Source organism: Scyliorhinus torazame, chromosome 17 (assembly GCF_047496885.1).
Source record: "Scyliorhinus torazame isolate Kashiwa2021f chromosome 17, sScyTor2.1, whole genome shotgun sequence".
NCBI classification, from domain to species: Eukaryota; Metazoa; Chordata; class Chondrichthyes; order Carcharhiniformes; family Scyliorhinidae; genus Scyliorhinus; species Scyliorhinus torazame.
Window position 1 is genome coordinate 134,010,214 of NC_092723.1, and position 576,716 is coordinate 134,586,929.

A 576,716-nucleotide genomic window follows, 5' to 3' on the forward strand; every position below is an offset into this window, starting at 1 on the left:
CAATACTCCAAATGCGGCCGTATCAGAGTTGTGTACAGCTGCAACATGACCTCCTGACTCCGGAACTCAATCCCTCTACCAATAAAGGTCAACACTCCATAGGCCTTCTTCACAACCCTATCAACCTGGGTGGCAACTTTCAGGGATCTATGTACATGGACACCTAGATCCCTCTGCTCATCCACACTTTCAAGAACTTTACCATTAGCCAAATATTCCGCATTCCTGTTATTCCTTACAAAGTGAATCACCTCACACTTCTCTACATTAAACTCCATTTGCCACCTCTCAGCCCAGCTCTGCAGCTTATCTATATCCCTCTGTAACCTGCTGCATCCTTCCACACTATCGACAACACCACCGACTTTAGTATCGTCTGCAAATTTACTCACCCACCCTTCTGCGCCTTCCTCTAGGTCATTGATAAAAATGACAAACAGCAACGGCCCCAGAACAGATCCTTGTGGTACTCCACTTGTGACTGTACTCCATTCTGAACATTTCCCATCAACCACCACCCTCTGTCTTCTTTCAGCTAGCCAATTTCTGATCCACATCTCTAAATCACCCTCAATCCCCAGCCTCCGTATTTTCTGCAATAGCCTACCGTGGGGAACCTTATCAAACGTTTGCTGAAATCCATATACACCACATCAACTGCTCTACCCTCATCTACCTGTTCAGTCACCTTCTCAAAGAACTCAATAAGGTTTGTGAGGCATGACCTACCCTTCAAAGCCATGCTGACTATCCCTGATCATATTATTCCTATCTAGATGATTATAAATCTTGTCTCTTATAATCCCCTCCAAGACTTTACCCACTACAGACGTGAGGCTCACCGGTCTATAGTTGCCGGGGTTGTCTCTGCTCCCCTTTTTGAACAAAGGGACCACATTTGCTGTCCTCCAGTCCTCTGGCACTATTCCTGTAGCCAATGATGACATAAAAATCAAAGCCAAAGGTCCAGCAATCTCTTCCCTGGCCTCCCAGAGAATCCTAGGATAAATCCCATCAGGTCCCGGGGACTTATCTATTTTCAGCCTGTCCAGAATTGCCAACACCTCTTCCCTACGTACCTCAATGCCATCTATTCTATTAGCCTGGGGCTCAGCATTCTCCTCCACAACATTATCTTTTTCCTGAGTGAATACTGATGAAAAATATTCATTTAGTATCTCGCCTATCTCTTCAGACTCCACACGCAATTTCCCATCCCTGTCCTTGACTGGTCCTACTCTTTCCCTAGTCATTCGCTTATTCCTGACATATGTATAGAAAGCTTTTGGGTTTTCCTTGATCCTTCCTGCCAAATACTTCTCATGTCCCCTCCTTGCTCATCTTAGCTCTCTCTTTAGATCTTTCCTCGCTACCTTGTAACTATCCATCGCCCCAACTGAAACTTCACACCTCATCTTCACATAGGCCTCCTTCTTCCTCTTAACAAGAGATTCCACTTCCTTGGTAAACCACGGTTCCCTCACTCGACGCCTTCCTCCCTGTCTGACCGGTACATACTTATCAAGAACACGCAGTAGCTGATACTTGAACAAGCCCCACTTATCCAGTGTGCCCAACACTTGCAGCCTACTTCTCCACCTTATCCCCCCCCCCCAAGTCACGTCTAATGGCATCATAATTGCCCTTCCCCCAGCTATAACTCTTGCCCTGCGGTGTATACTTATCCCTTTCCATCATTAACGTAAACATCACCGAATTGTGGTCACTGTCCCCAAAGTGCTCTCCTACCTCCAAATCCAACACCTGGCCTGGTTCATTACTCAAAACCAAATCCAACGTGGCCTCGCCTCTTGTTGGCCTGTCAACATATTGTTTCAGGAAACCCTCCTGCACACACTGTACAAAAAACGACCCATCTATTGTACTCGAACGATATCTTTTCCAGTCAATATTTGGAAAGTTAAAGTCTCCCATAATAACTACCCTGTTACTTTCGCTCTTATCCAGAATCATCTTCGCCATCCTTTCCTCTACATCCCTAGAACTATTAGGAGGCCTATAAAAAACTCCCAACAGGGTGACCTCTCCTTTCCTGTTTCTAACTTCAGCCCATACTACCTCGGAAGAAGAGTCCCCATCTAGCATCCTCTCCGCCACCGTAATACTGCTCTTGACTAGCAGCGCCACACCTCCCCCTCTTTTGCCTCCTTCTCTGAGCTTACTAAAACACCTAAACCCCGGAACCTGCAACATCCATTCCTGTCCCTGCTCTATCCATGTCTCCGAAATGGCCACAACATCGAAGTCCCAGGTACCAACCCATGCTGCCAATTCCCCTACCTTGTTTCGTATACTCCTGGCATTGAAGTAGACACACTTCAAAACACCTACCTGAACACTGGCCCCCTCCTGCGACGTCAAATCTGTGCTCCTGACCTCTCTACTCTCATTCTCCCTTACCCTAAAACTACAATTCAGGTTCCCATGCCCCTGCTGCATTAGTTTAAACCCCCCCCCAAAGAGCACTAACAAATCTCCCCCCCAGGATATTTGTGCCCCTCAGGTTCAGATGTAGACCATCCTGTCTGTAGAGGTCCCACCTTCCCCAGAAAGAGCCCCAGTTATCCAGACATCTGAATCCCTCCCGCCTGCACCATCCCTGTAGCCACGTGTTTAAATGCTCTCTCTCCCTATTCCTCATCTCACTATCACATGGCACGGGCAACAACCCAGAGATAACAACTCTGTTTGTTTTAGTTCTGAGCTTCCATCCTAGCTCCCTGAAAGCCTGCCTGACATCCTTGTCCCCTTTCCTACCTATGTCGTTAGTGCCAATGTGGACCACGACTTGGGGCTGCTCCCCCTCCCCCCTAAGGACCCGGAAAACACGATCCGAGACATCACGTACCCTTGCACCTGGGAGGCAACATACCAAACGTGAGTCTCTCATGCTCCCACAAAATCTCCTATCTGTGCCCCTGACTATAGAGGTGGCAATTTTGGGGGTCTCGGAAAACCCGGGGGTCCAGGAGGAGAGGGAGGCTGACGTCTTGGCCTTTGCTTCCCTGGTAGCCCGGCGACATATACTGCTGGCATGGAGGGATTCAAAGCTCCCAAAGACCGAAGCATGGCTCTTGGACATGTCGAGCTTTTTAGGGCTGGAAAAAATTAAGTTCGCCTTAAGAGGATCTGTATCAGGGTTCACACGAAGGTGGCAACCATTCATCGACTTCTTCACGGGGAATTAAACATCAGCGGGGGGGGGGGGGGGGGGGGGGGCGGGGGGGGGGGGGGGCGGGGGGGTAGATTAGAGTAGAATAGGAGGGATACTGTTTATGAGAGAGGAGTGGTCTTTTGCACTATGTTTCTGCTTTGTGTTGATATTTGCACATTACTGTACATTGTAACTGTTTACAATGCCAAAAATACCTCAATAAAATTGTTTATTAAAAAAAAAAGTCATGGGGATAAAAATAGGCAGGCACTGAAATACGAATAAAATCCTTGGGAGAACCGTCATCTTTATCGTCTGCATCCTCCCTGCCAGTGACAACGGGAGCGTATCCTACCTTCGGAAGTCCCCCTTCATCTGCTCCACTAACCCAGCCAAATTCAGCTTGTGTAGCTGCTCCCACTCCTGCGCCACCCGGATACCCAAATTCCTAAAGCTCCCTCCCACCACCTTGAACGGCATCCCACCCAACCTCCTCTCTTTCCCCCCGCCTGAATCGCAAAGACCTCACTCTTGCAAATATTCAATTTGTACCCTGAAAACTGGCCGAATTTCCCAAGGATCCCCATAATCACTCCTATCCCCCCAGCGGGCCAGAAATGCACAAAAGTTGGTCGTCCACATATAACGAGATCCTGTGCTCCACCCCCCACCGCCCCCCCCCCCCACCTGTACTATCCCCTGCCAGTCCTTTGACACTCTCAGCACTATCGTCAGTGGCTCTATAGCCAAGGCAAACAACAGTGAGGAGAGTGGACATCCCTTCCTCGTACCCCGGTGCAGCCTAAAATAATCCAAACTCATTTGGTTCGTCCGCACGCTCGCCATGGTTGCCTGGTATAGCAGCTGGACCCAGTCCACAAAGCCCTGCCCAAACCCAAACCGCCCCAGGACCTCCCACAGATACTCTCACTCCACTCGATCAAAGGCCTTCTCCGCATACGTGGTGACCACCACCTCAAACTCTCTTCCCTCGGAGGGCATCATGATCACATTTAGCAGCCTTCTAATGTTCGCCGTTAAATGCCTCCCCTTTACAAACCCCATCTGGTCCTCCCCTATCACTCCTGACACAAAATCCTCTATTGACGAGGCCAAGATCTTGGCCAACAGCTTGGCTTCTACATTTAGAAGGGAGACTGGCCTGTATGACCCGCATTGTTCCGGGTCCTAATCCTGCTTCAGGAGGAGAGAAATCGAGACCTGTGACACCGATGGGGAGAGCACCCCTTGCTCCCTAGCCTCGTTAAACAGCCTTACCAGCAAGGGCCCCAATAATCCTGAAAACATGTTATAAAACTCCACCGGGTAGCCGTCCGGCCCCGAGGCCTTTCCCCACTGCATCGCCTCCAGCCCCACCACCACTTCAAACAGCCTAATTGGGGCCCCAAGGCCCTCCACCAGCTCTCCTTCCATCCTCAGAAACTCCAGTCCCTCCAAAAACCACCTCATCCCCTCCACCCTGGCTGGGGGTTCCGCCTCGTATAGCCTACTATAAAAGTCCCTAAACACCCCGTTCACTCCCAACAGGTCCAAGATCGTATTCCCCCCTCTATCCTTCACTTCCCCAATCTCCCTAGCCACCTCCCGTTTCCGTAGCTGGTGTGCTAGCATCCTGCTAGCCTTCTCCCCATATTCATACACCGCCCCTCTCGCCTTTCTCAACTGCCCCATTGCCTTCCCTGTGGATAGCAACCCAAACTCTATCTGCAGCTTCTGCCGCTCCTTCAACAACCCTGTCTCCGGGGCAACCGAATACTTCCTGTCTACGTGGAGGATCTCCCTCACTAATTATCCATCTACGCCCACTCCGCCTTCTCCCTGTGTGCCTGTATTGAGATAAACTCCCCTCTCACAATTGCCTTTATCGCCTCCCATACCGTAGCTGCCGAGACCTCCCTTGTATCATTTATCTCCACATATCTCCGACTGGCCTCCCTCACCCGTACACACACCTCCTCCTCCAGGGAATTTCCGCTGCTCCCGGCACAGGGGATTCAGGACAGAGTGCTTTCGGGGGGGTGGGTCGGAGAGGGCAAGGTGTCAGAGATATACCGAGAGATGAGGGAAGAGGGGGAGGAGTTGGTGGGCGAATTAAAAGGAAAGTGGAAAGAAGAGCTAGGGAAAGAGATATAGGAGGGTATGTGGGCTGATGCCCTAAGCAGGGTAAATTCCTCTTCCTCGTGCGCCAGGCTTAGCCTGATTCAATTCAAGGTGCTACATAGAGCACACATAACGGGAGAAAGACTGAGCAGGTTCTTCGGAGTGGAGGACAAGTGTGGGAGGTGCGGCGGAAGCCCTGCAAACCACGCACATATGTTTTGGTCGTGCCCGGCACTGGAGGGGTATTGGAAGGGAGTGACGGGAGTGATTTCCAAGGTGGTGAAGGCCCGGGTCAAACCAGGCTGGGGGCTAGCTTTATTTGGAGTTGCGGATGAGCCGGGAGTGCAGGAGGCGAGAGAGGCCGACATTGTGGCCTTTGCGTCCCTAGTAGCCCGGCGTAGGTTTCTACTCATGTGGAAGGAGGCGAAACCCCCCGGACTGGAGGCCTGGGTAAACGATATGGCGGGGTTCATAAAACTGGAGCAGATAAAGTTTGCGCTGAGAGGATCGGCTCAAGGGTTCACCAAGCGGTGGCAGCCATTTCTCGACTACCTAGGGGAACGTTAGAGGGAAGACAGATGACCAGCAGCAGCAACCCAGGGGGGAGGGGGGGGGGGGGGGGGCGGGGTGGAAAGTTTTAGTTTATGTTAAATGATTAGATTACCATGTTGATTAGCCATTTGTTTATTGTTAAATTTTCTTTACTGTTATGTTTGATTTGTAAAGGGAAAAAATTGTGATCGAAAAAATTTTCAATAAAATATATTTTTTTTAAAAACACCTCCTCCTCCGCTAATAGTCCTACATCTAATCTCCAGTGCGGGCGATGGCCTCCCTCCTTACTCACCCGTAAGTCCACCCGGTGAGGGGCATGGTCCAACACTACTATTGCCGAGTACTCAACGTCCACCACCCCCGCCAACAGTGTCCTATCCATAACAGAAATGTCAATCCAGGAGTACACTTTGTGTAGATGGGAAAAAAATGAGTACTCCTTCTTTCTCAGCCGCCCAAACCTGCACGGATCTACCCCTCCCATCTGTTCCATGAACCCCTGACACCCTCCCAGTCCTCAAACTCGACCGATCCAGCCTTGGATCCATAACCGTATTGAAGTCCCCCCCCGCCCCATAATCAGCCGATGTGAGTCCAGATCCGGGATCTTCCCCAATATCCGCCTCATAAACTCTGCGTCGTCCCAGTTCGGTGCATAAATATTCATCAGCACCCCCTCCAACTTCCCGCTCACCATAAATATCTGCACCCCCTCTACCGATTCCGCCACGAGACTTCCCACTTCGAATGCCACCCACTTATTAATCAGAATCGCCACTCCCCTTGTTTGGAATCTAGGCCCGAATGGAATACCTGCCCTACCCACCACTTCCTCAGCCTAGTCTGATCCACCACCCTCAGGTGTGTCTCCTGTATCATTGCCACGTCCGCCTTTAAACTTTTCCGATGTGCGAACACACGGGCCCTCTTGACTGGCCCATTCAGCCATCTTACATTGCATGTGATCAGCCTGGTGGGGGAGCTAGTCTACCCCCCTCCCTCTCCCCACCCCATAACAAAATAACAACCCCAACCCCCATCAACACTTACCACCTGCTCACCCCCACTGCGCTTCCGTGAGCTAGCCTGCCCAGCTAGCCTGGCAGCCACCACCCATGGCGCCAGCATCCTACCCCCCACTGATCCCCCCGCCCCCGCTCAACCAACCTCCCAGTGCAAACTTTACAATCACCACCAAGCACAAAAAAAAAAACCACCATCCCCCATCAATCACAAACAAACCCAAAACAGAGAAAAGGCCCCAAGTACAATGCAAAAGTGGTTCATACAAACCAGACGAAAACCAAAATACAAGATGGGAACATCCTCTCCAGAGTTCAATTTCCTCATTCTCCTGCCAGTCCATTGGCTCTAATACATTCCATCACCTCCTCTGGCGACCCAAAGTAGAGTTCCCGGCCTTCATACGTTACCCCCAGACTTGCTGGTACAACATGCCGAATTTCACCCCTTTCTTAAAGAGGGCCGTATTCACCTTGTTGAATCTCGTCCTCCTTTTGGCCAGCTCCATGCCCAGGTCCTGATAGACATACAGCTCGCTGCCTTCCCATGTACAGCACCTCAGCTGCCTGGCCCACCTCAAAATCCGTTCCTTATCCAGGAACCGGTGCGATCACACCACCATCGCCCTCGGCGGCTCGTTTCCTTGCGGCTTCCTCATAAGCGCCCTGTGCGCCCGAACCACCTCCAAGGGCCGAGCAAATGCTCCTTCACCCAGCAGCTTCTCAAACGTCCGTGTCACAAATGCATCAGCGTTCGCTCCCTCACTGCTTTTTGGCAGGCCCATGATCCTCAAGTTCTGCCTGCGCGATCTATTCTCCAGGTCCTCCACCTTGTCCTGCAGCCTCCTCTGTTGATCTCTCATCAACCCCATCTCTGCAGCCATCGAGGCAAGCTGCTCCTCGTGCTTCCCCACCATCTCCTCCACTTTCCGGACTGCCTGGCCCTGGGCCTCTAACCTCATCTCCATGCGGTCGAACCCCGCCTTTATTCGGATCCACACATTGACCAGCACCCTGACCAGGTTCGCCGAGTTCTCCTTCCTCTGCTGGGCAAACTTCTCATGGAGGAAGCTCACTACCTGATCCGTCGACCATTGGGCCGGCAAGCCAGGACCCTGACCCTTCGCCACCTTCCCCTGTGTCGCAGTCTCCATGCCAGCTTTCAACAATTGTTCCCTCCTTTTTTGACCACTTCTGGTCCACAAATCGGTACACCCGTGGGATACTCTCTTCTTCCACCCCTCCTGCACCTTATACCATCACTCAGTTCTGCCGTTAGCCAGGGAAAAGGTCCAAAAAGCCCACCACGAGCGGGAGTCACCAAATGTGCGACCACTCACCCCACGGTCGCCTCCGGGCGTCTCTAGTTAAGATTTTTAATAAGCTTCTCATCAGTTTGGAGTTTTCTTACCTCAGGCAAAGGTGGAGGAGGCGGTGACACAGTGGTGAGCAAGTCAGGAAAGTTGGAACGCAGAAATAGGTACGATTAAAGAGGAAAGGCTCTGATATGATCCTCATTCATAAACAATCAATTGTACAGTGTCAGAATTATTTAGAACATCTCTTCACTCTGGACTAGGACATTTTGGGGCAGGGACAGCTTTGGAGGGTGGTTGGGTCTTTCAACATACAGGCCTGATGGGTTTATGAGAAGACTTCACATTCCAGTTGAAAGGAAGACCATAAGATAAAGACGGGGACAACAGGTGCGCAGAGGTGAGGAATAAGGATCAGGAAGGCAATGAAGGTGATACATTCACTGTAAGGTCTCCCATCAAAGGAGAAGCTACCTGGACAGGTGTTGGAGCATCAGTGCCACTGAAGGTTGCACCTGTCTAGATAGATAGTTGGTGATTTGTGTGGCCTCGTTGAGGGTCATCCAAGGGTTTGCAGGAATCATTGCCATGATTTAAATCACAGTGGCCTTGTACATTGTTGCGACAGGCTCCTTCCAAGGTGTGGCAGCAGACATTAGTGGCATCTCACTGGCAGCAACACATCATTGCACTATGGAGGTGACAAGTGCTCTGTTCATGTGCGCAGGGGATTATATTGAATTCAAGGTGTATAGCAAAATTCAAGTTTAAAGGGCAGCACAGAGTCTCACTCTATGCAGGTGACCTGCTCCTCTACATCTCGGACCCACAGAGCAGCATGGACGGAATCATCGCGCTCCTGAAAGAGTTTGGCACCTTCTCGGGCTACAAACTCAACATGAGCAAAAGCGAGATCTTCCCGGTACACCCACAAGTAGGTGGGGCAGCACTAACGGGGCTGCCGTTTAAACAAGCCCAACACAAATTCTGCTACCTGGGGATCCAAATAGCCCATGACTGGAAAGGGATCCACAAATGGAACCTCACCAGTCTGACAGAGGAAGTAAAAAAGGACCTGCAAAGATGGAACACACTCCCACTCTCCCTCGCGGGGAGAGTCCAGACGATCAAAATGAACGTGCTGCCCAGGTACCTCTTCCTATTCCGAGCCATCCCCAAGGCCTTTTTCAAAGCATTGGACAAACTAATCATGCCGTTTGTATGGGGGGGAGAAGAATGCTAGGATCACAAAGAAGGTCTTACAAAAAACAAAATCAAGGGGGGAGCTAGCCCTCCCAAACCTACAATTCTATCTCCGGGCGGCGACGGTCGAGCGAATAAGGGGATGGATCAAGGAGCCAGAAGCCGGGTGGGTGGTCACGGAAGAGGCCTCCTGCATGGGGATTTCCCTCCGGGCCCTCGCCATGGCGGCACTCCCATCCCCACCCAAAAAACACTCCAGCAGCCTGGTGGTTATAGCCTCTCTCCAGTCCTGGAACCAACTACGGCAGCAATTTGGCCTGACCAAAATGTCGGACAAAGCTCCCATCTGCAACAACCATAGGTTCACACCAGCACTGACTGACGCCACCTTCAAAAGGTGGAGACAGGCCAGGGGGACACTGACAGTCAGGGTCCTATACACCGACGGCAGGGTCGCAACACTGGACGAACTGACAGAGAAATTCCAGCTAGCCAGGGGGAACGAGCTAAGGTACCTGCAGCTCAAGAACTTCCCACGAAAGGAGACAAGGACTTCCCCACAACCGCCACGACAGACACTACTGGAAGAGTTACTGGACGCAAGCATATTAGAGAAAGGAAACTAGTGACATGTATGACCAACTGGTAGGAAGGGCTGACACCGTACTGAACGCAACAAGAATGAAATGGGAGGAAGACCTGGGGCGGGGACTCTGGAGCGATGCACTGCATAGGGTCAACTCCACCTCCACGTGCGCAAGGCTCAGCCTGACACAACTAAAAGTGTTACATAGAGCCCACTTAATAAGAACTCGTATGAGTAGGTTCTTCCCGGAGGTGGACAATAGATGTGAACAGTGCCAAGGAGGCCCGGCCAACCACGCCCACATGTTCTGGTCCTGCTCCAGACTTGTGGAGTACTGGACAGCCTTCTTCGAGGCAATGTCCAAGGTGGTGGGGGTGAGGGTGGAGCCATGCCCGAAAGTGGCGGTCTTCGGGGTATCAGACCTGCCAGATCTATTCCTGGGGAGGAGGGCGGGTGCCCTTGCCTTTGCCTCCCTGGTCGCCCGCTATAGAATCCTGTTTGGCTGGCGGTCAGCAGCACCACCCAAAGCTGCAGACTGGCTGTCCGACCTCTCGGAATCTCTCCAAATGGAGAAAATCAAATTCGCCATCCGAGGGTCAGAACGTGGGAGCCATTCACCCAATTTTCCAGGATTTGTTTGTGGCCAACAAACAAGCAGAAGAATAGCCAGGTAGCCAGGAACCAGGGGAAATTAGCCAAAGCATGAGAGGGAGAGATAGACCGGGAGAATGGGGGGGCGGGCAGCTCAATCTAAGAGGAAGGAAAGGCGAACCACAGGGCGGGGGGAGAGAGACAGAACAATAGAGGAGAGCCAGGGAGGTAGGTTGGGGGGGGAGGAGGGGGAGGCAGGGAAACGTTAACCAACTTGACAACGTTAACCAGCTTACTGTGCGGAGTCTGCACATCCTCCCCGTGTGTGCGTGGGTTTCCTCCGGGTGCTCCGGTTTCCTCCCACAGTCCAAAGATGTGCGGGTTAGGTGGATTGGCCATGCTAAATTGCCCATAGCGTCCAAAATTGCCCTTAGTGTTGGGTGGGGTTACTGGGTTATGGGGATAGGGTGGAGGTGTGGACCTTGAGTGGGGTGCTCTTTCCAAGAGCCGGTGCAGACTCGATGGGCCGAATGGCCTCCTTCTGCACTGTAAATTCTATGATTCTATGATCCACAGGAACAGAGAAAAAGGAGAATACAGGCGGAGGACGGGAGGTCCGGCTGAAGCGTCAGCGTGCACGAGAAGACAACGGCGGCGAAATCCGTCCGGGAGAAGCGAGGGGCAACACCGGCACCAGACCCACTCGAGGATTGCCCTCCGGAAGAGCCTCGCCGGCACAAACAGATGCCTACATATACCATATCCTGTGTACATAACGGCAAATATACTTTGTTCAAAAATCCAATAAAAAACATTTATTTTTTTAAAAAAGTTTAAAGGGCAGTGGGACTTGCTTGTTTGATGGTTTCTCCTTAGGTACAAGGGAACATTGGTTTCACCTACGTTGCCATCAAGGTACTGACTGACTAGCCAAGAAGATTTGTCGATAGGAAGGGATTTCTAGTACACCCCAATGGGTTTTTGCACATCATGGTGGTTTGCTGCACTTTCCATAACATAGCTCTCCAGAGAGTTGCGAACCATTAAAAGGGAGAAGCGCTGAATGACGCAGCTCCTCAGAGGAGAAAGAGAAGGAAGACCAGGAGGAGGCTGAAAGAAAACTGCAAAAAGTTTCACATGCTTTTCAGGGAAGTCACTATAATAGGCTCAGGAGGTGGAGCGTACCTCCACCCGTGGATTTCCCAGCAGTGTGAGGTGGCTTTAGTGGGAATTCCCATTGACCGTGGCGGGAGCAGAGAATCTGCTGCCAGCGAACAGCGTGCCGCCTCCTGCCGCAGAGAAACATGCGGCTGGGAAGCTGGAGAATCACGCCCACTGTAAATTTGCTATTGATTTTAATTACAGCAAGTAGATACACCCTTTACATTCAAATCGCATACTAAAGTATCTTTAAATGGTAGTTAAACACGGTGGGATAATTTCGATGAAGAAAGCACAATGCACTTGAGAGTGAAAGAATGGAAAGGATGTTTAACAATAATTTTGGTTCAGACTTTACAAAAGGCAATGAAAGGTGAACAGTAGGGGTACTTAAGGATGATATGGAATAGCAACTACTGAAGATAAATATTCAAAAGAAAATTATATTATAGAATCAGAGCGGGTCACACAAAGAAACAGACCATTTGATCTGCCAAATGTGTGCCAGTTTTTCCTATGAGCTACGTAGTTTCTTCTCAGTCCTTTGCTTTCTGCTCATATTCTTTGATTTTTCTTTTTTTTTTAAAATATTTTTATTACAAAAGAGATTTTTTTTGGACACCTGTAGATACCTAAAATTTAGACCTTGGGGGTTGGAATTTATCCACCAGCTCCTCAAATCGAACAAACCTGCCACCACAATCATATCCCTAAACCTCTCCAGCCCCTCCCTCCTCCAGGACCCAAACCGTGAGTCCCAATCCGCTGGCACAAAGTGGTGATTCACACAGAGAGGGGCTGACAACGACATGGAACTGAACCTAAAATGCTGCCTGAACTGTCTCCAAACCCTCACCGTTGCCATCATCACCGGGCTCAAGGTAAATTTCGCAGGAGAAAACGGAACAAGGTTAGTTACCAAGGCCCGCAAACTAGAACCATGACAAGATCCCGCCTCCATCTGCCCCCATATGGAATTTGGGTACTTAAACCACCCCAGCATCTTTTTAATATTTGCTGCTCAATAATAGAATCACAAATTAGGTAAGGCAAAGCCCTCCAACTGTGTCTCTCTCTTTCTGCAGAAACGCCCTGCGAATCCTCTGGGTTTTACAGGTCCAAATGAAAGAAGTAATCAACTTAGCAATTCTCGCAAAGAATGATTTGGGTAGAAAGATAGGGAGACAACGGAAAAGAAACAAACACCTTGGAAATAAGTTAATTTTAACCGTCTGAACCCTGTCCCTCCCCTCTCTATCCCCTTCCACTCCCTGGAAGACCTCAATGTCAAGGCAAACAGAAGCGGGGACAGTGGCAACCCTGCCTTGTACCCCTACCCAGTTGAAAGTAGCCTGAGCTCAAGCCATTTGTATCAACCCAAGTGATAGGAACCCTATACAGCAAACGGATCCAAGATATGAACTTAGGGTCGAGTGGAAGTACCTATTTGAAATGTCAGGGAGGTTCGGTTTCAGACTGGTCAAACGCTTTCGCAGTGTCCAATAAAACAATCACCTCCAGATTGGTCACTGGAGAAGGGACCAGATAATATTTAATGAACAACGTATATTGACTGATAGTTGCTAACACTTAACAAAACCCGTCTGTTTCTCCGATTTCACCCCGAGAAGGCAGGGTTCCAACCTGACTGCCAACACTCTCGCCAACAACTTAGTATCCACATTTAGCAAGGAAATCAGCTGATACGACCCCACACTCTGTCGGGTCCTTATCCTTCTTCAGAATCAAGGAGATGGATGCCTGTGCCAATGTAGCTGGCAAAGCCTCCCAGGCCAAGAAATCGTTTAACATGTCCAATATCAGTGGGGTCAACTGCCTCACAAGTTTCTTATAAAATTCATTTCATGCAGCACGGTAGCATTGTGGCTAACACAATTGCTTCACAGCTCCAGGGTCCCAGGTTCGATTCCGGTTTGGGTCACTGTCTGTGCGGAGTCTGCACATCCTCCCCGTGTCTGCGTGGGTTTCCTCCGGGTGCTCCGGTTTCCTCCCACAGTCCAAAGATGTGCAGGTTAGGTGGATTGGCCATGATAGATTGCCCTTAGTGTCCAAAATTGCCCTTAGTGTTGGGTGGGGTTACTGGGTTATGGGGATAGAGTGGAGGTGTTGACCTTGGGTAGGGTGCTCTTTCCAAGAGCCGGCGCAGACTCGATGGGCCAAATGGCCTCCTTCTGCACTGTAAATTCTATGATATTCCTTCATTAGGAAACCCATCCAGGCCCGGGGCTTTACCTGACCACATTGAACCAATACGATTCATAACCTCCTCAATACCCAATGGGTATTCCAATTCCTCCCTGCTCTCCCTCTCCACCTGTGAGAAGGACAACTCTTCCAAAAATTGCATCATGGGCATCTTCTCATCTAGGGGCTCCAATCTGTAGTCTTTGACAAAGCCCTTCAAACACTGCATTAACCTGCGTTGGGGTGGAGATTTCAGTCGCAACTGGGTGGTAAGTTTGTGGGTTCCTCGATAAGTACTGACTCCAAGTGGTGGTCCTAGTAGGTTTGATGTTGGAATTACAATTTCTTTGCAAGGAGTGAGATTTTCAATGTTCTTTCCTCCAGTCCTCATTATACAGATCTGTCTTTCCCTTGTGGGAACCATGCAGAAACTGAAGAAGGCCTTCGAGACATTCAAATCATTCCAGCAGCAACTGTCCAACAAGGAGCCGGGGCAAAAACACCCCTAGGTTACCATCTATTTGAGCAAGAACTCTGGAGATAAAACAGCGAGAGTTTAAGGAATAAAGCAAAAAGGCAGTCTGGGGACCCAGTCCCACCTGTGATAGAGACTGTCATTGGACTCCTTGTACATCTGAGAACTCAGGCGGGATTCACCGTCGAGCAACGGCGGAATCGCCAAACGCAATTGGGCGGAGAATCGCACCTCAGCCGAAAATAGAGTCCAGCGCCAGGCACCCAACAGAATGCCATGCTCCGGGGCCCCAACAGCATCATGAATGCATTCTACGCCACATGTACAGTAAATGCCGTTGGCATATTATTAATGGGCCCACCCCGGTATTCTCTGGTCCTCCCATGCTGCTCTGCCTCCGCCAGGAGGAATTAAAGACGGCGAGGTTCACTTGTAGTATTTGAAATCGAGAAACCGGCACCGTGGCTGCTGAGGGGGAGAGAGGAGGTAGGATATGTCCCCATAGCGCGTCAGTGGGCTGCCGGTCCTGCTGCTGGCAGGGCTGCCTAGGGGAGAGGTCTGACAGGGTCGGGGGGGAGTAGTGAGGGGGGGTGACCAGTGGGGTTGGGGTGTCTCCCGGGACCGGGGTGTCCAGACACAGACCGTCACTGCTGCGGCCTAAGAGGCAGACACCTTGCTGCGCATCCCACTGGCCGCCCACCGCGGCACATGGTTGTGCAGAGTGACACCGGCTGTCTGGGTGCCCTCACCACCCATAACCCGGCGCCACCCTGCCTGCAGGGTATGGCGTGGCCCACCCAAGCGGGACGCCCACAGTAGATCCTACAGGAGGGCGCCAGATGAGGGCCACAGAGCATTGGCATGAGTAGCGCCAGCCACCGGTACCCCTGTCAGCATGGACAGGTGCCAGAGCCCCTTGCGGTGTCAGACACCGACAGGACCAAGGGTGTGGTGCAGAGGGCAAAGTGCCAGGGGAACGGCAGGGGCTGCAGTACTGGCCCGGGCCACCATGTAGCCCGTTGGACCTGGTTGGGCACAGGGGTTCGCACCATGCTAACATGTCTGCTTTTCACCCCCTGCAGCCATATGGATTTCGGTATCCAACCAGGAATAGTTGGCATCTGTCTTGCTGCTGCAGCCTTGGGGATGCACTGAGGTTGTACGAGCAGGAGCTGCTCAGGAGGGCCCTGCAGCTTGCCCCAGAGGAACAGGGGCCAGCCAGTGAGGTGGAGAGCCGGCCAGCCAACAGGTCGAGGAGGAGGTAGAAAGGAGGTGCCGCAATAGGCCTCGTGTGTACCAGCAGCTCTGGTTATTTAAGGACCTGACAGACTGGGTGTGTCGTTGAATATTCTGTCTGACCAAGGTGGCCTTACGGCATATCTGCCGGATCATGGAGCACCTGGAACTGCAGGAGTATGAGGGAGGAACTTGCTTCTAATGGCCATCAAGGTCACCCTGAATGTTTTCATCACGGGGTCCTTCCTAGTGCATCTGCGCCGTCACGGAGGCCCTATATGCCCGGTGGGCACAATATATCAGCTTCAATGTGGACCAAGCCCACGAGGTTGCCCGGGCAGCGCGGTTCCCTGCCATCACTCCAGGTCCAGGGGTTGATTGACATGACATAAGTCCCCTTAAGAGCACCAGCGCATGAGGGGCTGGCCTTCACAAACCGAAAAGGGTAGACATAGTATTTACAGTGCAGAAGGAGGCCTTTCGGCCCATCGAATCTGCACCGGCCCTTGGATAGAGCATCCCACTTAAGCCGACACCTGTAAGCCAGCAGCCCCACCCAACCCCTTTGGACACTAAGGGCAATTTAGCATGGCCAATCCACCTAACCTGCAAATTTTTGGACTGTGGGAGGAAACCGGAGCACCCGGAGGAAACCCACGCAGGCACGGGGAGAACGTGCAGACTCCGCACAGACAGTGACCCAAGCCGGGAATTGACGTAGCTGGGTGCCACTCCATGAACGTGCAGCTGGTGTGTGACCACAAGATGCACATCATGCATGTCAGTGTCTGATACCCAGGCAGCATACACGATGCCTTCATCCTGGCACACTCGATGGTTCCCGACACCTTCGAGGCGCACCCCTGGATGAGGGATTGGCTCTTGGGCAACAGGGGTTATCTATTGCGATTGTGGCTGATGACTAAAGGGCCAACGGCGGCGCGGACATCCTTTCCCATCTCCACACCCAATTGTGTTGCGACTACCGATCAATTGGGGCTGGAATTGACCGTGCACTAGCCCAGGGTGTCTTAACAAGATAAAATACAACAGGAAGCGTCCTGTTGAGATTTTTAGGCTTTAATTAACCGGGTTTATGAAATATAGTGTTAAGTTAGTTGCTTTGTTTAATTCTTGCACAGTAAACGTTTTGTTAAGAAAATTAAATCCTGTGGCACGATTCTTTGAGTTAATAACTGGGTGCTCAAAGTTATTTTTCAAAGTTAATGGTCTCCCTAGAGATCATAACATTAGAAATTATAAAACTTTGTATACATGAAGGCAATGTCCAAACTATAGGGTAGATGCTGAGAGGGTGTTTTCCTGGTATACGGGGCGTGATTCTCCGCTCCCGCGCCGGTTGGGAGAATCGCCAGGGTCGCCAAATTTTCCCGCGATGCCGGTCCAACGCCCTCCCACGATTCTCCCAAGCGGCGAGAGCGGCCCCGTCGAGTTCCGCGGGCCGCAGGCCAGAGAATCGCCCGAGACACCCAAAATGGTGATTCTCCGGCACCCCCGCTATTCTCAGGCACGGATGGGCCGAGCAGCCAGCCCAAAATGTTGGGTTCCCCCCGGCGCCATCCACACCTGGTCGCTGCCGGCGAGAACGCTGGGGGGGCGGCCTGCGGGGGAGGGTGGGTCCTGCACCGGGGGGCGGACTCAAATGGGGTGTGACCCGCGATCGGTGCCCATCGATCATCGGGCCGCCCTCTCTGAAGGAGGACCTCCTTTCTTCCGCAGCCCCGCAAGATCCGTCTGACATCTTCTTGCGGGGCGGACTCGGAGAGGACGGCAACCACGCATGCGCGGGTTGACGCCGGCCAACCCGTGCATGCGTGGGTGACGCCAGTTATGCGGCACCGGGCGCGTCATGTATGCGGCGCTGCCTTGGCGCGGCGCCAAGGCCTGGCGCGCGTAAATGACGCGGCGTCGCTCCTAGCCCATCATCGGGCCCTGAATCGGTCGGGATAGGGGCCGTTTCGCGCCGTCGTGAACCTCGACGCCGTTCACGACGGCGCGAACACTCGGCCTCCATTTCAGAGAATCCCGCCCACGGTGTCTAGAAATAGGGGGTCACAGACTCAGCGTGAGGGGCCAGTATTTGGAACTGAAATGAGGACAAATGTTTTCACTGAAAGGATTATGAATCTTTGGAGATCATCAGAGAGTTGTTGTTCAATATGTTCAAGACAACAATGTATAGATTTTGGATATTTATAGAATCAAGAGGTGAAGTTTTAAAAAATAATTTAGAGTACCCAATCCATTTTTTTCCAATTAAGGGGCAATTTAGTGTGGCCAATCCACCTACCCTGCACATCTATGTGTTGTGGGGGCGAAACCCACACAAACATGGGGAGAATGTGCAAACTCCACACGGACAGTGACCCAGATCCGGGATCGAACCTGGGACCTTGGCGCCGTGAGGCTGCAGTGCTAACTCACTGCGCCACCGTGCTGCCCCTCAAGAGGTGAAGTTGAGGTGTAACTTACTGAATGGCAGAACGGGCTCAAAAAACTGAATGCTTGCTCCTATTTCTGAGGTTCTTATAGTCCGTAATGTTTCCTTGCAGGGTGATGTATGAAATTATCAGAGAGGCAAAACAGCCAATAAAAAACAAAGGAAGCGCACCACCTCCATTTATAAAACATCACAACCCCTTTATGAAAAGGCAGGATTCACTCAATGATTGAACTGAAAAACATGAAAGGATTAAAAACTCACCCAAGGCATACAGGTACATAGAGTACTCTAAGCATTCATAATAATGAAAATATTCATGTTATATTTAACCTTCTTTGCTTCTCACTATGTCATAGGTATATTACCACAGAACATTGAGTCAACAATTGATCTTCTGATTAAATTGGTCAACAATGATCAGTCTGTTTCATGCAGCTCAAAAATGTTGCCAAGCATACATTAATGATTCAGCAATAATTTCTATTTCCACATTTCCTCTTCCATCTGCTGCCTGTTTGTGTCGCACTGTACAATGATAATAGGACATGAATTATCCAGGAATATGAAATTACTCTTGAATGCCTCTCCCCTTTTCTGCAACTCTTACTACCACATTTTTTTGCAAATTGACTAATGATCTTCCTACAAATTGAGAGAACTCAATTTGTTTCCATGCATATTCTGTAATACATATGGCACAAACGAAACTGAATCAAGAAATACAGGAGGAACTGGTAATCACTGTTTCAACCTGACGCCAAACTGTCTCCAGCCCATCGTGAAAAAATAAGAAAGACTTGGGCCGTGATCTACTGGCCTTGTCATGCCTGACTCGGGTCGAGGCTAGTAAATGGCGCAAGGGGCCTTGAATATGCTCTCGCTGGAGTTACCCGAGTGGCGGGATCTAAATCCTGTGCCTTGGAGACCCCACTCTGCACAACAGGGGGAATGGAGAAGGGGTGGTGTCGGCTATTTATGGGAAGATTCTGGGGGACGTATCCTTGGAGGGGATTAAAGCCAAGTGGGACTAAGAGTTGGGGGAGGTTATGGAGGACAGTCTGTGGTGTGAGGTGCTCCGGAGGGTAAACACCTCAACCTCATGCGCAAGGCTGGGGCTGATACAGTTGAAGGTGGTTTATAGGGTGCACCTCACGAGGGCGAGGATGAGCTGACTCTTTGAGGGGGTGGAGGATGTGTGTGAGCACTGTGGGAGGGGCCCCGCAAACCATGGTCACATGTTTTGGTCCTGACAGAAACTGGAAGGGTTTTGGAGGGGAGGTTTTAAAGGTTATCTCAGGGGTGGTGCATCGAAGTTCGAACCCCTCACCCACCCCTCCGGTTCCTAGAAGCTATTTTTGGTTCGAACCCTAGAAGCCATTTTTGGGGGGTTGGACCAGCCCGGGCTCAGGCGGGTGTGGGGGTAGATGTCTTAGACTTTACCTCACTGATTGCCTGAATGTGGGCCCCGCTGGGTGACGGTTAGCTTCTCTGCCCTGTGCCTCAGATTGGCTGGGGGGCCTGCTGGAATTTTTGACGCTCGAGGTGAAGTTTGAGTTGAGGTGGAAGATGGAAGGATTCTACAATTCATGGGCATTGTTTATCTTGCACTTTCAAGAATTGGATGCCATCGAACATTAGCAGGAAGCTATCGGTGGGGTGGGGAGGAAGGGAACTGAGTATATTGTTACTATGTGTGGGATGACTGTGGATTCTCTTTTGCTCATGTTTTGTTTTTGCAATGTAGGGGTGATGTTTGGGTTTGTATGCTGTAGGGGATGCTGATTAGGGGGTTGTTGTTGTATTTGTTATTGGTTATCTTTTGTTTGTTGTATATTTGATGAAAAAGTGCAAAATGAGGAGAATAAAAATATTTTTTTAAAAAGATCATGGATAAATATTTAATTTAACGTCAGGTGATATGAATGTAGGAACAGGCCATTTAGGAATGATTGCCAAAGTAGCTATTCAGGAAAATAAACCCAATTTGTCCAAAAATAAACAATGCCCCACAAACTGTCATAATATCCACTCATGTATATAATGAGATGCAGACAGGCAGTGATTGACACACAGGATAACCACTGAACACACACGACACATAACAACCAATCACCAGACAGGACACCACCACTAGAAAGCACACAGGGCATTAAGACTCTCCCTCTCGCTACAGGACACAGCTACTGAGATAGTAAGAGTGCGCAAGCCAGTGAGCACTATCACCATGAGGTAGAGAGTTAGTCTGGTCAAGCCAGTCGGAGGTTATCAGTTAGATTGATAGAGTGTCAACTCACAGCAGACTATGTACAGCAATCAGGAAGTTCAATAAAACAGTGTTGGACTATCTCCTGTGTCAGAAGCCTGTTTCTAGTTTCACTGCATCCAGTTGCAGTCAACATTGAACCAACTTACTTAACACATCACAAACCACTCTGTATTATATTATAGATGGCTCATTAAGAGTGTAATTGTGATGAACGGTTACTGCCTTATCATCATGTAAGGTGATGTCCCCTTTAAGACCGGGCTTGGAACCCTGGGGACTCCGCCTCTGGCTCCGCCCATCTGGGAGCCATACATAAAGGCCTGCCTCATGGTCTGGATAGCAGTCAGCTCTCGTCCATAGCTGTAGCATAGTTATTAGTCTAATAAAGCCTTCTTTACAGTTTAATCTCTAAGCATCATTATTGAGGGTACCTCAATTTATTAGACTAAACTAGATTCAGGATGGACGCAGGCCTAAAACCAGAGAAGCTCAATCTGGAAGCACGAACGCCGGAGGCAAAGGAAATTTTTTAATACTGGCTGCAGTGCTTCGAGGCCTACCTGGACTCCGCAGAGATTCCCATCCTAGGGCCACGCAAGCTGCATCTACTCCACGCCCGGGTGAGTCACAGAATCTCCGCCACGCTCGAAAAGGCGACGACTTATGAGGAAGCGATTGAGTTGCTCCGCAAGCGGTTTGTCAAACCCGTCAATGAGGTGCACGCCCGGCATCTGCTCTCTACCTGCCGGCAGCGCTCGGGGGAATCGCTCGACGAGTTTGTTGAGAAACTCACCGCGCTTGCCAGGGACTGTGACCATCAGGATGTGACGGGGAAGTCCATATGAACCTGCACATCAGGGATGCTTTTGTGTCCGGAATCCGCTCGACCTACATCCGGCAGCGGCTGCTTGAAAACGGGGCAAAAGACCTCCAGGAGACGCTAACGCTCGCCTCCTCGCTGGAGGTGGCCCGACATAACTTGGGTACGTACCCCACGGACTCTGCCAGCCCCCCCGGACTTCCTCAGACTCACCCGTATTACAGGCCTGCGCCACGCGGCGACCCGCTCACCATGGGGGCACACCTTGCTACTTCTGCGGGCAGGGCCAGCACCCACGCCCACGCTGCCCAGCCCGCTCCGCGATCTGCAGCGACTGCGGGAAGAAAGGGCACTTTGCAAGGGTCTGCCTGGCCAGACCCAGGGGCCAGAAAAACAAAGAACAGCCGGCCCGAAAATCAGGCTCTCAGGCCCGCTGGCCTCGCAATGCTGCTGCGCACCGACCCGACACGCCCTCTTCTGACGCGTCATCAGCCTCGTGCGAATAATGGGAGCGGCCATCTGGTCGGCGGCCATCTTCTCGACCCGACACGTGTGACCGACGGCAGCGGCCATTTTACGAGTCCGACTCGGCTGACGACTCCGACTACCCGCGACTGGGTGCGATCACCCTCGATCAAACTCGGCCAAAACACCTGCAGAACTCCATGATGCAGGTCCAGGTCAACGGGCACGACACTGCATGCCTCTTCGACTCCGGGAGCACGGAGAGCTTTATCCACCCTGAAACGGTAAGGCGCTGCTCCCTACGCACCAATCCCGCATCCCAAACCATAGCCCTCGCATCTGGGTCCCACTTGGTACAAATCACGGGGTACTGTATTGCGGATCTCTCGATCCAGTGTGCCAAATACACCCGTTTCAAATTTTATATCCTCCCTCACCTCTGTGCCCCTCTGCTGCTCGGACTGGATTTCCAGTGCAGCCACCGAAGCCTGACACTGAAGTTCGGCGGACCCTTGCCCCCCCTCACGGTGTGCTGCCTTGCGACACTGAAAGTCGCACCCCCCTCACTATTCGCTAACCTCACTCCCGACTGTAAGCCCGTCGCCACCAGGAGCCGGCGCTACAGTGCCCAAGATATGGCTTTTATCAAGTCAGAGGTCCAGCGTTTACTGGGAGAGGTGGTCATCGAGGCTAGCAACAGCCCTTGGAGAGCGCAAGTGGTGGTAGTCCGGTCCGGGGAGAAGAAACGGATGGTCGTGGATTATAGCCAGACCATAAACCGATTCACGCAGCTTGTTGCGTACCCCCTTCCTCGCATCGCGGAAATGGTAAATTGGATCGCCCAATACCGAGTCTTTTCCACGGTCGACCTCAAATCTGCCTACCACCAGCTCCCCATCCAACCAAAAGACCGCCCCTATACTGCCTTCGAAGCAGCCGGCCGGCTCTTCCACTTCTCAGGGTCCCCTTTGGTGTCACAAATGGGGTCTCCGTCTTTCAAAGGGCGATGGACCAAATGGTGGACCAGTACGGTTTGCGGGCTACATACCCGTACTTGGACAATGTCACCATCTGCGGCCATGATCAGCAGGACCATGACGCTAACCTCAAAAAGTTCCTCCAGACCGCCCGAGCCCTTAACCTGACCTATAACGAGGGCAAATGCGTTTTCCACACCACCCGGCTGGCCATCCTCGGCTATGTCGTGGAAGATGGGGTCCTAGGTCCCGACCCCGACCGCATGTGCCCCCTTAAGGAACTCCCTCTCCCCCGCAGCCTCAAGGCCCTCAAACGGTGCTTGGGGCTTTTCTCCTATTACGCCCAGTGGGTCCCCAAGTATGCGGACAAAGCCCGCCCACTCCTAAAGACCACCACTTTTCCCCTCTCGGCTGAGGCTCAATTGGCCTTCAACCGCATCAAGGCCGACATCATCAAGGCCGCCATGCACGCGGTGGACAAAACCATCCCTTTCCAGGTAGAGAGCGATGCATCAGACATCGCCCTGGCTGCTACCCTCAATCAAGGAGGCAGACCAGTAGCGTTCTTTTCCCGAACCCTCACCGCCTCCGAGGTTCGACACTCTGCAGTCGAAAAGGAGGCACAAGCCATTGTGGAGGCTGTGCGGTGCTGGAGACACTACCTCGCCGGTAGGAGGTTTACCCTCGTCACCGACCAGCGGTCGGTCGCCTATATGTTCGATAACACGCAACGGGGCAAAATAAAAAACGATAACATTTTGAGATGGAGGATCGAACTCTCCACCTACTCGTACGATATCAAGTATCGTCCAGGGGAGATCAACGAGCCCCCAGATGCCCTGTCCCGCGGCACATGCGCCAACGCGCAGGAGGACCGCCTACAAGCCATCCACAATGACCTCTGCCACCCGGGGGTTACCCGGCTCGTCCATTTCATCAAGTCCCACAACCTACCTTACTCAACCAAGGAGGTCAAGGCCATGGTCAGGGCCTGCCAGGTCTGTGCGGAGTGCAAACCGCACTTCCATCGGCCAGACAAGGTTCGGCTCGTGAAGGCCTCAGGCCCCTTTGAGCGACTGAGCGTGGACTTCAAGGGGCCCCTCCCGTCCACCAACCGTTATGCCTATTTCCTCACCGTGATCGATGAGTTCTCCCGTTTCCCATTCACCATTCCCTGCACCGACATGACCTCAGCCACGGTGATTAAGGCACTGCACAGCATCTTCACCCTGTTCGGTTTCCCTGCTTATATCCACAGCGACCGGGGTACATCGTTCATGAGCGATGAACTGTGTCAGTATCTGCTCAGCAAAGGCATCGCCTCGAGCAGAATGACCAGTTATAACCCACGGGGAAACACACCCCGCCGGCGCCGGCTCCGCTACCCCCGGCCCTGCCTAGTTCCTCTGCCCCGACCCGACCGAAGCTCCGACCGCTGTGCTCCCGGATGTGCCCTCAACCGGGACGTCCGTGCCCGCCACACCACCGCCCGAATTGAGGAGGTCGAGGAGGACGATCCGGCCACCGAGACGGATGGACCTATGATGGCACTTCACCCCTGCTGGACTCCTTTTTAAACAGGGGTGAATGTGATGAACGGTTACTGCCTTATCATCATGTAAGGTGATGTCCCCTTTAAGACCGGGCTTGGAACCCTGGGGACTCCGCCTCTGGCTCCGCCCATCTGGGAGCCATACATAAAGGCCTGCCTCATGGTCTGTATAGCAGTCAGCTCTCGTCCATAGCTGTAGCATAGTTATTAGTCTAATAAAGCCTTCTTTACAGTTTAATCTCTAAGCATCATTATTGAGGGTACCTCAGTAATTCAATGTCATATCACTGATAAACTCTTCTCGTACATAATGGATCACTGGCTTGTAACACACTTTAATCTGCATAAATGTATTGTTTATGCAGTGAACACCTACATGTTCTTCATCAATTCCATGTGTTAACAAAATGCAACACCCAAATTCTTTGCATTTATCAATTGGTACTTTGAACCCAAGTTATACTGGTTGTTTTTCTGCAAACTGTTTTGCAACTTGTAAATCATTAATTTGAAGTGTCACTGTTATGCATCTGAGTTCAAGTATTTTCCTGGAATATAAAATCATTTGCTCAGTAAAAATTTAACTGAATTTACTAAATGCCTTTTAATAGCTGGAAACCAATTATACTTTTAATGTAGCTCAATAAATTCTTCAATCCTTGCCATGTTTTATCGCTCCTCATAACAGAGTAATTCTGTAGTAGGAATAAATTGAGCCAGTAAACTTCTCAAATGATTTTTCAGCAAGAGAGGACATGAATGGAGCTGTGTCCTCATAAAGATTGTTGACTAATGGTGAAGTGTCACCGTATAACATTTTTGAGGGAAGAGAAGAATCACAAATTTTAATTCCCTTTGCTGATAGTCACAGGTAATTGAGAGGGATGTTGTTCAAGTGATTCGTACATTTGTAGCAATCCCTCCACATTTGATTGCTCAAGTTATTTAACTGCTAGTTATGGATAACTGGCTTTCAACCCTACAAGAAGCTCCCTAAAGGTCATGGGCTGGATTCTCCGCAGCCCCGTGCCGCAATCACGTTTGGCGTGGGGGCGGAGAATCAAATTTCACGCCGAAATTGGACCCAGCGAGTCTCCAGGACCCGAGAATCGACGCGTTCGCGGAGTACTCTGCGCGGCTGGGGTATCATTGCCAGAGGCCCGCCCAGCGATCCTCTGCTCCTGACCGACCGAGTTCCTTCGCAACCACTGACACCCTCCCTGTCCTCAAACTCGACCGATCCAGCCTTGGATCCATAGTCATATTAAAGTACCCCCATAATCAGCCGATGTGAGTCCAGATCAGGGATCTTCCCCAACACCCACCTCATGAACTTTGCATCATCCCAATTTGGTACATAAATGTTCATCATCACCACCAGCATCCCCTCCAGCTTCCTGTTCATCATAGCTTATCTGCACCACTAACCCCCCCACCCCCCCCTTCCCCACCCCGAGTCCGCCACTATACTTGCCACTTCGAACGCCACCCGCTTATTAATCAAAATCGTCACCCCTGTTGTTTTGGAATCTAGGCCCGAATGGAATACCTGCCCTACCCACCCCTTCCTCAGCCTAGTCTGATCTACCACCCTCATGTGTGTCTCCTGTATCATTGCCACGTCCGCCTTTAAACTTTTCCGATGTGCGAACACCCTCTTGACTAGCCCATTCGGCCATCTCACATTGCATGTGAACAGCCTGGTCGGGGGTCACCCTGCAGGCCCCCCCCCCCCCCCCCCCCCCCCCACACACACACACACACACCGTTCAACCATAGCCCTTCCTGGGCCAGACTCCATCCCGCGCCCCGCCCTCAGGCGCCCACCATCAATGACCCTCACCATGTCCCCCTTCAGCTGTCCCTCCCCTGTCAGCACAACTCTACCCCCCTCCCTTCTCCCCCCACCCCATAACAAAATAACAATCCCTACCCCTATCCGCACACTTACTATTCACTCCCCCCCACTACGCTTCTGTTAGCTAGCCTGCCCAGCTAGCCTGGTAGCCCCTGCACATGGCACTTAGCATCCTACTCCCCGTTGATCCCCTCGTTGATTTCCCCCCCCCCTCAACCAGCTTTCCAGTGCAAACTTTACAATCCCCACCCAACCCATAGAAAAGAGCAACCCACAATCCCCATCAAGCAAACCCAAAACAGAGCAACGGCCCCAAGTACAGTGCAAAAGTGGTTCATACAAACCAGAAGAAAAAACAAGATACAAGATAGGAACAATGTCCTCATTCTCCTGCCAGTCCATTGTCTCTAACAAATTCCATCGTCTCCTCTGACGACCCAAAGTAGAGTTCCCGGCCTTCGTACGTTGCCCACAGACCCGCTGGGTATAACATGCCGAACTTCACCCCTTTCTTAAAGAGGGCCGTCTTCACTTTATCGAAGCTCGCCCTCCTTTTGGCCAGCTCTGGACCCAGCTCCTGATAGACACGCAGCTCGCTGCCTTCCCAAGTTCAGCACCTCGTCTGCCTGACCCTCCTCAAAATCCGTTCCTTATCCAGGAACCAGTGCAGTCGCACCACCACCGCCCTCGGCGGCTCATTTCCTTGCGGCTTCCTCATAAATGCTCTGTGCAACCGGTCCACCTCCAAGGGATGAGGAAACGCTCCTTCACCCAGCAGCTTCTCGAGCATCCGTGCCACATATGCACCGGCATCCGCTCCCTCGCTGCCCTCCGGTAGACCCACAATCCTCAAGTTCTGCCTGCGCGATCTATTCTCCAAGTCCTCCACATTGATCTCTGTTGATCTCTCCGCAGCCATCGAGCCAAGCTGCTCCTTGTGCTTCCCCATCGCCTCCTCCACCTTCTGGATCGCTTGGCCCTGGGCCTCTAACCTCATCTCCATTCGATCAATCCCCACCTTTATCGGATCCACCACCCTGGCCAAGTCCTCCAAGTTCTCCTACCCCTGCAGGGCAAACTTAGTATTGGGAGAAGTGACCATCACACAGTCCCTGAGGGGATCAAATCCTATCTTCACTGCCATTGTGCTAAATGGGATAGAACAAATTTAGAAGCTCAAAACTGGGCATCTATGAGGTGGTGTGGACCATTAACAGCAGAATTGTATTCATCCACAATATGTAACCTCATGGCTCAGTATATCTGTCACTCTACCATTATTAAGCCAGGGTACCAACTCTTGTTCAATGAGGAATTTAAGTGAACATGCCTGAAGCATCACCAGGCATACTTAAAAATGAAATGCCAACCTGATGAAGTTGCAATAAAGGATACCATGCATGCTAGACAACTGAAGCAACATATTATTGAGACAGCTAAGCGATCCCAAAACAATACATTACATCAAAGCTGTAATGCAGTCTGGAGCTGAGTAGTCCCTGGTGGAACTTATACAGATTTTCACTAGTTAGGTTGCTGCTCAGTAAGCGTTGCTTGATAGCACTGTTAGCGATACCTTCCATTAATTAGCTTCCAATTAAGGGTATGCAGATGAGGTGGTAATTGGATAGATTGGATTTGTCCTGCTTGCTATGGACAAGACATATGTGGGAAATTTTCCACATGGTCACATTGAAGAAATTTACAAGGATGTTGCCAGGGCTAGAGAATTTTCGTTATTAGAAAGATTTGGATAGGTTGGGGTTGCTTATTTGGAACAGGTGAGGCTGAGCAAACATTTAATTGAGGTGTAGAAATAGAGTGGATGTGGAGGACCTGTTTCGCTTGGCAGAAAGGTCAATAACCAGGAGGCATTACCTTAAAGTAATCGGCAGAAGCAGAAACCCTCAACAGATTTATAAAGAATTTGAATATGCGCTTGAATTGCAAGACTATGGAACAAGAATTGGAAAGTGGGATCTCTTTTTTAGCTGCACAGATGTGATGGACCTAATCGTCTCCTCCTGTGCCATTAATGTTAATTCTGTGATTTTTTACAGCGCAGGAGACTTATCATGTCTGTGCCATTTGAAAAAGCTACTGCTATCCAATTAGCTCCACTTCCCTGCTCTTTCCCATATGCCTGTAAATTTTTCCCCTTCAAGTATTTATCTAATTCTCTTTCGAACGTTATTTTGGAATCTGCTTCCGGGTAATGCATTCCAGGTCAGATTCCAAGCAGAGAATCTTGAAAGATTATTGGCCTGAAACATGATGGGCCGAAAGACATTCTTCAGCTCTGTAAATTCTATGATTTATATGAGGTGGGATTTTTCCCTCTGTGGATTAAGTGGGGTGGCAGGTGGGAAAATTTGCTTTTTCCCTGCAGACCACAACGGTGTGCTTTTGCACCAGATTGTCTACCTCACCCCATTAAGTGTGCATCAGCTTGAAGTATGCCATTTACCTGGCAGGAGGCCTGTGATTCACCTGCCCACCATGACCTCAATGGATCCTCGCTCCGAGTGCCATGTTTAAACTGCACCTGCACAGATCTAATGTCTACAGCCCAGGACTGCTCCAGGCGAAAGATGGTCTCCAAAAGAGGGAAGAATGCAGCCACCAGGTTTAGTGACACCCAAAGAACAAAGAACCAAGAAAAGTACAGCATAAGAACAGGCCCTTCGGCCCTACAAGCCTGTGCCGACCATGCTACCCATCTAAACTAAAATCTTCTACACTTCCGGGGTCCGTATCCGTCTATTCCCATCCTATTCATGTGTTTGTCAAGATGCCCCTTAAACGTCACTATTGTCCCTGCTTCCGCCACCTCCTCCAGTAGCGAGTTCCAGGCACCCACTACCCTCTGTGTAAAAAACCTGCCTCATACATGTCCTCTAAACCTTGCCCCTCGCACTTTAAACCTATGCCCCCTAGTAATTGACCCCTCTACCCTGGGAAAAAGTCTCTGACTATCCACCCTGTCTATGCCCCTCATAATTTTGTAGACTTCGTCTACCCTATGGGTCATCTTCGCAATGCTGACGAGGCCACAGTGACCTCCTCTATGTAGGTCCCAGACTGCTGGTGGGATGCCAGAGATCAAGGCCTTCACTCAGTTTCAGGAGTGTGAAGTACACCTGGCGGGAGAGGACCGGGATCATGCCTGCGGCGATGAGGAAATTGGTGCACATTCAAGTGAAGACCAGCTCATCCTTCAGACAGCAAAACTGTGAGTGCATTGTTATATCTTGGCATCTGTTGCCATGCAATAATTATCTGGGGATGGCCAGTGGAGGTCCAGCAGGGTCACCAATCTGGCTTGGGAGAACGCGTGTGTGGCAGTGAGCACCACCTCAGCCTGGAGGAGAACAGCAATACAGTGCTGCAAACGGATGAATGATCTCATTTACAGAGCCAGGGTTAGTTAACCTTCTCAGCTCATACTCTGACAAGTCTCTCACACATTTGCAGGATAAACAGTCCACAGGGATCTCACACACTACCAGCACAAGGAACATCATCACTCACTCTCCCACGCACACCCTGACATCTCCATCTAGGCTTACATTCTGTGTAGTTCACGTCCTCATCCTGCACACAGTTGCACTCAGCACCCACATAAGGCAGGCATCCTTATCATTTACTTTGGCATGCTTCCAGCTCAGACTCTCTCCATCTGTCTTCTTGTAGGCCAAGCTCACCCACAATAACTGGTACGGTTCCAGACTGCTGGTGGAATGCCAGAGATCAAGGCCTTCACTCAGTTTGAGAAGTACACCCGGCAGAAGACCAGGATCGTGCCTGCGGCGATGATGAAATTGGCACACATTCAAGTGAGGACCAGCTAATCCTCAGACAGCGAAACTGAGTGCATTGTTATATCTTGGCATCTGTAAACATGCAATAATTATCTCTACTCTCCTTCATAGACTCCACAGCCTAGCATCCCAGGGAAACTGGGAACCAACCCCTCATCTCCAACCCCGAAGACACCTTGGGTGAGGATTTTGAGGACCCACTTGTGGAAAACCCGTCAGCGCAGTCATCTATACCTCCCACCAGCGCAGAGACCCACACCACATTGGGGTCTAAATCTAGAGCAGGCTCAGTGTTGCAATCTGATGAGCCCAGCACAGATTCTGGTCCACAGCAGGCGGAAGCAGGGGCATCTAACGTCACTGACACTCGGGAGCACTGCTGGAGGCCAGGATTTTGCTGAACCATAATAAGATGACGAGCTTATGGACTGAATCTTACCACAGATGTTGGAGCAACAGCAACAGACTCCGGAAAACAGGGACGGTTGGCAGCTACTTTCCACAGATTGTAACATATGATGGAGGAGTCCATCCACATTCAGTCTGAGGTAATAACAGCAGGTCAGCGCATCGAGGTCAACACTAGTAGGATGGTGTCTGCCATGGAGACCTTGATCCAGGGCATAGCATCTATGTTGATGCAGGAGTTGCACTCCATTGCTGTCGGCATTGGTGGAATCCATCAGTGGCTATATGAGATGAGAGCCAGAGCAACTAAATCTCACTCCAGTTGCCCCGTCTCAAGGAAACAGCCAGGGGCCTTCGGGCACCCATAGCTATGAGAAAAAGCAGCTGGACAGCCTGGGGCCGCCCACCTAGGTGATTTGGGGAGTGTCCAACCGATCCCAATCCCCTCTGCCTGTGACCACATCACCTCCAGCTCCATAGGCTGAGGAGGATGCACAGGACCACAGGAGGAAGCCAAAAGCAGGCCGGGGCCCTCCAAGTCTCGGCTATCCAGAGGTTGCTCGCCAAAAATATCACAGACAGCAGGGCGTAGCAGTCAGAAAGCTACCTCCATCCTTGCTATGGATTTTGGGGATGCAGCTAAACATAGCAGTAGGATTAGGAAGATCAAGAAATATTCGGACACAATGGTGGCACTGCCATAGGTGTTCACCACATGCATATACTTTCCAACAATGTAAGTGGAATTGCACCCATTCCATGTATCTTGTGTATGGCCCCCCTGCAATCTAATGAGCTGTGTTCTCTCAGATATCACACTATGTCCTCTCTCCCCACTTATCGCATATTTCACATCATATACTTCTGGTTGATGTTGCATGTAGCCATCTCATCACAGCGTATATCCTTTCTCAATGATGTATCATCCTCAATGCAAAGTGTGCTTGTGCGAGGCATCTCCTCGCCATGCATTGCAGGTTCAAGTGATGTTCATTCTTGGCTGTGTAAGATGGAGGCTCATGTAATACCCTAACTCATCTGCATTGTGGAAAGATGAATGTGTATTGTAGGGGAGCTGTAGATGCGCATGGAGAAGGGTAATCTTTCCTTGAACTCCATGCTTTGTCATCCACAAAGGTTTGCAATCAATAAGCCCATACTCAGAGGTTGTGTGCGCTCCTGCCAGACTTGCATGTTGTCAACTCTACAAGTGTACATCTGCTCAGCTGGCCAATGTTTGCACCTTCCCACCTCAATGTGCCAGTGCTCTGTTTCTCACGGGCAGTTTTGTCTTGGTGCTCAAGGCTACAGCTTTTAAAAAAATTTAGAGTACCCAATTCATTTTGTTTCCCAATTAAGGGGCAATTTACATAGATACATAGAATTTACAGTGCAGAAGGAGGCCATTCGGCCCATCGAGTCTGCACCGGCTCTTGAAAAGAGCACCCTACCCAAGCCCACATCTCCACCTTATTCCCATAACCCAGTAACCCCACCCAACACTAAGGGCAACTTTGGACACTAAGGGCAATTTAGCATGGCCAATCCACCTAAACTGCACATCTTTGGACTGTGGGAGGAAACCGGAGCACCTGGAGGAAACCCACGCACACACGGGGAGGACGTGCAGACTCTGCACAGGCAGTGACCCAAGCCGGGAATTGAACCTGGGACCCTGGAGCTGTGAAGCAATTGTGCTAACCACTATGCTACCGTGCTGCCCTATTTAGCGTGGCCAATCCACCTACCCTGCACATATTTGGGTTGTGGGGGTGAGACGCATGTAGATATGGGGAAAGGCTACAGCTTTAACTGTTTTCCACATTGGAGTTGTCTGCATAATTCCAACAAGACTATCTGCTTAGCCTCATTAGCTCAGTGACGCTACATCCAGGTGGAGATGTGTTGAAGTCAATGAAGCCATTAAGCATAGTTTTGTTGCTCAGATGTTAGCTTGATGGGAAGACAATGCTCAGGGTAGAACTAGACTAGGAGCTAGGATGTAAAGCAGTGTGTGTGCTCTTTATTATCAATGAAGCAGAACTTTGAGGGCTCTGGGGTGTGTCTGCATTTCGAGGTCGCATGGGCTAGGGGCGAGCATTATGGGAAACTGATGGTGTCAAAAATTAAGCTTTTTCATGGCTACCAATGTTCCTGTGGTGGAATGAGCATCATTGCATCCTCTCTCAGCTGGCGTTTGTGGCTGTGGGGTGGACGTCATCAGCTACATCCTTTGTGAGTAGACATTGTCGAGGCGCCAATCCGGGATGAAGTGTGGTCCCTTGAAGATGTCTGTGACCTGTGATCTGTTCAAGATGTAGTAGTTGTGGCAGTTTCCTAGGTATCTTGCACAAACTTACATGATGTGTTTCTGGTGGTAGCAGACCAGCTGCACGATGAGTGAATGGAATTTTTTTCCTGTTGATGCATTGCATTGCCTGTTGCTAGGGAGCTCTTGTAGTCACATGAGGGCAGTTAATGGCACCCTGCACCCATGGAAGTCTGGAAATAGGAGTAAAGCCTGGATAGCTTGATCTTTACCAAAATGCACATAATTGTGGGCCTTGGAAAAGAGGGTGCCCTTACCTTTCTGTATGCACTTGTGGGAGAAGCTTGAGATTTCCCACAGAGGTCCCCAGTGGAACCCTGGGAAAAGTTACTCACGTAGAAGAGTGGTGCTGAACCACTGGCAGTGGATGTCCTTCCAGTCCCCGTGACATCATCTCATGGAGAATTTGGCATATGTGAGTCACCAGAGGGGGGATTCTCCTTCCCGCCGCACCAATTTTCTGGTACGCCGTGCCCCCGACGGCAGCAGGACCCTCCACCCAGCAGTCAGCCAATGGGGTTTCCCATTGTGGGCAACCTCACGCCATCGGGAAATCCACAGGCGTGAGTGATCTGTGATCTTTGGGTCCGGAGGGGGCCCTGCTGGCTTTTGCTCATCAGAGTGAAGCTCCTCCCTTCAGCAAACTTGATGCCGTCAGAACACGCTTCTCCTCCTTTACCCTGCCTGCATGCAATAATGCAGGCAACATTAAATGCACCCTCCAGCTTCCTGAAGATATCCTCTTTGCAGGAACATTGAAAAAAAGGCATGACAGAGCATCAGTCTCCAAAGGTTCTCTTTCCATCACTGACTCATGAGTGTCTGTAGCTTGAAAGGCTTGGCTACAATCTAGGCACCTTTTAGCCAATACAATCCTGGACATCACGATGACCATTTAGTGTCACAGTATGATTCCCACCCCTCTCAGACCCCATTTCAGTCAACTTACTACTATGAGCTGGATTTGGCCAGGCACTTGGATGTCCTGTGTTTATTCGAGGCAACAAATTACTCATCCAGTGGACTCTATGACTACATCCTTTGGAATACACGAGGGCACATGCTCTGTGAGGGGATGAGATTATTTTAGGTGGGCCTGGGACTTCTCATCTTTAAAACTAGCGGCTGCAAGGTTCTGAGGTGGGGATTCCAAGAGGCTTCTCCTGTTTGTCCAGGTACCCACTTGTTTCAGAATCATTATCACATTGGGGAATTACCACGATTAGTATAATGAGTTATTGCAGGGAAATCAATGATTGAAACAATCTATCAGAAACAATCAATCAACCATGCGCTATTATACTGAAGGTTCCAGGTTGCCTCTAACTGTTGAGATGTGCCTGACATGTCTCAGCTGTGCATTCCTTCTCATGTGGCAAAACAGATTGCAGATGGGTGCACCTTTAATTGACCCCCAATGCTGTGATCTAACCTCCCAGAAGCCAAAACAATCTTCCTCAGCACCGTTTTTTTAGTTTCACTTTCTGTGGTGCCATTGTTTGGAGCTTGCAAGTTGGAAATCCTCAGGTTTTATTTACAAACCAGCTTCGTCCCTCCTGTATGGCTGTAGAAATCTCTCCCATTGTCCTGGAGAAGCGGAATGTTCAGGTTTCCCTCCCTCTTATTACTCAGTCCTCCCCCTGTAATCCTTGATCCCATTGTAGTTGCTATTCCAGTGTTACGCCGAGTCATTTGAGGTGGATGAGCCTACTCCCTGATTTGTTGGGTGCTCTGCTACACAGACGAACCAACACGGTTGCGGATGGTACAACTCAGTTTTATTACTAACATATATTTACAGTGGTAAACTGGTTACTGTGGTTCGATCATAACCCTTAAATCTGTGGACCTATTCCTAACACTATCTTGGAGTGGCACTCAGCACATGGTGGATGTCTGAGTGGCTTGCTGTGAGCTCTGTGCCCTGAGCTGTCTCCTGCTGGAATGAGCGGGAAGTGTTGTGTTCCCCGTTTTATAGTGTGTATGCTCTTGCCTGTGATTGGCTGTGGTGTTGTGTGTGTATTGATTGGTCCGTTGATCTGTCCATCAGTATGTATGTATGTTTGCACCATGATGTTTACCTGAATATCATGACACTCCCATTGTAGACCTTATCTCTTCCCACCTTGAGGCCCACTGTACCGTCACATATAGGGACCCTGCCATGAGATTATCGAGTGCCCACCTTTACATCTAGAAATTCTCCAGACCTCTGGTAGGTGATAACTACGCCCTGTGCACACTATGCTGCCATGGCCGCCAGTGGACTTATGTGCCCACCTCCTCCCTGGACTGGGAAAAGGACTGTCTTTGGAAGCGCAGCAATTTAAGATGAAGTGCTTCTTCACTCTGCAACCCTCCTAATCTGGTCTGGAATTGCTGGTCCTGTCTCGTATTCCCTTCCCCCCAGCCCCAGCCCCTTTCCTGCCTTGTCATCAACCTCTGTGCCCCGCAGCACATTACAATCCACTCCTACCTTAATTCTGGTTTGGTACATAGAATCTTGCAAAGCCGGCACAGAATCTAAGGTGCTACGAGTGCTGAATGATGAAGTGCAGGCGAACAAACTTTTTCATAAAATCAATTTAGAGTACCCAATTCATTTTTTCCAATTAAGGGGCAATTTAGGGTGTCCAATCCACCTACCCTGCACATCTTTGGATTGTGGGGGCGAAACCCATGCAAACACAGGAGAATGTGCAAACTCCACACGGGCAGTGACCCAGAGACAGGATCGAACCTGGGACCTCGGCGCCGTGAGGCAGCATTGCTAACCACTGTAGGCGAACAAACCTCTAAGTCACGAGTGCAGAGCATGCCGCCAGATGCACATTGTTTAAATGTGATTGTGAATCACACTGGTCTAATTAGACACTGGTGTGTCCTTTTGATCCAACATGGGGCGTGATTGTAGCAAACTGCCTTGATAAAAAGCATTCACGATATTCTAATGTATTCAAATAGTGTTCCTGACACGGCGGTGCTGTGGTGAGCTTAAGTTTGAGTTCCTCCCATTCCTGCTGGCGTGTGTGTAGCCATTGGAACTCCGTGGACTTCTTGACAAGGTGGCGCAGAGCCGTCGTGTGGGAGGCAAGGTTGGGAATGAACTTCCCCAGGAAGTTGACCATGCCTAGAAAGCGCAGCACTGCTTTCTTGTCTGCCGGCTGCGGCATGGCTGTAATGGCGCTCACCTTGTCTGCATCCGGATGGACGCCTGACCGGGAAATGTGGTCCCCCAGGAACATCAGCTCGGTTTGGCCGAAAGAACACTTGGCTCGGTTGAGGCGCAGGCCGTTTTCGCGTATGCGCGCAAAGACGCGCTGGAGACGATAGATGTGCTCCTGTGGTGTGGTGGACCAGATGATAACGTCGTCCACGTAGACGCGCACCCCTTCAATACCTTCCATCATCTGCTCCATGAACCTATGAAAGACCTCGGATGCCGAGATGATGCCAAATGGCATTTGGTTATAGCAGAACCTGCCGAAAGGGGTGTTGAAGGTGCACAGCTTTCGGCTGGACGGATCCAGTTGGATCTGCCAAAAACCCTTTGAGGCATCCAGTTTCGTGAAGATTTTAGCCCGGGCCATTTCGCTCGTGATCTCTTCCCGTTTGGGTATGGGGTAGTGTTCATGTTGTTGTTGAGGTCTTTTGGATCAATGCAGATCCGGAGCTCGCCGGAGGGCTTCTTAACACACACCATGGAGCTGACCCATGGCGTGGGCTCTGTGACCCGGGATAGGACCCCTTGGTCCTGGAGATCGTGCAGCTGCTGCTTGAGGCGGTCTTTGAGTGGCGCTGGGACCCTGCGAGGTGCGTGAATGACCGGGGTGGCGTCCGGTTTGAGCCGAATTCTGTAGGTGTATGGCAGTGTTCCCATGCCCTCGCATTCCTCCTGGTTGTGGGCGAGGAGCGATTGGAGCTGTGCGCTGAACTCTGCATCCGGGAAGTCAGATGTGCCGTCTGGAGAGAGAGAGTGGACTCGTTGCACGAGGTGGAGAGCCTTGCATGCCTGTGCGCCTAGCAGGGAGTCCTTCGATGAGCCGACTATCTCGAATTAGAGTGTGGCCGTGTGTGTATTTTGTGTCACCTGGAGCTGGCAGGATCCCATAGCCGGGATAACGTTCCCGTTGTAGTTGACGATCCTGCAACGGGACAGCTGAATTGGTGGTCTGACCTTCATGGCGTAGAAGGCTGACGATGCTATGAGGTTGGCGGAGGCGCCAGTGTCCAGGCGGAACGTTATAGGTGATCGGTTGACCGTTAGGGTGGCACACCATTCATCACCCGGATTGATCGTGTTAACTTGCACCGGCTGGTGGGTCCTGGGTGGAGACATTCGGTTCCCATCAATGACCGCAACACGGAAAGCGTCCCGGTCGTCTGTGTCACTGGTCTGGACATCGTCTGGGCACGATTCGTAATAAGGAGGCTGAATGGTCCGCACGTCCCTGCGAGGTTGTCGGAGTTGGGGAACATTGACAGGTTGAGCTGCTTGACAGCAAGCAACGTAGTGGCCCACCTTGCTGCAGCGGAGGCATTGTCGGGTTCTTGCGGGACATTGCCGCTTTAAATGTGCGGCTCCACAGTTGCCGCACATCGTGACGTCATGGCGTTCGTTTCACCACTGCGCATGCGCGGTCCAGTCTTGCGTCAGGCGCGCCTGTGCATCACGTCCCTCAGTGTTGCCGTAGTTTTTTGGCGCGCACTGGCGCACACAAGCGCAAGAGGCCTCGAAAAGCGCGCAAAATGTCCGCCCTCGTCCGGGCCGCAGGCTGGGACGAACTCGATCGCCTGGACCCGTTCGGCCTCGTAGAGCGCCTGCCTTGCGATCCGGCCGCGTAGGACCCCTGCCGCGCCGATTCGGCCGCCTGAAATTGGGTATAACGGCTAGTTGCGTTTTCGTGCAGGACACAGGCTTCGATTGCGGAGGCTAAGGTGAGGCCTTTTATTTTTAAGAGCTGCTGGCATAGGGTGCCCGAGGTGACCCCAAAAACGATCTGGTCCCGAATCATGGAGTCGGAGGCGGTGTCGTAACCGCAGGACTGCGCGAGGATACGGAGGTGCGTAAGGAATGACTGAAAGGGCTCATCCTTACCTTGCAGGCGCTGCTGGAAGAGATACCCCTCGAAGCTCTCGTTGACCTCGACGTTGAAGTGTTGGTCGAGCTTGAGAAGGACCATCTTGTATTTGGTCTTGTCCTCGCCTTCCGCGAACACCAGGGAGTTGTAGACATGGATGACGTGTTGACCTGCCGTGGTGCGGAGGATGGCGGTCTTTCTGGTGTCCGAGGCGCTTTCCTTTTCGTTGGCTTCCAGAAAGAGCTGGAAGTGCTGTTTGAAGAGCTTCCAATTAACGCCGAGGTTTCCAGCGACTTGCAGCAGCTGCGGTGTGTTGACGGTGTCCATGGCGCAGGATGGCAGATTCCGGAGGATCTTTAGGTAGGTACCAAATTCACTCCTGGTACTATGAAGTGTTGGGTGCTCTGCCACACAGATGAACCAACACGGTTGTGAATGGTACAACGCAGTTTTATTTCAAACATCTATTTACATTGGTAAACTGTTTACTGAGGTTTGATCATGACCCTTGATTCTGTGGACCTATTCCTAATTCTATCTTGTAGTGGCACTCAGCACATGGTGGATGTCTGAGTGGCCTGCAATGAGCTCTGTGCCCTGAGCCGTCTCCTGCTTGAGTGCCCAGGAAGTGTTGTGTTTCCTGTTTTGTACTGTGTATGCTCTTGCCTGTGATTGGCTGTCGTGTTGTGTGTGTTCATTGGTCCGTTGATCTGTCCATCAGTATGCATGTATGTATGTGCTATGATGTTTACCTGAATATCATGACAGAATGTACGCAGAACATTACTTTTCACTGTACCTCTGTACACGTGACAATAAAACAAATCCAATTCCAATCCAGTGTGGTGAGCAGATCTGTCAGCAGTATTCTAGCCTAACACTGGCATAACTAGTGCTTTAAATAGTTCCTGCTACTTACAGGACATGTATTCAGAGGACACTTTGTTCCTTTACACATCTAAGTACCTACATTTATTGTATATTCCAATGTTTTTAGCCCTCTGTATTCCACATTTTTTGGGATTGAATTCCATTTACCACTTTTTCACCCACCTGACTAGTCCATTGGTATATTTTTTATTTTCCATTTCACCATCAATCAAATTACCAATTTCTGTACCATCCGCAAACTTCTTACTTAATCATGCTCCCTGCATTTAAGGCTACATCATTTATATATAGTCAAAAAGCAAGGGATTTTGTACTGAGCCGTGCAGAACCCTAATGGAAAGTCATCCAGTCTCAAAAATACCTTTTTAAAATTAATTTACTGGATACGGGTGCCACTGGTTAGGCCGCTGTTTAGCACAGGGCTAAATCGCTGGCTTTGAAGGCAGGCCAGCAGCACGGTTCAATTCCCGTACCAGCCTTCCCAAACAGGCGCCGGAATGTGTCGACTAGGGGCTTTTCACAGTAACTTCATTTGAAGCCTACTTGTGACAATAAGCAATTTTCATTTCATTTCATTTCATCATTTATTATCCATCCCAAATTGCCCTTGAGAAGGTGATGGCAAGCTGTCGTTTTGGGCCGATGCAGTCCCTGAGGAATAGGTACACCCACATTGCTGTTAGGGAGTGAATTCTAAGATTTTGACCCAGTGACGTGACAGTGAAGGAAAAGCAACATATTTCCAAGTCAGGATGGTGAATGACTTGGAGGGGAACCTTCAGGTGGTGTTGTTCCCAGGTATTTGCTACTCTTGTTCTTCTGATGGTAGCAGTCATACGTTTGGAAAGTACTGCCTAAGGAATCTTGGGGAATTTCTGCAGTGCATCTTGTAAATGGTACACGCTGCCACTGGTCGTCGGTGGTAGAGGGATTGAATGTTTGCGGAAGGGGAACCAATCAAGTATGCTGCTTTGTTCGGGATGGTGTCGAACTTCTTCAGTGTTGTTAAAACTGCACTCAATCAGGCAAGTGGAGAGTATTCCATCACACTACAGACATGTACATGGTGGGCAGGCTTTGGGGAGTCAGGAGGCGAGTTACTTGCTGCAGGATTCCTAACTTCTGACGTGCTCTTGTAGCCACAGTACTATAAGGCTAGTCCAGTACAGTTTTTGTTAAATGGTAACCTCCTTAATGTTGATAGTGGAGGGATTCAGCGATGGTAACACCATTGAATACCAAGGGGCGATGATTATATCCTCACACAGCTTGGCATCTTTTATAATGTCCATTAGGATTCTAAACTTGGGGCTAAGTTGACTGTCAGTCCTGCTGGATCTTCCAGTCATATCGATGATAAATTTAGTCATCAGCTTGAATGACTGCCTGGAAGTTGCCAGCAGCAGTGTGGGTTGCTGGAGAATGGGCAGCCACTCATTGTTTAGAGCTGGAGCATTTACATGGATTTAATGCAGTGGAGCATTTCTGTACATTCCGTCTGCTCCAAGGAGACAACGCCCACTGCCTCTTCAACTTTGAAGATGGTGGGCAGCACGGTGGCGCAGTGGGTTAGCCCTGCTGCCTCACGGCGCTGAGGTCCCAGGTTCGATCCCGGCTCTGGGTCACTGTCTGTGTGGAGTTTGCACATTCTCCCCGTGTTTGAGTGGGTTTTGCCCCCACAACCCAAAGATGTGCAGGCTAGGTGGATTGGCCACGCTAAATTGCCCCTTAATTGGAAAAACTGAATTGGGTGCACTAAATTATTAAAATAAACATTTTTTAAAAACAAAAAAACTTTGAAGATGGTGAAGTTGCCTCCCCACAGCAGAATATCCAGGCCAGAGGAATGGAAATAATTTCCCCCAACCAGATCAATGACCCATGGGGCCACCATTGTGACAACTGCCTGTCAATGCTGAGGTATCCCATACTGCTGTATGAGTAATAGATCAGCTTTGACTGTGGAAAGGTGGCTCAAGATTTTTTATTTTAAAAATAAATTTAGAGTACCCAATTCATTTTTACCAATTAAGGGGCTATTTAGCGTGGCCAATCCACCTACCCTATACATCTTTGGGTTGTGGGGGCGAAACCCACGCAAACATGGGAGAATATGCAAACTCCACACAGATGGTGACCCAGGGCCGGGATCGAACCTGGGACCTCGGCACCTTGCGGCAGCAGTGCTAACCACTGCATCACCGTGCTGCCCGAGGTATTTCAAGGTTGAGGCACATCGCATATCATCTTTACGCAATACACAATAAAGGAGGCAATCTCTAGACCAGTTAAAATTGTGAATTACTTACTAGTCCAGTTGCTTATGTTAGCCCCAGATCTTGGCTATCCATAACATACAGAAAATTGTTCAAGAAAACCATCTTGGACTCACAAAAGGGTTGTTCCGTCAGGATGATATTGGTTGGGGTCATGCAAGCAGGAAGGTTCAGGCTGTCCTCCGTTGATGCTGTCTTTTCCTCTGTTCCTCATCGAAAACATTGCTACTTCCAGCTTCCTGGAGCTGGGGCTCCTCGGGTGCTTCACTATCCCCAACTTCCATAAGTTGGGGTGGGCTGAGTGTCGAACTCCGCTCAGTGTTTGGTGTTGAGTGTGCCAAGTCCTTCAATGCTTCCAGTGTTTCAAAGCTGGTGGGTATTCTCTTAGAGCTCCTTTGTGTTTTGCCACTTCCTTTACAGGTGCTGCTTTTATTGCCTTTTCTCATCTGATGAGGAGCAGCTGCTGAGTTCCATTTCAGACATGAGCCACCTCTTGCAAAGGTTAGCTCCCATTTTGGATCCTCTTTGTGGTTTTCCTCTGATTCACTTGCAACTCACCTGGTTATACCCCTGCTGGTTCCTTTGCCATTGTTTCTGGCTGTGGAGAAGGAGGCTCGGGGGACAGTGTTGATGTTTGGCAGCTGTTGCAGCATGCTTTTTTTATCCTTCCCCCTCTCGTGTCCATTCTTCATCATGTTTTCCCCATTTGGGACTTTGTGGAAGCAGTGTTGCTGGTCTCCTTAACGACAGCCAGGCTCTCCGTTCCTTTCTGGTGCCCTTCCTTGATTCTTGCCGCGTATGCGTAATTGTGGCATCATTTTGGGAAGCTCTTGTAGAGGGGGTGGAGGATAGTTCCCATGGCATCCATCTTCAAGGTTGCCTTGACTTGTCACTTGCTTGTCCAAATCCTTGATCTCTGTGCGATTCTAGGATTCTTGAACCTGCCAACAAAAGTAAGCACATCCAGAACAGGGATAGCAGAAATGGATGGTCATAACAGGGTTCCACTGTGATGGCAGTGTAAACAGCAGGTCCGTGGTGAGGCTCAACAGCGGCACTTTGTGTTCTCTCTCCTTGAACATCTTCAGGCTTTCTCGTGATGGTTTAAAGGTCACGTTGAAGTATCCACGGCCAGTGGAAATTCTGCAGGCAGGTGTCCGCAGCTTGAAATCCTCAGTTTTCAAAAAGGACTTGCTTCACAAAGAATGTCCGGTCCATTAGTGCATCTCCTTCACTGTTTTTTACTGTCACCTTAATGGTGGGTGTTAGCTGAAGCCATTACTTTAAATCTTTATAGAACAGATACCAAGGTCTAAGCCAGCAACGGAATTAATAACCACAGGAGGGAACGTCTTCAACTAACAGGGTGAAAGGCTGAAACTTGCACTGAGAACAGTCTAACATAAGCTAAACCCAAAGATTCACAACTCATAGTCTTACAGGGAGAACCATTGTGGTCTCTCTCCCTGTTCCTCTGTACTTTCTAAGTTTTGTGCAAGATCGTCAGATTTTATAATAATAATCTTTCTCGTCACAAGAAGGCTTACATTAACACTGCAATGAAGTTACTGCGAAAAGCCCCGAGTCGCCACACTCCGGCGCCTGTTCGGGTACACGGAGGGAGAATTCAGAATGTCCAAATTACCTAACAGCAGGTCTTTCGGGATTTGTGGGAGGAAACCGGAGCACCCGGAGGAAACCCATGCAGACACAGGGAGAACGTGCAGACTCCACACAGACAGTGACCCAAGCCGGGAATCGAACCTGGAACCCTGGCACTGTAAAATAAGAGTGCTAACCACTGTGCTACCATGCTGCCCTAGAGTACTGTCCTGGCTTGAGACAATTCACACCTCTTTAACCTGTGATTATCCCTCTCTCCAGTCGCACTGCCTGGACCTGTAAAGACTTAATTACCTGCAAAGATTCGTATTCAACGTATCATCTTGCATCATTGGCTTTGTTTATATATATATATATATATATATATATGTTTTTGTAACCTACCTCTTCACTCGCCTGATGAAGGAGCTAAGCTCCAAAAGCTAGTAATTCCTAACAAACCTGTTTACTTCTTACTGTACTCTATAGTACGTATCATTGTCTAATTTCAGTTGCTCTGAGCACCAAATTGTCACAGTATCTATACACAAAGCTCCTCATATTTATCACCCAAAGTACTGTCTTCAACTTGCTCTCTAAGTTTCTGCATTGGTTTTCTTCAGTTGATGGTTTTGAATGTTATCAACGCTCCCACCATTTTCCAGCCTCCCGCGATTATTTTCAAAGGCTGTCGCTCGTGGACTCTGCTTCAATCGCAGCAACATGCCGTCTGCGCATGACTGACACGGCACCGCGGTGATATGCACATGCGTCGGATTTGACGCGGGTTTTTTTCTATCATTGGGCGAGAGACCCAGAATAAAGGGAGGCCGCAACAGAATGTGGAGAGATAAGTGCAGCCTCGCTGCTGTGGGCAAATCCTGAGAAGAAATATATAAACCATTTGAAGCGGTTACGAATTTGCTATTGTCTTACAGGTCACTCTATGGTGTCTCTCATGGTTTTCATCAAACATCCTATATAATCTCTAAACTGATGGCATAAAACTTGACCAGAGATAAATGAGTGACTGCACGGGGCAGCTTTTGCCATACAAGGATCTCACATGGAGAACATGTCCGGCAAGGTCTTTTTCCAAATGCTTTTTACCCCAAACTTCCAAATTCCTGTTGCCGAGATAGATTTTTATATATTACTTTGACATGAAGTCCAGGTATGGGGGCAAGTTTGGCCCATACAGGAGCTCCTGGCGATGCCTGTGCTGTTATATGCATGCTGATATGAAAGGCACTATGAGGATTGAAATTTTATTAAATGACTTAGATTTGACTTCAAAAATAGTTAAAATAACTGCACTCAGCTAAACTGAGTAAGTCATCAGGTCTTGTTAACATAACTTTTTTAAACTTTGGAACAAAATAAGTTATTTTGTATGTTAATACTAATTTCAAGATGAAGTAGTCTCTCCTTATTCGCTTGATTAAAACTATTTGTAATATGAAAACCTTTAAATTTCCTCTTATAACCTTCTGTCCCAATGGAAATAGTTCCAGTACTGTATCTCAAGTCTTTTCCTGTACCTACAGTTTTCCTTCCCTAAGATCCTTTTGGTGAATCAATACTGGATTCTTTCTATGGTGTCCGTGCCTTTTTTATAAAGGGGTGGCACAAACTGCACACAGTTCTCTAACTGACATAACCGATGTTTTGTACAAACTTACCATGACTCCTCTAAATTTGTACTCTGTGTCCCTGTTCATGAAATGTTAATGTTATTTGTATTTTATTCTTTCCAACTACATTTGGACTATTGAGCAATTAAATGAACCTATGGGTATCTCTAATTATCTTTACTTTGCAGACGCTTTCATGGAGTGTGTATTCCCAGAAGATACTGACCCGTAACTTCCTCGGAGTGGTAATCACCAGTGGACTGCCACTGCATAGTGATTTGCCTTCGTTGGAATTCTAAAGCATCTGACTTGACCAACCTTCTTCACTCAGGCCGGGTGAGACAGGAACAGTGAAGGGCTCCCGGGCTCTATCAGTGAGGTGTAAATATGACATAGTTTGCACATTCTCCCCGTGTCTGCGTGGGTTTCACCCCCACAACCCAAAGATGTGCAGGTTAGGTGGAATGGCCATGCTAAATTGCCCCTTAATTGGAAAAATTACTCTAAATTTATATTTTTTAAAAATAAATGGCAGAACCATCCAAAGTTAGCGATTTGAATCACTTTGCAGGACGGTTCCAGTCCAGCGCAATTGGCCATTAAAAGACAAACGGTGGCACAGTGGTTAGCACGACTACCTCACAGCTCCAGGGTCCCGGGTTCAATTTTGGCCTTGGGTGACTGTCTGTGTGGAGTTTGCACTTTCTCCCTGTGTCTGCATGGGTTTCCTCCGGATGCTGCAGTTTCCTCCCAAAGTCCAAAAATGTGCGGGCTAGGTGGATTGGCCATGCTAAATTGCCCCTTGGTGTCTTTTGTAAGGGCCACGAAGAATCCAGTACGAGTTTAAGGACTCAAAGTAATAACATTTATTTACAATAACATATATATATAACGGCAGCAGCAACTTCCCTTGCTGCACACTCCTTCCTGCTGGTTCCAAACTGGCCAGCTTTATTTATACATGGAGTTTACTAATGGTTTCTCCGCCCCCCCCTCATTGGGGAAGCTCATACTCCCACAGGCTTGTGGGATTGTCATTAGTCCCCAGCCAATGGTAAGCAGGCAGTTTATAACATCCCACCCCCCCCAAAGTCCAAGGAATCCACCGAAGACCCTGGCGAAGGAGGGCGTCGGACTCGTTTTGCCGCAGGCCGGACACCATTTGCACACGGCGCTGGATCAGGTGGCGTGTAACGAGACGGAGACCGGCGCTTCCGTGATGAACGGCGTAACAGTTGTACATCCACGGCCCGTGGACCCGAGGATTCCCCCTCTGATGCATCCGTGACTCCATCTCGGAGTCAGAGTCTGCTGCCTCCGTCATGTCAGCGTCTCTATCTCCATTCGGTTCTGTAACGACCTGCGCAGGCTTTGAGTGAGGCACCAGAGGAAGATGGTGAGGACTACCTTCCATTGTCTCTGGTCTCTGCGGCTATAGAAATGAGTTCCGGGGGCGGGGAATGTTTAGAGGGGATAGTCCTCTGGACCGAATGTGGTCTACATGTTTGCGCTGGAGACGACCCTGGGCTTGCACCTGGTAAGATATAGGGCCCGTTTGGCAAAAGATTACACCAGGAACCCACTGGGCACCACCAGCAAAATTCCGAATGAACACTGGGTCACCGGGCGCAAACTGCCGAATCGGCCGATGCCGAGAAAAGCCCTGTCCCTGCCGTTCTTGTGTGCGGCGTACTTTTGTGCCAATATCCGGGAAAACCATACTAAGGCGGGTGCGAAGTCTCCGGCCCATTAGGAGTTCTGTGGGAGCGACCCCAGTCACCACATGGGGGGTGGTCCTATACGTAAACAAAAAGCGAGCCAGTCTCGTGTCCATTGATCCGGAAGACTGCTTCTTTAGGCCTCTTTTGAATGTCTGCACTGCGCGCTCTGCCAACCCATTTGAAGCCAGGTGGTAAGGGGCAGTGCGGATATGGCGTATGCCGTTCATCTTTATGAACCTCGCAAACTCCTCACTCGTGAATGGAGTGCCGTTATCTGTGACCAGCACCTCGGGGAGGCCATGCGTACTAAAAGACAAACGCATCTTTTCAATTGTTGCGCAGGACGTTGTCCCCTGCATCTTATGCACCTCTAGCCATTTAGACTGGGCGTCGATTAATAGAAGGAACATGGATCCTTGAAAAGGGCCTGCGAAATCCGCATGCAAGCGCGCCCAAGGCCGCCCTGGCCATTGCCAGCGATGTAGGGGCGCGGCCGGCAAAAGCTTCTGATGCTCCTGGCAAATGGAGCAGTTTTGGGCCACCTTCTCAATGCCGGTGTCGAGGCCTGGCCACCAGACATAACTCCGGGCCAACAGTTTCATTTTGGTCACACCTGGATGCCCATTGTGCAAGTCTTTTAGTATCAGCTCCTGACCTTTTTCCGGGACAATCACACACGTCCCCCACAAGAGGATGCCGTCTTCCACGCTGAATTCTGACAGCTTGGAGGAAAATGCCCGCATCTCGCCTGGGAGCTGTCTATGCTGCCCACCATAGAGGACTATGTGCCGAACCTTTGACAGGACTGGCTCCGTCTGGGTCCACTGACGGATCTGTGATGCCGTGACAGGCAAGGTGTCCGTAACATTTAGGGTTGCAACCACCTCACCAGTCGTGGGGGTCGACATGGGGCCGGTCGATAAAGGCAATCGGCTCAGTGCGTCGGCATTTGCTATCTGCGTTCCTGGTTTGTGCTCCAGAGAATACTCGTATGCAGCAAAAAACAAAGCCCAGCGCTGGATCCGTGTGGAAGCAATGGGCGGTATTGGCTTATCCTCTCTGAAAAGTCCCAACAGAGGCTTATGATCAGTCACGATAGTGAAAGGGCGGCCATACATGTACTGGTGGAAGCGTTTCACCGCAAAAACCACTGCCAGGCCCTCCTTCTCGATCTGCGCGTACTTTTTCTCCTCTGCAGTCAATGTGCGGGAGGCGAAAGCTATCGGTCGCTCGGCCCCGTTCTCCATCTTCTGGGACAGGATGGCCCCAATACCATACGGGGATGCATCACATGTGACGAGCAAAGGCTTTCCAGGATCATAGTGGGTTAGTAACCCAGACGACGACAATTGTTGCTTTACCCGCCGGAAAGCGGTTTCTTGCGGCTGACCCCAAACCCAGGTGTGATTTTTCTTTAGCAGAAGGTGCAACGGGGCCAGCGTACTTCCCGTAATAGTTTACGAGACCGAGAAAAGAACGAAGATGCGAAGTGTCAGTCGGGGCGGGGGCCTGTTGAATCGCACGCACCTTCTCTGCAACGGGGTGCAAACCTTCGCGGTCCACCCGATAACCTAGGTAGACTACTTCCTTTGCCTGAAATACGCACTTTGTGCGACGTAAACGGACTCCAGCCTCCGAAAAGTGTCTAATGACAGCCTCCAGATTTTCCAAATGTTCCTGCTCCGACGTCCCTGTAATCAAAACGTCATCTAAGTAGACAGCGACACGTGGTAAACCTCTCAAAATGCCCTCCATAACACGTTGAAAAATAGCGCAGGCAGAGGATACTCCAAAGGGCAACCGTGTATATTCATACAGGCCCCGGTGTGTATTAATCGTTACATATGGTCGGGAGGCAAGGTCCAGCTCCAACTGTAGGTAGGCGTGACACATATCTAATTTTGTGAACGAGAGTCCGCCTGCAAGCTTCGCGTAGAGATCCTCAATGCGAGGCATTGGATATCGGTCGAGTCGAGTCAGTATTCAGTGTAAGTTTATAGTCGCCACACAAGCGAACTGTGGCATCTGGTTTCATTACAGGTACAATTGGTGCAGCCCAGTCAGCAAAACGGACGGGCCTGATAATACCCAAACTCTCCAAACGAGTGAGTTCCCCTTCTACCTTCTCGAGCAAGGTGTAAGGCACCGGGCGTGCCCGGAAATAGCGCGGCGTGGCTCCTGGTTCGACTTGGATACGGGCTACGGCCCCTTTTATTTTCCCCAAACCAGGCTGGAATATATCTGGGTATCGTCCTAGCACCTCAGTCAACCCTCCAGAAACTGTTTGGAGGATGTGCTGCCATTGCAACCGCAAATGGCACAACCAGTCCCGACCCAACAGGCTGGGCCCCTGGCCGCGCACCACGATAAGTGGGAAACACCCCTCCTGGCATCCATAAACAACAGGGGTCATTGTAGTTCCTGCAATGTCCAGTGGTTCCCCCGTGTAGGTGGCCAACCTGGCCTGTGAGTCGGTTAATGTAAGGGTCTGTATACCCTGCTTGATGCGGTCGAATGTCCTCTGGGCGATCACGGAGACCGCTGCGCCAGTGTCCAACTCCATCTCAAGCGGGTGACCATTGACCCGTACTGTCACCTTAATGGGGACCACACGGGGAGCTGCCACACAATGCAGCTGCAGGCAGTCATCCTCCGTCTCCATGTCCTCAGGAGTAGTCGCCGCAAGTTCATCCACATGGAAGGTACGGCCCCTGGGCTGGTCCCAGTTTCGGTCGGAACGACAGCGCCTCTGGCGCCCCCAGGACCAGTGTCCGCGACGGGGTCGGCGCCTACAAGTCTGACACGGACATGGCTCCTCATCCATTGGTTCTGGATAAGGCTCCCTTCAGGGAAGAATGTCCGGCGGCCACTGGCGTCGGTCCGGACGTCGCCTCGCCCAAGGTGTACCGCAGGAGTGAGGGGGACGTTTTCGGATGGAAGGGGTTGCGCCTCAAGGCATGCACTTCCATTCCCTGTAGCTCCTGCACTCCTCGTTCTGCGCTCTCTCGGGACAATACTATTTGAATGGTCTGTTGAAAAGTCAATGTTGGCTCAGCTAACAACTTTCTCTGGGTGGCCACATTGTTAATACTGCAAACCAAACGGTCGCGTAACATTTCTGGCAAGGTCTCACCATAGTCACAATACTCCACAACCCTGCGTAGCCTGGATAGAAAGTCGGCAAGGGATTCTCCAGGGGTCCTCTCAGCGGTATTAAACCGGTAACGCTGGACTATCGTGGACGGGGTTGTGTTAAAATGTTGCCCCACTATATTCACAAGTTCATCAGATGTTTTGGTGTCCGGTGCAGCTGGGTACGTAAGGCTCCTAATCACCCCAAATGTATGCGGGCCGCAGGCGGTGAGCAATATGACCACCTGGTGCTCGTTTTCGGTGATATTGTTTGCCCGGAAATAGTAACGCATCCGTTGTGCGTACTGGTTCCAGCTTTCCAGCGCAGCATCAAAACTATCCAAACGTCCGTACAGAGGCATGGTGTAATAGAAAACAACTTCCAACCTGTATCCAACAAAAACCCAGGGAGGTGGCTTCAACAGTGTAGACAGCTATTCACTTTAACCCTCATCGCCAGTTTTGTAAGGGCCACGAAGAATCCAGCACGAGTTTAAGGATACAAAGTAATAACATTTCTTTACAATAACATATATATATATATAACAGCAGAAGCAACTTCCCTTGCTGCACAGTTCCTCCTGCTGGTTCCAAACTGGCCAGCTTTATTTATACATGGAGTTTACTAATGGTTTCTCCGCCCCCCTCATTGGGGAAGCTCATACTCCCACAGGATTGTGGGATTGTCATTAGTCCCCAACCAATGGTAAGCAGGCAGGTTATAACAGTGTCCAAAGATTAGGTGGGGTTACTGGGTTACGGGGATAGATAAGCCTCTTTCAAGGGGCGGTGTAGACACGATAGAAGAATAGCCTCCTTCGGCACTATAAATTCTATGATTCTATGAAACATGAAATGCATGAATAAGTTGGCCCATACGGGGACTTCTGGTGACGCCACATGTGTTGAGGACTCTCACATCAAAGCCCCCACCAGGATCGTCCACCAGGACAAGGACTTCCCCAATTACCGAAGACATGCTGGCCAGCGTGCTAGCTCAAGACTTTGATGCCCACTTCAAGAAGCAGTAGAGGCGGGTGGAAGAAAGACTATGCAAGTTGTTTGAGGAAGCACTGGACGCTGTCCGGGTGAAATTAGAAAAAACTGTGGAGTTGGTTTAAAAACTTGGTGAGGGAATCGAAAGCATGGGGAAAGTGCTGACTTTCACAGGGAACAGCTTGCCTCACTAGAAGCTGAAATAGCAGTGCTGGCTGCTGTAAGCAGGAGGCTGAAGGTTAAAGTCGATGACCTTGAAAACCGAGCCACTTGCAAAGATATTCCACTTCAACTTTCAGTCAAAAGAACTGGTCTTGAAATGGGCCAGGGATCATTGGGATTGGAGGTGGGAAGGCAATTTTTTGCGGATATACCAGGATGTCAGAGTGATGGCCTTCAACAAGGCTAAAGCCGCCTTGTACAGGAAAGTAGTTTGCTTCAGGATGGTGTACCTGAGGCTGCTGGTCACTTATCAGTCAAAAGATTTCTACTTTGATACACCGGAGGAGGTAGATGCCATCATCAAGAAACATGGAATTGGTTCAAATTAATTATGTTTTATTTGGCCTTTGACTATTGTAGGTTGGGAGAAATATTGGGGTATCCTATCTTCAATTGTTGTTGTTTGAGGGTGAAATTCTTTTCTTTTTCTGTTTTCTCTTCTTTGGGGATGGTGGGAGGATATTTGCTTCACGCATGGTTTGATACTGGGGGGAGGTTGACTGCTATGAAAAGGATGGTCTCTTTTGTCTTTTGTTCCATAGTTGGAGTTATATTCCCCCCGATTGGGAACTTAGTCTAGTGAGGGTATTGGAATTGAGAGGCTTGTTTTATCCTTGGAGCGGACGATATGTATTTTCTTCTCTATCCTGGGGGAGGGGGTTCAACAAGCTTAGCTTCTGTAAATAGTTACCGTTTTAGGGGAGGGGGCCTTGCTTTACAGCACTCCTACAGCCAGAATATGCACCAACGCTTTGGGCTCGGGGTATTTCTCATTAAAGAGGGGTACTAGGCAAAGATGTCCTTTGTCGCCACTCCTGTTTGTACTGGTGATTGAACCATTGGCGAAAGCACTGAGTTCCTCGGATAGGTTGGAAAGGTTTACAACGGGGGGGGGGGGCATAGGGTGTTCCTATCTGCTGATGACCTGCTTCTATATATTACAAACTCAGTCTCCTCAATGGATGAAATAATGAAGCTACTCAGGAGCTTTGGTTCTCTTTCAGGATACAAACTGAACCTGCAAGAGAGTAAATGTTTTCCAGTTAACCCCCTTGGGAAGAGAATTAATCTGGGGGTACTACCTTTTCGTCTTGTCAGAGGTAGCTTTTGTTATCTGGGTATCCAGATGGCCTGCGACTGGCCATCGCTCCATAGATTGAACTACACTAACCTGGTGAGCAGAGTGAGGTTCGACTTGTAAAAGTGGGATAACCTCCCTCTGTCCCTGGAGAGCAGGATCTACACTATAAAAATGAATATTCTCCCACGGTTTATATTTACTTTTCAGAGCGTCCTAATCATTCTCCCTAAATCTTTTAAAGGTCTTAGGAGGGGAAGGGCCTTGGGAGTTTTAGGGATCTATTTGTTGAGGGATGGTTTGCTAGTTTGGAGGTATTATCAACAAGGTTTAAATTTCCGGGGATGAACGTGTTCCGTTACCTCCAGGTGTGTGATTTTGTTCGAAAGGCTTTCCCCACATGTCCCTCAGCTCTGCAACCCTCCTTCTTGAGTAGGATTCTATCGCTTGCAGGGTCTGGTGGGAGGAGAATTTCCAACATCTATGGGTAAATCTTGTCAGTGGAGGTAGCCCCGTTAGACGAAACGGGCAAAATGGGAGGTGTCATGTCAGAGTACCTTAAGAAATGGATGTTTAAGCAATGCACCTTTAAGGAATGGAGTTGATCATATTACTGAAGTGATGTCAGAGATTGGGGGGAGCTGAGCTCACTTCTGCTTTTGGTTTCAGTTTTGCTGAGAGCAGCTGAAAAGTGCCTGGCTGTTTTTGCTGTGAGCTGCTTAAAAGGAGAAAGCCAGTTTGAGACAGCAGCTTGAGAAGTTCTGGTTTGCTGTGAGCTGCTTGAAGGGAGAAAGCCAGGTTTGAAAAAGCAGCTTGGGCGTGTTTGTGTGTTTCCAGAGAGCTGCAGGAAGAAAAGCAAGGTGCTGGAGCTGAAGTTAACCAAGCTGATATATCTCTGCCATATAACAGAAAATATATATTAACTGTGACCTGGTGTGTTACTGTTTTGAAGGTTTGAAGCCTTTTGGATGTTTGAAGGAACATTTTGAGGGATTATTTAGTGTTGTATTATGTTCGGGGTTATCTTTGAAGTAAGGGGTGTTAAGAGATCCAATGTTTATTTAATAGGTTAATTTGAGTTCATGGAATAAACATTGTTATGTGTTAAAAACCACGTGTCCATAATTGTAATCTCACACCTGGGGAACAAGCCGTGTGCTGGAAAAGCAACAATCCATTAAAAGGGGGAGGTTGGTTGAACTCCATGATACATTTTGGGGTTCTGAAAACACCTCTCCCATAACAGAGGGAAAACTGGGACCTATTTTAGACAAAGATGTGTGGTATGAGACCCTTTGTAGGGTGAACTCCACGTCATCCTGTGCATGACTTAGTCTAATTCAGCTCAAGGTACTACATGGGGCTCACCTAACTAAAGCTAGGTTGAGCAGTTTATTTTCGGGAGTGGAAGGCAGGTGTGAGTTGTGTTCTTTGCAAGTTGCTAATCACACCCACATGTTTTGGTCATGTCCCAGGATGGTAAGCTTTTGGGTCTCCTTGTTTAACACCATGTCAGTGATTCTTAACATCGATCTGGAGCCTTGTCCTTTGGTTGCCATTTAAAAAAATTTTTTTTTAGAGTACCCAATTCTTTTTGTTCTAATTAAGGGGCAATTTAGTGTGGCCAATTCACCTACTCTGAACCTCTTTGGGTTGTGGGGGCAGACACGAGGAGAATGTGCAAACTCCACATGGACAGTGACCCAGGACTGGGATCGAACCCGGGCCCTCAGCGCCGTGAGGCAGCAGTGCTAACCACTGCGCCACCATGCCGCCTTGGTTGCCTTTTTCGGGGTATCTGACCTGCCTGGGTTGCAGACAGGGGTGAAGGCAGATGTTCTCACCTTTGCTTGCTGATAGCCCGGTGATGAGTTCTCCTGGGTTGGAGATTTGCTCCGCTCCATGCCTTGGTCTGGTTGGGTGACCGTATGGAATTTCTACATCTAGAGAAGGTCAAGTACACCGTCAGGGGACCATTCATTTCCTACTTTAAAGAGCTAATCACCATCAGCTGTTGGGGGGGGGGGGGGTAGTTCTAAGTTCTCTTTGTCGGGGGAAGGGTGGTTCTTTCCTGGGTGGATTTTATATAGTTGGTTCTGTGTTTTCTAATACTGTACTTTGTAATATTGGATTTGGGTTTATTGTCACTTGTACCAAGTTACAGTGAAAAGTATTGCTCAGCATGCAGTCCAGACAGATCGTTCCATTGGACACAAGATAAATACACATTTTTCCATGTTGTTATGGTGTATTTTGTTTGTTTGTCATAAATGAAAACTCTTCAATAAAAATATATTTTTAAAAGTTGGCTCAGTGTTTATTCATTGAATGAATAAGGAATCAAATCCTGTCACAATATACTACATATATGTGAAATTGTATATTGGCTAGGGTGCCACATTTGACCAGAGCTCATGGTTTAATTCTCCCCTGTGGGAACTATAAGGTTGATCTTTTTTCCTTCAAGTTATCCTGTTAGAAGAGACTAGAAACGGTTTATTTGTCCTTAAGTGGAGGTAAATGAGAAGGCATGTAAGCGTGTAAGACACCTTGTAGATTAGCACTGCTTTAAGTTAAACCTCAGTTGCTTGACATAGAGAAAATGTACATATTGGTAAAAGACAAGTTCAGGTCGATGTTCACAAACCCTGTTTAAAAGAAAAAGTGATCAAAGCTTAGAATTGGTATACTTTCTGGGTAGCTGAGAGGGAATGCAAAATCTGGGATGTTCAAAGGACAGTTGGATTGGAGTGTCCTACGTTTTTACCGGGGATGAGCAAAGTGGGCTCACTTGTCAACCTTGTCTTCACAATCCCCCCCACCCCAAGACAAACGTTCTCAGGTAAACTTCAACTGCTTAGAGCCATGGACCTTGCAGAGTGTAGTAAAATGGAGCTGTCCAGTCTCGGTGTTTGGGGGGGGGGGGCCTGATTGCGGTGTTCAGTTGTTGACCTTGTTCGCTGCTCTCTGTAGGACTGGATGTAAATAGTCTCGGGCGTTCTCAGTCACCTTTGTTTTGGGTTGGAGGTTAAGGGCTGTAGTACAGTGATTATCTTTCAGCCAGCGAGAGAGTTGTACGGGAAAGGTGGCTGTGGGGATGACGTGTACGTGGAAATGCGCAGGCGTTGCAGATTGCGGAGTTGGGTTGTGTTTGGGAGTTTTGGCTTCGGCGCTTCACCGGAGTGAGAGCGCAGGATACCAAGCCGCAGCTTTGGAGTGTTGGGAGTCATTGAAGTTGCAGCTGAGGCAAGGGGGCAGGGGAAACGGTGTGTGTGCGCCTGAGAGAGTGAACGAACGAGGCCAAGATCTCAACCAGACTGCTTCCTCACAAACCCCAAGCGAAGCTTCTCCCGGTCAGCTTCAGCGCGATGTGGCCGGGAACCGGGCACTGAGGCAAGTTATTGAGTGACTGAAGGGGAGAGCGAACCCTGGCCCCTTGCAGTCTCTCCAGGTCTGTCCCAATACCCATGGGAGTTCTCAAACTCGGGGCTTGTTTTACTGTTCCTCGGGACCATGTCTGCCAAAGAAAACGCGGCTTGTCGAAAATTCCAGGCGAATTTCTTCAACCAGAGCAAGTGTCAGAACTGTTTCAAATCCCGGGAATCGCATCTAACCTCCGATCAAGATTTGAACCAGGTGAGCAAAAAAAAAAAGCCTCCGAACTCTTCCCGGGTATGTTTGTAAATGGATTGGCTGCGTCGGCTCTTATTTTGTCTCAGTTCGTGTTTTAATAAGTTAAGCACAGTAACGTCCGCAACTGTACAGAATTAATGTGTGGAGGCACAAGAGTCTGTAGTTTATCTTGTATCAAGCTGGATTTGGACAGACTTATTTCTGTAACATTACTCGCCCCTTCCTTAATTGTCTTTTGTGAGCCTCCGTCTGGTCGTATTTGATGGAAGATAATTTGACTTGTGTAAATAACTATTAGTCACAAATCAACGGCGCCCATCGTGTTTACACTTCGCTCGGCTGCAGAGTGGATTGTGCATAGGCCACTCAATTCAATATTTCAATGTATTCACATCCCCTAACTTCACTCGCAAGCACTCGTGCAATTAACCCGTGCAATTTCGGGCTGAACACGTTGTACCCGAGATGTTTTTAGATTGGAGAGAGAGAGAGAGAAGACTCTTCGATGTTTGATATTAATGCAGCGACATAATCGCATCTTTCTCCCAGTTACTGTCCAGTTGGGATACTGCCCTTTGGTGCGGTGATTTGCGTGACCAGCGGGCCATTTCAATCCCTTGTTTACAAAATGCAGGAATAAAGCAGGAGCTTTGGGGTCGTGCCGGATACAAAACTCGAGTGTTCTTCCTCCTCCTTGAAAAGTTAAATGGATTGTCTCCTGAGACCATGTAATTTAATGTCATCAGACTCGAGAATGCAGTGTTTACATAATCGCTTTATTTATTGTGGGAATTGCTTCGTGTAATCCCAGACCTCAGAATGCGATCGGTAATCTGTATAATTAGATCTCGGTCCTGTACTTACTTTGATTTATATCATTGAACTAGCACAAGGTCAGGGTCACATTTTGCTGCTGTGGAGGTAAATACATTTCTGCCGAGGGATTTATCCATAGGAGGTCTCTCAGTCTCTAGCAGTGAATTTAAAACCTTGTACATCACCCAGTATGTGAATACATTTTATGCCAAGTCTTTGAAAGCTAACTGGATAGTAAATATATTTTTTTGAAAGGCAGGAAATTTCAATAAAAAGTCTGTACTATTGAAAAGGAGAGGCAGTTCTGATGAAGTCTCTCAACCAGGTAGCTTATTCTGTTTTTATCTTCTGTTTTTATTTCAGCTTTAAAGGGCTTGTAGTTCTTTTTAGGACTTGGAACAGAATTATCGTTTTGCTTTGAACCTTTGAGTAAGTTAGAGGATGCAAGAGTAAAGGGTTGGCCATATCCCAACAATTTCAGTGATTATCTTGGTAATCTATTTCATTTTGAATTTCCATTGATATCCCAGTAGTTCACTGCTCTTCAAACTCCAGTAAAATGTTAGTGATTATGTCTGAAATTCAAGCTTCGGTTAAGCATGTCACCATGCGGACTTCCGGTTGCGGCTATGCGTTGGTAGGTTGCATGGTTGGCAGTTCCCGCCGATAATGGACTTTTGGGCCCTTTTAAGGAGCTCCAGCGGCATTTGGACGAACGAGTCCCGGTGTGGGGAGGAAACAGTGAGGGTCCCCCAACACAGTATGGAGTGGACCAGGAGCGGAGCGGTCAAAAAAGTGGCTTCAGAGAAGAGAGGAGGACGGGTGTGAAAAACAAGGTGGCGGCGGGCGGTGATCAGGCAGCGTGGGCCCAGTGGTCTCGAGAGCAGCAGGAGGTTTTGAGAAGCTGCTTTGCGGACTTGAAGGCGGAGATGTTGGCACTTATGAAGGTGTCGATCGAAAGGTTGGTGGAGACCCAGAAGATGCAGAGGACGGCGATTAAGGAGGTGCAGCAGAAGGACTCTGAGAATGAGGACGAGATTCTGGGCCTGGCGGTCAGAGTGGAAGCGCACGAGGCGCTGCACAAAAAATGGCAGGAGAAGCTGGAGGACCTGGAGAATAGGTCGAGGAGGCAGAACCTGCGGATTCTGGGTCTCCCTGAGGCCTTGGAGGGGTCGGATGCTGGGGCGTATGTGGCCACGATGCTGAGTACGCTGATGGGCGGCGGGGCCTTCCCGAGGCTCCTGGAGATGGATGGGGTGCACAGAATCCTGGCCAGGAGGCCAAGGGCGAACGAGCCGTCGAGGGCTATGGTGGTAAGGTTCCACCGTTTCACCAACAGGGAGAGTGTCCTGCGATGGGCGAAGAAGGAGCGGAACAGCAGGTGGGAGAACACCGAGATCCGGATTTACCAGGACTGGAGTGCAGAGCTGGCCAAGAAGCGGGCAGGATTCATTCGGGCCAAGGCAGTCCTCCACGGAAAGAGGGTGAAGGCAGGATTGGAGGCAGGAGCGGCCGGGGTCAGCATGAGTCAGCTGGCTTCTGGGAGTGCAATTGGGTGGGGGTGGGTGTGGGGGGGGGGGGGGTAGCGGGGTTAAGCAGTTGCTTGGTTTGGGGGGGGGGCGGGTAGCGGGGTTAAGCAGTTGCTTGGTTGGGGGAGAGGGGGTTTGAGAGGCGGGGGGGGGGGGGGAGAAAGCCCCCCGATCCGGCTGATCCCGTGGAACGTGAGAGGCCTGAATGTGCCGGTCAAGAGGGCCCGGGTGTTCTCACACTTAAAGGGGCTGAAGGCAGATGTAGCCATGCTACAGGAAACACACCTGAAGATTGCGGATCAAACCAGGCTGAAGAAGGGATGGGTGGGGCAGGTTTTTCACTCTGGGCTGGATGCGAATCTTGGTGAATAAGCGGGTGGCATTTGAGGCGGTGGGTATTGTAGCGGAGAAGGGGGGTCGATATGTTATGGTGAGTGGCAGGCTGCAGGAGGCCCGGGTGGTGCTAGTGAATGTGTATGCTCCGAACTGGGACGATGCGGGGTTCATGAAGCGGATGCTGAGTCGGATTCCGGATCTGGAGTCATGTAGTTTGGTAATGGGGGAGGGACTTCAATACGGTCCTGGACCCGACTCTGGACCGGTCGAGGTCGGGTAAGCGGCCGGCAGCGGCCAAGGTCCTGAGGGGGTTCATGGACCAGATTGGGGGAGTGGATCTGTGGAGATTTGCCAGGCCAGGGGCGAGGGAGTTTTCCTCCTTCTCCCATGTACACAAGGCTTACTCGCGGATAGATTTTTTCGTGCTAAGCAGGGCGCTGATCTTGAGGGAGTATTCGGCTATTGTGATCTCGGACCATGCCCCGTACTGGGTGGAGCTAGGGGTGGGGGAGGAGAGAGGCCAACGCCCGCTGTGGCGAATGGACGTGGGACTACTGGCGGACGAGGAGGTCTGTGGGCGGGTCCGGAGGTGCATCCAAAGATATGTGGAGGCCAATGATAATGGGGAGGTGTCGGTGAGTGTGGTCTGGGAGGCGCTGAAGGCAGTAGTCGGGGGAGTTAATCTCAATCAGGGCCCACAGGGAAAAGAGGGAGAGGACGGAGAGGGAGAGATTGGTGGGGGAGATACTGAGGGTAGATAGGAGGTACGCGGAATCACCCGAGGAGGGGCTACTGAAGGAGCGCCGGAGCCTCCAAACGGAGTTTGACTTGCTAACCACGGTGTAGGCTGAGGCCCAGTTGAGGAAGGTACAGGGAGCAGTGTATGAGTATGGGGAGAAGGCAAGTCGGATGCTGGTACATCAGCTGCGGAAGAGGGAGGCGGCTAGGGAGATTGGGGGAATTAGAGATAGGGGGGGGAATACGGTGCGGAGTCCAGCTAAAATAAACGAGGTCTTTAAGGCCTTCTATGGTAAACTGTATGAGTCAGAACCCCCCGGAGGGTGGGGAGGGGATGAGGCAGTTCCTGGATCAACTGAGGTTCCCAAAGGTGGAGGAAGAGCGGATAGAGGGACTGGGGGCCCCGATTGGGATGGAGGAGCTAGTTAAGGGGTTGGGAGTATGCAGGCGGGCAAGGCCCCGGGGCCGGATGGGTTCCCCGTAAGAGTTCTATAGGAAATTCTCAGGCGTTGGGCCCGCTGTTGTTGAGAACTTTTAACGAGGCTAAGGAAAAGGGTATCCTTCCCCCGATGATGTCGTAGGCTCTGATCTCGCTTATCCTCAAGCGTGATAAGGATCCGCTGCAATGCGGCTCCTATAGGCCGATTTCACTCCTGAATGTGGATGCCAAGCTGTTGGCTAAGATCTTGGCCACTAGGATTGAGGATTGTGTCCCGGGAGTGATTCATGAGGATCAGATGGGGTTTGTGAAGGGCAGGCAGCTGAATAGGAATGTGCGGAGGCTCCTGAATGTGATCATGATGCCCTCGGAGGGTGGGGGTCACAGAAGTGGTAGTAGCAATGGACGCGGAGAAGGCCTTCGATCGGGTGGAGTGGGAGTACCTCTGGGAGGCGTTAGGCAGATTTGGATTTGCGGAGGACTTCATCGGGTGGGTCAAATTGTTGTACCAGGCCCCGGTAGCAAGTGTGTCGATGAACCGGCTGCGGTCAGGGTACTTTAGGTTATATCGTGGAACGAGGCAGGGGTGCCCTTTGTCCCCCCCTGCTGTTTGACTTGGCGATTGAGCTGCTGGCCATGGCGTTGAGGGAGTCCAGAAACTGGAGGGGGTTGGTTCGGGGGGGAGGGAGCACCGTGTGTCACTGTATGCAGATGACCTGCTTCTGTATTTTGCGGATCCGGTGGAGGGGTTGGGGGAGATCATGCAGGTTCTTAGGGATTTTGGAGACTTTTCGGGATACAAGCTAAACGTGGGAAAAAGCGAGCTTTTTGTGGTGCATGCGAGGGGCCAGGAAAAGAGATTGGAGGAGCTACCGCTCAAGATGGTGGAGAGGAGCTTTCGGTACTTGGGCATCCAGGTGGCCAAGAGCTGGGGGGTCTTGCACAAGCTCAACTTAGCGTGGCTCGTGGGTCAGATGGAGGAGGACATTCGGAGGTTGGATATGTTGCCACTCTCCCTGGCGGGCAGGGTGCAGTCCGTAAAGATGACGGTCCTCCCACATTCTTGTTCGTGTTCCATTGCCTGCCCATTCTCATCCCCAAGTCCTTTTTCAAGCGTGTAAATAGGAGTATTATGGGATTTGTGTGGGCAAATAAGACAACGCGGGTTAAGAGACTTTTTGGAGTACAGTGGGGGGGGGGGGGGGGGGGGGGGGGGGTTGGCGCTGCCGAACCTGTGCAGCTATTACTGGGCAGCGAATGTGTCGATGATTCGGAAATGTGGAATGAAGGGAGAGGGGGCGGCGCGGAAATGGTTGGAGGCGGCGTCCAGTATAGATACTAGTTTGTCGCTTCCGCCGAGGCGGTATACCACAAGCCCGGTGGTGGCGGTGACACTGAGGATTTGGGGGCAGTGGAGATGGCATGGGGGGAGGTAGGGGCCTCAGTTTGGACCCCGATACGGAACAACCACAGGTTCGTTCCAGGTAGGATAGACGGTGGGTTCCTAGGCTGGTACAGGGCGGGAATCAGAAGGATGGGGGATTTGTTTATCGATGGGACTTTTGCCAGCCTGAGGGCGCTGGAGGAGAAATTTGGGCTACGCCCGGGGAATACCTTTAGGTACATGCAGGTTCGGGCATTCGTGAAAAAACAGGTGGGGGAATTTCCGCTGCTGCCTGCCCGGAGGATACAGGACAGGGTGGTCTCGGGGGTGTGGGTGGGGGACGGCAAACTATCGGACATATACCAGGAGCTGCAGGAGGCGGAGGAGGCCTCGGTGGAAGAACTGAAGGTCAAATGGGAGGAGGAGCTGGATGAGGGCCTGTGGGCTGACGCACTGGGCAGGGTCAATTCCTCCTCATCTTGTGCCAGGCATAGTCTGATTCAATTTAAAGTGGTGCATCGGGTGCATATGACCAGGGTGAGAATGAGTAGGATTTTGGGGTTAGAGGACAGGTGCGTGAGGTGTTCAGGGAGCCCAGCAAACCATGCCCATATGTTCTGGACATGCCCGGCATTTACGGAATTTTGGAAGGGCTTTGCAAAGGCTATGTCCAAGGTCTTGGACACTCGGGTGAAACCGAGCTGGGGGATAGCAATATTTGGGGTATCGGACGATCTGGGAGTGCAGGTGTCGAAAGAGGCCGGAGTCCTGGCCTTTGCCTCCTTAGTAGCCCGGAGAAGGCTCTTGTTAATGTGGAGGGACGCGAAACCCCCAAGCGTGGAGGCTTGGGTCAATGACATGGCGGGGTTTCTCAGGTTGGAGATGATAAAGTTTGCCTTGCGAGGGTCTGTGTAGGGGTTCTCCAGGTGGTGGCAACCGTTCCTTGACTTTCACGCGGAGCGTTAGGTGGAGGTCAGCAGCAACCCGGGGGTGGGGGGGGGGGGGGTGATTTCATTTTATTTGTAAGGGGCAGATGCCCTACTTTGCTTTGTTTTTGTTTGTTAAATTCTTAGTTGGTTAGGGGGTTAAGTTGTGTTGTTGGCACAGTGTTTTGCCTTCTTTGCATTATATTTTCTATTGTAGTGTTTTGTAAAAAAATTATGGAAAAATCTTGAATAAAAACATTTTTTTTAAAAAGCATGTCACCATGCGTAGTTCTCTTGCAATGTCATGTTGATCTCACAATGCAAAATTTAGCCTGGAACAAAAAAACACTGCAACATATCATAACCACTGTAACATTCTATCCATAATATGGGGCTCGGTTAGGTGACTTTTGTTTGGTTCAGAATAACGCCAACCATGCAGGCTTTATTTCCCATTCTAACTAAGGTAGACTGGGACCTGCCTCCTTGCCCTGCCCCTAAGAATGGAAGGCAAAGGCAAACCACCACTGACGAGACAACTGCCAAGAAAACTGCATTGGTTGAAGGATCTGCAGACAATGAGCCAAGGGCTACCTGACTTTGGGCAGTGCATATGTGATGATAAATAGTATATTAAAAACCTGTTTATCCACACGCTTTTCCTGTGTCTATTTATCTCATTACAAATTCCTGTTAATGTTTATTTTTAATTTTTACAAATAAATTTAGAGTACCCAATTCTTTTTTCCCCAATTAAGAGGCAATTTACTGTGGCCAATTCATCAACCCTGCACATCTTGTTGGGTTGTGGGGATGAGACCCACAGACACGGGGAGAATGTGCTAACTCCTCATGGACAGTGACCTGGGACGGGGATCGAACCCTGGTCATCTGCACCGTGAGGCAGCAGTGCTAATCACTGCACCATTGTGCTGCCCGCAGTCTGTCCATGTTTATAATGTAAACTGTAGTTATATCCTTCCTTCCATAATGGCAATGCATTCCCTCAGGTTTGCATGTACCCGCTCCTTCGCCTAGACTATACCTAACTATGAAGCTTCTTAAATTGTCATCAGCTTTGTGAAATGTTTTTGTTAAAGTAGCAGCATATGACTTTAAAATGGGGATTGAATTACTCTAGCTTGCCATGACCCTTCAAGCTCTGACTTCCCCTGAAGATTTTGTATATAGTGACTCAGTTAAACTGTTTCCGACACCATTGTGTGTCCTGCACTGACACTCTAATTCTGTAGTCCCTTGCATCTGCCTTAATTTTTTTCTGTTTTCTACTTTTCGCTCCTAAATAGCAGATGGAATTTGAAGCCAGCCACTGGTGGGGTTTGCATGTAGCACGATCAGGAAATTATGGTTGCCTTGTTTGCTATTTACGTACAAACATACAAATTACGAGTAGGAGTCGGCTACTTGGCCACTCGACTCTGCTCTGCCATTCAATAAAATCACGGCTGATCTGATTGTAATCTCAATCCCACATTATTGCCTATCCTCAATAACCTCTCACCTTGTTAATCACAAATGTATCTAGCTGCACCTTAAAAATATTCTCCACTGACTTTTGAGGAAGCGTTTCAGAGACTTATGACCCTCTGAGAGAAAGTAATTAGCATCCACTGATATTAATGGGAGGAAAATTGCAGGCATTGCATCCAAACGGCACGGGAAAGTACAGTAGAGTCCATTACTTATGATTTTCCTTTCTTAGGGTAGTCAGCCATGACTCTGTAGCATTGTTGGTAGTTGGTAGCATTCTTGTCTCTGAGTCAGAAGGTTGTGGGTTCAAGTTCCACTTCAGGACATGAGCACAAAATTTAAGGCTGATTACGCCAGTGCGGTAATGAAGGAGTGCTATCTTGTTGGAGTGCTCTCACATTTCTGGTGCGTCTGGTGCTGCTCTTGACGTATCTTCCTGCACTCTTTATTGAACCAGGTTTGCTCCCCTGGCTTGGTAATAATGGTAGAGTGGGGAATATGCTGGGCCATGAGGTTACAGATTGTGGTTGAGTGTAATTGTGCTGCTGCTGCTGATGGCCCACAGCACCTTGGAGATGCCCAGTATTGAGTTGCCAGATCTGTCAAAATCTATCCCAATTGGCATGGCATAGTGCCACAGAACACAATGAAGGGTATCCTCAATGTGAAGATGGGACTTTGCGTCCACAAGGACTATCCGATGGTCTGTCCTACCAATACTGTCATGGACAGATGCATCTGCAGCAGGTAGATTAGATGAGGTCAAGTTTTTTTTTTTTTCTTCTTTATAAATTTAGAGTACCCAATTCATTTTTCGAATTAAGGGGCACTTTAATGTGGCTAATCCACCTACCTTGCACATTGTTGGATTGTAGGGGCGAAACTCACACCAACACGGGGAGAATGTGCAAACTCCAAACAGACAGTGATCCGGAGCCGGGATCGAACCTGGGACCTTGGCGCCATGAGGCAGCAATGCAAACCTCTGCCCACTGTGCTGCCCCTGGATGAGGTCAAGTTTATTGTTCCTTCTTGTTGGTTCCCTTAATACCTGCTGCCGACTCAGTCTAGCAGCTATGTAGTTTAGCATTGGATTAACTCAGTCAATAGTGGTGCTACCAAACCACTTTTGGTGATGGACATTAAAATCCCCCACCCAGAGTTCGTTCTGCACCCGTATCACCCTCACTGCTTTCTCCAACATGTCCAATATGGAGGAGTACTGATTCTTCAGCTTGAGGGAGTGCGATATGTCATAATCAGCAGGAGGTTTCCCATGTTTGACCTGATGTCATGAGACTCCATGGGTCATGTGGTCTGGAGCCAATGTTTCAGGGCAACTCCCTCCTTCCCACTGCACGATGGTGATGGTGGTGTCTGGGATATTGTCTATACGATATGATTTCATGAGTATGCTGTCATGTGAGAGTACCTTTAAGAAATGGATGTTTAAGCAATGCACCTTTAAGAAATGGAGCTGATCATATTCCTGAAGTGATGTCAGAGAGTGGGGGGATCTGAGCTCACTTCTTTGAGTTTCAGTTTGAGAACGCAGCTGGGAGTGTCTGTGTGTTTTGCTGTGAGCTGCATGAAGAAACACACAGCTGGTCTGTTGATTTCTGCAATCCAAAGACTATAAATATATTGAATGTAATCTACTGTGCTCCTATTTCTGAAGGTTTGAAGTCTTTTGGGTGTTTAAAGGAACAGTTTGAAGGATTATTTAGTGTTGTAGTCTTTTGGGGTTATCTTTGAAGTAATCATGGAATTTACAGCGCAGAAGGAGGCCATTCGGCCCATCGAGTCTGCACCGGCTCTTGGAAAGAGCACCCTACCCAAGGTCAACACCTCCACCCTATCCCCATAACCCAGTAATCCCACCCAACACTAAGGGCAATTTTGGATACTAAGGGCAATTTATCATGGCCAATCCACCTAACCTGCACATCTTTGGACTGTGGGAGGAAACCGGAGCACCCAGAGGAAACCCACGCAGACACTGGGAGAACGTGCAGACTCCTCACAGACAGTGACCCAGCGGGGAATCGAACCTGGGACCCTGGCCATGTGAAGCCACAGTGCTATCCACTTGTGCTACCGTGCTGCCCATGTGCTACCGTGCTGCCTGTTTCTTCACAGCCTTCCTCCTTCCTGTCTCCGTAACCTGCTACAACTGCCAACATCAAGATTGCTGTAATTTAGTTTGCCTAGGCTTCAGGCTAATAGAATTACCTTTTGTAAATCTCTTGTCTTACTCCCTCTCACCTTCCATTTGAGACCCTTCTTAAAGCTCATCTCTGACCTTAGTTTTGATCATCCCTCCTAATATTATTTTTGTACTTGGGGTAACATGCTGAATGATGTGGAGTGGCATGAGGCAGTGTGCTGACTGATGACATGGAATAGAATTTAGACATGTGCAGGTGGTTTTATAATGTCAGATAACATTAATCAGGTGAGGGTAAGTCTTTACAACTTTTATCACTTACAGCTGTAAATATTTTTGTGGTTTATAAATGGTAAGGGCTATAATTGGTAGTAACAAGGACACGGAAAGAAGGACCATAGAGAATTGGATTTTTAAATTTAAAAAAAGTTTTTATTCAAACTTTTTCAATAATTTTTACAAACCACTACAAAAAGAAAACAACAAAAAGCATAGTAATAATTAAGAAAACAACTTAACAAATTAGCAAAACAAGGTGGGGTATCTGCCCTTTACAAGTAAAATCTATCCCCCCCCCCCCCCCCCGGGTTTGCTGCTGCTGCTGACCTCCACTTAACGGTCCGCGAGAAAGTGAACGAACGGTTGCCACCGCCTGGAGAACCCCTGCAACGACCCTTGCAAGGCAAACTTTATCCTCTCCAACCTGAGAAATCCCGCCATGTCACTGACCCAAGCCTCTACGCTTGGGGGTTTTTCATCCCTCCACATTAACAAGAGCCACCGCTGGGCTGCCAAGGAGGTAAAGGCCAGAACTCCGGCCTCTTTTGACTCCTGAAATCCCGGATCGTCTGATACCCCAAATATCGCTATCCCCCAGCTCGGTTTTACCCGAGTATCCAAGACCTTGGACATAGCCTTTGCAAAGCCTTTCCAAAATCCTGTAAGTGCCGGGCATGCCCAGAACATATGGACATGATTTGCTGGGCTCCCTGAGCACCTCACACACCTGTCCTTCACCCCAAAGAACTTACTCATTCTCGCCACTGTCATATGCACCCGGTGCACCACCTTAAACTGAATCAGGCTAAGTCTGGCGCAAGATGAGGAGGAATTGACCCTGCCCAGGGCGTCAGCCCACAGGCCCTCATCCAGCTCCTCACCCAGCTCCTCCTCCCACTTGCGTTTCAGCTCCTCCACCGAGGCCGCCTCCGCCTCCTGCAGCTCCTGATATATTTCTGATATCTTGTCATCCCCCACCACACCCCCGAGACCACCCTGTCCTGTATCCTCCGGGCAGGCAACAGCGGGAATTCCACCACCTGCTTTTTCACGAACGCCCGAACCTGCATGTACCTAAAGGTATTCCCCGGGGTAGCCCAAATTTCTCCTCCAGCGCCCTCAGACTAGCAAAAGTCCCATCAATGAACAAGTCCCCCATCCTTTTGATACCCGCCCTGTGCCAACTTAGGACCCCCCCCCCCCCCCCCCCCGTCTATTCTACCCGGAACAAACCTGTGATTGTTCCGTATTGGGGCCCAGACTGAAGCCCTTGCCTCCCTCCTGTGCCGTCTCCACTGCCCCCAGATCCTCAATGTCGCAGCCACCACCGGGCTCGAGGTGTACCGTGTCGGTGGAAGCGGCAACGGTGCCGTTATCAGTGCCCCCAAGCTAGTATCTTTACAAGACGCCACTTCCAACCGTTTCCACGCTGCATCCTCTCCCTCCATTACCCATTTCCGAATCATGGATATATTCGCTGCCCGGTTATAGCTGCAAATGATCGGCAGTGCCAAACCCCACCCCCGACTGCGCTCCAAGAATAGTCTCTTAACACGCGGGGTCCTGTTTGGGTATATTGGCCTTCATAGTGAGAGGATTCGAGGAGAGGAGCAGGGATGTCTTACTGCAATGATATAGGACCTTGGTGAGGCCACACCTGGAATATTGTATGCAGTTTTGGTCTTCTTATCTGAGGTGGATGTTCTTGTTCTCGAGGGAGTACAGCGAAGGTACACCAGATTGATTCCTCGGGTGGCGGGGCTGACTTATGAGGAGAGATGGAATTGGTTAGGATTGTATTTGCTGGAGTTCAAAAGAATGAGGGGTGAACTTGTAGAAGCCTTCAAAATTCTAACAGAGCTAGATAGGGTGGATGCAGGAAGGATGTTCCCGATGGTGGGTGTGTCCAGAACCAGGGGTCACAGTCTGAGGACACGGGATAGAACTTTTTCGACAGAGAGTGGTGGGCCTGTAGAATTCATTACCACAGGAAGTAGTTGAGACCAAAACATTGTATATTTTCAAGAAACGGTTAGATATAGCACTTAGAGCGAAGGGAACAAAGGATATGGGTGGATAGCGGGATGAGGTTATTGCGTTGGATGATCAGCCATGATCATAATGAATGATTGTGGAGCAGGCTCAAAGGGCCGAATGGACTCCTCCTGCCCCTATGTTTCTATGTTAATTTCCAATATGGAGAGATGCAGTGGTAGAGCAATTGAGAATGAGAATGTGAAGGAAAGTGTGTGCCATGCTGAATGATATGAATGGGGTGGAGGAATGTGTTGAGCGATAATATGAAGCAGAGGTGCAGCAGTTTACTCAATGATATGGAGTATGGGTTGAGAAATCTGATGAATGACATGAAGCATAAGGTGGGGTAGTGTGCTGAATGATGGCAAAGAACATAAATGGTTAGATATGCTGAACTTAAGTATGTGGTTGCACTTGCACAATTCTCCACACTGACTCCTCAGGTTTAGCTGCATTGTAATGTATGGCATACGCAATAGTTGGGTACTTACAGGAGTGGGGAGAGTTGCCTTGAGCTGTTCTTGGCTATAGTACTGGATTTGACTAGATGTAGGAAAGTATTAAGACGGCCAATGGGCGTTTTCATTCTTTCGTGGGATGATTCACACCACATCCACCAGCTTCAGCTTGCACTCACACACTACACCACCGATGCACAATGGCAGTAGTGTGTGCCATCCACAACATGCATCGCAGCAACTCACCAAGACTCTTTCAACAGCATCTTCCAAACTTGGTAATACACTTTACTACAACTATTAAAAGATTACAATTATTAATAAATTACATGCATTTTGAAGATAATTGAGCAGAATATTCATCAACCAATCACTTATCTGTTTTCCTGTGATGTCGCATTTTGATTTCTCTCAGAACGTGGCCACAGACTGGACTGGATAGCTCTTTTAGGTGCTGGTTATTGTCTCGGTCCTCTCTTCACCCGTTCTAGGTGCTGCTGACAGCCCCCGGATCCTCTTTTAAGCAGCTCTTCCCAGGAAGTACTCAACGCCTACATTCTCAACATCCCCAAGTGCCACAGGTGTTGGAAGCACCTTCTTGATTTCAGGCTGGTTCGTTGCAGACAAAGGATACACCCAGCAGGCTTGGCTGAAGACACCTGTTTGCCATCTGCAAAGTGCCACCAGGGAACGTTACAATGCCACCCATGCCTCCACAAGGGTCACCATTGAACAGATAATGAGGTTTAGGTGTTTGGACTGCTCAGGTGGAGCACTCTAACATTTCCGTAGCGAGTGTCCTGGATCATCGTTGTCTGCAATCCAGAGAGGGTGTCTTTACAGCGGGCTACATGGAGGACCAAGATGTTTTCTCTGCCAATGAGGACTGGGAAGGTGATAATGATGACAAGGACCAGAATTTTGCAGAGGCACAGGGTGAGGCCATGGCAAGGTCTGTAACAAGCTAATAGCGAACAGATTCCAGACTGAGTAACTGCTGATAATTATGCTATACACTGTTGTTTTTAATACTCTGCTGGCTGGCAGGCTGCCACTCAAGGTTTGGGCCATGTGTCATGGTTTACTTTCATGGACCTTGATTTTTTTTTCTCTTGGCTCCACAAGTCCATAAACATGACACACTGAACGATGCATACAATCTTATCTTGGCAGGGATGCATTCAGGTCTCTTTGGCACTTGCTGCAAATGGGGAGGATGCCTTGCAAAAAACTCTTTTCAGGTGGACCTAGAGACGTTGGTGCATAGGAAAGAACAGCACGATAGACCATTTGTCCCCTCTAGATTGCTTTGCCGTTCACCTTGAGCAGGGCTGTTCTTGTAACTGGTTGCTATATCCCTCAATACTCCAAATTCCTTGACATCACCTTCAGCTAGAAATCTATCGATCGAATTGATAAGCAGACCCAATGACAGTGCCTCCACTGTCCAATGGAGTGTTAAGTTCCAACCATTCACCAACCTCTAATTGCAAAACATCCTACACATTTCAGTCCTAGATGATCTAACTATTGCTGTGAGACTGTGTTCCCTGATTCTGGACACCCCAGCCAGGTTAAACATCTTTCCTGCATCCACCCTGCAAGAGGTCTTTACGCTTCACAAATTCTCTCCGTCATCTGTACTGTTCAGCATGCAGGCCCTTACTGTTGCTGCATGGGATAATCGGCAGTCTCTGAATGATTCACCTTTATTGCAATTCCTTTACATGAGGTCTCATCCTTCCCTAGATAGGGAGATGAGCAGGACACACAATAATCCAGGTGAGGTCTCACCAAGACTATAGTCGATTGCACCCAAATTTTTAATTCTACACTCAATCCCTCTTGCGATCAAGGCTAACTTGTTGGTTGCCTCCTTACTATATCTCCATGTTAGCTGAAAATTGCATATGGACAAGAACAGCCAGGTTTATTTGAACATCCACACCATCCATTTTCTCAACATTTAGGAAAGTCTCTTTATTTTATTCTTCAGAACACCACAGGGAGCCTGCTGCCTTTCACGCTCATACTTCAACTTCGGTGTGCCTTGCCACTCTGCTTAACTGACCTTGTGGACTCTTTACATCCTCCTCACACTGGGACAAAATCAGCAGGCAATGCAGTGACTTAGCGATAGACATTGGACAGCTGGCATTCTATGAGCTTAAAACCTGCTGATGGATTGCATAATGCATGTCTATGCCGCATTTTAAAGATTGGCCGATGTGTAAGCATATTCAGTGATCACAATGCTGATACATTTGAGACAATTTACTCACATTAAGACATAATCTGAATCTGATGTGCGACCATGCACCACACCCATAAATGCCTACTCCAATTTAAGCAACTCGCAGCAAATTGAGAATCCAGAAAACTTCCAAACAGTGCCTGTAAACATGTATTTGCAAGTGTGAAAAATCTATCCAGTGGTTGGACACCTTCCCATATGCCTTCAAAGTTTTATTTGTTTCTTTTTCTGCCACTAGGCCTAGGTGCAGCCTCGACAGCCACAGCTAAGGAGGAGGCAGTTTGTTGACTGATATGCCCTGTTGACTGTGATGATTTGGGTGGGCGTCCTCTGGAAGGCTGAGGCCTAGAAGACCCCCTGTATGATGCAGGTGCATTCTCCTCAGCCTGACCTGCTAGAGCAATACTGTCACTGGCAGAGGGGATTTTGAGCGGCAGATTGCCCTTGATTGTCCTGGGATGAAGCTCCTGGGGTGTCTCTCTGGCACTCCTTCCTGTCGGCGTGTAACGGTATCTTCCAAACTCCTCTTGGACAAGTGGCACTTGAGGGAGGTTGAGATGCTCCATTTTCCTCTTGTTTAGCTACTGCTGCACTGCACCCCATAGCTAAAGCGATGGAGTGCAGGTTGAAGTGCATACTTGGCAACCACTGCATGTTCTGTGGATCAGAGTCGCCAAGCTGGCTGATGGCTTTTCCATAGTGTCAGCCAAGCGCTCGCATGCCAGAGCCATGGAGCAGACAGAACTTTGCCGGACTCTACCAGCCTTCATTCCAGTCTGTGCATGGCCTCTGGCATCTCTGCCTGATGTTCCCTTCATGTCTCTGCATCTTTGTTATGATCAAGTCCAGAGGCTCGTCGTCTGCATGTGGCTCTGCAGGGGCCTGATCTCCAGCACTTCTCCGAATCTCAGAGACATTTGCTGACACTTCCTCCATCAGCTGTGGACCAACGTCTGTTATGTGCCATCCAGATTGTGACCCCAAGCCTACTCCTGATCTTGGACCCACCGAGATTTATGTATAGGTGCTGGTGAAGAGTGCAGTTAAACGCCGTGATGGTGCATTCTCTGAAGATTCTGAGTCATCAATGGCAGAGGTGGAAGCGGGCTGTCTCCTCTTCTTGGCCTTTGCCTGTTTGCTGGTACCTGGAGTGATGAATTGAAAGATTTAGATGATGTTTATGCAAACCCTCTTATCTAAACAATGTCTCACTGTGTCGGCAGATCTGACAACTGCAGACTGTAGGACTCCTCACTGACATATTCTAAAATGTCTTGCCTCGCCATTGCCATAGATCCTGGTCCTTCCCAGCTAGTCCTGTGGACTCCTCCTTGAATAGGGTGATGATCTGAATATTCGGCTGTCTGCTGCCGGATGGCACCACTCCCGCTTGTTCAGCGTTTTTACTCCTGCAGACAGACCGAAGGATTGAGTGTCATCCCAATGGGTGCATGAGCAGTTTAGGAGTACGCACGCCTATGTCAGCTTCTGAGTCCTCTGCAGTAGATGATTAACAAGCAGAATGTTCTGCAACTGTTAGGAAATTGAAAGCATGAAATGGCAGCCACACAATCAGTGCACATGTACCATCTGCAACCCAAACTCATCTGACACCCATGTGCACTCGCACACTTACACTGCCCGATACCCTTGACTGTCACTTTGAATTAAGTAGACGGTGCCACTTTGGCACAACGCAGCTATTCATTCGTCTTATTTGGCATTTGAACTAACTTCTTTTGTGGGCCTCATAGGTGCTAACCTCTTGCGACCTACATTCAGGCCGCCTTGGTAGCATGGGAGGGCATCCTGTTGCTGTCCCTTGGAAACAGTACCTTCTTTTTTTCTGGATAGCTTAGAGGAGAATCTGCAGGAACACATCGCTGAACTGTTGGGCCACATGTCCGCTCTGTAAAATCACTGTTTCAAGCAGGGTGAAGTGACAACAGTTACAGTGAAACTGCTGCCTTGCAGTGAGTGAATGGCTGTCTGGGTGCCCGTTGCATTTAATGCCAGGACCTTTGATTCCCTGAGGTAAGGGCAGGTAGGAAGTTGACATCGCCATTCTCCTTGCACATGCATATATATCGAGCTGATCAGCACAAGATTGTGCATGACCACCCGTCTCATTCCTGGATGAAATACGTTCATTTCCGCTCCCACCTCCCAACTTAAACTCCAGAATGGATGATTCCTCCCAGAGCATTTTATTAAAGGAGGTAATTTATTTCCTCCTGAAATGAAATGAAAATCGCTTATTGTCACAAGTAGGCTTCAAATGAAGTTACTGTGAAAATCCCCTAGTCGCCACCCTTCCGGCGCCTGTTCGGGGAGGCTGGTACGGGAATTGAACCGTGCTGCTGGCCTGCCTTGGTCTGCTTTCAAAGCCAGCGATTTAACCCTGTGCTAAACCACCTTGTGGGTGCTGAATTGTGTAACTCATGCCAATTTTTATGCAGTCCTATTTTCCTGCTTTCTCCCCATTACCATTTATAACAATTAAGAAATGGGACCACGAGTAAACTATTTGGCCCTTCAAGCCTGCGGTGCTATTCAGTAATATTAGATCCACCTTCTATCTCGCATTATTATTTTATTTTCTTAGCATCTCAAAGTTTATTGATATATTCAGTGACTGGCGATCCATTGCTCTCTGGACTAGAGAATTCCAATGGTTCTCAAACCTTTGAGTGAAGAAATTTCTCTTCATCTCGGTCCTAAATGGCCAACCCCATATTTTGAAATCGTGATCCTTAGTTCTGGACTTCTCAGCCAGGGGAAACATTGTGATGAAGAAGTTATTATTTAAAAATATAGGGGCAGCGTGGTGGCTCAGTGGTTAGCACTGCTGCATCACGGCGCTGAGGACCCGAGTTCGACCTTGGCCCCGGGTCACTGTCTGTGTGGAGTTTGCACGTTCTCACGTCTCTGTGTGGTTCTCACCCCCACAACCCAAAAAGATGTGCAGGGTAGGTGAACTGGCCATGCTAAATTGGAAAAAAAGAATTGGGTACTCTAAATCTATTTTTAAAATTAAAGAAAATATATATTTGGGGTTTATTGTGCTATTCTGTGCAGCAGCCTTGCCTGTGATGTGCGGCTGTGTTTAATTCAGCTGGGGAATGATTATTTACATGGTTGAGGCAATGTGTGAAAGGCATGCACTTGCATGAAGTATGGGCAAGTTTAATTTTCCCAAAGTAAGTAAGCCATGGGTAGAAATTTGCATTAGGAGATAAAAAAAAGGTTTGCTGTTTTCAGTTGTTAGATTTCAAAGGGGAGTAAAAGGGGTTTAGAACTTGGCAAAGATCATAAATAAATAACAGTAAGAAGTCTTACAACACCAGGTTAAAGTCCAACAGGTTTGTTTCAAACACTAGCTTTCGGAGCACTGCTCCTTCCTCAGGTGACTAACCTGGTGTTGTAAGACTTCTTACTGTGCTGACCCCAGTCCAACGCCGGCATCTCCACATCATAAATAAATAAGGTAAGGTTATTCGATGTTAATTCACCCAAAAGTGGGGGGAAAAGGGAAGAACATGATGGATTTTGTTATTCTGGAAAAATGAGAAAAGCTAAGGATGATTAACTTGAGACGGGAGAACAAAAAGAATACTTGCGTAGAGGTTGGGAGTGGCCATGTGAGTCCCCCTGGTGTACTGCTCTGTGCTGGGAAGAGAACAGTGAAGAGGCAAAGTGAGGCAGCTTTTCAGCCAACCCAGAAAAGTGTCTTGTTTTTCAGATAACAGTTTTAAAGTTTCTTAAGTTATCACAGCACAGTGAGAAGCCCTGTGGCATACCTTTCCTGCAGCAACAGTGGGTTTGCCTTGTGGTAATATTATTGGAATTGTTATAATTCAGCATCTGTAAGGTATTGTTGCTTATCGAGTGTTTATTTGTGAGTCTAACCAACCATAAAGTCTTTTTGGGACCATGTTTTGTAAGATGAATTTTCACTGTGTAAATGTAATCTTGTGTGTTTAAGCTTTTGTTTCTTTTATTAATGAATGTTTTAATTTAATATTTAACATCCCCAAAGATGTTATTATAATTGGTGGCTTCTGAATTTCCTAAACCTATCTTGTCATCAAACCACAAAAAGAAAAGATACGTAGGTTAAGTTTCCCCTTGCGCCGCAATTAACATCTGATTTATAACAACATCTTCCCATTATCTACCCCTTAAGAACGTTATATTCCACAGAGATTTCTTATTTTTCTAAACTCCAGGGAATATGGGCATATCCTACTAAACCTGTCCTCATAGTACAATCCCTCTCTGCTCTGTGTGGTATCACCAAGGCCTTAAATGATTGCAGTGAGACTTCTTGACCCTTATACTCTAACCATTTTAAAGTAGTGGCTAACATACCATCTGCTAATTGCTAGCTGTATTTGCATATACACTTTGATTTGTGTACAAGAGCATCTAGTTGCCTCTGAATACCAGCATTTCCTAGTCTTTTGCTATTTAAAAAATATTCTACTTTTCTACGAGTTTCATGTTTCTCCATTATTATTCCATCTGCTATGTTCTTTCCCACTCACCTCACTTGTCAGTGTCCGTTTTCATCCTCCTCCCAGCTCACTTTCTCACCTAACTTTCTATCATCAGTGAACTTGGATACATTCCATTCAATCTCATAAACCTACTAATTACAGGATACTAGTCTCAAAATGATCAATTTATTCATATTCATAAGGCACCCTGAAGAAGAATCATATTGGATTTGAAATGTTACCTCTGTTTCTCTCTCTACAACTGCTACCAGACCTTCTGTGTTTTTCCAGTCCCTTTTGTATTTATTCCCCTTATTCATATGTTCTGCTTTCTGTCCAAATCAATCTTGGCATCATTCACCACAGATGACGAAGCATTCCACGTTCTGATAATTCTTTGCATAAAAACATTATTTTCTCCTCTTTTCATTTATGTATCTTATGATTGTGACCTTGTGATTTACCTATCAGTGGAAAGAATTTGGACTTTCTCGTTTGTTACTTTGAACACAAACACATTTCCTTCCATTCTTCTCCGTTCAGGAATCTTGAATCTCATCCATGCTATCATCTTGAAAAATCTGCATCTGCAGTGAACTTTTCCAGTGTTCTAATATCTTTACTGTGGTGAGTGCTTAAAATTGTAATTCTGTTCCAGAAAGGACCTGACTATTATTTTGCATCGTGTAACATTTACTTCCATCTGTTCAATTTCCTTTGATAACAAGGCCAAAGTTCTATTTTCCTTGACTGCGTCCACACACACACAACTTTCTTTTTTTTAGAAAATATATCATTGAAGCATTTGTAATTTTCACAGTTTACAGTTTCACACTTTAACATTCCTTAAACAACCGCGCGGGCCGACACACGCACAAAACCTAAAAACAATGTCCCCTACTACCCCCGCCCGATTTCCTAATTACCCACGTACTAAGTTCCCTGTCCTTGTCTTACACTACCATCCATGCCTCCCATCCCCCCCCCCCCTTACTGCTGACCACCTCTGGGTCGATCCTCTCAAGGCGAACTTAATCTTTTCCAGCCATGTCACTAACCCATGCTCCTGACTTTAGGGGTTTCGGGTCTCTCCATCCCAGCAAAATCCGTCTCCGGGCCACCGGGGAGGAGAAGGCCAGAACATTGGCCCCACCCGGCCCCCGGATCTTCCGATACCCCATATATTGACAATTCTGGACTCTGAGTCACCCTCCCTTCCAGGACCTCTGACATGACATCCGCAAATCCCTGCCAGAATCCCCTCCACTTCGGACACTCCCAGAACATGTATACATGATTCGCCGGGCTTCCCCCACAGCGTCCGCACCTATCCTCCACTTCCTCAAAAAACCTGTTCATTTGGGCGACCGTCATGTGGGCCCTATGAACCACCTTGAACTGGATCAGGCTAAGTCTGGCACAAGACGAGGATGAATTAACTCTCTTCAGAGCCTTTTCCCACAGTTCGATTTCCAGCTCCCCTCCGAACTCGTCCTCCCACTTCCTATTCACCTCGCTGATTGGAACCCCTTCCCACTCCATCAACTCCTTGTATATCTCCGAGACCCTCCCCATCCCATCCCCTGTTTTTGACATCACCTTATCCTGTAGTCCCCTCAGGGGGTGGCGAGGAAAGCTTGGAACCTGGCTCCGGACAAAGCCCCGTACCGATAGGTACCGGAACCCGTTCCCACCCGGCAACTCAAACTCCTCCTCGAAAGCCTCCAGGCTCGGGAAACCCTCCTGAATGAAGAGATCTCCAAATCTCTCAATCCCTGCCTGCTGCCACCTCCTAAAGCCCCCATCCAGCCCCCCCCCCGCGGAACAAAACGGTGATTGTCACAGATCGGTGACCGCACAGACGCCCCCTCCAAACTCATGTGCTGTCTTCATTGCACCCACACCCTCAGGGCTGCCATTACCATTGGGATTGTGGAGTGCTGAGCCGGCGAGAATGGCAGGGGCGCCGTCAATAAAGCCTCCAAACTCGTACCCTTACAGGATGTCCCCTCTATTCGCTCCCAAACCGACCCATTCCCCACTACCCACTTACTGACCATCGATATGTTGGCCGCCCTGTAATAATTAATAAAACTCGGGATGTAGGGAAGTTGTTTCCATTAGCAGGGGAGACTAGGACCTGGGGGCACAGCCTTAGAATAAAAGGGAGTCACTTTAGAACAGAGATTAGGAGAAATTTCTTCAGCCAGAGAGCGGTGGGTCTGTGGAATTCATTGCTACAGAGGGCGGTGGAGGCCGGGACGTTGAGTGTCTTTAAGACAGAAGTTGATAAATTCTTGATTTCTCAAGGAATTAAGGGCTATGGAGAGAGAGCGGGTAAATGGAGTTGATATCATCCATGATTGAATGGTGGAGTGGACTCGATGGGCCGAATAGCCTTACTTCCGCTCCTATGTCTTATGGTCTTAAGGCCAAGCCCCCCTCCCTGCGGCCCCATTCCAGGAGTGCCTTCTTCACTCTCGGGGTTTTACCAACCCACACAAAATCCGAGATCGCCGCATTCATTTTCCTAAAAAAAGGCCTTCGGGACAAAAATCAGGAGACATTGAAAAAAACTAGCAGTCTCGGGAGGACTGTCATCTTCACCATTTGCACCCTCCCCACCAGTGTCAGCGGGAGCATGTCCCACCTGCGGAAATCTCTTTTCATCTGATTGATCACTTTACCCAGATTTGACTTGTGGAGCTACCCCCAATCCTTAGCCACCTGAATCCCCAGATACCTCCCCACCACCTTAAAAGGTAACTCCATCCTTTCCTGCTCACGTGCCTGAATCGCAAACACCTCGTTCTTTCCCATGTTTAACTTGTAGCCTGAAAAGCAGCCAAATTCTTCCAGTGTCTCCATAATTCCAGCCCCCCCCCCCAAACAGGTCTATGATTATAAAGCAGTAAATCGTCCATGTAGAGAGAGACCCTGCGCTTCCTCCTCCCCCCCCCCCCCCCCCCCCACCTCCCCCAAACTATCCTCTGCCAGACATTTGATGACCTAAGGGCCATTGCCAAGGGCTCTATGGCCAGGGCAAGCAGTAGTGGGGAGAGCGGGCACCCCTGTCTTGTCCCCCTATTGAGATTAAAATATTCTGACCGGACCCGGTTGGTTCTTACATTCGCCACCGGAGCCTGGTATAGCACCCGGACCCAATCCACATATCCCTGCCCAAACCCGAACCTGCCTAAAATATCCCATAGGTACTTCCACTCCAAGGGGTCAAAGGCTTTTTCTGCATCCATAGCTACTACCACCTCAACCTCGCGCTCCTCCGCTGGCATCATTATAACATTCAGGAGCCGTCGAATGTTGTACGTCAGGTGCCTGCTCTTCACAAATCCCGTCTGGTCCTCCCCGCTTACCTCCGGGACACAATCCTCTATATGTGCGGCCAAGATCTTTGCCAGCAATTTAGCGTCTACGTTCAAAAGGGAAATCGGCCTGTACAATCCACAGCTCTCCGGGGTCTTTGCCCCGCTTCAAGATGAGAGAGATCGATGCCAGAGATAGCGTTGGGGGGAGTACTCCCAGCTCCTTGGACTCATTAAAGGCCTTAACCAGGAGCGGCCCAGTAACCCAGAAAACTTTTTATAAAACTCCACTGGGAATCCGTCAGGTCCCGGGCCTTACCCGTCTATCACCTCCCCGAGCCCAATTGGGCCCCCCAGGCATTCCACCAGCTCCTCATCTACCTTCGGGAACTCTAGCCTCTCCAAAAATTGCTTCATACCCTCCTCCCTGGCTGGGGGTTCCGATTCATAGAGTCGACTATAGAATTTGCGAAACACATCATTTATCGCTTACGGATTCACCACCTTCCCCTCATATCCTTTTACTTTCCCAATTTCCCTCGCCGCCTCCTGCTTCCTCAGTTGATGTGCTAACATCCTACTAGCTTTCTCCCCATATTCGTATATTGCCCCTCTCACCCTCCTCAACTGCCCTTCTGCCTTACCTGTGGACAGGAGCTCACACACAACTTTCTGTTGTTGCATTGACATTTAAGATAAATTTCCATTCTTTATTTTTGTTCCCTAAATATGTTCCATCACTTTTTACATATGAAGTATATCTGCTACTTATCTGCCAATTTCTTGTTTATGTCATCCTTCAGTTTATTTCCTGCATTCTTCCTGCCTTTCCGGTATTGGTGTCATTGGAAAGCTTTGATATTCATCACAAAATGTCAAAGTCTAGATTATTCTATACTCTAGTAAATTGCACATGGTGTTTCCCACAGTCAATTAATTGACAGTTATATTTTGTTCTTAATTTACAAGATGGTGATAGAGTTAGGGGGTGTGGGGTGGGGGCACTCGTGGCCAAAGCCAGTATTTTCTCCAGTGACATGTGTTAAACTAACAGGCCTCTAGTTTCCTGCTTTCTGTCTCCCTCGTTTCCAAAAAAAGGGGCATTACATTTGTGATTTTCCGATTTGTTGGGACCTTTCCAAGATTGCAACCTCGTGTTTTCCCACATCTGCCAAATGTTGGCCTCCTCGCTTAACCTATTTATATCCTTTTGCAGGCACTTTGTATCCTCAACTTGCTTTCTTGCTTTTCTTTGTAATTGCAGCAAATTTGGCTACAATATCCCTCTATTCCTTCATCTAAGAAATTAATTATAGCACCGTCCCCATGGCACCCCACTAGTTTGCCCATCCTGAAAATTACCCATTTAAATGCTACTACTTTAATAATCAATTTCAGCATTTTCCCCAATGACACACAAAACTAACTGGCCTATAGTTTGCTGTCTTCTGTCTCCCCTCTTTCTTGAATTAGGGCATTAGATTTGTGATTTTCTGATCTGTTGAGACCGTTCTAAGATTATAGCCAGTGCAGCCACTATCTCTGTTGACTTTTCTTTTCCCTGTGACCATCAGGTCCAGGGGACTTTCAGCCTTTAAACACGTTAGTTTTCCTGGTACTTTTTCTCTCATGATCATGATTCCTTTTTGACCCTTGATCCGATAGTATTCTTGGGAAAATTTTAGTGTCTTCTACTGTGAAGACAGATGCAAAATATTTGCTGAAAGTCTCTGTCCTTGCCTGGTTCCCATTATTAAGTTCCGCAGTCTCATCCTGTAAGGAATTTTTACTTTAACTACTCGCTTCCTTTTTATATACTTGAAGCTCTTACTGTCTGTTTTATATTTCTTGTTTTTAATAAATTATGAGTACCCAATTCATTTTTTCCAATGAAGGGGCAATTTAGCGTGGCCAATCCACCTATCTGCACATCTAAGGTTGTGGGGGCGAAACCCATGCAAATAGGGGGAGAATATGCAAACTCCACATGGACAGTGACCCAAAGCCGCGATCGAACCTGGAACCTCGGTGCTGTGAGGCAGCAGTGCTAACCACTGCACCATCGTGCTGCCCCTGTTTTATGTTTGTTGATAGTTTACTCATTCTAATGTCTCCCTCTTTTTTTTTAGTTATCCTTTGGTAGTTTCCAAAGTTTTTCCAATCTGCTGGTCGACCACTTATCTTCACAGCGTTGCTAAAGGTAGCTTTCCTTTCATTTCTCTGCTTTCAATATGCCAAATGCTCTTGAATATTCAGTTCCCAGATTTGTCATTGCAACCATGGGCAGAATTTTTGGATTGTGAAACCCTGCCACCCGAAGAGTTGGTGGGGACACATTCCTGCTGATCACAGCAGCCCCACAGACATTTAATGCTCCGGGGACAGGACATATGCCCCTCACTCAGGTAGGAGTTTCCCAGCAGCACCCGTGACAAGGACTTTGACGACAAGCACTCCACAAATTCTAGTCCCGGAGTTTAGGATTGGGTAGAGGGGAGATTGGGGGTGTCACGGTGTGGAGCGGAGGTGAAGCCCGGGGAGCATGGTGGGGATGTGGTTCTTGATGGAGAGGTTGGGGGGGGGGGGGTGGGGGGGGCTGATACCATGCCCATATGGAAAGGCACCTTAACCCCCCCCCAACCTGAACCCCAAGTAGGGTAACATTCCGGGCTTTCCCCTGTACTCCTGAATTTCTCCCACTAGCTTCAAAACTGAAAAGTGGCCCTAATTCAGCAGGAAGACCACCGACTGCGACACCGCCAGTGGAAACTCTAAAATTCCTTCTCATATCTTTATAATGTATTCAAATTACGTCCGATTGCGGCGATGCGGAGCTAAGCCGCACGTTTCGGCAGCTCCCGCGACAACGGACTTTCGGGCTCTCCAGAAGAGCCCCAACAGAATTTCTTTTGATTTGATCCCGTGTGGGAAGGTGCAGTAAGGTCCCCCTTTACGATATATGGCCGAGATCAGTGGTGGAGCGGCGAAAAAAGAGGCTCTGGAGCAGCGGCAACATGGAGGGGGAAAAAGCAAGATGGCGGAGAGCGAGCAGCATGGGGGCCGGACCAGCAGGAGTTCCTTAAGCAGTGTGTGGAGGAGGTGAAAAAGGAGATGCTGGCGCCAATGCTGTTGGCGATCGAGGGGCTGAAGGAGACCCAGAAGACCCAGGCAGTAGAGCTTTGTGAGGTGAAAGACAAAATGAATGACAACGAGGACAAGATCCTGGGCCTGGCGGTAAAAGTGGAGGCGCACGAGGCGGTGCACAGGAGGTGGGCCGAGAGTATTGAGGTCCTGGAGAACAGGTCGAGGAGGAAGAACCTCCGGATTCTGGGTCTTCCCAAAGGAGTGGAGGGAGCTGATGCCGGGACGTATGTGAGCACGATGCTCCATGCGCTGAGTTCGACCTGTTGACCACAGGGAAGGCAGAGTCACAGTGGAGGAAAGCACAGGGGGCGATATATGAATATGGGAGAAGGCGAGCCGGATGCTGGCACATCAGCTCTGTGAGAGGATGGCAGTGAGGGAAATAGGCGGAGTCAAAGATGGCAGGGGAACTACGGTGCGGAGTGCGGGGAAAGTGAATGAGGCTTTTAAGGCCTTTTACGAGGAATTGTATAGCTCCCATCCCCCAGGGGGAAAACAGGGGATGCGGTGATTCTTGGACCAATTGAGATTCCCAAGGGTGGAGGAGCAGGAGGTGGCTGGTTTGGGGGCGCCAATTGGGGTGGACGAGCTGGTTAAAAGACTGGGGAGCATGCAGGCAGGGAAGGCCCCGGGGCCGGATGGGTTCCCGGTGGAGTTTTATAGGAGGTATGTAGACCTGTTAGCCCCGTTGCTGGTAAGGACCTTCGATGAAGCAAGGGAGGGGGGTCCCTGCCCCCGACAATGTCGGAGGCGACGACCTCTTTGATCTTAAAGTGGGATAAGGACCCACTGCAATGTGGGTCGTATAGACCGATCTCGCTCCTTAATGTAGATGCGAAGTTGCTGGCAAAAATGTTGGCCACGAGGATTGAGGACTGTGTTCCAGGGGTGATTCACGAGGACCAGACGGGATTCGTAAAGGGTAGGCAGTTAAATACTAATGTGCGAAGGCTCTTGAATGTGATAATGATGCCATCGGTGGAGGGAGAAGCGGAGATAGTGGCAGCCATGTACGCGGAGAAAGCCTTTGATCGGGTAGAGTGGGAGTACCTCTGGGAAGTGTTGAGGAGGTTTGGGTTCGGGGGAGGGTTTATTAGTTGGGTTAAGCTCCTGTATAAAGCCCCGGTGGCGAGTGTGGTCACGAACCGGCGGAGGTCGGAGTATTTCTGGCTGTATCAAGGGACGAGGCAGGGTTGCCCCCTGTCCCCTCTGCTGTTTGCATTAGCAATATTGAACCTTTGACCATGGCGTTAAGGGAGTCGGGGAAATGGAAGGGGGTGGTTCGAGGGGGAGAGGAACATCGAGTGTCGCTGTACGCAGACGACCTGTTGCTGTATGTGGCGGATCCAGTGGAAGGGATGGTTGAGGTAATGCAGATCCTACGGGAGTTTGGAGACTTTTCGGACTATAAGCTCAATGTGGGAAAGAGTGAGCTCTTTGTGATCCATCCGGGGACCAGGGAAGAGGGATAGACGACCTACCGTTGAGGAGGGCGGAGAGGAGCTTTCGATACTTGGGGATTCAGGTAGCTAGGAGCTGGGGGGCACTGCACAAACTTAATTTGACTCGGTTGGTGGAACAGATGGAGGAGGATTTTAAAAGGTGGGACATGTTGCCACTCTCGCTGGCGGGCAGGGTACAGTCGATTAAAATGGTGGTCCTCCCGAGATTTCTTTTTGTATTCCAATGCCTCCCAATTGTGATTACGAAGGCCTTCTGTAAGAGGGTAAGCAGGAGCATTATGTGATTTGTGTGGGCGAGCAAGACCCCGCGGGTAAGGAGGGGGTTCTTGGAGTGGAGCAGAGATAGAGGAGGGTTGGCATTGCCGAATTTGGGTGGTTACTATTGGGCAGCCAACGTGGCAATGATCCGTAAGTGGGTGATGGAGGGAGAGGGGGCGGCGTGGAAGAGGCTGGAGATGGCGTCCTGCAAGGGAACGAGCCTGGGGGCGCTGGTGACGGCACCGCTGCCGCTCTTGCCGACAAGGTACACCACGAGCCCGGTGGTGGCGGCAACGCTAAAGATCTGGGGGCAGTAGAGACGGCACAGGGGTGCAACGGGAGCCTCGGTGTGGTCCCCGATCAGAGACAATCATCGGTTTGCCCCAGGAAGGATGGACAGGTGGTTTCAGAGCTGGCATCGGGCAGGGATTAGAAGAATGGGGGACCTGTTCATTGACGGGACATTTGCGAGCTTAGGGGCGCTGGAGGAGAAGTTTGGGCTACCCCCGGGAAACGCTTTTAGGTACATGCAAGAGAGGGCATTTATGAGGCGGCAGGTGAGGGAATTTCCGCCACTCCCGGCACAGGGGATTCAAGACAGGGTGATTTCATGCGTATGGGTCGGAGAGGGCAAGGTGTTGGCGATATACCAAGAGACGAAAGAAGAGGGGGAGGCTTTGGTAGAGAAGCTGAAGGGTAAATGGGAGGAGGAGTTGGGGGAGGAGATTGAGGAGGGGCTATGGGCTGATGCCCTAAGTAGGGTTAATTCCTCTTCCTCGTGTGCCAGGCTTAGCCTGATACAATTTAAGGTGGTTCATAGAGCGCATATGACGGGGGCGAGGCTGAGTAGGTTCTTTGGGGTGGAGGACAGATGTGGGAGGTGCTCAGGAAGTCCGGCGAACCATGTCCATATGTTTTGGTCATGCCCGGTACTGGAGGGGTTCTGGAGGGGTGTGGCGGGAACAGTATCTAAGGTGGTGAAAGTCCGGATCAAGCCAAGCTGGGGGCTAGCACTATTTGGAGTAGTGGACGAGCCGGGAGTGCAGGAGGCGAAAGAGGCCGGTATTCTGGCCTTTGCGCCCCTAGTAGCCCGGCGAAGGATCTTGCTAATGTGGAAGGAGGCGATGCCCCCCAGCGTGGAGGCCTGGATAAATGATATGACTGGGTTTATCAAGTTGGAAAGGATAAAGTTTGCCTTGAGAGGGTCTGCGCAGGGGTTCTACAGGCGGTGGCAACCGTTCCTAGACCATCTCGCGGAGCGTTGGATGAAGGTCGGACAGCAGCAACAGCAACCCAGGGGGTGGGGGGGGGGGCGGCATCGTCCGTGGGGCGCGTGGGGGAGGGGGGTTTCTCTGGGGTGCATTAGAGGAAGAAAACACTTGAATGATCCGGAAACTGACATGTACGGGAAGAATCCAATGTACAAAGTTCTGTATCTTATTGACTTGCCATGTTCATGTCTTGCCACACAAGCTTTCTTTCTTTTCTTTGTTACCGTGGGGGGGGGGGGGGGGGGGGGGGGTTGTTTGTAAGGTGGAAAAAAACTTGAAAAATTCTTAATAAAAACATATTTTAAAAAATATATATATAATGTATTCAAATAGAGGGCCTTTAATTCTGTCTTTTACCATTTTTACCTCCTCTCAACACAATTCTTTGATGCACTAATACATTCATATGCTTTGTCCCTTCCTGTTACACTGGTTATCATTATCCGTATTGCCATATCATTATAACATGGGCTTAATCTTTTCAACTACTTTTTAATGTGGCATTTTATCAAATGTTTTTGGGAAAGTCCATATATTGTACTCTTTTCTTTCAACCCCATCCCCCTTCTCATAATTTTTTTATTAGGTTAGTCATGTCTCATCCTTCACAAATCCTTATTGACTATTTCTGATTGGTTTGTGAACTTTTAAGTATTAATTTTTGATCTCTGATTATAGTCTCTAGTAAATTTTCTACTTCAGACTGAAAGCTAATTAGTTGACAGTTGCCTGTGTTATTTCCTTCTTTTGCTGGTGATATGAAACCTGATACTTGAATGAGGATCTATGTCTGTGCGAGAAAAAGGAGAATTTGCAGTTTGGTGCTCAATTTGGCAACATACGACTTCAACCAAAGTACAATTAAATTAATATTTTACAGCTTTGTATAAGAACATAGATTTGTCCTGAACTTAAGTGAGCATATTACACCGCAATGTAGTGTGTGTATTGACGGAAGCGACGAGTATAGAATACAATCCTCGGCAGAAGATTAGATGGGGTTGAATGAATGCCAGTCAACATAGCATCACCCCAAATTAATGCAGAAAGCACCCTGAAAGAGCCTATTTAAGTCATTAACTTTCAAAATGTTTTTATTGAAGTTTATTACATATTATACACTATACAAGCAGTAAGGGTACATTGATTACAATGTACTTATCAATTTCCTGTGTTTTTTTATAAATGTTTTTATTATGGATTTTTAAGCTATACAAGACAAAGGCAATTGTGAACCTACATTAAAAACAATAGAAGAAAAATTATATATCTATTGGTTGTCTTTTGTTATTTAGTTGAGGCTTCTTGTTTTGCGTTATCCAGTGGGTTATTCCCAGCCAGGACCCCCCACCATTTCTTCTCGATTCCCTTCCCCTTCCAGTCGCCTGGCGTGCCCGCTTGCCTCTCCAGCTCCTAGATATTGTTCCTGTACGATTGGTGTGATGCCGTGTATTTTGTTATTTGCTGATCTTGGCTGCGTTCCATGTTTCTTTGTTCCCTCCCTCCCCTCCCTCCCTCTCTCCTCCCTCCCCCTCATTGGCATTCGTTATTGTGTTGTGGCTTTCAGCTCCCTCTGGTTTACTGGCTGTTGGCTGCAAACAGGTCTTGGAACAACTGAGTGAATGGCTCGCACGTTTTGTGGAAACCTTCGGAGGCAAATTTGATTTTCTCCATCTGGAGAAATTCTGATAGGTCAGACAGCCAGTCTGTAGCTTTGGGCGGTGTTGCCGATTGCCAGCTGAGCAGGATTCTCCGGCGGGTGGTCAGGGAAGCAAAGACAAGGCGTCGGCCCTCCTCCCCATGAATAGATCTGGCTGTTCTGAGACCCCGAAGACTATCACCCTCGGGCACGGCTCCACCCTCATCCCCACCACCGTGGACATTGCCTCGAAGAAGGCTGTCCGGAACCCAACCAGTCTGGGGCAAGACCAGAACATGCGGGCGTGGTTGGCTGGCCTCCTTGGCACCATTCACATTTATCCTCCACCTCCGGGAAGAACCAGCTCATTTAGGTTCTAGTTACGTGGGCTCTGTGTATTACTTTTAGCTGCATTAGGCTTAGCCTTGTGCAGGTGGAGTTGATCATATGCAGTGCTTCTCCAGAGTCCCCACCCTGTTGTAAACACTAACTCTGTCTCCCATTTTTCGCTTGTCTTATACAGTTGTCTGTGCCCTTTCCAGTAGTCGCCCATGCAGATGGCCGCAATTCCCCTTCCCTAAGATGTCCACATCCAATAGGTTCTCTAACAACAACGGCTGCAGTGGTAGTGGGTATGTCCTCGTTTCCCTACATAGGAAGTTTTTGACCTGCATATATCTTAGTTCATTCCCCCTGTCAGCTGGAACTTCTCTGTTCTCGAGCGTTGTCAGTCTGTTGTCAGTGTGGAAGCCCCTAACTGTCAGCATCCCTCTGTCCTGTCTCCACCGTTTGAAGGTGGCGTCCATTGTCACCTATGGTTATTGTAGATGGGGGCTATAACAAACATTTTGGTTAGTCTGAAGTGCTGTCGAAGTTGGTTCTATGACCGGAGTGTTGCTATCACCACTGGGCTTGTTGAGTATTGGTTCGGTGGGATGGGAGCGAAGCCATGGCCAGGCTCCCCCTGCAGGAGCCCTCCTCCATAGGCACCTGCTCGGTTTCTGTCTCTTTTATCCACCCCTTTACCCTTTCCTCAGTTGCTGCCCAATGTTAATATTGCACGTTTGGGAGGGCAAGGGGGTTCTCGCTATCTGTCCCGCGCTCTCTCTCTCCCGCGCTCTCTCTCTCCCGCGCTCTCTCTCTCCCGCGCTCTCTCTCTCCCGCGCTCTCTCTCTCCCGCGCTCTCTCTCTCCCGCGCTCTCTCTCTCCCGCGCTCTCTCTCTCCCGCGCTCTCTCTCTCCCGCGCTCTCTCTCTCCCGCGCTCTCTCTCTCCCGCGCTCTCTCTCTCCCGCGCTCTCTCTCTCCCGCGCTCTCTCTCTCCCGCGCTCTCTCTCTCCCGCGCTCTCTCTCTCCCGCGCTCGCTCTCTCCCGCGCTCTCTCTCTCCCGCGCTCTCTCTCTCCCGCGCTCTCTCTCTCCCGCGCTCTCTCTCTCCCGCGCTCTCTCTCTCCCGCGCTCTCTCTCTCCCGCGCTCTCTCTCTCCCGCGCTCTCTCTCTCCCGCGCTCTCTCTCTCCCGCGCTCTCTCTCTCCCGCGCTCTCTCTCTCCCGCGCTCTCTCTCTCCCGCGCGCTCTCTCTCCCGCGCGCTCTCTCTCCCGCGCTCTCTCTCTCCCGCGCTCTCTCTCTCCCGCGCTCTCTCTCTCCCGCGCTCTCTCTCTCCCGCGCTCTCTCTCTCCCGCGCTCTCTCTCTCCCGCGCTCTCTCTCTCCCGCGCTCTCTCTCTCCCGCGCTCTCTCTCTCCCGCGCTCTCTCTCTCCCGCGCTCTCTCTCTCCCGCGCTCTCTCTCTCCCGCGCTCTCTCTCTCCCGCGCTCTCTCTCTCCCGCGCTCTCTCTCTCTCCCGCGCTCTCTCTCTCCCGCGCTCTCTCTCTCCCGCGCTCTCTCTCTCCCGCGCTCTCTCTCTCCCGCGCTCTCTCTCTCCCGCGCTCTCTCTCTCCCGCGCTCTCTCTCTCCAGCGCTCTCTCTCTCCCGCGCTCTCTCTCTCCCGCGCTCTCTCTCTCCCGCGCTCTCTCTCTCCCGCGCTCTCTCTCTCCCGCGCTCTCACTCTCCCGCGCGCTCTCTCTCTCCCGCGCGCGCTCTCTCTCTCTCTCCCACGCGCGCTCTCTCTCTCTCTCTCCCACGCGCGCTCTCTCTCTCTCTCTCCCACGCGCGCTCTCTCTCTCTCTCCCGCGCGCTCTCTCTCTCCCTCCCGCGCTCTCTCTCCCTCCCGCGCTCTCTCTCCCTCCCGCGCTCTCTCTCCCTCCCGCGCTCTCTCTCCCTCCCGCGCTCTCTCTCCCTCCCGCGCTCTCTCTCCCTCCCGCGCTCTCTCTCCCTCCCGCGCTCTCTCTCCCTCCCGCGCTCTCTCTCCCTCCCGCGCTCTCTCTCCCTCCCGCGCTCTCTCTCCCTCCCGCGCTCTCTCTCCCTCCCGCGCTCTCTCTCCCTCCCGCGCTCTCTCTCCCTCCCGCGCTCTCTCTCCCTCCCGCGCTCTCTCTCCCTCCCGCGCTCTCTCTCCCTCCCGCGCTCTCTCTCCCTCCCGCGCTCTCTCTCCCTCCCGCGCTCTCTCTCCCTCCCGCGCTCTCTCTCCCTCCCGCGCTCTCTCTCCCTCCCGCGCTCTCTCTCCCTCCCGCGCTCTCTCTCCCTCCCGCGCTCTCTCTCCCTCCCGCGCTCTCTCTCCCTCCCGCGCTCTCTCTCCCTCCCGCGCTCTCTCTCCCTCCCGCGCTCTCTCTCCCTCCCGCGCTCTCTCTCCCTCCCGCGCTCTCTCTCCCTCCCGCGCTCTCTCTCCCTCCCGCGCTCTCTCTCCCTCCCGCGCTCTCTCTCCCTCCCGCGCTCTCTCTCCCTCCCGCGCTCTCCCTCCCTCCCGCGCTCTCCCTCCCTCCCGCGCTCTCCCTCCCTCCCGCGCTCTCCCTCCCTCCCGCGCTCTCGCTCCCTCCCGCGCTCTCGCTCCCTCCCGCGCTCTCGCTCCCTCCCGCGCTCTCGCTCCCTCCCGCGCTCTCGCTCCCTCCCGCGCTCTCGCTCCCTCCCGCGCTCTCGCTCCCTCCCGCGCTCTCGCTCCCTCCCGCTCCCTCCCGCGCGCTCTCTCTCTCCCGTGCGCTCTCTCTCTCCCGCGCGCTCTCTCTCTCCCGCGCGCTCTACCTCTCCCGCGCGCGCTCTCCCTCTCCCGCGCTCTCTCTCTCTCCCGCGCTCTCTCTCTCCCTCCCGCGCTCTCTCTCTCCCTCCCGCGCTCTCTCTCTCCCTCCCGCGCTCTCTCTCTCCCTCCCGCGCGCTCTCCCTCCCCCGCGCGCTCTCCCTCCCCCGCGCGCTCTCCCTCCCCCGCGCGCTCTCCCTCCCGCGCGCGCTCTCCCTCCCGCGCGCGCTCTCCCTCCCGCGCTCTCTCTCCCTCCCGCGCTCTCTCTCCCTCCCGCGCTCTCTCTCCCTCCCGCGCTCTCTCTCCCTCCCGCGCTCTCTCTCCCTCCCGCGCTCTCTCTCCCTCCCGCGCTCTCTCTCCCTCCCGCGCTCTCTCTCCCTCCCGCGCTCTCTCTCCCTCCCGCGCTCTCTCTCCCTCCCGCGCTCTCCCTCCCTCCCGCGCTCTCCCTCCCTCCCGCGCTCTCCCTCCCTCCCGCGCTCTCCCTCCCTCCCGCGCTCTCGCTCCCTCCCGCGCTCTCGCTCCCTCCCGCGCTCTCGCTCCCTCCCGCGCTCTCGCTCCCTCCCGCGCTCTCGCTCCCTCCCGCGCTCTCGCTCCCTCCCGCGCTCTCGCTCCCTCCCGCGCTCTCGCTCCCTCCCGCGCTCTCGCTCCCTCCCGCGCTCTCGCTCCCTCCCGCGCTCTCGCTCCCTCCCGCTCCCTCCCGCGCGCTCTCTCTCTCCCGTGCGCTCTCTCTCTCCCGCGCGCTCTCTCTCTCCCGCGCGCTCTACCTCTCCCGCGCGCGCTCTCCCTCTCCCGCGCTCTCTCTCTCTCCCGCGCTCTCTCTCTCTCCCGCGCTCTCTCTCTCCCTCCCGCGCTCTCTCTCTCCCTCCCGCGCTCTCTCTCTCCCTCCCGCGCTCTCTCTCTCCCTCCCGCGCTCTCTCTCTCCCTCCCGCGCGCTCTCCCTCCCCCGCGCGCTCTCCCTCCCCCGCGCGCTCTCCCTCCCCCGCGCGCTCTCCCTCCCGCGCGCGCTCTCCCTCCCGCGCGCGCTCTCCCTCCCGCGCGCGCTCTCCCTCCCGCGCGCGCTCTCCCTCCCGCGCGCGCGCGCGCTCCCTCCCGCGCCCGCTCTCCCTCCCGCGCCCGCTCTCCCTCCCGCGCCCGCGCTCCCTCCCGCGCCCGCTCTCCCTCCCGCGCCCGCTCTCCCTCCCGCGCCCGCTCTCCCTCCCGCGCGCGCTCTCCCTCCCGCGCGCGCTCACTCTCTCTCTTTCCCCCCCCCCCCCCCCCACTTGGGGCTGTAGATCTGCCCCCTCCCTCCCTTTGTGGGTTCACCGGGAAGATCTCACGTTTGCCCAGGTTGAGTTTGTGGCCTGAGAAGGCTCCAAACTCTCTTGAGCGCCATGATTCCTTCCATGTTGCTTTGTGGATCCGAGATGTAGAGGAGCAGGTCATCCACATAGAGCAAGACTCTGTGCTCTCTGTCTCCTCTCCGTATCCCTTTCCAATTCTTTGCCCCCCTGAGTGCGATTGCCAGTGGCAAACAGCAGTAGGGACAGCGGACATCGCTGCCTTGTGCCTCTGTGCAGTTGGAAGTACTCAGAGCTGGTGGTCCTGGTCCGTTGATGCCTTTTCCAGCTCGTGTATCATACTGCCCTGGGCTTCCAGTTTCCTCCCCATGTCTTCAAGTAAATTCTGCATGGCATCTATCGCCTCGGCCACCTTGACAGTCACCTTTATCTTGGCCGTAATGTCGTCTTTCATTACATTTAGTTCCTTGGTTAGGAAATCACCCAGCCATCGCCTGACACCCCCCCCCCCCCCCCTTTCATTGACTCCCAGTCCTGTGCCCAGATATTGGATATATGAGCCTGCCAATCAAACCAGCTATTCCCACCTAGATGAAAGTTTCTTGGCAACTAATTCATGTTGAAGACCGATGAATAGAATTATTGCAATATACTCTATATGAATGTTTACAGGAATATCTTAAATAAGTCACTATTGTTTCAAGCATTCTTGATGAATGCCACATCTAAATTCAAATCTGTCCCCGGCACATGGCTGTTCTGTAGATGTCCCCGTCTAATTTTAACTTGATAGTAATACTTGTGAAGATTACACCAAAATTCGTCTGGGGCCAAGCATTCAAACATCTTGAAATGTGATATGTTAGTTGCTTGTGTCCTTCACAGAGATTTGGAAATTTTGTAAAAAAGATAACCAAAAGATGCTGATTATAGAGTTTATTTGTTGTCCTGTTTGTTGGACATTTCTATATTTTGCAGTGATGCTCTATGCAAGAGAAAAGTGAGGATTTTTGTCTATTAGGTTAGTGACGAGTTCCTGATTAGACAGATTATGACACGTGAAGTGGTTAAACACCCAAGTTCACTCATGAACAGTGCCAAACTCATTCAAAGTATCACTGCTCAGAATTTAAATGGGTTATCCACCTGGGCTTCATGGGACTTGCATATTCAATTAGCAATTTTGTGATGGATAGCTCAGTTCAAATAACCGTTTGATTGGCATGGTGACCTCTACGTATTTTTAAAAGTGTTTGGCCATTGATCTAATGTAGTTTTGAAAGCAATAATCTCTGACATGCCTTCACAGGGTCTTGAACAGGTTTTTCAAGGTTTCTGGCAATGATAAAAGAGTCAAACCTTCCTGAGGAGGTGATTCATGATTATTACTGTGTCTGAAATGAAAATTGGATGCATGCTTTTGCTGCTGTAAGGCCTAATCATTTTCTTACAGTTGCTTTAACAGAGCAGTCTGTTACTTGGGGCATTTGAGAGTGGTCTTACCTATGGCCTCTTGTGCCCATCTCTTCAATTATTTAGGCCAACAAAGAGACAATGTTAGATTTGGCATTGTAGTAGTGTTTCACCTTACAAAAAATGGTTGTTCGCAAAGATTAATGTTGTGATGAGAGCCCAGAAGGAGTATATTTGTTAAAATATTCCAAGGAGCATCCAAATTTGTTATCTACCGTGAATACACTGCCTTTTATGAATGTGTTCATAAACCTGATTTAATGTTAAATAAATTGTCTATTGTTTTATAGTCAGATCATTCATCTGATAGCATGTCTACTCTTCTATCTACTCAAGGCAAGAAAGTACATAGTGGTACAAGGTAGATAAAAGTAAGCCAGGATGTTATGGTAGTCATTTTCTGTTCAACATTTTAACCTAGATATTGTGCATGTAAAAATATATTCCTGTACCTAGAAGTTACAAAGTTTCCTTAAAGCAAACCAAAGTGGAATGTCTATTATGTAACTCTGAACTCAGACCGTCTGTTTTATAAACACAGGTAGACTTCCTCCATAAGAACATAAGAAATAAAAGTAGTGGCCATTCAGTCCTTCAAGCCTGCTCTGCCATTCAGCAAGATTATGGCTGATTTTCTACTAGTCCATCTTCCTGTGCTATCTCGTATCCTAAGGTGATAATAGGGCGCACAGGAGTGATAGGGGAATGGGCAATGTAAATAAGGACACGAGGAGCAGACATTTGGGTGACCTCAAGCTTAAGGAGAGTAGGAAATGGGAAACCAGTGAGGAGTGCTTTGGAATAGTTGAGTCTAGAGATTAATGAAAGCAGTTCTCATTCTTCCCTTGTGTACTTAATCTCTTCTCGTAGTACAAACCACTCATTCCAGTTGTTTCATTCTCTCTAATGCAAATATCATAACATTATTACAGTACAGGAGGCTGTTTAGCCTGCTGTGCTGAAGCTCGCTCTCTGCAAGAGGAGCTCACGTAATCTCACTCCACCACCTTATTCTGCAGCCCTGCAAATTCTCTCCTCAGGTAACCATCCAGTTCTCTTTTGATGGCCTCGATTGAATGTGCCTCCATCAGTGTGCAGTGCTTTCAGATCCTATTCAGATTCAAAATATTCAATTCACCTGACAGCACGTCTTTTGGGACTTGTGGGAGGAAACCGGAGCACCCGGAAGAAATCCACGCAGACACGGAGAACGTGCAGACTCCGCAGATACAGTGACCCGAGCCGGGAATCGAACCTGGGACCCTGGCGCTGTGACGTGACAGTGCTAGCCACTGTGCTGCCCATTGGACTGGCTGGGAGAATGTTTCATGTTTGGCTCATTGGAATTAATCTCTATTGCATTCATTTTATACATTTGGTTAATAGGCTGTGCATTTTCTGAATATTTATCCACAGACCTCTGTGATCTAGTGAGCCATCCCAAATTTAAACTCCAATCTGTGGACAATAATGAGGCACTCCAATTGGCCTCAACAGCTCTTGAGTTAAGAATTCCGAACAATCCGGTGCTATCACTTGAGTGGTATCTGCTGGAAGAACTCTGTGGAGTTTGAGAGAGAGAGTGAATGTTTGAGGTAGGGAAAGGGCTGGTGGTGGAAAGTGGCGGCATCAGGACAAGGGCGGAATAGGCCCTCCACTCGCTTTCTTGAAGATAAAATGTTGACTTAAATGAGGTACCCAATGGATGATATCCTAGCAAGGATAAGCACTTTCAAGAAAAGTAGAGAATAGGCGAGAAAACATTCTAATTTGTACACTCATCTCAGTTATTACTCTTATAGTTTTTTGTTAGTTGTTGAATTTGTCCTGCTTCCTATATTTCAGGCAAAACCTATCTATGGAGGCTGGTTATTATTGGCTCCTGAAGGAACTGACTTTGAAAATCCAGTGCAACGGTCGAGGGTAAGTTGAAGAGTGCATTTTTGTCAGTTAACCAACAGTTCTTAAGAATCAAACTTTGCATCCTGCATTTGATGTGTTTCAGATATCTGATGACTGTTGCTGGAATAGTAACTTGGATGAATAGTGATTATTATAAGCATATTTGCAGAGAAAGGTCTGCCACATTGGGCTCTCATTGCCTACTGTGATGGGACCTACTCCAGGTGGCATGTGCTTTAATTAAATGATGCCCGCTGCCACATAGGGCATGTGGAAACTATGGGCGGAATCTTCTGACAATTTGTCAGAGTGTCAGTCTCCAGCTGCATAACTGAGTTTTCGCTCCAGATTATCTGGCATTCTGTGTACAAAGAATCTGGGGACGATGGGGGATATTTGTGACCGTGTTTGAGGGGCTGTTCAGCGCGGGGGAGGGGGTGTGTGAAAAAGAGGAAAAATCTGTACAGACTGTATAGTTGATTGTTGGGAACTATGTTTCCTGGGGTGTTTATTCGTTGTAACCAGTTTTAATACATGTTTGTAATAAAACACATGTTAAAAAAAGAATACAATCTGGGCATGTGGATCCTCCATTACTCTGGTGGGGCAGGGTCTTACAGAGCTAGCAATACCAGCTCCACAGAGACTTAAATAGGGCGCCCTGACCTACGTTTGAGATGGAACCCCTTCCCTCCGGAGACATCCCACCACAAGCAACCCCCCCCCACACCACACAGGCATCTGCCAGACCCCAGGTTGGCACTGCCAGGGACAGCTTGGGCATGTCCCTCTTTTTCGGTCCTTACCTTTGCGCCCCTGGCAGGTACCGCTTGGCTGATTCAAGTTTTTAAGTACCGGTTGTAAACTTCGCCAATGTGATGTCACGTCGGCGAGGTATGACTATTCAGCAGGGGGGAGCATATTATGGGAAAGTCCTTGAAATATATTTCAATTTATTACAATTCACAGCGGGAACCTCGTTATGTCACTGGCAAAGGGCATGAAAAATCGGAACATTAGGTCTCCTAGGCAAGAATCTAGTTTTTTGACTCTTGTGAGATTTTGGGCTCACATTGCCATTTACGGCGATGGCTAACTCGGGCCCAAAATTACCCCCTATGTGTGAAAAATCCCCATCTTGAAACCGAGTCTTTCACACAAGGTAAATGGCATCTGCATGAATACAATACATACAGTATAAGTTATTGTGTTTTAATTTTGGCTCCTTTCACCTTTGGTCCCCTTCAGCTATGAAAGAGTTACATTCAGCACCACACCAAGCAGCTGATAGGTATTTCATACAGTTAGATTTAAAAATATATATTTTCCTTCTCAATCTTGCGTGTGTGCGGTGGGTGTGTCAGCATTTACATTTCCACTGAGGATGCCCTGAATTGCTGGTAAACTAGGTGGAGTTGTGGTATCACCCTGGGATTCAAAATCACAATTATCCAACATGAATCCAGAGATTATACCATCTCTAAACTCACAAGCTACCCTCTCAAAAGGAAAATGAGAAAGCCAGGTATAAGCTCCATGTTAGGCCATAGGATCTAGGCAGGTTGTTTTGTAAGCCTTAAGTCAGTAATGATGTGGAGATGCCGGCGTTGGACTGGGGTGAGCACAGTATGAAGTCTTACAACACCAGGTTAAAGTCCAACAGGTTTGTTTCGATGTCACTAGCTTTCGGAGCGCTGCTCCTTCCTCAGGTGAATGAAGAGGTCTGTTCCAGAAACACATATATAGACAAATTCAAAGATGCCAAACAATGCTAGGAATGCGAGCATTAGCAGGTGATTAAATCTTTACAGATCCAGAGATGGGGTAACCCCAGGTTAAAGAGGTGTGAATTGTCTTAAGCCAGGACAGTTGGTAGGATTTCGCAGGCCAGATGGTGGGGGATGAATGTAATGTGACATGAATCCCAGGTCCCGGTTGAGGCCGCACTCATGTGTGCGGAACTTGGCTATAAGTTTCTGGCTATAAGAAACTTTTAGCCAAGTTCCGCACACATGAGTGCGGCCTCAACCGGGACCTGGGATTCATGTCACATTACATTCATGAATGTTTGAAGTTACTTCAAGGTAGTTAATTTTGAACGTTAGCTGAGAAAAAACCTTCTTAATTTTGTCTTTCCGACTGTTTTCAAATCATTCTTCTCGTCTAATTAAAAATGTTTTGACTGAGATAAATAGATCCAAATTTTACATGAAGAATTGATTTTGATTTCTCGTCTTTCCACCTGATTTGACAATGAGCTGAGAGATTATTAAAACAGCCCGGTGTTATGTTCCATTATTGAATTGCAAAATACTTGATTGTCTTTCAATGCATCTTATCTAGACTTCGTTCCAAAATACTGCTAGATCTCACAATGTTTCATCCTGCTGCCCCTCCCAACTAATGCTTCTAAAGCCCACATTATATCGTCACTGCTTAACCAGGTTCTTCCTCCACAATGTTTCTAAACCAAAGAACCTACTATTCTTCCACCTAGCCTCCATAGTGTCAAACACCAGGGCATTCTTACTAATGCGCCTATAGATGGTCTGGGAGCTATGTTGCAGTTTTTGATATTTATCATTGTTTTACTGCACCTGAAACACACAATTTATGTATCCATCTTGATTAGCAAAGCAAAATTATTGAAATAATGCACCATATGACTGTCACAGAAATGATGACATGTGGCTATGAGACAGGAACGATAGCATAGTATTTTGTTACTTGACTAGTAAACTAAGGGCCCGGACTAATACTCTGGAGATTTGAGTTTAACTCCCATCTTTCCAGCTGGGAATTTAAATTTAATTAAATAAATCTGGAATGAAATGCTGGTCTCTGTGATGGTGACCATGAAACTGTTGAATTGCTGTAAAAATCTTCTTTCTGGAATGAAACCTGCTATTTTATCTTAGACTGGCGTACATGTGACTCCAAACCCATAGCAATGGAATGGTCTAATAAGCTACTCAGTAATATCAAACCACTACAAAAAAGTTGAGGAAGAATAAAACCACATCATCTGGCATCGATCTAGGCACCGGACATGACAGAAGCACACCCAGCCCAGTCAATCCGGCAAAGAGCTCTTCATAAACATTTGGGGACTTGTGCCAAAATTAGGAAAGCTGACGCCCAAGCTAACCTGACATAGGTATGATTCTGTGAGAATGACTTTCAGCCACTACCTCTGCTGCCATTCTTGCATTTCTCTTGTCCCACTGGCAGGACAGACACCAGAGGTGGTAGTGCAGTAATTATACAGTGGGGAGGGAGTGGTTGTGGGAGTGCTCAACACCCCAGACCTCATGAAGTCTCATGGCATCATGTGAAACATGAAACCTCCAGTTGAAAACCACCTACCATCCTCTTTCATCTGATGAATCCGTACTTCTCAGTGTTGAACACCACCGAGGAGAAGCACTGAAATGAAATTAAATGAAATGAAAGTCGCTTATTGTCACAAGTAGGCTTCAAATTAAGTTACTGTGAAAAGCCCCTAGTCGCCACATTCCGGCGCCTGTTCGGGGAGGCTGTTACGGGAATTGAACCGTACTGCTGGCCTGCCTTGGTCTGCTTTCAAAGCCAGCGATTTAGCCCTGTGCTAAACAGCCCCTGCTGAAGGCGGCAAAAGTACAGAATCTGGATGTGGGAGTTCAATGCCAATCACCAGGAGTGGCTCGGTAGTGCCATTACTAACCAGGCTTGTTAAACCCTGAAGAACATAACTGCCAGACTGGTCCAACACAGTTGGTCAGAGAAATAACACAAGGGAAAAAAGCCTGCTTGACCTCGTCATCATCAATCTATCTGTCGCAGAGGTATCTATCCATGACTGTATTGGCAGGAGTGACCATCACAAGAGTCCCGGTGGATACGGCAAAGGTGAACAGTCCAGATGCCATTCTGGCTGCAGTGCTGAAGATTTGTGCTCCAGAACTAGCAGTGCGTCTAGCCAAGATCTTCTCGCTACAAAACTGTGTTTACTTGACAAAGTTGTTCACAAAAAGGAGACAATCCAGATAATTACTGCACAATCAGTTCACTCACAACCATCAGCACACTGATGAATGGTGCCTGTGAAAGTGTTGTCAAGTGGCACTAGCAGTAACCTGCTTATTGATGCTCAGTTTTGGTTGACTAACAAGGGAATCAAAGGTAATTGTGCGGGGCGGGGTAGGATGTGTCTGATGATAGGGGGTGGGGTGTGTGTGATGATATACTCTGCAGTTGCCTGGATAAATGCTGCTCCACAATACCCAAGAAGCTTGACACTATCCAGGACAAAAAGCCCACTTGATTTGCACCCATTTCATCAATTTAAACATTCACTGCCTCAGGTGGATATTCAGCGAGACCTTGGTGTCGTCATGCATCAGTCGCTGAAAGTATGCGCACAGGTACGTACAGCAGCAGTAAAGAAGGTAAATGGTACGTTGGCCTTCATAGTAAGAGGATTTGAGTATAGAAATATAGGGATGTTTTACTGCAATTGGGCATTGGTGAGGCCACACCTGGAGTATCGTGTGCAGTTTTGGTGTCCTTATCTGAGGAAAGCTGTTTTTGCTATGGAGGGAGTGCAGCAAAGGTTTACCAGGCTGATTCTTGGGATGGCAAGACTGTCATATGAGGAGAGACTAAATTGGTTAGGATTATATTCATTGGAGTTTCCAAGAGTGAGAAGGGATCTCATAGAAACTTACAAAAATCTAACAAGATTAGACAGTGTGGATTCAAAAAGAATGTTTCTGATGGTGGGGGAGTCCAGAACTAGGGGTCATAGTTTGAGGATAAGGGGTAAACCTTTTAGGACTGAGGTGAGGAGAAATTTATTCATCCAGAGAGTGGTGAATCTGAAATTCACAACCAAAAAAAGTAGTTGTGGTGAAAATGTGTACATTCAAGAAAGAATTAGATATAGCTCTTGGGGCTAAAGGGATCAAGGGATATGGGGGGAAGGCATGATCAGGGTATTGAACTTGATGATCAATTATGATCAGAATGAATGGCGGAGCAGACTTGAAGGCCGAATGGCCACCGCCTGCTTCTATTTTCTAAGTATGTTTCTATGTATGTTTCATCACTGGGACACAGTAGTAGCAGTGTATACTATCTACAAGATCACTATAGCAACTCATCAAGGTTAATTCAACAGTACCTTCTAAACCTCTACCATCTAGAAGAACTCGTGCAGCAAGTGCATGGGAACACCACCACCTGAAAGCTCTCCAAATGATGCACCATCCTGACTTGGAAACATAGCACTGTTCTTCCATTGTTGCTAGATCAAAATCCTGGGGTAGTACTGTGGATGTACCTATACCATATGGACTCCAGTAGTTCAAAAAGGCGTCTAACCACCAAATCTCAAGGGATGGGCAATAAACACCGTTTTTTCCCGCGATGCCATTATCCCACGTATGAATGAGAAAAGTGTCTCAAGACAAAAGTATCTTATACCATACTGCTGCTGAAAGGTACGGATAAATTTAAAACATCTGCTTACCACTACTTAAAATTGTTTGAAATACAAGTCACTTTATTTTTTTACTTTTCAAAACCACTTATTCTAATTTTTTTCTTGCTCTGACTCCTGTGCCAGATTTGCAGTATTGTGAATCGTGGCATGTAAGTTGTTCTAGCGTTCATGATAGCCCAATTCCCCCCTCCCCCCGCCTCTTTCCCCCTCCCAACATATGTTTTTGCACATACTCTGCATATAAGTTGACCCCGACACCCCCTTTTCAGCCATGGCATGCCTCACTTTAGTAGTCAGCCTCACATTTTCACCCCACAGATGGATATTTCATTGACTGGTACCTTATAACTGATTACAAGGGACCAAGCAGGTGATTGGTGCCCTTGAGAAGATGGTGGTGAGCTGCCTTCTTGATCCACAGGAGTCCACATGGTGTAGGCACACTCACAGCTATTACGGAGTGCTCCAGAATTTTGATCTAGCAACGTCGAAGGAACAGTGTTGTGAAGATAGGTGGGAGTTTAAGACATGCCCACACTATGTGAATGACAAAGTGGACCACTATCCATACCTATGCTGACAATTTACTTTTATATACAGCGTATAAGTTGACCCCTGTATTCCGAGGAATTTCTCAAGGCTTCAAAGGTCAACTTGTACGCCAACATCTATGGAACATGTTTGGTGTTGTATTCTGCAAGGCCATGCTTTTGTTATTTGTTGCTTTCATGATTGTCAAATATTTAATTATTCTTTACCTTGTGTAACTGATTTGAATTTCTGCAGTAATGTAGCACTACCAAGTGAGATTTTCAATACTGTTCAGTTTCCAATGTCCAGATGACCATTTGTTATGATCTGGAACTGGCTTTCTGCTGTTCATTTTAACACTGTTATTGAATCTCAGAGAATCTCATCATCATCCACTTTGATCCCTGCACAAAAATTGGCATATGTTTAGCTGCATGCAATAACATGGTTACAGATTTTTGTTTATTGACTGAAACACCATGAAACATTGAAACAACAAAATCTATTTTTCAGAAATGGCAGAGAAGATTTTTTCTCTTGTATGAGCATGGTTTACTGCGTTATGCATTGGATGACTCGGTAAGTTCATTTGTTTATATCTAGTCTAGACTTGGGTGATTGGTATGTCGGTGTTATGAATCTTTGTGTGCCAGGTGATTTTTGGAAGTGTGTAATTACAGTTTGGTTCTTTCTTTTCCTAATCGTCACTCTCCTTTTTTACCCCGATCTTGTTTTTTTAATTTAAGATGCTGTAGCCATGCCTATATCTTGGTTTAATTGCAGTTCACCCTCCCTCTATTTTGCGATTTGTGCTGTTAACTTACAGTAAAACTTAAGTGTACCTTTATTTCTAATAGCATGAAAGACAAGTAGTGCCATTTGTGCCATGTGTAAATATATGGCAAGCTCTTAATGAGAATTTAGGACTGAAATAAATTAAGAGGAAGATAAATCATTGAGACTTTTCTAAGGGAGAGTTGGAGGGTGGAAAGATGAAACTTGTAGAAAGAAATATATTAGAAAATAGAAGCTTTTGGAAAATTTGGGTTTGATAAGTATAAATGCAAAATAAAGTAGCAAATGCTAAGTTTTGTGCAGAAAATATTACATTCTGTCGTCATTCTCTGTACGGATTCCTGTTAAAACTGGTCCTAACGAGGAATCTAGAGGAATTGTTCAGAAATATGGGCAGACATGGTTGTTTTAAATGAGACTGTTTGAAGATTATTCTAATTTGCAATTCCAGTGTGTTTACGGGGAGGAGACGATGTGTAAATGCCTCTGGATAGAGTGCTTTATAATTGTGTCTCTCATTTAGGGGCTCACAGTCTTTAATCTGCCTCTTTTGTGGACGATTTTTAAAAAGTTCTTGTGTGAAATTGATTTGTTATTTGCATGCATACCATGTTGCTGAGTTGTAGCACAATGTAGCAAATTCAGAAATATTGCCACTTGAATTTAATAATACCAAATTATGGAAGTCTCAGTCCAACGGCCCATGTTCAGCTGAATGGATTGTAGCCACTTCAAACAACAATTGAAAAATAAATAACATTGTCTACAATGTACTTCAATTTGTTTGTGAAGTATGGAATGGGGACAAAAGCACACACAAATTTACTTCAAAGATAGACTTAAACATCAAGCACACAAGAAAACAGCACTTCAATTGCTTTTCCGAGTGGAATGTAATGTTAGACAAACTTCCATTAAAACAAAAGAAGTTGCTAGCTTCACCTTGTAAAGAACTTGGTATAGGAGCCCTTCATTTTTCAATTGTTACCTGATAACCTACTTGCTTAGAAATGTGGCCTGTCTGGATACTGATGATTGGTGAGAATAGGATTAATGAGAAAGTAACCAAATGCTGTTTCAAGGATGTAATTGAAAACCACCAGCGATGGGAGCTGAAAAGTTTGTCTGTCAGACCTTAACTGCACATGCTACAGGATTGCTGTCTAATTAGAAACATGTTTTAATTGTAAAAGTAGGTTAGTGAAGACTCAGTCTCTTCAACACAATTGTCAACTGGCAGGATTATATTTATTTAGCACTTTTTTTTTCTCCATGGAAGTTTTCTCTGATTTTCTCGATCCCTGTTGGTAGTTCCTGAAAGGTAACTGAAGGCCCATTTCATCATTTTCATCTGGGTGATTTTAACCTGCTGCTGTGTAGTGTTGCTTACAGGGTACATACTTTTAGGGACAAGCAGCAACTGAGAATGGAGGTTCCGAAGCAATGAAGAGCGGAATTTGTGAGCCAGTGAATGCTTTAGTTTCTAGTGAAGCAGGAACTGGAATGTGGGAGTTGATGCCTGGCTAATTGTGACTACTGGTGCATAAAAGTACTTCTACCTGTGTTGTGGACAGCTGGGTAGCACTGTTGCTTCACAGCTCCAGGGTCCCAGGTTCGATTCCCGGCTTGGGTCACTGTCTGTGTGGGGTCTGCATGTTCTCCCTGTGTCTGCGTGGGTTTCCTCCGGGTGCTTCAGTTTCCTCCCACAAGTCCCGAAAGACGTGCTGTCAGGTGAATTGGATATTCTGAATTCTCCCTCTGTGTACCTGAACAAGGGGCTTATCACAGTACGTAGATACATAGAATTTACAGTGCAGAAGGAGGCCATTCGGCCCATCGAGTCTGCACCGGCTCTTGGAAAGAGCACCCTACCCAAGTCCACACCTCCACCCCATCCCCATAACCCAGAAACCCCACCCAGCACTAAGGGCAATTTTGGACACTAAGGGCAATTTAGCATAGCCAATCCACCTAACCTGCACATCTTTGGACTGTGGGAGGAAACCGGAGCACCCGGAGGAAACCCACGCAGACACGGGGAGAACGTGCAAACTCCGCACAGACAGTGACCCAGCGGGGAATCGAACCTGGGACCCTGGAGCTGTGAAGCAATTGTGCTAACCACCATGCTACCGTGCTGCCCTTCATTGCAGTGTTAATGAATGCCTACTTGTGACAATAAAGATTGTTAATAATGAAAGAACAGTCTGGTTCTGGCAGTGAATGAGGTGGGGGATGATCACTTGAGTAAAAATAATGAATGATCAGTTTTATGAGAATATTGAGTCAATTGGAACTTTTTACATACAAGTGAATTGGAATTTGTACAGTCTGGGAAGCCATCAAGGAGGACATCAAGTAATTGAGTGTGGAGGTAACTAAAGAATGTTTGAAGACAGACGAGTTGAGATCGAACCCGGGTCCTCAGCGATGTTTGGCAGCAGTGCTAACTACTGCGCCATTGTGCCGCCTGACAAGTTGAGATAGTAGTGATGTTGCAGAGGTAGAAAAACCTGTTTTTGATGCAAGTTAGATTGTGGTTACAGATATAAACTTTGCAAAAGAAATTTTAAGGAATGAGATAAATGAGAAGCCTGTGGTAGTTGAAAATTATGTTGAGGTGACTGTTCAAGTATAGTGTGACTTTCCATTTCAGTCAAATAATATGTGACTTATTAACTTCAGATAAAGATCTATTGGGACTCTGCCTTTCTAACTCTAGCCTAGAATGCAAAGAAATTCTGTGGTAATTCTGATATTAATAGCATTGCTTGATTATTTTCACGCATTAAAGTTGAGGGAAGATGCTTAGTGTTTCTTAGATTGCTGATCAAAAAGATTTGAGACATAACAATTTTGGGGCCTAGACGCTGAATATATTGGGTTGAATGATCTTCCTTTCAGACTTCGTTGTTAAACAAAGGACTACGTTATTAAAGCTGCATTTAGTTCTATTTTTCTGTAACTTGATTGAACCATATGTTATATGATTGCACAATTTTAATGTCTGTCTGCTCATATCTAATGTTTGATTATTTATGAAAAATGCTGTTATTGAATTAACTTTGTAACTTTAATCTACACCGTGTTTGTAGACTGAGCAGTTAAAAATATGTTTCTGTAGTATAATACCGGGACCACATGGTGGCATAATGGTTAGAACTGGTGCCTCACAGCTCCAGGGACCCGGGTTTAATTCTGGCCTTGGGTGACTGTGTGTAGTTTGCATATTCTCCCTCTGTCTACGTGGGTTTCCTCCGGATGCTCTGGTTTCCTCCCACAGTCCAAAGATGTGCAGATTAGGCAGATTGGTCATGTTAAATTGCCCCTTAGTGTCAAAAAGATTAGGTGGGGTTACGGGGTAGGGTGGGCTTAAGTAGGGTGCTCTTTCCGAGTACCGGTGCAGACTCGATACGCCGAATGGCCTTCTTCTGCACTGTAAATCCTATGATTCTATAATCTGAGCACATAGTTTAATCTATTTGCTCTAGCTGCTCCCAAGTTGTATACTGAGAGTGAGAATGCAATTTGAGGCTTGGGGAATGATTTTTAAAAATATCTGATTGCCATAAAATTTGTCAATAGCAATGTGACCCACAATTGACTAGAATAATTAGATACTGACCAGTTAGGTTAAGGACGGTTTTTCAAGAAATAATTAAAGAAAATTGCTTTGTCTGGAAATTAAATATTTTATCGGAGCTGAGTGGCACGTTGTGACAAACATTTCCATTTCTTTCATTCCTGTTCCCAAGATCACCCCAAACTAATGGGAATGAAAATCCTCTCCCCTTTCAATTGAAGGTCCCATGCAAAAAGTTTTTGGACAGTCTTAACTAGAAGTTATAGTTGTAAGTCCTCAAGGTAAATAGAACTATTTTGCTGGTAGAATCAGATTGGTGGCCAGAGGCAACACTGATAGAGAATAAATCTACTTTTGTTAGTTGCTGGATTCAACTGTTTTATTTTGTTTTTATTCGAGCTATATGTCTGAAAACAAATTGGACAATTTTCTGAGAGTGAATGTGATAGTTAATTTTGTTACAGAAAGAAAGATACTAATATCACCATGGGTCATTTTTGACACAGCAATTGTTTTTTCTGGCTATTGTTAGGCCAGTGAAGTAGTTTTTGTTTAACCCCAGTGGTGAAGATAAAATAACAGATCTATATATGGTGCATTATAATGTGACATACCTCATCATAGCACTTTAATTGCATGCATTGTGTTCACAAATTTGGTTCCAATTCCTTGCGAATGTAAATGGGTTAGTTGTGCAGTGAACTAGTAATTCCTCGTGGGATTGATTTTGCTAGTGCTAATGCTATAAATATGAATAGTGTGTGTTCCGTTAAAAAAAAAAATCAAGGAATGATAACTAGCATCAGTTTGGAAGAAATCAGAACCGTACTGGACGGAATAAAAAACAGCAAACCAGTAGGACCAGATGAAATGCCGGTTTGGGCCTACCTAAGGTGGTTAGGTGGATTGGCCATGATAAATTGCCCTTAGTGTCCAAAATTACCCTTAGTATTGGGTGGGGTTACTGGGTTCTGGGGAAAGGGTGGAGGTGTTGACCTTGGGTAGGGTGCTCTTTCCAAGAGCCGGCGCAGACTCGACGGGCCGAATGGCCTCTTTCTGCACTGTAAATTCTATAATAATCTATGTTAAGTGAATGGGGTCCAGGTCCTGACGAGCTACTCAATTGTGTAATGTTAAAAAGAAAATCTCAAGGGAATGGAGGAAAAGCATTTTGGTGACATTCAAAATTGCAGAAACTACTGTGGAATTAAACTCGTAACACATACCTTCAAAATATGGTTGACATCATAGACCAGAGATTGAGAAAAATAGTGGAAATTAATGCAGATCAGTTTGAATTTGTAACTAGTAGAAGCACCACAATGCCGTTTTTGCTTTGAAGCAAATGAAGGCCAACGCATTGTTTTTTTAAATATAAATTTAGTAAACCCAATTATTTTTTCCAATTAAGGGGCAATTTAGCGTGGCCAATCCACCGAGCCTGCACATCTTTGGATTGTGGGGGCGAAACCCACGCAGGCACGGGGAGAATGTGCAAACTCCACACGGACAGTGACCCAGAGCCGGGATCGAACCTGGGACCTCAGCGCCGTGAGGCTGCAGGGTTAACCCACTGCGCCACCGTGCTGCCCCACCAACGCATTGTTTCCTCATTGATCTAGAGGAGCTTTACAACTGGGTGCCGAGGGAGGAAGTCTCAAAGTGTGCTAGAATTCATGGAGTCCCTGAGAAGAGTGTATTGAGTATTATAGGATATGTGCAAGGAATGACAGACAAAAGTAAGATTCAGCATACAACATAGTTTGAGACTGACCTAGTTGCATAATGTGGAAACCTTGGGCAACATCAAGAAGAGAGGAAGAATAACTGAGATATGGATGCTGAGATGGATGTGTGGAGTGATGCAAAAGGACTATATCAGGCACCAGTACATTCGGGGGTCAGTAAGGATTGTGGGGCATCAATGAAATTAGCCAAGAGATTTAAATTGTATGGTCACCTGTTGTAGCGCGAGAGAGGAAATATGGTGGGCTCAGTGCTGTTGGGACTGCCAAGGAAACGGGGAAGACCTAAGACCAGATGGAAAGATGCGGTGGTGAGAGACTTAAACGCAATGGGATTGGAAGAAGAACGGGTGACTGAAAGAAGATAGAAAAGAGTGATCAACCAGTATTGTGGCAACCCCAAGTAAAATGGGAGAAGCTGATAAAAGAAGAATGTGTTTGTGTTTAGGAGTTTATTGCCTTGCACTTACAGATACAAAATGTATGTTAGTTGAACTTGTCTGCTGCAACTTGTGGTGGGATCTGTAGCAGCAGAGCTGCCACAACAGTGGGTGCACACTAAGTTTTATTGTGTTTTGTTTAATAAAGGGTTATATCTGCAGTTCATCCCACTGCAAACAAGTAATTTATGGTTCCCAAAGGCTGTACTTTAGTATGGGGGGAAATATATTCACTGAACAGGAACATTTTCTTCTGCCACCTGTTACTGCCCTTCCCCCACTCCTAGTTAGGACTATGATGTTTTGAGAGGCAAATGTGTTAACTCACCCTCATTTCCACCCATCCCCTCAACTTGAACATTTTCCATTGTGCTGTATGGCTATGTTGCTCAATGCCGAAGCTAAAAAGACATTCATTTGTAATGTGTTTTTATTCATAAGGAGCCTTGTGACTATAAATATACAATTGGCCGAGGGAGCCTTTCCGATGAGTAATTATGGACCAGTGTTGTGGACTGTTGTTTCCCTAGGCTTTGCGGGCTGCTGATATCCTCATTGACTTCCTACTCTAATGTGCTTCTTTTCCACTGCCATCTGGTACAGATGTTTGCACGTGTGTCATATGTTATGCTTGGCACTTCAAAATGCACTGTGCAAATTCTGTTTTTGGCAGAAGTTCTCAATGCCATAAAACCACAGACATTCAGTGCAATTCTGATTTGAGGAGATGCAGATTGTTTTATTTGTGAATTAGAACAAGAAACAATTAATGTTTATTTATGAATTAGAGCAAGGAATAATTAATAGTGTTCTTGTTCAATTGTTTCCTTGTCTCAAATATTCCGTGGTTCAATCAGTTTCCTTTTAGCAGAAGATTGACCTTCCTGACAAAATGCTTTTCGACTCACCCTGCTCATCATCAAAACAGAAATGCAGCACTCAGAAATTGTTGTTGCCATTGCTGAATAATAACTTCCATTTTCAGCCCAGTCCCTTAGGTTGCCTTTAGTTAAGAACTCGCTGCGGCTGAGATTGGATGTCTGATTTGTTTCAAGGTTCTGGTTTACTGGAGTTATTATTGTAGCGGTATGTCAATGATTCTTGATCCAGTTGTCTTAACAGCTTTGACCTTGTCCGTTAGTATCTTGACATACTTGTGTGGCTGAGCTCAGAAACTGTGTGAAGTTGAAATTGAAATATGATTTGTGTTGTGCTGTTTGCTCCAGCTTTGTCTGCATGTACATGGAGGGATAGTAATAACATGTTTGCAACTGATATTTGGGGTAAAGATAGTCGCAGGAATCCATGATGTCACCATTAATTTCATCTGTCTGCTGGAAAATATCGACTGTCATAATGTGGCACATTCTTATTGTGACCAACCAATAGATGCAGAGTTGGATATTTTTATTTATTAATTCTTGGGATGTGGGTGTCGCAGGAAATGTCAGCATGCATTCTTTACTCCAGTTTCCCTTGAGAAAGTAGTGGATCGATATGATCCCATGTGCTAAATTTGCTCCCATAGTGCTGTAAGGTTGGGAATTCCAGGTATGAACTTGCTCTACTGGCCTTTCCATCAAGAACCTTCATTCCCTCTGCAAAGCTCCCACACTTACCTTCTTCCTGGTTCGGGGGATTAGAATCTGTGGAGTGCTCCTAGTCGCTGTGGTGACCACCACTCCCGGTGACGCTGCTGGGACTGCTGAATTGCCGACCAATCAGATTGGCTGGCAGCTCTCTGTAGTGGGACTTCCTTCCGAGTGAGAGGTGGAAGTCTTACCTCAGCTAATTAGCGCAAACGGTTGTAGGGCAGCCAGCATGACTCTTCAGGTGGAGGTGTGGGAAACCCCACCGCTCAGTAAATTTTGCTCTACGTGTATATATTTATGACTGGGCCAAGGCTGCAAGTCTGAGGTTGGCTTTGAGGCTGTTTGCTGCATTAGTTTAGGCCCAGAGATTTTGCTGATGATGATGCTGCCAGGTATACACCAGTAGGTACAATACTTAAAAGATAGACCCTACAACCTTTGAACCAGTGTTCAAGTTAATTCTAGGCCTGTCTGAACTCCGAAGAAAACAGCAGCCTTGAAGCAGGATTTGATTTATGCTTTTCAGCCAAGTATTGATGACCAATTAAAATGAATCCCAGGCTGGCTGTTTTGTGAGGAATGACATAACACTGAAGGAGAGTTTGACAGTTTAAATCAAATTGATTCATAGCTCCAGCTTCAGTACCAGTTTAATGAGAGTAGCCTTGTTCAGTATTAGTCATCTGACTAATAGGTTCCTGTTCAGATTACCAAAAATCTATTCTTTCTCTCTCCCTTTCTCACTCATCTGAACCCCACCCCCTCCCCGCCACTGACCTCTCTCCTGAATTAAAAGTCTTATGTACTTTACGTAGTCATGCTTTTGCTCTCTCACTTGCTATTGATTTAGAGCCAAACAGCAATAAATTGGAATGAAGAGGCAGGGAACATATAAAACTGAGAAGGGAGCTGGAAAATAACCAGAAACTGCAAAGAATTTATGAATATAGCCAATGTTCACTGATCAGAACCTACATTTAGAAATAAATGAATCTGAATCACTCAAAATACTTTCAAAAAAATTCTGATAGCCCAAAGTGATTTTCTGAATCCTATATCTTCAGTTGTGAAAGCTTATTCGCCGCTCTGTATGTTTCTCTTTCTTTAGTTTGTAGTTGAAGTTGGCTGCAGTGACTGTAATAAATGGTTCTTCCTCTCTAATAATTCTAATTGTTAAGGCTTGAAAGGTGTTACTAAATATATTATGTCCAATCCCAAAATCCCTCAAATTGCTTGTTTGTCATTCAGAGGAACCGTCATATTAAATAATGTCACAGAGGAATTCCTTTGGAGCCTTAATTAGCCTGAGAAAGCTGAGAACGCAAGAGGTCCTATAGTGCAACAATTCAAACATAAACCTAAGGGAATTGGAGTGCTTACAGTCAAAGGATGCATGATGGATTTATCAACATTATCAGTTAGGGCCCCGAGCAGGGAACTGCCCTGGTGGGCATTTGTTGGGGGCGGAGGAAGACATTTTCTTTAAATATCAGGGTTATAAAGTATGGAGAGACTTTCAACAACAAAGGACAGAAAATGGAAGGAACAGGTTTGGAGGAAAATGCAACATGTTAAGGACAGACCTGAGTTAAGGTTACCAGAATGCTATGACAGCAGGTGATAGTTTCACAAATCAGTGCAAAAAGAGGGAAGGTACTGAAAGAGCATCCACCCTGAAATTCAGGAGTTAATCCCATCCATTACTATTAGAATTTTCAGTGTATACACATTCCAAAGTGTCTGCTTGAGATTGTTATGAATGGAATAAACTAATTAAAATAATGGAATGAATTGTACACAAATGAAATGTGTTTCCCACCCCCACTCTCAGGAAGAAAATCACAACATATTGTACATCGGATTTAATATATTCCCCCCCTATCCACAGAGTACAAATGCAAATGTTTGAAAATTTGTCATTTGTTGGTTTTCTCCAAGAACCACAGATATATATGGTATTGTGCTGTGGTAGATTACAGTGTCAGCAGCAGGAGGAGGTTGAGGCACCATCACCTTGTATGACTAAAGCATGCTTTTCATGCCGCACTTGTGTTTTCTATTTTAATTGGTGCAGAAGGTTCAATAACACAGAGCTGCAGTCTCCCTTTTTGGAAATAGCAGCATAGGTTGAATGTGGATTGAGTAACTTGTTTTATGAGATGCCAGTGGAAATTAATTCAAATTGCACACTGCCTGATTTCAATAATATATTTGGCCAGAGATATCCTGTTGTCTTGGCTCCTGTGCTTGCTCTTTTTTTAACTTCTTCTATGGGACAAACCCTAGGCTGAGTATTAAGGTCTGGTTGTGCCTGGCCCTCTGTCTTTGTTATTGTCACCATCTTGATGGCGTACCATCTTGATGGCGTAAGATGTTTGCCTGTTACAGTCTGGATCTGGAGAAGAGTTTCAACTGTGTTGTAAGAGATAGTCGATTGCCCTGAGCACTGGGGATCTCGGGATATTATTTTCTTCTTCTGTGATTTTGGTTTGTAGCTATAGTGAGATGTAGGTCTATAATGTTGCCTCTATCCTGGTGGGCTACAAATGGGTCACCTATCCGTGGTGGGAATAAGTTGGGGATTCTGACCCAGAGCTATCTGGCCTTATTCATTCTCAGTTATTGTTTTGTGCTGTATCTGTTGTACATTGACACCGTTATATTTTATTTGGATTTGTTCATTTGCTAGATGTGAACTTTTTTGTAAAGTTTGAAAATACTAATGAACAGACTTTAAAAAATAATACATTGGGCCTCAATCAATTAGATTGTTTCTTTCCAACCAATTTAATTATATCCCTGAAAGCTTTCCCATGAATCGTGTAAGACTGTGCCCAGACATCCATAGTGTAATATCTGTGAATTGTTGTGAGGGAGGTGAGAAGGATCAGTGCAAGAAATAATCAGAAATTCTCCACAAGAAGCTTCAGTAATGCTAAAGCAAATTTCCTCTGTCCACAGAATTCTTCCTCCCACCCTGCTCCCCACAGCATCCCTCCAATCCCAATCCCTTTCTTTACTAAAGGTGCTGATTAATAGCTGGGGTGTTATTGTACAAGGACTTGATATGTTTTAGTATCTCCAATAACAGGCAATACTTCGGGGATGGCATGATGGTGCAGTGGTTAGCACTGCTGCCTCACGGCGTCGAGGACCCGGGTCTGAGTGGAGTTTACACATTTTTCCTGTGTCTGCATGGGTCTCACCCCTACAACACAAAGGTGTGCAGGATAGGTAGATTGGCACGCAAGGCTGCCTCTTAATTGGAAAAAAAAAGTGGCAGTACTTTGTGTACAAGTGTAGATAGTAATTTGATTACAGGACATTTAGCCGAGCCTTTTATTCTGTTGTACTTGGTGTATCCACACACTTAATAAAAGCATAGATGCACCCCTTTGTGCTTGTGCCACTTTGAAAAAGCTGTCAATTAATCACACTCCAATTCACTTTCGCCACAAACCTGAAAATGTTTCCTTTCAAATATTTATCCCATTACCTTTTGAAAGTTATTATTTAATCATCATCTGCCACTTTTTCAATTGCTGCATTCAAATCATCATAGCATATTACATAACATATTTTCCCTTGTGTTGCCTCTGGTCCTTTTGTTAATTACCTTACATCTGTGTTCTCTGGCCCTTCTGTCATGGAAACAGTTTCTCCTTTTCTCCTGTATCGAAATTCTTCAAGATTTATCTCAATCAAATCGCCCCACATCTTTCTCTGCTCCAAGGAAAAAACTCAAGTTGCTCTTGTCTGCTCATGAAAATGAAGTCTTTCATTCCTGTTGCCAATTTAGCAAATCTCCTCTGCATACTTCGAAAGCCTTGCCATCCTACCTTAAACGAGGTGCTCAGAATTGGACACAATTGGTCTCCATTTGGGCCGCAACCAGCATCTTATACATTATTTAACACCATGGGCGGGATTCTCCGTTTCAGAAACTAAGTTTTGATGGCGGGACTGAATGGGTGGACTTCTACGACAACTAATTTGGCGCCGGATCATGATCTGTTAATGGGCTAGCACCAGTGCCACATGGCACAAGATCGATTCTAATGAAAAATGGTGTCCATTTCGCTGGGGTCGGGTTTACCAGTCGAGAGGCTGACGAACTGCAGCCGCATATTAGCACTCCACTCCCCACCCACACACACATCCCTGTCAACTGGACAGCAACATGGAGAGCGGCACCCCTGTTTGCAGACGCCGAGCTGGAAACCCTACTGCATGCCGTAGAGGCGAGGCGGGCCACGCTGTTCACCATTGAATTTGATATATTGTGCTGACCGGGCATATACGGCCTCCGGGTCGGCGTGGATGCGCCTGTGCGCCAAGGTCTGCGGGATCCCAGACAGGTCCCCTCGCGATGCCTGGAAGGACCCTGTGGCGTAAAGTTCAGGACGACCAACACCACCGAGAGTAGGTGTCCTCCCCCATACACCTGTGGTTCCAGACGCGCCTAGATCAGGTATATTTGCTGTATGGTCCTCCTGCTCAGCCGGAGTGTTCAATGGCATGTCCGGTCCAGCAGTTCCTCGAATGACGAGCACTGCTGGTACATGCAAGGCCTCATCCAGCGCCTCCTTCCCACTTCCTCCTCGGCCTGTTGGGCGGCCAGCTCTCCTTCCTCACTGGCTGGCTCCTGTTCCTCTGGGGCACTGCTGCAGGAACTTCGTCGTGCAGCCTCAGTGCATCCCCCAGGGCTGCGGCGGCCAGGATGAAGGACACCATTCCTGGTTGGATTCCGAAGTCCATTGTTTGTCGGGGGTGAAAGGCAGACATGTTAGCAGGGGCTGGTTCAGCACAGTGGGCTAAATAACTGGCTTGCAATGCAGAACAATGCTAACAGCGCGGGTACAATTCCCGTACCAGCCTCCCCGAATAGGTGCCGGAATGTGGCGACTAGGGGCTTTACACAGTAACGTCATTGAAGCCTACTTGTGACAATAAGTTGTTATTATTATGGTGCGTACCCCTGTGCCCAACCAGTTCCACCAGGCTACAAGGTGGCCCTGGCCTGCATTGCAGCCCCTGCCTCCGCATGTCCCCTTAAACCACCCCCCCACCCATGCCAGCAGTATGCTCTACGCTCCCTGTCCAGCACATTCCTGTAAGGGCTACTATGGACGTTATCCTGATGCCACGCCGGTGGGTGGCATCTGGTTGTGGGGATGAGTTGGTGGGGGTGGGGGCACCCGTACGGTCGGTGTCTCTCTCTACGCAACCATGGGCCACGGTGGGTGGTCAGTGGGTTACGCAGCAAGATGGCTACCTTGCAGGCTGTGGCAGTGGCGGTCCGTGCCTGGACACCCCGGTCCCGACCCCATGGCCCATCCTCCGCTACTTCCTCCAGCCAGCCATGCCAGCAGCGCACAATCCTACTTCCTCTCTCTCCTTCAGCAGCCACGACGCCCGTTTCCCGATTTTTAAAACCACAAGAGAACTTTGCCATCTATAATTTTGTCTGGCGGAGCATCATGGGTGCCCCAGAGAATACCGGATCGGGTCCATTAATAATATGCCAATGGCATTTACTGTACAAGTGGAATAGAATGCAGTCATTCTACTCCGCATTGGAGCATGGCATTCCGTTGGCACCCGGTGCCGGGCACGATTTTTGCTCAAGCGATTCTCCAACCAATCGTGTTTCGTGATTCCAGCATTGCTGGACGGAGAATCCGCCCCATGTCTCTGTTTTCGTCATTTATGCCTCAATTTCTAAATGTAAAGGAGGCAACCTATTGTGCCAACCCCAGCTCTCTCTGTTCCTGCCCCTGCTTTAAAAAATGTATCAAAAATGTATCAAACTGCTTGATGAGTCGTCCTGCCCCATGCCTCTCACTGATTCTGGAATTTAACACCGCTGATCTGACTGTTTTAAACAGCTGGGTGAGAAATTTGTTCCAAAACTGTACCTATCCATTCGCAGGATCTGTGATTAATTGGTGCTTAGACAGAACTCTTTGGCTGCTAGGATCTCAAGTGACCGGTTTACTCGCAGCCTTTTTCTCAGGGGACATTGGTCTGCAGTACAAACCTACTCTTCGATTTCTATGACATGATGTGACGAGCTGTGAGGCTCAGAAATCCTCATTTTGCAGAGTATGTATGTTTGCATGTGTGTCAGAGAGTCGAGAACAAAAATAACTGAAACCGAGCAAGGTGCTGGTGAATTGTCAGCCTGCCAGCCTGAACTCTCTCCAATTTATGAAGGGGATGAAAAACACATTCAGCGCAGTTGGCTAACTGAGTTGGCTGACTTGATGTTCAGTTCCACTGCTCAGTACTCTCATTTGAGTCAAGATTACAGCACAGTTCTAAGTGTTGTTATGGTGGTCACGTGTCTTGCTTTGTCACCACTGTATTTTGGTCTTTGGGAGCAAGATATCCTTTGAGTGGGGGGTCGCAGTGTACTGTCAGTGTCGCCCAACCAACGATAGGTGTTGACGGCATTGGAAGGCTAATGGGGGCCATTAAGATGTTTATGAGAGAATAATTTAAGTTACAAGAGCAGATACCTTAATGGAAGCTTGTGAAACTTGACGAGTTTTTAAAAAAATATATATTTTATTAAAGTTTTCGATCAAAAAGAATTTTCCATTTTTTACAACTTTGTAACAAAATGTACATTGACCGTTATTTAAACAATATATTAACTAACAACAAGTACAGAAAAAGAAATAGTAACATTGAAAAAATAAATATAATTATAAACAACTAGCATGGAAAAGAACAAAAAAACCCCAAGGACCCACATGTACCCCCCCCTCCCCCCCCCCTCCCCCCTGGGTTGCTGCTGCTGTCTTTCCTGTTTTCCCTTATCGCTCTGCGAGATAGTCAAGGAATGGTTGCCACCGCCTGGTGAACCCCTGAGCCGAACCTCTTAGTGCGTACTTTATTCGCTCCAATTTTATAAACCCTGCCATGTTGTTTATCCAGGCCTCCACGCCCGGGGGTTTAGCTTCTTTCCACATTAGTAGAATCCTTCACCGGGCTACCAGGGACGCAAAGGCCAAAACGTCGGCCTCTCTCGCCTCCTGCACTCCTGGCTCTTCTGCAACCCCAAATATAGCCAACCCCCAGCTTGGTTCGACCCGGACCCCCACCACCTTTGAGATCACTCTTGCCACACCCACCCAGAACCCATGCAATACCGGACATGACCAAAACATGTGGGTGTGGTTCGCCGGGCTTCCCGCGTACTTCCCACACCTATCCTCCACTCCAAAAAATCTACTCAGCCTTGCTCCCGTCATATGCGCCCTGTGTAGAACCTTGAATTGGATCAGGCTGAGCCTGGCACACGAGGACGAGTAATTTACCCTACTTAGGGCATCTGCCCACAGCCCCTCCTCAATCTCTTCCCCCAGCTCCTCCTCCCATTTACCCTTGAGCCCCTCTACCATCTTCTCCCCCTCATCTCTCATTTCCCTGTATATATTGGACACTTTACCATCACCGACCCATGCCCCCGAGATCACTCTGTCCTAGATCCCCTGCGCCGGGAGCCGTGGAAATTACCTCACCTGTTGCCTTGCAAATGCCCTCACTTGCATATATCGAAAGACATTCCCAGGTGGCAACTCGTATTTTTCTACCAGTGCTCCCAGACTCGCGAACGTCCCGTCCAAGAACAAGTCCTTCAATTTCACAATTCCTGCTCGTTGCCAAGATTGGAATCCCCATCTATCCTTCCCGGGACGAACCTGTGGTTGTTCCTTATCGGGGACCACACCGAGGCACCTGTCACCCCCCTATGTCGTCTCCACTGCCCCCAAATCTTCAAAGTCGCCACCACCACTGGGTTTGTGGTGTATATTTTCGGGGAAAATGGTAACGGCGCCGTCGCCAGTGCTTTTAAACTTGTTCCCCTACAGGACGCCATCTCCAGCCTTTTCCACGCCGCTCCTTCTTCTTCCCTCATCCACTTACATCATAGACACGTTGGCGGCCCAATAGTAATCACTCAGGCTCGGCAGTGCCAGTCCCCCTCTGTCCCTCCTACGCTGCAGGAACCCCCTCTTTACCCTTGGGGTCTTTCCTGCCCACACAAAGCTCATAATACTCCTATCCACTTTCTTGAAGAAGGCTTTTGTAATCAGTATGGGGAGGCACTGAAACACGAAAAGAAACCTCGGGAGGACCACCATTTTGACCGCCTGTACCCTACCCGCCAATGACAGGGGCACCATGTCCCACCTTTTAAAGTCCTCCTCCATCTGCTCTACCTGTCGTGTCAAGTTAAGTTTATGCAAGGTTCCCCAGTTCCTAGCCACCTGGATCCCTAGATATCGAAAGTCCCTTGCTACTCTCCTCAGCGGCAGATCGTCTATTCCCCTGCCCTGTTCCCCGGGGTGCATCACAAATAGTTCACTCTTTCCCATGTTCAATTTGTATCCCGAGAACTCTCCAAACTCCCTGAGTGTCTGCATTATCTCAGGCATCCCCTCCACTGGGTCCGCCACATATAGCAGCAGATCATCCGCATATAATGACACCCGATGTTCCTCTCCTCCTCTAAGCACCCCTCTCCACTTCCTAGAGCCCCTCAGCGCTATGGCCAATGGCTCGATTGCCAAGGCGAACAGTAACGGGGACAAGGGACACCCCTGTCTTGTGCCCCTATGTAATCGGAAATAGTCGGATCGTTGCCTGTTTGTAACCACGCTTGCCACCGGGGCCCCGTACAGGAACTGAACCCATCCGATGAACCCCTCTCCAAATCCAAATCTCTTCAGTACCTCCCACAGGTAGTCCCACTCCACTCTATCGAATGCCTTCTCTGCATCCATCGCCACCACTATCTCCGCCTCCCCCTCCGGTGGGGGCATCATCATTACTTTCAGCAACCTTCGTATGTTGGCATTCAATTGCCTCCCTTTAACAAACCCTGTCTGGTCGGCATGTACCACCCCTGGGACACAGTCCTCTATCCTAGTCGCCATCACCTTGGCCAGTAACTTGGCGTCTACATTTAGGAGGGAGATGGGCCTGTATGACCCGCACTGCAGCGGGTCTTTGTCTCGTTTCAGGATCAACGATATTGTCGCCTCCGACATCGTCGGGGGTAGTGTCCCCCTTTCCTTAGCCTCATTGAAGGTTCTCGCCAGGAGTGGGGCCAGTAGGTCCACATATTTCCTGTAAAATTCCACCGGGAACCCATCTGGTCCCGGGGCCTTTCCTGCCTGCATGTTCCCAATTCCTTTTACCACCTCCTCCACCTCAATCTGCGCTCCCAGACCTGTCACCTCCTGCTCCTCAACCCTCGGGAACTCCAACTGGTCCAAGAAGTGCATCATTCCCTCTTTCCCCTCCGGGGGTTGGGACTTATACAGCCTCTTATAGAATGACTTAAACACCCCGTTCACCCTCTGTTCCATCCTTCCCTCCCCGTCCTTAATTCCTCCGATCTCTCTCGCCGCCCCTCTCTTCCTAAGTTGTTGGGCCAGCAGTCGGCTCGCCTTTTCCCCATACTCGTATTGTATTCCCTGTGCCTTCCTCCACTGCGTCTCCGCCTTACCCGTGGTCAGCAGGTCAAACTCCGTCTGTAGTCTCCGTCTTTCCCTGTATAACCCTTCATCCGAGGCCTCCGCATATTGCCTATCCACCCTCAGAATCGCCCCGATCAGTCTCTCCCTTTCTTTACCCTCTTCTTTCCCCTTGTGGGCTCTTATGGAAATCAGCTCCCCCCTAACCACAGCTTTCAACGCCTCCCATACTACTCCCACCTGGACCTCTCCATCATCGTTGACCTCTAAATACCTTTCAATACATCCCCTCACCCTTCCACATACCCCCTCATCTGCCAACAGTCCCATGTCTAATCTCCAAAGTGGGCGCTGCTCCTTCTCCTCTCCTAGATCCAGATCCACCCAGTGTGGGGCGTGATCTGAAACGGCTATAGCCGAATATTCCATTCCTGCCACTTTCGGGATCAGCGCCCTTCCCAGGACAAAAAAGTCTATCCGGGAGTATACTTTATGGACTTGGGAGAAGAAGGAAAACTCCTTACTCCTCGGTCTAGCAAATCTCCAGGGATCTACTCCTCCCATCTGCTCCATAAACCCCTTAAGCACCTTGGCTGCTGCCGGCCTCCTCCCGGTCCTAGATCTGGACCCCCCCCCCCCCAATACCAAATTTCCCATCTCTAGGTCCGGGATGCACCCCAACATACGCTTCATAAAACCCGCGTCATCCCAGTTCGGGGCATATACGTTCACCAGCACCACCACCTCACCTTGCAATCTGCCACTCACCATCACGTACCTGCCCCCACTGTCCGCCACTATGGTCTTGGCCTTAAACAGTACCCGTTTCCCCACCAGTATTGCCACCCCTCTATTTTTCGCATCTAATCCTGAGTGGAAAACGTGTCCCACCCACCCTTTCCTTAATCTGACCTGATCCGCCACTTTCAGGTGCGTCTCTTGAAGCATAACCACATCCGCCTTCAGCCTCTTTGAAACTTGAAGAGTTAACTGTTGCTGCAGTGTTCGTCCCTTATCTAAAAGTTGCCCATCCTGCTTTAATTGTTTTGTTTATGTTGGCCACTTTCTTGTCCTTATCATCAAAGCTTCTGGGAAACCTCCAGGGAGAGGTTTCCAGTCTTAATTTTGATATCTACTACCCAGGTGTTTCAGAAGGAGTGCTATCACTGTTTAATAGTGTTATGGAGGGAGTGAAGTATAGATAGGTGTGGTTCCCTGTGGAGTGTACAGTTTGAAATGAGCTTCATTGGTTTCATGTATTGGGTGCACGCTTTCCAGTTATTCAAGGCTTAGAGATCACCCGATTATCAAATGTTCTAGTGAATTGCATACGTTTTTGTGATTAATAGGAACCAGCCTGAACATTTTCAGCAAAATCGGTGTCTTTTGTGAGAGTGTAAAGAGAAAATGCATGTAATAATGCTGTCGCTTTCACCAGTGAACCGCCTGCTGAATCTGGCATGAATGCATTATTAACATATTTCAACCGTGTAAACCTACCCTCGGCTACAGCAGCCAGACATCCCAGTTGTTTGCTTATCTTTAATAATACCCCTTATATGACTTCTGGTGATGGGGATGTGCTGAGCGGAAGGTGGCTCTCCTCATAGGAACCCGAATTTAGGCAATTCTACCTGAAATTAGCCCGCCAGATCCGGGGGATGAAAGCACCCCCTCATCACCCTCTTCAACTCACGAAGATCCAGGCCAACAATCGAAATGGCAAGCAGCAGCTGTACCAGAGACTGCAAAAAGGCAAGAGGCAACAGGAGCCTAGAGAAGCTAACGGGCGAGACAACAGACCCACGGTCATAGATGAGAGGTTAGCTGAAAAAGTGAAATGTATCCCAGTTACTGATAACACAACGGCTCACCGAATTTGTGAGATTTCTGAAAATTTAGAAGCCCAGCTTATTTCTCATTTAAAATCCGCACAGGAGTTCTGAATACAATTGGATGAAAGTGCAGATGTTTCAGATTGTCCAACCTTGCTAGTTTGCGTTAGGTATGTTTGGTCAAATGAATTTGTTGAGGATTTTCTGTGCTGCCTGACATACCAACCCACACGACTGGCACAGAGATTTATGAAACATTGCATAGTTACGTAATTGGAAAGTGTGGGCTCAACTGGGTTCATTGCTGAGGAATCGGAAACGATGGAGTTATAATGAGGATTAAGGAGGCAGCTGGTCAGGACATTGTTTGGAATCATTGTTTTATTCATCGTGAGGCACTGGCATCAAAAGGAATTCCATCTGATCTTGAAGTGGTGTTGAAAGGAATTGTGAAAGTTGTGAATGTCATTAAATGCAGCGCATTTAGTATTAGGCTTTTTGAAACTGTGTGTTCCGATATGGGGCCGAGCACACATGTTTGTTGTTCCACGCAGAAGTACGTTGGCTGTCAAGGGATCGGGTGCTAGTCCGAGTTTACGGACTGAGGTATCAAATCCATGCTTTCTTCCTTGAGAAATCGTCCCCTCTGGCTGATTCGTTTGCTGATAAAACTTGGATGCTAACTATGTCTTACCTTGCGGACAACTTTTCAATTCTAAATGAGCTGAACCTCAAATTGCAAGGGAAGGATGATGATTACTTTTGGCACTGTGAAGAAACAGATGCTTTCCAAAAGGCGTCGTAACTTTGGCAAGTGCGAGTGCAAAGCCAAAACTACTACATGTTCCCCACACTGCTACAACACAGCGAAGAAAACAGCGTTCGTAAGGGAGCCAATCAATAGACTGGCAAGACCTATTCAGTTGCATCTGGGTGTGCTGATGCAACCGTTTTTGTCGCTATTTCCCAGAGAAGAAGTTTCAGATTTTGAAAAAAGAGGTGGGTAAAAAATCCCATTGAGTTTGAGACCCAGAGTCTTTAACTAACTTGCAGTTGATTCCAAATGAAGAAACTGAACTTTTAAAAAAAAAAAAAAAATTTAGAGTACCCAATTCATTTTTTCCAATTAAGGGGCAATTTAGCATGTTCAATCCACTTATCTTGCACATCTTTGGACTGTGCGGGCGAAACCCATGCAAACACGGGGAGAATGTGCAAACTCCACACGGTCAGTGACCCAGAGCTGGGATAGAACCTGGGACCTCGACGCCATGAGACTGCAGTGCTGCCACTGCGCCACCCTAGAAACTGAACTTCTGTGCCTCACCTGTGACAGCCCATTACAAACACACCACAAGTCAATGCGGCTGTCAGCATTCTGCAGTAGCGCTTCTGAGAAGTATCCGGTGCTGAGTAAAACAAGCATTTTGTTGCTTTTGCCCTTCATAACGACCTACATGTGTGAGTTTGGATTTTCTGTCCTCACAAAGATGAAGATAGCTCAAAAGAACCGGCTGATCTCTTCACCCGATATGCGCATTGCCCTCCTCCTGTGAAAAACACTGGTATAGAGTACCCAGCATCCCCACTCTCTGCCATCTGCCACTCAACCAGTTTCCTAACCATGTCAATAATTTGCACTCGACTCCGTGGGCTTCCTTCCACCTTAGTTAACAGTCTTTTATGTGGGACTTTATCAAATGCCTTCTGGAAGACCAAATAAATAACATCCATAGACATTCCCCTTCCCACGATTTTAGTCACTCCTTCCAAAAATTTAGCGAGATTTGCCAGGCATGACCTTCCCTTCATGAATCCATACTGGTACTCCCTGTTAGACCAACATTTTTTGAGGTGCTCAATTACCCTATCCCTGATTATAGACTCTAGCAATTTCCTCACGACAGATGTTAGGCTAACCAGCCTGTAGTTACCTCATTTCCCCCTTTCGCCCTTCTTAAAAAGTGGAATGACATATGCAGTTTTCCAATCCAAAGGGACTACTCCTGAATCTAGGGAACTCTAAAAGATTATAGTTCGGGTATCTACAATGTGCTCCTCTACTTACTTTAACACCTTCAGTTGGAAACCGTCAAGTCCTGGGGATTTGTCACTCTTTAGTTCCATTAACTTTTTAGTTACTGATTGGCGGGTCGGGTGCAGGTGGTTAAAATGAATGTGCTGTCGCGATTCCTGTTTATTTTTCAATGCCTGCCGATTTTCCTGCCAAAGGCATTTTTGAGAGAGATTGAAGGGATGATTACCTCATTCATATGGGGAGGGAAGGTGGCCAGAATTAAGTTTAAAAAGATGCTACTACAGAGAGGAAGGTAGGCAGAGGGGTTTGGGCCTTCCGAACCTGATGTATTATTACTGGGCGGCGAATGTGGAGAAGGTGCGGAGCTGGGTCAGAGGGGTTGACTCCCAATGGGTCAGAATGGAAGAGTTTGGGTAGGGGGTCGGGATTGAAGGCGCCAGCAACAGCGCCGCTCCCGACGGCCCCGGGGAGATACTCAGGGAATCCGGTAGTAATAGCTTTGTTGAGAATTTGGAGGCAGTTTCGACAGCACTTCGGGTTGGGGGCAGGGTCAAGGGAAATGCTGATTCAGGGGAACTATAGATTTGAGCCAGGGAAGTGGGATGGAAATTTTTGGAGATGGGAGGAGAAAGGAATTAGGACACTAAAAGATTTATTTTTTGGAGGTCGTTTTGCGGGACTGAAGGAGCTGGGAGCGAAGTATGGGCTGGAGCAGGGGGAAATATTTAGATACATGCAGTTTCGAGACTTTGCCAGAAAGGAGATACAGAGCTTCCCAGTAGAGCCGGCTTCCACATTGCTGAAGGAAGTGCTGACGACAGGGGGACTGGAGAAGGGGGTAGTATTGTCGGTTTACGAGGCTATTTTGGAGGAGGAGAAGGCGTTGCTAGAAGGGATCAAGGCAAAGTGGGAGTAAGAGTTGGGAGAGGGTGTGGAGGAGGGGTTCTGGTATGAGGTGCTCCAGAGGGTGAACGCCTCCACCTCGTAAGCGAGGTTGGGGCTGATATAGCTGAAGGTGGTGTATAGAGCGCACCTTACAAGGGTGATGATGAGCTGGCTCTTTGAGGGGGTAGAAGCTGTGTGTGAACGTTACGGGGAAGGCCCCGCAAACCACGTTCATATGTTTTGGTCCTGTCCAAAGCTGGAGGATTACTGGAAGGAGGTGTTTAGGGTAATCTCTAAAGTGATGCACTTGAAACTGGACCGGAGCCCTCGGGAGGCCATATTCGGGTGTCGGACCAGCCGGGGTTGGAAACGGGCGCGGAGGCAGATGTTGTAGCCTTCGCCTCATTGATTGCCCGAAGGCGGATCCTGTTGGGATGGTGAGCAGCCTCTCCACCCTGTGCTCTGGCGTGGCGGGGGATCTGCTGGAATTCTTAACACTTGAAAAGGTCAAATTTGAACTGAGGGGAAGAATGGAGGGGTTCTACAATTCATGGGTGTTATTCATTATGCACTTTTGAGAATTGGATCACATCGAACATTAGGGGGTTTAGGGGCTGGGAAGGTTGCGGGGAGGGGGACATATGATGTCAATGGTGACTGTGGGTGATTCCTGATTCCTTTTTGTCTTTTGTTTATGTTAACATGCGGGCCAGTGTCTGGGGTTTGACGGGAAGATGGGATCGTTGTTATTGATATGGGGATTGACATTACATTTGTTACTGATTATTGTTCATTGTTGGGTGTAAATTTGGGAGAAAATGTGAAAAACGAGAATAAAAAAAATATTTTTTTTAACTTTCTAGTTACTGATGATGTACTTACTTTAATTTTTTCGTGACTTCCGGCAAGTTATCCTCCTCTTTAACTGTAAATCACTTCAAGTGTAGGGCTTCTTTTGTTGTATGGATAAGGTGTGGGACAGGGAAAGACTCACTTTCTGCCCAATTGTATGCAGCCCTCTTAGTGGGTTTGTCACATGCATCCAGCCAGCCAAACGTTGGGCATCCTACTTTTGAAAACTCACTTTTTTGTCTGAATATGTTTTAAAATTGTTTAATAATGAATAGCTAACAACAATCAGAAACAGTTAATCCATAAGATGTCAACCAACGTGCAACCAACAGGAGAAATTTAAAAACCTAGTATTATTGTGGAGAAGCGAAGTCTCAGGGGAGGTATTATTTCAGACTTTTTGGAAATTGCTAAATTGTACCCTAATGTTCAAGAATGTCACCAACCCTAGACCAGGAAACATAAGCTCAAGCTTGTCAGGTACACCAATGGGAAGGTGCAGAGATAGTTTCATTTCTTCATATGGAGGATGGTGAATGGAACAGACTGTGCAGGTGACATGGAGCAGGAATTGCAGAAAATTAGATATTTGGCAGAATGCGTGAAAATAATTTGCTTTTGAGGCTAGCCAAGAGTCTTTCTCTGTCCTCTAATTTTTTGTAACTCTGTCCAAAATTGCAGCATCATAAAACCCCACTAGATAATTCCTTTCGGAGACCAGATAAGTTTGCAAATCACAGCTTCGCTTTGTGGACATATTATTTAACAGAAGGTTCGCTAATTTTTCCATTACTTTTATACCCTGAAATCTGACCATTATCTTGAGTGTAGGAAGGAAGACCGAAGGATCTATAACAGAAAATGTTTGCCATTCTTTATTCTTGACTCATGAATTCTAAGGCCGGAATCTTCCGTTCTGGATCCTAAGATTGGTGGCGGTTGCAGACATGAGTGATTTCCACTGCGGGGGTGGGCGGAATCGCTGACCAAGTGCAATCTTGTACTGTTCAACTCATTACATATGCATCCACGAGGAGGTTGTGCATTCTTGCAGCAGGAGTGGGCAGGAAGTCACCGCCCATTTCCTTACCTCATGCAATCAAAGGTCTTGGCATCATATTTAAAGGACACCCAGATAGCTATTCACTCGCTGCCGGCCAGGAGCTCCAGACTTTCTACATCACAGGCAGTATGCACCAAAGCAGACCACCGCGGCCCTATAATTTAGTGGCCCTACAGGTTCTTCTCCAGGCCTTGCAGGAAAGGCGGCTGCTGCTTTCCAGGGATGGCTGCAGGAGGCCCTCCCGTCCACCATGATGGCCCGGACAGAGGTTGCAGCAGAAGTTAGTGTCCATGGGGCCCAGAGGAGAACTACCCAGCAGTGCAGGAAAATAATGAACAATCTGCTGTGTTCTGCCAGGCTGAGTGGCACCATCTACTCACTGCAAAGTGACGCTCCTAAGGGCATTAGGCAGCATAGTGCACATGGATGTCAGACAGAAGTGTGGATTGCAGGACTCAACAGCAGATGGAACGTGTGCACTAAATGTGTGCCAGCCACTTCATGCCCTCTATTCTATCAGTTGCAGGACATCCTGCTTGTTAATCACTTACTAGGAAGGGCTCATGAACTGGCATTAACCTGCATGCTCCTACACCGCTCATGCACCAAATGAGATGACAATCAATTCTTCTGTGTCTGTGGGACAACAATATGCACAACAGGAAGGAGCAGTCAAGACTGGGGACAACATCAGAATTCTCGCCCCTTTCGAGGAGGGGGCAGCCTATCTAGTCGGGAGGAACAGGACCTTGCCTATGCTGAAGGCAGGAAAGGACTCTCCCAGGAAGCCAATGAGGATGTCTTTGATCTGCACTTGTCAGATGCATCGCCAACTGAGTGAGATATTGTTTTAACAAGGGAGCCTGGTTTAACACCCACTAAATGTTTCTTTTCTCCATTCCAGGTGCCAGCAAGAAATGGGGGCGGCCTCGAGTGACCAGTCGCAGAACCAACCCCAACCCCACGTCTGAGGATGGTGCTTCAGACGCCTTAGAGAATGCACCATCACAGCGTTCACCTACACCCTTCACATTCACCTCGGTGGCTGCAGATTTTACAATAGGCTTGGAGTTGCAATCTGGTGTGCACCTCACAGGCATCGATCCATATCTGGCCGAGGTAGTGACAGCCAAAGTCCCTGGAGACCACGCTCATGCCAAGTCTCTGGCGTTGGCCATAAGAGACCAGATGGAGGTGCAGAGACAGGAAGTGGAATGTCAGACAGAGATGCCAGAGGTCAAGTGCAGACTGGACCAAACATTGCTGGTGTCTTGCCAATTTGTATCTGTTATCTGCTGCTGTGGCTCCAACATGCAATAACTTGGCTGCCTCCATGGAAATGGTGGTGGCTGCCTTGGAGACCCCCATATCTAGCTGCTTCACCCCCCATCACCTCCAGTCGTCCAGCCCAAGGATAGCACCTGCATCTGAGCAGGGACCTCTAGCCTCGGGCCACCAAATGGCCCACCAAAGTCATCATCATTGCACATACTTTTGGCACTTGTAAATGTTTACTTGTACTGTTGGGAAACGCCCTGGATTCTATCTCGCTGCTAGTTCCTTCAATGGTCACAGGCGTTTAAGGACATGGAATTTGGACGCCCATCAGAGTCTGATAGCGAACTCCTATAGATTCACTTCCCTCACGTTATCATGGTTGTGATTATTCAATATTCCCACATGTGCATGATATAGCACTGGCCCTCGCTTCTGAGTGTGCAACCTGGGCACACATCATGCAAGCTGTTAATTGCAGTTCATCATGTTCTGAGTTCTAAAAGTGATCTGTGCAAAGTGTTCAATGAGGTTGTTGCAGCTCTTTATGTTGCACTGATGTAAGATGTGGTTGGATGCATTGAGTACTCTAAGTTAAACATGCTTTGCGAGTGGCAAAGAACACTAGATGCAGTTTCATGGTTGAAGTAGACCTCGCATAAAGGATTTCCAAACAAAGTCAACTGTACCTCATTGTAGGACCCAGTCTTAATCCATGAGGTGAGAGAGAGTTGAATGAACCTGTTTCCTGGACTGTGCTGTGGGCTGTGAGATTATTCATGTGAAGCATCAGCAGCTCTAACAGGGCTGTGCAAGGTCAATGCAAGAAAGATGTTTACCTTGGCTGGAATGTCAAAAATGATGGATCATAGCACTGTACTAGTACAAAGGCCAACTAGGATAGAGATTTGTGGGAGTCCCTGAAATTAAAGGGTCCTGAGTGGTTGGTACTGAGCCCATAGTGCAGAGGAGACTCTCTCTCTCTCTCTCTCTCTCTGAGTGAACTCCAAAGAAACCTCCACATTTTGACATGACGATGTGAAGGGATATGGGTTTACTTGGGTGAGGGGTATCAGGAACAACACTATCTGCCCTGATCAATCTGCATGCTCTCAATGGCCAAAATGGTGCTCTCACGCCTCTCCTTGTGCACCCATATATCTGGTTCCACTGTTGGGAGCTGGTGTGATATGAGCATATTCCTAATGAGGTAAAATTTCATGTTGCTTCCAAGTTAGCATGCATATGGACTTGAGAAAATGGGAAAGATCTCATGTCCACTTATAGACGCCCGAGGATGCGGGAGAACCGAATGTTGTACAGGTTCTAATGTGCACATTTAGCCCCACAACTCTGTATCTCAGCACAGTTTGGTGTACGCAAAGGACCAAACCACCTGCAGGGCAAACATTAAGTAGTGCAATTTAATTCAGCTATCATAAATTAAGATGAATTAGAGAAGATGATCATGTCTGTAAACAAGGAACTGCAGCTTGCCAGCCGACAGAGGATAGAAAACCAAATCGTGAAGAAAATGCCTCAGCAGCTTACTCTGCCTGGACTCTGTTGACTATCAGATTGTCTTCTGCATATTCCCTTATAGTGGCCTCTGCATGTGACTCTGACATTCCCTTCACTTTCTGCATCGCCGGAGGAGACATCTTGCTCCTCCATGTCTCCCTCTGGTAAGACATCTCCCTTTGTAGCATGAAGTTTTGAAAGGGACAGCAAGCACTGATGATCAGGACACTCTCTGTGATGAGTGTTGGTGAGCCCCGCCTGAGCAGTCCAAGCATCTGAATCTGATCTTTAGAAAGGCTATTGTCTGCACAATTGCAAACCTAGTGTGACATTATAGCTTGCCTGAGGCAGCAAACCGGCATCATCAGCCAGTCTTCTGGGGTATCTTTGTCCACAAGAAGCCATCCTGCAATCGCCGAGGTTCCTCAAAAGCTTGTGGCACCTGGGAGCGGTACAGAATGGGGTATCATGAGATCTCCCTGGAGTCGAGCACAAACACACAGGATTTGTCTTCTGTGACCACACATCAGCTGCATGTTCAAAGAGTCAAATAGATGAATGTGACTTGCTGATGCCCGGGAGTTCTCAAGGCTTCATGTGTGCAGTCAATAGCCCCTTGAACTTGCAGGAAATCTCTGATTACTGCAAAATCCAACGCTCTTTCAACCCAGTTCACTTAGGAAGGCACTGAACACATCCAAGAGGTTTCGTTGGGAACATGCAGAGGTGACATCAAGGCATCAGAAAGTGCAACAAACCTCTAAACACTTCATCCGCCAAACTCTTCAAACACCACCTGCCCTGCATGTGGTAGAGGCTACACATCACACATTGGACTTATCAGCCATCTTGGAACCCTTCAAACTGGAGTTGAAGCAAGTCATCCTCGAATCCGAGGGACTGCCTAAGAAGAAGGATAAGAGTCTAGGGGTGGCCTTACTCAATAGTTCCAGATGTTGGGGGCTAGATGATGCAGTGGCCAAAAACAACAAGGCCTTGTGTTTGGAGTCTAATTTTGGATCCAGCCCAGGTTGGTGGAATTAAAGATCTAATGAAGGCACTTGGAGGGTGTTCGGCCATCGATCTGTTGAAAATTATTGAATAGAGGCTGAGACGCGGCAGCATTTTGAATCCGTTTATTACTAACGTAATGTGTGGGTTATAGGTCAGAAATATAACGCATTGAACAAACTGAGGTTCTATTAAATGTTGCCTTATTTTAGCAGCAAGTGTGTCAGTCTCAATAGTTCTTTCATGATTTGTTTTGTTTTTACCAATCTGAAAATTCTAATATTAAAATGAGACAATTATACAGTATAAACACAGACTGGAATCCGGACTGACATGAATAATGTTGGCATCCTGTCTATTGTGGTTAACATTACCCATGCCAAATAGCTCAGGCATTTTCAATCAGTAGCTCAAGGATCCCTTAGTCATCTGAAAACTAAACAATTATTTAAATTTAGCATGTTGTTTCAGACCTTGCCCATATTTCCCTGACTTGGTCGCAAGCCTGCTCAGTAGTTGACTGCTCCAATTGTTCTGGTTCTTAGTTTCTAGTCATATTGAAATAGATGGTAGAAGTCTCACCACTGGAAAAAGTTGTGGGTTCAAACTCTACTCACTGAGCACATAATGTGGACTGACTCTGCATTGTAGCACCACAGGAAGCTATGATTTGCCGAAGGTGCCATCTTTCAAAAGAAACTTTCAACTGAGAACTCAAAATGTATGTTTAGGTGGGTATAAAAGACCCAGACCATATCCAAAGGAGAACAGGGAGTTCGGCTACTCTGGGCAAAATTCCTCATTTGACCTGCACCAACAAAAAATATTAATTAGTCATTTATTTCAATTGCTGTTTGAAGGACAGTTTTATATGTGCAAATTGTCTTCCACGTTTGTCTACATAGCAAGTGTGACTGCAGTACAAAAAGTAATTAACTGATTTCAAAACACTTGTAGAGCGATCCTGAGATGTGCAGGCACTATATAAATGTAGGTTTGTTCCTCCCTATGTTACACTATCTTTGGACTGTTCTATCTCACTTGGTGCAATGTCCCTTTTTGTTTTCGGCTTACTCTGGTGCTGACCTAATTGCTTCTGGTGGCTCTCCACATTGTCTTTTGTGTTCTCAAGCTTTTAATTTCCAAAGTAGTATCAGCAAATCAGTTCTGAAGGTGAAATAAAGAATGGGCTGGATCATCCACTTTCTGAGCAGTTTGAAGAACTGCCACTACTCTGTTGGGGGAAAATATCAGTGAAACCATTCCCTGACCCAAAAACCTTTCAGCCAAACTTTCTAGCTCTGCTGTTTAACAATGCATTTTTTATGAGAAAAATACCTTTGACGACAGTGAGTTAACATTCTATCTCTACCCTGCTTTGAACTTGGATGTCGTGTAAGACTCTCTAGGATAATACTAGTGGTCGGAACTGATTTTGATGTGTTTGTATTTACTAGAATTGTCCTTTGTGCTTGTGTAATAGATTTTAAGGAAGTAAAAAGAGGCTTGAGGCAAAACTGAATTGCAAGCAGATGCTGAACTATAAAACTATTTCCAATCTGTGTGCGTTGCAGTGAGACTTAACAATGGAGTGAATGGCTCCAAGTTGCTCTTTCCCATGATCTCCTTTTCAGAATTTTTTAGGGAGCTGGTCACTGTCAGCTGTTCGGCGGGGGGGGGGGTCAGTCTATTAGGGTCTTCTTTGGGGTGGGGGGATTGCCTTGGTATAAAACTGGGTTGGGGTGGATTGTGTGGTGTTGGGATTATTTTTGTAATATTGAGAATTTTGATTCAATAAAATATTTTTAGAAGATACAGACAGCAGAGTTTTGGATGAGCTTGGGTTTATAGAGGTTAAAAGGTTGCAGGCCAGTGAGGTGAGCATTTGAATAATTGAGTCTCGAAGTAACACACATATGGCTGAAGATTTCAGCATCTGGTGAGGTGAGATGAGTGGAGTCAGGCAATGTTACAGAAGTGAAAGTTGCCAATCATGGTAACTGAGAGAATGTGGGATTGGAGGAAGGCTCAATGTTTTTCCATCTAGTTCTTCAAATTCACTGCCCTCCTATTCTCACTCAGTCTCACCCTTTTATATTCTCCCACAAGTATCTTTGAACATCCCACTACCGTCTCTCGTGTTTTTTCTGTACCTGAGGTCTTGATCCTCAAAGAGGCCAATTCCTCATAATGCTTAACCACCCATTTTAATCGACCTTTGGATGAGAGGCGGAGACCCTTTACCCAGCTTTGTCACAGAATTGCAATGAATTCCAAGTTCGCCCCAATTTGGTCTTCCATCTGTTATAATTCTTCTGGCATTGCTACCCTGATTAATTCAATCCTTGTTTTGTTTTCCATGCCTTTTATTAGGCAATCATAATGTTTCATATAACCTAATACAGCACCCACCTCTGCTAACGTCAGAGAGCTACAGATTTGATAATTTCTCGTGCAGCTGTCGGTTGGGGGAGAGGGGTGGTTAGGTTTACAGGTGTGTGGGATGCGGGTTAGTGCCAGGAGCACAGTGCTGTCTACTCTCCCTGGCTGCCCTGAGGAGGTTGTGCAGTTTCTCCGACACCACTGGTTGGTCAGGATGGTGTTACTGGTGGCGCTGACCGGCTCTGCCACCCAGGCACGATGAATGGCGAGAGCTGGCAGTATCCTTCCCGGGCCGTGGTACAGGGTCACCCTCCTCTCCTCCACGGCGTCAAGGAGGGTCTCCAGCTCACCATCGGTGAAATTGGGTGCGGCTCTCCTTGGAACCACCTTGTTGGCCGAGGTGGTGTGTGTGGGGATGGTGTGTATATGCGGCTGCAGCATGTCAGCTTTCTGAGTGTCCATCGTGGAACCGGCGAATCCGGCCCCGTTTCTCATTACAATCGATTGTGTTCCACGTGGCGCCGGTGCTAGCTCCTCAACAGTTGCAGAATCGGTCCAGGTGCCGCGCCAGTTTTGTTGTTGTGAAAGTGCACGTATTCTGCGCTGGCGTCAACACTTTGTCTCAGAAACGGAGAATGCCACTGTAGTTCTACAATATGATGCAAATGAATGGTGCAGGTATTTTTGTTATTGGTTCAAACCACAAAGAATGTTTAAACTGTAATCCATAAATAGGAAAGATTTTATTCACAGATCTAGTGCAAGGAGTTAACATAATTGAGAGTCCCTGTTCTTGATATCACATGACTGTTGTTAGAAAACACAGGCAGCTTGATGAGCGCAGAATTGGGCTCATATATGATTTTCCTTGCCGTTGGATTGCCTTTTAGTACTTGCTGCCTCAGCACATGCATGGAAAATTGCAATTTGGGTGAGGTACAGAGAATTGCTGGCAGCAAGAAACTAATACAGCAAGGAGTAGAACCTTCTGGAAAGAAGTAAATCAGTGGAGGATAAAGAAATATTTGAAGCAGTGTGTATTAGCTGGCACTGTAATCACTAACTTTCACATCATCCCTATTCTATATGCATGATCTGTGTACAGTAAACTCTGCGGCTGAAATCACTCTCACAGATTGTCCATATGAAAAATACTAACAGTTTGATGTTTTGCCCTATTTTGTAGATATGATCGTTATGATTATATATGAAGTGTTGGATATTTGAATCCCTGGTTTCTGAGCTCCAGCTTCGTTTTTTCCTCAGTCTCTACCGTGTTAAAATGGGGATGGGGGAAGGAGAAAGGGGTATTTAACTTTTAACAGTGAACAGTTTTGGGTGTGTTGATGTTGAATAATAAATTAAATGGACAGGACCAGCAGATGTTGTGATAGCTCAAATCTCTGGTTTTTGCAACACCCAATATCTTGGTATTGTTGTCAGTTGCGGCACTAACGTAGCCCTAGTAATGTATGGAGTGGTGTTAATGAGAGATTATGTTCATATAACCTGAACCAAGAGTGACTGTTACATTGGTGTATATTAGTCTTTGAGACCCAGTTACATTTCATTCTACTTGAAGTAGCTTATGGGATGTGGCCTCTGGCAGCCAATTTCTGCTTGTCCCTCTTATAATCAGGACTTCTGTGAAATTATAAAGATTTCTGACATTGAAATGTTGATAGCAGTGTTCCTCTAAGGTCTGGAACATCACCAACTTTCATCCTGTTTTTTTAAAAACGCATTTTATTCAAACTTGTATCACAGTAGGTTACACCCCGGGAAACAATCTTCCCAACAATCAACTATACAGTTTCTCCAGATTTCTCCTCCTCCTCCTCTTCTTTCCCCCCCCCCCCCCCCCACAGCTCCTCAAACACGGTCATAAACATCCCCCACCTTTTTTCAAACTCCCCTGCTGAGCCCCTTAACTCAAACTTTATCTTCTCTAACCGCAGTAGGTCATACAGGTCACCCAACCATGCTGCTGCTCCCGGTGGCGATCCCAACCGCCACTCCGGCAAAATTCGTTACCGTGCAATCAGAGAGGCGGAGGCCAAGACATCGGCCTTCCTCCTCTCCATGAGCTTCTCTGAAACACCAAATACCGCCACCAAAGGGTCCGGGTCCACTCCCTCCTCCACCATCCTGGCTAAGAACACGAATATTCCCGCCCAGAATCTTCCCAATTTTTCACAACTCCAAAATATGTGCGCATGATTCGCTGGCCCCCGCCCACACCTCGCACTCATCTGCTACCCCCTGAAAGAACTCACTCATTCTCGCCCGAGTCATATGCACCCTGTGCACCACCTTAAACTGTATCAGGCTCATCCTTGCACAAGAGGAGGTCCCGTTTACCCTTCGCAGTGCCTCACACCATACTCCCCAATTGATCTCCATTCCCAACTCTGCTTCAAATTTCTCCTTGATCTTCACCACCCGCTCGCCTCCCTGCTTCCCCAACCACTTGTATATATCCCCAATTCTTCCCTCCCCTTCCACATCCGGAAGCAGCACTCGCTCCAGCAGGGTGTATCCTGGCAATCTAGGGAACCCCTTCCAGATCTTTCGTGCAAATTCGCTAACCTGTAGATACCTGAACTCACTGCCCCTCGGCAGCTCTGCCGTCTCCCTTAGCTCCTCCAGACTGGTGAACCCTTCCTCCAAATACAAATTCCTCATCTTGACAAGCCCCACTTCCCTCCACCTCCTGTATACACTATCTTTCCCCCCCCCCCGGCTCAAACCCATGATTCTCGCACAGCGGCGTTAGCACCGACATCCCTTCCACCCTAAAATGCCTCCTCAGCTGATTCCATATGTTCACCGTGGACTGCACCACTGGGCTCCCTTAATACCTACTCGGAGCAATTGGCAATGCTGCTGTCACCATAGCCCTCAAACTAGACCCCTCACAAGCTTCCTCCTCCATCCTAACCCACTCTACCCCTTCTCCTTCCACCACCGCCGCACCTTGTCTACATTCGCCGCCCAATAATAATGAGGCAAGTTTGGCAACGCCAACCCCCCCTGCTGCCTCTGCCTCTGCAGCAGGGTCCTCCCCACCCTCAGCACCTTCCCCGCCCATACAAAGTCAGAGATGATTGTGTCCACTTTCCGAAAAAAGACCTTTGGTATAAATATCGGGAGAGCCTGAAAGATAAACAAGAACCTCGGCAGAATATTAATTTTCACCACTTGGACCCTCCCCACCAACGTTAAATGCAGTGTATCCCACCTCTTAAGATCCTCCCTGGCCTCCTCCACCAGCTTCATCAAGTTCCACTTATGGAGCCCCGTCCATTCCCTCGCTACCTGAATCCCCAAGTACCTAAACCTATCCCTCGCTACCGTAAATGGCATCCCCCCTAAATTAGCCCGCTGTGCCAGCTCATTCACCGGGAATACCTCGCTTTTCCCTACATTCAGCTTGTATCCCGAGAACCTTCCAAATCTCCCCACTAGGCCCATAATCCTTCCCATACTCTCCAACGGATCCAAAACTTACAGCAAGAGGTCATCGGCATAGAGCGACACCCGATGCTCCCTCTGTCCCCTCTTATCCCCTGCCACTCTGCCGACCCCCTGAGAGCCATCGCCAATGGCTCTATGGCCAGCGCAAACAGCAGCGGCAACAGCGGGCACCCCTGCCTCGTACCCCTGTGTAAGTCAAAGCTTTCTGAGCTCATATCATTCGTCCTCACCCTCTCTCTTGGCGCCACTTACAGCAACTGCACCCATGCCACAAATCTCGGCCCAAGCCCAAACCTTCCCAAAACTTCGAACAAGTACCACCACTCCACCCGGTCAAATGCTCTCTCCGCGTCCATGGAAACCACCACCTCCGGTACCAGAACTCTTGACGGATTCATCACCACATTCAACAGCCGTCTTATATTACTCGCAAGCTGCCTGCCCTTCACAAAGCCTGTTTGATCTTCTGTAACCATCCCCGGGACACAATCCTCCATCGTTCCCGCCAACAACTTAGCCAATACTTTCACATCCGTGTTCAATAGTAATATGGGTCTATACGACCCACGTTCCACCAGATCCTTCCCTTTTTTTGGGATTAGTGTGATTACTGCCTGCTTCATCGTCTCCAGCAACTCCCCCTTCTCCAGTGCTTCATTAAACAATCCCAACAGATGTGGTGCCAGGTCCGCCGCAAATTCCTTATAAAATTCTGCCGGGTACCCCTCCGGCCCAGGGGCCTTCCCTGGCTTCATACCCCTGATACTATCCAGCACCTCCCTCAGCCCCAGGCGCTCATCCAACGCCTGTCTCTTTGCTTCCTCCACCTGGGGAAATTCCAGCTCGCCCAGAAACCATCCCATGTCCCCCTCCTCTCCTCCTGAGTCTGCCTCATAAAATCCGTGGTAATACTCTCTAAATGCCTCCTTTATCTTCCCTGGCTCTGACACCACATCCCCAGCCCCAGTCCGGATGTTCAATATTTCCCTGGACGCAACCTGCGGCTCGCCTTCTCCCCATACTCGTACTGCACCCTCTTGCCCTATGCAGTTGCCCTACTGCCCTCCCCATTGTCAGCTTGTCAAATTGCCCCTGCAACTTTTTCCTCCTCGCCAATCCCTCCATGGGGGGGCACCCTTGAATATTCCCTGTCCACCTCCACTATCTCGCTCACGAGACGGCCATGTTCTGCCCTCTTTTCCTTATTCGCACGAACCGTAAATGAGAGAATTTCTCCCCGGACCACTACCTTCAGTGCTTCCCAAAAAATGCCCGCCGACACCTCCCCATTCTGATTGAACTCCACATAATCGTTAATCGCCAACCGCACCTTATCACAAAAACCTCCATCCGCTATCAACCCCGAGTCAAACCTCCACCCCGGCCTCTGCTCTCGTCCCGTACTGAACCGAATATCCAGCCATTGGGGTGCATGGTCCGAGATAACTACCCCGCATACTCTGCCCCCTCCACCCCACCAAAATCTCTCGACTCACTACAAAGTAATCAAACCTCGAATACACCTTATAGACGTGTGAGAAGAAGGAATAGTCCCTTACCCCTGGGTTCTGAAAGCGCATGGATCCACCATACCCATCCTGTCCATCAACCTCCCCAGCTCCCTTGCCATTCGTACCCTAATCATCGACCTGGGGCTCGATCTATCCACCCTCGGCTCCAGGACACAGTTAAAATCTCCTCCCATGATCAACTGGTATGTGGCCAAATCCGGGATTGCTGCCAGCAACCCCCTCATAAAACCCACATCATCCCAATTTGGGGCATACAAATTTACCAACACTACCGGTGCCCCTTCCAATACCCCACTCAAAATCACATATCTCCCACCTGGATCCCTCACCTCCTTCGCACTCACGAATCGCATTTTATTGCTCATTAAAATTGCGACACCCCTCAATTTCAAATCAAACCCCGAGTGAAAAACCTGCCCGACCCACCCCTTCCTTAACCTAACCTGGTCCTTCGCATGGAGGTGTGTCTCCTGCAAAAAGACAACCTCCGCTTTCAAGCTCCTGAGGTGCGCGAACACCCGCGACCTTTTAAACGGCCCATTCAGTCCCCGGACGTTCCATGTTACCAACCTTACCGGAGGCTTGCGCCTCCAATCCCCTCTACCGTCCGTCATCTTCCCCACTTAACACCTGCCCCTTTAATTCCACTCTGTACCTAGCCCATCCCAGATGGCCCCTTTCTTCGCCCTTGACCGTGTCATCTCTCACCCCCTGCTGCATCGCAGAAACACCCCCCCCCCCCCCCCCCCCCCAACAAAAGAAGGCGAAAATCCCCCTACCCACTTCAAACATGCTCCCGACCATTACAAAGTGCCAGCACCCCGGTTCCCAAGCATTGTCCACTCAGTTCTCCCCCAGTTTATGCTCCTTAATGAAGTCTTCGGCCGCTTCTGGGGCCTCGAAATAATGCTCCCAGCCTCCGAACGTCACCCATAATTTCGCTGGGTACAGCACCCAAACCTGATCTGTCGCCGGTACAGCACCGCCTTGGCCTTGTTGAAACCTGCCCGCTGTTTTGCCAACTCGGCTCCGATGTCCTGATAAATCCGGACGTTATTTCCCTCCCAGTCGCAGCTACGCTTCTCCCTGGCCCACCATAAAATATTCTCTTTCTCCGTAAATTTATGGAGTCTCACGATCACCGCCAACGGCGGCTCCAAGCTCTAGACTTTTGCCTCAGAGACCTATGCTCTTGGTCCACTTCAGGTGCCTTATCTAGCACCCCTTCTGCCACCAGTCCCGCCAACATCCTCGAGACGTACCTCGTGGCAGTCACATCTTCCACTCCTTCAGGCAGGCCCACTATTCGCAGGTTCTGTCTTCTCAAGGTATATTCCTCCTCCACCTTTGCCCTCAGCGTTTTACAAAGGTCTCCTCGGAGCCCCATCTCCGCCTCCAGAGCCACCACACGATCGCTGTGGTCCGAGATCACTCCTTCAATCTCCCGAATCTGTGACCCCTGCACCTCCAATCACCTCTCCATCCGCTCCAAAGTACTCTTCAGGGGTGCCACAGCTTCTGCAATGGACCTTTGCATGATCCTCATGCATTTCTTTCCTGTGTTTATGGAATTTCTCCTTGATAAAAGTCATCAGTTCCTGTATCTGGGGCCTTACAGCTTGCCCCTCCCCGCCTGCATGCTGGAAGAGACTGTCTATGAAGCAAAAGACTGTTTCAACTTTCCAGCCAAATCTCTCACTGTTTTCTGCCGGGTCCGGTTTATCATAGAATTTACAGAGCAGAAGGAGGCCATTCGGCCCATCGAGTCTGCACCGGCTCTTGGAAAGAGCACCCTACCCAAGGTCAACACCGCCACCCTATCCCCATAACACACTAACCCCACCCAACACTAAGGGCAATTTTGGACACTAAGGGCAATTTATCATGGCCAATCCACCTAACCCGCACATCTTTTGACTGTGGGAGGAAACCGGAGCACCCGGAGGAAACCCACGCACACACGGGGAGGATGTGCAGACTCCGCACAGACAGTGACCCAAGCCAGAATCGAACCTGGGACCCTGGAGCTGTGAAGCAATTGTGCTATCCACAAGGCTACCGTGCTGCCCGATCTATGATTAGAAGACATACTATTCCAGGGGTAAACTACTCCTCTAACATTCACCTACGCCTTTTCATCAAAATTCCACCCGGATCTGCGTGAAAAGAGCCCTTTTCTGTGACTTTGAACAGGAACAGCCCTTTATGTGACCAATCACTCCATGGTCACAAGCGGAAGTCACCAACTTTCATCCTCTGTGGCACCTTCAATATTCTAATACTATGAAGCTGCTCTCAATCCTCAGAGTATCTGAGAAGTGACTAGGATTTCTAAAACATTTCAAAAATATATATTCTTAACCCTTTAAGCTCTGCATTAGGATAAAATTGATTTGAAACTCAGCATCTTAACAAAATATTTGTATTCTTATTTTGTGCACAGTTGTGCTTCTTGCATTTTCCCTATCTTAGCTGGAGAATAATTGTAAGGTTCAGTACATGATACTCATTTTCAGAGTGTGTTGTGTGGTTTTAGTTCATCTGTATTTTACCTCTATTTTGATCTAGCTTGGTCTGTGAAGTTTCCCATTGCTGACTTTAAAGCTATGATGTGCCAGGTTCATAGAGTCATCAGTGCAGAAGGAGGCCGTTTGGCCCATTGAGTCTGCAACTGCCCTTGGAAAGAGCACCCTACTTTAGCCCAGGCCCACCCTATCTCCATAATCCAGTAACCCGACCTAACCGTTTGGATACTAAGGAGCAATTTATCATGTCCAATCCACCTAACATGCACATCTTTGGATTGTGGGAGGAAACCAGAGCACCCGGAGGAAACCCACGCACACACGGGGAGAACGTGCAAATTCCGCATAGTCACCCAAGGCCAGAATTGAATCTGGAAGCCTGGAGCTGTGAGGCAGCCGTGTTAACCACTGTGCCGACCGGTTAGGTGGGATTACTGGGTTATGGGGATAGGTTGGGGGCCTGGCCCTAGGTGGGGTGCCCATACAGAGGGTCGGTGCTGTTCTGTTTTGTAAAAAGATTCCATAGACACATGATTCCTTCAGATCTCATTAAAAAGACAAAAGCTGAACAGATTAATACACTGCTTTATTCAGTAGGTCCACGCGCCAATATAATAGACCAGGAACCCATGAATCCTCAGCAAAATTTGACAAAGTTTAAAATCATTTGACACATTTTAATTTGAGCAGTAACGAGACCCATGAAAGAGGAAAGTTTTTCACTCCACTATTGAGCTGGATGGACTGGCTGAAAGCTGCGACTGCAGTAACCTGAAATCAGAGCTAAGCAGGGACACAAATGTTACTGCAGTGACGGATGATGCACTCTCGCACATGCTTCAAGCTAAGAAGATTTGACCATTGAAAATGCCATTCAAAATGTCAAGCATTCTGAAATCCATTTACAGCACAGATCCACCTTAAGGGGCAAAAGGAAGAGCAACTGTCCATCTAGTAAAACAGCAGAGGAGCAGGAACACTCCAGGCCAAGGGAAGCAAAGCCATAACCGACCACTAGAGGATGGGCAACTATGCCAGCACTGTTTAGCCAAGCGATCCCACAGGTGCGACCAATATTCTGCAGTCTCAGCACAGTTTTTAAAATTGCAACTGTGTCGGACACGGCACTGCAGAGAGTATGCAAAGCTAAAGCAACCAGTTGCACAGGTGATGCCAAGACGATTCACACATTTGTGGTACACACCAAGAGGAAACACAGCCAGGCTTCTGAGAAGAGGTCACAGATTAGGGTCACTCAGCCCCTGACCTCATTTGAGCCTTGGCTCAAACATGGACCAAAGACCTGAATGCCAGAGGTGAGGCGAGAGTGACTGCCTTTGACATCAAGGCAGCCTTTGACTGAGTATGGCATCAAGGCGCCTTAACTAAACTGGAGTCAATGGGAATCCGGGGAAAACTTTCCGTTGCATGGAATCATATCTGGAACAAAGGAAGATGGTTGTGGTGGTTGGAGTTTGATGACCTCAGCTCCAGGACATCACTGCAGGAGTTCCTCAGGGTAGTGTCCTAGGCCCAACCATCTTCAGCTGCTTCATCGATGATCTCCATTCCATCATAAGGTCAGAAGTAAGGTTGTTTGCGGATGACTGCATAATGTTCAGCACCATTCGTGACGACTCAGATAATGAATTAGTCCATGTCTAAATGCAGAACGACCTGGACAATATCCAGGCTTGGGCTGACAAGTGGCATTTTGCATTTGCACCACATAAATGCCAGGCAATGACCATCTCTTACAAGATAGGATCTAAACGCTACCCCATGACATTCAATGGCATCACCATCGCTGAGTCCTCCACAATCAACATCCTGGGGGGTTACCATTGATCATAAACTGAACTGGACTAGTCACATTAATACTGTGGCCTCAAGAGCAGGTCAAAGGCTGGGAATCCTACGGTGAGTAACTCACCTCCTGACTCCCCAAAGTCTGTCCACCATCTACAAGGCACAAGTCAGGAGTGTAATGGAATATTCTCCACTTGCCTGGATGAATACAGCTTCAACAACACTCAAGAAGCTCGACACTGAGGGCAGCACGGTGGCGCAGTGGGTTAGCCCTGCAGCCTCACCACACCAAGGTCCCAGGTTCAATCCCGGCTCTGGGTCACTGTCCGTGTGGAGTTTGCACATTCTCCCCGTGTTTGCGTGGGTTTCGCCCCCACAACCCAAAGATGTGCAGGGTAGGTGGATTGGCCGCGCTAAATTGCCCCTTAATTAGAAGAAAATGAATTGGGTGCTCTAAATTTATTTTTAAAAAGTTGTGAAGAAAGGATGGGATGTGATACTGCACAATTACCAATCTGATATGCAAATGATCCAGGTGCTGTGCTGGTAACATTTCTAAAATTGTGGATGGCAATAGCACAGAATTTTACTGCACTTGTGTAAATCATTCAGCCTATTCTCCCTGTGTTCGCTGTAGATGCTAACCCTTTTTCTCCAACCCTTTTTATTTATTTCAATAATTATCCACTTTTTAAAGCAGGGATATTATTGAATGATTCCTTAAATGGTTGAAAATATATTTTTTGGATTTCTTCCTTGCTGTTTCAATATCCCAGTGAGGAGTTGAACCATACATACCAGAAAGGTTGCAAATTCAATCTGTGGTCTTTGATAAATTAATTAGTCTCGGGTATGGTGATATTGGTCACGAGGTAAAATTCAGCTGAGGTATTTTTCTATCACTATCCAATAACTTTTTTAAAAAAAAAAAAGTGTATGTGCGGACGTCAGTTAGGGACAGCATTGTGCTCAACTGTGATGCTATTTTTTGGGGATAGCCAAGTTATTCAGTTTGGTATACATTGGAGGTATTTCAGCACCCCTGTACCCCAGCAAGGAATGTCACCTCCTGGAGGTAAATTAGCGAGATAATGGGAAAAATACTTGAGTAGCTAGGCCGCAAAGTCCAAGGGAAAAATCATAGTGTAAATTAAATTTAAATGTATATGGTTAAAATTTAATTTTGTCAAAGTTAAAATCGCTGATAGATGTCAAAAAATATTCTCATAGTCAGAAAGCAAATGTAATGCTGTGCAGAATAAGAGTTTCAGTTCTTACATACAAAGTAGTTGTTTGCTTTCTCTTAGCTTGGTTTCTCAGTGTGCAAACTCCTGGCCTGGAACCCTTTCAGGTAGAATATTCCACAGCTCCTGGGAAGCCTTCAGCCTTGAGGCCCCCTGAGCTCTGCGGTTTTCTCAACTATACCCAAATTTGGCTTGTGACACTCGCTGTGACTGGATCACTGCCCAAATGAATCCTTATTTATTTCAACTTTTCTGTTCTGAAAAGAGAGCCAGGCACTCAGGAATCTGAGCCAATAATTTACATTTCATAAAGATGGAACATCAGATTTGTCAGGAGTTTGGGAAATGGGGCGTAAGGTTTTTTTGTTACATTGTCCATAGATCACCTATAAACTACTGGTTCATTGCTTATTTGCAAAAAGAGGGGAGTAAATGTGTTACTTTCAAATGTAGGATTACCAGCTGTTTAAATTGTTTCCAAAGGTTCACAACCCCTGCTGGATTGCTATGTTGTCGAAAACATATCTTCGCATCCATATACTGTTCTTTTTTACCCTTTGGAAAATAGTGGGGGAAGTGGTGTAAGGATTTCTAAGCAGATTATCAGCCCGTTGACTGCGTTGAACACTCCTTCCGTGGCCAGCATTCCTGGCCTTGGACTCAAACGTGGAGCTGCTGGTCCAATGGTAGGGCTGTTACCCACTGTGCCACATGGCCTCCACACTGGCTTGTTACGAATTGAATGGATGACCCATACAGCTAATACTGATGTCTTTATTTTTTTGGGTATTTCTCTCTTAATTTGTCTGCCTTCCTGAAATCCATTTCCCTCTCCTATCTCTCCCTTGCCTTCCCATTCCTTCAACTTCATCTCCCTTTCCCACTCTCTCCTCTTTCCTACTCTCTCCTCTTTCCTTCCCTCCTCCCACTTATTCCCTGTTCCCGCTTTCCTTGCCCGTCTCAACCTGTGGCTCTTTCCCCCACCTTGCTTATCCCTTCCCTCCTCTCACTTTCCCTGACCCGCCGCTTTAGTCCTTCTTCTTCCCCACTTTTTCTAACCTTTTCTCTTCTATCTCTTTATTAATCTATTTCTCTTTCTACACTCTTTCTAATAATAACAATAATAACCGCTTATTGTCACAAGTAGGCTTCAATGAAGTTACTGTGAAAAGCCCCTAGTCACCACATTCCGGTGCCTGTTCGGGGAGGCCTCTCTCACACTTGGCTCTCTCTCTCATGCATGCACGCACAGTCTCTCTCTCTCTCCCTCTCTAACATGTTTCTTTCTGCTCTTCCCCAAGTGATAGCCACACTGCTACGAATATACTGAAAGAAGCTGTTGGCAAATCTAATGACAATGAATCTCAACTTGAACAAAGTAATAGGTGTCCTAATTCTGAAATTCTTCATTGTCTGGTTTATGGTAGAAGGTATAAGATAAAAGGGAAGAGATGCACAAAAGCTCTCCATTATGTCGTTGTTATTTGAAACAAAGCAAATCTTGTGCTTACGTTAAACTTGAATACACGTGTTACTATGTCCTTGGTTAAAGCCATGAAAAGGTGATAATTGACCCAATTTTTATCTTTGTTTAATGCCACTGTAGAAACCTTTGTGCTTTCTGCACTGGTATACAGTCCAGTCATCTCAGAATTAGACCATTTAATAGATATGCAGTGTACAGATATAGTAGATATGCATGCAGTGCAACCTCCTTGGTTGTCTCATGAGTGTGGTGTTGACAGTAAAATTGTTACTCCGTGCCGACTAAGCCCCCAATCTACCCTACCCCCTCACTCTCATCCGTCACCTTAAATCTTCACCAACGTACCGGTCACCTACCCTCCCATCTTACCCCTCCTGCCTGGTAACTGCTACCCTATTCCCTGACCCACTGACACACTTGCCTTCTCTCTGTTGCTTTTCAAAGTGGCTTTAGGACTGTTAAACCTACCAGAATATGGTAGTTAGTGCCTGAAAAGGAGCATGACTTGGCTTCCCTCACCTATCCTGAGGATGGACTCGCAGAACAGGTATGCTTCGCATTTCTGAAGAGGACTTGATTGGAAGTTCTGGTAAGAAATATAGAGCTCCAGTGCAAGTTAATAAATACGAACAAAGTGGCAATCCGATGGTGATGGCTACTCCTTGGAAGACTCAGTACATTCAATCCACTTGCAGAGACTGTGAGCTGAGTAAGTCAGCTGATCACTCCTTTAGGGCTGCTGCATGGTACCAGGGCATACAGCAGGAAAGATACAAGTAGCATCGTCAACAGTTCAAAATCTATATTTTGTGAAACATTATGTTCAGCTGATGGACTCGTTTGTAGAAGGAACAAAATAGAATTCACAGGGAGTCACTTGGCAGTAACCAAATGAATAAGCCCAGAAATTAGTCCGAATAACTAACACCAGAGAATATAACAGAAAAGGAAAATTAGCTGCATTGGGATAGTGTGCTCCAGTGGTCGATTGTTGAGGTCTTTGGAATCATGTCAGATATTTCTCTTATGGGTAGTGTCACGAAACACATCTGTAAATGGGCATGTGAAAACAAGGGAGGCGGGGTGTGGAGGGGTGGTGGTTGCTGCAAATTCACACTCACCTTTTGGACTGCCCTGGAGCAGATAAGAAAACAGAAACTTGCATTCAGGCAAGTTTTTCTTTTAAGACTTACCTTTTTGGTGACTGCATTTTGATTTGGTTTTCCTGAATGCAGCAGGTCTTAAATTATTTGTGTTCAAAACAACCCAAATTTAAGAGGGGGTCCTGAAACAGTTGTTGGGCTCCAAGTTACATATTTACACTTTTTTACATCCGTTTTGTATCTGGACCTTGGGCCCATGGTTCGTACAGTCCACCATCAGCTGGTGAATCAGTCATCCTCCATGTTGAACTTCACTTGGAGGAAGGATTGAGGGTGGCAAGGGCGCAGAATATACTCTGGGTGGGGGACTTCAACAGCCATTATCAAGAATGGCTAGGTAGTACCACCACAGACCAAGCTGGCTGAGTCCTAAAGGACATAACTGCTAGACTGGGACTAGACTAGGTGATGAGGGAGCCACCAAGAGGGAAAAACATACTTGACCTCCTCCTCACCAATCTGCCTGATGCAGATGCATCTGTCCATGACAGTATTGGTAAGAGTGACCACCACACAGTCCTTGTGAAGACAAAGTTCCATCTTCACATTGAGGATACCCTACATCATGTTGTGTGGCACTACCACCGTGCTAAATGGGATAGACTTCGAACAGATCCAGCACCTCTAGACTGGGCACCCATGAGGTGCTGTGGGCCATCAGCAGTAGCAGAATTGTACCCAACCACAATCTGCAACCTCATGGCCTGTCATATCCCCCAATCTACCATTACCACCAAGCCCGGGATCGACCCTGGTTCAATGAAGAGTGCAGGAGAGCATGCCAGGAGCAACACCAGGCAGACCTAAAAATGAGGTGTCAACCTGGTGGAGCTACAACACAGGACCACCTATGTGCCAAACAGCATAAGCAGCAAGTAATAGGCAGAGCTGAGCAATTCCACAACAAATGCATCAGATCTAAGCTCTGCAGTTGCCATATCCAGCTGTGAATGGTGGGGGACAATTAAACAACTCACTGTAGGATGAGGCTCCACAATTATCCCCATCCTCAATGATGGAGGAGCCCAGCACTTCTGTGCAAAAAACTGAAGGCTGAATCAGTCACAACAATCTTCAGCCAGAGGTGCTGAGTGGATGCTCCATCTCGGTCCCTCCCGAGGTTCCCAGCATCCCAATATGATTCACTCCACATGGTATCAAGGAACGGCTGAAAGCACTGGATACTGCAACGGCTATGAGCCCTGACAATATTCCGGCAATCGTACTGAAGACTTGTGCTCCAGAATTTGCCACACACCTAGCCAAACTGTTCCAGTACAGCTAGAACACTGGCATTTATCTGGCAATGAGGAAATTGCTCTGGTGTGTCCTGTACACAAGAAACAGGACAAATGCAACCCAGCCAATTACTGCCCTATCCATCTACTCCCTACCATCAGCAAAGTGATGGAAGGAGTCATCAATACTGCTATCGAGCGGCACTTACTCGGCAATAACTTGCTAACATCGCTTAGTTTGGATTCTGCCAGGATCACTCAGCTCCTAACTTCATTACAGCCTTGATTCAAACATGGACCAAAGAGCTGAATACCAGAGGTGAGGTGAAAGTGACTGCCCTTGATATCAAGGCAGCATTTGACTGAGTTATGGCATCACTGAGTGCGAGCAAAACTGGAGCCTATGGAAATCTGGGGGGAAATTCTCCGCTGGGTGAAGTCATACCTGGCACAAAGGAAGATGGTTGTGGTGGTTGGAGGTCAATCATCTCAGGTCCAGGACATCACTGAAAGAGTTCCTCAGGACTGTCCTCGGCTCAACCATCTTTAGCTGTTTTATCAATGACTTCCCTTCCATCATATGATCAGAAGTGGGGATGTTCACAGATGACTGCACGTTGTTCAACACCATTTGCGACGACTCAGCTAACGAAGCAGTCCATGTTCAAATGCAGCAAGATCTGGACAAAATCCAGGCTTGGGCTGACAAGTGGCATGTTACATTTGCGCCACACAAGTGCCAAGCAGTGACCATCTTCTGCAAAAGAGGATCTAACCATCAATCTTTGATATTCAATGGCATTGCCATCACTGAATCCCCCACTATCAATGTCCTGGAGGTTATCATTGATCAGAAACTGAACTGGACTCTCCCTATTAACACTGAGGCTACCAGAGCAGGTCAAAGGGTAGGAATCCTACAGCGAGTAACTCACTCGTGACCCCCCCCCCCCCCCCAAAGCCTGTCCACCACCTACAAAGCACAAGGCAGGAGTGTAATGGAATAATCTCCACTTTCCTGGATGAGTGCAGCTCTAACAACACTCAAGAAGCTTGATATCATCCAGGACAAAGCTTGCTTGGTTGCTACCATTTCCACAAATATTCATTACCTCCACCACTGACGAACAGTGGCAGCCGTGAATACCATCTACAAGATGCACTGCAAGACCTTGCCAAGATCCTTCTGTAGCATCTTCCAAACCCACAACCACTACCATCTAGAAGGACAAGAGCAGCAGATATCTGGGGATCCCACCACCTGGAAGTTCCCCTTCAAGTTACTCACCATCCAACTTGGAAATATTTTGCCATTCCTTCATTGTCGCTGGGACAAAATCCTGGAACTCCGTCCCTAACAACACTGTGGATGTACCTACATCTCAAAGACCGTGGAGGTTCAAGAAGTCAACTCCCCACCACCTTCTGAAGATCGACTCGGGAGGGGTATAAATGCTGGCCTAACCAGCAACGCCAACATCCCATAAATGAATTTTAAAAAATTATAGTTTGGCATTGAACTGTCAGATTATATTCAATAAGAGATATTCTTTCATGGCATTCACTCTTGGTAACCTTTCATGGCTCAGAAATCTTGATTTCATAGATCTGCCTTGGGCTTCTGAATCAAAGGATGCTAAACACCCTAAAACACTATTTCTCCCACTCATTATTTGGGCGACACAGTGGCACCATGATTAGCACTGCTGCCTCACCATGCTTGGGACCCGGGTTCGTTTGCGACCTTGGGTTATTGTCTGTGTGGAGTTTGCATATTCCCCTGTATCTGCATGGGTTTCCTCTGGGTGCTCCGGTTTCATCTCACAGTCTAAAGACGTGTAGTTTAGGTGGATTGGCCATGATAAATTGCCCCTTTGTCCAAGGTTAGGTGGCGTTATGGGGGAGTGGGCCTTGGTGGGTTGCCCTTTTGGAGGGTCAGTGCAGGCTTGAGGGGCTGACTGGCTGCCATCTGCACTGTTGGGATTGTATGAAATAAGAATATTCTGCCTTCTGTACTGCGTGAGTTTTAAAAGCTTCCAGTGATCTCCATTTTCCCATTGGAATGGGATCAGAAGATTCCACCCATCATTCATATCAAATGTAAGTTTTTGCAACTTAGCATTCAACTTTTTGCAACCGTAATCCTGTTGGAGTAAAATTCCTCGTAGGATTTATTTTTGATCTTTGCTCTCCTTTCATGTTAATAGCTATTGCTAATTTCAAAATTACAAAGTTACAGCATTCAGGTACTGTCATCTCCCTGAACTGTTGGTGGGATAGCATCGTGGCCACTTTTTGGCAGCGTGGCAGTCAGGCTGTTCTAATTTGGGGTCTGTGCCTAAATTGTGCACCTTGAGGCTGACTTTGATGTGATTGCTCTTAAGAACGTTCTTCACTTCACCTGACTTCGAATGAGCCCGAGTACAATGAGGGGAGCAAGAGAGAAGAGGGCACCATTTAATGTAAATATTTTCCTCAAACAAATTTATAAGAAGCCCAATGCTGCATCCATGGAATGTTATTAATGGTACTGCATCCCTGGCAGAAAGATGAAGGGATTTTGGAAAGAGAGAGTCCCATTAAAGTAGAATTAAAGAAAGCATGGAGGCAGCCATTAAACTTTGCATATCAGAAAAACCTCCTTTTAATTTGACAAACACACAAGAAAACATAGGCTTGACATGATTTGAGTTCATGCACAAGGACAATAAAGTTGTGTGAGAGGAGAGATTGGGGGTCTTCTGAATAAATGAAAGAAATTTGGTGGAAAAGAGCAAAACAATTAGTTCTCATGTTCTTGCTTTCCTTTTGTAGTGTCTGACCACCTGGGGCTGTAGCACACGTTTGAGAAATGAGAATGATTAATGCCACTTATCTGACAGACATTCAACTTTGATATGCAAATTTTGAACAGACCCAGTCTGCCTTATTTGCAGCACAAAGGCTTCACACAATGTACTGTGTTGTTGGGTTCTTTGCATTTGCTGTACTGGTCTGATCTAGAGTGTGTTTCATTTACATCATAAATTAACAGTATCAGACACAAGTGGATTTTCAAAGTAATCCTTTGTGATTAGTGTCCTTTCGGTTTCCTGATAATTAAATATAGCAGATGTTCACCATTGTGTTAAGGTCTGGAAACGGCTGAACAGAAAGTTTGCATCACTGATTTGAAATACATTTTTATTTAATATGAATGTAGCTGAATAAGCAACAGAAGCTGGGATCAGGAGCCCATGAGGAACAAGGGTGAGCTGCATCTTGGAGCTCTTACTCGGAGTGCTTCCTGAATAAAAACGTTTATGTTTGACATTGGATTGGATTGTTTATGGTCACGTGTACCGAGGTACAGTGAAAAGTATTTTTCTGCGTGCAGCTCAAACAGATCATTTAGAACATGAAAGAAAATACGTAATACGGCAACACAAGGTACACAATGTAAATACATCGGCACAGGCATCGGGTGAAGCATACAGGAGTGTAGTATTAATCAGATCAATCCCTAAGAGGGCTGTTTAGGAGTCTGGTAACAGCAGGGAAGAAGCTGTTTTTGAATCGGTTTGTGCATGTTCTCAGACTTTTGTACCTCTTGCCCAATGGAAGAAGTGGGAAGAGTGAGTAAGTCGGGTGGGAGGGGCCTTAGATTATGTTGCCCGCTTCCCCAAGGCAGCAGGAGATGTGGATAGAGTCAATGGCTGGGAGGCGGGTTTGTGTGATGGACTGGGCAGTGTTCATGTCTCTCTGAAGTTTCTTGTGGCCTTGGGCCGAGCAGTTGCTATACCAGGCTGTGATTCAGCCAGATAGGTTGCTTTCCATGGTGCACCTGTAAAAGTTGTTAAGAGTCAATGTGGACATGCTGAATTTCCTTAGTTTCCTGAGGAAGAATAGGCGCTATTGTGCTTTCTTGGTCGTAGCGTTGACGTGGGTGGACCAGGATAAATTTTTGGTGATGTGCACACCTAGGAATTTGAAACTGTCAACCATCTCCACCTTTGCCCCGTTGATGCAGACGGGTGTGCACAATTCTTTGCTTCCTGAAGTCAATGACCAGCTCTTTAGTTTGCTGGCATTGAGGGATAGATTGTTGTCGTTGCGCCACTCCACTAGGTTCTCCAACTCCCTCCTGTGTTCTGACTCATCATTGTTTGAGATCCGACCCACTATGGTTGTATCGTCAGCAAATTTGTAGATGGAGTTGGTGTCATGGTATGCAGACACACACATAATGATATACAGACAAGCAGCTAATGGACACAGAGAACAGAACATGACCAATAAGCAGGCAGAACACTCGGGTGGGATCTGACTATAAAAGAAACGAGGCACTTGCACTCCACCACTTTCCACTAATGAACATCAAGAGAGTCAGTCAAGGGTGTTGTTACAATCTCACACCTCCACCACGTGGCTAAGAGCTAGTCTGGTTCAGTCAGACGGAGTAACCACACAAGTTAGCAGAGAGTTGAACTCACCGAGAACTGTGCTAACTGTGCTATTAGTTCAATAAACCTGATTGAACTAACTTCAAGGTCTGGAGTATCTTTCTGATCTAAACTGCATCCAGTTGCAGCCAGTGTTAGACCAGTGCACCTAACACGACAGTTGGAACCAAATTTTGCCACACAGTCGTGTGTGTGTATAGGGAGTATAGTAGGGTGCTAAGTATGCAGCCTTGCGGGGCCATGATTTTGAGGACTATCGTGGAGGAGGTGTGGTTTATTCTTACTGATGGTGGTCTATGGGCCAGAAAGTCTAGAATCGAGTTGCAGAGTGAGGAACCAAGTCCTAAATTTTGTAGCTTTGAGATGAGCTTGGCTGGGATTATGCTGTTTAAGGCAGAGCTGTAGTCAATAAATAGGAGTCTGATGTAGGAGCCCTTGTTGTCGAGATGCTCTAGGGATGAGTGTAGGGCAAGTGAGATGGCGTCCGCTGTGGAGCGGTTGCGATGGTATGCAAATTGCAGTGGATCAAGGCATTCTGGGAGTATGGAGTTGATGTGCCTCATGACCAACCTCTCGAAGCACTTCATTACGATCGAAGTCAGGCCCACCGGACGGTAGTTATTGTGGCACATTGCCTGGTTCTTCTTTGGCACCGGTATGATGGTGGTCTTCTTGAAGCAAGTGGGGACCTTGGAACGAAGTAGGGACAGGTTGAAGATGTCCGCGAATACATCTGCCATCTGGTCCACGCAGGGTCTGATTGCATGACCAGGGACCCCGTCCTGTCGCCTTCCGGTAGTTCAGTTTCAGGAAGGCCGATCTGACTTCGGAAACTGTGACGTTGGGTATGGGTGCGTCCAGGGCTGCTGGGGCAGTCTACAGTGGTTTGATGGTTTCCTGCTTGAGCCGAGCATAGAATGCATTGAATTCATCAGGGAGGGGTGCGCTGCTACCGGAAATTCTGCTTGGCTTCGCTTTGTAACCTGTTATGTTGTTTAGGCTTTGCCACAACCGAAGAGAGTCTGTACATTGTAAAGTATGCATGCATAGTGTATGTATGCTCTCAACAGGTAAGTGAGTATGCAATGTAGTGTATGCAGGAAAGAAAGAGGGAGGGGTGACAGTGTTGACTAAGGAGAATATTGCAGTGCTGGATGGTAATAGAGGATATTCAAAAGGGGCAAGGCCAGAATCTTTGGCCAGAGCTAAGGAACAAAAAAAGGTGCAATTACATTGCTTGCTGTAGTCTATAGGCTACCAACTTGTGAGAAAGATGGAGAGAATCAAATTTACAAGGAAGTTGCAGAGATATGCTAGAAATATGGACTACCTATGATGAGGTAGTCAGATCCTGCGCGGACCAGATGGCAGATGTATTCACGGACATCTTCAACCCCTCCTTACTCCGTTCCAAGTCCCCACTTGCTTCAAGAAGACCACCATCATACCGGTGCCAAAGAAGAACTAGGCAATGTGCCACAATGACTACCGTCTGGTGGGCCTGACTTCGATCGTAATGAAGTGGACTATGATAAGGACAATAATTATCCGAATATAGTACTGGAATGATATTAGTGTAAAGAACAGAGAATGGCAAGTGTTCCTAGATTGTGTTCAGGAAAACCTTCTACAGGGGTATGCTTTCAGCCCAGTAATAAAGGAGGCATTGATAGACCTGGTTATTGGGAATGAGGTGGGCCAAGTGGGTCAAGAATCAGTAAAAAAGCATTTAGAGGGCAGTGACCATTGTATCTTAAGGTTTCGGTTAGCCATAGAAAAAGACATGGAAGAATCCAGAGTAAGAATAATTAAATGGTGGGAAAGCCAACTTCAATGGATCTGACCCAGATAAATTGGAAAATAAGGTTGGCAGGTAAAACTGTCACTGAACAAAAGGCTGCCTTTAAAGAAGAGATAATTAGGCCACAGTCCAGGTATATTCCTGTGAAGGGGAAAGGTAGGGCAAACAAATCCATAACTTCCTGGATGACAAAAGAGATAGGAATTAAAATGAAGATGAAATAGAATGTTTTATGACAGGTGTCAAATAGGTAATGTAATTGAGAATCAGGCCAAATATAAAGAGTTGTAGGAGAATTGGAAAAGCAAAGAAAGGGTCTGAGAAGAGACTGGCTGCAAACATAAAATGAAATCCAAAAGCCTTCTATTGGCATACAAGTAGGAAAATGGTGGTAATGGGAATGAGTGAGGCTGATTAGGGACCAAAAAGGGGATTTACGCATGGAGGTATGGGGCATGGCTGGCATATTAAATGAATACTTTGCATCTGTCTTTATGAAGGAAGAAGGTACTGCTCAATTCATGGTGAAAGAGGAGGCAGTTCAGATACCAGAAGGGTTTAGAATTGATGAAGAGCAGATATTCCAGAGGCTCTTTCTGCTTAAAGTAGATGAGGCATCCGAACCAGTTGAGATGTATCAAAGAATCCGGAGGACAATGAGAATGGAAATTGCAGAGGCCTGGCTGTAATTTTCTAGTCTTCCTTCGCATTACAGATAGGGAGGAGAGGCTGAGCCCCTTTGCTTTTCTTGCGGTTTGTCTGTAAAAAGGAGGTATGTTAATGTTTTTAATAGGATATGGTGTGTTTCCCTAAACGCCTTGGTTTGTGAGGTCAATTTTTAAAGTGACTTGCAGCAAACTCTCTTTAGAGTTAAATCAGAAGTTTTGTTTATTCATACATTCAACCCAGGGGAATGGTTGCAACTTCATGCACACGCAAGCATACTAAGAAGACAGGAAAAAAAGAGCATGTACAACCATCAATAACTTTAAAGAAAAAGAACCACTGATGTGGATATCAGTTCACGTGATTGCTGGAGTCCAGAAAGTCAGAGTCCAGTGAGTGTTCCTTCAAGGAGGAGTTACAGTTCAGGTGGTTTCAGCCAACTGAAGCAGGAATTGTAGAATTCCTTTAACGTTGATGGTGATATAGAAACTTGGGTCTACTTGGCAGATGATGGCTGGAATCTTCCAGAAAAACTTTGATGAGACTTAGCCTTGATGCAAGCTGTTGGTCAACCTGGAGTCCTGCTGTAGTCTTCACAGGTTAGAGGGCAAACACCACACTGAGTTGAGAGTCTATAAATGGAATATTAAAATTTTCAAATGGCCATAAGCTTAGGTTGTGTGATGTTGTCCATTAGTGAGTAAGTTGCAAAATAACAAGCAGTTTCTATGCCTCTTGTCAAAATCTAATTTTTCACCTTGGGAGATAAATGGTGGCTGTTAGTACCTCTCCAGGTATAATGAATTTTGATGGCGTTTCCTTTATATAGAGCCAGGCCGGGGAGAGAGATCGTCCCCTGATACCTGGTTTTGTTGATTGTAGTCTGTCCTTGCAATGAGAGGTTTAAACAGTTGATGATCTTTTTCAAGTGCTGACATGATGCTTGGATTCAGAGGTGGTTCCAGAGCACTGGAGAATTGCAAATGTTAAACCCTAGTGGGGTATACAGATAAACCCAGCAAACTACAAGCCAATCCATTTGACCTCTGCAATGGTAAGCTTCGAGAGACGGTATTACAGGATAAAAGTCAGAGGATGGCACAAGGTGAATTGCTCCTTTGGAGAGTCAGCACAGACAGGACAGGCTGAATGCCTCCTGTAATGTAACCATTCTCTGATTATCTCCTGTAATCATAGAATTTACAGTGCAGAAGGAGGCCATTCGGCCCATCGAGTCTGCACCAGCTCTTGGAAAGAGCACCCTACCCAAGGTCAACACCTCCACCCTATCCCCATAACCCAGTAACCCCACTCAACACTAAGGGCAATGTTGGACACTTAAGGGCAATTTATCATGGCCAATCCACCTAACCTGCACATCTTTGGACTGTGGGAGGAAACCGGAGCACCCGGAGGAAACCCACGCACATACGGGGAGGATGTGCAGACTCCGCACAGACAGTGACCCAAGCCAGAATCGAACCTAGGACCCTGGAGCTATGAAGCAATTGTGCTATCCACAATGCTACCGTGCTGCCCCGAATGTAACCATTCTCTGATTATCTCCTGTAATGTAACCATTCTCTGATTATCTCCTGTAATGTAACCATTCTCTGATTATGTAAGTACTTGCATGGACAAATACGTTTAGGGCATGCGTGCAAATTAAGTACAGACATGGTAGGTAGGAGTAACTCAGAGTGCTTGTTTGTGGTTGGTATTTGAAAAGTAAGTTAATTAAAGATTTTAAAAAAACATACCTATTTTATTTTTGGAGATTTGTCCTTGCTTAAACATAGAATTATGTTTTCTCAATTGGGCAAAATGATACAGATGAACATTCTTGGGTCTGGAGGCATTGTTCGATCAGATTTACAGGAAGTCTCCAAAGTAGGGAGGGGTCATCTCTCTTTCCTCAACATCCAACAGCGATGGCCTGTTATATAGGCTATGTATACTAAACTTTCTCGATGATGCATATTGTGTATGGGCAAACACTGGTTTGTATTTAAAATGGAGGGGTGGAATTTTGGAGATGGTGGCTTTGTGTCCCCCAACATAGACAATCAAACTATTACAAGGAGGCAGGACTATCGCACATGCTGCTGGAACTCTTCAGCTGGTGCAAGAGAGGCACAGCTGGCATAATTTGGAGGTGGAAGGTTTATTCAGCATGAAGTCTGTTGCCAGTCTATCCTGCCAAGTGTTTCTTTGCTTGTCTTAAATCACCTAAATTGTGTGTGGGATATGGTGGAAACTAGTTGTGACCAGAACGTTTACGTTTGCAATGCCTCTTCTCTTGTATACTACAGTTATTGGAAAGTGAAAGAATTTGGTGTAGAAAAAATAAATGGATAGCTGGGTTCTGCTATAGTAACAATTTTTTTAAAATCCTGCTACTGAAGGGCATTTGTGGACATTGAGGACAGGATTAGGCCAGGCTGTAATTGTTCCCCTTTCTATCCCATCAATAGTTAAGAATATCTTGCTAACGTTCATTATCTAGAGTCATACATACAAAATGTGCCTTCAGCAAGGTAAGCAAGGGCAACTAACACCTGTTCAGCCATATCCCAGCAAGTGCTCACACTTGCAGGAGAGGAGGGGGGAAAAAGTTAAATATTAATGTTGGGAACTTTCACTTTTCGATCTGGTTGTGTGCTTTGTTATTTTTATTCATGAACTATTCCAAATATATACAATCTGTTTACATGTATCTATCTTCTGAGATGATCTCATATGAGATGAGAATAGTTGGCAGTGGCTGGTATTACTTTGCTTTGGCCAGTTTCTGTTTTATGGCTCTGGTTCAGGATTTGTTTTCATTGAACTGAAGTTAGCCTCTTTGGCACATTAAATCATTTGATGCAGGGTTTCTTTTGGCCACCCTGGCTGGTTTTCTGTGATGCACGGCTCTAGCTGACTCATGGATTGTTGCTGTTTGAAGCTTTGTGTGTGTGAAGCTCTGTTATTATTAAAGATATAATCATATAACCCCAGTCTATGAATGAGAGCAGTATGTCAGCATGGGTAGGTACTTCTGTATCAGTCTCTAAACCATTTCTGGGTTGGGTCCGTGATTTCAAATTCTTTACTGCGGCTGGAAATAGGAACAGGAGAACAGGAGTAGGCCATTTAGCCTTGTTGGCTGATCTATGACCTAACTCCATGGTCTGATTTTTTTTTTTTGTCTGGGTTTGGAGCTGGGTTTCAGTGCACAAATGACAATACTTTTTTTCAGAGGAAATATGATTTTCCTCAGCACTCCTGAACCAGCGGCACTTTGTTTGTCGCTTTTGCAGGGCGGGAATGCCTCCTGTGTGAAAAGCATATCTGCCCTTGCTGCCGTTGGATTCCCCTGATGTAAATTGTTTTTTAACAAATCCCACCCCACCGTTTTCATTGGCACCCGGTTAGTTTCCAATGAAATGTGTGTCGAGTCTGGAAAAATTTAACAGACCAGGAAAAGATGCTGAAGAAAGCACAAAGACTTGCCATCCTGCAACCTTGCAACCTTTGAAGCACCAGACACTGCCTGGCACAAAGCAAATGAGACATCAAGGGCACTTATAATTTGCTTCCATAAATTTCATGTTAAGGAGAAGGTCCTGAGTTGGGCGAAACAAAGGCGAGAGGTGAAATGGGAAGACATTGGTATTTGAATGTACCAAGGTTTGACTGTGGAACTGGAGAGAAGGTTGGCAGGCTTTGGTCTGTTGAAGGCGGCACTGTATAGCAACGGTGAGAGGTTTGGTGTGGTCTGTCCGGCGAAGTTGATGGTGATGCAAATTTGAAGGATTTCTACTTCAAGACATTGGAGGCGGTGGAGGTGTTCATGAAGGCCGAAGGACTGGGACTGAAATGAGAAATGGGACTGGGATTGGGACTTGGACTGAGAGGATGGGGCCTGTGCTTTGTCTTTCTCTTTCATTTTGTTTCTTGTTTTGTATTTGATGGGATGAACGCCTGGGCTTTTGGGTTGGTTGAACGGGTAGGGTAATTTATCTTTGGTTATAGTTGGGTTACAAGTATATTGGGCTTTGGATTATGGTAGTTTTCTGGGGTGCGGTATTGCACTGGTTTTGTTGTTTTTATGGGACTAGGTTATGGGGAGGGATTGGGAGGAGGAGGACTGGGCAAGCGAAGGTTGGCTCGTGAACGATAGTGTGGTAGGAGGGGGGCCGCGGTCGTTGGAATCTGGTCGAGCAGGTTTTGATGGGCCTGGGAGGTCTGAAAGGTGTGGGGAGGAGATCGATACTGGGAGAGGTGCTTGCAAGAGGAAGTGAATGGGGGAATTCTGGGAGGGAGGGGGGGGAAGAGGTTCGATGGTAGCAAAAAGATGGGGCGGTTCAGGCCTGAGAGGCAGGGCCCGGGATTATGATGATGGCGGATAGGAGGGGTGGGGGGTGTTGATGGGGGGAGGGTTCAGAATAGTGATTGAGGGTTTTTATTCATTTGAAGAGCTTAAAGGCTGACGTGGTGGTGCTGCAGGAGACCCATCTGAGGTTGAAGGATCTGGTGATGCTGAGGAAGGATTGGGTGAGTCGGATGTTTCACTCTAGGTTTCGTAGTAGGGCTCGTGGGGGGGGGGGGGGGGGCGCAAGAGGGTTAGGTGGTGGTGACGAATCAGGGGGGAAGGTCCGTGATAGTGACAGGGGCGCTAGAGGGGAGGTTGGTGGCACTGGCGAGCATATATGGCCCCAACTGGGAAGATGCGGGGTTTGTGAAGAGGGTGCTGGGTTCCACCCAAAATCTGGACACCCATGAGCTGATAGGAGGAGACTGGAACATGGTGGGGGGGGGGGGGGGTGGTGGGGGGGTGTGTGGTGGGGGGGGGGGGGTGTGGTGGGGGGGGGGGGTGGGGGGGGGGTGTGTGGGGGGGGGCGCAGGCGTTGGTTGGGGGGGGGTGGGGGGGGGGGGGTGGGGGGGGGGGGGGGGCGCAGGCGTTGGTTGGGGGGGGGGTGGGGGGGGCGCAGGCGTTGGTTGGGCTCATGAGGGAGATGGGAGGACTGGACCCGTGGAGGATCTTGCACCTGAGGGAACGGGAATTTTCGTTTTTCTCTCTGATACACAAGGTGTGCTTGAGGATAGAACTTTTCATGGTGGGGAAGGTGCTACTGGCTGGGGTTAGCAGGTCAGAGTACTCAGCAATCGTGATTTTGTATCATGCTCCACATTGGATGGATGTGGTTTATGGAGAAGGGCATAGCCCAGAGGCCGGGGCGTAAAATGGACATGTGGTTGTTAGTGGAATGGAGCTTCAGTGATAGGATAGGGAAGGTCATTGAGGAATATGTAGGATTTAATTGCACGCAGTCGATCGTCAGGGAGACTCTGAAGGCGGTTATTAGGTGGGAAGTAATCTCATTCAAGGCTGAGGTGGATAGGGACAAGAGGGAGGAATGACAAAAACTGATAGAGGAGATTTTGAAGGTGGATGGGATGTATGCGGGGTCCCGGACCGAGGTCTCCTGGCAAAGAGGAAGGAGCTGCAGGCAAGGTTTGACCAATTGTCCTCAGGGAAAGCGGTTTGTCAGTTGAGAAAGGTAAAAGGGGCTATCTACGAGCACGGGGAGAAGACGGGGCACATGCTGGCCGGCCAGCTCTGAAGGGAGGCAGCGGCGAGGGAGGTAGTTCAGATGCGGGATAGGACAGGGAAGGTGGTTGTGGCTCCAGAGCAGATTAATATAGTATTTGAGGAATTTTATAGGTCGGAGCCACCGGAGGATGAGCAGGGGATGAGGGAATTTATGAACGGGCTGGAGTATTCGAGGCTGGGAGAGGAGGATAGGACATGGTTTGAGGAACCTGTGGGGGAAGCAGGTGGGAAAGAGGCGTTTGGGAAGATGCAGGCAGGGAAGGCAGCGGGTCCCATTACGTTCCCAGTTGAATTTTATAAGAAATTTAAGGACAAGCTGGTAGCGTTGATGGTGGGAATGTTTTAGGATGCGATAGGTCTAATATTAACTGCTCTATGGTTGGTTCCAGACATGTTGCTCCAGGACACTGTCCTGAATGCATTCTATGAACTCCTCATCCAAGCTACTACTGCCAATCTGACTTTTCCAGTTTATATGTAGATTAAAATCACCCATGATTTTTGCTGTCCCTTTATGACAAACATCCAATATTTATCCTTGTATACTTTGTCCAACCTTGTGGTTACTGTTGTGGGGCCTTGTTATAACCCCAATGGAGGTCCCGGAATCAGGATTATACGATTTCCCATGATCTCCATGGAATATAAACTTCTCCTTTAAGGCAAGCAGGACTTCCCCTTTGAGGGGGTGTGGTTTCTCCTTTATAAGGAGAGCCCCACGTGTATAAATACTCCGGTCTAACTGCAGGTTGGGGAAGAAGACCCTTCGGGGAGTGGAGCAGTATTGTAACTGTATTGGAATAAACCTTGTTCTTTCATTTCTACCATTGGCTATGCCTTCTGCTTATCATGGATTCAGCACTGGCGATCAGGATTCCATGGAGCTGCTATTAACACCAGTTGCTACGCTCCCGGCCCGCCTCATCTGAGCTTTGGCAGGCCCCACCGCTAACCACTGAAATGCTACTCATAACGCTGGAACAGTTTAATGCAGGTACAGACGATTGGGGGCAATATGCGGAACACATGGACTATTTTCTTCGAACAAATGCGTTTACCGGTGATGCAATAAAACACTGTTACATTACTGATGCTTGCGGAGGGCCCACCTACAGTGTGGTAAAGAGCTTGACTCACCCGGACGCCCCAGATTCCCGACCGTTCCCCACCCTGTTGTCCCTGGTGGGGGAGCCTTTCGACCTGAAACCACCGCTCATCGTATGGCGTTTCCAGTTCCACGTGGCTGTTCAGGCCCAAGTCGAGTCGGTGAGTGACTTCCTGGCCCACCTCCGAAAGCTGGCAGAGACTTACGAATTCAGTGTGACGCTGAATGAGACACTCTGGGACCGTTTGTTTTGTGGACTTCGTGATGCAGACACGCACCGGAAATTACGAGCTGAGGCCCACCTGGACCTGCAATGCACAGTGGGGATAGCTATCTCCAGAACAAAGGGTCCAAGGACTCCAGGGACTGACAGTGCTCAGTCTGGGATGCCATAACAAATGGCAATTGCACTCTGCTAGACCTGCGGTTGCTGGCCCCCGACATTGGGATGCCTACTGGAGGAACACAGACCGCTGTATCAGGCTGTGGATGCCTCCGGACGCTCTCCCTCGACCAGGAAGAACAGGATTTTGACCACCAGCCAGCAGGGGCCACAACAGGACACAGAAACCAGAGAGACAGGAAGCCCCATGAGGATCTACCTGCGTGCCAGTACCTGTGGACCCCCCCCCCCCCCCCCCCCCCCGCAAACGTGACAGAGCTGACTACATGGAAGATGTTGACAACATCCACCAACAGTTGCACTGCATTGCTGTGCCAAGAGTACCGCTCATCAGAATTTCCCTTCAAATTAATTGACACCCAATCTGCATGGAACACCATGCTAGGGCAGCAGTGTCGGTAGTCAGTCGCTGTACTTCGATCGCATTCGGTCTGGCCTTCTATCGCTGACCCTGTCGGACACCAACGAGAGACTAGCCACTTGTACGGAGGGAACCACTGCCAATAGCGGGCACTTCCATAATTCCAGCCGAGTATGGTCAACAGTCTGCAAACCTTCCTCTGATGGTGGTCCACGGGAGCGGTCCAAGCTTATTGGGGTATGACTGATTGTGCCACTTGCGGTTAGATTGGCAGTGGGTGTGCCACATGCACCCACATGGTCCTGAAGGAGCTCTGACAAGGTTTCCAACGGTATTCCAGGATGGCTTGGGCGCCATAAAAGGCGCTGTGGCCCGACTAAGCATGGATCCAATGGCTCAACCGCGCTACTTCCACACCCGACCTGTCCCGTACGCCTTATGACCAAAAATGGACACTGAGTTGGACCGGATGAAGAATTTGAACGTCATACATCCGGTATCGTTCTCTGACTGGGTGGTGCCAGTCATGAAACCGGATGCAACAGTACACTTGTGTGGCGACAATAAAATAAAGGTCAACCGTGAGTCTCGACTGGACCGTTACCCAGTCCCTCGGATCGAGGAAATTTACGCGAGCTCAGCGGAGGGCGCATGTTTACGAAACCGACATGAGTCACGCTTACCTCCAGTTGGTCCTGTCCCCCGAGTCCAGATGCTTTGTAACTGTGAACACACGCAAGTGGCTATATGAATACACCCGCCTGGCCTTTGGGCTTTCCTCCGCGTGCACAATATTCCCGTGAGTAATGGAGAACATCCTGCAAGACCTACCCCGAGTGGCAGTCTATCTTGCCGAAATTCTGATCACGGGCTCATCCGACCAGCAGCACCTACAAAATCTGGCCGAGGTGCTGGGGCCTTTTGAGGATGCTGGCGCCCGCCTAAGGCGAGAGAAATATGTATTTAATGCCGCCAAAGTAACGTACCTCAGCTACCGCGTAGACTGCCATGGCTTGCACCCGGTGGAAGAGAAGGTAGAAGCAATTTGGCAGGCTCCTGTACCAGGTAACCCAACGGAGCTCCATTTGTTCCTGGGCATGGTAACTACTATGGCAAGTTCCTCCCAAACCTGGCCACTAATTTAGCCCCCCTCCACCGTCCGTTCAAGAAGGGGCAACACTGGGAGTGCGGCTGAGAACAGCAAGCGGCTTTCGTCGAGGTGTAACCATAACTCTCCTCATCACGATCCCTAACCCATTTTGACCCATCTGGGCCAATCCTGTTGACCTGCAACACTTCTCTGTATGGTGTCGGGGCCATGCTGGCCAGTGGCAGGCACACTAGAAGTTACCTCCTGCAGCCCTGTTCCACCTGTGGGGATGGCCGGATCGTCCATGGTTTCGCCTCCATATAGACTTTGCGGGTTCCTTTCAAGGGGCAATGTTCCTTGTTCTCGTTGATGCCCACTCCAAGTGGATGGAGGTCCTCAAAATACTGGCGACACAGCCCGGACCACCATAGAGAAACTGCAGCTTCGAATGGGGTGGCCGAGCGAGCAGTGCAAACGTTTGAAAAAACAAACATTTGGATCCTGGGAGACCCGCTTAGCAAGATTCTTATTCTGCTACCGGGACAACCCTACATGATACGATGGGCATCACAATGGCGGAGATGTTGATGGGTTACCACCTCCGCACATGTTTTGAGTCTTGTCCTTCCGGATATTGGCGGAAACGTCCGGCGCGCTCTGGACCGAACCGAGGCAGACTCAGATCACAGCAGGCTACTGCTCGTGTTTGCTTCGGGAGTTGCAGTACACGTCCAGAACTTTGCTTGGATCCTGGGAGTCGTGTTGATGAGAACAGGACCGGTTTCTTACCAAATACAGACACAGTGCCGCAAATCTAATTGCCACGTAGACCATCTCCGAATCCGCACGGCCGATACTCCTGCCGTACCAACCAATGATCCAGATGTTTCACAACTGCCCCGCCCACCCCTATTAGCACCCCTATAGACGCCGATTGTCGAGGATTCAGTGGTAACGTTTGAGGACAAATGGATGCCGGACGAAGAGTTGCCTAGCTCCGACTCTGAAACCGAGATGGACATTCTGTACCACCGGAGTTGCCCGTGCTGGCTCTCGTGGCCACGGCAGTGTTGCCCCACTGCCCAGACACTCGTCACGTAAACGCCACTCCCCGGTCCAATATATGCCTCCTGATGACGCAAGGTCTGCACCTGAACACCGTCTGCAGGCGGAATGGCCGAAAGGCTCCGGACCTTGGTGGGGGGGAGTATTATAACCCCAGTGGAGGTCCCGGGATCGGGACCATACGATTTCCCACGACTTTCCCGGAAAATGAACTTCCCCTTTAAGGCAGGCAGGACTTCAACTTTAAGGGGGCAAGGTTTCTCCATTACAAGGAGACCCCCAGTTGTACAAAAGCCCTGTCCTAGCTGCAGATTGAGGAAGGAAACCCTAAGGGAAGTGGAGGAGTATTGTAATTGTATTGGAATATAATTCTACCATCGTTTATGCGTTCTGTTTATCGTGCATTCAACAGGCCTGTAGACCACTCGTGACTTATTTCTCTCATCTCCACACAAACTGATTCATCATCCTGACCTGCTGAACCAAGGTCATCTTTAACTGTTGCACCAATGCCATCCTTGATCAATAGTGCTACCCCTCCCGTTACCTGGATGCCTATTCTTCTTGACCCCTCAATATTCAGGACGCAACCCCTGCAGCCAGGCTTTCATAATGGCTATCAGTTCATATATGGGTGGCACAATAGCACAGTGGTTAGCACTGTTGCTTCACAGCGCTAGAGACCCAGGTTCGATTCTTGGCTTGGGTCACTCTGTGCGGAGTCTGCACGTTCTCCCCGTGTTTGCGTGGGTTTTCTTCCGGTGCTCGGGTTTCCTCCCACAAGTCCCGAAAGATGTTCTTGTTAGGTGAATTGGTCATTCTGAATTCTCCCTCAGTATACCCGAACAGGCATGCAGTATGGCACTGATAAAGATTATTATTATTATATCTATTTACTTCAATGTGTGCAGTCAATTTATTTACTTTATTATGAATGCAATGTGCATTTAGATACAAGCCTTTAGTTTAGTCATTTTGCCATCTTTGTAACATCCACTCTTGATTCTTTGTGCATTCTTGGGTTGTTTCACACTGTCCCTTTCAGCCATTCTCCAACCCTCATTTCCCATAATATTATGTTGCTCTCTTGCCCTTTCTCTACTCTTTAATACACCACATCTTTCCCCATTTGATCCCCTACCCCCACTATTTAGTTTAAAAGCTTCTCTACTTCCCTAGTTATGTGGTCACAAGAACACTGGTCCTAGAATGGTTCAGTTGTAAACCATCCCAATGGTACAGCCCCTACTTTCCCCTATATTGGTGCCAGTGCCCCACAAACTGGAATCCACTTCTCCCACACTGGTCTTTCAGCCATGTTGATGAATGTAAGAAATTGTCACATAGCGGTAATGTTATAACCTGGGTTAATTTGCATACAGACCCAGTATGACTGCTATAGCTGTGAGTAAGATGTCATAAAAGTGAGGTAATAATTGATTTGCAGGTGAAGTGTTCTAATAAATCTAGAAAATTATTTACTTGTTTGCAGATAGCTAGCTAATGGAATATTGTTTACATTTGAAGGACACCTAAGGTGTAGATAATTCATGAGGTGTATTGTGTTTGGTCCTGGCTAAACAAGTCGAGGGATATTTGGTAAGAAGAGACAAAATAATGCTTTATGCTTGACGTTAATTTGAAGAGCCAGGTCTGTCTGAAAATTGTTAACTTTATTCTTGAGTGGTGTTTGAAATATGTTGGTTTGCTTAATTGGAATATAGTGGTAGGTTTAGGAAGTAAGTTCCAGTTTTCTCTTTGACTTAAGAACTGTTGTAACTGTTAACTGTAAAGCTAGTTATTTGTTGCTAAGGTGATGGATTCTGTGTTTAAATGAAAGTTTGTTTCAACATAAAAGATACTTATGGGTTACTGTTATAACCTGTGTGGTTGAGTAGCATTTCCTCAGTGTTACACATTGCAAACAGTTTGGTTCTCGTCCAGGATCCTAAAACACATTTTTTCTCTAATTTTATGTGCCCTCTGAGGTGAAAACTTTGAGGTTCTTCTTTTCAATTTATTGCTTAGCTCCTCATACTTTCTATGCAGAACAGCTTTCCTAATTTGACCTTTACCCTTGGTATCTACTTAGATATGGCAACTGGATCCTCCCTCTCCCACTGCAAGTTCCTCTCCAGCACTGAGCAGATGTCCTGAACCCTGGCACAGGGCAGGCAACACAACCATCAGGACTCTTGCTGTTTACTGCAGAGAACAGTGTCAATCCCTCTCACTATACTGTCCCTTAGATAGCTTCTTGATTAATAGGGGGAATCCGGGGTTACGGGGGGGAAGGCAGGAGAATGGGGATTAGAAACAGATCAGCCATGATTGAATGGCAGAGCAGACTCGATGGACCGAATGGCCTAATTCTTCTCCTATGCCATGGTTTGCTCATCTACCCTGCATGCCCAGTGCTCAAACTGAGAGAACCTCAAACGTATTGGACAATTGCAGAGGCTCACAGTCCTGCACTCCTGCTGGGTTCCTGAGCTGCCTCACTTGCAGTCATATTCCCCTGACCAAATCAGAAGAACCTATGCTAAGAGGTGTGACTGCCTCCTGGTACAAAGCAGCCAGGTAACTTTCCCCCTCCTTGATGTGTCACAGAGTCTGCAGCTCAGCGTCCAGCTCAATAACTTTGAGCCAAAGCTCCTTGAGCACTTACTGCAGATGTGTTTACCCTAGATCACAATGTTATCCAGGAGTGCCCACATGTTGCAGCATTGACACATCATTTGTCCTGCCACCCTTAATGTGTTTTAACTAATTATTAATTACATTATTCACTTAGTTATGTTGCATATTTATTTTTGTATCAACTTTATCTCCAATTTGTGTACTCTTAACCTGAGGGATAGAATAGAACTTACACACTTACCAGATATTCACCCAACAGCTAGCTCCTTTCCCTGTAGCAAAGTTAGAACCAATTCCTACAGGGTGAGAAAAATAGAAAAAGGAAACAAACACCACCTCCTCCCCCTACAACCGTTCACTAACCTCCCTCTCCTCACACCCTTCAAAGACATCCCCCCACTTCTCCTTATGCAGTACTTTTCTTTTACTGCTAATTACAGTCTAGATTAGATTGTAAGAGTAAAATTAAAAATTACCACTCACCAAACTCCAAGTCTGTACTCCGTTTCCTCAACTTCAGTCCATACCGTGGGCAGCATGGTCGCACAAGTGATTAGCACTGTGGCTTCACAGCGCCAGGGTCCCAGGTTCGATTCCCTGCTGGGTCACTGTCTGTGACGAGTCTGCACGGTCTCCCTGTGTGCGCGTGGGTTTCCTCCGGGTCCTCCTACAGTCCAAAGACGTGCAGGTTAGGTGGATTGGCCATGATAAATTGCCCTTGGTGACCAATAAAGGTTAGGAGGGGTTATTGGGATAGGGTAGAAGTGAGGACTTAAGTGGGTTGGTGCAGACTCGATGGGCCGAATGGCGTCCTTCTGCACTGTATGTTCAATATTGTTCTATGTTTATTTTGGATTACTGAGTCTACCATCAAGCATCAACTCAGACATACAACATCAGCTCTTCGACTGTGTCAGACAGAACACTACTGCACCAAACTGGTACAATTGCTCCAACAACCCGCAGCACGGAGCGTTCTTGGAACTTTAAGAATTCTTTCAATTACCAAATTGGACAGCATCAACAAAGGCCCGCCTCATAAGTGTTTTAATCTCGTCTTCTGAGATTTTGTTCTCCTGGATTCCCGAGTATGCACTTGAACACAAAACTATTGGCACAACGTCAGATCTTTGGCCATGCTGAACAGAACACTGCTACTCAAAGGAGTATCTATACCCCAATGGCCGCCTTCAATTACCAGGACTTCTCCTGAGCCCTCTTCACTTAAAGTATGCTTCCTGCAACCCTTTCTCTAACTTGGAGTTTGTTTTTCTGCTCCCCTCTTTTAACTGAATTTAACTGGAACCTGTTTCTTTCTCCTGTCCTCAACCTGGGACTTCCATTTGGTCCTCACCCTGTCCCCTCTCCCCTTTTTGTCATCTCTCCTTGTTCCCTCCTCCTGCCTTTGTCGGGGGCACTTGCTGGCTATGGTGCTCAGCATTGGTTCACTTGACCTGTCCTTTTGTACCCTTTTTTCCTCTCTATGTGCAGGTGTGCTGGGCCTATCCTGGGCAAATTGCAGAAGTTCACATGTGCAGGCCACCACTGGCCCGCCTGTATGCATAGAAAGTCCGAGGTCCATCACGAGTTGAAGTTCCTGACCTCAGAGCTCCACAGTGTAAATTTGCGTTTCAAAACAACATCTCTTGACGTGATATTCTGCTGTGTCCTAGTGTTTTCCTTTGATATTCTGATATATCCCTGGTGTCACTCGGAGCTCTTAAATGGGAACCTCTGAAATGGGCGGGTTCTTCGGTTTCCTCTGTCCTCGGCTTCTGCTTCCCTGTCCGTGATACCCCCCTTCCTTTCCCTTGGTTCGTTGCCCCTCTCCTTGGAACATGTCGCACAACAGCCACTTGTACAAGACCAACAACAGAAACATTCAATGGTAGGCGACCCAACCATTATGAGATAAATGCAACAGTAGCCAGAATCTAATTAAATGACAGGGCAGGCATGAGGGACTAAATGGTCTGATCCTATTCCTATATTCCACACATGTATTTCTGATTTTCAAAGTTTAGTCATATGTACCTGCTCATTATGTACATTAATTCCCATTCTCCCCAAACTGTGTTCTTGTGCTATACATTCGCGCTCTAGCCCCCAATAAGTGTAAGACACATCTTTAAAAAGCTGGCTCAAACCCCATCTCTTCAACTAAGCTTATGGCTACCTCTTTTTTTTTGTCCATTTGGTGTTTATTTTCTTCATGCCTATCTGGGAGTTACTTTTTTAACAGTCAAGGCAAGATGCTGTGCAATTATTAATAGATACCTTGCATTCTAATATTTGGATAGTGGAAATGATTGTGGGTGCTTTTCCTGTTTTGTATTGTAGTTTGGAAATTCCTTTGAGCCTGTTAATTACTTAACCATAGTAAATCGCAGTTCGTTTTGATACTGCTGTACATGAGCCCTTACAAGGTTATCTTTAGTATAATTGCAGGATCTTTTTGAAATGGCATTTCTACTAACTTAGACCCATTTTCCACATCTGTGAATTTGTTGTACGTCAGCATGTTCACCTTGTAGGATTTTGTTTTACCTCATTGGATGTACTCTGAAATGACCTTTCCCTAAATTTGATTTGATTTATTGTCAGGTGTACCGAGGTACTGTGAAAAGTATTGTTCTGCGTACACTCCAGACAGATCGATCCACGCATTTAAAAACATAGGACATACAATAAATACACAATGTAAATATATAGACCCAGACTGGAGTACAACTCAGTAGAGATGATGTGTGGAGAGATCAGTTCAGTCCATAAAGGATCATTCAGGAGTCTGGGAACAGGGGGAAGAAGCTGGTTTTGAACTCGTTGGAGCATGTTCTCAGACTTTTCTATCTCCTGCTCGATGGAAGACAGATTAACCTGGGTGGGAGGAGTCTTTGATTATGCTACCCGCTTTCCCAAGGCAACGAGAGGTGTAGACAGAGTCAATGGATGGGAGACGGTTTTGCATGATGGATGGAAATAATATATCTCAGATCCTGCTAGAACTGGGCACGTGTGCACATGATGTAAACAGAGAGCCAAGCTTAGGTAGGATTCTTCTCATAATTTTAGGCAAAGAGATTGCAGATTTAAAACAGAAATATGGAGGGATTATTTTTCTCAAAAGGGTTGTGTTTCTGTGGAATTCTCTGCCCCAGAGTGCAGTGGATGCTGGAACACTGAACAAATTTAAGGAGGAGATTGATAGGTGTTTAATTAGTGGCGGGATGAAGGGTTATGGGGAGTGGGCGGGAAAGTGGGGATGAGGTCGAGATCAGCCATGGTTGTATTGAATGACAGAGCAGGCTCGAGGCGCTGAATGGTCCACTCTGCTCCTCGTTCTTATGACACATGTTCCCATCATGCACAGCTCTATATCTTTTCATTAAAATAATTTAAATCTGCACAAACAACAACGCAGCAGAAGTTGGGGAGGGCATTTAGGCCAGTGCTGAAGCCTCATTTGGCTGGAATTATGTGACAGCATATTGGAGCTCATAGACTAGTGCTGTAAGACATGCTTCTTCGTGTGTGATATTCTTAATTCATTCCTTTAACTTAGCCCTCATTACAACTTACGCTGTCAGTGACCAACCAATATCTGCCAACACTGCACCAAAATCTCTTACTGGAATTGCTCTGTCCAGTTCCGAACCCAAGTTTGGACAGAAAAATCTAGAATGCCAGGTGCTTTTCAAATGGCCATGGTACAAATATTTCACCGTAATCATGTTCAGCTTTACTGAAATCACTTCCTCTGAATTATACCATTTGCTGTTCGTTTCCTTCAACTTGATTTAATTCCAGTAGCCAGAAGTAAATTTTCCAAGAAGGAATGACATTGTCCGCCTAAGGTGACAAAGTGGAAGTCCAGGATCTGACCCTTCACATCATAGCCTCTGTTATTTTCACCTAATATGGTTGATCAGATGCCTCTGCCACTTCCATCCCTCTCCATAGCCCACAGGATTCCAGACTTCCTCTGAAATTTCCCCAACCTAACCCTGAGTTCATGACGTTCTCTAGTTTCTCTACTATCTACCCTCCTGCATTCTCCTTGCCCATGACACACACCGCCTGATCCCTTGGCACTATTGCTACTAAACTAACCACTCAGCTTCCTGGTCCCAATGTTGGCTGATATTGTTAATGTTTCGCTCTCATAAGGTACTGTCCTCTCTCTTTCAAATCTCTCATCATCACCCCTCTCAAAAATGCCAACCCTTAACCTCACCACCCTTTCAAACTGAGCCCCATCTCCAATCTCCCAATATTTCCTAAAGTACTTGAAAGTATTGTCACTTCCGAATCCTTGTTCATTTTTTCTGGAACTCCATGTTTGAGTCAGGTTTCTGGGCCGCTCCTATTGAAATGGCTCTTAATCAAAGTCACAAATGAAATCATATATGATTGTGACAAAAATAAACCATTTCTTTACCGAGTAAGGGCAGAAGGTTTTTTTTTAGTTCGGGCATCATGATCGGCACAGGCTTGGAGGGCCGAAGGGCCTGTTCCTGTGCTGTACTGTTCTTTGTCTTTGTTCTTCCGTCCTTCTTGATTAGTCCGGAGCATTTAACAATTCAGCAGTACCTGTGAGCCCTACTTGTTCAAATAGCGACTTGCCATATCCATAGGAACGACTTCTGAAAGGTCAGCCAGAGGTTTGGCAAAGTCAAAGGAAATTGCTGAACTTTGTTAACCTTTGAGAAGAAGCTCAGTGGCTTGAATCAAACACTGGTTTTGGTTTCTTGACCCATGTCCACCCTTACTTTCATTAATGTTTTGATAGCTTAACAAAAGGAAATAAATCCAAGTCCCCATCAACTTTGAACACTCTAGCTTCCTCGGAAAGTTTTCTCCTAGATTAATCTCAGTTTCATTATTCGGTTTATTAGTATTTTTTTCTGAAATGCAGCTGGTTTTATTTCATTCTGCATTCTGACTGAAAATTAGAGAGAAATTACAACTTGTTTACAGTAATATCCTGCAGGGATCTGCGTTGAGACCTCAGCTGTTGACCATATTTATTAAGAACTTAGATAATGGGATAGAAAGTCACATATCCAAATTTGCTGATGACACAAACCTAGATGAGATTGTAAGCAGTATTGATGGAAGTGTTAAAATTGCAAAGAACTGCTGATAGAACCTTCACAATCTTTATTAGTATCACAAGTAGGCTTACATTAACACTGCAATGAAGTTACTGTGAAAATCCCTTTAAGATGAATCGAGAAAAAATAGCAATGTGACATCATCCACTTTGAATGTAAAATGATAGATCGTGAAAAGATGGAAGCATCAGAGGATCAAAGGGACTTGTTGGGGGCTGGGGCTGGATTTTATGAGTGTCATAACTGACTGACAAAACGTCGGTCAGGAGCCCGCCCATAAAAAAAGCCAACTGCCCCCAGCCATTTTATACTCAGGGCATCCATTGACACCGAGCGAGACTTCTGCCCTTTTTCTGGGGAGGAAGACCTGCCTTGGAGAGCTGCCTGCCATCTGACTGGCTGGCAGCCCTCTAGTCCCAGCAGCGCCAAGCTCAAGCAGTGACCACTGCTGAGACTACAGGCAGTTCCCGAAAAAGAGGTTATGGAAACTGGACTGGAGGCAAGTCTGGTGTATCAGTATCACTGACTGTCAGGTTTCCAGCGAGGGAACGGGGAGTTAGGTTGGAGAGGGTTGGGGGATTTGACCTTTGGTGGAGGAGGAGTTCTTCGGATGGGCACAGGCAAAGGGCCTCCCCTTCGTCCTACTCCAGCTCGACCAGTAAAATCTTCCAGGTTGCTTGCTTGGTGTGGGCCTCCCCTTCCCATGGATAAAATAGTGGCGGGGACAGGATGAAGCACTTAAAAAGGCCATTAATTGACCGTTTAAAGGCTTTATAGGTACAAACGCGCTTAACACGACTGCTGCCCCCTACTAAAATGAGAAATCGGAGACAGGTCACATTTCATTGCAAAATTTAAACCAGATGGATTCAGAAAGTTACGGGGTGATTTGATCATAGTTTCCAAAAAAAGGTTTGTATGCAGGTATAGCAAGTAATTACGATGGCTAATGGAATGTTATCCTTTATTATGAGAGGAATGGAACATAAAGTAAGGATATTATGCAGTGATTATGCAGGGCATTGATAAGACCACATCTCAAATACTGTGTGAGTTTAGGTCTCCTTATTTAAGGAAGGATGTAAATGCATTGGTGGCGGTTCCGAGAAAGTTAATGGCTGCAATGAGCGGGTTGTCTTATTATGATAGGTTGGAGAGCCTGGACTTGTTTCCTCTGGTGTTTGGAAGAATTAAGGGTGACTTGATTGAAGTATCTAAGATCCTGAGCGGTATTGACAACGTGAACTTGGATGGGATGTTTCCTCTTGTGGGTGAGTCCAGAACTAAGGGCCACTGTTTTATAATTAGCGGTTGCCCTTCTTGGGCAGAGATGAGGAGAAATCTTTTCTCTAAGGATTGTGCGACTTTGGAACTCTCTGTCTCAGAAGGCAGTGGAAGCGGGTTCACTGATTATTTTAAGGAGGAGGTAGATAGATTCCTATTACAGAAGAGAATCAAAGGATATTTAGGTTCAGATTTATTGTCACGTGTACTGAAGTACAGTGAAAAGTATTGTTTTGCGGACAGACCAGGCAGATTGTTCCATACATGAGAAACATAATGTGGAGATGCCAGCGTTGGACTGGGGTGAGCACAGTACGAAGTCTTACAACACCAGGTTAAAGTAAACACCTTTAACCTGGTGTTGTAAGACTTCGTACTGAGAAACATAAGACATACGATAAATACACAATGTAAATACATAGACATAGATATCGGATGAAGCATATGGAGCATAGTGCTATTCAATAGAGAAGATGCATGGAGAGATCAGTTCACTCTGTAAGAGGGTCATTTATGAGTCTGGTAACAGCAGGGAAGATGCTGTTTTTGAATCTGTTATTGCGTGTTCTCAAACTTTTCTACCTCCTGCCTGATGAAAGAGGTTCGAAGAGAGAATAACCTGGATGGCGAGATCTTTGATTATGGTACGCACTTTCCCACGGCAGCGGGAGGTGTGGACAGAGTCAATGGATGGGAGGCGGGTTTGCGTGATGGACTGGGCTGTGTTCACAACTCAGTGACCAGCTCCTTAGTTTTGCTGACATTGAGGGAGAGGTTGTTGTTGTTACACCACGCCACTAGGTTCTCTATCTCCCTCCTGTATTCGGACTCATTGTTGTTTGAGATCTGACCCACTATGGTTGTGTCATCAGCAAACTTGTAGATGGAGTTGGAGCCACATTTTGCCAAACAGTCGTTGTATATGGGAGTATAGTAGGGGCTAAGGACGCAGCCCGGTTTTGAGGACTATCGTTGAGGAGGTTTGTTGTTTATTCTTACAGATTGTTGTCTATGGGTCAGGAAGTCAATGAGCCGTTTGCAGAGGGAGGAGCCAAGTCCTCAGTTTTGGAGTTTTGATATGAACTTAGCTGGGATCATGGTGTTGAAGGCGGGGCTGCAGTCAATGGATAGGAAGCTGACATAGGAGTCCTTGTTGTCGAGATTCTCCCGGGATGAATGTAGGGCCAGGGAGATGGCGTTTGCTGTGAACTGTTTGTGGCGGTATGTGAATTGCAGTGGATCAAGGCATTCTGGGAGTATGGAATTGATGTGTTATGATCAACCTCTCGAAGCACTTCATAATGATAGATGTGAAGGCCATTGGATGGTAGTTGTTGAGGCACATTGCCTGGTTCTTCTTTGGCACCGATATGATGGTGGTCTTGAAGCTGATGGAAACCCCGGAATGGAGTAGGGAGAGGTTGAAGATGTCCACGAACACACCCGCCAGTTGGTCCGCGCAGGATCTGAATACACGACCAGTGACTCCGTCAGGACCCGTTGCTTTCCGAGGGTTCATTTTCAAGAAGGCTGATCTGACTTTGGAGGCTGTGATGAGTGTGTCTGAGGCTGCTGGGGCAGTTGGCAACGGTTTATTGGTTTCCTGCTCGAAACGAGCATAGAATGCATTTAGTTCATCGGGGAGGGATGCCCTGTTGCTAGAGATTCTACTCGGCTTTGCTTTGTAGTCCGTTATGTTGTTTAAGCCTTGCCACAACCGACGAAAGTACGTGTCATTAGTCTGTGACTCTAGCTTAGTCTGGTATTGGGGGGTCGGTGGGAATATGAAATTCAAAACACAAGCAGATCAGCTATGATCTTATTGAAAGGCGGAGCAGGCTCAAGGGGCCTTCTGTTCCTATTTCACATATTTGTATGTCCCAAGATAATAAGAGGAACAGATACGCAGAGAGGAACTATTTCTGCTGGTTGTGGAGCCCAGGACTAGGGGCCATAGTCTAAAAATCAGAGCCAAACCTTTCAGGAATGAAATTAGGAAGCACTTCCACACAGAGGGTACAAGAAGTTTGGAATGCAGTTCACACGTGAGAATTAATATTAGATCATTTGTACACTTGAAATTGCCAAATGTTTTTTAATCAAAATTATTATGGAATATGGAGCAAAGACTGGTTAACTGACTTGGTCGCAGATCAGCTGTGGTCATATTAAGAGGTGAAACGGGCTTGAGGGGCTCAATGACAATCTTGTTCCTAGATTCCTGAAGGTTATGAATTAAATTCATTGTGTGTGTGCTATGTATGTTTGTAGTCTATGGACCTTGTAACATTTATGGAAGAGGATATTCCAATGCTGTTACAGTGGTTAGTACCTAGTAACAAGGGTAAGGCCCACTGTGAGTGTGTTGACAGGCTCTCTGGGTCAGTGAAGAGCACTTCAAGAGTCAGTCAGAGAAGAGCTTTCCAGACAGCAACAGTGCTGTGTGCTATCTGTGCAGGTGGGACTCAAGAGAAGGCCCAGGAACAGTTTGGTGGCTCCATGCTGTGGAGTAGGTCAGGGTAAAAAGAAACTCTGGGAGCCAGTGATAGTTCAGTGCAGCTGAGAGTGGAGCCAATGAAGCTACAAGCAGTTTTTATTAGGGGCAGATGAGAAAAAATGAAGCTCAGAGAACACCAGGACCGTGTCAGCTTGTTGAAGCTTGCTGCTTGATTAAAAAAACTCACCAAAGCTCCTGCAACAGCACCATCCAAAACCCATGACCACTACCATCCGGAAGGACAGGGGAGGCAGATACATGGGAACATCACCAACTGGACGTTCCCTCCAAGCCACTCACCGTTCCGACTTGGAAATATAACGCTGTTCCTTCACTTGTCACTGGTTCAAAATCTTGGAACTCCCTCCTTAACACTCTGTGGGTGTAACTACACGACATGGACTGCAGCGGTTCAAGAAAGCAGCTCACCACCACCTTCTGAAGGGAAATTAGTGTTGGGCAATAATTGCTGGCATCACCCAGGGTGCCCAGATCCCACAAATGAATAAATTTTTAAAAAGCTTGGATTGTGCCAATAATTACGGGTGCGATTTGATGCTCTAAGAACAAAGTCCTGTTTTGGGTACGAATAGCAGGATGTTTCTCGGTGGCCTCGTCCGTGCAGGAACAGATCGGTGGCGTCCTGATCTCTCTATCCCCCTCCGACACCCCACCGTGGCCTCCAGACCCCCCCCCCCCCCCCCCAACACTCCGCCTTACCTCTTAGGGGGTTCTCGAGCCCCCTTCACCCCATCTCTTAAAGGCAGGGCACTTTGTCCTTCTATCGAAAGAAATTGCTACTGTTTCAGTTGCTGGTGATTCTTTTTTAAATACATTCTCTAAATATACTGTTTGTTTTTAATTTTGCTCTGTAAATAGACTTTCCCTTGTTGTTCAGTTGCAAGTTCAGTTGCAGTGTCTGGGAGTGTACCTTTAAAAAAAATGGGTGTTTATCAAATAGCTGCTGTGATGTCGTTTTGTGGGAGGAGCTGGGTTGTGTCTCTGGCTTTTACTTTCGTTTTGAGCTGGAGGCTGTTTGCGGCTTTCTGTTTTGCTTTCGTTTTAGGCAGTTAAAGGCTGCTTTCAGATAAGGAAGGTCCATTTTGTCTCTCTCTCTGTCTGTTAAAGGGTGTCCAGATCACTTGATAATTTAAAAGTGATAATCCCATGCATTATTCTGTGAAAAAACGTCTGGTTAGTGAGGAATCAAAGACTAATTCAAGAAAGGTTACTTTTGCTCCAAGTTTATTACTGCAGCGAACTTATATTTTCTGTGTAAATGTTTGCCTCTGGTAACCATGGATTGGCTGGTAATACAGAGAAGTAGGAATCTAAGGTTTATAGATGTTAATGTTTAAGCTTCGTCTCAGTGGGAGCACTGTTGCCTCTGAGTTAGAAAGTTGTAGGTTATATCTCAACTCCTGAACTTGAGCACAGAATCTGGGCTGATACTTCATGGCAGTACTGAGGAAGGTTTGCCTGGCACTGGTCATATCATTTGGATTAAGTGTTAAACCTGAAGATGTTTGACAGGAGTGTGCAGAGGGACGTTTATAAGATTGGCGGGGCTCTTGCCAAAAAGGCAGCTTCCACCAAGTGGTGGCACTGACACAGTTTTGCTGTCACCCGTTCACAAATGCTGCATATTGGTTGTGTTAATCCTTGCAGTCAGTGACTAGAGCACTTGGGCTCCTCAACCTTTTTGGGGAGATTTAGTAGGCTCGAAGGGCCGAATGGCCTATTCTTACTCCTAAGTTCCTTTGATGGTGGTAGTGGTTAACACTGATGCCTCGCAGAGCCAGGGATCCGGGTTCAATTCTGGCCTTGGGTGACCGTTTGGAGTCTGTACGTTCTCCCTGTGTCTGCATGGATTTCCTTTGGGTGCTCTGGTTTCCTCCCACAGTCCAAACATTTGCAGGTTAGGTCAGTGATTAGCACTGTGGCTTCACAGCGCCAGAGTCACAGATTTGATTCCCGGCTTGGGTCACTGTCTGTGCGGAGTCTGCACGTTCTCCCCGTGTCTGTGTGTGTTTCCTCCGGGTGCTCCGGTTTCCTCCCACAAGTCCCGAAAGATGTGCTGTTAGTTCATTTGGACATTCTGAATTCTCTCTCTGTGTACCTGAACAGGCGCTGGAATGTGGCGACTAGGGGATTTTCACAGTAACTTCATTGCAGTGATAATGTAAGCCGACTTGTGACAATAGTAAAGATTTAAAAAGAAGATTGGCCATGCTAATTTGCCTCTTAGTGTCCAAAGATATGCAGGTCAGGTGAATTTATTATGATCCAGAACCAGATCACAGCAGTTGCTAAGATAATGGACCAAAACCCCAATATTTCATTTCATTTGTAAGACTGTGAAGAAAAAGTACTTCGTTCCACGAATGATTCCATGCACAAATAGGGATATAATAATAATATTTTATTGTCACAAGTATGAAGTTACTGTGAAAAGCCCCTAGTCGCCACATTCCGGCACCTGTTCGGGTTCCACTAATGGAGCTGCGTCTGGATCCCAAGGTACCTGAACTTGTTTTGGGTCAGTTTGAACGGCAGAGTCTCCAGCTCTGTTCATCCCTCTTGGGGGTTTATCGGGATAATTTTGCTCTTGCTCAGGTTCAATTTGTATCCCAAGAAGGCTCCAAACTCCCCCTGGATTTTGGTTATTTTGCCCATGCTGGCCAGGGGTTCGACACGTAGAGCAGCAGGTGTGAATAGAGTGAAACTCTGTGCTCCCTGCCTTCCCTCTAAATGCCTGCCCACCACTTCGCTGATCTAAGAGCATTGGCCTCTACTCAATTGCCAGTGCAAACAGTGGGGAAAACTTGCACCTCTGCCTCATGCCTCTTTGCACCTGGAAATATTCAGAGCTAGTGGTGTTTGTATGCTCGTCATGGGAGCATTGTACAGAAGTTTCACCCACTAGGTGAATCCTGGCCCTAACCTTTCAAGCACCTCCATGAGGTACCTACTCGATCGAAGGCTTCCTCAGCATCCAGGCAGACGACCACTTCTGGTGTCTCCTCCCTAGGTGGGGTCATAATCACGTTCAGCAGACGCCTTATGTCCGCCGTTAGCTGTCTGTCCTTGACAAACCCGGTCTGATCTTCCATGATCACTTCTGGCAAGCGACTCTCCAGTCGCCTCACCAGAGATTTTGTCAGGACTTTGGCATCAGTGTTTAGAAGTCAAATGGGTCTGTGTGACCCACATTCATTTGGGTCTTTTTCTCTTTTGGGGATCAGCGAGATTGAGGCCTGTGCCAGTGGATTTGTATTTTTGGTTTATTGTCACGTGTACTGAGGTACAGTGAAAAGTATTTTTCTGTGAGCAGCTCAACAGATCATTAAGTACAGGAAAACAAAAGAAAATACATAATAGGGCAACACAAAGTACACAATGTAACTACATAACACTGGCATCAGGTGAAGCATACAGGGGTGTAGTGTTAATTAGGACAGTCCATAAGAGGGTCGTTTAGGAGTCTGCTAACAGCGGGGAAGAAGCTGTTTTTGAGTCTGTTCGTGCATGTTCTCAGACTTTTGTATCTCCTGCCCGATGGAAGAAGTTGGAAGAGTGAGTAAGCCGGGTGGGAGGGGTCTTTGATTATGCTGCCCGCTTTCCCCAGGCTGCAGCCAGTGTGGCTGGCAGGGACCATCTTGACAGCAAATCATTGAACACGTGCTGCAGGTGCGGGGCCAGTGCTACCGCAAATTTCTTATAATAGTCCACTGGGAATCCGTCCTTTCCCGCTGTCTTCCCTGACTGCATGAAATTAATGCATTCCATAATCTCTTCTAGTCCACGCGGTGCTTCCAACCAGTGCCTCTTGTTCTCCCCCACAACTGGTACGTCCAGTCCATCAGGGGAATTGTTTCATCCTCGAATCACCCTCCGGGGGCTTGGAGCTGCACAGTCCCCGGTAAACTAAGAGGATGGTGAAGGTCTAGAATGCACTGACTGGGAGGGTAGTAGAGTCGGGTTGCCTTGCATCCTTTAAAAATACCTGGATGAGCTTGTCATAACATTCAAGGCTGGGGGACAAGTGCTGGCTATTGGGATTAGATAGGAAGGTTGGGTATTTTTTTCATGCGTCGGTGTAGACTAGAAGGGCCGAAGGCCTCTTCTGCACTGTTATTCTGTGATTCAGTATTATATGAAAGTTTGCGAAGGCCCCGTTGATCTCATCTGGGGCCGTGACTATCCTATTGCTCCCATCCCTTACCTGCACTATCTCTCTTGAGGCAGCCTACTTCCTTAGCTGGTGTGCCAGAAGGCGGCTGGCCTTGTTTCCCAATTTCATGTCCATGTTGTGTGAAGCGTGGTCCGAGATTACTATCCACTCCTACTACACCTGGAAGCACCGATTTCTCCACTAAGAAGACGTCTACAATCGCTCACAGAGGAGTCATTAGAATGTGGTCAGGAGTAGGAAGCTGATCAATCGCCCCACTCTCTTACCCTCCAGACCATAACAATTCAAACCCCAATTACTGGTTTGGAGAAGCCAACAACCTTGGCACAGATGAGGTATGGAGCTTGCAGTTTTCTGGTATAGCTCAATACTACACTGGCTCTCTACTTATCAAATTAGCCTTGAGGAAACAGTTTTATCTCTTTTTAAGATTGTTAGTTTTGTTGCTCTGATTTTTGATTCCACACACAGTACTTGGCTGAAAGGAAGATTGAGTGATAAGCTTCCAGCCTGAGGGCTCTGTCATTGTTCTCTGCAAAGCAGCATAAATCTCTCCATCTTGTAGTTTAATGCCTGTAAATTGCAGCATTTCCAAGTGACCATTACTGTAGCATTGTAGCATTGGTGAATTAGCTGTAACCAGCCCAGTCCTTTCTAATCCTGCTTGATGAATGTTAGTGCCATGGAGCAGAAAAGCCATGATTTTGCCTTCTTTCTTTGAAAAGTCCTTGTCTTGGGTGACAATTTATACACTGGGATTGATTGATTTTGGAATGCTACTCTTAAGATTTCATCAAGATCACCATTTCTAACAGTTATTTATGGTTTGTAAGGCTGTTTGAACTGGATGCCTGAAGGACATGCAGAGGTGTGTGTAGTGATGACAGCTAGAGTTACTACAGCAACAGGAAGAAAACTTTTAATGTTTAAAGTATCTGTCAGTAATAGTAATGGGTTAATGATAGACCCTGCTGCAGGCAGGTGCAGATTCAGACATCCTGGGGAATTTGTCAAATCAAGGAGTGTAGTTCTTATATTAGGAATGTGGCAGCTTGGAAAGAGGAAATTGGTCATTCATTAGTGAGGTTACAGTGAGGTGACTGACTACAGGACATCTTACTGATTTCCTGCAATGTGCAGTGATGCTAGCATATTCTGATTTATTCTGGAAATGAACCAAATGTCAGATGGGCATTGAGGTGTGCAAGGAAGGAAAGGGCACCGAAAAATATTAATACACGGAGTCCTCACTAAAAGTGGTGGTTGCATTCCTAAGAATTACCAATTTATGTGAAACCCCTTTAAGTGAAGCATGGTTTCAATGTTAAATAGATTCCTGATGACATATTTGCTCAGAAAAAATCAATGTAAAAATTGAAACACTGCACCATACATAGGATCTGAAATACTGTACAGAATAGTGCAGTAAGTGACTTTAAAATTGCTACCTTGCCTGCAGGCTCCTTCGTTGCAGAGACCTCTTGAAAAACTACTCTAAAGGTGTCAAGGGTATGTGGAGGGCGTGGCATTGTGTGAGATGGAGGATCAGCCACAAGGAGGCACTTGAAAATGCAGCTAAAAAACCTGAATGTACATAAAGGACAAAATGGCGCCAATCATAAACCATACTTCACTCACAGAGGCACTGGGCCTGGTTGCGCGATGACATCATCACACACTGCTTGTACAGTTAAAATGGGGAATACAGCACTTTAAATGGAACCCAGACATAAAATATAAAGCCCTTTAAAACTAAACCGCTTTAAAAGGGGTCACTTAAACAGGGATTTTCTGTACTAAATGATTAATGGGAAGTCTTATTGATTAGTTTCACAGCTGGAATTTCTCATAATTTTTCCAGCGTTCACCTGCATTACAACTGTGACTGTGCTTTAAACATACTTCAGTGGCTGTGAGCAACTTTGTAATGACCTAACGTGTGAAAAGTACTATATGATAGAATATTTTCTTTTCTTCCATCCATATAACCTCTGTAAAGATGCGGTATGTCTCTAGATATGAATGTGGGAAAGCCTTAGCCTGGTGTGAGAGTTCCTAGGTGAGGATGAATGTCAGCATCGGTATAAGCTGGTTCCAGGTATGAGTGTACGAAAGCCCTTACGTCAAGTACCCATCCCTGTTTTTATGTAGCCTTGTGTACACAGAAGTTCCAGGAAATTATCTGTTCCCTGACTCGGCATCGCCCTTTCGTTTTGCTTGTAATCTTCTCATTGGAATAGTAAAAAATGACATCCTGGGGCAGCACGGTGGCGCAGTGGATAGCACTGCTGCTTCACGGCGCTGAGGTCCCATGTTCGATCCCGGCTCTGGGTCACTGTGTGGAGTTTGCACATTCTCCCCGTGTTTGTGTGGGTTTCGCCCCCACTACCAAAAGATGTGCAGGGGAGGTAAATTGCCCCTTAATTGGAATTTTATTTAAAGTGCATGGTGACATGATACAAGGCATGGAGGTGGCACTTTCAAGGCATAGCGACCAAATTGCCTCTCTGGAAGCGGAGATGACTCTTGATAGCTGTTGTGAATAAAGCGCTGAAGGGCAAAGTGAATGATTTGGAGAATTGTTCCAGGAGGCAAAATATCTGAATTGTGGGATTGGCACAGGGGGTGGAAGGCCCAACTCCCACAGAGTATTTTGCGAAGATAGTGTGGAGGATGGAATCACATCCCCTCTCGAGCTGGACCGAACACACCGGACTCGTCAGCAGAAGCCCCGTCCCAATGAACCTTCACGAGCAGTAATCGTGAACATTCACAGCTTCCAAGAAAAAGAGCAGGTCCTGAGATGGGAAAGGAGCATTGCAACTACAAATGGGAAGGCCTCACCATCAGGTTTTATCAGGATGTGAGAGCAGAGCTGGCAAAGAAGCTGCCATGTATAAAAGCAAAGTCCGATTTGTGGTGGTGTGCCTGGCGTGGCCAAGAGTGATATTTAAGGGAAAAGAAGACTATTTTTGATGCGCTGGAGGAGGCAGATTTCTTTGTAAAGAAGCATGGGTTGGGCGTGGATTGATTGAGGTTTTTGGATATTGGGGATGGGCATGTTAGTATGTGGAGTTTTTGGGGTTCCTTGTTCATGTTTGCATTCTTCTGTTCTTGTTTGCGTTGAATGTTTTGCACACTGGACTTGGGTAGGGGGTTTAACTTTGTGTGTTTTTGCTCTATTTGTTCTAACTTGTCAAAATATATAGCTCCCTGTTGGAGTACTGTGTTTTAAGTAGTCTTTATACTTTGTGTTGTTTTTCTGTAAGCATTTTTCTTTACTCTGGGGGGTGGGAGTCATTCTGCTAGCTGAAGAGTTAGCTAGCGGGATTGACTGCAGCTCATTATACTTAATGAGTTTAATGCTTTTTTTCTGTTTGGGGCCATTGGAAGTAGGTTTTAGTGGTTTATGTTGGTTGTACTGTTTTCTGTATGTATATTTGGTGTAGTAATGTCTGAAGGTGGGGAAGGGGGAGTGGGGGACAAGGGTAGTTTGCTGACTGACTGCAGATTTTTCTTTGCTAATCTTGTGAGTGGGTTTGGTGGCCATCTTGGGTGGGACTGGTTGTTGTACTTTCTATGTAACTGTTGGATAATCGCTCTTAGTGGAAATAGCGGATTCTGGATTAAGGGGTGGTGGGAGGCCACTAATTTGTTTGGCCACCTGGAATGTCAGGAGGTTGAATGGCCCAGTGATGAGGTCGAAGGCATTTGCTCACCTTAAAAGTTTAAATGCCGATGTGGTGTTTCTGCAAGAGACTCATTTGGGGTCAGAGAACAAACAATGTTGCGGATGGGGTGGGTGGGTCAAGTTTTTAATTTGTGCTTTGATGGTGGGCCCAGAGTGTGGCAATTTTAATAAATAAAAGGGTTCAGGTTTCTGCCACTAAGATCTGAGCTGCCCCCAATGGTAGACATATTATTGTCTGTGGGTCGCTGGCGGGCACCTCGGTGGTCCTGGTTAATGTCTGTGCTCAAAAATGGGACTATACGGGTTTTCTTTTCTTTCTTTTCTTTAAATAAATTTAGAGTACCCAATTATAAATATTTTTTCCAATTAAGGAGCAATTTAGCACGGCTAATCCACCTACCCTGCACATCTTTGGGTTGTGGGGGTGAAACCCATGCAGACATGGGGAGAATGTGCAAACTCCACACGGACAGTGACCCAGGGCCGGGATTCGAACCCGGGTCCTCAGCGCCGCAGTCTCAGTGCTATCCACATGCTGCCCGACGGGTTTTATTAATAAGCTGCCAGCCTCCATCCCTGATTTGGATTCACATCAGCTTGTTTTGGGATGACTTAAACTGTATTCTGGACCTCGGGATGGGTCGGTCCAGGCCCAAATCTCTGACTCCATCCATTTTTATGTCATCATTGGCTACAGGAATAGTTTTATGTCATCATTGGCTCCAGGAATAGTGCCAGAGAACCGGAGGATAGCAAATGTGGTCCCTTTGTTCAAAAAGGGGAGCAGAGACAACCCCGGCAACTATAGACCGGTGAGCCTCACGTCTGTAGTGGGTAAAGTCTTGGAGGGGATTATAAGGGACAAGATTTATAATCATCTAGATAGGAATAATATGATCAGGGATAGTCAGCATGGCTTTGTAAAGGGTAGATCATGCCTCACAAACCTTATCGAGTTCTTTGAGAAGGTGACTGAACAGGTAGACGAGGGTAGAGCAGTTGATGTGGTGTATATGGATTTCAGTAAAGCGTTTGATAATGTTCCCCACGGTAGGCTATTGCAGAAAATACGGAGGCTGGGGATTGAGGGTGATTTAGAGATGTGGATCAGAAATTGGCTAGCTGAAAGAAGACAGAGGGTGGTGGTTGATGGGAAATGTTCAGAATGGAATTCAGTTACAAGTGGCGTACCACAAGGATCTGTTCTGGGGCCGTTGCTGTTTGTCATTTTTATAAATGACTAGAGGAGGGCGCAGAAGGGTGGGTGAGTAAATTTGCAGACGACACTAAAGTCGGTGGTGTTGTCGACAGTGCGGAAGGATGTTGCAGGTTACAGAGGGACATAGATAAGCTGCAGAGCTGGGCTGAGAGGTGGCAAATGGAGTTTAATGTAGAGAAGTGTGAGGTGATTCACTTTGGAAGAAATAACAGGAATGCGGAATATTTGGCTAATGGTAAAATTCTTGGAAGTGTGGATGAGCAGAGGGATCTCGGTGTCCATGTACATCGATCCCTGAAAGTTGCCACCCAGGTTGATAGGGTTGCGAAGAAGGCCTATGGTGTGTTGGCCTTTATTGGTAGAGGGATTGAGTTCTGGAGTCATGAGGTCATGTTGCAGCTGTACAAAACTCTGGTACGGCCGCATTTGGAGTATTGCGTACAGTTCTGGTCACCTCATTATAGGAAGGACGTGGAAGCTTTGGAACGGGTGCAGAGGAGATTTACCAGGATGTTGCCTGGTAAAGAGGGAAAATCTTATGAGGAAAGGCTGATGGACTTGAGGTTGTTTTCGTTAGAGAGAAGAAGGTTAAGAGGAGACTTAATAGAGGCATACAAAATGATCAGGGGGTTAGATAGGGTGGACAGTGAGAGCCTTCTCCCGCGGATGGAAATGGCTGGCACGAGGGGACATAGCCTTAAACTGAGGGGTAATAGATATAGGACAGAGGTCAGAGGTAAGTTCTTTACGCAAAGAGTAGTGAGGCCGTGGAATGCCCTACCTGCAATAGTAGTGAACTCGCCAACATTGAGGGCATTTAAAAGTTTATTGGATAAGCATATGGATGATAATGGCATAGTGTAGGTTAGATGGCTTTTGTTTCGGTGCAACATCGTGGGCCGAAGGGCCTGTACTGCGCTGTATTGTTCTATGTTCTAAGTGGCCAAGGCATTGTTGGTTTTCAAGAAACAGATTTGGGGGTTGGGGGTGAGGGGGGGTGGTGTTGTGCAGATCTGTGATGTATTTTTACACCAGTGTGATAAAAGACTTTTCCTTATTCTCCCATTTCCACTAGGTATACTCGTGTCTCAATTTTTTTAAATGGATAGGTCTCCCTTCTTTTGGTGGAAGGGGCGGGTTACTCGGCGAATGTGATTTCAGACCAGGCCTCACATCTTGTTGACTTGGCACTAGAGTCCCAACATCCGTCATGGAGATTGGTTACGGCATTATTAGCAGACAAGGGATTTTGTGAATGCATGTACACTGCCATAGGGGAATATATTAAATTTAATAGAACTGTGTCCATCTCTCTTTCTACGTTGTGGGGAGTGCTTAAGGTGGTTAAAAGGGGGTAGAGGGGGAAAAGAAATTCCTCTAATGAGCACTTGGAAAAGATAGCGAGGGTCGAGTGGCAGAGGCTGGTAACTCCATTCTTGAGGTGGACCATCGGCACTCACTTGCCCCAACCTCTGAATTTCTGGAAAGTCGGAAAAAGCTGCAGGCACAATTTGAATTACTATCAATGGATAAGATGGGGCAGCACGGTGGCGCAGTAGTTAGCACCGCTGCCTCACGGCACTGAGGTCCCAGGTTCGATCCCGGCTCTGGGTCACTGTTCCTGTGGAGTTTGCACATTCTCCCCGTGTTTGCGTGGCTTTCGCCCCCACAACCCAAAGATGCGCAGGTTAGGTATATTGGCCAAGCTAAATTGCCCCTTAATTGGAAAAAATGAATTGGGTATTTTAAATTGTTTTTAAAAAAAAAAAATCAATGGATAAGATGGTGGGCCAGCTGCGCCGTTCAAGGGCTGCATTTTTATGAATGGGGAGAAGGGCAGTCGCCTTTTAGCTCACCAGCTGAGATGGCAGGTGGCTTTCCGGGGGATTATACAGACACAGGACCCAATTGGCAGCCTGGTTTCTGCTCCGTGTCAAGTCAATGCGACTTTTGAATCATTTTATTAGGATCGCTACAGATCGGAGCGCCCAGTGGCGAGTTCTGCCATGACGGATTTTTTGGATGGGTTATCCATCCCAGTGGTGGAGAAGGAGAGGTGGGAAGAATTGGAATCTCTGTTGGGCTCCGAGGAAATTAAGAAATTTTATCCCGGCCCTGATGGCTTCCCCATTGAGTGTTATAAGAAGTTTGTGGAACAATTGGTCCCTTTAATTTTAGATATGTTCAGTGACTCCTTGTCTCGGGGTTCGATGCCTGTTGTGCTTGCGCAGGCTTCTATTTCCCTGATCTTTGAAAAAGACGCGGACCCTACAGAATGTGGGTCGTACTGACTTTTTTCGCTTTTAAATGCGGACGCTAAGTTACCTGTAAAAGTGCTGACACTGCGGTTGGAATGCTGCCTCCTAGAGGTGATCTAAGAAGACCAGACTGCCGTTATCAAAGGTCGGCAATTGTCAGCCAATATACGTCGTCTATGAAATGTTGGCCTCTTCCCCTCTTCGGTGCCTGAACCGGAGGTGATTGCTTACCTACATGCTGAAAAGGCATTTGATAGGGTAGAGTGGGGATATCTCTGAGATCCTTGGGAGGTTTGAATTGGTACAAAAGTTTATATCGTGGATTTGTTTATTGTATATGGCCCCCAGTGCTAGTGTTCGTACAAGTGCTTCGAACTTAAATTTCTTTCCGCTGATTAGGGGCACGAGGGAGGGATGTTCATTGTCTCGGGTCCTGTTTGCGCTGGCAACAGAACCGCTTGCCATAGCACTTAGATCTTCCAGTAAATGGAGGGGGATAAATTGGGATGGGGGAACATAGGGTGTCCTTGGAAACGGACGACGTGCATCTTTATATTAAGGACCCATAATCCACTATGAATGAGATAATGAAGCTGCTTGGAAGCTTTGGCTCCTTCTCTGGGTAGAAATTGAATCTGGTTGGGCAGCACGGCGATGCAGTGGTTAGCACTGCTGCCTCACGCGCCGAGGTCCCAGGTTCGATCCCTGCTCTCGGTCACTGTCCGTGTGGAGTTTGCACATTCCCCCTGTGCTTGCGTGGGTCTGGCCCCCACAAACCAAAGATGTGCAGGGTAGGTGAATTGAACACGCTAAATTGCCCCTTAATTGGAAAAAATGAATTGGGTACTCTAAATTAAAAATAAATAAATAAGTTGAACCTGGTTAAGAGCAAATACTTCTCAATTAAACCCCCAGAGAAGTGAGCCCATCTGGGGATGTTACCTTTTCACCTTGCCAGATCTAGCTTTCGGTATCTGGGAATCTGGGTGGCCATGATTGGGCCTCGCTTCATAAATTCTACTCGTCTGGTTAGTGGGGTCAAATCCCAGAGAGAAGTGGGATTATCTCCCCCAGGCAATCAGGAGGCTTGACTTTACTCAATTTATTATTTTACTATTGGGCAGCCAATATTGAGAAGGTACTGGGATGGGATGGTGATCCGTGTTCCACATGGGGGCAAATGGAGGCAAGTTCCTGTAAGGGTCCTAGCCTTGATGCATTAGTAACCGCATCACTGGCGTTCTCTCCGGCAAGATTTTCCTTGAATCCAGTAGTGGTGTCTACCCTGAGAATCTGGAAGCAGTTCAGACAGCTGGGTTCTGCTTGGGTGGAGGTGTCCTACTCCGCCCAGAGCCTCGGCTTGATTGGGTGACCTCAAGTCACTCTTACATTTGAGAAGGTCAAGCACACCATTAGGGAGTGGGTAGAATGGTTCTACCTAAGATGGCAGCCATTCGTTTCCTTTTAGTTTAGTTTAATGTTGGTGGGGGAGGGGGGGTTGCTTTCATTTGTGCTTTTGATTGTTGTCATGTTCTTTGTCATTGTAGTTTGAATTAATAGTTTTGTATTTTGTTTATAATGAAAATTTTTCAATAAATCTTTTTTTCCAAAAAAGGTGCATTTTAATGAAGGAGAGATTTCCTGCTATTAGGATCTATATGTTAAAGGAAAGTTCACCAATAATTGGAAAACAAGAGTGTGGATCCATGTTTCCAGATATGAGGAACACCGAACTCCTGAAGGATTTTTTGGGTTGGAGTGGGTTTCAAGACGGGCTTGGTCAGAAAGGGATTTGACCACATGGCTGAGAATTATAAAATCATTAGTGGACGTGATGTAGGCAATCACGCCCAATAGGTGGTGCATGAGTGGGATTCGGTGTGGGTTAGGTTATGGGTAGTAGAGGTTTTGATGAGTGCTGAGGTGAGAGTATTTTTGAGCAAATTCATGTGAGGATATCACCCACATGCTGAAAATACACAGCAGGTCTGGCAGCAACTGTGGAGAGGAAAACAGAATTAATGTTTCAAATCCATGACCTTTCATCAGTTCTGATGAAACTTCATGTCCAAGTGAAACTTGATTTTAAAAAAGAGGCAATAGTTCCGGGTGAATATTGAATCTCAAACTTTCTATTAATCTAGCTGTTCCTCAATTTCCCTGGAATTTCACGCACCAAATAAATCAATTGCAGTTTAACCTTTAATGCTTGAATTTCTGGAGAAATACAAGTATGTGGTTAAGTTGATTGTTTTGAAATTGAGAATGATTAATTTCTAATTGCATTTTGATTTTGCTTTGAGTGATTTGTTTTTAAAATAGGATCATATGTGAGATTGTGGTGCGCTAAAAAGTTGAAATAAATCCACTCACCAAAATCTTCTCTTTACAGCCAAGCACTCTTCCGCAAGGCACCATCAACATGAATCTCTCCACTGACGTCAATGATGGTGAGAGCAAGACCGCTCAGAAGAACTCACTTTGCATTATAATGCCAGAGAAACAGCATTTCATTCGTGCAGAAAACAAAGACACCATCAATGGGTAAGTGTTGTTTCTGATATTATAAACCACTTGGTCCATGGAGCCATGATTGACCTCTGCATCTTTCTGAGCCAGTTTGGTTCCATTTCCTTTATACATTGATATTTCTTGATTAGTCAGTACCTCATTGCCTTTGAATTAACTAGATCTGTATTAATTACGTCACTCAATACGCATTACAAATAGCTATCCATCCATGATTAAACAAAGACAAATTTACATTTGTAAAGTGCCTTATCATATCGCTCAGAAACTTAGCGGGCAGCACGGTAGCACAAGTGGATAGCACTGTGGCTTCACAGCGCCAGGTTCGATTCTCCGCTGGGATACTGTCTGTGCGGAGTCTGCACATTCTCCCCGTGTCTGCGTGGGTTTCCTCCGGGTGCTCCGGTTTCCTCCCATAGTCCAAAGATGAGCAGGTTAGCTGGATTGGCCATGATAAATTGCCCTCAGTGACCAAAAAGGTTAGGAAGGGTTATTAGGTTACGGGGATAGGGTGGAAGTGAGGGCTTAAGTGGGTCGGAGCAGATTCGATGAGCCGAATGGCCGCCTTCTGCACTGTATGTTCTAAAGCATTTCACATTCAATTAATTACTTTGAAGAGCAATAATTGTTGTGTTATCTGTTGTTTTATGCTTGATGTGAGGATTCAAAGCCCTACTGCTGCTTATATTTTTAAGTACTTACTGTGGTACAATTTAATCGTAAAGATAAGAGTACAGGAACATTTATGGCTCAATACACCACTGATATCAGAAATATTAGTCATTTCATTCATAGAAACCTATAACCACTGCCCACCTCCCCTGGAATCACAGCCACAACTTCAATAATTTTATATTTTCCCTCCACTAACCTACTCTGAGATCATTCCAGGTCTTGATCAATGTTTGTGAGAAAAATCGTTTCCTGGCCGCAGTCTTGAACTTACATTTTAGTTCCGGTAAGATTAATTTGTAAACCTGAGATGTGAATGAATGAATCCAGCGGGGGGGAGATGTGTTAATCTCGGGGTTATTTTTTCATAGCTTTTAAGCTTTAAATTTTGTTGTATTAAATAAACTCCAGGGTAGACTTGTGGCACAGTCATTTTAGAGTTGGGTTGACTGGTGTTTATTCTATATGCTCACCCTGTCTTGGGATAAAAGTTAAATTCTGCCGTATTTGCCTGATATGCATACTGTGCCTTAGTTATGGTTGTTATGCTGAACCGTTGCCAGTTGTTGGGAATCTATGAATATAATAATGAGTTAGTAATTTCATTGAAGTCCTTATTCTGGACTTCAGATCAGTTTTTAAAAAACAGCTCCACAATTTAGCTGCAACAGATAACTGTTAAAGAGAGGTGGATTTTAACGAACTAACTAAAATCAAGCAAGTGAACAATACAATGTACAGGGAAACGTTCCATTGCCTCTCTATCTAGGAATACACTTTGGAGGCATTAGCTTTCTAGAATATCTGGAATCTACAGGGAAGAATTCTACATTTAAAAACATATCTACCTCTCCAGGTTCACATATCAGATTGCCAGATTTAACTTTGGAGTCATTTTGGAGGCAACCTGACTTCAGTGACACCTACTTACCTCCTTCCTCTCTCTATGAGAAGTGTCACCAGTTGGATGAATAACCAAGCCTTAAACAAAACCAGTAACAAATTTGAAGATGAAAGACCTCATGTTAGGGCTTGAAGTTGAGAAACTCCTACTGAGATTTAAGGATTGGACACATTATGCTGAGATTTCTAGGGTGGATATTTGTCATGCTAGAATTTAGTATGGGGGTGGGGGTGGGGGTGGGGACCAAAAAATTATACAAAGAGGGCAGAGAGATATAAGTAGTAGTAAAATTCAAAATTTGCTAAAGATTGCAGAGACCAGATTGAGGAAAATAACTAAAGTGAATAAAGGAGATATAAATTGAATGTATGTCAGTAGCCAAAGTGTAACTGACCAGATTGGTGAGCTGCAAATGTAAATTGCTCATGGGATTATGATGTGGTCACGTTAAAAGGGAGATGGTTCAAGCAAAGTATGTGTTCTTAACACCAGGTTTTCAGGAATGAAAGAGAAGGGAGCATGGTAGTTTTGATAATGGAAGTTGACAGTTCTAAATAGGAAGGATATACTAGATGATTCTAGGACTAAATCTATTTGACCTGAGTGGAGGATCTGAGGGGGAGCTGCTACATTGTTGGGAGGTTTTATTATAGGATGCCAAACTGGGAGATGGGATAGATGAGCAAATCTGACAGAAAAGTCCAAAGGTGTGTAACAAAAATATAGTAATATGAGACTGACCTCATTGCAGCTTTGGTTCAAATGTGGATAAAAGAGCTGAATTCATGTAGAATGAGGAAAATAGTGCTAACGGTAGGGAAGGAGAAGAATTATACTAATTTTTATTAGTGTCACAAGTAGACTTACATTGACACTGCAATGATGTTACAGTGAAAATCCTCTCGTTGCCACACTCCAGTACCTGTTCAGGTACACTGAGGGAGAATTCAGAATGTCCAATTCACCTAACAAACACGTCTTTTGGAACTTGTGGGAGGAAACAGGAATGCCCAGAGGAAACCCACACAGACACGGGGAGAACGTGCAAACTGCACAGACAGTGATCCAAGCCGGGAATTTCTAATATATGTATAGAAAACTTTCTTGGCCAATTAATATTCTCCATTCAATAAGGTAGGAAGCAGTATTGAATCTAGTTTTGGGTAATGAAGTTGGACAAGTGGAGTGTGTTTTAATAGGTGTAAACCAGGCATATTCCTTTGAAGGGAAAAGATAGAGGATCCAAAATTGATGTTCTCGGAATGACAAAGGAATTAAAAGTTAATATAAAACAGAAAAAGGAGGTTTATGACATCAGAAATAGGAACATTATGGAAAGCACAAGAGGTAATTGAAGAAGCAACAGAGCTAATGTTACATTGAACCTAAACACACAGGGAGAAATGTAATCTTTCAAAGTGAGCGGGTTTCCATTAAGGTAGCAGGTTAAAAGACTAAAAACTGCTGGTGTGGCAGGAATATAACAGAAACCCACCGGTTTGCACATGTAACACAGTTTGTTGGTATATGGGGACTCCCCTGTGGTGGGTTAGAGGTTTAAATATTAAATGACATTTAAGTGCAGTTTTAACCAGGATTCTGCCTATAGCTCCGAGTGCAGGAGTTTACTGAGCTTTCTGGAACTCATGAGGTAAATCAAGTTGAGAGGCCAATGGTAATTGATGAGGCTGAGTAACAGCCAAGAAAGAGTTTCAAATATGACACCTACATCCTTGCCACACTCGGCCAAATACTGCGTTGATGTGAAGGGCAATCACTCTCACTGTACTCTTTTACTCTGCTCTTGTCCACATTTGAACCAAGGCTCATTGAGGTCAGGAGCTAGCAACCCTGGCGAAACCCAAACTGAGCATCAGTGAGCAGGTATTGCTGAGTAACTGCCACTCAATAGTTTTGTTATTACTTCACTGATGGTCGAAAATAGGCTGATGGGGCGGTAATTGGCCAGGTTGGATTTGTTCTGCTTTTTGTGTACAGGACATATTGGGAAATTTTCCACATTGCTGGGTGGATGCCAGTGTTGTAGCTACACTGGAACAGCTTGGCTAGGGTTGCGGCAAGTTCTGGAGCATAAGTCTTCCGTATTATTGCTGGAATGTTGTGAAGGCTATGACGTTGGAGTTTTCAGTGACTTCAACTGTTTCTCGATATCGCATGGAGTGAATTGAATTGGCTGAAGACTGGTGTGATGCTGGGAACCTCCAGAGGAGGCTGAGATGGATTATCCACTTGGTACTTCTGGCTGAAGATTGTTGCAAATGCTTCAGCCTTGTATTTGGCTCTGGTGTGCTATGTTCCTCCATCAGTGAGAATGGGAATATTTGTGGAGCCTCCTCCTCGAGTGAGTTGTTTAACTGATCACCACTGGATATAGCAGGACTGATCCATTGGTCGTGGGATCGCTTAGCTCTGTCTATCACTTGCTGCTTATGCTGTTTGGCATGCAAGTTGTATTTTGTTGTAGCTTCACCAAGTTAACATCTCATTTTTAGATATGCCTGGTGTTGCTCTTGGAATGCCCTCCTGCACTCTTCATTGAACTAGGGTTGATCCACTGGTCTGACGGTAATGGTAGAGTGGGGGATATGCTGTGCCATGAGGTTACAAATTGTGGCTGAGTACAATTCTGCTGCTGATGGCCCACAATGCCTCATTGGATGCCCAGTCTTGAGTTGCCAGTATATGCCAGTAAGGTTTGTAGAGTGATAGTGGTCTATTGCACTTTGCACAACACAGTGTAGCTTCATGGACTGGAGCTCCAAGAAGAGGAAGGTAATGGGAACTCGGCATCTTTGGAGAAGGAGCCAGGTGTGGCAAGGAAACTTCAGCCGTACACTTAGATGCCTTGGATCAGACCAACTCAGGCATGCTTCCATTAATCTGAGGCAGCACAGCCATCTGAAAAAGGGTCAAGGGTCAGGATTAAATGGACTTTAAAGAGTCCCCACTTCCTCGTGCCCTTTGTTCATTTTCCCTCTCATGGGGCCATGCATTTACCTGATATCGGTACTCATGCAATTTACAATGTGGATTGCTGATAACAATCAATTTGAGTTTTTTATCTTCTCCATAGTCAGTGTATTTTTATTTTACACTATTTTAGATGAAAACCTACAATCAAAGTTTGAGAATTCTTGAATATATTGTGCTATATAAATTATTCCTTTTTCTATTGATAGGTTTAAGCTAATTAAACTTATGGGAAGTGAATAGCACTGACCCACTGGTGGGTCCTCAGTCACTACATTTGATACGACCCCTCTGGCATTATACCTACCCTGTTTCTGTACCGTGAGAGTGTTGCAAATCCGATTCAAAAAAAGGGGTAGCTCCGTATAAAAGATTCCGGAGTCTGTATATGGTTATCTTTGCACCACCTGTTCATTCTAACTTTGGAAACACTAAGATTCTTCCTCCTCCTCCCCTGAATAAATAATTAAATCATTAATATATCTATAACCCTTAACAACCCCACTGCTCAGATGTCAATGAGGTTCCTTTTTAAAGGTTAATATGGCTCACCTTCCTTCTTTCAGTACGAAGTCTTACAACACCAGGTTAAAGTCCAACAGGTTTGTTTCGATGTCACTAGCTTTCGGAGCGCTGCTCCTTCCTCAGGTGAATGAAGAGGTCTGTTCCAGAAACACATATATAGACAAATTCAAAGATGCCAAACAATGCTTGGAATGCGAGCATTAGCAGCTGATTAAATCTTTACAGATCCAGAGATGGGGTAACCCCAGGTTAAAGAGGTGTGAATTGTACCAAGCCAGGACAGTTGGTAGGATTTCGCAGGCCAGATAGTGGGGGATGAATGTAATGCGACATGAATCCCAGGTCCCGGTTGAGGCCGCACTCATGTGTGCGGAACTTGGCTATAAGTTTCTGCTCGGCGATTCTGCGTTGTCGCGGGTCCTGAAGGCCGCCTTGGAGAACGCTTACCGGAGATCAGAGGCTGAATGCCCTTGACTGACTGGAAGGGAACATTCCTGCCTGGTGATTGTTGCGTGATGTCCGTTCATTCGTTGTCGCAGCGTCTGCATGGTCTCGCCAATGTACCACGCTTCGGGACATCCTTTCCTGCAGCGTATGAGGTAGACAACGTTGGCCGAGTCGCACGAGTATGTACCGCGTACCTGGTGGGTGGTGTTCTCACGTGTAATGGTGGTATCCATGTCGATGATCTGGCACGTCTTGCAGAGATTGCCATGACAGGGTTGTGTGGTGTCGTGGTCGCTGTTCTGAAGACTGGGTAGTTTGCTGCAAACAATGGTTCTTTTGAGGTTGCGCGGTTGTTTGAAGGCAAGTAGTGGGGGTGTGGGGATGACCTTGGCAAGATGTTCATCGTCATCAATGACGTGTTGAAGGCTGTGAAGAAGATGACGTAGTTTCTCCGCTCCGGGGAAGTACTGGACGACGAAGGGTATTCTGTCGGTTGTGTCCCATGTTTGTCTTCTGAGGAGGTCGGTGCGGTTTTTCGCTGTGGCGCGTTGGAACTGTCGATCGATGAGTCGAGTGCCATATCCCGTTCGTACGAGGGCATCTTTCAACGTCTGTAGATGTCTGTTACGCTCCTCCTCGTCTGAGCAGATCCTGTGTATACGGAGTGCTTGTCCATAGGGGATGGCTTCTTTAGTGTGTTTAGGGTGGAAGCTGGAGAAGTGGAGCATCATGAGGTTATCCGTAGGTTTGCGGTAAAGCGAAGTGCTGAGGTGACCGTCCTTGATGGAGACCAGTGTGTCCAAGAATGCAACTGATTTTGGAGAGTAGTCCATGGTGAGACTGATGGTTGGATGGAACTTATTAATGTCATCGTGTAGTCGTTTCAGTGATTCTTCGCCGTGGGTCCAAAGGAAAAAAATGTCATCAATGTATCTGGTGTATAACATCGGTTGAAGGTCCTGTGCGGTGAGTAGGTCCTGTTCAAACTTGTGCATGAAGATGTTGGCGTATTGGGGTGCGAATTTGGTCCCCATGGCTGTTCCGTGCGTCTGGATGAAGAACTTGTTGTCGAAGGTGAAGACGTTGTGATCCAGAATGAAGCGGATGAGTTGCAGAATTGCGTCTGGAGATTGGCAGTTGTCGGTGTTGAGTACTGAGGCCGTTGCAGCAATGCCGTCGTCATGGGGGGTGCTGGTGTAGAGTGCCGAGACGTCCATTGTGACAAGGAATGTTCCTGGTTCAACTGGTCCATGGGTGCTGAGTTTCTGTAGGAAGTCCGTCGTGTCGCGACAGAAGCTGGGTGTACCTTGTACGATGGGTTTCAAGATGCCCTCTATGTAGCCAGAGAGGTTCTCACACAGGGTCCCATTGCCTGAAACGATAGGGCGGCCTGGTGTGTTGGCCTTATGTATTTTCGGGAGGCAGCAGAGATCTCCAATGCGGGGAGTACGTGGGATGAGAGCACGTAGGGTGCTCTGAAGATCTGGATCCAAGGTCTTGATCAGTCTGTTAAGTTGGCGGATGTGTTCCTTGGTCGGATCTGCGGGTAACTGTCTGTAGTGTTCTTGGTTGTTCAGTTGTCGGTATACTTCTTTGCAGTAGTCCGTACTGTTCTGTACGACAGTGCCCCCCCCCCTTTGTCTGCTGGTTTGATGACGATGCTGTGGTTGGTCTTGAGAGCGCGGATGGCATTGCGTTGTGCTTGGGTGACGTTCGGGGCTGTCTTGTGAATGCGACTGATGAATCTGGTATTGACGCGACTCCTAACTGCTTGAGCGTACATATCGAGTCTAAGGCAGCGGCCTTCCGGAGGGGTCCAATTCGATTCTTTCCTCTTCGGTTGCCGCACCGCAGATCTCTCGGTCTGCTGTTCCGGTTCATTGGTTTCCTTCTTGCTAATTCCTTCTTTCACTCTGTTTCACATATTCACTATTTGTTGTTTCTAATCACTAACCTGGCTCAAGGCTAGTAAATTTTCATTCTGAATAACTTACTGAGACTCCTGCTTATTTAGGAATTTTGTAAGTAGGCACATTATTTGCTCTGTTGAGCATGAAGGAGTTTTGCAAGGTTCTATGCCATCTCTGTTATATTTATATTTGTTAATAATATTTGAATCTTCTAGATCACTATACTTTGTGACTATCTTCACCAGCCCTGCAAAGATTCAAGGGTGCTCTCTTTGCAAGTGTAAATTGTTGGTTCATATTCACACTAAGTACGATTGTGATCTGTGCACTGTCATTTCACTGATGATGCCTTAGAGTGAACCTCCGTTTGTGGGAATATTGGGGTAAGTAGGGTTAAGAACAAAAGAACAAAAATGTACAGCACAGGAACAGGTCCTTCGGCCCTCCAAGCCCGTGCCGACCATGCCGCCCGACTAAACTACAATCTTCTACACTTCCTGGGTCCGTATCCCTCTATTCCCATCCTATTCATGTATTTGTCAAGATGCCCCTTAAATGTCACTATCGTCCCTGCTTCCACCACCTCCTCCGGTAGCGGGTTCCAGGCACCCACTACCCTCTGCGTAAAAAACTTGCCTCGTACATCTACTCTAAACCTTGCCCCTCTCACCTTAAACCTATGCCCCCGAGTAATTGACCCCTCTACCCCGGGGAAAAGCCTCTGACTATCCACTCTGTCTATGCCCCTCATAATTTTGTAGACCTCTATCAGGTCACCCCTCAACCTCCTTCGTTCCAGTGAGAACAAACCGAGTTTATTCAACCGCTCCTCATAGCTAATGCCCTCCATACCAGGCAACATTCTGGTAAATCTCTTCTGCACCCTCTCTAAAGCCTCCACATCCTTCTGGTAGTGTGGCGACCAGAATTGAACACTATACTCCAAGTGTGGCCTAACTAAGGTTCTATACAGCTGCAACATGACTTGCCAATTCCTATACTCAATGCCCCGGCCAATGAAGGCAAACATGCCGTATGCCTTCTTGACTACCTTCTCCACCTGTGTTGCCCCTTTCAGTGACCTGTGGACCTGTACTCCTAGATCTCTTTGACTTTCAATACTCTTGAGGGTTCTACTATTCACTTACCTGCATTAGACCTTCCAAAATGCATTACCTCACATTTGTCCGGATTAAACTCCATCTGCCATCTCTCCGCCCAAGTCTCCAAACAATCTAAATCCTGCTGTATGCTCTGACAGTCCTCATCGCTATCCGCAATTCCACCAACCTTTGTGTCGTCTGCAAACTTACTAATCAGACCAGTTACATTCTCCTCCAAATCATTTATATATATATATATACTACAAACCGCAAAGGTCCCAGCACTGATCCCTGTGGAACACCACTGGTCACAGCCCTCCAATCAGAATAGCATCCTTCCATTGCTACTCTCTGCCTTCTATGACCTAGCCAGTTCTGTATCCACCTTGCCAGCTCACCCTTGATCCCGTGTGACTTCACCTTTTGTACTAGTCTACCATGAGGGACCTTGTCAAAGGCCTTACTGAGGTCCATATAGACAACATCCACTGCCCTACCTGCATCAATCATCTTAGTGACCTAATCGAAAAACTCTATCAAGTTTGTGAGACATGACCTCCCCTTCACAAAACCATGCTGCCTCTCACTAATACATCCATTTGCTTCCAAGTGGGAGTAGATCCTGTCTCGAAGAATTCTCTCCAGTAATTTCCCTACCACTGAAGTAAGGCTCATCGGCCTGTAGTTCCCTGGATTATCCTTGCTACCTTTCTTAAACAGAGGAACAACATTGGCTATTCTCCAGTCCTCCGGGACATCCCCTGAAGACAGTGAGGATCCAAAGATTTCTGTCAAGGCCTCAGCAATTTCCTCTCCAGCCTCCTTCAGTATTCTGGGGTAGACCCCATCAGGCCCTGGGGATTTATCGACCTTAATATTTTTTAAGACCTCCAACACCTCGTCTTTTTGGATCTCAATGTGACCCAGGCTATCTACACACCCTTCTCCAGACTCAACATCTACCAATTTCTTCTCTTTGGTGAATACTGATGCAAAGTATTCATTTAGTACCTCGCCCATTTCCTCTGGCTCCACACATAGATTCCCTTGCCTGTCCTTCAGTGGGCCAACCCTTTCCCTGGCTACCCTCTTGCTTTTTATGTATGTGTAAAAAGCCTTGGGATTTTCCTTAACCCTATTTGCCAATGACTTTTCGTGACCCCTTCTAGCCCGCCTGACTCCTTGCTTAAGTTCCTTCCTACTTTCCTTATATTCCACACAGGCTTCGTTTGTTCCCAGCCTTTTAGCCCTGACAAATGCTTCCTTTTTCTTTTTGACGAGGCCTACAATATGTCTCGTTATCCAAGGTTCCCGAAAATTGCCGTATTTATCCTTCTTCCTCACAGGAACATGCCGGTCCTGAATTCCTTTCAACTGACACTTGAAAGCCTCCCACATGTCAGATGTTGATTTGCCCTCAAACATCCGCCCCCAATCTATGTTCTTCAGTTCCCGCCTAATATTGTTGTAATTAGCCTTCCCCCAATTTAGCACATTCATCCTAGGACCACTCTTATCCTTGTCCACCAGTACTTTAAAACCTACTGAATTGTGGTCACTGTTACCGAAATGCTCCCCTACTGAAATATCTACCACCTGGCCGGGCTCATTCCCCAATACCAGGTCCAGTACCGCCCCTTCCCCAGTTGGACTGTCTACATATTGTTTTAAGAAGCCCTCCTGGATGCTCCTTACAAACTCCGCCCCGTCTAAGCCCCTGGCACTAAGTGTGTCCCAGTCAATATTGGGGAACTTGAAGTCTCCCATCACCACAACTCTGTTGTTTTTACTCTTTTCCAAAATCTGTCTACCTATCTGCTCCTCTATCTCCCGCTGGCTGTTGGGAGGCCTGTAGTAAACCCCCAACATTGTGACTGCACCCTTCTTATTCCTGATCTCTACCCATATAGCCTCACTGCCCTCTGAGGTGTCCTCCCGCAGTACAGCTGTGATATTCTCCCTAACCAGTAGCGCAACTCCGCCTCCCCTTTTACATCCCCCTCTATCCCGCCTGAAACATCTCAATCCTGGAACATTTAGCTGCCAATCCTGCCCTTCCCTCAACCAGGTCTCTGTAATGGCAACAACATCATAGTTCCAAGTACTAATCCAAGCTCTAAGTTCATCTGCCTTACCCGTAATACTTCTTGCATTAAAACATATGCACTTCAGGCCACCAGACCCGCTGTGTTCAGCAACTTCTCCCTGTCTGCTCTGCCTCAGAGCCCCACTGTCCCTATACCCTAGCTCTCCCTCAATGCTCTCACCTTCTGACCTATTGCTCCCGTGCCCACCCCCCTGCCATACTAGTTTAAACCCTCCCGTGTGACACTAGCAAACCTCGCGGCCAGGATATTTATGCCTCTCTGGTTTAGATGCAACCCGTCCTTCTTATATCGGTCACACCTGCCCCGGAAGAGCTCCCAGTGGCCCAGATAACGGAAACCCTCCCTCCTACACCAGCTGTTTAGCCACGTGTTTAGCTGCTCTATCTTCCTATTTCTAGCCTCACTGGCACGTGGCACAGGGGGTAATCCCGAGATTACAACCCTAGAGGTTCTGTCTTTTAACTTTCTGCCTAGCTCCCTGAACTCCTGCTGCAGGACCTCATGCCCCTTCCTGCCTATGTCGTTCGTACCAATATGTACAACGACCTCTGCCTATTTGCCCTCCCCCTTCAGGATGCCCTCTACCCGTTCGGAGACATCCTGGACCCTGGCACCAGGGAGGCAACATACCATCCTGGAGTCTCTTTCACGTCCACAGAAGCGCCTATCTGTGCCCCTGACTATAGAGTCCCCTATTGCTATTGCTGCTCTTGTGGTCACTGTTACCGAAATGCTCTCCTACTGAAATATCTACCACCTGGCCGGGCTCATTCCGTGCTCAGCCGTGGTGCCACTGCTCTGGCTGCTGCTGTTTTCCCCTGATAGGCTATCCCCCCCCCGACAGTATCCAAAGGGGTATACCTGTTCGAGAGGGGGACAACCACAGGGGATTCCTGCACTGACTGCCTGCCCTTTCTGGTGGTCACCCATTTCTCTGCCTGCACCTTGGGTGTGACCACATTTATATAACTGCGATCTATGATGCTTTCCGCCACCTGCATGCTCCTAAGTGCATCCAATTGCTGCTCCAACCGAACCATGCGGTCTGTGAGGAGCTCCAGTTGGGTGCACTTTCTGCAGATTAAGCCATCCGGGACGCTGGAAGCCTCCCGGACCTGCCACATCTCACAGTCAGAGCACTGCACCCCTCTAACTGACATTGCGTCAATTAATTAAAATTAAAAATTTTAAAAAAATTTTAATTAAAAAATTTTTTTTTTTCAAAGTTACTGTTAACTATCTGTTTCCCAGCACTAGATTTCTACTAGAAATGCGAAAGCTAAATATAGTACTCTCCGATCTCTGGCTTAGATACCCCTCTAAATTATAATTATGTAATTATGTTTAATTAGTTACCAATGCTTAATTTTTAATTTAGTGTTGATTCCCAACCAGCCACTCAGGTCACAGCTTTTCTGTGATGTCACTTCAGTTTCCCCCCCGACACACACAATTTGAAAAAGGTCTAAAAGTAAAAATGAGTAAAAATCACTGACTTACCTTCTTACCTTCTGAATGTCTTAGATGTTCTCAGGTTCTCTCCCTGACACAGACTGCTCCTCCTCCTCTGAACGGCTCCCGAAACTAGGACGCGATCTTTTAAAATCTCCGCACTGACTCGCACCTCACGGGGTTTTTAAAATCTCCCGCGCTGTTTTTAATTTTATAAGGTTTTAACAAAGAAAATGAAACTCTCTCTGATTTGAAATCCAAAAGTACTTTTGGTGTAAGTATATAGTTAGTTCATAGCATTTTTGCCTCTGGGCTACAAGTTTGAGTCTCAAGTCCCAAATCAAAATTTAAACCTGTAATTTAGGACTTTAGATGAGATGCCAAACTATGTTAAGTGCTACATCAATGTAAACTATTTATCTACTCTGTTGGCTCGAGTGCCATTCAGCTGTGTTCCTATTATCAATTATTGTCTATTGCTTCTGTAGAGTCAGAGAGTTTTCACAGCACGAAAAGAAGCCCTTTGGCCCATTGAATCTGCGCCGGTCATCAAGCGCCTATATATTCTAATCCCATTTTCCAGCACTTGGCCCATAGCTTTGTATGCTCATAGCTTTGTATGCTATGGCATTTCAAGTGCTCATCTAAATACTTCTTAAATATTGCAAGGGTTCCTGTCTCTACCACCCTTTCAGGCAGTGAGTTCCAAATTCCCTTCACCCTCTGGATGAAAATATGTCTCCTCACATCAAGAATGACTAGGGTAAGAGTAGGGCCAGTCAAGGACAGGGATGGGAAGTTGTGCTTTAAGTCTGAAGAGATAGGCGAGATACTAAATGAATATTTTTCATCAGTATTCACTCAGGAAAAAGAGAATGTTGTGGAGGAGAATGCTGAGACCCAGGCTATTAGAATAGATGGCATTGAGGTACGTAGGGAAGAGGTGTTGGCAATTCTGGACAGGCTGAAAATAGATAAGTCCCCGGGGCCTGATGGGATTTATCCTAGGATTCTCTGGGAAGCCAGGGAAGAGATTGCTGAGCCTTTGGCTTTGATTTTTATGTCATCATTGGCTACAGGAATAGTGCCAGAGGACGAGGATAGCAAATGTGGTCCCTTTGTTCAAGAAGGGGAGTAGAGACAACCCCGGCAACTATAGACCGGTGAGCCTCACGTCTGTTGTGGGTAAAGTCTTGGAGGGGATTATAAGAGACAAGGTTTATAATCATCTAGATAGGAATAATATGATCAGGGATAGTTAGCATGGCTTTGTGAAGGGGAGGTCATGCCTCACAAACCTTATTGAGTTCTTTGAGAAGGTGACTGAACAGGTAGACGAGGGTAGAGCAGTTGATGTGGTGTATATGTATTTCAGTAAAGCGTTTGATAATGTTCCCCACGGTAGGCTATTGCAGAAAATACGGAGGCTGGGGATTGAGGGTGATTTAGAGATGTGGATCAGAAATTGGCTAGCTGAAAGAAGACAGAGGGTGGTGGTTGATGGGAAATGTTCAGAATGGAATTCAGTTACAAGTGGCGTACCACAAGGATCTGTTCTGGGGCCGTTGCTGTTTGTCATTTTTATAAATGACCTAGAGGAGGGCGCAGAAGGGTGGGTGAGTAAATTTGCAGACGACACTAAAGTCGGTGGTGTTGTCGACAGTGCGGAAGGATGTTGCAGGTTACAGAGGGATATAGATAAGCTGCAGAGCTGGGCTGAGAGGTGGCAAATGGAGTTTAATGTAGAGAAGTGTGAGGTGATTCACTTTGGAAGGAATAACAGGAATGCGGAATATTTGGCTAATGGTAAAATTCTTGGATGTGTGGATGAGCAGAGGGATCTCGGTGTCCATGTACATAGATCCCTGAAAGTTGCCACCCAGGTTGATAGGGTTGCGAAGAAGGCCTATGGTGTGTTGGCCTTTATTGGTAGAGGGATTGAGTTCTGGAGTCATGAGGTCATGTTGCAGCTGTACAAAACTCTGGTACGGCCGCATTTGGAGTATTGCGTACAGTTCTGGTCACCTCATTATAGGAAGGACGTGGAAGCTTTGGAACGGGTGCAGAGGAGATTTACCAGGATGTTGCCTGGTATGGAGGGAAAATCTTCTGAGGAAAGGCTGATGGACTTGAGGTTGTTTTCGTTAGAGAGAAGAAGGTTAAGAGGAGACTTAATAGAGGCATACAAAATGATCAGGGGGTTAGATAGGGTGGACAGTGAGAGCCTTCTCCCGCGGATGGAAATGGCTAGCACGAGGGGACATAGCCTTAAACTGAGGGGTAATAGATATAGGACAGAGGTCAGAGGTAAGTTCTTTACGCAAAGAGTGGTGAGTTTATTGGATAAGCATATGGATGATAATGGCATAGTGTAGGTTAGATGGCTTTTGTTTTTTGATTTCCCATGTCGGTGCAACATCGTGGGCCGAAGGGCCTGTACTGCGCTGTATCGTTCTATGTTCTATGTTCTATCCCCTCTAAACCTCCTCACCTTAAAACTCTGCCCTCTGGTTATTGACCCCTCTGCTAAGAGGAAAAGTTCCTTCCTATCCACCCTATCTATGCCCTTCATACTTTTATACACCTCAATCAGGTCCTCCCTCAGTCTTCTCTGCCCCAAGAAATCAACCCCAGCCTATCCAGTTTCTCTTGATAACTAAAACTCTCCAGCCCAGGCAACATCCTTGTGAATCTATTTTCAAGCTGTGCAGCTTAGGTGGATTGGCTATGCTAAATTGGGCCTAGATGGGGTCTGCTTTCAGAGGGTTGGTGCAGACTCAATGGGCCAAATGGCCTCCTTCTGCACTGTAGGGATTCTATTATTCTATGATATTTTCAAGTTAGGATGCTGCGTGACTTGGAGGAGAACTTGCAGGTGGTGATTTTCCCATCTGTTGTCCTTGTCCTACTAGGTGGTAGAGGTTTGTGAGTTTGGAAGATGCTGTCGGAGGAGCCTTGGTGAGTTTCTGTGGTAGATCCTGCAGACGTTGCTGCCAGTATGCATCGTTGGTGGAGAGACTGAATGTTCATGGTAGTGGGTGGAGCCCCTAGATCGTGTTGAGCACCTTGAGGGTTGTTGGAGCTGCACTCATCCAGGCAAGTAGGGAGTATTCCATCATACTTTTGACTTGTACCTTGCAGATGGTGGACAGGTTCAGGGAGTCAGGAGGTGAATTACTCTCCGCAGGATTCCCAGCCTCTGACTTGCTCTTGTAACCACAGCATTTATATGGCTCAGTTCAGCTGTTGGTGACCCTATGAATATTGAAAATGGAAGATTCAGCAATGGTAATACCATTGAATGTTATGGGCAGATGGTTAGATTCTTTCTTGGAGATGGTCATTGCTTGGCACTTGTGTGCTGCAAATGTTACTTGACACTTAAACCTTCCAAGCCTTTCTCCATAAGGACACAAACTGCTTCAGTTCTCCCATGCCACATTATCTCTTAAAACTTGATAGACCGACATTTTGGTCAATTAGATGAATTATAATTATTTTAACCCAATCACAGTCAGAAAGGGGACAGAGCCTAAAAAGATTATGATTTCCTTATGAGGCCAAGAGAGAACCTTTTTTGCTCTCTACAAAATCATCTTTCTCTCTCTCTCTCTCTCTGAATTCATCTTTACCCTAACCTTTGAAATCTATTCTCACTTGGATTAGCAAACAGCTATTTTCTTTTGTTTCATTTTTTAAATATAAATTTAGAGTACCCAATCAATTTTTTCCAATTAAGGGGCAATTTAGCATGGCCAATCCACCTAGCCTACACATCTTTGGGTTGTGGGGGTGAAACCCACGAAAATATGGGGAGAATGTTCAAACTCCACACTGACAGTGACCCAGAGCCGGGATCGAACCTGGGACCTCGGCGCCGTGAGGCACATTCTCCCCGTGTTTGCGTGGCTTTCGCCCCCACAATCCAAAGATGTGCAAGTCGATTGGCCGCGCTAAATTGCCCCTTAATTGGAAAAAATGAATTGGGCACTATAAATTTTAAAAAAAAAAACATCTGTATTTGCGTTGGACGAACAACTTTCTAGATTCTGTGTTCGCATAAAATTTGACTTGATCAGCAGACTTTAAAACTGACATAAATAAAGCTTTACTTGACTTCACCCAAGAAGCTCAGTCTCGAGTTTTGTAAGATTAATATATAGTGCGGTGACACATAAATATATTAACAAAGTACAGATCCATCAGGTGGTAATTGGTCGGATTGGATTTGTCTTGCTTTTTGTGGACAGACATGTCTGTGCAATTTTACTACATTGCTGAGTTGATGCCAGTGTTACAGCAGTACTGGAACAGCTTGGCTAGGGGCATGGCTAGGTCTGGAGCACAAGATTTCAGTACTATTGCCGGAACGTTGTCCGGGCGCATAATCTTCACAGTATCCAGTGCCTTCAATCTTTGCTTGAAATCATGTAGAGTGAATCGAATTTGGCAACTGTGATGATGGGAATCTCAGGGGGAGGCCAAGTTGGATCATCCACCTGGCACATGTGGCTGAAGATTGTTGCGAATGCTTCAGCCTTGTCTTTTGCATTGATGTGTTGGTCTCCCCCATCGTTGGCAATAGGGGATACTTGTGGAACCTCCTCCTCTTGTCAGTTGTTTAATTGTCCTCCGCCATTCAATTGTGACAGTGTCATTGATCTGAAATATTAACTCTGTTTCTCTCTTCACAGATGCTTTTGGAATATTTCCAGCATTTTCTGTTGTTATTTCCAATTTCTGACACCTGCTATATTTTATTCTTGAAAAAACTGCTGTCTGTTCTGAGTAAAGCTCCCAAAGATGGTGAACAGTGTTATTGCCACTTGGAGTTCTGATGTCTTTGTTTGCATGTCTCCTTTTCAGCTGGTTTGAAATGCTGATCATATATCCTCGCACCAACAAACAGAATCAGAAAAAGAAACGGAAAGTGGAACCTCCCACACCACAGGTAAAGTAAATATAGAAAGGCAATGGGCAAATAAAGAAGATAAATTAATGTGAGATATTCGTAGCATTTTGAGTTGAATTTAACCATATTGCCTGCGGCGCATATTGCCAGCTAATTAAGTATTAAAATGTTCTCCAATTACCCAAAAGATTCATTTTCAATAAGAATGATATTTATGTGGCTGAATTGCTGTAGGAAAAAAAGAACATGCATTTATATAAAACATGACCTCAGAATGTTCCAAAAATTTCACGGTCATTCTTTACATTTGAAATGTGGTCACTGCAAAGTGGGGAAAATATGACAAACCAATTTACGCTCAGCATGGTCCTACCAAAGGTCACAAGATAAAAGATCAATTGAATTATTAGTGTTGTTTGAGGTATAAATATTGGCCAAGATACTGTGAAAATTTTCCATTAGGGATAAGAGCCCCATGATCTGCAGGCCATATGGCGAAAGCATATCAGCAGGACTCATGATTTTTATATTTTCAGTTCCTATTTTCTCCCTGTCTCTCTTGAAGGCACTTGTCCTTTTCTGTGTATGATCCCGCTACAAACAGCCTTAATTCAAGTTATTATTCTTAACTTGTGAGACAAGACAGTGAGTGGCAATGTGCTATTTAACATGCACTTCACCAGGTAGCAACTAGGAGTCTGAGCTATAGCTAATTTTATCCTCCTCAAACCAGGGACGCTAAAGTCAATTTATAGCATTCCTACCACAATCCATGCTGAGATCATTTAACAGATCGCAGACCAGTGACTCAACCTAGGACCATTTGAACCTGTGTGCTTAAATATCTCAATCAGTTGTGCACGCCTTCTCTAGGCTAACGGGAGAGCTTCACATCTAATTTTCAATGAGACCATTTGTTTACTCCTTGTGCACTTTTTGTTGTTTGTGGTACCATTAATGCTCTGCTCTCTCTTGTGCAAATGAGATTTGTTTCCTGTTAAGTAACTCGTGTATCCTGTTCTCAAGTATAGTTTCTGGGTAGTAGGTGAGTACCTTGAATGAGGCTAAGCCAGGTTTGTGGTGCATATCACTGTATTTTTATCAACAAATACTGTTTAAAAAAAAAAAAAAAAAAAAAATCAGCATTAAGTTCCTGAAGATAACTTCAACCTGCTTGACCTTTATTGAACAAGCTGACATCTGAGAGACAGAACAGATTGAATTTCCATGAGGCAAAGTCTCCTTTGAGACCCGTGCACTGAATTTGGCTCTGACACTAGCAATAACGTTGCTGCACTGGGCCACTCCTACACTGGGAGAAGGGAAAATGCCGGAGGTGGGGGGTTGGGGGGAAGCAATGATGCTGGGAGACTATTTTTATATCGCAATGAAGATGCAAGTCTCACTTCAGAGTCTTGAGCACAAAAATCTAAGCTGAACTCCAGTACGGAGGGAGTGCTGCAATACTGGAGGGGCCATCTTTCAGACGAGATGTTAAACCATCCTGTAAAACACCCCAAGACATGATGGAATTCTCTCCTTGGCTGATCTGTATTATCGTTTGTGTAGCCTGCCTGTCCGTAAATTGCTGTATTTCATACTTTACAAAAGTGATTACACTTCAGGGTGGCACGGTGGCGCAGTGGTTAGCACTGTTGCCTCACGGCGCAAAGAACCCAGGTTCGATTCCAGCCCTGGGTCACTGTCTGTGTAGAGTCTGCACATTCTCCCCATGTCTGCGTGAGTCTCACCCCCACAAACCAGAACGATGTCATGAGAAGGTGGATTGGCCGTGCTAAATTGCCCCTTAATTGGGATAAAAATGAATTGGGTACTTAAATTTATTTTTAAAAAGTGATTACCCTTCAAAAGTACTTGATTGACTGTAAAACCCTTTTGGACATCCTGAGGTTAAGCAAGATGCTATATAACTGCAAGTTCTTTCTTTTAAATTAGATGACCTCGCCTATCCATTTTCTCCCAGTAATAGCTTCTGTTTCTCTTTGGCTGGATAGTCCTATTTTGTAGTTCTATCAGATGAATCTCTTGATCAGCAGCTATGTATTTCAAAGGCTAATCAGAAAAAAGGTAAGTTGAGAGATTCAGTTGCATAAATTGAATATCTCTTCACCTACAGTGCTAGTTGTGCCTGTGTGAGTCACTATTGTAGATACTGCCAATGCTAGTTAATATGGGTGTCTGTGCTCCCTGTACTGGTTGGTGTGGATGTGTCTGTGTTGACAGTGTTAGTTATTGTCATTTCTCTGCTTTGTTGATTTACATTAATGCTGATATGTCTCGTGGCAGTCTTTCTGTTGCCAACGTTGACAATGCAAATGTCTTTGCATTGCCAGTGCTGAATATTACAAATCTGCTTTGCCAATGATGCTGAGGGCTCTAGATCAAATGCAGTTCAGAACTAATAATCTATTCAGGCACATTGTGGCTTGTTACATTTTCAAACAAAAAGGAATTTAAGAATAATGATGGGATAGACGGCGCTCCACAGTCTGTTATCCTGCTGAAGCTTGTGAACTGGGCTCGTACATGAAGACTTGTTTGAGAGTCTTGCAGGGGAGGGGTGGGGGGTGGGGAAGCACAACATTAATAAGAGGAGGTGGGCTGGGCAGAGGAGAGGTTCAGAACATGTTAGGCATAATAACTGTAAATAGTGTTAAATGACACCACTGAAGTTTTATAAAGGATTTGGGGAGAAAATAGAATCACACAACAGCTATTGTTATAAAAAGCTGATATTCATCATTCTACATTTGGCAGCTAGGCAAAATCCTGTATAACCAATCCCCGTTGCATCTTTCTCCAGCATCCATGAGGCACTTTCCAGCAGGAACAGTGATCCAGACCAGAACAACTTCTTCGCCCAGGCTGCTGTGCCCACTTAAAGCGTATCTTCCCCAACTATGATCAGCTAACTTGCCACAGGTCAAGGGTGATAGTGGGATTTTCTTGTTTGCTTGATACAGTACCATATTTGGTAATGCCTTGCTGCAACATTTAAAAAAAAAAATTAGAGTGTCCAATTAATTTTTTCCAATTAAGGGGCAATTTAGCGTGGCCAATCCACCTAGCCTGCACATGTTTGGGTTGTGGGGGCGAAACCCACACAAACACGGGGAGAGTGTGCAAACTCCACACAAACAGTGACCCAGAGCCGGGATCGAACCTGGGACCTCGGCGCCGTGAGGCAGCTGTGCTACCCACTGCACCACCGTGCTGCCGCCTTGCTGCAACATATTACAGCTTGAAAAAGCCATTCCAATTTAAAATGTACTTCAGGATTTCAAATTTGAAATACTCTGTCCTGTGTGAGCTGTAGATACATAGATACATAGAAGATGGGAGCAGGAGGAGACCTTTTGGCCCTTCGAGCATGATCCGCCATTTATCACGATCATGGCTGATCATCCAACTCAACAGTACACAACAGTACTGTTGTGGGAATGTTACTTACTGCGCAATCCAGAGGCACTGACCAATGATCCCGAGGAATGGGATCAAATCCCACTATGCCAGCTGGCGGAATTTTATTTAAATTAATGAATAAGTCTAGAATGAAATACTAGTCTGATTTAATAATAATGATAAAACTATTGATTGTTATAAAACCCATCTGGTTCACTAATATTCTTCAGGGGAGGAAATATGCTGTCCTTACCTGGAGTTTCCTACTTATAACTCCAGACCCACAGCAATGTGGTTGACCTTTCCTTGCCTTCTGAAATGGCCTATCAGGCCACTCCGTTATATCAAACCACTACAGAAAAGTCAAAAAGGCATAAAATCGAAAAGACTGCCTGGCATTGGCCTAGGCAGCAGAAATGACAAAGACATATCCTGTCAAGTTGACCCTGAAAAGTCCTCCTCATTAACTTGTGAGGACTGACTTGCGCAAAAATTGGGGCAGACTAGTCAAACACCAGCCTGACATAGTCATACTCACCAAATCATACCTTGCAGATAATGTCACAGACTCCTCCATCACCATCCTTGGGTATGTCCTGTCTCACTGTCAGGACAGACCCACCAGAGGTGGCGTGGCACTGTGTGGTCTGGGAGTCCTCAACATTGATTCCAGACCCTATGAAATGAAATGTAAATCGCTTATTGTCACGAGTAGGCTTCAATGAAGTTACTGTGAAAAGCCCCTAGTCGCCACATTCCGGTGCCTGTTCGGGGAGGCTGGTACGGGAATTGAACCGTGCTGCTGGCCTGCCTTGGTCTGCTTTAAAAGCCAGCGATTTAGCCCAGTGAGCTAAACCAGAAGTCTCATGGCATCAGATCAGACATGGGCAAGAAGACCATCTGCTGATTACCACTTACTACCTGCCTGAGCTGATGAATCAGTGCTCCACCATGTTGAACAATTTAAAGAAATATTGAGGATAGCAAGGACATGGAATATAATCTGGATGGTGGATTTCACTGTCCATCACCAAGGGTGGCTCTGAGGCATCACTATGTCCTGAGCTTGCTAAATCCTGAAGGATATGTCTTGCCAGACTGGACCTGCAGCAGGTGGTGAGAGAACCAACCAAAGGGAAAAGGCTTCTTGAACTTATCCTCCCCAATCTACCTGTTGCAGATGCATCTGTTCATTTTGGTATCAATAGAAGTGACCACTACAAAGCAGTTGTGGAGACAAAGAACCGTTTTTTCATTGTGGATACCGTCCACTGTATTGTGTAGTACTACTATTGTGCTAAATGGGATAGATTCAGAATAGATCTAGAAGCTCAAAACTGGGTAACCATGAGACATTGTGAGTCATTAGTAGCAGCAGAATTGTATTTAACCACCATCTGTAAACTGATGGCTCGGCATATCCCACACTTAACCATTACCGTTGAGCTAGGGACAGAGCCTGCTTCAATGAATGTAGGGGAGTATGGCAGGGGCAATTTAAAAATGAGGTGCCAAGGGCAGCACGGTGGCGCAGTGGTTAACACTGCTGCCTCACGACATCGAAGTTCCCGGTTCGATCCCGGCTCTGGGTCACTGTCCGTGTGGAGTTTGCACATTCTGCCCGTGTTTGCGTGGGTTTTGCCCCCACAACCCAAAGATGTGCAGGGTAGGTGGACTGGCCACGCTAAATTGTCCCTTAATTAGAAAAAATGAATTGGGTACTATAAATTATTGAATAAAAAATGAGGTACCAACCTGGTGAAGCTACAACACAGAACCACATGTATGCTAAAAAAGCAGGGGCAGCATGCAATGGACAGAAATAAGCGATCCCACAACCAAGAAATCAAATCCAAGCTCTGCAGTCTTGCCACATCCTCTCGTAAATGGTGCTGGATAATTAAATTAATGAAGGAGGAATCTCTACAAACATCCCCATCCTCAATGAAGGGGGAGCCAGCACATCAGTGCAAAAGTCCAGATGAAAGATCATCCATCTTCAGTCAGAAATGCTGAGTGGTTGACCTGTTTTGGCCTTCTCCTGAGGTTCCCACTGTCATAGATGCCCGTCAATTCAATACATTCTACATGATGTCAAGAAATAGTTGAAAGCACTGGACATAAACAAGGATGTGGACCCTCTCAACATTGTAGCTGTAGTACTGGAGACTTGTGCTCCTGAACTAGTCATGATCCTTGGACATGCTGTTCCAACACAACAACAACGCTGACATTCACCTGACATGTAGAAAATTGCCCAGGTATGTTCTGTCCACAAAAAGCAGGACAAATCAAATCTGGCCAATACCGTCCCATCAATCTACTATCAATTATTAACAATGATGGAAGATGTTGTGCTATCATATGGCACCTCCGTAACAACAACCTGCTCACTGATACTCCGTTTGATTTCCATTTGGTCTACTTGGCTCCAGACCCCATTATAGCCTTAGTCCTTGCATGGACAGAAAAACTGAATTCAAGAGGTGTGTTCAAAATGACTGCCCTTAATAATTAAGGAAACATTTGACCCAATGTAGCATGAAGGAGTTCTAGCAAAATTAAAGTCAATGAGAGTCGGTGGAGAGGGGAACACACTTGTCACTAAGTGAAATCATACCGAGCGTAAAAAAGAGATGGGTGTAATTGTTGATGGTGCCTCAGCCCCAGGTCATCACTGCACATTGTCCTTGGGGTAGTGTCCTAGGCTGAAAAACCTTCATTCCAACATAAAGTCAGAAGTGGAATGTTTGCTGATAACTGCACAGTACTCAGTACCATTCACAACTCATCAAATAATGAAGCAGTCCATATCCAAATGCAGCAAGACCTGGGTAACATTCCTTGGCTGATAAATGGCAAAAGACATTCACTCCACACAAGTGCCAGACAATGACTATTTCCACATGAGAGAATCTAACTACCTCCCCATGACATTCAATGATACTACCATTGCTAAATCCCTCAAAATCAACCTCCTGTAGTGTACTAATTGAGCAGCACCTTAGCTGGCAAATACTGTAGATACAAGGGCAGGCCATAGCCTGGGAATTCTGCGTTAAGTATCAAACCCACCTTCTGACTCCCCAAAGTCCGCCCTACTTCTACAAAGCGCATGTCAAGTGTATGATGGAATACTCCCCACCAGTCTAGATGACTGTACCTCCAACAAAACTGAACCTCCAACAAAACTGAAGAAGCTCAACATCATCCAAAACAAACCAACCTGCAAAATGGACATCCCATTCACCATCGTAAACATTCATTCCATCCACTTCAGAGCACAGTGGCAGCAGTGTGTATCTAACAGATGCACCGCAGAAACGTGGCAATGTTCCTTTGACAGCATCTTCTAAACCCGTGGCCTCTGTCTTCTAGAAGAACAAGAGCAGCAGATGGATGAGAAAACCATCACCTGCAGGTTCCCTTCCAAATCGCTCACAATCCTGATTTTGAGCTGTTTCTCTGTTCCCTTGCTGCCACTGGATCTACATTCTGGCACTCCCTCCCTAACAACACCATGGCTATAGCTACACCACATGGACTGTTGTGGCTCAAGGATGTGGCGTACCATCATCATCTCGAGGGGAATTGGGGATCAACTTGCTGGTTTTGCCTTTAATGCTCACAGCCAAGAATTAATTTTTAAAAATTGAGTCATTGGCATTAACATCAGAAAAGGAAAATGATCAGGTGAAAGTGATTCAGAGAGAGTGCCAGCAGCGATCTGTGGGACTGCAGCGAGCCAGGAGAAATACTAATGTTCCTGCTAACTCCACATTCAGCTGAGTGTTTTTTAAATAAACATTAGCAGCATTCAGGCAATGGGTTTTTGCATAAGTAACTTCAAAGAGGCAGTTAGACCCCTTATTTGCAATTTGGAGTATGAATGCTAGCTCAGGACACCTTGGTTGTAATTTTTGACTCCATTGTTTCAGGCACGTCGGTGCTTTGGCTGCCGGTTTCATTAAAAATGACATTGGAGCAGCACGGTGGCGCAGTGGTAAGCGTTGCTGCCTCACGGCGCCGAGGTCCCGGGTTCGATCCCGGCTCTGGGTCACTGTCTGTGTGGAGTTTGCACATTCTCCCTGTGTTTGCGTGGGTTTTGCCTCCACAACCCAAAGATGTGCTGGCTAGGTGGATTGGCGACGCTAAATTGCCCCTTAATTGGAAAAAATGAATTGGATACTCTAAATTTTTTTTTTAATGACATTGGCATTTATTCAGTTACTTCTCGTGTGGGCCTCAATGGATGCCATCTTGATGAAGGAATCACTGCTTGCACTGGAAATACGCAAATAGTGCTATCAATCAGCATGAGGTTGATTTGATGCCAACCTATGTTAAGCATAACCAGCACCCTGCAACACAACTCCCCTTGCCACAGTACTAGTTAGAGATCATCAACAACTTGAAAGTTATATGCTGATTACATTCTACTGGCTCTGTTTGAGTTTGTGGAAGTGATTGTTGTTTGGAGGATTTGATAACAACAGTTGGTAAAGACTGCAATGGATAGTGCTGTACATAGGAAAGACATAGGGCTGGATTCTCCGTCCCAGGATGCCCGAAGCGCGTTTTCCAATTGGACGGAGAATTGGGATGATGAATCAGCGCCGGGTGCCATTCCGAACGCGATGCCGCGATCGAGGTTCACAACCATGGCCATTGGGAGAATGTAAATGAGTGGGTCATCCAATTAGCGGGTCCGGCACCAGAGTCTCCGGCCCTCCATGATTCACCAGTCCCCTGGGCGTGGAATCACGTTGGCGTTGATCACTTCTGGTATTTACCAGCATGGCCCTGACATGGTGGACCTCACAGTGGGCCAAGAGGGTAACCCCGGAGGGGAGATGCCCCCAAAGTCCATCTGAGGGCAACCCCATCCCCCTTCACAATGCACTACCTGCCCACCCCTCCTCTACCAGACAAACCCTCACCCCCGGGATCCCTTTAACAGGGAGATCCCCCCTCCCGACCTCCTTGATAGGGAGACCCCCCCCAGGGAATCCCTGAATAGAGAGACCCCTCCCCAGGGATCCCCTGAATAGGGAGACCTCCCGGGACCCCATGAATTAGAGCGACCCTCCCCCTACCCGGAACCCTCCCACAGAGACCCCCTAACTAGAGGCTTCCCCTTACTGAGACCCCTGAACTAAAGGAACTCCGTACTGGGAACCCTAACTGAAGGAACTCTCCCACAGGAACCCCCTGACAAGAGCCCACCCCTCAAGAAAAGAGACCCCTGGACCCCTGTCTAGAAGTTGGAGAGCAGTCCATTCAGGAGCAGTGAAATAAATTACAGCTGCAACACTTACCTGGAAGCTCCATGTGCCCATTCCTCCAAGGAGAACAGCTGTGACCTGTGTTTCAAACAAGCAGATCCGTTAGCTCCATGTCATTCATTCCTTTCTAGTAGTGGGCTGTGATTGACAGCTTTCACAAACCAGCTGCAACTTTGATTCATTCATCTCCCTTTATGGATGTGTGACTCGTAAATGCTGATTACATTCTACTGGCTCTGTTTGAGTTTGTGGAAGTGATTGTTGTTTGGATTACAATGATTACAAACAATGATTACAAACATCAACCACATTAAAGAGCGGTAAGTGCATTGCAATCACAACGCTTGAGGTATTGGAATGCACTTACCTCAATGCTGCCAATGGTCATGAAGGTATTGGGGCCCTCAATTTTTATGCAACCAGATCCGTCTAGACTGGAAAAGAGACATAGCCATAACTAACATCTCTATTTCCCTTGCATCAGAGGTGATGCAACCCAACTACATGTGGCCAGCATCATTATAATGAGAGCCATGTTTCATCGAATTTACAGTGCAGAAGGAGCCATTCGGCCCATCGAGTCTGCACGGCTCTTGGAAAGAGCACCCCACTTAAGCTCACACCTCCACCCTATCCCCGTAACCCAGTAACCCCACCTAACCTAAGGGCAATTTAGCATGGCCAATCCACCTAACCCTGCACATCTTTGGACTATGGGAGGAAACCGGAGCACCCGGAGTAAAACCCACGCAGACGGGGAGAATGTGCAGACTCCGCACAGACAGTGACCCAAGCCGGGAATCGAACCTGGCACCCTGGAGCTGTGAAGCAACTATGCTAACCACGATGCTACCGTGCTGCCCGAACATGAGGAAAATCCTCAAGCAGCTGATTGGCCGCTGATATAACAGTACTCATTGGAGTCACTGCCTTGATTCTTGATGGTCTGTTGCATCTGCTAAAGCCCGGCCATCGTGAGAGCATAGTCCTTGCTTCCAAGGATTCAGGGAGTACCGCAGGAGGAGGGAGGAGGCAGCCAGCCAGCACATACATATTCCAGATGGTTGCCTGCGATTGCGTTGTTCAACTCCAGTTCCTGTGAATAAAACTCCAGATTTCCCTTGTTTAACAATTAAAAAAAAAATTTTTTTTTTTTAAATTTAGAGTTCCTAATTTTTTTCCCCCCAATTAAGGGGCAATTTAGCGTGGCCAATCCACCTAACCTGCACATTTTTGGTTGTGGAGGTGAAACCCATGCAGGTATGGGGAGAATGTGCAAACTGCACATAGGCAGTGACCCGGAGCCCTGATCGAACTTGGGTCCACGGCGCCGTAGGCATCAGTGCTAACCACTGTGCCACCCTCCTTGTTCAACAATCCTGCAGCTTACCTTTTATAGATCATCAAAATATTCTTTTGCTCACAATCTTTGTTCACATTGCAAAACAGCCATTCCATTCTAATTTATCCAACAAAATATCCAAATACTCCATATAATATTTCACTAATCACTCTTATACACTTCCTTTTTGAAGAAGTGTATTTTATTACAAACATGTATCAAAACAGGTTACAGCAAATAAACACCGCGGGAAACATCCTTCCTAACAGTCAACTATACCGTCTGTACAGATTTTTTCCCTTTTTCACCCAACCATTCTCGCCCGCGTCATATGCACTTGATCTTTACCACCCGCTCGCCTCCCTGCTCCCCCAGCCACTTGTATATATCCCCAACTATCCTTGTAATTTGTTGGAGGTAGATTGCTGGATGACGAGACAATCTAAGCCCCTTTGAGCACTGGTATCCACAGCCATGGTGGCCACGGTCTGAGCCTGCATGGGACTCAATTGTGCTTGCATTGTAACATGCTGAGGTTTTGTGATCTTAGTCTGCACTCCCATTAAAGCACTCTGATGTGGGTGCTTTCTGCTTGTGTTGTATTGGAAGCTGACACATCAATCATCAGACATTGGATAATAGTTACCTGCAAGTGCTCTCGTGCAGTTTTGCCACATTTCTGCAATGAAAAGGATGGATTTCAAACAGTGCGTTAAGACCGATGCACACTTGGAGCCAAACTCCTCCATGACAGGGCTAGCAGGCTTTTTGGAAGATTGCTAATGCATCAAGCATTCTTGTCCATCTTTTCCCTTATGCCACCCCATCAAAATCATCTGCAACAGAGGAACCTGTGTTATCCCAGCACTTCCCATCTCCACCCAATCTGGCTGCCTGGATGCAGCCCGTTTGTGCCTGGTGACTCATTATATGTGCAGATCTCTTCTCTCTGCTGCCCTTTAAAGTTTATGCAGTGCCAGTATCTGAGCTGGTGACTGAGTGTCACACCAAGTGAGGGGATTTCTTCCTCCTCATTCTTCATCTAGGCATTAAGCCTCCTGCACCTCTGCCTGGTCAGGCATCAGTTTGAAAGTATTAGAAAGCTTAAAGTACAAAGACAGGATTGGGGTGAGGGAAGGGGAAGAAAACAAGAGCTGCATCATTACATAATCTATTTACATATTCTAAATCATACCAGGATGATGGTGCAGTGGGATTTGAGAAATCATAGATTCATAGTTCCATTAGGGCACAGGTCCGCCCTGTTTCCCTGCTCTTTGTTTGTTCTGTTGTTGCTCCTCCAGCTGCCTCTGATCCTGTCTGTTTTATTCCTCTGCTCTCTTTTTTTATTCTTTGCTGCCATCGTTGGTGTCTCTTATCAGGTTCCAAGGTGTATTTTAATGGAAACATACAGTCAGTCATTCGAGACGATTTCAGCCCTGTCACTGGCCACTGTCTCTGTCATAGTTGCCCAGTGATGGCCAGCACTGTTTCCTCGATGGAGAGAATGTGCAACTAAGTGTACCTCTCTGCCAGTTCACTGCTACTGCCTCTGATTACGGGCCTACTTGTACTGGAAGAGAAAGGGAAGTTTGTGTGAGTGAGTGTAGTGCAAAGCAATACGCCTGCCACGATTGAATAGCTGGCAGTGTGAGCAAGCAGTGAGATGTCAGAGTCTGGTATGCAGCAGTGTTAAATGTTTGAAGTTTGAGCTGCAGTTCACAACGATTGGTAGGCGAGTGAAAGAAAATGGAGCAGTGTGAGACTGGTGGGGAGTTTGATTTGGCATTCATTGGCCTTGATCACGTGTGTGAGGTCTTTATACTTCTTTCAGCACTCTAACCAGGTCCTCGAAGCTAGGGTGCTGGCATTACTTGCAATGACTACCTATTCCTACTGCCTTTTCTGTATCTGCCTGGCGGGCTCCTCCTCCTCTGCACCTCGGCCTTTAGCATGGCATCCGAGAAACATTTTTGTGTGTTTCTTCTGGTCATCAATTCTTCTTTAACCAGTTTCAGCACCTGATGCAACCATAAGGCACTTCCTCTTTCAGAGATGTAGCCTGGCTTTAAGTAGTGCAAGCTAGCTTTAAGTGATGGTAGCCTTGGACCACTTCTAACACATGCAGCCACTCAATATCACGTTCAGTACTGGTTGCATGTCACAAACATTACGGTTAGCATGCAACATAAAGTTTGTATGCTGCCTGCATCACGAAGAACTGGTATGAAATAATCGCACATTACAATCCCTGTGCTCAATTTCACTGGCTGTCCAATTTAGCTTTCCCTTTAGATTTTGACTCTGCAAGTATGGCAGGTAGCATATTTGCAGCTTGTAATGAACATGTGCTACCTGACCATCTAGTTAGGAGCTTTAGTACCCGTTGTGTGCCATATCCATTTTTCAGCTACTAATTAATTTCTAAGTCCAAGACTTGTATGCCAGGAAGCTTGTTTTAATGTGCTTATCCTGAAATACAGAAGTGATAGCCAACAGTGTGTGCTTAAACAATAGCAGGAGTGACCCCATCAGTTCTTGGTATTTTAAGAAAGTGAAGGCAGTAAGGCTTATGTCTTTTCCAGAGTAGTTTCCTCTGATTGTTACCTTGAAACGTCAGCAAGCTCATAATCTTAATTCATAATCTTTTATTGTCACAAGTAGGCTTATATTAACACTGTAAAAAGCCCCTAGTCGCCACATTCCGGCGCCTGTTTGGGAACACAGAGGGAGAATTCAGAATGTCCAATTGACCTATCAGCACGTCTTTCGGGACTTGTGGGAGGAAACCGGAGCACCCGGAGGAAACCCACGCAGACACAGGAAGAACGTGCAGACTCCGCACACAGTGACCCAAGCTGGGAATTGAACCTGAGACCATGGCGCTGTGAAGCAACAGTGCTAACCACTGTGCTACCGTGCATGGACATGTGGTCAGTGCGAGGGAGGACTATTTTGTTTGACATGAGCAGCTCACCTGGGAGACAGTGGATCATCACCTCTGCGGCGCAGTCCAACCTTGCTGTCAATGGCTCTTCTCCTCTTTAACCCCGTGATCTCCAGGGCCTATTCCTCACTGGGGGTGAGGACTCGCCTATAGGGAAAAGAGAGGGTAATGTGATTGTGCGTTTGATGGGCCGGTGGGTCTACAGCACGTAGCATGTGTGGGCACTGCACCTGGACATGGAGGTTCTGGTGGGTGCCAGGGAACAACCAGGAAGATCGGGTGTGGGGAGGATGCAAGGTGTCAGCTAGTGATTTGTGGGTAGGGCTTGGGAATTTGAGAGGCGGCAGATGGAACTAATGCCAGGAGAGAGGTGGTAACTTATCTTTAGGTGGGTTTACAGGGATAGGGTGGGGGAGTGGGCCTAGGTTGGGTGCTCTTTCAGAGGGTTAGTGCAGACTTGATGGGCCAAAGGGTGCCATGTCAAGGAGGATGCCTGTACGCCTTGGGCCTGTACACCTTGGCCATCGCTGGCGTCCCCCTCTGGGCTCCTCCTCTGCCTGATGGACGGCCGGGTCTTCAGGGTATGCGGCCTCGCCTGCCACCAGCACCATGAGGGCAGCCTCTACAGGCCTGCCAAAACCAGCCATATTGTTATATCTGTAAGGAATTGGAGAAGGAGAGAGACCGACAATCATTTCGGACTTCCATCCTGGGACCCTCAAATCCCCCAAGCCTCCCACACCCTTGCGTGTCCTGCCTTCTCTCAGAGTGCCAACCAGTGAGCCAGTTGTGCTGGAGAACCTCGCTCTGCACACACATCCCCGGCCAAAGCAGGGGCGCCTAGACCCCAGACCGTTGCTGGGAACATTAAGGAGGCTGTGCTGTGGTACCCGCCCCTGATCCATAAACTTACCTCTTAGTTGCAATGATCCCCACTGCTGGAACACAGCTCTTGAGTGTTTGACTATTGGCCGCTGCCTTTATGATGCTGATGCATCTAGAGGTCAGGCAAACTGTTTGGGCTTCAGAGTTTGATTGAAATCATCATCAGAGATATGGCATATGTACCCACGAGAAGCCACTTGAGAATATTTTGTTTATTAAACAGCCAACAGTACCTTTTTACGAAGAAATGACAACCAACTACTTAACAGTCCACAAATCACACTAACCATTAATCAACAAGGAAAAGACACCTGCCATTCACACTTGCACCTTTCTGCTACAGAATATTGGTACAAACACAAAGCTACAACAGTTCATCTGTACAAAGAAAACCAAACAGACAGTATCACCCCTCGCAGATTCTCAACAGAATGGAAGTTCCTTGTGGTGCGGTCGTTTTATGTATCAGTCTCTGCCAGTGTTCGTCCGTTGCACAGGTCGTCTTATACGGCCTAATTTCATGTGAACGAAAACTCGGTATCCATATGTTTCACTGGCGTTCAAGGTGCAGCCTCGACGTCCAGCATGTTTGACTCACAACAATGTGCTAGTCGACATGCGGCACTACCACACTCTCAAAATCACCAGTAATCTGCAAAAGCATTTCTTCAACACCTTCACAAAGTTGCTCATTCAGATCATTCGGCCTCTCACTCTGCCCCCTGCGTGTCCCAGCAGTAGATTCCCCAGCTGTGGAAAATCGCACTGAGCCAGTGCACGCCAGAAGAGAGCTCAGGTAGTAGGTCATCTTCCATCCTCCCTTTCCTTACTCCAGGCTACAGAAAATGAAGGACATAGTAGCAGCAACAACCTCCAGGCATTTGCAGCAACAACCTCCAGGCATTTGCAGCCACAAATCAACTATGTTACATTCCACTTACCACACTAATCATTAAACAACTAGGAAATGTAACTGTTCCGTATTGGTACCAATACAAAGCTATATCAGCTAATTTTCACAATAAAAACATCAAACACCATAAATGGAAGATAAGCCTGAGAATGTGTTATCATGTCCAGAGTTTTGTTGTGGAAATGATCTGTCCATCAATGTGTTACTTGTTCCACATATCAGTGCCATTCTCCATCCAGGAGCCGCAGATGGGCAGGCCCTTCCTCACCCCCAATCTCACTGGAACCAAATCCTGACATCCACATATTCCACTGGCACTCAAGGTGCAGTTGAACATCCTTGACTTCCAGCATGCTTAACCTGCAGTGACATGCCAGGTACATGCAACACGCACCACACCAGCAACAAAAGCATCAGCAATCTGCAAAAGCATTTCTTCAGCGGTATCATCAGGTGGCACATTTGGATCAATGTCATGCACCAGGTCCCTCAGCATTTTATTTCTTCAAACTGGATTGCCTTCTGGACCCGGTGTTCCAGGACCCAGATATCTTGGAAAGAATTGTCCTTTCTGGCTACAGAAAAGGAAGGAAACAGTAGCCTCCAGACATTGCAGCCACCAGCAGGAACAGCAACAAACACAACCTGCAGCTGTGAAGCCCTCTCACAAATAGCAAGGCAAATTCCTTATTAGCAACAGCCTTCAGCTGTGAAGCCAGAGGCTGCTCACAGTCAGAGGGAGTTAAAATGAGTTCAGCATATAACCAAGAATATGGTTCTGTCCTGCATGTTTTTGTTAGGACAGACAGCTGTAGTTGCCCCTATTTCCACAATATATAAAGATAGCTTGAAGGTTCCTCCTCCCACCCAACCTGGAATGCTTCAGACCCCCAACGAAGCTCAACACTGCTGAGAAGTGTTGTCATTGGGGCAGCAGCCCCAGTGCCCTTGAGCTGCATGCCGCCATATTTGGGCGTGATCTGAACTTGCCATCGGGAGCGGGCTGGTTAGATAGCAAACTGATTCAAACCCAGCGCAAATCTCGACTTTGGTCCTTCCCGCTATTTAACTGGTGCCCCAGATCCACACTGGGTGCAACACAATGGTTAAATCGTGCCCACCAATATTTAAAATTAAAATCTTGCTGGATTCCTTTATCTCTTGTATATTCTCAGCAATCTTGTATCCCCATCGGCAGCACTTTATCTGTCAGGAACTGTCACAGTACTTGTGTTTAAATTCTGACTGGATGTTGTCTGGAAGCATTTATACAATGTGTATGCGTTATTGTTTATACATGTCTTGAAATGTCTTTAATGTGCTTAGCATATGATGAATTATCACTGAAATTGTGATGATTGTAGTCCAATGTAACAGTCAGTTTGGATTCAACAAAATTGCATAAACAATCAGACAGTTGGAAAACACATTTTGTCCCCTCAACAGGTGGCTGGTACCTAAGTTTGTTTTCTCCTCTACAATGGGGTAGTGCAGCAATTCCTCGGTTTTGCATTGTAATGTGCTGAAGTCCTGAATCCACAATCTTCGGACTTGGAGATGAGAGTTTTGCCAACAAAGGCAAATTTATTTTGAGACTGTGAAATTGGTGTGCTCTGTATTGTGGGTGCACACCACTTATTTCCACAATATGACTATTGATAATCTGATTGCTTGATCAGTCCCTGGAACTCTGCTGAACTCACAGTAATCTACTTGTTGACTAACTGTCTCAGAAGGTGGAATTCTCCCATCTTGAACTAAGTCCTGTGACGGAAACTGGGAGCGTTTCCTGCTGCAGAGGCCGGTAGGAAACCACGCCATATCCTCTGGCCCCGACCTCATTAAATATGCACCTGGGGGCTAAGCGCTGTATCCCATGATGGGGCGGGCATGATAGCGCATCCTGTCATCATCTTGGGTGCCATAAAGAAGAAAAAGTGTGCTAATGACAGGAGTCAGGTTAAAAAATAGAATTGAGACCAAGAGGACTACAGAAGTTCAGAGGGGAGGTGAGAAAGCACATCAGAAAAGCGATGAGGGATTGTGAGAAAAAACTGGCAGCCAACATAAAGAGGATTCCCATAGTCTCCTATAAGCATATAAATAGTAGAAGGTTGGTAAAAGGAGTAGGGCCAATTAGGGACCGAGAAGGATGTTGTCACATGATTGATCTGTTTGTATTGAGTTTCATGATCTTATTGAATGGTGAAGATGGCTGGAGGGGTCAACTGGCCTACTTCTGATCCTATTTCATATGTTTGTATGGTTCAGGGGGCCTGGCTGAGATATTAAATTAATACTTTGCATCTGTCTTTACCAAGAGGTTGACGTCTCTCTAGGGGCTTTTCACAGTAACTTCATTTGAAGCCTACTTGTGACAATAAGCGATTTTCATTTCATTTAATTTCGTGCTACCCAGGCCATTGTGACAGATGTGGAAACTCTGTCCCTAGAAGGGGTCAAAATTGATGAGGAGGAAATGTTCAACAGACTATCGGTACTTAAAGTTACTTAAACACACCGGGACTGGATGAGCGGCCGAACCTAGCGCGGGTCCAGTTATTTTATGAATCACTTGTTGCAGAGACGATGCCGGAGCAGGCCCGGACTTTCAAAAGACATTTGATACAGTGCCACACAAAAGAGCGATGCAAAAAAATTGTAGCTCATGGAATAAAAGGGACAGTAGCAAAGTGATACAAAACTGGCTGAATGGTAAGAAGCAGAGAATAATGGTCAATTGATATATTTGGAGCTGGAGGAACACCTACAGTGAAATTGCCCAGTGGTCGGTCGGTACAGGGACTCTTGCTTTTCCTGATATATATTAATGATCTAGATCTTGGTGTGCCAGGGACAATTTCAATGTTTGCTGATTGTACAAAACTTGGAAGTATTTAAAGCTGTGCGGAGGTCAGTGTAGAACTTCTAAAGGACATAGACATGTTGGTGGCGTGGGAGTGGGCAGATATGTGCAGATGATGTTGAGTGTGGAGAAGTGTGAGGTGATACATTTTGGTAGGAAGAACATGGAGAGACGATATAAAATAAGGGTAAAATTCTTAAAGGGGTGCAGGAGAAGAAGGACCTGGGTGTATATGTTGTATATATTATTGAAGGTGGCAGGACAGGTGGAGAGAGCAGTTGGTAAAGCATATAGTGTCCTGTGCTTTATTAATAGGGACAATTACAAGAGCAATGTGGTTATACTGGTTAGGTCTCAGCTGGAGTTGTGTGTGGAGTTCTGGGCAGCACACTATAGGAAAAATGTGAATGCATTGGAGAGAGAACAGAAGAGGTTTACAATAATGGTTCCAGGAATGAGAAGCTTCAGTTCTGATGATAAATTAGAGAGGTTGCGACTGTTCTCCTTGGAGATTTAATGGAGATGATCAAAGGAGGCCGGACAAAATACAGAGAGAGAAACTGTTTCTGCTTGTAAAAGGATCAAGAACGAGAGGGCAGAGATTGAAAGTGATTTGCAAATGAAGCAAATGTGAGAAAAAACGTTTTCACACTGAGCAGTTCAGGTTTGGAATGCCCCGCCTGGAAGCGTAGTGGAGGCAGATTCAATCGAGACATTCAAGAGGATATTAGATGATTATTTGAATAGAAATAATCTGCAGGGGAATGGGGAAAAGGCAGGACTCTGACACTAAGTCATAATGCTATTTGAAGAGCCGGTGCAGACATGGGTCAAATGGTCTCCATCTGCACCATTATACTATTGTGATTCTGTGAATATCATTGACCCATCCATTGAAGAAAGAAGATGGACATCCTGAAAAGTAAGATGGATCTCCAGGAGCAGTCTGAGGCTTGAAGATGGTCCAGCCTCCTCGATGAAACTGAATCTGGAAGATCCACCTGTAGATGCTCCCCCCCTTTCACTGGTGTGGTAATCCAGGGTTGCTGGCTGCCTCCATTCCGAACCCTGGAGGAAGCCCCAGGCATTATTCAGATAAGTTTCAACTTCTGTATGCCATCTTGTTTCTGATATAGATTCATAGAATCCCTCCAGTGCAGAAGGAGACCATTTGGCCTGTTGACATAGGTTTAAGGTGTGGGACATAGGTTTAAAGTGCAAGGGGCAAAGTTTAGTGGAGATGTACTGGGCAGGACTTATACACGGAGGGTGGCGAGTGCCTGGAACTTGATGCTGGGGAACTTGGTGGAAGTAGGTACAATAGCGACGTTTAAGAGACATCTTGACAAATACATGAATAAGATGGGAATAGAGGGGTACGGACCCCGAAAGTGCAGAAGGATTTAGTTTAGACAGATATCGTGATCGGCGCAGATTTGGAGGGCCGATGGCATGTTTCTGTGCTGTATTTTTCTTTGTTCTTCTTTGAGTCTGCATCGACCCTCTGAAAGAGCACCATACCTAGGACCAATCACTTGCTCTATCCCGGTAACCCCACCAAACCTTTGGAACTAAGCGGCAATTTAGCATGGCCAATCCACGTAACCTACACATCTTTGGACCAGTGTGTTTTTCCACTGGCATCGTGAAGAATCGGATGTGTGTGGAAGGTTCTGGTCGGGCCTTCATCTGAATCCAATTAGTGGGATGCAAATCAGTTTAATGACGGCCTCCAGTGGGTTTCCCGATCTACCGTGGCCACCAGCGGAAGATCCAACAGAAAATCTGCATCTGCGTAAAACTGATTTTTAGACTGTTGCCTATCAGCAGAAAATGCAGAGTAATCAGCCTCCAATTGGAGGCCCTGCTAACTGTCAACTCTGGTCATGTCGAGCTGATGCTTACCGGGTCTGGTGGGGGGGCCCCCTCATTGGCCAGAGCCCTGTGTCAAGGCATGGTGTGTTTCATTGTAAATCAACCTCTTCCCCCTTGTATTCTGGAGTCTGCGTGTGCACCCCCCCCCCCCCCCTTATGTGTCTGCATTCTAGTCTTATGTGTTGGCTCCAGTTTCCCCACCCTTGGTCTCCCCTCCACCTGCCGTCGTTTGCACCCCCATTCTCTCCAACCATTGCCCATTGTCCCCCATGTCCCTGTCAGCCTTCCACTGCCCCCTGCCCCCTCAGCTGCATAGCTGGTCTCTATCTCGGACGCAGTCCTGACTCAAGTCCTGCAAAAGACACCGTCCCGGAGAACAGAGGAATCCAGTGAGCAGAGTAACCCAACAACTCCACCACCGAAGTGAATCACTAGCATGGGTCAATCTCCAAATTTTCCGCTCCCGTCTGCCACAAACACACTGCAAGCAGGACTGGAAAATTCCACCCGTAGGGTCCAAATTGCTGAATAATTTCTTCCCGGTTATTAGATGTTATGTTATGGAATACACTGCCCGAAAATGTGATGGAAGCAGTTTCAATAATAACTTCAAAAGGGAATTGAATAAATACTTAGCGGGGGAAAGTGTACAGAGCTATATCGAAAGGGACTATTTGGATAGCTCTTTGGAAGTTGTTACTCATATGAAAATTAGCCTGCAGGTTTAATACTTTAATGTTAACCAGTCTGATAATTTATTACTCTAACAATAATCAGTCTGTGGGTTTATTACTCTAATGGCACAGGCACAATCGGTCGAATGGCTTCCTTTAGTGTTATATCATTCCATGATTCAAAATCTGCTCTTCACCATGGACAAGCAATGAAAGGAGCCAGAAGAAAGTTCCTTGCTGAAGGGGAATGCATTCCATCACAACAGTTCACAGTTAATGCTCTAGAGGTGGGAAGGGGTGCCACATGTGGAAAAGGCCCTTGAGGGTGTCAAACCCACTTTCCACCTGAGACCCAAGCAGGGTGAGCTGCTGGGCTTACCCTTGGCCTGAACTCCTCCCACCAGGCTCAAAATTGAGGCCAGGCAAGAAGCAGTCTTAAGTGGCCAATGAGTGAATAATTTTAAACCCACTGTCAAGGAAGGCTGAATTGTACCACAGACTTGGTTCCCCGGGCGTGGGGTAAAAAGTGTATCCTGAGCCCCCAGTTGCTGGCAATGAAACAAGCTCGGTGATTTTACTGCAGGCAACCTCCTAATAGGCTATATAAGGGCTTAACATCCAATTAAGGACAACAAACAAGCTCCTCTTGATGCTGCCAGGCCAAAAAAGAGGGAAGCAGCTCAGGAGTCTCAGGATTACCCATGGGAGAGATGGGTGCTGCTGAGGTAGGGAGAAAACCTCTGGGCGACTCCAGGAAAATAAATTAAAAACAAAATATTCAGTGGCTCTAAAATCAAAGGGTAAATCCCTCCATGGGGATTATTGGAGTTACGGGGGCTGCCTTTCCTGCTTGTGGCCATTAAGCCTCTGCTCTTGATGAATCCTCGTGCTGCCACATCCAGGAAACTGGTAGCTTCCCAAAACTGCAGGTAGCTGACCAGCTGTCGGCAAATTGCTGATGGCCTCACAAAATGGCCCTTTTAAAATTCTTTTATGGGATTTGGATGTCGCTGACTAGGCCACCATTTTTATTATCCATTCCTAATTGCCCTTGAAAAGGTAGTGGTGAGCTGCCTTCTTGAACTGCTGCACCTATTTGTAGGGCCATGCAGTGCTTTTAGGGAAAAGAGCTGCAGGAATTTGACCAATTGACAGTCAAGGATCGGTGATATAGTTCCAGGTCAAGATGGTCTGTGACTTGGAGGGAAACTTGCAGTTGCTGCTGTTCCCATGCATCTGCTGCCCTTGTCCTTCTAGGTGGAGGTTGTGGGTTTCAAAGATGCTGTTGAAGGAGCCTTTGCTAAGTTGTTGCAGTTGATCTGGTAGGTGGTACACGCATTGAGTTTGTGGTGGAGGGAGTGAATGTTGGAGGTGCTGGATGGGGTGCCAATCAATTGGACTGCATTGTCCTGAGTGGTATTGGACTTCTTGAGTGTTGTTGGAGCTGCACTTCCAGGCAAGTCAGGGAATATTCCATCACACTCCTGACATGTGCCTAGTAGATGGAGGAGAGGGTATGGGAGTCAGGAGGTGAGTTACTTACTGCAGAATTCCTAGCCTCCATCTTGCTTTTGTAGCCACAATATTTACTTGGCTGGTCCAGTTCATTTTCTGGTCAATGGTACCTCTAGGATGCTGCCAGTGGGCAGGTCAATGTTGTAAATGCCATTGAATGTCATGGGAAGATGGTTGGATTCTCTTTTGCTGGGAATGGTCATTGCCTGGAATATATGTGGTGCAAATGTTACTTGTCATTTATCAACTCAAGCCTGAATGTTGTCCAGGTCTTGCTGCACTAGGCATGGACCTCTTCAAGATCAGAGGAATTGTGAATCATATTGAACATTGATCGATCATCAGAGAACATCCCCTCTGGCCTTATAATGGAGGGAAGGTCATTGATGAAGCAGCTAAGGATCGTTGAGCCAAGGACACTACTCTGAGGAGCTTTCTGCAGTGATGTCCTGGTGTTGAGATGATTGACCACAACCATCCTCCTTTGTGCTCGTTATGACTCCAACCAGTTAAGAGGTTTCCCCCTGATTCTCATTGACTCAAGGTTTGCTCGGGTTTCTTGATACCGCATTCGGTCAACTGAGGTCTTGATGTCAAGGGCTCTCACCTCACCTCTTGAGCTCAGTTCCTTTGTTCTTGTTTAAACTAAGGCTCTAATGAGGTTAACAGCTGAGTAGCTCTGGCAGAACCCAAACTGATCATCAGTGAGCAAATTGTTTATGATCAAGTGCTGCTTGATAGCACTTTTGTCCACCCCGTCCTTCATTTTGCTAATGATCAACAATGGACTAATAGGGTGATAATTGGCTGGATTAAATTTGTCCCGCTTTTTGTGCTCAGGACATACCTGGGCAATTCTCTCATGCTGGAGATGGTCATTGCCTGGAACTTGTGTGGTGCAAATGTCACTTGCCACTTGTTAGCCCAAGCCTGGATAGTGTCCAGGTCTTGCTGCATTTGGACATGGACTGCTTCATTATCTGAGGAGTTGTGAATGGTGCTGAACATTGTGCAGTCATCAGCGAACATCCCCACTTCAGACCTTATGATGGAAGGAAGATCATTGATGAAGTAGCTGAAGATGATTGGGCCTAGGACACGACCTTGAGAAACTCTTTCAGTGATGTCCTGGAACTGAGATGATTGACTTCCAACCCCCACAATGCTCTTCCTTTTCTGCGAGGTATGACTCCAATCAGTGAAGGGTTTTTTCCCAGGTCCCCAGTTTTACTTTGGTTCCTTGATGCCACACTAGGTCAAATATTGGGGGAATACTTTTGCCTTTATAATGGTTCAGTATAAGTTCCCTGTTTTATATTCATATTTCCTCTTTATGAAGTCCAAGATCATGTTTGTTTTGCCAACTATTCTCTCAATGTCTGGCCACCTTCAAAAACCTTGGCACATGAAGCCCTCTGTCCTTCCATACTCTTTAGAACTGTGCCATTACCCCTCCCTATCTCTATTGCGAATACGCATGCAGTGTATCACCATACTCTTCCCCATATTAAATTACATCTATTTTCTGTGCATTTTCTTAGCCGATCTATATTCTATTGCAGTCGATTGGTATCATCCTTACTGTTTGGCACACCTACCAAGTTTGATATCATTGGCAAATTTTGAAATTTAACAAAAATCCAGAGGTGGTTCCATCAATTTACAACTATGACCAATGAAATCTGTGGTAGTGGCACCGGGTGGGTGGGTAGTCTGCTTTTGGGTCCAATGTTATGAGATCTTGTTGAGGTGCAGCTACTTAGTACATGAGTAATTCTGCTCTTGAGACCGTGCTGCAGTTGGTGTTGATACAAACCACATTGTTTTATTTGTACAACATCTTTTTTATTGAGCTAACTGATTAATTATTGTGCTAGAGGCATGACAAGTTATTCTATGAATTATATCACCTTGGCCTTAAAGAAGCCAATAGAATCTGAGTAGATAAATGCAAATTACTGCAGATGCTGGAATCTGAAACCAAAGAGAAAATTCTGGAAAATCTCAGCAAGTCTGGCAGCATCTGTAGAGAGATAAAAGAGCGAATATTTCGAGTCCAGATGACTCCTTGTCAAAGAATCTGAGTCGATTTTGTTGAAGAATCACTGAGTAGGGCAGCACGGTGGCGCAAGTGGTTAGCACGGTTGCCTCACGGCGCCGAGGTCCCAGGTTCGATCCCGGCTCTGAGTCACTGTCCGTGTGGGGTTTGCACATTCTCCCCGTGTCTGCATGGGTTTCGCCCCCACAACCCAAAAAGATGTGCAAGGATAGGTGGATTGGCCACGCTAAAGTGTCCTTAATTGGAAAAAATGAATTGGATACTCTAAATTTATTTTAAAAAAGAATCACTGAATAATCAACCAGCAACTTCAAAGCTGCAAGTTAATTTAAAGGTTCAGCTGCTGCTCTCGTAAACCTGGGATTGTTTAGACTCCATTCGTCAGGTTATTTTCTGGTACCCATTATTATTTTATATATTTAACACAACAATAGTTTGTATTTTCTCATTTAATGTGAGTTTAATATTGAGTGGATAATTTGGAAGTATCAAATGACGCGTTCATTTCACTTGTGACAGGAGCCCGGACCTGCTAAAGTTGCAGTTACCAGTAGCAGCATGCCAACTGCTGAGAAGGTCCCGAGCACCCGATTAACACTTTGGCAAGAACAAAAACAGCTGAAAAATAAAGACCCTCATGCCATCAGCAACATGATGAAATGTCTTTCACAGAACCAGTCTTCTAATGGACCATCAACAGTGCCTAAAGGTTGGTGGAAATGATGGGAAATATGGGATGGGAGCACCATCAATGCCATTTTGGAATAGTAATATTTTAGATGTGTTAGTTCAAGCAGCCATACAGTACAATAGTTGCAGTTTTTACTTGTGGAGGGTCTTTTACTTTCCTTCATCTCCTGGAGCAGCAGTTTTTCGCTGTTGTGTGGTTCCATGAAGGTATGATTACAATCCCAGAAATAATTACTGGTGTTGGAAGATGCCCCACTGACTTAATGGTGAAATCTGAAGCTTTGTTTTATCCTAACCCACTGGCCATTGGCCGGAGTTAGCCTGTGGCCCTTGTTAAGAACACAACTGATGTTAAATGCTCAGATATTCCAAATCCCAGAAGGAAGCTTGAACTGCCTGCTCTAATTTGGTATAATGTGAGGAGAAGTTTGAAAACCAGGGGCGTTTTGTGTGATGATGAAATGTTTATTAAACAGTAAAACACAAAAAAGTAAACAAGAAATACACCGTAAGTACCTTAATGGCGATGGACAATGGGCGGGATTCTCCGTTAGCTGACACTGGACTCGGGAAACATGATTGGGCGGAGAATAGGTTCCGATGCCAAAATCGTGGCTGGCGGCGTTTTGACGTCAAATTGCAATTCTCCATCACCTCGACAGCTCAGTCAATGTGTTCCGGGACGCAAGTACAGTAAACACCGTTTGCATATCTTTAGCAGGGCCTGATCCAGCATTCTCTGGGGTTTCTGTGATTCTCTACCTCCGATGGGCCGAGTTCATGGGCCGATGACCAATGGCACAGTTCACTTGTGCTTTTAAAAATCGTGAAACCGGCACTGTGGCTGCAGAGAGAGAGAGAGAGGGGGTATGGAAAGTGCCTAACATTGCTGACAGTTGTGCCGCTGGCTGGGATGGGGATGGGCAGGAGGTGGGCTGTGGGGTCGGGGTGGACAGGCACGGAACACCATTGTCGCAGCTGGAAAGGCAGCCATGCAGCTGCGCACACTGCTGACAGCACACTGTGAACTTAGGGCCACAGGTCGTATACGTGTCTGCCCCAGGTCATTCCCCTATGTGCCCTCTGGCCCAACCGACCCATCAGCTGTATGGGCGTCCTCCAGTACAACCAGTGCAATCTTGTTGGCTGACATGAGTGTGTGTGGGGATTGTAATGTGTATATGTGGCTGCAGTGTGTCAGCCTCCCAAGTGCCAATCATGGACCCTGCAAATCCCGCACCGTTTTTCATTGGAATAGTAATCCGGTGTGTTGAGAGTGAGAAACAAGTGGAACCACGTAAGAACTTGTTATATTAAGTAAGAAGGCACCAGAGAATGGCTCTTGATCTAGCTCGATCTTACCTGGATGTATACAATGTAACCTTAGTACACTTGAAAAGTGTGCCTAAAACCAAATTGAGGGAATTGGCAGAACTGATGTTGAGGAGCAGAAAGTTAGAACTGTCAGTCAAGCCTGGGAACTGGCGAACGACTAAGTGCTGGTTCATAGATCAAACCCGTTCTTTAGACCCAATTTTAAATCAGAGAAAATCAGGTGGCACAGTGGTTAGCACTGCTGCCTCATAGCGCCAGGTACCCGGGTTCAATTCCGACCTTGGGTGACTGCCTATGTGGAGTTTGCACGTTCTCCCTGTGTCTACATGTATTACTTCCAGGTGCTCCGGTTTCCTCCCACAGTCCAAAGATGTGCAGCTTAAGTGGATTGACCATGGTAAATTACCCCTTAGTGTCCAAAGATGTGTAGGTTAGGTGGATTGGCCATGTTAAATTGACCCTCAGTGTCCAAAGATGTGCAGGTTAGGTGGGTTTATGAGGATAGTGTGGGGAGTGAACCTGGGTAAGGTGCTCTTTTGAAGGGTCAGTGCAGAATTGATGGGCTGAAAGGCCCCCTTCACTGTACAAATTCTTTGATTCTGAAGTTAGAACTTGGGAAAGTGCAAGAGGGGACAGGTCAGCCAGAAGAAGAGTGGTCGGAAACTCAAAGGAGTTCCACTTCAAAATACAACAGAATCTGTTGAAGGGATGAGACATACGAAAAAGGTTGGATGTTTTTATTGTAATAAACTGGGCCACACCAAATCACTATGCTGGAGATTAAATGGTTGGCCGCAGGGTGTTACAAATCTTAAAACTGGAAATGTGAAATTAGAGGCTGGAGAACAGGAAAAGCAAGTGGGATTTGTAGACACAGTAAAGGAACCGCCAATGTGAGGGAACATGTGTGGGGCAGGATAAAATTTTCCATGTGGACAGCAACAAAGGGGAAAAGATTTGAAAATGTTACGACATGCAGGGGCGTGTCAATCACTAATGTTGTGGGATAAAGACATTTGTTGTCCAGAAGGGATATTAAAAGAAACAGTGCTTATCACTAGCATTGTCGGAGAAAGGAAAGAAATTCTTTTAGTAAAAATAAGCTTCTAGAGTACCTTGAAGACGAGGGAAATAGTGGCAGGCATAGTAGAAACCTAGCCCATTGCAGCCATTCATTTCATTCTAGGGAATGGCATCACAGGATCCCAGATGGTAGTGATGCCTACTGTAGTCATACGGCCGTTAGAGAGTCCTACCATAGAGAAATTACAAAAGGACTAGTATTTCTGGGTTGCGTGGAGATGCAATCAGAGGCTCATAAACGAAGACAGAAGAGGCAGGAGTTGCGAGCCCAGGCTCAGGCCAGATCAGGTTATCTGATACAATTTTTAGACGGCTAAATGATAATGAGACAAACACAGAGGACAAGGCAAATGTACTCAATTCAATCAATTTTTAGACGGCTAAATGATAATGAGACAAACACAGAGGACAAGGCAAATGTACTCAATTCAATCAAGAGGTTGATTGAATTACAAGAGTGACTCAAAAGTAACATATTTAAAGACACCCCAGCAAGGAATAAAAGCCAGGGCTGATTCGAAGGCCCAGACTGAAGAGTTTTATAACTGGAGAGAGAAAGCTTGTGTTGTTAATTGTCAGGCACACCCCTGAAAGTTCGATTCAGTGGGCCATGGTGCATTGAAAGGAAAGTGAGCGAGAAAAACTATCTGGTGCTTCCCCCAGATACACGGAAATCACACATTAGTGTGTCAAATGAACTCCTCTTGGATTAGAGGAGATGAGAACAAGCAGGAGGTCTTGTTATTAATGAAGGAGGGGGAGGGGGTCAAATTCTGAACGTGATGTTCCTATAATTCATTTAGACAATGAGGAAGCGCTGAAACATTTAAACCAATGGTTAAGTCATCTCCCAGATAAGAGTCAGAGCAAACTGACGGTAACTCCACTCCTATAAACATATGGATGGAATAACCAAGGTTGAACGGGATTAATAATGCATGCAATCCATCTAGATTAAATCCAGCAAAGCTATCACAGGTACAGAAGGCAATTGAGTATCTGCTCAGGACTGACCTCATTGAATTGAGTTCCAGTGATTGGAGCTCCCCTATCACCATGGTGCCCGAACCAGATGGAACCCATAGACTGTGCGTGGGCTACAGACGGGAAAATGCTATAGTCCAGAGTGACTTGTTTCAAATTCCATGTTTGGAAGATGGTATCGAAAGTGTTGGATGGTCGCAATTCATCACCCACTTAACCTTGTTAAAGGGCTATGGGCAAGGACCTCTGACTGGGAAGGTAAAGGCGATCACCATTTGTGTGACTCCCCGAGGACCTTATCAATCCAAAGTTAAGGCTTTCAGGAGGAGGAACGTCCCATAACTTTCTGAGGCTCACTGACAGAGCAATTTGAGGATGCAGTCACTATGCTATATACAGTAATGACTTAGTGGTGTTCTGCCAGAAGGAGCACCTACACCACATAAAGGAAATGTCTGACCGCTGAGACAAAGCCAATCTTGAGGAATCGAGTGAAAAGCGAATTTGCTAAAGTCCAAACTTTCATATCTGGGGGACAGAGTCAAATTGCACTATGAGATGCAAAAATACAGGCCATCTGAGACTTCCTGGAACCCACCACCAGAAAAGAGACTTTAAACCTGGTGTTATAGCATTTCATGGTTTACATTGTCAGCAACCCAGCAGAGACAATTACTTATACGGACTACAACCACGTCACAATTTCGGGAGACATTTCAAGGTCGTTCGGTTAATCCGATGAGGGTTGCTATTGCAACCGTGTAACTTAAAAATATTTTATGCAGCTGGGAGAGAAGACGTCATTGCGGACACTTTATCCCGAGGATAAAATAAGAGTGGGGAGCTTTCTGTGGTATTTATCGCTGAAAATGCATGGTTTTGAATTTTATAATATTTTCATAGAATTTCATAGAATTTGCAGTGCAGAAGGAGGCCATTCGGCCCATCGAGTCTGCACCGGCTCTTGGAAAGAGCACCCTACCCTATCTCCACCCTATCCCCATAACCCAGTAACCCCACCCAACACTAAGGGCACTTTTGGACACTAAGGGCAATTTATCATAGCCATCCACCTAACCTGCACATCTTTGGACTGTGGGAGGAAACCGGAGCACCCGGAGGAAACCCACGCACACACGGGGAGGATGTGCAGACTCCGCACAGACAGTGACCCAAGCCGGAATCGAACCTGGGACGCTGGAGCTGTGAAGCAATTGTGCTATCAACAATGCTACCGTGCTGCCCGTCTGTATTCTCCTGTAATCAAAGGCTATTCTCACTATTTATGGTGGGGTATAATTTATATACAGTTAATAAGATGGAACTAAAAAGAGAAGGGTTGCAAAATTAAGCATCTCAAATTTTATTTTGAATTTGCGTGGAGACAGCAGTAGACAGTATTGAAAGTGCCTGAATTGGTATGCATCTCTCCTGGTAACCAGTTTAGAATGGCAGTTTAAGTAATCAAATGTGTATAATTTATGGAGGAGAAACAGATTATCAACGATCAGGATGGTCCCTGAGATATACATATGTTAATGTATAGCCAAGGAGGTTGATAGGGGCAGACAGTCGAAAAAACAGAAAGCATAATCAAAGAACAACAAAACTCAGAGTCATAGAATCATACAGCACAGGAAAGGCCCTTCAGTCCATCGCATCCGTGCTGGACAAACACAACCACCTAACCATTCTAATCCCATTTCCAGAAATTGGTCCATAGCCTTGGTATCGCAAGTGCACATCTAAATACTTCTTAAATGTTTTGAGGGTCTCCCTCCTGCCTCCACCACCCTTTCAGGCAGCGAATTACTCTTGGGCTAAAAAAGTTCTTGATTAATAAGGTGATCAGGCGTTATGGGGAGAAGGCAGGAGAATGGGGATGTGGATGAGAAACATATCAGCCATGATTGAATGGCGGAGCAGAATCAATCCTGTATTCCCTTGCCTTGTTTGTCCTGCCAGAATGCATCACCTCACACTTATCCGGTAGGAATTCCATTTGCCTCTGACCAGCCCGTCTGTATTCTCCAGTAATCAAAGGCTATTCTCACTATTTACCACCCCACCAATTGGTGGGGTATAATTTATATAATTGCCCTGACCCTGAAATTCTGCTAATTCTGCTCCTATGTCTTATGGTCTTGTGGTCCGCGCATTCCTTCTAAACCTCCTGCCCTTATTTTAAATCTATGCCCTGGTCATTAACCCCTCCAAGGGGAAAAGTTTGTTCCTATCTATCCATGCCCCTCATAACTTGATACATCTCAATCATGTCCCCATCCTGCTCCTCTGCTCCAAGGAAAACAATCCAAATCTATCCAATCTCTCTTCATAGCTAAAACTCTCCAGCCTAGGCAACATCCTGGTAAATCTTGTCTGCACTCTTTTCAGTGCTATTACATCCCTCCTATAATGTGGATTCCAGAACTGTCATCTGTTGCCAATTTAACCATTAATAAAACTTCAAGGGCAGCACGGTGGCTCAGTGGGTTAGCCCTGCTGTCTCATGGCACTGAGGTCCCAGGTTCGATCCCGGCTCTGGGTCACTGTCCATGTGGAGTTTGCACATTCTCCCCGTGTTTGCGTGGGTTTCGCCCCACAACCCAAAAGATGTGCAGGCTAGGTGGATTGGCCACACTAAATTGCCCCTTAATTGGAAAAAATGAATTGGGTACTCTAAATTTAAAATTTAAAAAAAAAATTAAACAAAACTATGCATCCCCATGAACTGGTGTTCCGAATTGGGATGCCCGCACAGATAACATTAGTGAGTGTTGTGACACCTTTTAGAATGTAATTGTGAAATTCATACCCAGCTTCTCCTTTAGAACGCTAGCATCTATACTTAAACTCTTGACATTCCATCTGTTTATACTTGGCCTAGGTAAACATCGGTTTAGAGTGTTGTTAGGCTTATAAACATTTCAAATTACTAGTTCCACCAACGCAACCAACCTATCTCTATTACAGTTTCCATTTTTAAACTAGAAAACATTCCCAATTACTGTATTTCTTTGCTTTTCATTTTATTACCATTTCCTAACAATTTGCATTATTGGGCCCAATTTCCCCATTAATGTTGTATCTTTGATGGTCAAGGACAGATTGATATGCGCACAGGTTAGAAAACCTTTAAATATGCATCAGAATGTTTCTGGTATTTAACCAGCCAGAATGGTTCAGCCTCGAGACAAAGACCACTTGCTTAAATTGCACAGCTGCAGTTAAACATTCTGGACTTAAAATAAATGAAGTTGCCTGAAATCCTCTGCTAATAATTCTAAAAATGTTTGAGAAAGTTAAGTACAGAAGTGATTTTATCGGGTATGGGAATAGACAATCAGGTTAATTTGTAAGCCATTTAATTATTAACAAAAGTAAGAGTAAAATATAAAAACAAGAGTTGATTGTTAGTCCCTGGAGTTCATTAAATCAAAAGCTGTAATAAACTATCTGGATTGTCCCCAGGCTGTGATAGAATTTCTGTCGACAGGTGTCTCTGTTCAAAATGAGTTTAGGAACCACTGGCCTCCTCTTTCATCCAGCTGAAACTGGCAGTGACTTACTGCAGTGACATCATTGAAATTCCAGGGCTTTGCTCTGATACAATCACGGATCTACTTTCAGACTTGAATAAAATACCCAGATATTATGGCCCTGTATTCTTATTCACACTCCATTGTTCAGTGCTATGCAATCACAAACGTTTTGCACAGGAACATTCAGTTTCTCATGCAACCTCTGCCAATATGTAATCTTTACGGCATGCAAGTAAAATGTATCAAGTCACAGGCTTGATTGATTAAACATGGGGCGCAGGAAGGTGTCTTAACATCATTTGCTATCAATGATGATGAAAGAGTTGAATGCTGCTGCTGCTTTTTACTGCAGTGCATTCAAAGTATATTATCTCTGCCACCATGATGGAGTTCTGTCGTATCTTTGCACTCTGATTGTAAAGACATTTTTGCTTCCTTCTGAACAGCAGCCCAGAATGTGGTTAATGGTAATGAGGTGGACAGCCATCAGAAGAAGCGTGTGGAAAGTGGCTATTTTTCCCTGGAGAAGCTGAAGTCTGACTCAAACCAGCTTGCCTCACCTCCTGGAAGCAACAACATCAGCAGGTACAGTTCCTCTGAGAGTAGCATGGTAATGCCATGCCACTCTAGCCTGTACAGCGATCCTTTCACTCCTACAGGTAACCTTCACAGCAGTGGTTCTTGTCTTAGCTCTTCCCAGAGCTCCTTGGACTCGGAGACTAGCGGTACCACATTGACGAGCATAACAAGTTCAAACAGCAGGGTTGGGGAAGGGCCATACCATTCCCCAGCTACACGGATCAATCTGGACTATGCCAGAATGGCAGATGTCCCCAAAGCCAGGAGGATCAGCAACACACAGGCGTTTCGAGTAGATGGGCACCAGGAGCAACGGTTTCGTTCCTGCAGTCCTGGCAAAATGGAGTTGGCACGCTTGTTTGGTTCTGAACGAAGGTAAGAAACTGAAGGTGGTGGAAACTCATTGTGGATGTTAAAATCTGACTTATTACATACCCATCCCTGTAGTGCAGCAGTTTCTGATGAAGCACAGGCACTAATCCACTGTTTCCTTTAATTTTAAGAATATACTTAATCTGAAAAGACTTGGCTACAAATTTCCTCAAGAAAATATGAGGATAAACGGGTATAAAATAAGTAATTTTCAAATATGGTGTTTCTACTTCCTGCATGTGAATCTTGCATGTGTTTTAGATTACTCCTCCTTGCAATTTCTGTAGCTTTTTTTTCAGATCTTCCTTTTGTGCATAATTCTCTTGTGGAAGAGTAGGTTGGAACTTGTTCCCATCTTCTGGTCCTGACTATATTGAATACTTTAGTATTATCCCTATAATTGTACTGTATTGTATGCCAGTGACTCCTATTTTTATCCTTTTTTAGTATGCGGAGTTCATTCACAACCATCTTGTGATAACTTAAGGCACTGATTGTTGTGTATGGTGTTCTGGTTCACAAACAAGCCAACAATGCTGGAAGTGGTGTAACGCTATTTTATTAACTGTACAACTATGCTAACATACTGTAAACGTGGGTATAAGCAATACTAGCTTAACTGTGGACCCTTTCCTATCACTAGCTATGGTGAGGCACTCAGCACATGGTGAATGTCTGTGATGCAGGCTGTGAGCTCTGTGCTCTGAGCTGGCTGATGCTAGAATGAGCGGGAACTCTCCTGTCCCCTTTCTTTATAGTGCTTGTGCTCTCACTGGTGATTGGCTGTGGTGTTATATGTGCTGGTTGGTCCTACTGCATGTCCATCAGTGTGTGTATGTGAGTGCACCATAATGTACTGATGTATATTATGACATCCCCCTTTTTTACAAAGAACATGTACCTATGTGAGAATAAATAACGTGTAATGAGTGTCTCTGACCATGTGTGTGCAGTATTTACATAACTATGTACATGAGGCTAGTCTATATACACGGGAAGGTGCTTGGTGCAGAGAAAAGAAAAACAAGGTGTTACACCAACAACAAAACTAATAACAAATGCTATAAACAAATTGGTGAAATGCTGAAACAGGATGAGAGAACAAAGCATTGAGTCCAACATTGTAAGGCTCATAAATCAAGTCTCTGAGGTGGGCGATGAATTCGGGTTGACCGTCAGGGTGGCACACCACTCGTCGTCCGGATCAATGCTGTGCACCAACAGCGGCTGGTGCTTTCGATTCGGGGACAGCCTGTTCTTGGTTATGACAGCGACTCGAAAAGGCTCCCTGTCCTCGGTGTCACTGGTCTGCATGAAGTCAGGATCGGACTCGGTGAAGGTGGGTTGGATTGCCCGAACATTGCTGCGAGGCTGGTTAAATCGTTGCGAGTCGGCAGGTTGGGCTGCTCGACAGCAGGCAGCATAGTGGCCAAGCCTGCCACAGCGTAGGCACTGTCGCGATTTTTCAGGGTATTGCCGCTTTAAGTGGGTGGAGCCACAGTCGCCGCACGTTAGTGCGTTCGTTGCGCCACCGCGCATGCGCGGTACGGTCTTGCATGGTGCGGGCCTGCGCATCGCATTCCTCCACGTCACCGTCCCCTTGTTTGGCGCGCACAGGCGCGGGAGGCCTCGGGGAGCGCGCGAAATGGCCGCCCTCCTCCAGACTGCGGCCCGGGAGGTGTTCGATCGTTTGGACCCTTTCCGCCTCATGGGGCCCTTGCTACGCCGTTTCAGCTGCCTGTATGTAGGAGTACCGGCTGGTGGCATTCTCATGCAGGACACGGGTCTCGATGGCAGTCGCCAGGGTTAGTTGCTTAACTTTAAGGAGCTGCTGACGCAGGGTGTCCGACATGACGCCAAAAACAATCTGGTCGCGTATCATGGAGTCGGAGGTGGGCCCGTAGCCGCAGGATTGCGCGAGGATGCGGAGGTGTGTTAAATAGGATTGGAAAGGCTCGTCCTTGCAAGTGCTGCTGGAACAGGTACCTTTCGAAGCTTTCGTTGACTTCAGCACTGAAGTGTGTGTCGAATTTGAGGAGCGCCGTCTTGTACTTGGTCTTGTCCTTGTCTTCCGCGAATGTCAGGGAGTTAAAGATGAGGATGGCGTGTTGCCCAGCCGTGGAGAGAAGAAGGGCTATCTTCCTGGTGTCCGATGCATTCTCCCTGTCCGTGGCCTCGTGGAAGCGCTGTTTAAATATCTTCCAATTTACCCCGAGATTGCCAGCGATGCGGAGCAGCGGCGGCGGGTTGATGTTCTCCATGCTTAGGATGCCGGAATGCTGAGAATTTGTAGGTAGGTCTCACAAGTGCTAGATTGCAGCCACTCCTTGTATCATGTCGTGTTGGGTGTTCTGGTTCACAAACAAGCCAACAATGCTGGAAGTGGTGTAACGCTATTTTATTAACTGTACAACTATGCTAACATACTGTAAACGTGGGTATAAGCAATACTAGCTTAACTGTGGACCCTTTCCTATCACTAGCTATGGTGAGGCACTCAGCACATGGTGAATGTCTGTGATGCAGGCTGTGAGCTCTGTGCTCTGAGCTGGCTGCTGCTAGAATGAGCGTGAACTCTCCTGTCCCCTGTCTTTATAGTGCTTGTGCTCTCACTGGTGATTGGCTGCGGTGTTATGTATGCTGGTTGGTCCTACTGCATGTCCATCAGTGTGTGTATGTGATTGCACCATAATGTACTGATGTATATTATGACACTGATATTCAGGAGCATTATCTGTGCTGACGCCATGATATGTAAAGGAGAACATTTTGTTCTTTAGCTCAGTCATTGCATGGAGAATCTTATTTCTTGGTATCAAATAAGCAGTTCTTGTTAAAAATTTTGCAAGTGTCATAAGAGACTCAGAAAAGTTGAAGTTATTCACTTATCTACCTCCATATTCTATTAGATGCTGCCATAAATGTTTTATACAGCAGATGGCATGGTAAGGCCAGTGATTTGCTGCCAGTCCATTAGTGGGCATGTACAGCATATTAAGCTGGTTCAGTACCTGTTACTGACTTGGATGATTTAAAAAAAAATTGTTGCAACTTTTAAAACTGAAAGTAAAGGTACTGTTCACTGCCTCCATGGTCCTGCCAGGTCTGTTGGAGGAGATTGACTTGAAGGAAAGACGTGCATTTATATGCCGCTTTTTAAGACCACCAGATGTCTTCTGGCTTTACGTCCAATTAGACATTTTATAAGGGGGGGGGGGTCGCCTGGTTAGCACTGCTGTCTCACGGCGCTGAGGACCCGGGATTGATTCAGGCCCGGGTCACTGTCCGTGTGGAGTTTTCACAAGCTTGCCGTGTCTGCGTGGGCCTCACCGCCACAACCCAAAGATGTGCCTGAGAGGTGGATTGACCACGCTAAATTGACTTTTAATTGGAAAAAAGAATTGGGTACTCTAAATTTATATAAAAATAAATAAATACTTAAGCGTAGTCATTGTGGCGATGTAGGAAACGTGGCAACTAATTTGGGAACAGCAAACTCTCACAAACAGCAATGTGACAACAACTAGATAATCTATTTTTTTGGTTTTGATTATGAAATAAATATTGTCCAAGACAGGGATAACTCCTCTGCTCTTCTTCAAAATGGCACCATGGGATCTTTTACATTCACCCAAGTAGGCAGGTGGGACCTTAGTTCAATTTCTCAACTGAAAGAGGACAGGCAGCACGGTGGTGCAGTGGTTAGTGCTGCTGCCTCACAGTGCCAAGGATCCGGGTTCGATCCCTGCCCTGGGTCACTGTCCTTGTGGAGTTTGCACATTCTCCCTGTTTCTGCATGGGTTTCACCCCCACAACCCAAAAAGATGTGCCGGGTAGGTGAATCGTCCATGCTAAATTGTCACTTAATTGGAAAATAATGAATTGGGTACTCCATATATATATTTTTTAAAATCAACTGAAAGAGAGCACCTTTGACAGTGCAGATCTCCATCAATACTGCAATGCAGTGTCGACCTTTATCTTTGTGCTCAAGGGGTGGCACAGTGGTAGCACTGCTGTCTGACAGCATCACGGACCCGGGTTCGATTATGACCTTGGGTGACATTCTCCCCCTGTCTGCGTAGGTTTCCTCCGGGTGCTCAAGTTTCCTCCCACAGTCCAAAAATGTGCAGGTTAAGTGGATTGGCCATGATAAATTGTCCCTTAGTGTCCAAAAGGTTAGGGGATAGGGTGGGGACTTGAGCCTAAGTAGGGTGCTCTTTCGAAGGGTCGGTGCAGACTTGATGGGCCAAATGGCTTCCTTCTGAACTGTATTGATTCTATGATCCTATGTGGGAATTGAGCCTGGAATTTTGTGACTTGGAGAAATGTGCAGGGAGAGAACGTCTAATCCTTGTTTCCTGAAACTGATTGTAATATACTGTAAGGGCTGGATTTTTCTGTGGGCCTTGGAAAACACGACATTGGCACTTTTGCACTTTCTGAAATACCCACTTGACCTGTATGTGACTTTGCCTGGGGTATTAAACTTTTCACACGAGCGTTGGGTTCGCAAGTTTTTGTGAGCTGTGATGGAATGTGTGATGAATGTCGATGTGGAGGCAGGCTGATTAGAACACACGCCTCAGCTCCCCAATGCAGCAGTCCAGCTTCTAACATTGTTCAAAGGTCCCCTAAACGTTACCCCTCAGCTCCTTACCCAGCACCTACCTACCTACCCCCTCCCTCCCCAAGCTCCTCCATGTCACCTCAGATCGCTCTGCGACCTCATGCCCCTCAGGTCACCCATATCACATTGTGCCACCCTCAGGTCCCCGATCGGACTCCATATTTCCCATAGCCACTTATCCAGTATGCAGTATGTACAGTCCTCAGGAGCCATACAACAGCAATGGGATCTTAAAAAAAAATAATAATTGGGGAAATTTATTAGTTTCAATTGTTTTTGACTCACTGACCACCTGCTGAGCTGAACCCATTATTCGCATTTGCAATCCAGCCGAGCATTCATAATGGCTGTAGTTATAACAAAAGTTCCAGCTACGTTGCCTGAAACTGATGGAATGGAGTGGTTTAGTGACCACAGAGGAGTCTACAATAGGGGCATAAAGAAAGTTGTTTTATTAATCAGCAAATATTTATACAATACAAGTCAGGTCCCAATCGGGACAACCCTGCTCGGCTCCCATTCGGGCCAAGCTTTTATTGCCAGAGTCCATTACTCCATTGATGGGCACCCGCCCCTTCAGCGGGGAAGCTCTTATTTCACGAGGCTTATGGGGAGGCTAATTGCGGGTTATAACCAATGGTATCCTATTTCCATTTCTGTCAGCCAATGGAGGGGAACTGGTGCTGAGATTTTTTCAACTTTGACAAGGAGGGTATTATTGTTAACAGCCAAAGCAACCAGTCAATTTAAATCACCACGCTAAAAATGACAGCAGATGTGGATAGGCTATTTATTTTACATTTTTAATGTTTTGTGGCACTTTTGCCATTGATAAAACTGCTGTAATACATAACAACAACATATGCAATTGTGGTCAATGGAAGGGTCAACTTACCTGTGCAGAACAGATCGCTATGATGAATCATTACATGAAAACACATTGCATTACAATGCGGCATCTAATAGTAGCTTTTGAAAGTGTCAGAACATTTTGTGCTTGCCTTTCAGAATGTTCTCGACACTGCAGCAGGCTTCCTCAAAAAAACTCTGCCCAGTGATTAATTTTTTTTAGGCGTTCCAAAATCTACATCAGAACATGGAAATTGTGTGCAGGAGAAAATAAAATTTTCAGTGACCGTTACAATGTGGACCCCAACCTCTGAAGAGGCATGTGTGCATTTTGCAACCAAGGCCTTCCCGGCCCACGTAAAATGGCACATGAAAATGATGTGGCGTTGGGAAGGCAGAGGAATTTAGCATTCTGTGACCCAATTCACACCTGTATTGGGAGACAATAATCTAACCCTAAGAATCCCACTGAATATTGGAGCTATTGGTAGCTTTGCTACCTGAAAACCTGGGTAAGCATTAAAAGGCCTCCGGCACTGTGCATATTGAGATCTCAGTCACATCATTTCTTTCTTACTTGTTGGGATAACCATCTACAGCCACTATTTAAAACATGCCCAACAAATTATATGCTGAGAGGTTGAAGCAAGGTTGGGTCACCAGCAATAACCAACAAGTTTCACTTTTTAAAAGATTATTTCATGGAATGTCGGTCTCACTGGCTAGACCAGTATATATTGCCCATTGCTAAATTTTCTTGAGAAGGTGCTGCTGAGCCACCTTCGTATACTGCGGCAGTCCATGTGGTGTACAAACATCCAGCTAAGAAGGGAGTTCCAGGATTTTGAACCAGTGAAGGTGAAGGAACGGTGATGAAGTTCCAAGTCAGGGTGATGTGTGTCTTGGATGCGAGCATGCAGGTAGTGGTCTTCCCATGCATCTGTTGCATTTGCGCTTCTTGATTGTAGAGGTTGTGGGTTTGAAGGTGCTGTAGAAGGAGTCTTGGTGAGTTGCTGCAATGCATCTGGCAGGTGGCACATGTTGCTGCCACTGAGTTGGTGGTGGAGGGAGTGGCTTTTGGAGGTGCTGGATGGTGTGCCATTAAGTGGGCTGCTTTGTCCTGGATGGTGTTGAGCTTCCTGAGTGTTGTTGGAGCTGATCTCATGCAGAAAAGTGGAGAGTATTCCATCACACTCTTGTCTTGTGCCTTGTAGATGGTGGACAGACTTTGGGGTGTCAGGAAGTGAGTGCTGTCGACAGATTTCCCAGTCTCTGATCTGTTTCTGTAGCCGCAGCATTTATATGACTGGTCCTGCACTGTACATACTGAGATTTCTGGTCAGCGGTAACCAGCAGGATATTGATAGTGTGGAATTCAGAGATGGCAATGCCATTGAACGAGATGGTTGAACTGTGTGTGCGTGGTGTAAAGAAATTATCACGGAAAGCAAGATGCAGACATTATTGTTGACAGTGCAGCTTGCCATTCTTTTATAGAGGGGTGTCACTTGCCAATGTTGTGTCTGTAAAACCTTAGATACTTTCGACCAGTTCACTTACTCAAAGGTTTTACGAGGAGAACAAACCACAAACTCAAATTCAACAATTTTTAAAAAAATAAATTTAGAGTACCCAATTATTTTTTTTCCAATCAAGGGGCAATTTAGCGTGGCCAATCCACCTAACCTGCACATCTTTGGGATCTGGGTGTGAAACCCACATAGACACGGGAGAATGTGCAAACTCCACACGGACAGTGACCCAGGGCCGGGATTCAAACACAGATCCTCAGCACTGTAGTCCCAGTGCTAACCATTGCGCCACTGTGCTGCCCTCAAATTCAACAATATTTATTAATACAATTAACCCTTAAATTATCCACACAATATACTAGAGGTACCCAAAATCAGTGTATACTTCCCGCAAAGATGACTATGTAGGACTATGGATTTGATCACTACGTTCCTCTGGCCCATCTTCACAAAGGTGGTTCTCGCTGGCAGTCTTTTCTTTCCTTCCTTCTTAGTCTGGTCTTCTCCTCTTCTCTGGCCTGGTCAAGGTCACCTTCCACGCCGAGTCTTCGTTGCCGAGGGATCTGGGGTGCCTACTTACCTTTGGCTTTGTGCCCTTTTCCCACTTTCTGTGATCTTTTGCCAGTGGGTTATCAAGAGGGGTTTTAGTGTCTAATGATTTGATTGACCAGTCACCTGGGCACGTCCCAGGTGTCCATCTCCAGTGGCATTATTTGCACATACATAAATAAGGTGACGGTGGGAACTCCAAGCGCCCGAGAGTCTGGGCTTGCAACAATAGATCGGTGCAAATCAATCGGATCGATTATCTCTTGATAGCCGATTGACAGGGCAGGTACAGACATGTCTTGGCAACCTGTCTGACCTTGAGTGTATTCGAACTTGGCCAGTTTGAATTTCCATGAGGCTGTGCTGGAGTGACTGTGGTTTGTTTTAAATTGCCCAATTCTTTCATTTAAAATGGCCACTTTTAATCGGGCCTAAGCGATACCAGGCCCTGGTAGGTCACCACAGTCCCTCCTCTTGATCCCGTGAGGGTCAGATCACACAATCCCAACCAAACCATCTAAGACGAGTAAGTATCCTGATCTTGGGTTTACAGTGTCATTCCGAGCCCACAATAGTGCAATAAACTTAATAAATAGTGCATTCAGCAACGCTATAAGAAAAATACAATAGAGTCAATAGTGATACACAGATATGCAGAGCAGGGAACTATTACCTTATTGCAACAAAAACAGTAATGACTGGAACAATGGAACTAAGTACACTGTGATACCGAATAGAGATGTCAAGGGCTTTCTTTGTATATTCTTTCCCGAAGTTGGAGAGCCATTTCCGAATCCAGGCATTGTATGAATTCTTTTTCCAATGGATTAATTTGAGTGTAAGGATGGTTAGGTACACCGCCATAAGCAGAATGCCTATTACGGTAATCTGTGACAAGTCGCAGACCCATGGGTGAATTTGAATATTTGAACCCCAATCCCAGAGGTCCTCCCACCATGTAGAGACATTAATCTCACTAATGTTTCTTTTTTTATTTCCCCTGTATGTTGCACTACTTTGACAAAGGTCTTGTGTGGTGTGATCAATTGCGTCCAAATTTATTGAAGTTTCTCGGGCAGAAGTGTTATCCCGGTGTCAAATTTTTCAAAAATACTCGGCCACATTTTGTCTTCGTTCCTTGCTAGGATTTATATTTTCTCCCTCTGGTGTATGTCTACCATCTCAATCAACCCTATCCCAGCAGGAATGTGTGGCCTAAAACAAAAGGAGGTGTTGTGAATGGTACATTTTGTTGCCTCGTATTGTTTTTTTGCTAGCAAGGTTGTGATGAAATATTCTCCCTCCCCCTGTAAGATACCTGGGTGACATCCCTTTCCAGATTTCTAATTTCCAGTGTACAATTTAGGTTGGTAGTTGTCCTGAACCCACACAGGGCATGTTCATTTTCATACACCAGTTCTGGGCACACAACTGATTTGTCTGTGTATTCATACTTGTCCAGACTGGTGCCTAGGAGTTTCCCTCCTTTCTCGTTCAGATACAGGAGAGTCCCTTGATATCCCATCCACATCCCTCCGTGAAGAACTCTATTTTCGGTTTCGAAGTGTCTCAACCCGACTTTGTCCTTATTACTGGGATCCCTAACTGAGTCCCCAGGACCCCCGATAGCTATCGTTAGACCTTCCATGGTCATTTGCCGCAATTGGCAGCTTGTTACATGAGGTTGTCTTTTTTCCCCAGTACAGATGTTCGATTTGTTCATCACTGATCCAGGACGGAATGTCCCCTCTGCTAACTTGGTCGAGGTTATCTCGCAGTGCTTGACAGTCCATTGGCCATAGATAGTGCACAGGGTTCTGTTACCTGGCATCATATTCCACACTCCCTCAGGCGATCTGATTGTTTGAGTGTGGCCTTCCAGCACAGTAACCATAAGGCTACTGCCACTATTCCCCACCAGATTTCCCTCGGCATCTTGCCGAGTGTCTTCGTTTAAGCTGTCCAAGGTCTGTTTAACTTGTCGAGTCAGGACTCTGAGCTTATTGTCCAAATCAGCCTAATCAAGCGCACTGATGATGGATGCCCCTGCCTCATATGCGGTCACCAGATCATTCAGGAATTCCCTTCTCTTGCATCCCCTTGGTTCTGGGCATTTCTTTCCCCTCATGTGTCCCAATCTTTGGGCTGAGTAATTGCTGGGTTAAGTGGAAGTACAATTTCCTAAGTGGGGAGGGACATCAGTCTGGTAATTGTATACTGGCCAGATACCACTACTAGTACCAATTTGTAGTGTGTGTTATCGAATACTAATTTTCCCGTGTGCTTTAATATCAATCCATTTATCCATTTTGGGGCCCTGGGGTGGTTTCAGGACAAGTGGGTAGGGGCATGCTCACTGCAGGTTTTAACCCATTCTAATTCCATAGTGGACGTATTTGTCTTGAATAAACTCACCGGGGCTCCTCTGCCCATTTTACGGGCCATGGACTAGGCAGGCTAGCTCCATGCATCCATGGTTAGTACATACCCACCAATCGTGAGTGAGGGTTGTCCTTGGGGAACAATAATCAGAGCTCCCATTATCCTTCCTGTACACCACTATTTAGTTATTGCATCCATAGGTGACACTCTTGTTCAGATATCAAAGAAGTGTGTAGTTCATTCTGGAGGGGATTTTAAGGTAGCACCCGTTATTCTTATCACTACCCGATTTCTCTTTCTCTCTCTCTCTCTCCCCCCCCCCCCCCCCCCCCCCCCCCCCCCCGGATATAAATGTAATAGTTCCTGCAGGATTTAGCAATCCGTGTTTAATGTTTTGCGGGTTAGGTGTTTCCTGGGGTGGGGATGAGTGCCACCCAAACCTGCTTCTTAGCCTGAGGACAATTCAATAACATGATTTCAGAAGCGTACAACCTGACTTTCAATTTGTTTACATTGTTGAGGAAAATTCATGTACAGCCAAGAAATCTTTGACTGTAACCTGCTGCTTTAATTAGGCCCCTTGAATATTAGTGATGACTGAATTGATACACACCAAAACAGTTTTTGGAGTGACTGACCTCAGCCTCTGGTCATTTAAAAAATCTCCTTGGCTTTATTCAACAAAAATAATTCTGTCTCATTGTTGTTTTTATTTAATTTTTCCATAGCAATATTTTCATCTGCAGAAAATTCTCTGCTTCCTCATCCAGGCATAGAATTAAAGTGGATAGTCAAGTGGGATATTTAATACTTTAGCAATCCTTTTCAAGTCATCATGATCAGACATTGGCATAAGTCAAATATTTTAATTAAAGATCCCTTGTTCATTGATGGTGTTGCGAGTCTGGAGTCGTATTATGTGTACATTAAGCTCCACAAGTAAATTGGTGCCACTCCTTATTATATTCAAATTTTTTAGACTAACTTCAAAGGGTTACAAAATCTAACTGACCGCACAGGTTGTTCCTTCTGCTGACACTGAATCAAACTATGCTGTTGTTGCATCTACAAGTGACAAGTCACTCCCATCTGACTTCTTTCAACATAGGGCTTTATTAATTAGGGGAGTGGAAAGAGAAAGTGCAGGATAAGTATAAAGGAAAACTAATGTATTCTTTTAATTTTGTCGAACTATCTTCAAAGGAGAATGCCAAACAATGAGGCCTAAGCTTTAAGCCAGAGCTCAACTGTTTGGGGATGATGTCCCGAAGTGCTCCTTTACAAAAGTGGAAATATTAGGAACTCTTCCTCTCCCTTCTCCCTAACCCCCTCCCACCCAAAATATTACAAGCTGATGAATGAAGTTGGGGGTCAGTTGAAAATTTCAACACCAAAATTGATTTTTTTGTCAGGAAAGGTATGATTGGTCCTGGAATAAAGGCAGGTAGATGGAGTTACAAACAAGGTATAATCCAACTTAATGGTGGAATAAACACAAGGGCTGAATTGCCTACTCCTGTTCCTTTGTCCCCGTGTATGGTTGGAGACTAGGGTCCAGATTTTTGCTCTCGAGTTGGGAAATTTCACGATTTGCCGAACCTGCCTCGGGAGAAACTGCCCTGAAGGGGGTGGACGGGTGCAAGAGGGAGGCGTGTCCACCAATCCTGGAAACAGTACAGATGCTGGGGCAGGTTCCGTGTGGCTAACACTTTCCGGGTACGGTAGAAAAGGTGAGCCTGTAAGGAGTTCCTGCTGTGAGGTAGAAAGTGGATGAAAGTGCTGCCGGCCCTTGGAAGAGACATCTATCAAGAGTCAATTGAGTACTAACTGCAGTAGTTGTCCAACTGGTTACTGACAAATCATGGACCTTTGATGAGAAAGTATAGACATTACTTTTGCATTTTCACATTGCAGTGCAAGGTTACGGCTGGAAAAGCTTCATAAGACACGACCTTCGAAATGGCTGCACCTTGGCAGCAACTGCTTCTTATGATATTCTGCACTGACTCAGATTACTATTATGCCTCAGGAGATAATTGATGGACACCATTTGCAGAACCTTTGCCCTTCCACCTATCCTCTTTCCAACCATCTCTCAGGGTGTGACCATGGTGTTGAGTCTTACACAAGACCCACACAGCTGCACACTATCATAGGAGAACATTCTGGCTCAGAGGGAGCAAGTCGAGAGGGAAGTTTGTATTTGGGAGCACAACATGTGACCGAGGAGCGACAGAAACAGATGCCAGGCCATCCTGCATTCATGCAGTACCAATGTCCCATTCTTCACCAGTGCCCATAGCAACATTAGGCAATTAGGTCTGTATATGTAAGCAGAGATTGTTAGGAAAGAGTTAATGTTCCCCAATGCTTAAGTCAGAATTGGCGCTTTAATTGTTTAATAGACCACATTGGTTGTTTGGTAGACTGCATAATATATATAAAGGTGGCACTGTGATGAGAAGTGATTGTAGAATTCAATAAAATTGGAATTGCTTTCTAGTTTGTACCACTGAGACACCATTGGAACTAAACAATGGCAGCAGAGGATGGTTTGTACAAGCAAGTTTAAAAAAAAAAGGATTGCAAACTAAGATTTCTTCAGATGAAAGACTGTGTCCTGAATTCCAGCCTTTAAACATGATTGGGATTAGCTTGGAAAACTTGGCTGAATCTAAGGGTAGAGGATTGGGGTATGACGATCCACCATTATTTTCTTTAAAAAAAAAAAAAATATTTATTCAAATTTTCAACAACCCCCCCCCCCCACCACCAAAAAGAAAGAAACAAGAACACAACAATCAGAAATTATACATTGGATTTCCCCCATATACAATAACCCCTCATATAACATTTAAAAACACAAATAGGGGAAAACCCCTATTCACCCAAACACCACCCCAAACCCCCCCCCCCCCCCCCCCCACCCCCCCTCCCCTCTTGGGCTGCTGCTGCTGCTGACCTCCTCCTAACGCTCCGCGAGACAGTCTAGGAACGGTTGCCACCGCCTGAGGAACCCTTGCACAGAGCCTCGCAAGGCAAACTTTATCCCCTCCAGCTTGATGAACCCTGCCATGTCATTGATCCAAGTTTCCACACTAGGGGGCTTTGCATCTTTCCATAGTAGCAAAATCCTCCGCTGGGCTACTAGGGACGCAAAGGCCAGAATACCGGCCTCTTTCGCCTCCTGCACTCCCGGCTCGTCCGATACCCCAAATAATGCCAATCCCCAGCTCGGCTTGACCCGGGCATTCACCACCTTGGACATAGTCCTCGCAAAACCCCTCCAAAACCCATCCAGCGCCGGGCACGACCAGAACATATGGACGTGATTTGCCGGGCTCCCACATCTGTCCTTCACCCCAAAGAACCTACTCAACCTCGCCCCTGTCATATGCGCTCTGTGAGTAACTTTGAACTGTATTAGGCTGAGCCTGGCGCAAGAGGAGGAAGAATTAACCCTACTCAGGGCATCAGCCCACAGACCCTCATCTATCTCCTCCCCCAGCTCCTCCTCCCACTTGCCATTTAACTCCTCCACCAAGGCCTCCTCCTCTTCCTTCAGCTCCTGGTAAATCGCCGAAACCTTGCCTTCTCCGACCCATACACCCAAAATCACCCTGTTCTGAATCCCACGTGCCGGAAGCAGTGGGAATTCCCTCACCTGCCGCCTCACAAACACCCTCACTTGCATGTACCTGAAAGCGTTTCCTGGGGGTAGCCAAAACTTCTCCTCCAGCGTCCCTAGGCTCACAAACGTCCCATCGATGAACAGGTCCCCCATTCTTCTAATCCCTGCCCGATGCCAGCTCCGAAACCCACCATCCATCCTTCCCGGGACGAACCGATGATTCTCCCGAATCGGGGACCACACCGAGGCTCCCACCTCGCCCCTATGTCGCCTCCACTGCCCCCAGATCTTCAGCGTCGCTGCCACCACCGGACTTGTGGTGTACCTTGTCGGCGAGAGCGGTAGCGGTGCCGTCACCAGTGCCCTCAGGCTTGTGCCCACACAGGATGCCATCTCTACCCTCTTCCACGCCGCCCCCTCTCCCTCCATTACTCACTTACGGATCATCGCCACATTGGCTGCCCAATAATAGCCACATAAATTTGGCAGCGCCAGCCCCCCCCCCCGTCCCTGCTACGCTCCAGAAACACACTCTTCACACTCGGGGTCTTATTCGCCCACACAAATCCCATGATACTCCTACTTACCCGTTTGAAAAAGGCCTTGGGGATCATAATGGGAAGGCACTGTAACACAAAGAGAAACCTCGGGAGGACCGTTATTTTGACCGACTGCACCCTACCCGCTAGTGAGAGTGGCAGCATATCCCATCTTTTAAAATCATCCTCCATCTGCTCCTCCAACCGTGTCAAATTGAGCTTGTGCAGGGCCCACCCAACTCCTTCCACCATCATTTTCTGAGCATCAACCCTATGACCAATGGAAGAATGAAGTTGCCATGTGGACAATGTTTACTTACTTGCTCAAGAAAAAACAAGGAATGGCCCTGGCACTTTCGCTAATGTAACAAAATCAAAATAAGATGCAAGGTATTCTCAGATTTGGATCTGGAGCATTTTAACTCAGATGAACGTTTGGATACATTGTTAACTTTCATGGATAGGATTTACAAAAAAGATGACTTATTAAGTGCTTATGAGGCCTGGTCAGATTTTGACGAATTAGCAAGAGGATACCTCCAAAGAAGAGTGTAAAGGAACACATTTGCAAAGAAATTACAAAAAGGTGCAAAAATTCTACAGTGCATATAATGGGGGACTTCTAACTGTCCAACTATAGACTGGTGTACTGGTAGTGTAATGGGTGGAGAGGAGCATGAGTTCCTAGTGTGGGTGGAGAGGAGCATGAGTTCCTAGTGTATGTTTAAGAATATTTTTTTCAGTATGTTTTCAGTCTAACAAGGAAGGAAGCACTGCAAGCCTTGGTTCTTGGAAATGAGTTGGGGATGTACATTCTCCCGTGTTTACGTGGGTTTCGCCCCCACAACCCAAAAATGTGCAGGCTAGGTGGATTGGCCACCTTAATTGGAAAAAATGAATTGGGTACTCTAAATTTATAAATACAAGGAAATGAGTTGGGCAGAGTAGATCAATTCTCAGTCGTGAACATTTAGAGCAGTGATCAATGTATCAGATCGTTTGGGCTGGCGATGGAAAAAGACAAAGAAAGGTCCAGAGCAAGAATAATGAACTGGGGGAAAGCCAACTTTAACGGGGTAAGAACTGATTCAGTTGAATAAATTGGAGTCAAAGATTGGCAGGAAAAACGGCAGCTGATCAATGGGCTACCATCAAAAAAGAGATGATTCGGACACAGTCCGAGTATTTTCCTTTGAAAGGGAAAGGTAGGGCAAACCTATTCAGAGCTCCCTGGATAACAAAGGAGATAGAAATTAAGATAAAAGATGAAAAAATATGCTTGAGGTGTCAAGGAGGAATTATGGTCGAAACACAAGCTGAATATAGAAACTTCAGAGTAGAGGTGAATAAGCAAAGGGAGAGTATGAAAAGAGACTGGTAACTAGCAATAAAAGGCAATGTCAAAATCTTCTATAGTCACATAAAAGGGTGCTAAGAAGAGGAATAGTGCCGATAGGGACCAAAAAGAGGACTTGCATGCGGAGGTAGAGGGCATAATTGTGGTACATCTTGTAAACTTTTTAAATGTGGTGAGGAGAGATGGCAATGATTAGCTTGTAGTAATCAATGAATACAGCATGGAGATACTGTGTAACACTGCTTCCAGCACATTGGTTTTCAAAAATGGATGAACAATAAAACTTATTTTCCATTTAAATCTAATTGAATTATTTGTGTGGGTCTATCTTTTTCTAGTTTGCATGTGTGGCCATGATTGTCTTTTCAGAACAAGGGGGCATAATGTTAAAATTAGAGTCAGGGCACTCAGCAGTGAAATCAGAAAACACTTCTCAACAAAACGGGTAGTAGAAATCTGGAACTCTCTCCTCCAAAGCCAGTTAATGTCGGGGGCTCAATTGAAACTTTCAAGACTGAGATGGAGAAATGTTTGTTCGTAAGGATAATGAAGGATATGGAGCAAACCTATTGCAGTTGAAATACAGATGAGCAATGAACTGAAAGGAGGATCAATGCTGAATGAACTGGTGCAGTTGCAATAATTGTGTGTTTGGCTCTATGTCTGCCAGTCTCTGGGTCATAAACCTGTGGATGTCTCCGACTTACTGCAGAGGTGTGTCATACAGTGTCTCAATTTTTACAAACCTGTGCATCTGGCTCTGTATATGTCACTTATTGCGTGCTCCAACACAAATGCCCTCATGGGTTTTCCTTGTTTATTCTTCCTACTCATGCCTGTGCCTGCTGCATAGGATGCAGGCATGGGGTGGTTGAAACTCCATAGTATTGGTGAAATTAATGGGAATTCTGAATTCTCCCTCAGTGTACCTGAACAGGCGCCGGATTGTGGCGACTAGGGAATTTTCACAGTAACTTCATTGCAGTGTTAATGTAAGCCTACTTGTGACACTAAGGGCAGCACGGTAGCATAGTGGTTAACACAGTTGCTTCACAGCTCCGGGGTCCCAGGTTCGATTCATGGCTTGGGTCACTGTCTGTGCGGAGTCTGCACATTCTCCCTGTGTATGCGTGGGTTTCCTCCGGGTGCTCCGGTTTCCTCCCACAGTCCAAAGATGTGCGGGTTAGGTGGATTGGCTATGCTAAATTGCCCGTGGTATCCAAAAAGGTTAAGTGGGGTTGCTCGGTTACGGGGATAGGGTGGAGGTGTGGGCTTGGTAGGGTGGGTGTTCTTTCCAAGGGCCAGTGCAGACTCGATGGGCTGAATAGCCTCCTTCAGCACTGTAAATTCTAGGGTCTATGATCTAATTTAAAGATTTTTTTTTTTAATAAACATTTTATTGAGGTAACAGAAGAAACAATGTACATGCAAATATAGACATCGTGCAAAAGCCGTCTTCCACCCTCACAGGTCCCACCTTTACTAACACCCTACTCTAAACTAAACTAAACCCCAATCCCCCTTCTGATGTCGGTTAATTTTCCCCAAAGAAGTTGACGAACGGCTGCCACCTCCGGCCGAATCCTAACATTGACCCTCTCAGGGCGAACTTGATTTTCTCCAAACAGAGAAAGCTAGCCATGTCTGATACCCAGGTCTCCGACTTCAGGGGCTTTGAGTCCCTCAAAGTTAATAGTATCCGTCTCCTGGCTACCAGAGAAGCAAAGGCCAGAACGTCTGCCTCTTTCTCCTCCTGGATTCCCGGGTCTTCCGAAACTCCAAAAATCGGCACCTCTGGACTCGGTGCCACCCTTGTTTTCAACACCTTGGACATGACATCTGCAAACCCCTGCCAGAATTCCCAAAGCTTCGGGCATGCCCAGAACATATGGACATGGTTCGCTGGCCCTCCCGCACACCTTGCGCACCTATCTTCTACCCCAAAGAACCTGCTCCTCCAGGCCACTGTCATGTGTGCCCGGTGAACGACTTTAAACTGTATCAGGCTGAGCCTGGCACATGATGGAATGCATTGACTCTACTCAACGCATCCGCCCAGAGAACATCCTCTATCTCTCCTCCGAACTCCTCTTCCCATTTGCGTTTCAACTCCTTGGTCTGTTTCTCCTCTGACCCCATGAGTTCCTTGTAAATGTCAAAAACCCTCCCTCCTCCCACCCATATTCTGGAAACTACCCTGTCCTGTATCCCCATTGGTGGTAGGAGTGGGAAGGTTGAGACCTGCCTACGTAGGAAGTCCCGCGCCTGCAGGTACCTAAACTCATTCCCTCTCGTCAATTCAAATTTCTCCTCCTCAGGCTGGAAAAGCTCCCCTCTATAAACATATCTCCCATCCTCTCAATCGCTGCTCTGTGCCATCTCCGGAATCCTCCATCCAGCCTCCCCAGGGCAAACCGGTGATTATTGCAGATTGGAGACCAGACCGATGCTCCCCCCGCTCCCACATGTCTCCTCCATTGCCCCCAGACTCTCAGGACCGCTACCACCACGGGGCTGATGGTGTACCGTGCTGGCAGGAACGGCAGAGGCGCCGTTACTAATGCCCCCAAACTAGTGCCCTTGCATGATGCCGCCTCCACTCGCTCCCACACCAAACCCCCCCCCCACACCCACTTCCTAATCATGGCTATATTCGCCGCCCAATAATAATTACTAAAGTTTGGCAGCGCCAGCCCACCCTCCCCCTGGCTCCGCTCCAGCATCCCCTTTTTTACTCGCGGGGTCTTACCCGCCCATACAAAGCCAGTAATGACCTTATTGACCCGTTTAAAGAAGGACCTTGGAATAAAGATGGGGAGACACTGAAACACAAACAGGAATCTCGGGAGGATCGTCATTTTCACTGTCTGCACCTTCCCAGCTAGTGACAACGGGAGCGCGTCCCACCTCCGAAAATCGTCCTTCATTTGGTCTACTAGTCGGGCCAGATTTAACTTGTGTAGCCGTTCCCATTCCCGCGCTACCTGGATGCCTAGGTACCGAAAGCTTCCCCCTACCACCCTAAACGGCAGCTCCCTCAATCGCCTCCCCTGCCCCCTTGCCTGGATCGCGAACATAGAACAGTACAGCACAGTACAGCCCTTCAACCCACGATGTTGTGCCGACCATTTATCCTAATCTAAGATCAACCTAACCTACACCCCTTCAATTTACTGCTGTCCATGTGCTTGTCTAAGAGTCCCTAATGACACTGACTCCACCACCTCCACTGGCAGTGCATTGCACACCCCCAACACTCTCTGTGTAAAGAACCTACCTCTGACATCTCCCCTATACCTCCTTCCAACCACCTTAAAATTATGCCCCCTCGTGACAGCCATTTCCACCCTGGGTAATGTCTCTGGCTATCCACTCTATCCATGCCTCTCATCACCTTGTACACCTAATCCTAGCTCCCTCAACCTTTCTTCCAGGCAGCATCCTGGTAAATCTCCTCTGTACCTCCAAAGCATTCTCATCCTTCCTATAATGAGGCGACCAGACCTGTACACAATATTCCAAGTGTGGTCTAACTAGGGTTTTATAAAGCTGCAGCAAAACCTCGCGGCTCTTAAACACAATCTCCCTGTTAATGAAAGCCAACACACCATACGCCTTCTTAACAACCCTATCAACCTGGGTGGCAACTTTGAGGGATCTATGTACGTGGACCCCAAGATCCCTCTGTTCCTCCACACTTCCAAGAATCCTGACTTTAACTCTGTATTCAGCATTCAAATCCGACCATCCACAATGAATCACTTCACATTTATCAAGGTTGAACTCCATCTGCCACTTCTCAGCCCAGCTCTGCATCTTGTCAATGTCCTGTTGTAACCTGCAACAACCCTCAACTCTATCTACAACTCCCCCAACCTTTGTGTCATCGGCAAACTTACTAACCCACCCTTCCACTTCCTCATCCAAGTCATTTATAAAAACCACAAAGAGCAGAGGTCCCAGAACAGATCCTTGCGGGACACCATTGGTCACCGACCTCCAGGCGGAATACTTTCCATCCACCACCACTCGCTGTCTTCTTTCGGCCAGCCAATTCTGTATCCAGACAGCCAAATTTCCCTGTATCCCATGCCCCCTAACTTCCTGAATGAGCCTACCATGGGGAACCTTATCAAATGCCTTACTGAAATCCATATACACCACATCCACTGCCCGACCTTCCATCAATGTGTCTCGTCACATCTTCAAAGAATTCAATGAGGCCTGTGAGGCATGACCTGCCACTCAAAGCCATGCTGACTATCTTTAACCAAACTATATTTTTCTAAGTAATCGTAAATCAAGGGGCGATTCTCCAATATGGAGCTCAAGTGTTCCTGCCGTCGTGAACTGAATGCCGTCGCGTTTCACGACGGTGTGAACCAGGTCCGGGTACGACCGATTCTGGCCCCCACCAGTTCATGCCGCTCCAGCCTCCTTTCCCGGTGCCAAATGGGCGCCGCGCCAACCTGCGCATGCGTGGGGGACTTCTTTAGCGCGCCGGCCCCGACTCAACATTGCGTCGGTGTTCAGGGGCCGGCCGCGCCAGAAAGTAGGCCGGGGGGGGGGCCCCACCGGCCGATCGGTGGGCTCTGATCGCGGGCCAGACCCCATCGGAGGCCCCCACCCCGGTGAAGGAGCCCCCCCCTCACAGGCCGCCTCCCGACTGTTCGCGCAGAGTTCCTGCCGGCAGCGACCAGAGGTGAACCCGCCGATTCCACTGGCCTGAAGCCGGCGCCGTGCCAAACCCGCCGGCACAAATGGCGCTGATTCTCCGCACCTCGGAGAATCGCACACTGGTGTCGTGGCGCGCGACGATTCTCCAGCTCGGCGCAGGGCTCGGAAAATTCACCCCCATATCTCTCAGAATCCTTTCCAATATTTTGCTCACCACAGACGTAAGACTGATGTGTCTGTAATTCCCAGGGATTTCCCTATTCCCCTTCTTGATCAGGGGAACAACGTTCACCTCCCTCCAATCATCCGGTACTACTCCAGTGGGGAGTGAGGATGCAAAGATCATCGCCAATGGCGCAGCAATCTTCTCCCTCGCTTCCCGTAGAAACCTTGGGTGTACCCTGTCAGGCCCAGGGGACTTATCTATCCTGATGCTTTTCAAAGTTTCCAGCACATCCTCCTTCTTAATATCAACCTGTTCGAGTCTATTAACCTGGTTCACACTGTTCTCATGAGCAACAAGGTCCCTCTCTCTAGTGAATACTGAGGCAAAATATTCATTTAGGGCCTCCCCTACTTCCTCAGACTCTAGGCACAAGTTTCCTCCACTATCCCTGATCGGCCCTACTCTTACTCTGATCATCCTCTTATTTCTCACATAAGTGTAGAACGCCTTGGGGTTTTCCCTAATCCTTCCCGCCAGGGCTTTTTCATGCCCCATCCTAGCTCTCCTCAGTCCACTTTTGAGTTCCTTCCTGGCTACCTTGTAACCCTCTAGAGCCGTGCCAGATCCTTGATTCCTCAACCTTACGTAAGCTTCCTTCTTCCTCTTGACTAGAAGCTCCACTTCCCTTGTCATCCAAGGCTTCTTCGCCTTACCATTCCTTCCTCGTCTCAGTGGGACAAAACTATCCAGCACTCGCAGCAAGTGCTCCTTAAACAACCCCCACAATACTATTGTGCATTTCCCCAAGAACATTATGCTCCTCAGCTCCTGTTTAATGGCAGTATAATTTCCCCTCCTCCAATTAAATACCTTCCCATACTGTCTGTCCCTATCCCTCTCCATGACGATGGTAAAGGTCAAGGAGTTGTGGTCACTGTCACCGAAATGCTCTCCCACCAAGACATCTGACACCTGGCCAAGTTCGTTGCCGAGCACCAAGTCCAATATGGCTTCCCCCCCCCCCCCTAGTCGGCCTATCTACATATTGAGTCAGGAATCCTTCCTGTACACACCTGACAAAATCTGCTCCATCCAAACCATTTGCACTAAGGAGGTTCTAGTCAATATTAGGGAAGTTGAAGTCACCCAATGACAACAATTCTATTAACTTCTGCACTTTTCCAAGATCTGCCGCCTAATCTGTTCCTCAAACATCTCACTTACCCCCCATGTTCAATTTATAACCTGAAAACCGGCCAAATTCCCTCATAATCCTCATAATTTCTTCCATCCCTTCTAGTGGGTCCGAAACATATAGGAGCAGGTCGTCTGCGTAGAGCGAGACTCTGTGTTCCACTCTTCCCCCACTTCCCGGACCAGCCCCTTGAGGCTTTCAATGCAATTGCCAGCGGCTCTATGGCCAGCGCAAACAGCAGTGGGGAGAGTCCCTGACTCGTGCCCTGGTGCAGCCTGAAATAGTCCGATGTTGACCAGTTTGTCCGTACGGGAGCCATGGGAGCCTGATAAAAGCAGTCTGACCCAGTCAATGAAACCCTGTCCAAACCCAAACCGCCCCAGTACCTCCCACAGATATTCCCATTCCACTCGATCAAATGCCTTCTCTGCGTCCATTGCGACCACTACCTTCACGTCCCTACCCTCTGGGGGCATCATGATCACATTCAGCAACCTTCTTAGTTGGCCGCCAACTCCCTACCCTTAACGAATCCCGTCTCTTCCTCCCCAATCACGTCCGAAATGCAGTCTTCAATCCTAGAGGACAAGATTTTGGCCAAGTTTGGCGTCCACATTCAATAGGGATATTGGCCGATAGTACCCACACAGCTCCGGGTCCTTGTCCTGCTTCAGGATCAATGATATTGTGGCCTGTGACATCGTCGGGGGAAGCACCCCAGGCTCCCTTGCCTCATTGAATGTCCTCATCAACAGCGGCCCCAATATCCCAGAGAACTTTTTATAAAACTCCACTGGGTACCCGTCCGGCCCCCGGCGCTTTACCCGACTGCATGGCCTTCAGCCCATCTGCTATTTCCTCCAACCCGATCAGGGCCCCCAGCTCTTCTACCAACCCCTCGTCCACCTTCGGGAACTTCAGCCCTCCTCAGAATTGCCTCATCCCCTCCGGCCCAGCTGGGGGTTCCGACTTGTACAACCTGCTGTAAAACTCCTTAAACGCCTTATTAACCCCTGCTGAATCTCTGACCGTCCCGTCCCCGTCCCTTACTTGCCCAATCTCCCTGGCTGCCTCCCTCTTCCTGAGCTGCTGAGCGAGCATTCTGCTGGCCTTCTCTCCGTATTCATAAATCGCCCCCCTCGCCTTCCTCAGCTGCTCCACCGCCTTCCCTGTAGTTAACAAGCCAAACTCCACCTGTAGTCTCCGTCGTTCCCATGGGAGCCCTGCCTCTGGGGCCTCTGCATACCTTCTGTCGACCTGCAGTATTTCCTTTATCAGTCAGTCCGTCTCTGCTCTGTCTGCCTTCTCCTTATGGGCACGTATCAAGGTCAGCTCCCCTCTAAACACTGCCTTCAATGCCTCCCAGACCACTGCCGCCGAAACTTCACCAGTGTCGTTAACTTCTAGGTAGTTCTGAATACATTTCCACAGCCGCCCAAACACCACCTCATTGCTAAAAGTCCCACGTCCAGTCTCCAGTGCAGGCGTTGGCCACCCTCCTTGCTAACCTGTGCGGGGCATGATCTGAGATTGTGATTGCTGAATACCCGGTGTCCACTACCCCCGTCAGTAGAGCCCTGTTCAGAATAAAAAAGTCAATCCGGGAGTACACTTTATGCACATGCAAGTAGGAGAACTCCTTCACTCTCGGCCGCACAAATCTCCATGGGTCCACCCCCCCCCCCCCCCCCAATTTGCTTCATAAACCCCTTTTGCTCCTTTGCCATTGCTGGCACCCTGCCTGCCCTTGAGCTTGACCGGTCTAACCCTGGGTCAATGACTGCGTCAAAGTTCTTCCCCCCCCCCCCCCCCCGCCCCATGACCAACTTGTGCGAATCCAGGTCTGGGATCTTCCCCAACATCCTCTTTATAAACTCCACATCATCCCAATTTGGTTAAAGATTATTTTTATTAAAAAGAAATCCTGTAAAAATTCAAATTAGATACCACTCACCAGTCTTCCACTTTGGTAGTTCCTTGGGTTTGGGGATGATTTGCTTCCATTCTAGCTCGATAGTTTAGGGAAATAGTTTACCTTTTCAGAGGTGCTTAGAGGGCATTCCTAAAGTATTTCAGTGGAGCTGTTTTTGAGTGATGTAAAGCCTTAAGACTGGGCATATTGGTTTGTGAGAAGTCCTGGCTGTAAGAAGTAGCCTAAGCATCCAGCCTCAGGACATTTTAAAACCTCCAATTTCACTGCTAGGCTAATGGCTTTTCTTTCTTTGCAGCAGCAGAGAGAGACACAGCCAGCACTACAGGGCATTTTACGCTCATGTTTAAAAGTGATTTAAAGTCACCCAAGGCAAAACTCCAAATCTTAATTAACTCTTGCTTTGGATGCTTTTGAAAAGATTGATAGTGTCTTAAATATCACACTATGAACAATGGTGCTGGCCCAACAGGACCCAGTGTTGCATGAAGGAAGTCGATGTGTATTGCACGATGACATGCAAAATGCAATGTTGCAAGAAAAATCACTGGAAATCAGGATTTATATCAAAGAAACAAACACCACTTTATAGCGAATCGACTTAAATTGGGGTGACTTAAAATGAGTACTTACTGTATACTTATAGAGAAGTAGAAAAAAAAAAGCATCTTCAGCATTCCATCCCACCATACAGTAGATGCAGTTGTCCATGATGCTTCTAACTTTATCCTACTCCCTTGTTTAAATCTCATTGTTGCTTTCATTTGCCCCATCAAAATCCTAATACCGGTGCCTCTCGAACCTGTGTCTTAAGGTTGTTGTCCCTTTATGCTATAATAGCAGAAATGAACAGAAGATAAATAAATACGATGTGGAGATGCCGGCGTTGGACTGGGGTGAGCACAGTAAGAAGTCTTACAACACCAGGTTAAAGTCCAACAGGTTTGTTTCGATGTCACTAGCTTTCGGAGCGCTGCTCCTTCCTCAGGTGAATGAAGAGGTATGTTCCAGAAACATATATATATATAGACAGATGCAAAGATGCCAGACAATGCTTGGAATGCGAGCATTTGCAGGTGATTAAATCTTTACAGATCCAGAGACCCCATCTCTGGATCTGTAAAGATTTAATCACCTGCAAATGCTCGCATTCCAAGCATTGTCTGGCATCTTTGAATCTGTCTATATATATATATATATATATATATATGTTTCTGGAACATACCTCTTCATTCACCTGAGGAAGGAGCAGCGCTCCGAAAGCTAGTGACATCGAAACAAACCTGTTGGACTTTAACCTGGTGTTGTAAGACTTCTTACTATAAATAAATACAGAAGAGAAAGGTAAAGAGGTGTGAGCGCTTGAGGGACAAGAAGACATAGAGAGGAAGATGTATATAAATGAAGAAGAGCAGGGTAGTTGAAGAATAAATAGAGTGAAGGAGTAGATACAGACAAAAGTCCAGGAAGAGAAGGACGGAGAGGAATATGCAGTGGAGAGAAAGGACAAGTGTAAGTGGAGCAAAAACTTCACAGCTGAGTGAAATGGGTGTCAGGACTTCCTGCCTGATGCACGTTTTGACGCCTTTGAGAACATTACATGTGAAGTTGATAGTGATGTAGTTTATTTACTTTCTGGCTATGTTCCACATTTAGTTTTTGTTTAATCAGAATGAGTTGACAGGCAATCTCTCAGTCCCACAATACTTCCCACAGACTGGAGATTTACAGATGATGTTGAATGACCTCAAATGGGGAAGTTAATTATTTGTTTTTTTTGGTTCACTTCTAATTGTCCAGTGCTTTCTTCCAGGTGTTGCTGTTAATCTGCTCTTAGCTGTGTTCCCAGCGTTGTCGCCTGCTCTCTGCCACGCATCCATTTTATTGCTGATTCTAGAGGACTGATTCTGATTGCTACCTGTCAAAGAAATCAAATCTTCATTTTACAATGCATGATTTTGCTTTGTTTTCAAATTGCTAAAACTCACCAGTTAAGACTAGTCCACTGTGAAGTTCTTTCCAGCCAGTCAGTCTGTATCGCATCCGTGGAGAGTTTGACAACTTTCAGTTGCTGTGCATTTTGTAATAATAAAATCTCGCTTGTGTCACCAGGGCAAGTAATCATTTCTCACCTCTCCTGTCAATCTATTTAAAAAGTGGCAGATGGAGGCAAGTCAATGCATCCTCGTAGTGTGCCAGGCTAAGCTTGATACAATTTAAGGTGGTCCACAGGGCGCATGTGACGGTCGCCTGGATGAGCAGGTTCTTTGAGCGGGTAGAGGATAGGTGTGGGCGCTGTGTGGGGGTCCTGATAACCATGTCCATATGTTTTGGGCAAGTCCGAGGCTGAGGGATTTCTGGCAGGGGTTTGCTGACGTCATGTCAGAAGTATTGGAAGTGAGGGTGGTAGTCCAGAGGTGGCGATCTTTGGCGTGTCAGAAGATCCGGGAGGCCAGAGGGTGAGAGAGGCCGACGTCCTGCCCTTTGCCTCCCTGGTGGCCCGGAGATGTATCCTGCTAGGAAGGAGGGACTTGGGACCCCCGAAGTCAGGGGTATGGGTTAGTGACATGGCGGGGTTTCTCAGACTCGAGAAAATTAAATTCGCCTTGAGGGGATCGCTGCAGGGGTTTGCCCGGAGGAGGCAACAACCATTCATTGACTTCTTCGAGAAAAATTAAGCTGTCAGCAGGGGGGTGGGGGGAGGCATGGGAGTCGAGTAAGATCAAGAAAACCAGTGGAAAGGGGACTGGGGAAGGAAATCCTGTTTGTGTAAGCCATGTTGGCTGGGGTTTGTTAATGGGGGTGTGTGTTGGTTATCTTGTTTTGATCTTGTTGAAATCTGATGTTTAAAATTGTTAAAATTATAAATGCCTTAATAAAATATTTTCTTAAAAAAAGTGGCAAGTGAACTGTCTCCAGAAACAGTTACATTTAATTTTTGTTATTGTTCCACAGAGTACTTTGCTACAATCTTACTTTCAAATCAGAATTGTTCTTATCTTTCAAACAGGGGGCTAGCATTTTTGACAATGTAACTGAAAGGCCCAGAGCAAAGTAATGAGCACTATTGTAAGTGTCTCAGAATCGAGGGATAAGGGGAATGAATGAGTGGGAAAGTGGGGTTGAAGTCTAAGATCGACCATGCTTATATTGAATGGCAGAGCAGGCTCAATGGCTGTCAGGTCTTCTTTTGTTCCTATTTCTTAAGTTCTTAAGCTTATGTGCAGGTCATGTGACTAAATTGCAACAGCAGACTTATGATACTGATTAGATATTAGAATTTCAGTCAGTGATGGCCTATTAGCATGTAAATACATTATTTCCATATAACACAGGTAATCAGTAAGAGGTACAGTCAGATTTAAAGTCTCAGATCATGCATAGAAAATAGGAGTAGGCCATTCGGCCCTTCGAGTCTGCTCCGCCATTCGATATGATCATGGCTGATTCTCTATCTCAACATCATCCACCCATGCTCTCCTACTACCCTGTGACACTTCTACAGTCTAGACATCTATTTAATTCCTTCTTAAAGATATTCAGTGAAATGGCCTCCACAGCCTTCTTTGGCAGAGAATTCCACAAGTTCACCACGTGTACTTGGATGAGCCATAACATTCAAGTGCTGAAGTGGGATCAGTGTAGGTTTAGAGTATTTTTTGTTGGTGTAGGCTTGATGGATTGAAGGGCCTCTTCTATACTGTATGATTCCATGACCCCCCTCTGAGTGAAAACATTTCTCCTCATCTCAGTGTTAAATGGCCTACCCCTTATCCTGAGATTGTGACCCCTTGCAATATTGGATAAAGTCCCTTAAAAAGATATTGCTAATTTAGAATAGCCACCAAAAGAATGAAGGAAAAAGTTAGGAAAATCTTCACATAGATGATTGCTAGGATATGAAATGCCTTACAACAAATATCACTGGAAACAAATCCTCAACAGCTTTTGAAAGAAAAGTAAGTAATTGAGAAAGAAAAATGTAACATTTAGCCGGGGGGGGAGGACAGGATGGGTGTGACTAAATAACTGTCTCTTTCAGGAGGTCAGCGCTAGCGCAATGGGTTATTATTTTTCTGCAATGTAAAATTCAGTCATACAAGTTGATGGAGCTGCAAGCACAAAATAAAACTGCCTCATGAGATTCACTAAACTCTATTTTAATTATTTTCCCAAAAATCTCAAAACTATGTAATTCCTTACTTCCCTAGGTTTTCCTTTCCTCACACAATCTAGTCTTTTAAAACAATGTGTCAATTAATAACGGTTTCCTGATCTCAAGCTCTTTCCAATTTAGAAATATCTGAGTTTTAGACTTTCATCAGTTTCTCACTAATAAAGTAACCCATTTATTTATCTAATACACTGCAAGCATTTTCTTTGTTACCTCCAGACTTGACTACCTCAATGCTCTTCTGGAGTCTCCCATCTCACTCTATATAAACTTGTACTCATTCAAAACTCTGTTGCACATGTCTTAATTCACTTCAAATTTCATTCTTCCATCATGCTTATGCTTGCTGACCGACACTAGCTCCCCATCCAACAACACTTCAATTTTAAAATCTTCGTCCTTGATTTCAAATTTTTCCATGGCCTTGTACCTTCCTCTCTGGATTTTCCTCCAGCCCTAAAAGTCTTTGAGATCACTACTTTTCTCCAATTCTGGTCTCTTGTCCATCACATTTTAATCACTGCACCATTGGTGGCCATGTTTTCAGCTGCCTTAGCCCTAAGCTCTGCAGTTTCCTTTCTAAACCTCTCACCTCCATTAAGATGTTCCTTAAATTCTACCTCTTTGATCAAGTGATTGGTCTTTTGTCCTAATTTTTCCTTCATGGGTTTGTTTGCAAATAACGTCGGAAATGTTTTCATTGGTATCGCTCTTGTTAAGCGCATTGGGATGCTTAACTATGTTAAATGCACTGATAAATGTATATTGTTATTGATATGAATCTGCATTGAATCACCATGTTGCAGAATTTGGCAGTAAATTTAGGAATAAATCAAATTTCTGACTGGCTGAGTGAACAGTGTATTACTCTTAACTGTACAATATGGTGATGTTTAACATGCTCAGAAATCAACTATGTTTAATGCTGTCTTTTCCATAATGCTGTCTATTTCATTGTAAATCACATTTAAAATCAGATAATTGAAAGCATTACGTTCTGATAATTAATAATTGAAGATGAATCATATATTAGAATAACAAAACTTTATGTTACCTAATGCATCAGTGAGTTCCATTGTAGCCAGGTTAAGGATACAGTTAATATATATCATGAACTCAGTTCTTGTGTTGCTAACAGGTTAGATTTTTTAAAAACCAGCTTTATTTATTTATTTATGGATATATTTCCATGTCCCATTTTCTGAAACTATCCATATAAAATATGGCTCAATCATGTGCTTTATTCTGGATGCATCATTTGTCTAATTTGTTTTAATATTAAGTATATTAATTCTGTGTGATCAGACATGCAGCAAATTAATATTAAAAAAATTGTTTATCCCTCCAAAAATAAAAGATTGGAAATAAAAACATAACATTATAGTTGACCAGCGGTGGATTACTAAACTCTAGATAACAGAATTCTGACTAATAGTATTTTCATAGATTTCAAATTTCATCAGACTTGACTTAGTGCATCTTTTAAAGAAAATAGGTTTCCTTAAATATATGCAACATAGATTAAGCTATTAATATTGTTGTCTTCCCAATACTTCAAATACTTCCTAGCCCCACCCCTTAAATTGCCAATTGCTATTATTGGATCTGTAGACAAGTTGAATGATTTGAAGGTTGTACTAACTTCATCACTTAAAATATGAGGATACCTGACTGCTTACTATAGATGTTTCATGTGACCAGACATCCCATGTTTTCTTATAGGAAGTCACAGGTTATTGAACAGTTTGAGGCCCTGGAGATTGAACAAGCCCAGCAGATGGCATCTAGTTATTCTTCTGAGTCTAACATTAACAACAAAAGGTGTCGAGGTCGAAATGAGAAGAGGTCCTATCCAAGGAAAAGAGTAAGCTTATGTAGCGACAGTTTCTAGTCCATGTCTCTGTATTACCTATTTGTCATCTACAAGAAACAATCGTTCATGAGTTACCATCTCAAATCTTTCATTATTTTAAATCTATTTACTAATCATCCTTTTTTAAAATAATATTTTTATTCCAAACCAAAGTATACAAAATATACACAATCTCTCCAAAAACATATCACAATGCACAGTTTGACATATTTTCCCCCTTTTTCTCCCCTTAACAACACCCCACCCACATCTTCCATCACAAAGAACCCCCTTACAGTATCCGACCACTCAATGCCCTGAGCACAATGGCCAAAGGTTCGATAGCCAGCGCAAACAGCAGTGGAGACAGTGGGCACCTCTGCCTCATGCCACTATATAACTGAAAATCTCCAGAGTTTGTCCTTACACAAGCCTTGGAGGCAGCAAACAGTAACCACACCCAGGAGATAAATGTAGGTCCGAACCCAAACCTCCCTAGGACCTCTAACAAATACTTCCCTATCAAATGCCTTCTCTGCGTTCATCGACACGATAACCTTCAGCACCTTACCCTTTGATAAAATCATAACCACGTTCAACAAGTGCCTAATATTGCTCAACAGCTGCTGCCTTTTTCACAGAACCCATCTGACCCTCCGAGACCACCTCTGGCACACATCCCTTCAGTCGCTTAGCCAACATCTTCACATTTGTTTTTAAAAGGGAGTTGGGCCTGTATGACCCACCCTCCATCAGGTCATTGTCCTTCTTGGGGATTAAAGAAATTGACGCCTGAGCCAATGTGACCAGCAGATCCCGTCCCTGCCAGCGAATCATTAAACATCCCCAAAAGATGCAGGGCCAACTCCGCCACAAACTATTTGTAGAAAATGAACCAGGAATCCATCCGGCCCTGGTGCCTTCCCCGACTGCATCAAACGTTATCTCCTGTAACCCCAGTGGCACCTCCAGTCCCTATCCCTACCCCCTCTCTACCTCCAGGAGTACCAGTCATCCAAAAAAATGCCCCATCTTCACCTCCCCTTGGGGCTCCCCCCTGTAAAAGGTCTCAAATGCCTCAATAATTTTCTCCGGCGCCATCACCAACTCTCCCCCTACATCCCTCACCTGCACTATCTCCTGCGGGGTCGCTTGTCATCTCAGCTGATGTGCCAACAGGCTGCTGGCCTTTCGTACTCGTAGTGAACCCCCTTGGTCACCGCAGTTGGCACACCACCTTTCCCATCATCAAACGATCAAATTCCCCATGCAACTTCTTCCATTCTGTCAAAAGCTCCCTGGTCGGGGCCCCTGAATACCGCCGGTCCACATCCAAAATTGACCCCCCCCCCCCCCGCCACAAACAATCTTTGTCTCTCTGCCCTCACTATCTTATCTCTATGGAACTTGTACAGTATCATTTCCCCCCGCACCACTGCCTTCAACGCCTCCCAAAACAGGAGGGTGCGACCTCCCCATTTTGGTTAAACTCCACATACTCCGTTATCACCAAAATCACTTTTCCATAAAACTATCTGCCAGCAACACCAAATCCATCCTCCACGAGGGCCTGTGCCTGGCCTGTACCAAGCCTTCTATATGGTCCGAGGCCAGAATCGGCGCACATTCTTCCCCCATTATCCCCGGGAGCACTGATTTACCTACCAAGATAAAACCTTTATGGAAATATACCCCATGCACATGCACACCACCTCCCCAAAATACCTGACCGCCCCACGCCCCCTCTCTGGCTACCCGTTGCAGCAGCCCCCTTCCCCACTCTGTTTCCGTTCACCAGCATCCCTGCTGGCATGGCAACTCCCACCTGGTGATCAAAACAAAGGCCCCCATCCATATCGCCTAAACTGCCCATCCCCCCCCCCCCCCCCATGCCTCCCCACCTCCACTCTTCGGCGAGATCCTGCCTAGACCCCCCTCTCCCTCGCTCCCACCCCCCCACCAACAGCGGAAAGATAGCCATGGTTCGGAACAATCCCCCATTGACCATAATAAGATACCAAAAAGGCAAACATATGCAAAGAGCAAAACTTTGTACAAACATATAAAAAACCAAGATAATTCCCATGAACCCTCCTCCAAACCATGCTCCTTAATAAAGTCATTTGTCGCCTCGGGCGTCGTGAAATTGTGTTCCTTCCCCTTAAAAGTCACCCAAAGTTTAGCCGGGTACGACGCACCAAACTGGCCCTTGTTCCGAAAAAGCACCACTTTGGCCCAGTTAAAACCCGCCCACCCAGGTCGGCCCAAGGTCTTGATATATTCGGATCCGCTGACCCTCCCAACTACAGTCTTACGTTGTCTCACCCACGTCAGAATCATCTCCTTCTCCTGGAATTTATGCATTTGAACTATCACCACCCACGGCGGCTCCCCAGCTATCAGCCTCTGTCTTAGTGCCAGGTCCACCTCCGGGACCCTCTCACAGACCCCCTCATCCACCAGCTTCGCAAACATCTTCGAAACATAGACAATGGCAATCGTTCCCGCCACCCCCTCCGGCTGACCCACAATTCGTTAATTCTGCTGCCTGAACCAATTCTCCTGATTGTCCACTTTTACCTTCAACTCCTTACCGGCCACTCCCAACATCGGCACCTCTGCCTCCAACTCCACGATCTGATCACTGTGATCCGTTACCACCCTCGGACATCACAGATCGTTGCACCTTGCGATTCCAGGCGCTTCCTCACCCGCTGCAAAGCCTGGTGATGAGCGACTACTCAATAATAAATCTGGAATATAAAGCCAGTCTCAGTAATGATGATCAAGAAACTACCACATTGTCGATCAAAATCCATCTGGTACACCCATGTCCTTTAAGGAAGCCCTGTCTGGGTCAGCTGTGACTCTAAACCCATTGTAATGTGTGCCTTACTGTCCTCTAAAATGGCCTGGCAAACCATTTGTTGTATAACAAATAAGAATAAACTTGTCGGATCACCCAGCACCAACCTGGGCACCAAAAGCAACAAGGTCTAGTTAACCAAGCAGAGTCCTCCTCACTATCTGAGGGCTGTTGTGTTATGCTTCTTCGTGTAGCATAAGCTGCTTCCTTGATGAACGCTTTGTAATGAGTTCAACATGTTTATTGAACTATTAACACAGTTCTTAAATGAGTTTGACTCTCCTGCTAATCTAATTGTAGTAACTCAGTCTAACTAAACCAGTCTGCTCTAAGCCACGTGCTGGGTGTGATGCTTCTGATCAACCCTGATGTATTCTCTAGTTGTGGGTCTGTGGAAAGAAACAGAGCATGTGTGCCCTGTTTTTTTATCTGGGTTGTGTAATGCCCCCTTGTGGTAATGCCACCTCTGGGTGCCTTGACTGCTCATTGGTTGTGTCCTATTCTAAGTGTTCATTAGCTGCATGTTTGCATATCATGCCATCTCCGGTGCTCCCTCTAGTGTTTACTTAGTTGTAGTGTATTTACATTAACCCCTTGTGTATATACGATGATGCATATCACCACATCCCCCTTTTTTTCGTGTTACATATTTTCTGTACTTGGTTAAAGAAAATTGAACAAAATAGGTAGATAAATGATGACATGTACAAGTCATGATGACAGTGATGATTATACAATACCAAATAATATTTATGAGTCCAAAGTTCATGAATTTATATGGTCGAGTGGCGTTCTTGTTTTGTTATTGAAGTGTCGATGTTGATGTTGTCATTTCCTTGTGAACGCCGTCAGCATCCCTGTGCTTAAGGAACCAAGAAGTCTTCAGGAGGTGTTCAAATGGTCAAATCACTTCGTTGTCTGATTTGGACTCTTTTTTTCGATGCTTGTGGTAGCGATTCTTGATGTCATCTTTCCTGTCTGACCTGGACTGGTGTCTGTGTTTGCGGTATTGATGCCGTATGTCAGCTGCCTTGAAAGCTAGTCTGCTTGTTTGTAGTGTAGCAAATGTGAATTTGTAAGATGCGGTATCATGCCATGGTATATCTGCATACTTGCCATTACCTTGAGCTGTGCTGTCACAGTGTCCTGCATTTGCAGAGTTGGACCATGTCATACCAGTCGTTGTTCCAGTGTTGTTGGTTTTGACGTGCTTGTTGTTGACGTTGGTGCCTTTGGTACGCTTCTTGGTGTTGTCTTTGTTGTTGTTTTTGTAGGTTTTGTTGTTGTGCTTGTTGCGCTCAATGACCATTCCAAGTGGAGAATTCGAGTCCTTCACAAAGTTACTTGTGTCAGTGTCCTTTGTGGCATCTGCTGTTACATTGAGCGTTTTGTCTTTGATTCCTCGGTGCTCCCCGTCTGGAGTCATGTCCGGTTCACTTGAATCATCTTTGGCTTGTTGATGCTCCCCGTCTGGAGTCCTGTCTGGTTCATCTGAATCATCTTTGGTTTCTTGATGGTCCTCTTTTGGAGTCATTTCAGGTTCACTTGAATCATCATTGGTTTCTTGATGCTCCTCGTCTGGAGTCAAAATGTTCAAGATTTCATTTTCTTGTGGAGAGGCTCGAGTGGATGAGGTTTCAATTGACGTGGTCTCACGAGTAGTTTCACTTGGATTGTTGAGTGCCTTTGTGCATGCGAGCTGAGATCTGTCAGTCTCGCTGTGATGCCTTCGTCACTTGTCTCACATGCAGTGGGTAGACCTGCAGTATCTTCTTGTTGGTTAGATGAGCTGGGTAGACTCTCAGAGTCGTCTTCTGGTGGCTCAAGTAAACTGGGTAGACTGTCATAGTCTTTCTGTTCTTCACGTGAGCGTGGCAGACATGCATCGTCTGCTGCTGGTTGCTCAGATAAGGTGGATAGACCTTCATGCTCTTGTTCAGGCATGGACTGCGCTGTGGAGTCGTGCGTTGCTTCCATTGTGGAGTCTGTCAACGAGCTCGCTGTGGAGGCTTGTCTGAGTAGGATGCTTCAACTTACAAATCATCTCTTTTTGTTTTGGATTTGTGATTGTGCTCGCTGTGTCCAAGGAAGAAATTATCATCTGAGTAGTAGTTTTCTTTTTTTTAAAATATATTTTATTAAAGTTTTCAAACACAATTTTTTCCCTTACAAATCAAAGAAATAAAAATACAAGTAACATGATAACTGCAATGTAACATTGTGTAAACTAACCAAATAACACGAAGTAATACTCCCCCCCCCGCCCCCTCTCCCCCTCCAAAAACCCAAACAATTTACCCCCTCCCCCCCCCCCCCCCCCCCGGGTTGCTGCTGCTGGTCATCTATCTTCCCTCTAACGTTCCGCTAGGTAGTCGAGGAACGGTTGCCACCGCCTGGTGAACCCTGGAGCCGATCCTCTCAGCGCAAACTTCATCTGCTCCAGTTTTATGAACCCCGCCATATCGTTTATCCAGGCCTCCAGTCCGGGGGGTTTCGCTTCCTTCCACATGAGTAGAAACCTACGCCGGGCTACTAGGGACGCAAAGGCCACGACATCGGCCTCTTTTGCCTCCTGCACTCCCGGCTCATCCGCAACTCCAAATAAAGCTAACCCCCAGCCTGGTTTGACCCGGACCTTCACCACCTTTGAGATCACTCCCGTCACTCCCCTCCAATACCCCTCCAGTGCCGGACACAACCAAAACATATGTGTGTGGTTCGCCGGGCTTCCCCCACACCTCCCACACTTGTCCTCCACTCCAAAGAATCTGCTCAACCTTGCTCCCGTTATGTGTGCTCTATGCAGCACCTTAAATTGGATCAGGCTAAGCCTGGCACACGAGGAAGAGGAATTTACCCTACTTAGGGCATCAGCCCACAAACCCTCAATCTCCTCCCCGAGCTCTTCTTCCCATTTTCCCTTCAGTTCGCTCACCAACTCCTCCCCCTCTTCTCTCATCTCCCGGTATATCTCGGACACTTTGCCACCCCCGAAAGCACCCTGTCCTGGATCCCTTGTGTCGGGAACAGCGGAAATTCCCTCACCAGTTGTTTCGTGAACGCTCTCACCTGCATATATCTAAAGAAATTTCCCCGGGGCAGCTTCTACTTTTCCTCAAGCGCTCCCAAGCTCGCAAACGTCCTGTCTATAAATAAATCTCCCACACTCCTGATTCCTACTCGGTGCCAGCTCTGGAATCCTCCATCCAGCCTCCCTGGGGCAAACCTATGGTTGTTCCTGATCGGGGACCACACCGAGGCTCCCAGCACACCCCTCTGTCGCCTCCATTGCCCCCAGATACTTAATGTTGCCGCCACCACTGGGTTCGTGGTAAATTTTTTTGGTGAGAGCGGTAGTGGCGCCGTCACCAGCGCTTTTAAACTCGTCCCTTTGCAGGACTTCATCTCCAATCTTTTCCACGCCGCTCCCTCTCCCTCTATCATCCATTTACGAATCATCGCCACATTGGCGGCCCAGTAGTAGTCGCCCAAATCCGGCAACGCCAGTCCCCCTCTGGCTCTGCTACGTTGTAGGAACCCCCTCCTTACCCTCGGGGCCTTCCCTGCCCACACGAAGCTCGTGATGCTCCTATCTATTTTTTTTTAAAAAGGCCTTAGTGATCAGTATAGGGAGACATTGGAACACAAATAGGAACCTCGGGAGGACCATCATCTTAATTGCCTGCACTCTGCCCGCCAGTGACAGCGGCTGCTTGTCCCACCTTTTGAAATCCTCTTCCATTTGTTCCACCAGTCGTGTCAGATTAAGTCTGTGTAAGGTTCCCCAGCTCCTGGCTATCTGAATCCCCAGGTATCGGAAGTTTCTTTCCACTCTCCTTAGCGGTAGGCCATCTATCCCTCTACTCTGGTCCCCAGGGTGTATCACAAAAAGCTCACTCTTTCCCATGTTAAGCCTATATCCCGAGAAATCTCCAAACTCCCTCAATATCTGCATGACCTCTGTCATCCCCCCCACTGGGTCCGTCACATACAGCAGTAGGTCATCCACGTAGAGTGACACTCGGTGTTCCTCTCCCCCTCTAATCACCCCTCTCCATTTTCTGGAGTCTCTCAGCGCTATGGCCAGTGGTTCAATTGCCAACGCGAACAGTAATGGGGACAACGGGCATCCCTGTCTTGTTCCCCTGTATAGTCGAAAATACTCTGACCTTTGCCGACCTGTGACCACACATGCCGTTGGGGCCCCATAGAGGAGTTTAACCCAGCTGACAAACCCGTCCCCGAACCTCCTCAGCACCTCCCATAGATACTCCCACTCCACCCTATCAAATGCCTTCTCTGCATACATTGCCACCATTATCTCTGCCTCCCCCTCTACTGGGGGCATCATTATCACCCCTAATAGCCGTCGCACGTTGACATTTAGTTGTCTCCCCTTTACGAACCCTGTCTGGTCTTCGTGTACCACCCCCGGGACACAATCCTCTATCCTCGTTGCCAGCACCTTTGCGAGCAACTTGGCGTCCACATTTAGCAGTGAGATAGGCCTCTAGGACCCGCACTGCAGCGGATCTTTATCCCGCTTCAAGATTAACGATATCGTCGCCTCCGACATTGTCGGGGGTAGGGTCCCCCCTTCTCTGGCCTCGTTAAAGGTCCTTACCAGCAGCGGGGCCAACAAGTCCATATATTTTCTATAAAATTCCACCGGGAACCCATCTGGTCCTGAGGCCTTCCCTGCCTGCATGTTCCCCAGCCCCTTGGTAACCTCGTCCACCCCAATTGGCGCCCCCAGGCCTTCCACCTCCTGCTCCTCCACCCTCGGGAACCTTAATTGGTCCAAAAACTGCCGCATCTCCTCTTTTCCCTCCGGGGGTTGGGACCTATAAAGTCTCTCGTAAAAGGTCTTAAACACCTCGTTTATCTTCCCTGCTCTCCGCACCGTAGCTCCCTTTTCATCCCTAATTCCCCCTATCTCCCTCGCCGCTGTCCTCTTTTGCAGCTGATGGGCCAACAGGCGACTCGCCTTTTCCCCATATTCATATCTCATCCCCTGTGCCTTCCTCCACTGTGCCTCCGCCCTCCTTGTGGTCAACAGGTCGAACTCCGTCTGGAGTCGTCGCCTCTCCCTGTATAGTCCTTCCTCCGGGGCCTCCGCGTATTCTTTATCTACCCTCAAAATCTCCCCCAGTAGTCTTTCCCTTTCCTTGGCCTCTATTTTCCCCTTGTGGGCCCTGATGGAGATCAGCTCTCCTCTGACCACCGCCTTTAGCGCTTCCCATACTACTCCCACTCGGACCTCCCCGTCGTCATTGGCCTCCAGGTACCTTTCGATACATCCCCGCACCCTTCCGCAGACTCCCTCATCCGCCAGTAATCCCACATCCAGTCGCCAGAGTGAACGCTGCTCCCTCTCCTCTCCTAGTTCCAGGTCCACCCAGTGTGGGGCACGATCTGAAACAGCTATGGCTGAATACTCAGTTCCTTCCACCCTCGAGATCAGTGACCTTCCCAAAACAAAGAAATCTATCCGGGAATACACCTTGTGAACATGGGAGAAGAAGGAGAACTCTTTGGCCTTCGGCCTAACAAATCGCCACGGATCCACTCCCCCCATTTGGTCCATAAACCCCCTAAGCACCTTGGCCGCTGCCGGCCTTCTTCCGGTCCTAGATCTATCTAACCCTGGGTCCAACACAGTGTTGAAGTCCCCCCCCCCCCCATTATCAGGTTTCCTACCTCCAGGTCCGGGATACGTCCCAGCATCCGCTTCATAAATCCCGCATCATCCCAATTCGGGGCATATACGTTAACCAACACGACCTCCATTCCCTCCAGTCTGCCACTCACCATCACATATCTGCCTCCGCTGTCTGCTACAATGTTCCTAGCTTCGAATGACACCCGTTTCCCCACCAGTATGGCCACCCCTCTGTTCTTTGCATCCAGCCCTGAGTGGAACACCTGTCCCACCCATCCTTTCCTTAACCTAACTTGGTCCGCCACCTTCAGGTGCGTCTCCTGAAGCATAGCCACGTCTGCCCTCAGTCCTTTCAAGTGCGCGAACACTCGGGCCCTTTTAATCGGCCCATTTAGGCCTCTCACGTTCCACGTGATCAGCCGAACTGGGGGGCTACCTGCCCCCTTCCCGTGTCGACTAGCCATCACCCTCTCTAGGCCAGTCCCACGTCCCGGTTCCGCGCATCCACCCGTTCCCCAGGCGGCGCATTCCAGCTCCGACCACCCTTTCTTTTACCAGTTCCTCTTCGATCTCTGCAGCAGCAACCCAGTTATTCTCCCCCCCCCCCCCCCCCCCCCCCCAGATCCCCATCTAGCATGATTGCTCCCCCCATATTGCTTCCGAAAGTCAGCTGACTTCAACTGACCCCGGCTTCTCCCGCTCTCTCCTTGACCCCCCCCCCCCCCCCCCCCCCCCCCCCCCCCCCCCCCCCCGTGTGGGGAACTCCCATCTACCTTGCGCCTATCTTCCCACCATCATCTTTCTGGCGCGGGAACAAGAACAGTAAGCCCCGTGTTCTCTATAGTTGTCCCGCCCCTTGTGGCGCAGCTCCCTCTGCCGCCCCACTCCCATTCCCCATCCCCCGCCTATGTCTCTTCTTCCCCCCCACCGGCGCCCACATTTCTTAGTGTCCCCCCCTCCCCAATTTACATCTCTATATACATCGGCATTGTCATTTCCCCTCTAACATCAGTCCCTCAGTTCTGATCCAGTTTCTCGTTTTTAATGAAGGTGCCTGCTTCTTCTGCCGTTTCGAAGTAGTGATGCCTCTCCTGGTGCGTGACCCACAGTCGCGCCGGCTGCAGCATCCCGAACTTCACCTTCTTGTGTAGCACCTCCTTGGCTCGATTAAAACTCGCCCTCCTTCTCGCCACCTCCGCACTCCAATCCTGGTACACCTGTACCACCGCATTCTCCCATCTACTACTTCGTACCTTTTTGGCCCATCTCAGAACCACCTCTCTGTCATTGAAGCGATGAAATCGCACGATCGTCGCCCTAGGTGGTTCTCCCGCCTTTGGTCTCCTCGCAGGGACCCGATGAGCCCCTTCCACTTCCAAGGGGACGGAGGGGGCCTCAGCTCCCATTAGCGAGCGTAGCATCGTGCTCACGTAAGCCCCGCCGTCCGCTCCTTCCACTCCCTCGGGGAGACCCAGGATCCGAAGGTTCTTTCTCCGTGATCTGTTTTCTAGGACTTCAATCCTTTCAATGTACTTGTTGTGGAGCGCCTCGTGCGTCTGCGTTTTGACCGCCAGGCCCAGGATCTCGTCTTCGTTGTCCGTCACCTTCTGCTCCACCACGTGGAGCTCCATCTTCTGGGTCTTTTGTGTCTCTTTAAGCCCCTCAATTGCCTGTAGCATCGGGGCCAGCACCTCCTTCTTAAGCAGCTCCACACACCGTCTCAAAAATTCGTCTTGGTCCGGCCCCCATGTCGCCTGGGCTCTCTCCGCCGTCATCTTGCTCCTTTTTTCTTCTGCCCCTGTCCTCGAGGATTCTTCGCGATCTGGCCGCCGCCGCCGATATTTTTCTTTTCCGTTGGGGGGGACTCCCTGTTGTCACACCCCACACCGGGTTTCGTCCCGAAGAAATTCCCCGTTGGGGCTCTTAAAAGAGCCCGAAGGTACGTTTGAGCTGGAGCCGCCAAAAGGTGCGGCTTAGCTGGTCATCGCCGCAACCGGAAGTCCGAGTAGTAGTTTTCAATGAACAAATCATCTCTTTTTTTTTTTTTGCGGAGTCTCTGTGGAGTCTGGCATCGTTCCCTGTGTGGAGTCGTGCAGTGGTCTTGCTGTGGAGTCAATCTGTGTGCTCTCAATGGAGTCTCGCTGTGGAGTCGATCTGTGCTCTCTCAATGGAGTCGTGCAGTGGTCTCGCTGTGGAGTCTGTCATTGCTTTCTGTATGGAGTCGTGCAGTGGTCTCGCTGTGGAGTCTTTCAACACTCTGTGTGGAGTCGGGGACTCTTCGTGGTGCGTGGACCACCCTCTGTGTGGAGTCGGGGACTCTTCGTGGTGCGTGGACCACCCTCTATGTGGAACTGTTTGACTAGATATGCTGCATCCACTGATCAGCATGCATGAAGTCCTGTGTTGTAGCTTCAGGTTGGCATCTCAATTTTTGATATGCCGGGTTTTGCTCCTGTCATTCTTTTCTGCACTCTTCATTGAATCAAAGTTGGTCTCCTCGCTATTGGTAATGATAATTGTAGAGTGAGGGATGTGTGGATTGCTGTTGAATACAATTGTGCCTCGGTTAATGGTCCACAACATCTCAGTGATGCCCAGCTTTGAACTGGCTAGATCTGTTCTGAATCTATCCCATTTAACACATTGGTAGTGCCAAACAAGAATGATGGAGCTTGACCTAAATGTGAAAATGGAACTTTATCTCCAAATACTACCTACCAATACGGTCATAAAAAGATGTATCTATGACAGCCAGAGAGGATAAGGTCAAATAGGTTTTTCCCTTGTGTTGGCTTTCTCACCACTTACTGCAGGCAGTCTGGCAAATATCTCCTTGAGGACTAAGCCAGTTCTGTTAGCAGTGGCACTACTGAGCCACATTTGCTGATGGGCATTGAAATTCCCTCACTGAGAGTACATTTTTATTTTTTTGTCCTTAGTGTTCAACATGGGGAAGCACTGATATATATGTATTAAGAAAGTGTGGTAGATGGCATTAACAGGAGGCTTCCATAAAACATCATGAGATTCAGTATCAACATTGAGAACACGAAGGTGAACTCCCTCCTGTACACCAATGTGCTACCAACTGACGTTGGGACAGATCATACCCAGGATGTTGATGGATGATTCTGGGACATTTTATGATTCTGGGACAAATTGCGGATAGATAGCGATGAGGACTGTCAGAGGATGCAGCAGGATTTAGATCGTTTGGAGACTTGGGCGGAGAGATGGCAGATGGAGTTTAATCCGGACAAATGTGGGGTAATGCATTTTGGAAGGTCTAATGCAGGTAGGGAATATACAGTGAATGGTAGAACCCTCAAGAGTATTGAAAGTCAGAGAGATCTAGGTGTACAGGTCCACAGGTCACTGAAAGGGGCAACACAGGTGGAGAAGGTAGTCAAGAAGGCATACGGTATGCTTGCCTTCATTGGCCGGGGCATTGAGTATAAGAATTGGCAAGTCATGTTGCAGCTGTATAGAACCTTAGTTAGGCCACACTTGGAGTATAGTGTTCAATTCTGGTCGCCACACTACCAGAAGGATGTGGAGGCTTTCGAGAGGGTGCAGAAGAGATTTACCAGGATGGTGCCTGGTATGGAGGGCATTAGCTACGAGGAGCGGTTGAATAAACTTGGTTTGTTCTCACTGGAACGACGGAGGTTGAGGGGTGACCTGATAGAGGTCTACAAAATTATGAGGGGCATAGACAGAGTGGATAGTCAGAGGCATTTCCCCAGGGTAGAGGGGTCAATTACTAGGGGGCATAGGTTTAAGGTGCGAGGGGCAAGGTTTAGAGTAGATGTACGAGGCAAGTTGTTTTACACCGAGGGTAGTGGGTGTCTGGAACCCGCTGCCGGAGGAGGTGGTGGAAGCAGGGACGATAGTGACATTTAAGGGGCATCTTGACCAATACATGAATAGGATGGGAATAGAGGGATACGGACCCAAGAAGTGTAGAAGATTGTAGTTTAGTCGGGCAGCATGGTCGGCACGGGCTTGGAGGGCCGAAGGGTGCTGTACTTTTCTTTGTTCTTTGTAACACAGTTTCAACAATGTAGAAAATTGCCCAGATATCTACTCTCCACAAAAGCAGAACAAATCCAATCCACCAAAAACATCTACTGTCAATCATCAGCAAATGATAAAAGGTGTTGCTGATAGTGTTATCAAGGGGCACTTACTCACCAGTAACATACTCAACGATGCTCAGTTTGTTTACCTCCAGGACATTTTGGCTACTGACCCCATTACAGTTTTGGTCCAAATATGACACACTACTGAATTCTAGAGATAAGGTGGGACTCCTTTGACATAAAGGCAGCGTTTGACTAATTGTCACGTCATATCAAGAAGCTTTAACAAAATTGAAGTCAATGGGGAATTGATGCAAAACTCCCCATTTGTTGGAGTTGTTTATAGTACAAAAAAATTATAGAATCCCTACAGTGCAGAAGGAGGCCATTTGGCCCATTGAGTCCACACTGACCCTCCGAAAGAGCACCTGACCCAGACTCTATCCCTGACATCCCACCTAACCTTTTGGACACACGGGCAATTTAGCATGGCCAATCCACCAAATCTGCACATGTGGGAAGAAACCAGAGCACCCGAAGGAAACCCATGCAGACATTGGGAGAATGTGCACACTTCACACGGACCATCATCCGAAGTTGGAATCGAATCTGAGTCCCTGGCGCTGTGAGGCAGCAGTGCTAACCACAGTGCCACCGTGCTGCTTGTAGAAAGATGATTGTGGTTAATGGAGGTAATCATGTCAGCTCACGACATCGTTGTGAGTTCTTCAGAGCAATGTCCAAGGCCCAACACCTTTTGCTGCTTCATCATCGGCTCTCCTCTCGCTGTTTTAAACTGTGATCCTCTCCTCTCGCTGTTTTAAACTGTGAACCTCCTGGCTCCCTTCTTGCTGTTTTAAACACTGAAACTCCCAACTCTCCTCTTGCTGTTTTAAAAGCTTAAACTCCTGGCTGTCCTCTCGCTGTTTTAAGGATGCTTGGGCCGGAGGGGGTGGGGGGCTGGTCCCCGGGTGCATGGAGATTTGAGGATAGGCTGAGCGATATTCTTAGCAGATATCCTAGGTTTTTTTTCCCCCCTGGGGTAGGTGTGATTCCCTCCTTATTGACTGGTCGCTGGCTCTCTTCCTCGTTGGTGTGTCTTGGAAAGCTGCTCGAGAGGTTGGAGGTGTAGGTTGGACACTGATTGCCTGTTGCATTTTGCCCCGCTTTTTTTTGTTTATGGTATTATTTTGTAACTTTGTTGTGTGAATTTGTAAAATGTAAAATGCACCTTAAAAGAAGGTGGCTCACCACCACCTCAAGTGCTATTAAGGATGAGCAATAAATGCTGCAATTGCCAGTGATGCTCACATCCCATGAATTAATTGTTAAAAATTAATTTATAATTGTCATGTTTCACAATACAGGAGCCCATTTACCCATTGAAACAATACTGGCTTTCTGAATATTATGCATGGCCCTATATTCCTGTCCTTTCCCCAATTTCTAGTACAACCTGTTCTTTACAAGTCTACAACAGATGAGTCCATTCCTTTCAAGACTAACTGGGCTAGGAATTGGTGTCTCAATTGGCCTGAGCACTGTCCATTTATCATATTAGCATTTATAGGCCAATGCCCTCTGTGCACCTAGTAACCAATTTTATTTGATTCTTGCCTCACATTTATCTGATGTTTTCAAAATATAATCATTCGCAGGTCCGTTTTCTTGTCAGCCTCTCGGTGAGACTACAAAAGCACCCTTTCTGCAATTCTGAAACATTGTGCCAAGTTTTTGACATGAAGCCCACAGATTAAATGTACTTTTAGGTTAATCTGGTTATTAACTGACTGTTGGAATGGCTGTGTTTTAGACAGATCTTTCTAAGAAATTAATGACCTTTGGTTATTTGCTGGTTGCTACTTCAGGATTTTATGTCTGAGTCAGACCAAATCAGCTCTGCTCCAGACGTTTCGGCAATGTCTCTTCCACAATATCGCAGGGCAAAGTCACTGGACAGAAGGGCAACGGAATCAACAGTGACGGTAAGCAGACCTACAAATTCAGGATTGGGAGGATAAATAAAGGAACGGAACAAGCAAAATGCAAGAACCTACAGATAGGGGAGGGAAGAGCTCATGTGCAAGGGGAAAGGAAGAAGACACAAGCTGGAGGAAGGGCAGCATGGCTGTTGGGGTGTAAGTGAAACAATTAGTTGTCATGATAACGTTAAAGCAAATAATTCAATCTCGTCAAGTAATTCTTGTCGCTGTCCCTAGGTATAAATCTGTCTTATCTCGCACGATGTACATCTGTGTCATATTGCTCTATGTTTGTCAGTGCATGACTCCACCTATTCTTGCTCTGAGGACATAGCAGAGTTTATTTTTACTCAGGGTTTATATGTTCTTTTATTGGTTATGCTGTTGTCTCCCATCTCTGGTTATTTCCTCCTTTTAGCCAGACCTGCTGAATTTTAAGAAGGGCTGGATGACAAAACTCTCAGCTGATGGTCAGGTAAGAAACTGATACCGAATGTGTGATAACAGTTTCCTCATTTCTATTTGAAGGACCACACTACAAGCACTCATTGGTACGTATCAATTCCAACTTTGCATCAAATCGGTTTTCAACTGCACGTAATTGGTCTTCAAAAATGCTGCTATGTCATTTCAGCACACCATCACAATCATGCAATGCCTGGTATTTTATTCTCATATACTTAACATGGAATTTTAGAAATACTGCACAAAAATTGCAATGTTGGGGAAGTGCTAAAACCAAATAAGATATTGAAGCTATTAAATTCAGGAGAATATACCCTCCGATCTGAGACCTGGGTGACCCAGAAGGGACATAATTAGTCATTTTTAGTGACGCCTTAAACACTAACCTTCGCGATAGTTATTCAATGCATCAAGATGGATTATATTATTGTTGGGAAGAAATTATTAATGTTGTCCATCAGAGACCTGATTGAGGTGTATAAAATTATGAGAGCATTGATAGGGTGGATAGAAAGGTACTTTTCCCCTTAATGGAGGGGTCAGTAACCATGGGGCATAGATTTAAGGTAATGAGGAGACGTGAGGAAAAACGTTTTCAGCTTCAGAGGGTGGCGGGAATCTGGAACTTACTGCCTGAAAGGGTGGTAGAGGCGTGAGCCCTCATAACTTTGAAGAAGTATTTAGATGAGCACTTGAAATACCATTGCATACAAGGCTACGGACCAGGTGCTGGAAAATGGGATGAAAATAGTTAGGTGCTTGATGGTCGGTGCGGACGCGATGAGCCGAAGGACCTCTTTCCGTGCTGTAAAATTCCATGACGATATGACTTGTGTGATACACCTTTTAACAAAGTCAAATAGCTAATATTAGTCAAATCTACAAAAACTCATCTGGGTGACAAAGATATTACAGAGCTGGGTGCTGCTCCCAGGCTAGGTGGTGATCTTCCGTTGTGTATCCTCCAGATGTGTGCAGCTGGTAGTGAACTGTTTGAAGCCGAAAGAACTCTTTGAAAAGCATTTCAAATTAAACTACATTTCCTCATCTGTAAATTCGTCCCATTCCTATTCTTTTTGCTTGCAGTTTATGCCAATGTTTTGCATTCATCCGTGTCATCAGCATGAAAATAAAAGACTGCAGATGCTGGAAATCTGAAATAAAAACGAAGTGCTGGAAATATTCAGCAGGTCTGGAAGCATTGGTGGGGAGAGAAACCGAGTCAATGTTTTGAATCGAATGACTCTTCTTCAGAACTAGAATGTTCTAAAAAGTGTTATATTTTACCCAAAGCATTAACTCTGGCTCTATAAGCACACTGTGGTCATCTACAAAATGAAATAAATCTTCCTTCTGATACACTCATCCATGCCTTAATCCTAAATAAAATTTTTGCAGGTAGAGTTTTATATCCAGTAATGGGTGCCATATGTCATATAGATTTTGTAGGAAATCCAGTTTGATGATATTAACCCTTTGAGAGCTGATGCTCCTGTATTTTTCACACCTGTACTCCTGTTCCTTCTGCCCTTTATCTCTGATTTGACGCCCATATCTAACATTGATACAAAATCATAAAGTAAAATTAAAAGCAATCCAGCTTTAGCAGCAAGGAAGATAGGGACAGTTGTCGAGGGCTTCATTCTTATACCCTTACTGTGTAACATGGAACAAATGCCTACATAGGAACAGCATGATATGAAAGAAAGGAATGGTTGAATGTTGGTGAGGCTTTCTAGGTAAGGTGTGCCAATAAAAGAGTATCAGTGACATATTCTATTTTCTTTCAGTGGAAGAAGCATTGGTTTGTTCTGACTGACCAGTATCTAAAATATTACCGGGATTCTGCAGCAGAGGAGGTGAGTGTCACAACCATCGTCTTGAAGACTATGTTGGTTGGTGAGAAACTGCTGATATTTAAGGGAGTATTCGTGTTTTCTTTCAGCTCCAGCCCTAAACTTCTCTCTTTATTCTTCTTGATTGCACTGACTCATATCAAAATCCTCCAATACTACACTAACTGGCATTCTTAATCTGTGATGCCAAACAGTGACTGCTAGCATGGTATTCAGACAAAGGTGGAATGGCACTTAGGTTAAGTGTCGATTCATTCCTGTTGTTCACACTCGTACACGTCATAGCAAAATGTCAGGAGTACGAACCTTGGCTAAATTGTTGCTCTGAAGCAACTGAAGCATCATTTCACTACAACAGCTGAGATCCACTCACATTACACACTCTGTAGACCAAATTAGGGACTTCTGGTCTGCAAGGCTTAGTACATTGTGGAGGTGCATGCTGTCAATTGGTAGACAAGGCTGTGTAACACCAATGAGGGTAGATCAATTCTTTTGAATATGTTTTTGTTATTTCTGAGTGACAATATTGCTGTTACAAAGGAAGTAGAGGTACTTTGACTCTGAGGGATGTATTAAGTTTGTGGCAGTCAGGCTTATGTATTAATAGCATTGGTTGTGATGAGAGTCTCACAGGGAAATGCTTAATAGCAAGTATGTCTGTACAGCATAGCCAACAAAATCCAGAATCCTACAATATATACACTGCAGCTGAGTAGTAATTGGATGTTGTCCTAGTACCATCTACCATTCATTAGTTTGCAAGACAATGTCATATACTCCAAGTATATTGGATTGGGTTTTCAAGATTCAGCTGTACTGAACTGTGCTATTTAACTGAGATTGGCTGCTACAGATCTCTGTCCATATCTTGCATAAGCTTCTCCATCTTTGTTTCCACAGGCAGTGGATTTAGATGGCGAGATTGATCTAAGTAGCTGCTACGATGTGACTGAATACGAAGTGCAGAGGAACTATGGATTTAAGATCCATGTAAGTATAGCTTTCACCTGAAATTATATTCCAGAATAAATACATGAAATGGAGCAATGACTATAAAATGGAGCAATGACTCTATATCGCCAGATTGTTCAAGCTTTTATTGGATTGAATCAGGAGCATTTATTCCCCTGCCAGTAGACTGGGCTTGTATGTGCTGGGCCCTACTATCTTTGTCAATCCTCAAGCTGGTTCTATTTTTGGTATAGAAATTATACATTAATAGGTGCCGATATTCCTTATGTTCGGGTGCAAAATTTTGAATTTTGAACTTTCAAAATACATTTAGAGTACCCAATTATTTTTTCCAATTAAGGGGCAATTTAGCGTGGCCACTCCACCTACCCTGCACATCTTTGGGTTGTGGGGGCAAAACCCACGCAAACACGAGGAGAATGTGCAAACTCCACACTGACAGTGACCCAGGGCCAGGATCGAACCTGGGACCTCGGCGCCATGAGGCAGCTGTGCTACCATGCTGCCCACCATGCTTCCCTTGAAGTTTTATTAATAGTTAAATTGGCAACAGATGACCAGGAATAATTTTGAAACTCAAAATATGGTTTGAAACTGTCGCGCTTTGTTCTTCTTTTCGAGGTCAACCAAATCCCTTAATTTATTTCAGCATATAATTCTCTTACATATAAACTGTTATTTTATGGGCTTTTTAAATTCATTCATGGAAGTGGGTGTCATTGGCAAGGTCAGCGTTTATTGTCCATCTCTAAATTTCCGTTGGCAAGGTGGCACAGTGGTTAGCACTGCTGCTTCTCATCGCCAGGGACTTGGCTTTGATTCCCGATCCTGGGTGACTGTCTGTGTGGCATTTACATGTTCTCCCCTTGACTGACTGGGTTTCCTCTCACAGTCCAAAGATATACAGGTTAGATGGATTATGCCAAATTTCCCCATAATATCTAAAACGATAGGTGGGGTTACGGGGATAGGGCGGGGGGGAGTGGGCCTAGGTAGGGTGTTCTTTCGGAGGGTCGGTGGACTCAATGGGCCGAATGGCCTCCTTCTCCACTGTAGGGATTCTATAATGGTGAGACACTTTCTTGAACCTCTGCAGTCCATGTTGTGTAGGTACATCCACAGTGCTGTTAGGGAAGGAACAGAACCATCAGAGTCCTAATTGAAATTCCAGTCTTTAATTATCTCCCAGTATTCTATATGAAACCTAACCAAACTTGTGTTTAGAATCAAGTCTATTATACACTCCCAATTATGCATTCTGTTATGTATCCCCTCTAACGCTATTACTGTACAGTTTTCATTCTGTGTTTGTATTTTATGTTGCACTGGATTTAGTAAATCTTCTTTCTTGCGAACTGTGATCTAGACGAACGCGCAGCTATACATGCTGTCTGCCATGACATCAGGGATTCGCAGGAATTGGATCCAAGCGATAATGAAAAATATACATCCTGCCACTACGCCTGATGTCACCAGGTAGGTACAGAGAGACTTTCAGTGACCTTTGCATAATGTCTGAAAAATATTGGCAGCTGGAATCCTTGGTGGTGCTCTTAAATTAAACCGAAGCATGAAACAGATTCTGATGCAGTAATCACTATAAATAAAGAGACAGCCATTCCGTAATGGAGTTAACCCTGACTGATTATACCCTATTCCATGTTCTACCCTCTGTAACCTTGGGGTTATCCAAAACACGCACCAAACCCATTCACCCATGCTTGCTGACCTACATTGGCTCCCCTTTACAAAATGCCACTATTTTAAAATTTCCATTCTTGTTTTCAAACCCCTCAATGGCCTTGCCCCTCCCTTTCTCTGTAATCGTCTCCAGCCCAAACAATCGTACGAGATATATATGCTCCTCTAATTCTAGCCTGTTCAGCATTCTTGCTTTTAATTCATCCACTATAGGTGGCTGTGCCTTCATCTACCTAGACCCTCAGCTCTGGAATCCCACCCTTCAACCCCTCTGCCTCTCTTACCTCACTGTCTTCCTTTAAGGCACTTCTTAAAACCTACCTCTTTAACCAAGCTTTTAGTCATCTGTCCTAATATCTCCATATATGTCTCAATGTCATATTTTGTTTTCTAACAGCAGTGTCTCACGACATTTTAGAATGTTAAAGGGAGGGGCGGGTCGATGGCGTAGTGGTTAGCACTGCTGCCCACAGCGCTGAGGATCAGGGTTCAATCCCGGCCCTAGGTCTCTGTCCATGTGGAGTTTGCACATTCTCCCCATTTCTGCGTGGGTTTAACCCCCACAACACACATGTGCAGGGTAGGAGGATTAGCCATGCTGAATTGCCCCTCAATTGGAAACAAAATGATTGGGTACTCGAAATTTTTATTATTTTTTTTTTAAATAAAAAAATGGGACGCCTGCTTTTTTCTTCATGTCACTATGAAGAGCTTCTCACTGATTTTAATTAAAAAAGGATTGGTCGAAATCCAGAGTACAGGACACCAGAAAAGTTAAATGGAAAAGGCTATGGCAAGCTAAATCAAGAAATATGTTGCAGACAAGGACGCAGTGCTCGATTTCATCTAGTTTGTAAAGCAAGACAAGCAATTGACCCGAGGGACAATCATTTGGTAAGTAGTAAATGGAAGAGATCGTGACATAGCATACAGCAGAAGGCAATAGAACAAGTGCTGTGAGAAAGTTGATGGAGTCGAAGGGAATAATCATTAAAAAAAAAAAAATTAATGCTGCATGATAAGCAAATTAAGTCATTGATATGAAGGGAAGGGGACAGGCACAGAGTTCTGAGAAACCACTGAGTTAAAGGAAAAATTGTCAGAGGATGAGCCATTAACAAGTACAGAGAGGTCTGAGAGCAAGCTGGACAGGCACAAACAAAACTTAACTGGGAGCCTGTTCAGAAGCTGTGGTGCCAGTCTTTGTCAAAGGTTTTGAAACTGTTCATAGTAATAACAAATGGCTCAAAGAACAGAGTTCCAGAGGCCCAAAAGCAATGTGACTAGTGGAATAGTCATGGCATAAACTACTCCACTGTTCACGAGTTAAGACTAGAACCTTCAAGGTGATGAATTATTTTGGAAGTCAACACAGCTTCTCTGACTTTATGAATCTTTATCACCCTTCCCAGGTCATCTGGCAACATTTAGAGGTGGGTATTCTAGGAATGCTAACTAATGTAACATAGAACTTTTTACACATATTAAGATAAGTTTGACAAACACAAAAGGCCATTTCCTCATTTGTATGGCTCTTCTGATTTCAATTTCTGACATTTAATCGATTTGTGCTTCTAACTCTGCAGCTGTTTATGAATCTTTGATTTTTTTTAATGCAACACAGGAAGAGCTTTCCTCTGAAAATGTCTGTGCTGAAGCAAAGGTTGGAGCTACAGTCTGTCTGTCATTTTGTTGTTTGTGATTAGCAGCATGCGTCATGTCATTTTCACGTTCATTGTAAATATTTCCCGATTTCATCTTCCCATTCCTCATCAAAGGGAATATGTGTTCACAGAATTGTTACTGTGCAGGAGGCCATTTGGCACATTGAGTTTGGACTGGCTTTCCAAATGAACATCATGACTTAGTGCCATTTCCCTATCTCTTCCTCATACCCCTGCACATTGTTTCTATTCAAATAATCATCTAATGCCCTCTTGAATGCCTCGATTGAACCTGCCTCCACCACACTTCCAGGCAGTCCATTCCAGACCTGAATCACTTTTGTGAAAAAGATTTTTCTCACCTCACATTTGCTTCTTTTGCAAAACACTTTCACTCTGTGCTCTCTCGTTCTTGATACTTTTTTTTTAGAAAATATTTTATTCAAGACATTTTCACATGTACACACAGCAAAATCAGAAGTACAACAGAACAACTCAATAAACAACCACACCCCACCTGCCCCCCTGACCCCAACCCCCCACTACATCTCACCTTCCCCATTTTAACCCCCTTAACCCCCCCCCCCCCCCCTCCCCCTTGCTGATCCCTCAATCCTCCTTAAAGGCTTCCACCTCCGTGTGAATCCCTCTGCCGATCCTCTCGGAGCGAACTTGACCTTCTCCAGCCTCAGGAATTCTGCCAGGTCACTCACCCACACTCCCGCTTTCGGCGGCTCGCAGTCCCGCCACCTGAGCAAAATCCGTCTCCGGGCTATCAGGGAGGCAAAGGCCAAAACATCGGCCTCTCAACCCCCTGGATTCCCGGGTCTTCCAACACCCAAAATATCGCCACCTCTGGATTCGGAACCAGCTCCACACCCAGTACCTCAGACGTCACGTCCAAGAACCTCTGCCAGAACCCCCTCAGTCTCGGACACATGCAGAACGTGTGGACGTGGTTCGCTGCCCTCCCCGCGCACCTCCCATGCTGATCCTCTACCCCTGGAAAGAACTTACTCCTCCTCGCTCCTGTCCAATGAGTCCTGTGTACCACTTTAAACTGGATGAGGCTTAACCTCGCACATGACGAGGATGCGATCACCCTCCACAAGGCCTCCGTCCACATCTCGGCCCCCACCTCCCCTCCCAGCTCCTCCTCCCAGCTCCTCCTCCCATTTATGCTTAATGTCGCCCAACAGCGCTCCCTCCCACTCCATCAATTCCTTATAGATATCTGACACTTCCCCTCCCCTATTTTGTCCTTCAACTGCACCTTGTCCTGCAACCCCAGGGGCGGCAGCAGCCCAGGAAAGGACAGCACTAGGTTTTTTTTTTAAATTTAGAGTGCCCAATTCATTTTTTTTCCAATTAAGGGGCAATTTAGCATGGCCAATCCACCTACCCTGCACATCTTTGGATTGTGGGAGCGAAACCCACGCAAACACGGGGAGAATGTGCAAACTCCACATGGACAGTGACCCAGAGCCAGGATCAAACCTGGGACCTCAGTGCCGTGAGGCAGCAATGCTAACCACTGTGCTGCCCTGGACAGCACTAGGTTAACGTGCAGGTTCAGTCGGCAGTTAGGAAGGCAAATGCAATGTTAGCAGTCATGTCGAAAGGGCTAGAATACAAGGGCAGGGATGTACTTCTGAGGCTGTATAAGGCTCTGGTCAGTGTATGAGTTGCCTCGAGGGAATGGCTTTTGGAGTATTGTGAGCAGTTTTGGGCCCCGTATCTAAGGAAGGATGTGCTGGCGTTGGAAAGAGTTCAGAGGAGGTTCACAACAATGATCTATGGAATGAAGAGCTTGTCGTATGAGGAACGGTTAAGGACTCTAGGTCTGTACTCATTGGGATGAGAGGTGATCTTATTGAAACTTACAGGCTACTGCGAGGCCTGGATAGAGTGGACGTGGAGAGGATGTTTCCACTTGTAGGGAAAAACTAGAACCAGAGAACACAATCTCAGACTAAAGGGACGTCCTTTAAAACCGAGATGAGGAGGAATTTCTTCAGCCAGTGGCTGGTGAATCTGTGGAACTCTTTGCTGCAGAAGGCTGTGGAGGCTAAATCACTGAGTGTCTTTAAGACAGAGATAGATAGGTTCTTGATTAATAAGGGGATCAGGGGATATGGGAGAAGGCAGGAGAATGGAGATGAGAAAAATATCAGCCATGATTGAATGGCGGAGGAGACTCGATGGGCCGAGTTGCCTAATTCTGCTCCTATGTCATATGGAGTCCCAAACCTGCAGGTACCTAAAGCCATTCCCTCGAGGCAACTCATACACTTCCTCCAGGTCCTCTTGCCCCCTATAAAAGAAGTCATCAAATCACTCAATCCCTGCCTGCCGCCAGCACCTATACCTCGCATCCACCCCTCCACTGCAAACCTCTGATTATTACAGATCGGCACCCACATTGAGGCACACTCCAGCCCCAAAAGCGGCCTCCACTGCCGCCACACCCTTAGGGCGAACACCACCACTGGGCTCATGAAGTATCTGGTCGGTGAGAACGGTAAAGGTGTCAACAACAAAGCCCTCAAACACGTACCCCTACAGGATGCCGCCTCCACCTGCCCCCACACCGACCCCTCTCCCATGGCCCATTTCCTTACCATAGCGATGTTCGCCACTCAGTGACAATTCATGTTCCGCAACACCAGCATCCCCCCCCCTCGCTCTTATTCTTGATCCTTTTACAAGCAGGAACAATTTCTCTCTATCCACTGTCAGCCCCCTCATGATGTTGAACACCTCTATCAAATCTCCTCTTCGCCACAACAACTGTTTATAGAACATAGAAAATACAGCACAGAACAGGCCCTTCCGTTGTGCCGAACCTTTGTCCTAGATTAATCATAGATTATCATTGAATTTACAGTGCAGAAGGAGGCCATTCGGCCCTTTGAGTCTGCACCGGCTCTTGGAAAGAGCACCCTACCCAAACTCAACACCTCCACCCAACACCAAGGGCAATTTGGACATTAAGGGCAATTTATCATTGGCCAATTCACCTAACCCGCACATCTTTGGACTGTGGGAGGAAACCGGAGCACCCGGAGGAAACCAATAAGAGAAAGCCAATAAAAAGATTTTCAAAAAAAAAAAATCTCCTCTTCGCCTTCCTCTCTCCAAGTAAAACTGTCACGAACTCTCCAATCTATCATCATAACTTAAGTTTTTCGTCCCTATATATATTCTTGTAAACCTCTTCTGCACCCTCTCCAATGAGTTCAAATCCTTCCTATGATGTGGCACCCAGGACTGTACATAATATTCCAGTTGAGGTCTAACTAGTGTCTTGTATAAATTCAGCCAAGCCTCCTTACTCCTGTACTCTATGCCCCTATTAATAAAGTTAAGAATGGGGGCAGCACGGTGGCGCAGTGGGTTAGCCCTGTTGCCTCACGGCGCCGAGGTCCCAGGTTCGATCCCGACTCTGGGTCACTGTCCATATGGAGTTTGCACATTCTCCCCGTGTTTGCGTGGGTTTTGCCCCACAACCCAAAGATATGCAGGGTAGGTGGACTGGCCACGCTAAATTGCCCTTTAATTGGAATATATGAATTGGGCACTCTAAATTAAAATAAATAAAGTCAAGAATACCATATGCTTTATTAACTCTACATCTGTCCTGCCACCTTCAATGATCTATGCTGCCTCTGCTCTTGCACCCCTTTAAAAAAAATACCCTTTATTTTATATTGTCTCTCCATGTTCTTCCGACCAACATGCATCACCTCACACTTCTCCACATTGAACTTCATCTGCCACCTATCAGCCCACTCCACCAACTAGTCTATGCCCTTTAGAAGTTCTACACTGTCCTCCTCAAAGCTTTCAATGCCATGTTGAAATTGTCCTCTGCACACCATGATCTAGATCATTAATATATATCAGGAAAAGCAAGGGCCCTGATACCAACTCCTGCAAAGCTTCCTCCAGCTGGAAAAATATCTATTGGCCATTATCCTCTGCTTCCTATTATTCAGCCAATTTTGTATCCATATTGCTACTGTCCCTTTTATTCCATGTTGTTGCTCTCTACCCTCCCCACAGCACTAAAACAGGAAGGATGTAGGGAGGATGTCCCGATGGTGGGTGTGTCCGGAAGCAGGGGTCAAAGTCTGAGGATTCAGAGTAGACCATTTAGGACAAAGATGTGGCGACATTTTTTCAACCAAAGAGTGGTGAGCCTGTGGAATTCATTACCACAGGAAGTACTTGAGGCTAAGACATTGAATACATTCAAGAGGCGGCTAGATATGGCATTTGAGGCGAATGGGATCAAGGGTTATGGGGAGAAAGCAGGATTTGGCTATTGAGTTGAACGATCAGCCATGATCGTGACGAGTAGTGGAGCAGGCTTGAAGGACCGAATGGCCTCCTCCTGCTCCTATGTTTCTATGTTCCGCAAACTTCTTACAGAACTCAATGGGAAGCCATCAAGCCAGGAGCTTTACCCAACTCAACAACCCAATACATTTCCTAATCTCCTCTGGGCCCAACGGGGATTCCAACTCTTCCCACCTCTCCACCACAGGGATGGATATCCCATCCAAAAACTCTCCACCGGGGGCTCAGATCTACAAAGATCCTGATAAAATGTTACAAAAGCCGCATTGACCTTAAGCAGAGTGGAAACCATACTGCCACTCTGGTTTCTCTTATCTGTACAATCTTCCGGGAAGTTGTCTGCCGCCTCAGCTGATGCGCTAAAAGACAGCTGGCCTTCTCCCTGTGTTCATAAAATACCTCCCTCGAATGTCGCAGCTGGGGCCACTGCCTTACCCGTTGACAGTAAATTAAATTGTGCCTGCAGCTTCTTCCTGCTCGCCAGCAACTTCGGGGCTGGGGTAAGAGAGTACCGATGGGTCCATCTCAAGGATAGAGTCCACCAGCCTCTGCCGCTCCACCTTCGCAGTCCTTTCCATGTGGGCGTTGTAGGACATTATCTACCCCTAATAATCACAAGGGATTCCCACACGTAGAGGGCAAGATAAACTCAATTTTATTAAGTTTAATATATTTCCCAATGGCGGTGGATAAGCAATCACAAAATCTTTTGTCCGCTAATGGTGCGGTATCCAATCTCCATGGCAGACATTGGGATGGGCTAAACTCCAGTGCCAAATCCACATAATGTGGGGCATGATTTGAAACCACAATCGCCGAGTACCCCAACCTCCATGGAAGGGAGGCCTATCACGAAAAAATTCAATGGGCAAATATATCTGGTAGATATGGGAGAAAACAGAAAACTCTTTATCACCTGGGTGTAAAAAAAACCCCCACAGATCTCCTCTTCACCCCCGCCCCTATATCTACTCCATGAAAACCAACAACGCCTTTGCTACCCCCGTAGCAAAGTCAGAGATTTGGGCATGGAATGATCCATTCTGGGATCCAGTACACAGTTTAAGTCCCCCCCCCCCCCCAATGATTTAACTGTGTGAGTCCAAATTAGGGATGTAGGCTCAGCTTTTAATAAAACCTGTATCGTCCCAGTTCAGAGCGTATACATTAAACAGGATATCTGTGGTGCCCGCCAAAGTCCCACAAATAATAACAAGTGCGCCATTGGAGTCCGCCAAGATCTTAGCGGCAGAAAATGTAACCCTATTATTGATTAAGATTGCCACGCCCCGGGCTCTACCATCAAAGCCCGAAAGAAAAACTTGTCTCACCCATCCCTTCCGCAAGATTGTTTGGCCTCTGACCCACAAATGAGTCTCCTGCAGAAACACCACATCAGCATTCAAACTTTTAAGGTGAGCAAATACCCTCAACCTTTTCACTGGGCCATTCAACCCCCTGACATTCCAGGTGGCCAAACAAAAGGGGGGCCTCCCACACCCCCTGAATCCAGAGTCAGCCATTTCCCCCAGAGGGATTACCCAACAGCTTCATAAAAAGTACAGCTAACAGGCCCACCCAAGATGGCCACTAACAAGACTAAACAAAGAAAAATTTGCAATCTCCGTCAGCAAACTACCCCTGACCTCACCCCTTCTGCCCCATTCTCGAACAATACCACACCAAAATGTACACTTTTAAAAACTGTACGGCGAATAAAAACCACAAATCTACTTCTAATAAGCCAAACTCCCAAACAAAACAAAAACACTAAGCTCCATTATCTAAAGCAAAATTAATATAATGAGCTGCAGTCACCCTCACCACACCGCTTCCATTAGCTAACTCTTTGGCTAACAGGGCGGCTCACTCCCAGAGTGAAGAAAAGTGCTGACAGAAAAAGAACCCAAAGTATAAAAACCACTTAATAGATAGTATTCCAACAGGGAGCAATATATCTTCACAACAGTTGTAGCAAATAGTACAACACCCCCATTAAATTAAAATCCCCCACCCAAATCCAATTTACAAAACATTAAATCCACACTGAAACATGGAAATGCTAACAAAACAACTGGTTTTCTTGGGCACATCCCTGATGTAGGCACCTTATTGCCTTAAATAAGTGGGATTTTGAATAGAAATACTCCCAGAAACTGGGTAAAATGGGCTAAAAAAGACCGTCCCCTAGCGGGAGCCACCTTGTGTGTGTCTTCCTCTTATATACCGCCTCCAGAAGTTGTCCAAATTCTACATCGTAATAATACTTTGGATAAAGTAGCCTCTTCTGAATTTCCCATTTAATTTATGAGTGGCTATTGTGTTTATGACCTCTATTTTGGATTTTTGTCCCAGGGAAAACATCTTTCTGCTCCAGCTTTATCAAATCTATTCAATTTGTGAATGTATAAACTAACAAAATTGATGAACAGGAAAAGATCAACTGCTCCATTAAACTCATCCCACATTCTGATGACCAGAGCATCACAACTAGACATACCTTTCTTTTGTGAGGGCCATGAAGAATCCAGCACGAGTTTTAAGGATACAAAGAAATAACATTTATTTACAATAACATACATATATATATATATATATATATATATATAATACAGCAGCAACTTTGCTTGCTGCTCACTCCTTCCTGGCTGGTTCCAAACTGGCCAGCTTTATTTATGCAGGGAATCTGCTGATGATTTCTCCGCCCCCCCATCATTGGGGAATCTCATACTCCCACAGGATTGTGGGATTGTCATTAGTCCCCAGCCAATGGTAAGCAGGCAGGTTATAACACTTTCCTTCCCCTCCTCCCCACAGCCAAGTAACCTAACGGACAAAAATAATCAAATATGAGATTCAAAGGAGCAAAAGGCATTCTAGAAGAGCACTGCTGTCAATCACTGGGGATATGAGCATATGTGTGTAATCGACTGATGGCTGTAATTTCTTTTTTCCTTTCCTTTCCAACAGGAACATCGCTGAGGAGAAGCTGAAAGTAAGAACACTGTTTGAGGGTGCATCAGTGAATGGTGAAAAAACAGCAAAAACCTCGATAGATGGAGCTGATGTAGAAGCTGAGCAGAAGAAAAGCAGGGCCCGCGAGCGTAGAAAAGAAGGGCGCTCTAGAACGTTTGACTGGGCAGAATTTCGTCCAGCACAACAGCGGCCCAGTGCAGGATATGGTCACAGACCTACTTCCCTATACCTTAGGACCATGACTAATTCTGAAACAGACCCTCAGGAATTGGAAAGGGACCGTGCACGGCGGCGAGAGGAGAGACGTAAACGATTTGAGACAACTGATGTTTCTTTTTCCCTGGGTTACAATGATGTGAACAGGATGGAGTTGGATGGGACCACCGTATCCCCGGGAGATAAAAACGTTGATGTTGAAATCGAGCATAGATGGCAGCAGGTGGAATGTACTCCATTGCGGGAGGAGAAACAAGTTCCGATCCTCACTACACCGACCTCCAATGAAGGAAGACCTCCTGCCCAGGACATGGCATTAATGTTGGACAAGAAGGTAAGGACTGACCAATCATGTATGACTTTGTAGCTGATTTTCCAACTATTCATGGAAACGGTGAGTATTTAAGTATATGAAATTAGAATAATATTCCATCCTTATTAATTACTTAGAATGTAAGAAAGCTTTGAAAAAAGGACATCCCTTAACCTACTCAGTCCTAACTCTCAAGTTTCTCTAAATAATCCAAGTCCTTTTCACTTCTAATATCTTACTGAATCTTCACTATATTTCTTTAATTGCTTTAGAACTTCCCCTGTAAGGTACCAAACATTGTACGTAATATACCAACTGCTGTCTAATTAAGGTTTTTCTGCAAGTTCAACCTTTCTTGCTCGCTTTTATACTCTCTTTGTCTGGAAAAATTAAGGATAAATGGCCTTATCTGCTTCTGCTGCTCCATTTAATGTCCTGTGTAGCTACAGAAAAAGGTCCCTGATTCCATTTAAAATGTTACCATTTCAGGTCTACTTTCTTACTCTACTTTGACATCCAAAATATATAATTTCACATTTTCTGCAATGAATTGCTTACATGATCTTTCGCAATCTTGTCAGTTTTGCCATATCCCCAATTCACATTTTCAGCAAATTTTGATACCCGTTCCCCAGTTCTTAAGCTTTTATAATGTATGCACGTATTAAGTAAAAACAACTCGAACACTGATCTCAATGAAATGCTACTAACCAAATCTTCCTTTTATCCCTATACTTGTTTTCTGTCCTTCTGGCTGTTCATACTCCACACTTCTAATTAACTTCCCATTTTGGTCTTAATTCTTTACAGTCGTGGGTTGTTCTATCCATGCTTGTCCCCCACTGTCCCAAAAATCTTAATCCTTCCGTCTCACACTACTTTTCTAGCCATTCATTTGCCTTCGTAATCTGGTGGCATCGCACAGATAATACGGCTTAAATCAAAATATTTTGACACCCTGCTTTTCGATCTAACTTCTATATCCAAACTGAAGGACCTCAATCATAGAATTGCGACAGTGCAGAAGGAGGCCATTCAGCTCATCGAATCTACACCGACCCTTCTGAAAGAACACCTTACCTAGGCCCACTCCCCTGCCCCAGCCCCGTGACCCATTAACTCCAAATAACCTGCACATCCCTGGACACTAGGGGGCAATTTAGCATGGCCAATCCACCTAACCTGCACATCTTTGGACTGTGTGAGGAAACTGGAGCACCCGGAGGAAGCCCACACAGACACAGTGAGAATGTGCAAACTCCATACAGTCATCCAAGGCCAGAATTGAACCCTGTCCCTGGCACTGTGAGGCAGCAGTGCTAACCACTGTGCCGCTGTGTTGTAGAACCACAGTTTCTATAACCTGTCTATACACTCACTGGGGGTGACTTCTAACCTGCACTAGCCATGCGCAGGATCAGCAGCGTGGGCAGAAAATCCAGTGAAAATCGGAAAAGGCGATTCTCACTGGAGAAATCGCATTTTCCGGTTTCCTCTGCCCCTCCTCAGCTACGTCACGAGATTCACACCCACAAAGGGTGTGAACCTCATTTTGATAGATTTTCAGCAATTTCAATGTTATTAGTGGCCCCCCGCCACATGCTCCCCGCACTAAATATTCATACAACAGATTTGGACAGACGGTAAGCAGTCGAGGCGGCCCCTCCGGGGGTGCAGAGATAATTGAAGCCCATGGGGGATTGAGCAACATACCATTTTTAATAAACAATTTTAATGAGGTATTTTTGGCATTACAAACCGCAACAGTATAAAAAACAATGTACAAAGAACAATAAACATAGTGCAATCACCGACTCCCATCCCGCCAAGACCCGCCTAATTGACCCCCTATTCTACGCTACCCTAACCCCCCCCCCCCTCCTGCTGACGACGAATTCTCCGCGAAGAAGTCGATGAATGGTTGCCACCTCCAGGCGAACCCTAACAATGACCCCCTCAAGGCGAACTTTAAATTTAAAAAAAAATTTAGAGTACCCAATTCATTTTTTCTAATTAAGGCGCAATTTAGTGTGGCCAATCCACCTACCCTGTACATTTTTGGGTTGTGGGGGCGAAATCCACGCAAACACGGGGCGAATGTGCAAACTCCACACAGACAGTGTGTGCAAACTCCACACAGGCAGTGCTCAAGGCGAACTTAATCTCCTCTAGGCCGAGAAAGCTCGTCATGTCAGTTAGCCAGGTCTCCAACTTCGGGGGCTTTGAGCCCCTCCAAGCTGGCAGTATCCGTCTCCGGGCTACCAGGAAAGCAAAGGCCAGAACATCTGCCTCTTTCACCTCCTGGATTCCCGGGTCTTCCGACACCCTGAAAATCGCCACCTCTGGACTCATTGCCACCCTCGTTTTCAATACTCATGACATCTGCAAATCCCTGCCAATATCCCCTAAGTTTTGGACATGCCCAGAACATATGAACATGGTTCGCTGGTCCTCCCGCACACTTTACACACTGTCCTCCACCCAAAGAATCTACTCATCCGGGCCGCTGTCATGTGGGCCCGGTGGACCACCTTGAATTGGATCAAGCTGAGCCTGGCGCATGTTGCGGTCGCGTTGACTCTGCTCAATGCGTCCGCCCATAAGCCATCCTCCACCTCACCACCAAGCTCCTCCTCCCACTTACGCTTCAGCTCCTCGGTCTGCATCTCCTCCGCCCCCATGAGTTCTTTGTAGATGTCTGAGACGCTCCCCTCTCCCACCCATCCCCTAGACACTACCCTATCCTGGATCCCCCTTAGTGGCAGGAGTGGGAAGGATGATACCTCCCTACGCAGAAAGTCCCGCACCTGTAAATATCTAAATTCGTTCCCCCTTGCCAACCCAAACTTCTCCTCCAGCGCCCTCAAGCTAGGGAAGCTCCCCTCTAAAAACAGGTCCCCCATCCTCTCAATTCCTGCCCTTTGCCATACTTGGAACCACACATCCCCAAGCTCCCCGGGGCAAACCGGTGATTGTCATATATTGGACCGATGCTCCCACTGCTCCAACGTACCTCCTGCACTGACCACAGATTCTCAGGGCCGCCACCACTACAGAGCTGGTGGAGTACCTCGCCGGCGGGAACGGCAGAGGTGCCGTTATCAACGCCCCCAGACTGGTGCCCCTACACAAAGTTGCCTCCATCTGCTCCAAAACCGACCCCGCCCCACCACCCATTTCCTTATCATGGCTATGTTAGCCACCCAGTAATAATTACTGAAATTCGGCAGTGCAAGCATCCCCTCCCCCCGATTCCGCTCGAGCATCACCTTCTTCACTCGCGGGGACTTACCCGCCCACACAAAGCCCAGGATGATTTTATTAACCCTCTTAAAAAAGGACCGCGGGATGAAAATTGGGAGACACTGAAATACGAACAAAAATCTCGGTAGGACCGTCATTTTGACCGTCTGCACTCTCCCAGCTAACGACAGTGGAAGCGCATCCTATCTCCGAAACTCGCCCCTCATCTGTTCAACCAACCGGGGCAAGTTCAACTTGTGTAACTGGCCCCAATCGCGCGCCACTTGTATCCCTAAGTACCTGAAACTGTCCCCTACTAACCTGAATGGCAGCTCCCTTAGCTGACCCTCCTGACCCCTCGCCTGGACTATAAACATCTCACTCTTTGTCATATTCAGTTTATACCCCAAAAACCGGCCAAATTCCCCCCAAATCGCCATAATTTCTCCCATCCCCGCTCCTGGATCCGATACGTATAAGAGCAGGTCGTCCGCATACAGCGAGACTCTTATGTTCCAACCCCCCCCCAACCAGCCCCTTGAAGTGCTCAGAGCAATTGCCAGCAGCTCTATCGCTAACGCAAACAACAGTGGGGAGAGGGGGCACCCCTGTCTTGTCCCCCGGTACAGTCTAAAATAGTCAGAGGTCATCCTATTCATCCTTACACTAGCCTCCGGGGCCTGGTACAACAGCCTGACCCAGTCGATAAAGTCCCTACCGAACCCAAATCGTCCCAGGACCTCCCATAGATAGTCCCACTCCACCCGGTCGAACGCCTTTTCCGCATCCATTGCCACAACTACCTCAACCTCCCTACGCTCCGGGGGCATAATGATCACGTTGAGCAGCCTTCTTATATTGGCTACCAACTGCCTGCCCTTGACAAACACGGTTTGATCCTCCATAATCACATCCGGCACACAATCTTCAATCCTGGAGGCCAAAATTCTGAACAGCAACTTGGCATCCACATTAAGCAGGGAGATTGGCCTATATGACCCGCATAGCTCCGGGTTCATGTCCCGCTTCAATATCAACAAAATAGTGGCCTGTGACATCGTCGGGGGCAGCATCCCTCTGTCCCTTGTCTCATTGAAAACCTTGACCAGCAACGGCCATAAAATCCCCGAGAACATTTTATAGAACTCCACCGGGTACCCATCCGGCCCCGGGGCTTTACCCGACTGCATTGCCTTCAAGCCCTCAACTATTTCCTCGGCCCTAATCGGGGCCCCCAGCCCATCCACCAGCTCTCTACCCACCCTTGGGATGGTCAGTCCGTCCAAAAAGCATCTCATCCCCTCCGGCCCTTGGGGGGGGGGGGGGGGGGGTTCCGAGCAATAGAGCCTACTGTAAAAGTCCCTGAACGCCCTGCCGACTCCCCTACCAAGTTCCCATTCTCAGCAACTATCCTCTCTATTTCCCTGGCCTTCGCCCTCTTCCTAAGCTGCTGTGCAAGCATTCTGCTGGCTTTCTCCCCATGTTCGTAAAACGCCCCCCTCGCCTTTCTAAGCTGCTCCACTGCTGTACCTATGGACAACACCCCAAACTCAGCTCCACCCCTGGGGTCACCGCATACCTCCTATCTATCTGTAGGATCTCCTCAACCAGTCAGTCTGGCTCTGCCCACCCGTCCTGTCCCTACGAGCCCGGAACGGAATCAGCTCCCCTCTCACCACTTCCTTCAGCGCCTCCCAGACCACCGCTGCTGAGACCTCCCCCGTGTCATTAACCTGCAGGTAATTCTGCAAACACTTCCTCAGCCTCTCGCACACCGTCTCGTCCGCCAACAATCCCACATCCAACCTCCATTGCGGCGCTGGAAGCTCTCCTCACTAACCTGCAGTTCCACCCAGTGTGGGGCATGATCCGAAATAGTGATGGCTGAGTACCCTGTGTCCACCACTCCTGCCAGCAAATTCCTGCACAAAATGAAAAAGTCTATCCGGGAATAAACCTTGTGAACATGCGAATAAAAAGAAAACTCCTTCCCTGTCAGCTGCCTAAACCTCCATGGGTCCCCCCCCCCCCCGTCTGCTCCATGAACCCTATCAGTTCCTTTCCCATTGTTGGTACCCTACCCGTTTTTGAACATGACCGGCCCAGGCCGGGGTCGATGACTGTATTAAAATCCCCTCCCATAACCAGCTTGTGCGAGTCCAGGTCAGGTATCTTCCCCAGCAACCTCTTTATAAATTCCACATCATCCCAATTTGGCGTGAACATTAACCAAGACTACCTTCCTCCCCTCCAGCTTACCGTTAACCATGACATAACGGACCCCCCTGTCTGAGACTAAACTGCCCACCTGAAATTGCACCCGCTTGTTGATCAAGATCGCAATCCCTCTAGTCTTCGTGTCCAGACCCGAATGAAAGGCCTGATTGACCCAACCCTTCCTTAGCCTAACTTGATCCGCCACTTTCAGGTGTGTCTCCTGCAACATTGCCACGTCTGCCTTAAGAGCCCTCAGATGCACGAACATGCCCTCTTGACCAGCTCGTTCAACCCTCTGACATTCCAGCTAATTAGCCTAGTTGTGGGGCACCATGCTCCCGCGCACCCCCCCTCCGCCGATCAGCCATCCCCTTTCCTGGGCCTGCCACCATCCCATGCACCGCGCCTCCATCGGCCCGCCTCCTGGCAGTCCCCACCACCGACCTCCTCTCTGTCCCGAAACCTAAGTCCCTCCCTCGTCAGCAGAGTAACACCCCCCCCACCCCCCCCCAGCAACAACACTTTGTAACCTAACCCCTGCCATAGATTAGTCATATGCACAAACCCCGCTTTGCTTCCGTAGACTAGCTCACCCAGCTATAGAGGAACATACCTGGGCAGTGCCCTGTCTCTTCTATCTGGCACAGGTTTCTGCTGTGTCAACCTGTACCGAGGCGGGCCCTACTAGCAGTCCCATGGGCGGAGGATGGTGCATTTATGTGGGGGGGGGGGGGGCAGTGATACTTCCGCAGTGTTGGTGGGGGTGGAATGCCAGCGAGGATTTTGTTGGGGTGGGGGCCCAATCTGAGCCCCCAATGCCTCCGTGACGGGGCTGAGAGCTGTTAGGCATTAACGATCGGGGCACCCTTTATCTATATTGCCTCAGTTTCTGTGGAGCTGCTTGCTGGCTCTGTAAGATCTTGCTCTGCCAGAGTGACAACGTAAGCGCGCCCACTCATTTTGTTTTCTCTAAGAGGCATAATATTTGGAGCGAAAACTGGCCTGTGCAACTGTAGAGTTAGTTACACGTCTGTTTTCAGTCTGAGCCAAATTCTGGTTAGATTCCGCCCATCAAGTTATGTCCCTTGAATCTGGAAAGCAACTCTGCATTTGGAAATGATGTTTAATTACAAAAGTGAATGCCTAGTCCTCTCATGACCTAACCTCTCATTACCACTATAGTGCAGTACTTAAGTTAACCACTTGATTACAAGTTAGTCCCGGTTAACCAGTTGCTCCACAGTGCCATAGCATTTGTTGCGTTTTTCTTGCTCAATGTTGTCTGTATCCACCCCTGTATATAGATCATAGAATTTACAGTGCAGAAGGAGGCCATTCGGCCCATCGAGTCTGCACCAGCTCTTAGAAAGAGCACCCTATCCAAGCCCACACCACCCTATCCCCATAACCCAGTAACCCCACTCCACCAACACTAAGGGCAATTTTGGACACTAAGGGCAATTTATCATGGCCAATCCACCTAACCTGCACATCTTTGGACTGTGGGAGGAAACCCACACGCCCACGGGGAGAACGTGCAGACTCCGCACAGACAGTGACCCAGCCAGGAATCGAACCTGGGACCCTGGAGCTGTGAAGCAATTGTGCTAACCACTATGCTACCATGCTGCCGTGTATCTATCAGACTGCTGCCGACCCCCGGGAGCTGACACAACTTAGAACCATAGAATTCCTACAGCGCAGGAGGCCATTCGGCCCATTGAGTCTACACTGACCCTCTGAAACACCACCCTACCTAGGCCCAGTCCCCCACCCTATCCTCTTAACCTCATAGCTCCGAGTAACCTGCATACTAAGCAGCAATTTAGCATAGCCAATCCAGGTAACCTGCACACCTTTGTGGGAGGAAATTGTGGAAGAAACCCACACAGACACGGGGAGAAAGTGCAAACTTCACATAGACAGTCACTCAAGGCCAGAATAAAACGCAGGTCTCTGGTTCTGTGAGGCAGCAGTGCTAACCACTGTGCCACCCACTTCTTCCACTTGGGTTCTCCACACCCAATCCCCCCCCCCCCCCCCCCAAACCCACCACCACCACGACACACAGTAGATGGTGACTCATTCTTCTTCCTCTGAATCATTATTCCTTTCTACCCGCTAGGTGACCATCTCCTGCATTGTGTGTCCTAGAAACTTCCTCCTCCCGTCTACTGCAGAATTTCTGCAACAGTTCCTTCTTCAGAAAATTTGAACTGGAGTGAATTTATGTGTAGGCGTGTCTTACATCTGTGTTTATTCTGGTACTCACTCCAGAAACTCTTATAAACAGAAAATTAGGAGCAGGAATAGGCCCTGGTTTCTCTACATTCCTGCCTACCGCTTATAACCTTTCACCCTCTTTGTTATCAAGAGTCTATCTCGCTCTGCCTTAAAAATATCTAAAGGCTCTGCCTCTGACGCCTTTTAACTTCCAAAGACTCATGACCCTCAGTGAGAAAAAGATTTCTCCTCATTTGTGTCTTAAATGGGTGACCCCTGATTTTTAAACAGTGATCCCTGGTTCTAGATTCTCCCACAAGAGGAAATAAAGGGCAGCATGTTGGCACAGTGGTTAGCAGTGCTGCCTCACAGCCCAAGGGACTCTGGTTCAATTCTGAGCTTGGGTGACTACACGGTCTTCGCATGTCCTCCCCATGTCTGCGTGGGTTTCCTCCGGGTGCTCTGGTTTCCTCCCACAAGTCCAGAAAGACGTCCTGTTAGGTGAATTGGACATTCTGAATTCTCCCTCTGTATACCTGAACAGGCGCCGGAATGTGGCGACTGGGGGCTTTTCACAGTAACTTCATTGCAGTGTTAATGTAAGCCTACTTCTGACAATAAAGATTATTATTATATCATACCTAAAATAAGGAGACCAATACTGTACACAGTAGTCCACATGTGGTCTTATCAATGCCCTGTATAACTGAAGTATAACCTCCCTACCTTTGTATAACATTCTATTAGCCTTAATTATTTGATGTACCTGCATATTAACCTTTTGCGATTCATGCACTAGGACACCCAGGTCCCTCTGCTTCTCAGAGCTCTGCAATATTTCACCGTTTATATAATATATTTATTTTTTATTCCTCCTGCCAAAATGGGTAATTTCTAATGTTCCCACATTACACTCCATTTGCCAAATCGTTGTCCTCTTACTTGGCCTATCTATATATCCCTTTGTTTTTTCATTCTTTCATGGAATGTCGGTGTCACTGGCAAGGCTAGCATTCAATGCCCATTCCTAATTACCACTTGAACTGAGTGGCGTGCTCGGCTATTTCAGAGGGCAATTAAGAGTCAACCACTGAGTCTGGAGTGACATGTAGGCCAGACCGGGTAAGATCAGCATATTTCCTTCCCTAAAGGGTATTAGTGAAGCAGGTGTGTTTTTACAAGACTCTCCATCGGTTTCATGGTCATCATTAGACTTTTAATTACTGATTTATATTGAATTTAAATTCAGGTGTCAGGGATTCAAACCTGGGTGCCCAGAGCATTACTCTGGATGTCTGGACAACTGGTCCAGTGACAATACCACCTCCCCTTTGTAACCTCCTAATGTATCGCTTCACAATTTTCCTCCCTATCTTTGTGTCATATGCAAATTTAGCAACCATACCTTTGGTCCCTTCATCCAAGTCATTGTACCAATTGTAATAAGTTAAGGCCTCAGCACTGATTTAAAATGAAAAACAATAATGTCATAGATGTTTACAGCATGGAAGCAGGCCCTTCGGCCCAGCTTGTCCATGCGCCTGCCGCCCAGATTCTAGCACTAAGCTAGTCCCACTTGCCTGCTTTTGGCCCATGTCTCTCTATACCCACCCTGCCCATGTAACTGTCTAACTTTTTTAAAGGAACAAAATGTACCCGCCTCTACCACTGCCTCTGGCAGCTCGTTCCAGATGCTCACCACCCTCTGTGTGAAATAATTTCCCCTCTGGTCTCTTTTGTATCTCTCTCTTCTCACCGTAAACCTATGCCCTCTAGTTTTGGACTCTCCTCTACCTTTGGGAAAAGATGTTGACTATCTATCTTATCTATGCTCATTATTTTAACTATTATGTTTCAACTATCTCACTCACCACTTCTTTTAAAACCCTAAGATGAAATCCATCAGGAACTGGGAACTTGTCAGCCCATAGCTCTAACATTTTGCTGAAAACTTCTTCCCTGGTGACTGCACTTTTCTTGAGTTCCTCCCTCCCTTCTATTTTCTGATTTACAGCTATTTCTGGGTTGTTACTTCTATCCTCTAGAGTGAACGCTGATGCAATATACCTGTTCAATTCCTCTGCCATCCCCTTATTGCCTCCTATTAATTCCCCAGCCTCACTTTCAGAGGACAAAAACTCACTTTGTTACCTCTTTTCTTTTTCAAATATCTATAGAAACCTTTACTATTTGTTTTTATGTTTCTCACTGGGTTTCTCTTGTACTCTTAATTTGTCCTTCCTTATTAAACTTTTGGTCATTCTTTGATGTCTTTTTGTATTCTGTCCAATTTCTGATATGCCGCCCACCTTTGTGCAATTATATGCTTTTTCTTTAAGTTTGTTTTGTGAGGGCCACGAAGAATCCAGCACGAGTTTAAAGGATACAAGAAATAACATTTATTTACAATAACATATATATACATAACAGCAGCAGCCTCACTTGCTGCTTACTCCTTCCTGCTAGTTCCAAACTGGCCAGCTTTATTTATACAGGGAGTCTGCTAATGATTTCTCCGCCCCCCCTCATTGGGGAAGCTCATACTCCCACAGGATTGTGGGATTGTCATTAGTCCCCAGCCAATGGTAAGCAGGCAGGTTATAACATCCCTCCCCCCCGAAGTCCAAGGAATCCACTGAAGACCCTGGCGAAGGAGGGCGTCGGACTCGTTTTGCCACAGGCCGGACACCATTTGCACGAGGCGCTGGATCGGGCGGCGTGTAACGAGACGGAGACCGGCATTTCCGTGATGAACGGCGTAACGGTTGTGCATCCACGGCCCGAGGATTCCCCCTCTGATGCGTCCTGTGTCTCCATCTCGGAGTCAGAGTCTGCTGCCTCTGTCATCTCGGCGTCTCTATCTCCGCGTGGTTCTGTAACGACCTGCGCAGGCTTTGAGTGAGGCACCAGAGGAAGATTCTGAGGACTACTTTCCATTGTCTCTGGTCTCTGCGGCTGTAGAAATGATCTCCGGGGGCGGGGAACCTTTGGAAGGGATAGCTTTCTGGACTGAACGTGGTCTACATGTTTGCGCTGGAGACGACCCTGGGCTTGCACCTGGTAAGATATAGGGCCCGTTTGGCGAACGATTACGCTAGGGACCCACTGGGAACCCCCAGCAAAATTTCGAACGAACACTGGGTCACCGGGTGCAAACTGCCGAATTGGCCAATGCCGAGAAAAACCCTGTCCTACCGTTCTTGTGTGCAGCGTACCTTTGCGCCAATGTCGGGGAAAACCATACTAAGGCGGGTGCGAAGTCTCCGGCCCATTAGGAGTTCTGTGAGAGCTACCCCAGTCAACTGCATGAGGGGTGGTTCTATACGAAAACAAAAAGCGAGCCAGTCTCGTGTCCATTGACCCGGAAGACTGCTTTTTTAGGCCTCATTTGAATGTCTGCACTGCGCGCTCTGCCAACCCATTTGAAGCCGGGTGGTAAAGGGCAGTGCGGATATGGCGTATGCCGTTCATCTTCATGAACCTCGCAAACTCCTCACTAGTGAATGGAGTGCCGTTATCCGTGACCAGCACCTCGGGGAGGCCATGTGTACTAAAAGACAAACACATCTTCGCAATTGTTGCGCAGGACGTTGTGCCTAGCATCTTATGCACCTCTAGCCATTTAGACTGGGCGTCGATTAATAGAAGGAACATGGATCCTTGAAAAGGGCCGGCGAAATCCGCATGCAAGCGCACCCAAGGCCGCCCTGGCCATTCCCAGTGATGTAGGGGCGCGGCCGGCGGAAGCTACTGATGCTCCTGACAAATGGAGCAGTTTTGGGCCACCTTTTCAATGTCGGCGTCGAGGCCTGGCCACCAAACATAACTCCGGGCCAACATTTTCATTTTGGTCACACCTGGATGCCCATTGTGCAAGTCTCTTAGTATTAGCTCCTGTCCTTTTTCGAGGACAATCACACGCGTCCCCCACAAGAGGATGCCGTCTTCCACGCTGAATTTTGACAGCTTGGAGGAAAATGCCCGCAACTCGCCTGGGAGCTGTCTATGCTGCCCACCATACAGGACTATGTGTCGAACCTTTGACAGGACTGGCTCCGTCTGGGTCCACTCACGGATCTGTGTTGCCGTGACAGGCAAGGTGTCCATAAAATTTAGGGTTGCAACCACCTCACCGGTCGTGGGGGTCGACATGGGGCCGGTCGATAAAGGCAATCGTTTCAGTGCGTCGGCATTCGCTATCTGCGTTCCTGGTTTGTGCTCCAGAGAATACTCGTATGCAGCGAGCAACAAAGCCCAGCGCTGGATCCGTGCAGAAGCAATGGGCGGTATTGGCTTATCCTCTCTGAAAAGTCCCAGCAGAGGCTTATGATCAGTCACGATAGTGAAGTGGCGGCCATACATGTACTGGTGGAAACGTTTCACCGTAAAGACCACTGCCAGACCCTCCTTCTCAATCTGTGCGTACTGTTTTCCCGCTGCAGTCATTGTGCGGGAGGCGAAAGCTATCGGCCGCTCGGCCCCGTTCTCCATCTTGTGGGACAGGACGGCCCCAATACTATACGGGGATGCATCACATGTGACGAGCAAAGGCTTTCCTGGATCATAGTGGGTTAGTAACCCAGACAACGACAATTGTTGTTTTACCCGCCGGAAAGCGGTTTCTTGCGGCTGACCCCAAACCCAGGTCTGATTTTTCTTTCGCAGAAGGTGCAACGGGGCCAGTGTAGTTGCCAGATTGGGGAGGAACTTCCCGTAATAGTTTACGAGCCAAGAAAAGAACGAAGATGCGAAGTGTCAGTCGGGTCGGGGGCCTGTTGAATCGCGCGCACCTTCTCTGCGACGGGGTGCAAACCTTTGTGGTCCACCTGATAACCCAGGTAGACTACTTCCTTCGCCTGAAAGACGCACTTTGTGCAACGTAAACGGACTCCAGCCTCCGAAAAGCGTCTAAGGACAGCCTCCAGATTTTCCAAATGTTCCTGCTCCGACGTCCCTGTGATCAAAACGTCATCTAAGTAGACAGCGACGCGTGGTAAACCTCTCAAAATGCCCTACATAACGCATTGAAAAATAGCGCAGGAAGAGGATACTCCAAAGGGCAAACGTGTACATTCATACAGGCCCCGGTGTGTATTAATCGTTACATATGGTCGGGAGGCAGGGTCCAGCTCCAACTGTAGGTAGGCGTGACTCATATCTAATTTTGTGAATGAGAGTCCACCTGCAAGCTTTGCATAGAGATCCTCTATGCGAGGCATTAGATATCGGTCGAGTCGGGAAGCCGTATTCGCTGTAAGTTTATAGTCGCCGCACAAGCGAACTGTGGCATCTGGCTTCATTACAGGTACAATTGGTGCTGCCCAGTCAGCGAAACGGACAGGCCTGATAATACCCAAAGTTTCCAAACGAGTGAGCTCCCCTTCTACCTTCTCGAGCAAGGCGTAAGGCACCGGGCGCGCCCGGAAATAGCCCGGCGTGGCTCCTGGTTCGACTTGGATACGGGCTACGGCCCCTTTTATTTTCCCCAAACCGGGCTGAAATACATCTGGGTATCGTCCTAGCACCTCAGTCCACCCTCCAGAAACTGTTTGGAGGATGTGCTGCCACTGCAAGCGCAAATGGCGCAACCAGTCCCGACCCAACAGGCTGGGCCCATGGCACAGCGCACCACGATAAGTGGGAAACGCCCCTCCTGGCGTCCATACACAACAGGGGTCATCGTAGTTCCTGCGATGTCCAATGGTTCCCCCTTGTAGGTGGCCAAAGTGGCCTGGGTGTCAGTTAATGTAAGGGTCTGTATACCCTGCTTGATGCGGTCGAATGTTCTCTGGGTGATCATGGAGACCGCTGCGCCAGTGTCCAACTCCATCTTGAGCGGGTGACCATTGACCCGTACTGTCACCTTAATGGGGGCCACACGGGGAGCTGCCACACATTGCAGTTGCAGGCAGTCGTCCTCCGTCTCCACGTCCTCAGGAGTAGTCACCGCAGGTTCATCCACATGGTAGGTACGGCCCCTGGGCTGGTCCCAGTTTCGGTCAGAACGACTGCGCCTCCGGCGCCCCCAGGACCGGCGTCCGTGACGGGGTCGGCGCCTACAAGTCTGACACGGACATGGCTCCTCATCCATTGGTTCTGGAGAAGGCTCCCTTCGGGGAGGAATGTCCAACGGCCACTGGCGTCGATCCAGACGTTGTCTCGCCCAAGGTACCGCAGGAGTGCGGGGGGACATTTTCGGACGGAAGGGGTTGCGCCCCACGGCATGCACTTCCATTACCTGTATCTCCTGCGCTCCTCGTTCTGCACTCTCTTGGGAGAATACTATTTGAATGGCCTGTTGAAAAGTCAATGTTGGCTGAGCTAACAACTTTCTCTGGGTGGCCACATTGTTAATACCGCAAACCAAATGGTCGCGTAACATTTCTGACAAGGTCTCACCATAGTCACAGTACTCCGCAATCCTACGTAGCCTGGATAGAAAACTGGCAAGGGATTCTCCTGGGGTCCTCTCAGCGGTATTAAACCGGTAACGTTGGACTATCGTGGACGGGGCTGGGTTAAAATGCTGCCCCACTAAATTCGCAAGTTCCTCAAACGTTTTGGTGTCCGGTGCAGCTGGGTACGTAAGGCTCCTAATCACCCCAAACGTATGCGGGCCGCAGGCAGTGAGCAATATGACCACCTAGCGCTCGTTTTCAATGATATTGTTTTCCCGGAAATAGTAACGCATCCATTGAGCATACTGGTTCCAGCTTTCCAGCGCATTATCAAAAACATCCAAACGTCCGTACAGAGGCATGGTGTAATAGAAAACAACTTCCAACCTGTATCCAACAAAAATCCAGGGAGGTGGCTTCAGCAGTGTGGACAGCTATTCACTTTAAACCCTCGTCGCCAGTTTTGTGAGGGCCACGAAGAATCCAGCACGAGTTTCAAGGATACAAGAAATAACATTTATTTACAATAACACACACACATATATACACACACACACACACACACACACACACACACACACACACACACAACCTCACTTGCTGCTTACTCCTTCCTGCTAGTTCCAAACTGGCCAGCTTTATTTATACAGGGAGTCTGCTAATGATTTCTCCGCCCCCCTCATTGGGGAAGCTCATACTCCCACAGGATTGTGGGATTGTCATTAGTCCCCAGCCAATGGTAAGCAGGCAGGTTATAACAGTTTGATACTATATTTTTGCTCTTTTTAGTTAATCTCAGATGGTGAACCACTTACTGGATACTACTCCATGCTATGGAATGTTTCCTTCTCTTGGTATATTTCTATTCTGTGTATTCTGAAATATCCCCTTAAATGCCTGCCACTACATCTCTATGGATCTTAATTGCCAGTCAACTTTAGCTATCTCTTCTTTCATGCCCTTGTAATTGCTCTAATTTAAGTTTAAAATACTAGTCTTGGACCCACTCTTCTTTCCCTCAAACTGAATGTAAAATTCAATCATATAATGTTTGCTGGTACTCAGAGGGACCTTCACAATGAGATCATGAATTAATCCTAGCTCGTTGTCCGATAATAGGTCTAAGTACAGCCTGCTCGCTGGTTGGCTCCAGAATGTAACGGTCTAAGAAACTATCCTGAAAATATTCTAGGACTTCCTCATCTCGGCTACATTTGTCCATCTGATTTTTCTAGCTAATATATAGATTATCTCATCTTGTGATATCAGTTCTGTATAATACTGGTTTCCACTGACTCACTGTAATACATTGATTCAAAAGAACTCCGAAATAATTAAAAATTTCAAGCTCGCAGCTCTTTAATGCTGAACACCAGTTCAGACCAATCTTCACTTTGCTGGGACCCTGCAACCCAACTACCTCTTGTTTTGAGATGATGTATGTAAGCTGTACATCCAACCGTCAGTTGCTATGCAGAAACTTAGTTGCTTTGTTTTACAAATTCAGTCCTCTTCTATCTCAATGATGAAAGCCTGTTCAAGCCAGTTCCCCATCCTTAGCAAATCTTCACTCTGTCAGCCTCTGGACATTGAAACTTTGTACTCGTTATCTAGTTCCTCCATAAAGAGGTATAACTCCTTTCCCAGTTATTTAACCTCTAAGAGTAGAGTCTCTATAAAGAACAGTAATTCTGTTCAGTAACTCCTCAGTAATTCTTGTTTCCAATCATCTATTCCCCCTTTAGGAAGCTGAAACTGTTTCATTGAGTTGTGCTTTTTATCTCCACAGACTGAGCAGTCTCATCAGGAGGTCTTCAGGTTGCATGAACAAAACAGAGAGTTGCAGGGACAGCTGAAGGCAGCTCTGGAGAGGGAGCACAATGCCCGGGATGGTTATGTTCTTCAGGTAAGCAAAAGGATAGTCATTATGCTTCATCACTCTGGACTGTAATCAATCACATTGGACTTGTTAATAATAAATTCTGTGCTCACCAGCTGTATTCCTGTATTTAAATAATCAGCCACAGCACTTGATCTTTCAATTAAAGACTAGCATACTGAGAAAAGTTCTACATTTGTATAGTTATAAATGCATACACATATAACTCCAGGACACATTGTGTATTATAATACATGCAACACACCTCTCCAATGCTGTAAATTTTTACTAATGACTAGTTTGTTTTGTGTTTCGTCCACTATTTGCATGTTGATGTGTGGCATGAAAATTAACATTTGGGGTTACCTCTGAGAGTCATATCTCTGGCCTTTGCTATCAGGACAGCACACCTGAAAGACCATGTCTACTGAGTTACAGTTCTGCTTATTTTCTCCATGTCCTTTATCGGTGCAGGGCTTTGGTGCTGAGAGTTCTGCATGCCTGTATTTGACTCTTGTTGTTTGTGTTCTGCATTTCAAATTCCTTGCAATCATTGTTGGATTTGTCACGACCTGAATTTTCTCCAGAAATTCTGAATATTTGACCCCCAAATCGCCTGTCAATCAACCATTACAATTATTAAGCAACCTATTATTGGACACAGGCGGAAAGGTGAGGTAACATGGAAAAGAATCAATTTGGACTAACTTATAATGTGACAACATACCTTTTCTGGCCCAGTTTTGGCCAGAGATGTGACACTCAGTAACTGGAGAAAAGAGTCTTATTAACTAATCTCTCATCTTTTAAAGTCAAAGGGAATACCCCCACCTTCATCAGCCTGGCAAAGACTCCAAAAACTAAATATCCAAAATGAGCTCATAGCTCAACACAAGCATCAAACCCTGACCAGTCAGCAACTGCAAACTTTAAAGCAAAGCTATGAAGAAGCAAATGATATAATCCACAAGCAGGAGGCGGAAATACTGAAGCTACAGGGACAATTAAGTTGTGCAGTGTCTGAAGGGACAAGTAATGAGCGAGCATTAACCAAACAAAAGCAGGAACTAATGACTGAAAACCAGAGGATCCAAGATCAATGGAAAGAATGGAGACAGAAAAAGAAAGCCATGACACTCCAATTAAAGGATAGGGAGGACAGTCCACATATTGCAGAAACTTTAAAGAAAATTAAGACTTCCAAGGAACTGACAAAACAACAGACTTGGCAAACAGATTTGCAGAATGGATTGTGTAACATTAGCAATACATTTGGTGCCAGGGAACAGGAAAGGCTCCAGCGAAACTCTGAGATTTTAAAACAAACTTATGAAGAGGAAGAGGAGATCCAAAGACAAAATATAAGGGCTAGAGAAGAAAAATGTGTGCAATATGAGAATAAACAGCAGATGGAACATCTGGAGATACCAGCAGATACAATGGAGAAGTGCCAGATTATGTGCCACACACAGGAGGAGGAAATAACCATTCAGACTCTGTCGCAATGTCTTAAAAATCTTAATAATGAAAGGGAAAAAATGAATTGTAGATGTGAAGAGCTGGTTAATCAATTAATGGAGGCTGATGCTGAGAATGCCAAGTTACAGAGTCAGCAAACTCAATTTCACAATCTGGAAAGCTCATATGAAAAGTTATCAGGTACATTTCAGCAAACTCAGAAAATGTTGGAAGAAAAGAATGCAGAACTGAAGGAGACCAGGGTGGAACATGAAACCCTCATTGCAACAAAGAACAGAAAGCTTAATGAAGCCCTGGTTAAGCTGACTGCTCTGGGAAGTAGCCTGGAGGAGGCAGAGAATAAACTGCAGGCCAGAGAAGCAGCTTTGCAGAAATTCTACTCTTCTAGTTCCAACACAAATAGTATGAGTGGTAGAGAAGACTTTCAGTTTAAGTTAAACACTGCCAAATGTAATATTATTGAGCTGGAACAAAAATTAAATACGTTACAACTTGGAAATGAAGAGCTTGAGCTTGAAAATTACAAACTTAAAAAGGAGCTCAAAGTTTCTGAAAATGTTCGAGAGGAACAATATAAAGAATTTATGGGGACTATACAAGAATTAAAAACCCACCTGGACTCTAATGACCTTCAGGCCAGGGAAGCAAAGCCACGAGTTTTCAAAAAGGACAAATTTGAGGCAGCATCATGGAGTTGTCCTAAAAAGCAAAGAATTAGGTTCTCCAGTATACATTGTCAAAGATACAGTCCTGATGACAGAACAGAAAAATTGTGGGTCAATAACACTTCAGATATCACCCTGGATGGGTGCTGTGCTAAAGAAAGGACCCTGTCAGATACATTATCACATTGTGAACTGGCAGAAGATGAAGCACAATTGTGCATTTCCACTGTTCATTCACAAGAACACAAATTTAATGTTAGTGAAGAAAAAAATGATGTACATATGAAGTTGGAAGAGCAGCAAGGTAGAAATCTAGAGAATGTGATGGAAAAACATTCGAAGTTGGCGACAACTGAAGTAGAGCCACAGGACAGTTTGTCTAAAATTGATGCACTGACGATGCAACTTCAAGTGGAAAAAGTATATAGGTGGAAATTAGTCCAAGATACCAGCAGTCAATTAAGGTCGATGCAACTGAAGTATGACCAGGTCCATTCAATGATGGGTGCCTGTAAGCAAAATATCCAGGATTATCTTGGAGGTAAGATACAGGCAAACAAAGTTCAATTTTGTAGCTTGTCAGAGATGAAAAGTAGCCTGGCTGATGCTTCACATTGCTTGGAACAGGTGGAAAGATTCCTCCAGCAGCAGCACAAAGAGTTGCAAGAAACCCAAGACCAGATGCACCGTAGCACAGTCAATGGGACTGTACCACTCCAAAGACCGTTTCTGTTGGCAAGGGAGAAGGAACTGTCTCAGCTACCTGAGATGTCCGATGAAGACAGACTGAAACTCTTTGCTGATAAACTATCTTTAGAAGCCCTAATTCTTGAAAAAATGGCACAAACTTTACAAAGTAAAGATAGTGATGTTGTATGGAGCTTAGAAAGCCTCCATAAAGAAGCTGAGGTATCATCATCGACTTTGCCTGTTTTAGAAATGGTCAGGGAACCAAACAGCCCTGCAGACTTTGCAGATATCTTACTGATGAAAACGATTTCAGAAGGAAAATTCTGGATAGAAGTAGACAACTTGAGGAAAAACATTCAACCAGAAGGAACTGTGCAAGAGAAAAGGGTGGAAGGTTCATATGGTTTTATTAATGAGTTTGTCAGCAGAGCAGCTGATAGGGCATCACTTAAGGCAGAGCTGGCATTCACAGTGCAAAAGATGCAAGAGTCCTTCAGTGCAAAAGTTCAAAAACTTAAAGAAGGTATTCAAGATGTTCAGCAGGAAATCAAACACAAAGAAAATATGCTGAGAGAAGTTCTAATAGCTACCAAGACTGTTGAGGTCAACAAGGTCATGCAGGAACCTTTGGGGGAACTTGAAAACCCAACCGATCCTGTGGGAAAGGTACTAAATATGAATCGGCCAGAGCTTATATTATATGCAGAACAAATCAAAAGGGAAGAGACCCGGAACCTAGCATTAAATGTTGTTGATAAGCAGCTGAAAAAACACCTTTCTGAGATTAAAGTGGAATGGGATTTTTCCAGAACAGTCAGAGAAGAATTAGCTGAACAGCTAAAGAAACGAGCAATAGTTCTTCAGCAATTATCTGAAGATTTGCAGACTCTAATTTTTGAGGAAGCCAGTGACGTTTTTCAGAAGCTGTTGGAGGTCTCCCAAGTGTTGCCTTCCTATATCTATACGCAAAACATTAATAATTATCCATCTGTGTTGCTGCAAGAAGCCATGATACAAGCTCAGATTACTTATGTGGTCTGTAGAATGAGAACAGAGTATGACAAGGAGCTCAAAATATATAAAGATTCATGTAATAATATAGACTCCTTGTGCAAAGAGCATGCAAAAAATATTGTTTCTGTACGGGCAAAATATGAACAGATACTTCAGAAGGGATGGCATGATTATTCTTGTGCACTCTCAGGGCTTGAAAAAGAAAATGAGGCCCTCAGGATGCAGGCCTCTCTGCATGACCCAGAATTGGAACTGAAACAAAATGAATTACAAGAGTTGGACGAAAGGCACAAGCATCATCTCCTCCAGATTGAAACAGGGTACCGACTGGCACAAGGCAGCAAGCTGATTAATATGGAAAAGATGCCAAAACAAAGAAAAGCTGATCAGAATCAGGAACAAGAGCTTGGGGGGCAAATGAAGAAATTAGAAGAAAGTTTACATGATAACACACAGAAGCGTTTAGTAATGCATGAAGAGGAAAAACACAATTTATGCAACCAATATGAGCAAAAGGTTAGACAGTTAGAAAAATCTCTGGAACATCAAAGAGAAAATTCAGAAATTATATTTCACCAGAAAGTCTTGATGCAGGACAGTGACTGTTGTAATCGAGCAGGCGGTGTGTGCAACACCATGGAGGTTGGTGGAAATTCATTACAAGTTGAGGAGCAGGCAGAACTGGACTCCATGACAGTGCCTCACGAACGGATCCAAGAACTAGAGACCCAAATGGACATGATGCGTGATGAATTGGGGCAGATGCACCGAGAGGGAACCACTGCAGATCTAAGGGAAAAATACCAGAGAGACTTTGACAATCTGAAGGTTTCTGCATAAGTTAACACTAACACAATAAACTAACACATTAAGCTCTAAAATTTGTGATATCCAATAAAACAGTTGCATTTCTGGTAGCTACATTCTGACAGGTTGTTCAGATTGAACTACCTAAATAGATGGGCAGTTTCTTGCACACTGGATCCCATCAGCAGAAACATTTCACTTAATCACCTATTGTTAAACTGCATTTAAGATACTACCATACAGTGATTGAGATCTTGGGTGTTTCCCTATAACCTGTTTAGAAATAGGATGCAACTGACCTCATAATTTAGTTACTGATGCAACCACTAAAAGAGCACGTTGTCATACCCAGGGCAATCGGAAATATTACAGCAGTCCCTAAGTATTCATTATGTAATTAGATGGACTTTCTCTCCTGGAACTTTCCTATCTTTAAGCACTAAGCCACTTAGGCTTTAGTTTTCCTACCCACCTTTTTTCACCTTAATGTTATTTCTGATTCCATATCGTCCTCCAATCCTATCTGATGTTCAAATATCTTGCAAGCACCTTTTGCATCACAAACCAGTTATGATAAGATTTTGTATATCTTTGAAAATATGTTTTACTCTGAGCATTTAGACTCGCTAGGTTATTTTGTCCCTTGCCCCAAGTTACCCAATCTTCATGCATGAACAAAGTGCTGTTGATTGACTAGGGCAACAATTGGGCAGATCACAATCAACCCCAATTGCTTGCTCATCTGGCATATGCAATTTTCACTAGGAAACAACAGATGGTTAAACAAATCTTGGATGATTTTCTCCTCTGTTAAGAGCATTGATGCCAAGTCTTCCACCCCAATACTGCTCTGACTCAACTTGCCTAATTCAGCATAGGATCTGCATGGGCCTTATGGTTCAATGTCACACATCAAATGGTGAAAGCATCACTGAGCCATCAGGTTGGCCTCTATTAGGTGCTAAATTGAGATGAAGGCGAACATATATTACTGCTAGGCTTTGTTGATCAAGACTTTAAGTAATCTCAATAAAAAGAGGTGATGCACGGTGAACAAACTTGTTTCATTCTGACAGGAAACCTGTGAGCGTGGCTTCATAGCAATGGAAGAATCACATCAGAAAGTGATTGAGGAGCTACAGAAACAGCACCAGCGTGAACTGGAGAAACTACAGCAGGAGAAGGATCGCCTACTAGCTGAGGAAACTGCCGCAACCATAGCTGGTAAACACAATTGGGGAAAAAAAATAGATTTTCAATCATATCCGGTTCTAGATTATACTTTTGAATCAATAACATGAAATCAGATCCCAAATTCTTAATTTTTTGTAATATGTAATACACCATGAGCCATTGTTCTGTCCTGACTATGAACTCTATTCTCAGACATCAATTCCACCATTCCTCATGGCAACTGAGACTGAATCAAACTGTTCACAACTTGGGTGGTGTATTTCACCCCAAACCTCTGAACACATTTCTGTGCTATCACTAAGACCTGCTGCATCCATCTCTGTAATGTCACCTGACTTCATCCCTGCCTCGCCTCACCTGCCACTGAAATATCCATATCTTTGTTATCTCTAGACTTAATTATTCCAACACACATCCTTTCTTCCAACCTACATAAACTTGAGTTAATCTAAAACTCAGCAGTCTGTATCCCAACTTGCATCAAGTGCCATTCACCCACCATCACACTGCTTGCTGACTTAATTGGCTCTTGGTTGAGCAATGCCTCAATTTGAAAATTCTCATTCTTGTTTTCAAATCCCTTCATGAACTCGCTTCTCGATAGTTGTACAATTTCTTCTATCCTTAGAGTCCCCTGAGATGCTTTTGTTTCTCCATTTCTGGTCTCCTGTGCATCCCTGATATTAATCACTCCACCAATGATCGGTCTTAGGTCTGGAATTTCCTCACTGTCTGTTCATCTCTTCCTTCCTTTAATACACTCTACTTCTTGACCAAGCTTTTTGTCATCCGCTGGAACCTCACCGTAACTGGTTCAGTGTACATTTTATTTGATGATGCTCCTGTGAGGCACCCTGGAACATTTTGCTATATTAACACAGCTACTACTACCGTGTTGCTCCTAAGCCAATCATTATGCCATCCCTAGTTCAGATGAAGAGTCAAGTAGAGCTGAAACATTAGCTGTTTTCTCTCCCTACAGATGCTGCCAGATCTGCTGAGATTTTACAGCATTCTCTTTTTGTTGCAGATTCCAGCATCCATAGTCTTTTGCTTACATTATGTCTTGCTGTTTCTTTGTAGCTATTGAAGCAATGACGAATGCACACAGGGAGGAGTTGGAACGAGAGTTAGAGAAAACCCACCGGACTCAGATGAGTGGTATGAATGCAGATATAGAGGCTCTGGGCAGACAGCACAAGTAAGCATCTCACTCATGCATGCACTCCCAAATGTGTAGCAATGTATTCTTGATACAATGGCCCTATAAATTTACAATTTGTTATAGTAGTTAAAACAGTGGAATAGGCTTTGTTACAGTAACTTTCAAGATCTCAGCTTTGGCTTCTCATCTCTGATCTGAGTACTCTGGTTTAGTCAGTATTAGAAGGCCCTAGTGTCATGTTCTTATGTCCAACTTGAAGCCCACTGTCACCAGTAAACAAAAAGATATTGGTGCCCCTAATGGGTCACCCACATCAATCTTCTATAGCATTAGATTTTATATTGTAGACAGTATGGAACTGTTTTTACAGCTTCGGTACCATGGTGTCCAAGTTTTCAGACTATCTTTTGTACATCAGACACACTTTGAATACTTTATTTTCTGAATTGTGATCCTGAGATCTGCAAGTTGAAGATTTTTAAGCCCATAATGGCCAAACTTAAAAAGATCTCCTGTCCAACTCAAGCCCTCTTTCACAATTCTCTCTCCATTACATCGCTGTCTATATCGGTGCTACTTCATGCTCTTGTCTGGACCTGAAAAAATTTATCGATTTTGCTTCCAATTTCCACCTCTCTCGCACATGGTCTATCTCCTATACTTCCCTTCCTTGACCTCTCTGTCTCAGTATCTGACGATAGACTGACCACCAATATTCATTACAAACCCACGGACTCCTATAGCTACTTCAACTACAGCTCCTCACATCCTTCTCCCTGTAAGGACTCCATCCCATTATCCCAGTTTCTCCATCCCCGCCACATCAGTTCCAATGATGTCACCTTCAAAAACAGCGCTTCTGACAGGTCTGCCTTTTTCCTCAACTGAACCTTCACCACCACCACTGTTGTTGACAGAGCACTCAACCATGTTTGACACTTCTCCCGCACCTCTGCCCTCACCCCTTCCCCTCCGTCCAGAGCCCAAAGCCATGGCAAGGTCCCTCTTGTCCTCACTATTCACCCCACCAACCTTCGCATACAAAGGATCAGCCTCACCATTTCCACCAACGCCAGCATGATGCCACCACTGAACACATCTTCCTCAAGCCCCGTCAGCATTCCACAGGGGCCACTCCCCCTGTGACACCCTGATCCACTCCTCCATCGCCTCAACTCTTCATCCTCTTCCCACAGCAACTTCCCATGCAATCCCATAAAGGTGCAGCACCTGCGCCTTTGTCTCTCTTTCCTCACTGTCCAAAGGCCCAAGCACTCCTTTCAGAGGGTCGCTGCAGACTCGATGGGCCGAATAGCCTCCTTCGGCACTGTAGGGATTCTATGAAAGGTTATGGACACAAGACAAAGGTAGTATTAATAGTAACGTTAAGGGCTAAAAAAGTGCTAATAGTGGCATAAAGGTAAGACAGCAGAATGTGTTAATAGGAGAACAAAGATTAGTGCTTAGTGAAAGCAACACTGGAAAAAAAAAAGCAAGTGACAGATGGCCCTGTGGGCGCCTTCAATTTGGTCTACTGTATTTATTGCTCTCAATACGGTCTTCTCTACAATGAGGAAACTAAATGCAGATTGGGTGACAGCTTTGCAGAACATCTTTGCTCTGTCTGCATGGTCCCAACCAGCAAGTCACTTGCCATTTCAACTCAGCATCTGTCTCTAATGCCCACATATCCATCCTTGGCCTGCTGCAATGCTCCAGTAATGCCCAATGCAAACTGGAGGTACAACATTTCATCTTCCAATTAGGCACATTACAGCCTTCTGGACTCAACTTGAGCTCAACAACTTTAGATTGTGAACTCCCCCCCCCCCCCCCCCCCCCCCCCCCCCCCCCCCCCCATTTTGGGTAATTTAGCATGGCCAATCCACCTAACCTGCACATCTTTCCCAATGCAAACACCCCTATCCCCACAGGGCCATCTGTCACTTGCTTATTTTTCAGTGTTGCTTTCACTGAGCACTAACCTTTGTTCTCCTATTAACACATTCTGCTGTCTTACCTTTATGCCACTATTAGCACTCATTAGCCCTTAACGTTACTATTAATACTACCTTTGTATTGTGTCCATAACCTTTCATAGAATCCCTACAGTGCCGAAGGGGGCCATTCGGCCCATCGAGTCTGCAGCGACCCTCTGAAAGAGCACCCTATCATGGCCCATAACCTCGCCTAACCTTTGGACACTAAGGAGTAATTTAGCATGGCTAATCCACCTAAACTGCACATCTTTGGCCCATCTCTGACCTATTATGCCCCACGCCCTCTACCTCCCCACCAACTATATAATTCATTACATTTCTATCCCTTTTCAGTTGTGTAGAAGAGTCATATGGACTTCAAACGGGAATTCTGTTTCACTCTCCACAGATGCTGCCAGACCTGCTGATTTCACCCAGCATTTTCTGTTTTTAATTTAAAATATTATTGTCTATACTCCTGACTGGAAGATGTATTTTGCTTCCTTATATCTGGTTGCTTTTAATCTGATTGTCCGTGCGCTGATCATTTGGTGATTCTTTGCTCTGTTTAACAGAGAGGAAATGGGCTCAGTCCAGCGGGAGTTGCAGGTTCTCTCAGAGCAGTATTCCCACAAGTGTTTGGAAAACTCCCACCTGGCTCAAGCATTGGAAGCAGAACGGCAGGCACTTCAGCAGTGTCAGCGTGAGAATCAGGAGCTAAATTCTCGCAACCAGGTAACACATAAATTGCCAGAAGGATCACAGAACTAGACTGCTAGAGCTAGGGTATAGAACAGGATGTTATCATAGAATTTACAGTGTAGAAGGAGGCCATTCGGCCCATCGAGTCTCCACCGGCCCTTGGAAAAAGCATTCTACCCAAGCCCACACCTCCACTCCATCCCCGTAACCCAGCCCAACCTTTTTTTGGACATTTCGGGTAATTTAGCATGGCCAATCCACCTAACCTGCACATCTTTGGACTGTGGGAGGAAACTGGAGCACCCGAAGGAAACCCACGCAGGCCCGGGAAGAAGGTGCAGACTCCGCACAGACAGTGACCCAAGCCGGGAATCGAACCTGGGACCCTGGAGCTGTGAAGCAACTGTGCTAACCACTATTCTACCGTGCAGCAAAAACTGTATGTAATTTTGCAGTTGAAGTTAGTATCTGCCTCTATGTCCTTGTACCAGGAATGAGAAAAATCATACAAAATTCCTATTCTCGAGTATTGTTCAGTCACTCCTTCTGCAAGTGTCGATGGTAGCCATGATGTAGAGGTGCCAGCGTTGGACTGGGGTGGGCACAGCAAGAAGTCTTAACCTGGTGTTGTAAGACTCCTTACTGTCCTTCTGCAAGGTGTGTGAGGTGAAAGCCAGATCAGCTGATTAACGTGCGTGGAATCATAATTCCTTGAGTACGTGACTTCGAGAGAGCGAGAAAGCTGTATGAGGATAGAAGAAAGCAGTGAGCAGAAATAAGGAAAATGTTTGAAGCCTGCTACCTCTGCATTTAATTTTCCTGATGAATTTTACAGCGCTGAATTGGCTGCATTTAAAATATGTAGAATGATTATTCCTGTGATATTACAAAATGCTAGCTGTTCTCCCAATCTAATTATTTTACAGGAGCTAAATAACCGCCTGGCTGCGGAATTTGCGAGGCTAAGGGCGCTGGTTACTGAGGAGGGGAAGGGAGAAAGTGCTGGTTCACCACTCTCACTCGGGAAAGATGTCTATGAACTGGAGGCAAGTACCATTTCCTCTTGGCTGGAGGAGGTTGCATGTAACCAGCCTTAGTGTTTTTTGGCTTCGTTTTATCTTTCTAATGATTAACTGGGTGGTGCAGTTTGAATGTCTGCTGTCTGAACTGAGGAAGATGAAATAGCGAACAATTACTGTTCACACCGAGAATCAAAACATCACACTGTGTGTACCATACACTCATACGTCCACCCTTACATTTTCATGCAAGGTCTTCTGCACTTGTGCATTTCCTTTTCTTCATTCCATCTGCTTCTGAGTACTTTGAGTGTCATACAGACGGGGCCAAGGTAGAAACTCTGATAATGTTTCTATTTTTTGCTAAATTTCCAGGTTTTATTGCGGGTCAAAGAATCTGAAATCCAGTATCTGAAACAAGAGATTAATTCTCTAAAGGATGAACTACAGACTGCACTGAGGGTGAGTGAATGCAGATGTGCAAGAGGAATCTCAATAACTCTATATTTAAAAAAGTTAGACCAATCTGCATTTTTGCGTTCCTCATTATAAGAGAGATCTACAACTACATTTACTAATCATTCTTGGAATATCGTTGCTGCTAGCTAACATATTGCCTATCCCAAATTGTCCTCGAGAAGATGGTAGTGAGCCACCTTCCTGAACTGCTGCCGAGCTGGTATGCAGAAAGCTCCAGGACTTTGACCCAGCAACAGTGAAGGAGCACCAATATAGTTCAAGTCTGCATGGTGTGTGATGTGGAGGGAAAGTTGGAGGTAGGGATGTTCCTCTGCATCTGCTGCCCTTGCCCATTGAGATAGTAGAGGTTGTGGTTTTGGAACGTGCTGTTGAAGGAGCTTTAGCTGCAGTGCATTTTGTAGATGGTGCACACTGCTGCTACTGTGCATAGTGGTGGGAATGGTGCTGATCAAGCAGGCTGCTTTGTTATGGATGATGTCGAACCTCTTGAGTGTGGTTGGAGCTGCATTCATCCAGGCATGTAGGGTATTCCATCCCATGCCTAATTTGTGCCTCGAGAGTCAAGAAGTCAATTACATGCCGCAATGTTTCCATCCTCTGACCCGCTCCATATTTAATATGGTTGGCCCAGTTAAATTTCTGGTCATTGGCAATCCCCAGGATGATGATGGTGGGGGATTTACCGATGGTAATACCATTGAATGACATGAGGAAATTGTTAGATTATCTTCTGTAGGATATGGTCATTGCCTGGTATTTGTGTGGCGCAAATGTTAATTGTCACTGAATGTTGTCCAGGTTGGGGACACATTGTTCCAGTGTCTGAGGAGTACAAATGGTACTGAACATGGTGCACTCATCAGTGAACATTCCACTTGACTAAATTTTTTTTTTTAAAGAGTACCCAATTATTTTCTTTTCCAATTAAGGGGCAATCAAGTGTGGCCAATCCACCCATTATGCACATTTTATGGATTGTGGGGGTGAGACCCACGCAGACAAGGGGAGAATTTTTAAAAAAATTCTTTTTATTCTCCTCATCTTCAACATTTTCATCAAATAAACAACAAAAGAAAACAAACAAAAACACATACAGTACCAATCCCCCAAACAACATCCCATTCAGTATATAGACCCAAACATCACCTGTACATTCCAAGTAAAAAAGAAAGAAAATTAACAATCAATCAGTAAACAGTGTACTCAAGAACAACAATAACCCCAACCCCCCCCCCCCCCCAATTTTTGATGGCAACCAATTCTTGAGAGTGCATAATAAACAGCCCCCATGAATTGTAGAAACTTTCCTTGATCCCCCTCAGCTCAAACCACACCTTCTCGAGAGTCAAGAATTCCAGTAGATCCCCCCGCCAAGCTGAAGCACAGAGCAGAGAAGCTGACCTCCACCCCAACAGTACCCGCCTCTGGGCAATCAGCGGGGTGAAGGCTAAAACATCTGCCCTGCACCCACCTGCAGCCCTGGCCGGTCCGACACCCTGAAAATGGCTCCTATGGGCCCTGGTTCCAAGTTCACGTGAGCTACCCCCAAGATGATACTCAAAACCTCCCTCCAATACTATTCCAGCTTCAGACAGGACCAAAACATATGTACGTGGTTTACGGGGCTCCTCACACATCGCTCACATACTGTCCACTCCTTCAAAGTGTTGGCTCATCCTCGCCCTCGTGAGGTGCGCCCAGTTGTATCAGCCCCAATCTGGCTCACGAGGTTGAGGCGTTTACCTTCCAGAGCACCTCACACCACAAACCATCTTCCATAACCTCCCCCAACTCTTCCTCTCACTTGGCTTTGATCCCCTCCATGGAGTCCCCCAACCTCCCACAAAACACCACCCGTCTTCCCCATTCCCCCTGCCGTCAAGGAGGAAATGCTGGAAAATCTCAGCAGGTTTGGCAGCATCTGTAGGGAGAGAAAAGAGCTAACGTTTCGAGTCCAGGTGACACTTTGTCAAAACTCTTTGGTTTCAGATTCCAGCTCCGCAGTAATTTGCTTTTACCCCTGCCATCAGTACATCTTTCAACAATGAGGGGACCGGCGCTATCGGGAAGCTCTGAACCTCCTGCCAAGCAAAGTCCCAGAGCTGCAGAACCTAAATCCTTCCCCTTGCCCCAGTCCATATTTCTCTCCCAATTCGTCCAACCTCGCAAAATGTCCCCCCAGGAACAAGTCTTAATATCCTGACGCCCGTCTCCTCCCATCTCCGAAACCTCCCGTCCAGCTTCCCTGGCTCAAACCTATGGTTCCCCTTAATTGGCATCTCCCCTGACCCTGCCCCCAGGTTAAAGTGCTGCCTCAACTGCCTCCTAATCTTCAGCGTTGCGACCACCACCACCGGACTCCCAGAGATTTAGCTGGGGCCACTGGGAGCGGCGCTGTTGCCCTCACCCTCAACCCTGACCCCCTGCACAGACCCTCCTCCATTCTAACCCACTGGAACTCCTCCCCTCCAACCCAACAATCATGTTTTTGGATTCACCGCCCAATAGTAATATAATACATTCAGGAGGCCAACCTGCCTGCCACCTTCTCTGCAGAACCACCTTCCTAACGCTAGTTACTTTCCACCCCCCCCCCCAAAAAAAACAAAATGAGGTGATCAACTTATCCACTTCCTTAAAAAAAGCCTTTGGCAAAAAGAGGGCAGGCACTGAAATAAAAACAAAAACCGCAGCAGCACATTCATTTTAATCGCCTGCACCCAACCTGCCAGTGACAGGCAGAGCCTATCCCACCTTGCCAATTCTGCTTTCACCCTCCCCACCAAGCTAGTAAAATTGTACTTATGGATTCACCCCCCCTCCCCCCCCCCCCCCCCACGCCATCTGCGCCAGACACTGGGAGAATGTGAAAACTCCACATGGACAGTGACCCAGGGCTGGGATCGAACCCTGGTCCTCTGTGCTGAGGCAGCAGTTCTAACCACGGCACCACCGAGCTGCCCTTGGAAAATCGATGATTAAGCAGTTGAAGATAGTGGAGCCCAGGACAATACCTTAATTAACTTCTGTAGTGAACAAATTGTAATACCTTCAAGGGTGTGAGAAATGTTGAAGAAACTGGTGTTGTTTTCTCTGGATATAAGACTGACAGGATATTTGAAATGTTCAGAATGATTAATTGAATTGATGAGGTAAAACAAATCAAAGGCAGGTTTATGATATTAAACATGGAGACAGAAGACACTTTTTCACATGTAGCTATTTGCATGCTACAAGTGGTGATTGATGTTAAATCAGTTACAGCATTCAAAATGATAATGGTTAATCCATTGAAGATAAATAGCATGCGACTGTGTGAAATGTGTGCGAAGCGGGATCTAAATTCAGCAAGGGCAGTAAGGGTTGGCTGGATTCCGCTTGTGCTAAAAATTGTTTGTGGGCATGACGACCGGTGATTAAATCTCCTAATTTCTGCTCAGGAGAATCCTGTGTTCCATACTGTATTTCTATTGATATCAATCATGCTCCCTTGCCCTGCCGGAGGTCAGCAATTTCTTCAATCCCTTATGTTACTGGCTATCTTTCTGCTGATGTTAATCCTACACCCTCTGACCCCTAGTTTTCTATGACATTATCAGTTGTCACCGTTTGAATAATTCTCTATAAAATCAAAACCAAATGTACATTGATGATTTAATTCTTGATAAAGTTTGATTTTTCCTTTAGAAGGCATCGTGCAGAATTTTCTCAATGTGCATGCTGTACTAAATCAGTCTGTTTAATTAACGTATGTTATGCTTATTTTGTAAGGACAAAAAGTACACTACAGATAAGTATAAGGGCATCTACACCGAGCTGAGCATCGTTCGAGCAAAGGCTGACTGTGATGTCAACCGGCTGAAAGAGCAACTAAAAACTGCCACAGAAGCACTGGGAGAGAAGACAATAGACTGCTGTGTTACTAGCTACGGTAAAGATGTGGGGAGCATATATGAGCTCCCTTTATGCTAAAATTCAGAAAGGTGTAATTTGTAAAAACATATATATCAGTTGGGTAGCCTGTTCCTTCCTTTGGTGAATGTATACTCACTCCACTTAAGAGAGACGAGATACATTTGAAAGTAAATGTTATGAAGAAGGGCAGGGAATTAGGTTCATCAGAGAAGAATTTTTTGGCAGGATAAACAGTAGCTAAATAATGGGCTACCTTCAAAGAAAGATGGTTTGGGCACAGTCATGGTATATTCCCTCTAAAGGCAAAAGGTAGGGCAAACAAGTTCAAAACTACCTGGATGACACAGCAGGTGGAAATTAAGATAAAGAAGAAAAAGTGTGCTTATGTTGGATGTACGGTAGAAAATACAATTGAGAATCAGGCTGAATACAGAGGTTCAGAGGGGAAGTGAAAAAGCAAATAAGGGAAGCAAGGAGGGAGTATGAAAAGAGACTGCCAGCTAACATAAAAGGGAATTCCAATGCCTTCTATACGACATATAAATAGTAAAAGCTGGTAAAAGGAAGAGTAGGGCCAATTAGAGACCAAAAAGAAGATTTACATATGCAGGCGTGGGCCTGACTGAAGTATTAAATTAATACACCAAGAAAGAAGGCGTTATCCAATCTGGTGAAGAGGAGGTAATTCAGACACTGGAAGGATTTACAATTAGCAAGGAGGAAATATTAGATAGGCTGTCTATACTTATATTTCACAAGGCACTGGGAGCTGATGAGGTGCATCTAAGAATATGGAGGGAGTTAAGAGTGAAAATTGCAACGGCACTGACCATAAGTTTTCAGTCTTGCTTAGACTTGGATAGTGCTAGAGCACTGCAGAATTGCAAAATTAATATCCCTGGTCAAAAAAGGTGAAGGATAAGCCCAGTAACCCTTGAGTAGTCAATTTAACTGAAGTGGTGGGAAACGGCTAGAAACTGTATTTCAGGACAGAATAAAAGTCACATGGACAAATACAGAATAATTAAGGGGAGCCCGAATTATGTTTAACTAACCTGCTGGAGTTTTTCAGAGAGGGTTGATCAGGGAAATACTGTTCATGTGATGTACATGTACTTCCAAAAGACATTTTGAGAAACGTTATCGGTCACAGAATAAAAGGGACAGTAGAAACATGAATACAAAATTGACTGAGTGATGAAAAACACAGAGTAATGGTTAATGGGCATTTTTCAGACTGGAGGAAGGTTTGTAGTGGAGTTCACCAGGGATTGGTTTGGAACCCTTGCTTTTCCTGATATTTATTATATTGGCTTACGGGGATCAATTTCAAAATTATGGACAATACAAAATTTGCAAGCATTGTAAACTGTGAAGAGGACAGTGTCGAACTTCAAAAAGACACAGCCAGGTTGGTAGAATGGACGGATGTTCAATATAAGATGATACATTTTGGTTGGAGAGACTGTATAATATTAAAGGCACTATAAAGGGGTCGCAAGAGCAGAGGGACTTGGGTATATATATGCAGAATTCATTAAAGGGGACAGGACAGGTTGAGAGAGCAGTTAATGAAGCAGACAGTATCCTAGGCTTTATAAATAATAATTATCTTTATTAGTGTCACAAGTAGGTTTACGTTAACACTGCAATGAAAACGTCCGGTTGCGGCCATGCCTGAATAGGTCGCACGTTCGGCAGCTCCTGCAGGGAACGGACTTTAGGGCTCTCTCGAGGGGCCCCAACGGCACTTGTTCGATGGCTTCCAATGTGGGAAGGTGACAGCAAGGTCCCCCCGACAGTATATGGATTGGACCAGGAGTGGAGCGGTGAAAAAAGAGATCTTGGAGCAGCGAAAAGTGAGAGGGAGAAAAAGCAAGATGGCGGCGGGTGGAGACCAAGCAGCATGGGCGCAGTGGTCGCAGGAGCAGCAGGAGTTTCTTAAACGCTGCTTTGAGGAGCTGAAGACAGAAATGCTGGTGGCGATTGAGAAGCTAGTGGAGACCCAGAGGGCCCAGGGGATAGCAATCCGGGAGGTGCGGCAGAAAGCCTCGGAGAACGAGGATGAGATCTTGGGCCTGTCGGTGAAGGTGGAGTCACACGAGGCGCTGCATAAGAGGTGGGCGGAAAGATTTGAGGACCTGGAGAATAGGTCGAGAAGGAAGAATCTTTGGATTCTGGGTCTCCCTGAAGGAGTTGAGGGGCCCGATACCGGGGCATATGTGAGCGGGAGCTTTCCCAAGCCCCTTGGAGCTAGATGGGGCTCATCGGGTCCTGGCAAGGAGACCCAAGGCCAACGAGCCGCCAAGGGCTGTAGTGGTGAGGTTTCACCGCTTTATGGATAGAGAATGTGTCCTGAGATGGGCCAAGAAAGAGCGGAGCAGCAGGTGGGAGAACACGGAGATCCGAATCAACCAGGACTGGAGTGCAGAGGTGGCCAAGAAGAGAGCTGGCTTTAATCAGGCCAAGGCGGTGCTCCATCGGAAGGGGGTGAGGTTCGGTATGCTGCAGCCAGCGCGATTGTGGGTCACATTCCAAGATCGGCCCCAATATTTCAAAACGCCTGAGGGGGCTTGGAGCTTTATACAGACTGAAAGGTTGGACTCAAATTGAGGGTTTGTTGTTGTGGGGTGGATGTTTGCTGTATATATGGTTTTAACTACGTGTAGGGAATGTTCCCTTCGTTGGATGCTGGATGGGGATGGATGAAGGGATTTGATGGGGAGAGTGTGGGCGCCGGTGTTGGAGGGAGGGGAGGCCCGGGGATGGGGTAATTGAGATAAGGCCGCAAAAGGAGCTGCGCCAGAGGGGGCGGGGCCGGCTCAGGAAAGCGCGGGCTTTTTCCCGCGCTAGGGAAGGACGGCGGTGGGGGTCGGAGGAGCGCACACTGACTGCTAGGGAGGAGGGGGAGGGGGGATTCCCACACTGGGGGGGGGGGGGGTCGATGGGAAGGCGGGAGAGGCCGTGGTCAGCAGGAGTCAGCTGACTTACGGGAGTGTTATGGGGGAAGCAAAAAAGCTAGATATGGATCTAGCGGGGGGAGGGGGGGGGGTATAGGGTTACTGCTGCATTGGCCAATGGGGAACTGGAAATAGGAGAGGTGGTCGGGACGGGGGTCTGCCGTCTGGGGGACTGGAGGGTGCGGGAGGCGCGTGCGCGTGACTGGCCTAGAAAAGGAGATGGCTAGTCGGCAGGGGGGGTCGGGTGAGAAGCCCCCCCAATCCGGCTGATAACTTGGAATGTGAGGGGCCTGAATGGGCCAGTAAAGAGGGCTTGAGTGTTCGCGCACTTAAAGGGACTGAAGGCAGACGTGGTCATGCTTCAGGAGACACATTTGAAGGTGGCAGACCAGGTCAGGTTGAGAAAGGGATGGGTAGGACAGGTATTCCATTCGGGGCTGGATGCGAAGAACAGAGGGGTTGCAATACTGGTGGGGAAGCGGGTGTCGTTTGAGGCCAAGAATATTGCAGTGGATAATGGGGGTCGATACGTGATAGTGAGCGGTAGGTTGCAGGGGGTGAGGGTGGTACTGGTAAATGTATACGCCCCGAACTGGGATGATGCCGGATTTATGAAGCGCATGTTGGGGCGCATTCTGGACCTGGAGGCAGGAAGCTTGATAATGGGGGGGAATTTCAACACGGTGCTGGATCCAGCATTAGATCGCTCCAGATCCAAGACTGGGAAGAGGCCGGCTGCGGCCAATGTGCTTAGGGGTTTATGGACCAGATTGGGGGGGTGGATCCGTGGAGGTTTGCTAGGCCCCTGGCCAGGGAATTCTCATTCTTTTCCCATGTACATAGAGCCTACTCCCGGATAGATTTTTTTGTTTTGAGTAGGGTGCTAATCCCGAAAGTGGAAGGAACGGTGTATTCGGCCATAGCCATCTCAGACCACGCCCCACACTGGGTGGAGCTGGAGTTAGGAGAGGAAGGGACCAGCGCCCGCTGTGGCGTCTTGATGTGGGATTACTGGCGGATGAGGAGGTGTGCGGGAGGGTGCGAGGGTGCATTGAGAGATACTTGGAGGCCAATGACAACGGAGAGGTGCAGGTGGGGGTAGTCTGGGAGGCGTTGAAGGCGGTGGTCAGGGGAGAGTTAATCTCCATTAGGGCCCACAGGGAGAAGAGAGAGGGCAGGGAGAGGGAGAAGTTGGTGGGGGAGATCTTAAGGGTGGACAGGAGATATGCAGAGGCCCCCGAGGAGGGACTACTTGGGAAGCGGCGAAGCCTCCAGACGGAGTTTGACCTGTTGACCACAGGGAAAGCAGAGGCACAGTGGTGGAAAGCACAGGGGGCGACGTATGAGTATGGGGAGAAGGCGAGCCGAATGCTGGCACACCAGCTCCGTAAGAGGGTGGCAGCGAGGGAGATAGGTGGAGTTAAGGATAGCAGGGGGAATACGGTGCGGAGTGCGGTGAGAGTAAATGAGGTATTTAAGCACTTATATGAGGAGCTGTACAGATCTGAGCCCCCAGCGGGGGAAGAGGGGAGAAGGCCTTCGACTGGGTGGAGTGGGAGTATCTTTGGGAAGTGCTGCGGAGGTTTGGGTTCGGGTAGGGGTTTATCAGTTGGGTCAGGCTGCTATATAGAGCCCCGGTGGCGAGTGTGGCTACGAATCGGCGGAGGTCAGAGCACTTTCGGCTGTACCGAGGGACGAGGCAGGGGTGCCCCCTGTCCCTCTTGATGTTTGCACTGGCAATTGAGCCGCTGGCCATGGCACTAAGGGAGTCCAGGAAATGGAGGGGTTGGTCCGAGTGGGAGAGGAGCATCGGGTGTCGCTGTATGCGGACGACCTGTTGCTGTATGTGGCAGATCCAGTGGAGGGGATGGTGGAGGTCATGCGGATCCTAAGGGAGTTTGGGGACTTCTCGGGCTATAAGCTCAACGTAGGGAAAAGTGAGCTCTTTGTGGTGCATCCAGGGGACCAGGGAACGGGGATAGACGACCTACCATTGAAGAGGGCGGACAGGAACTTTCGGTACTTGGGGATCCAGGTGGCTGGGAGCTGGGGGGCCTTTCACAAGCTCAATTTGATGTGGTTGGTGGAGCAGATGGAGGAGGATTTCAAAAGATAGGATGTGCTGCCACTCTCGCTAGCGGGCAGGGTACAGTCGGTTAAAATGATGGTCCTTCCGAGGTTTCTCTTTGTGTTCCAGTGCCTTCCCATTGCGATTACCAAGGCCTTTTTTAAACGGGTAGGTAGGAGCATCATGGGATTTGTGTGGGCAAATAAGACCCCGAGGGTAAAGAAGGTGTTTCTGGAGCGTAGCAGGGACAGGGAGGGCTGGCGCTGCCGTATCTGTGCGGCTACTATTGGGCAGCCAACGTGGCGATGATCTGTAAGTGGGTAATGGAGGGAGAGGGGGCGGCGTGGAAGAGGTTGGAGATGGCGTCCTGCAGGGGCACGAGCCTGAGGGTGCTGGTGACAGCACCGCTGCCGCTCTCGCCGACAAGGTACACCACGAGTCCGGTGGTGGCGGCAATGTTGAAGATCTGGGGGCAGTGGAGACGGAATAGGGGCGAGATGGGAGCCTTGGTTTGGTCCCCGATTCGGGAGAACCATTGGTTCGTCCCGGGAAGGATGGATGGGGGGTTTCGGAGCTGGCATCGGGCAGGGATCAGAAGAATGGGGGACCTGTTTATAGATGGGACGTTTGCGAGCCTAGAGGCGCTGGAGAAGAAGTTTGAGTTACCCCCGGGAAATGCGTTCAGGTACATGCAGGTGAGGGCATTTGTGAGGCGGCAGGTGAGGGAATTCCCGTTGCTCCCGGCACAGAGGGTTCAGGACAGGGTGATTTCAGGTGTATGGGTCGGAGAGGGCAAGGTTTCGGCGATCTATCAAGAGATGAAAGAAGAGGAGGAGGTTTTGGTAGAGGAGCTAAAGGGCAAGTGGGAGGAGGAGCTTGGGGAGGAGATTGATGAGGGTCTGTGGGCTGATGCCCTGAGTAGGGTTAATTCTTCCTCCTCTTGCGCCAGGCTCAGCCTAATCAATTCAAGGTTGTTCACAGAGCGCATATGACAGGGGTGAGGATGAGTAGGTTCTTTGGGGTGGAGGACAGATGTGGGAGGTGCTCGGGGAGTCCGGCAAATCACGTCCACATAACATAAGAACATAAGAACTAGAAGCAGGAGTAGGCCATCTGGCCCCTCGAGCCTGCTCCGCCATTCAATGAGATCATGGCTGATCTTTTGTGGACTCAGCTCCACTTTCCGGCCCGAACACCATAACCCTTAATCCCTTTATTCTTCAAAAAAATATCTATCTTTATCTTAAAAACATTTAATGAAGGAGCCTCTACTGCTTCACTGGGCAAGGAATTCCATAGATTCACAACCCTTTGGGTGAAGAAGTTCCTCCTAAACTCAGTCCTAAATCTACTTTCCCTTATTTTGAGGCTATGCCCCCTAGTTCTGCTTTCACCCGCCAGTGGAAACAACCTGCCCGCATCTATCCTATCTATTCCCTTCATAATTTTATATGTTTCTATAAGATCCCCCCTCATCCTTCTAAATTCCAATGAGTACAGTCCCAGTCTACTCAACCTCTCCTCGTAATCCAACCCCTTCAGCTCTGGGATTAACCTAGTGAATCTCCTCTGCACACCCTCCAGTGCCAGTACGTCCTTTCTCAAGTAAGGAGACCAAAACTGAACACAATACTCCAGGTGTGGCCTCACTAACACGTTATACAATTGCAGCATAACCTCCCTAGTCTTAAACTCCATCCCTCTAGCAATGAAGGACAAAATTCCATTTGCCTTCTTAATCACCTGTTGCACCTGAAAACCAACTTTCTGCGACTCATGCACGAGCACACCCAGATCTCTCTGCACAGCAGCATGTTTTAATATTTTATCATTTAAATAATAATCCCTTTTGCCGTTATTCTTACCAAAATGGATAACCTCACATTTGTCAACATTGTATTCCATCTGCCAGACCCTAGCCCATTCACTTAGCCTGTCCAAATCCCTCTGCAGGCTTCCAGTATCCTCTGCACTTTTTGCTTTACCACTTATCTTAGTGTCGTCTGCAAACTTGGACACATTGCCCTTGGTCCCCAACTCCAAATCATCTATGTAAATTGTGAACAGTTGTGGGCCCAACACTGATCCCTGAGGGACACCACTAGCTACTGATTGCCAACCAGAGAAACACCCATTAATCCCCACTCTTTGCTTTCTATTAATTAACCAATCCTCTATCCATGCTCCTACTTTCCCCTTAATGCCATGCATCTTTATCTTATGCAACAACCTTTTGTGTGGCACCTTGTCAAAGGCTTTCTGGAAATCCAGATATACCACATCCATTGGCTCCCCGTTATCTACCGCACTGTTAATGTCCTCAAAAAATTCCACTAAATTAGTTAGGCACGACCTGCCCTTTATGAACCCATGCTGCGTCTGTCCAATGGGACAATTTCCATCCAGATGCCTCGCTATTTCTTCCTTGATGATAGATTCCAGCATCTTCCCTACTACCGAAGTTAAGCTCACTGGCCTATAATTACCCACTTTCTGCCTACCTCCTTTTTTAAACAGTGGTGTCACGTTTGCTAATTTCCAATCCGCCGGGACCACCCCAGAGTCTAGTGAATTTTGGTAAATTATCACTAGTGCATTTGCAATTTCCCTAGCCATCTCTTTTAGCACTCTGGGATGCATTCCATCAGGGCCAAGAGACTTGTCTACCTTTAGCCCCATTAGCTTGCCCAGCACTACCTCCTTGGTGATATCAATCCTCTCAAGGTCCTCACCTGTCATAGCCTCATTTCCATCAGTCACTGGCATGTTATTTGTGTCTTCCACTGTGAAGACCGACCCAAAAAACCTGTTCAGTTCCTCAGCCATTTCCTCATCTCCCATTATTAAATCTCCCTTCTCATCCTCTAAAGGACCAATATTTACCTAAGCCACTCTTTTTTGTTTTATGTATTTGTAGAAACTTTTACTATCTGTTTTTATATTCTGAGCAAGTTTACTCTCATAATCTATCTTACTCTTCTTTATAGCTTTTTTAGTAGCTTTCTGTTGCCCCCTAAAGATTTCCCAGTCCTCTAGTCTCCCACTGATCTTTGCTACTTTGTATGTTTTTTCCTTCAATTTGATACTCTCCCTTATTTCCTTAGATATCCACGGTCGATTGTCCCTCTTTTTACCGTCCTTCCTTTTTGTTGGTATAAACCTTTGCTGGGCACTGTGAAAAATCACTTGGAAGGTTCTCCACTGTTCCTCAACTGTTTCCCCATAAAGTCTTTGCTCCCAGTCTACCTTAGCTAGTTCTTCTCTCATCCCATTGTAATCTCCTTTGTTTAAGCACAAAACACTAGTGCTTGATTTTACCTTCTCACCCTCCATCTGTATTTTAAATTCCACCATATTGTGATTGCTCCTTCCGAGAGGATCCCTAACTATGAGATCCTGAATCAATCCTGTCTCATTACACAGGACCAGATCTAGGACCACTTGTTCCCTCGTAGGTTCCATTACATACTGTTCGAGGAAACTATCGCGGATACATTCTATAAACTCCTCCTCAAGGCTGCCTTGACCGACCTGGTTAAACCAATCAACATGTAGATTAAAATCCCCCATGATAACTGCTGTACCATTTCTACATGCATCTGTTATTTCTTTGTTTATTGCCTGCCCCACCATAATGTTACTATTTGGTGGCCTATAGATTACTCCTATCAGTGACTTTTTCGCCTTACTATTCCTGATTTCCACCCAAATGGATTCAACCTTATCCTCCATAGTACCGATGTCATCCCTTACTGTTGCCCGGATGTCATCCTTAAATAACAGAGCTACACCACCTCCCTTACCATCCACTCTGTCCTTCCGAAAAGTTTGATACCCTCGGATATTTAACTCCCAGTCGTGACCATCCTTTAACCATGTTCTGGTTGTGCCCGACACTGGTTTTGGAGGGGTCTTGCGAGGACTATGTCCAAGGTGGTGAAAGTCCAGGTCAAGCCGAGTTGGGGGTTGGCATTATTTGGGGTAACGGACGAGCCGGGAGTGCAGGAGGCGAAAGAGGTCGGTATCCTGGCCATTGCGTCCTTGGTAGCCCGGCGGAGGATCTTGTTATTATGAAAGGACGCAAAGCCCCCCAGTGTGGAAGCCTGGATAAGTGACATGGCAGAGTTCATTAAGCTGGAGAGGATAAAGTTTGCCTTACGAGTGTCTGTGCAGGGGTTCTTCAGGCGGTGGCAACCGTTCCTAGACTATCTCGCGGAGCGCTAGGAGGAGGTTAGCAGCAACCTGGGAGGAGGGGGGGTGTCTCTTTTGGGGGGTATTTGGGCGGGGTGGGGGGGGTGGTTTCCCCAAGGGTACTCTTGAATGTCATGGGGGGGCGGGGTTAATATATGTGGGAGAAACCCAATGTATAAGTAGTTTAGTATTTTTGATTGTGGTGTTTGTGTTCTATTTCTTGTTATGGGGGGGGGGGCTTGTTTGTAAAAAAATTTTTGTTGGAAAAAATTGAATAAACTTTTTTTTAAAAAGCACTGCAATGAAAATCTCTTAGTCTCCACATTCCGGCGCCTGTTCGGGTACACTGAGGGAGAATTCAGGATGTCCAATTCACCTGACAAGTATGTCTTTCGGGGCTTGTGGGAGGAAACTGGAGCACCCGGAGGAAACCATGCGGACACGGGGAGAACGAGCAGACTCCGCACAGACGGTGACCCAAGCCGGTAATCGAACCGGGGTCCCTGGCGTTGTGAAGCAACAGTACTAACGACTGTGCTATGTAGAAGAGGAAGGAGGTGGTGTTGAACTTGTAGAAAACACTAGTTGGACCTCAGCTGAAATATTGCGTGCAATTCTGGATACACAGTTTAGGAAGGATGTGAAGGCATTGACAAAAGTGCAGAAAAGATCACAGGAATGGTTTCAGGGATGGAGAACTTTAGTTATGAAGATAGATTAGAAGTCTTGGGACTCTTCTCCTTGGGGGAAAAAGAATAAGGCTGAGAGGAGATATGATAAAAGTATTAAAAATCATGAGGAACCTGGACCGAGTAGATAGGGGAAACTATTTCACTGATGAAAGGATCAAGATTGAGAGGGCATAGATATAAAATAATTGGCAAAGTAAACCAGCAATATGAGAAAAAGCTTTTTTACACAGCAAGTGGTTACCATCCGGAATTCACTGCCTGAGAGTGTGGTGGAGGCAGGGTCAATTTGAAGCATTCAAGAGGGAAGAACATGATTTTTGAAAATAACCAATCTGTAGGGATATGGGAAGAAGACAGGAGAATGGCACTGGATGAAATGTCCACTCGGGGAGCTGAATGGCCTACTTCTCCGCTGTAGCAAATCTGTGATTCTGTGAAGAAGCTGCCATGGTTACCAAACATTGCAGAGCATGCTTGATGGACAGAATGGCCTACTTCTTCCTCTTCCTTTTTCCCAAATTCTTCTCCACACTGCACAGTTTTGCTTGAGTTATCACAAATTATTGCAGTTTGCTATTGCAAATGCCAGCTGGTGCAGGGAATGGAGTATGTACGTAACCCCAGGTTAGTAAGTTGTAATTATTCATCAGCTGCCTTCTGAGTATTTAGCTATGTTCTGAGCACGATTCCCAGCTCATGGTTTTGTTCTAGTCTGGAACATGCAGCGTACTTCAGTTCGGCAGACTGTTGCCCTCTAAAATTCTTTTTTCCAGCATTACTACAATTTAAATGTTTTATGAGATCATTAACTATTGCATCCACTTATTCTACTGCCAGATATCATGAAATCAAAAAGTGTCCCAGATTTTTTGAAGAATGACAAGCCAAACAGTCGCAGCAGGCCTGTGAGAACCCTGAGGTCGAAGGTGAGTATTGAGCACCTCTACACTTTTTGATCTGACTTTTACAGCTTTGCATGCTCTCATCACTCCGTTTGACTCTGGAAATTCAAGTAATTAATTTCCAATAAACAAGCAACACCCAAAATGGTGGGAAATGGGTTCTGAGTTGCTAGGGAAAGAAACAAACTGAACTATTGACAAGTTGGTCTTCTCTTTCTGATGAATATTGTGTGCAAGCCCAGTTACGATGAGCAGAGCTGTGTCTAAAATATTGGAATACACATTATGGGCTGGATTTACCAGCTATTCGCGCTGGCAGGAAATTCTGATCCCACGCCCGCACACGGGTTTCCTGGCGCAGAAAGGTTACTGTCAATGGATAATCTCGTTGACAACTGGTGGGCCGCCTCTGCTGCCAAAAATCACGCGGCAGGGTGCTCGGTAAATCCTATGTTATTTGATGCCAGCTGCATTAGTGGGTTTCACTCAGGAGCTCAATTAATATTTGTATTAGGCTTCTTGGTTAAAAACAATGGAAATAGTGCAGAACCAAGGGTTTAGCTGGAATGAGGAACTTCAAATTAGTATTAGTAAAGAAATTGCACTGGAGAAATTAAAGGGACTAATTAGGGTCTAAAGAGATGTCAGATATGTTGGTTTTGATAATCCACAATTCTGTAGATATTAGAATGGTTTGAGTGGATTGGAAGGTCTCAAATGTAACTCCACTGTTCAAGAAGGGAGAAAGAAAATGGGGAACTATGTGACCAGTTAGCGTGACAAGTAGTAGGGAGATGCTCAAATCTATACCCAAGAAATAGTAGCAGGAGTAGGGCAGCACGGTAGCACAGGGGCAGCACGGTAGCACAAGTGATTAGCACTGTGGCTTCACAGCGCCAGGGTCCCAGATTCGATTCCCTGCTGGGTCATTGTCTGTGTGGAGTCTGCACATTCTGCCCGTGTCCGCGTGGGTTTCCTCCGGGTGCTCCGGTTTCCTCCCACAGTCCAAAGATGCGCGGGTTAGGTGGATTGGCCATGATAAATTGCCCTTAGTGACCAAAAAAGGTTAGGAGGGGTTACTGGGTTACAGGGATAGGGGGGAAGTGAAGGCCTAAGTGGGTCGGTGCAGAGTTGATGGGCCGAATGGCCTCCTTCTGCACTGTATGTTTTATGTCTATGTCTAACCCCTTTACAATAAAGGTCAAAATACCGTTTGCCTTGCCTACTTGTTGGGCCTGCCTGCTAACTTTTTGTGATTCATGCATTAGAGCACCTTGATTCCCCTGTACATCACTCACCTGCAGTCTCTCTCCATTTAGATAATCTGCCTTTTGATTCCTCCTACCGAAGTGCATGATCTCACACATCCTCACATTAAACTCCATTTGCCAGGTTTTCACCCAGTCACCCAATCTATCTATAACCCGTTGCAGAATCACAATATCCTCATCACAACATGCCCTTCCACCTATTTACGTATCATTGGCAAATTTAGAAACCTTACAGTCTGTTCCTTCCTCCAGGTCATTAATGTAAATAGTGAACAATTGCAGGTCAAGAGCTGATCCCTGCAATACTCCACTAGATATATCTTTCCACTCTTTTTAAAAAAAAAAAAAAAAGACCCATGTATTCCAACTCTCTATTTTCTATGTGACAGCCAGTTTTCAATCCATGCTTACACATTTCCTCCAATTCCATGGGCGTTTATTTTATGCACCAGCCTCTTAAGCGGCACCTTGCCAAATGCCTTTTGGAAATCTAAATACACTGGGTTGGATTCTCCGATTTTGCAGCTAAGTGCCGACGCCAGTGTGGGAACTGTGGCATTTTATGACGCCAAAATCGGCGCCGAACTCTCAACGATCCTGGGACTGGTGAGGGGCTAGCAGCCGCGCTGGGTAAAACTCCCAGTTCCCGTGCCAAAAGCGGCTGGAGAATGCCCAGGTCCGTGGCCCCGCATGTGCACAATGACGACCTGCAGCGGTTGCGCCGTCCAACATAGCGTCGGCCGTGTGCAGACCCGACCTGCCAAATACTGCGCCACAGAACAGCCACTGGCCATCTCCCACCAATCCCCACAGCCCTTGTGGAAGCCCCCGCCGGCCAGCAGCATGGCCCCCAGCCGACTGTGGCGGTGCTGGACACACTCCGCGGCTGCCATGCTGGGTTCCCGACCTCTCAGACCATACATCAACTGCGCGGTCAGGAACTCAGCCCATTGGAGGTGGAGCTTTGGGGAAGGGCCTTCCGATGACGCACCAATGCCGTTCGACGCGGTGACTCCATTTCAGAGGGAGCAGAGACTAGAAAACCGGCATCAAAACAGCTCCGCCCCTGATTTAGGTGTCAGAAGGGATTCTCTGCCCGATCGCCGATTACGATATCGGCGTCGGGTAATGAAGAATCCCACCCACTATATCTACAGGTTCCCCTCTATCTACTCTCCCTGTTACATCCTTAAAGAATTCAAACAAATTTGTCAAACCTGATTTACCTTTCACAAAACCATGTTGACTAGGTTTGATTGTATTCAACTTTCCTAAATGATTAGCTATTTCCTCTTTCATTATTAACTCCAGCATCTTGCCAATAATAGATGTTAAAATAACTGGCTTATAGTTCCCTGCATTCTGCCTTTCTCCCTTTTTGAACAAGAGAGTCACATTGGCTGCTTTCCAATCGTCTGCTACCCTCCTGGAATTTAATGAGTTTTGAAAAATTTGAACCAATGGGTCACTTCCATTAAAACCCTAGCATGCAGTTTATCAGGTCCTGGAGACCTGTCTGCCTTTAACCCCTTGAGTTTCTCTAATACTCGATCCTTTGACGACCTGCACGGCTGACGCCATGTTGGACGGCGCGACCGCTGCAGGTCGTCATTGGATACGGGCAGCACGGTAGTACAATTGGATAGGACTGTGGTTTCACAGCGCCAGGGTTCCAGGTTCGATTCCCGGCTGGGTCACTGTCTGTGCGGAGTCTGCACATTCGCCCCGTGTGTGCGTGGGTTTCCTCCGGGTGCTCTGGTTTCCTCCCACAGTCCAAAGACGTGCAGGTTAGGTGGATTGGCCATGATAAATTGCTCTTAGTGACCAAAAAGGTTAGGAGGGGTTATTGGGTTAAGGGGGTAGGGTGGAAGTGAGGGCTTAAGTGGGTCGGTGCAGACTCGATGTGCCGAATGGCCTCCTTCTGCACTGTATGTTATGTTCTTTGTGATTGGAATTTTTGTAAGTTCTACCATGTTATTTGTAATTAGCCGATCTGATATCTCAGAGATATTTGCAATGTCTTCCACGGTGAAGACTGGTGCAAAAAATGTATGAGCATATCTGCCATTTCTTTGCTTGCTGTTATTAATTCACCAGCCACGTTCAGTAGAAGTCCCAAATTTACCTTAGCTGCCTACTTCCTATTTATATATCCATAGAAACTCTTACTGTTTGTTTTTACACTGCATGCAAGTTTTCTCTCAAATTTTATTTTGTCCCTTCTTATTTAGTCTTTTGCTGCTGAATCCGAAAAACATCCCAGTCCTCTGGTCTACCGCTCTCCCTTGCCACTTTGTCTATCCTGCTTTTCAATTTCACAGTATCCTTGACCTCTTTTGTTAACCATGGATTTGCCCCTCTCTCGTGAAATCCCTCTTTTTAACTGAGATAAACTTCTGCTGAGCATTATGAACCAGCTGTTTGAATACAAGACCATAAGATATAGGAGCAAAATTAGGCCATTCGGCTCATCCTGTCTGCTCTGATATTCAATCATGGCAGATATGTTTCTCATCCCCATTCACCTGTTTTCTCCCCGTAACAATCAACCGATCGATCTCTTGTCTTAAAGACACTCAGTGACTTGGCTTTTTGCGGCAATGAGTTCCACAGATTCACCACCCTCTGGCTGAAGAAATTCCTCCTCACCTCAGTTTTAAAGGATTGTCTCTTCAGTCTAAGGCTGTGCCCTTGGGTTCCAGTCTCTCCTATTAGTGGAAACATCTTCTTCACGTCCACTCTATCTAGGCTTCTCGGTATTCTGTACGTTTCAATGAGATTCCCCCTCATCCTTCTAATCAATCAAATACAGACCCAGAGTTCCCAACCGCTCACCATATGACAAGCCCTTCCTTCCCAGATCATTCTTGTGAACCTCCTCTGAATCCTTTCCAAGGCCAGCACATCCTTCCTTGGATATGGGGCCCAAAACTGGCTGCTCACAATATTTCAAATGGGGTCTGACCAGAGCCTTATACATCCTCAGCAGTACATCCCTGCTCTTGTATTCTGCCACTGCTCATCTACTGACGTGTATCTTAACTTGTTTACCCAGTTCACCTGAGACAACTCCCCCCTCATACCATTATAATTGCCCTTATTTAAGTTGAAGATTCTGGTTATGGAGCGTTCATGCTCAAACTGCATCTGGAATTCTATCATATTGTGGTTACTACCCCCTAGGATAAGATCCTTTATTAATCCTTCTTCATTACACAAAGCCCAATCAAAAATAATCAAATCCCTGATGCACTCCACAAATTCTTCTTCTACACTACTCTTGCCGGTTTGTCCAATCAATATGCAGATTAAAATCTCTCAAGATAATTGCAGTTCCCTTGAAACATGCTCTTGATATTTCCCATTTATGCTATGACCTCTTGAGAGGTCACATTTTGAGGGTCTATAGACTACTCCCACCCTTGTCTTCCTTCCCTTACTTTCATGATTTCAACCCAAACAGATTCTACATCATGTTCCACTGCCTTTATATCAAGACTCAGCACTGCTCTGAAACCTCCCTTGATTAACAACGCTACCACACCTTCTTTCCTCTTGGCCTGTTCTTTTGGAACATTGCATACCCCGGAATGTTGAGCACACAGTCCTGGTCACCCTGCAATCATGTTTCTGTAATAGCTAATACATTATGCACATATATTGTAATATGTGCTATCAATTCATTAGTCTTGTTGCAAATGCTTCATGCATTCAAATAAAGTACATTTAGTTTTGTTTTTTTACAGTTGTTTACAGCTCTGGATTTGCTCTGTGTTGCATATTTTTGATTTCACTTCCTGCCCCGGGCCAGTCAGACTGGGACAGTCAAGTTCCCCTCACTATCCTTTGCCACTTCTCCCCGATTTTTTAAACCTTCCATTCATGGAACCCTCCCCCCTGCTAGTTCGAGCTCCTGTCTGAGTCCTTGGTGCAATATAATGTTCATATGATCTGCCCCTACCTGTTGTTTTCTGTTAACACCCAGACTGATCACTCACCTGCATTCCTTCCTTTAACTTCCTAATTTTCCAAGCAACTGAACCCTCACCCCCACTCTTTAGTTTAAAGCTCTCTCTCCTTTCCTAGTTACACGGTCCAAAAGAACACTGGTCCCAGCATGGTTCAGGTGTAGGCCGTCCCAATGGTGGGGCCCCCACTTTCCCCAGTACTGATACCAATGTCTCACAAACCAAAAGCTACTTCTCCCACACCAGTCTTTGAGCCACGTATTCATCTCTCTAATTTTAGGTTCCATTTGCCAATTTGCACGTGGCTCACATAATAATCCAGAGATTATAACCTTGGAGGTTCTGTTCTTTAATTTAGTGCCTATCTCCACAAACTGCCTACACAGAACCTCCTTCCTTGTTATACCTTTGTTGTTGGTGCCTAAATGGACCATGACCATTGAATCCTCACCCTCCTACCACACGTTTCTATCCAGTCCAGAGCAGATTTCCCAAACCCTGGCACTGGGCAGGCAACACAGCCTTCGAGATTTTCTATCTTGGTGACAGAGAATAATGTCTATTCCCCTGACTATACTATTCCCAACTACGACTACATTTGTCTTTGCTCTCCCTACTTGAACTGCTCCCTGAACCACGGTGCCGTGGTCAGTTTGCTCATCCTCACTACAGTCCCCTCTCTCGTCCACACAAGGAGCAAGACTCACATACCTGTTGGACAGGGACAAGGACTGAGGCTACTGCAGTGCTATCCCTTGGATCCCTCTACCTGCCTCACTTGTCGTCACACCCTCCTGTCCCTGACCATTGACAGAATTTAAGGCAGTTAATCTAAGGGGTTTGACTGCCTCCTGAAACTCTATGCAAGTAACTCTACCCTCCCTGATGTGTCGCAGTGTCCAAAGCTCAGACTCCAGGTCACTAACACTGAGTCGAAGTTCCTCGAGCAACAAATGTTTGCTACAGACGTGGTCGCTATAAACCACAATGGGGTCCACCAGGTCCCACATGTTGCAGCTACAACACATCGCCTGGCCCTGCATCCCTATTATATTTCATTAGAATTTATTTAATTTAGAAGTTCCATTTGTTTTTACTTATACCACTAATCTTCCCGCAATTTCTGTTTCCCCACAAGGCCTTCACTTCCAAGTCAGAAAAGTAGAAAAGAGAAAGACTCATCTACCAGTGATATCACACAGACATGTTCACTCTGTACTGTAGGGCTACTGAAACTTATGCCCCAGTTCTCCTGCCCTAGCCCGCATCAGCCCCCACTGACCCAATCAATTGCTTTCTCTAGCCCTGCGTCACTTTTGGAATCCTGACATCACCCAAGAAGCTCCGCCTCTTTATTCAGTGAAGGTTTGCTGCGCTGCTCTGATCAGCTGCTCCCCACCAGTTATGCTCTTTCTCTGGCCTCCGGTGCTCTGTGCATGTATAATTAGGGTCACGGTCACAGAACACTTAGAAAATCATCATAGGACCTCTATTAATAATCAGTATCAATAATTTTATGGTGGGGGGCAACCAAATTTAATGCACCCAATTTTGCTATTGATACAAAGTTAGAATCACATAGAATGGTTACAGCTCAGAAGGAGGCCATTTTGCCCATCATGTTTGTGCCAGATCTACAATAAGTATTTACCTGACACACTCCCCAACCCTTTCCCTGTAGCCCTGCAATTTTGTTTCCCTTCAGGTACCTATTAATTATTTTTGAATGGAGAAGTGTCCAGTGGTGTTCCAAAGGGCTCTGTGTTGGGGCCCTTGCTGTTTTTGTATAATTACTGATTTAGACTTAAATGTGGATGACAGGGGCGGTATGTGGCGCAGTGGTTAGCACTGGGACTGCGGCGCTGAGAACCCGGGTTCGAATCCCGGCCCTGGGTCACTGTCCATGTTGAGTTTGCACATTCTCCCCATGTCTGCGTGGGTTTCACCCCCACAACCCAAAGATGTGCAGGTTAGGTGGATTGGCCACCCTCAATTGCCCCATTAATTGGGAAAAAAATAATTGGGTACTCTAAATTTTTTTATTTTTTTAAAAAATGTGGATGACATGATTGGGAAATTTGCTGATGGCACAAAAATTAACCATGTAGTTGATTGTGAAGAGGATAGCTGCCAACTCCAGGATGTTATCAATGGTTTTGTTGAGTGGGCAGAGAAGTGGCAAATTGAATTCAATCCGGACAAGTGTGACATAATGCATTTGAGGAGGGCAGACAAAGCAAGGGAATATTTAATAAACGGGAAGATATTAGGAGGATAAAAGCAAATTACTGCAGACGCTGGATTGCTGAAAGATATTTGGAAGGGTTGAGGAAGTGAAAGACCTAGGAATACATGCCCACAGGTCCTGGAAGGTGACTGGGCAGGTGGACAAGGTGGTCAAGAAAGCATATGGAATGCTTTCCTTTATTGGGTGAGGTACTGAATACAAAAGCAGGGATTTAATGTTGGAACTATCTCAAACGCTGGTTAGACCACAGCTGGAGTTTTGTGTACAATTTTCATCACCACATTACAGGAAGGACATAATTGCTTTGGAGAGAGTGCAGAGGAAATTTACACGGATGCTGCCAGGGCTTAGAAATTGCAGCAATGAGAGATTGGCTAGCCTTGGGCTGTTTTCTTCAAATTAGAGGAAGCTAAGGGGTGATCTAATTGAGGGCAAATGTTTGAGGGGCCATCGATTTAAGGTAATTGGTGGAAGGATTAAATGACTGGAAGGATTAAATTGCCCAATCAGCTGCTTGCTCTTGCCCTGCATCACTTTCTGAATCCTGACATCATCCCAGGAAACCTTTTTTGACCCAGAGTGTGGTGGGTATCTAGACTTTACTGCCCAAGTTGGTGGTTGAGGCTGATACGCTCAATTCATTTAAAAGTTACTTGGATCTGCATCTGAAATGCTGTAACCTGTAAGGCTATAAACCAGCTGCTGGAAAATGAGATTAAAATGATAGGATAATTTTTTACTCATTTTTCTGGCCAGCGCAGACACAATGGGCTGAATAGCATCTCTTTGCACCACACCTTTTCGATGATTCTATTCATTTCCCTTTTGAAAGCCATGATTGAATCTCCCTTCACCACTCTTTCAGGTAGTGCATTCCAGATAGTAACCACTCATGACGTAAAAAAGGTTCTTCGTCATGTTGTCTTTGGTTCTTTTGTCAATCACTTTAAATCTGCGCATTCTGGTTCTCAACCTTTCTGCCATTGGGAATGTTCTCTATTTACTCTGTCTGGATCTATCTGAAAACCTCTTCTTAAATCTCCTCTCAACTTTATCTTCTCAAGAACAAACCTTGGGTTAGGTTGGAAAATAATTTGTGAGGTGGATGCAAAGAGATACAGACAGATTGGACTTCTGGGTGCGGCGATGACCAGCTGAGTCGCACGTTTCGGCAGCTCCCGGCGAAACGGACTTTTGGGCTCTTGATAGGAGCCCCAACGGCAATTTTGACGGCTAAAAACACTGTGCGGTAAACCAGAAGGGAACCCCCCTGGATACGGATGAAAAAAGGAGGAGAAAGTGGCCGGATTGCAGTGGATCCTTTAGAACAGCGGCAAGGAAGGCAAGCAAAAACCAAGATGGCGTCGGAAGGTGGCAGTTTAACATGGGGCCCTGAACAACAAGAGTTCTTGAAATGCTGTGTGGAAGAGCTCAAAAAGGAAATGAAGAAAGAGCTGTTGGCCCCGATACTACAGGCGATCGAAGGGCTAAAGGAGGATCAAAAGACCCAGGAGCGGGAGCTTCGGGTCGTGAAGGCAAAGGCAGCCGAGAATGAGGACGACATACAGGGCCTGGTGGTGAAGACGGAGACGCATGAGGCACATCAGAAACGATGTGTGGAAAGGTTGGAGGCACTGGAGAACAACGCAAGGAGGAACAACCTGAGGATTCTTGGTCTTCCTGAAGGTGCGGAGGGAGCGGACGTCGGGGCATATGTGAGCACGATGCTGCACTCGTTAATGGGAGCGGAGGGCCCAGCGGGTCCGTTGGAGGTGGAGGGAGCATACCGAGTGATGGCGCGAGGACCGAGAGCAGGAGAAATTCCCAGAGCCATAGTGGTGAGATTCCTCCGTTTTAAGGATAGAGAAATGGTCCTTAGATGGGCAAAGAAAACTCGGAGCAGTAAATGGGAGAACGCGGTGATCCGCGTTTATCAAGACTGGAGTGCGGAGGTGGCGAGAAGGAGGGCGAGCTTTAATCGGGCCAAGGCGGTGCTTCATAAAAAGAAGATAAAACTTGGAATGCTGCAACCGGCAAGACTGTGGGTCACATATTTGGGAGGCACCACTACTTTGAGACGGCGGATGAAGCGTGGACTTTTATTGTGGAAGAAAAACTGGAATGAGCGGGTTATTAAAAAGAACGTTTGAACAAAGTGGTGTGGCGAATGTGGGGGGTTAAAAAGGGGGGAAAGAGGAGTTTTATGTACTAATCCTGCGATGTGGTAACTTTTCTCTCTTCCACAGGTGGTGATGGGGGGAGGAGGGGAGGTGGAGGAGATGGGGCGTTGGCCATTGGGGGCGGGGCCAAGGGAGAAGCGCGGGCTTGGTTCCCGCGCTATGATAATCATGGCGGGAATAGAGAAGCAGGAAGGAGGGGGCGTCGCACGGTGCGAGCCGAGGTCACGGGGGGAAGCCGAGGTCGGCCAGAGTTTGCTGACTTCTGGGAGCAACATGGGGGGAGTAATTACGCTAGCGGGGGATCTAGCGGGGGGGGCGGGAGGGGGGAATTACTGGGTTGCTGCTGCTGGGGAGAGGGAGGAGCTGGTATGGGAGGGGATGGGCGGGGGGGCACCGCCTGGGGGAGATACAGCTGCGTGGGAACCGGGTGAGGAGCTGGAAAAAGGGGATGGCTAATCGACAAGGGGGGGGGGGGTAGGAAGCCCCCCAACCCGGCTGATCACGTGGAACGTGAGAGGGCTGAACGGGCCGATAAAGAGGGCACGGGTACTCGCACACCTTAAGAAACTTAAGGCAGATGTGGTTATGTTACAGGAAACGCACCTGAAACTGATAGACCAGGTTAGGCTACGCAAAGGATGGGTGGGGCAGGTGTTCCATTCGGGGCTAGATGCGAAAAACAGGGGGGTGGCTATATTAGTGGGGAAGCGGGTAATGTTCGAGGCAAAGACTATAGTGGTGGATAACGGGGGCAGATACGTGATGGTGAGTGGCAAACTACAGGGGGAGACGGTGGTTTTGGTAAACGTATATGCCCCGAACTGGGATGATGCCAATTTTATGAGGCGGATGCTAGGACGCATTCCGGACCTAGAGATGGGAAAGCTGATAATGGGGAGAGATTTTAATACGGTGTTGGAACCAGGGCTGGATAGGTCGAAGTCCAGGACTGGAAGGAGGCCGACAGCAGCCAAGGTACTTAAAGATTTTATGGAGCAGATGGGAGGTGTAGACCCGTGGAGATTTAGCAGACCTAGGAGTAAGGAGTTCTCGTTTTTCTCCTATGTCCATAAAGTCTACCCGCAAATGGACTTTTTTGTGCTGGGAAGGGCGTTGATCCCGAAGGTGAGGGGAACGGAGTATACGGCTATAGCCATTTCGGATCAGGCTCCACACTGGGTAGACTTGGAGATAGGGGAGGAAACAGAAGGGCGCCCACCCTGGAGAATGGACAAGGAACTAATGGCAGATGAGGGGGTGTGTCTAAGGGTGAGGGGGTGCATTGAAAAGTACTTGGAACTCAATGATAATGGGGAGGTCCAGGTGGGAGTGGTCTGGGAGGCGTTGAAGGCGGTGGTTAGAGGGGAGCTGATATCAATAAGGGCACATAAAGGGAAGCAGGAGAGTAAGGAACGGGAGCGGTTGCTGCAAGAACTTTTGAGGGTGGACAGACAATATGTGGAAGCACCGGAGGAGGGACTGTACAGGGAAAGGCAAAGGCTACATGTAGAATTTGACTTGCTGACTACGGGCACTGCAGAGGCACAATGGAGGAAGGCACAGGGTGTACAGTACGAATATGGGGAGAAGGCGAGCAGGTTGCTGGCACACCAATTGAGGAAAAGGGGAGCAGCGAGGGAAATGGGGGAGTGAGGGATGAGGAAGGAGAGATGGAGCGGGGAGTGGAGAGAGTGAATGGAGTGTTCAAGACATTTTATAAAAAATTATATGAAGCTCAACCCCCGGATGGGAGGGAGAGAATGATGGGCTTCTTGGATCGGCTGGAATTTCCCAAGGTGGAAGAGCAGGAAAGGGTGGGACTGGGAGCACAGATCGAGGTAGAAGAAGTGGTGAAAGGAATTAGGAGCATGCAGGCGGGAAAGGCCCCGGGACCGGATGGATTCCCAGTCGAATTCTATAGAAAATATGTGGACTTGCTCGCCCCGGTATTGACGAGGACCTTTAATGAGGCAAAGGAAAGGGGACAACTGCCCCCGACTATGTCTGAAGCAACGATATCGCTTCTCTTAAAGAAGGAAAAGGACCCGCTATAATGCAGGTCCTATAGACCTATTTCCCTCCTAAATGTAGATGCCAAGATCCTGGCCAAGGTAATGGCAATGAGAATAGAGGAATGTGTCCCGGGGGTGGTCCACGAGGACCAAACTGGGTTTGTGAAGGGGAGACAGCTGAACACGAATATACGGAGGCTGTTAGGGGTAATGATGATGGCCCCACCAGAGGGGGAAACGGAGATAGTAGTGGCGATGGATGCCGAGAAAGCATTTGATAGAGTGGAGTGGGATTATTTGTGGGAGGTGTTGAGGAGATTTGGTTTTGGAGAGGGGTATGTTAGATGGGTGCAGCTGTTGTATAGGGCCCCGATGGCGAGCGTGGTCACGAATGGACGGGGATCTGCATATTTTTGGCTCCATAGAGGGACAAGGCAGGGATGCCCTCTGTCCCCATTATTGTTTGCACTGGCGATTGAGCCCCTGGCGATAGCGTTGAGGGGTTCCAAGAAGTGGAGGGGAGTACTTAGAGGAGGAGAAGAACACCGGGTATCTTTGTATGCGGACGATTTGCTACTATACGTGGCAGACCCGGCGGAGGGGATGCCAGAAATAATGCGGATACTTGGGGAGTTTTCAGGGTATAAATTGAACATGGGGAAAAGTGAGTTGTTTGTGGTGCATCCAGGGGAGCAGAGTAGAGAAATAGAGGACCTACCGTTGAGGAAGGTAACAAGGGACTTTCGTTACCTGGGGATCCAGATAGCCAAGAATTGGGGCACATTGCATAGGTTAAATTTAACGCGGTTGGTGGAACAAATGGAGGAGGATTTCAAGAGATGGGATATGGTATCCCTGTCAATGGCAGGGAGGGTGCAGGCGGTTAAGATGGTGGTCCTCCCGAGATTCCTCTTTGTGTTTCAGTGCCTCCCGGTGGTGATCACGAAGGCTTTTTTTAAAAGGATTGAAAAGAGCATCATGGGTTTTGTGTGGGCCGGGAAGACCCCGAGAGTGAGGAAGGGATTCTTACAGCGTAGCAGGGATAGTGGGGGGGCTGGCACTACCGAGCCTAAGTGAGTATTATTGGGCCGCTAATATTTCAATGGTGAGTAAGTGGATGGGAGAGGAGGAGGGAGCGGCGTGGAAGAGATTAGACAGGGCGTCCTGTAGGGGGACTAGCCTACAGGCTATGGTGACAGCCCCATTGCCGTTCTCACCGAGGAACTACACCACAAGCCCGGTGGTGGTGGCTACACTGAAGATTTGGGGACGGTGGAGACTGCATAGGAGAAAGACTGGAGCCTTGGGGGGGTCCCCGATAAGAAACAACCATAGGTTTGCCCCGGGGGGAATGGATGGGGGATATGGAATGTGGCAAAGAGCAGGAATAACGCAACTGAAAGATCTGTTTGTGGATGGGAAGTTCGCGAGTCTGGGAGCGCTGACCGAGAAATATGGGTTGCCCCAAGGGAATGCATTCAGGTATATGCAACTGAGGGCTTTTGCGAGGCAACAGGTGAGGGAATTCCCGCAGCTCCCGACACAAGAAGTGCAGGACAGAGTGATCTCAAAGACATGGGTGGGGGATGGTAAGGTGTCAGATATATATAGGGAAATGAGGGACGAAAGGGAGACTATGGTAGATGAACTAAAAGGGAAATGGGAAGAAGAGCTGGGGGAGGAGATCGAGGAGGGGCTGTGGGCAGATGCCCTAAGCAGGGTAAACTCGTCGTCCTCGTGTGCCAGGCTAAGCCTGATTCAGTTTAAGGTATTACACAGGGCGCATATGACTGGAGCACGGCTCAGTACATTTTTTGGGGTGGAGGATAGGTGTGCGAGGTGCTCGAGAAGCCCAGCGAAATCATACCCATATGTTTTGGTCATGCCCGGCACTACAGGGGTTTTGGATGGGGGTGACAAAGGTGCTTTCAAAAGTAGTGGGGGTCCGGGTCGAACCAAGCTGGGGGTTGGCTATATTTGGGGTTGCACAAGAGCCGGGAGTGCAGGAGGCGATAGAGGCCGATGTTTTGGCCTTTGCGTCCCTAGTAGCCCGGCGCAGGATATTGTTAATGTGGAAAGAAGCCAAGCCCCCGGGGGTGGAGACCTGGATAAATGACATGGCAGGGTTTATAAAGCTAGAGCGGATTAAGTTCATTCTAAGGGGGTCGGCTCAAGGGTTCACCAGGCGGTGGCAACCGTTTGTCGAATACCTCGCAGAAGATAGATGGAATGGAAAAAAGAAGGCAGCAGCAGCAGCCCAGGACCGGGGGGAGTGGGGGGAGGAGGAACCAGAAGGACTCTCAGGGTTGTTAATATATACTGTATAATATGTATAGGTCGTTGCGACAGATAATTATATATTGGACTGTTAAATTATATTTTTGGAGAGTGTTACTTGTGATAAGGCAGTTGCCAATTAGGGTTAGTTTTCATTTTTGTTATTTATTATTTATTCATTTTTTGTTTATAAAATAGGTCATTGTTATTTGTGTTGTTATAATATTGTGTAAAGGATGCACAATGTACTGTGTTTGTTGACCAAAAATTTTCAATAAAATATTTATTAAAAAAAAGAGATACAGACAGATTGAGAGTGGTCAAAAGTGCATTTATCTAAGAGAGACAATACTTTTAGATAAAGCCTAAAATCTTGGAGCTGATCATTTGAACTCATCAAAGGTTCACCTGACTGATTCCTGGTGTCAGGTGGTTGTCCTGTTTAGAGGTTCAGTAGACTAGGGCTATATTCCCTAAAGTTGAGGGGAATGAGAGGTGATTTCATTGAAACCGATAAAATTCTTAAAGGGCTCCATAGATTTGATGCAGGGTGGATGTTTCTCCACCTGGGAATTCTAGAACTTGAGGTCAGTCATTTAGTACTGAGATGAGAAATTCCTTCATTCTAAAGGATTGTGAATTTTGCAATTCTCTTCCAGAGATCTGTGTATTCTCAGTTGTTGAATATATTCAAGACAGGGATTAATAGATATGTGGATACTAAGGGAATCAAGGAATATGTGATAATGCAAGAAGGTAGAATTGAGGTATAAGTTCACCTATGATGAATGGTGGAGCAGCTGCCCTTTCAGTTCAGTATGGGACTGAACTCCCAGTTCTGCATTTCAGAGTCTACTTTGTTCATTACAAAGTCTCAATGCCTCAGTGAGGAGAGTTTCCAGTCCAGAGATTGCCAATCATTCATTAGTACTTAATTTACTCATTTCCAGGTTTTTAAAAAATTGATCGCGGGCAATTTCACCCTTATTTCCATCCCTAGTTGCTCTGAGCAGATGATAGTGAGCGTTTATTCATGAACCTAACTATCCATCACTGGTGATACTGCCTCAGCCCTAGTTCTGGAGCTGCCTGTCACTTCGACTTGCTGTCAAAGTTGGATGAACATCCTCAATCTCAAGGCTGCACTTTACTCAGTCACACTGCTTTGATCAGCTGATTTTCCTCCGTTCAACTGCTTCTGGAACCCAGGTTTACTGTATCAGGTATTATCTCAGTGTTGTCAAGTGCGTTTTTCAATTCAATCTCTCAGACTTTCTGCTACTGACAGTAATAGGGTCTATGTTCTGCTGTTCCAAACCCAAATGATATATTGTAGGTTGTGCCCTTGTTAGATAACCAATATGTTGTGCTTTATTATATTGACCACACTGTCAGTTTGAAACTAATGCTTTTGTGTATTTTTTTACTCTGTGAAAGCCCAGTCTGTTTTCCCATAGAATTGCCATATCTGCAGTTGTTTTATTGCTTTGTCTCCCTTAGTCTTAAACAGGTCACTTGGGAAAGTCTAATGGTACCTGTACCAGGTTTGCTGTTGTCTTGGTATCAGGATGGTGAATGCATTGGGTGTGATTTTGTGGTCGCGTTGCGCTCGAGTGAGAGCACAATGCGGCTAGTACATGCCGGGAGAGGCCTCACGGGATCGACCCAAGTCCCGCAAGAAGCCAGAATCCCGCCCAAAAGGGGTGTGTCCAATTGGCACAAATCTAAGTAGGTTTTAAACCTACTTGGGTGCGTTTGCCCGGGATCTACACAGAGGGTAGTGGGTGCTTGGAACTCGCTGCCGGTGGAGGTAGTGGAAGCAGGGACGATAGTGACGTTTAAGGGGCATCTTGACAAACACATGAATAGGGTGGGAATAGAGGGACCCAGGAAGTGTAGATGATTGTAGTTTAGTCGGGCAGCATGGTCGGCACAGGCTTGGAGGGCCGAAGGGTCTGTTCCTGTGCTGTACTTTTCTTTGTTCTTTATCTACCATCCTCCCTAGGGAGCAGCAGCTGGGCGCCGTTCAGTACTGGTCCACACAAATATGGACTAGGCGGAATGACATCCCGGGGGGGGGGGGGGTCGCTCACAGGACATCGGAAACCCCTAGGTGGTCAGGGATAGTGCAGCGTGGCTCTCTGGATCGCGGGCACCTTGGCACTGCCACTGTCAAGGTGCCCGGATGTCGCTGCCAAGGGTCAGGGGGCTATGCCCATGATGGGAGGGTGGAGGCGGGGGCTTGAAGGGAGGGGGTGCATGGCAGGTAAGTAGGGACCTTTGGGGGGGGGGGGGAATGACAGATGGGGGTCCTGGACAGGAGGCCCTGTAGAGGGGGGGGAGACCCCTAGGGACCCCGTAGTGGAGTGTCCTCACTTGGGGGGGGGGGGGGGGGGGGGGTGGTGGATGGGGTAGTGCGCATGTGTGTGGTTGTCACATTGCCTATGGGTGACCCACAAGTTCACTTCAAGATCGGGACACCCTTTAAAAATGTGTGGGCTAAATCGGCGAGAAGCTCCCCAGGGTCCAAAAAAGTGACTAAGTGTCATTTGATAGCAGTGGGGAAGTCGCCGGCGGGAAACTCTCTGAAAAACCTGCCACAAATGAACTTAGAAATGTTTCTATTAAATACCACCTATTATATATCTCTGAAGGCCCTACCTTATCTTGTCTTGTGTTCTGCCGTTGCCCGATGCATGGAAGAAGCATCTTCAAATGATAAATTGTAGGAATATTTCAGTGCCTTGTGTTTGCTTGCGTGCAGAATATCAGATTGTGACTGGGTGGTAGTGAGAGGTGATCTAGGACAATGAATCAGTGAATGCATTACTCAATGTTAATCATAGCATCTTACTTTGGATTGATCCCATGCAGTTAGTTAATGCTACTTTGTGACTGGTGACTGCTAGTTGTTCTGGGACTTTAATTCCTTTATCCACTCCTTTCTTCTCCACTTCTTGGCTGATGTCAAGAAATAGTCATAATTGGTGGAGGGTGGCATGATTTTCCGCTCCCAGTTTCGAGGGTGGGATAGGACTGGAGCAGAAAATCCCATGGAATCCCCGCGAGGATTGCCAGTAACAATTGTTGCCTCCCCGCGATACAATGGGAATCCTAATATTGAACACAGGACCCCCATTAGAAAATATTTAAATGTAATTATAAGGTCTCTACGCTTGATAATCTCCCCCCTGTTAGATTGGCCTGCCCTCATGCCGATGTGAATGGACAATGTGAATCACGACAGGTCTCCCATGGAGTACATCTGGTAAACAGAACCCACCAGACGAGATCACGTGTGTGCTTGGATGAGGGGGTGAAGGTCATGGCCAGGCACTGCCCTGGAGGATTTAAAACCCAAGTTGCTGGCACCACCAGCGTGACATTGTGGATTTTACTTTCTATGCTGCTTGCAGTACAGCGGAGGAAGCCACTATTGGAGCCAGCAGCTTCTATACCTTTTGTTCCCGCCTACTGCCACACACTGCAAGAAAAAAAGAAAATAATCCCCACCCCCAGAAAAGGACTTGCGATCAATACATCTGATTCTAAAAATTAATGATCCATAATTGCCTGACATTCTTTCTGAAATTTTCCACACTATTCTACAGCCCCCATTGACACTCTATTTCACTCGAGCACCACCTCCTGCAAAGTAGTTAAATCTAAATGGTGAACCTTCTCTCATCGATGCAACATCTATGTACCCTGGTTTTTGAGATAATGGCAGTTCTGAACATGTTACTGCAATTCTGTACTCCATCTTTTTGAGTAATATCGTCCCTGAACTTTAGTGTTAAAAATCAAAGTTCTTCTACTGCTCCTTATAACTCAGTTGGCTTTTTATGCAATGACTGCTGAGTGACTCCACTGGTGCCTGTGTAAATTCATCATTACTTTCTGGGGTTTGCACTCTTTCCCTTTGGTTATGCATCCGAAGTGCAGTTAGATCAGGTGCCACGTGGAACACAATCGATTCCAATGAGAAACGGTGCCAAATTCGCCGGTTTCGCGATTGACACTCGGGGAGTTGACAAGCTGCAGCGATATATACACACTTCACTCACCACACACACTATCCCAGCCAACAAGATGGCAGTAAGACACCTGGCCCCACATTTTGCATACGCCGAGATTGAGACCCTCGACGCCGTGGGACAAGGAAGGCTGACCCTGTACCCCGGCTCAGACAAGAGGCTGCCAGCCGCCTCTGTTCGTCGTGCCTGGGTGCAGGTGGCAGTGCCATGGGTAGCATAGTCTGGACTGGCCAGCAATGCAGTAAACAAATTCAGGGCGGCCCGGGTGAGTAGGCAGCACTAACACCACCCCCCCCCCCCAATGCGGACCCCCACCATGCACCGCATGCCGGTACTCATACTGGCCGCCAAGGCAGAGTTTCCTGGCCACTGAGGCCACCAGCTACCCATTTCCTGGGCTGCATGTGTCAAGACTGTCATAACACTGTTGTTTTCTGTTTACCTCCCCCCAGTGAAGGTCACTGTGAACCGGCAGGGGTCTGGAGGGGGACCTTCACAGGAACACCCCTCCCGCCCCAGCAGCCCACAGTGCTTTTCTCAGTGTCCTACCTCCTCCCTCATCAGCCATGACGGCAGTTTCACGATTTTTAAAAGCACAAGTGAACTGCGCTGTCGGTAACTTGGCCCATCGCAGACGGAGCATCGCGGAGGCCTCGGAGAATACCGGGTCAGGTCCGCTAATGATAAGCAAACAGTGTTTACTCAACATGCGTTACGCATTGGTGCCGCTGTGGAGGTGACCGAGAATTACGTTTTGGAGTCAAATCGGCACCCACCGCGATTTTGCCGTCGGAATCTATTCTCCGCCCAATTGCGTTTCCTGATTTTGGCGTCAGCCAATGGAGAATCCCGCCCTGCATCTTTGACATTGATTGGATATGCAGAGAATTTTCCTTCATAAAATGGCATCTGAATGCAACATTTGTTTCTTGTGAGAATATCGTGGAATGGTATCAGTGACCGAATACATGGCCGCACAATTACAGTGAGGAACGGTTTGAGCAGTGAATGAATCACTTGTATATAAGAAATTGAATTGTTCTGTCAATTTACACAATGCAGTCTCCATGCTGTTTTATGTGACTGTGCTACATGACAGTTCCCTTTCCCCCATTGAGCATTTGTATGCCGAATGCTCATCCTTTATTAAATCAGAACTTATATCTGGCTGTTTTCAGGGTCCTGTGATATTGAGTTAGAAACGTGAGCGCATGACCATCTGGTGGAGACAGGTAAGAGGGAAGGAGTTTGGACCCATTCTAGATGAGGATGTGTGAATGAGGCCCTTTGTAGCCTAAATTCTACCTCCTCTTGTGGACAGCCCTTTGTGGGCTGTGCGGACAGGGGGGAAGATGGATGCTGTCGCCTTTGCTTTTAGAACATAGGAATTATAGGAACTAGGAGCAAAAGTAAGCAATTCAGCCCTTTGAGCCTGTTCCACCATTCAATCAGATCATGGCTGATCTCTTCCTGGTCTCAAATCCACCTCACTACCTGTTCCCCATATCCCTTTAACCAGTTTTTCAGAAATATATCTATCTCCTTCTTGAAACCATTTAATGACTCAGATTCTACTGCACTATGGGCCAGCAAATTCCACAAATTCATCACCCTCTGCAAGAAGTAATTCTTCCTCATCTCAGTTCTAAATCTACCACCTCTCAACCTATAACTGTGAACTCTAGTTCTAGATTGTCTCACAAGGGAGAACATTTGGTCTACATTTACTTTATCAATCCCTTTTACTATCAGATCTCCTCTCATTCTTCTAAACTTCAGCGAGTATAAGCCCAAACTGTTTAATCTCTCGTCAAACCCTTTCATCCCCGGAATCAATCTGGTGAACCTTCTCTGAACTGCCTCCAAAGCCACCACATCCTTCCACCGAGAAGGAGACCAAAACTGGACATAATGTTCTAGATGTGGTTTCACCAACACCCTACACAATTGCAACAACACTTCTCTACTTTTATACTCCAGTCCTTTTGCAATAAACGCTCATACTCCGTTTGCCTTAATTACATGCTATACCTGTATACCGACTTTCTGCGATTCGTGAACAAAGACACCCAGATCGCTCTGCGCAGACGCATTTTGAATCTGCTTTCCATTTAGATAATTTGCCTTTATATTTTTTCGGCCAAAATGGGTAACCTCACACATATCTCAATTAAACTTCATCTGCCTACTTTTGGCCCAATCTCCTATCCTACCTATATCCGTCTGGAAAATCTTTATTTCCTCTTCATTGCCTGATTTCCCACCTATTTTAGTATCATCCGGAGATTTTGCTATATTACACTCTGTCCCTGCTCGCAGATCATTTATATAGATTGTAAACAGTTGAGGTCCGAGACCATCTCCTGTGGCACCGCGATAGTTACATTTCACCAGCTAGAGAAGGACCTATTTATCCCGACCCTCTGCTTTCTGTCAGTCAGCCAATCCTCAATCCAATCTAGTACTCTACTCCCATCAAAGGCGGGTTCTGCTGGGTTGGAGAGCTTCCGCTTCGCCTAGTGCCTTGGCCTGGTTGGTTGACTTTTTATACCTGGAAAAAGTCAAGTACACCGTTAGGTGATCGGTGGAGCGATTCTACATGAGGTGGCAGCTATTTCTCTCGTACTGCAAAGAGTTAAATTACCATTAGCTGTTGGGGGGGGGGGGGGTTGATTGTGGGACTAGGGGGGTTATGGGGAGGAGGGTTGGATGTAGCTGTAGCTTGTTTCCCTTTTTCTCTGATCTGTGTTATTAGCACGACCATGTTTGAACCGTGTTATAGTTTAGATTGTGTTATCTATGAAATCTTCAATTAAATAGATTTTCTTTTTTAAATGAGCGCATGAAAACAATTATGTATGAAACATGGAACAGTTCAGCATGTGTGATTCTACCACTGTTAAATATGGAGGGAGACTGACATTGTGTGATGCCCAGTGAGTTTTAAACATTGAAACTTGCATGGCATTCATGGTTCCTGCATTTGGGTGCTACTGGTTAGGCTAGCATTAGGCTAGCCTAATTGTCCTTAAGAAAGGCACTATTCAACAGTGACAAAGTCCATCTTGCTTGGTGCCAGCAGTATGTGTTGCAACAAAGTCTGACTTATTTCATGTATGTCTTCTATCGTAATTTTTGAATGATCAGAGACTGATGCACATGGTATCATTTCTACATTAAGGGATAGATTTACTCCCTAATTTCTATTATTCATGTGTTACACTCAACTCTCAACAGTAATAATTTAACACGGATATTGAATTCATTGACTGCAATCCTGTTTGTATTCTGGATAAAAGCAAGCATCATATTTTTTGTGGTGAATAAGACTGGCTAAAATAACGACATGGATAAATTGTTTCCCTCTTCTTCTATAGAGTCTGAAAGAAGGTCTCACAGTGCAAGAACGGATGAAGCTTTTTGAACCCAAGGACTAGAGGATTGCTGCATTCAACATTCCCTCAAGCCATGGCTACACTCTCTTCAATTAAATATAGACTGCCTCACATAGCAATCATTAATCTTATGGGGAACAAACATCTGGGGTTCATCCTGACTATGCTCATTAACCCATAATTGACACTTAATCATTTGCAATCCATGTCTTGAAGTTAAGCATGGTCTGTGTTCCTTTAAGTAACCAAAAATTGTTTTAAAACCTGGAATTCTTTCTCCCTGTTACTTTTAGGAAAAAGTATTCCTATTTTCTACACAAAGTAAAGCTGACTTGGCTGTCCATTCCACTTGGGGCTTGTTTATTGCCCAGTCTCCAAAAAAAATGGATACCTTTCAAGTGGTGCAATAGAGAGGCAGAAAGAAGGTTTCATGGCTCACTGATCTTATTTTCCTTTTTGTTTCTGACAAGGCATCCAGAAGGCAGCCTTGTATTGAACTCTTTCCTCCCTGATCAGAGCACTGAAGAGAAGTATGCAGCATACACAGGACCCAGTGAATTGACACAGGCCAAGGTTCATTATAGGATTGCTTTTTGCTACTGTTCTTAGATGGCAGGCTCTGACAGTATGGCCATTCTCACTGATGTTGGCCTAAAACCAGTTTGGACTGTCAACCCAAAGAGGTCAGAAGGATGGTAGTGACTGGGAGGGAAGGGATGTTGGTGGCCAGTGAAAGAGGATCTGCCCAGCAGCGTTGCATGGTTTAATGTGGTGTCAGGGTTTGCAGTACATTTTAAATATTTGCCTTGGTTGCAACCCGCAGCAATTTATAGCCTGGATTCTCCAATTGCACCTAATGTTGCAGAGGCTTCAAGCATGTGATGAATCCTTTGCATATGTAAATAAGGAGCCTATCTCCTGCCTCAGGTATGGGTGCTGGGCATCCTGCTTAAATATTCTATATTTTAGGCTGTTTAGCACCCAAAAAAATGTAAACATCACATGCAACAGAAGACAAATGTGATAGCTTTAAACCCAATCCTAATTCATGAATCAAAGTTGAGTTTGTTTCATCATTGACCGCCATAAGAACTGCTCTTTAATGATAAATAAATCGACAAGCTCATTGAGGAACGGAAATTTTAAATGGTGCAATAGCGTCACTGAGGCTCACTAGTGGGGAAATGTGGCAGGAACTTAACTGTCACAGCTGTGCTTGAGCAAGTTTTGAAGTTTCTAACCTGTGATGTCCCTGATCTGGGAGTGCTTACTGTTGATGGGTGCCATTCCCAAAGTGAAAAACCCAGTTTGAAAAGTACAACAATTATGCAAATTAGTTTTGGCTTTTATTTTAAAAGTAGAAAAACAAACTTCCCTGTAATACGCAAGAGTACAATGTAAACAATGGGCTTATGCCCGTAATTATATATACATGAAGTATACACGTGCATGTATCATTTATGACTAATGTTTCACGTGGCAGCTGGAAACATTGAGCTACTCCCGCATTTGACACATTCATCATGCTAGAATTAGTCGTAAATATATTTCAACTTCAGTTTATATACAGGATACAAAGAACACAAAGGATTATAGAAAATACAGCGCATGCCATGCAGCTTATTTGTGAAAGGACTGCTTGCCAGGACAGATGGTGTACTCTCGGTCCATCTAACCTCATCGAATTTATTCGCCCTCCGTAAATGCAATGTTCCCGAGGCTGTTTTGTTCGAAGGATCACATGCAAAAATGGAGATAAAAAATATTAATTGTAGTGAGTGATGATAAATATGCAGACTCTGCATCAAATTGTGCTACTGAACTCTGTGTGTATATATGCGGTTTCTGTGCAGCAGAACCAGAGTCAAAAACTGTTCCATCTGTTTTTTTTTTTTAAAAAGTACTTTCTAAAAGACCTCTAGATTTCTAATACTTGAAAGAGCTCTATATTTGTCCTCTGGTTCTGTTCTGTGAAGCAAACTTTAGTTTTTAAAAGTTTTTATTATAAAATGTAACTTTACCTTAGAGTAGCTGCACAATTGTCAGTAATACATTTAATGAATGTTATTGAACTGACAACTTGTTTATTTGCTACTGAATTGTCTTTTTGTAACTTAAGTCACTTAATTATAGTTAGGGAAATGGAAGCTTGTGCTGACTTGACTTTCACATTAAAACATTGATTTGACTAGAACTACCAGAACTGGCATCACTGTTAATCTCTTATACGCTACAATGCCATAATCCTTTCTCATTAATGATTAGCCAATTTCCAATGATGAAATGAAAAAAATTAACTGCCAAACTTAAAAAATATCATTTGTAGTAGTTGAAGCATTCAGCCCAAATAACTCATTTCAATCTTTCAGCCAGCAGGTTAATAGCAGAAGCACAGCATCTGTCCAATGCAATGCCAACTGTCAAATATCTTTTGGGTGCTACATTATCTATAAAGCACTTCAAGACTTTGTGGTCATGAAAAATATAAATGCAAAAATGTCTCTGACACCTACTTTCCAGGCTGAAAATTCCAGGTTTTTTCATGTTACTCAACTTTGCCACTGAAGATCAGACTCCTGGTTTTTCTTTGCAATAACAACAGTGCGCAAACATCTCCCTTGTTCCTTGGTGTGAATTAACATCTTTCCATCTATTTGAGATGATGGACATGCAGCAAAATCCCTTGTTTCTTGATGACTAGAACCGAGGGCTAAATAATAATTGTTGCAATTTATGTTCGAGTTACGACCAAATGGTCTTGCAAAAAAATCTTATAGCTGGCTAGTTTCCATATATAGATTTATGTCATAGTAGTCATTAGTTCATTCTTTTCACGTCAACTCAGGAATTCCCAGGGCTCTTTTCTCCCAACTAGTTTAAAAAAAAAAACAATCTCCACTCATTGTCTAAATTCATGTTTTGTTGACAACTGTATGTAATGGTAATGTCTTACAATGTAATGGCTGGTTTACTACAACAACTTGCATTTATATAGTGCCTTTATCATAGGAAAATATCCCAAAGTGCTTGCACATCTTGACCACCTACCTCCATACTTTTTGATCAGCAATATTTTTCATTTCTTCACTATCTTTTCATGCCTCCTTCAAGTCTAACCAAATATTTAATAGCTCCACCCAAAGTTCTTCACCCATTGACATTTTCTGTCCATCCCTGACTCAAAATGGAATTCAAATTTCTCAGAATTCACCTTGTGCTCAGTTATGAAATCTAAATCCATCCTGGCTTGAACCCTAATCACATATACAAGGATAATGCAAATACACCTTCCCTGAACAGGGCACAAGAGAATGCTTGTTGCTAGATTGTTTTATTTATTTGTTCATGGGATTCTGACTAGACCAGCATGGACTGCCCATCCCTAATTGCCCGTGCCATCTTTTTGAACTGCTGCAATCCAAGTGTTGCAAGAACACAACAACCTTGATGCTGTTAAGGAAGGGAGCTTTAGGATTTTGACACAGTGACAATAAAGAAACATTCTGCTTAAAATGTATGCTCTTTAAATTTACAGCTTTATTTCCGGTGCCACCTGGTTATTTGGTTAATCAACCAGCTGGACTGTTGGTTTCAAAACAATAACCTATTTGTGCATTTCCTTTTACACTCAATGTGCTGCTGGCTCCAAATTCTTAAAGACTATTTTGATAAGACAAATATTTAGCTATGTTCAATTAAAAAGAAGTAATAATCCTGGACTGAATTGAATTAATTTAGTATGCCGCTGGTCTCAGCAGTGTGGTTACGAGAGATGTGGATGCTTTCTCACAGAGCAAGGAAATATTCCCAGCTCTCAAGACATCAGCTATGGATTTGCAGTTAGACACCAATATTTAAAAGGGCAGAGTCAAAGCAGTGACAGGGGTATCTTTCAAATTTTGAGGATAAGGGTTATCAGCCTTGGTTCATTGGTCACACTTTTGTCTTGGAGTCAGGGTTCAAATCTTACTTCAGACTTGAATGCATATTCTAGGTTAACTGTGTAGATACACTGAAAGATGAGTTGCGATGTTAAACTGAGGCCTTGGCTTTTGTTCCAGGCAGACAGGTAAGATCCTAGGCCACTATTCCCAGGAGAGATGGGGAGGTCTGGGCCAAGATTTCGCCCTTAACTAACATCATTAAAACAGATTATCTGGCAATTTAGCTCATTGCTATTTGTGAGACATTGCTGTGTGCAACTCACTATATACGGGTTTTCTCTTAAGAGTTTACAAGTACTTATTATGTTTTTACTTTCAAACAATGTGTTTTAGAACAAATAATGATTTGTCCAATATTGACCAATGCACAGTGTTTTGTTAAGTTTGTACATGTTAGGTATGTTATGCTTCTTGTGCTTACTGTTATCATAATTGATGCACAATCGGTCCTCTTCTATCCTTACTATGATCAACCAGTGCAGTGTGCTGATATCGGCATGCAGGTAAAGCAGGAAGAAACTATTGGAAATTCAGAGAATACTACAAAAGGCTGTTGTTGGTACAAGTGCTATGATCCACTACGGTGTGGCAATGAAAGAGTTCAGAGAATACAGATATGGGACAAAGGCAGACACAGACTTTTTTCATATGCACAACAGTTTGTTTAATTCTAAACCAGTGTTATAGAACATAGAACTGTACAGCACAGTACAGACCCTTCGGCCCACGATGTTGTGCCGAACTAGTCTGAAACTAAGATCAAATCAACCTACTCCCAATCATTCTAGTGCACTCCATATGCCTATCCAATAACCGCTTGAAAGTTCCTAAAGTGTCCGACTCCACTACCAGAGCTGGGAGTGCATTCCACGCCCCAACCACTCTGAGTAAAGAACCTACCTCTGACATCCCTCCTATATCTTCCACCATGAACCTTATAGTTATGCCCCCTTGTAACAGCTACATCCACCAGAGGAAAAAGTCGCTGAACATCCACTCTATCTATCTCTCTCATCATCTTATACACCTCAATTAAGTCCTCTTATCCGCCCTAGCTCCCTCAACCTTTCCTCATAAGACCTACCCTCCAATCCAGGCAGGATCCTGGTAAATCTCTTTTGCACCCTTTCCAATGCTTCCACATCCTTCCTATAATGAGGTCACCAGAACTGCACACAATACTCCAAATGTGGTCTAACCAAGGTCTTGTACAGTTGCAGCATAACCTCACGGCTCTTAAACTCAATCCCCCTGTTAATAAATGCTAACACACTTATAGGCTTTCTTCACGGCTCTATCCGCTTGGGCGGCAACTTTCAGAGATCTATGGACATGAACTCCGAGATCTCTCTGCTCCTCCACATTCTTCAGAACCCTGCCGTTAGCCCTGTAATCCGCATTCAAATTTGTCCTACCAAAATGAATCACATCACACTTGAGGGTTAAACTCCATCTGCCACTTTTCAGCCCAGCTCTGCATCCTATCAATGTCTCTTTGCAGCCTACAACCGCTCTCCACATTATCCACGACTCCACCAATCTTGGGTGTCATCAGCAAATTTACTAACCCAACCTTCAACTCCATCATCCAAGTCATTGATAAAAATCACAAATAGCAGAGGACCCAGCACTGTGGTACACCGCTGGTGACTAGGCTCCAGGATGAAAATTTACCATCTACCACCACCTCTGTCTTCTATGTGACACCCAGTTACTGATCCAATCGGCCAAATTTCCCTCTATGCCATGCTTCCTTTCTGCATGAGCCGACCATGGGGTACCTTATCAAACGCCTTTCTAAAATCCATGTATACGACATCAACTGCTCTACCTTTATCTATGTACTTAGTTACCTCCTCAAAGAATACAATCAAACTTGTGAGGCAAGACTTACCCCTCACAAATCCGTGCTGACTATCCTGGATTAAGCTGTATCTTTCCAAATGATCATAAATCCTATCCCTCAGGACCCTTTCCAATAATTTAACTATGACCGAAGTGAGACTAACCGGCCTATAATTCCCAGTGTTATACCTATTCCCTTTCTTGAACAAGGGGACAACATTCACCACTCTCCAGTCTTCTGGCACTATTCCTGTAGACAGTGAGGACATAAAGATCAAAGCCAAAGGCTCTGCAATCTCATCCCTCGCCTCCTAAAGAATCCTAGGATTTATCCCATCCGGCCCAGGGGACTTATCTATCCTCAGGCTTCTCAAAATTTCTAACACATCTTCCTTCCGAATATCTACCTCCTCCAGCCTACCAGCCTGTATTGCACTATCCTCCTCAACAACATGACCCCTCTCCTTTGTGAACACTGAAGAAAAGTATTCATTTAGGCCTCTCCTGTATCTTCAGACTCCATGCACACGTTCCCACTACTGTCCTTGACCGGCCCTAACTTCACTTTGGTCATTCTTTTGTTCCTCACACAAGTGTAAAAAGCCTTGGGGTTCACCTCGATCCTACCCGCCAAGGACTACTCATGCCTCCTCCTAGCTCTCCTAAGCCCTTTCTTGAGCTCCTTGCTAGCTATCTTGTATCCCTCAAGTACCCTAACTTACTGAACCTTGTTTTCTCATCTTTACATAAGCCCCCTACTTCATCTTGACAAGACATTCAACCTCTTTTGTAAACCATGGTTCCCTCACTCGACCATTTCCTCCCTGCCTGACAGTGACATACATATCAAGGAACACAAGAACTAGGAACAGGAGTAGGCCATCTGGCCCCTCGAGCCTGCTCCGCCATTCAATGAGATCATGGCTGATCTTTGTAGACTCAGCTCCACTCTCCGGCCAGTACACCATATCCCCGAATCCCTTTATTCTTTAGAAAGGTATCTATCTTTTTCTTAAAAACGTTTAAAGAAGGAGCCTCAACTGCTTCACTGGGCAAGGAATTCCAGAGATTCACAACCCTTTGGGTGAAGAAGTTCCTCCTAAACTTGGTCCTAAATCTACTTCCCCTTATTTTGAGGCCATGCCCCCTAGTTCTGCTTTCCCCGAACAGTGGAAACAACCTGCCCGCATCTATCCTATCTATTCCCTTCATAATTATATATGTTTCAATAAGATCCCCCCGCATCCTTCTAAACTCCAATGAGTACAATCCCAGTCCACTCAACCTCTCGTCATAATCTAATCCCCTCAACTCTGGGATCAACCTAGTGAATCTCCTCTGCACTCCCTCCAGTGCCAATATGTCCTTTCTCAGGTAAGGAGACCAAAACTGAACACAATACTCCAGATGCGGCCTCACCAACACCCTATACAATTGCAGCATAACCTCCCTAGTCTTGAACTCCATCCCTCTAGCAATGAAAGACAAAACTCGATTAGCCTTCTTAATCACCTGTTGCACCTGCACACCAACTTTTTGCGACTCGTGCACCAGCACACCCAGGTCCCTCTGCACAGCATGTTTTAACATCTTACCATTTAAATAATAATCCATTCTGCTGTTATTCCTCCCAAAATGGATAGCCTCACACTTGGCAACATTGAATTCCATCTGCCAGACCCTAGCCCATTCACCTAACCTATCCAAATCCTTCTGCAGACTTCCGGTATCCTCTGCACTTTTTGCTTTACCCACTCATCTTAGTGTCGTCTGCAAACTTTGCCACATTGCACTTGGTCCCCAACTCCAAATCATCTATGTAAATGTGAACAACTGTGGGCCCAACACTGATCCTTGAGGGACCCCACTAGCTACAGGTTGCCAACCAGAGAAACACCCATTTATCCCCACTCTCTGCTTTCTGTTAGTTAACCAATCCTCTACCCATGTTACCCTCAATGCCATGCATCTTTAGTTTATGCAGCAACCTTTTGTGTGGCACCTTGTCAAAAGCTTTCTGGAAATCCAGATATACATATTTATGAAGGTAAAGCAGTGGATGTAGTGTACATGGATTTTAGTAAGGCATTTGATAAAGTTCCCCATGGTAGGCTTATGCAGAAAGTAAGGAGGCATGGGATAGTGGGAAATTTGGCCAGTTGGATAACGAACTGGCTAACCGATAGAAGTCAGAGAGTGGTGGTGGATGGCAAATATTCAGCCTGGATCCCAGTTACCAGTGGCGTACCGCAGGGATCAGTTCTGGGTCCTCTGCTGTTTGTGATTTTCATTAATGACTTGGATGAGGGAGTTGAAGGGTGGGTCAGTAAATTTGCAGACGATACAAAGATTGGTGGAGTTGTGGATAGTAAGGAGGGCTGTTGTCGGCTGCAAAGAGACATAGATAGGATGCAGAGCTGGGCTGAGAAGTGGCAGATGGAGTTTAACCCTGAAAAGTGTGAGGTTGTCCATTTTGGAAGGACAAATATGAATGCGGAATACAGGGTTAACGGTAGAGTTCTTGGCAATGTGGAGGAGCAGAGAGATCTTGGGGTCTATGTTCATACATCTTTGAAAGTTGCCACTCAAGTGGATAGAGCTGTGAAGAAGGCCTATGGTGTGCTCGCGTTCATTAACAGAGGGATTGAATTTAAGAGCCGTGAGGTGATGATGCAGCTGTACAAAACTTTGGTAAGGCCACATTTGGAGTACTGTGTACAGTTCTGGTCGCCTCATTTTAGGAAGGATGTGGAAGCTCTGGAAAAGGTGCAAAGAAGATTTACCAGGATGTTGCCTGGAATGGAGAGTAGGTCTTACGAGGAAAGGTTGAGGGTGCTAGGCCTTTTCTCATTAGAGCGGAGAAGGATGAGGGGCGACTTGATAGAGGTTTATAAGATGATCAGGGGAATAGATAGAGTAGACAGTCAGAGACTTTTTCCCCGGGTGGAACACACCATTACAAGGGGACATAAATTTAAGGTGAAAGGTGGAAGATATAGGAGGGATATCAGAGGTAGGTTCTTTACCCAGAGAGTAGTGGGGGCATGGAATGCACTGCCTGTGGAAGTAGTTGAGTCGGAAACATTAGGGACCTTCAAGCAGCTATTGGATAGGTACATGGATTACGGTAAAATGATATAGTGTAGATTTATTTGTTCTTAAGGGCAGCACGGTAGCATTGTGCATAGCACAATTGCTTCACAGCTCCATGGTCCCAGGTTCGATTCCGGATTGGGTCATTGTCTGTGCGGAGTCTGCACGTCCTCCCCGTGTCTGCGTGGGTTTCCTCCGGGTGCTCCGGTTTCCTCCCACAGTCCAAAGATGTGCGGGTTAGGTGAATTGGCCAATGATAAATTGCCCTTAATGTCCAAATTGCCCTTGGTGTTGGGTGGAGGTGTTGAGTTTGGGTAGGGTGCTCTTTCCAAGAGCCGGTGCAGACTCAAAGGGCCGAATGGCCTCCTTCTGCACTGTAAATTCAATGATAATCTATGATTAATCTAGGACAAAGGTTCGGCACAACATCGTGGGCCGAAGGGCCTGTTCTGTGCTGTATTTTCTATGTTCTATGTTCTATGTATACCACATCCATTGGCTCCCCGTTATCTACTGCACTGGTAACGTCCTCAAAAAATTCTACCAAATTAGTCCGACACTACCTACCCTTTATGAACCCATGCTGCGTCTGCCCAATGGGACAATTTCCCTCCAGGTGCCCCGCTATTTCCTCCTTAATGATAGATTCCAGCATTTTCCCTACAACCGAAGTTAAGCTTACCGGCCTATAATTACCCGCTTTCTGCTGACCTTTTTAAATCAGTGGTGTCACGTTTGCTACTTTCCAATCCTCTGGGACCACCCCAGAGTCTAGTGAATTTTGATAAATTATCACTAGTGCGTTTACAATTTCCCTAGCCATCTCTTTTAACACTCTGGGATGCATCCCATCAGGGCCAGGAGACTTGTCTACCTTTAGCCCCATTAGCTTGCCCAATACTGCCTCCTTAGTGATTACAATCATCTCAAGGTCCTCACCTATCATATCTTTATTTCCATCAGTCACTGGCATGTTATTTGTGTCTTCCACTGTGAAGATTGACCCAAAAAACCTGTTCAGCTCCTCAGCCATTTCCCCGTCTCCTATTATTAAATCTCCCTTCTCATCTTCCAAAGGACCAATATTTACCTTAGCCACTCTTTTTTGTCTTATATATTTGTAGAAGCTTTTACTATCTGCTTTTATGTTCTGAGCAAGTTTACTTTCATAGTCTACCTTACTCTTCTTTATAGCTTTCTGTTGTCCCCTAAAGACTTCCCAGTCCTCTAGTCTTCCACTAATTTTTGCCACTTTGTATGTTTTTTCCTTCAATCTGATACTCTCCCTCACCTCCTTAGATATCCACGGTCGATTTTTCCCCTTTCTACCATCTTTCTTTTTTGTCGGTATGAACCTTTCCTGAACACTGTGAAAGATCGCTCGGAAGGTTCTCCACTGTTCCTCAACTGCTTCACCATGAAGTCTTTGCTCCCAGTCTACCTTAGCTAGTTCTTCTCTCATCCCATTGTAATCACCTTTGTTTAAGCACAAAACACTAGTGTTTGATTTTACCTTGTCATCCTCCAACTGTATTTTAAATTCCACCATATTGTGGTCGCTCCTTCCAAGAGGATCCCGAACTATGAGATCATTAATCAATCCTGCCTCATTACACAGGACCAGATCTAGGACCGCTTGTTCCCTTGTAGGTTCCATTACATACTGTTCCAGGAAATTATCCCGGACACATTCTATAAACTCCTCCTCAAGGCTGACTTTACCAACCTGGTTAAACCAATCGACATGCAGATTAATATCTCACATGATAACCGCTGTACCATTTCTACACGCATCCGTTATTTCTTTGCTTATTGCCTGCCCTACCATCCTGTTACTATTTGGTGGCCTATAGACTACTCCTATCAGTGACCTTTTCGCCTTAATATTCCTGATTTCCACCCAAATTGATTCAACCTTGTCCTCCATAGCACCAATATCATCCCTTACTATTGCCCGGATGCCATCCTTAAACAACAAAGCTACACCACCGCCCTTACCGTCCATTCTATCCTTTTGTATAGTCTGATACCCTTGGATATTTAACTCCCAGTCATGACCATCTTTTAACCATGTTTCAGTAATGGCCACTAAATCACAGTCTTTCACGATGATTTGCGCCATCAACTCATTCACCTTATTCCGTATACTACGAGCATTCAGGTAAAGTACACTTATGCTGTTTTTTATGTCTTTGTTATGAATCCTAACACCTTGATCAGTAGCTTTTCGCAAATTATTTTTCCTCTTGCCCTTTCTCCTAATTTTCCTTGTCTTTGAACCCATATCTCTACATAATAACCGGTCACGTAACCTGCTGCCTTGCTTTCCATTAACCATTATACTGTCCATAGCTTTACCCTTCCCTTCCCCCCAACTTGCTAGTTTAAAGTCCTTGTGACCAACCTATTTATCCTATTGGCTAGATCACTGGTCCCAGAATGGTTCAGGTGAAGACCGTCCCAACGGTACAGGTCCCTTCTGCCCCAGTACTGATGCCAATGCCCCATGAAATGGAATCCCTTTTTCCCGCACCACTCCTTTAGCCACGTGTTAACTTCCCTAATTTTCTCAACCCTATGCCAATTGGCACGTGGCTCGGGTAGTAATCCAGAGATTATAACCCTGAAGGACCTGGTCTTTAATTTAGTCCCTAGTGTTTGATAATCCCCAAACAGGTCCTCTTTCCTAGTCTTATCTGTGTTGTTAGTCCCAATGTGGGACTGGGACTGACCACAACAATTGGATCCTCCCCCTCCCTCTCCAAAATCCTTTCAAGCCGATCAGAGATGTCCCTCGCCCTAGCACCGGGCAGGCAACATACCACGCGGGACTCACGATCTGGCTTACAAAGGATGCCATCAATCCCCCCAATTATAGAATCCCCTACAACTACCACTTGTCTTTTTGCTCCCCCCTCTTGAATGGCTTCCTGTACCACGGTGCAGTGGTCAGTCAACGCATCCTCCCTACAGCCCTCTTCCTCATCCACACAGGGAGCAAGTACCTCATACCTGTTGGACAAGGTCAAGGGCTGAGGCTCCTCAACTCCTAAACTCAGGATCCCCCTACCTGCCTCCCTTGCAGTCACACCACTCTGTCCCTGACCACTGACCGAATTAACAGTACTTATTCTACCGGGTGTGACTGTCTCCTGAAACAAAGCGTCCAGGTAATTTTCCCCCTCCCTGATGTGCCGCAGTGTGCAGCTCGGTCTTCAGCTCATCAATTCTGAGCTGAAGTTCCTCGAGCAGCCAACACTTGCTGCAGATATGGTCACTGACGGTCTCAATGGGATCCACCAGTTCCATCATCATACAGCAACAGCACATCACCTGTCCAGCCATATTCAACTAGTTAATTAATTTAAATAATTTTTTTTGTTTTTAATAGAACCTCAAGGAAAAACCCGAACACCAACAAAAACACAGCCCTCTCTCGACACTCACCCGAACTCAGTCACTCACCTAAACTCAGATGCACTCTGTTCCAATCATCACTCAGTCACTCACCTAAACTCAGATGCACTCTGAGTTTAGGACACGCAGTATTGCTCCTTGAACAAGCTCCACATCTCAATTGTGCCTATCCCTGACTGTTCCTGTTTCCATCTTATGCTCCCCAATTTTTGCCTAATCGCATCGTAATTACCCTTCCCCCAGTTATAAACCTTGCCCTGTCGTATATTCCTATCCCTGTCCGTTACTATAGTGAAAGTCACCAAATTGTGGTCACTATCTCCAAAGTGCTCTCCCACAACGAAATCTAACACTTGGCCCCGTTCATTACCCAGTACCAAATCCAATGTGGCTCCGCCTCCTGTGTAATCCCCATTATGTTCCGTTATGCTTAATTCCATAATTCTGCAGACTTCAGGTTTAATCTGAAACACCCCAGTCTAATGTGCTTTTTGGACTGGCCCAAGCACTCCCCTCAGTCTGGTGTGCTGTGTGGCATAGTCCAGTGATGTCATTTTGATAGACTTGGCTAGCAGCCAATCAGCTCTTCTGAAATTCCAGGACTTGTCCAGTTCTCACTGTTGATTGATGGAGCGCTTCAGAAGATTCTGGAAAGGCAGACTCCATTTTTGTTTTCCATTCTGCTTGGACTCGGTGAGCATCGAAACCTGTGTCCCTGCCTTCTATCAGCTTTATGCCTGGCAATTTAAATGCATTCCAGCCAGCCTGTGAAAGTTTAGTTTCCAATTAAAAGGGGGCAAGCCGTCTGTCTAGGCAGCCTGTGAAAGTTCCACTCCTGATCAAGAGGCTTGGGAGCTAAATCAGATCTCTCTCATCTGGTGACGTGTGACTAAATGCGTTCCTCTTTCTGCACAACCTGTGGCAAGTAGTCATTTCCATTAGTCAAATGTGAAGTCAGAGCTCTGGATTCTTTCTGAAGGTCCAGGTAAAGACCTTTCTCTCTGCAGGCAGAGGGGCTGTTTGAAAATTCCCAGGTTGAGAATCCTACTTTTAAGTTGGTATGGTTGATAGCCCATCTGATGGACGCAAGTTAGAATTGAACAGACCTGAGGGGGATCTTGTGCAAAGCCCAGGTCAGTATAAGTGAAAGTGACTCCCCATAGACATTCTACAGCCTACGGGTATGAAATGAAGGCACAATCTAGATGGCCCGAACCAAGTGTCTCAAGAAGATCACTGACTATAAAGACTACAACCTCAACAATTAAGATACTCATCTCTCATTCCCTGTTTAATCCCCATTATTTGGATCCTTCCCTACCTCCATTGTGTGTCTGTATGTGTATGGGTGGAGGGTGGGGCAGTGTTAGGGGATAAATTAATTAGTTAGCACACCATTGTTCCATTATATGTTTATACCTTGTTATAAATAAAGTTATTAAGTTTTACTTACAAATCTGGTGCCTGTAAGTCATTGGAGCAGTCACGGGTTAAAGATCTCAGGAATATATTCACTTGTGTTGTTACTCCCATGCCTGTGGGGTTGGAATTTACCGCACACTAGCCCAGGGTGTTGCAATGCTATAACTAACATTGTGAAGCAGTTTAATTTTGCTCTAATGCTGGAAAGTTGCAAGCATAAAGGCATATTAAAAATTGAAATGAATGGATAGAATAATGTAAGGCGAGGGTCATTAAGCCGACCATTTGCCTTTCATATGATTTTGATTTTTAAAAAAAATATATATGCTGATTGCCCACATGAAATACAAGCCGAGCCCAGGGTCAGGAGTGGAGCAGAAACTGCAATGAAATATAATGGAGGTTGGATCTTCCTCTAAAAGAAACAATTTGGCAACAATTTAAAACTTGCAATCTAAAAGCTTTCTTTTGGGTTCCTCCATCAGTTGGGTGACTTTGAATTCTAATGCTGCATTTAACCCAGATCAAAGCACAGTATTCTAACCAATAATATTAAGCCCTTCTCTGAAACATCGCAAACAGTTCAAAGATTGAACAAATTTTAAAACTAGACACGCAACAGCTGCACATACTAAAACTAATACTTCCATTACACATGATTACTGCAAACTATTCTCTTGCTGCTGTTAAAATCAAAGCGAAGTGAATAATCTAGTGTTTGGAATCCAATTTTTGCAAGAACATAAATCATATTTCTATAACCTCCTCAAACCCTACAAATCAGAACTCTTTAATTTTTCTCTGATTACATAAGGGCACTATAAAATATTTACAACAGTTTGCATTTATAGAGTTCTTCCATTCTATTCACATTTTCAGTTTTTAAACGTATGTGTCTTAACATATGTTGTTCCGTCATTCATCTTTTTCTCACAAATGCAAGTGATACACAGAAATGTAGTTCCAAGGCCAAACATTTATCCAGTTGAAATTGAGACATTTTAAGTATTACTTGCCCGTTTCCAATAGTACTGCCAAAGGACAACAGCAGAATCCATACTGAATCTAATAGGTTTCCATTCATCTTTGAGGAGAAAAGCTGTACTTTGCTGGATCATATTCATTCCAAAGTTGTCCAAATTCTTCTACAAATGCCTTCACAATATCAGTGTTTTCAATTATGATTACATTTTCTTTATTTCCAAAAATGCCCTGGGCACTCCAGTTCAAAGATCCAGTTACAAGGGTCAATCCATCAATTAGCGCAAATTTGTGGTGCATGTAGTTTGTATCCTGATCATGTCGGACTTCTATACCTGTCAACAAAGAGCAATTTTAGATTCTCTTCACAATTAAATTGTATCATTAAATCCTCTCTGAACAACAACAAAAGCCTTTGGGCAGGTTATGCTAGTGTGCACTGACTTCACAAATGTGTTTGTTTTGTTGTGACACATTTGTTAACCGTACTCCACCCAAATGTGCAATATACAGTGGTATGGTGGTCAGCAAAAAATAACAATGCACTGCTCCTAGCAGAAGACCACATGTAAGCAATGAGCATGTATCATTCGAACAATTGCAAAATTGCTGATTGTACATTTATGCTCATGCCCATCTCATGTTTGGAAGTTATTTCATTAATATTGCAGACCATGAATCAACAGCCAGAACAGAGTACACTAGAAGAGTAACTCCTCGAGTCTGCTCACCATTCAATAAGTTAATGGTAGATCTGATTACAGCCATAACTCCATCTTCCTGCTTGCCCGTAACCTTCAACTCCCTTGTGGATTAAAATTCTGTCTAATTTAGCCTTGAATATATTCAATGACCCAGTCTCCACTGCTCTCTGGGATAGTGAATTCCAAAAGTTCAGAAACAATTGCTCTTTGTTTCAGTTTTTAAATGGCATTTATTTTCTCTTCCCCCCCCCCCCCCCCCCAGCAGAAAGATCCTCAGCATCTACCCTGTCAAGACCCCAGAATCTTAAAAATATCGATGTTGGATGATCAGTAGGTCTCACAAATAGGTTTTGAGCCTTGCATGGTTAAAGTGTTTATTAATAACATATAACTATGCACACATATTGGCCCGAGCCAAGAGAAAACGCTATGCTCGTCTCTACAACGTTCTCTGTCCAATCCACAATTGACCCTAATCCCAGGTCATGTGTCACGCGGGGGTGGGGTTGGGTCGCTTTAAATTCACTTACCTGCCCTCCTGAAGGTGCCGACCTGCGAGCCGGCCAACGCCATGTAGTCGGAATCGGTAATGACCCGGACCCGCACGCCACGGCCATGCACCGCCAGCACCGTGCTGCTCAGCTCCAGGCTGGATATGGTGAACACGCAGACATCAAGTGAGCGGCGAGCGCTGATTAGCAGGCGGGTGAGGCAGCTCAGTGCGCTTTCCCGGTGCGACAGGCCGCAGCGACAATGACCGGGACTCGACAGCAGCAGTGGGCGCACACAGGTCACCGGCGCCGGGAAGAAAAGCACCTGAGCCGGCCGCCGCTCACGAAGCCGCTTCAGGTGAGAAATTACGTAATAGAGTCCTTCGGCTGCTAGAGAAAGGCCGACCACCACAACCAGGCCTCGCCAGGCCGACACAGCCGTTAATAACATGGAGCCCCTTCTCACCGAGCACAAACCGAAGCACGTGCCGCGCGCAGTGCGCGCGCCAAAAACTCGCAGGACGCCTGACGTAAACACGTCAATAGAGATGTGAACGTTATGACGTAAAGGCAATCACCGTGGCGTTCAATTCAAGATAACCGGCTTTGGGGCGGAAAATGGTGAGAAATATGGGAGGAGCAGGTGAGGATTTTTCCCATAAACCTAGATTAAACATATTGTGGAGAAATGGCCAGTAGTAGGAAAAGTAGAACACTATTTTATGTATTTATTCACAGATGTTGGTGTTACTGGCTAGACCAGCATTTATTGCCTCACCCTAATTTACTTTTTGGGTGATGGTGAGCCATCTTCTTCAACTGTTATGGTCCATGTGAACACCCAGAGTGCTGCTTGGGAGAGGGTTCCAAGATTTTGGCCAACAATACTGTAGGGATTGAAGGAATGACTGAAGGAACCGTAATACTGTTCCAACTTGAGGAGGAACTTGCAGGCGATGCTGGCCTCGTGCACCTGTTGCCAATGTCCTGGGTGGTGGAAGAATGCCTTTGGAAGGGTGTCAATCAAGCAGCCTCTTTTGTCTTGGGTATTTTTGGAGCTCCATTCATCCAGGAAAATGAAGAGTATTTAATCACACTCCTGACTTGTGCCTTGACCAAGATGGTGGACAGCAGGATTTGGTGAATCGGGAAATGAGTTATTGCTGCAGAATTCTTTGACCTGCTCTTTAATATTTATATGGCTGGTCTAGTACAATTTCTGGTCAGTGGTTAACCACCAGCCCGCCCCCCACCCCCCAGAAATTTGGCGATGGTATTGTCAAGGGGCGTTGGCTAGATTCTTTGTTGTTGGAGATGGTCATTGCCTTACACTTGTGTGGTGTGTAAGTTACTTGTCATTTATCAGCCCAAGCCTGAATGTTATCTCGGTGAGAACTGGGGGATCTCAGTGTCCTTGTGCACAAATCACTATGTCAATATGCAGACACGGCAAGCAGTTAGGAAAGCAAGTACCATGTTCGCTTTCATTATAAAGTGATCTGGGCAATAAGAATAACAAAGTATTATTGGAATTGTATACGGTCTTGCTTTTGGTCTGCTAATTAAGGAAGGGCATACTTTCCCAAGAGTGATCAAAATGAAGGTGTATTAGACTAATTATTCTGATGAGGGGATTATTCTGTGAGGTATGGACTTGGCCTAGAGCTCCTGAGAATGAGAAGAAGTGACATAATTGAAATGCAATGAGTGTACTCAGGGCAGTTTCTTAGAACAATACTTTTGGAACCAACAAGGGAACAGGCTATTTTAGACCTGGTAACATATAATGAGCCAAAATTAATTAATGGCCTCATGGTAAACAAAATAATAGCAATCATAACCTGATAGAATTTGGGTCTGAAGCTACTGCCTTAAACTTAAAGGCAATTACAAGGGTATGAAGATAGACATAGCTAACCCAGACTATAACGGACACTGTAGAAAAAGTGTCAGACATTTAAAGAGATATTTGATAACTCAACAAAAATATATTGCATTGAGAGAGACTATGAGAAGGAATGCACCATCCATGGAAACTTTCAACAAGTATTTTCTATCTGTCATCACAGAAGACACAAAAAGCATCCCTAAAATAGTAGGAAACCAAGGGGCAAAAGGGAGAGAGGAACTGAAGACAATCACTGGAGAAAACGAACGAGATAAACTAATGGGACTGAGGTTGTCAAGATGGTCTGCGTCCTTGGGTCGTAAAGGAAGTGGCTGCAGAGACAGTGAATGCATTGGTTGTAATCTTTTTTTAAAAAAAAATATTTTATTGAAAATTTTTGGTCAACCATCACAGTACAGTGTGTACCCTTTACACAATAATATAACAGTATAAATAATAATGACCTGTTTTATAAACAAAGAATAAATAATATATAACAAAAACTAAAACTAAATGGCAACTACCTTGTCTCAGATAAACACTCTCCAAACATATGATTTAACAGTCCAATATACAGTTATTTATAGCAACGACCTATACATATTATACATATATATTAACAACCCTGAGAGTCCTTCTGGTTCCTCCTCTCCCCCCCCCCCCCCCCCCGGGCTGCTGCTGCTGCCTTCTTCTTTTCCATTCCCTCTATCTTTCTGTGAGGTATTCGACGAACGGTTGCCACCGCCTGGTGAACCCTTGAGCCGATCCCCTTAGGACGAACTTAATCCGTTCCAGCTTTATAAACCCTGCCATGTCATTTATCCAGGTCTCCACCCCCGGGGGCTTGGCTTCCTTCCACATCAACAGTATCCTGCGCCGGGCTACTAGGGACGCAAAGGCCAAAACATCGGCCTCTCTCGCCTCCTGCACTCCCGGCTCTTGTGCAACCCCAAATATAGCCAACCCCCAGCTTGGTTCGACCTGGACCCCCCACTACTTTCGAAAGCACCTTTGTCACCCCCACCCAGAACCCCTGGATTGCCGGACATGACCAAAACATGTGGGTGTGATTCGCTGGGCTTCTCGAGCATCTCGCACACCTATCCTCTACCCCAAAAAATTGACTGACCCGTGCTCCAGTCATATGCGCCCTGTGTAACACCTTAAATTGAATCAGGCTTAGCCTGGCACACAAGGACGATGAGTTTACCCTACTTAGGGCATCCGCCCACAGCCCCTCCTCAATCTCCTCCCCCAGCTCTTCTTCCCATTTCCCTTTCAGCTCATCTACCATAATCTCCCCCTCGTCCCTCATTTCCCTATATATATCTGACACCTTACCGTCCCCCACCCATGTCTTTGAGATCACTCTGTCCTGCACCTCATGCGTCGGGAGCTGCGGGAATTCCCTCACCTGTTGCCTCGCAAAAGCCCTCAGTTGCATATACCGGAATGCATTCCCTTGGGGCAACCCATATTTCTCGGTCAGCGCTCCCACACTTGCGAACTTCCCATCCACAAACAGATCTTTCAGTTGCGTTACTCGTGCTCTTTGCCATATTCCAAATCCCCCATCCATTCTCCCTGGGGCAAACCTATGGTTATTTCCTATCGGGGACCCCACCAAGGCTCCCGTCTTTCCCCTATGCCGTCTCCACTGCCCCCAAATTTTCAAAGTCGCCACCACCACCGGGCTTGTGGTGTATTTCTTCGGTGAGAACGGCAATGGGGCCGTCACCATAGCTTGTAGGCTAGTCCCCCTACAGGACGCCCTCTCCAATCTCTTCCACGCCGCTCCCTCCTCTTCTGCCATCCACTTACTCACCATTGAGATATTGGCGGCCCAGTAGTACTCACTTAGGCTCGGTAGTGCCAGCCCCCCCCTATCCCTACTACGCTGTAAGAATCCCTTCCTCACTCTCGGGGTCTTCCCGGCCCACACAAAACTCATGATACTCTTTTCGATCCTTTTGAAAAAAGCCTTCGTGATCACCACCGGGAGGCACTGAAACACAAAGAGGAATCTCGGGAGGACTACCATTTTAACCGCCTGCACCCTCCCTGCCAGTGACAGGGATACCATGTCCCATCTCTTGAAGTCCTCCTCCATTTGTTCCACCAATCGCGTTAAATTTAACCTATGCAATGTACCCCAATTCTTGGCCAACTGGATCCCCAAGTAACGAAAGTCCCTTGTTAACTTCCTCAGCGGAAAGTCCTCTATTTCTCTGTTCTGCTCCCCTGGATGCACCACAAACAACTCACTTTTCCCCATGTTCAGTTTATATCCTGAGAATTCTCCAAACTCCCGAAGTGTCCGCATTATCTCTGGCATCCCCTCCGCCGGGTCCGCTACATATAACAACAAATCATCCGCATACAGAGATACCCGGTGTTCTTCTCCTCCTCTAAGTACTCCCCTCCACTTCTTGGAACCCCTCAATGCTATTGCCAGGGGCTCAATCGCCAGTGCAAACAATAATGGGGGCAGAGGGCATCCCTGCCTTGTCCCTCTATGGAGCCGAAAGTATGCAGATCCCCGTCCATTCGTGACCACACTCGCCACTGGGGCCCTATACAACAGCTGTACCCATCCAACATACTCATCTCCAAAACCAAATCTCCTCAGCACCTCCCACAGATAATCCCACTCCACTCTATCAAATGCTTTCTCGGCATCCATCGCCACCACTATCTCCGCTTCCCCCTCTGGTGGGGGCATCATCATTACCCCTAGCAGCCCCCGTATATTCGTATTCAGCTGTCTCCTCTTCACAAACCCAGTTTGGTCCTCATGGACCACCCTCGGGACACAATCCTCTATCCTCATTGCCATTACCTTGGCCAGAATCTTAGCGTCTACATTTAGGAGGGAAATAGGTCTATAGGACCCGCATTGCAGCGGGTCCTTTTCCTTCTTTAGGAGAAGCGATATCGTTGCCTCAGACATAGTCGGAGGCAGCTGTCCCCTTTCCTTTGCCTCATTAAAGGTCCTCATCAGTAGTGGGGCGAGCAAGTCCACATATTTCCTGTAAAATTCAACTGGGAATCCATCGGTCCCGGAGCCTTCCCCGCCTGCATGTTCCTAATTCCTTTCACTACTTCCTCTATTTCAATCTGTGCTCCCAGTCCCACCCTTTCCTGCTCCTCCACCTTGGGAAATTCCAGCCGGTCCAGAAAGCCCATCATTCTCTCCCTCCCATCCGGGGGTTGAGCTTCGTATAATTTTTTATAAAATGCCTTGAACACTCCATTCACTCTCTCCGCTCCCCGCTCCATCTCTCCTTCCTCATCCCTCACTCCCCCTATTTCCCTCGCTGCTCCCCTTTTCCTCAATTGGTGGGCCAGCAACCTGCTCGCCTTCTCCCCATATTCGTACTGTACACCCTGTGCCTTCCTCCACTGTGCCTCTGCAGTACCCGTTGTCAGCAAGTCAAATTCTACATGTAGCCTTTGCCTTTCCCTGTACAGTCCCTCCTCCGGTGCCTCCGCATATTGCCTGTCCACCCTCAGAAGTTCTTGCAGCAACCGCTCCCGTTCCCTACTCTCCTGCTTTCCTTTATGTGCCCTTATTGATATCAGCTCCCCTCTAACCACTGCCTTCAGCGCCTCCCAGACCACTCCCACCTGGACCTCCCCATTATCATTGAGTTCCAAGTACTTTTCAATGCACCCCCTCACCCTTAGACACACCCCCTCATCTGCCATTAGTCCTATGTCCATTCTCCAGGGTGGACGCCCTTCTGTTTCCTCCCCTATCTCCAAGTCCACCCAGTGTGGAGCGTGATCCGAAATGGCTATAGCCGTATACTCTGTTCCCCTCACCTTCGGGATCAACGCCCTTCCCAAAACAAAAAAGTCTATTCGCGAATAGACTTTGTGGACATAAACAAAAACTCCTTACTCCTAGGTCTGCTAAATCTCCACGGGTCTACTCCTCCCATCTGCTCCATAAAATCTTTAAGCACCTTGGCTGCTGCCGGCCTCCTTCCAGTCCTGGACCTCGACCTGTCCAGCCCTGGTTCCAACACCGTATTGAAATCTCCCCCCATTACCAACTTTCCCACCTCTAGGTCCGGGATCCGTCCTAGCATACGCCTCATAAAATTGGCATCATCCCAGTTCGGGGCATATACGTTTACCAAAACCACCGTCTCCCCCTGTAGTTTGCCACTCACCATCACGTATCTGCCCCCGCTATCCGCCACTATAGTCTTTGCCTCAAACATTACCCGCTTCCCCACTAATATAGCCACCCCCCTGTTTTTCGCATCTAGCCCCGAATGGAACACCTGCCCCACCCAACCTTTGCGTGGTCTCACCTGGTCTATCAGTTTCAAGTGCGTTTCCTGTAACAACCACGTCTGCCTTAAGTTTCTTAAGGTGTGCGAGTACCCGTGCCCTCTTTATCGGCCCGTTCAGCCCTCTCACGTTCCACGTGATCAGCCGGGTTGGGGGGCTTTTTACCCCCCCCCCCCTTGTCGATTAGCCATCCCCTTTTTCCAGCTCCTCACCCGGTTCCCACGCAGCTCTGTCCCCCCCAGGCGGTGCCCCCCCGCCCATCCCACCCCATGCCAGCTCCCCCCTCTCCCCAGCAGCAGCCCAATAATTCCCCCCCCCCCCCCCCCCGCTAGATCCCCCACTAGCGTAGTTACACCCCTCATGTTGCTCCCAGAAGTCAGCAAACTCTGGCCGACCTCGGCTTCCCCCCGTGACCTCGGCTCGCACCGTGCGACGCCCCCTCCTTCCTGCTTCCCTATTCCCGCCATGATTACCATAGCGCGGGAACCGAGCCCGCGCTTCCCCCTTGGCCCCGCCCCCAATGGCCAACGCCCCATCTCCTCCACCTCCTTTCCTCCCCCCACCACCTCCTGTGGAAGAGAGAAAAGTTACCACATCGCAGGATTAATAACATAAAACTCCCCCTTTCCCCCCTTTTTACCCCCCTCTTCGCCCCCCATACTCGCCCCACCACTTTGTTTCAAACGTTCTTTTTTTAAATAACCCGCTCATTCCAATTTTTCTTCCACGATAAAAGTCCACGCCTCATCCGCCGTCTCAAAGTAGTGGTGCCTCCCTTGATATGTGACCCACAGTCTTGCCGGTTGCAGCATTCCGAATTTTATCTTCTTTTTGTGAAGCACCGCCTTGGCCCAATTAAAGCTCGCCCTCCTTCTCGCCACCTCCGCACTCCAGTCTTGGTATACGCGGATCACCGCGTTCTCCCACTTACTGCTCCGAGTTTTCTTTGCCCATCTAAGGACCATCTCTCTATCCTTAAAACGGAGGAATCTCACCACTATGGCTCTAGGAATTTCTCCTGCTCTCGGTCCTCGCACCATCACTCGGTATGCTCCCTCCACCTCCAGTGGACCCGCCGGGGCCTCCGCTCCCATTAACGAGTGCAGCATCGTGCTCACATATGCCCCGACGTCCGCTCCCTCCGCTCCTTCAGGAAGACCAAGAATCCTTAGGTTGTTCCTCCTCGCGTTGTTCTCCAGCGCCTCCAGCCTTTCCACACATCGTTTATGGTGTGCCTCGTGCATCTCCGTCTTCACCACCAGGCCCTGTATGTCGTCCTCATTCTCGGCAGCCTTTGCCTTCACGACCCGAAGCTCCCGCTCCTGGGTCTTTTGCTCCTCCTTTAGCCCTTCGATCGCCTGTAATATCGGGGCCAACAGCTCCTTCTTCATTTCCTTTTTGAGTTCTTCCATGCAGCGTTTCAAAAACTCGTGTTGTTCAGGGCCCCATATTAAACTGCCACCTTCCGACGCCATCTTGGTTTTTGCTTGCCTTCCTTGCTGCTGCTCTAAAGGATCCACCGCAATCCGGCCACCTTCCTCTCCTTTTTTCATCCGTATCCAGGGGGGATTCCCTTCTGGTTCACCGCACAGTACTTTTAGCCGTTAAAATTGCCGTTGGGGCTCTTATTAAGAGCCCAAAAGTCCGTTCCACCGGGAGCTGCCGAAACGTGCGACTCAGCTGGTCATCGCCGCACCCGGAAGCCCGGTTGTAATCTCCTAACATCCCCCTGATTCTGGAAAGGTCCCAGCAGTACGAGGTGTCCTTGTGAATCATAAAAAAGTTAGCTCGTAGCTAGAGCAAGTAATTAGAAAGGCAAATCGATGTTAGCTTTTATTGCAAGACGGTACAGTATAATAGGCAAAAGCGTGGCGGGTGGCAGTTTGACGCCAAATCGTGATTCTCTGCCACCTTGACGGCGGCGGAATGCACAGACAGTAAACACTGTTTGCATATCATTAGTGGGCCCGACATGGTATTCTCCGGAGCCTCTGCGATTCTCCTCCTCCAATGGGCTGAGTTCCCGACGGCGCGGCTTGGGCTTGTGCTTTCAAATATCGTGAGACCCGCATGGTGGCTGCTGAGGGAGAGAGAGGTGGTAGGACATGGAGAAGAGCAATTGCGGGCTGCCGGCCGGACACTGGCTGGGGCATAGGGCCCTGCCAGGGAAGGGGGGGGTGCAGGGGGAACAGGCCAAGTGGCCGGGGTGACCCCCACGGAGTGGGGCAGTGCCCAGGCACGGATCACCATTACGGTGGCCATCTTGCTGCACACCCACTATTATGGCCCAGGGTTTAGAGAACCCCAAAGTGTATCATGGAGTTCACCTGACCCACAACGTTTAATAGATTGTGGTATGGGGAGCACACTCTACAGGTATGGTACAGCAGAAATGGAAAATATTTTTTAAAGTAAAACAAACAGTGAATATCTTAGCAACCATTAATTCAAAGATAACCCCCAAAGAATACAACACTAAGTAATCCTTCAAGCTGTCTTTTTAACATCCAAAAGACTTGACTTAACCTTTAAACAGAAGCACATCAGTGTTTACATTCAATACTGAAAACATTTACATTTCTGAATTCACCAATGATTAAGAGATAGTCCTTCATGGCAGCGAGCTCAACAATACAGCTGCTTTGGCTGACTTCAGCTGCAACACACTGCAAAACGAAACCAAAAAGACAGACACCCAAGCTTTTCTCAAAGTGAAACTAAACAGCAGAACCAGAGCTCAGCTCCACCCACACTCTGACATCACTGCAGTAACATGAGCAGCCAAACATTTCTTAAAGTGACATTCTCATGACACCTCCCCCCCAGGAAAAAAACCCCATCAACTTCAAGATGGTTTCATTTTTCACCTTTTCACCATCCTTTAAGAAATGCACACAGTAAACATACTTTATTGCTGCAAAAAACAACACACACAAACAGCTATAATAATAGTCCATTTTTTTTCCCGTTGTTCTTCCTCCAACTGAAATCCTTCTGTTCGTCACATTTCGTGACAAAGCATCGGCTATCACATTTTCCCGTCCTGCCACATGTACTATTTTTAAATGAAATGGCTGTAACAATAAACTCCAGCGAAACAGCCTTGCATTGTTATTCCGGATTCGCTCCCAAAACGTCAACGGATTATGTTCAGTATATATAATGGTGTCACATGGATTGCTGGTCACATAAATGTGAAAATGTTGCAAAGCCAGCACAAAACTCAAAGTCTCCTTCTCAATCGTTGAATACTTCTGGTGAGAATTAAATTTCTTTGAAAAATAACCAGTAGGCCGCTCTAGCCCATCGTCATCGTCTTGTAGAAGGACCACGCCTACACCTACATCCCGTGGGACCATTCGACCCTGTCCGATTGTATGGCCAAGGAAAGTGACTTGGGCTTTTCCAAATTCACTTTTGGCTAGGTTTATCACCAAACCCGTCTCCTGAAGTCGATCGAATAACTCCATCAGATGTTTTAAATGGTCTTTCCATGTCTGGCTGAAAATTACCAGATCGTCGATTTATACCGCACAATTGGGTAATCCTGAAACAACTTTGTTAGTTAACCGTTGAAATGTGGCTGGTGCGTTATTCATGCCAAATGGCATAACTTTGAATTGGTATATACCATCTGGAGTCACAAAAGCTGAAATTTCCTTTGCCCTTTCGGATAAAGGTACCTGCCAGTAACCTTTAAGTAAATCCAATTTGGATATAAAAGCGGACTGTCCCACTTTCTCAATACAATCCTCCAAATGTGGGATAGGATAAGAGTCCATTCTTGTAACTGCATTAACCTTTTCTATAGTCCACACACAATCGTTGGGTACCGTCTGGTTTAGGTACCATCACTATGGGTGAGCTCCATTGGCTGCAACCCACTTCAATTATGCCATTATTAAGCATACTCTCAATCTCTTTGTTAACCTGTGCCAATTTTAACGGATTAAGTCTATATGGATGTTGTTTGATTGGAACAGCATTTCCCACGTCTACATCATGTATAGCCATTTTAGTACTTCCCAATTTATCTCCACAAACTTGCCCATGTGATATCAATAACTCTTTCAGGTCAGTTCGTTTTTCCTCTGGAAGATAACTCAATAATCTATCCCAATTTTTAAGAACATCCTCATTTTCCAATTTAATTTGAGGTATGTCAAATTCACAGTCATCTGGATTTGGTTTGTCACTTTGAGTTAGAATCATTAAAACCTCCTCCTTTTTCTCTCCTCTTTCAAAGTACCTATTAAGCATATTCACATGACACACTCGGTGAGTCTTCCTTCTATCTGGTGTTTTTACCACATAATTCACCTCACTTAATTTCCTTTCAATCTGATAAGGTCCACAAAACCTAACTTTTAAAGGCTCACCTACCACTGGTAACAACACTAAAGCTTTATCTCCACTGGCAAAACTACGAACTTTGGATTTCTAGTCCGCGACCCGTTTCATCACATTTTGTGCAACTTTCAAATGTTGTCTCGCCAATTCACCTGCTCTATTTAATCGTTCCCTAAAATTTTACACGTATTCCAATAATGTAATTTCCGATTTCTCACTCACCAGTTTTTCTTTAATCAATTTAAGTGGTCCTCTTACTTCATGACCAAAAATTAGTTCAACAGGACTAAATTTAGTTGACTCATTAGGTGCATCCCTAATTGCAAACAGTACGAATGGAATTCCTTTATCCCAATCCTCTGGATAATCTTGACAATAAGCCCTCAACATTGTCTTTAATGTCTGATGCCACCTTTCTAACGCTCCCTGCGATTCTGGATGGTACACAGTTGATTTAAATTGTTTTATTCCTAAGATATCCATAACTTCTTTGACTAACCTTGAGGTCAAATTTGATGCTTGATCCGATTGTATTTCAGTGGGCAGTCCATATCTAGTAAAGAATTTAAGTAACTCCTCCACAATCTTTTTAGCTGTAATATTACGTACTGGAATGGCCTCTGGAAACCTAGTAGACACATCCATTATAGTCAAAAGATATAAATTCCCACTTTTTGTTTTAGAAAGCAGTCCCACGCAATCAATTAGGACCCTTGTAAAAGTTCCTCAAATGCTGGAATGGGTATTAAGGGCGCTGGTTTTATCACTGCTTGAGGTTTCCCAATCACTTGACATGTGTGACATGACTGACAAAATTTAACTACATCTTTATGTAGTCCAGGCTATTAAAAATGTTTCTGGATGACTTCCGGGTGCGGCGATGACCAGCTGAGTCGCACGTTTCGGCACCTCCCGTTGGAACAGACTTTTGGGCTCTTATTAGGAGCCCCAACGGCAATTTTTGACGGCTAAAACCATTGTGCGGTGAAATAGAAGGGAATCCCCCCGGATATATATGGAGAAAGAAGAGAGTAGTGGCTGGATTGCAGAGGATCCTCAGGAGCAGCGGCAAGGAAGGGAAGCACGAAGCAAGATGGCGGCGGAAGGAGGCCGTTCGGTGTGGGGCCCGGAACAGCAAGAGTTCCTGCGGCGCTGTGTGGAGGAGCTGAAGAAAGAGGTGTTGGCCCCGATGCTACAGGCGATTGAAGGGCTAAAGGAGGCACAGAAGACCCAGGAGTTGGAGCTTCGTGATGTGAAGGCAAAGGCTGCTGAGAATGAGGATGAAATACAGGGCCTGGTGGTGAAGACTGAGACGCACGAGGCACTGCATAAAAGGTGTGTAGAGAGGCTGGAAGCCCTGGAGAATAACTCGAGGAGGAAGAACTTAAGAGTTTTGGGTCTTCCCGAAGGTGCAGAGGGGGCGGACGTTGGGGCATATGTGAGCACATTGCTTCACTCATTAATGGGACCGGAGGCCCCGACAGGCCCCTTGGAAGTGGAGGGAGCATATCGAGTCCTTGCACGAAGACCAAAGGCAGGAGAAATACCACGAGCCATAGTGGTGAGGTTTCACCACTATAAGGACCGGGAGATGGTCCTGAGATGGGCGAAAAAGACACGGAGCTGGACGTGGGAGAATGCGGTGATCCGCGTGTACCAGGATTGGAGTGCGGAGGTGGCGAGAAGGAGGGCGAGTTTCAATCGGGCCAAGGCGGTGCTACATAGAAAGAAAGTTACATTTGGAATGCTGCAGCCAGCGAGACTGTGGGTTACACACCAAGGGAAACATCACTACTTCGAGACGGCAGAAGAGGCGTGGACATTTATTGTAGAGGAGAAGTTGGACTAGACTGGAGAGAGAAAGAGTTTCTGTAATAAAGTAGTGGGTGGATTGTATGGGACGGGGAAGGGGGGGGGAAATTTTCTCTATTCCCCTCATTGGGGGGGGGGGGGGGTATGGTGAACTGGGCGCTGGTGGGGAAGGAGAGGGGGAAGGAGAGAGGGAGCTGCGCCATTAGGGGCGGGGCCGAGTGGGAAACGCGGGCTTTGCTCCCGCGCTATGGTAATTGCGGCGGGAAAGGGAGTGCAGGAAGGAGGGGGCCTCACACAATGGGGGACCAAGGATAAACGGGGGAAGCCGAGGTCAGCCAGAGTTTGCTGACTTCTGGGAGTAACCTGGGGGGAGCAATTACACTAGAAAGGGATCTAGCAGAGGGGGGGGGGGGGTTAACTGGGTTGCTGCTGATAAGGGAAAGGGGGAGCTGTTATGGGGCGGGGTGGTCGGGACGGGAGGACACCGTCGGGGGACAAACGGGAGCGTGGGAACCGGGTGAGGAGCTGGTCTTAAAAAAGGGGATGGCTAGTCGACATGGGGGGGGGGGGCACGCGGGGGAGGGGAGGGGGGGCCCACCCCACCCCACCCCACCCCACCCCACCCCACGCGGGCCCTCAGGGGTTTCCTATAGTTGTTTGTATATTAGTTATTTATACTGCCATGTGGGACTTTATTGTCTTGGAGAGTTATTATTTTGTTGTTGGCAGTTGCCGTTTAGTTAATATATTATTTATTTGTTAAAAAAAAACGGTCATTATTATTTATATTGTTTTAAAGATGTAAAAAGGGGAAAATCCTGTACTGTTCTTGTTTGACCGAAAACATTTTGAATAAAATATATTTAAAATAAAAAAAAATGTTTCTGGATTTTAACTTGAGTTCTCCTTATCCCAAATGACCTCCCACTGGTACCTCATGTGCAACTCGCAACACCTCCTTTCTATACCCTACCGGCAATGCTACTTGATGAACCTCTGCCCACTTTTCATCCGCCTGCATATGTAAAGGTCTCCATTTTCTCATCAAGACATCACTTTTATGGGAATAACACTTTGGTATAAACTCTGATTCCTCTTCCGTGTATGCTTTCTGATACATCCGTTTTATTCCTATATCTTTCTGTTATAACTCCGCCAATTTTCCTGAACTAAAAATATCCGCCTCATCCTCCACCTGTTCTTGTTCTTTTTCAACCATCTGATCAAAAATCGTTTCTGATAATTGCACTTCAACTTCATCTTCACTCTTTGATTTCTCCTCTTGTCTTAACCTGTGACTTTGCAACCTTGTTACTACACAATCCGGAAAAATCCCAGGATATTCGTCCTTCAACACTTCAGTTGTCTCATTTTCCACTGGCTTATCAACCACAGTAGGCATCACAGAAGGTACAGCTGAGATAGATCAGTCATGATCTTATTGAATGGCAGAGCAAGCTTGAAGGGCTAATTAGCCTACCCCGGCTCCTGTTTATTCTCTTATTATGATCAACACTAGATGGCCCTATCAGTGAGCCTTATTCAGGAAGGATTATTTTAGAGTTTTGTTATTTGAGTTTTCAGATAGCCTTGGCTGTTACTTTTCATAGAATCCCTACAGTGTAGAAGGGGGCCATTCAGCCCATCAGGTCTGCACCAACACTCTGAAAGAGCACCCTATCCCAGTAACCCCACCTAACCCGTTGGACACTAAGGGGTACTCCCGGAATCTGGCACATCATAATTGAAGGTTCTTTTGTTATTCTGCCTCCGTAGATAGTTCAGGCAGTGCTCTATTTGCCTCCCCTCCACCAACACTCCGACTCCCTCCCTCCCTCCCCCCCCCCCACCCTCCTTTCCCCTCTCTCCCCACCACCCCCCTTCCTTTCCCTTTTGTTGGTACAGAGGCGAGGGTATCTGGTCTCTCCAGCGCAAAGTTTAGTGCTTGTACATTTGGGTTTTTTTGGCAAAAATATGTTGTGAACTGTTTTAATAATCAGAGTATCCACCCACCCCTCCCTGTTCATCAGGGGAGGGTACACTGTTTCTCCAACACAAAATTAGTGTTTGTATCGTTTGGCCTTGTATATATTTCTTACTGTTTCAATAAAAAGATATGTCAATCCACTTAACCTGCATGTCTTTGCACTGTGGGAGAAAACCAGAGTAGCCGGAGGCAACCCACGCAGACACGCGAGAGCATACAAACTCCAGTCACCAAAGCTGGAATTGAACCCGGGTCCCTGGCGCTGTGAGGCTGCAGTGCTAACCAGTGTTCCGCCCTGATTGATGGATATTTTTACCCTTTTTCCATTTCCCCCTCCCCTTCATCCACCCAATACTTTTCTTCTTTGTATAATGCAAAGAGCAACAAAGATTAATGAAGAGTATATGCTGGGGCTATGGATTTAACACAAGTGAAATTAAACAGAGGTGTTTCTAAGGAGCCACAATTGCTGTTCTTGTCACACCCATAGGTACTTGGGGATCTGTACAGGGGTGTGTCAAAAGAAATCCTGGTCTTTCCTGCTTCTGCTTTAGAAATCGGGGTGCTATAGAGTTGTATTATCTGCAGCTGAATAACGTGAACACATTTGGATTGCTTCCTATAGAAATAAAACCATTACAATGTGAAGCTTCATACATACGAACAAGGGGCTGAATGGCTGCCTTCTCCATTTAATGATGGCTGATCTGACAGTAGCCTCAAATCTGTGCAGGGTAGATTGGCCACGCTAAATTGCCCCATAATTGGAAGAAAAATGAATTGGCATTCCTCATACCATCAATAACCTGTCGTCCTCTTCATCATAGAATCCCTACAGTGCAGAAGGAGGCCATTCGGCTCATCGAGTATGCACCGACCCTCTGAAAGAGTATCCCACACAAGCACATTCCCCTGCCCTATCCCAATAGCCCCTTAACTTAACCTACACATCTTCGGACACTAAGGGGTAATTTAACATGGCCAATCCACCTAATTTGCACATCTTTGGACCCTAACCCTTGCTTATCAAGAATCTATCCACCTCTGCCTTAAAAAATATTGAAAGACTTTCCACCGCCTTTTCTGGAAGAGAGTTCCAAAGACTCATGAACCCAAGAAAAAATTTGCCGCATCTCCATTTTAAATGGGTGCCCCCTTTTAAATAGTGTTCCCTAGTTCTTGATTTGCCAATAAGAGGAAGTATCTACTCCACATCCACCCTGTCAGGACCCCTCATGATCTTCGCTCAAGTCGCCTCTTACTCTTCTAAACATAGTGGATGCAAGCCTTACCTGTTCAATCTTTCCTCACTAGAAAACCTGCCCATTCTAGGTCTTCTGGTAAACCTTCTCTGAACTGCTCCCAACACATTTACATCTTTCTGCAAATAAGATTACCAACACTGAACACAGTACTTCACATGGTCTCACTCTGTATAACTAAGGCATAACCACTTTTTATTTTTGTATTCAATTCCTTTTGCAATAAATTGTAAATTCTATTAGCTTTCCTAATTACTTGCTATACCTACATACTACCCTTTTATCATGCACTCGGACACCCAGATCCCTCTGCATTGGAGGTCTGCAATCTCGCCCCATTTAGATAACATGCTTCTCTTACTCTTCCTGCCAAACAGGACAATTCCATGTTTTCCCACATTATAATTCATTTGCCAGATCTTTACAATAATAATCTTTATTGTCACAAAGTTACTGTGAAAAGCCCCTAGTTGCCACATTCCAGCGCCTGTCCGTGTACACAGAGGGAGAATTCAGAATGTCCAATTCACCTAACAGCACTTCTTTTGGGACTTGTGGGAGGAAACCGGAGGAATTCCACACAGACATGGGGAGAATATGCAGACTCCGCACAGACTGTGACCCAAGCCGGGAATCGAACCTGGAACCCTGGCGCTGTGAAGGATTGTTCCACAGTGCGACCGTGCTGCCCATCTCTTAACCTATCTTTTTGTGTCCTCTTTATGTCCTCGTCACAACTTACTCTGGGTCACTGTCCATGGAGTTTGCACATCCGCCCTGTGTTTGCGTGGGTTTTGCCCCCACAACTCAAAAGATGTGCAGGCAAGGTGGATTGGCCACGCTAATTTACCCCTTAATTGGAAAAAATGAATTGAGTAGTCTAAATTTATTTCAAAAAGAGAGAAAAAAATAATACATTCATAGGCTCCCCTTTATCTACAGCACATAGTAATAATCTTTTATTGTCACAAGTAGGCTTACATTAACACTGTAATGAAGTTACTGTGAAAAGCCCCTAGTCGCCACATTCCGGCGCCAGTTCGGGTACATGGAGGAAGAATTCCGAATGTCCAAATTACTTAACAGCACATCTTTCAGGACTAGTGGGAGAAACCGGAGCACCCGGAGGAAACCCATGCTGACACGGGAAGAACGTGCAGACTCCACACAGACAATGACCCAAGCCGGGAATCGAACCCGAGTCCTTGGCACTGTGAAGCAACAGTGCTAACCACTTTGTGCTACCATGCTGCCCTTGTTACTTCCTCAAAGAACTGGTTGGTTCAACAGGATTTATCTTGTGCCCGATTGCCTTTAACCTATTCAAGTGCCCTGTTAGAAGTTATAACTGTTATCATAGAATCCCTCAGTGCAGAAGGAGGCCATTTGGCCCATCAAGTCTGCACTGACCCTCTGAAAGAGCACCCTACCTAGGTCCACTCCCCTGCAACCCCACCTAACCTTTTGGACACTAAGGGGCAATTTAACATGTCTAATTCACCTAATCTCACATCTTTTGATTGTGGGAGGAAACCAGAGTACCTGGAGGAAACCCACGTAGACACGGGGAGAATGAACAAACTCCACACAGTCGCCCTGGGTCAGAATCGAACCCTGGTGCTGTGAGGCAGCAGTGCTAACTGCTGTGCCGTCCCCAAAATCTTGTTTTGTTCCAATTAAGGGGCAATTTAACGTGGCCAATTCACCTACCTTTGGGTTGTGGGGGTTTGACCTATGCAAACGAGGAGAATGTGCAAACTCCACACTGACAGTGACCCTGGGCCGGGATCGAACTCGGGTCCACAGCACTGAGGCAGCAGTGCTAACCACCGCCACTGTGCCGCCCTTAATTATGTTTCTAACAAGATCAAACTAACTGGCCTGTAGTTTCCTGTTTTCGGTCTCCTACCCTTTTTGAATGAGGGAGTCACATTGGCTATCTTCCAGTCAAATGGGACCTTGCCCGAGGCTAGGGAATTTGGGGAAATTAAAATCAATGCATCAAATATCTCACTAGCCTCTAAGTCCACCTGGGCTCAGGTATTTGCCAGCTATAAGCTCCAATTTACTCAGTACCTGGTGATTGTAATTTTCCAGAGTTCATTCCTCCCTTCTATTTCCTGATTTAAAGCTGCTTCTGAGATGATATTTATATCCGCTTCTGTAAAGAATGATGCAAACTACCGGTGCAATTCATCTGCCATCTTTCAGGCACATTTCACCACATTCTTCCAGGCCATCCATGGTGACATGTTACATCAGTTAGATTCCAATGCAATTAATTGCTTTAGTAGTGCACTCACTATCATTAAGCAGACACAATGCCAATTGTGCCTCATTGAAGTACAGCAAACAGTACAAATGGCCAATTTCGGTGTTGTAGGTCAAAGCCAAAAATGTTGGCCAGGACACCATCCTGTTCCTCTATGCAAAGGACCTTGGAATTTTAATGCCTACCTGAACAGAGGGACAGTTTAACATTTCAGCTGAAAGACAGTACTTCCGATAGCTTAGCACTCCCTTCTTTTTGCAGTAGGTTTAGGTTAAGTCATGCAGTATAGCTCGAATTTAGTTCTGAAGAAGTCCTAGGGCTCGAAACATTAACTGTTTCTCTCTCCACAGATGCTTCCAGGTCTGAGTTTTTTTCAGTATTTTCTGAATTTACTTCAGATTTCAAGCAGCTGCAATATTTTTGCCTTATTAAATTTACAGTACTTTGACTCGGAGATGGGCGTGCTACCAACTGGGCCAAGATGACACTAACATGTTTGCCTTTTCATATGGACAGAATTAATCTGACATGAGCTAAATATTATACTGTAAATAACCTGTTGGGTCAAAGTAATCTTTTACCGAAGCTAATGCACGAACTCAGGTTGTGAAACATTTTATTGAAAACCAAGTAATTACATCAAAAGGATTAAAATCACAACAGCATTACAGAATATAGATTGTACACAGATACATGAACAAACTGTGCATTGAAAACACAGGATCACAGTGTAGCAAAAATAACCCATGCTACCATAAAAAGAAAATAGAAATTGTTCCATACCAAAGTAAGGGCATGCATTTGGAGATTGCCATAAAAAGCTAACCCTCTCTTGACCAGCACCAAAAGTATTCACCACCGTCCAGACTTGCCCATTTCAATATTCTATCCAGCAGACTAATTAACCCTTATCCCCATTCAAAGCAATTGCCTTTATCCCAAGATTGATGTTGATGAGTTTGCTTATTTCATGAGTAGTGCATAGTGTTTGCATTCGCACCATTTTAATATACTTTACTTTCTTCCTTTTTATTTCTGGTGGCTTCATGCGTACACAGATGAAACATACTGGTCCAAGCTACATTTATTGGGAGAAAGAAAGAATTGCACAATCTAGCATTAGACACATAATCTCGTATCAGACACAATCTTGGAACATATCAATGCACTTTACAGCCAGCCAATTAAATACTTTTTGAAATGTCAGTGGCGCAATGTTAGAAACAGGGTAGCCAATTTAAGCATAACAAGGTCTGCAAACAGCAACATAACTGAATAATCCATTTTAGTGGTTATAGGATAAATTTGGCCAGAATACCAGACAGAATCACCTTGCTGTTCAAAATAGTGTCAGGTGTACTTTTATATCTACACTAGAGACCTAGTGGGACCTTGGTTTAACGTAACATGCAAAAGGCAGTGCCTCGAACAGTGCAATTCTCTCTCAGTACTGCACTTCGAGTATCAGGCTAGATATGCACACCCGGAAATGGTTCTTGAATTCACAAACTCCCAACTATGGCAAAAAAGCGATCACCAAGCCACAGTTGATGCCAAATTCTGACACTAGTGAATCTCAATCCCAAAGGTGGGTGGGTGGTGATGTTTTCACCCCTGCTTGTTAGTCGGTTTGTATGTACCTAAAAAACTACTGGCTGTATTTCAACAAAATGTGTCACACAGATATGGACGGCCCAGGTGAAAGAAGAACTAATTCACATTGGTAAAGATTTGGATCCTAAAATTTTCAGAGAATCCATTAACATTAGGGCATTGAACAAATTGACTTTTATTTTTAAGAATGTTAGGAGATTTTATGTAGAATGGTTGTGGGTTGTCTCAGATGTTGTGGTGGAATTTGGCACAGCTGTCAAATTTTGAGCAGGGTTTTGCATGTGGATTACGGAGATGGATGTTCTCAGCAAATATTTATCTTTTTCAGCTTTGTAGTTCGAGCTTCAGCCAGGCAAGAAAAAGCCTGAAGGAAAAGCTGCATAATTGTAGTAACACTGCATGGGGACATTTGCGATCTACTGAATTCCTCTCAATTTGTTGGTGTGAGAAGCCGATCTGCACTGTACAGCACTTTTAGAGGTAGGTGCCTGTGCTGGCTTATCAGTGGAGGATGTTTAGATGGGGGATGTCTATTTTGACTGTGCCATTAATGGGATTTGTCTGTTGTGTCAGTGGAAGTGCAGAACAAAAACTCTCAGTTCCCCACTAGCAAAGTATGACATTTGTAATAAAGCCCACCGAGAGTCATTCTTGCGTTCACCAGTTGCTATAAGGTGCACAGGAATAGTTGTTGTAGAATATTACTCCACAGGAGGCCACTAAACCCATCACCTATGTGCCAGCTCTTTGAAGAGCTATCCAGTTGGTCCCAATTCCCTACCCTTTTCCCCGAGACACCTGCAATTTTCTTCCCCAAAAAGTATAAGTTCCATACCTCACAAAAATTCCAACCAGGTAGCAGCAAACGTATTTGTTAACTGGGAAGAAGACATTCACTACTAATCCTTCACCAGAAGATTAATGAATGCAATGTGAAAATAAACTCGGTTCATCCTTTGGTTAACTAAGTGGGAAATGAAAACCGGGGTAAAATATACTTGCTGCTGTGTTTGTAATTATTGGTGTGATTTAATTATTGATCACTTCATTTTCTCCCCGTTTTAAAAAAAATGAAAGACTTGGCTAATTTGGAATTTCAGAAATAAAAATACTTGCACAGCTCAAGTGGATAAGTCATGCTAATCTCGAAATCCCAGCAGGGCTGAGCTGGGAGCCCAGCTAAATCTGGTCTGCACCATTTCCTGACTGGGATGAAACTGAAATGTGGCGAGAATTAGGTATTTTTCAAATAGGATTGATGTTCATTCCTCAGAAATGTTCAAGCAATGCAGTACTCACATATATAGCCAATATCCAGAGTGCATTTTCATCCATCTCCTACAGCACATAAGGTGGCCATTTGACCAACTGTACTTTTGTTGGCTCTTTGACAGAGCTATCCAATTAGTCCCACTCCCATGCTCTTACCTATAGCTCTGTCATTTTCTCCCCATTTCAAGTATTAATCTATTTCTCTTTTAAAAGTTATTATTGAATCTGCTTCCACCACCATTTCAGTGCAATCTAGATCATAACCACTTTTATTCTCTTCTCATCTCTGGTTCTTTTGTTTACTTGGCAATAGAGACTCTGCTCTCTCCACCCCATTGTGACCTTTGTAGGACAAGAGCTTTTAAAAGCAAATTTAAAAGACATACATGTTAACTACAACTTTACAAGTTGTGTGTTTGGGGGAGGGGAGACAAAATGTAAGAGAACTGTAGAAGAGTAAACACAGCCATAAACTTACAAAGTGCCATGGGTGTTCAGTGCAAATAACAGTACCAGTTCTACAAGGTCACTTGTGTAAATTAGAAGGAAACAGTCCTCTTGAAGCCTGGACATTGCACCTATTTGTTTTAATAGTGTTTCAGTTTAAACATTTATAAATTAAGAATCCTTTGTACAGTTTAGTCTTTGTGTCTGTCCTTTTGCAGAGGGCTTCTCTGACAACAGCTACTGAGCAAAGTCCTAAACATTCTAGGACACACTCCATTTATTTTCTTTTGTGCTTCAGCCTCAATGTAATCTTAAATGGCATATCTTTCTTAGACCATACCCCATTCTTTTTAAAATAAATTTAGAGTACCCAATTAATTTTTTCCAATTAAGGGGCAATTTAGCGTGGCCAATCCACCTACCTTGCACATCTTTGGGTTGTGGGGGCGAAACCCACGCAAACACAGAGAGAATGTGCAAACTCCACACGGACAGTGACCCAGAGCCTGGAACGAACCTGGGACCTCGGTGCCGTGAGGCAGCAATGCTAACCACTGCGCCACCATGCTGCCCTCATATACCCCATTCTAAGTATTTATTTATGTTTAATTAGCTATGAAATAGTGATTTACCCCAATAGAAAGCAGCAATTATAAAGAGAACAGGTAAAACCAACAGACCCCTTACAGTGAACTCCCCACCTTAACCAAAATATCAACAAGGATGATCAAATGATTCCAATCCATTACATCAGATGATAAGTGTCAGGTGAAAACTACACTTAAAAAAAAATGAAATCAAAGATCATCTCTGAGATTTTGGCAAAGTCCTAGTCCTATCGCACTGCTCACACATCCTCCAAGTGACTATGCAACAAGCATGTCACTGCACCACAGGAATCACATTCTCAGTTCTCTGTGCAATATCCTCAGTAATTGGAAATGCTTTAGCTGGAGCGAGTTGCTTTGCTTCTGCAATTCCTCTGGATGAAATCACCTGCTGTGCCCAAAAGCAGTGGTTGGTCATAGTGGTACCTAACAAACCATGTGGCAAAACAGAATTCCTAGTGGAATTTAATATGTTGAGTGAGAGGCATGTTAGAGAGCTTCCTGCAGCTGTGAACATAAAAGTTCTGGAATGCAATTGACGATCAGATCCCAAACTGGTAAAGGCAAGGGAGTCACACAGCCTCAGAAGCTCATTTTTTCCCCAAATTAGTGGGATCCAGCTTTTGTGCTTTGTTGAGTTTGATCCTGGATCTCTACATGTTGTAACAGAAATAGTACAGTGGTGGGGTTCAACCAAATTTATTTCTTGTTGATGTTCTAGTTTTGCTTTGGTTTAGCATTTAGTGCCATAATATCGTGATAATCCTTCACAAACGCTCTCAGCGGATCCATGTACGGGTTCACGTTCACTTCCATCCATTCCTCCACGGTGTCAGAGAAGTAAATCTTTTCCATCTCCAGGCGGAAATTTCCCAAGTATTCTTCCCACTGCTTGTGAACACTGAACATATTTTACAGTTAAGTTTATCATTTTGCATAATAAATATCGCTTTAAATACAATCAGACCCTGCATAAATTCAGATTTCTCAGAAAACTGAACGCTGTCAGATTGCAGTGATAAATGCTAAACTAAAAGATTGCACCAACACTCCCAGAACTGATCAACCCTCTCAAAAATACAACATTCAATCAGGCAATAACCCCACTTATTCCACACACTAAAATAGACTGACAAACCCAGAGATAACGCAAGACTGTATTAGAACAGAATCATTGAATGTTACAGTACATAATTTTCTAATTCCCTTTTGAAAGGCACAATTACATATGAGCACCACATTCTCGGAGTGAATTCCAGATCTTAACCCCTCACTGTGTAATGAGGTTTTTCCTCATATTACCCTTCCTTCTTTTGTCAATCAATTAAATCAGTGCGCTCCGGTTCTCAATGGCCTGCAACTCCCTCAGAGTGGTAATCTCTGGCGGATTGCCACTCTCAACAGACTTACCCACGCTGGGATGCCAAAGCCCCATTTCGCCCAACCTTCCATACTCAGGCTGGGCGAGACAGGAGCAGGGTGCATTGCCGAGGAGTACCTGGGGCGCAGAGAGGCAAGAAACACCCCTTTTACAGCACAACAGACAATGGTGGTTGGTGGTGGTGGTGGTTTGGAGGTGAGACCCACACAGCCACGAGGAGAATGTGGCAAACTCCACATGGGGCCAGGATCAATCCCAGTTCCTCAGCGCTGTGAGGCAGCAGCGCTAACCACTGTGCCACCTTGATGCCCCATCAAATCTCCTCTTAACCTGTTTTCCGAGGGACAGTCCAAATTTTTCCACGCTATCTTGTTGCTCAAGTTCCTGATCCTTGGTACATGTTAATCCTTCTTGCACCCTCTCTAATACTTTCAAATCCTTCCTAAAGTGTAGTGCCCAAAACGGAATAATACTTCACTTGAGGCTGAACTTGTGTTTTACAGAGGATTATCACAACATCGTTGCTTTTGTTCTGTATGCCTTTTATTTGTAAAACTGTAAGCGTTATGAACTGCTTCTCAATCTGGATAAAAGCATGCTCTTGCCCCACCAAACTTATTTCCTCTTATCTTGACTCCATCCTCACTCCTCTGGTCCATTCCCTCCCACCTACATCCGGGATTCCTCTGATGCACTGCATCAGATTGACAGCTTCCAGTTCGCAGGCCCTAACTGCATTCTATTCACCATGGATGTGCAATCCCTCTACACCTCCATCCCACACCAGGATGGCCTGAGTGCTCTTCGCTTTTCTCGAAAAGAGGCCCGGACAATCCCCATCCATCACCACCACCCTCCTCCCCCTGGCTTAACTCGTTCGAACTCTCAACAACTTCTCCTTTAACTCATCTCACTTTCTCCAAATCAAAAGTGCAGCAATGGGTACCCGCATGGGTCCTAGCTACACTTGCCTTTTTATGGGGTATATGGAACAATCCTTGTTCCAGGCCTATCCGGGTCCCCTAGCACAACTCCTTTACCGATACATTGATGACTATTTTGGTGAAGCGTCATGCTCTCACCCGGACCTGGAAAAATTTGTCAACTTCGCTTCCAGTTTCCACCCCTTCATCACTTTCACCTGGTCCATCTCAGACCCTTCCCTTCCCTGCCTTGATCTTTCTGTCTCCATTTCCGGCAATAGACTATCCATTACAAGCCCTGATTCCCACAGCTATCTGGACTACAGCTCTTCGCACTCTACACCCTGTAAGGACTCCATCCCTTTCTCTCGACTCCTTCACCTCCGTCGCATTTGTTCTGATGATGCCACTTTCCAAAATGGTGCTTCGAAAATGTCTTCCTTCTTCCTCAACCGTGATTTCTCACCTACAGTTGTGGACAGGGCCCTCAACAGTGTGCGGTCCATCTTCCGCGCCACTACCCTCACCCCCTCCACTCCCTCCCAGAACAAGGATAGAGTCCCCCTCATTTTCACATTTCATCCCACCAGCCTCCGTATCCTCTGCCATTTTCGCCAACTCCAGCGTGATGCCACCACCAAACACATCTTCCCACTCCCTCTGTCAGCATTCCGCAGAGACCGTTCCATCCGAAACAATCTAGTCCACTCCTCCACCATACCCAGTACCTCTCCCATCACCCATGGCACCTTCCATGCAATCGCAGAAGGTGGAACACCTGCCCCTTTACCTCTTCTGTGCTTAACATCCCAGGCCCAAAACACTCATTCCAGGTTAAGCAGCGTTTCACTTGCATCTCTTCCAATTTGGTCTAATGCATTCGCTGCTCCCAATGTGGTCTCCTCTATATCGGAGAGACCAAACGCAGACTGGGAGATCGCTTTGCTGAGCATCTTCAGTCTGTGCGCATTCAGGACCCTGACCTTCCTGTTGCTTGAGGAACAACGTCTCATCTTCCGGTTAGGCACGCAACAGCCTTCTGGCCTGAACATCGAATTCAACAACTTCAGATGATCAGCTCTACCCCACCTCGACCCATTTGTTTTCATTTCATTTCAACTGTCTTTTACCATTTCTTTATATATATTTAATCCCCCCCCCCCCAAATCTTATCCACCTTTCCTTCACCTTTCTCCTCTTTGCTTCCCCCTTCCCCTACCCCCACATCTACAGTTCATCCTCTGATGTTAGTTTCCCTGCTGTTTGACCTTTGACATCTTTTGTTCTCTCTGGGGACTGCCATTAGCACTCTTTCCCCTTGGTTTCTGTGGCCATTAGCACACGGTTTCCCTGGGTTTCTGTGGCCATTAGCACACTGTTTCCCTGGGTTTCTGTGGCTATCACTCATCTTTCATTCTCATTCCACACTATAAATATTTCCCACTTTCTCTGTCTGTTAGCTTTGACAAAGAGTCATCGGACTCGAAATGTTAGCTCTTTTCTCTCCCTACAGATGCTGTCAGACTTGCTGAGATTTTCCAGCATTTTCTCTTTTGCTTCTCAACCTGTCCAGCCATCTTCAATTATTGTGCAGATATACCCCTAGGTTCCTATAACCACTTTAACACAACCCTTTATTTTATATTGTCTCTCCTCATTCATCTTAACAAAAATGAATTACTTCACACTTTTCTCTGATTCTGCCACAGTCCACCAACCTATCTCAATCCTTTTGAAGTTTATCGTAATCCCTTTCACAGCTCATAATACTTGCAAGTATTGTCATCTGCAAATTTTGAAATATAATATACTGACCCTTGGGGATCATCTCTCTATATGTTCTACCAGTCGGAAAACAACATTTCACCACTATTATGTTTCTGTCACTCAGCCAATTTCATATCCACTCAAGGCCACTGTCCGTGCTGAGTCCGCACGTTCTCCCAGTGTCTGCGCGGGTTTCCTCCGCATGCTCCGGTTTCCTCCCACCAGTCCCGAAAGACATGCTTGTTAGGTGAATTGGACATTCTGAATTCTCCCTCTATGTACCCGAACAGGCACCGTAGTGTGGTGACTAGGGGATTTTCAGTAACTTCATTGCTAATGTAAGCCTACGTGTGACACTAATAAAGATTATTATTATATCCATGCCTCTACTGTCCCTTTTATTTCATGGGCTCTAACCCTGCGAACAAGTTAATGCAGCATTTTATCAACTACCTTTTAGAAATCTATGTACACCACATCACCCTCATCAACTCTCTGTTCCTTCTTCAAAAACACAAGTTAGTTAAACACAATTTGCCTTCAGCAAATCCTTGCTGGCTTTCCTTAATTAATTCATATTTGTTCAAGTGACTTAATTTTGTCCCAAATTATAGTTTTGAAAAGCTTCCCCCACCACCACACGCCTGGCCTATAGTTGTTGGGCTTATATTTACACCCTTTTAAAATATTTACAATTCTGCAGTACTCTTACACCACCACTCAGCCAATTTCATATCCGCTTGAGGTCACTGTCTATGCGGAGTCTGCATGATTCTCCCAGTGTCTGCGTGGGTTTCCTCCAGGTGCTCCGGAGGATTTGAAGATTATGGCCAATGCCGAAGCAATTTCCACCCTTCTTTCCCTCTCTCATTTGATCCTGGTAAATCCCCTTTCAGATCCCTAATTGGCCCCATTCCTCCTTTTACCATCTTTATACTATGTATATGCCAATAGAAGATTTCCGCTTAGGTTATCTGCCAGTTTCTGCAGCCTCCTGTGAAATTAACAGCTAGGTGTTTATAAACATCCAGCTGTGATTGACAGCTCTTGGACCACATCAAAAGACAGTTAATTGTTCACATTTCCTCTTTCGCTGTAGAAAACATTTCCAAACAGGAGTCTCTTTTATGGGTGGGTGTGGGTGGTGGAAGGGGCAGGGGAAGATGATGGCCCTCCGATGGACTTTGAGGGCAACTCCTTAAAAGAGTTACCCCCTTAGCCCACCGCACTAGAGCCACGCGGGGAAATACCTGCACCAATTCTCACCCAGCGGACTGGAGATTCACACAGGCTTGGAGAATCCGGTGCCCAGCCCGTTAATAGTATTTGCTCCATTTGCATCCTCCCACTGGCGCGGGGTATGAACTTTGATGCCGCTGCAAGCGGGGGAGCGGAGCAGCGGAACGGGCAACAATCCTGGTTTTTGGCCGACACTGGATTCTCTGCAGCAACAGGAACTCTGCTACTGGCGGCGGGCTGTGGAGAATCCAGCCCAAAATCTTCAATAATGGACTCTAGCATTTTCCCCACGACCAATGTCAGGCTGACTGGTCTAGAATTCCCTGTTTCTCTTTGTCCTTTTTTAAACAGTAGGATGACCTTAGCTACCCTCCAATCTGTAAGAACTGTTCCAGAGTCTACAGAATCTTGGAAGATGATGACCACCAATGCATCCACTATTTCTAGGACCACGTCCTTAAGTATTCTGGTATGTGGATTATTAGGCCTTGGGGATTTATTGGATTCAATCCCATCAATTTCCTTGACACCATTTTGTTACCAATAATGATTTCCTTCCGTTCCTGTCTCTCACTAAACCCCTTGTTCTCTAACATTTCTGGTACACTATTTATGTCCTCTGTGAAGACAGAACCAGAGTATGTATTTAGTTGATCAGCCATTTCTTTGCTCCCCATTACATGTTTTTAACAGTAAGGGACCTACATTTGTCTTCATCAATCACACACCTATGCGATTAATTCATTAACTTGATTGCAAATGCTCTGCACGCACAAGGCATATGGCTTGTCTTTTTAACATTACTTGCCCCGTTCCCACTATTTTTTACTGTGGCCCTGTTTGATTCTGGTCATCACTTTTCTTATTTACCTTTCTGTCTTTTGTTCTTGTCCTCTATTCCCCCCCTCCTTGGACTCATCCCAACCCCCTTCTAATTTAGTAAAAACCATCTCCAACCATTTTTGCAAACACTCCCCCTAGAACATCAACTCCGGTCCTGCCCAGGTGTAACCCGGCCAGTTTGTACTGGTCCCTCCCCCCTCACACCGGCTCTTTAGCCACATATTCATCTGATATATCCTGCTATTTCTCCTCTGTCTCGTATGTGGCATTGGTAGTAATTCTGAGATCAGTACCTTTGAGGGCCTACTTTTCAACCTACTTCCTAACTCCCTATATTCTGCTTTGAGGACCTCATCCCTTTATTTATCTATGTCATTTATACCAATGTGTACCATGACCTCTGACTATTCACCCTCCCCTTCCAGAATGTCCTGTAACTGCTCCGAGACATCTTTAACTTATCACCAGGGTGGCAACATACATCCTGGAGTCTCATTTGCAGACACAGAAACTCCCATTTGTTCCCCTCTATAACTATTGCATTCCCACTTTTTTACTCCTCCCCTGTTCAGCAGAGCCAGCCCCGTGCGACAAATTTGCTATTGCCACTTTCCCCTGAAGAGGCCATTCCCCTGAACATTATCCAAAGCGCTATATCCATTTTGCAGGGGAATAGCCACACTACCTGCCTAGTGGTCACCGATTCCCTTCCTGGCTGTCTTTGGAGTCTGAGCCTGCAGTGTGACCACCTCTCTATACATGCTATCTACAATATTCTCCGCATTGCGGATGCTCCACAGTGTTCCCAGCTGCTGCTCCAACTCCGAAACCCAGGCTTCCAGGCGCTGCATCTGGAGACAGGTCTTATACACATGCTAGCCTTGGGCATTGGAAATGTTCCCAGCTTCCCACATGGAGCGCACCAGAGCTTTGAGCTCTTCTGCCATAACGTATCCCTTTATATTAAACCTTTGGAAGATGCTTAGTATCAATCACTCCAGGGCCCTTCTTTCCTGGTCCTCGTTACTACAGAGTATAGCACTTACAAACTATAAACCACAAGAAGATCATACAAACTATAAATGATAAAAGTAGTAAATACTTACTCAACCTTATCCACTACTTACTAGTCAGTTTTCGTCCTTGTAGCCTCTACTGCTGCAGCAGGGCAAGACAACTCTTTGAAGATTTACAAAGTTAGAAAGCAAAACAAAATGCACCACTTTCCCCGCTGCACTAAATTCCCATTGTGTTCCAAATTAGCAATACCCACACTCACTCTGGCTGTGTCTCACTTAGGATGTTCTCTCTCCCACTGCTCAAACCGACCTTGCATAAAAAAAGCGAGGACACGTCGTCCTTAGCTTTGACTCGGCTGCCCTTGATGCAAAATCTTACGAGCCCACTCTTCTGACTTGGCCCAAATTCGAAGGTCAGGCGAGAAAGGTGAAGCTGCATTTCAAGCTAAGTAATGAGGAGTGGAATGGCAAACCAACTGAGATTGCCACTCCACAGAAGTTAGGACCCATTATTTTCACTTTGGACTGCTCATTGTGCTTTCCCAGAGCCAACCTAAACCTTATAATACAATGATCATTGTTCTTAAATGTTCCCTTATCGACACTTGATCCATCTGAGCCACCTCCTTTCCAGCACCATATCCAGCAAAAAGCCACCTTCTTCTTCCTTATATAGAAAATTCTCCTGAACACACTTTTTGCCCTCTCTGCCTTTTACACTATTATCCCGGTATATATTAGGATAATTAAAGTCGCCCGCTATAATTACTCTAGAAATTTTGCACTTGTTGTTGAAAGTTTATTCCTCCATAAAGTTCCTATCTGTGGACTATAGCAATTTAATGGTATCTCTATCGTTTCTTAGTTCTAACAAAATAGATTGTGGCCTTGGCCTATCTCGGACATCCTCTCTCTGCAGCACTGCAATATTTTCTTTAATCAATACTGCCCTCCTCTTGCTTTCTTTCCTTCCTTGAACACAAGTTTCAGGAATATTTACTACCCTGACCCACCTTTTGAGTCAGGTCTCAGTTTCACATTATCATATTTTGCCACGGCTATCTTTCCATGCAGCTCACCAACATTCTTTGCCATACTACATCTGCTCACATACATGCACCGCAAACTTAATTTAGATCGTATTACATTCCTTCTTAAATGTTCCCTTGTCACACAGCTGACACTTTACCTTTCCTACTCTTGTGATATTTGTGTCTCCCAAATCGACCTTGGATTTCCTCTCCAACATTACCTCCTGGTTCCAACACCTCTGCAGAGTTTGTTCAATACCTACAAAATAAAATTACGAAGTCACTCTGCAGAGTCAATGGTCCCGGTTCTGTTCGGGTGCAACCCATCCAGTTGTAGTTTCATCTCTCCAGAATCAGTTCTAATACCCCAGGAAACAACAGCCTTCCCTCCTGTACCATCTCTCCAACCGTGCATTCACCAGCTCGCATCCTCCTACTTCTCTACTCATTTGCAATATTCAAGTAATCCAGAAACGACTACAGAAACTGGGCAGTTTAGTCTCTAATTTCCTAAATTCTGCCTGCAGGACCTCATCCCTCTTTTTAACAATGTCATTGTTGCTGGCTGGCCACCAACCGAAGAGTGCTCTTAGTGACATTCTTGAGCCTGGCACCAGAGATGCAACATGTCATCTCAGATTTCGATCTGTGACTACAGAAATGCCCGACTGTTCTCCTCACTAAAATCTCATATGACTATTTCTTTCCCAATCTTCCTCCTGCCCTTTGTTCAGCTGAGCCAGCTGTAGGGCCATGCACTAGGCTCTGGCTGCACCCCCAAGAGGAACCATCACTCTTACTAGTATTCCAAGTGGAATTCTGGTTGGCGTGCGAGTTGTACTCTCTGCCAGTCTTCCATTCCCTCGCTGCCTGCTTACACTGTGAGGAGGCCACATCTATAAACATGCTATCCACTAAACTCTCATTCTCAGGAATACACTTCAGTAGCCCAGCTCTGAAGAATCCTCTTGCACAACACGAATTGCCCTGCAGACAGCAAGACACTTTCGACCAGCAAAGATTGTCCCAGCATGGACAATCCAGTGCTGACAGACTTTACAAGTTCACTTTGTGCCAAATCAGACCCTATTGCTAGTAAACATATCTACTACTTCTCTGAATATTGAAGCATTATAGTTTATATCCTTTGTATAAAACAGATACTCCTCCAATAATACCATATCACCAGCTCAGTGTGTGATAAGGGCAAGGATCCTTTTATGACCATTGACAGATGGTGAAAATTTGCGGGCAAACCCAAACAAGAGTTGAATGTCCATCAAAACATGACTTAGAAATAAACGACAGAGGGAACTATGCTGGTGACCATGAAGTAAGTGGTTGCACATTTGGCGGCTCCCGCTCAAGTGGACTTTGTTGGTCCTTCCCTACCCCTTCGGGTTTTTCTTTTGAGGGCAAAAGGTGTGTGAGTGCCCAGGGAAGGTAATACTCCTCTGGTGAGGCCAGGTATGGATCAGAGAACATGAAGTGCTGTGAGAAAGAGAGCAGCTGGAGCAGGAATGTTTTGGTGGTGCACCAGAGGTGAAGATGGCGGAGGACAAGAGGGCAGTGCTGCCCGCCCAGTGGTCGGCAGAGCAGCTGGTGGAGTTGTGAATGGAAAATTCCAGCAGCAGAGGAAGGATTTGGCCAAGGTGACAGAGTCGCTCAGAGCGGTGATTGAGAGTGCAGCAGAGGCTGGATGTTGCTGATTCAGAAGGTGGAGGAGGCGGTGGGGGTGTATGAGGAGCAAATGGCCTCGTTGGAGACGTAGTTGGGGGTGGTTTTGGACAGCAGAAGAGGCTAAGAGAGAAATGAGAGGATCAGGAGACAGAAGCTGAGGATTATCGGGATGCCTGAGGAAGCGGAGGCCACCAAGTACTTGGCAAGCATGCTGGAGAAGTTGATGGGGAAGGCCCCTTCGACCGGCCTCTCAAGGTGGATAGGACGCACAGGGTGCTGAGGGGGTTGCTGTTGGGGGTGCCGCCGAGGGTGATGATGATACGGCTGCATCAATTCTTGGACAAAGAAAAGATCTTGAAGACTTCTGGTTTGGTCATGTGCTGAGCAGACATGTCATGTGGCTCTCCTCCCAACCAGAACCAAAAGAGACACTTTTATATGGATTTTGACCGAGAAACCATTAACAAAACCCCAACCGAGGGAAAAAATAACAGCAAACGGGAGATCAAGAGGCTGGAGGGAGGGCAGAAGTGGCGGAAAGGGCCACGAACAATGAGCGGATAAGCCAACGGACTCCTAAGGTGAGGAGGCCCCAGTCGCCCAAAAGAGGGGAGAGACCGTCGACCTGGGCATCAGCTTCCCCCCCCCCCCGCCACCAGGAGATGGATGGAGGACCTTCCCAAAGAAGGAGGTGGCTGCCATGAAGGAGGTGATTAGAATCAAGATCAAGGTGGCAGTGAAGGTGGTGGTGACAGAGGCGATGGTCTCTCTACAAAGGACGATCGACGGACTGAGAAAGAAAGTGGATGCACAGGAGAGGACAATCCAAGACCTCGAGAGCTTCGATACACCAGAGTGACAGGATAATCACTCTGGAAGCAGAGGTGAAACGGTTGGTAGCGACCCAGGGAAGCTTGAACGGGAAGGTAGAGGACCAGGAAAATGGGTCCTGACAGCAGAACGTGCAGATCGTGGGCCTGCCGGAAGGCATCGAGGGCAGAGACCCAACAGACTACATCACCAAAATGCTGGGCAACCTAGTCGGGAGGGACAGCTTCTCCAATCCCAGAACTCGACAGGACACACCGGTCGCTCAGGCCAAAGCCCAAGGTGGGGGAGCAGGCAAGAGCGATCATCACGAAGCTGCACCGATACCAGGACCGTGAGAGGATCCTGTGCTATACTAGACAGACGAAGGCGAGCACATGGGAAGGACATAGAATCCAGATCTAGCAGGGAAGACAGTGGAACAGCAATGGCAGGAGTTTTGGGGGGTTATTAGGGAGGCACAACAGAAATTCATCCCAAGGAGGAGGAAACATGCTAAGGGGAGACAAGGCATCCATGCCTGACGAGGGATGTCAAGGACAGCATAATAGCTAAAGAAAAAGCTTACAAAGTGACGAGGATTTGTGGGAAGCCAGAGGATTGGGAAGCCTTTAAAAGCGAGCAGACACAAATAAAAAAGCAATAAGGGGAGAGATGATGAAATATGAGGGAAAGCTAGCTAGTAATATAAAGGAAGACAGGAAGAGTTTTTTTCAATATATAAAACGCAAGAGAGACAAAAATAGACATTGGACCACTGGAAAATGTGGCTGGAAAAGTAATAAGAAGCAAAGAAATGGCAGAAGAATTGAATAGTTACTTTGTATCAGTCTTCACGGTGGAAGACACCAGTGGGATGCCAGAGCTCCAGGAGAACCAGGGGGCAGAGGTGAGTGCAGTGACCATTACTAAGGGGAAGGGTCTGGGGAAACTGAAAGGTCTGAAGGTGGATAAGTCACCTGGACCAGATGGACTACACACCAGGGTCCTAAAAGAGATAGCTGAGGAAATTGTGACGGCATTGGTGATGATCTTTCAGGAATCACTGGAGGCAGGAGGACTGGAAAGTGGCTAATGTAACACCACTGTTGAAGAAGGGAGGGAGGCAGGAGACGGGAAATTATAGGCCAGTTAGCCTGACTTTGGTGATTGGTAAGATTTTAGAGTCTGTTATTAAAGATGAGATCGAGAAGTACTTGGAAGTGTATGGTAAAATAGGACTGAGTCAGCACGGCTTGGTCAAAGAGGTTGTGTCTGACAAATCTGTTAAGAGTTCTTTGAGGAGGTAACAAGGAAGTTAGACAAAGGAGAACCAGTGGACGTGATTTATTTAGATTTCCACAAGGTCTTTGACAAGGTGCTGCATAGGAGACTGTTAAATAAGTTAAAAGCCCATAGTGGTAAGGGTAAGACCCTGGCATGGATAGAGGATTGGCTGACTGGCAGAAGGCAGAGAGTGGGGATAAAGGGGTCTTTTTCAGGATGGCAGCCGGTGACTAGTGGTGTGCCTCAGGGGTCTGTATTGGGACCATAACTTTTCACAATATACATTAGTAATCTGGAAGAAGGAACTGAAGGCACTGTTGCTACGTTTGCAGATGATACAAAGATCTGTAGAGGGACAGGTACTATTGAAGAAGCAATGGGGCTGCAGAAGGATTTGGACAAGCTGGGAGAGTGGGCAATGAAGTGGCAAATGAAATACAATGTGGAAAAGTGTGAGGTTATGCGCTTTGGAAGGAGGAATTTAGGCATAGACTATTTTCTAAATGGGGAAATGCTTAGGAAATCAGAAGCAGAAGGGACTTGGGAGTCCTTGTTCACGATTCTCTCAAGGTTCACGTGCAGGTTCAGTCGGCAGTTAAGAAGGCAAATGCAATGTTAGCATTCATGTCAAAGGGGCTAGAATACAAGACCAGGGAGGTACTTCTGAGGCTGTATAAGGCTCTGGTCAGACCCCCATTTGGAGTATTGTGAGCAGTTTTGGGCCCTTTTTTAAGGAAGGGTGTGCTGGCCTTGGAAAGGGTCCAGAGGAGATTCACAAGAATGATCCCTGGAATGAAGAACTTGTCGTAAGAGGAACGGTTGAGGACTCTGGGTCTGTACTCGTTGTAGTTTAGAAGGATGAGGGGGGATCTTATTGAAACTTACAGGATACTGCGAGGCCTGAATAGAGTGGACATGGTGAGAATGTTTCCACTTGTAGGAGAAACTAGAACCAGGGGACACCATCTCAGACTAAAGGGATGATCCTTTAAAACAGAGATGAGGAGGAATTTCTTCAGCCAGAGGGTGGTGAATCTGTGGAACTCTTTGACACAGAAGGCTGTGGAGGCCAAATCACTGAGTGAGATAGATAGATTCTTGATTAATAAGGGGATCAGGGGTTATGGGGAGAAGGCAGGAGAATGGGGATGAAAAAAATATCAGCCATGATTGAATGGCGGAGCAGACGTGATGGGCCAAGTGGCCTAATTCTGCTCCTATGTCTTATGGGGCATTCCTTGCCAAAAAAAGGCCCGAGTTTAGTCAGGCAATGTCGGCGCTTTATAAAAGTGGGGTGCAATTCAACATGTTATTTCCGGCCAGACACTGGGTCACGCACCAGAGAAGGAGTACTATTTCAATACCCTGGTGGAGGCAAATGACCTCGTACTGGCCAACAGCCTGGGCAAAGAACAAATGAGACAGTGATGAAGGGTGGCCGGATAAGGTTTGCTGAAATAAACAGTATCAGAGACTCGTGGATAATTTTATATGTTTGCACGGGACTTTACTGCCTTGTTCTGACCAGAAAGACCGGTCACAGGAGAGAGCAAGGACAGGGAAAAGCAGGAGAGGGGACAGGTAGAGAAAACAGGCAGTCGGCGGGCATAGGCAAAGGGCTAGAACAGCCCTGGAATGGGAGACTCAGTACTAGCAGGGAGGGCTAGCACCAGAAAATGGGCAGTAAGGAGGCGCTGCGACGCACCTCTTGTAGAGAGGAGCCACCTGGCCGGGTAGGGGGGGGGGGGGAACAACAAAGTGTATGTAGGAAACCGGGTGGGAAAAGAAAAAGAGTTGCCACTCTGATTGGCTTTGGCAGACAGGGAGCAGGCGGTGGAAACAAGATGGTGCCACAAGCAGCCACTTTGGAGGGTCCCTAAACAAAGGGAGACCCCGGAGTGCATCCACTTGGCGTACACACAGTTGGCGGCCATGTTGGGTGCCCCCTGGACAAATGGAAATCCGGAGTGCAGGAGTCCAGCTTCATGGTGAGAACGGTGACCGTGGCCATTTTGGCCAGCCCCTAACAAAAGGGCAGCACGGTAGCATGGTGGTTAGCACAATTGCTTCACAGTTCCAGGTTCGATTCCAGGCTTGGGTCACTGTCTGTGTGGGGTCTGCACGTTCTCCCAGTGTCTGCGTGGGTTTCCTCCGGGTGCTCCGGTTTCCTCCCACAGTCCAAAGATGTGCAGGTTAGGTGGATTGGCCGTGCTAAATTGCCCTTCGTGTCTAAAATTGCCCTTAGTGTTGGGTGGGGTTACTGGGTTATGGGGATAGGGTGGAGGTGTGGGCTTGGGTAGGGTGCTCTTTCAAAGAGCCGGTGCAGACTCAATGGGCCGAATGGCCTCCTGCTGCACTGTAAATTCTATGAAATTCTATGAAACCCCGGAGTTCAGGGGCGCGTCCACCAGGTAAGTATGGTTGATCCCGCAGGACTGGGGGGGACAGAAACCCCCCCCCCATTAGGATAATTACCTGGAATGTCAGGGGATTTAACGGCCCAGTGAAATGATCCAGTGTCTTCGCCCAATTAAGAAACCTGAAGTCCGACCTAATCTTCCTGCAGGAGACACACCCGAGGGAGAAGGACGGACTGCGGGTAAGAAAGGGCTGGGTGGGACAGTGGTATCATTCATGCAATTGGACAAGAGCTAGGGGAGTAGCCATACTGACTAGTAAGAGGACGAAGTTCACGGAGACAAGGATGGTTACGGACCAAGGTGGATGGTACGTCATGGTCAGCGCCTAGATGGGGCATCGGTAGTACTGGTAAATGTGTACATGCCCAACTGGGACTTCACAGACTTCATAACGAAGACCATGGCGGAAATCCCCACGCTCCACACTACATGGATGTGAGATTGGAGATGGGCTGCCCCACAGGGAGGCTGGACACGGATCTACTGGCCGACAAGGCCTTCCGCCAGAAAACATCACAGACCATAGGCGAGTACGTTACTAATAACCAGAATGGGGAAGTCTCGCCATCCACGTTCTGGGAGGCACTGAAGGCCGTGATCAGGGGAGAAATTATAGCCCACAAGGCTCGCAGAGACAGGGAAGAGACGGCAGCCAGGCAACAATTGATTGCTGGCCGCCTACTGGCACACCAACTGAGAAAGCAGGCAGCCACGAGGGAGAAAGTGCAGAGGCAGACTGGTACCCGAGTCAAGAGGTCAAGCAGGCATTTGAGACCTTCTACCGTGGGCTGTATACCTCCAAACCCCGCCCCCCCCCCCCCCCCCTCCGTCTGGGACGTGGGAATAAAACAGTTCCTCGATGGACTGGACATGCCAGTTGTGGGGGAGGACAGGCGGAGGGAACAGGAAGCACCAATAGATCTGGGAGAAATCATGGAGCGCATCAGCTCCATGCAGGTGGGGAAGGCGCCAGGACCCGACGGGTTCCCGCGGACATCTATAAAAGCAATTGAACCCCTGGCAATTGTACTGCGAGAGGAGGCAGAGAGCACAGAATCTCACTTTATGCGGATGACTTCCTCCTCTACATCTCGGAACCACAGAAAGGCCTGAGAGCAATCATTCAGCACCTGTAAGAGTTCGGAGCCTTCTCAGGCTACAAACTCAACCTGGGCATGAGCGAGGCAATCCCGGTGAACCCAGCCAGGGGAGGGACAGAGCTGGAGGGACTCCCATTCAAACGAGTCCAAAACAAATTCCGTTCCCTGGGAATCCAGATAGCCCATGACGACGCAGATCCACAAGTGAAATCTGACCAGCATGACGGAGTAAGTTGAAAAGGACCTACAGAGATGGGACACGCTCCCGCTCTCCCTGGCGGGGAGGGTGCAGATGATCAAAATTGACGTACTGCCGAAGTTTCTCTTCCTATTCAGATCTATACCGATCTTCATCCTCAAGGCGTATTTCCACAGCATAAATAAAATGATCATGGCGTTTGAGTGGGGGGGGGGGGGGGGGGGGGGTGTAAGAATCCTCAAATCAACACCGCAAAAGGGGGAAAGCTATGGGCGGTCTGGCTCTGCCGAATCTACAATATTACTACTGGGCAGTTAGGCGGAGAGAGTGAGGGGATGGATACGTGAACCTACCATGAAATGGGCAAGGATGGAGGAGTCTTCCTGCAAGGGAACGACTCCCCGGGCCCTCGCCACGGCAACACTACCACCCCCCCCCCCCCCCCCCCCCCCCCCCCCCCGACGAAATACACATCCTTGCCGGTGGTGGAGCCACACTAAAGACATGGAACCAGATGAGGCAACATTTTGATCTAACGGAGATGTCCCCCATCTGTGGAAACCACAAATTCCCCCGGCCATGCTCGGCGCCTCTTTCAAGAAACTGGAGGAGGGATGCCAACATTAGGGACATTTACAGGGAGACAGACTAACGACAGTGAGCAAGCTGACGGAAGACCTGGAACTACTGACAGGTCAGGAAGAAGGCTTCCACAAAGCATGGGGACAATTCAGCGGCCTATTCCAAGACCTATTCAAGGCCAACAGTGACTAGGGAAAGATGGAGACGGATGAAGGTGGACAAAAACACACGACACTAGGAGGTACAGAAGGGGAAGGGGGGGAGGAATGAGAAGGAAACTCAGGGGAACCACAGGGAGAAGCAATGAGGGGTAGGGAGGGGGTAGGAAGCCCCCCCTCCCCCAAACCCACAAAGCTAGCAACGAAAATCACAGAAGGGGGGGGGGGGGGGAGGGGGCAGAAGAAGAGAACAGGAGCTCAGCGATAGAACACCCAAGCAGGAAGAGGGCATGCCAAGGAGGGAACAGGGGAGGGGAAATCATTCTCTCTATTCTAAAGAAACTGTGTAAATTGTAAATATCGGGCACCAAAATTGATGTAAAATTGAAAATGCCAATAAAAACATTTTTTTTTAAAAAAAAAAACGAAAAAGATCTTGAAATGGGTGAGGCAGACCAGGAAATGCACCTGGGAAGGGAGTGAGCTACGGGTCTACCAGGATCTGGGTGCGGAGTTGACGAAGATGGGGGCCGGGTTCAACTGGATAAACGCTGCCCTCTTTAAGAAGGGGGTGAAGTTTTGGGGTTTTGTGCCCTACCTGCTTCTGAGTGACACATCAGAAACAGGAGTTTTATTTTGATTCGCCAGAGGAGGCAATGGACTTTATAAGAGACCATGGACTGGGAGGAGTATGAGGACATTGAACTTTGGACAGGAGCTTTGTGTTCATTCTAAAGTGTATGGGGTGGGTTTCGATGGGTGAAGCGGCGGTTTGAGTGTGCCTTTCGTTTCTCATTGCTTGTTTTGGGGGGGGGGGGGGTGGCGGGAGGAGTCAGAGGCCTTGGGTGGGGACCATCATGCTAGCTAGACGAGCTAGTTAACGAGAGTGAAGTAGGGACTTACCCGGGAAGTGGGGGGGGGGGGGCTGGTGTGATTGGATTCATTCTTTGTTTGAGGGTGGGGGATGCTGACATGGGTGTGGTTGGTGTCGCACAGTTGGGAAGGGAGAAATGGCAGCAGGGCGTGCCTGGAGGGTGTGTGACGCAGGCTGGGGGATGGCACAAAAATGGGCATGGCTGATCAGTGGGGGGGGGGGGGTCGAGAGAGAGCCCCTGACCAGGCTGGTCACGTGGATCGTGAGGGGGCTGAATGAGCCGGTTAAACGGTCTCGTGTGTTCACACATCTGAGGAGTTTGAAGGCGGGTGTGGTGTTTTTACAGGAGACACATCTGAAGTTGAGAGTCCAGACGAGGCTGAGGAAGTGATGGGTGGGGCAGGTGTTCCACTCGGGGCTGGATAGGAAGATGAGGGGGGTGGCAGTGTTGGTTAATAACAGAGTGGCGTTTGAGGTGGGAGCATTGTGGGCGATCCGGGGTGGGGTAGGTATGTGATGATCAGTGGGAAGCTGGAAGGGATGGTGGTAGTCCTGGTAAATGTTAATGCCCCAAATTGGAACAATGGAGATTTTATGAGGCAGGTGTTAGGGAGGATTCCGGATCTGGACAGGCATCGCTTGATTATGGGGGTGATTTCAATATGGTCCTGGACTGGTTAAGTCCTCAGTCGTTGAGGGTGTAGGCAGTGGCTAGGGAATGGAGGGGGGGGGTTCGTGAACTTGTGGGGGTGGGGGTGACCTCTGGAAGTTTGTGAGGGCGAAGGAGCTTTCATACTTCTCCCATGTACACAGGGTGTATTCCCGGATTGATTTGTTTGTGCTGGGGTTTGCCGACCTGGAGTACTCGGCGATTGTGGTTTCTGACCACGCGCCGCATTGGGTGGTTTAAGGGGTCTGCCCAACAGCCGCAGTGGAGATTAGATGTGAGGTTGTCGGCGGGTGAGGGAGTGTGCGATCAGGTGCAACTGCCATTCGTAGCTATGTGGAGTTTCATAGAATTTACAGCGTAGAAGGAGGCCATTCAGCCATTCGAGTCTGCACCGGCCCTTGGAAAGAGCACCCCACTTAAGCCCACATTTCCATAACCTAGTAACCCCCCTAATCTTTTTGGACACTAAGGACAATTTAGCATAGCCAATCCACCAACCTGCATATCTTTGGATGTGGGAGGAAACCGGAGGAGCGCCTGGAGGAACCCACGCAGACACGAGGAGAACGTGCAGACTCTGCACAGACAGTGACCCAAGCCAGGAAGCGATCCTGGGATCCTGAAGCTGTGAAGCAACTGTGCTAACCACTGTGCTATTGTGCTGCCAGAGTGGAATGACTTGGGGGAGGTCACAGCTGTCATGCTGTGGGAGGCACTCAAGGCTGTAGTTAGAGGGGAGTATATTTTGATTTGGGAGCACAGGGAGAGGATTGAGGGGGCAAGGCTGGTAGATGAGATTTTGAGGGTGGACTGGAGATACTCAGTGGCCCCAGAGGAGGGGTTGCTGAAGGAGAGACAGAGGCTCCAGATGGGGCTTGGGTTAGTGTCTATGGGGAAGGTGGTGGGGCAGTTGCGGATGGCCAGAGCGACAGTGTATGAGTACGGGGAGAAGGTGAGTAGGATGCTAGCCCACCAGTTAAGGAAGCAAGCAGCGGCGAAGGAGATTGGTAGAGAGTGAGGGACGAAAGGGTAAGTTGGTGAAAGGACATGTGAGGCCTTTTACAGGAGGCTGGATGTGTCAGAGCCCCCCCCCCCAAACAGGGGAAGAGGGGATGAAGCAGTTCCTGGATGGGTTGGAGTTTCCCAAGGTGGAGGAGGGGCGGATTCAGGGCCTGGAGACCCCGATTGCGTTGCGGGAGGTGATGGATGGCATGGGTGCGATGCAAGCTGGGAAGGCCCTGGGGCCAGACGGGTTCGCAGTAGAGTTTTATAAAAAGTTTGGGGCGGAGCTGGGGCCACTGCTAGTGAGGATGTACAATGTGGTGAGGAGGGAGGGGGGGGGGGGGGGGGGGAAGACTCCCCCCTACATTGTCGCAGGTTCCATCTGCCTGATTTTAAAGAAGGTTAGGGACCTGGAGCAGTGCGGGTCATACCTCTCGATATAGTTATTGAATGTCGATGCCAAGCTATTGCTGAAGGTGTTTGCATTGCGGATTGAGGACTGCATATCGGGGAGGGTCAGACGGGTTTTGTGAAGGGAAGGCAGTTGCCGGCGAATGTGAGAAGGTTACTTAATGTGGTCATGATGCCCTTAGAGGGGCAGGAGGTAGAGAGGCTTTTGATTGGGTGGAGTGGGCATATTTGTTTGAAGTGCTGGGGGGATTTGGGTTCGGTCAGGGGTTTGTGGATTGGGTTCGGCTGCTGCACCGGCAGAGCTTGACTCGAGGTTTCGGGGGCGGCGGTAGGTGGGGATTGAGCACTTCAGGGTCTTGTTTATTGGGGCATATTTGTGGGCTGGAGGAGTTGGAGGAATTGTTTATTGGGGCATATTTGCGGGCTGAAGGAATTGTATGAGCTGCCCAAGGGGAATGGTTTTAGGTTCGGGATTTTGTGAGGAGAGAGTTGCCGTCCTTTCTGGGGCTGCCACCTCCGGTGTTGCAACACAAGCTGTTATTGGAGGACGAAGTAGGGGAGGGGAAGGTGTTGGATATTTATGAGGAATTGATGGAGAGGATGTAGCCATGTAAAATGGCTGACTCCCGATTAGAATGGCCAAACCCCGACTTCCGGGTGTGGCGATGACCAGCTAGGTCTCACGTTTCGGCAGCTCCCGGTGGAACGGACTTTTGGGCTCTTGATAGGAGCCCCAACGGCAATTTTAACGGCAAAAAACACTGTGCGGTAATCCAGAAGGGAATCCCCCCTGGACATGGATGGAAAAAAGAGAGGGAAGTGGCCGGATTGCGGTGGATCCTCTAGAGCAGCGGCCAGGAAGGCAGGCACAAAGCAAGATGGCGTCGGAAGGAGGCAGTTTAATATGGGGCCCTGACCAACTAGAGTTCCTGCGGCGTTGCGTGGAAGAACTCAAAAAGGAGATGAAGGAGGAGCTGTTGGCCCCGATATTACAAGCGATTGAGGGGCTAAAGGAGGAGCAAAAGACCCAGGAACAGGAGCTCCGGGTCGTGAAGACAAAGGCTGCTGAGAATGAGGACGACATACAGGGCCTGGTGGTGAAAACGGAGATGCACGAGGTACAACACAAAAGGTGTGTGGAAAGGCTGGAGGTGCTGGAGAATAATGCGAGGAGGAAGAATTTAAGGATTCTTGGTCTTCCCGAAGGTGTAGAAGGGGCGGACGTCGGGGCATATGTGAGCACGATGCTGCACTCGTTAATGGGATCGGAGGCCCCGACGGGTCCGCTGGAGGTGGAGGGAGCCTATCGAGTTATGGCGCGAAGACCGAGGGCTGGAGAAATTCCTCGAGCCATAGTGGTGAGATTTCTCCGATATAAGGACAGAGAGATGGTTCTCAGATGGGCAAAGAAAACACGGAGCAGTAGGTGGGAGAACACGGTGATCCGCGTATATCAAGATTGGAGTGCGGAGGCGAGAAGGAGGGCAAGCTTTAATTGGGCCAAGGCGGTGCTGCACAAACGGAAGATTAAATTTGGAATGCTGCAACCGGCAAGACTGTGGGTCACACATCAAGGGAAACACCACGACTTCGAAACGGCAGATGAGGCGTGGACATTTATTGTCGAGGAGAAACTGGAGTGAGCGGGCCAGAAAAAGAATGTTTGGGACAAAGTGGGGGGGGGGGGGGGTGAATATGTGGGATGAAGGGGGGGGGGGAAAAAGAGGGAAGAGATGACTTCCCAAGTTGTTAATCCTGCGACCCTGTAACTTTTCTCTCTTCCCCATGTCGTGGGGGAGGGGGGGAGGGAGGATGAGGAGCTGAGGGCGCCGGCCATTGGGGGCGGGGCCAAAAAGGAAGCGCGGGCTTTGTTCCCGTGCTATGGTAATCACGGCGGGAACAGGGACGCAGGAAGGAGGGGGCCTCGCACAGTGTGAGCCGAGGTCACGGGGGGGAAGCCGAGGTCGGCCAGAGTTTGCTGACTTCTGGGAGCAACATGGGGGGTGCAATTACGCTAGTTTGGGATCTAGCGGGGTGGAGGTTAACTGGGTTGCTGCTGCTGGGGAGAAGGGGGAGCTGGTATGGGGGGGGGGTATGGTCGGGGCGGGGGGGCGCCGCTTGGGGGAGATACGGCTACGTGGGAACCGGGTGAGGAGCTGGATTGAAAAAGGAGATGGCTAGTCGTCAGGGGGGGGGGGGGGGGAGTTAAAGAGCCCCTCAACCCGGTTGATCACGTGGAATGTGAGAGGGCTGAACAGGCCGATTAAGAGGGCACGGGTACTCGCACACCTAAAGAAACTTAAGGCAGATGTGGTTATGCTTCAGGAGACGCATCTGAAGCTGATAGACCAGGTCAGACTACGCAAAGGATGGGTGGGGCAGGTGTTTCATTCGGGGCTAGACGCAAAAAACAGGGGGGTGGCCATACTAGTGGGGAAGCGGGTAATATTTGAGGCAAAGACTATAGTGGCGGATAGTGGGGGCAGATACGTGATGGTGAGTGGCAAATTGCAAGGGGAGGCGGTGGTATTAGTGAACGTGTATGCCCCGAACTGGGATGATGCCAACTTTATGAGGCGTATGCTAGGACGAATCCCGGACCTCGAAGTGGGGAAGTTGGTAATGGGTGGAGATTTTAATACGGTGCTGGACCCAGTACTGGACAGATCGAGGTCCAGGACTGGAAGGATGCCGGCTGCAGCTAGGGTGCTTAAGGACTTTATGGAGCAGATGGGAGGTGTAGACCCCTGGAGATTTAGTAGACCTAGGAGTAAGGAGTTTTTGTTTTTCTCCTATGTCCACAAAGTTTATTCACAAATAGATTTTTTTGTTTTGGGAAGGGCACTGATCCCAAAGGTGACAGGGACGGAGTACACGGCTATAGCCATTTCGGATCATGCTCCACATCGGGTGGACCTGGAGATAGGGGAAGAAAAACAACAGCGTCCACCCTAGAGAATGGACATGGGATTATTGGCAGATGAGGGGGTGTGTTTAAGGGTGAGGGGGTGTATTGAAAGGTACTTGGAACTCAATGATAATGGGGAGGTACAGGTGGGAGTGGTCTGGGAGGCACTGATGGCAGTGGTTAGAGGGGAGCTGATATCTATTAGGGCACATAAAGGAAAGCAGGAGGGTAGGAAAAGGGAGCGGTTGTTGAAAGAACTTCTGAGGGTGGACAGACAATATGCGGAGGCACTGGAGGAGGGACTGTACAGGGAAAGGCAAAGGCTACATGTAGAATTTGACTTGTTGACTACGGGTAATGCAGAGGCACAATGGAGGAAGGCACAGGGTGTACAGTACGAATACGGGGAGAAGGCGAGCAGGTTGCTGGCCCACCAACTGAGGAAAAGGGGAGCAGCGAGGGAGATAGGGGGGTGAGAGATGAGGAGGGAGAGATGGAGCGGGGAGCGGAGAGTGAATGGAGTGTTCAAGGCATTTTACGAAAGATTATATGAAGCTCAGCCCCGGATGGGAAGGAGAGAATGATGTGCTTTCTGGATCAGCTGGAATTTCCTAAGGTGGAGGAGCAGGAGAGGGTGGGACTGGGAGCACAGATTGAGACGGAGGAAGTAGTGAAAGGGATTGGGAGCATGCAGGCGGGGAAGGCCCCGGGACCAGACGGATTCCCAGTTGAATTCTATAGGAAATATATGGACTTGCTGGCCCCGCTACTGATGAGAACCTTTAATGAGGCGAGGGAAAGGGGGCAGCTGCCCCCGACTATGTCAGAGGCAACGATATCGCTCCTCCTAAAGAAGGAAAAAGACCCGCTGCAATGCGGAGCCTACAGGCCCATTTCCCTCCTTAATGTGGACGCTAAGATTCTGGCCAAGGTAATGGCAATGAGGATAGAGGATTGTGTCCCGGGGGTGGTCCATGAGGACCAAACTGGGTTTGTGAAGGGGAGACAGCTGAATACAAATATACGGAGGCTGCTAGGGGTAATGATGATGCCCCCACCAGAGGGGGAAGCGGAGATAGTGGTGGCGATGGATGCCGAGAAAGCATTTGATAGAGTGGAGTGGGATTATTTGTGGGAGGTGCTGAGGAGATTTGGTTTTGGGGATGGGTATATCAGGTGGGTACAGTTGCTGTATAGGGCCCCGATGGCGAGCGTGGTCACGAATGGACGGGGGTCTGACTATTTTCGGCTCCATAGAGGGACGAGGCAGGGATGTCCTCTGTCCCCGTTATTGTTTGCACTGGCGATTGAACCCCTGGCCATAGCATTGAGGGGGTTCCAGGAAGTGGAGGGGAGTACTCAGGGGGGGGGAAGAGAGAAGAACACCGGGTAATTCTGTATGCGGATGATTTGTTGCTATATGTGGCGGACCCGGCGGAGGGGATGCCAGAGATAATGCGGATACTTGGGGAGTTTGGGGATTTTTCAGGGTATAAACTGAACATGGGGAAAAGTGAGTTGTTTGTGGTGCATCCAGGGGAGCAGAGCAGAGAGATAGAGGATTTACCGTTGAGGAAGGTAACAAGGGACTTCCGGTACTTGGGGATCCAGATAGCCAAGAATTGGGGTACATTACACAGGCTTAATTTAACGCGGTTGGTGGAACAGATGGAGGAGGACTTTAAGAGATGGGACATGGTGTCCCTGTCATTGGCAGGTAGGGTGCAGGCGGTTAAAATGGTGGTCCTCCCGAGATTCCTTTTTGTGTTTCAGTGCCTCCCGGTGGTGATCACGAAGGCTTTTTTCAAAAGAATCGAGAAGAGTATTATGAGTTTTGTGTGGGCTGGGAAGACCCCGAGAGTGAGGAGGGGATTCTTGCAGCGTAGTAGGGACAGGGGGGGGCTGGCACTACCGAGCCTAAGTGAGTACTACTGGGCCGCCAATGTTTCAATGGTGTGTAAGTGGATGGGAGAAGGGGAGGGAGTGGCGTGGAAGAGATTGGAGAGGGCGTCCTGCAGGGGGACTAGCCTACAAGCAATGGTGACGGCACCGTTGCCGTTCTCACCAAAGAAATACACCACAAGCCCGGTGGTGGTGGTTACATTGAAAATTTGGGGGCAGTGGAGACGGCATAGGGGAAGGACGGGAGCTTCGGTGCGGTCCCCGATAAGAAACAATCATAGGTTCGTTCCGGGGAGAATGGATGGGGGATTTGGAGCATGGCAAAGAGCTGGGGTAGTACAACTGAGAGATCCGTTTGTAGATGGGACGTTTGCGAGTCTGGGAGCGCTGACGGAAAAATATGGGTTGCCCCAAGGAAATGCATTTCGGTACATGCAATTGAGGGCTTATGCGAGGCAACAGGTGAGGGAATTCCCGCAGAAAATACGGAGGCTGGGGATTGAGGGTGATTTAGAGATGTGGATCAGAAATTGGCTAGCTGAAAGAAGACAGAGGGTGGTGGTTGATGGGAAATGTTCAGAATGGAGTTCTGTCACAAGTGGAGTACCACAAGGATCTGTTCTGGGGCCGTTGCTGTTTGTCATTTTTATCAATGACCTAGAGGAAGGCGCAGAAGGGTGGGTGAGTAAATTTGCAGACGATACTAAAGTCGGTGGTGTTGTCGATAGTGTGGAAGGAAGTAGCAGGTTACAGAGGAATATAGATAAGCTGCAGTGCTGGGCTGAGAGGTGGCAAATGGAGTTTAATGTAGAGAAGTGTGAGGTGATTCACTTTGGAAGGAAAAACAGGAATGTGGAATATTTGGCTAATGGAAAAGTTCTTGAAAGTGTGGATGAGCAGAGGGATCTAGGTGTCCATGTACATAGATCCCTGAAGGTTGCCACCCAGGTTGATAGGGTGGTGAAGAAGGCCTATGGAGTGTTGGCCTTTATTGGTAGAGGGATTGAGTTCCGGAGTCAGGAGGTCATGTTGCAGCTGTACAGAACTCTGGTACGGCCGCATTTGGAGTATTGCGTACAGTTCTGGTCACCGCATTATAGGAAGGACGTGGAGGCTTTGGAACGGGTGCAGAGGAGATTTACCAGGATGTTGCCTGGTATGGAGGGAAAATCTTATGAGGAAAGGCTGATGGACTTGAGGTTGTTTTCGTTAGAGAGAAGAAGGTTAAGAGGAGACTTAATAGAGGCATACAAAATGATCAGAGGGTTAGATAGGGTGGACAGTGAGAGCCTTCTCCCGCGGATGGAAATGGCTAGCACGAGGGGACATAGCCTTAAACTGAGGGGTAATAGATATAGGACAGAGGTCAGGGGTAGGTTCTTTATGCAAAGAGTAGTGAGGCCGTGGAATGCCCTACCTGCTACAGTAGTGAACACGCCAACATTGAGGGCATTTAAAAGTTTATTGGATAAACATATGGATGATAATGGTATAGTGTAGGTTAGATGGCTTTTGTTTCGGTGCAACATCGTGGGCCGAAGGGCCTGTACTGCGCTGTATTGTTCTATGTTCTATGTTCTAGCTCCCGACGCAGGAGGTGCAGGATAGAGTGATCTCAGAGACATGGTAAGATGTCGGACATATACAGGGAAATGAGGGACGAGGAGGAGATCATGGTAGATGAGCTGAAAGGGAAATGGGAAGAAGAACTGGGGGAGGAGATTGAGGAGAGGCTGTGGGCTGATGCCCTACGTAGGGTAAACTCATCGTCCTCGTGTGCCAGGCTAAGCCTGATACAATTTAAGGTGTTACACAGGGCGCATATGACTGGAGCACGGCTTAGTACATTTTTTGGGGTAGAGGATATGTGTGCAAGATGCTCGAGAGGCCCAGCGAATCACACCCACATGTTCTGGTCATGCCCGGCACTAGAGGGGTTCTGGGTGGGGGTGGCAAAGGTGCTTTCGAAGGTGGTGGGGGTCCGGGTCGAACCAAGCTGGGGGTTGGCTATATTTGGGGTTGCAGAAGAGCCGGGAGTGCAGGAGGCGAGAGAGGCTGACGTGTTGGCCTTTGCGTCCCTAGTAGCCCGGCGCAGGATACTGTTAATGTGGAAGGAAGCCAAACCCCCGGGTGTGGAGACCTGGATAAACGACATGGCAGGGTTTATAAAGTTAGAACGGATCAAGTTCGTGTTAAGGGGTTCGGCTCAGGGGTTCACCAGGCGGTGGCAACCGTTCGTCGATTACCTCACAGAAAGATAGAGGGAATGGAAAAGAAGTAGACAACAGCAGCAACCCAGGGGGGAGGAGGGGGGGGGGGGGGGGGGGGAGGAATCGGATGGACTCTCAGAGATGTTATTGTATAATATGTATAGGTAATTGTATATTGGATTGTTGGATTGTATTTTTGGAGCGTATTTATTTTGGACAAGACATTTGCCATTCAGTTTTGTTTTTGTTTATATATTATTTATTTATTTGTTTAAAACTGGCCACTGTTATTTATATTGCTTTATTGTTGTGTAAAAGAAACACTATGTACTGTTATGTTTGGCCAAAAATCTTGAATAAAACATATTTAAAAAAAAAAGAATGGCCAAACCCCGATTTAAAATGGCAAACGGAAGAAGCTGATGGGAAAATCAGCCAACAGGATTCAAACAGACAGCTGCAGGTAAAACAGTGTATTCGCCTCTGGAGAAGCCAGACCAAACCGATACCTGCAGCCATCAACATCACAACACCCCAGCAATCTGCATACTAAGCAGCCATCCCCGGGAACAATTGCTACAAATTAGCAACACAAAGCCGACCCAGACCTTTCGGCGCCAGCAGGAGCTGACACAAAGAAAGGTAAACGACCACCCCTCGATCAAGGAATCGCTCCAGTATTGGAGAATATCGAACCAAGTGACTGGGACCAAGTCCAATCACTTGGAACCAGGTACAAGGTCTGCCCCGAGAGGCGGGAAGCCCCATGGGACTATAAGAATAGGGGCCAAGTTCAACTCGACCCTTCTTCTCCTCTCCGCACCCTTCGAGACCCTTCTGCAAGAGAACGCAAGTTTTACTCCAACGATCGCTACCAGATAGGCACTCCTGACTATCGACCTGTACCAGCTTTTGAATCCCGCAGGCTCAGAACCCATTCGAAAGGCCATTCGTTTCCCTGACCTGGTGGGCCATTTCCAAAGTTAAGTATTGGCCTGTTAGTTGTAGGAAGTAGCTTAGAGGTAGAATTAATGTATAAATATTAATTGCTGTATATAATAAATGAGCATTGATTTAACTCTTACTAAGCGGTGTGTTGGATTATTAATCATTACTCGGACTTGAACCACGTGGCGGTATCAGAAAGATATCTGGCAACTCAAGAGCAAAGGTGACAGAATAAGAGCAATTAAACTAAGGCTAAAACGAGCAACAAGGGATGGTGCTCCGGTAGAGGAAGAGGAGGAGCTGGGTGGGGGCCGGGACATTGGCAGAGGCCTTTTGGAGGGTGAACGCGTTCTCGTTGTGTGTGAGGTTAAGCCTCATGCAGTTTAAAGTGGTGCCTCGGGCCCACATGATGATGACGAGGATGACCAGGTTCTTTGCAGGGGTGGAGTTTAGGTACGGGCAGTGCATGGGAGGTGCCTGCGAATCACATCCACATGTTCTGGGCATGTCCAAGACTGAGGAGGTCCTGACAAGGGTTCTTGGACGTGAGGTGCTGGGTGTGTGAGTGTGTCAGAAGAGCAAGGAGTGAGTGTAAGCGTGTTTGTGTGTGTGTGTGGGGGGGGGGGGGGGGGGGGGGAAGAGGCCAATGTATTGGCCTTTGCCTCCTTAATAGCCTGGAGATGGATTTTGTTGGGTTGGCGGGACTTGGAGCTGCCAAAAGTGGGGGTGAGCGACCAGGCAGAATTCCCAAGGTTGGAGAGGGTGAGGAGTTCGCCTGGAGGTGGAAACCATTCACCGATATCTTAAAGGAGAATTGTTGGGTCAGCAAGGGGGAGGGGGGGTTAAAGTGAGAAAGGCGGGGTGTTGGTGTCAGGGGGGTTGGAGGATTGAGGTTGTTGATTGGGGTGAATGTTTTTCTGATATTCTGTGTATATTTGTTAAATGCCTTGAATAAAAATATTTTAAAATAAATAAATAAACAAGATTCTGGGCCAACCGCAACTCTTGGAACAAGAAAATGCAGATAATTTTTGTTTGCATAATTAATAGAGTCAGACATAAGAATAAAAAATTATCTCATGTGTTGTTTCGGAATATAGGAAAGGGAGTTGGCTATTTAGCCCCTCAGGTCTGCTCCACCATTCATAGAATCATAGAATATATAGTGCAGAAGGAGGCCATTTGGCCCATCAAGTCTGCACCAGTTCTTGGAAAAAGCACCCTACCTAAGCCCATATCTCCACCTTATCCCCATTACCTAATAACCCACTTAGCCTTTTTGGACACTTGAGGGCAATTTAACATGGCCAATCCACCTAAATTGCACATCTTTGGACTGATTGATCTTCACAACTTATTTTTCCTGCTTTTGGTCCATATCCCTTGGCATCCATACCGAACCCCAATTTACCAATCTTGGTCTTGAAACACTAGATTGGCCCTTAGCACCACAGCCGTTTGGGTAAAAGTTTATTGAATGAAGTCAACCCTGATCTTGTTTCTGACTGGCCCAGCTCAAATTTTAAGATTATGATCTTTTGTTCTCAATTCTCTGACTGGAAGAAATAGTTTCTCTATATTTACCCTATAAAATTCTTTTCATATTTTAAAAACCTTTAACAGGGCAGCAATAAATCTACTTGCAATGATAGAGTAGCTTTATTTGGTTTCAGTAACCTCAGTTTGTGAAGTATCCAGGGGAGACAGCCAGTATCTTGTTGCCAGCACTTGAAGGATATAATTTTGAGAAGCATCATCACATGACCGTCTGCTCTTGATCATCTAATACATCCATGCCCTGCCTTTCCATGCCAATTGGAAACAGATAGACCTGGTTGACTAAGCCTCGAATCATCCAAATAGCCATTCCCAAACCCAGTGGTTACATGGTCACCATAATAGATACTAGCTTCTTACTCCAGATTTTATTAACAGAATTTATATTACCAGCCTCTGATGGATAGACTCGACATCTGGATTACTAGTCCAGTAACATAATCACTACTCTACCGTTCTCTTAGCCCGGAGAACAGCCTAATTCCTGGAGACTCTGGGGCAACCCAAGATTCCAGAAAAGTTACCAGTCTTAAGTAGTTAACTCACCGGAGTACTTCACCGCCAAAATGATCCATGTTCCGAGGATTTGCAAACCGGTATTTCCTGTTGTATTGACTGAACCACCCCTTGATCTCACTATTTAAAACAGGGCATAAATTCAAAATACATTGTATTATCCATTTATAGAAGATGGCAAATTTTGGCCAGTTTGCCACTGGAGGATCAGGCCACCCAACCATCTAATTCCTGCCACCCCAGGTAATTTTGGACTGTCTTTCAGTGTTTTACACAGTCAACTGCAAATATCTGGGAAAGATAGCAGTAATAGATTAAGAGGCAGCTCAAGAATGCAGGGGAGATGAGACATTAAAACACCTGCACAATTACTACAATCCAGAGGTGAAGATACAGAGTTATGGTAATAGAGACAGAGACAGAGTGTGGAAGAAAGGGAGAGAAATGCAAGCAGGGCTTTTGGGATGAAAAGCCACGAGTGAAGAGCCTAGTTTGTGGACAAATTACATTTTTATGTGTCCATTGCAATTTGTTCCCTAGATAAATTGATATGGAACTTTAAAAAAAAAAAAAAAAAATTTAGTGTACACAATTATTTATTTTCAGTGAAGGGGCAATTTAGCGTGACCAATCGACCTAACCTGCACATCTTTGGGTTGTGGGGGTGAAACCCAGGCAGAGACGGGGAGAATGTGCAAACTCCACACGGACAGTGACCCAGAGCTGGGATCAAACCTGGGACCTCAGCGCCATAGTCAGCTGTGCTAACGACTGGAACACTCTAATCATAATAATAATTTTTTGTCACAAGTCGGCTTACATTAACACGCAGGCACGGGGAGAATGTGCAGACTCCACACAGACAGTGACCCAAGCCGGGATTCGAACCTGGGACCCTGGAGTTGTGAAGCAACAGTGCTATCCACTTAGCTACCGTGCTGCTCATTGAGTAGTAAACATCCATTTTTTAATACGAGAGCTCATTGGAGTGGGGCTATCCAGCACAAACCAGAGAAATGAGAAGGATTTATTTCACTAGAGTGTTATTTAAAATTATGAAGGGTTGGAACAGAGTGGAAATCGATCATTTCAAATATTTACCGATACAGAATTAAGAGAATATTGATATGGACGGCATGGTAGCACAGTGGTTAGCACTGTTGCTTCACAGCGCCAGGGTCCCAGTTTCGCTTCCCGGTTTGGGTCACTGTCTGTGCGGAGTCTGCATGTTCTCCCAGTGTCTGCATGGGTTTCCTCCGGGTGCTCCGGTTTCCTCCCACAAGTCCCAAAAGACATGTTGTTAGGTCATTTGGACATTCTGGATTCTCCCTCTGTGTGCTCGAACAGGCGCCGGAATGTGCCAACTAGGGGCTTTTCACAGTAACTTCATTGCCTTGTTAATGTAAGGCTTGTGACAATAAAGATTATTATAAACAAGGTCAAAAGCAAGATGCATTAGGTGGGTTATAGGGATAGGGTGGGGGAGTAGGCCTAGTTTGAGTGCTCTTTCAGATGTTTGTGCAGACACGATGGGCCAAATGGCCTCCTTCTGCACTGCAGGGATTCTATTATTCTACTTATTATTCTACTTTATGCAAGGCAGTAGCATGAAAAACCATTTCATGAAATAGGGGGATTGTGAGGCTGTCAGTGATTGAAACAGCATCTATCACCATTTAAGAATAGTTTAGGTAGGTATTTCAAGACACGGATATATGTGGGAACAGAGCAAATATAGGATTATAACTACTGCTTTTGTGGAGGATAAATACCAACATGGATTGGTTGGGCTGAAGAACTCATTTGTATTATACTTGCTATGGAATATATTACCACAAGGATCTAACAGAACTGAGATAATCACAATGTTTAAGAGAACCAGGTATATGTTTGAAGTAAAATACTAAAGAGAAATTGAAAGAAAGGGAGAAATTGGGATTGATGAGAGCAGCACAATCACACCAGGCAGTCAGAGTCACCTCCCATACTGAATTTTAAAAATATTTTTATACGCCATTTATGTAAACAGCATATACAAACAAAAACAAGAGCAAGAACAAACAGGAACATCATAATAAATAACTAACTAAACAACACCCACGTACTGAAACGTTGATACATCTGTACACCTCACCTGTTACTTTCTAGAACATGTGTTACTTCAGATTTCATATTTTGAGAAATCCGATGAACCATTTGGTAAATCTCAGCCCCTGCAAATGTGCCTTCTCCTTCACTGTAGAGGGTAATGAACAGACACAGAATTAGCTCAGTGTTTCAACAATATTCTAAAAACAATACAAGAGTATATGCACTATTTGGCAATAGAACTGTACCAAAATGAGAGAGAAAAATTTAAATAGTTATCAAATTGAATATGATGACCATGACATTTAAACTGCTTAGGTATTGTGCAAGATCTATGCTAGCATGGCCGTCTCCCAGTGCTTGGTCTCAAACAACCCAGAACGTAAACCTGCCAAGGCTGGCAACCAGAAAGACTCATTGGCCTTTGCAAATCCAACAAGATTACCCCTGGACTGCAGCTAGCAACACAACACCCAACATCAGGAACAGGGCTGACAACATGGGTCTGATAAAGCAAAGCATAAATGCAGCCATTAGTGCTTCAAAGCATCAGAAAAATATGAGAACACTTAAGAATTTGTAAATCTCCACAATTTTATACTTATATTCCCCTTTCAGTTTTCTCCTCTTTGGATTATCTCTTTCAGTTGGGGATGCAATATTCACAATAGCAGGCATTAGTTCCCATTACCACATTGGTCATTTTCCCAAAGCAAAACTTCAGCAATGGTCCCCGAGCATCCCGAAGCACTAGGCTACACCTGAACATGTATATTGCACCTCTAATGTTACATTATATTTCAAGGTACTCCTCAGGCTTCTTAAAGTGAAAAGAGCAAGATGAAAGAGTTTCAGATTGTGGGGGCAAGATAGCCAAAAGCTTGACCACTGATAATGGGGTGGGGTGATGGTGAGGGTGTGACAAAAGCAGACCAGTTAGATTTGTTGAAAGTACCAACAATGACTTAAGATTGGAAGAACTTGTACAGGTTGGGAGTGATAATGATATGGAGTGACTTGTAGATGAGGGAGAATTTTGAAGTTGTTCTGGGATAGGCAAACAATGAAGGCTCACAATAACAGACAACCTAATTAAGCACGGCTTGTCGAATAGGATGCAGGCAGTGGAGCTCTAGATCGCTTAAAGTTTGTGTAGGATGGATCTTGGGCAGCTGGTGGTTAATCCTGAGGGCATTGATGAGAGTTTTAGTAACAGTGGGATGAGAAAGGAACGGAGACAGAAGGAAGCCATTGATCTTGGTGACAGTTTGGATGGATCTTGGGATGTTTATCTATGTTAACAGCAATATATAAATGCAAGTTGTCTTTGGTTTTGAAGTCAGGCTCAGGGTCAAGTATGGTGTGTATTGTTGGATTCTACTTGAGTTGGGCATTCATTGGGTGAGGGATCAAGTGAAAGCTTTGGCAAAGATGGAAAAAGGTGGCTTTAGTATTGTGACAGTTGACACACAAGTCGTCCAGGACACATCTACCCCAAGCAATTGTCTCCCACCTGCCTAGCTTTAATTCCCACAGATTCCCCACAGCTTCAAGTCAAACTCCTGTGTCGTTGCTTCTTGTGATGTCAGGACACATTTCCCTTCATGACCATCCCAAAAACAAAATTTCAGAAAAGATTATTTACCTCACATTGTTGTCCACGTTAATATTTTTAAATCCCAACATTTGCTGCGATTTTTTTTTCACCTCATTTGTGAATGAGCCTGAGGAAGTGAATGAAAAACGTTAACAGAGAAAGATATTCACACAGAAAGGGTTCCACCCTTCACCAATAAACTCATTCGAGCGTACAGGGATATTTACTTTGTATCAAATATGTTATGGGATTCCTTCAACAGATATAACAAGTTTCTGACTTCAGATTTCACAGGGGTCAGGTACTGCATTGATCACTGCTGCCTACGGCGCTGAGGACTCGGGTTCGATCCCAGCCCCAGGTCACCACCTGTGTGGAGTTTGCACCTCCTCCCCATGTCTGTGTGGGTCTCACCCCCACAACCCAAAGATGTGCAAGTTAGGTCGATTGGCCATGCTAAATTGCCCCTTAATTTAGAAAAAGGTCCTGCATTGACATGATACACATTGTACAAATGTATTCTCTGTAGCAGAGGATAAAGACTAAGGGTGCGATCCTCCCGAACCACAACAAAGTGCTCCCACCAGTGGAAGAGCGGCAGTGCTTCCCGCTGGCACTAGGAGCGCTGGAGAGGAGAGATTCACAGCGTGCAAGTTGGTTATCATTCTGCCCACATGAATCATCCCCAATTCCCTAAGCAAGCGATTCGTTGGAGCTGGGAATCACCATGTTACCTGGACAAGCTGGAGCAACTTTTAAGCACTCCACTCACCACAGGCTGTCATTCCAGCCAAGAAGATGACTACAAGAAAAGGAGCACCAAGGTTCCTGGATGGTGACACCAAAAGGATGCTGGATGCAGTGGCGGATAGGAAGGGCATCCTATTCCCCAGGGTGGGCCACAGACATCACCCATTGGTCATGAACCAAGCCTGGGTTGAGGTGGCAGAGGCAGTAAGTGATGGCAGCATGACCAGGTGGACTGGCATGTGGCGCAGGAAGATGATGAATGGCCTCCTTCGAGCGGTTAGGGTGAGTAACCACCTGTGTGTCCCGGCATCATTCCAGTCCCTACACTTGCAATCTGCCCCATAACCTAGGTAACCCTCACATGCCACCTACCAGTATCCCCCAGGAATCCCCACCACAACCCTTACCCTCATGTGCCACAAGCTATAAACGCCCTGATCCTGGCCTGCCGGTACCTCACAATATCCTATCTGTTTCCCCAAGGATAAAACAGGCCACAACAGGAGGGAGAGTCAGAAGGCAGAGGGGGGGGAGCATTACTTAGATACGCATCCTCACCTCCTCCATGGAACCCGTGGGGGCAGGCAGATGAACAAGCAGTCGCTGACTCCGAGGTCTGCATGCACCAAAGAAGTGAGTGTCCAAACCAACTTAATCCAGTTGTCCGACCTCAAGTGAGCCTTTCATGTTCCTGTCTTGTCTTTCCCAAGAGCTGAACCCATGTCCTTTATATTCCAGGACCCCCACTAGATAAGGCCAGGCCATCCGGACTCCGTGTCCCCTGTCCAACCCCTCAGAAAACTCCGGAGCAGACCTCTGGCAAGGACTTTGAATTCTCAGCACCATTCATCCGCAGCGCAGAGTCAACAGCCTCGGTGGGACATGTTAGCAGACAGGCTCCTGGGTCACCATCTGGCGAGTACCACACACCTGCCGCAACACATCAGACGGAGGCAGGAATTCACGATGGAGCAGCCAGTCAGAGTGCTGCCCAATCCCAGAGAACAGCTGCCCCAAGATTGATGGCACGACTCTGGAAAAGGTGATCCCATCATTGATGCAAATGTAGAAGCAGAACTAGACTTTACAGGAGGGGTGTCAGCAACATTTCAGCACTGCAAATGGAGGAGTCCAATCGCCTTCCAGGTGCAGAAGATATTGTCAACAATGCATGGCACCGTTCCTAGACTATCTCACGGAGCGTTAGAGGAAGGTCGGTCAGCAGCAGCAGCAACCTTTGGGGGGGGTGAGGGGGTGGAGGGGACGTCCTGGGAGGGCGGGGGGGGGGGGACTGCCTGGGAGGGTGGATGAGCAAGAGATAACATGAAGGATTGGGGAAACTGGCACGTACGGGTGAGGGCCAGTATACAAAGCTGTGTAAATATATCATTTTTGCCATGTATATATCTTGCTCTGCGCGATTTCTTGTTTTTTTTTGTTACGAGGGGGGGTTATTGTTTGTAAGGGAGAAAAATTGTGTTAAAAAACTTTAATAAATATATATTTAAAAAAAAGACAATGCATGGCACCCAGGCCAATATTGCAGCGGTGACATCCGCAGTGGAAAGCTAGGGGCAAGGTGTCAAGAGTCATATGTGAGGACGTCCAAGGCTTGGGTCGCACTCCCAGGCACAGATGGACATTGTTGTGGGGCTCCAGAGCTTGGGCCAGTCACAAAGGGTCATGGCTGAGGGCATAGAGGGACGCGCCGCAGAGGAGTCTCTGCAGTCATAAAGGGACATGTCGCAATAACTAGAGAATCCCAGCCCAAGTTATATCAGTGAATATTTTGACTGTAGGTATGTTAAAAGTGAATACTTCTGACATGGTGTAGCTGGCATGACCAGTGTGCAAACTGACACCAAATTAGCATGTTGGAGCAAGTGGTGCAGAATATGACAGTAAGATACTGCAGTTGCTAGAAATCTAAATAAAAACAAAATGTTGTAAATACTCAGCAGGTCTAGCAGCATTGTGGAGGAGGAAGAACAGTTAATGTTTCAGGTTGATGATCTTTCATCAGAACTGGGAAAAGTTTGACGTATAATAGGTCGAAACACATGAAGAAAGGGTAGGAAAAATAAATTAGGAACTGGGGATTGATCGCAGCGTGCCAGTAAAAAGGGACAGAGGTAGTGTTTTAACAAGCGATTCCAATCTGTCTGGTTAAAACACTTGGGAATGAACGATCAGAAACCCGAAGATATGGACGACAGCACTTTCGGACCTCTGAAAGTTGCGTTCGTTGCTGGATTAAAGCCAGAATTGGCAAAGATACGGAAGGTTACTCTGCCCGGGTGGGAGGCCAGAGAAATAACCTTTATGGCATTAGTGGATCGATGTAACCAGTTAGAATGGATATAGCAGCTAAACTCTGAACCATGCAGGGGGGAAACCCAAAGATCTTAGCAACAACAATACGCAAGAAAAACAACCTGGAAAGCGTTATCACTGCGCAAAAGAAGGCCTTTGGGCGCGGATGTGTAAAGAGAAAGGACAACAGGGAAAGAGCCCGACATCTAATCCAAGCACGCTCTGTGATGGCGCGGATGGCCTGGTGCAAAGATTCTTTTTTTAAAAAAAACATTTTATTGAGGCATTTCTATATATATACACATCAAAAACAACCGTGAAAAAACAAGCAAACAGGAACACAAATATTCAAAACAAATAAATGGCGAACACCCCGCCTCCCGCTCCCCAACTCCCGGTAGCACAAGTGGCTTCACAGCGCCAGAGTCCCAGGTTCGATTCCCCGCTGGGTCACTGTCTGTGCGGAGTCTGCACGTTCTCCCAGTGTCTGCGTGGGTTTCCTCCGGTTTCCTCCCACATTCCAAAGACGTGCAGGTTAGGTGGATTGGCCAAAAAGGTTAGGAGGCGCTATTGGGTTACGGGGATAGGGTGGACGTGAGGGCTTAAGTGGGTCGGTGCAGACCCGATGGGCCGAATGGCCTCCTTCTGCACTGTATGTTCTATGTTCCCCTACCTCCTTTTTAAAAACCCCCTCTGCTGACATCTTACTATTTTTATAGAAGTCGATGAACGGCTGCCATCTTCGGGCAAACCTCTCCACGTGAACTTTATCTTCGCCAGCCTGAGGAAATCTGCCGGAGCATTCACCCAAACCCCCGGTTTCGTTGGCCCCGGGTCCCGCCACTCGAATAAGACCAGTCTCCGGGCTACCAGGGAGGCAAAGGCCAAGATGTCGGCCTCTCTCAATCCCTGGACTCCCGGGTTTACTGACACTCTAAAGATCGCTACTTCCGGGCTCGGGACCACCTTCACCCCTGAGCCCACTGACATAACATGGTGAGCCATCGCCAGAATCCCCTAAATTTCGGACAGGCCCAAAGCATGTGGACATGATTTGCGGGCCCACACCTATCCTCCATCCTTTCCAAAAACCTGCTCATCCTAGCCACAGTCATGTGCACCCTGTGACCCACTTTAAACTGAATAAGGCTAAGCCTAGCACACAACGAGGATGCGTTCACTCTTCTCAAAGCCTCCTCCCACAGCTGCGTCTTCACCTCCCTCCCAACTCTTACTCCCACTTACGCTTCACTACCCCGATCGGGGCTCACTCCCAGTCCATCAAATACTCATCAATTTCCGATGCTCTACCCTCACCTACCCCAGTTTTTGACACTACCTTGTCCTGCAGCCCCTGGGACGGGTTAAGGAAAATCCCAAGGCTTTTTACACGTACATAAAAAGCAAGAGGGTAGCCAGGGAAAGGGTTGGCCCACTGAAGGATAGTAGCCATGATGTGGAGATGCCGGCGTTGGACTGGGGTGAGCACAGTACAGTACTGGTACTGTGCCCACTGAAGGATAGGCAAGGGAATCGGTGTGGAGCCAGAGGAAATGGGCGAGGTACTAAATGAATACTTTGCATCAGTATTCACCAAAGAGAAGAAATTGGTAGATGTTGAGTCTGGAGAAGGGTGTGTAGATAGCCTGGGTCACATTGAGATCCAAAAAGACGAGGTGTTGGGTGTCTTAAAAAATATTAAGGTAGATAAGTCCCCAGGGCCTGATGGAATCTACCCCAGAATACTGAAGGAGGCTGGAGAGGAAATTGCTGAGGCCTTGACAGAAATCTTTGGATCCTCGCTGTCTTCAGGGGATGTCCCGGAGGACTGGAGAATAGCCAATGTTGTTCCTCTGTTTAAGAAGGGTAGCAAGGATAATCCCGGGAACTACAGGCCGGTGAGCCTTACTTCAGTGGTAGGGAAATTACTGGAGAGAATTCTTCGAGACAGGATCTACTCCCATTTGGAAGCAAATGGACGTATTAGTGAGAGGCAGCACGGTTTTGTGAAGGGGAGGTCGTGTCTCACTAACTTGATAGAGTTTTTCGAGGAGGTCACTAAGATGATTGATGCAGGTAGGGCAGTGGATGTTGTCTATATGGACTTCAGTAAGGCCTTTGACAAGGTCCCTCATGGTAGACTAGTACAAAAGGTGAAGTCACACGGGATCAGGGATGAGCTGGCAAGGTGGATACAGAACTGGCTAGGCCATAGAAGGCAGAGAGTAGCAATGGAAGGATGCTTTTCTCATTGGAGGGCTGTGACCAGTGGTGTTCCACAGGGATCAGTGCTGGGACCTTTGCTCTTTGTAGTATATAAATGATTTGGAGGAAAATGTAACTGGTCTGATTAGTAAGTTTGCAGACGACACAAAGGTTGGTGGAATTGCGGATAGCGATGAGGACTGTCGGAGGATACAGCAGGATTTAGATTGTTTGGAGACTTGGGCAGAGAGATGGCAGATGGAGTTTAATCCGGACAAATGTGAGGTAATGCATTTTGGAAGGTCTAATGCAGGTAGGGAATATACAGTGAATGGTAGAACCCTCAAGAGTATTGAAAGTCAAAGAGATCTAGGAGTACAGGTACACAGGTCATTGAAAGGGGCAACACAGGTGGAGAAGGTAGTCAAGAAGGCATACGGCATGCTTGCCTTCATTGGCCGGGGCATTGAGTATAAGAATTGGCAAGTCATGTTGCAGCTGTATAGAACCTTAGTTAGGCCACACTTGGAGTATAGTGTTCAATTCTGGTCGTCACACTACCAGAAGGATGTGGAGGCTTTAGAGAGGGTGCAGAAGAGATTTACCAGAATGTTGCCTGGTATGGAGGGCATTAGCTATGAGGAGCGGTTGAATAAACTCGGTTTGTTCTCACTGGAACGAAGGAGGTTGAGGGGAGACCTGATAGAGGTATACAAAATTATGAGGAGCATAGACAGAGTGGATAGTCAGAGGCTTTTCCCCAGGGTAGAAGGGTCAATTACTAGGGGGCATAGGTTTAAGATGAGAGGGGCAAGGTTTAGAGGAGATGTACGAGGCAAGTTTTTTTTACACAGAGGGTAGTGGGTGCCTGGAACCCGCTGCCGGAGGAGGTGGTGGAAGCAGGGACGATAGGGACATTTAAGGGGCATCTTGACAAATACATGAATAGGATGGGAATAGAGGGATACGGACCCAGGAAGTGTAGAAGATTGTAGTTTAGTCGGGCAACATGGTCGGCACGGGCTTGGAGGGCCGAAGGGCCTGTTCCTGTGCGGTAGATTTCTTTGTTCTTTGTTCTTGCTTCCTGACAAAATCCCTCACCTGTAAATACCGGAACCCATTCCCGGCAGGCAACTCAAATTCCTCCACCAACCCCTCCAAGCTCCCCCCCAAGAATAGACCCCCAAACCTCTCACTCCCGGCCCGTTGCCACCCCCGAAAACCACCATCCAGACCCCCCGGAGCAAACCCATGATTCCCACAGATCGGTGCCCAAACCAAGACCTCCTCCAGTCCCCGCTGCTGCAGCCACTACCGGGCTTGTGGAATACCTCACCGGTGAGAACGGCAGAGGTGCCCCTAAACTCGAGTCCTTACAAAAGGCTGCCTCCATCCGCTCCCATACCAACCCCTCCCTCACTACCCACTTCCTGACCATGGCGATATTCGCCGCCGAGTAATAATTCATCAAATTTGGGAGAGCCAACCTCGCCCCGCTCCAGCAGCACCTTTTTTATCCACACAAACAAACCACAATATCAGTTCATTCACCCTCCTAAAAAACAAATGAAGATTGAGAGATTCTGGAACACAAATAAGAACCTCAGGAGAACCGCCATCTTCACCGATTGCACCCATCCCGCCAGCGATAGCGGAAGCTCATCCCACCTCTTAAAATCCCCCTTCATCTGTTCCACCAACTGAGTCAGATTCAGTTTATGCAGCCGTCACCTGAATGCCCAAAACCTAAGGTTCGCCCCACTACTCTAAACGGCAGCTCCCTCAGGCTCCTCTCCTGCCCCCTCGTTTGGATCATAAAAACCTCGCTCTTTCCCATTGATAGAAATTGGCTTTCTAGTTAGCTATGGATGATATAGGCCTATGGATGATATAGGCCAAAGGTTTAATCGAGAACTCATTAAGAGTAATAACTAAATCATATTATCCATGAGAGTGAGGAAAGCCGAATAGCTGGGAACATTTTGCAAGTTGCTTGAGAGTTGCTTAAGATTTGCTTAAGATTGTAAGAACCGTGACGTCAAATAGCTAAAAGGCCCCATTGTGTGAAAGAATGGGCAGTTCCATTTCTATGGTAACAACCAGTCTAGGGTGATAAGTCCTAGCGAAGAATGTGTTTTTCTCAACTGACGGTATGGGAAAGTTTGTATCAATATATTTAAATACATATCTCTCTTAAATTGACAGACAGACAGTTTGGCCGAAGAGTGGATTATAAATTAGTTAAAGCCAATCACAGCTGTGAAGACGACAAAACCTGAAGATTACAATCTTCTTAAAAATCACTTGTCGGGATGGAAAAATCCATTCCGGAATCACTCTCTCTCTCTATTTCTGAAACCTATGTCTTTGCTGCTGCCTTTACTGTAGCCATCTTTCTTTTGTTTAAATCACTCAGTAATTTTATACGGTGTATTATGATTTGAAGAAATTACTACGATCTGTATTTTAAAACTCAACCACTGTATTCGCTAAAGACAATTAATCTGACTAGCTTGCTAAAGGGCTAGTCGGAATTCTCGTAATGCTGTATTGAAAATAAAGTTACCAGTGGGCACTACAGCTGACTAATAAAGTTCCAGTGGACTTTGCCAAAAAGCACAGATTTGACCTCTGTTATTTGGGAACTGAGAAGGGATAACAGATATCCAGGTTTCCGGATAGACACAGAGATCCATCACCCATATTCAATTTGTACCCCTAGAACTGACCAAATTCTTCCAATATGGCCATAATCCCCCCAACAACTTCCAAATGATTTGATATGTAGAGCAGTAAATCGTACGCGTACAACAAGACCCTATGCTTCACCCCCCTCCTCTGCCAATCCCCTGACACTCTCAGTGACATTGCCAATGGCTCTATAGTCAAGGCAAAGTTCAGTGGGGGGAGTGGGCACCCCTGCCTCGTCCCATGTGCAACTGGAAATACTCCAAACTCACACGGTTTGTTCGCACACTCGCTGTCGGCACCCGGTATAACAGCTGGACCCAATCCACAAACCACTGCCCAAGCCCAAACCGCCCCTGCACCTCCCACAATTAGTCCCACTCCACCCAATCGAAGGCCTTTGCTGCATCCATGGTGACCACCACCTCCACACTTCGCCCCTCCGGGGCATCACTATAACATTTAGCAACCGCCTGATGTTAGCCGCCAGATGCCTCCCCTTAAAAAAACTCCGTTTGGTCCTCCCCTATCACCCCAGCAACTTAGCGTCCACATTTAATAATGAAATTGGCTGGTAAGACCCACACAATCCCTCTTTAAATTAAGGAGATCGAGGCCTGCGATATTTTTGGGGGGGGGGGGGGGGGGGGGGTGTGGGGGGACAACCCCTGTTCCCTCACATCATTGAATGCCATTACCAGCAGGGGCCCCAAGTCTTCCGAAAACGTTTTATAGAATGCCACCGGGAACCCGTCCAGACCTTCCCCGCCTGCATCGCCCCATACCCTCACCCATACCCTTCAACACCTCCACCAGCCCAACAGGGGCTCCCAATCTCTCCATCAGGTCCTCTTCCACCCCAGGGAACTCCAACCCATCCAAAAAAAATGCCTCATTCCCTCCACCCCGGCTAGGGTCTCTGACTCATACAATCTCTTATAAAAGTCTTCAAACACCCCATTCATTCCACTAGATCCAAGACAGTGTTCCCCCTCCTATCCTTCACCTTTCCGATCTGCCTCGCCGCCTCCCACTTCCTCAAACAATGTGCCAACATCCTACTTGCCTTTTCCCCATATTCATAGACTACCCACTTAGCCCTCCTCAACTGCCCCACCGCCTTACCTGTGGATATCAATTTCTGTCGCTTCCTCAACAACCCTCCTCCACGGCCTCCGAATACCTCCTGTGCACCTGCAGAATCTTATTAATTAACCTCGCCATCTCTACCCACTCGGTCTTGTCCCTATGCGTCCATATTGAAATAACCTCTAACCTCCACCCCCCCCCCCCCCACCACTGCCTTCAGTGCCTCCCATAGCGTGGTGGCCGAAACCTCACCCGTGTCATTCAGCTCCACATATCCCCGAATAGCAGCCCTCACCCGCTCACAAACCTCATCTGCCAAAAATCCCACATCCAACCTCCGCTGCGGGCGGTGTGACCGTCCCCCCCCACCCCGGTCCAAAACCACAATTGCCAAGTACTCCGAACCGACCACCCCCGCCAACAACGTCCTGTCCATCACAAAGTAGTCGATCTGGAGTACACCCTGTATACATGGGCGAAAAACAAAAATTACTTTTCCCTCGGCCTCCCAAACGTTCCATAAACCATTTCTTTTTTTAAAAAAATATATTTATTCAAATTTTCCAACAAAGTTTCAACAAAAACCGCCCCCCCCCCCCCAACAAGAAAAAAGAAACAAAAACACAACAATCAGAAATTATACATTGTATTTCCCCCATATAACATTTAAAAGCACAAATAGGGAAAACCCCTGACCTTCACCCAAACGCCACCTCAAAAGAACCCCCCCCCTCCCTTGGGCTGCTGCTGCTGCTGACCTCCTCCTAACGCTCCGCGAGATAGTCTAGGAACGGTTGCCACTGCCTGGAGAACCCTTGCAAACTTTATCCTCTCCAGCTTGATGAACCCTGCCATGCCATTGATCCAAGCTTCCACACTAGGGGGCTTTGCATCTTTCCATAGTCGCAAAATCCTCCGCTGGGCTACCAGGGACGCAAAGGCCAGAATACCTGCCTCTTTCGCCTCCTGCACTCCCGGCTCGTCCAATACCCCAAATAATGCCAATCCCCAGCTCGGCTTGACCCGGGCGTTCACCACCTTGAACATAGTCCTCGCAAAACCGCTCCAAAACCCATCCAGCGCCGGGCACGACCAGAACATATGGACGTGATTTGCTGGGCTCCCCGAGCACCTCCCACATCTGTCCTCCACCCCAAAGAACCTACTCAACCTCGCGCCTGTCATATGCGCTCTGAGAGTAACTTTGAACTGTATTAGGCTGAGCCTGGCGCAAAAGGAGGAAGAATTAACCCTACTCAGGACATCAGCCCACAGACCCTCATCGGTCTCCTCCCCAAGCTCCTCCTCCCACTTGCCCTTTAGCTCCTCACTCGAGGCCTCCTCCTCTTCCTTCACCTCCTGGTAAATCGCCAAAACCTTGCCTTCTCCAACCCATACACCCGAAATCATCCTGTCCTGAATCCCACGTGCCGGAAGCAACGGGAATTCCCTCACCTGCCACCTCACAAACGCCCTCACTTGCATGTACCTGAAAGCGTTTCCCGGGAGTAGCCCAAACTTCTCCACCAGCGCCCCTAGGCTCGCAAACGTCCCATCGATGAACAGGTCCCCCATTCTTCTAATCCCTGCCCGATGCCAGCTCCAAAACCCCCCATCCATCCTTCCAGGGACGAACCGATGATTCTCCCGAATCGGTGACCAAACCGAGGCTCCCATCTCGCCCGTGTCGCCTCCACTGCCCCCAGATCTTCAGCGTCGCCGCCACCACCTGACTCATGGTGTACCTTGTCGGCGAGAGCGGCAGCGGTGCCGTCACCAGAGCCCTCAGGCTCGTGCCCACACAGGACGCCATCTCTAGCCTCTTCCACGCCACCCCTTCTCCCTCCATTATCCACTTGCGGATCATCGCCACATTGGCAGCCCAATAATAGCCACACAAATTCGGCAGCGCCAGCCCCCCTCCCCACTGTCCCTGCTACGCTCCAGAAATACTCTCTTCACCCTCGGGGTCTTATTCGCCCACACAAATCCCATGATGCTCCTGCTTACCCGTTTGAAAAGGGCCTTGGGGATCAAAATGGGAAGGCGCGGGAACACAAAGAGGAACCTCGGGAGGACCGTCATTTTGACCAACTGCACCCTACCCGCTAGTGAAATTGGCAGCATATTCCATCTTTTAAAATCCTCCTCCATCTGCTCCACCAACCACGTCAAATTGAGCTTGTGCAGGGCCCCCCAGCTCCTAGCTACTTGGATCCCTCGGTACCGAAAGCTCCTTTCTGCCCTCTTCAGCGGTAGCTCGTCTATCCCTCCTCCCTGGTCCCCTGAATGCACCACAAAGAGCTCACTCTTCCGTACGTTGAGTTTATACCCCGAAAAGTCCCCAAACTCCTTTAGGATCCGCATGACCTCTGCCATCCCCTCCACTGGATCCGCAACATACAACAACAGGTCATCGGCATACAACGACACCCGGTGTTCCTCTCCCCCCCCCCCCCAGACCAATCCCCTCCATTTCCTGGATTCCCTCAGTGCCATGGCCAGCGGCTCAATTGCCAGTACAAACAACAAGGGGGATAGGGGGCACCCCTGTCTCATCCCCCGGTACAGCCGAAGGTACTGCGACCTCCGCCGGTTCGTAGCCACATTCGCCACCGGGGCTCTATATAGCAGCCTGACCCAACTGATGAACCCCTCCCCGAACCCAAACCTCCGCAACACTTTCCAAAGAAACTCCCACTCCACCCGATCAAAGGCCTTCTCCGCCTCCATAGCTGCCACTACCTCTGCTTCCCCCTCCACCGAGGGCATCATAATCACATTGAGGAGCCTCCGCACATTTGTATTTAGCGGCCTACCCTTCACAAATCCCGTCTGGTCCTCATGAATCACCCCCGGGACACAGTCCTCAATTCTCGTAGCCAGCACCTTCACCAGCAACTTAGCATCAACATTGGAGGAGCGAGATAGGTCTATATGACCCACATTGCAATGGATCCTTCTCCCGCTTCAAGATCAAAGAAATCAGCGCCCTGGACATTGTCGGGGGCAAGGTCCCCCCCTCCCTCGCCTTATTGAAAGTCCTCACTAGCAACGGGCACAGCAGGTCCTGTAGAATTCAACCGGGAACCCATACGGCCCCGGGGCCTTCCCCGCCTGCATGCTCCCAATCCTTTAACCAGCTCCTCCAGCCCAATCGGCGCCCCCAAACCAACCACCTCCTCCTCCTCCTCCACCCTCGGGAACCTCAGCTGATCCAGGAATCGTCGCATCCCCTCCTCCCCCGCTGGGGGCTCAGACCTGTACAGATCCCCATAGAAGTCCCTAAATATCTTGTTTATTCTCACCGCACTCCGCACCGTATTCCCCCCTCTATCCGTGACTCCACCAATCTCCCTCGCTGCCTCCCTCTTACGAAGCTGACGTGCCAGCATCCGACTTGCCTTCTCCCCATATTCATACGCCACCCCCTGCGCTTTCCTCCACTGTGCCTCTCCTTTCCCCGTGGTCAACAGGTCGAATTCCGTCTGGAGGTTCCATCGCTCCCTAAGTAGCCCCTCCTCGGGGGCCTCTGCATACCTCCTGTCCACCCTTAAAAACTCCCCCACCAACCTCCCCCTCCCCTCTCTCTTCTCCCTGTGGGCCCTAATGGAGATTAGCTCTCCCCTGACCACCGCCTTCAACGCCTCCCAAACTAACCCCACTTGCACCTTCCCCGTTGTCGTTGGCCTCCAAGTATCTTTCAATACGCCCCCGCACCCGCCCACACACCCCTCATCCGCCAACAGTCCCACATCGAGGCACCACAGCGGGCGCTGGTCCCTCGCCTCCCCCAACTCTCGCTCCACCCAATGCGGGGCATGGTCCGAGATGGCTATGGCCGAATATTCCATTCTCTCCACTTTCGGGATTAGCGCCCGACTCAAAATGAAAAAGTCTATCCGGGAGTAGGCTCTATGGACGTGGGAAAAGAAGGAAAATTCCCTGGCCTGCAGCCTGGCAAACCTCCATGGATCCACTCCCCCATCTGGTCTATAAACCCCCTAAGCACCTTGGCCGCAGCCGGTCTCTTACCCGTCCTGGACCTAGAACGGTCCAGTGCTGGGTCCAGCACCGTGTTGAAGACCCCCCATTATCAAGCGTCCTACCTCCAGATCTGGAATCCGACCCAGCATGCGTTTCATAAATCCGGCATCATCCCAATTCGGGGCATATACGTTAACCAGTACCACCCGCACCCCCTGCAACCTACCACTCACCATCACATATCGACCTCCATTATCCACTACAATATTCAGTGCCTCGAACGACACCCGCTTCCCCACCAGTATTGCAACCTCTCTGTTCTTCGCATCCAGCCCTGAATGAAAGATCTGCCCTACCCATCCCTTTCTCAGCCTAACCTGATCTGCCACCTTCAGATGTGTCTCCTGCAGCATAACCACATCTGCCTTCAGTCCCTTTAAGGGCCCTCTTGACCGGCCCGTTCAGGCCCCTCACATTCCAAGTTATCAGCCGGAAAGGGGGAATACCCTGCCGACTAGCCATCTCCTTTTCTAGGCCAGCCACGTGCCCGCACCCTCCAGTCCCCAAGGCGGCGGACCCCCGCCCCGACTACCTCTCCTACTTCCAGCTCCCCTTTGGCCAATGCAGCAGCAACCCATTTCCCCCCCTCCCCCCCTCCCCCCTCCCCCCCCCCCCGCTAGATCCTCATCTAACCATTTTGCTCCCCCCATGACACTCCCTAAGTCAGCTGACTCCTGCTGACCCCGGCCTCTCCTGCCATTCCATCGACCCCCCAGTGTGAGAATCCCCCCACCCCTTGGCAGTCAATGTGCGCTCCTTTCCAGCACCGCCCCTTCCCCCCCCCCCCTGGCCCGCCCCCATCCTTCCCTAACGCGGGAAAAAAGCCCGCGCTCCACAAACCCTTTCAATTCCCTCACCACCGCCGATACCCTCCTCGATCGATCGATCGAATTTTGGCTCAGGAACAGTGTTAAACGAACCCGCCCCCCCCCAAAATCAACCGGTCCGAGTCTGGGTCTTGGATCTTCCCCAGCACCAGTCTCATAAACTTAACATTGTCCTAATTCGGGGCCTAAACATTCATCAACACCACCGACATCCCCTCCAATTTCCCACTCACCATAACGAACCTCTCCCCAGAGTCTGCCACTGTTCCCCACTTCAAAAGCTACCCGTTTATTTACCAAGACCGTCACCCCCTCGATTTAAATCCAAACCCGAATGAAAGACCTGCCCTACCCGCCCTTTCCTTAGCTTAGTTTGATCCCCAATCTTCAAGTGCTTTGCCTGCAAAAATGCCACATCCGTTTAAGCTCCTCAAATGTGCAAACACGCAGGCCCTCTTGACTGGCCCATTCAACCCTCTCATATTCCATGTGATCAACCTGTTCAGGGGACTCCCCGACCCGTTTCTCCTCCCCACGAATCAACCATAGCCCCTCCTGCGCCAGCCTCCGGCCCGCATCCCGCACCCCCAGCATCAGGCCCGCCCTCGGATGTCTACCGCCAACAACCCCCTCATACCATATTTCAGAAGCCCTTTCCCTGTCAGCACCACCCCCCCCACCCCCCCCTCCCACCTCCCCCTCCCAACAGAACAATCCCAACCCCCATCAACACTCTAACCATCTGGTCACCCCCCATTGCGCTACTGTGAACTAGCCCGCCCAGCTAGCCTGGCAACCCTCGCCCATGGTGCCTAGCTTCCTATCACCCACTGATTCCCCTCCCCTGCCCCTTCAAACACTATCTTGGTGCAAACTACAATATCACCAACCAAAAACCGAAAGAAAAATAAAACAGCCCCCAGAGAAAAAACAGAGCCCAATACCCTCACCCACGACCCCCTCCCCCCACCCAAAAAGAAAAAACCTCGACCTCCCCGGACAGGGAGAACAAACCTCCCCAAAACACCTCCTCCAAAGTACAATGTCCTCCTTCTCCTGCCGGTGCATTGTCTCTCACAAACTCCATCTCTTCCTCCGGTGACCATAAATAATATTCCAGACCATTGTAGGTCACACAGATGTGGACCGTGTACAGCATCCTGAATTTCACCTCCTTCTTAAAGAGGGCAGCTTTCATACTTTAGAGCCTGCTCTCAGCTTGGCCAGCTCTGCTCCCGGGTCCTGGAATACTTGAAGTTCGCTGCCCTCCCAGGTACATCGTCTGGTCTGCTTGGCCCACCTCAGGATCTGTTCCTTATCAAGGAACCGATGCACACGCACTACCATCGCCCTCGGCGGCTCGTTACCCTGCAGCTTCCTCATCGTCTGCAGTGTATGTCTGGTCCACCTCCACGGGCTGTCCGAAGACCCTCTCTTCCAGCATCTTCTCCAGCATCTAGGCTACGTACAAGCCAGCGTCCGCTCCCTTAATGCCCTGTGGCAACCCCACGATCCTCAGGTTCTGTCTCCAGCAGCGGTTGTTCAGATCTTCTACCTTCTCCTGAAGCCGCTACTGGCTATCTCGCATCACCCCCATCTCGGCCGCCAACGAGACAAGCTGCTTTTCATGCTCCCCCGCCATCTCCTCCACCTTCTGAATCGCCTGGCTTTGAGACTTCAGCCTTAGCTCCACACGGCCGATCCCCACCTTTAGCGGATCCATCGTCCTGGCCAGGTCCTCCAGAGACTACTTTCTCTGCTGGGTGTACGTCTCGTTCAAGAGGTCCACCAGCTGCTCCATAGACCATTGAGATGGTAGGGCCGATCCATTACCCTTCGCCATCTACCCCTGTGCCGCAGGAAATGTTTCTCGCTCCGACAGCTCCTTTCACCCAAAACCACTTCTGGTGCATGAATCCATCCACCGGTGGAATAAACTCTTCCTCCATCACTCCTGCACCCTTTTCCATCAACACATGCACCCGGTAAATCGGGGAAAAGGCCCCAAAACACCACTACATGCAGGGTCTGCCAAATGTTCGACCATTCACACCATGGCCGCCACTGGAATTCGACCTGGTGCAAAGATTCAAGCAGCTTACACCACCGCAACAGGAGTTGCTGAAGTTGCAAAAAAAAAAACTAGGGTAACACAGCCTCGATCTCCCAGCACCTCTCCTGGCATTTATCCAACAGTGAGATGGATTGTATATCACTGTGAGGGTGAGATACAAGTTGCTCATGTGGCTGGGGGATAGATTTTTAAGAAGAACTCAACCCATACTCATTGGACTTGGCCCACATGAATTGACCACACCAATTTGGGTGGGTCAAGTGGGACCACCACGCCTTGGCCCCAGGCATTGCTAATAGTCCTGTGCAGTATTAGGGCACTCCTAATAAAACTACGGGTCTGAGTACATTTGAAATTATAACAAGAATACCCATGTCCCAGGAACAATTGATTTGCGAAAAGCCGATTGTCACTTGTTGAGTGATGCCTTATTAAGAATATTGTCAGAATCTTAACAAATGCTATTAGTTCTGCTTCTCAACAGGTATCGATGGTCTCGTCCATGTGGAGTCTGCACATTCTCCCCGTCTTCGTGGGCTTCACCCTCACAACCTAAAGATGTGCAGGTTAGGTGGGTTGGCCATGCTAAATTGCCCTTTAATTGGAAAAATCTAATTGGGTACTCTAAATTCTTTTTTTTTTTTTTTTTTTTTAAAAAGGTATCGGCGGCCTGGGGAGATCCATCAGAAGGAGGACACAACATTGTCCCGAGTTTGGGTTTATGTGAAGAAAGTACAAAAGGAACCTCTGGATGCTAAGTGGGAAGGACCCTATCAAGTGTTACTGACCACCCACGCTGCTGTTAAAGTCCAGGGGAAGAAAGCTTGGATTCACGCATCTCTACCCTGATTAAAAGGAAAATGTTTGTTTGCCAATATGTTTAACCATATTGTTGTATCCGTTGTTTGCATTCCTCGTTTTCTCTTGACCAACCATTCCAAACCCAGACAGGTTCCCAAGGAGCTAAATGTTAACACTTTCCTTTACATATTCTATACGTATGCCAAAGATGCCAACCTCTCCAGCTGTTGGGTATGCACTTACATTCTCATTTACTCCAAGGGAGGCATTGCCTTGAGACCCATCCCCTTTAATGCGTCCGAAATGCCGAATGGTATATCTTTCAGAACATGTCCACTCACTCATAAGGGGGTGAGCTCATGTGTAGGGAATAGATACCTGATCAACATAGCAGATAACATGGGGAAATGGCACTCAGTGGGTTATCCTTTAATCGCTTTCTCGGGGTGGTACCAGCCCACTTACAATCGGAGACATGGACCCCCATGTATAGAGCTTCCCACCGTCTTGAGACAGAGAGGATCCATATGTCTAACCAGCAAACGGTTTGGGGGCCAAGAGGTAGGACATATCAGTTGCATTCACTATTTTGATGTGAGCAAGGTACTGCAATGTATTAAATCTTATGGGCGAACTACTACTAAGGGATGGTCAAAAGATGCCTCCCTTTTGACAGGTCTTCGCAACATGACCAGAGGAAGCAAATTCTCAGAGCGCTAGTCTTATAATGGTACTTACTTTATTTATGGCCACAGGGCCTATCCCTGGCTACCACGGATCTTGCTACTTGTGGTATATTGTCCTTTATTCGCCATTCCAGTTCTCTCAAAGAACCTCGGATGAGGCGCACTATCACAGAGATGGAAAGATTCTTCTCCATTTGATCACTTTCATGGGATCGCTAAGCTGACAAGAGAGTCTATTAACATGTCATCCGTCCTGGAAAAGGTGGGCAATGACACCTCTGAAGCCCTAGGTAAAAGAAATGCCAAAATGGTTGCTATTCGTACCGTGGCCCTGCGGAACCGAATGGCTCTGGATTATGTTCTTGCTGAAAAGGGTGGAACTTGCACCTTGTTAAGGGCAGAGAGCTGCACCTATATCCCAGCCAACTCCAAAAAAATTACTAATTTGCCAGAGCACATCCAAAAGGAGATAAAGAAACTCAAACAACCGCCAGCAACATCTTGTAGAGTTGGGCATCTGGATGGCTGGGCTCAATAAAGAACCTCTAGTTCAGGGCTTGATCTTATTTTCAGTTTTCATTCTCATTGTGTATTATGTTTTTATGCTTATTAAATGTTGCTTTAAACTGCTAAAAAAAGCCCCTAAGGTTATGCCTCTCAAGACTACCCATTATCCCCTTTGCATAGTAAGCGTGCTTCCTATATTTAAATGATTGTAACACTTTATCAGTTTGCCCATTCCAGTATTAATGTCAGTTTCTAAACAAAGGGACCATCAAAGGTATTTGTGAATGTGTTCCTCTGCACTATTTCCTGCTTGCTTGCTTTTATTGATTCATTCTCTTAGAATTAAAGGGGGGGGGGGTTATAGGGAAATAATTAAAAATGAAATTTTGACAATATTGTAACTACCGTTGAAATACAAGCTTGTATTGTTCTGAGTCAAGGTCAGATTGTAAATTTGCACCAGCCTTTCAGCCTTATATAGCTAGTAAGTTAGATACCAATGTGAGTGATGGTAAGGACCACTATTCAGAAGTCACAATTGAAAACCTGTAAGCCAATAAGGAGCAAGGGAGGGGGGGGGGGGAAAGAGTGGGCGGTATCAAACCGTGAAGGTATAAAGCTACTGGCGCACGCGTTGCCCTCTCTCTGTGCCTTTGTTCTCTTTCCATTGTTTTCTTCCTTATGCCCTGCTGGGCTTGTATTTTTTATATTTTTGAAAGCATAAACTTTTGCAATAAAACTCAATTTTGCACTACCACCAGACCCTTGTCTCTTATTTGATAATAAGAGATCCTATAAAAAGGTAGAAGAGATTAAATATCAGAAGGGTTGATTGAGCAAGGTAAAAGGCAGCGGTAATGGTACAAGTAACAAAAACGGTGTCTGGAGAAAAGTGTGAATGGTGTACAAAAACAAAAAACCAACAAGAGTCATGTTCTCAAAGGGAACTCACCGTGTGTCACAGTTTGCATGCAGACCACCAAGGAGGGGATTGCAACTGGCAGCAGCTCACACAGAGTTGAGTAATGATCATACCTGAGGGGTGTAGAGAAAGCATTAAAACATTTTAAATATCTTTTTTTTAAATAATATTTTATTGAAAATTTTTGGTCAACCAACACAGTACATTGTGCATCCTTTACACAACATTGTAACAATACAGATAATAATGACCTTTTTAAATTTAAACAAAAACAACAAATAAATAAATATTAAATAACAAAAAATAAAAACTAGCCCTAATTGGCAACTGCCTTGTCTCAGGCCACATCCCCCCCCCCCCCCCCCCGCCCCCCAAGTCCTGGGCCGCTGCTGCTGCCTTCTTTGTTCTCCCCTATCTATCTTTCCGCAAGATATTCGACGAACGGTTGCCACCGCCTAGTAAACCCTTGAGCCGACCCCCTTAGGACGAACTTAATCCGCTCTAACTTTATGAACCCCGCCATATCATTTATCCAGGTCTCCACCCCGGGGGCTTGGCTTCTTTCCACATTAGCAATATTCTGCGCCGGGCTACTAGGGACGCAAAGGCCAAAACATCGGCCTCTTTCGCCTCCTGCACTCCCGGCTCTTGTGCAACCCCAAATATAGCCAACCCCCAGCTTGGTTCGACCCGGACTCCTACTACTTTCGAAAGCACCTTTGTCACCCCCATCCAAAACCCCTGTAGTGCCGGGCATGACCAAAACATATGGGTATGATTCGCTGGGCTTCTCGAGCACCTCACACACCTATCCTCCACCCCAAAAAATTTACTGAGCCGTGTTCCAGTCATATGTGCCGTGTAATACCTTGAACTGAATCAGGCTTAGCCTGGCGCACGAGGACGACGAGTTTACCCTGTTTAGGGCATCTGCCCACATCCCCTCCTCAATCTCCTCCCCTAGCTCTTCTTCCCATTTCCCTTTTAGTTCGTCCATCATAGTCTCCCCTTCGTCTCTCATTTCCCTATATATATCCGACACCTTACCGTCCCCCACCCATTTCTTTGAGATGACTCTGTCCTGCACCTCTTGTGTCGGGAGCTGCGGGAATTCCCTCACCTGTTGCCTCGCAAAAGCCCTCAATTGCATGTACCTGAATGCATTCCCTTGGGGCAACCCATATTTCTCGGTCAGCGCTCCCAGACTCGCAAACTTCCCATCCACAAATAGATCTTTCAATTGCGTTATACCTGCTCTTTGCCACATTCCATATCCCCCATCCATTCCCCCCGGGGCAAACCTATGGTTGTTTCTTATCGGGGACCCCCCCAGTGCTCCGGTCTTTCCCCTATGTCGTCTCCACTGTCCCCAAATCTTCAGTGTAGCTACCACCACCGGACTCGTGGTATAGTTCCTTGGTGAGAACGGCAATGGGGCTGTCACCATAGCCTGCAGGCTGGTCCCCCTACAGGACGCCCTCTCTAATCTCTTCTACGACGCTCCTTCCTCCTCTCCCATCCACTTACTCACCATTGAAATATTAGCGGCCCAATAATACTCACTTAGGCTCGGTAGTGCCAGCCCCCCCCTATCCCTACTACGCTGTAAGAATCCCTTCCTCACTCTCGGAGTCTTCCCAGCCCAAACAAAACCCATGATACTCTTTTCTATCCTTTTGAAAAAAGCCTTCGTGATCACCACCGGGAGACACTGAAACACAAAGAGGAATCTCGGGAGGACCACCATCTTAACCGCCTGCACCCTCCCTGCCATTGACAATGCTACCATATCCCATCTCTTGAAATCTTCCTCCATCTGTTCCACCAACCGCGTCAAATTTAGCCTGTGCAATGTGCCCCAATTCTTAGCTATCTGGATCCCCAGGTAACGAAAGTCTCTTGTTACCTTCCTCAACGGTAGGTCTTCTATTTCTCTACTCTGCTCCCCTGGATGCACCACAAACAGCTCACTCTTCCCCATGTTCAATTTATACCCTGAAAAATCCCCAAACTCCCCAAGTATCCGCATTATTTCTGGCATCCCCTCCGCTGGATCCGCCACATATAGTAGCAGATCATCCGCATATAAAGATACCCGGTGTTCTTCTCCTCCCCTAAGTATTCCCCTCCATCCCTTGGAACCTCTCAGCGCTATCGCCAGGGGCTCAATCGCCAGTGCAAACAGTAATGGGGACAGAGGACATCCCTGCCTTGTCCCTCTATGGAGCCGAAAATATGCCGATCCCCGTCCATTCGTGACCACACTCGCCACTGGGGCCCTATACAACAGCTGCACCCATCTAACATACCCCTCTCCGAACCCAAATCTCCTCAACACCTCCCACAGATAATCCCACTCCACTCTATCAAATGCTTTCTCGGCATCCATCGCCACTACTATCTCCATTTCACCCTCTGGTGGGGCCATCATCATTACCCCTAACAACCTCCGTATGTTCGTGTTCAGCTGTCTCCCCTTCACAAACCCAGTTTGGTCCTCATGAACCACCCCCGGGACACATTCCTCTATTCTCATTGCCATTACCTTGGCCAAGACCTTGGCATCTACATTGAGGAGGGAGATTGGTCTGTAGGACCCGCATTGTAGCGGATCCTTTTCCTTCTTTAAAAGAAGCGATATCGTTGCTTCTGACATAGTCGGGGGCAGTTGTCCCCTTTCCTTTGCCTCGTTAAAGGTCCTCATCAGTAGCGGGGCGAGCAAGTCCAAATATTTTCTGTAAAATTCAACTGGGAATCCGTCCGGTCCCGGGGCCTTTCCCGTCTGCATGTTCCTAATTCCTTTCACCACTTCTTCTACCGTGATCTGTGCTCCCAATCCCATCCTTTCCTGCTCTTCCACCTTGGGAATTTCCAGCCGATCCAAAAACTCCATCATTCTCTCCCTCCCATCCGGGGGTTGAGTTTCATACAATTTTTTATAAAATGTCTTAAACACTTCATTCACTCTCTCCGCTCCCCGCTCCGTCTCTCCATCTTCGTCTCTCACCCCCCCTATTTCCCTCGCTGCTCCCCTTTTCCTCAATTGGTGTGCCAGCAATCTGCTCGCCTTCTCTCCATATTCATACTGTACACCCTGCGCCTTCCTCCATTGTGCCTCTGCAGTGCCTGTGGTCAGCAAGTCAAATTCCACATGCAGCCTTTGCCTTTCCCTATACAGTCCCTCCTCCGGTGCTTCCGCATACTGTCTGTCCACCCTCAAAAGTTCTTGCAACAACCGCTCCCGTTCCTTACTCTCCTGCTTCCCTTTATGTGTCCTTATTGATATCAGCTCCCCCCTAACCACCGCCTTCAACGCCTCCCAGACCACTCCCACCTGAACCTCCCCATTGTCATTGAGTTCCAAGTACTTTTCAATGCATCCCCTCACCCTTAAGCACACCCCCTCATCCGCCATTAGTCCCATGTCCATTCTCCAGGGTGGACGCCCTCTTGTTTCCTCCCCTATCTCCAAGTCTACCCAGTGTGGGGCATGATCCGAAATGGCTATAGCCGTATATTCCGTTCCCCTCACCCTCGGGATCAATGCCCTACCCAACACAAAAAAGTCTATGCGTGAATAGACTTTATGGACATAGGAGAAAAACGAGAACTCCTTACTCCTAGGTCTACTGAATTTCCACGGGTCCACCCCTCCCATCTGCTCCATAAAATCCTTAAGCACCTTGGCTGCTGCCGGCCTCCTACCAGTCCTGGACTTCGACCTATCCAGCCTTGGTTCCAACACCGTGTTAAAGTCTCCCCCCATTATCAGCTTTCCGGTCTCTAGGTCTGGGATGCGTCCTAGCATTCGCCTCATAAAATTGGCATCGTCCCAATTCGGGGCATACACGTTTACCAACACCACCATCTCTCCCTGTAATTTGCCACTCACCATCACGTATCTGCCCCCGTTATCCGCCACTATAGTCTTTGCCTCGAACATTACCCGCTTCCCCACTAATATAGCCACCCCCCTGTTTTTCGCATCCAGCCCCGAATGGAACACCTGCCCTACCCATCCTTTGCGCAACCTAACCTGATCTATCAGTTTCAGGTGCGTTTCCTGTAACATGACCACATCTGCTTTAAGTTTCTTAAGGTGTGCGAGTACTCGTGCCCTCTTTATCGGCCCGTTAAGCCCCCTCACGTTCCACGTGATCAGCCGAGTTGGGGGGCTTCCCACCCCACCCCTTGCCGGTTAGCCATCATCTTTTTCCAGCTTCTCACCCAGTTCCCACGCAGCTGTATTTCTCCCAGACGGTGCCCCCCCGCCCATCCTTTCCTGTACCCACTCCCCCCTTTCCCCAGCAGCAGCAACCCAGTAATTCCCCCCCCCCCCGCTAGACCCCCCGCTAGCGTAATTACTCCCCCCATGTTGCTCCCAGAAGTCAGCAAACTCTGGCTGACCTCGGCTTCCCCCCGTGATCACGGCTCGCCCCGTGCGGCGCCCCCTCTTTCCTGCTTCTCTATTCCCGCCATAATTATCATAGCGCGGGAACCAAGCCCGCGCCTCTCCCTCGGCCCCGCCTCCCATGGCCAACGCCCCATCTCCTCTCCCTCCCCACCTCCCCCCATCACCACCTGTGGGAGAAAGAAAAGTTACCATACCGCAGGATTAATCATACAATTCCTCTTCGCCCCCCCACCCCCCCCCCCCCCCCCCACTCGTCCCACCACTTTGTCCAAACTTTCATTTTCGTAGTCCAATCATTCCAATTTTTCTTCTACAATAAAAGTCCACGCTTCATCCGCCGTCTCAAAGTAGTGGTGCCTCCCTTGATATGTGACCCACAGTCTTGCCGGTTGCAGCATTCCAAACTTTATCTTTTTTTTGTGAAGTACCGCTTTGGCCCGATTAAAGCTCGCCCTCCTTCTCGCCACCTCCGCACTCCAATCTTGATAGACGCGGATCACCGCGTTCTCCCATTTACTACACCGAGTTTTCTTCGCCCATCTAAGGACCATTTCTCTATCCTTAAAACGGAGAAATCTCACCACTATGGCTCTGGGAGCTTCTCCTGCTCTCGATCCTCGCACCATAACTCGGTATGCTCCCTCCACCTCCAACGGACCCGTCGGGGCCTCCACTCCCATTAACGAGTGCAGCATCGTGCTCACATATGCCCCGACGTCCGCCCCCTCCACACCTTCAGGAAGGCCAAGAATCCTCAAGTTGTTCCTCCTTGCGTTATTTTCCAGTGCCTCCAGCCTCTCCACAGATCGTTTCTGGTGTGCGTCCTGTATCTCCGACTTCACCACCAGGCCCTGTATATCGTTTTCATTCTCTGCTGCTTTCGCCTTCACGACCCGAAGCTCCTGCTCCTGGGTCTTTTGTTCCTCTTTCAGCCCTTCAATCGCCTGTAATATCGGGGCCAACAACTCTTTCTTCATTTCCCTTTTTATCTCCTCCACGCAGCGTTTCAAAAACTCTTGTTGTTCAGGGCCCCATATGAAACTGCCACCTTCCGACGCCATCTTGGTTTCTGCTTGCCTTCCTTGCCGCTGCTCCAAAGGATCCGCTGCAATCCGGCCACTTTCCTCTCCTTTTTCCATCCGTGTCCAGGGGGAACACCCTTCTGGTTTACCGCACGGTGTTTTCAGCCGTTAAAATTGCCGTTGGGGCTCCTATCAAGAGCCCAAAAGTCCGTTTCACAGGGAGCTGCCGAAACGTGCGACTCAGCTGGTCATCGCCGCACCCGGAAGTCCATTTTAAATATCTTTAATTGACATCTCTTTAGAAGAACTTTTGAACAAAATCACTCTCTTCCTAAATTATCAGAATGATCAGAACTTCTAAAATCATTCATATCCAGAAAAGGCTTCCTGATAGCTGATGAAAGGCTCATAGTACAAGGTTGGGTGAATTGGGATGGGAGTTAGGCAGTCACGATTTTTAATCATGGTCATGTTCTCATTAAAGTGGTCTAAAACCATTCAGTTGTACATCATGTACTTCAAGATTGCCCATTTGAGCAATAAATGCTATTCTAGAAGTCTCATCTAAATACTTTCCCACTGTGCTTGTAAATCTACAAGTGTTCAAGGGAACATTGCAAGTTTCCCAAATAAGAGCTTAGCACAGTATTGAAAATGAAACCAGATAGACCAGATTTCACTATTCAGAACATTTAATCCAATTTCAATTCTGTTAAACATTAGTAAGGGCGGAAATATCTCACCTTTGCCAGCCTGTTAATGCCAATCCTTGTAAGTGAAGGGATGGGAACTTTGAGATGGATTTAATCATCTGCAGCCACCGAAGGTGATTGTCGAGATGGAACTTGATGGGGGTCCAAACCTGGCTAACGCCAGTTGCCCCTTTGAAGGCACTTGCAAACCAGACGTTCTTGAATCCACTGGCCATGTACTTGGCAAGGAATGTCTCTAAAATATCAAAAGGTTCTCGTTTAAAAATAAAGAGTCTGAGTGAAGTCATCATACTAATTTTAAACTGATTATCACCCACAAGACCATCAAACAGAGAAGATGATGATAATTGAGAACCATTTTATCTTACCTACTTGCTCAATGTTAAAGTCTGGCTGATAGAACCACACCACAGGGGCAATGTGTTCAGTTATACCAGAATCTGAGGAGAGAGCAACCCAGAAGATCAATCAAGTTGCCAAATAAAATGTGTTTCAGATCTCAACAGATTGGAAAGGCGTCTAAAATTAACTAGTCCTGCAGCAATTGCATTTAAAACATGCATTTATGTAGCACCTTTCCTGGCCTTGAAATGTCCCAAAGTTCTTTAAAGCCAGTTAAGTATTTTCCAATGTGCAGTCACTGTTGGAAATGCAGCAGCCAATAGACTCACAGGGCGGGATTCTCTGTCCCGCCGCACCCTTTTTCTGGCGCCCCAGCGGGCAGCGAGAACCTCCATCCTGGCAGCCGGCCAATGGGGTTTCCCATCTTGGCACCCCCACGCCATCGGAAAATCCCCGGGCACGAGTGTGCTGCCAGCAAAGCAGAGGATTCCGCCAATGGAGAATCCCACCCACCGTGTCCCAAAAACAATATGTTGTAGCAATACTGGTGGAGGAACAAATATTGGTCAGAACACCAGGGAAAACTGCTCTTTTTCAATACTGCTATGGACTTGTATGCCAAAGCACACTGTATCAGCTGAAACATAGCACCTCTCACTGCAGCACTCAGTACTGCATGAATTGTTTGAACTACATTCTCTGCTCTAATCGCAGGTTGGAAATTGAACCTGCAAACTAAGGACTTAGGGTGCAAGAGTGTTCCCATTGAGTCACAGTTGATAAAGCAAAGGACAGATAATACTATAGGTACACAAGAAAGCTCCAGTGCCATGGCGAAACACCCAAATTAGTGTCAGTGAATGGGATTGTGTGAAAGAAGCTACGTAATATGTTCATTCGCTTTTCCATTTTGATTGGCTGCAAACCAAATGATTAACTGAGTTTCAATTTATTAATAAACTGCAACACCGACATAACCATCAAATATTTGCTTAATTCACAGCAGTAGAAGGGGAGAATCAGAAACAACTCCCAAGAAATCCAAATGCAACTCATAGGAACAGGAGTAGGCCACTCAGCCTCTCGAGCCTGTCGCTCCATTCTATGAGATCATGGCTGATAATATAGACTCCAATAATTTCCCCACCCCATATGTTAGGCTAACCGGTCTGTAATTCCCGCGGTGACTCCCCTGCTCTAGGCTTCAGCCTCAGAGACCTGTGTGCTCTGTCCACTTAGAGGCCTTATCCAGCACCCACTCTGCCACAGGCCCTGCCAGCATCTTCGACACGTACTCGCACCTTCCATTCCTTCAGGCAGTCCCACTTTCTGCAGATTCTGCCTTCTCGAACCATTTTCCTGCCCCTCCACCTTTGCTCTCAACGTCTTGCAAAGGTCTTCTAAGAGCCCATCTCCGCCTGCCACCACCTGTGATCCGACATCACCCTCTCGATCTCTTTGATCAGCAATCCCTGCACCTCCAAACATTTCTCCACCCTCTCCATCAAGCCCTTCAGGGGTGCCAGAGCCCCTAGAATGGCCTTCGAGCGATCCTCCTGCAAATCTTCTTCCTCTGCTGGCAGAACTCTTCCTTGATGAAGGCCATCAACTGCTCCACCTGGTGCTTTCCGACTTGCACAAGCCATTTCCCCTCAGCCATCCTTCCACTGGCTGCTGCGCCACAGGTCCCTTTCAACTCCTTGGCCAGGTCTTTCATCTTCTTCTGTCGGGTTAGATACCCAGCGGACATACCACTCCCGGGGGGACGGGGGACGGGGGGGGGGGGGGGGGGGGGGGGGGGGGGACCACTACTCCTCCGACCGTAAACTGCAACTTTCTGTCGAAGTTGCAGCCAATTTCAAGCAGGAGCTGCCCTGTGCGCGACCACTCACACCATGACCGCCATTGGAAGTCCCCCTCACTTGCAGTCAAACCTTACTTTCCCTTACCATTGCCCCAATTGTTTTTCTTCTTATAAATTTAGAGTATCCAATTATTTTTTTCCAATTAAGGGGCAATTTAGCGTGGCCAATCCACCTAGCCTGCACATCTTTTTGGGGTTGTGGGGGCGAAATCCACGTAAACACGGGGAGAATGTGCAAACTCCACACGGACAGTGACCCAGAGCCAGGATCGAACCTGGGACCTCGGCGCCGTGAGGCAGCAGGCCTAACCCACTGCGCCATCATGCTGCCCTTACTGCCCTAATTTGAGATATTTTATCTATGGGGTGTGACTGCCTACTAAAACACACCGACCAGGTAACTCTCCCCCTCCTTGGTGTGCTGCAGTGTCTGAAGCTTGGATTCCAGCTCATCAACTCGAAGCTGAAATTCCTCAAGTTGCAAGCACCTTCTGCAAATGTGGTCATGGCAGCTTCGCAATGGGATCCACCAGCTCCCACATCGTGCATCTATAGCACATCGCCTGCCCGGCCACCTTACTTTACTTAGCCAATTAATTTTTTTAATTTAGTACAAGTTCCCTACCAGCCAATCAGGTCACTTTTTCAGATTATTTTTGTGTCAGCAAAATCCCGGAGGTAAGTTATTTCTATTCACAGCTCCGATACTCTACCCCTCCGGGTCTGCTCTAACTCCACCTCTGCTCCACAGTGACTCATGTTGTAAGACTGCTGCAACACCTATCCCAGCTCTCCGACCTTGGTCTGCTCCTGCTCCCACTGACCCGTGGACGCCGCAAGGGAAACAAGACATCACAATACTTCACTCCCCCACTTACCTCAACTCCAGAGTCTCATTCATTGCAGATAGCACTGCTTCACTGCAGCTAACATTCAGCTGTTCTGCTCTGCATTGTACTGTGCGGTGTCCTGTAATTGGTGTCAGCTCCCAAAAACAATGGCTGGGATCAAACAGACTATATGTAGTTTGGGTTCTAGCTATATACAAATTAACACATTGGCTGTGAAAGAGTTACATTCTTAATCGGAAACATTATTGAACCTCTGGTCACAGACATCACTCAGGACTTTTGAACAGGTCTATACTTCCAGAGTATCTCCATCATGGCGCTACTGGAGGCCAGCAAGTTGCATGTGGGAATTCCTTGAGAGCAGCTTACATCCATTAGTGACGTCACCCAAACCCAGTTGGCCACTGCACCGTATCCTGGTCAACAGCCTACATCATTAAAACATTGATTGTGGCCATGACCTTATTTTTGTTCTATGGGAGCTTGGCTGCTGCATTTCCAACATTACAGCAGTGACTTCACTATTTTCAGATTTTTTTTTTGTTTCAGCGAAATCCCCGAGATGTATACTCACAACTCTGGAAAATTTTCAAAAGTACCTAACTGGCTGTAAAGTGCTTGAGGATGTCCTATGGTCATGAAGGGCACTATATGAACGCAAGCATTATTTATCAAGAATGCACCTAACCATGCCATATCCAAGCATCGAACAAAATGATGCTTTTTACCAAATTCCTTCAATACTGCAGACCTTTAACTTTGGCACCAATTTTCATGACATGCTGCTAAATAATTTTTTATTTTTAAATCACAAACCTCATTTTCATTTAACAAGCAGTTAAAAAGACTCACCCCTGATTCTCTCTTTACTAATCTTCCGCATCATGTCATCCCACATGAGAAGCTTAAGCCCAGGATACTTGTTGACCAAAAAATTCCCAATTTCCTTGATGTGGTCCAAGAAAATGTTTCCTACATCTCCTCGTTGTTCACTGATAAACTGTTTGGATTCGGGACTTTCTCCAAGACTAAAAACCTCCAGAAAATAACAAGGAAGAAAATTAAGCACTTTATAAAATCCCTCATCTATGTAATCTTTCCTAACCCCATAACCCTCAGGAGGCATCAATGCTCCTATAATTCTGGTCATTCATGCATCCCTGATTTTAACCACTTCATCATTGGTAACCATGCCTCCAATTGCCTAGGCCCTAAAAGCTCTGGAAATCCTTCCTTACATATTTCTGCCTCTTTCCCTTGCTATCTTCATTTAAGCCACTCCCTTAAAACCCACCTCTTTGACCAATTTGTTAGTCTTCCAAACTAATATCTGCCCATGTGGCTTGGTATTGTACTTTGTTTTATAAATGCTCCTGTGGAGTACCTTGGGATATTTTATTACATTAAAAGGAGCTATACAAGAAGTCAAATCAAGTACTTTACTATCCAACCTCAATGCTATTACAGCAAATGGCTCTACAGCAACACCATCCCCCCCAATTAATCATAGAACATTCTCAATAAATTTTATCGCAACGGAGTACTCCAGAGAGAAGAGAAGGTTTTACCACTTAACAGCAATAAACATACTTAATTGTGAATTTTACCTCCTCACTGAATTTGCAACGACCCTACCCTACCATTTATTAGAGAAATTTTCCAAAGAATCCAGTTGCTGTTTCTAGATATGATGCAATGTTTGTGGTAGAGGCGTATTTGCTTATCGACACCCAACTATTTGCATTTGGCAAAACTGAGAAAATGTTACTGCACTACAGGAGTGATAGCACTGGCCAGTAGATAGCTTTGATATTAAAACAAACTTTGATTTGAACACAGAATTAAGCACATTAGCAATGTTCTCCCCATGTCTGCGTGGGTTTCCTCCGGGTGCTCCCGTTTCCTTCCACAAGTCCTAAAATACATGCTTGTTAGGTGAATTGGACATTCTGTCCCCGAACAGACGCCGTTGTGTGGCGACAAGTGAATTTTCACAGTAACTTCATTGCAGTGTTAATGTAAGCTTACTTGTGACATTAATAAAGATTATAAAACAAAGAAAGGGTTTGTCAGTTAACAGATTCAACATCTTAACTTGCTTCCTGAAACCTGCCTATACATTCAATTTAAGCAACCCATATAAGATATAGGAGCAGAATTATATTTCAAATACCACATCATGAAGTTAGCAACCAGGTTTTACTTGCTTATCTTAGTGCAGAGTCCTTGGAGAGATAAACCTTATTTTAGGACCAAGCTGAATACCTTCTGCTCAGCATAAGTGTCCTGGGAAAAAAACTCCCTTTTCCAGACAAGCCTGGCCTCTCTCATTAGTTACACTAGCTGCACTCAAAGCACACAGCATTCTTTTGTCTTGTTATAAACTATGCCTTGATTTGTTTAACCAGGCTCAGTTACAACATTATACATTAGTTCTCCATCTGCAAACAGGCAAAATGGTTTTTAATATCTATTAGCAAAACACTTCCCCTGTAAAAAAAACAGATTTCCTCACTTTTAAATCACACCTCCAGCAGACTATATTCATTCTAACCTAGGTTTTAAAAATATTACTACAAAAACACAAACTATAAAGTATGACAATTTCTTGTATTCATCACACTATTGAGCATACACTGGAGCTCCTATTTTATTCCACATTCCTATCATAACCTATCCGCGTCAACTACAGTCATTCCTCCACCCTCCCTGAATATTTATTTTTTCTTAATCTTTCCTCCTGACACCCCACCTTCTCAACCACTATACTCGAGACGCTCCACCATTAAAGCCATTACTAAATGTTATTGTACGCTGTTGCTTGAGGTTTGATGTGGAAACTGCACAAATACAAAACAAAAATTAGATAATGGAAGGGGTGATAGATTAACATAATCACACTATTGTTATGTACCATGCACATAATGAACATCACTGCAAGGTACATACCTCATCGGCTCCTATGTGGATCCAGCCAGATTTACTGTGTTTATCAAGTACTTGGGAGAGCATCTCCTTCACCAACTTCAGAGAGCCAGGCAAATGGGGATTCAGGCTATTGGGAAATTTCAGTACCTCTCTGAGGTTTCGATGTTTGTTGTGTTTAAGAACAAACTGTTGAGGAAACGATCTACATTTAAACAATAATACAGCCAGCCAATGTATGGTTATGGTAAGACAAATAAACCCACATAATTTAATTGTATCCAACAGACCCTAATATTGACGTACAAGCTGGAAACTGGCAGTAGTTTAGGAGACAATGGTTAATCAAATTCAAGAATGACACACATTCTTCCAGTAATAAACTTCCCTAATTAATGAAATTGCTGGCAGAAGTACTCAAAGGAACATTACATGGTACTACATCGTACAGTCCAAAGGTGTGCAGGTGAGGTGGGTTGTCCATGCTACATTGCCCCTTATGTGTAGGTTAGGTGGGGTTACAGGGTTGGGTGGGGGAGTGGGCCTAGGTAGGGTGATTTCTAAAAAAGTCAGAGCAGATGTGATGGGCTGAATGACTTCCTTCTGTACTATACGAATTCTATAGTACACAAACATTTGAATTGGGGCTTCCCCTTCACATTTTAATCAGAAATTCTCTCAGGAAGATTGAGACTTGAATAATCTGTGGTGACTGGACATGGCCTAATTTCGGCCCAATTAAATTAGATTTTTAAATAAAGGAATTGGGCACTTTTAAACCAAACTGCAATCAAACCTCAGGCAGGATGGGAATTCGGACTTGGCCAAAATGTCAAATATACAACCCACAGACAGAACATATCTGGACCTGCCCCATCAATCACCAATCAGGAGATCATCGATCCTATTGATATGCACTGATATGTTATGGGTAGCCCAGACTAAGCGAGACTCTTGGGCCTAGAGTTTCCGCCATTATCTTATATGGCAATAAGATACATGCAAATCACACCCCGGAGATGAAGACCTGGGATGGGCCCCAGTCAAGCAGTCATCACCTGATTCATTGGGTGTTGGGACTCCCTCCTGAGGCCTCATTGGCAGTAAGTTAGAGAAGCTTCCTGAAAGGTGCAAAGGGAGGGCGGTAAAGGTGGACTCCCAAGACACATCAGGAGGGAAGGCTCAAAGTTGGAGGTGACCTTGACCATCTGTACGACTGACCAGAGAAAGAAGGAAGCTGACTGCGAGACCACCTTCGTGACAACAGACCAGAGAGACTCGAGAATCGGACTAACGGTTCAACCAAAGCCATCTTGACGGGTAGTGTAAACAAATCTGGAGTATCTCTAGTGTTTTGATTGGGTTAACTTTATTGTTCTTAAATAAAATTAATTTTTTTATACTTGTATTCTTTGTTCTCCTCGTTAATCAAGACATCAGGCTAAAACATTTGATTAAAATACTGGTTGAAGTATCTGAACGGGACAGATACAACAAATCCATGTACTGCTAAAGGTGATAGAAAAAAAATCAGAACTGTAATCAAGCTTTCAAAGGGAATTTAAAGAAAAATAAAATAAATTTAGAGTACCCAATTCATTTTTTCCAATTAAGGGGTAATTTGGCGTGGCCAATCCACCTATCTGCAAGTCTTTTTGGGTTGTTGGGTTGAGAATCAGGCAGACACAGGGAGAATGTGCAAACTCCACACAGACAGTGACCTGGGGCTGGGATCAAATTTCAAAGGGAATTCATCAGGAACACACAACCTATTCAATAACCTGGGCCCCTTTCTTGCATACATTTCTTTGATCAAAAGAGGGACAACCTCAGCACCAAGACTCACAACCAGAATGAGCTGCAATCAACACTAATGGCAATTATAATCCTCAATTCAAATTCATTTACTTCAAATTATCTGACAGTTCACAATTCTTCCAACTCCAAATTCCCATTTAACTAAAGGCACTGAATTATTTTAAGCCGATAATAACTTTGAATAGTTTGATATGAAATACAATCCTCCCATTTGCATTCTGGGTAACACTACCTAATACAGCATTGAGACAAAATGTCAGAAACTCCCAGGTGCCGCATGGAGTGAGTTCCATCAAGAGGGTAGGTGGAGAAAAAAATTAAGAAAGGGATTCTACTAATGTGCAAAGGCCATCAAATGGAATAGCAGTCTGCCAAAACATCAGTATGCCAAAGATTTTACAGAACATTGTAATGGCAGCATAAGGGAATGGCAGCACAGAGGTAATGTTACTGGACTAGTAATACATAGGCCTGGACTAATGCCCTAAAAATGCAAGTTTAAAATCACACCACGAAAATTCAGGAAATTTAAAACCAATTGGAAAATATAACTTCAATGATGTCTCACAGCGCCGGGTTCAATTCCGACCTTGGGTGATTCTGTGGGGTTTGCACGTTCTCATAGTGGCTGCGTGGGTTTCCTCTGGATGCTCCGGTTTCCTCCCATAGTTCAAAGATGTGCAAGTTAGGTGGATTGGCCACGCTAAATTGCCTCTTAATTGGAAAAAATCAATTGGGTACTCTAAATTTAAAAATAAGTAAGGTGCTCTTTCCAAGGGCCGGTGCAGACTCGATGGGCCGAATGGCCTCCTTCTGAACTGTAAATTCTATGATTCTATATCCAGGATCAATTTAGTGAATCTTCTCTGAACTGCCTCCAATTCCAACATATCTTTCCTTAGATAAGGGGACCAAAACAGTATTCAAGGTGTGCCTTGTATAATTTTAGCTAGGCTTCCCTCTTTTTATACTCCATTCCATTTGAAATAAAGGCCAACATTCCATTTGCCTTCTCTATTACCTGCTGAACTGGGATGCTAGCTTTTTATGATACATGCAAGAGAACCCCCAAATCCCCGTGCTGCAACTTTCTGCAGTCTTTCTCAATTTAATATTGTAATGTACTATACAGTATTGGTCACCATGTTGAATAAGGTTTATCAGACAAATACCTGGAGTAAGCAAAATATTGTGGATGCGGGAATCTGAAACAAGGACAAAGGATGCTGCAAAAACTCAGCAGTTAACATCAAGTCCTTTTGGCTCTTTGTCAGAATTAAACATTTTACCTCTCTAGTTCTAACAAAGAGCCAGAAGGACTAGAGATGTTAACTCTGCTTTCTCTCCTTACAGATGCTGCAGACCTGCTGAGTTTTTCCAGCATCCTCTGTTTTTGTTTCAAATACCTGTAATAGGTGGGTTGTGCTACAAGGAAAGGCTAGGCTTGTATCTGAGCTTAAAAGAGTTAAAAGGTGACTTGATCAAAACATACAAGATCCGGAGGGGTCTTGATAGGGTGGATGTGGAGAGAATGTCTCCTCTTGTGGAAGAATCTAGAATAGGAGGTCACATTTTAAAAATAAGGGGCCCCCCCATTTAAAATGGAGAAGAGGCATTTTTTTTTTCACTCAAGAGTGTTGTGTGTTTTTGGCACCCTCTCCCTGAAAAGGGGCCGAAACAGAGTCCTTGAATATTTTTAAGGCAGAGTTAGATAGATTCTTAGCAAGCAAGGGGGTTATCGGTTATCGAGGGTAGGCCAGGTGCAATTTTGAGGTTACTATCATATCAGCCATGATCTTATTAAAATGGTGTAGTGAGCTCAAGGGGTTGAATGGCCTACTCCTGCTACTTATTTGCATGTTCATGGCATCAGGTGAAACTTGCTGATTATCACCTGTTGCCCTCCCTTAATCAATACTCCTCCATATTGAACATCATTTGGAAGAAGCACAGAGGGTAACTAGGACACAGACGATACTTTGGAGCAATAGACTTCAATGTTCATCAACAAGAACAGCTCGGCAGTACCACTACTGACTGAGCTCGTCAATTCCTCAAGAACATATTTACCAGACTGGACACCAGGCATACCTAAATATGATACACACCTGGTGAAGTCACAACTTGGACAACGTGCGTGCTAAACAGCAGAAGCAAGTAAGTGATTCCACATTCAACTCTGCAATTATGCCACATCCAATCATAAAAGACAAGGAACAATTAACTGGAGAAGGAGGCTCCACAAACGTTCCCATCCTCCTTTTTTTAAAATAATATATTTATTCAAATTTTTCAATAAATTTTCAACAAACCCCCCCCCCCCCCAAGAAGAAAGAAACAAGAACACAACAATCAGAAATTATACATTGGATTTCCCCCATATACAATAACCCCCCACATAACATTTAAAAACACAAATAGGGAAACCCCCACCTTCACCCAAACGCCACCCCAAAAGAAACCCCCCCCCTCCCTGACCTTAGGCTGCTGCTGACCTCCTCCTAACGCTCCGCGAGATAGTCTAGGACCGGTTGCCACTGCCTGAGGAACCCTTGCACAGAGCCTCACAAGGCAAACTTTACCCTCTCCAGCTTGATGAACCCTGCCATGTCATTGATCCAAGCTTCCGCACTAGGGGGTTTCGCATCTTTCCAGAGTAGCAAATAGTCCACCGGGCTACCAGGGACGCAAAGGCCAGAATTCCGACCTCTTTCGCCTCCTGCACTCTCGGCTCGTCTGATACCCCAAATAATGCTAATCCCCAGCTCGGCTTGACCCGCCTTGGACATAGTCCTCGCAAAACCCATCCAGCGCCGGGCACGACCAGAACATATGGACGTAGTTTGCCGGGCTCCCCGAGCACCTCCCACATCTCTCCTCCACCCCAAAGAACCTACTCAACCTCGCCCCTGTCATATGCGCTCTGAGTAACTTTGAACTGTATTAGGTTGAGCCTGGCGCAAGAGGAGGAAGAATTAACCCTACTCGGGGCATCAGCCCACAGACCCTCATCTATCTCCTCCCCAAGCACCTCCTCCCACTTGCCCTTTAACTCCTCCACCGAGGCCTCCTCCTCTTCCTTTAGCTCCTGGTAAATCGCCAAAACCTTGCCTTCTCCAACCCATACACCCGAAATCACCCTGTCCTGAATCCCACATGCCAGAAGCAGTGGGAATTCCCTCACCTGCCGCCTCACAAACGCCCTCACTTGCATGTACCTGAAAGCGTTTCCCGGGAGTAGCCCAAACTTCTCCTCCAGCGCCCCTGTCCCATCGATGAACAGGTCCCCCATTCTTCTAAACCCTGCCCGATGCCAGCTCCAAAACCCCCCATCCATCCTTCCCGGGACGAGGCTCCCACCTCGCCCGTGTCGCCTCCACTGCCCCCAGATCTTCAGCATCGCAGCCACCACCGGACTCATTGTGTACCTCGTCGGCGAGAGTGGCAGCGTGCCGTCACCAGCGCCCTCTGGCTCGTGCCCACACAGGACGCCATCTCTCGCCTCTTCCACGCCGCCCCCTCTTCCTCCATTACCCACTTACGGATCATTGCCACATTGGCTGCCCAATAATAGCCACACAAATTCGGCAGCGCCAGCCCCCCCCCTCTCCCTGCTATGCTCCAGAAACACTCTCTTCACCCTTGGGGTCTTATTCGCCCACACAAATCCCATGATGCTCCTGCTTACCCGTTTGAAAAAGGCCTTGGGGATCAAAATGGGAAGGTACTGGAACACAAAGAGAAACCTTGGGAGGACCGTCATTTTCACCGACTGCACCCTACCCGCAAGTGAGAGTGGCAGCATATCCTATCTTTTAAAATCCTCCTCCATCTGTTCCACCAACCGCGTCAAATTGAGCTTGTGCAGGGCCCCCCAACTCCTAGCTACTTGGATCCCTAGGTACCGAAAACTCCGTTCCGCCCTCTTCAGCAGTAACTAGTCTATCCCCCTTCCCTGGTCCCCTAAATGCGCCACAAAGAGTTCACTCTTCCCTACGTTGAGTTTAGAACCCGAAAAGTCCCCAAACTCCCCAAGGATCCGCATGACCTCCACGATCCCCTCCACTGGATCCGCAACATACAACAACAGGTCATCGGCTTACAACGACACCCGGTGTTCCTCTCCCCCCCCCGGACCAATCCCCTCCATTTCCTGGACTCCCTCAGTGCCATGGCCAGCGGCTCAATTGCCAGTCCAAACAACAAGGGATATAAGGGGCACCCCTGCCTCGTCCCCCGGTACAGCCGAAAGTAATCCGACCTCCGCCGGTTCGTAGCCACACTCGCCACCGGGGCTCTATATAGTGGCTAGTGGCCTGAGCCAACTGATGAACCCCTCCCCGAACCCAAACCTCCGCAACACTTCCCAAAGATACTCCCACTCCACCCGATCAAAGGCCTTCTCCGCGTCCATAGCTGCCACTACCTCCACTTCCCCCACCATCGAGGGCATCATAATCACATTGAGGAGCCTCCGCACATTTGTATTTAGCTGCCTACCCGTCACAAATCCCATCTGGTCTTCATGAATCACCCTCGGGACACAGTCCTCAATTCTCGTAGCCAACACCTTTGCCAGCAATTTAGCATCAACATCGAGGAGCGAGATCGGTCTATACGACCCACATTGCAATGGGTCCTTATCCCGCTTCAAGATCAAAGAAATCAGCGCCCTGGACATTGTCGGGGGCAAGGTCCCCCCCCCTCCCGCGCCTTATTGAAAGTCCTCACTAGCAACGGGCACAGCAGGTCCACGTATTTCCTGTAAAATTCAACCTGAATCCATCCAGCCCCGGGGCCTTCCCCGCCTGCATGCATGCTCCCCAATCCTTTAACCAGCTCCTCCAGCCCAATCAGCGCCCCCAAACCAGCCACCTCCTCCTCCTCCACCCTCGGGAACCTCAGCTGATCCAGGAATCGTTGCATCCCCTCCTCCCCGCTGGGGGCTCAGACCTGTTCAGATCCCCATAGAAGTCTCCAAAAACCTTGTTTATTCTCCCCGCACTCCCCCTCTATCCTTAACTCCACCAATCTCCCTCGCTGCCTCCCTCTTACGACGTTGATGTGCCAGCATCCGACTTGCCTTCTCCCCATATTCATACGCCGCCCCCTGCGCTTTCCTCCACTGTGCCTCTGCTTTCGCAGTGGTCAACAGGTCGAATTCCGTCTGGAGGTTCCGTCGCTCCCCAAGTAGCCCCTCCTCGGGGGCCTCTGCATACCTCCTGTCCACCCTTAAAATCCCCCCCACCAACCTCTCCCTCCCCTCTCTCTTCTCCCTGTGTTCCCTAATGGAGATTAGCTCTCCCCTGACCACCGCCTTCAACGCCTCCCAGACTACCCCCACCTGCACCTCCCCGTTGTCGTTGGCTTTCAATACACCCCCGCACCCACACACCCTCATCCGCCAACAGTCCCACATCGAGGCGCCACAGCGGGCGCTGGTCCCTCTCCTCCCCCAACTCCAGCTCCACCCAATGCGGGGCGTGGTCCGAGATGGCTATCGCCGAATATTCCGTTCCCTCCACTTGCAGGATTAGCGCCCTACTCAAAATGAAAAAATCTATCCGGGAGTAGGCTCTATGGATGTGGGAAAAGAAGAAAAATTCCCTGGACCTAGAACGGTCCAGTACTGGGTCCAGCACCGTGTTGAAGTCCCCCCCCATTATCAAGCTTCCTACCTCCAGATCCGGAATCCGACCCAGCATGCGTTTCATAAATCCGGCATCATCCCAATTCGGGGCATATACGTTCACCAGCACCACCCGCACCCCCTGCAACCTACCACTCACCATCACATATCGATCTCCATAATCCACTACAATATTCAGTGCCTCAAACGACACCCGCTTCCCCACCAGTATTGCAACCTCTCTGTTCGTCGCATCCAGCCCTGAATGAAAGACCTGCCCTACCCATCCCTTTCTCAGCCTAACCTGATCTGCCACCTTCAGATGTGTCTCCTGGAGCATAACCACGTCTGCCTTCAGTCCCTTTAAGTGCGCGAACACCAGGGCCCTCTTGACCAGCCCGTTCAGGTCCCTCACATTCCAAGTTATCAGCCGGATCGGGGGGTTACTCGCGCCCCCCCCCCCCCCCGCCGACTAGCCATCTCCTTTTCTAGGCCAGCCACGTGCTCGCGCCTCCCGCACCCTCCAGTCCCCCAGGTGGCGGATCCCCGCCCCGACTACCACCCCTACCTCCAGCTCTCCTTTGGCCAATGCAGCAGCAACCCAGTTCCCCCTCCTTCTCCTCCTCCTCCCCCCCCCCCCCCCCCCCCGCTAGAACCTCATCTAGTCATTTTGCTCCCCCCATGACACTCCCGTAAGTCAGCTGACTCCTGCTGACCCCGGCCTCTCCCGCCATTCCATCGACCTCCCAGTGAGAATCCCCCCAGTCAGTGTGCGCTCCTCTCCAGCGCCGCCCTTCCTTCTCCCCCAGCCCCGCCCCATCCTTCCCTAACGCAGGAAAAAGCCCGCGTTTTCCTGAGCCGGCCCCGCCCCCTCTGGCGCAGCTCCTTTTTGCGGCCTTACCCCAACTCTTCACCCCCCTCTTCCTCCGCGGGGCCCTGCCCCTCCAACACCGACGCCCACATCAAATCCATTCACCCATCCCCACCCAGCACCCAAACAAAAAGAACATTCCCCAAACACAGTAAACATCCCCCCACGACAAACCCTCAGTTTGAGCCAAACCTTTTAGTCTAGATAAAGTTCCATGCCTCATCAGGCGTTTCAAAATAGTGCCGCCGATCTTGAAACGTGACCCACAATCGCGCTGGCTGCAGCATCCCGAACTTCACCCCCTTCCGATGGAGCACCGCCTTAGCCCGGTTAAAACCAGCCCTCTTCTTAGCCACCTCCGCACTCCAGTCCTGGTAAATTCGGATCTCCGTGTTCACCCACCTGCTGCTCCGCTCTTTTTTGGCCCATCTCAGGACACATTCTCTGTCCATAAAGTGGTGGAACCTCACCACTACAGCCCTTGGCGGCTCATTGGCTTTGGGTCTCCTTGCCAGGACCCGATGAGCCCCATCCAGCTCCAGGGGCCTGGGGAAAGCTCCCGCGCTCATCAGCGAATTGAGCATTGTGCTCAATATGCCCCGGCATCGGGCCCCTCCACTCCTTCCGGGAGACCCAGAATCCGAAGATTCTTCCTCCTCAACCTATTCTCCAGCTCCTCAAATTTTTCCGCCCACCTCTTGTACAGTGCCTCGTGCGCCTCCACCTTCACTGCCAGGCCCAAGATCTCGTCCTCGTTCTCCGAGGCTTTTTGCCGCACTCCCGGATCGCCGCCCCTTGGGCCTTCTGGGTCTCCACAAGCTTCTCAATCGCCGCCTTCATTGGTGCCAGCATTTCTGTCCACAGCTCCTCAAAGCAGCGTTTAAGAAACTACTGCTGCTCCTGCGACCACTGTGTCCACACTGCTTGGTCTCCACCCACCGCCATCTTGCTTTTCCTCCCTCGCACTTTCTGCTGCACCAGGATCACTTTTTTAAAAAAAACGCTCCACTCCTGGTCCAATCCATATAATGTCGGGGGGACCTTGCTGTCACCTTCCCACACTGGAAGCCGTCGAACAATTGCCGTTGGGGCCCCTCTGAAGAGCCCAAAAGTCAGTTCCTGGCAGGAGCTGCCGAACGTGCGACCTACCTAGGCACAGCCGCAACCGGAAGTCAACGTTCCCATCCTCAAAGACAGGAGAGTCAAACATGCCAGTCAAAACACAAGACTGAAGGTACTTGCAGCTGTCTTCAGCCAGAAGCACCAATGGATGACATCAAGGCCTCTTACTGAGGCCCCCAATAACACATATGCCAAGCTTCAGCCTGATTGAATTATTCCATGAGATATCAAGAAATGGTTGAACACACTGGATACAGCATCGGTGTTGAGGCATGGCAATATCTCAGCTGTAGTACTGAACACTTGTGCTCCAGAATTATTACACCCCTAGCCAAGCTGTGCTAGTACAGCTATAACATTGGCATCTATCCAACAATGTTGAATATTGCCCAGGTATTCTCGGTCCACAAGGACATGTCTGATCCAGCCAATCACTGCCTCCATTAGTCTACCTTCAATAATCAGCAAACTGATGCAGTGTCACCAACAGTGTGATCACATGGCACTAACTCAGCAATAAACCAATTACCGATTTTCTTTGGCTCTGCCAGGGCCACTCAGCTCCAGACTTCATCACAGCCTCAGTCCAAACACAGACTGAATTCTAGAGGGGAGGCAAGTGTGATTACCCTTGCTGTCAAAGCAACATTTGACTGTGGCATCAAGGAGCCTAAGCAAAATTGAAGTCAATGGAAATCAGGAGCAAAATTCTCCACTGGTTGGAGCCATACTGAGCAGAAAGGAATATGGTTGTTGGAGGTCAATCATCTAAGGCCAGGACATCGCTGCACGAGTTCTTCACGATTGTGTTCTGGACCAACCATCTTCAGCCATTTCATCAATGACCTTCCCTCCATCACAAGGTCAGAACTGGGGATGTTAGCTGCTGATTACACAATGATTAGTACTTCATTGAACTTGTAGAAGACCCTAGTTCAGCTGGAGTATTGCATCCAGTTCTAGGCATTGCATTTTAGAAAATTGTGAAGGCATTGCACTTTAGAAAAAGTTGTGAAGGCATTGACAAGAGTACAGAAAGGTTTCACGCAAATGGCAATGGCTCTAGGGATGAGACAAACTGGAGAAATTGGTAATTTTTTTTCTTGGAGAAGACTGAGATTTGGAAGAGGTATTCTTTTTTTTTTTTTTAAATTCATTTACGGGATGTGGGCGTCACTGGTTAAGCCAGCATTGGGAGCACGGTAGCATTGTGGTTAGCAGAACTGCTTCACAGCTCCAGGGTCCCAGGCTCGACTCCCGGCTTGGGTCACTGTCTGTGCGGAGTCTGCACGTTCTCCCAGTGTGTGCGTGGGTTTCCTCCGGGTGCTCCGGTTTCCTCCCATAGTCCAAAGATGTGCAGGCTAGGTGGATTGACCATGCTAAATATCCCTTAGTGTTGGGTGGGGTTACTGGGTTATGGGGATAGGGTGGAGGTATGGGCTTGGGTAGGGTGCTCTTTCCAAGAGCCGGTGTAGACTCGATGGGCCGAATGGCCTCCTTCTGCACTGCAAATTCTATCATAGAATTTACAGTGCAGAAGGAGGCCATTCGGCCCATTGAGTCTGCACCGGCTCTTGGAAAGAGCACCCTACCCAAGATCAACACCGCCACCCTATCCCCATAACCCAGTAACCCCACCCAACACTAAGGGCAATTTTGGACACTAAGGGCAATTTATCATGGCCAATCCACCTAACCCGCACATCTTTGGACTGTGGGAGGAAACCGGAGCACCCGGAGGAAACCCACGCACACACGGGGAGGATGTGCAGACTCTGCACAGACAGTGACCCAAGCCAGAATCGAACCTGGGACCCTGGAGCTGTGAAGCAATTGTGCTATCCACAAGGCTACCGTGCTGCCCCGATAATCTATGATTTATTGCCCATCCCTAGTTGCCCTTCAGAAGGTGGTGATGAATTGCCTTCTTGAACCGCTGCAGTCCTTGAGGTGTAGGTACACCCACTGTGCTGTTAGGGAGGGAGTTCCAGGATTTTGTCGCAGCAACACTGAAGGAACGGCAATATATTTCCAAGTCAGGCTGGTGAGTGACTTGGAGGGGAACCTCCAGGTAGTGGGCTTCCCAGGTATCTGCTGCTCTTGTCCTTCTAGATGGTAGTGGTTGTGGGTTTGGAAGGTGCTGTCTAAGGAACCAGGGTTACTGCAGTGCGTCTTGTAGATGGTACACATGGCTGCCACTGTCCGTCAGTGGTGGAGGGTTTGAATGCTTGTGGAAGGGGGAGCAATCAAGCAGGCTGCTTTGTCCTGGATGATGTTGAGTTACTTGAGTTTGTTGGAGCTGTACTCATCTAGGCAAGTAGAGAGTACTCCAAACACTCCTGACTTGTGCCTTGTAGACAGCGGACAGGCTTTGGAGGGTCAGCAGGGGAGTTACTCGCCGTTGGATTCCTAGCCTTTGACCTGCTCTGGTAGCCACTGTATTATTATGGCTAGTCCAGTTCAGTTTCTGATCAATGGTAACCCCCAGGATGTTGATTGTTGGAGATTCAGCAATGGTATTGCCATTGAATGTCAAGAGACGGTGGTTAGATCTTCTCTTGTAGGAGATGGTCATTGTCTCGCACTTGTGTGGCACGAATATAACTTGCCACTTGTCAGCCCAAGCCTGGGTATTGTCCAGGTCTTGCTGCATTTAGACATGGACTGCTTCATTATCTGAGTCGTCGCAAATGGTGAACATTGTGCAGTCATCCTCAAACATCCACACTTCTGACCTTCTGATGGAAGGGAGGTCATTGATGAAGCAGCTGAAGATGGTTAGGCCTAGGACAATACCCTAAGGAACTCTCTGCAGTGATGTCCTGGAGCTGAGATGATTGACCTCCAACCACCACAACCATCTTCCTTTGTGGCAGGTATGACTCCAACCGATGGAGAGTTTTTCCTGATCCCCATTGACTCCAGTTTAGCTAGGGCTCCTTGACGCCATACTCAGTCAAATGCTGCCTGGATGTCAAGGGCAGTCATTCTCACCTCTGGCATTCAGCTCTTTTGTCCATGTTTGAACGAAGACTGTAATGAGGTCAAGAGATGAGTGACCCTGGCAAAATCCAAACTGAGGGTCCGTAAGCGGGTTATTGCTGAGTAAGTACCACTTGATAGCACTGTTGATGAATACTTCCATCACTTTACTGATGATGGAGAGTAGACTGATAGGGCGGTAATTGGCAGGGTTGGATTTGTCGGTTTCTTCTGTACAGGATACACTTGGGCAATTTTCCACATTGCCAGGTAGATGCCAGTGTTGTAGCTGTACTGGAACAGCTTGGCTAGGAGTGCGGTAAGTTCTGGAGCACAAGTCTTCAGTATATTGTTCGTGCCCATAGCCTTTGCAGTATCTAATGCCTTCAGCTGTTTTTTGATATCACGAAGAGGGAATCATATTGGCTGAAGACTGACATCCGTGATGCTAGGGGCCTCCGGAGGAGACCGAGATGGATCATCCACTCGGCACTTATGGCTAAAGATTTTTGCGAATGCCTCAGCCTTGTCTTTTGCACATATGTGCTGGGCTCCTCCATCATTGAGGATGGGGATATTCGTGGAGCCACCTCCTCCAGTGAGTTGCTTAATTGTCCACCACCATTCATGGCTGGATATGGCAGAATTACAGAGATTAGATCTGATGCGTTTGTTGTGCAGTCATTTAGCTCGGTCAATTACTTGCTGCTTATGCTGTTTGGCACCCAAGTAGTCCTGTGTTGTAGCTTCACCAGGTTGGCACCTCATTTTCCAGTATGCCTGATGTTGCTCCTGGAATGCTCTCCTGAGCTCTTCATTGAACCAGTGTTGATCCCCTGGCTTGGTGGTAATGGTAGAGTGGAGGATATGCCGGGCATGAGGTTGCAGATTGTGTTGAATACAATTCTGCTGACGGCCCACAGCGCCTCATGGATACCCAGAATCGAGTTGCTTGATCTGTTCGAAGTCTATCCATTTAGCATGGTGGTAGTGCCAGACATGATGGAGGGTATCCTCAATGTGAAAACAGGACTTGGTCTCCACAAGGACTGTGTGGTGGTCACTTCTACTGATAAGGTCATGGACAAATGCATCTGCAGCAGGCAGATTGGGGAGGATGAGGTCAAGTATGTTTTTCCCTCTTGTTGGTTCCCTCACCACCTGCTGCAGTCCCAGTCTAGCAGCTATGTCCTTTAGGACCTGGCCAGCTCAGTCTGTGGTGGTACTACCGAGCCACTCGTGGTGATGGTCATTCCCCCACCCAGACCATATTCTGCGCCCTTGCCACCCTCAGTGCTTCCTCCAAGTGGTGTTTAACATGGAGGAGTACTGATTCATCAGCTCATGGTGGCCGGTACGTGGTAATCAGCAGGAGGTTTCCTTGCCCATGTTTAACCTGAAACCATGAGACTTCCAGACTTCATGTGATCCAGAGTCGATGTTCGAGGACTCCCAGGGCAACTTCCTCCCGACTGTACACCACTGTGCCGCCACCTCTGCTGGGTCGGTCTTGCTGGTGATTCAAAATTGAGAGAGACTGTACGGAGTAGTTAGGGAGAAACTGTTTCACTTGTGAAAGGATTGATAATGAGAGGGGCACAGATTTAAAGTAATTGCAGAAGAATAAAAGGCGACTTGTGGAAAAACATTTTCACATAGTGACAGGTTAAAGTCTAGAATGCACTGCCTGAGAGTGTGATGGATGAAGGTTCAATCAAGGCATTCAAAAAGGATTTAGATTGCTATCCATAGAGGAAAAGAATGTCCCACTGTTATGGGGAGAAGGTGGGGAAATGGCACTCATTCAACAGACGAGAGGTTGAATGACCTCCTTCTGCTCTGCAGCAATTCTGTGATTTGTCCACAATTGCTCAGATACCGAGCAGTCCACGTGTGCAGCAAGATGGGATGAGTGGCGAGTAACATTGGCACTGCATAAATGCTAGACAATGCCCCATCTCCAAAAAGAGAATCTGATCATGGTTGCGTGACATTCATTGGCATTAGTTTTGCCAAATCCCCCACCATCAAAATTGAAGGGGTTACCATTGACCAGAAACTAATCATGAGTAGCAACATGAATACTGTGCCTAGAGGAGCACTTTGAGTCTGCGAATTATGCAGCAAGTAACTCATCTTCTGACACACCAAAACCTGTCCACTATGTAAGAGGCACAAGTCAGGAGCAGTTGCTTTGAGGAGTGGAGCTCCAACAACATGCAAGAAGCTTGATACCATCCAGGACAAAGCAGCTCACTTAATCAGCAGCCCATCCATCATCTTAAATGTTCACTCCCTCAACCATCAATGCACTGTGTAAGCAGTATGCATCAACTCCAAGATGCACTGCAGCAACTTGACAAAGCTCCTTCAAAACCGATTATTTCCACCACCTAGCAGAAAAGGGCATAAACGTATGGGAACACCGTTACCTACAAGTTCCCCTCCAAGCCATACACCATTCTAATGTGGGACTATTGCCCATTCCTCCCTCACAGCATGGTGCATATACAGGTGGAGTATCCCTTATTTGAAGTGCTCGGGCCACAGGAACAGTGCTGACATTGAAAAAGTGCTGATTTCAAAACTTTTCGAATTCAGAATAAGGGATACTCAACCTGTACCTACACCTCATGGACTGCAGTGAAGAAAATGTCTCACCCCCATCTTCCAAAGGGCATTTTGGGATGGGTAATAAATTCTGCAATTGCTAGCAAAGTTCCATCTCACATTCTGCTGTGCAAGGAGTTCAGCCAAGTGCTCCATTTTGAACCAGAGGGACAAGTCAATGGAACCAATCCCATCCAGGAACACAAGAGAAACTTCAATGTTGTTGCATAGCTGGTAGCAAATCAGTTAACGAGTGGAGTTTAAACAGAAAGCAAATATAGAAAACTCTGGAAAGGGACATCAGAACTGTGAACAAGTAGCAGATTGCTAATTTGGGTTTAAACCTAAACTAGGTAGGGTTCTCATGAAGGTCCCACTGGAAACATTAACTTGTTTGATCAGGTGACCTCAAACTTGCTGTATATCTACAACACATTTTTTAAAAAAAAATATAATCGAGAGTACAAACCTAGTCTGAAAAAAGAGGTAGAGACACTCACATTCCCCCCCACACTCACTCATTGACCTTACCTCCATGTGTCCAAAGGTTTGAACTAAAGGAATAATTTCCAGCTCATTGGCCTCAGCTAGCTTTTGGATCTGGTCAATATCGGCAGAACTGCACAGTAAAAATAAAATGGAATTAACACAAATGTATAACAACTACACTCATTGCACAGAAACTCCAGAGGTATGAACGCCATGTAGGTCAAAGTCAGATATCCATTAGTCTACATGTAAACCATCTGAACACTTCAGTTAGATTTCAGCTTGTAATTCACTCCCAGGTATCCATTATTGTTGCTAGAACAAAGAAAAGTACAGCACAGGAACAGGTCCTTCGGCCCTCCAAGCCTGCGCCGACCATGCTGCCTGACTAAACTAGAATCTTCTACACTTCCGGGGTCCGTATCCCTCTATTCATGTATTTGTCAAGATGCCCCTTAAACGTCACTATGACAACACTGCTTCCAACACTTCCTGCTTCCAACACTTGCTCAGGCAGCGAGTTCCAGGCACCCACTACCCTCTGTGTAAAAAACTTGCCTTGTACATCGCCTCTAAACCTTGCCCCTCGCATGTAAACCTATGCCCCCTAGTAATTGACCCCTCTACCCTGAGAAAAAGTCTCTGACTATCCACTCTGTCTATTCCCCTCATAATTTTGTAGACCTCTATCAGGTCGCTTCTCAACCTCCTTCGTTCCAGTGAGAACAAACCAAGTTTATTCAACCTCTCCTCATAGCTAATGTCTTCCATACCAGGCAACATCCTAGTAAATCTCTTCCGCACCCTCTCTAAAGCCTCCACATCCTTCTGCAAGTGTGGCAACCAGAATTGAACACTATACCCCAAGTGTGGCCTAACTAAGGTTCTGTACAGCTGCAACATGACTTGCCAATTTTTATACTCAATGCCCTGGCCAATGAAGTCAAGCATGCTGTATGCCTTCTTGACTACCTTCTCCACCCGTGTTGCCCCTTTCAGTGACCTGTGGACCTGTACACCAAGATCTCTCTGACTGTCAATACTCTTGAGGGTTCGACCATTCATTGTATAATCCTTACCTGTATTAGACCTTCCAAAATGCATTACCTCACATTTGTCCGGATTAAACTCCCATCTGCCATCTCGCCGCCCAAGTCTCCAAACGATCTAATTCCTGCTGTATCCTCTGACAGTCCTCATCGCTATCCGCAATTCCACCAACCTTTGTGTCGTCTGCAAACTTACTAATCAGACCAGTTACATTTTCCTCCAAATCATTTATATATACTACGAACAGCAAAGGTCCCAGCACTGATCCCTGCGGAACACCACTAGTCATAGCCCTCCAATCAGAAAAGCACCCTTCCATTGCTACTCTCTGCCTTCTATGACCTAGCCAGTTCTGTATCCATCTTGCCAGCTCACCTCTGATCCCATGTGACTTCACCTTTTGTACCAGTCTGCCATGAGGGACCATGTCAAAGGCCTTACTGAAGTCCATATAGACAACATCCACTGCCCTACCTGCATCAATCATCTTAGTGACCTCCTCGAAAAACTCTATCAAGTTAGTGAGACACGACCTCCCCTTCACAAAACCGTGCTGCCTCTCGCTAATACGTCCACTTACTTCCAAATGGGAGTAGATCTTGTCTCGAAGAATTCTCTCCAGTAATTTCCCTACCACTGACATAAGGCTCACCGGCCTGTAGTTCCCTGGATTATCCTTGCTACCCTTCTTAAACAAAGGAACAACATTGGCTATTCTCCAGTCCTCCAGGACATCACCTGAAGACAGTGAGGATCCAAAGATTTCTGTCAAGGCCTCAGCAATTTCCTATCTTTCCTCCTTCAGTATTCTGGGCTAGATCCCATCAGGCCCTGGGGACTTATTCACCTTAATATTTTTCAATATGCCCAACACCTCATCTTTTTGGTTCTCAATGTGACCCAGGCTATCTACACACCCTTCTCCAAACTCAACATCCACCAATTCCTTCTCTTTGGTGAATATTGATGCAAAGTATTCATTTAGTACCTTGCCCATTTCCTCTGGCTCCACACATAGATTCCCTCCCCTGTCCTTCAGTCGGCCAACCCTTTCCCTGGCTACCCTCTTGCTTTTTATGTGCGTGTAAAAAGCCTTGGGATTTTCCTTAACCCTATTTGCCAATGACTTTTCGTGACCCCTTTTAGCCCTCCTGACTCCTTGCTAAGTTCCTTCCTACTTTCCTACTATTCCACATAGGCTTTGTCTGTTCCCAGCCTTCTAGCCCTGAAAAATGCCTCCTTTTTCTATTTGACGAGGCCTACAATATCTCTCATTATCCAAGGATCCCAAAATTTGCCATATTTATCCTTCTTCCTCATAGGAGCATGCCGGTCCTGAATTCCTTTCAACTAACATTTGAAAGCCTCCCACATGTCAGATGTTGATTTACCCTCAATCATCCGCCCCCAATCTAGGTTCTTCGGTTCCCGCCTAATATTGTTATAATTAGCCTTCCCCCAATTTAGCACATTCACCTTAGGACCACTCTTATCCTTGTCCACCAACACTTTAAATCTTACTGAATTGTGGTCACTGTTCCCGAAATGCTCCCCTCCTGAAACTTCTACCACCTGGCGGTGCTCATTCCCCAATACCAGGTTCAGTACAGCCCCTTCCCTTGTTGGACTATCTACATAACTTGTAATTTACTGCTGTGTAGCTTAGTATTCAATAGCTAAACCATCTAAACCCACTGATGAGATTCAGCCAGAAACTAACTCATCCACATACATTATTGGTTGCTTCATCCCAGGTTACGGAGCCATGGGATAGGGGGGGGGGGGGGGGGGGGGGGGGGGGGGGAAGCTCGATTTGTTTCAAAAATCAAATAGCCTGCCAACATTCACCATCCCAAGTCAGTCAGAAGAGTAGACATTTAAGTGGGTTATTAGGAGCACGGATGGGAGTGATAGAAATTCACCCCAGCAAGAGTCTCCATTTTGAACCAGAGGGACCAGTCAATGGAACCAATCCCATCCAGGAACATAAGAGAAACTTCAATGTTGTTGCATAGCTGGCAGCAAATCAGTTAACGAGTGTGGAGTTTAAAACAGAAAGTAAATATAGAAAACATTGGAAGGGTACATCAGAGCTGTGAACAAGTAGCAGATTGCTAATTTGGATTGAAACCTAAACTAGGTAGGGTTCTCATGAAGGTCCCACTGGAAACATTACAGGTGACCTCAAACCTGCTGTCAGTGACAAGGAAACTACACTGCATAGCAAACCGAGTGGAGAATCGTAACAGGAGTAAAATCTCAAGATTGTAGAACAAGTAGTTGGAAAAATCCTATCAGGAACTCATGGAGCAAAGGAGCTCTTGCTTGGTGTTACCTGTATGCATAGGTGGACTTGAGGTTTTCAAGACTGTCATGATAAGGAAAGGAATCCTCATACTCCATTAGTACACCATTGACCCCAAGGCTGGCCAAAAAAGGAAAGAGCTGCAAAATCAAAAAGCAAAAAGCAGAATATTTACACCCAGGCTGCATTTATACAAATTCCCTCTCAGTTCTGCACTCTCAGGAAGAAATTCAAAAGCTTCAAGATTTGGGTGATTAATAAAATAAGAAGGGGACAGGATTCTTTTTTACACAGAGTTATTAAGATTTGCAATAAACCGATAGGGTGGTGGAAACATTCAATAGTTGATTTCAAAAGGGAATTGGATAAATACTTGGAAGGGGAACTGTCATGTGAGAGTACCTTTAAGAAATGGGTGTTTTTATAGAATAACTGTAGTGGGTGTACCTTTAAGAAATGGGTGTTTATTACTGCAGTGATGTCAGAGAGTGGGTGCAGCTGGGCTGTCTGTCAGCTTTTTACTTTCGCTTTAGGCTTTTTGCTGCAGGGTGGGTTTGGTTTCATTTTAGTTTTGGAGAAGTTGCAATCACAGCAGGGTGTGTGTGAATCTCTGCAAGCTTATGAATGTCCATTTGCTGACTTCAACGTGGTAACTGTTCTCAGTAGTGAAGTTAAGCCGGAGGTGCTGTTGCTGACTTTCTCCTTGGTTCAATTGCTCTATTTTATTACCTTTGCTCTCGAGTCGCCAGGTATCTTTATGATACCGCCACGAGGTTCAAGTTCGAGTAATGATCAATAACCCAATACACCGATTAGTAAGATTTAAATCAAAGCACATTTATTATACACAGTAATCACTACTCATGCACAAATTCTACGTCTAAGCTACTTCTACAACTAACAGGCCTATACTTAACTTCGGATTGGCCCACCAGGTCAGGGGAACAAATGACCTTTCATTCGGGTTCTGAGTCTGCGGGATTCGAAGTTGGTACGGATTGGTAGCTAGGAGCGCCCATCTCATAGCGAGCGTTGAATTAAGACTTATGGGCTTTCGGCGATCACTGCACCGGTCACGGTCAATGTTGGTTTGTGTTGCTGGGTGACCCGGGCAGGAAGAAGAGGTGAAGAGAGAGCGATTTGAACTTGGGGCTCAACTCTTATAGTCCCCAGGGGCTTTCCGCCTTTCGGGGCGGACCCTGTACCTGGTCCCAAGTGATTGGACTTTGTCCCAATCGCTTGGTTCGATTTTCTCCAATACTGGAGCGGTTCCCTGATCGATGGGTGGTCTTGAGGTGCTCGTTCACCTCCTTTGTGTTGGCTCCTGCTCGCGCCGAGGAGTCTGGCTTTGCTTTGTGTGTCCAAAATGTTACTTATTGTTCCCGGGGATTGCTCATCAGTATGCAGATGGCTGCTACTTTGTTATGCTGATGGTCGCTGGTATCGATGTTGTCTGGCCTTTTCAGAGGTAAATACACAGCAAATCTGCAGCTGCTGGTTTCTGTCTATGTTGGCTGACTTTCCCATCAGCCTGTGCCGTTCACCATTTTAAAGCGGGAGTTGGCCAATTTAGGTGGCTACACACCCTCCTTGTGATCCTAACGCGAAGTGTGAAGGATCACATAACTACGTTGCTTTCCATTCCCTGACCTGGGGAGCACTTCTTTCATGGCCTCGACACTGACCATAACAATGCAAAAACATTTTTAACTGACAATTCTAAGGGGCGCTATGTCAAACAGGGACATGCATTACAAAACAAGAACATGGGAACCTCTAACTATCCTTAATACACTACTCTCATTTAAACATTTCATCACTCTAACTTCCTCAACCATACAAACAAAATCATAGCAGTTTATACACATTTTTCCTGGCTTGGCAGTCAAGCTCAGGAGCGTACAATTGCTCATGAACATTTCTTTATTTACAATAAAACCGCAAATGAATGCTGTTTATTATAGATCGCGGGGGTCGGGGGTCTGGTCGTATCTGAAGATAGGGGATCTGATCCTACATACCGGGGTTCAAGCGCAGTAGGCTCTCCTTCTCCATTTTCTTAGACGCATAGTCTGCACGATGCAGCAGAGTATCGCCAATACCAACAAGGTTTCTATTACGTAGGACAGGGAATACCAGGTTATAAACCTGGCACACCAAGATGGGGTGGCGTCACTGGTGACTGGGCTCTGGGGAATGTGGGGAAGTGAAACATTAACGGCTGGGGGGCTTGAGGTCATGGGGTTCGCGGTCACTCGCAACCAAATGTCCATTATCATGATGATGAACCATGTGAAGGAAGTCATGGCTCTTCTCTTTTCTTTTCTTCTCCGGTCCTGGAGCTTCTGGCGTTCTGTGGAAACAAGCATAGTGTCTGTAACTATCTTGGTTTAACATCTCGTATGATAGTCTGTCTGCCCTTTAGTGCCAATTACTCCCTTTATAATTGTTCACTATGTGTGACTCCCTCATTTTATTTTTTCCAAAAACCAAATTTTAGGACAAGACACACTTTCAAATAATGAACTAGTGCGAGCCGTTGCGCAGACTGTGCGATCTACCATCCAAATGTTTCAGGATGTAACTAGCATGTTGTTGGCAACCAAAGTGTTACCTGAAACAAACTAAAACTTTGTGGACTAAAATTTCCAAAATGAGGTGCGTATGGGCCGCGACGGGTAAGAGTTGGATGGAGTCCCCGGGTAGGACGGCTACCAATGCAGTGTCTCTCCTACCCGGGCGTAGCTGACTAGAGGGGGGTTCCCAGGCAGGGTGGGTCCCAAGCCGTTTCTCCACTGCCTGAGCAACCGACAAGAACGGGCAAGAAATGTAGTCATCGTGGGGGGGCTGCCGTAGTGGTTCCTTCCTTGAACCAGAAGAGCAGTTATGAACGGGGGTCTGTGGTATCTATCGACAGACGAGTTCCGCTGAACTGGCGTCTTTGACCTTTACAAGTCTCTGTGGGCAAGTCCTCAGAGGTTTCGGCCGAAAGGGCGTGGGGCGGTGGAATTTTTTTTCTCGGTCTGACAAATAACATTTAACAAACTTACAAACAACATAAAACATGCTGCAGGTTCCATCAGAAAGGACACCGTTTTCTCCCAAGCGGTTCCTTTTAAAACATCATCTGGACACCTCAGTTATCGGTTGCGAACAGGGTCGCAAAAGGGTTCTCGTTTTGGGAGTCAGACACAAGGTCGTCATCTTCTCCCGGGTGCCAAACTCTTGAATGTATTAAGGTTGATAGGGCTGCATGGTGTGATTTGGGGTCGCTCTCGTCGTTTCGGGCGAGTCTGTATGAGTTGTCTCTGTGCCAATAGGTGGTGTCTAGTTGTGTGGGGACGGAATCGGGGTCGTCACGGTAGGTCGGTGGTGGGGTTTGTTTAGGAAAGTAATCATGAAGGGATCACTCGGATCGTAGTCGGATTCACTGAGTGTGGGTCCTGTTGCATGGGATAGTAGGGAGGCGTGCTGTGGCTATCGTCCGAGTCACAGTCGCTGTCTCTACTGCTGCAGTTGGTGGGCGTTCCGGGACGGAGTGTATATTTTGGGGGTGGAGTCGAGGTCGAGTCCGTGGCTGGGCTGGATGTGGTGGGGGATGGTAGGGTTACGTTGGCTGTGGGCGGGGCGTGGTGTGCTGCATCGAGCATGACGTGGTGAGAGTGGTTAGACTGCGTTCCATATGCCTTCAGCAGGTTGATATGGAACCACGCAGTCTTACCGTTGGGATACTTTATCTTGTATACGGAAGGGCTTACTTCGTCCGCAATGGAGTACGGACCAGAGTACTTTGGTGACAGGAATGTGCTGGGGTTGTATACGGAGAGCATGACTTGCTGTCCTATACTGTACTCAGTCGCATGCACGGTCTTGTCGAAACAAGCCTTGCTCTGCTTTTTTCGTGTGCCCAATTTCACTGCGGCTGCTAGCTGAGCCGTTTTAACATTATTCACTAATTGTTCTCCTGCTTTCTCGTGTGTGAGGGCCGTCACTTCGGGGCTGGTCAAGTCTAAACCTAATAAAAATTCTGTGCCTTTCATGGGCCGTCCGGTCAGGAGGGTGTGTGGGGTGTAACCTGTGGAAGTTGAAATTGTATTACGCAAGAACATCAGCTCAAAAGGGAGGACTGAGTCCCAAGTGGTGTTTTGCTGGACCATTTTTCTGAGGGTGGATTTTAGGGTCCGATTCAGGCGCTCCACGATACCACTCGACTGGGGGTGGTATGCAATGTGGAATTTTTGGGTGGTGCCAAATATCGTGAGGACGTTCTGCATGACACGTCCCGTAAAATGGGAACCTTGGTCGGGTTCAATGCTGCGGGGGAGTCCCCATCTTGTAAAGATGTGGTGGGTCAAAATCTTGGCTGTGGTTTTTGCAGTGTTTGTTCTGGCTGGGAATGCTTCCACCCATTTCGTAAACGTGTCTATTACCACGAGTGCATATTTATAACCATTCCTGCAAGGCGGCAATGGTCTTATAAAATCGATCTGGGGGTTAGTCCAGGGGCCATTAACGGGTCGGGTGTGGCTAAGCTCAGCCTTTTTGGCATATCTGTCCGGATTATTCTGGGCGCAGATAAGACAATTCTCGATGTAGTGATTTACATCATCCTTTAAATTCGGCCACCAACAAAGCTGCTTAAGGTGGGCTGTAGTGGGATCGATTCCCTGATGTCCATGACCGTCATGGAATAAACAAATCAGTTGATTCCTGTCCTGTTCAGGAACCCCATAAAGGGTGTCTTTTAACACCATACCGTCATGTGTGGTCAGAGCATTTTTAAACCTCTCATAGGGGCAGCACGGTAGCATTGTGGATAGCACAATTGCTTCACAGCTCCAGAGTCCCAGGTTCGATTCCGGCTTGGGTCACTGTCTGTGCGGAGTCTGCACATCCTCCCAGTGTGTGCGTGGGTTTTCTCCGGGTGCTCCGGTTTCCTCCCACAGTCCAAAGATGTGCAGGTTAGGTGGATTGGCCATGCTAAATTGCCCTTAGTGTTGGGTGGGGTTACTGGGTTGTGGGGAGGTGTTGACCTTGGGTGGGGTGCTCTTTCCAAGAGCCGGTGCAGACTCGATGGGCCGAATGGCCTCCTTCTGCACTGTAAATTCTATGATAATCTATGATTCTATGATAGGGTGCTGGATAGTTTCCTTTTACAATCTCCCTGAGATTATCATAGAATTTACAGTGAAGGAGGCCATTCGGCCCATCGAGTCTGCACCGGCTTTTGGAAAGAGCACCCTACCAAAGGTCAACACCTCCACCCTATCCCCATAACCCAATAACCCCACCCAACACTCAGGGCAATTTTGGTCACTAAGGGCAATTTATCATGGCCAATCCACCTAACCTGCACATCTTTGGACTGTGGGAGGAAACCGGAGCACCCGGAGGAAACCCACACACACACGGGGAGGATGTGCAGACTCCGCACAGACAGTGACCCAAGCCGGAATCGAACCTGGGACCCTGGAGCTGTGAAGCAATTGTGCTATCCACAATGCTAGCGTGCTGCCCAGATTGCTGTCCTGCTTCTGGGCCTCCACTAGATCCTCGATCTTTGTCTGCGAGACCTGAACTGCACTCACTGATGCGCTTTCGGCGGGTGTCCAAAAGTATCCGTGCCTGGAACCTGCTTTAGCCAGTGCATCGGCTTTCACATTTCCGGGGGGGGGGGGGGGAACGAACAATGGTGACTACGAACTTTGACTATCCCAAAAGTCCTGTTCTGTGCTCTCTCTAAAATGTGACGGAGCAATGGGGCTGAGGGGAGGCGTTTTCCGTCTGCGGAAACAAATCCTCTTGCTTTCCACAGGGGCAGGAATCCCGTGAGGCTGTTGCAGACATAGAGGCTGTCCGAGAATATGTCTGCTGGGCTGGGGAAGGAATCTGGGTGTTCCACTATATATGCGATGGCCGCAAGCTCTGCTGCCTGCGCGCCTAAGTGGCCTGGAAGTTTTATTGCTATTTCTTCCAGGGCGTGTCCCTGTGCGGCCTCGACATAAATACCGCAACCTGTTATGCGCCTCCCATCCAATACTGTGGAAGATCCATCCACATAGATCTTTATGGGCTCACACGTGTCTGTGTGCTGGGGGCTCTGGGTTGAACTACCTATCTTTCTGGGTGTTGTTTTAGCAATAAAGGGGCCTGTGTTGTGGTGTGGAGAGATAATTTCACATTCATGGGGGGTTCCGGGATACTGTAAGTTGTCGGCTAAAAAAGTGTGCGTCTTTGTCCGTTTAACAGTGATGTCCCAACCTTGCAAGAGAAGGGTCCATCTAGCTGCTCTAATCTGGCTTACTGTACCGTCCTTGAGTCATCCGTCCAGTAAATGTTGGGTGGGGTTGTGTTCAGTGAGATTCGTGATGGGGTTCAGTCCGGTAATAGAAGAAGAATACTGCACTGCCCAAAATACTGTGAGCAGGTGCCTCTCAGGCTGAAAATTCCAGCTCCACAGCATCTAAAATTCTGGAGGCGTAAGCTACGGGCCTTAACTGGTCGTGCCGTTCCTGGAGGAGCACGGCTGAAAGGGTGCAGTCTGTGGTTGCTACCTCTATAGCGCAAGGGGAAAGCGGGTCTGGAACTTGTAGTGCGGGGCTGCTATGAGTGATTGCTTCAATGCGTCCACAGCATCCGTATGCTGCGCAAGCCATTCCCAGGGGGCTCCTTTCTTTAGGAGGTCTGAGAGGGGCGCTGCCTTGCTGACGAAACCGTCAATGTGGTTTCGGCAGTAACCAACCAGTCCTAAAAACGACCGGAGGGCTGAAACGTTCTGGGGAAGGGGCAATTTAGCAATCGAGTCAATCCTTTTATGCTCGATCTCGCGTTTACCATGTGTGATAATTGTTCCCAAATATATCACCTTATCTTCCAAAATCTGGGCCTTTTTGGGGTTGACTTTACAACCAATTGAGTGTAAGAGTTCCAGGAGTTCGGACAGAAGCTCAATGTGCTCTTCCTTGGTGTCCGTCTGCAGTAGTAGGTTGTCTACGTACTGGACCAGACATTCGGGGCGAGAGAATTTGGCTAAACCATTTGCCAGCTGACGGTGGAAAATGGAGGGGGAGTTGTGGAATCCTTGTGGCAGGCATGTCCATGTGTACTGCTGATTTTTAAAGGTGAAGGCAAATTTGTACTGGCACGCCTTTGCCAATGGAATGGACCAGAATCCATTACTGACATCCAAAACCGTAAAGAATCGAGAATTGAGTCCCTGCTTGAGCATGGTCTTGGGACTTGTTGCTACTGTGGGGGCTGCTGCGGGGGTGATTTTGTGGAGTTCCCGGTAATTGATGGTCAGTCGCCATGATCCATCGGGCTTTCTCACTGGCCAAATTGGGGCATTATTAGTGGAGGCTACTGATCTAAGTACGCCCTGCTCTAATAAGCTTTCTATTACCGTTGAGATTTCTGCCGCTGCCTCTTGGGGAAATCCATATTGTTTTGGGGGTCTAGGTTCAGGTCCTGTTATTTGTACGGAGCCAGTCATCCGTCCACAGTCGTGCTTGTGGGTTGCGAATGCTGCCCTGTTCTTTTGCAGAACTGCCCATACCTGCTTGTCCGTACTAAGCGTGGTCGGGTTGAACCAAAATTCACCTACTGCGCTAATTTTGTTCACGTATTCTCCTATGTTGAGCGTTGCGGGGGCTCTTGCAGACTTTTCCATTTTCCAGACACACTGGTTGACTGGATCAAATGAAAGATTGTGGGAATTCATGAAATCGATTCCCAGAATGTGTTCTGCTGTGTGGGGCAGGTCCACTAAAACTACGGGGTGCTTGGTGGTAATGTTACCGATTTGAATGGGTACAAGGGCTGTGATGTGTCCCTGCTGTGAGTGGCCTGTAAAGCCGCTGAGGGTGATGGTGGCTGGAGTGGGCCACGTGTCTTTTTGAAACAAGGTGGAGGAATTTATTGTGGTGCGGGACCCTCCTGTGTCCCATAGAAATTCGATGGGCTGTCCCCGAATTTTTGCTGCAACTACCAGTTGTCCGGACCTATCCCAAAAGGTGACGCAGACCCAACTGGGGGAGCCCGTACACCGTCAGTCCGTTCCGGTCAGGTCCGTCTGATCTGAACGGGCGCTAACACTATGAATGGGCTCGGTCTTTTTCTTACTCAGAGTGCCCGTCTGCTGGGCTCTCTGTGGCTTTTTAGGGGCATTGCACTCTCTTGCGAAGTGTCCCAACAGTCCACAGTTGTATCACTCCTGTGACTTGGGTGGGAGGCTGTTCTTTCCTTCATTCGCCCATGCGGGGTTCTGGTGTGTTTTTACTGCCTGTCTATCTGCGTCGGCCTGCTTTTCCTCGGGATTCTTGACTGCGGGTTTGCTTTGAATAGATTGCTCCCAAGCGCAAGACAATCTTTTCACTACCCACTTCTCGTTAGGGGCCCTTGCGCAAGCTTTCTGTCATGTTTCTGTGGCATGGGAGATAAGGGTGCGGGTCCATTTGGCCATGTTGTCTGGGGACAAATGGGCGCGGTCTAAGTCTCCAAAGACTGCTGCAAAGTGGATCCACAGGCGTCCAGCAAACGCTGTGGGGTGTTCGGATTTCTTTTGCCTGCATTTGTTGAGGCCATCTACGGGGTCACCCCGGTTATACCCGATCGCATCCAGGATCGCGGTATGCATTTCTGCAACGGTGCCTCCTCCTACATTCTGTGGGTCGGGAAGGGCTGCTGCTACTGAAGGGTCTAAACTTAAAACTGTGAGCTTTACATGCTCTCGCTCATCCAGGCCTTACATGGTCACCTGATGCTTGACTGTGGCAAAGAAATGGTGGGGGTCTGAGGTGGGGAGGAACGGTGTGATCTTATCGCACGCGTCCCGTAATTGGGTCACTGTTAATGGGGTGGAGTATCGAGATTCCGCATCGTCCGATGTGGCTGTGCGGTGGGTGGTGACTGGGTTCATTGGAGCTTGAACTATCTGTTCTGTGGGGGGTTGGGGCGCTTTTCTCTTTTGTGGCTTTCCTTGCGCACATGTTCCCTGAACATATCTCTGCGCTGTTCCATTTAATTCTTCCTAATCAGGGCCGTCTTCCTGATCTAATTTCGCTCCAAAGGTTTCCTGGAAGCCTTTCTGAACTGAAAGCAGCGATTGCAGCTCTGCAATCTGCTTCCTGCACTTTGCGTGATCTAATGTGCTTTGTCTTTGTTCTGTGGTGGCAGCATGGAGTGCTCTTAATGCTGCCTTGAGATCACTGCACTGTCTCTGCAACGCTGCTACCTGCTTTTCGGTTTCTTCACGTACCAGGACTGCACGTTGCGTGTCCTGATAGGCCTTTTCATATTGAGACTGGAAGCTGCTTAAGTGCGCCAGACAAGACTGGTGTGCCCTTTTGGCATCCTCCACCTCTCAGTCTTTTGCTGCCAACTTCCTTCTCAATTCTAAATTCTCCTTTTCTACCTTTCTTACATCAACCTTACTCATTCGATGTATGCCTGAATGCCTTCTACTTCTTTCCGGAGCGTCCTAACGACCTCCTCTGTGCCTCGCAATTGTGCCAAGCAGGACACGATTGCCATCGGCTTGCAAGCTTTCCCAAAGCTCTTTTTGTGGATCTCGCTCAGGTTCTCCCACCAAGCATGTCCTATACTCCCGGGGCCGGATTCCTCGTTGTCACAGAATTCATTCCAAAGGGGCCATCCCTTCCCTTTGAGATATTTCCTGATCTCTTCCTCCCAAATGGGACATTGTCCCACTCTACTGCTGCTGGTCGCTGCGACCGCAGATTCCTCTGGGTTCATGAGGCGCTGCATTGCCATCTTTCTTATCCGAATGCTGCTCTTCAAATTTGGGACAGGGGTATTAAGGCGGTGCTGTAAATACGGTTACGGCTTTCGCTACTTTCCGATATACAAACTCCCGACAGTTTTGTCGCAACAAAAAATCTATCAGTTTTACCTTATCGCCCTGTTAGTTACGCATGCATACTCACACTTCCGAATTATGAGTATTGATCAGAACTGCTTGAACGCTTGTGGTTTTCTGTTCTCTAATTCAAATTCTTGGGTTCTCCCGTAGTGGTTTTGCCACTTCTAGATCGGGTCCCGTCAGGATGTCGCCAAATAATGTTGCTAACTTTCTCCTTGGTACAATTGCTCTGTTTTATTACCTTTGCTCTCGAGTCGCCAGATAGCTTTAGGATACCGCCACGAGGTTCAAGTCCGAGTAATGATCAATGACCCAATACACCGATTAGTAAGATTTAAATCAAAGCACATTTATTATACACAGTAATCGCTACTCATGCACAAATTCTACGTCTAAGCTACTTCTACAACTAACAGGCCTATACTTAACTTCGGATTGGCCCACCAGGTCAGGGGAACAAATGACCTTTCATTCGGGTTCTGAGTCTGCGGGATTCGAAGTTGGTACGGATTGGTAGCTAGGAGCGCCTATCTCGTAGCGAGCGTTGAATTAAGACTTACGGGCTTTTGGCGATCACTGCACCGGTCACGGTCAATGTTGGTTTGTGTTGCTGGGTGACCCGGGCAGGAAGAAGTGAAGAGAGAGCGATTTGAACTTGGGGCTCAACTCTTATAGTCCCCAGGGGCTTTCCGCCTTTCGGGGCGGACCCTGTACCTGGTCCCAAGTGATTGGACTTTGTCTCAATCGCTTGGTTCGAATTTCTCCAATACTGGAGCGGTTCCCTGATCGATGGGTGGTCTTGAGGTGCTCGTTCACCTCCTTTGTGTTGGCCCCTGCTCGCGCCGAGGAGTCTGGCTTTGCTTTGTGTGTCCAAAATGTTATTTATTGTTCCCGGGGATTGCTCATCAGTATGCAGATGGCTGCTACTTTGTTATGCTGATGGTCGCTGGTATCGATGTTGTCTGGCCTTTTCAGAGATAAATACACAGCAAATCTGCAGCTGCTGGTTTCTGTCTATGTTGGCTGACTTTCCCATCAGCCTTTGCCGTTCGCCATTTTAAATCGGGAATTGGCCAATTTAGGTGGCTACAGTGCTTCTGTTAAAGGTTTTGTTTTGAACTCTTATGGACGTTAAAAGGATTATACAATTTACAGTGCAGAAGGCGGCCATTTGGCCCATCGAGTCTGCACCGGCCCTTACAACGAGCACACTACTGAAGCCCACGTATCTACCATATCCCCGTCACCCGGTAACTCCCACTTAACATTTTTTGGACACTAAGGGCAATTTAGCATGTCCAATCCACCTAACCCGCACATCTGTGGACTGTGGGAGGAAACCGGAGCACCGGAGGAAACCCACGCAGGCACGGGAGAATGTGCAGACTCCGCACAGACAGTGACCCAGCCAGGAATCGAATCTGGGACCCTGGAGCTGTAAAGCAACTGTGCTAACCACAATGCTACCGTGCTGCCCAACGTCTCGTCTACTAGCGTTGTAGTCTTTGGGGGTTGTATTTGAATTAATGGTTGCTAAGATGTTCACTGTTGAGTTCATAGAATAAGCATTGTTTTGCTTTAAAAAATACTTTCCCATTTCTGCTGTACCACACCTGTAAAGTGGTCCGTGTGCTCCCCATACCACAAGCTAATAAAAGTTGTGGGTCAGGTGAACTCCATGATACACTTTGCGGTTCTGTAAACCCTGGCCCATAACAGAACAAAATTGCAGTAATATGGGGAAAGAGTGGGAGTGTAGCACGGTAGCACAGTGATTAGCACCATTGCTTCACAGCGCCAGGGTCCTGGGTTCGATTCCCACTATGGTCACTGTCTGTGCAGAGTCTGCGTAGGTTTCCTCCAGGTGCTCCGATTTCCTCACACAAGTCCCGGAAGACGTACTGTTAGGTGAATTGGACATTCTTAATTCTCCCTCCACGTGCCCGAACAGGTGCCAGAGGGTGGCGACCAGGGATTTTCACAGTAACGTCTTTGTGGTGTTAATGTAATGGTGGCTCCCGCTCGGGTCGGACTTTTGCCCCCGATTTTCTACCGGACTTGAACTGTAAAACTGAAGACAGAGGCAATTGTGTACTGAATTCCCACATGGTGAATGGAGAGAAGGACTAGAAGTGCTTGTAAAGGCAGAAACAAAAGACAGAGAAGGCTTGGGCTGAAGCTGCAGTGGGAGACAGCATGGCGGCGGAGCGGACCTCTGGTTTGTCACCAACGGTCAATGGAGCAGCTGATGAAAGTTATTCAGGAAAGCTTTGCTGAGCTGAAACGGGACTGCTTGGACCCGATAGAAGAGTTGATTGAGCGGGCAATCCAGAAGGTGGAGAAGGCGCTGGCTGAGCAGGAGGAACATCAAAAGACCATAAGACATAGGAGCGGATGTAAGGCCATTCGGCCCATCGAGTCCACGCCACCATTCAATCATGGCTGATTTCAACTCCATTTACCCGCTCTCTCTCCATAGCCCTTAATTCCTTGAGAAATCAAGAATTTATCAACTTCTGTCTTAAAGACACTCAACGTCCCGGCCTCCACCGCCCTCCGTGTGTATCTCCGCTCCAGTGCCAGTATGGTCCTTCCCGAGGTGTGGGGCCCAAAATTGCTCACAGTATTTTAAATGGGGCCTAACTAGTGCTTTATAAAGCTTCAGAAGTACATCCCTGCTTTTATATTCCAAGCCTCTTGAGATGAATGACAACATTGCATTTGCTTTCTTAATTACGGACTCAACCTGCAAGTTTACCTTTAGAGAATCCTGGACTAGGACTCCCAAGTCCCTTTGCACTTCAGCATTATGAATTTTGTCACCGTTTAGAAAATAGTCCATGCCTTTATTCTTTTTTCCAAAGTGCAGGACCTCGCACTTGCCCACGTTGAATTTCATCAGCCATTTCTTGGACCACTCTCCTAAACTGTCTAAATCTTTCTGCAGTCTCCCCACCTCCTCAATACTACCTGCCCCTCCACCTATCTTTGTATCATCGGCAAACTTAGCCAGAATGCTCCCAGTCCCATCAAACTGCAGTGGAGTTGGGAGGTGGGGATGCTGAGAGACCAGCAGAAGAAGCTCCTGGCGATGGTGGAGGGCCTAGAGAATTGGTCCCGCCGGCAGAACTTGAGAATCGTTCGCTTCCCGGAGGGGTCCGAAGGAGCGGATGCTGGGGCATACATCGCAGATATGTTTGAGAAGCTGCTGGGGGATGGGGCATTCTCCCGACCCTTGGAGGTGGACAGGGCTCACAGAGCACTCGCGAGGAAGCCCCGAATGGGAGACCCACCCGAGGGCAATGGTGGTGAGATTCCACAGGTACTTGGATAAGGAGCGTATTCTACAGTGGGCCAAGCAGACACGGTGCTGTAAGTGTGGCAATAGCATCCTGTGGGTCTACCAAGACCAGAGTGTGGAGGTGGCCAGAAGAGCAGGCTTCAACTGGGGCAGCACGGTAGCATGGTGGTTAGCACAATTGCTTCACAGCTCCAGGGTCCCAGGTTCGATTCCCCACTGGGTCACTGTCTGTGTGGACTCTGCACGTTCTCCCAGTGTCTGCGTGGGTTTCCTCCGGGTGCTCCGGTTTCCTCCCACAGTCCAAAGATGTGCAGGTTAGGTGGATTGGCCAAGCTAAATTGCCCTTAGTGTCCAAAATTGCCCTTAGTGCTGGGTGGGGTTACTGGGTTATGGGGATAGGGTGGAGGTGTGGACTTGGGTAGGGTGCTCTTTCCAAGAGCCGGTGCAGACTCGATGGGCCGAATGGCCTCCTTCTGCACTGTAAATTCTATGTATATGTATTAGGTTGATCCTTTTTAAGAAAAAGGTGAAGTTCGGACTGCTGTATCCGGCCCGTCTCTGGGTCACGTACGAGGAACAGCACTTTTATTTTGAGTTGCCCGAGGACGCGCTGGACTTCGTGAAAAGGAAAGGACTGGTGGTGGACTGAAAACTTTTGAACTTTGCTGCAACGTTCATGGTTTTTTTTTCTTTTTGTTTCTCGGTTCTTTAAAAAAAAAGTTTCTCGTTTTTCGTTTTGTGGAAGCTGTTTGTAATGCCTTCTGTATTGATTTGGGACCAGTGGCAGAGCTGAGCGAGTTAAGGATTTCATTTGCACTGTTGGGGGATGGAGGTGTGCTTGATTAGATTTTGGTGTTTTTCTGTCGGGCAATTGTATGGAGATTGTTTGATGTTGGAGTTTGTTTGTCTGAGGGTGGGGGACAATAGGTGGGAGACTATCTGGCGCCAGGGATGGGGGCCACCAAGCTAGCTGGGTGGGCTAGCTCACGGGAGCGCTGTGCGGGTGTGCATATGTTTGGTTTATCAAAGGGGTTGGGTTACACAGTGTTGTTACTGGGGGGGGGATGTTCTGCTGACGAGGGAGGGGCTTGGGCCAAGGGACAGAGAGGGGGTTGGGGGCGGAGGATGCCCGGGGGCAGGCCGGTGGAGGCGTGGAGCATGGGCTGGAGGCAGGCCCAAAAAAGGGGATGGCTGGTTGGCGAGGGCGAGGGGGGGGGGGCAATGAGTCACCCAACTAAGCTGATCACCTGGAATGTTCGAGGGTTAAATGGGCTGGTCAAGAGGTCACATGTGTTCGCGCATCTTAGGGGACCGAAGGCGGATGTGGTAAATGTTGCAGGAGACGCACCTTAGAGTAACTGACCAGATTAGATTGAGGAAAGGCTGGGTCAGTCAGGTCTTTCACTCGGGACTGGATTCAAAGACGAGAGGGGTCACGATCCTGATCAATAAGCGGGTGGTGTTTGAGGCGGGTAGAATAGTTTTGGATGTGGGAGGTCGGTACATTATGGCCAGTGGGAAATTGGAGGGGGTGCAGATGGTATTAGTAAATGTGTATGCACCAAATTGGGATGATGTGGAGTTTATAAAGAGGATGCTGCGGAAGGTACCGGACCAGGTTGGTCATGGGAGGGGACTTCAACACAGTTATTGACCCTGGCTTGGACCGGTCAAGCTCGAAAACAGGCAGGGTGCCAGCAATGGCAAAGGAACTAAAAGGGTTCATGGAGCAGATTGGGGGGTGTGGGGGGGGGGTGTGGATGAATCCATGGAGATTTGGGCAGCCGAGGGTGAAGGAGTTCTCCTTCTACTCACACGTGCATAAAGTGTATTCCCAAATCAATTTCTTCATTTCGAGCAGGGCCTTACTGGCAGGGGTGGTATTCATGGGGTACTCGGCGATCACAATCTCAGACCATGCTCCGCATTGGGTTGACCTGCAGGTTAGTAAAGACAGTAACCAGCACCCGCAATGGAGGTTAGATGTGGGATTTTTGGCTAACGAAGGGGTGTGCGAGCGGCTGAGGAAATGTATTCAGAACTAGCTGCAGGTCAATGACATGGGGGAAATCTCAGCAGCGATGGTCTGGGAAGCACTGAAGGTGGTGGTCAGAGGGGAGCTGATCTCGATACAGGCCCATAGGGAGAAGGTGGACAGGGCAGAGACAGACCAACTGGTTAAGGAGATACTACAGATTGATAGGAGGTATGCGGAGACCCCAGAGGCAGGGCTTTTAAGGGAACGGCGGAGACTACAGGCGGTGTTCAGCTTGTTAACCACAGGGAGGGCGGTGGAGCAGCTGAGAACGGTGACGGGGGCGATCTATGAGTATGGAGAGAAGGCCAGCAGAATGCTTGTATGACAGTTTAGGAGCGAGACAGCCAAGGAGATAGGGAAAGTAAATGACAGAGATGGGAACCTGGTTGGAGATTCAGCAGGGGTGAATAAGACGTTTAGGGATTTCTACAGAAGGCTATATTAGGTGGGAACCCCCTATGGGGCCGGAGGGGATGAGGCACTTCTTGGGGGAGCTGAATTTCCCAAATGTGGACGGCTAGTAGAAGGGCTGGGGCCCCCGATCGGGTTGGAAGAGATAGTGGAGGGTCTTAAGGCCATGCAGGCGGGTAAAGCCCCAGGGCCGGACGGGTACCCAGTGGAGTTTTATAAAAGGTTGTCTGGGATATTGGGGTCGGTGTTGATGAGGATGTTCAATGAGGCAAGGGAAAGAGGGGTGCTGCCCCCGACGATGTCACAGGCCACGATTTCGCTGATTCTGAAGCGGGACAAGAACCCGGAGCTGTGTGGGTCCTACAGGACGATATCCCTGTTGAATGTGGACTCCAAATTGCTGGCCAAAATGTTGTCCTCCAGGATTGAGGATTGTGTTCCGGACGTTATTGGGAAGGGCCAGACGGGTTTGTTAAGGGTAGGCAGTTGGTGGCCAATGTAAGAAGGTTGTTAAATGTGATCATGATGCCCCCGGAAGGTAGGGAGGTGGAGGTAGTGATCGCAATGGATGCAGAAAAGGCTTTTGATCGGGTAGAATGGGACTATCTGTGGGAGGTACTGGGACTGTTCGGATTTGGGCGGGGCTTTATTGACTGGGTCAGGTTGCTGTATCAGGCTCCTGTGGCATGTGTACGGACAAATAGGACAACATCGGACTATTTTAGACTGCACCGGAGGACGAGACAGGGTTGCCCACTCTCCCCACTGTTGTTCGCGCTAGCAATAGAGCTGTTGGCAATTGCTCTGACAGCCTCGGGGGGGGGGGGGGGGGGCACAGAGTCTCGCTCTATGCAGACGACCTGCTTCTGTATGTATCGGACCCATTAGGGGGGGATGGAAGAAATCATGAGGATTCTTGGGGAATTTGGCATTTTCGGGGTATAAGCTAAATATGGGGAAAAGTGAGATGTTTGCGGTCCAGGCGAGGGGACAGGAGAGGCGATTGTGGGAGCTGCCATTTAGATTAGTAGGGGGAAGCTTTAGGTACCTAGGCATTCAAGTGGCGCGGGAATGGGATCGGCTGCATAAATTAAATCTGGCCCGGCTAATAGACCAAATGAAGGACGATTTTCAGAAGTGGGACGCGCTCCCATTGTCATTAGTTGGGAGGGTGCAGACAGTGAAGATGACGGTCCTCCCGAGATTCCTGTTCGTGTTTCAATGTCTCCCCATCTTTATTCCGCGGCCCATTTTTAAACGGGTCGACAAAGTGATCTCTGGCTTTGTTTGGGTGGGCAAGACAGGTAATGCTTGAGTGGAGTTGGGGAGAGGGCGGGCTGGCGCTGTCAAATTTTAGTAACTATTACTGGGCGGCGAATATAGCCATGATCAGGAAGTGGATGGTGGGGGAGGGGTCGGCATGGGAGCGTATGGAGGCGGCTTCATGCAAGGGCACCAGTTTGGGGGCATTGGTAACTGCGCCTCTGCCGTTCCCTCCGGCATGGTACTCCACCAGCCCCGTGGTGGTGGCGGCCCTGAGAGTCTGGGGGCAATGGAGGAGACATGTGGGAGCAGAGGCAGCATTGGTCTGGTCCCCAATCTGTAATAACCACCGGTTTGCCCCGGGAAGTATAGATGGGGGGGTTCCGGATATGGCGGAGAGCAGGGATTGCAAGGATGGGGGATATGTTTATAGAGGGGAGCTTTCAGAGTATGAGGGTGCTGGAAGAGAAGTTTTGGTTGGCGAGGGGAAACAAATTCAGGTATCTGCAGGTGCGGGACTTCCTACATTAGCAGGTGTCAACCTTCCCGCTCCTACTGCTAAGGGGGATTCAGGACAGGGTAGTTTCCAGAGGGTGGGTAGGAGAAGGGAGTGTCTCGGACATTTACAAGGAACCTATGGGGTCAGAGGAGACGCAGGCAGAGGAGCTGAAGCGCAAGTGGGAGGAGGAGCTGGGAGGAGAGATAGAGGATGGTCTATGGGCGGACATGTTGAGTAGAGTCAACCCGTCCGCAACAGGTGCCAGGCTCCGCCTGATACAATGTGCAAAATTTGCGGGAGGGCCAGCGAACCACATCCACATGTTCTGGGCATGTCCGAAGCTTAGGGGATTTTGGCAGGGGTTTGCAGATGTCATGTCCACGGTGTTGAAAACAAGGGTGGCGCTGAGTCCAGAGGTGGCAATTTTCGGGGTGTCAGAAGACCTGGGAATCCAGGAGAAAGAGGCAGACGTTCTGGCCTTTGTTTCCCTGGTAATCCGGAGACGGATACTATTAGCTTGGAGGGACTCAAAGCCCCCGAAGTTGGAGACTTGGCTATCGGACATAGCTAGTTTTCTCTGTTTGGAGAAAATCAAGTTCGCCTTGAGAGGGTCACTGTTAGGGTTCGCCCGGAGGTGGCAAGCGTTCGTCGACTTCTTCGCGGAAAATTAATCGTCAGCAGAAGGGGGGGGGGGGTTAGTTTAGCTTAGAGTAGGGGGTTAATAAAGGTGGGACCTGTAAGAGAGGGAGACGGCTTTTGCACTATGTTTATAGTTTCATGTACATTGTTTGTTTATTGTGTTGTTGTTATCATACCAAAAAATACCTCAATAAAATGATTTTAAAAAAAATATTTGCACCATTATTGGTGGTTATGCCTTTTGTTGTCTGTATCCCAAATCTCTTGCTTGATAGTTCTCATTTTAAGACATCTAAAATTTACCTCTTTGACCAAGCTGATCACCATCCTAATGTCTCCCGGGGTGGTGGAATGGTCAGGTAAACTGGATCATTGAGAGCGCAAGGAGCTGCTGAGAATGTCTAACAGTCAGGGAACTGTTTTGCACTCCTGTGCTGTGAAGTGTGGCTGGAAGAAGTCTTCTGCACTCGGAATCCATGCCAGGCGGGGTGGAAATGGCCGTAGCTAGACTGGCCTCTGTTTTTCAGATGAGTGCCTGTGGGTTTTACTGGGGACTGTCAACGCACATTGGGAGATCTTGCTGCCGCAGGCAGCAAGCGGAGGCCACCACATGGACAGTGATGGCAAGCTAGGTTAGTGGATATTATGTTGTCCATTCTGAAGTCTTTGCTCACCCAGACGTCCAGGGGCTGTTTAGCACGGGGCTAAATCGCTGGCTTTGAAAGCAGACCAAGGCAGGCCAGCAGCACGGTTCAATTCCTGTAACAGCCTCCCCGAACAGGCGCCGGAATGCGGCGGCTAGGGGCTTTTCACAGTAACTTCATTTGAAGCCTACTTGTGACAATAAGCGATTTTCATTTCATTTCATTCTGAGAAGCAACCAGACTGCATGAGTTTGCCCATCTCAACCATAAAAAGTGGTAGATACAGACAGACTGAAAGGCACAAGCTTCAGAGCAGATGGTAATGCACATTGGGGAGGGCATGTCACACTCACTTGAGGAGTGGGCAGAAGCTCCAGGAGACCAACATTCAGAGATTGCTGAAGACCAGATTGATGCTGATGCTGCGATGATCAGCCTCTGCAGTCTTAAGGTTAACGACGGCAGTTAGGAAGGCAAATGCAATGTTAACATTCATTTTTTAAAAATATATTTTTATTAAGGCATATATAATTTTCAAGAGGTAAAACAACAAAGTAAATAACACCCACCCAACTAACAACCAAACCCAGCCAACATGACTTATGTACACAATTCCCCAATCCCCCTTTCCTACTAACTGTTTTCCCACCTCAACCATGCCTCCCTCTTTCCATTTACCTCCCTCCCCCACCACCACCTCCGGGCGAACCCTAGCATCGATCCCCTCAGGGCGAACTTGATCTTCTCAAGCCTGAGAAACCCGCCCATGTCACTAACCCATACCCCCGATTTCGGAGGTTCCGAGTCCCTCCACGCCAATAAGATCCGTCTCCGGGCTACCAGGGAGACTAAGGCCAAAACATCAGCCTCTCTTACCCCCTGGACTCCTGGGTCTTCCGACACACCAAAAATCGCAACCTCTGGACTCAGAACCACCCGTATCTTCAATACCTTTGAAATGATATTGGCAAATCCCTGCTAAAATCCCCGAAGCCTCGGACTTGCCCAATACATAGGGACATGATTGGCAGGCCCACCCGCACAGCACCCACACCTATCCTCCACCCCTTCAAAAAGACCTGCTCATTTGGGCCACAGTCATAAGCGCCCTGTGGACCACCTTAAATTGTATCAGCCTGGCACATGATGAGGACGCGTTGACTCTACTCAGGGCATCCTCCCACAACCCCGCCTCTAACTCCCTGCCCAGTTCTTCCGCCCACTTACGCTTCATCTCTGCTATCAGGGTTCCCTCCCATTCCATAAGCTTTTTATAAATTTCCGAGACCTTCCCCTCCCCCAGTCCCATTTTCGACACTACCTTGCCCTGCACCCCCTGGGTGGCAGGTGCGGAAAGGTCGAAACCTGCGTCCACACAAAGTTCCTCGCCTGAAAGTAGCAGAACCCATTCCCACCGGACAGCTCAAACGCCTCCTCCAATTCCTCCAAACACACAAAGCTCCTATCGATAAACAAGTCCCCAAAGTGCTGGATTCCAGCTCGCTGCCACCCCCAAAACCCCCATCCAACCATGCCGGCACAAACCTTAAATATTCTGAGCTCATCCGGTTGGTCCGCACAAAGTTAGCATTCATATCGAGAGTTCTAGAATACAAGACCAGGAATGTACTTCAGAGGCTGGATACGGCTCTGGTCAGACCCCATTTGGAGTATTGTGAGCAGTTTTGGGCCCCGTGTCTAAGTGAGGATGTGCTGGCATTGGAAACGGTCCAGAGAAGGTTCACAAGAATGATCCCTGGAATGAACAGCTTGTTGTATGAGGAACGGTTGAGGACTCTGGGTCTGTACTCGTTGGGAGTTTAGAAGGATGAGGGGATGTATTGAAACTTACAGGATACTGCGAGGCCTCCATAGAGTAGGACTGGAGAGGATGGTTCCACTTGTAGGAAAAACTAGAACCAGAGGACACCATCTCAGACTAAAGGGACGATCCTTTAAAACAGAGATGAGGAGGAATTTCTTCAGCCAGAAGTGAATCTGTGGAACTCTTTGCCGCAGAAGGTGGAGGACAAATGACTGAGTGTCTTTAACACAGAGATAGATAAGCTCTTGAATAAGGGGCTATGGGGAGAAGGCAGGAGAATGGGGAGGAGAGAAATATCAGCCATGATTGAATGGCAGAGCAGACTCGATGGACCGAGTGGCCTAATTCTGCTCCTATGTCTTATGGTCTAGTCATCTGTCAGACGGCAAACGTCCAGTGCGATGCACGTGAAAATCTAGCAGAGACGCTGAAGGTCTGCATGCAATGTCTGTATTGGAGGAGGCCAGGCGTAGCCTGAGCACTGCATTGGCCGAGAGCTCCGAACGCACATTGAGTGTGACAAATCTCATAGAAAGGCAGCTTCAGGAACTCATTCAAGGTATTCATAGAATTTACAGTGCAGGAGGCCATTCGGCCCATCGAGTGCACTGGCCCTTATAAAGAGCACCCTACTCAACCCCACGTATCTACCCTATCTCCGTAACCCAGTAACCCCCACTTAACCTTTTTTGGACACTATGGGCAATTTAGCATGGCCAATCCACCTAATCTGAACATCTTTGGACTGTGGAAGGAAACCGAAGCACCCGGAGGAAACCCTCGCAGACACAGGGAGAACGTGCAGACTCCGCACAGAGAGTGACCCAGCCGGGAATCTAACCTGGGACCCTGGAACTGTGAAGCAACTGCGCTAACCACTATGCTACCATGCTGCCCCTTCTGGGGTTGCATTCAGACCTGCAAGCCTACACACTGTCAGTAACCACAGCAAGTCACTGCAAATGTGAGAGATGGATGAGAAGGCATCTAGGTGATTCTGCTGGCGTCCCGTCCATCTCTGGTAAGCAGAGAGGTTAAAACAAACCTCATGTTGGTGGACAACCTGCAGTTCTATGCATTTGGGGGCTCCTCTCAGGGTGCTCCTGATACAGGCAGCATCGCCTCCGTCCCTCTGCCAGTGACAGTTGATCAGAGGACTCAGTGACAACTGGAGCATACCAAACTATGGTGCTCGAATCACATGCCCACACAGGGTCCATGTAGGCCCTAATGATCAGAGGACGTCTGCCAAAGTCAACAAGGCCGACGGGGCACAGAATAGGCAGCAGATGTCAGCGAGGGGAAAGCACCAAGACATAGCACTTATAAACGTAAATTTAAGTTACTATGGTCACATAGGGGTCTCATGGGTGAATCATTTTTCATGAATTCATATAATGGTACTTGTATATCTCACACCACTATTTTTTTAAAAAAAAATTTTATGAAGGCATTTTGTATATACATTGAACACAACCAAAACCAGAATAAGAACAAACAGGAAACTTCATAACAAATAAATAACACCCAACCACCCTAACCTCCCCTCTGCTGACATCTTAACTGTTCTTGAAGAAGTCGATAAACAGCTTCCACTCCGGGCAAACCCATCCACTGATCCTCTCAAGGCGAACTTAAATTTTTCCAGCCTAAGGAACTCCGTCAGGTTGTTCAACCACGCCCCTGGCTTTGGCAGCCCTCCGAGTCCCTCCACTCAAAATAAAATCCATCTCCAGGCTACCAGGAAGGCAAAGGCCAAGACATTGGGCCTCTCTCGCCCCCCTGGACTCCCGGGTCTTCCGACACTCCAAATATTGCCACTTCTGGACTCGCCTTCACCTTTAGCACCTCAGACATAACATCCGCAACCCCCTGCCAGAACCCAGTCAGCTTTGGACACGCCCAAAACATGCAAACATGGTTCGCAGGCCTCTCCACGCACTTTCCACACTCATCCTCCACCCCCTCGAAGAACCTGTTCATCCTGGCCACCGCCTTATTACCAAATAAAAATATGTATATCTCAGCCTTGGATATACTTAAACGCCTCAGCATCTACAGCCCTCGTGGTAGAGTTCCACAGATTCATTACCCTCAGAAGAATTTCCTCTTGTGTGTCTTAAATGGGCGGCTGAGATTATGCACTCTGTTCCTAGACTCTCCCACAAGCGACAACAACCTCTCAGCATCTACACAGTCAAGTGCATAACTTCTTTCTTATATTCCACCTGCCAGGTTTTTGTCCACTCATTACCACCTCAAAGAATTCAAATAGATTTTTCAGGCATGACTTCCCCTTAATGAAGCCATGCTAACTCTGCTTGATTATATTATGTATTTCTAAATACTCTGGTATTGCATTCTTCATAACAAACTCTAACATTTTCCCGATGACATATTAAGCTGGTCTATAGTTACCAGTTTTTTGTCTCCCTTTTTGAATAAGGGAGTTTTTCAACCCTCTGGGACTTTTCCAGAATTTAAGGATTCTGGACAGATTACTACCAGTGCAACACTCATTATCTCTGTCCCCTAGTAGCCAACCATCCATTCACTACTAGCAATCATATACATATGCACAATAGAAGGTTTTAAGCTAGGAACTGTCTCCATGCTTGCCTCGACTCACGTCTCTGTCCAGTACAAGACTGCCCTCTGGACAAGGTAATGTGTTCCATTACATCGAAATGTGGGCAGTACTGCACCCAGTCCCATATTAACTTTTTCTATGCCAGGCCCATATACTACAAGAAGCAGGCTTAATGTTTTAGATTGATGACCTTTCAGCAGAAGTGATGATGAAACATTTTTCTCTCTGCACAGATGCTGTAAAATCTGCTGAGGACCTCACTATTTTATTCCGGAATGGCCTATCTTGAATTTTATTATGTTCCCTTCTCCTGGATTCTTCCAAGAAAATACTGTCTACCTACCAATATCGCGATTAGATCATCCCTCAATATCCTATTCTCAAAAGAAGACATGGTCAGTTTATGTAACCTGTTCTGATAATTCAAACCAATTACAAAATAATTGAAACGTGGACATTCTCTCTCCTCCCCCTTTGCAAGGTGCAAACTAGCAGCAGGAATCCAAATGACCGTAAAAGAATGTTGCTGCTATACAACCCTAGACGCTTCTGCTCCTTTCCAAGTTCAGACAGATGTTCTTCCCAAACACAGCATTCAATATTGCCAGCCTCCACTGGTCATTCAGGATTTCACATCTTCTACTAAAATGAGCATTATATAATATTTACAGCACAGAAACTGGTTATTTGGCCCAACAGATCGATTCTGGCGTTCATGCAGAGTGCAAACATTTCCCGCCTCACTCATCTAACCTTATCCACAGAATCTTATATTCCTTTCTCTTGCATGTATTTTTAATCGACTCCCACCCCGATGGTACAAAGATAGGTGGAGGGGCAGGTAGTATTGAGGAGGTGGGGAGACTGCAGAAAGATTTAGACAGTTTAGGAGAGTGGTCCAAGAAATGGCTGATGAAATTCAACTTGGGCAAGTGCGAGGTCCTGCACTTTGGAAAAAAGAATAAAGGCATGGACTATTTTCTAAACGGTGACAAAATTCATAATGCTGAAGTGCAAAGGGACTTGGGAGTCCTAGTCCAGGATTCTCCAAAGGTAAACTTGCAGGTTGAGCCCGTAATTAAGAAAGCAAATGCAATGTTGTCATTTATCTCAAGAGGCTTGGAATATAAAAGCAGGGATGTACTTCTGAAGCTTTAAAAAGCAGTAGTTAGGCCCCATTTAGAATACTGTGAGCAATTTTGGGCCCCACACCGCAGGAAGGACATCTGGAGCGGGTCCAGCGGAGATTCTCACGGATGATCCCAGGAATGGTAGGCCTAACATACGATCAACGTCTGAGGATCCTGGGATTATATTCATTGGAGTTTAGGAGGTTGAGGGGAGATCTAATAGAAACATACAAGATAATGAATGGCTTAGATAGGGTGGACGTAGGGAAGTTGTTTCCATTAGCAGGGGAGACTAGGACCCGGGGGCACAGCCTTAGAATAAAAGGGAGTCACTTTAGAACAGAGATGAGGAGAAATTTCTTCAGCCAGAGAGTGGTGGGTCTGTGGAATTCATTGCCACAGAGGGCGGTGGAGGCCGGGACGTTGAGTGTCTTTAAGGCAGAAGTTGATAAATTCTTGATTTCTCAAGGAATTAAGGGCTATGGAGAGAGAGCGGGTAAATGGAGTTGAAATCAGCCATGATTGAATGGTGGAGTGGACTCGATGGGCCGAATGGCCTTACTTCCGCTCCTATGTCTTATGGTATTATAAATGCACCTATTTGTCTCAACTCCTCTCCTCATCTACTCAGCTCTGACATCTCCTACCTGTTGCAAATATGAAAGTTTGGGTGCAGCTCCTTTAAGATCCAAATGGACAATTCTCATCAATTTGCCGTTAAGATCCTTCTGTTGTCGAGGCTTTGGTTTGACCTCCTCCTTTACCTTGTCCTTTTCCTGCTTGACATTTTCCTTTGCTTCATGCTCCATTTTTTGCTTAATTTCCATTTCTTCTTTATTTGCCTTTGCTCCTCCAGGTTTACCCCAAAAGCCTTCTTTTGCGTGAGCATCCAATGGCGTTTTTCTAAAACAGAGAGCCATTTACCTTCAATCAACAGTCACTTAACACAATTTGTTATTGTAAGAGGTCTTCCAACCTGTGACACTGATGGGATTGAGGTTGGTGAAAGCAATAGATTAGCCATTGAATTATAAATTTCCAGGTTCAAAATTTAAAAAAAGACTTAAATGGAGTGAAATTAGGGTGAAGGAAGAGGAATGTTAGCTGCTATGAGGATGAGACATCAGAAAGGATGAGAAGGAGAAAGTAGTGGCAAAAGGATGATGGGTACTTCTTCAAAATCACGATGAATGCTTATTAAACGTACTTTTTTTTTCAATGGTTAGGACAGAAGCAGCCAGCAGTGATTCCCAGAATAAAGGGGAGAATAGACACTGATGGGAATTGAGAACAAGCTGGGAAGTAGATCAGTGGTTGGGAGAAACCTGGCAGAATAACAAAACACAAGTATTCTACAAGAACCTAAAAACAACTTGGGAAAGTTAATAATAACTTGGGAAATGTAGCAAAAGATTGTAATTGAAAACAAAAACGTCACTGGGGAAAGGCCCAACGTTCTACAATAGTAACTACAGTTCAAAAAGAACTTCATTGGTTCTAAAGTGCTTTGCGATGTCCAATGGTTATGAAGAGCACTATAAATGTAAGTCGTTCTCTTTTTCCTTTCAGTCGGTGGAGGGAAGGGCAAGGTGGGAAGAACGGAAACCAGTGCATCTCAAGCAGAAAATTGAGCCCTGTGATTTGGTACAGGGCTGGAACACTGTCATGGTACAAGCAAACAGAGCCATTGATTAACTAACACGATCCTCCTGCAGTAATGCTGTTTCCATGAAGATTCTCGACCCTATCTTCCAGTGCAATTATCATGAATAGCTCACTCGATGCCTCAGTGGACTAGAACAAGCAACAACAAAAAACTACCATCAAGCTCTGCACCCACCTGCAGCCAGGCCTAAACACCACTGTGATCATGCCCAGGCCAAGTTGAATCTACATCTGATTTTGGGTTATTTTCCTTGAAGAAACACTCCCAACCAAGGACAAGAGCAGCAGGGGCATGGGAACACCATTTAAAAAAAAAAAAATTTAGAGTACCCAATTATTTTTTTCCCCAATTAAGAGGCAATTTAGCGTGGCCAATCCACCTAGCCTGCACATCTTTTGGATTGTGGGGGCGAAACCCATGCAGACACAGGGAGAATGTGCAAACTCCACACGGACAGTGACCCAGGGCCGGAATTTGAACCCGGGTCCTCAGCGCCGTAGGCGGCAATGCTAACCACTGTGCTGCCCTGGAACACCATGTCTAGGTCCACCTTCAAGTCACACACCACCCTGACACATTGGCTATTCCCACTGTTCTTTCATTGTCACGGAGTCAAAATCTTGGATCTTCGTCCCTAACAGCACATTGGGAGCTTCGTCACCACACAGACAGCAACAATTCATTAAAAAGACCCACCACCCAAGTTCTCAAGGATAACTGAGAGTAAGCTATAAATGTTGGCTTAGTGACTCACGTTTTAAAATAAATGTAAGAACTTACTTTAATGTAGAAAATAGCTTCAAGCCCACAATTACTACAATGAACAAAACCAGGAACCGCAACACATTCATGCAGTTTATCCGTGTCATGTCTATCTGTAATCCTGCAGGAAAGAGAAAACAAAATCATTAATGTTGATTTTTATATTAGCAGAATTTATGCTGTTTAAAATAGAAATTTGCATTCATATAGTGCTCTAACACAAACAGGACATCTCAAAGTGCTTCACAGCCAATTAAATACTTTTGTAATGTGGGGAAAACAAGAATTTATACAAAGGTCCCACAAATTGCAATATGATGAGTGATCAATTATCCAATTTGAGTAGTACTGTCTCCACCACTTAAACAGACCATTTTCCATTTAAATTGCCACTAATAGGGGGCTGAATTCTCCATTCTGGAGATTTGGTCCCCACGCCGGTGTGAAAACGGTGGTGTTTCACGACGGAAAAATCATGATGAAACAGCCACCGATTCTCCATTTGGTTGGGAGCTAGCAGCCAGGCAGCTAGAGCACCCGGCTCCAGCTGCCGATATGGCCTGGAGAATTGCTGGATCCATGGCTGCGCATGCACACAGCGGCGGCCACGCTGTGCTTCATGATGGATGCCACTCGCGGAACTGGCTCACGAAATAGTTCCCCCCTTTCGGCCGGCTCACGCGCCCTAACCGCCCCACAACAGTGTCCCCAGCCCCAAATATGTCGCCCCCTGCCTGCGGATCAGCCCTCCGCCGACTGGCGGTGCTGGACTGAGTCCGCAGCTGCTATGCAGAGGTCCCAACGGGTGAGACTACATGTGTCCCATGCCGTTAGTAACTCGGCCGGTTGGGGGTGGAGCATCAGGGGCGGGCCTCAGGCAATGGCCAGAGGCCGTGGTTATGTGGCACGACATACTTGCATAGTATGCCACTTTGGAGGGGGCGGACCATCGCGGAAGTACCACCGCCCCTGATTCTGTCAGGAATTTGGATTCTCCGGCCTTTCGCCGAATGCGATTGTGGCGTTGGCGATCAGAGAATCCAGCCCAGAGTATCAATAATTTGGGCAGAAGCAACTGAGAATACTCATTCACAATTCATTAGAGTGTACTAAATGCAAGTACAAATAATAGCATTTTGTTAATGCTCAATTACATTTGAATATTTATAATCTCCTCCAAGTGATATGTAGTTATAGTTTTTAATGTCATTTAAATAAAGCTGCAAATCAGAGTGAAGCTTCACAGGTGTATTCCTGCCACTTATTAAAATAATGCAATCATGGTACATTGATAATTCATTTGGTCGTACAGAAGTTGACTATTGCTAAGAAAAGAGGCATGTCAAAGTTTTTGGTCTTACACTCATCAGCACAGTTTGCTAGAATACCAGTATAAGAGGAAAACAACAATTGATGCTGTCTGAGGAGAGAATGTTGATTGATTGGCAAGTGGACTCCGATTGGGAGAGATTTTCTTCTTATTATTCTGCAGTTCTGATGATTCATATAGACTCTAAACATTAACACCGTTTCTCTCTCCACAGATGCTGCCGGATCTGACTTTATCCAGCATTTTCTGTTTTTATTTCAGATTTCCAGCATCCTCAGTATTTTGCTTTATTTTATGTTATGTCAGTCATCATCAACCGGTGCATTCTCCATGACAATGCCTCTACTAATCAGAGCCCGTTTGCCGACCAATCAGCATTATTTGTTGTTTTCCCTTTATACTGGATTTCTTGTGATGACTGCAAGGCCTAATCTTTGACAGATCTCTTCTTTTCAGTAATACCCGTATTATATTGACTGTAATGGGCATATCACACTCACAGAACAGTGCCTAGTATAAGCAGCGGGAATGATACCTAGATGAGCACATACACTGTAAAGATGATGGTGACACCTTTTAAGTTCACTTGACCAAGACCTTTATTAACAATGTCTCATTTCAAACGATAACATCAAACTGCCAAGAATCGAGAAGCATATTTGTCTCACAAATCCTTTTGCGTAGTCAGCCAATCACTTCCTTCATGTTGACATCAGCTGGAAGCACGACAAGAGGAGCTTAAATTGCACCCATAGCAGCATGGTGGCAAGGTGGATTGCTTGCACTTTAGAAATTACTGTTGTAAAACAGAATGGACACGGACATATTCCCCATTAAGAGTCATAGGTGTCGGTACCTTCACTCTTGCAATGAGGACATACAGGTGAAGTGTTACTGTGTTGCGAAATGTGAGAACAATTTGTTCTATGAGGGATTGTTCCATTATTGGCAAGAGAAGGGGACAGATAAAAGGAGGCAGTGCCAAAGCTAGACTGTTCTATAGATAGGATGATTTCAGCGATGTGGTGCTGACTTGTCTTATGCACGAGACAAAAACAAAGAGCCATAACAAACAAACTGTAACGTAATAACATATCATATAATATAACATAGTAAACCCAACATTATACAATCCCACCTACCCCCCCCCAAAGAGTTTAACAACCACATCCCTCAACCCTGCCCTTCTCCCAAAGAAAAGGGCACAACCTTCCCCCACTGACATTTTAGTACATCTTGAAGAAGTTGATGAACATCTTCCAGCTCACAGAAAATCCCTTGTCGTCCCTCTAATGGCGAACTTAATCTTTTCCAAGTGGAGGAATCCGGCTAGGTGCTACCCAAGGCCCAACGCTTGGCGGTTCTGATTCCCGCCAATTGCTATCCACGGGTGGTGTTACCTCCATTCCCAATACTCTTGACTGTGCATTGGTTAACCCCCCCTCCAGAACCCCACCAACTTCAGACAAGCTAAGAACATGTGGGTATGGTTCACGGGGGACCCAGCACACCTCATGCATTGATCGTTTACACCAGAGAAAAATCGGCCCATCCTGGCCGTCATCATATACGCTCTGTGCACCACTTTGAATTGGATAAGACTTAATCTAGTGCATGACAAAGAACAAAGAAAAGTTAAGCATGGGAACAGGCCCTTCAGTCCTCCAAGCCTACGGCGACCATGCAGAGGAAGAATTAATCCTATGCAGCACCTCCTTCCAAATCCCCCCTCGTATCACCCACCCCCCTGCACTCCTATTTTAGCCGAATAGCCTCCATTGATGCTTCCTCCTTTTTGCTCAGCTCTTCCCACGATCAGGTCCTCAAAGCATCTAATCCCCAGCCGGTCCAATTCTCTAAACCTAGCTTCTAGTTGTGGTGCTGTTATGTCTTAGTTGGAAATGCTGCTCCAGTCACCCTCACCCGACCTAATGGGGAGGGATCTGACGAGAGAACATGGCAGTATAGGTCCGCAATAGACCCCTCGCCAGGCCGAGGCAGGGACAGAATCCTCTTTACCAAGGAAGATGGTGGCGCCAAAGAAAAGGAAAAAAAAGTCGCACATTAGAAGTCACGTACTTGAAAATAACAAAAAAGGCTGGAGTTGGTGTCACGACAGTTGGGTAGCTGAAATTTAGCAGCTAACTCCTTAAAAGTGGCAAATCTCCTCTCTACGAACAGGTCCCCAAGACGCTCCAAATCCTTCACCTTCCAAGATTTAAATGTTAGGTCCAAATCAGAAGGCAGGAAAAGGTGACTGTTACAAATAGGAGCTAGTGAAGACAGGAAAAAGAGCTTCAAGTGCTGTCTAAACTGTTTCCAAATCCTAACAGGTGAGCACCACTGGGTTTGAGGAAAATCTAGTGGGGGGAAAAGGTGCAGTGACTGTGGAGTATACTAGAAGTGGTGCAGGAGCAAGCCTCCATTTGTTCCCAAACAGAATTGGGGTCACTGAACCACAACACAATATTTTTGGATGTTAGTAGCCCAGTACGAAAACAATAAATTGGGGAGGGCCAAAAGAAACCCCATCTGTCTATCCATTTGGAGTAGAACGCTACAAATTCTGGGATTCTTATCCACCCAAATAATAGCAGCTATCAATTTGTTAACTTTGATTAAAAAAAGGATTTGGGCAGAAAAATGGGAAGACATTGAAAGAAAAAGGAAAACCTCGGGAGCACATTCATTTTGAATGAATGTTTGAGTCCTAACTGCCGGAGATGAGGAAGGTTATTCCACCTCCTGCTGTAACACTATTAACCAGGCTTGTGTAATTCAACATATGAAGTGAGGCCCAGTTTTGGGCCACCCGGACCCCCAGATAACAAAAGCTTGTATTTGAGAAGTGGCAGTGACGTCCCCAATTGGGCTCGCCTTCCGGGGGGGGGGGGGGGGGGGGGTATCCGGGAAACTCCAGTCTAAGTTCAATGTATACCCAGAGAAGCAGCGGAAGGTGTTAAGGAACTTAAGGTGTTAAGAAAAAAAGTAATCCGCATAGAGAGGCACCCAATGCTCCACCCCATCTTGACTATTACCCCTCCATTAAGTAGAAGATTTCCGCTGGAGCGCAGTTCTATCACCAGGGTGAATAGAATTGGAGAAAGTGGGCAAACCTACTTAGTGCCCCTATTCAAAGGAAAGTAATTGAATACAAAGCGTTTGTATGAGCACTGGCCGTAGGGGCATTATATAACAGGCTAATCCAAGAAGCAAATGTATGACCGAATCCAAATCTCCCAAGAATCTCTAATAAATACTCTCATTCCACTGTCAAATGCCTCTTCAACATCCAGAGATACTATCACCTCAGGTTTGGGTACTGTGGAGGGGCAAGGGAGACATTTAGAAGCCAATGTATATTGGCCAACAATTGTCAGCCCTTCACAAAGCCAGTTTGATCCTCCGAAATTATACTCAGGAGGCAAGGTTCCAACCAAAGCACCAGAACCTTAGCAAGCAGCAGGACGTCTGCATTCAAAAGCGAGACAGGACAGTATGAACCACACTCTGTTGGGTCCTGATCTCTTTTAAAGAGCAAGGAAATAGAGGCTTGAATGAGGGTCAGAGGCAGACACCCTCAGGATAGGGAATCATTGAAAATGTCCAATAACAAAAGGTACAAGCTGCTCAGAGAACTTCTACCATCGGACCAGGGACCTTGCCAGGCTGTATCAGCCCAATACATTTTAAAGTCTCAACGTGGAGTAGCTCTTCGCCACATGAGAAGTCCTTGGCTGGTAGGATCAAGGAAAGCCCTAAAGCTTTCTACAGGTATGTCAGGAATAAAAGAATGACTAGGGTAAGAGCAGGGCCAGTCAAGGACAGTAGTGGGAAGTTGTGCGTGGAGTACGAGGAGATAGGAGAGGCGCTAAATGAATATTTTTCGTCAGTATTCACACAGGAAAAAGACAATGTTGTCAAGAATATTGAGATACAGGCTACTAGACTAGACGGGATTGAGGTTCATAAGGAGGAGGTGTTAGCAATTCTGGAAAGTGTGAAAATAGATAAGTCCCCTGGGCCAGATGGGATTTATCCTAGGATTCTCTGGGAAGCTAGGGAGGAGGTTGCAGAGCTTTTGGCTTTGATCTTTATCTCATCATAGTCTACAGAAATAGTGCAAGAAGACTGGAGGATAGCAAATGTTGTCCCCTTGTTCAAGAAGGGGAGTAGAGACAACCCCGGTAACTATAGACCAGTGAGCCTTACTTCTGTTGTGGGCAAAGTCTTGGAAAGGATTATAAGAGATAGGATTTATAATCATCTAGAAAGGAATAATTTGATTAGGGATAGTCAACACGGTTTTGTGAAGGGTAGGTCGTGCCTCACAAACCTTATTGAGTTATTTGAGAAGGTGGATGAGGGTAAAGCAGCTGATGTAGTGTATATGGATTTCAGTAAAGCGTTTGATAAGCTTCCCCACGGTAGGATATTGCAGAAAATACGGAGGTATGGGATTGAGGGTGATTTAGAGGTTTGGATCAGAAATTGGGAAATGTTCAGCCTGGAGTTCAGTTACTAGTGGTGTACCACAAGGATCAGTTTTGGGGCCACTGCTGTTTGTTATTTTTATAAATGACCTGGAGGAGGGCATAGAAGGATAGGTGAGTAAATTTGCAGATGACACTAAAGTCGGTGGAGTTGTGGACAGTGCGGAAGGATGTTACAGGTTACAGAGGGACATAGATAAGCTGCAGAGCTGGGCTGAGAAGTGGCAAATGGAGTTTAATGCAGAAAAGTGAGAGGTGATTCATTTTGGAAGGAGTAACAGGAACACAGGGTACTGGGCTAATGGTAAGATTCTTGGTAGTGTGGATGAACAGAGAGATCTCGGTGTCCATGTGTACGGTGTGTTAGCTTTTATCGGTAGAGGGATTGAGTTTCGGAGCCATGAGGTCATGTTGCAGCTGTACAAAACTCTGGTGCGGCTGTATTTGGAGTATTGCATGCAGTTCTGGTCGCCCCATTATAGAAAGGATGTGGAAGCATTGGAAAGGGTGCAGAGGAGATTTACCAGAGTGTTGCCTGGTATGGAGGGAAGATCTTATGAGGAAAGGCTGAGTGACTTGAGGCTGTTTTCATTAGAGAGAAGAAGGTTAAGAGGTGACTTAATAGAGCATTAGATAGGGTGGACAGTGAGAGCCTTTTTTCTCGGATGGTGATGGCTAGCACGAGGGGGACATAGCTTTAAATTGAGGGGAGATAGATATAGGTCAGATGTAGGTTCTTTACTCAGAGTAGTAGGGACGTGGAATGCCCTGCCTGCAACAGTAGCGGACTCGCCAACATTAAGGGCATTTAAATGGTCATTGGATAAACATATGGATGATAATTGAATAGTGTAGATGGGCTTTAGATAGGTTTCACAGGTCGGCACAACATCGAGGGCCGAAGGGCCTGTACTGCGCTGTTATGTTCTATTGTTCCACCTTGACAGTTGGAATAGGAAGACTATCCAGAAATACAGGCATGGCCGATTGTCTGCAGGGGGCTCTGACCTATAAAGATCATGGTAAAAGGATTTAAAAGCCACATTGGCCTGGAGAAAGTCGAAAACAAGGTTACCGCCTGGACTAAGTATCTGAGGGATCTCACGGGATGCCGCAAGACATTCAGGTGGTGAGCCAGGCCTTCTCCCCATACTCAAAATGTGCCTCTGGAGCGCTGTAATAATAATCTTTATTGTCACAAGTAAGATTTACATTAACACTGCAATGAAGTTACTCTGAAAAGACCCTAGTCGCCACATTCCTGCGCCTGTTCAGGTACACTGAGGGAAAATTCAGAATGTCCAAATTACCTAACAACACGTATTTCAGGACTTGTGGGAGGAAACCTGGGCACACGGAAGAAACCCATGCACACACGGAGAGAATGTGCAGACTCCGCACAGACAGTTACCAAGCCGGGAATCAAACCTGGGACCCTGGCGCTGTGAAGCAACAGTGCTAACCATTGATGTACCACCCCTGCTAGTAGACAGTAGCTCAAACCGGGTCTGTAAGTTTTCCCTATTTGCCAATAGCTCTGGAGTAGGGTCAAGCGAATACTGGTGATCCACCTCTAGAATGGAATCCACCAGCCTCTGCTGCTCCAACTTCATTGTCTTCAACATATATGTTCTGTAAGAGAATTTCCCCCACAGGACTGCCTTAAGAGCCTCCCACAGCGTGAAAGGTAAGATTGAGTCGGTCCTGTTTGACATTATTTGGTCATCTATGCATGTGGACAAATTCTCACAAAATGTTTAATCCGTCAACAATACAGAATCTAATCTCCAGAGTGGAGTCAGACTCAAGCAATAAATCAATAAAGTGTGGGGCACGGTTAGAAATAACAATTGTAGGGCAGCACGGTGGCGCAGTGGGTTAGCCCTGCGGCATCATGACGCCAAGGTCTCCGGTTCGATCCCGGCTTTGGGTCACTGTCCGTGTGGAGTTTGTACATTCTCCCCGTGTTTGCGTGGGTTTCGCCCCCACAACACAAAGATGTGCAGGCTAGGTAGATTGGCCACGCTAAATTGCCTCTTAATTGGAAAACGTTAATTGGGTACTCTAAATTAAGAAAAAAAAAGAAATAACAATTGCGAGGGTGGCATGTGGCACAGTGGTTAGCACTGCTACCTCATATCGTCGCGGACTCAGGTTCGACCCCAGCTCACTGTCCGTGTGGAGTTTGCACACTCTCCCAGTGTCTGCGTGGGTCTCACACCCACAACCCAAAGTTGTGCACTGTCGGTGCATTGGCCACACTAAATTGCCCCTTAATTGGAAAAAACAATTGGGTACTGTAACATTTATTTTAAGAATAAAAAGAAATAACAATTGCTCTGGGTCATTGTCCGTGTGGTGTTTGCACATTCTCAGGTTAGGTGGATTGGCCAGACAAGATTGTCCCTTAATTGGAAAAAATGAATTCGGTACCCTAAGATATTTAAAAAAAAATTTTAGAAAAAGAAATACAAACAATGTAAAATGCCCTTCAGCAAAGTATCGCCCAGCATGTCAAACATAATTTTTTTCAAATGTGACTGTAAGGCGAACTGGATAGACCATCCTGAACCGGACTCCACTCTTGTACAGGGCGTTCTTCATTCCATTAAACTCGGCTGTTATTTTCGCTTACTCCACACTCATTAAAATATTTGTATTCAAGAATTTTAATAAAATTTAGTACCCAATTATTATTTTTTCAATTCAAGGGCAATTTAACATGGCCAATCCACCTTCCCTGCACATCTTTGGGTTGTGGGGGTGAGACTCATGCAAACACGGGAGAATGTGCAAACTCCACAAGGACAGTGAGCCGGGGCCAGGATCGAACCCGGGACCTCAACACCATGAAGCAGCAGTGCTAAGCACTGCGCCCCCATGCCACCCTAGAAGAATTTTTGTTTATAAGAGACAAAATATTTGAACTAGTCAAACAAACTTTTAATTATTGCAAAAAATATCCCAGACACAACCTTACACATCCTCACCTAGTTTCATACCAAGACTAACCCTCCCCAACCCCTGCTCCCACCCTTGTCCCCCCACAAAAGAAAACCCCACTAGACTGACCAAGCCTCACCCTCCAACAGCTGACTGTAACCAGCTCCTTAAAAAAAGTAATGAACAGCTGCCACCCACCAACCCTCATGGCATATTTGATCTTCTCCAGGGTACAGAAATTTCACCAGGTCCCCTAACTAAGTCAAGCCTATTAGAGGGGAGAAGGTTAATAAATCTGCCTTCTGCCCCCTCCTTCAGCACCGACGAGTCAGACACTCCAGAAATTGCCACCATCTGGCACGGCTTCATCTTAACACACAGAATCCCTGATATCATTTCAAAAAAGGAGACCCAAAGATCGACAAGCTTGGGCCAAAGCCAAAACATGTGCCTGCCCCTAGAACACCGCTCAGACCTGTACTCCACCCCCAAGAACCCACTCATACACACCCTGGTCAAGTGCGCCCGATGCACTATCTTGAACTGTATCAAACTTCTGTAGCCACCTGGGTTGGCCACTTCCCGACTTAAAATGGAGAACCGCAAAGGCTGAAGGGAAATTCAGCCAACACAGGCAAAGACTAGCAAATACAGAAATCATGTATATTGGAACCTGCAAAACAACCAGACAGCACTGAAACCAGCAGCCATCTGCGCTGCATAGTAATGCAGCAGCCATTTACATAGTAATGTGCGATTCCCAGGCACAATGGCAACAGTTAAGGTAAATAAAGCCAAGCCAGACTCCTCGGCGCCAGCAGGAGCCAAGACAAAGGAAGGCCAACGGACATTTAGGAACCGTCCAGTGATCAGGGAACCGCTCCAGCATTGGAGAAATCGATCCAAGTGATCGGAAAGTAGTCCAATCACTTGGAACCAGGTACGGGGTCTGCCCCGAAGGGCGGGACGCCCCTGGGGACTATAAAGTAAAGCCCCCAAGTTCAAATCGTCCTTCTTTGGCAGGGTCACTCAGCAACTTGAACCAACCCTTGACAGTGACCGGTCTTGTTGCCGCCAAGCAAGTAAGTCTCAAGTCAACGCTCGCTACGAGGCGCTCCTAGCTACAAGTCCATACCAGCTTTTGAATCCTGCAGACTCAGGACCTGAACAAAAGGCCATTTGTTCCCCTGACCTGGTGGGCCAGTCCGAAGCTAAGTATTGGCCTTTTAGTGATAGGAATAGCCTAGAAAGTAGAGTTTATGCATGAATAGTGATTTACTGTGTATAATAAATGTGTTTTGATTTGAATCTTGCTACTTGGTGTGTTGAGTCATTAACATAACATAGGCATAGAATTTACAGTGCAGAAGGAGGCCATTTGGCCCATCGAGACTGCACCGGCTCTTGGAAAGAGCACCCTACCCAAGGTCAACACCTCCACTCTATCCCCATAACCCAGTAACCCCACCCAACACTAAGGGCAATTTTGGACACTAAGGGCAATTTATCATGGCCAATCCACCTAACCTGCACATCTTTGGACTGTGGGAGGAAACCAGAGCACCCGGAGGAAACCCACGCACACACGGGGAGGATGTGCAGACTCCGCACAGACAGTGACCCAAGCCGGAAACGAACCTGGGACCCTGGAGCTGTGAAGCAATTGTGCTATCCAATGCTATCGTGAACTTGAACCTCGTGGCGGTATCATAAAGATACCTGGCGACTCTAGAGCAAAGGTTATAAAACAGAGCCAATTGAACCAACCAAAAGTTAGCAACACTTCACCTTGCACAAGAGGTGAAGTTGACCTAATGCAGGGCCTCACTCCACACGCCCCTTAAAGACCAAACCCAACTCACCTTCCCACCCCCTCTTTAATTCTTCCAATTAAGCCTGCTCTGTCGCCAACATCTGCTCATAAATGTCTGAGGTGCTTCCCTCCCCTAGCGCACCCAAAGACAGAACCCTATCCATAAGCAAAGGCGCCGGCACCAGGGGAAACAAAGGAAGCTCTTTATGCACAAAATCTTGCTCCTGCAAGTATCTAAATACATTCCTTTTCGGGAGCTGAACTTCTCTAAAATCTCTTCTAGCCCAGCAAACCTACCCTCCAAAAACATCCCTAAACCTCTCCAACCCTTCCCCATGCTCTGAACTTTGAATCTAAACTAGAGGGCACAATACAATAATTCCCGCAAATCGGCGCCAGCAGCAACATGCATGCTGCCTAAATTGGTTTCAAGTTCTCAAAGAGCTTATTACCTCTGGGCTCGACAAAAATCTTACCTGAGAGAAGCAGTAACAAGAGCCCTCAAACCATGTTGGATACAAGAAGCCTCCTCCATCCCCATAAGAGCCTGGATTCTTAAACCACCCCTGCACCTTATCAATGTTTGCCACCCAGTAATAATACAGAAAATTAGGTAGTGCCAACCCCCCCCTAACTGTCTATCCCTTTGCAAAAAAGCATCAAGAACCCGAGGGGTCTTACTCGGCCAAACAAAAGTAGATATTAACTTATTGACCCTATCAAAAAAAGTCTGAGAAAGAAAGACTGGGAGACACCGGAACAAAAACAAAAACCTTGGAAGAATATTCATCTTCACTATCTAGACTTTACCCGCCAAGGAAAGGCATCCCACCTCTTTAGATCAGTCTTCACCCCATCAACTAGACTGGCCAAGTTAAGTTTATGGAGTGAGGCCCAATCATGGGGCACCCGAATTCCCGGATACCGGAAGCTAGTCCTGGCCGGACAAAACAGTAGCCTCCACAGATCAGCTCCCCTCCACGGACAGTTCACTGGAAACAATTCACTCTTGCCCAGGTGTAGCTTAGACCTTGAAAAGGAACCAAACTTAGTGAGCACCTGCATTATCTCCCCACATTGGAGAGAGGGTGCATAATATACAACAAATCACCCGCACATAACCCGCATTTAAGGACACCCTATGCTCCCTCCCTACCCGCTCTATCCCCCTCCAGTTAGAAGACAATCTCAGCTTAATTTTAACTGCAAACAACATCAGGGATAGTGGACACCCCTACCTCGTACTCAAAAGAGTTCAGGGTATTGGTATGGACACTCAGTGGGAGGTCCTGGAGAAAAGCCTCATCCAAGATATAAATTTTGGCCCAAAATCAAATCGCCCATCATCTCGAAAAGGTACCTCCACTCAACCTGCTGCCTATCTCCTGGGAAGCAGACTGCCGCCTCTGCTGGTGTGCTAAGCAGCTGGCCTTCTCCCCATGCTCATAATACGTCCCCCTCGAGCAACAAAGTTGACTCACCGCCTTCCCATTGACAGCAACTGAGAGTCCATCTGCAATTTCCTCTCAAAGTCCCTCCTCAGCAAGCAACGCCGTGTCCAGCCTCCACAGGGATCGCTGAGAGCAGCCAGACTACAACAGAAGATCCACATAATGTGGGGCATAATCCAATATTACGATCGCCAAGTATCCCACCCCCCCAATCCCAGGCAATAATGACCTATCTACAACAACAAAAATCAATACGGGAGTAAACCCCATGAACATTTGTGGGAAAAAAAGCAAACACCTCATCACACGGATGTCTAAACCCACCCCCCCTACTCTCCCTCATCCCAGGATCAGCCACATTCCTCCACCTTTGCCTTCAACATTTTACAGAGGTCTCCTCGGAGCCCCACCTCGGCCTCCAGAGTGACCACATGATCGCTGTGGTCCAAGATCACTCCTTCAATCTCCAGAATCTGTGACCCCTGCACCTCCAAACACTTCTCCACCTGTTCCAAAGAATTCTTCAGGGATGCCACCACTTCTTCAGTGGCCTTTGCGTGATCTTTCCGCATTTGTTCACTCTGCTGCTGGAATTCAGCTTTAATAAAAGACCATCAAGTCAAGTTGAAGCCTTCCAGCTTGCATCAGCCCTTCCCACGCCTGCATGCTTAAAGTGGCTGTTGCTGCAGCACAGGTCTGCTCCAACTTTCCAGCCAAATCTCCCACTGTTTTCTGCCGGGTCTGGTAACCAGCAGACATACCACTCCCGGGGGAAACTGATCCACCAACATTCACCTATGTCTTTTCATTAAAACTCCACCCAGTATTGGGTTAAAAAGAGCTTTTTTCTGTGACTTTCAGCAGGAGCTGCCCTGTATGGGACCACTCACTCCATGGTCATCACCAGAAGTCGCGGATGATTTATTATTTATTGTATGTGTCAGAGCAGAGTGGGGGGGGGGGGGGGGGGGGGGCTCCAAAGGTACAATCTTATTAGCTTGGTGGGCAGGGTGAAGGTGGACTTGGGAAGGTGGGATGGCCTTGCTCTTGTAGCTGACAGGTCGGGTGCAGGCGATTAAAATGAATGTGTTGTCGTGTTTTTTGTTTATCTTTCTGTGCCTGCCTATCTTTTTACCAAAGATGTTTTTAAAAGAGGTGGAGAAGTTGATTACCTCGATTATTTGGTTGGGGGGGGTTGGGAAGATACTTGGTATGTATTGTATCATTACTGGGCGCCAAATGCTGCAAAGGTGAGGAGTTGGGTTGGGGGAGGGAGAGAGAGAGAGAGAGAGAGAGAGAGAGAGAGAGAGAGAGAGAGAGAGAGAGAGAGAGAGAGAGAGAGAGAGAGAGAGAGAGAGAGAGAGAGAGAGAGAGAGAGAGAGAGAGAGAGAGAGAGAGAGAGAGAGAGAGAGAGAGAGAGAGAGAGAGAGGGAGAGGGAGGGTGTCGGCAATTTATGGGAAGATTCTGGGGAAAGACAAGTTATCCTTGGAGGGGATTAAAGCCAAGTGGGAGGAAGAGTTGGGGAGGTTATGGAAGATGGTCTGTGGTGTGAGGTGCTCCAGAGGATAAAACACTGCAACCTCGTGCACGAGATTGGGGCTGATACAGCTGAAGGTTATAGGGCGCACCTCATGAGAGCGAGGATGAGCCGACTCTTTGACAAGGTGGAGGATGTGTGTGAGCGATGTGGGAGGAGTCCTGCAAACCATGTTCACATGTTTTGGTCATGCCCGAAGTTGGAGGGAGGTCTTTAAGGTTATCTCAGGGGTGGTGCATATGGGGATCACACTAGGGGCCCCTAGAAGCCATTTCCGAGGTGTAGGACCAGCCCGGGCTACAGGCGGGTGTGGGGGGCAAGTGTTTTAACCTTCGCCTCGCTGATTGCTCGAAGGTGTGCCCTGCTGGGGTGGAGGTCAGCTTCTCTGCCCTGTGCTTCGGCTTGGCGGGGGGATGGCTATTGTATTTGTTATTGTTGGTTATCTTTTGTTTGTTGTATATTTAATGAAAAAGTGGGAAATGAGAATTAAAGTATATATATTTTTTAAAGGAAATAAATAATGACTCCCTCACATTTGGCAAGCAAATTAAAAGATTAAGCAGAAAAAAAGAAACAAATGGGGTGCATACATTTATGGAGTGTTGCCATTTGTACACTCTGCAATTAAGAAAGGATAAAGATACCAGAGTTCAGCACTCACTGACTCAGCCACGTTGTCAGGGCTGGGTTTCTGGATTGGAATGGAAGAACATCGTCTTCCACATTTCATCCGACTCTAAACAACAGCTGTTTAACATATTTTTCACAAAACCTTGTTGAATCCAACTCGAGGAAATGGTGCAGATTAAGCTAGGGTATTACTCAAGGTGATGGATATTTCCAAATGCTGAGAAACTCTGGTCTCTCTAACTCAATGCTAACACTGTAAAAACACATTTCACTGAGAAGCATTGGTGAGAGCCGAGAGAATTGAACCACTGAATTGCTACCTGCATTTCCATAATGGCCAATACTTAGTTACATAAAAATCTGTACATGCCAAACCAAACAATCATTCCTTCTGCCCACTGACTCCCACAGCTATCTGGACTACAGCTTTTCGCACCCTGTAGGAGTCCATCACTTTCTCCCAGCTCCTTTACCTCCGTCGCATTTGTTCCGGTGTGCCACTTTCCAAAGTGGTGCTTCGAAAAGGCATTCCTTCTTCCTCGACCGTGATTTCCCACCATCAGTTGTTGACAGGGCCCTCAACAGCATTCGGTCCATCTCCCGCGCCAATACCCTCGTCCCCTCCCCTCCATCCCAGAACAAGGACAGAGTCCCCCTCGTTCTCACATTTCACCCCACCAGCCTCCGTACGCAAAGCATAATCCTCCGCCATTCTCACCAACTCCAGCGTGATACCACTACCAAACACATCTTCTCTTCACTCCCTGTCAGCATACCGCAGAGACCATTCCCTCCGAGATAATCTAGTCCACTCCTCCACCATACCCAACACCTCTCCCATGGCACCTTTCCATGCAATCGCAGGTGTACCACCTGCCCAATTACCTCTTCCATGCTTAACATCCCAAACATTCATTCCAGGTTAAGCAGCATTTCACTTTGTCAATTTGGCCTATTGCACTCGCTGCTCCCAATGTGGTCTCCTCTATATAAATCGGAGAGACCAAATGCAGACTGGGTGATCCCTTTTCTGAGCACCTTTGGTGTGCACATTCAGGACCCTTACCTTCCCGTTGCTTGCCATTTTAACACAATACCCTGTTCCCATGCCTACATGTCTGTCCTTGGCCTGCTGCAATGTTCCAGTGAAGCTCAACACAAAATGGAGGAACAGCATCTCATCTTCCGGTTAGGCACGCTAGCGCCTTCCGGTCTCAACATCGATTTCAACAACTTCAGATGATTAGCTCTACCCCACCTTGACTCCTTTGTTTTCATTCCATTTCATTTTAACTGTCTTTTACCATTTATTTCTATTTTGTCTTTTATATATATTTCCCCTTCCCTATCTTTTCTCACCTTTCCTTCCCCCCTCCCCCCACATCTACATCTGTCACAGCTTACCATCTGATCTTAGTTTCTCTGCTGCCTGACCGTTCACACCATTTGTTCTCTCTGGGGACTGCCATTAGCATTCTTTTCCCTTAGTTTATGTGGCTATGACTCATCTTTCATTCCCCCACCCTAAAGTATAAATATCTCTCACTTTCTATGTCTTTTAGCTTTGACAAAGGGTCATCTGGACTCAAAATGGAAGCTCTTTTCTCCCCTTACAGATGCTGCCAGACCTGCTGAGATTTTCAAGCATTTTCACTTTTGATTTCAGATTCCAGCATCCACAGTAATTTGCTTTTATCCAATCATTCCTTCTTGCCAGTTATGTACTGTACAAATACAATTAGGAAAACAGATGCAGACTAGTTATATACGGTCCCTTCTGCAGCGGTTTAGGAAGACCCACCATCTCAAGGCAGTTAGAAAGAGACAATAAATGTTGACCTGTCCAGTGACAGGAGTGAATTCTGTAAAAGACTTACCTTCATGATATCAAACAAAAACAAGGAAGTAGACTTTCAGTTTGTGGTCTGGCATTATAAATATCAACTTGCCTTTTAAATTGCATAATTTTTAGCCAAAACACTAGGGAGAAACTCACTTCTCTTCATATACCTTTATGGAATATTTTATGTCCACCGAAAAGGGCAAACAGAGCCTCAATTTAATGTCTCATAAGAAAGTAGTATAACAGGATAACAGCAGTATAACATTCCCTCAGCACTAGAGTGGTGGTAAAACTGGTCGCATGCCCAGCTTCTAAGTGTGAATTCTTGGACTCACAGGCACCAAGAACATCATGGCATCTCCACAACTCCCATTTCCCTCTAATCCTTTAAAACAGAAGTGTGTAGTAAAAGGCAAGTTATTAATACAATGTGTAAACAAATAGATTGTATTAAAAGAATAATTTCATTTGGACTTGCAGAGGCTCTATTAGACTGCAGACTCGTATACAGGCTCCAGAGACTCGTTCCTTTATCCATTTTGCCAAAGTTCCATAAACCAATACAATAAAATGTACAGTACGAAGTCTTACAACACCAAGTTAAAGTCCAACAGGTTTGTTTCGATGTCACTAGCTTTCGGAGCGCTGCTCCTTCCTCAGGTGAAGGAAGGAGCAGCGCTCCGAAAGCTAGTGACATCGAAACAAACCTGTTGGACTTTAACCTGGTGTTGTAAGACTTCGTACTGTGCTCACCCCAGTCCAACGCCGGCATCTCCGTAAAATGTACGCTCAAGAGAGAAGAAACTACCCGGGCCAACTTGCGTTATGGCGCGCACCACACACACCCGCCTATCAACCTAGGTTATACCATCTGCTCCTGACATCCCCGCCAAACAGGCCCCCCCTCCCCAACTTACAATGTTTTTCTCAGCGAATAAAATTTAAACAAAATAAACAAGGGAAATTAAATGCATCTGTGAGGTTTCTCCCGGGTTTACTCGTAGCAAGCAGCGCTCTGAGGTGCATCTTTTGCCGGGGGTGAAGAGAGAGGCAGGGCATTGCTGGAGGGTCAGCGCCCTCTTATAAATAACTCACTCACTGACTGACTGTTAGGACTGACTCCGGCTCTGAGGGGCAAGTCAGGGGTCGGCAAAATACCATCACAGGGGAATGAATCCCCATGGTGGCTCCCGGTTGTTAAGCATTTAAGGCAGTTTATGATGAAGGGGGGGGGGGGGGGGAGAGGAGGACCCCCGCCAGATGTGCGGGAGGAGTTTGAACCACTCCGGTCTTCGTCAGACGAGGCGGGTGCAAACACGATGGGCCGAGTACTCACCCTCTGCCCCGTCCCCAAATACTCACCTTGTCGCCCAGAGAGCGTCACTCGTCTGTTCCGTGTCGACCAATTTTGTCCTTCGTTTCCGCCTCCCACAGCCCATTTAAAGCGAGTTGTCCAGCTCCCCACTCCGCCCAGCTTGGGCTGTCCCCCTGCCTTGCCTTCCCTTGCTTCACTCGCCCTAAACTCCCGGCCACGGGTGTGTCCGCTCGAGCGCCAATCCCGCCACCCCCAGATGGCATTTACCGTCCTCAGATTGAAATTCTTCTCACCTGCCTTAAAGCGGCAGCGCTAAATAACTTATCCAGGTCGCCAGTCACAAAATATATATGGCGTGAAAATATTCAATGCAGGAAAATATTGATTCATCAATTATTAATATCCACGTATTTAACCTACATAAACTATTAAACCCACAAGTTCAGTGAAACACAATAATGGGTGAGCAAAATGTTCACCTTAACCGTGGAGATTACCTAATTCTACATTCTACTTTCAAAAAGTTGTGCATGTGTGTCGTCTCTTGAAAGGTATTTTGTGGTATCCACAAGGTCTAGTCCTATTTTGGAGAAATCAAATAGCTAATTAAACTAAAGTAAATAAACTGAGGGACAAATTAAAGGGGCAGCCCTGAAAGAGATACTGCCTGAAACAAAAAACGAATCACAAATGAAACTTCAATATTAAAGTAAAACATGATTAAGAGGGTCAATAAGGCAGCCTAGTCCCTTCAGTGCCCACAAGACATGGAAGACTTCAACTGTGCCAGTAGACACTGCGTGCACCCTCTCTAAGGACACCGGGCCACAAATATAGCTGCGGTAGAGGGCAGACAGTTGGGTCAGACGGCCCCCTCGGTCGACTGCTGCCTGAACCTGTTTATGATGAGTTGGCCAATGGGCGAGTACTGAAGACAGGAGAAAATGAGATAATTGCACTTGTACAGTTTCTTTTTTGTTTAGACTATTTTAATGTGCTTGACATGCAGTGATTTTACTGTTAGACTGTCACACAAAATGAGTAAAATTGTACAATTTCAATTCATTTATAAAGGGAACAAGAATGATCCCTGGAATGAAGAGCTTGTTGTATGAGGAATAGTTGAGGACTCTGGGTCTGTACTCGTTGGAGTTTAGCAGGATGAGAGGGGATCTTATTGAAACTTAAAGGATACTGCGAGGCCTGGATAGAGTGGATGTGGAGAGAATGTTTCCATTTGTAGGAAAAACTAGAACCAGAGGACACAGTCTCAGACTAAAGGGACGTCCTTTAAAACAGAGATAAGGAATTTCTTCGGAGGATGATGAACTGTGGAACTCTTTGCCGCAGAAGGCTGTGGAGGCCAAATCACTGAGTGTCTTTAAGACAGAGATAGATAGGTTCTTGATTAATAAGGGGATCAGGGGTTATGGGGAGAAGGCAGGAGAATAGGGATGAGAAAAGTATCAGCCATGATTGAATGGCAGAGCAGACTCGATAGGCCGAGTGGCCAAATTCTGCTCCTATGTCTTATGGATACAGAAAGGAAGAATGTCGGATGTCCCAAATGTTGGCCAATTAATTACATTGAAATGGTTGTCCCTATTGTAATGTAACACAACAGCTATTTTGCACACATCAAGGTATGAAATAGAGCATTGAGATAACTGACTAGATACATTTTTGTAATGTTGGTTGAGGGATAATTCATGGCCAACAAATCAGGAAAATCTCCCTGCTGTTCTTGTAAATTGCCATAGGATCTTTGTATTCACTGAAGTGGGCAGATGCGGTCTTAGTTTAACACTGCATCCAATAGCGCAGTCCTCAGTGCAGTACTGTAGATTATATAGAATCTACAGGAAAAAAATGGTTCATGCTGCCCAACTGGCCTAGGCCAGTGTGCTCACAATATACATGGGCCACCTCTCACTCATCTTCATTTCCATACCCATAGTATTCTATTCTTTTTTAAAAATAATCTTTATTGTCACAAGTAGGCTTAAATTGAAGTTACTGTGAAAAGCCCCTCATTGCTCCATTACGGCTCCTGTTCAGGTACACAGAGGGAGAATTTAGAATATCCAATTCACCTAACAGCCCGTCTTTCGGGACTTGTGGGAGGAAACCGGAGCACTGGAGGAAACCCATGCAGACACGGAGAGCACGTGCAGACTCCACACAGACAGTTACCCAAGCCGGGAATCTAACCTTGGACCCTGGAGCTGTGAAGCAACAGTGCTACCCACTGTGCTACTGTGCTATCTCAGTTTGTGTCTGCTTTGCCCTGCATTCGGTGCAATCTGTGTCCATTGTCTCTGCATTCGGTGCAGTCTGTGTCCACCTCCCAAAGCATATATGCAAAGTTTCGGAATTTAAGGAGACAACCAGGACAGACATATGTGGAATTTAAAAGGGTTAAGCAGAACAATTTTGATAGATGGGTACGAGCATTGGGAATTGCAACTACCTATGAGGCTCTGAGAGAGGAATTTAAGGATTCCCTACCTCTGTAATAAGAACCCATGTTGAAGACCAGAGGATGAAGACTTTGTCTTTGCAGATACTGATGAAATCATCTCTACAGAATGATTCTTCACAGAGACTTGTCAAAGGTAAAACTAGTAGAGAACCTGGGGCGAAATTCTCCCCCAACGGCGCGATGTCCGCCGACTGGCGCCAAAAACGGCGCCAATCAGACGGGCATCGCGCCGGCCCAAAGGTGCGGAATGCTCCGCATCTTTGGGGGCCGAGCCCCAACATTGAGAGGCCGGCGCCGGAGGGATTTCCGCCCCGCCAGCTGGCGGAAATGGCGTTTGTTGCCCCGCCAGCTGGCGCGGAAATGCGGCGCATGCGCGGGAGCGTCAGCGGCCGCTGGAAGGGAAAGAGTGCCCCCACGGCACAGGCCCGCCCGCGGATCGGTGGGCCCTGATCGCGGGCCAGGCCACTGTGGGGGCACCCCCCGGGGTCAGATCGCCCCGCGCCCCCCCCAGGACCCCGGAGCCCGCCCACGCCGCCTGGTCCCGCCGGTAAATACCAGCTTTGATTTACGCCGGCGGGACAGGCAATTTCTGGGCGGTACTTCGGCCCATCTGGGCCGGAGAATTGAGCGGGGGGTCCCGCCAACCGGCGCGGCCTGATTCCCGCCCCTGCCCAATCTCCGGTACCGGAGACTTCGGCGGGGGCGGGATTCACGGCGGCCAACGGCAGTTCTCCGACCCGGCGGGGGGTCGGAGAATGACGCCCCAGGTTCTGAGATCTCCCAAGACCGAAAGTGACCATAAGAAAAAGGAGCCCAAATCTAATAGTAATAACAGTGATGAAGAATCAGATGACAGTTCTGAATCCAATTTTGGTTCTGATTATGAAGTAATGATAAACAACTGTTACAGAATAGACCTGGCACTAACTGATCTTGAACAAATGACAAGTAATTTTCCCAAAGCTAGGAAAGAAGACAGCAAATCGGAAGTAGAAACTGAATTGGATTTTTCTAAAAATAATTTGTTACAGCTTCTTACAGTAAACCCGTTGTCATCCATTTCAGGTGCAAATATTTCCCAGAGAATGCCTGTTTTGAAGGAAAGTATACATAGTAGCATGACATCAGCTATTCAGGATGAGGACAGCAATGACTGTGAAATAACACCAGGCAAACAACTGATATATCCATGTCCTTTTAAAGGTCCACAATGCCTCAAGGAAAAGAAGCAAATAGCAAAGGCGATGAAATAATTAGCAATCAATTCCTTTTGAAAATTAAGAGGAAGATGGATGGAGAACCATGTAGTGATTCCGCCACCGTACCTGTTAACGAAAATAAGAATGTCCATCCTCTGATTCTGAAAGTAACGAAGAACAGTTGAAATCTGGAAAGCACAAATTGTTTCAGTCCATATTACTACATGGAGATAAGGGCTATAATCGCGAAGACCCCAGTGAGGTGATAAAAGCTGTAAAACAAAGAATGGTGCGTATACAACCAACCAGACTTCCGGTGGCGGCATGTAGGAGGAGGTTGCACATTGGAGGGCTCCTGCTCAAGGCTTGATTTTTTGGAATTTAATGCCTGGTCCCAGGGGCAATTTTTGGTTAAATAAATGCAGGAAGTCATAAGGAAGAAAGATGTCCAAAACCCAAAGGAAAACAGCCATGAAGAAGGGGGCTAATGAAGGTTCGTCGTCGAATGGAAGGGTCGGCTCAGGAAGTGGAAGGGTCGGCTCAGGAACTGGTAGGAAGGTGGAGGCTGGGTCGCCGGGTGAGGCCACACTGCTCACGGCAGAAAAGTGACCGAGGTGATGGTCGTGGAATTTGAAAAACAGTTCACAAAGCACATGGAGGTGATGAGGAAGGAGATGGTGGCAGTATTGAAGATGCTGGTGGAGAAAGCGATTGCCCTGGTGAGGGCGGCGGTATCGAGAGCATTGGCTGAGGTGCGGAAGCAGGGTAAGACACTGAAGGAAGTGGAAGAAGCATTGTCGCAACACAGTGATCAACTCACCTCGATGGGTGAAGAGCTGCAGAGGGTGGTGGAGGCCAACAAGGGTCTGCAAGCCAAAATGGAGGACTTGGAAAACGGATCTAGGCAGCAAAATCTGAGGATCGTGGGTCTGCCCGAAGAGGTGGAGGGCCCGAGGTGAAGGAGTATTTTGCCAAGATGTTAGCAGAGCTTTTGGAGGAGGGGGAAGATCCCTCTCGGTATGAACTGGGTCAGGCCCATAGGACGTGGAGGTCTATACCAAAGACAATTGAGCCACCAAGAACAATGACTATTTGTTTCCGTAGGTACCGCGTGAAGGAGAAAGTCCTGTGTTGGGCGAAGCAGAAGCAGGAGGTGCAGTGGGCTGGAGCTGGTATCCGTATATACCAGGACATTACTGTGGAGTTGGCGAGGAGGTGGGCGGCTTTCGGCCGAGTGAAGACGGCACTGTATAACATCAGGGTGCGGTGCGGCATTGTGTACCCAGCTAAGTTGAGGGTGACCTACAAATCTAAAGACTTTTATTTTGAGACGGTGGAAGCAGCGGAGGTGTTTGTGAAGGCAGAAGAACTGGGGCAGAATTGAGAAATGGGACTGAGGATTGGTCCTGTACTGAGGGTAGGGGTTTTGTGGGAGTGTATATAGCTTTATTTTTTTTCACTGGATGTTGGTATATGTGCTAAACCAGTCGACGTTGTCTACTTGGACAAGGTAAGAGTTGGGATTTTCTTTTGCAATAATGGTTCTTTGGGTAGGGGATAGGTGTGCGAGGTGCGTGGGAAGCCCAGCAAATCTTGTCCACATGTTTTGGGCATGCCCGAAGCTTGGAGGGTTTTGGCAGGGTTTTGCTAAGGCAATGTTCACGGTACTAAAAACACGGGTGGTGCCGAGTCCAGAGGTAGCGATCTTTGGAGTGTCGGAAGAGCCAGGAGTTCAGGGGGCGAAAGAGGCTGACATCTTGGCCTTTGCCTCCCTGGTAGCCCGGAGGTGGATCTTGCTAACGTGGAGGGACTCGAAGCCCCCGAGTGTAGAGACATGGGTCAGTGACATGGCTGGGATTCTCAGCCTCGAGAAGATAAAGTCAATGGTCGGGTTGACCCGGAGATGGCAGCCGTTCGTCGACTTTCTCGGGGAAAATTAAAATGTCAGCAGAAGCAGTATTCCAAGGGGGGGGGGGGGAAAGAGAAAGAGTGCCGGATTGTTGTTTTATGGTTGGGGTGTGTGAAGATTGGGATGGGGGTGAAAATGTTTATTATACCTTGTTGATGTCATTGTTATTATTATTATAAAAAATTTCTAAACCTTAATAAAAATGTTTAAAAAAAAATAATGGTTCTTTGCAGTTGGTGTGTTTACACTGGAGTTGTGTGTTAAAGGGGATTTCTTTGTTTTCCTGGGACCGGGCAGGGGAGGAGGGGATTGGAGGGGAGTGAAGCCGAGGCAGGGGCCTCTACATTGGAGGGTTAAGCTGGTTTAAGCTGACCAGTGAATGGGAGTGTGGTGGGGTGAGGGGCTGCGGCCACCAGAGCCTGGTAGAAGAGGTTTCGATGAGTCTAGGAGGGGTGAAAAGTTGGGGGAGGGGACTGTGGTAAACCACTGTTGTACCTGTATTAGAGGATGTACGATAGAACCTGCACTACAGGTTCACCGGTAGTCCCTGTCTGCTGGCTCCGCCCAGGAGGCGGGGTATAAATATGCGTGGCCTCCAGCTAGCAGCCATTTTGCCTGCTGCTGTGGGAGGCCACACATCTGATAGCAATAAAGCCTCAGTTTTGATTCAACTATCGTCTTTTGTCCAATTGATCGTGCCTCAGTTTATTGCTGTCAGTTTCTAAGGACGGACCTCCATATCAGCTGGATCCGCACTCAAGCGACGCCAGAAAGGACTTCCAGCACTGGCTAGCTTCTTCGAAGCGTATATCAACGCGGCGCCAACCCATGTTCCAGAGGCTCAGAAGATCCAGATTTTATATTCCAGATTGAGCTCCAAAATCTTTCCGTTAATCCAGGACGCGCCGAACTACGCCGAAGCCATGACTCGACTCAAGGACAACTACGCACAGAAGACGAACATGCTCTTCGCCAGGCACGCACTCGCCACTCGCTCTCAACTCCCTGGTGAGTCCATAGAAGACTTCTGGCGGGCCCTAATCCCACTAGTCCGGGACTGTGACTGTCAGGCCATTGCGGCCAAGGAACACTCAGACCTCCTTATGCGAGACGCTTTTATGACTGAAATTGGGTCAGATCTCATACGCCAGCGACTCCTAGAAGGCAACCTCGCAGAGACTAAAACGCTAGCGCTCTCCATGACGGTCGCCCTGCGCAACGTCCAGTCCTACACCCCAACCGCGCGGCCCACCCCTCCTACGCTTCGTGGACCCCAGACTACTGCCCCAGCGGGGGCGCTGCCCACCCAATACGCCTGCACTGCACACCAGCCAGCAAACCCCGGGGGCCCCGATGCTATTTTTGCGGCCAACTGAAATGAAAATCACCCCCGCCTGAAATGAAGCACCCCCAACAACGCTGCCCGGCCCGCGCTGCCATTTGTAAAACCTGCGGGAAGAAGGGCCACTTCGCCATGGTGTGCCAGGCCCGCTCAGTAGCTGCTATCGCCCCCAACGCCCCCGGTCACAGACAATGGGCGCCGCCATTCCCCCCCCATCGTCCACGTGCAGCCAGTGGGCGCCGCCATCTTCCCCTCCGTGCAACACGTGCGTTTCATGGGCGCCGCCATCTTGTTCCACCCCCGCAACGTGTGTTCCATGGGCGCCGCCATTTTGTAACCCTCAAGATCTTTGGCCGCCGCCATCTTGTCTATCCCTCAGCACATGGGTACCACCAGCGTTCCAGGACCCGCCCTCACCAGCCGCCCCATTACCCGACGACCAACCAAGACTCGCTTCCATGTCAATCGACCAGTTTCGTCCGCATAACCTGACCAACGTATCCACCAGCGTGAAAGTCGACGGACATGTAACCTCTTGCCTGCTGGACTCCGGGGGCACCGAAAGCTTCATACACCCGGATACGGTAAGGCGCTGCTCCCTCACGATACACCCCGCCAATCAAAAAGTCTTCCTGGCCTCCGGATCCCATTGCGTAGCGATCTCGGGGTATTGTACGGTCACGCTCACGGTACAGGGCGTAGAATTCAGCGGCTTCCGCCTCTACGTCCTCCCTAATCTCTGCGCTGCAATAATCCTCGGCCTGGACTTCCAGTGTATCCTCCAGAGCCTAACCCTGAAATTCGGCGGGCCCTTACCACCCCTTACTGTGTGCGGCCCTGCGACCCTAAAGGTCGACCCACCTTCCATCTTTGCCAATCTAACTCCAGATTGCAAACCCGTCGCCACCAGGAGCAGACGGTACAGCACCCAGGACAAGACCTTCATCAGGTCCGAAGTCCAGCAGCTGCTTCGGGAAAGCATCATCGAGGCCAGCAACAGCCCCTGGAGAGCTCAAGTGGTAGTAGTTAAAACTGGGGAGAAACACCGCATGGTCGTGGACTACAGCCAGACCATCAACCGGTACACACAGCTCGACACGTACCCCCTCCCACGCATATCTGACATGGTTAACCAGATTGCACAGTACTGGGTCTTCTCAACCATAGACCTGAAATCCACCTACCACCAGCTCCCTATCCGTAAATTGGACCGTCCATACACCGCCTTCGAGGCAGACGGCCACCTATACCACCTCCTTAGGGTCCCCTTCGGCGTCACAAACAGGGTCTCGGTCTTCCAAAGGGAGATGGACCGAATGGTCGACCGGTACGGGTTGCGGGCCACCTTTCCATACCTAGACAACGTCACCATCTGCGGCCATGATCAGCAGGACCACGACGCCAACCTTGCTAAATTTCTCCACACTTTAGGAGCTACTCTCCTAAACCTCACTTACAACAAGGAGAAGTGCGTGTTCAGCGCAAACCGCTTAGCCATCCTCGGCTATGTGGTCCAGAACGGAGTTCTGGGTCCCGATCCCGACCACATGCACCCCCTCATGGAGCTCCCCCTCCCCCACTGCTCGAAAGCCCTCAAACACTGCCTGGGGTTCTTTTCATACTACGCTCAGTGAGTCCCAAACTATGTGGACAAGGCCCGCCCACTCATACAGTCCACCCAGTTTCCCCTGACGGCCGAGACCCAACAGGCCTTCGCCCGGATCAGAGCTGATATTGCCAAGGCCGCAATGCACGCTGTAGATGAGACACTGCCCTTCCAAGTAGAAAGCGACGCATCAGACGTCGCCCTTGCCGCCACCCTCAATCAGGCAGGCACGCCCATGGCATTCTTTTCCCGCACCCTTCATGCCTCTGAAATTTGGCACTCATCCGTCGAAAAGGAGGCCCAAGCTATCGTTGAAGCTGTACGGCATTGGAGGCATTACCTGGCCGGCAGGAGATTCACTCTCCTCACTGACCAATGGTCGGTAGCCTTCATGTTCAACAACACACAGCGGGGCAAGATCAAAAATGATAAAATCTTGCGGTGGAGAATCGAGCTCTCCACCTATAATTACGAGATTATGTATCGCCCCGGCAAACTCAACGAACCTCCAGACGCCCTATCACAAGGTACATGTGCCAGCGCACAGGTAGACCGACTCCAGGCCCTGCACGACAGCCTTTGACACCCAGGAGTCACACGGTTGTACCACTTCATTAAGGCACAAAATTTGCCCTACTCCGTCGAGGAAGTAAAGACAATCAGCAGAGACTGCCAGGTCTGTGTGGAGTGCAAGCCGTACTTCTACCGGCCGGACCGTGCGCGCCTGGTGAAGGCCTCCCGCCCCTTTGAACGCCTCAGCGTGGACATCAAAGGCCCCCTCCCCTCCACCAATCGTCACACATATTTCCTCAGTGTGACCGACGAATACTCCAGGTTCCCCTTCGCCATCCCCTGCCCCGACATGACGTCTGCCACCGTCATTAAAGCCCTCAACACAATCTTCACTCTGTTCGATTTCCCTGCCTACATCCACAGTGACAGGGGATCCTCATTCATGAGTGATGAGCTGCATCAGTTCCTGCTCAGCAGGGGTATCGCCTCCAGCAGAACGACAAGCTACAACCCCCGGGGAAAAGGACAGATAGAAAGGGAAAATGGAGTATGGAGGGCCGTCCAGCTGGCACTACGGTCCAAAAACCTCCCGGCCTCCCGCTGGCAGGAGGTCCTCATTGATGCACTCCATTCCATTCGCTCATTACTCTGCACTGCCACTAACAATACACTGCATGAACGTCTTTTTGCCTTCCCCAGGAAGTCCACATCCGGGGTGTTGCTCCCGACCTGGCAACCATGCTTCTCCGTAAACGTGTCCGACTCCACAAAGCGGACCCGTTGGTGGAGAGGGTGCACTTGCTCCACGCAAACCCCCAGTACACCTACGTGGCATTCCCTGACGGCCGCCAGGATACTGTCTCCCCCAGGGACCTGGCACCAGCAGATTCCACCCCCACACCACCCCCTTCGCCCCCGGCGCCACCCTCCCCTCCCCCGTCGCTCACAACAGCACCCCCCCAGGACCGTCCGAGGATGGGATCGTTGTTGTTAATAAGGGGATTGACATTGTATCCGTTACCGTTTACTGTTTGTTAGAGGTGTAAGTTTTGAAGAAAATGTGAAAAAGGAGAATAAAAAATATATTTGTTAAATAATTTTTTTAAAAATTAGAATACCCAATTCATTTTTTCCCATTAAGGGGCAATTTCACGTGGCCAATCCACCTAGTCTGCACATCTTTGGGTTGTGGGGGTGAAACCCACGCAAACACAGGGAGAATGTGCAAACTCCACACGGACAGTGACCCAGAGCCGGGATCGAACCTAGGACCTCAGCGCCGTGAGGCAGCAGGGCTAATCCACTGCCCCACCGTGCTGCCCACGAATAAAAAATATTTTAAAAAAAATATACAACCAACCAACTCTGCGAAGATTGAACCCTCAGCTATACTTATCACTGAAAGTAACCATGTGAAGGAAAAGAGAGAATGTAAAGCTGAAGGGATTGACGAGTGTTTATTGATTAAAAATCAACCAAATATTTCCCTCAGCATTGACAATACTGCTTCTAGTTTGGCTGCAGAAGATCCTCAAAATTTGGATAAACATTCACTGCACAATCTGAAAAGGTTGCATTACAGAAGAGACAGAAAGAGACAGAAACGCAGAAGAAACTCATTCAGGAGGCTCTTTCTCAATTGGACAGTCAGAAATCTGACAACAGGAAGCAGGTTGCCTTTGATTTTGAAAAAGAGAATGAAAACAAGGCATGGTTTGAAGATATCAGAGGGAGTTCTAAAACCAGAGATGCAATGCAAACCTATCAACAGAAGAAGAACAGAGAGAAGATTTAATATAGATACTGTAAGAGTAAAGACTGAGTTGCAGGGAAACACCATGGGGCACTCCCTTAGCTAATCATGATGTAGATGTAAGAAACTCTGAATCAATAAAGTCACATCCGTCTCAACTGAACCCACGGAGACTGGCTTAGTTAGATATTGAAATATAATGCATGTTGGATATTTTGCGGAAACAAGCAAAAACGCTGTGATCCACGGAAAGCCAAGTAGAATTTGAGGGATGGAAGGCCATGTTACTGGGCGAACCGTACTGGCCGCCCTGGACTCTTTCAGAACATTAAAGTAGCCACAGGTGACTTCCGGTGGCGGCTATGGAGGAGTAAGTCGCACATTTGGTGGCTCCTGCGCTGGTTGGACTTTTGGACCTTTTCCCCGGGCTTTTCTTCGGTTTTAATCGGAAGATTCGTTGGCTGAGGCAGCTGGGCACTGTTTCCTCGTATTGGTTTATGGGAAAAATGATCAGAAGTGTGCGAACGAGCAGAAACAAGAAGCCAGTAGCGAGCGGTGTTGAAATTGTAACGGGAGACAGTATGGCCGAGGTGCGGACCCCTGGGGTGGCAGTGCAGCGGACCCAGTGATGCAGGCCATTCAGGATGGTTTCGCCAGACAGAAGCGGGAATGTCTGGACTGATCAAGGAGTCAATTGATCGTCTGGAAAGCAGACAGGGCGCCCAGGACCGGGCGATTCAGAAGGTGGAGAAGGCGCTGCTGAAACAAGAGGAGCACCAAACAGCTGTGGAACTGGAGGTGGGGATGCTTCGAGAACAGCAGAAAAGGCTCTTGGAGAAGGTGGAAGACCTTGAGAACCTGTCCCGCCGGAATCTAAGAATTGTCGGGCTTCCGGAGGGAGCTGAGGGAGCAGATGCTGGAGCATACGTGGCGGGTATGTTCGAAAACGTGCTGGGGGAGGGGGCATTCCCCCGACCGCTGGAGGAGGTGGACAGGGCGTATTGGGCGCTTGCCAGGAGGCCGTGGGCGGGGGACCCTCCGAGGGCGATGGTGGTGAGATTCCACAGGTTCCTGGACAAGGAATGTATTCTGCGGTGGGCCAAGCGCACGCGGAGTTGCAAGTGGGAGAATAGCATCCTGCGGGTGTACCAGGACCTGAGCATGGAGGTGGCAAGGAAGAGGGCAGGCTTCAATCAAGTCAAGACGATTTTCTTTAAGAAGCAGGTGAAGTTTGACCTGCTGTACCCGGTGCACCTGTGTGTTACGCACGAAGACCAACATCATTATTTTGAGTCGCCCGATGAGGCGTTGCACTATGCAAAAATAAAATGACTGGTGGGAGCTTGAGAACTTTTGGACTCAGTGACAGTATGTTGGCCTATGTTGGGCCCTTTTTTTTCTTTGTCTGTTTTTCTCTGCGGGGGTTTTTGTTTATTTGTTTTGCTTCTCTCCCCCTTGGAATGTTGGTGGGGCTTCGGTTGGTTTTTTTTTTTCTTTCTGTTGTTAAAATTGGCTATGTTTTTTCGTATTGCTTTGTATCAGTCTTATTTTTGGAGCTCTGTTTAGGGGAGAGGGAAGAAGGGGGGGGAGAATCGATTTTCCGTTTTGTTTTTGGTTCTTTCTTTTTCGGGGTAGATGTTGGTAATGTTCCTTTAGTGTTTTATTTTGGGTGATTATACTGTTGTGCACTTTGATGGGATGGAGACGTGCCTGTCTGGGTTTCGGTGGGTGATGCTTTTGTTCTTTGTGTTTTCTTGCTGCTGGGTGTTTGTTTGGGGATTGTTGGATGAGGGAACTTGTTTACAGGAGCGGGGGGAGGGGAGCGAGGGAACAATGGGTGGGAGACTTCTTGGCGCCAGAGGCGGGGGTCACCAAGCTAGCTGGGTGAGCTTGCTCACGGAAACACAGTGGGGGGGGGGGGGTATATGCTTAGTTTATTAGCTGGGTTGGGATTTAGAGTAGTGTTGCTAGTGGGGGGAGGGGGGGCTGGGTTCTGCTGACGTGGGAGGGACTTCGATGGAAGGTCACTGAAGGGGTCGGAGGTGGGGGTCTCCCCGGGGCCGGAGGAGGTGCGGGGCATGGGCTAGAAGCGGGCCCAAGAAAGGTGATGGCTGACCGGCAGGGGGGGGGGGAGCACTTTGCCCCCCAACTAGGCTGGTCACCTGGAATGTCCGGGGGCTAAATAGGCTGGTGAAGAGGGCTTGTGTGTTTGCACACCTGAGGAGACTGAAGGCGGACGTGGTGATGGTGCAGAAGACACATCTTAAAGTAGTGGATCAAGTCAGGTTGAGGAAAGGCTGGGTTAGTCAGGTTTTCCACTCGGGGCTGGACTCAAAGACAAGGGGCCTGCGATTTTGATCAACGGGTGGCGTTTGAGGCAGGGAGGATAGTCTCAGATGTGGGAGGTAGATTTATCATGGTTAGTGGCAGGCTGCAGGGGATGAAGGTAGTGCTGGTCAACATATACGCGCCGAATTGGGACGATGGGGATTTTATAAAGAGGGTACAAAGAACAAAGAACAAAGAAAAGTTCAGCACAGGAACAGGCCCTTCGGCCCTCCAAGCCCGTCCCGACCATGCTGCCCGACTAAACTACAATCTTCTACACTTCCTGGGTCCGTATCCCTCTATTCCCATCCTATTCATGTATTTGTCAAGATGCCCCTTAAATGTCACTATCATCCCTGCTTCCACCACCTCCTCCGGCAGCGAGTTCCAGGCACCCACTACCCTCTGTGTAAAAGACTTGCCTTGTACATCTCCTCTAAACCTTGCCCCTCGCACCTTAAACCTATGCCCCCTAGTAATTGACCCCTCTACCCTGGGGAAAAGCCTCTGACTATCCACTCTGTCTATGCTCTTCATAATTTTGTAGGCCTCTATCAGGTCGCCCCTCAACCTCTGCGTTCCAGTGAGAACAAACCGAGTTTGTTCAACCATTCCTTATAGCTAATGCTCTCCATACCAGGCAACATCCTGGTCAATCTCTTCTGCACCCTCTCTAAAGCCTCCACATCCTTCTGGTAGTGTGGCGACCAGAATTGAACACTATACTCCAAGTGTGGCCTAATTAAGGTTCTATACAGCTGCAACATGACTTGCAAATTCTTATACTCAATGCCCCGGCCAATGAAGGCAAGCATGCCGTATGCCTTCTTGACTACCTTCTCCACCTGTGTTGCCCCTTTCAGTGACCTGCGGACCTGTACACCTAGATCTCTCTGACTTTCAATACTTTTGAGGGTTCTACTATTCACTGTATAGGGGAAGATTCCGGACCTGGATTCGCACAGGCTGATTATGGGTGGGGATTTCAACACGGTTACTGATCCAGGCCTGGGTTGGTCATATTCGAGAACGGGCAAGGGGCCAGCAATGGCAAAGGAGCTGAAAGGGTTCATGGAGCAGATGGAGGGGGGTGGGTGGATCAATGGAGATTTAGGAAGCCGAGAGCCTAGGAATTTTCTTTCTTCTCCCACGTTCACAAGGTTCTCCCAGATAGATTTCTTTGTTGTGGGCAGGGCCCTGGTGGCGGGGGTGGTGGACATGGGCTATTCAGCGATTACGATCTCGGACCATGCTCCGCATTGGGTGGACCTGCAGGTCAGTATGGATAGCAAGTAGCGCCCGCAATGGAGATTGGATGTGGGGCTGTTGGCGGACTAAGCGGTCTGCGAGAGGTTGAGGAAGACCATGCTGAACTACCTGCAGGTAAACGACACGGGGGAGGTCTCAGCAGCGGTGGTCTGGGAAGCGCTGAAGGCAGTGGTGAGAGGAGAGCTAATCTCGATCCGGGCTCACAGGAAAGTACGGAAAGGGCAGAATCGGACCGATCGGTAAGAGCGATCCTACGAGTGGATAGGAGATATGCGGAGGCTCCACAGGCAGGGCTATTGAGGGATCACCGGTGGCTGCAGGCGGAATTTGGTTTGTTGACTACAGGTAGGGTAGTGGAGCAGCTCGGGAAGGTGAAGGGAGCGATCTACGAGCAAGGGGAAAAGGCCAGTAGAATGCTTGCACAGCAGCTCAGAAAGAGGGAGGCAGCTAGGGAAATAGGGAAAGTGGTTGACGGGGATGGGAACTTAGTTTGGGACTCGGAGAGGGTGAGCAAGACCTTTCGGGACTTTTATAGTAGGTTGTATAGATCGGAACTCCCTGGGGGGCCAGAGGGGATGAGGCACTTCTTGAATGGGCTGACTTTCCTGAAGGTGGATGGGGAGCTGGTTGAAGGGCTGGGAGCCCCGGTCGGGCTGGAGGAGATAGTGGAGGGCTTGAAGGCCATGCAGTCGGGAAAGGCCCCAGGGCCAGACGGGTACACAGTCGAGTTCTATAAAAAGTTCTCCGGAATACTGGGGCCGGTACTGCTGAAAGTCTTTAACGAGGCCAAGGAAAGAGGGGTTTACCCCAGACGATGTCACAGGCCATGATCTCGCTCATTTTGAAAAGGAACAAGGTTCTTATAAGCCAATAACCTTGTTAAACGTGGATGCCAAACTCCTGGCCAAGATTCTGGCCTCTAGGATTGAGGACTGTGTACCGGACGTTATAGGGGAGGACCAGACAGGGTTTGTTAAGGGAAGGCAGCTGGGGGCCAATGTAAGAAGGTTGCTCAATGTGATTATGATGCCCCCAGAAGGCAGGGAAGCTGAAGTGGTGGTTGCGATGGACGCGGAAAAAGCGTTTGACCGGGTCGAGTGGGATTACTTATGGGAGGTGCTGGACCGGTTCGGGTTTGAGAGGGGCTTTGGTGACTGGGTTAGGTTGCTGTACCGGGCTCTGGTAGCTAGTGTACGGACAAATAGGACGACGTCGGAATATTTCAGACTACACCGGGGGAACGAGACAGGGATGCCCCCTCTCCCCACTGCTGTTTGCGCTGGCGATAGAGCCGCTGGCAGTTGCTTTGAGAGCCTCAAGGGGCTGAAAGGGGTTGGTTCGGGAGGGGGGCACAGAGTCTCGTTGTATGTGGATGACTTGCTGCTGTATGTCTCAGACCCAATGGAGGGGATGGGGGAAATTATGGGAATCCTAGGGGAATTCGGCCAGTCTTCGGGTTACAAGCTTAATATGGGGACGAGTGAGTTGTTTGTGATTCAGGCGAGAGGTCAGGAGAGGTAACTAGGGGAACTGCCGTTCAGAGTGGTAAGGGACAGTGTCAGGTACCTGGGTATTCAGGTGGCGAGGGATTGGGACAGGCTACATAAATTGAACTTGGCCCGGTTGGTGGACCAGATGAAGGAGGATTTCCGGAGATGGGACGCGCTCCCGTTGTATCTGGCGGGTAGGGTGCAATTGGTAAAAATGACGGTCCTCCCGAGGACCTTCATTTTCCAGTGCAGCCCCATCTTCATCCCACGGTCCTTTTTTAAGCAGATTAATAAGATTATTGTGGGCTTTGTGTATGTGGGGGAGGATGGACGGGGGGTTCCGTATTTGGCGGAGAGCGGGGATAGAGAGGATGGGGGAGTTGTTCTTCGAAGGTAGCTTCCCGAGTATGAGGGCGCTGGAGGAGAAGTTTGCACTGGCTGGAGGGAATGATCTCCGATATTTACAGGTACGGGACATGTTGCGGAGGCAGGTACCAACCTTCCCACTCCTGCCGCTAAGGGGGATTCAGGACAGGGTGGTCTTTAGAGGATGGATAGGGGAGGGGAGCGTCTCGGACATATATAAAGAGCTTATGGGTTCGGAGGAGACGCAGATCGAGGAGCTGAAGTGTAAGTGGGAGGGGGAGCTGGGGGGAGAGATGGACATAGAACATTACAGTGCAGTACAGGCCCTTCGGCCCTCGATGTTCCGCCGACCTTTGAAACCACTCTAAAGCCCATCTACACTATTCCCTTATCGTCCATATGTCTATCCAATGACCATTTAAATGCCCTTAATGTTGGCGAGTCCACTACTGTTACAGGCAGGGCATTCCACGCCCTTACTACTCTCTGAGGACTTCCGGTTGCGGCTATGCGGAGCTAAGTCGCACATTCAGTGGCTCCCGCAAAAACGGACTTTTGGGCACTTTCTCGACGTTTCCCGGTGTGGGAAGCTGTTTATAACAGCTCCCCGTCAGTATATGGCTTCAGCCAGGAGTGGGGCTACAAAAAAGGTGGTGGTGGATCCGAAGAAGTTGCGAGGGAAGAAGAGCAAAATGGCGGCGGGCGGAGACCAGGCAGAGTGGATGCAGTGTGCGGAGGAGCAGCAGGAGAGTATCCAGCGCTGCTTCAAAGAAATTAAAACGGACCTGCTAGAGCCGATGAAGGCTTCTATTGATAAGCTGCTGGAGACACAGACGGACCAGGGGGTGGCGATCCACGAGGCTCGACAGAAGATCTCTGATAATGAGGATGAGATCTTAGGCCTGGCGGTAAAGGTGGAGGCGCACGAGGCGCTCCACAAGAAATGGCAGGAGCGGTTCGAGGAGATGGAGAATCGGTCGAGGCGGAAGAATCTGCGGATTCTGGGTCTCCCGGAGGGGCTGGAGGGGCCGGTCGTGGGGGCCTATGTGGTCACCATGTTGAACTCGCTGATGGGAGCGGGGTCCTTCCAGGGGCCCCTGGAGCTGGAAGGGGCCAATAGAGTGCTGGCGAGGAGGCCCAAGGCTAACGAGCCTCCGCGGGCGGTGCTGGTGAGGTTCCATCGGTTCGTCGATCGGGAGTGTGTGCTCAGGTGGGCCAAGAAAGAGAGGAGCAGCAGGTGGGAGAACGCGGAGGTTCGAATATACCAAGACTGGACTGCGGAGGTGGTGAAGAGGAGGGCCGGGTACAATCGAGCGAAGGCGGTGCTGCATAGGAAGGGGGTGAAGTTTGGCATGTTGCAGCCGGTGCGACTGTGGGTCACCTACAAGTACCGGCACCATTATTTTGAGTCTCCGGAGGAGGCGTGGGCTTTTGTTCAGGCCGAGAAGTTGGACACAGATTGAGGGTCGGGATGGGCGATTGGGGACTGTGGTTGATAGCTATGTTTATATTTTATCTCGAGGGGGAGGCCTTTGTATTGCTCCAGGTTTCTTTTCTCTGTGTTTTTCTCTCTCGGGTCGGTGAGGGTGGCTGGGGCGGATTGGGCACTGTTTTGGTCCGGTTGGTCGGGGAAGCTCTTGGAGGGGGGTAGGTAGACGGAACGGGGGGGGGGGGGGGTGGATGGCGGCGAGATGGGGCCCCGCGGGGAGGGGGAGGCCCGAGTCAGGGGTGAGGGGACCGGGCCTGTAAAAGGAGCTGCGTCAGAGGTGGCGGGGCCTGGTGGGTGGAAAGCGTGGGCTTTTTCTCATGCTGAAGACTGCAGGAGGTGGGGCCGGGGCGGGGAAGCGAGGGTTGTTTCCCGCGCTTAGAGTGGAAGGGGGATGGGGAGAGCCTATGGATGGGGAATGGGAGAGGAGGGTGTGCCACACAATGGGAGGAGTCGAAGGAGAGGCAGGAGTGGCCGGGGTCAGCAGGAGTCAGCTGACTTGCGATGGGGGGAGTAAACCAGCTAGGATGGGTCCTAGCCGGGTTTGGGGGGGGGGGGGGGGGGGGCTGGGGCGTGGGGGGGGGGGGGGGGGGGGAATCGAGCTGCTGCTGCTATGGTGAAGGGGGAGCTGGAGCGAGTGGGGGGGGGGTCGAGACGGGGGTATGCCGCTGTGGCTAACGGGCCGGGTGTGGGGTGCGGGCGCGTGGCTGGCCGAGGAGGGGTTATGGCTAGTCTGCGGGGGAGGGGGGGCGGGTAGCCCCCTGATCCGGCTGATTACCTGGAATGTAAAGGGACTGAATGGGCCGGTTAAGCGGGCCCGCGTGTTCGCGCACCTGAAGGGGCTCAAGGCGGATGTGGTTATGCTCCAGGAGACACACCTGAAGGTGGCAGACCAGGTAAGATTGAGGAAAGGGTGGGTAGGTCAGGTGTTTCACTCGGGGCTGGATGCCAAAAATCGAGGGGTGGCGATCTTGGTGGGAAAGAAGGTGTCATTCGAGGCGTTGAACATTGTGGCAGATAATGGCGGTAGGTACATAATGGTGAGTGGTAAGTTGCAGGGAGAGAGGGTGGTATTGGTCAATGTGTATGCCCCGAACTGGGACGATGCGGGTTTTATGCGGCGTATGTTGGGTCGGATCCCAGACTTGGAAGTGGGGGGTCTGATAATGGGGGGAGACTGGATCCGGCACTAGATTGCTCCAGGTCTAGGATGGGTAGGAAGCCGGCGGCGGCTAGAGTGCTGAGGGGGTTTATGGACCAGATGGGAGGGGTGGACCCTTGGAGATTTGCAAGGCCGGGGGCTAGGGAATTTTCATTCTTCTCACATGTCCAGAAGGCTTATTCCCGAATCGACTTTTTCATTTTGAGTAGGGCGCTGGTAGCGAGAGTAGAGGATACCGAGTATTCGGCAATAGCCATTTCGGACCACGCCCCGCATTGGGTGGACTTGGAGATGGGGGAGGAGAGGGACCAGCGTCCGCTGTGGCGCTTAGAGGTGGGGCTGTTGGCGGACGGGGAGGTGAGCGAGCGGGTCCGAGGAAGTATAGAGAGGTACTTGGAGACCAACGACAACGGGGAGGTCCGAGTGGGGATGGTATGGGAGGCACTGAAGGCGGTGGTGAGAAGCGAGCTGATCTCCATTAGGGCCCACAAGGAGCGGGGGGAGAGGGAGAGGCTGGTGGGGGAGATGGTGAGGGTAGACAGGAGGTATGCGGAAGAGCCTGAGGAAGGATTGTTGAGGAAGAGGCGCAGCCTCCAGGCCGAATTCGACCTGGTGACCACCAGGAAGGCGGAGGTGCAGTGGAGGAAAGCCCAGGGGGAGATCTATGAGTATGGAGAAAAGGCAAGTCGGATGCTGGCGCATCAGCTTCGGAAGCGGGACGCAGCTAGGGAGATCGGGGGAGTTAAGGACAGGGGAGGGAATGTGGTGCGGAGTGGGGCTGGCATCAATGGGGTCTTCAGGGACTTCTGTGAAGAATTGTACCGATCCGAGCCCCCACGGGAGGAGGGAGGGATGGGCCGCTTCCTGGACCAATTAAGGTTTCCAAATGTGGAAGAGGGACTGGTGGCGGGATTGGGGACCCCGATTGGGCTGGAGGAGCTGATCAAAGGGATAGGAAGCATGCAGGCGGGGAAGGCACCGGGGCCGGACTGTTCCCCGGTCGAGTTCTATAAAAAATATATGGACCTGTTGGGCACGCTGTTAGTCAGGACCTTTAATGAGGCAGGGGGAGGGGGGGGGGGGGGGGGGGGGGGGGCATTGCCCCCGATGATGTCCCAGGCACTGATCTCCTTGATCCTGAAGCGAGACAAGGATCCCCTGCAATGTGGGTCTTACAGACCGATTTCCTTGCTAAATGTAGATGCCAAGGTGCTGGCGAAGGTCTTAGCCACGAGGATTGAGGATTGTGTGCCGCAGATCATCCATGAAGACCAGATGGGGTTTGTGACGGGGAGACAGTTGAACGCGAATGTGCGGAGGCTTTTGAATGTTATCATGATTCCAGCGAGGGAGGGGGAGGCGGAGATAGTGGTTGCGATGGACGCTGAGAAAGCCTTTGATAGGGTAGAGTGGGGGTACCTGTGGGAGGTGCTGAAGAGGTTCGGGTTTGGGGAGGGGTTTGTCAGGTGGGTTAGGCTGTTGTATGAGGCCCCGAGTGCAAGTGTGGCCACGAACAGGAGGAGGTCCGAGTACTTTCGGTTGCACCGAGGGACGAGACAGGGGTGTCCCCTGTCCCCCTGCTCTTCGCACTGGTGATTGAACCCCTAGCTATGGCACTGAGGGAGTCAAGGAACTGGAAGGGGTTGGTGCAGGGTGGGGAGGAGCATAGGGTGTCGCTTTATGCGGACGACCTGCTGCTGTATGTGGCGGACCCGGTCTGAGGAATGCCGGAGGTAATGAGGATTCTTGGGGAATTCGGGGATTTTTCGGGGTATAAGCTCAACATGGGGAAGAGTGAGCTGTCCGTAGTTCATCCAGGGGACCAGGAGAGGGGGATTTGCGAGCTCCCACTAAAAAGGGCGGAGAGGAGCTTCAGGTATTTGGGGGTCCAGGTGTCCAGGAGCTGGGGGGCCCTGCATAGGCTTAATTTCACAAGGCTGGTGGAGCAAATGGAGGAGGAGTTCAAGAGGTGGGACGCGCTGCCGCTGTCCCTGGTGGGTAGGGTGCAGTCAGTCAAAATGACGGTGCTCCCAAGGTTTTTGTTCCTGTTCCAGTGCCTCCCCGTGTTTATCCCAAAGGCCTTTTTTAACCATAGCGCTGCCTAACCTCTGTGGTTACTACTGGGCCGCCAATGCGACAATGGTGCGCAAGTGGGTGATGGAGGGGGAGGGGGCTGCATGGAAGAGGCTGGAGACGGCGTCTTGTGTGGGTACGAGTCGGGGGGCGCTGGCAACGGCGCCGCTGCCGCTCCCTCCAAGGAGGTATACCACGAGCCCGGTGGTGGCGGCTGCCCTCAAAATTTGGGGGCAATGGAGGCGGCATGGGGGGGGGGGGAAGTTGGGGCCTCGGCATGGACCCCAATACGGGGGAACCACCGGTTTGCCCCAGAGATGAACGGGTGGAGGGTTTTCAGGGTGGCCTTCCCTCATAAGATCTTCCCTCCAGACCAGGCAACATCCTGGTAAATCTCCTCTGCACCCTTTCCAATGCTTCCACACCCTTCCTATAATGCGGCGACTAGAACTGCACGCAATACTCCAAATGCGGCCGCACCAGAGTTTTGTACAGCTGCAACATGACCTCATGGCTCCGAAACTCAATCCCTCTACCAATAAAAGCTAACACACCGCATGCCTTCTTAACAGCCCTCTCAACCTGGGTGGCAACTTTCAGGGATCCATGTACATGGACACCAAGATCTCTCTGCTCATCCACACTACCAAGAATCTTACCATTTGCCCAGTACTCTGTCTTCCTGTTATTCCTTCCAAAATGAATTACCTCACATTTTTCTGCATTAAACTCCATTTGCCACCTCTCAGCCCAGCTCTGCAGCTTATCTATGTCCCTCTGTAACGTATTACATCCTTCCGCATTGTCCACAACTCCACCGACTTTAGTGTCATCGGCAAATTTACTTACCCATCCTTCTACGCCATCCTCCAGATCATTTATAAAAATGACAAACAGCAGTGGCCCCAAAACAGATCCTTGTGGTACACCACTAGTAACTGGACTCCAGGCTGAACATTTCCCATCAACCACCACCCTTTGCCTTCTTCCAGCTAGCCAATTTCTGATCCAAACTGCTAAATCACCCTGAATCCCATGCCTCTGTATTTTCTGCAATAGCCTACCGTGGGGAACCTTATCAAACACTTTACTGAAATCCAGAAACACCACATTAACTGCTTTACCCTCATCCACCTGTTTGGTCACCTTTTCAAAGAACTCAATAAGGTTTGTGAGGCATGACCTACCCTTCACAAAACCGTGTTGACTATCTCTAATTAAATTATGCCTTTCCAGATGATTGTACATCCTATCTCTTATCAACCTTTCCAAGACTTTGCCCACAACAGAAGTAAGGCTCACTGGTCTATAGTTACCTGACTCTCGTGCTCTGCTGGACAATATGCAACAAAAGGGACTTATTGTATGATCATAACTATGTTATCGGCAATCCCCCCCTTTATTTTTAAAGGATCTTTACAGGATAATTTGCACAAAAGTACCACAGATCAATAAGTTTTGTCAAGTTCCTGAATAAACTGACCTCTGCCAATTCATCTGGGGATTGTGCGCCCAAGGTAAGAGGAAAAAGACTAATTAGACATTCTCCAGTATCGGCGCGATGTCCGCCGACTGGTGCCCAAAACGGCGCAAATCAGTCGGGCATCGCGCCGCCCCAAAGGTGCGGAATGCTCCGCATCTTGGGGGGCCGAGCCCCAACCTTAAGGGGCTAGGCCCGCGCCGGACTAATTTCCGCCCCGACAGCTGGCGGAAAAGGCCTTTGGTGCCCCGCCAGCTGGCGCGGAAATGACATCTCCGGGCAGCGCATGCGCGGTTAGCGGCCGCTGACGGCATTCCCGCGCATGCACAGTGGAGGGAGTCTCTTCCGCCTCCGCCATGGTGGAGACCATGGTGAAGACGGATGGAAAAGAGTGCCCCCACGGTACAGGCCCGTCCGCGGATCGGTGGGCCCCGATCGCGGGCCAGGCCACCGGGGCCAGATCGCCCCCCCCCCCCCAGGACCCCGGAGCCCGCCTGCGCCGCCTTGTCCCGCCGGTAAGGTAGGTGGTTTAATCTACGCCGGCGGGAAAGGCATTTTAGCAGCGGGACTTCGGCCCATCCGGGCCGGAGAATTGCGGGGGGGGGGGGGGCGCCAACCGGTGCGGCGCGATTCCCGCCCCCGCCGAATATCCGGTGCCAGAGAATTCACGCCAGCCCCCGGCGATTCTCCGACCCGGCGGGGGGGTCGGAGAATCTCGCCCCCTATCACCAATCCTCTACCAAAGACCTTGAATGGACATGCAAATGGGTGCAAAATGATGGCACGGTGAGATGCTCATTTCGACACGACTGAAGCACAAACAATGACTAACTGAGTGAGATAAACACCCCTGGAACTAAGGCACAGAAATACATAAACAGCTTCAAAAAGGTGGGGGATGGAGTTGGGTGCATAGAAGAGGGAGAAAACATGCATAAGTTAATAAAAATAATTAGTTTGTTTTCTCATGTAAGCTGCATCAAAACATACAAAATAGAATTGCTGTAAAGAGCCAGCACTCTTAATATATCCAGAAAAAGTCACTTTGTTCAAAGGTAACATGAGGTGTGGTTTGTGATCCAGATTTTACGATAGTTAGAATTTGGCTAAATAACTTTTCTTTACAGCATTGTAGTTCATAATGTTGAAATTACACAGAATACAGATTTCTAGTATTAACCACTTACAAATCTGACATTTCCAATGAATGCTTCCAGTCGGAGTTAGCTGGCCTTCGCCAAAACACTACAATCATTCCACTGCTCATGTTCCTGGCCAGTGACTCCAGCTGGGCGTGTAAGCACATAAAAGTCAAATAGAACAGGATCTGGCTTGGCTAAGGCACTATCCACAGTCAATAGTCTAATGATATTCACTTCCATGCACTCATGCATGAATAGCCAATTGGGTGATGTGAGCAAAGTGAGCCAGTAATTTCAGAGGAGGAAAAGTGGCTAAAAAGGTTAGAGTGGGGAGGGAAGACAGCAAAGTGTAAATTTGGGGGACAGGCTTCATACAGGTACTAAGCTAACTGATCAGTTCTACAACACAAGGTGGTCAATGACAATGCTGCAAACTATTCAAGTTTGGTGATCAAATCCAAACAGGTCAAATAAAAGATATTTTTAAATTTTATTTAGATTGCAAAAAGATGAAATGCAGTTCAATGACGAGTGCAGGAGCACTCCAGGCATATCAGAAAATGAGGCATCAGCTACAACACAGTCCAGCTTGCTAAACATGGAGGCAGTGCGATAGACAGAGTTAAGTGATTCTACAGCCAACTGATCAGATCCAAGCTCTGCAGACAATGGTGGTGGTCAATTAAAGAACTAACTGGAGGAATATCTACAAATATCCCCATCACCAATGGGGCAGCCCATCACATTCGTGCAAAAGACAAGGCTGAAGCATTTGCAGCCATCTTCAGCCAGAGGCGCCTCGTGGATGATCCACCTTGATCTCTTCCCGAGGTGCCCAGCATCACAGATACCAATCTTGAACCAATTCGATTCACTCCATGTGATATCAAGAAACAGCTGAGGGCACTGGATACTGCAACGGCTGTGGCCTCTGACAACAATCCGGCAAGAATACTGAAGAATTATGCTCCAATAACTGCAAGCAGATTTGAAATCTCATCTGCACATGAACTACATAAACTAGTTTGGTGCAATCCCTCAAATAGTTATTTTTAGTACGTAGCTAGATGAGAGGGGTCAGGCTGGGAGTGCATTCCTCTATCTAGGGGCTGGTTTAGCACAGTGGGCTAAACAGCTGGCTTGTAATGCAGAACAAGGCCAGCAGCGCAGGTTCAATTCCCGTACCGGCTTCCCTGAACAGGTGCCGGTGTGGCGACTAGGGGCTTTTCACAATAACTTCATTGAAGCCTACTTGTGACAATAAGCGATTATTATCATCTGCAACCTGAGCTTTTATTTATTTCCTGAATGAGAGCAACCAAGTTAACTTCCCAGTGAAGCAAACTTCTAAAAAAAAAATTCAACATATTTACTGCTGTCACCAACTGAGTGCATTTCTCGCCCATATAGTCAGTATAAACCAATTATATTTTTTAACAATACTCGAATAGGAATTCTAGCCAAAAATAGAGACCATGCTCCATCAAGTTCATCTGCCATCCTGACAATCAGCTGTTTACGAACATAGCAGACCTAGGCGGGAGACGAGGAAACCCTTGGCGATGTAGGTTCCAAAATCACCTATTTTTCTCAAGCACGTTTCATTTGCTAATTGCTAACAAAGTTTTAAAAATATTATTTCCCAATTAGCGCATGGTTCAGCTTCACAAATTAACCCAATTTCTACACAGATAATTCCTACATGAGAACCAAGAACCTCACATTATTCCACTCCCCAAACTAGGTACACATTTACAGGGTCTCTACCACAGATAAGAGCCATTAATTCAACATAGATCAATAAGTGGACTGCTTGATGTGTCGGGTTCAGCAGCATCCATCGTGCACTTCATTTAAAGTGGTTTGGGCAGAGAATTGATGGTGGACTTTGCAACATCATTTGCAATCTGCAGTGTGGTTAAAATGCAAGATTATCATGGATTTCAAGAGTGCAGGGGAAGAGGACAATTAGCTCATTTAGCAAACACACAATGTGTTCACATAACAGCTTTTGACATAAAATGTTCCATGTGCTTGCCATCAAGCCACAGGGATATTATGGCTGCCCGTGATCATAGAGGTGGGTTTTAGAGATTGTACTGAAAGAGAAGAGAGGCAGAGAAGTTATGGGAGGGTGTTAGAGCATAGGGCCTCGGAATCGAATGCACATTTGTCAATGGTAAGGCAATTAAAATCGGGATGCACAAGGGACCAGAATTAGAGACAGTGCAGATATCTCAGAATTGTGGGGCTGGAAAAGATTAGATGTAGGGGGGCACGGTCATGGAGGGACTTGAAAGCAAGGATGAGAATTTTAAAATTCAGCACGCACTAGGAAGGGTCAATGCTACTGAGGCACGATCAATTTGGCTGGAGACGAAGTTGAATTCAAACTGAGGCTTTATTAGTATCAGAAGTGTGGCCTCCTACAGCAGCTGACGAAATGGCTGCTAGCTGAAGGCCACGCATATTTATAACCCAGGTCCTGGGTGGAGCTAGCATGCAGGGGCCCAGGTAAACCTGTAGTGCAGGTTCTACCGTATAACCCTTAATATAGGCACAGAGTGGTTTACCACATTCACCCCCTGTTAAAATTGAGTCCGGCGGGGATGGTGGATAACTATATACAATTCGCAATCTTTAATATTTACAGAACAGTGAAAAAAAAATGTCTCTGGTCATCCGGTGGGCCGGTCAGAGATTCAGCCAGTCCGGCGCCTTGATCGTCCTCTGGGATCGACAAAGTGGAGCCGGTGATGTTGGTGCTGTCGTGGTCGAAGTTGACTCCGGGAGCCTGCCAAAATCCTCTTCATCAACGGGGGTGGGCAGGGGGAGGACGGACGGCCCTGGGGGGGGGGGGGGGGGGGGGGGGGGGGGGGAGAGAGATATGGGGGTGGCGGGGGAAGAGAGGGTGGCGCCGGGGGTGGTGTGGGGGCGGAACCTGCTGGTGCCAGGTCCCTGAGGGAGACGGTATTCTGGTGGCCGGCGGGGATCGCCACGTAGGCGTACTGTGGGTTTGTGTGGAGCAGGTGCACCCTTTTCACCAACCGGTCCGCGTTGTGGAGCCGCACATGTTTACGGAGAAGCACGGTTCCCGAAGCTGTGAGTCAAGTTGGGAGTGATACCACGGATGTGGACTTCCCTGGGAAGGCAAAAAGGCATTCGTGCGGTGTACTGTTAGTAGCAGTGCAAAGTAATGAGCGAATGGAATGGAGTGCATCAGGGAGGACCTCTTGCCAGCGGGAGGCTGGGAGACATCTGGACTGTAGGGCCAGCTGGACGGCCCTCCATACCGTCCCATTCTCCCTTTCTACCTGTCCATTTCCCCGGGGGTTGTAGCTCGTCGTTCTGCTGGAGGCGATACCTCTGCTGAGCATGAACTGGCGTAACTCATCACTCATGAATGGGGATCCCCTGTCACTGTGGATGTAGGCGGGGAAGCCGAACAGAGTGAAGATAGAATTAAGGGCTTTAATGACGGTGGCAGACGTCATGCATGGAATGGCAAAGGGAAAACGGGAGTATTCATCAATCACACTGAGGAAATACGTGTGTCGGTCGGAGGAGGGGAGGGGGCCTTTGAAATCCACGCTGAGGCGTTCAAAGGGGCGGGAGGCCTTCACCAGGTGCGCGCGGTCCGGCCGGTAGAAATGCGGTTTGCACCCGCACAGACCTGGCAGTCCTTGGTGATCGTCCTTACTTCCTCGACGGAGTAGGGCAAATTACGTGCCTTAATGAAGTGGTACAACCGAGTGACCCCTGGGTGACAAAGGCTGCCGTGCAGGGTCCGGAGTCGGTCTACCTGTGTGCTGGCACATGTACCTCGGGATAGGGCGTCTTAGGGCTCGTTGAGTTTGCCAGGGCGATACTTAATCTCATAATTATTGGTGGAGAGCTCGATCCTCCACCGCAAGATTTTATCATTTTTGATCATGCCCCGCTGCGTGTTGTTGAACATAAAGGCTACCGACCGTTGGTCAGTGAGGAGAGTGAATCTCCTGCCAGCCAGGTCGTGCCTCCAATGTCGCACAGCCTCAACGATAGCCGGGCCTCCTTTTCGACGGATGCGTGCCGAATTTCGGAGCCATGGAGTGTGCGGGAAAAGAATGCCACGGGCCTGCCAGCCTGGTTGAGGGTGGCGGCAAGGACGACGTCCGATGCATTGCTTTCTACTTGGAAAGGAAGTGTTTCGTCTACAGCGTGCATTGTGGCCTTGGCAATATCAGCTCTGATCCGGGCGAAGGCCTGTTGGGCCTCTGCCGTCAGGGGGAAATGAGTAAACCGTATGAGTGGGCGGGCCTTGTCCACATAGTTTGGGACCCACTCAGCGTAATACGAGAAGAACCCCAGGCAGCGTTTGAGGGCCTTGAGACAGTGGGGGAGGGGAAGCTCCATGAGGGGGCGCTTGCGGTCGGGCACGGGCCCCAGAACTCCGTTCTGGACCACGTAGCCGAGGATGGCTAAGCGATTTGTACGGAACACACACTTCTTGTTGTATGTGAGGTTGAGGAGAGTGGCGGTGCGGAGAAATTTAACGAGGTTGGCGTCGTGGTCCTACTGATCATGGCCGCAGATGGTCACATTGTCTCGGTACGGAAACGTGGCCCGCAAGCTGTACCGGTCGACCATTCGGTCCATCTCCCTTTGGAAGACCGAAACCCCATTGGTGACGCCGAAGGGGACCCTAAGGAAGTGATATAGCCGGCCGTCTGCCTCGAAGGCGGTGTATGGCCGGCCCGATTTACGGATGGGGAGCTGGTGATAAGCGGATTTCAGGTCCACCGTTGAGAAGACCCGGTACTGTGCAATCTGGTTAACTATGTCAGATATGCGTGGGAGGGGGTACGCGTCAAGCTGCGTATACCTGTTGATGGTCTGGCTGTAGTCCATGACCATTCGATTTTTCTCCCCAGACTTAACCACATACCACTTGAGCTCTCCGGGGGCTGTTGCTGGCCTCGATGACTCCCTCCTGAAGCAACCGCTGGACCTCGGACCTGATGAAGGCCTTATCCTGGGTGCTGTACCGTCTGCTCCTGGTGGCGACGGGTTTGCAATCTGCAGTTAGATTGGCAAAGAGAGAAGGAGGATCGACCTTTAGGGTCGCGAGGCCGCACACAGTGAGGGATGGTAAGGGTCCACCGAATTTAAGGGTCAGGCTCTGGAGGTTGCACTGAAAGTCCAGGCCAAGGATAAGTGCCACGCAGAGGTTAGGGAGGACATAGAGGCGAAAACCGTGGAACTCTACGCCTTGGACTGTGAGTGTGACCGTGCAGTACCCCCGGATCGCTACGCGATGGGATCCGGAGGCCAGGGAGATACTTTGATTGGTAGGGTGTACCTGAAGGGAGCAGGGCCTTACCGTATTTGGATGTACAAAGCTCTCGGTGCTCCCGGAGTGCAGTAGGCAGGAGGTAACGTGGCCGTTGACTTTCACGCTGGTGGATGCGTTGGTCAGAGTATGTGGTTGGGACTGGTCGATTACCATGGATGCGAGTCGTGGTTAGTCGTTGGGTAGCGAGGCGGCCGCTGCGTCGGGGTCCTGAAACGCCGTTGGTCTCCGTGTGCTGCGGGGTGGACAAGATGGCGGCACCCATGAAACGCACGTGTTGTGCGGGGGAGAAGATGGCGGCACCCATTGCTCGCACATGGCCTAGGGAGGAGGGGAGGATAGCGGTACCCATTGTCCGTGACCGGGGGCGATGTGGGCGACCGCTGCCGCTGAGCGGGCCTGGTGCGGGGGAGAAGATGGCGGTGCCCATTGCTCGCACATGGCCTGGGGAGGAGGGAGGATAGCGGCGCCCATTGTCCGTGACCGGGGGTGATGTGGGCGACCGCTGCCGCTGAGCGGGCCTGGTGCGGGGGAGAGGATAGCGGCGCCCATTGTCCGTGGCCGGGGGGCGACCGCTGCCGCTGAGTGGGCCTGGCATACTGCTGCGTAGTGGCCCTTCTTCCCGCAGGCCTTACAAAGGGCAGCGCGGGGCGGGCAGCGTTGGCGGGGGTGTCTTTGTTGGCCGCAAAAATAGCATTGGGGCCCCCGGAGATCACCGGCTGGCGCGTAGCGCAGGCGTACTGGGTGGGTGACGCCCCCACTGGGGCGGCTGCCTGTGGGGCCCATAAAGCGTAGGCTGTACATTGCGCACGGTGACCGTCATGGAAAACACTCGTGTTTTAGTCTCTGCGAGGTCGCGCGTGGCCCCTTCTAGGAGCCGCTGCCTGATAACTTCGGACCCAATCCCAGTTACAAAAGCATCCCTCATAAGGAGATCTGAGTTTTCCTTAGCTGTAATGTCCTGGCAGTCACAGTCCCGAACTAGTGGGATCAGGGCCCTCCAGAAGTCCTCGATTGACTCACCAGGTAGTTGAGTACGCGTTGCGAGCATGTGTCTGGCGAAGAGCGTGTTCGTCTTCTGCTCATAACTCTCTTTGAGTCGAGTCATAGCGTCAGCGTAATTGGGCGCATCCTGGATCAGCAGGAAGATTTTAGAGTTGAGTCTGGAGTACAAGATTTGAATCTTCTGAGCCTCTGGAACAGGGGTCGGCGCCGCGTTGATATACGCTTCAAAACAAGCTAGACAGTGCTGAAAATCCTTTCTGGCGTCGCTTGCGTGTGGATCTAGCTGCAGTCGATCTGGTTTAATCCGGAGGTCCATCTTCTGAATCAGATACTAATAAATTGGGGCACGATCAATTTGGCTGGAGACGAAGTTGAATTCAAACTAAGGCTTTATTAGTATCTGAAGTGTGGCCTCCTACAGCAGCTGATGAAATGGCTGCTAGCTGAAGGCCACGCATATTTATAACCCGGCTCCTGGGTGGAGCTAGCATGCAGGGGCCAGGTGAACCTGTAGTGCAGGTGACAAATGTGATATAAAATAGTTACTTTAAAAATATTAGTCACTGAAATGTAGATATAGGCCGGTCTAATTCTAGTGAGTTCACAGACAAAGGATTTCAGAACGCATGGCAAAGGAGGGGGGATGGGGTGTCCAGTGGAGGAGGAGAAAAGGATGCTGGGTAATAGGAGGCCAGGGAAAAGGATGAGAAGTGAGCCAATCAGAATGTATGGCCAGGTCAGGAGGGGTATAGGATGACCTATGGGAATCGTGTATGTGAAACTTGATGCCATTTGAATGTCATTTGGCAGAGATCCCTTTGCCTCCTTCCTCACTCGTTTCCCAGGGGTCCAGGAGACTGGTTCTGTGTTCTGTGTCTGTGTGAAACGAGTCAGACTTGCAAGTCAAATAAAAATAACTAATGCTATGCCTGCAAATCTATCTCGACGCCAGACTGACGGGTAAAGAAATTTATATTTTGTCACAGGTTCTACCGTACAACCCTTAATATAGGAACAGTGGTTTACCACAGCTACCGCAACATGTGCAAGGCTCAGCCTGATCCAGTTTAAGGTTGTTCACCGGGCTCACATGACGGTGGCCTGGATGTGCAGATTCTTTGGGGTGGAGGACAGGTGTGCGAAGTGTGCGGGGGGGCCAGAGAACCATGTCCACATGTTCTGGGCATGTCCAAAACTGAGGGGATTTTGGCAGGGGTTTGCCAACACCATGTCCACGGTATTAAATACGAGGGTTGCAATGAGTCCGGAGGTGGCAATTTTTGGGGTATCGCAGGACCCAGGAATCCAGGAGGAGAAAGAGGCAGATGTTCTGGCTTTTGCTTCCCTGGTAGCCCGGAGCTGTATATTGCTGGCGTGGAGGGACTCAAAGCCCCCAAAATCGGAGACCTGCCTTTCAGACATGGCAGGCTTCCTCTGCCTGGAGAAAATTAAGTTCGTCACGTGAGGGTCTCGGCTGGGGTTCGCCCGGAGGTGGCAACCATTCATCGACTTCCTCGCAGAGAACTAATCGTCAGCAGAAAGGGGGGGGGGGAGGGGGTTAGGTTAGCGTAGGTTAGGGGGGTAAGTAATGGCAAGACCTGCGGGAGAGGGTGGCGGAATTTGCTCTATGTATATATTTTTCTTGTTGTTTATATTTTGTTGCTGTTAAAATGCCAAAGAAAATGCCTCAATAAAACGTTTATTTTAAAGAAAGTAGCCACAGAGGACAGTGACTTGGGGTAGGGGCAGTGCCAATAGTCCTTCAGCACTTTGAAGTATATGTGCAATGTGACAATAAACAAAGCTTACTTTATACAGACCATAATCCACTTGCATTTATAGAGAAGTTTAAAACTCGGAACGCAAGATTATTCCGTTGGAGTTTATTATTACAACAGTTCAATGTTAAAATTGTACACATTCCCGGAAAGTATAATGTGATTGAAGGTGCTTTATTACGAGTTTAAGGGCTGACTAGTTACCACAGGAAGGGAACTTATATAATTCGGATGGATTGGATGATTATGTGTTTGCGATTTATGTCTTACTTATGTTGTTTTACCCCTTTCTTCCCCAATGTGTTTGTTTGTTTTCCGTGCGTGTGTAGAGGGTGGGGGCAAGTTAAAGTGGTGAATTAGGAATTAGATAATATTTAATCAGTTCTATTTGCTGCATATTTCATTATAGTTCTTGTCATAAATGAACAGTAAGTGTTTAAACTTACAAACCGTGTGACTATAATTATTGGGCAGCCAAGGGCCAAAGACGTTGGGTATTTTTCTAAAAACTATTGGTTAATTCATTTGTGTTGTGGAACTGGAATTGACTGTGCACTAGCCCAGGGTGTCGTAACAAACTATATAATCTCTGGATCAAAATCATGGAACTCCATATCTAACAGCCCTGTGGGTGGGTGTACCGACACCACATGAACTTCAATAGTTCAAGAAGTAAGCTTAACTTTTCAAGGGAAATTAGGAATGGGCAATAATATGCTGACCTTGCCAGAAAAGCCTACATCCCATGCTTAAATTAGAAGAAATAGTCCTGTGATGGTGAGAAAAGGGTGGAAATTGGAAGCAAAGTTACATTAAAAAATTTCCAGTTCTGGGTAATGGAAAGAAACAGTACCAATAAAAGCATCAGTGTACCGGGTTAAGAGGTGAGGGAGGGACCTGAGTAAGGTTGAAATAAAGAATGTTCCATATATCTCATGAAAAGATTGTCATTACTAGGAACCATATGGGTTCCTACAGTGACATCTATCACATACACACACACATATATAATGTGAGTTAGGAGAAAGCCGGCTCTGCTATATGATAAAATGATGGCTCAACTAGATTTTAATGTCTACCCTTTATAATCTTTTACTTCCTTGTCAATCAAAAACCTATCTCATTAGCCTTAAAAATATTTAATGACTCTGCCTCTACTACTCTCTGGGCAGAGAATTTCACAGCCAAATTATCCTTTGACAGAAAATAATTCTCCTCATCCCCATTTTAAATGGAAAACCCCTTATTATTAAACTGTGTCTCAAAGTTCTAGTCCCTCCCATAAGCAGAAACATTCTCTGAACCTCCATCCTGTCAAGTCTCCTCAGGATCTTGCATGTTTTAATAAGATAACCTTTCAGTCTTTTAAACTCCAATGGATATAGGCCCAACCTGTCCAATCATTCCTCTTAAGATAGCCGCTTCATAGCAAGAGTCATTTGAATGAACCTTCTCTGAACTTCTTCAAATGCAGTGATATCCTTTCTTGCTTCCATATCCTTTCTTAAGGAGATCAAAACTCTACACAGTAGTCCAGATGTGGTCTCACCAACACACTGGACAACTGTAGCGAAATGTCCCTACTTTTATATTGCATTCTTCTTGCAACATTCCATCATTTGCTGGACCTGCTTCCTGACATTTTGTAGTTCAAGTACAAGGACACTCAGGACCCAGCTCCCCCATGCCACAGAGCTCTGGGGAGGTGATGGCATAGCGGTATTGTCGCTGGACTAGAGACCCAGAGTCATGCTCTGGGAACTTGGGTTCAAATCCCACCATGGCAGGTGGCATCTGGAATTAGAAGTCTAAAGGTGACCATGAAACCATTGTCGATTGCCATAAAAACCCATCTGGTTTTAATGTCCTTCAGAGAAGGAAATCTGCCATCCTCATCCAGGATCTGGCCTACATGTGATACCAGGCCCACAGAAATGTGGTTGACTCTTAAATGCTCTCTAGGATGGGCAACAAATGCTGGCCCACCCCACACCCCATGAATGAATTTAAAAAAAAATCTCATTCATTTAAAATAATATATTGCTTTTCTGTCTTCCTGTCAAAGTAGACTAGTTCACATTTTCTACATTATAATCCATCTGCCAATTTTTTGCCCACTTACTTAACCTAACTATATTCCTTTGCAGACTCCAGAAGTCCTCTTCAAAGCTTACTATCTATCTGTCATCGGTATATTTATCAGGAAATGGAAGGGAAGGAGGAAATCAAGAAAATTACAATCACCAGGGAAGTGGTACAAAGAACAAAGAAATGTACAGCACAGGAACAGGCCCTTCTGCCCTACAAGCCTGCGCCGACCATGCTGCCCGTCTAAACTAAAATCTTCTACACTTCCGGGGTCCGTATCCCTCTATTCCCATCCTATTCATGTACTTGTCAAGATGCCCCTTAAACGTCACTATTGTCCCTGCTTCCAACACCTCCTCTGGCAGCGAGTTCCAGGCACCCACTACCCTCTGTGTAAAAAACTTGGCTCGTACACCTCCTCTAAACCTTGCCCGTCGCACCTTAAACCTATGCCCCCTAGTAATTGACCCCTCTACCCTGGGGAAAAGTCTCTGACTATCCACTCTGTCTATGCCCCTCATAATTTTGTAGACCTCTATCAGGTCGCCCCTCAACCTCTGTCGTTCCAGTGAGAACAAACCAAGTTTATTCAACCTCTCCTCATACCTAATGCCCTCCATACCAGGCAACATCCTGGTAAATCTCTTCTGCACCCTCTCTAAAGCCTCCACATCCTTCTAGTAGTGTGGCGACCAGAATTGAACACTATACTCCAAGTGTGGCCTAACTAAGGTTCTATACAGCTTCAACATGACTTGCCAATTTTTATACTCAATGCCCCGGCCAATGAAGGCAAGCATGCCTTATGCCTTCTTGACTACCTTCTCCACCTGTGTTGCCCCTTTCATGTACTGAACAAATTGTTGGTGCTGCTGGCTGCCAAGTCTCCGGATTCTGATTCACTTCATCGTAGGGTCTGAAAAGAAGTGGCTAGTTGATGCGTTGATTTTAATTTTCAAAAATTCCTTAGATTCTGGGAAGGCTCCACTAGATTAGAAAATAGTGAATGTAACTCCTTTATTCAAACATGAAGGAAGGCAGAATGCAGGAAACTACAGATCAGTTAGCTTAACATCTGTCATAGGGAAATGTTAGAAACTATTATTAAAGACATTATAGCAGAGCACATAGATAAATTTAAGGTTATTAGGCAGAGTAAACATGGTTTTGTGAGAGGGGAATCATGTTTAATGGAGTTCTTTGAACAAGTAACACGTGCTGTGAGTAAAGGAAAAATGATGAATGTACTGTACTTATATTTCCAGAAGGCATTTGATAAGGTGCCACATCAAAGATTACTTCGTAACCTAAAAGTTCATCATGGTGTAGGGGATAACATATTGGTATGGATAGAAGATTTGCTGGCTCGCAGGAAATGATGACAGGCATAAATAAGTCATTTTCTGGTTGGTAAGATGTAACAAGCAGTGTGCCACAGGGATGAGTGCTTGGGCCTCAACCTTTTACAATTTATATAAATGACTTGGCTAAAGGGACCAAATTATGGTTGCTAATTTTGCTGATGACACAAAGATAGGTAGGAAAGTAAGTTGTGAAGAGGACATAAGGAGGATACTATGACAATCCTTCCTGTTTATTTCCTTTATCCCATTTCTGTTATTTTATTATATTTGGTACCTGAACCTATAATTGGAATGCGCCAAGTGCTTTCCAGGACAGTGTGTTCCTAGGTTTTGTATTTTGGAGAGGGGAAACCAGACTCGTCATCGCCGAGTAAATTTTGGGAACTGGTTTTGGAGAAAGCTGGTTCGATTAACTAGCTGGCAACCAGTGGGTTGGTCAGGGACAGTGTTCGGCCTGACAATTATCAGCGATTGGTTCCTGCCAGGTGTTTTTTTGAGAGAAAACCTGCCAGAAACCTCTAGACACTCAAAAGAAGAGAAGTTGTGTTTTCTCCCTCTCTCTGTTGCGGGTTGCCTGCTGTCTCTGTGAGTCTGCAGTGAAGATCATTACAAGCTGAAGGAAAAGAAAGTAACCAACTGAAGGCCTAGCCTTGAGAAAGAAACTAACTGGAAGACATCCATCTGAATCATTGTTCCTTGTCCTTTTATTATATTTTATTTGCCTCTCAACTACCACTTTTCCCTGTGTTGTTTGTCTGTGTGTGTAGAGAGTGGGTGGAGTTAGAAACCCGTGGGGGGCGGGGGAGGTGGGGGGGGGTGGGGGGGCTGGAATCAGAGATGGCAGAGAATCAGTTGTATTTTTTGTCAATTCAATTATAATTACTGTTAATAATAAAAGACTATGTGTGTTTAAATTTTACAAACCTGGTGAGTGTAGTCAATTTAATTCAACAAAAGCACGAGTCTTAATATAAAATCTGATTGCACATGTGTTGCGACTCTGGGTAAAGTGGGACTGGAATTGACTGCAAACTAACCCAGGGTGTTGTAACAATACAAAGGGATATAGATAGATTAAATGACTGGATAAAGACCTGACTAATGGAGTATGATGTGGACAAATGTGAAATTACCCATTTTAGCAGGAAAAATAAAAAAGCATATTATTTAAATGATGAGAGATTACAGACCTCTGGGATAAGACGGATCTGGGGGTCTTAGTGCATGAATCACAGAAGGTTAGTGTGCAGGTACAGCAAGCAATTAGGAAAGCTAACAGAAAGCACAGGGCTAAAGAGCTGGCTTTTAAAGCAGACCAAGGAAGGCCAGCAGCACGGTTCAATTCCCGTACCAGCCTCCCCGAACAGGCGCCGGAATGCGGTGACTCGGGGCTTTTCACAGTAACTTCATTTGAAGCCTACTTGTGACAATAAGCGATTTTCATTTCATTTCATTTTTCAATTCATGTTATTGTTTATTGTGAGGAGAATTATATACAAAAGTAGGGAGGTTATACTTCATTTATACAGGACACTGGTGAGACCACAGCTGGAGTACTGTGTTCAGTATTGGTCTCCTTATTTAAGGAAGGATGTAAATAGAAGCAGTTCAGAGAAGATTTACTTGACTAATACCTGGAATGGGCGGGTTGTCTTATGGAGAAAGGTTGGAGAGGTTAGGCTTGTGTCTGCTGGGGTTTAGAAGAGTAAAAAGCGACTTGATTGAAACACCAATCCACAGTGTGAATGTGGATGGTTCCTCTTTTGGGAAAATCTAGAACTAGGCGTCACTGTTTAAAAATAAGGGATCACCCATTTACGACAGATGACAAGAATTTTTTTTTCTCAGAGGGCAGTGCCATGCTGTAAACTCCTTAATAATTGAACTAGGAATCTGAGATTTAAAGCTTTGTCAACTTTAAACGAAAGGTTACTGGTCCCCCAACTGATTACAACACGATACACAGCCTTGGTTCTGTATTTTTCCTATTTTTGAAACTCTGGCCTTATCTGACCACACTCATAAATGCTCTGTCCCTTCCTGCCACTCTCTAATTATCATTGGGGCAAGAACCTTACTCTAGCTTTGTCCTTTCACTTTGTCTTCCACCAGATGATTTATGCCCCCTCCTCCCAACTAATTACTTTAAAGCCCTCATAGTTCGAGGAAATGAATGGAGTCAAAGGAGAAATTATTCATCCAATGGAAGAATGTGGTGGTGAGTGGCGACTGATTGAACCTCTGTTCGGAGGAAAAACAAAGAGCCCTCACGCCATTCGCGTGGGGCATGGAGGTGAAAAGGAATTGGATAGCCCTGATGAAAAGGAAACTGGAAACTGTTGAAGCACAAAGGGCACCAGAAGATGCAGGTAAAAAGGATTGGACATGTGGAGAAGAAATGTAGAATCAAAAAAGGAAGAAATCTGTTCTATGTGGGAAGAACTGATTGCAATTATGGGTGTAGCAGGACAGTTGTGATGAATATAAGAAAGTTTATATATATTGTCTTTTGTGTCTGTTGCAGTCATGTTATTAAAAGAAAGGCATGGTGGGGCAGCATGGTGGTGCAGTAGGTCCCAGGTTCGATCTCGGCTCTGGGTCACTGTCCGTGTGGAGTTTGCACATTCTCCCCGTGTTTGCGTGTGTTTCGCCCCCACAACCCAAAAGGATGTGCAGGGTAGGTGGATTTGGATGCTAAATTGCCCCTTAATTGGAAAATATGAATTGGGTACTCTAAATGTATTTTTTAAAAAGAGAGGCATGGTGGCCCTGTTGCTGGTCCTCTGAACAGGGGGAACAGGATGCTCCGCCTTACCTCCACGATGTCCAGCTGCTTCGCCACTCTGCATTCCAGAAGCGTGATGCAGGTCTATGTGGTGCCATGGTCATGTGCTGCCTGGGAGTGAGTTCGGAGGGAGTATTTATGAGCAGCTCCCCCTAGTTAGTGGGGAGCTGCCAGGTGTGGTTCCAGCAGCTGGCAAGACAGCCAGTTCCATCATGACGTCATTTTCGGCACTAAGTGCCATTAAATACAAGCCACGGTCTCGCCAGCAGTAGACATAAGGGTAAAGGGTGGTTGGGGAGCATGGGTTTGGACTGTCGCGAGAAGCACCCAGGACATTGTGCCCAATATGATACTTAGAACTGTTCCCATCAAATCGCACCCATGATGTGTGAAGATTAGACCTGGTAAAAGCAGGTCTCAAATTTGCTGAGTTGTTGGGATAGGCGAGGTACCCTTTTGGAGAGGTAAGGTACCCTTGGGATATGGTGCTGACACACGTTTGGAGAGGTAAGGTACCCTTGGGATATGGTGCTGACACACGTTTGGAGAGGTAAGGTGCATGTTGGAATTGTTAAAAGTAGGCACAAATGTGCGCAAAAGTGTATAACCCATTGAAACCATCAAAAAGAATTGTTAATGCTTTTAAAACTCCTGCCCTATAAATACTTTAAAAATGATTGTCTGCTGGCTATTTTGCTTTATCTGTGAATGTAAGCCTACAGGGTACCATTACTAGATTAAGACTGCGTGATCAAATTTGAACATAGAACATACAGTGTAGAAGGAGGCCATTTGGCCCATTGAGTCTGCACCAACCCACTTAAGCCCTCACTTCCACCCTATCCATGTAACCCAGTAACCCCATCTTTTTGGACAATAAGGGCAATTAGCATGGCCAATCCACCTAACCTGCACATCTTTGGACTGTGGGAGGAAAGCGGAGCACCCGGAGGAAACCCATGCAGACACAGGGAGAATGTTCAGACTCCGTACAGACAGTACCCAAGCCGGGAATCGAACCTGGGACCCTGGCGCTGTGAAGCCACAGTGCTAATCACTGTGCTACCGTGCTGCCCCTAAGAATTTGCAGGCTAAGAATTTTTATTGTGGGGTGCCTCTCTCTTCACAGTTCAACTGACAGTTCCAGGTGCTTATAGACTCTTTGAAGTATGACTATAAATTCTAATGCTGGTTTTATAAGGGACTGAATGTCATAAATTGTGGGTTTTTTATTGCGGAGTATTTAAAAAAAAAGTGATTCCTTCAATAGACATGCAACTTTATTTTATCTCCTCTCAGTATGGCCCTGAGGTCTTCTCATGGTGGATACTGGGCTGGCAGGGTAGACAGAAGGGTGAAGGGTAGTTGGGGAGCATGGGTTTGGACTGTTAGCACAGGGACTAGAATGCACCATGGGAACAGTTAAAGGGGCATAGTTTGGCATGGAGGGTTTGAGGGGGCATGGGTGGGGGGCATGAGGTGCTTTGGTTTGGAGGGGCATGGGGTGTAGCTGGGGGTGAGTGGGTAAAAGTGGGAAGGAATGGAAGAGTGTTTGAAAGAAACATCCACATCGTACTGGTGCACCGAAGGAAGCCTTTCACCGGCCTGTCTCCGCCCCCGGCAGCCCCTGTACTTGTTCTGGGGATCGCCGACCACAACACCCATTTCACCCACCGGCCCGGAGTAAAATCCACCTTTCTGGGGCACTGCCTCACAGGTGGGGATTGCAGAACCACAAAATGCCCCGAATCTGCTCTCCTGATTCATAAGCGATAATTTACACCTTGACCCCCAGTGATGTTAGAGATTGGAATGTATTACCTGAAACGGTGGTAGGAGATTCGGCAGGAATATTCAAAAGGCAACTGGATGTTTATTTGACGAAAATTAATTTTCAGGGCTGTGGGAAAATTGCTGGGGACCAGCGAGGGGAGAGAGGAACTGATGCTGGGCCGGACCGACTGTTCGGGGGCGGGGCGGCAGATCGGCACATTTACAAGGCTGGACCGGCAGACACATTTAGAGACGGACTAGGCCCAGTCGTAAGTCACCCCCCCCCCCCCCCGTCTCGTCCCCCCCCCCCCCCCCCCCCCGTCTCGTCCCCCCCCCCCCCCCGTCTCGTCCCCCCACCCCCCCCCCCGTCTCGTCCCCCCCCCCCCGTCTCGTCCCCCCCCCCCCCCCCCCGTCTCGTCCCCCCCCCCCCCCCGTCTCGTCCCCCCCCCCCCCCGTCTCGTCCCCCCCCCCCACCGTCTCGACACCCCCCCCCCCCGGTCTCGACACCCCCCCCCCCGGTCTCGACCCCCCCCCCCCGTCTCGACCCCACCCCCCCCGTCTCGTCCCCCCCCCCGTCTCGTCGTCCCCCCCCCCCCCGTCTCGTCCCCCCCCCCCCCCGTCTCGTCCCCCCCCCCCCCGTCTCGTCCCCCCCCCCCCCGTCTCGTCCCCCCCCCCCCCGTCTCGTCCCCCCCCACCCACGGTCTCGTCCCCCCCCCACCCACGGTCTCGTCCCACCCCCCCCCACGGTCTCGGCCCCCCCCCCACGGTCTCGTCCCCCCCCCCCCACGGTCTCGTCCCCCGTCCCCCCCCCCCGTCTCGTCCCCCCCCCCCCCGTCTCGCCCCCCCCCCGTCTCGTCCCCCCCCCCCCGTCTCGTCCCCCCCCCCCGTCTCGTCCCCCCCGTCTCGTCTCGTCCCCCCGTCTCGTCCCCCCCCCCCCCGTCTCGTCCCCCCCCCCCCCGTCTCGTCCCCCCCCCCGGTCTCGTCCCCCCCCCCCCGTCTCGTCCCCCCCCCCCCCGTCTCGTCCCCCCGTCTCGTCCCCCCCCCCCGTCTCGTCCCCCCCCCCCCGTCTCGTCCCCCCCCCCGTCTCGTCCCCCCCCCCCGTCTCGTCCCCCCCCTCCCGTCTCGTTCCCCCCCCCCCGTTTCGTTCCCCCCCCCGTCTCGTCCCCCCCCCCTCCGTCTCGTCCCCCCCCTCCGTCTCGTTCCCCCCCCCTCCGTCTCGTCCCCCCCCCCCCTCCGTCTCGTCCCCCCCCCCCTCCGTCTCGTCCCCCCCCCCCTCCGTCTCGTCCCCCCCCCTCCGTCTCGTCCCCCCCCCTCCGCCTCGTCCCCCCCCCTCCGCCTCGTCCCCCCCCCCTCCGTCTCGTCCCCCCCCCCCCTCCGTCTCGTCCCCCCCCCCTCCGTCTCGTCTCCCCCCCCCCCGTCTCGTCTCCCCCCCCCCCGTCTCGTCTCCCCCCCCCCGTCTCGTCTCCCCCCCCCGTCTCGTCTCCCCCCCCCCCCGTCTCGTCTCCCCCCCCCCGTCTCGTCTCTCTCCCCCCCCCCCGTCTCGTCTCGTCCCCCCCCCCGTCTCGTCTCTCCCCCCCCCCCCCCGTCTCGTCTCTCCCCCCCCCCCCGTCTCCTCTCTTCCCCCCCCCCCCCCCCGGTCTCGTCTCCCCCCCCCCCCCCCGGTCTCGTCTCCCCCCCCCCCCCCCGGTCTCGTCTCCCCCCCCCCCCCCCGGTCTCGTCTCCCCCCCCCCCCCCCGGTCTCGTCTCCCCCCCCCCCCCCCCCGGTCTCGTCTCCCCCCCCCCCCCCCGGTCTCGTCTCCCCCCCCCCCCCCCGGTCTCGTCTCCTCCCCCCCCCCCCCCGGTCTCGTCTCCCCCCCCCCCCCCCCGGTCTCGTCTCCCCCCCCCCCCCCCCCCGGTCTCGTCTCCCCCCCCCCCCCCGGTCTCGTCTCCCGCCCCCGTCTCGTCTCCCCCCCTCCGTCTTGTCCCCCCCCTCCGTCTCGTCCCCCCCCCCCCCGTCTCGTCCCCCCCCCACCCACGGTCTCGTCCCACCCCCCCCCCACGGTCTCGCCCCCCCCCCCACGGTCTCGTCCCCCCCCCCCCACGGTCTCGTCCCCCGTCCCCCCCCGTCTCGTCTCCCCCCCCCGTCTCGTCCCCCCCCCCGTCTCGTCCCCCCCCCCCGTCTCGTCTCCCCCCCCCCCGTCTCGTCTCCCCCCCCCCCGTCTCGTCCCCCCCCCCCCGTCTCCCCCCCCCCCCCCGGTCTCGTCTCCCGCCCCCGTCTCGTCTCCCCCCCTCCGTCTTGTCCCCCCCCTCCGTCTCGTCCCCCCCCCCCCGTCTCGTCCCCCCCCACCCACGGTCTCGTCCCACCCCCCCCCCACGGTCTCGCCCCCCCCCCCACGGTCTCGTCCCCCGTCCCCCCCCCCCCGTCTCGTCCCCCCCCCCCCCCGTCTCGCCCCCCCCCCGTCTCGTCCCCCCCCCCCCGTCTCGTCCCCCCCCCCCGTCTCGTCCCCCCCGTCTCGTCTCGTCCCCCCGTCTCGTCCCCCCCCCCCCCGTCTCGTCCCCCCCCCCCCGTCTCGTCCCCCCCCCCCGGTCTCGTCCCCCCCCCCCCCGTCTCGTCCCCCCCCCCCCCCGTCTCGTCCCCCCGTCTCGTCCCCCCCCCCCGTCTCGTCCCCCCCCCCCCGTCTCGTCCCCCCCCCCGTCTCGTCCCCCCCCCCCGTCTCGTCCCCCCCCTCCCGTCTCGTTCCCCCCCCCCGTTTCGTTCCCCCCCCCGTCTCGTCCCCCCCCCCTCCGTCTCGTCCCCCCCCTCCGTCTCGTTCCCCCCCCCTCCGTCTCGTCCCCCCCCTCCCTCCGTCTCGTCCCCCCCCCCTCCGTCTCGTCCCCCCCCCCTCCGTCTCGTCCCCCCCCCTCCGTCTCGTCCCCCCCCCTCCGCCTCGTCCCCCCCCCCCCCGTCTCGTCCCCCCCCCCCGTCTCGTCCCCCCCGTCTCGTCTCGTCCCCCCGTCTCGTCCCCCCCCCCCCCGTCTCGTCCCCCCCCCCCCCGTCTCGTCCCCCCCCCCGGTCTCGTCCCCCCCCCCCCCGTCTCGTCCCCCCCCCCCCCCGTCTCGTCCCCCCGTCTCGTCCCCCCCCCCCGTCTCGTCCCCCCCCCCCCGTCTCGTCCCCCCCCCCGTCTCGTCCCCCCCCCCCGTCTCGTCCCCCCCCTCCCGTCTCGTTCCCCCCCCCCGTTTCGTTCCCCCCCCCGTCTCGTCCCCCCCCCCTCCGTCTCGTCCCCCCCCTCCGTCTCGTTCCCCCCCCCTCCGTCTCGTCCCCCCCCTCCCTCCGTCTCGTCCCCCCCCCCCTCCGTCTCGTCCCCCCCCCCTCCGTCTCGTCCCCCCCCCTCCGTCTCGTCCCCCCCCCTCCGCCTCGTCCCCCCCCCTCCGCCTCGTCCCCCCCCCCTCCGTCTCGTCCCCCCCCCCCCCTCCGTCTCGTCCCCCCCCCCTCCGTCTCGTCTCCCCCCCCCCCCGTCTCGTCTCCCCCCCCCCCGTCTCGTCTCCCCCCCCCGTCTCGTCTCCCCCCCCCGTCTCGTCTCCCCCCCCCCCCGTCTCGTCTCCCCCCCCCCGTCTCGTCTCTCTCCCCCCCCCCCGTCTCGTCCCCCCCCCCCGTCTCGTCCCCCCCCCCCGTCTCGTCCCCCCCCCCCCGTCTCGTCCCCCCCCCCGTCTCGTCCCCCCCCCCGTCTCGTCCCCCCCCCCCCCGTCTCGTCCCCCCCCCCGTCTCGTCCCCCCCCCCGTCTCGTCCCCCCCCCCCGTCTCGTTCCCCCCCCCCGTCTCGTTCCCCCCCCCCCCGTCTCGTCTCCCCCCCCCCGTCTCGTCCCCCCACCCCGTCTCGTCCCCCCCCCCCGTCTCGTCCCCCCCCCCGTCTCGTCCCCCCCCCCCGTCTCGTCCCCCCCCCCGTCTCGTCCCCCCCCCGTCTCGTCCCCCCCCCCGTCTCGTTCCCCCCCCCCCCCGTCTCGTTCCCCCCCCCGTCTCGTTCCCCCCCCCCCGTCTCGTTCCCCCCCCCCGTCTCGTCCCCCCCCCCTCCGTCTCGTCCCCCCCCGTCTCGTTCCCCCCCCGTCTCGTTCCCCCCCCCGTCTCGTTCCCCCCCCCGTCTCGTTCCCCCCCCCCGTCTCGTTCCCCCCCCCCCGTCTCGTTCCCCCCCCCCGTCTCGTTCCCCCCCCCCGTCTCGTTCCCCCCCCCCGTCTCGTTCCCCCCCCCGTCTCGTTCCCCCCCCCGTCTCGTCCCCCCCCCCGTCTCGTTCCCCCCCCGTCTCGTTCCCCCCCCCCGTCTCGTTCATCCCCCCGTCTCGTTCATCCCCCCCCGTCTCGTTCATCCCCCCCCGTCTCGTTCATCCCCCCCCCGTCTCGTTCCCCCCCCGTCTCGTTCCCCCCCCGTCTCGTTCCCCCCCCGTCTCGTTCCCCCCCCCGTCTCGTTCCCCCCCCCCGTCTCGTTCCCCCCCCCCGTCTCGTTCCCCCCCCCCGTCTCGTTCCCCCCCCCCGTCTCGTTCCCCCCCCCCGTCTCGTTCCCCCCCCCGTCTCGTTCCCCCCCCGTCTCGTTCCCCCCCCGTCTCGTTCCCCCCCCCGTCTCGTTCCCCCCCCCGTCTCGTTCCCCCCCCCCGTCTCGTTCCCCCCCCCGTCTCGTTCCCCCCCCCGTCTCGTTCCCCCCCCCGTCTCGTTCCCCCCCCCGTCTCGTTCCCCCCCCCGTCTCGTTGCCCCCCCCGTCTCGTTCCCCCCCCCGTCTCGTTCCCCCCCCCCGTCTCGTTCCCCCCCCCCCGTCTCGTTCCCCCCCCGTCTCGTCCCCCCCCGTCTCGTTCGTCCCCCGTCCCCCCGTCTCGCCACCCCCCTGTCTCGTCCCCCCCCCCCGTCTCGTCGTCCCCCCCCCGTCTCGTCCCCCCCCCGTCTCGTCCCCCCCCGTCTCGTTCGTCCCCCCCGTCTCGTTCGTCCCCCGTCCCCCCGTCTCGCCACCCGCCTGTCTCGTCCCCCCCCGTCTCGTCGTTCCCCCCCCCCGTCTCGTCGTTCCCCCCCCCCCCCGTCTCGTCGTCTCCCCCCCGTCTCGTCGTCTCCCCCCCCCCCGTCTCGTCGTGTCCCCCCCCGTCTCGTCGTCGCCCCCCCCCTCTCGTACGCCCCCCCCCTCTCGTACGCCCCCCCCTCTCGTACGCCCCCCCCTCTCGTACGCCCCCCCCCTCTCGTACGCCCCCCCCCTCTCGTACGCCCCCCCCCTCTCGTACCCCCCCCGTCTCGTCCCCCCCCCCGTCTCGTCCCCCCCCCCGTCTCGTCATCCCCCCCAGTCTCGTCTCCCCCCCCCCCCGTCTTGTCGTCCCCCCCCCGTCTTGTCGTCCCCCCCCCCCCGTCTTGTCGTCCCCCCCCCCCGTCTTGTCGTCCCCCCCCCCGTCTTGTCGTCCCCCCCCGTCTTGTCGTCCCCCCCCCCCGTCTTGTCGTCCCCCCCCCCCCATCTTGTCGTCCCCCCCCCCGTCTTGTCGTCGTCCCCCCCGTCTTGTCCCCCCCCCCGTCTTGTCCCCCCCCCCGTCTTGTCCCCCCCCCCCGTCTTGTCCCCCCCCCCGTCTTGTCCCCCCCCCGTCTTGTCCCCCCCCCCCGTCTTGTGTCCCCCCCCGTCTTGTCCCCCCCCCCGTCTTGTCCCCCCCCCCCCGTCTTGTCCCCCCCCCCCGTCTTGTCCCCCCCCCCCGTCTTGTCCCCCCCCCCCCCGTCTTGTCCCCCCCCCCCGTCTTGTCCCCCCCCCCGTCTTGTCCCCCCCCCCCGTCTTGTCCCCCCCCCCCCGTCTTGTCCCCCCCCCCATCTTGTCCCCCCCCCGTCTTGTCCCCCCCCCGTCTTGTCCCCCCCCCCCGTCTTGTCCCCCCCCCCCGTCTTGTCCCCCCCCCCCGTCTTGTCCCCCCCCCCGTCTTGTCCCCCCCCCCGTCTTGTCCCCCCCCCCGTCTCGTCCCCCCCCCCGTCTCGTCCCCCCCCGCGTCTCGTTCCCCCCCCCCCGCGTCTCGTCCCCCCCCCCGTCTCGTGTCCCCCCCGTCTCGTGTCCCCCCCGTCTCGTGTCCCCCCCGTCTCGTGTCCCCCCCGTCTCGTGTCCCCCCCGTCTCGTGTCCCCCCCCGTCTCGTGTCCCCCCCCGTCTCGTGTCCCCCCCCGTCTCGTGTCCCCCCCCGTCTCGTGTCCCCCCCCGTCTCGTGTCCCCCCCCCGTCTCGTGTGTCCCCCCCCGTCTCGTCCCCCCCCCGTCTCGTCCCCCCCCCCGTCTTGTCTCCCCCCCCCCCGTCTTGTCTCCCCCCCCCGTCTTGTCTCCCCACCCCCAGTCTTGTCTCCCCCCCCCCCCGTCTTGTCTCCCCCCCCCCCGTCTTGTCTCCCCCCCCCCGTCTTGTCTCCCCCCCCCCGTCTTGTCTCCCCCCCCCCGTCTTGTCTCCCCCCCCCCGTCTTGTCTCCCCCCCCCCGTCTTGTCTCCCCCCCCCCCCGTCTTGTCTCCCCCCCCCCCCCGTCTCGTCCCCCCGTCTCGTCCCCCCCCCCCCCCCGTCTTGTCTCCCCCCCCCGTCTTGTCTCCCCCCCCCGTCTTGTCTCCCCCCCCCTGTCTCGTCCCCCCCCCGTCTCGTCCCCCCCGTCTCGTCTCCCCCCCCCTTCTCGTCTCCCCCCCCCCCCGTCTCCTCTCTCCCCCCCGTCTCGTTCCCCCCCCCGTCTCGTCCCCCCGTCTCGTTTCGTCCCCCCCCCCCCCGTCTCGTTCGTCCCCCCCGTCTCGCCACCCCCCCGTCTCGTCGTCGTCCCCCCGTCTCGTCGTCGTCCCCCCGTCTCGTCGTCGTCCCCCCGTCTCGTCGTCGTCCCCCCGTCTCGTCGTCGTCCCCCCGTCTCGTCGTCGTCCCCCCGTCTCGTCGTCCCCCCCGTCTCGTCGTCCCCCCCGTCTCGTCGTCGCCCCACTCCTCTTTCGTACGCCCCCCTCTCGTACGCCCCCCCTCTCGTACGCCCCCCCGTCTCGTCGTCCCCCCGTCTCGTCGTCCCCCCCCCCCGTCTCGTCGTCCCCCCCCCGTCTCGTCGTCCCCCCCCGTCTCGTCCCCCCCCCGTCTCGTCGTCCCCCCCCCCCCGTCTCGTCGTCCCCCCCCGTCTCGTCGTTCCCCACCCCGTCTCGTCGTCCCCCCCCCGTCTCGTCCCCCCCCCGTCTCGTCCCCCCCCCGTCTCGTCCCCCCCCCGTCTCGTCCCCCCCCCCGTCTCGTCCCCCCCCCCCCCCGTCTCATCCCCCCCCCCCGTCTCGTCCCTCCCCCCGTCTCGTCGTCCCCCCCCCGGTCTCGCCCCCCCCCCCGTCTCGTCCCGCCCCCCGTCTCGTTCCCCCCCCCCCCCCGTCTGTCCCCCCCCCGTCTCGTCCTCCCCCCGTCTCGTCTCCCCCCCCACCCGTCACGTCTCCCCCCCCCCCGTCTCGTCTCCCCCCCCCGTCTCGTTGCCCCCCCGTCTCGTCCCCCCCCGTCTCGTCTCCCCAACCCCCCCGTCTCTCCCCCCCCCCCCCCGTCTCGTCCCCACCTTCCCATCTCGTTCGTCCTCGTCCCCGTCCCCCCCGTCTCGTCCCCGTCCCCCCCGTCTCGTCCCCGTCCCCCCCGTCTCGTCCCCGTCCCCCCCGTCTCGTCCCCGTCCCCCCCGTCTCGCCCCCGTCCCCCCCGTCTCGTCCCCGTCCCCCCCGTCTCGTCACCCCCCCCGTCTCGTCACCCCCCCGTCTCGTCCCCCCCCCCATCTCGTCCCCCCCCGTCTCGTCCCCCCCCGTCTCGTCCCCCCCCGTCTCGTCCCCCCCCGTCTCGTCCCCCCCCCGTCTCGTCCCCCCCGTCTCGTCCCCCCCCCCCGTCTCGTCCCCCCCCCCCGTCTCGGCCCCCCCCCCGTCTCGTCCCCCCCCCGTCTCGTCCCCCCCCCGTCTAGTCCCCCCCCCGTCTCGTCCCCCCCCCGTCTCGTCCCCCTCCCCGTCTCGTCCCCCTCCCCGTCTCGTCCCCCTCCCCGTCTCGTCCCCCTCCCCGTCTCGTCCCCCTCCCCGTCTCGTCCCCCTCCCCGTCTCGTCCCCCCCCGTCTCGTCCCCCCCCCGTCTCGTCCCCCCCCCGTCTCGTCCCCCCCCCGTCTCGTCCCCCCCCGTCTCGTTCCCCCCCCCGTCTCGTTCCCCCCCCCGTCTCGTTCCCCCCCGTCTCGTTCCCCCCCCGTCTCGTTCCCCCCCCCCGTCTCGTTCCCCCCCCCCCGTCTCGTTCCCCCCTCCCGTCTCGTTTCCCCCCCCGTCTCGTTTCCCCCCGTCTCGTTCCCCCCCCCGTCTCGTTCCCCCCCCCCGTCTCGTTCCCCCCCCGTCTCGTTCCCCCCCCGTCTCGTTCCCCCCCCCGTCTCGTTCCCCCCCCGTCTCGTTCCCCCCCCGTCTCGTTCCCCCCCCCCCCCGTCTCGTTCCCCCCCCCCGTCTCGTCCCCCCCCCCCGTCTCGTCTCCCCCCCCCCCGTCTTGTCTCCTCCCCCCCCCCGTCTTGTCTCCCCCCCCCGTCTTGTCTCCCCCCCCCCCCGTCTCGTCCCCCCCCCCCCGTCTTGTCTCCCCCCCCCCCCCTTCTCGTCTCCCCCCCCCCGTCTCCTCTCCCCCCCGTCTCGTTCCCCCCCCGTCTCGTCCCCCCGTCTCGTTTCGTCCCCCCCCCCGTCTCGTTCGTCCCCCCCCCGTCTCGCCACCCCCCCGTCTCGTCGTCGTCCCCCCGTCTCGTCGTCGTCCCCCCGTCTCGTCGTCGTCCCCCCGTCTCGTCGTTCCCCCCGTCTCGTCGTCCCCCCCGTCTCGTCGTCCCCCCCGTCTCGTCGTCCCCCCCGTCTCGTCGTCCCCCCCGTCTCGTCGTCCCCCCCGTCTCGTCGTCCCCCCCGTCTCGTCGTCCCCCCCGTCTCGTCGTCCCCCCCGTCTCGTCGTCGCCCCACTCCTCTTTCGTACGCCCCCCCCCCTCTCGTACGCCCCCCCTCTCGTACGCCCCCCCGTCTCGTCGTCCCCCCCCCCGTCTCGTCGCCCCCCCCGTCTCGTCGCCCCCCCCCCATCTCGTCGCCCCCCCCCCCGTCTCGTCGTCCCCCCCCGTCTCGTCCCCCCCCCCCCGTCTCGTCCCCCCCCCCGTCTCGTCCCCCCCCCCGTCTCGTCCCCCCCCCCCCGTCTCGTCCCCCCCCCCGTCTCGTCCCCCCCCCCCGTCTCGTCCCCCCCCCCCCCCCCGTCTCGTCCCCCCCCCGTCTCGTCCCCCCCCCGGTCTCGTCCCCCCCCCGGTCTCGTCCCCCCCCCGGTCTCGTCCCCCCCCCGTCTCGTCCCCCCCCCGTCTCGTCCCGCCCCCCGTCTCGTTCCCCCCCCCCGTCCTGTCCCCCCCCCCATCTCGTCCTCCCCCCTGTCTCGTCTCCCCCCCCCCCCCGTCACGTCTCCCCCCCCCCGTCTCGTCTCCCCCCCCCCGTCTCGTTGCCCCCCCCGTCTCGTCCCCCCCGTCTCGTCTCCCCAACCCCCCCGTCTCTCCCCCCCCCCCCCCCCGTCTCGTCCCCACCTTCCCATCTCGTTCGTCCTCGTCCCCGTCCCCCCGTCTCGTCCCCGTCCCCCCGTCTCGTCCCCGTCCCCCCCGTCTCGTCCCCGTCCCCCCCGTCTCGTCTCCCCCCCCGTCTCGTCCCCCCCCCGTCTCGTCCCCCCCCGTCTCGTCCCCCCCGTCACGTCCCCCCCCGTCTCGTCCCCCCCCGTCTCGTCCCCCCCCCCCGTCTTGTCGTCTCCCCCCCCCGTCTTGTCGTCCCCCCCCAGTCTCGTCTCCCCCCCCCCCCGTCTTGTCCCCCCCCCGACTTGTCCCCCCCCCGACTTGTCCCCCCCCCGACTTGTCCCCCCCCCGACTTGTCCCCCCCCCGTCTTGTCCCCCCCCCGTCTTGTCCCCCCCCCCCGTCTTGTCCCCCCCCCCCGTCTTGTCCCCCCCCCCGTCTTGTCCCCCCCCCCGTCTTGCCCCCCCCCGTCTTGTCCCCCCCCCGTCTTGTCCCCCCCCCGTCTTGTCCCCCCCCCGTCTTGTCCCCCCCCCGTCTTGTCCCCCCCCCGTCTTGTCCCCCCCCCGTCTTGTCCCCCCCCGTCTTGTCCCCCCCCCCGTCTTGTCCCCCCCCCGTCTTGTCCCCCCCCCGTCTTGTCCCCCCCCCGTCTTGTCCCCCCCCCGTCTTGTCCCCCCCCCGTCTTGTCCCCCCCCCCGTCTTGTCCCCCCCCCGTCTTGTCCCCCCCCCGTCTTGTCCCCCCCCCGTCTTGTCCCCCCCCCCGTCTTGTCCCGCCCCCCCCCGTCTTGTCCCGCCCCCCCCGTCTTGTCCCGCCCCCCCCGTCTTGTCCCCCCCCCCCCGTCTTGTCCACCCCCCATCTCGTTTCCCCCCCCCCCGTCACCCCCCCCCCCGCGTCTCGTCCCCCCCCCCCGTCTCGTCCCCCCCCCGTCTCGTCTCCCCCCCCCCGTCTCATCTCCCCCCCCGTCTTGTCTCCCCCCCCCCCGTCTTGTCTCCCCCCCCCCCCGTCTTGTCTCCCCCCCCCGTCTTGTCTCCCCCCCCCCGTCTTGTCTCCCCCCCCCCGTCTTGTCTCCCCCCCCCGTCTTGTCTCCCCCCCCCCCGTCTTGTCTCCCCCCCCCCCGTCTTGTCTCCCCCCCCCCGTCTTGTCTCCCCCCCCCCCGTCTTGTCTCCCCCCCCCGTCTTGTCTCCCCCCCCCGTCTTGTCTCCCCCCCCCCCGTCTTGTCTCCCCCCCCCCCGTCTTGTCTCCCCCCCCCCCCCGTCTTGTCTCCCCCCCCCCCCGTCTTGTCTCCCCCCCCCCGTCTTGTCTCCCCCCCCCCGTCTTGTCTCCCCCCCCCCCGTCTTGTCTCCCCCCCCCCGTCTTGTCTCCCCCCCCCCCATCTTGTCTCCCCCCCCGTCTTGTCTCCCCCCCCCCCCCGTCTTGTCTCCCCCCCCCCCGTCTTGTCTCCCCCCCCCCGTCTTCCCCCCCCCCCCCGTCTTCCCCCCCCCCCCCGTCTTGTCTTCCCCCCCCCCCGTCTCGTCCCCCCCCCCGTCTCGCCCCCCCCGTCTCGTCCCCCCCCCCGTCTCGTCCCCCCCCCCCCGTCTCGTCCCCCCCCCCGTCTCGTCCCCCCCCCCGTCTCGTCCCCCCCCCGTCTCGTCCCCCCCCCCGTCTCGCCCCCCCCAGTCTCGTCTCCCCCCCCCCCCCGTCTCGTCTCCCCCGCCCCCCGTCTCGTCTCGTCCCCCCCCCCGTCTCGTTCGTCCCCCCCCCCGTCTCGCCGTCCCCCCGTCTCGTCGTCGTCCCCCCGTCTCTCTCTTCCCCCCCGTCTCTCTCTTCCCCCCGTCTCTCTCTTCCCCCCGTCTCTCTCTTCCCCCCCGTCTCTCTCTTCCCCCCCGTCTCTCTCTTCCCCCCCGTCTCTCTCTTCCCCCCCGTCTCTCTCTCCCCCCCCCCGTCTCTCTCTCCCCCCCCCGTCTCTCTCTCCCCCCCCCGTCTCTCTCTCCCCCCCCCGTCTCTCTCTCCCCCCCCCGTCTCTCTCTCCCCCCCCCCGTCTCTCTCTCCCCCCCCCCGTCTCTCTCTCCCCCCCCCCGTCTCTCTCTCCCCCCCCCCCGTCTCTCTCTCCCCCCCCGTCTCTCTCTCCCCCCCCGTCTCTCTCTCCCCCCCCCGTCTCTCTCTCCCCCCCGTCTCTCTCTCCCCCCCCCGTCTCTCTCTCCCCCCCCCGTCTCTCTCTCCCCCCCGTCTCTCTCTCCCCCCCGTCTCTCTCTCCCCCCCGTCTCTCTCTCCCCCCCCGTCTCTCTCTCCCCCCCCGTCTCTCTCCCCCCCCCCCCGTCTCTCCCCCCCCCCCCCCCGTCTCTCCCCCCCCCCCCCCCCCGTCTCTCTCTTCCCCCCCCCGTCTCTCTCTTCCCCCCCCCGTCTCTCTCTTCCCCCCCCGTCTCTCTCTTCCCCCCCCGTCTCTCTCTTCCCCCCCCGTCTCTCTCTTCCCCCCCGTCTCTCTCTCCCCCCCGTCTCTCTCTCCCCCCCGTCTCTCTCTCCCCCCGTCTCTCCCCCCCCCCGTCTCTCCCCCCCCCCCCGTCTCTCCCCCCCCCCCCCGTCTCTCTCCCCCCCCCCCCGTCTCTCTTCCCCCCCCCCCCCGTCTCTCTCCCCCCCCCCGTCTCTCTCCCCCCCCCTGTCTCTCTCCCCCCCCCGTCTCTCTCCCCCCCCGTCTCTCTTCTCCCCCCCCCCCGTCTCTCTTCCCCCCCCGTCTCTCTTCCCCCCCCGTCTCTCTTCCCCCCCCGTCTCTCTTCCCCCCCCCCGTCTCTCTTCCCCCCCCCCGTCTCTCCCCCCCCCCGTCTCTCCCCCCCCCCCCGTCTCTCCCCCCCCCCCCCGTCTCTCCCCCCCCCCCCGTCTCTCCCCCCCCCCCCCGTCTCTCCCCCCCCCCCCGTCTCTCCCCCCCCGTCTCTCCCCCCCCGTCTCTCCCCCCCCGTCTCTCCCCCCCCGTCTCTCCCCCCCCCGTCTCTCCCCCCCCCCGTCTCTCCCCCCCCGTCTCTCCCCCCCCCGTCTCTCCCCCCCCCGTCTCTCCCCCCCCGTCTCTCCCCCCCCCGTCTCTCCCCCCCCCCCGTCTCTCCCCCCCCCGTCTCTCCCCCCCCCGTCTCTCCCCCCCCCGTCTCTCCCCCCCCGTCTCTCCCCCCCCCCGTCTCTCCCCCCCCGTCTCTTCCCCCCCCGTCTCTTCCCCCCCCGTCTCTTCCCCCCCCGTCTCTTCCCCCCCGTCTCTTCCCCCCCCGTCTCTTCCCCCCCGTCTCTCCCCCCCCCCGTCTCTCCCCCCCCGTCTCTCCCCCCCCCGTCTCTCCCCCCCCCGTCTCTCCCCCCCCCCCCGTCTCTCCCCCCCCCCCGTCTCTCCCCCCCCCCCCGTCTCTTCCCACCCCCCGTCTCTTCCCACCCCCCGTCTCTTCCCACCCCCCGTCTCTTCCCACCCCCCGTCTCTTCCCACCCCCCGTCTCTTCCCACCCCCCGTCTCTTCCCCTCCCCCCGTCTCTTCCCCCCCCCGTCTCTTCCCCCCCCCCCGTCTCTTCCCCCCCCCCGTCTCTTCCCCCCCCCCCGTCTCTTCCCCCCCCCCCCGTCTCTTCCCCCCCCGTCTCTTTCCCCCCCCCGTCTCTTTCCCCCCCCCGTCTCTTTCCCCCCCCCCCGTCTCTTTCCCCCCCCCGTCTCTTTCCCCCCCCCGTCTCTCTTTCCCCCCCCCCGTCTCTCTTTCCCCCCCCCCCCGTCTCTCTTTCCCCCCCCCCCCCGTCTCTCTTCCCCCCCCCGTCTCTCTCTTCCCCCCCCCGTCTCTCTCTTCCCCCCCCCGTCTCTCTCTTTCCCCCCCCCCCGTCTCTCTCTTTCCCCCCCCCCCGTCTCTCTCTTTCCCCCCCCCCGTCTCTCTCTTCCCCCCCCCCCGTCTCTCTCTTCCCCCCCCCGTCTCTCTTCTTCCCCCCCCCCCCGTCTCTCTTCCCCCCCCCCCCCCGTCTCTCTTCCCCCCCCCCCGTCTCTCTTCCCCCCCCCCATCTCTCTTCCCCCCCCCCGTCTCTCTTCTCCCCCCCCCCCGTCTCTCTTCCCCCCCCCGTCTCTCTTCCCCCCCCCCCGTCTCTCTTCCCCCCCCCCCGTCTCTCTTCCCCCCCCCCCGTCTCTCTTCCCCCCCCCCCGTCTCTCTTCCCCCCCCCCCCCGTCTCTCTTCCCCCCCCCCCGTCTCTCTTCCCCCCCCCCCCCCGTCTCTCTTCCCCCCCCCCCCCCGTCTCTCTTTCCCCCCCCCCCCCGTCACTCTTCCTCCCCCCCGTCACTCTTCCTCCCCCCCGTCACTCTTCCTCCCCCCCGTCACTCTTCCTCCCCCCCGTCACTCTTCCTCCCCCCCGTCACTCTTCCTCCCCCCCGTCTCTCTTCCCCCCCCCGTCTCTCTTCCCCCCCCCCGTCTCTCTTCCCCCCCCCGTCTCTCTTCCCCCCCCCGTCTCTCCCCCCCCCCCCGTCTCTCTCCCCCCCCCCCCCCAGTCTCTCCCCCCCCCCCGTCTCTCTCTCCCCCCCCCCCGTCTCTCTCTTCCCCCCCCCCGTCTCTCTCTTCCCCCCCCCGTCTCTCTCTTTCCCCCCCCGTCTCTCTCTTCCCCCCCCCCCGTCTCTCTCTTCCCCCCCCCGTCTCTCTCTTCCCCCCCCCCGTCTCTTCCCCCCCCGTCTCTCTCTCTCCCCCCCCCCCCGTCTCTCTCTTCCCCCCCCCCCGTCTCTCTCTTCCCCCCCCCCCGTCTCTCTCTTTCCCCCCCCCGTCTCTCTCTTTCCCCCCCCCGTCTCTCTCTTCCCCCCCCCCCCGTCTCTCTCTTCCCCCCCCCCGTCTCTCTCTTCCCCCCCCCCCCGTCTCTCTCTTCCCCCCCCCCCCGTCTCTCTCTTCTCCCCCCCCCCATCTCTCTCTTCCCCCCCCCCCCGTCTCTCTCTTCCCCCCGTCTCTCTCCCCCCCACCCTCCCGTCTCTCTTCCCCCCCCCCCGTCTCTCTCTCTCCCCCCCCGTCTCTCTCTCTCCCCCCCCCGTCTCTCTCTCTCCCCCCCGTCTCTCTCTCCCTCCCCCCGTCTCTCTCTCCCTCTCCCCCCCCGTCTCTCTCTCCCTCTCCCCCCCCCCGTCTCTCTCTCCCTCTCCCCCCCCGTCTCTCTCTCCCTCTCCCCCCCCGTCTCTCTCTCCCTCTCCCCCCCCGTCTCTCTCTCTCTCCCCCCCCGTCTCTCTCTCTCCCCCCCCCGTCTCTCTCTCCCTCCCCCCCGTCTCTCTCTCCCTCTCCCCCCCCGTCTCTCTCTCCCTCCCCCCCCGTCTCTCTCTCCCTCCCCCCCCGTCTCTCCCTCCCTTCCCCCCCCCCCCCGTCTCTCTCTCTCTCTCCCCCCCCCCCGCTTCCCGTCTCTCTTCCCCCCCCCCCGCTTCCCGTCTCTCTTTTCTCCCCCCCCCCCCGCTTCCCGTCTCTCTTTCCCCCCCCCCCGCTTCCCGTCTCTCTTTCCCCCCCCCCCGCTTCCCGTCTCTCTTTCTCCCCCCCCCCCGCTTCCCGTCTCTCTTTTCCCCCCCCCCCGCTTCCCGTCTCTCTTTCCCCC

At 48.1% G+C, this 576,716-nt stretch overlaps 4 protein-coding genes and 1 long non-coding RNA gene across 15 annotated transcripts in view; 2 read left to right on the forward strand and 3 right to left on the reverse strand.

Moving 5' to 3' along the window:
• The first annotated feature begins 54,289 nt into the window (after nucleotides 1–54,289).
• Nucleotides 54,290–359,466, forward strand: LOC140394159 (myosin phosphatase Rho-interacting protein-like). Of its 4 annotated transcripts, none has more exons than XM_072481083.1 (24): nucleotides 54,290–54,875; nucleotides 93,016–93,093; nucleotides 99,599–99,664; nucleotides 185,890–186,041; nucleotides 203,005–203,089; nucleotides 227,354–227,543; nucleotides 234,915–235,422; nucleotides 264,753–264,894; nucleotides 279,361–279,477; nucleotides 279,893–279,949; nucleotides 281,730–281,798; nucleotides 282,699–282,788; nucleotides 284,137–284,246; nucleotides 293,468–294,023; nucleotides 309,873–309,989; nucleotides 310,775–314,638; nucleotides 315,694–315,841; nucleotides 316,895–317,012; nucleotides 319,531–319,690; nucleotides 320,584–320,703; nucleotides 321,052–321,138; nucleotides 324,928–325,087; nucleotides 335,820–335,908; nucleotides 357,255–359,466. In XM_072481083.1, the coding sequence occupies exons 1-24, from the start codon at nucleotides 54,753–54,755 to the stop codon at nucleotides 357,312–357,314; spliced, it is 7,266 nt and encodes a 2,421-aa protein (XP_072337184.1). In that variant the 5' UTR covers nucleotides 54,290–54,752; the 3' UTR covers nucleotides 357,315–359,466. The 4 variants fall into 4 exon arrangements, with proteins under 4 accessions (XP_072337184.1, XP_072337185.1, XP_072337186.1 ...); XM_072481084.1 differs by having other exon boundaries at nucleotides 234,918–235,422; XM_072481085.1 differs by having other exon boundaries at nucleotides 54,291–54,875; nucleotides 234,915–235,053.
• Nucleotides 148,140–191,538, reverse strand: LOC140394160 (uncharacterized). Its single transcript, XR_011935824.1, has 3 exons — nucleotides 191,146–191,538; nucleotides 163,723–163,906; nucleotides 148,140–148,311 (listed from the first exon to the last, which is right to left on the reverse strand). It is a non-coding gene; the product is annotated as an uncharacterized lncRNA (long non-coding RNA).
• A 12,483-nt stretch (nucleotides 359,467–371,949) lies between the features above and the next one.
• pld6 (phospholipase D family, member 6) lies at nucleotides 371,950–373,654 on the reverse strand. The gene is made up of 2 exons (XM_072479856.1): nucleotides 373,209–373,654; nucleotides 371,950–372,309 (listed from the first exon to the last, which is right to left on the reverse strand). Exons 1-2 carry the CDS (start codon nucleotides 373,618–373,620, stop codon nucleotides 372,074–372,076), a joined length of 648 nt encoding a protein of 215 aa, XP_072335957.1. The 5' UTR covers nucleotides 373,621–373,654; the 3' UTR covers nucleotides 371,950–372,073.
• A 17,987-nt stretch (nucleotides 373,655–391,641) lies between these two features.
• Nucleotides 391,642–561,926, reverse strand: LOC140394161 (hexosaminidase D-like). Of its 6 annotated transcripts, XM_072481090.1 has the most exons (15): nucleotides 561,796–561,885; nucleotides 525,830–525,891; nucleotides 504,685–504,787; nucleotides 502,886–503,141; nucleotides 478,049–478,158; nucleotides 474,706–474,793; nucleotides 459,167–459,331; nucleotides 457,070–457,253; nucleotides 453,529–453,600; nucleotides 453,191–453,395; nucleotides 447,042–447,124; nucleotides 428,151–428,229; nucleotides 426,552–426,653; nucleotides 424,448–424,537; nucleotides 391,642–395,884 (listed from the first exon to the last, which is right to left on the reverse strand). In XM_072481090.1, exons 3-15 carry the CDS (start codon nucleotides 504,771–504,773, stop codon nucleotides 395,701–395,703), a joined length of 1,707 nt encoding a protein of 568 aa, XP_072337191.1. In that variant the 5' UTR covers nucleotides 504,774–504,787; nucleotides 525,830–525,891; nucleotides 561,796–561,885; the 3' UTR covers nucleotides 391,642–395,700. The 6 variants fall into 6 exon arrangements, with proteins under 6 accessions (XP_072337191.1, XP_072337190.1, XP_072337194.1 ...); XM_072481089.1 differs by lacking the exon at nucleotides 525,830–525,891 and having other exon boundaries at nucleotides 561,796–561,926; XM_072481093.1 differs by lacking the exons at nucleotides 525,830–525,891; nucleotides 561,796–561,885 and adding an exon at nucleotides 522,070–522,204 and having other exon boundaries at nucleotides 503,003–503,141.
• mlst8 (MTOR associated protein, LST8 homolog (S. cerevisiae)) overlaps nucleotides 561,589–576,716 on the forward strand; it is a 44,217-nt gene continuing 29,089 nt past the window's right edge. The window contains exon 1 of one of the 3 annotated variants that reach the window (XM_072481097.1): nucleotides 561,589–561,691. The gene's annotated coding sequence lies outside the window, so the exon portion shown is untranslated. The other 2 variants (XM_072481095.1, XM_072481094.1) reach the window with 2 other exon arrangements.

What these genes read in the sequence shown, in the direction of transcription:
- LOC140394161 (XM_072481089.1), bottom strand. Translation starts at nt 504,773, where the DNA reads ATGACACGGATAAACTGCATGAATGTGTTGCGGTTCCTGGTTTTGTTC. An exon ending in AACTTTCATATTTGCAACAG is followed by an intron (nt 478,159 to 502,885) that starts GTAGGAGATGTC and finishes TTGATTTTGCAG; the next exon opens with CTCTTTCCTTTTTTGGCCAG. An exon ending in CTTTAACATTGAGCAAGTAG is followed by an intron (nt 453,396 to 453,528) that starts GTAAGATAAAAT and finishes TTGATATTTTAG; the next exon opens with AGACATTCCTTGCCAAGTAC.
- LOC140394159 (XM_072481083.1), top strand. Translation starts at nt 54,753, where the DNA reads ATGTCTGCCAAAGAAAACGCGGCTTGTCGAAAATTCCAGGCGAATTTC. An exon ending in CAACGGAATCAACAGTGACG is followed by an intron (nt 279,478 to 279,892) that starts GTAAGCAGACCT and finishes TCCTCCTTTTAG; the next exon opens with CCAGACCTGCTGAATTTTAA. An exon ending in AGCTAAATTCTCGCAACCAG is followed by an intron (nt 319,691 to 320,583) that starts GTAACACATAAA and finishes ATTATTTTACAG; the next exon opens with GAGCTAAATAACCGCCTGGC.
- pld6 (XM_072479856.1), bottom strand. Translation starts at nt 373,620, where the DNA reads ATGTTATTAACGGCTGTGTCGGCCTGGCGAGGCCTGGTTGTGGTGGTC. An exon ending in CGGCACCTTCAGGAGGGCAG is followed by an intron (nt 372,310 to 373,208) that starts GTAAGTGAATTT and finishes CTTTGTTGACAG; the next exon opens with GTATAGAAGTCCGACATGAT.